Source organism: Hemicordylus capensis, chromosome 1 (genome assembly GCF_027244095.1).
Source record: "Hemicordylus capensis ecotype Gifberg chromosome 1, rHemCap1.1.pri, whole genome shotgun sequence".
In the NCBI taxonomy this organism is placed as follows: Eukaryota; Metazoa; Chordata; class Lepidosauria; order Squamata; family Cordylidae; genus Hemicordylus; species Hemicordylus capensis.
Genome location: NC_069657.1, coordinates 54,026,908 through 54,603,623, shown reverse-complemented (window position 1 = coordinate 54,603,623; position 576,716 = coordinate 54,026,908). Strand labels below are relative to the sequence as shown.

Below are 576,716 nucleotides of genomic sequence, written 5' to 3'. Positions count from 1 at the left end.
AACAGCTTTTCTTGAAAGCCAACCCCCTAACTTTCAACTAGCCCAAGGTGAGGCTGGTGAACAGGGCTGAATCATATCAACAGGTACCTGCCCATGAGGCAATAAAAGCACCATGATTCCAAGGGGCAGTTCACGGTGTCATTGGCAACCTCTTAGGTTCCTATTTTTATCTTCATTATATTGCTTCAAAAGTTTATTTTATGAAGTTCCCAAGCCTGCTATAGTGCCTGTGTTGCTCTCTGTGGATGGTAGCCTTGGCTGATGGACAGGAGTGAAGTACCTGGTTGAGATTGTTCTGGAAGTTCAGGAAGGCTGGGTCACATCCTGCTTGGCGAATGATTTCCAAACTCAAGGACTTTTCTTCATGAATAATTGCCAGGTGGAGAAATCTACAAAAGAAAAATCTGGTGATGAAAACGGTTTTGGGGAAGAAGAAAAAAACCCACTGGAGATCCGCTCCTTTCCCTCACCCCGTAGGCAACGTGGCCTCTGGAGTCAAGGAGGAAGAGTATCATCAGCAGGAGAGATTTCGAAAGCCTGGGGTTTTCAAGGCCGCGTGCAGTTCCCGCCTGGTGTTTTCCACCGAGTTGTTGTGAGATGAATGTTCCTGGCAGGGCGCCAGGGACTTTCCAGAGCGCTTCCCCCTCCGCCCCGCCAGACGCCTTACTCAAGCCCCGCCCAGCCGCAGCAAGAGAACACCCAGTCCCGGCCCCCTCCGAATAGCCGGGGAGTGGTAGAAGAGGGAGGGAAAAACCCATCGAAGCAAAAATCCCCGGGCTTTATGTAACTAGCAGAAAGGTGGCGACTCTGGAAGGTCCCCTCCCGCCCATTGTTGCTCTACACGTAGAGGAGGTCCCGCGCTTGAGACCCTCACACAATTGCAAGACGTTATTAACGCCCTTTGCAGGCGACGTGTGGCCGATCAACGCGTTCGAAAACGCGCAACTGTTTCTTTTTTTATTAAAGCGCTTGACTTGCTCTTGGATCTCGCTGCCCGAGCCCCGGACACAACTCCCACTGCAAGAGGCCACTTTCGGAGGGTCACCCCCCGCATTTCCTTGCAGGGCTCTCGCTGCAATGCATCATTCCTAGGAGATCCCAGTGACATTCACTGGATATATTCCGTTTGCACGTCTTTGCATGCACGCTGCCTTGCAAGTATTCGCTTTAAAAATGTTTAAAACTAAAATGTATTGGTTTTTAAATTTAAAATTTTTTAAAAATGCCTCTTTATAAAAAAAGAATGCAAACAAACCCGTCTTCCTTCCCTCGCTCAACGCCTGAGACACACACACCTGGTTCTCTCCGCCACATTTCTTTTGCAGTAGTTCGAAACTTGGTACTGGCTGGAGAACCTTGGGGGTGAGGATTCCTCTCTCCCACGGGAGAGGAATCCGGGGAAAGGGTTGTGCTCGGCGATCTGGAGAGGCGAACAGCCTCACCAGGCATGCTTGGAAGTAAGTGCCATCGGTTTCAGTTGGATTAACTGCCCTATGAGAATGCTTAAGAGTTGCCGCTTTGCTTGCACTGCACATTGACATCCACCATGGGATTTACTTCCAAGCAAACAAGGCCAACCTGCACAGAGCTAGCAACTTCGGCGAAGGAAAGGAAGACCCCAGTTCCAAAACCCGCACAACCGCTTGCAAACTGTCCCAAGTAGTCCCCGAGACTTACGTGTCTCCGTCTTCGGTCACTTGCTGTTTCCAAGCCTGGCCCGGCTGACTGGGGCCACTTTGCAGCCCAGCCGAGGCTTCTCCGGGCTGGATGCGAATATCTTCCAGTTCCTTGACGAGCAATTCGTAGTCCTCGTCCTTCATGGAATCCAAGCCGCTGTCGTGGCGATCGTCTTGGACTAGGTTGAGCTGTCTGTCCTTCTTCAGCACATCCCGGGGGTGAACGTTGTCCATGCTTATATCCATTGGGAAATCCTGAGTATTGGGGTTAAACATGGCCCTAGTGTTCACGAAGAGTCGAGAAAGCGCCTGGAGCACGAGAGAGCAAGCGAGCGCAGAATCCAGGCGGCCTCTCGGAACGACGAAGTCTTGAGTAAAGCTGGCTGAGTCGGCGGCGGCGCTCGCCTATACAACTTTTTCTAAGGGGATTTCTGCGCGGGGCGGAGCTTGGGCGGCCGGGAATTTCCCAGCCAACTCAAACAGCGAGGGACTGAACTAGTCTGGTCCTGTCTAGAAGCTGCAGCGGGAGCAAAGGCTGAGGAATTCCCTTCTTCAGTCATTCGTTGGAAACTTTTTGCCTTTTCCACAGAAGGGAAAGTACTTTTTGCAGCTCTCTTGAGTGTGACTTAGGCGGCTCCCCCCTGTGCTTCTTTAGGCCCTTCCTTGCTTTTCCTTTGGTGAGAATACTTCACTAGTTACCAAAAGTTCACAGTCCCTCCTCACCCCTTCTTGGGATTTCCCTTCCATTCCTGAACTGGATTTTTTTTTTAACTGAAATGTCCTAGTATTTAGACAAATATTCCAGAGCCTCCTCAAAGGTGGGGAGTGGCAGGACGGAGGATGATTTTCACAGCTGCCCTGCTGGTCTGGTGGTAGCAAGCATGAATTGTCCCCTTGCTAAGCAGGTCTGCCCCGGTTTGAATTTGAATAGGAGGCAACATGTGAACATGGTAAGATGTTGACCTTAGGGGATGGGGGAGGCGCTCTGGGAAGAGCACCTGCGTTCTTACCTGCAGAAGGTTCCAAGTTCCCTCCCTGGCATCTCCAAGATAGGACAAGATTTTTTTTTTTAATAGGACAAGATTTTTTTATTGAACCAACAAACTACCAAAGCAGGGCTGAGAGAGGTTCTTCCCTGCAACCTTGGAGAAGCTGCTGCCAGTCTGTGAAGACAATACTAAGCTAGATAGACCAATGGTCTGACTCAGTATATGGCAACTTCCTATGTTCCTATGTATATTCAACCCAAGAACTTGCTTTGGGGAAGTCTGTAATATTTCTAAGGCCGTCAGTGAAACAGAGTGGGATCCAAAAGAGAGACGCACACCCCAAATATACATTGCAAATGGAGCAGATCATGTTGGAGTACAAACAACTCCCAGTCTGGGTGCAGCAACATTTTTACAATGGATCCTGGTGCAAAGTTAGGTTGCCAACTTTGGGGAATTTTCACAGGAAAATTGCCTCTCAGTTATCAGGCAGCTGTTAGAAATACAAGAATCTTGCACACACAAAAAGTCAACAGTCTGCTGTGTATCTCTTGCATAACACAATGCAACTGCTTCTTCGGTTTGCCTTGTCTTTTGTTTTCTATTCAAATCCAATATTGTAATAACAGCCCACAAACCAAGTTTCAGAAAATTCAAACATGTTTTGTTTATATAGTACCACCAAGGTGCATAGCACCGTGCAGAGTTACAAGAAGACAAGGTCCCTGAGCCCAAGGAGTTTACATTTAGGCATCTCCCCCCTTTTCTGCACTGGAAATCCCATTCCTCAGAATAGCAGGATAGGTCACAACAGTAGTTTTCAAAGTAGGTAGCAGGGAACCTTGAGGGTTCTTGAAAAATTATCAGGCATTCTTTAGTTACAAGATCTGTGATGGTGGATAAGATTTCCTGAAAGGTGGCATGCTTCCCAGTGCCAACCATCCCATGCAATGTGTGGCTGCAAAGAAGCATCTGATGTATTTTATGAACACAGGAGACCATATAAGCCTACAGTCAGACCATTGGTCCATCTAGCCCAGTCTACACTGACTGACAGTGGCTTCTCCAATTAAGAGAGGAGAGCTAGTCTTGTGGTAGCAAGCATGACTTGTCCCCTTACCGCCCTGGTTGCATATGCATGGGAGATTTGGTGTGTGAGCACTGTAAGATATTCCCCTCGGGGGATGGAGCTGCACTCTGGGAAGAGCAGAAGGCTCCAAGTTCCCTCCCTGGCATCTCCAAGATAGGGCTGAGAGAGATTCCTGCCTGCAACTTTGGAGAAGCCATTGCCAGTCTGTGTAGACAGTACTGAGCTAGATGGACCAATGGTCTGATTCAGTATATGGCAGCTTCCTATGTTCCTAAGGTTTCAGGCAGGAGTCTTGAGCAGCCCATGCCAGGGATAGGGTTGTGCATGGAACTGGTTGGTCTGGTTCGGTTCGAGTCCAGACCGTACTGGAACCCAACCGGGCCAGTTCGGTCCGGCACCCCATTGAACCCTCCCCATTCAATTTGGTTTGGGGTTCTCAAACGCATGTTCAGTTTTTAAAAAAACATTTACTCCCCTCTGGGGGAGTTGCTGGAGGCAGTGGGGTGTTTGTGTGTGTCATTGGAGGTTCCCCCTCCTCCCGCTGGCCTTCGATATATCAGGCTCATTGCCCATTTGGGCACTCTTCAGCTAGTTTTCGTCCTTCTCCCAGTGGTGCTGCTGCCATTTTGGAGGCTGCATGCCTGCACACTGCGCCTCCAAAATTGTGGCCGCGCCACTGGGAGAAGGCAAAAAACCGAAGAGCGCCCAAATGGGTGAAGAGCCGGCTGAACTAGCTGGAGGGAGGCATATCGAAGGTCGGTGGGGGAGGAGGAACCTCTGAGGACCTCCAGCAACTCCCTGGAGGGAAGTAAAGGTAATTCCCCCCCGCAAACCCCCCAAAGATTCGGGGGGTGTTCAGTCTGGGGTCGGACTGAACAGGGGATGGTTCGGTTTGACCACGGATGATCAAACTGAACTGGTTCAATGTCAAACTGGCTCGATGTCGAGCCAGTCTGCACATCCCTAGCCAGGGATTGAACCTGGGACTTTCTGCATGCAGTGCGGATGCTCTATCACTGAGCTAGAGCATCAGGCTGTCTTTGATAAGCAAGCGAGCTTAGCAAGTTATGAGTGGCGAGCCTTGTGGAATCTGGAGCTTCATGGTTTTTCAGATCCTCCGAGTACTAAGAGAGCCATCAAGTCAATTATGACTCCTGGTGCCCACAGAGACCTGTTGTTTTCTTTGGTAGAATACAGGAGGGGTTTACCATTGCCTGCTCCCGTGCAGTATGAGATGATGCCTTTTAGCATATCATCATATAGTACCAGCATGGATTCAAACCAGCAACCTTCTGCTTGTTAGTCAACAAGCGCTGCGCCACTTAAGGTGACTCACCAGTAAAATACTGGCTGGTTATTACCTCCAGAGGGGTGGGGGTACCTTTATTGCCTTTCCCAAGGTCATGTCATTCAATTTCAGATCTGCACTCCAGCATCACCCAATCAAGAGAGTGGAAAACTGTCACCTGGACACAGAGGTGCACCTATGTATTTTTGGAGCCTGGACCTAAAGGCCTTTGGAAACCCCGCCCCCCATCCCCTGCAAATTAAGTATCATCGTGCTCCGCCAGGCGACCACATCCCCCAGGACAGACTAAAGAGGGTTTGGGGGCTCCCAGGGCCTATGGAGCCCCTGGAGTTCAGCCCCAAAGTCCAGGGGTAAGAGCGCCTCTGTCTGGACAGGCTCTTGCCACTGAAAGTTGAAGGTTTTATGACCGCTATGCTGAAGTTCTTTAGCTTGTGTTTCCCCCCCTCCTTCTGGCCGCACAACATGTTGCACCAAGACTTTGACAGCATAACCTGCCTGTGAGATGCTCTCGTAAAGGGATAAGTCTGCTGCAGCTCAAAGAAGAGCAGTTATAGTCAAGTGGCTGTAGTGACACCTTGTGGACTTCTTTAGAATATCTATTACTTATTTCAGGAAGAGCTGGAAATGTTATGATCCTTATGGGCCCATTACTGCAGCACCTGCAGGCGAGAGGGGGTACTACCGGCAGACCAAGGGTACAGTATTTCAGTTTCACAAAAAGCTGAAGGGGGGCAGGGGCAACTAACATAGGAACATAGGAAACTGCCATATACTGAGTCAGACCATTGGTCTATCTAGCTCAGTATTGTCTGCACAGACTGGCAGCAGCTTCTCCAAGGTTGCAGGCAGGAATCTCTCTCAGACCTATCTTGGAGAAGCCAGGGAGGGAAATTGAAACTTTCTGTTCTTCCCAGAGCGGCTTCAACCCGAGGGGAATATCTTGCAGTGCTCACACATCAAGTCTCCCATTCAGATGCAACCAGGGCAGACCCTGCTTAGCTATGGGGACAAGTCATGCTTGCTACCACAAGACCTGCTCTCCTCTATAAGGAGGCCAAGTTAACCTCTCCAAAAAACTGCCCCAGTGTAACTCAATGGAGAGGAATGTTTGTGGACTTGGAGGCAGTTAATAGACAACCAGGTGGGCGGAGCGCATGGAACTCAGTAGGGAGGAGGGTTTGAACAAAAACAGCTGGAAATTTCCTCGCTTGAATAATCCCTTAAGACAATCACAATCCCTTCTGCTTTCTGAGGGGGAAAGGTGCCGAAAATGTCCACCATGCTCAGGTACAGGCTCAGGTAACACATACACATCAGAGATACTGCAACATTTTGTTGCAGGTCCATACTTGTACAATAATATAAATTATCTTTTCCTGAAATCAGCCTGGCTGTTATGCGAATATAAAACTTACCTTAGCAAGAATGTTTTTCTGAATTCTCTTCTGCAATCTGTCTGGTGTTAAGAACATTAACACATAGCACAAATACTAGGGATGTGCATGGAACCCATTTGGAGAACCGGCAGTTCTGCTGGTTCGAAGGCGGCAGGGGTGATGCTTTAAGAGCAGGGGAGGGAGCACTTACCCCTCTCGCCGCTCCCCCCGCCGGCGTCCTTTGATAAGAAAGCTGATCGGGGCGGCAGCATACCTCCCTGCAATCCCGTTGCCCCCATTGGCTGTATATGGCCGGAAGTCCCCAACACGCCTGTGTGTGCACGCAGGCGCTTTGGGGACTTCTGGTCATATCTGGCCAACAAGGGCAACGGGGCAGCAGGGAGGTATGTGGCTGCACAGATCAGCTTTCTTAGCAAAGGATGCCGGTGGGGGGGGGAGTGGTGGGAGGGGTAAGTGCTCCCTCCCCTGCTCTTAAAGCGGCACCCCCACTGCCTTCGAACCGCCCTGCCACAGTTCAGTGCACATCCCTAACAAATAGCATGCAGGAGCAGAGGCGTGTCTAGGGGAAATAGCGCCTAGGGCAAGCACTGACACCCATCGTTCAGATAACTTCACCATAATATCAGCTGAAAAATACAAGTCAAGTTCGTTAATCTTTTAATCTTTCAAAAACTATTTAGCAGTGGACGTAGTCATACCAAAAAATGCTGGAAAACGACACATTTCAGGATGCTGGGGCTCAACTAAACAGAAGTGCCTGTCTAATTCTCTACTATGCATTGTAGCATCACTATTCCATAAGTTTTAAAAATCAATGGAGAATTGGACTTTTCCCAGATACTCTGAAAATAATTAAAGGATATGCAGAGTAAACGGTGTCACTGCTTGGAATATATTCTAGTATTTCAGAAAGGCCGTTAAAATGAGAGAAAGAGAGCAAGAAACTCCCAGTGGGGCTTAATACTAAGGATTTCACACTGATTCAAAGACAAACTCACCATTAATAGCCATATTATTAAGACATCACATTTAACTCACGTATCACAAGAAGCAAAGTAAGAGCAAATGAATACAATCCTAGCTCATAAGCTTCAGCTCAGTATTCACAAGCCCTGATTCTCTGTACATAGTGCCAAACTGAATATGTGTACAGTGACTTATATTAAATTTAAAAATTATTATTATTTATCTGTAGACCCTTCGGGAGGATTCCCAAAGGCCGTGGGGGGGTCTGCAAAGGTTCCTCCTCCCCCGCTGGCCTCTAGGGCCTCACAGGGACCATTTGAGCATGTGTGGTGGTAATTTTTTAAAATAACTTTTTAAAAAAAGGCCACTGAAAACAAAATGGCCACCACACATGCTCAAATGGCCTCTGTGAGGCCTGGCATGGCCTAGGGCCTCACAGAGGCCATTTGAACATGCGCAGTGGCCATTTTGTTTTTGGTGGCCATTAAAAAAAATTAATTTAAAAAAAGGGCGACCCCCCTTCCCATGGCACCCCTGCCTGTCCCACCCTAGATACGCCCCTGTGCAGGAAACCCAAAGATCTTAGTATTTATATTTATATGGCACTATTCTCAAGTGCTCAGACACTTTACATATATTTTATCAATATTCTTTCATTCCTGTAGCATAGGTAAGTCCAGCCCATCCATTCATCCATCCATAAATAAATAAATAGTTGATTTTATTGTTTATCGTTTTGTTTATACAAATAAACAATTTTTTGGTGTGCTACCTTGGACATTCCCCCCCCCCCAGGTGACTGAAGTAATATATGAAATGAAATAAATATTTCCCCCCCGGGGGGGGGCAGCTGAGGATTGGAAATTGTGTGTAATGCTTAAAGCCATCTTGTTTACAGCTGCATGATGGTTTGAACCACACACCTGCTGGCTCATAGCCCATGCTCTTAATCACAGCACTATACCAAATACCTGTGTATAAATAATTGCATTTTATAATTACATGCATGCTCTGCAAAGTCAGTTCAGCTGGAGAAGCTGCATAGACTTATTTCAGGATCTTGTGTTTTGATAGGCGTATCATGCCCGGCTTGCTCAATTTATTCAATACAGTGAGTTTGGCAAAAGGTCTAAATGAGACAGGCAATTACCTAAGAGAACGACTATTTCTAAATGATTCCTACTGCTCACTGAGGTCATCTGGGGAGATCTGACTGCAGTTGCCACTGTCTTGTTTGGTTGCAGCTCAGGGCTACGCCTTTTCAATAGCTGCCCTTAAGCTTTGAAATGCACTCCCTGCCAAGATATGAGGGTTTATTAATTATTTGTTTATCATATTTTCATACCACCTGATATGTAAATCTCTAGCGTTGACATCTTTGATGGGCTTTAAGAAGGAAGTACTTTTTCACACAGCATATAATAGTACTTTCCCACACAGCTATAGAATTCTCTACCACAAGATGTGGTGACAGCCAACCATCTGAATGGCTTTAAGAGGGGTTTTGATAAATTCATGGAGGACAGGTCTATCAATGGCTAATAGTCTGGTGGCTATAGGCCACCTCCATCCTCAGAGGCGAGATGCCTCTAAATACCAGTTGCAGGGGAACAGCAGTAGAAGAGAGGGCATGCCCTCTGCTCATGCCTGTGGGCTTCCTAGAGGCATCTGGTGGGCTACTGTGTGAAACAGGATACTGGACTACATGGGCCTGATCCAACAGGGCTTTCCTTATGTTCTTAATGGCCTTGAAAACACATTTTTTCCTGTCAGGCTTTTAGTTGATGTTTAATTGTTTTAATTGCTATTAATTTTGGCCCTGTTGGATGACCTGTATCGTAAACTTGATGTGGGAAGTGCACCTCGCTTGGTTCTTCTTGATCTCTCAGCAGCCTTCAGTACCATTGACCATGCTATCCTTCTGGAGTGCTTAAGTGGGCTGGGCATTGGGGGCACTGTTCTTCAGTGATTCTGATCCTATCTCATTGGGCGATTCCAGTCGGTGTTGATTGGGGGTGAGTATTCTGCAGCCTGGCCCCTTTCCTTGTGGGGTTCCACAGGGCTCAGTCCTTGCTCCCATTCTCTTTAACATCTACATGAAGCCTCTGGGCCTGGTCATCCATTGGATTGGGGTAAGTTTTCATCAATATGGCCCTATCCACCCCCAGCACAGTACCTCCAGTGACTGTTGATGTCTATCTTATGTTTCTTTTTAGATTGTGAGCTCTTTAGGGACAGGGATTCATCTTATTTATTTGTTATTTCTCTGTGTAAACCACCCTGAGCCATTTTTGGAAGGGCGATATAGAAATCAGATAGATAGATAGATAGATATGCTAATGATACTCAGCTTTATATCTCCACCCCTGGCCAAACAGGTGATGCCGTTTGGGCCAGGGCTGACTCAGTGCCTTGAGGCTGGCAGGACCTGGATGGGCCAAAACGAGCTCAGGCTCAATCCCTCCAAGACCAAGTTGCTCTTGTTCAGTTTGCGATCTGGCCAATTGCCATGTGTGTGTTTATCTCTTGACAGGGTGGCACTTCCCTTGAGAGAGACGGTTTGTGATCTGGGGGTCTTTCTGGACTCATGGCTCCTGCTTGAACAGCAGGTGGAGGCCGTGGCCAGGGGTGCCTCTGCCCAGCTTTGGTTGGTTTGCCAGTTATGGCCTTTTCTCGACCGGCAGGCCCTGGCAACAGCAACTTATGCCTTTGTTACCTCTCGTTTGGATTACTGTAATGCGCTCTACCTAGGGTTGCCTTTGAAAAAGATTCAGAAGCTTCAACTAGTCCAGAATGCAGCAGCCTGCCTCCTCATGGGTGGCTGTAGATTTGATAGTGTCACACCTCTTTTATGGTCGTTGTACTGGTTGCCTGTTCGCTTCCAGGTCCAATTCAAAGTGCTGGTTCTCATCTATAAAACCCTTATGGGCTTAGCACCCGTATATCTCCAGTATCGCCTCTCTTGGCCAGTTGTATCCCAACCTGTGAGGTCTTCACAGCTGGCCCTCCTTAGTGTCCCAGGCCCTGGTGCAGTGCATGGTGCCTGGGCCCATAGGAGGGCCTTCACTGTGGCTGCCCTCTTCTTTGGAACACTCTTCTCCCCCAAATTCATTCAGCCCCCTCCGTGACTGACTTTAAGGCCCTTCTTAAGACTTACCTGTTTTGCCAGGCATTTGCTCTTCTTCTTCTTCTTAATTGTTATTGGTATTATTATTGTTTACAAAGTCAGACAAGTGTTATTGACTGGTTTGTTTTATCCAGACATCGAGTCCTTCCCAAGGACCTGGGATGGCTGAATTTTATTATCAGTGTTGTTGCTGTTATTATTATAAATATCGTCGCAGAATATAGGCTGTTCCCCGTAATGTTGCTTTTTGTAATTGGCTGGTGGTGATTTCTGTGGCCCCTATGGTGCTGAGGTGCTCCAAGTTGTTTTGAAATTGCACCTAGGGTGCCAATTACCACTGGGATTATTTTGGTCTTTTTCTGCCACAGCCTTTCAATTTCAATTTGTAGATCTTTGTATTTGGTGATTTTTTCTGTTTCTTTTTCTTCTATTCTGCTATCCCCTGGTATTGCTATGTCGATTATTTTGACTTGTTTTTCTTTCTTCTCGACTACAGTGATATCTGGTGTATTGTGTGGCAGATGTTTGTCTGTTTGTAGTCGGAAGTCCCATAATATTTTTACATCTTCATTTTCTACAACTTTTTCAATTTGATGGTCCCACCAATTTTTGGCTACAGGTAGCTTGTCTTTTTTGCAGATGTTCCATAGTATCATCCCTGCTACCTTGTCATGCCTTTGTTTGTAGTCAGTCTGTGCTATCTTTTTACAACAGCTGATTAGGTGGTCCACTGTTTTGTCTGCTTCTTTACAAAGGTGACACTTGCTGTTTGTTGTCGATTTTTTGACTTTTGCTATTGCATTTGTTCTTAGTGCTTGTTCTTGTGCAGCCAGTATTAAACCCTCTGTTTCTTTCTTCAAGTTGCCATTCTTAAGCCATTGCTAGGTCTTGGTAATGTCTGATTTTCCAGTTATATTGTGCAAATATTGACCATGCAGTGGCTTATTTTTCCATTTTCCTGCTCGGTTCTTGATTTGTTCTTTCTTGTAGGCCTGCTTTGTTTCATAGGTGTTGAATAGTTTCTCGTTATTGACCATTTGAAGTGCATCTTCTTCACTGTCCTTGATATATTCTTCAAGGCCTCTTTTCTCCTCTTCTGCTGTTTGATGGACTTGCAGCATTCCTCTTCCACCTGAGCTGAGAGGGAGGTGTAGCCTATCTACATCACTGTGGGGGTGCAGAGCATGATTGATGGTCATTATTTTCCTGGTCTTACGATCTAGCTGGGTCCAGTCTATTATTCCTGCAGTGTATCTGATAATAGGTATAGCCCAGGTGTTTATGGCTTGTATGGTGTTCCCGCCATTGAGTTTGGACTTGAGGATTTTTCTAACTCTCCTGATGTATTCACTTCCCATTTTTCTTTTAACTTCAGTGTGTGCAATGTTATCAGCCTGGAGAATGCCCAAGTATTTGTAAGGTTCTTTCTCTTCCAGGTTCTTGATCTTGCTTCCATTGGGCAGTTCTATTCCTTCTGTTTTTCTTATTTTCCCTCTGTTCATTATTAATGCAGCACACTTGTCTAGTCCAAACTCCATTGCTATATCGCTACTGAATATACGGACAGTGTTTAGCAGTGATTCGATTTCTGACTAGGACTTTCCATACAACTTCAGATTGTCCATGTAGAGCAGATGGTTGATTTTACTTGATGTTTTAGATGTTTGCTATCCGAAGCCTGTTTTGTTTAGTATTTGTGAAAGTGGAGTGGAGTCATGGCATTATTATGGTAATAATAATAATAATAATAATAATTATTATTATTATTATTATTATTCGATTTCTATACCACCCTTCCAAAAATGGCTCAGGGTAGTTTACACAGAAAAATAACAAACAAATAAGATGGAACCCTGTCCCCAAAGGGCTCACATTCTAAAAAGAAACATAAGATAGACACCAGCAACAGTCACTGGAAGTACTGTGCTGGGGGTGGATAGGGCCACCTGTGCTGGGGGTGGATAGGTATTGTTGTTCACTACCTAGAGTCTTTGGAGGAGGCGGTATATAAGAAAATCTTAATAAATAAATAAATAAATTTTTAAATTGTTTTTAATATTTTAAACTGTATAATTGTTTGTGAGCTGCCCTGAGCTTTTATAATTAGCAGTATATACTAAATCACTAAATCAATCAAGAGACAGAAGAAGTCTCTTGTTGGTGCTTTTTGTCTTTTGAGTCTGAAAGGCATAGGAACATAGGAAGCTAACTCATACCAAGGCAGCATGTCAGATCATTGGTCCAGCTAGCTCATATATAGACTGGCTTTTTAAAACAAAGCTCATATATGAAGGGGATTCACATCACCTACCAGGTGGGAAGGCAAGGTTCCATCTACCTTCCCTACAGATGATGAAACCAATGATGTCTCAGGGTAACCTTGTCCCCAATAAGGAGGTTCATTCCTGGGCAGATGGAGCCCAATAATCAGCCCAAATGAGAGGACTTTAAGATCAAAGGTTTTATTCTGCCTTAAGAACAGAGGTGTTACTTTGGCCATTTGCTCAAAGCAAGACAAAGGAATATTCAAACATCCATACCTTTATACAAGACAAATGCGAAAGTCATCCTCACAGGAAAACAGCATATTGATGCCAAGGTTACTAACCAAGGCCAGAAAACAAACTCTAAACACGTACGCAGGCAGACTGCCAACATCTTCCTAGTCATATCAACCCCTTCTACATATTGGCTTCACTACATTCCATAGCCGCTCGCAGTAACCTATGGGGGATGGAACATTACTAGAGAAACATAGTTGTGACAGTGCTTTGCACTGACAAGCAAAGAAACATCTCTTGCAGAGAACCATGATTTCAAACTAATGCAGGCTGTGCAATTCTGTTATTATTTCATTATACATCACAAATATTGCCCTGGGTGCAGACCATGCTTCCAGATGATCTGCACTGTGCCAAGCAGCATGGAACTCTGGAGGCCAGGATGGCCACTATAGGCCCGTCTCTGCAAGCAGCCTGAGCACGCACACGATCCCAGCAAGTGGGTTAAGGGCGCGCTTGCTCCCTTAACCTCAGCTAAGAGCCAGGCTACAGAGCTGGGTGTGGCGGTGCAGCAGTGCCGGGATCCTGGTGGTTCTCATGGGCCACCCAGTCCAGGCTTGGCTGCTCGTGAGAACAGCATTATTTTCTGGAAGTAATTTAAGATTTTTCTGTTTGTTTCCATTTATTAAATAAGGTGCACACTTCAAAACTGTTACGATGCTGCCAGTGTAGCATGCTCCATGTTGTGTAAGCACTTTTTATTTTTTATTTTCCCTCCACTTGGAGAATGGCCAGTTATCCCCTGTTATGTGGTACGGAAGGACATTTAAACCAACACAGTGCATGAAACAAGAGATCAACACTCATTCTCCACTTTGAGTCACTTTCAGATAACGATACAACACTGAGACCTCCTATGCATTACATTCTTAGCTTAATAGTTAATCTAGTTCTGAATAGCATCCAAGGGTTAGGAAAAGCTAGTGGTTCTGGCTGCAAATCCTGAGAAAGCACATTGAAATACAGCCCAGAGGGAAAATGTCATGCCTGAATATGTCTTGCATGTTTGATCCACTGACTAGAGCCAAGCTGTGCCTATAAACATGTGAAAACTGGGCTGTGACACCCTGAAGAAATCTGCAGGTCAGATGTTCGGTGACTAGATAGCTTGGTTGGCTTTGATCCTGATTAAAGTCAGTGTAATGCCTTTGAAATTAAATTCACTTTATTGGGATTGTCCCTAGTTTACAGCATTGGGGCAAATGGAGAGGGGGAAATCAGACACATTCTAGAGTTATTCTATTTCTCAAAGGAGTAAAATTAGCAATAATGTAAGTGTGTGTAGGTTATAATAGTGCTGGGCACAATCCAGCTAACTTAAGCACCTTCAAATCTGATTGATTCTAATGGCAGAATTAAATACTTGTGTGAATCTCTCTCACTGATGTAACAGTATAGCTTGGGGTGGATAGTGTCCTGTACCAAGTACTATCCAAGCAGCACTGATAATTAAATAAATCATTTAATTATCCTTCTTAAATTTTCTATCCTAGCATTTCTAAATAAATATCTGTGTGATGATACTGTTCTGCTTGACATGACCTGCTGACTTCTGGGTGTTTTTTTTTTAAGGTTTATTTTACATTTGGTGAAACAAAATTCATAAACATTGTTGGGCGCTGCGTAATAAGAACCTGATTACTTGTTGACAGGCTTCACATGTTGCCAGTTATACCACCTGCTGTAACACAGTGACTTTCACTTTGCATTTAAAGCTGTACACACAACACCTCACAGTCAATACATCCTGACAAACATAATGAAAGAATAATGCAAGCATGAATAATGCAAGCATGGACCCATAACAAAATGTTGCAGTATATCCCTTGTGTGCATGTGTTACTGAAGTTGTGGCTGAGCTTAGTGTAAAACCAAAAGTTAACAGCAAAGACAGGAGTGCCCCCTGTAACTAGTTATGTATCCATAAGAATAGTAACATTTGCAAATCTTTCAGAAATAGATATAAGAGATAAGATAAGATAAGATATAAGGGAGCCAGCGTGGTGTAGTGGTTAGAGTGCTGGAATAGGACCAGGGAGACCCGAGTTCAAATCCCCATTCAGCCATGAGACTTGCTGGGTGACTCTGGGCCAGTCACTTCTCTCTCAGCCTAACCTACTTCACAGGGTTGTTGTGACGAGAAACCTAAGTATGTAGTACACCGATCTGGGCTCCTTGGAGGAAGAGCGGGATATAAAATGTAAATAATAATAATAATAATAATAATAATAAATACAATTCAGGGTTAACATGTCCTAAGGACATCTTTTCAGAATGCACAAAATGACCATTTGTGATATGATGAACATCTTGATGATTGTGGGCATGACTAATCAGCAGCTACTTCTGTTTTTTTAAATGCCAATCTTCATTTCATTCGTGTGTATTAATGTGTGAATTCTGCCTATCACCCACAGGGAGAAAGTTTGTGGATTCTGTCTAGTCTGCCTTTCTTCCCTAGGATTCTCAGTTTAAATATTAATAGGCTTTGCTTTCTAGTAGAGGAATGGTTACTTAGCTTTGAAGGTCTTACTTTGTGTGTGTGTGTGTGTGTGTGTGAGAGAGAGAGAGAGAGAGAGAGAGAGAGAGAGAGAGAGATTGGTCAGCCTGGTTGGGCACTCCCTCCCTCATTTTAGGATTTGATCTAATGTCTGCATAAGAGACTTGAGGCTTCATGAGACCTGAAGCTGTTCCAGGTCAGGAGTAGACTTGCAAATCAAGAGACCACAGTGAATTTGGGCATGTTCTTCAGCAGTTATCCCTGCTCTTAACATGTTCCATAGCCATGCTGTTAACACTCTTGCTCTGACTCATGTCTCTTTTACACATGTAGACCATTGTAAACCACCATGAGACTCGGTATATAAATGTGCTAAATAAATAAATGAGCACTAGTTTGGATAAGGGACAGGGACACTAACTCAGTTCTGGAGGAATTGCTATCTGAAACTGTGGGAAGGATTATTTGGATGGTAGGGAGATTCCTTCTCTTTTACAGCCAGCTCTAGCCAGGAAAGCAGGTTGCTATCTGTCTGGTAGAGTGAACCAGATTAAAGGTAGAGTTGTGCCTTCGAGTTGGTGTTGACTCCTAGCGACCACAGAGCCATGTGATTTTCTTTGGTAGAAGAATACAGGAGGGGTTTACAATTAGTTAGTACCAAATCAACAAGTATGCATAACTTCTGAAGGGTGGGTGGGTGGAAACGGGTCTGGGAGTCCAGTGCTTTTCAAAAGAAAGGAATGTGTTAAAAAAGAAGAACACTAAAAGCAGTTATAGAATATTAGCTGCTAGAGAAGGTGCAAAAGTGTAGATCTGAAAGCTGTTTCAGTGAAGGGAAGGGGAATGGGGGATGATCAAAGTCAAGGGGAGCTGGAAAGAGACAGAAGGGAAAGAAAGTTTCTGCCTCTCCTGTTATAATGAGAGATGAAATCTTGAAAGTGAAGGGGTGGATCTTAGGCTGAAGATTACATACTGAAGGTTATATAGGAAGCTGCCTTATATTGAGTCACAATATTGGTCCAGTATTGTCAACTTGGATTGCTAGCAGTTCTCCAGGGCTTCAGGCAGGAGACTTTCTCAGCCCAAAGTGGAGATACCAAGGGAACCTGGACTTCCTGCATGCAAATCTGATGTTCTTCCACTGAGCTATGGTGCTTCCCCATACCAGTTGGTGATGTCCTTACCCGTCACAGTAAGACCACCGTCATAGGGCTGGATGGACTTCCAAGGCTGCTGGACTGATACTTATTCACAGGGCTCTGAAAGCATATGGGTGCTCTCAGCAGGCACCTGGATCAAAACAGGGCTTGTGACACAAACAGAGTGGGCAGCAGGGGGCAAACATTCGGCTTGATAATCCAGAAGAGACTTGGACAGAGTGTCTACTGGCAACCTGATCCTGAAAACACACCGGGCTCTGTGAGTCTGTTATAGAGGTCAGGACAAAAGACAAAGGTAAAGGAGATTCCTGAACAGTTAATTTCCAAGGTCACAAAGGCAGGGAGTATGTATGTTAATTTTTCAGAAAGAGAGTCCTGGGGGCTGAGTGGGCGAGGCAGTAGAGAAGGGTCTGGTAGGGACACAAAGCAGATGGGGCTCTGGGTGTGCCAATGCAGTCAGTGGCAAAGAGTTGTTCTGATTGCATTAGGGTGGACTGAGTCAGTTGGTCTGTTCAGACTCCCCTTTGACCTTGGACCTTTGCTTGCCTGGTCAGCTATTTTTCTTCATTAAAAATCCAAGGGCACAGGCAGTTTTTCACAACCAGCTTTTAGTTCATATCTCCTCTGGAATGGAGGTGTGCGTTCACATACTGGCCAAATTTACCCTGAAGTCCCTGTGAGCTACTAGGAAAGCTCCTGGGGGCAGTTCCTACCCTTCCCAGACTTGCCACTTCGAGGCACAAGCACCTGGGAGTTATTTGCACATGGCTTCATGTTGTGGGGTAAATGTTGAGTGAAGCTACTTCGAATTACACTTGCGGCATTGAGGGAAGCAGACCCTCCCTGCCCCTCCCCTCTGTTCTTGGTTTTTGTTTTTGCAAGTTCACATCGCATTTAGCCAATGTTGGGTGGGGGTTGATTACTAGAGCACTGTATCTGCATTTCTAAAGAGAGTATCCCTCTTATCATGCTAATGATTCTAGTCTGTGCTTTTCCCTATTCAGAAAAAGTCAGAATACACTGAGATAAGCTAGAATTTGCAAGTCTAAGCCTGATTTGTGTATGGAGTGGGTCCAAGGATCTCAAAGGGATTTTCTTTTGGATAAGTTTGGCTGGTGTGTGAATGCACACACTCTTTTCTGAGGGAGATTCGGGGTAGAAGCCCTGTCCGTAAAGCCTCCTGGCTACATTACAATCTTGCTCACCCTAAACGGAGGCTCACATCGAGATGGGGGATGCTTTGGCTATAACATGGGGAGAGAAGAATGGGCGTAGCTGGCGAGCCAACATCACAACATGCCAATACATTCCATGGCAGCGTGTTCAGTGCTACTCTGAAAAGGCAAGCACTGAATGCAGGGAGAGTTGTTCCCCATGTTCTAAAACTCTGGGCAGCCAAGATTCTAGGACGTGGGGCATGCTTAACCAGTGCACTCATGGCCCTCTGGAGGGCAGACCCTCGCCTACATATCTGAGGCCTCATGTTACCGAACCCCACCAACCAAACCTAATAATGCATATCTCCCCCCCCCCCACACACAAAGATGTCTTTCCTCCCTCTCAAATGTGAGGCATTGCTCCTCAAACGTTCCCTCTATCTACACCCCTGCTGGCTTCTATTCCACATGTTCTGATCTGAACACCTGAAGGAATTTTTCACTATGCTTTGAATATTCCCAGGTCCATGGAATCTGGGAACTGTAAACCCTGCTGCTGAATTGCATCTATGCACTACATCAGCCTGAGTAAATTCTTTATTTGCTATGTTTGATATCCCATGTTTTTTGTTGTGTTGTGTTTTTTTTTAAACTTCTTTATAAAGGACAAAAATGGTTTTCTGTAATAAGGGTTTGATTCACTGGTGTGCAGATTGCACTTGTGTTCACACACCCCAGCGCAGGGGAAGACAGAGTTTGCTTACCTCCCCATGATTCAGGATGCTTGTTTCAGGTGTCTCTGGAAGGCACTGATCCTGGCAGCAGCTGTTGAGAGGCTGCTAAGTTCTTTAGGACTGAGTGTTTTACTTCTGTACAAATGTGTCTAGAGTTTAAAGGCAGTACAACAAAGAAAAAAAAATACTTACCACATCTATACATAAAATGACAACATTCTAACAATCCTTTTTGTTGTTGTTTCAGATCTAGTAAACCAGTAATCACTGCTAACAGATGGCAGACGCTGATATACACATCCTTCCTGTCTCAGACCTAATGAAAGTAACGCTTCTTATAGTCAGAGACAAATAGTGTGTGATTCTAAGCACTGCTCTGCTAAACCAGGACAAGTTCATTGGTCATACTGCATTTTTCCTGCAGGCATTTAATTTCAAATCTATGAAGGAGCTTTGCTGATTTCCAGCTCCCTTTTATCCAGAGCTACGCATAGTGACAACAAGGTTTCATCTGACAGCTCTCAACTTTGAGCAGGAAATGGAACTTTTTCCTGAGCTGCTGGCTTCTGTTAAAAACAAAACCTGTAATAAACCCCCAAGTAGCCCGATATCGCAATTTTTTGTACTGCTGATCTACAGGAACCATCTCTCTCTATTGACTCAGACTACCTTATAGCAGCTGAGAGAGAATTTAAAACCAGCCTGGGTCCTGGAGCACTAAAAAGAGGCTGCATGGGAAGATGAAATGTTCTCGTGCCGCTTCTAGGAGCAAAATAATTAGAGGGCGAATTTCTTGATTTTCCACTCTAATAGAAAGAGCTATCTAGTAGTGCTACCGTGGTGATTCTAATGTACCAGAGGGGTCCCCTGGCTGTTACCTCCTGAGACCCACCTAATTATCCCCATGGAGATCTGTCCTTCCAGTTAAACCTCAAGGGCCAAGCAGGTCAACAAACAGAGGAAAAGGAAGAGGCAACTTTAAATGCACCTTTATATGCCCCTGGCATTCTAACGGGTGCAAGGGTGGGTTCCAAATGCACTTCCTTTTCTGCTAAGAGCTGCAATCTGAAATTTCAGCTAGTGGGGAATATTTTTTTAGGACGCACAGACTTTAAATGAAGAGACTTGAAGGAAATCATATGTTACTTTGCAATGCCAAACCTGATGTATCAATCATTTTTGTCATTGTGAAATTAATTGTGTAGGGTTACAGGGCTTGTGAAAACTTGGTGCAGAGGAGTTGCACAAATCTGTAGACCAGAAGCACAGCGAGGTTGATGGCTGTTGGGGGACAGGTTTTCAGGATGGGCCACTGCGGCTTCACAGCCTCCTCCCTCCCTCTCATTGGCTGCCATGTGCGCCCTTTCTCTACTGCCCACTGTGTGGATGCATCCACCCCCTACCCCACTGTTGCTGGCCACACCCCCATGATGACATGATGCAACATGTCAGAAGCACGTTGATGTATCATACGAAGGGTGTGAGCTGGTAATGGGCACAGACTCACACTCTCCCACTGCCTGGGTGCTTTCTTCATCGCCTCCCGGCACCCAATGGCTGACAGATGCCTTACTCATCAGCCACTTAAGTAGTCTCTGCCTGCTGCTGTGTGTGTTTATGCCCACTGGTGCAACGTGTCAATGTGCTTCTGCACCACATCAATGCGTTGCACCTGGGGGACAGGACTAGCAACAGAGCATGGACATGTGGGGTAGGGGGCAGCATATGCGGGGAGACCAATGGGCAATACATCTGTTGGGTGTTGGGTGCCCTGGAGGTGTGCGAGGGGGCCCTTAGAAGGCCCGCAGACACTGGCGATCCGTGGACATTTTTCACCTTCCCCTCATCATTGTCCCAATGCTACTGCTGTAGACTCTAATTAGTTACTTTATATATTCATTCCCTGATGAAGGTTGAAATGTGTCTGGTCAACAACTAACAAATGGCAAATAATTTATGTGCTGCCTTGATTAAGAACCGATTGTTTTGTATATCGGCAAACTCCAGGTCTCCCTTGCATACTGAGTATTGGACACTGTAGGCTACATTTTAAGCAGTGATTTTTAAGGATTCATACCCTCAAGACCAGGACAAAACTATATGCTTTCCATTCAATGGTATTTATTCAAATGATGATTTTAAAATAGTAATGTCGGTGGGGAGCGTCGCTGTTGAAGATGGAGGATGCTTGAAGGGAAAGCGCCTAAGTTCCTGGAAGCATTTATACCTGAATCAAACACCAATCATGGACAATCTATGCTACAAACAGGCAAGTGCTCAAAAGTTAAACCCCCGCAAACCAGGGTGTTCTTAAAAAATTCCTGTTCCCCACAGAGAGGGAGGGAGAAGACAGGCAAAGGGCCACTAAGCAAATGAGGCCAAAAATGGAGGCTACAGCAGGCTGGAAGAAGGACCTGCAGCAACACACAAGAGGCTAGAACTGATTTGCAAAGAAATAAATGACAATCAGAACTTTGTAGTTGATAAGCTTCAAGAGCTCCTGAGACACATAAATAAGCAACTAGATCAAATTACAAATTAACTCATGCGCTGAAACAGCAAGTGAGGTGATGGACCTAGGTCTGTGCAAGATATGCAAATCAAGCTCAAATATAAGGATGACAAACTGAGGAGAAATTCCCTGTACTTCAGACTGGGGTGGAGTTGGCCGAACAGCAGGCTGTGTTTGGCCTGCCTGGCGGCCCCACCAGTGACATCCCATGAGTGTGACATCACATGCACAGGGTCATGACTCAGTCTCCAGAGAGTCCCGAGCAAGCTCTCCCTGGCTCATTTCAGGAAGCATTTGCTGAACTATGGTCATTTCCCCCCAGTGGTTCTACAACCCTGACATCTTGCACCAGGTCCTGGACACCAGTCAGGATTAAGTCCAAGGTCACCTTCTCTCGGGTTGGTTTCGCAACCAACTGTTCTAAGGCACACTAATTTAGCATGTCTAGAAACCTGGCCTCTGTGTCATTACTTGAATGTGAATTTGCCCAGTCTACATGTGTGAGTGATTGAAGTTGCCCACTATTACAGCTCTGTCTTTCAGAGGCGTAACTAGGGAAAACGGCGCCCGGGGCAAGCACTGAAATTGCGCCCCCCGCCACGCCCCCCCCGCTGCCCCCCCCAGCATACATCTGACTGACACACATGTGTTTTTTCCACAACAACAACCCTGTGAAGTTGGCTTGAATCTCAAACAACAGAATTATGATGCAATGATGATACACACTACATTATACTTAGGTTTTTCCTCACAAGCAACAACCCTGTGGAGTTGGCTTGTATCTCAAACAACAGAATTATGATGCAATGATGATACACACCACATTATACTTAGGTTTTTCCTCACAAGCAACAACCCTGTGGAGTTGGCCTGTATCTCAAACAACAGAATTATGATGCAATGATGAAACACACTACATTATACTTAGGATTTTCCTCAGAAGCAAGAGACGATCTCCAAAGGTCCTGGCATATAACCCCCTCCCCCATTTTTCTTGCCAAACTTTGTGTCTTTAGCAGGATACCACAGGCACTTGTTAAAGCTAACACTGCAGGTTTTTCTGAGATGGAGCTGTTATAGGAGCACTTCAGCGTAAACTGAGATCACAAGGCAAGCTTTCACAGTGCAAAAATGAGCATGCCAGCAAGCAGAACTCATGGTAAAACTCTCTTGAAACACCTTGTAACAATGCACAGGCAGCTATGTTACACTGCTTGAGTCAACTCACACTGCTGTACTACCCAGGCTGTGGGAATTGACTCTCAGTTCCATATACATGCATGCATTTAAGATTGAGTGCCAAAGAATCTTTATGATTGTTTTTCTTTCTTTTGGGGCGGAGAGAGGAGCGTATAATGCAAAGATTAACACCTGTTAGGCATCTGAGAACCATAGTTGGGCAGCTAAATAAAAGCCTGATTCTTTAATATGTTTTTTTCTCCACATGTGGCTTCTGTAGTTTTTGCAACTCATTCAATTTCTCACCCTGACGCTTGGTCTGCTGCTTCCACCCGCCCGCCACCGAATCCTTTCTTCCGTGCGGGTGTCCGTGTGTTTCCTCGTCATCCTGCCTGCGCCTGCTGCAGTGCAGCCCCAGCCCCAGCAACCATGCTTTCCTCCGCGACGGCGACCGCGCCACCATGTGCAGGTGAACAGAGGAGGACGGATGCACCGCACGCATGTGCAGCACGACACGGCACGCCAGCCGAGTTGCGCATGCGTGCGTCACTGACTAGAGACCCTCTGGCTGGCAAGCCACTAGAGGGCCTCTTTCTGGCTGTTCCAGACTAAGTGAGCGACGGAGCGAGTGAGCCTCAGCCAAGGGCAGGCGCAGTGAGCAGTATGAAAGGCGCCCGCCGCCAAGCCAGGCCACTGACTGGCCGCAAGCAAAGCAATGGGGGGGGGCACGGGTGGTGTGGAAGGGACCGCTCGTGGGGGAGGGGGCGCCGACGCGCTCCCTTGACTGCTGCAGCGCTGCTGCACTGAGCAGGAGAAATTTGTATTTAAAAAACCATTTAAAAAAAATTTGGTCATGGCGGTGCCCCCCATGTGACCCAAAAAGATGGCGCCCGGGGCATGTGCCCCCCTGCCCCCCCTATAGTTACGCCTCTGCTGTCTTTCTTGGACACCTCTCAGATTTGCTTCTCTAACTCCAGGCCACTCTCAGTGCTTTGATATGGAGGCCAATAGCATGTCCCTAGTAACCCATTTCCATTCAGTCCTTGTATTGTCACCCATGATGATTCTGTGGAGGACTCTGGTCCTCCTAGGTTTCCTAGCTTGTTGGATTCTGTCCTTCCTTTAATATAAAATGCTACTTCTCCCCCAACCCTCCCTTCCCTGTCCTTTCTGTAGAGTTTGTATCCAGGATCAGGAATAACATTGTCCCACCTAATGATAGAGCAGGGAAATGACTTGACTAACAAGCAGGAGGTTACCGGCAGTGGGTCAAATCCCCGCTGGTATGTTTCCCAGACTATGGAAAACACCTATACTGGGCAGCAGCGATATAGAAAGATGCTGAAAGGCATCATCTCGTACTGTGCAGGAGGAGGCAATGGTAAACCCCTCCTGTACAGAGGCGTATCTAGGGAAAATAGCGCCTAGGGCAAGCACTGAAATTGCGCCCCCTGTCCAAACATCTGACACTCATCTTTCAGATAACTTTACCATAACATCAGCTCAAAAATACAAGTCAAGCTCGTTAATATTTTAATATTTCAAAAACTATTTAGCAGTGGATGTAGCCAGACCAAAAAAGACTGGAAAACTACAAATTTCAGTATTCCTGGGCTCATGAAATACCCAAATACTATGTGGAGGTGTGCTTGGAAAACTAAACAGAAGTGCCTGTCTAATTCTCTACTATGCATGGTAGCATCACTATTACATAAGTTTTAAAAATAAATGGAGAATTTGGCTTTTCCCAGATACTCTGAAAATAATTAAAGGATATGCAGAGTAAACTGTGTCACTGCTTGGAATATATTCTAGTCTTTCAGAAAGACAGTTAAAATGAGAGAAAGAGAGCAAGAAACTCCCAGTGGGCCTTAATACTAAGGATTTCACACTGATTCAAAGACAAACTCACCATTAATAGCCATATTATTAAGACATCACATTTAACTCACTTATCACAAGAAGCAAAGTAAGAGCAAATGAATACAATCCTAGTTCGTAAGCTTCAGCTCAGTACTCACAAGCCCTGATTCTCTGTACATAGTGCCAAATTGAATATGTGTACAGTGACTTATAATATTTTAATTTTTTTTTTAAAAAAATTACCTGTAGCCCCTTTGGGGGGCATCCTAAAGGCCATGAGGGGGTCCTCAAAGGTTTTTCCTCCCCCTGCTGGCCTCTAGGGCCTCACAGGGAACATTTGAGCATGTGCAGTGGCCATTTAAAAAAATATATTTTTTAAAATGGCTGCTAAAAACAAAATGGCTACCGCACATGCTAAAATGGCCTCTGCAACGCCTGTCATGGCCTAGGGCCTCACAGAGGCCATTTGAGCATGCATGGTGGCCATTTTGTTTTTGGTGGCAATTTTTTTTAATTTTTAAAAATGGCGCCCCCCCTTCAAGTGGCACACGGGGTACATGCCCTGCCTGTCCCACCCTAGATACGCCCTTGCTCCTGTATTCTACCAAAGACAACCACTGTACTCTGTGGTCACCAGGAGTCAACACTGACTTGACGGCATACTTAACTTTTCTGGTTCTCACCATTCCACCAAGTTTCCATTATGCCCACTATATTTATTTTTTTATTTACTTATCTTATTTTATTTTTAAATTTATATACCGACTTTCATTGAAACAATCCCAAGGTGGTTCACACAAAAATTAAAAACAAGATTATAAAAAATGTCACAGTTAAAATATTAAGCTAAAATATAAAACAAATCTGATCAAAAAGATTTAAAATACAAGTCTAAAAACTGTACAAAATACAAAGAAGCAGCAGTAGAGATGATCATATAAAAGCCTGGGTAAATAGCCAAGATTTAACACACTTTCTAAAAACTGTGATGGAGACCGAGGAGCGAATAGCCACCGGGAGAGCATTCCAAAGTCTGGGAGCAGCAACAGAGAAGGCCCTGTCCCACATGGACAACAACTCAGCCTCCTTCATTGTCAGCTCCCGGAGCAGAGCCCCCTCAGATCACCTCGTCAATCTGATACTAATACAACAATATCTACTACTACTACTGCAAATATTTATATACCGCTCTTCAACAAAATTCTCGAAGCAGTGTGTGTGTGTGTGTGTGTGTGTGTGTGTGTGTGTGTGTATATATATATATATATATATGAATGATGGCTCCCTGTCCCCAAAGGGCACACAATTGAAAAAGAAACATAAGACAGACACTAGCAACAGCCACGGGAGAGATGCTGTGCTGAGGCTGGATAGGACCAGTTGCTCTCCCCCAGCTAAATCTTGGAGAATCACCACTTTAAAAGGCGCCTCTTTGCTCAATTAGCAGGGGTTATCTATGTTTTCATTAGCAAGCAAGCACTCCAGCTCAACCATTTTGGTCCGGAGGCTACTGGCATTGGTATCTAAACACCTATATGCCACGTCTTTTACCTGGCATTGTTGTGCGTGATCTCCTTTTCCAGGCGTGGAGGGAGCCAAGCAGTGGCCAGTGTTCTGCTGCCATGGCGGCATCCCCAGCCCCACCCCCTGCATCCGATGTATGACACAGGGCACATTTAGCCACGCCCCTGTATCATACATCAAACGCCGGGGGTATGGCTTCGCTCCTGATAGGGGCCCTTAAAAAGTCAGGGGGAGTTGCTCCGGCCACGTTGCAAATGCAGCGCTGGCTGATTTTGCTTGCAAACGGGGCTGTGCAGCCCCATTTGGGAGTGAAATCATGCCCCCACATCTGACGTCAGACGTGGGGTGTGTGTCTGGGGCCGCGAGGCATGTTCTTTGAACCCGTTCGCCCAATGGTGGCTCTGCCCCTGTCCCTTTCTGTTATTTGACATTTTTTGTTTATGTCTGCTCTATTCCTGGTTCTACTCTCTCTCCTTCTGGTTTATCCAAATGTTTTCACCCTTGCACCTTAGAGGATTTTGCTTGCCGAACCAGATACCACCCAGTTCCTGCAATCCCCCAGGCATCATTTTAAAAGCCGCTTGTGACCTTTTTGATTTTAAGTGCCAGCAGTGTACAGGCTTAGGTTGCCGCCACCCCCAATCCCAGTGCCTAACAAATCTAAACCCCTCCTCCGGGCACCATTGCCTCATCCACTTATTGAGACCTCTCTGCGCCGCTTGTCTTCTGGCCTTGCGTGTGGAACAGGTAACACATCAGAGAATGCTACCCTGGGGGTCCTAGACTTCGATCTTCTACCTATTGGCCTAAATTTGGCTTCCAGGGCCTCCTGACTGAATTGTTGGTGCCAATGTGCACCATGAGAGCTGACTCCTCCCCAGCACTGCCTAACAGCCTCTTGACATCCGCATGACATCCGCAAGCTTTGCACCAGGCAGGCAAGTCATCATGCAGTCTTCACATGGGTCACAAACCCATCTCTTAATGCCCCTAACAATAGAATCACCCACTACTAGGAGGCCTCTACCCCCTGGAGGAGTATTGCAAGAGGATATGGGTGCATCACCCAAGAAGGGGTCCAGGGGCGTAACGAGGCTGGAGTGGGCCCAGAGAATTTTAAGATGGGCCCCTCACTGATACACACACACTCACTTCACATGTGACTTGCCTCTGGGGGCCCCCTCGAGGCGTGGGGGCCCCCAGGCAGCCGCCTCCCCTTGCCTAATGGTAGTTACGCCCCTGAAGGGGTCACTTCTAAGGAAGCATTCCCCTCTTCTTCAGACTGATGTCCTCCTTCCCCGAGACCTTCATTCTCCATGATAGCAGAGGAGCTGTCAGCTTGGGAGTGAGATGCTTCTGTCATATCCCTGAGGATCTTACCCACACACCTCTTTGCCTCCCTGAGCTTCTCCAGGAGGCATTACACACAGGGCTTCTACCCCAAATCTCCTTCGGGAGAGTGTGTGTGTTCACACACCAGCCAAACCTACCCTGAAGTCCCTTCGAGATCCTTGGACCCACTCCATACACTAATCAGGCTTTGTCTTGTGAATTCTAGCTTATCTTGAGTTATTTCTGGGTCTTTAAAATGCTGGTTTTAAGCTACTTTTCTGAAAACGCTGGAGCAAATAGGGAGAGGCACCGATATAGAATCATTAGCATGATAAGAGGGATACTCTACAAATGCAGATGTAGCTCTTTAGCAATCCCTCTCCCCTACCCTGCCACATTGGCTAGAAGGAAAACACTATGTGAACTTGCATCAAAAGCAAACCCGAGAGCAGAGGGAAGGGGCTGCTTCCCTCAATGCCGTGTGTATAATTCGAAGTGGCTTCGCTCAACATTTACCCCGCAGCATGAAGCCATGTGTGAATAACTCCCAGGTCAGCCACCTTGGCTTCGAGGGAACAGACTCGTTCCCTGAAAGCCAGAGCTCTTTGCACCGAATGCGCACTCACGATTTCTGTCCCTCAGGCAGATAGTCATACATAGCAATAGCAATAGCAATAGCAATAGCAATAGCAATAGCAATAGCAATAGCACTTACATTTATATACCGCTTTATAGCCGGAGTTCTCTAAGCGGTTTACAATGATTTAGCATATTGCCCCCAGCATTCTGGGTACTCATTTTACCAACCTCGGAAGGATGGAAGGCTGAGTCAACCTTGAGCCCCTGGTCAGGATCGAACTTGTAACCTTCTGGTTACAGGGCGGCAGTTTTTTTTACCACTGCGCCACCAGGGGCTCTTACATACAACACTCTTTGCAATACATTGGGAAGCACCCCGTCCCCTGCTGGCATTCTACCTTTGTAACTAGTTGGATTGACTATTTAGAATGTATAGAACTTGTCCTTCAAGAAAATTACAGAAGTGGGATAGTACTCACCTTCTCCTTCTGCTGAGTGTCTCCTTGATGATAAAGGGGGACTGCTTGTGTGCCTCCTTGAGGACTTCTCTGCCAAACTCCTGCAAAACTCCTTCAAAAGCTGTTAGCAAAGCCCTGTTTCCTATTTCACTGGAACAGCTTATAAATGCCTCAGAAATCAAGTTGGCCTAATATTAATAAAATTGGGCAGTGTAAAAGTGGATTGAGTGTATTTGCTGATGATATGACACTGTCGCTCTCAAATCCAAGAGTGGAATTGCCTGTTAATTTGCGTCTATTCCAACAATATCATCTGGTGTCAGGGCTGAAAATCAATTATGACAAATCAGTGGTACGATTTTTCAATTTGAGTTCTGAAAGCAATTTTTTTTTAAGCAATATAGTTTCAAAGTGGGAAATGGGGCTTTTAGGAGTCTAGGAGTCATTATTTCATTGGAAAGAGATTTTCTGTTCACCAACAATTTCACTCCTGCGTTAAACAAAATTAAAAAAGGAATTGTTTTGTTGGAACATGGTGCACATGTCTTGGGTTATGAAAATTATGGCAATATGCATGCATTTAATACCCAGGTTATTGTTTTTATTTCAGTCTATCCCGATTGAAATAACGTACAAAACTTTATCTAAATGGCACAAGATCATAAATAGCTTCATATGGGAAAACAAAAAAACTAGAGGAAGCCACAAAACTTTGCAAGCACCAGGAGAAAAAGGAGGTTTGGGTGACCCAGATGTTAATAGGCTGCACAAGTGAGGCTGGCTATTAAAATGACAGAGATCAAACAAAGTACCTTAAGGTTAGATATTGAAGAAATTTGAAATTTATTTTTGTCCTCCACCTTAGCAATATGGGATAGATGGAGAAACAAACTATTCAGGAAAAAAGATCAAAAATAGCTGCCTTTCTATGGCAAAGAACTTCTACGCTGGGACAAAGTTCCAAAGCTTTTGGGATATGGAGAGTGCACAATATTACTAAAGTAAGCCGAATTACTGCAATTAAAATACTAATGAGATTGTATAAAAAACCAATACAGCTAACACACATGAACTCAGCATATTCATTGACAATATGGACAGTTTTAGTTCGATACAAAATCTCCTTCAAATTAAATTGGTGTTGCACAAGTTATACAAAAATTATTTCTTAGAAAGATGGTTGCCCTATCTGAATCTCCACTGGTATGTTTCCCAGACTATGGGAAACACCCATATATTGCTGCAGCGATATAGGAAGATGCTGAAAGACATTGGACCGGGTCTCACGATCCCTGAGACCCGGTTTTGGGAAGTGAGCGGGAAGAGTGGGGAGGGAGCCCTGGGTGGCCAGCTCCGAGATGGAGCCGGTGGGGGCTGGGGAGCTCGGGGGCCGCACGCCCCCCAGAAGCCCCAATATGCCCTGCGCGAGCGTGCAGGGCATGCTGGAGAGACCCCCGAGCTGGAAGGCTGCTTTTAAGTCTCCCGGCCAGGGGTCTACTCACAAGTAGCCGCGGCACGGAGCCGTGCCGCTGCTACCCACGAGCAGATAGCCCGGGTTTGTGGAGCGCTCGCTCTGCTAACTCGGGCTAAGGGGTGGGCTACAGGATCGGGTTAGCTGCTCCAGAACCACCGGGCTCGCCTGCGAGCCCGGTGGTTCTTACGATCACAAAAATCAGGCTAGGATTTCCTAGCCCAATTTTTGTGATCGTAAGAATAGCCCCATTATCTCATACTGTGCAGGAGGCGGCAATGGTAAACCCTCCTGTATTCTACCAAAGAAAACCAAAGGGCTCTGTGGGCGCCAGTAGTTGAAATTGACTTGTTGGCACACTTTACTTTACCTTTAAAGTGCATATAAATAAATTTGGAAACAGTTGTTTGACAGTTGTTGGGCAGGAGGGAAGGGGGGGTTTGTGGGTTTTATTTTGTAAAATGCTATCAGATATCTTTTATTTATGTAAGAAGTAAGAAAAGATAAATACAAAGTTTACAAAAAATTACTAATGCCGTCTAATAAAATATCCCAAATATATATCTAGGATATTTTATTAGTTGTCATTAGTATTTTAAAACCATCATTTGAATACATACCATTGATTGAATGTAAAGTATATAGTTTTGTCCTGGTCTTGGATGTTGTGGATATTATATTTTTACTCTTTTTACTGTTTCAAGTTCTGTGACTGTGCAAAGCTTAAAGCCAGGACAGCTAATAATTGGATAGAGAGAAGGAGACTTTAAAAAAACAAACAAACAAAAAAAGCCCCACCACGTTTCTAGTTCATACATCCTAAAGTTCTGTTTTTCTCACTGTTACAAAGTTGGAAAGCAGGCACAGCAGCCCTACCAGAAAAAGTTGTTTTGCTTTGCCATTTATTTTTGGCAGTCAAAATGGGATGGACAGGTCAAAGGAAGCACTGTTTCTCTTTCTTGCAGACTCTGTGTTAAATTCATAAATAGAGAAACCCTGAGGACTCAAATTACTTTCTCACTGTTTGTTTTCCTCCCTCTTTCTATAGCTAAAAATATCTGAAGAGAAAACAAAAGAAACGTTTTCTATAAGAACATATCTCACTGTACTACGTTTTGGTGAGCATTTTGATGATCTGTTTCTTCTTTTCTGATCTTGGTTTAATATTTGTATATAATTTTGTTATTTTCTTCCTGCACTAATTTCAATACTTAGACGGCCGACATCCTGACAAAATTTATTATATTGAAATTTAGTAGTCTGTTAGACTACTCCCTTGAGTAGTACTATTGAGACATTTATGCAGGATGTCAGCCATTTTTAATTTTAAAAAATTAATTCCCATAAGCACTACAAACATTTTTAAAAGGCGGTAGTACAAATGTGTGAGCCACCTAATGGTGCAGTGGGGAAATGACTTGACTATCAAGTCAGAGGTTGCTGGTTCTAATCCCTGCTATTATGTTCCCCAGACTATGGGAAACACCAGCAGCGATATTGGAAGATGCTGAAAGGCATCATCTCCTACTGTGCAGGAGATGGCAATGGTAAACCATTTCTGTATTCTACCAAAGACAGCCACAGGGCTCTGTGGTCACCAGGAGTTGACACCGACTCGAGGGCACATTTTACACATGTGTAGGGCAGGGGCGGAGCTATAATTGGGTAGATGGGTTCAAAGAACCGGAGCCGCCCTGCTCCTGGGAGCTGCCTGGCTCTCCCCACCCCCCACCCCAAGGTCCAGCCTGGCCTAATTCCCAGCTGACATCATGGTTGGCTGGGTGTTTTCTTTGCTCTTTCCCTGAGCAAAGAAGAGAACAAAGAAAACACCCAGATGACAATGAAGTCGGCTTGGGAATGAGCTCCAGAGGACCATGTGGGCCCTTCCTGGTGCTGGCTACACCCCCTGCATGGGGCGTCATACACAGGGGGCATGGCTGGTGCTTGCGAGGGGCTGGTGGGAAGAGGGACAAACACAAGTTCATACTCCCCCCGTATCTACACACCTGGTTTAGGGAAAACATTATAAGACATTAAGTATAAAAAGTCCCAAGGGGTTAGGGCTGTAGTTCAGTGGCAAAGCATCTGCTTTGCATCTTTATTTATTATTTTCTTATGTAAACAGCTCTGAAAACTTTTGTTGAAAAGCGGTATATAAGTAGTAGTAGCAGCAGCAGCAGCACTACTAATACTACTATCATGACTACTACTTATATACTGCTTTCTCTATACTGCTATATACTGCTGGAGTAGTAGTAGTAGTAGTAGTAGAAGGTCCCAGTTTCAATTCCTGGCGTCTCCAGGTATGGTTGGGAAAGACTCCTGCCTGCAACCTTGGAGAAGTCCCTACTAACAGTCAGTGTAGGCAATACTGAGCTCGATGGACCAATGCACTGGTTTGCATAAGGCAGCTTCCTATGTTTCTAACATTCACTAAACTTTCATCTTCCTTCCAGAAGTTGTTGTGAGTGGATGTTGGTTGCAGGGAAGATCTGGTATTGTTGTTGCATGAAATGAAGTTCAACCATACCGCAAGTAAAAGCTTCAGAGTCTGTACAGCCTTCTGATGATCTAATTCCCCCTGCTAACTGAGCAAAGAGGCTTTTAAAAGTGGTGATTCTCTTTATTGAGCAGGGGGAGATCAACTGGCCCTATCCAGCCCCAGCACAGAATCCCACCAGTGGCTGTTGCTGGTCTGTGTAACTTACGTTTCTTTTTTAGATTGTGAGCCCTTTTTGGACAGGGAGCCATTTTGTTTGTTTGTTTGTTAGTTATGTAAACCACTTTGGGAACTTCTGTTGAAAAGTGGTATATAAATATTTGTGGTAATCATACTCTAATTTCATGTATCAGTTTTTCTAATAGAGCAATATTCCAAGCTCGCTGATATTATTGTTCCAATGACAACTGATCTGATTTTTCCTGCAGTGCTTAGCTTTCTCATATATAGATCGAAGGGTTATTGCTAGATTCAATGTTTTTTCCTGCTTTGTAATTAAAAAAACCAACAAATTTCCTCGAAGTGATGGTCTTCCCTCCCGCCCCACTTGTGAAGCATTTCTGGACAATGCAGTCTCTGTAATTTTTAAGGGAGGAGACCTGGTCTTGTGGTAACAGGTATGACTTGTCCCCTTAGCTAAGCAGGGTCCGCCCTCGTTGCATATGAATGGGAGACATGAATGGGAGAGTTGATGTGTGAGCAATGTAAGATATTCCCCTTAGGGGATGGAGCTGCTCTGGGAATTGCATCCAGATTCCAAGTTCCCTCTCTGGCATCTCCAAGATAGGGCTGAGAGAGATTCTTGCCTGCAACCTTGGAAAAGCCACTGCCAATCTGTGTAGATAATACTGAGCTAGAAGGACCAATGGTCTGACTCAGTATATGGCAGCTTCCTATGTTTCTATGTATAGGATCATGGCTTACAAGTGTTACCAAAAGATCTACCAGAATTCCTTCAAATGTACTGGGGAACTTTACTGACCACATGTGGGAAGATTCATTCACCAAACATATGCTGAATTGCATAGACATACTGGCTTTGCGATCATGTACTATCAATCAAGTACTCTTTCAGCAGTGCCACCTTGTGGTGTATCAGAGCTAAGGAAGCACCCTTTGTCTTGCATATTCAATGCTCAGAAAGAAGTATGCACATTTTGAGCTAGTTCAGATGAGTGGTGGCTCATGTGAGCAGGACGGGATTGTGCCAAGAGTGGGTCCATCCTGACATCACTGAAGGATGTCCTGATGCGCTGTCAGGTCATCCTTTAATTGTGTTAGAGAGACACAGGCTACCAGGGATTATAGGAGTTGGAGGCCAACATCTGCAGGAGGGCCCTGAATAAGAGCCTCCCCATCTCTGACAGTTTTTTGTTTTAAAAAGACTCTTGAAACACATTTGTTTAAGCCTCTTAACTAGATGTTTGAAGTTGTGGATTTGTTTTAAACTATTTTTATTGCTTTAATTGATATTTTAATAATGTTGTATTTGTTGTATACTGCTCAGAGATTCGTTTGGGGCAGAATACTAAACAAACAGGTTGTTTAATGGTCCCTTTAGCTAGCACCAGCCAGCATCCTAGCTGCTGCATTCTGGATCAGCTGCTTAGGAATGTACTGTAAAAAGCTGCCTTGTACCAAGTCAGACCATTGGTCCATACAGCTCAGTACTATCTACAGTGACCAGCAGCAGGACTCCAAGATTTCAGGCAGGAGTCTTTTCTCAGCCCTTCCTGGAGATGCCAGGGATTAAACCTTCTGCATACAAAGTGGATGCTCTACCACTTGGCTAAGGACCATCCTATTTCTGAGCACTCTTCAAAGGTGGTCTCATGCAGAGTGCATTGCATTAATCCAAGCTTGATGAAAATTTAAGGTAAAGTCCCTAATTATATAAAAAAAAAAGTACAGCCATGGAAGAAATTGCCTGGGGAGATTTTGGAATCTCTGTTCTTGGACTTTTTATTTATTTATTTATTTATTTATTTATTTATTTATTTACACAGACAGACACAGACAGGTGTTATTGACTGGTTTGTTTTATCCAGACACTGAGTCCTTCCAAAGGTCCTGGGATGGCTGAATTTTATGATAAATACTGTTGTTATTATAGATATCGTCGCAGAATATAGGCTGTTCCCTGTAATGTTGCTTTTTGTAATTGGCTGGTGGTGATTTCTGTGGCCCCTATGGTGTTGAGGTGCTCTTCAAGTTGTTTTCGAATTGCAACTAGGGCGCCAATTACTACTGGGATTATTTTGGTCTTCTTCTGCCACAGCCTTTCAATTTCAATTTGTAGATCTTTGTATTTTGTGATTTTTTCTGTTTCTTTTTCTTCTATTCTGCTATCCCCTGGTATTGCTATGTCGATTATTTTGACTTGTTTTTCTTTCTTCTCGACTACAGTGATATCTGGTGTATTGTGTGGCAGATGTTTGTCTGTTTGTAGTCAGAAGTCCCATAATATTTTTTCATTTTCATTTTCTACAACTTTTTCAATTTGATGGTCCCACCAATTTTTGGCTACAGGTAGCTTGTATTTTTTGCAGATGTTCCAGAGTATCATCCCTGCTACCTTGTCATGCCTTTGTTTGTAGTCAGTCTGTACTATCTTTTTACAACAGCTGATTAGGTGGTCCACTGTTTCATCTGCTTCTTTACAAAGGCGGCACTTGCTGTTTGTTGTTGACTTTTCTACTTTGGCTCTTATTGCATTTGTTCTTAGTAACTGTTCTTGTGCAGCCAGTATTAAACTCTCTGTTTCTTTCTTCAAGTTGCCATTCTTAAGCTATTGCCAGGTCTTGGTAATGTCTGATTTTCCACTTATATTGTGCAAATATTGACCACACAGTGGCTTATTTTTTCATTTTTCAGCTTGGTTCTTGTCTTGTTCTTTCTTGTAGGCCTGCTTTGTTTCATTGGTGTTGAATAGCTTCTCGTTCTTGACCATTTGAGGTGCATCTTCTTCACTGTCCCTTATATATTCTTCAAGGCCTTCAATTCTTCAATATCATCATCATCATCATATAACAACAACAACAACAACAACAACAAAGAATATTTATATACAGCTCTTCAACCAAAGTTCCCAAAGTGAAAAATAAACAAGACATAAATAAGATCGTCCTCTGTCCCCAAAGGGCTCACAATCTAAAAAGAAACATAAGGCAGATACCAGCAACAGCCACTGGAAGGATGCTGTGCTGGGGCTGGATAGGACCAATTGCTCTCCCACTGCTAAATATAAGAGAATCACCACTTGAAAAGGTGTGTCTTTGCTCAGTTAGCAAAAACAAATAGTGGAGCGGATAAATGGCAAAAATAATCGGAATTGTGCATTTTAGGCTACAAAGCATGTAATTTGGCAGAAATGTTGTCATATATGTGTGGTTTTAGAAAGTATAGGTGGGCACTCCCAAAATCCAATCTGGTGGCTAAAAATCCCATATCCCATGGCTTAACAATATTACATGTTTGAGCTCACCAGAATAATTTAAATAGTGATGAAGGCCTGAGGCTTGGCAGACATGTCTGATATGTGTGGTTTTAGAAAGTTAAGGTGGGAACTTCAAAAATTCAGTACTGTCCAGGGACATTTTTGTATGGGGCAGTATATAAATGTACTTACTACGTGAGCTACAAAACCCTGTTTAATTGGGGTTTTGCAGTACATGTAGAGGAATGATTCAGACATACACCCTTCACTTGCAATTAAAAGATGTGCTGAGAACATGTCAGGGCACAGCCCCAACTTTTCCATGTGTAGGAGCAAGTGTTCATCTGAACTGGCCCACAGGTAGAGGTATTCAGATGTTTTGCTCCACGCAGCTACAGCAGCACACTTACTATCTGTTCCATGCATCTGAGGGGCCTAAACCCAGGTTCACTTTTGACATGAACAAAAGCCGTTCACACAAAAACATGTGCAAGTGCATCAACATCTGCACACTCGTACAACATAATGTCTGAATAGGGCTCCAGTGTTGGCTGTGGGCCAGTTTAAACTGCCCCAGTCCATGTGAAGAATGTCAGGCTTGGTGCCAGGACCTGGGCAGGCAGTCCTCTCACTGAGGTTGGACCCCTCCCAAGAGCAGAGGTTCAGGACTGGACCAGGACAGCACAGGGCCTGAGGTCTAGGGAAGCTCAGGGAGCAAGGCTGCCTGCTTTCCAGACCGGGAGGCAGAGAGACTTTCAAGGGGCTAGAATCAGCAGTAGTGAGCTGTAGTTCCAGGAAGAGCTACTTGCTTGTGTGAGGTTGGTTAAGGCTTAGAGCCTAGAACTGGTCGCTAGCTCATCAGTGAAATGGCTGGGGCTGGTTGTCCCCTTGCTTCCAAGAAGACCCCTTACTCCCAAAGCGCCCTTTCTGGGAGTAGGCAGGCTGAGCAGCCAGTCGAGTACTTCTGCATTGCTGCAACTCCATTCGCATCCACTGACACCAACGGCAGTGGTGGCTGGTGCAGGCGCCACCGGGGGGCGTGCAGTGGGAGGCATCTTTAAGTGTACGTGAGTAGGTGCTTATCTCCCGTACTGCCACATCTGAAAGCTCTTCTCAGCAGTGGCACACCGCCCAGGACCCACTGTGGTGAAGGATCGGCTCCACCACTTAGCTGGCCTTCGCACATGCGTAGAGGCCATTTGCTGGCCGCGCAAATGGTCTCTTCCAGCTGAGTGGCAGAGGTGATCCTCTGCCGCAGTGGGTACAGGGTGGCGTGCTGCTGCTGAGAAGAGCTTTCAGTTGCAGCGGTACGAGAGGTAAGCACCTACTCATGTACACTCAAAGGTGCCTCCCGCTGCTGCCCCCGGTAGCGCTCGCACCAGTTGCCACTGGTCAACGGGCATGTGGACTGGGCCCCTCTTCTGGGTCAGACTTGAAGGCAAGAGTGGGAGACACTGGCACTCTGGTTAGGCTCCCCTCCCAGCTCGAAGGGAGCTTCAGGGGGTTCTTATTCCTGAGGTTCTGCCTCCATAACCCCTTCAGGCCCTTCAGGGTTCCCTGGGTTGGAATTTTGTTCTCCTGGGAGGTCCTCTGGTGGATTGTCAGGCCCTTCACTGCAAGTGGGGCAGACTTGAGGAGTCCCTTAGCCTCGGACTCATCCCTTGAGCTCTCCTCGGGTTGATCTGGCTGGGTCTATCTATCTATCTATCTATCTATCTATCTATCTATCTATCTATCTATCTATCATATTTCTATACCACCTGATATGTACCTCTCTAGGCAGTGTACACAGTTATTTATATTTATTTGATATTTAAAAGTTAAAAATTAAAATACATAATAAAAACAATAGAATAAAATAAATATTAAAACAAGTTTTAAAATGATGACAATTAATTCTAATTAAAAGCCTGGGGGGAAAGGAGAGTCTTGAGGTTCTTCCTGAAAACAAACAGAGAAGGAGATGCTCTTATTTCCGCAGGGAGCATATTCCAAAGCCCTATCATGACAAAGAAAGAGGGGGCATGCCAAGAGCATGCCCATAGGAATATCCTTCACAGATATCCTGGCGCCCTCCTGGCATGTCCTTTGATCTCATGGGGATGGGGTGGGGGCTATTCATCTGAATGGCCCCGAGACATGCGTTACAAATGCTGGAGCACATGTTTAGGAGCCATTCGGATGAACAGCTCACAATCAAGGGATTCACCGGGAGAGTGTCGGGATTCCATGGAGATTGTCCCAATGGGCGTGCTCTCTGTGTGCCCTCTTTTTCTTCACATGGGCTGGGGCCTGTATCATTTGAATCAGCCCTGTATCAGAGTTATATTGTTGGCAATTGACAGGGAAATGTTCATCTGCTTCCTGCAAATTACTCACTCCAAGAAACAACTGTTAACTAAGGAGTGCCACTAGACAGTAGTTATCTTTTCAAATGTCCATTAGCCATTTTAGCTTGCTAGCTCCTCATAATACGTTGTGTGCAGGCTAATTAAACTATAATAACCTTCCGGTTCGTTAGATTGCATATAAAAGTATCATAATCTCCAGTACGGAAGTAAATCTTCATGCCGTTGTGGTTTCTCAGATAATATAAAATGTAGCACTTGGTGCTGTGTGCAGTCTGTCTTATCTCATACATATACCCTAGACGGTTTCCAGATAACAAAATACCCTAGGTTCTATTTTTAGCGGATGGTATTCAGGCCTCATGGTCTGTGTGTGTGTGTGTGGGGGGGGTAGCTTTGCTGCAGAGGAATGGATTTGCTGCTTTAAAAAAAATCAGGTGTGGTCCTGTGTTAGAGAGATAGAGAGCACAGTCTCCAAAGAAATCTCAGATGCCTTGAATACCAAACAATCAGTTCAGGTAAGCACTAATCCACCTACTTTCCATGCAGCCACCATCTTGAATCAGGGTGCATGACATCATCACAAACCACACAATTCAGGTGTCCCTATGTGGCACAACATCTGTACCAAATCTGGTGCAAATTGGTGCAAGCATTGTGAAATTGTTAGGTGGACACACACACATGGACAACAAGGTGATCTCATAAGGTATCCATGCTGAAAGTAGGCAAAAAATGGAAGATTCCAATCCAACATCTAAAGAAGACTTTAAGGCTACAAAAGTTTATGGTTCACCATTAAAGCTGTTTTTATGGGGCTACACCTGTCAGGTTCCAGAGTTGACTGTCACTTAATTTACCAGCATGTAATTATCTAAAGAACAGCTTGACTAAAGAGTGGTATCATTGTAGTTCCACCATAACACAGCAGGTGTCACTAATACATGCACTCAAACGGAACTACCAATGGCTTTATAGTCTGCAACATAACACTCTTGTTGAAAGAAAGTCTGTTTTTCAGGTCTATCAATGTCACAATTCATTTTCTCTGTGATCAAAATTTTTCTGAAGGGAAAAAAAGTATGCTATTTGCTGCAATCTAATTGTGACCGAGTGGAATTCTCGTATCTAATCAAATGAAACAAAATGTTATTCGCTAGATTGCAATTAGCATTCACCAACAAATTTAATTGTGGAAATTTATCCCCACACATGGTTAATGGGAAAGCATTTAGATAATTACAAGTGTCTAGTGCCTTTCCACTGCTAATTGCTTTTACTGAATGATTGATTTCAAGGGCTGTAAGCAAAACTTTTATTAGGGATGTGATGGAAAGACCAGCTTATGGTGAAAACGTGGAAGATGTGCATTCAGTCCTTGGATGCTCTCAGAATCATCCTGGATGACTTCAGATATCACCAACTCTCTAGTACTCAGATCTCCTTCATAAATGTAGATGTCTATTACTGGGGTCTTTTTAAGACTCTGAGAAGCCCGGGGACAGAATGTCATCATTCGAGGGTCCTCCACCCCGACTTTCTTCTCACCACACCCTGTCCCAATGTAATTTTTTTTCTGAGTTGGAAAAAAAATGCTAGATATGCATGTGAACTTAAAAAACACACACAAACCCATCTATATTCATTCATTCATTCATTCATTTCATTTCATTTATTCGATTTTTATACTGCCCTTCCGAAATGGCTCAGGGCAGTTTACAATTAAAAACAGAAACCATTAAAACCAATAACAATTAAAACAGAAATATAAATATGAACACCAATTTAAAAACCTTAAAAAGCAATTAAACTATCAGAACAATTAAAACCCTGAAAACCAGGTTAGCATTAAAACAATTAAAACTAATTAAAAACCCTGAAAGGCCAGGCCAAACAGATAGGTTTTAAGGGCTCTCTTGAAGGTCAGTAAGGAATTAAGATTGCGAATTTCTGCTGGGAGTGCATTCCAAAGCCCGGGAGCAGCTACAGAGAAGGCCCACCTCTGAGTCGCCACCAGACGAACCAGTGGTAACTGGAGATGGACCTCCTCAGATGACCATAACGTGCAGTGGGGATCATGTAAAAGAAGGCGCTCTCTAAGATATCTCGGACCCAAGCCATTCAGGGCTTTAAAGGTAATAACCAACACTTTGTATTTTGCCCGGAAACATATCGGCAGCCAGTGTAACTGCTTCAAAACAGGCACAATATAGTCTCTCCAGGTTGCCCCAGAGACCAATCTGGCTGTCGCATTCTGAACTGAGTTTCTGGACTACGTACAAAGGCAGCCCCACGTAGAGCGCATTACAATAGTCAAGCCGGGAGGTTACCAGCTGATGCACCACTGTTTTGAGGTCATCCTCTTCAAGGAATGGGCGCAGCTGTCCAATCAGCCAAAGCTGATAGAAAGCACTCCTGGCCATGGCCTCCACCTGAGAAACCAGGGTGAGGCCTGCGTCCAGGAGTACTCCCAAGCTGTGCACCTGCTCCTTCTGGGGGAGTGTAACCTCATCCAGCACAGGAAGATCTAACTCGCCCCTCAGATTCTGAGCCCCCACAATGAGCACCTCCGTCTTGCTTGGATTCAGCTTCAATTTGTTATCCCTCATCCAGCCCATTACTTCCTGTAGGCAGGCATTTAGAGAATGAGTGACATTTCCTGAAGATGAAAAGGAAAAGTAGATTTGGATGTCATCAGCATACTGATAACACCCAGCACCAAACCTCCTGATGACCTCTCCCAGCGGTTTCATGTAGATGTTAAAAAGCATTGGTGACAGAATGGAGCCCTGAGGGACTCCATATAACAGCTCCTGTTTTGAGGAGCAACTGTCACCAAGCTCCACCATCTGGAATCTACCCGAGAGATAGGAACGGAACCATTGCAAAGCAGTGCCCCCTATCCCCAACTCGCCCAGGCGATCCAGAAGGATACCATGGTCGATGGTATTGAACGCCGCCGAGAGATCCAGAAGAACCAGCAGAGTCACACTCCCTCTGTCGATTCCCCGGTAAAGGTCATCCAGCAGGCCAACCAAGGCTGTCTCAACCCCATAGCCAGCTCTAAAGCCAGTTTGAAATGGGTCTAGAGAATCAGTTTCCTCCAAGACTGCCTGGAGCTGGAGCTATATTGACATCAGAATCAACACAACAGATTGTTAAGAATTTATTACTGAAAGACATGGATCTGAATATGTTCAGAATATTGATAGAAAATTTGAAACATCAGCACAAGCCTATCCAAAGTCAATGTGCTAGTTGGTATTCTCTGCATTTGTGTGAATATTAGAAAACTGAGAGACAGATTGTTGTAAGTGGCTGTTAAATTCTCTATCAAGAGGAATTGCTGTGTAGCTGTATGACATTTATGGGACAAAACTCCATTCATCAGCCAAACAACAAGGCAACCGCAGGAGCCCAAGTGGTCCAAAAAAACACTGACTAGAACCAGCATAGATATGGTTTGTTGTTCATGAGAGGGCTGCTCGAACCTTTCCTGTTCTCCTGTTACAACGCAAGCAGAGGCAGTTGCTGGTCAACAAGGTATCAAGCAATAAGGTATCTTCCAGAGGGGTAGCTGCACTGCAGAAAATATTTTTGTGGCATCTTAAGGATTAATAGTTTTACCGTGGCAAAACCATTCATGAACTAGGTAGAGCCCACTTCATTTGGAGGTAGGGACCGAGTATGTCAGAAGTAATTGGAGCCAGAACTGATTGCAGAATTATAGTCTCTCAGATTCCCTAGCCTGACTTATTTACACTTCATAGCAAAAGTGTGTGGCATGGTTGAAGAGCTAGTAGTTATTTTTGTTGCTAAATATTGGAATAGCTGAGTCCTCTTAGTTTGGGGTGGGAAGGGTGGCAGTTATTATTTTTGTTGTTCAGTTGTGGGAATATCTAACTCCACTTTCCAAACATGAAGTCTAATCGGTGAAGCACCTGCCAGCAACAACATTTTGTGTTTCTAAGGCGCATTTAAATTAGTTCATGACATACTGGCATCACTACTTCATAGTGGAGGGTGGTTGTTTTTTTTAAATATGATGTTTAATAGTTTTTTAACATCAAGTTTGTGAGATGTTGAAAGGACTTAAAAAGTTGGCAATATTGCCTATCAAGAACTTTAGCTGAACCAGTAAGTACTGCTTGCTGGTAGAGAATGGGAAGCTGAATCAGTTGCTGCAACCTCCAGCCAGGCTATCATCCAGGGGTGTGGCTAGAATTGAACAAGGTGGGACAAATGTTCCCAGACCTCTGAAGGAGAGGGGGCTCACTGGCTGGGCAAGAGCTCACTCTTCACTCTCCCTCTCCAGCTCCTCCCAGTCACTGGCATATTGTTGGTTCCAGACTGGAGAACATGTTTCAACTTGAAGCAAGACAAGTCCTTCAGGAGGGGAGGAGGGAGGAGTGTCAGGCAGCATCCCTCTCTCATCTTAACTAGCTGGATAGTGCTCAGGTTCAGTCCCCTGCTCCCTCAACCTAATTGACAGGCTCAGTAGTGAGGGAAATGTCACTGAGCATCACCTAGACAGTCACAAGTAATGAGCAAGAGGGATGCTGCCTGATACTCTTCCCCCTACCCTCCTGAAGTTGAGACAGAGCTAAAATGGTCTTCAGTTAAAGGAATCATGCAAGTCTTCAGGACCTTTTCTGCCCCTTTTCTGCCTAGGATTAGGAGAGGGAGGGACAGAGCTACCACTCTTCCCAATACTGACTCCATCTGAATGGGGGAAAGAGAAGCACAAGTTGTGCTCTCACCAAAACCATGCCTGCTGGGGGCTATGGGGGAAATGAGAATAGAGCAGTTAAGGTGCATTCTGAAACTCTGCAGGGCTTTTTTTCTAGCCCTGTGGAGCATGACAGCCAGTGACTGGTCCAAGGTTATTCAGTGAGCTTCATGGCTGAGTAGGGATTTGAATTTGGATCCTCCCCATTCTGAGCTAAACAGTACATCATGCTGGCTATCTCTGAGACCACTTGAAATACCGGGAGCACATCTTAAATGCACATTTTTTGCCATGTATGTTGCTCCCCACCCTGTAACATATTTAATGATAAGGAAACAGTGTATAGAAAACCTTTTCCTCCCACTTCTGTAACTCTAGAAGTTGGGGCTAGTCAATGAAATTGATTGGCAGTAGAATCACAATAGGCAAAAGAAAGTACATGCAATGCATAATCAACAAGGCATTTGCAGCCACAAGATGGCCACTGGCTGAGATGGCTTTTAGAAGCGATTAGACACGTTTGGGAGGCTAGGACTTTCAATGGCTGTTACCTGTAGGTGGAGCCTCCATGTTTAGAGGCAGTGGTTGACATACGGTGCAGCTATACACATAGTGGAATATAACATTTGTGTAGTTGCACAAGAGCACTGTTGCACAAGCACAAAAATGAGCTAATGGAATCAAATATAATGGCTGCACAGTTGTGCAACTCAGTGCCATTTTTGCACTTGCACAACAGTACTCTTGTGCAACTGCACAAATGTTATGTTCCATGGCATGCATAATGTTGCACAGTGTGTCAGCCAGTATGCTTCTGAATAGCAGTTCCTGGGGACCTGAAGTAAGAAGGGCTGGTGCCTGTTGGCTGGCCATTGTTGAATAAATCTGGCTAGCCATTGCTGGAAACATACTAGATGGACGTTTGGTCTGCTCCAGTAGGCTTGTTCTGTTGATGGGAAGAGCCATATCTCAGTGGCAGAACACATGCATACAGAAAGTTCTGGTTTCAATACCTGATCTCTCCAGATAGCAGTTCTGGGAAAGACCTCTAGGTTGCCAGGCAGGTAACCAGAGGTACAGTATCTCTGCATAGAGAGGTTTCACGGATAATAGCTATTACTATACATATTTTCTATTAATTTGTCTAATCTTCATAGAATTCCACCTAGGCAAGTATGGACTCTTGAAGATGTGGTAATAGTCCTTCATAGTCCAGGGCTACTAAGTGGCACCGTGCATGGAGATGAGCTTGGTTTGGAAAGGGAAATTCAATTCTTGAAATTCAATTCAGTTTTAATGTAAACCACCCTGAGCCTTTAAAACAAGTTTTAATAATAAATAATAAAAAAATAAATTCTCTATTGAATTTAATTTTTAATTCATATTGGATGCATTTACAGCCCTCACCTTTTGGAATGGACCAAATATTAGATCTAACTACCTGGTCCTGTTCAGTGCTTCAAGGGGACTGAGAGGGCCTGTCCCTCCCTTACCTTTTGTATGACCCCCTTTGGTGCTATTTTTAGAAGGCTATGCGGGTATGATTTGGTTAAAATGGGGGGGGGGGACCAGGGGGGGCTTATGGGCTTCATTAAAGGTCTCCCTACCTTTCCCACCATATAACTTGAGCACTGATTTAGCAGTAAATTCCCACCTTGCTCCAAATGTGCATAGGCTAGTGTTTAATGAAATAGTTGTGTTGTCCTTAGCTGTGCTGGGTAAATGGTGCTGTCTACAGATTAGAGGGGAGCAAGGTAAGCCCCAGTGCATGCCACGCAAGCGTGTACGCACACACACACACACACACACACACAACAAAGTAAACAAAAAATACACTTCAGAATGCGTAAAATTACCCATACAAGAAATCTGTCTGAAACAGCAAGGTGGAGAAAAGCATAAACAAAAAGAGACATGTAGGCTCACATTCTGACTAGCATATAGCGCTTGTGAAAGTACATTCCACTTATGCAAAGAGGGGAAGGGTGATCTTCTCTGATCCCCCTTCCCTCCGTTGTCCTCCCAGATATGTCTATGAAGGTCCTCTAGCCCTCAAGCCCATGGGGGAGGGCATCAGGGGCAGCAGAGGATTAAGTGAAAATAACCTATTGAGCACACTTACTCAGGAGTACTTCTAACTTACAAAGAGTGGAGACTTAACTAAGTACCAGGATTGCTGTTCTTGTTGTCGAATAGCTGGCTGGTGTATGTTTGGGGAACGTGGTTTTTTGTTTGTTTGTTTCTTTTTTTGTTTTGGGTTAGTTCAGCTTAGCTGGCTCAGTGGCTTATGTTGTAAAAGTGGAGGACACAGCTACTAGTCTTAGTGAATGACAGGTTAATTGGCTTCTTCACCCCATCCCATCTCTTTTCAAAGAAGAATCATGTAAAATATGTTTCTCTTTGAAAAATGCACTTAATTCCTGTCCTTTTGCTTTCACCAAGATTTGTCAGCATAATGCTTGCTCCTTTCCTTTGGTTCTCCTCTACCCACCCACCTTGTTGCACTCAGTGAAGATGATTTCTGAGTAAACATATATGCCACCTTATGATTACTTACATTTGTGTTATAAATTGTCAGCAAATATCTTACAATACATTATACACTAAATAGATCATTACAATTTTTTTTACAGCATAAATTAATTTTAGTATCAACATCTATGTAATTTGTGAGGGGGGGCAAGGAATAATGCTTTAATTGCTTTCAGACAATGGCTGACAAAATTTAATCAAGGAAGTCCCATTGAAATTAGAAGGACAATTTAGGCATGCCTAACTTGTCTTTTTAATTTTGTCAGGATGACAGCCGTTGCCTAGATCAGGCATCTCCAAACTGCGGCCCTCCAGATGTTGCCTAACTACAATTCCCATCACCCCCAGCTACAATGTATTGTGGCTGGGATGATGGGAATTGTAGTTCAGCAACATCTGGAGGGCCACAGTTTGGGGATTCCTGGTCTAGATGTTTCAATGAGTGTTCCATAACTAAATTCGGTAAGTTATTTTTATAATTTTTAATGCGATCATTTACTAATTCTTCGATCTCTTTCTTAAGTGTGAGTGTGCTATGCTCATTTCAACAAACTAAATGAGATAGTTCATACCATTATTTTTTACCCATTTATACTGCAATCCTATGCATGTTTACTCAAAAGTAATCCCCATGGTATCCAGTGGAGCTTGCTTCAAGGTAAAGAAGGCTCAAAGGAGAGTCCTCTCTGTAGTTGCCCCTGAGCTGTGGAAGGCACTTCCTGCTGAGATTAGAGTTGCTCCATCCTTTATGGCTTTTCAAAAACCACTGAAGACACATCTCTTCAGCCAAGCTTTTTAGCTATTTGGTAGTTTTTATGGGTATTTTAATTTGATATTTTTATGTTTTAATTGTTAAAATTTCTTGGTTTGTTTTACTGCAGTAAACCGCCTAGAGAATTCGGTAGTGGGTGGCATACAAATATGTTAAATAAAACAAACAAACAAGTAATTAAATAAAATGCATAGAATTGTAGCCCAAATAAGCATGTGTGAAAAAAAGGCAACATTCATTGCTTTCTGACTGCTTTGAGCTCCCTCAAACGTAAAATCACTTCTTGGGTCTCTAAATGAAAGTTGCTGTCTCAATATTCTATTGGCAATGCATTTCATATATGAAATATTTGTTACTTGAAGCACTTTATTTTACTTGTCCTGAATCGATTGCTAATTAACTTGAGTTTTATTAAAGGGTTTGTGTGTGCATGTGGGGTGTGTGTGTGTGTGGAGAGAGAGAACAATTTATTTGAACAACTTATTTTATTTATTTATTTATTTATTTGATTTATATACTGCCCTTCCAAAAATGGCTCAGGGCAGTTCATATTAAACAGTCTTTCTAAGAAATCCTAACTCTCCCTCTCCCTCTCCCTCATATTTCTGTGCTGCCTGATACAAACATCTCTAGGTGGTGTCCAAATTAAAAAATGCAACACATGCTATAACAGTATAAAGCAGTTAAAATCCACACAACTAATAAAACAAGATCACAGATAAAAACACATTTGATTTTTTAAAATTCAGTCTTTAAAGCTGGAGTTTTTAAAGCTGGAGGAAACGGGTACATCTTGAGGGTCTTCCAAAAAACAAACAGAGAAGGGGATGCTCTTATTTCAACAGAGGCATTTTCCAAAGCCCTGGGGCAGCCACAGAGAAGGCCTGGTCCCGAGTTGCCACCAAACAAGCTGGTGGCAAGTGTAACCAGACCTCTCCAGCTGATCTTCGTATGCAGCAAGGTTCATGACATTTTGTACATAAATAGTAATAAATACATGAATACATGAATGAATGAATAAAACACAAACACACAATCTACTCAAAGTAATCATTTACTGTTATTGGAATGTGACTTTTTTTTTTTTAAAGCATCTTAATTGTAGCTGCTTCTAGGGACTTAATTTGGGAAGACTTGGAGCTGCTTTATACCTGCATGGCAACTGTTTTTGCCATGACTATACTCACGTTTCTTGCCCTGAAGTGTGGAGAGTTAAATGTGCATTCCAAGATAGGAAAAGCACAGATGTGCTGTGGAATCCCAACTGGCCACATTGCCTTGGGCAGGTGTCCTGTGTGTTTAGAGAGATACACATTTCCCTTCATATTTGACAAATTTGCTACAGGAGAAGCCATTGCAACCCCTGCATAAAGTAGTTGCTTTCTTGAAGGAAGCCTAATATGGGTAAGTGGTCTCATGCCTTCATCCTTATGGAAGCTCCTGCTGTGGCAATTGCTTTATCATTAGGCTGGTTTTTTAAAGAATGACAACCTGCACCCCTGCCACCCACAGATTTCATCACATATTTGTGACCCTCTGCTTTTTTTGAAGCTGGTTCCAGGTTTGGGGTGTTGTTAGGTACTTAAAAGGTCCAGGGCCACTGCCCACAGACCCTCCCCCCGCTTTGATAATTAAACTCAATCACAACATCTAAGAATAATAATGTATGTTTTTTTAAAAATTTATTTATTTATTTACTCACATTTATATCCCGCTCTTCCTCTGAGGAGCTGAGAGCAGTGTACATGGTTATTTTTATCCCCACAACAACCTTGTGGGGTAGGTTAGGCTGAGAGAGACATGACTGGCCCAGAGTCACCCAGTGAGTTTCATAGTTGAATGGGGATTCGAACTCCGGTCTTCCCGGTCCTAGTCCAACACTCTAACCACTATGCTATGCTGTGTCTCTAATGTTATAATACAGCATCTACAAAAGTGGAAGCAGCTGAGAGCTTGGTGAGGCTCAGGGTTCTCTCCCCTGCTCTGTGCAGGTGCCTCCACTGATGCATTTCCTTTCTGGAAGAGGAGGGAGGGGGTGGATGAGGTTCAGGGCTCTGAGCTATTCATTGGGGGCCTGTGCTAGCCACCTAATGGAGTAATGGAGGCCCTAGCCACCACCTAATGGTGGCCCATGCCAGCCTTCCAATGATTATCATACTGGGTCTGGATATGTTTTAATTCTATCTATCTATCTATCTATCTATCTATCTATCTATCTATCTATCTATCTATCTATCTATCTATCAAATTTATATACTGCCTGACTCCAAAGGCTCTAGGTTTGCAATTATCTTGAAGAAAATAAATACAACAGTTCTTTTAGAAAGTGTTCTTGCCATTGCAGTATAAACTTTCCTCTTTACTCCAGGGATTTGCATATGGGGCAGTAGATGTTTGTTAAACAAACAAACAAACAAACAAACAAACAAACCAAACACATATACACATACTCTGTAGTGTGACACATTTTCCCTCAGCCCAATTTCAACTGCGCTCCACTCAAGTCTCCAGCTGTCTGCTGACTGGCGCTGGAACCTGGGGCTTGGCAATTTCAAACTGTTCACTGCACAGATTGCTTTCAGATTCTTCTGCGTGGCTTTTGCACAGTGACCACTTTCTTCTCATCTTCTGCGGGCATCTGCTGGAAGCCAGCCTGTTTACTAATCAGCAGCAGAGTCATTGATTGGGCTTCCTGGCACCTCCACTCTAAACACAGAAGGGTGTGATCCCATCCAGAGCACACTTACTTGGAAGTCTGTTTCGGTGAAATCACTAAGACTGGCTTCCAAGCAATGGTTTTTAGTATCTGAGTAGGTGGATGGTGAAATCACATGGTATTTAGGTATGATATCACCAACCCTCCCTTCCCAAGGATGCTACTGCACAGTAGATGACAAAAGCTGCTCAGAATAATTAATCCTTTTACCACTCTTCTGTTCCTGGAAGATCACAGGGCATGAAGGAAGGATGACATGGCACACATATGACCAATGATAGAGTGTGATGGTAACTGTGGTTTTGCAAGCTACTGCTCGACATTTGCTACAGCTATTGTCCCTCCACCCAGGGATTTTAAAAATGCACAACCAGATATAATGTGCAGTTCATAAAAAGTGCTGTTCTAAACAAACTTGTGTGTCATTCAAAACTTCGAGTGGTGCAAAAGTCACATCATGTTAGATGTTGTAAAAAGTGATTGATAACATTGAGAAAAGTGTTATTATTATTATTGTTATTATTGTTTGTTATTATTGTCATTATTGTTATTATTATTTTACATTTATATCCCGCTCTTCCTCCAAGGAGCCCAGAGCGGTGTACTACATACTTGAGTTTCTCTTTCACAACAACCCTGTGAAGTAGGTTAGGCTGAGAGAGAAGTGACTGGCCCAGAGTCACCCAGCTAGTTTTATGGCTGGATGGGGATTTGAACTCTGGTCTCCCCGGTCCTAGTCCAGCACTCTAACCACTGCAGATCTTGATAAAGGGTACCCACTTATCCTTCCCCGGCTAAAGAGGCTTCTTCAAGTCTCCACTGCCACTCTCCATAGAGTCTTCCCCAGTGGGTATAACACCCTTCTGCAATAGTGCTGATGAATTCCTTGTTCTGAGGATTTTCTCCCACTCTGTGTCACTTTCTAGATATCATGGAATGTAACTCTGGGTGATAAAGTATGTGTTCACAGACAAGGAAAATGTATAGGTGTGTGTTGTAGCTACTGATGTTATGCACGTGAATTATACTTGCATACCATTGTGCAGTTCTGAATTCCTATTTGGAGATGCCAGGAAGTGAACCTGGGACCTTCTGCATGCAGATGCTCTTCCACTGAGATATGGTCCCATCCCTATACTTACAGTGTTCACAGGTAGTCTCCCATCCAAATGCAAACCAAGGCAGACCCTGCTTAGCAAAGGGAACATTTGATGCTCACTACCACAAATTCAGCTCTCCTCCCCAGCATACACATTGTGCAGCCAGCCAAGCACCCAAGAGGGATGCAATCTCATTGGTGCATGGGGCTCACCAGCATGTGTATGCTCCTATTGATGGTGGGGGAGGCCCTGTGCTGTGCATCCTAAGTGCTGCATCAGATCAGCTGTGAAAAGGGATGAGATCCCATCATACCAATGAGAGCTAGTCATGGCTGCTCTCACTCAGTACTTAGATTGCACAGAGCCTCCCTGCTGCTGGCAGGAGCGTCCACACACTGGTGAGTCCCATGCAGCCAGCAAGATCTCATCCCTCTTGGGTATGCAGCTGGCTGCGTGGTATGTAAGCCGCTATATGGCTGTGATCTTCATGTCAGTATGGCAGTAGCTAGCTATTTTCTCATTTTTGGTAAGAAGTATTATATACTTCTATGTTTAGTTGTTTATTGAAAATAGATAGATCACTTTTCTACCCCCAAAGGGAACCCAAAGTAGTAAGTAGTAAGGAGGCATCCTTTTGTGTGTGCTGTTTGTGGTGTTAGAGACATGTAAGACTCCAGGTAAATCTTACCTTTTACTGTATTTACCTGAATCCAAGACTAGGTTTCCCCCCAAGTTGTTTGATGTTAGAAATCAGGGGGTCATCTTAAATTCAGAGTCGTCTTTTCAGGAAAATACAGGAATAACCTGTATTTAATCTTGATTTTTCAAGGGGGTTGTCTTAGATTCAAAGTCATCTTCTATTTGGGTAAATACAGGCATCTTCTTTGTGAGTGCCCACTTGCAAGCAAGTCCTTGTCTTTATTCAGCATCCAATAAAAAAGAAATGTTACTCCCAACATATTCCACAAGAACTTTTCTGGTGCATCAATGGCCTGCAGTCAGAAAACAGATCCTTTCTTGCCACTGCACGTTGCTCTTCTTTCTGTATGCATTATGATAAGTACATTACATTAGTGGTTTATCACATGAACTTGTGACAGTGAGGAGCAAATTGTTTTCAGAGTTCTCTGTCAATAGTCTGGCATCCTTCTGGGTGCGATAAAAGTGGCAGTGATAAAAGGAACAGAACATTAATTACAAAGGCATTTAGAGTTGGGGTTTGCAAATAATTAGCTATATTGACAGAAAGGAGGCTTTGCTCCAAGCACAGAACAATCCCTGCTGCAGAGTTCCAGTCTCAGGTGTATGTGTGGGTTGTGTGAGTTGGAGAAAGAAGATGCAAGCACAGCCTCACTTCTAGAGCTGGAGCATCTCTAGCTGACCAGGGAGTCCGAATCTACATGGTACAGAACATGCATGAAACCCTGGAGAAGCACTGCCAATCAGTGTGGACAGTACTGGCCTAGCTGGATCAGTTTGACTCAGTAAAAGCGGGGCTAGCCTTTGTGGTGGTGAACTGGTGGTTGCACCTATGCCAAAGAGTGGTGGCTTGCTTATTTATTGATTGAATGAGTGTTTAGTGTTTAGTATTTAGGCTTGGTGTTTGAGTATGTCTGCAGTGAGCAAGGGGGAAAAAACCCCACCAAAAAACAAAGCAACACAACTGAACACCCCGCTGATCCAATGGTGGGCCATGCATACTGATCCCATCCTTTCCCAAAGCCCACCCATGCTGCTACTGAACATGAAGGGACTCCATGGCACCTAAAAATTGCATCCTCACTGCAGTGACAATGCTTCCATGATTCTCATGTGTGCTATGTAAGCCACCCCAAGGCCCATCCACTCCAGCATCCTGTTTCATACAGTGGCCCACCAGATGCCTCTGAGAAGCCCACAGGCAAGAGGTGAGGTAATGACCTCTCTCTTGCTGTTGCTCCCCTGCAACTGGTATTTAGAGGCACTTAAAAAAAAAAACTTTTATACCGCCCAAAACTTGTGTCTCTGGGCAGTTTACAATTAAAATCATTTAAACATCAATCATTTAAATATTAAAATTATTAACATTAAACTCATTAGCATTAAAATCAGTTAAAACCCATTAAAATATTAAAACTATAAGTCTAATTAAAAGTTTGGGTGAATAAATTTGTCTTCAGTGCCTTTTAAAAAGTTGCCAAAGATGGGGAGGCTCTTATTTCAACAGGGAGCATCTTCCAAAGCCCAGGGGTAGCAATGGAGAAGGCCTGTCCCTGAGTAGCTGTCAGGTGAGCTGGTGGTAACCACAGATGAACCTCTTCTGATTATCTTAATGGACAATGGGGCTCATGGTGAAGAAGATATTCTCTTAGGGCCTAATCTTGTTTCTGAGACTGGCTTATAGCCGCCAGACTAGTAGCCATTGATAGATCTATCCCCATGAAATTGTCTAAACCCCTTTTAAAGCCATTCAAGCTAGTGGCCATCACCACATCCCATGGCAGAAAATTCCATAGATTAATTATGCGCTATGTGAAAAAGTACTTCCTTTTATCAGTCCTAAATTTCTTGGCCTTCAGTTTCATGGGATGACCCTTGGTTCGATTGTTGTGAGAGAGGGAGAAAAATGTCTCTCTGTGCACTCTCTACTCTATGCATAATTTTATACACCTCTTATAATGTCTCCCCGAAGTTGCCTCTTTTTCACACTAAAAAGCCCAAGATGCTGTAGCCTCGTCTCATAAGGAAGGTGCTCCAGGCCCCGATCATCTTGGTTGCCCTCTTCTGCACTTTTCCCAGTTCTACAACATCCTTCTTAAGATACGGTGAATAAAACTGTACACAGTACTCCAAATATGCTTGCACCATAGATTTGTATAAGGACATTCTAATATTTGCAATTTTTATTTTCAGCCCCCTTCCTAATGATCTCTAGTATGGAATTGGCCTTTTCCCATAGCCACTGCACATTGAGTCAATGCTTTAAACGACATTTGCAACATAACCCCAAGATATCTCTCCTGGTCAGTCACTGACAGCTCAGATCCCATCAGCGTATATGTGAAGTTGGGGTTTTTTTTGTCCCAATATGCCTCACTTTACACTTGCTTTCATTGAACCACATTTGCTATTTTGTTGCCCACTCCCTCAGTTTGGAGAGATCCTTTCGGAGCTCCTTACAATCTGTTTTGGATTTCACTACCCTAAATACTTTAGTGTCGTCTTCAAATTTGTCCTTATCCAGGCTACCTGGATCCTATGTTGGCCCTGAGAATAAGGGAGTTTCATAATGTAAAAACGTAGGAAATAATCTATAACCAACTAGCCTGAAAATATGTGGCAAACCAGAGACCCACAAAGACAATTTATTAAATAGTACACATCAAATTGCTTACATATTCCAAAGCAATGGGAAGTTCTTCAAAACATAGATTGTCAAGCATGTTCATAAAAACACAGTTCTTAAAAACTGTCAGACTTAGATCACATATGTACAGGGGCGTAGCAAGGTTGTAGTGGGCCCAGAGACAAGATTTTAAAATGCGCCCCCTCACGGAAGCTCAGCTCATGACATAAAGAAATCTTAAATGAGACTGAATAGCATATATCTATATCTATATCTATATCTATATCTATATCTATATCTATATCTATATCTATATCTATCTATCTCCTATGTGTCAAAACAGAACATCATCCTAAATTCTCTATATATAATTCTCCTGGGTGTGCCTTGGAATGTGCGTCCCAGCGCCCAGCTGATTGGCTGGGCAGCAGACACGCCTGATTGGCTGAGGCGCACCCAGGAGGATTGGTTGCCGCAGCAGCGGCAGACCTGGCTGCAGAGGCCAGAGGCAGCGGTGGGCCCAGCCCAGCCACAGAGGCAAGGCCCAGGGGCGGGGGGGGAAGGGGGGGCAGAAGTGGCAGTGGGGAGGAGAGTCAGCTGGGCCTGGAAGTGGAGACTGGGGCAGAAGGTGGGGGGAAAGAGGTAACTGCCGGCCCCAAAGAGCACACAGATGCTCTGTGCAGGGTCGGCTAGTATTTTTTAAAAGGTTTTGTAAATTGTGGATGATGCAAGTCATTTAATGGTACTAGAGAAAAACATGCTGTTCTGGTAGCTCCAGGTCTTAACACTAACATCAGTTTTGGAGGATGAATACAACTGAAGGAAGCCCGGGCGGGTGCGTGGCTGGGGGAGTTAGTCATGTGACTTGCCCCTGGGTGCCCCCCAAGGCAGTTGGCCCCCAGACAACTGTCTCCCCTTGTCCTATTATAGTTACGCCCCTGCATACGTACATATTACAATGTGAGGTGGAGTTATAATGCAAATGTATTTGTTTCCTTCTGTCAGGCATTGTAATCAAGGCAGCTGAATGCAAAATGGTTTAAAAGGTGTTTTGTTTTGTTTTGTTTTGTTTTGTTAAATTCAGATGCTATAGGTGCTGACACATTTTTATCATTGGTTTTAGAAATTCATAAAAATACCTCTATTGTTATCAGGTATGAATGAACATACAGTGGGCTCCCTTGAAGTTGGGGAAGGTGATAAAAGTACAATGTATTAGGAATACACATCCAAAGTAAGATGTGATTGTCATTAGGAATGGTAGCTGGTTAACCACTATTGATTTGAGACATTTAATTTGATTTGATGGATTTTGCTGTAATTAACACAGGGATTTGTAACAGCATGCCTCTTAACATTATTAACTAGGAAGACAAATTATGAAATTAAATCCTCATTTGACATGTAATTTAAATTTTGTAAATGTTTTCTAGTGTTAACAATTTTTTTTTAATTTCCTCCTTGCTAATGTAACCTGGTTCTCATCTCATTTTGGTCCTGTGCCATTGATCGGGATAAATGTTCTTCTTTCTGCACTCAGTGGCACTGAGATGCAACATATATAACTGAAACAGATGCTGTGGGATTAATTTTCAACAGGTGAATATCCAGTATATTTTGGAAGCATGAAACACCTTTTATTGGCTACATGACACTTTTTAGGTATGCAAAGCTAGCTGAGCAGATAGTTGCAATACTTTGAATTACTGTCAATATCCTCAAAAAATCCTGTGAGGTAAGTTAAGTTGAGCGAGGCCATGGTCATACCATGTGAGGTTCAAATAGGGATTTCGAATCATCGAATCTTAGAGTTGGAGTGGTCTTGTAGGCCATCTGGTCCAACCCCCTGATCAATGCAAGGAAATCCAGAGCTAGAGTACCCACAACAGATGGCAGTTCAGTCTCTGTTAAGACCTCCAGCAAGGGGTAGCCTACCACTCCCTTAGCTAATTGGTTCTATTTCCAAACTGCTCTTACCTCTAAGACATTCCTCCTAATGTTCAACCAAAATCTACCCTCCTGTAACTGAAGCCCATTTGATCTGATTCTGCCCTCTGTGAGGGCGAGTCTTTGACCTTTTCTATGTGACATCTCTTCAGAGATTTGAAGAGTGTCACTATGTCCCCTTCAGTCTTTTCTTCTCCAGGCTGAACATACCTAGTTCCTTCAACTTTCTTCATAGGCTTTATTTTCCAGACCCCAGTGCTTCTTCATTGTCCATTGTCCTCCTTTTAGCACATCCTCTTTGTCTACATCCTTCTTCAGTGCTCCAGATAGTCAAACTAATGAAGAGTTAAAGCAGAACTATTTAAGAGTTAAAGAAGTAAAAGTAGAACTATTACTGCTTGTGACTTGGAAATGGTGGCTCCTCTGCTAATGCAGCCTAAAACCACACTAGCTTTTTTTGAAGGTACTTCACACTACTCCTTCAAATTCAGCTTATGATCAACTGCAGTCCCCAGATCCTTTTCACATGATTACTTCCAAGCTAGGTATCCCCCATCTTATGTCTTTGTGGGTTGTTTTTTTTTTAATTTTTATTTTTTTTGTAATGCAGAGCTTTGCATTTGTCTCTGCTGAATTTAATTTTGTTAGTTTCAGCTCATTTTCATTCTATCATGGTCATTTTGAATGTTATTCCTGTCTTCTGAGGTGTTAGCTAGCCCTCTCTTTTTGTGCAATCTGCAGACCTGCTTATTCCCTTCACCTTTTCATCTAAGGCACTGGTTAAAATACTGAAGAATACCAGGTCCAGATGGGGTCCTGTGACACCCAATCTGAAACTTCAATTTGATGAGAAGCCATTGACATGCACTCTTTGAGTATGTTTTTCCAACCAGTTGTGAATCCACCTTTGAACCTGAAGCTTTCACAGCCCAATTGAAGTCCAAGTGCTCCTCAGTCGCTTTTTTCTATGTCTGAGACAGTTATAACACAGTATTTATCTCTGGGTTGGTCCCAGTGGAGAACAATTGACTCTTGCTCCTTGAAGTTCTACAGTGAGTGCTTTCAGGACTCATGGTGCAAAAATCTGTAGGTAACTTAACAGTGAGCTGTCAGAACTGCATATCTCTGATTCTGTCCTTCTCCATTAGTAGTAGCAATAACTGGATTTATTTTACTGTTCACAGCACATGCACACAGCCAATGAGACGTTTCAGAGCTGTCACAGGCTGACATACTGTGCAACATTATGCACACAGTGAATTATTATGCACACAGTGCAGTTGTGAAAGAGTGCTGTTGTACACGTGAAAACAGGTACATAAAATGTATGCAACTGCATAAACAGAGCTGTGCAATTGAGACAGTGCAGCTATTATATGCCTTGCTAGGCCTCCCACAAAGGGGGTATTGGACCTTTCATCTACCACCTTGAAAACATGTCTGAAAGAGAAACATCACATATCTATATACATAATTCTCTTAAATGTAAAGGTAAAGGTAAAATGTGCCTTCGAGTCGGTGTCGACTCCTGGCATCCACAGAGCCCTGTGATTTTCTTTGGTAGAATACTGGAGGGGTTTACCATTGCCTCCTCCTGCACAGTATGAGATGATGCCTTTCAGCATCTTCCTATATTGCTGCTGCCACTTAAGGAAATGCCACTTAAGGAAATGCTGACAAGCATATCCCCACTGCACCACTTAAGGTGGCTCATTGCTGCCACTCTTGTGTGGCAGCTCTCACGAGAGTTCGCGAGTGAAGGCAGGAGGAAAGGAAAGTAACAATGGGGAATATGAGGCCAATGGCCTGGCAGCCAGGCCTGTGGGTGGGAAGAGAAAGCGGTGGCCAGGCAGCCCAGCGGGTGGGGAGAGAAAGTGGCAGCCAGGCCGGCAGGTGGGGAGAGAAAGTGGCAGCCAAACCAGCCAGCCAGCAGGTGGGTGCGGAGAGAAAGTGGCGGCCCGGCCAGCTGGCCAGCAAGGATAGATAGTGGCAGCCAGGTTGGTCGGGGTGGGGGGAGAGGCAGCCAGGCTGGCTGGTGGGTGGGGGGAGAAAGGGTCAGTCAGGCAGGTGGGAGGGAAAGAGGGAGGGGGGCCAAGAACAAGGGAGAACAAGTGGCACAGATACGCTGCACCCAAGCCAGCTAGTTTTACACTAATTTGATAAACCAACAAGCAAGACTCATTTTGTTTTGTACAACATCTGCCCAAGATGAGCACAACTGGCCATCATTCATTCCCAAATGGGTCTGATTAGGTCTGCTTCATTTCCTCAACCTTCATATGTTGATTCCTACCCACACCACAGCACAGTGACTGAGGGCAGGGAGGGGACAGAGGTGAACTCTGGTGTGTGCAAATATCATGTGCCTTGGCTGGAAAACCAGGAAGTTATAGGTCAGAAAAGTGGAGATATTTCTTCACACTGAAACCACCAACCAGAGAGTGAAAACTGTTTTGGTGATATCACAAGTTCAATTCCCCATGAAGGCCTACAAACACAAATAAGATGATTGCACAGAGAAATGAAAAGAGACAGGAAACAAAATGCTTTTAAGTGCACACCTCTAGTTAATAAATATGTCCCATGATTGTTGGGACTCACTGTTTGTTTGTTTTTTGCTTTGGCCTTGGGCCAGATTGCCCCCTGAAGAGGTGCATGAATTGCTTCATCCTAGTTTCCCTATTAATCAGACCATGCCTGACCTGAAGCTTGGAAATTGCTACCTATCTCATCTGTGAGCCTGAATTCATTTTTCCACTGTGAGTGTAATGCAGGGAATACCTGGGTATGCCCAATTCCCTCAACCCTTTACCAGGGCCGGCTCTGGGGGATCTGGCACCCTGATGCAACATTCTGTTGAGCGCCCCCCCGCCCGCTATAGTAAAAAATGAAAATTCAAAATAAATACAATTAGTGTGTATTCAAAATTTTACTTAATTATGTACATAATATGTATATAATATAATTATCATTATATTACTCCTATACTTAAAGAGCTATTTGGCTACCAATATGCTTCTGGGCAAAATACAAGGTGCTGGTTATAACCTATAAAGCCCTACACAGCTTAAGCCCTGGTTATTTAAGATAATGGAGCAGTCTTGGTGAGAGAGAGAGAGAGAGAGAGAGAGAGAGAGAGAGAGAGAGAGAGAGAGAGAGAGAGAGAATGGAGCAGTCTTGGTGAGAAAAAGAGAGTCTGTTCCCTGTTGTTCCAGAGGTCCCCGTCCTCCTCCTGTCACAGGCAGCCCCCCCCCCAGCACTTTCTCTCCCCACCGGGCTCCCTCCTTCCTGCCATTTTTGCCCGCCCGCCGCAGGGCTCCCTTGTGGGGCCGCCATCCACCTCCTCTGTCATCACTGTGTCTGGTGCCATTTTCTTCTCACTGCCTCCCGCCAATTCAAGCTGCCGCATGGCCGAGGGGATGGCTGTGGGGGTGCGTGTGTGTCCTTCTACACCCCTGCCCCCGGCAGCGGCAGAAGATATCAGAGCAATGCTGTGGCCTGCTGCTTGGCCCGGTGTCGCTTCCTAACTGCGAGATACTTAATAGACTTCACTGCACAGGTGCGCCTTGCAACTGGGAAGCGATGCTGGGCCAAACAGCAGGCCATAGCATTGCTCTTGTTCAGTTGCTCCCACCGCTGGTGGGGAGGTGTAGGCAGTAGGACACACACGCACCCCCACAGCCATCTCCTCAGCCGTGCAGTGGCTGGAATTTAATTTTTTTTAAAGGAGGTATCATCAGCTCAACGCCCTCCTGCGGACTGCGCCCCGATGCAGTGCATCTTCTGCTTACTGGTAAGAGCCGGCCCTGCACTTTACCCTCAAAAACGGGCGGGGAAAGCATGGAAATCTGAGATATCACATGTGAAGATGTAGGTGCAAATACTTGGGGCATACTTTGCACCATTCATGTGGCGGTATCTACATGGCTTCCATGGGTCTGCTGCCCCAATACAGGCACAGAAACTTATCATTTTGTATCTCTACCAAAAAACTCTTCTGAAATAACATGAGGTGCACTGCACCAAGCAATGTATCTCCCAAATGAATGGAGGTTGTGCAGAAGCCAATGCCTCCTGAAGTGGCTGCGAAGCATATGCTTTATAGCATATGCAAAGCACATGCTTTTTTGGATGCCCAAGACTCTGTGCCTGTCCCCTCCCCCTAGATTTGAGACCAATTGCAAATTGAGGTCCACAATAATGGGTTAGAGGGACTCCTTGTGTGACTTTGCACTGGCCTTCTGTTGAGCCTCAAACTTAGTGATATTTACAGATACGGTGCCATTGACTTGGACGCGTTTTGGATCAGGTCAATGAGCCCAGTAACCTGCTCCCGGCTCATCAGCCTCCTGTTCCGCTCTTAATCGGGGTTTGTTGCATCTCTGAGCAATGTTAATTCTGGAGACCTGTCAAAGCCTGACCTTGCTCTCGAGAACCTCTCGTTGGGAAACTAATTAACAGAATAATACAAAAGGCAGGATCCTCTCTTGTTTCTCCCCATCAGGATGTTAAAAAGCGGAGTACTTCTAATTAGCAATAATTAAAATTTAATTAAGAAGCTCTCTACAATCCCCTTTCCCCGCCCTCGCCTGACAGCGTTGGGTTGCGGGAGCTGTTCTCGTCCCTGTGGTGCTGAATCACAGCTTAATCATAAAGCCTTAGATCACAGCTAATCCAGCACGCCAGCCCCGCACACTAATCACCACAGCCCTCCAAGGGAGAAAAGCAGTGCCCCTCCCCCGGACCATTAGGAAGCAGGGCCAATTAGTATGTTTAAAGCACACGATAAAACGTATAGATTGCAATCCCTCCTTCGTTATTGGCTGGTTACAGATGTAATTGCTTTATTGTTTATCCTGGCAATAGCTTCCGTCACTCTGAGGGATAATAGCATTAGGAGGTTTCAAAAATAATATTAATGACTTAAGCCCAAATTTTCAGATTTCAGGTCTTAAAGGTAAACTGTGGGTTTAGGGCGACTTCATATATTACCCTCGTTCCACTCTGAAATCATCTTGTATATGAAAAAGTGTGTACATATTATTGAAATGGTGGCAGTGACGTGTTTTCTATTGTTGTGAGTATTGGATTTCTCCCAAACTATACCTTCATATGACAGATGGACACTCCCATAATACTTTGATTTTTTTTTTTAATGAAGTGGCATTTAGTTTAAACTGAGCCATGAAATGACTGAAAATTAATAATTGTATATGCAGGAAAATCTCTCATTGAAAGGGCACTTTTAAAAAGTGACATGAACAATAAATATTGTGATTTACTAGAACCAAAATGATCCACAAATTAAATACAGATGGAAATGTAACAAGACACAACTAAATTCACAAGATGAACCTCAAAAACTTCTTAGTCAAACAATATTCTTTAAATTTTATTGTAAAGTGTGTTGTTCATAGTTCTGCAGTTGTGAAGCAGATCCTGCAAAATCACTATTCATTTTCATATTAATATTTCAGTTTGGAAACAATACTAGCATTGAGTATGATAATGCCAATGGTAAGAGCATTGTCATTTTTTTCTGAACAAAATAGTAACTATAACATTACTATGAAACTCACTAATAATTAATAATGAAACACTGAGAAAACAGAATCCAGGTTTTGCTTTTTTGAAGAACTAACTGTCCAAGAAATATAAATCTCTCTGAAGCTGGGTAATTGTTAAAGAGAGGTCCCCATTATCTTAATTATGTTTCTGGAGCAAACATTATTCCAGTATGATAAAAGATGACATGACACTAAAGGTAAAGCAAGAGCAGATGTTACATGAGTAACAAGCCAATATGCCCACATTCTGGTAATTTCTCCCCCACTAGACATGTTCTCATTAATCTCTGATTAATAGGATTTGACTATAGTAAATGATGATCATCTATTGTCTGTCTTTGTGCAACACCATGGAGAGAGCAATTTGTCAGCTTGGCTTTTGTGTGACTATTTAATGGAAATGGGGGGGCGGGGAGAAAAGACACTAATCTTCTAATTGGCATCTATAGAGAAAGGTCTTAGAACATTGCCTGCCTGGAAATAGCTTATGTGCAATTCCTATGCCCGTGTGACTGGGACAGAGACAGATGCAGAACTCAATGTATCTTTTTCATAATCACTCTCTCTCTCTCTCTATAAAAAATACAGCATGGAAACTAAAGAGAGCGACAGAACAAAGCACAACTGCATAAGTCTGTTATGTTTTAGCCTTTACATGTCAAAGAAGCACTTATTCACTGGTGTGAATTTCACAAAGGCATCTCTTTTACAGAGAAGAGAAAAGAAAAAGATAAAAAGCCCTACATAGTTCTTTTTTTTAAATTACTGGGCAATGTGAAATATGAAGGGGCACACTAATAAGAGCCACAGATAACACTGTGTAACATCTGCTTTATTTCCTATTTAATTGCAGTATTTGGGCACCAAGGACACAATCCAGCTAAAGTTTAGCCCTTGAGAGCAGGGCATAATTACTTGAAAGCCAGTCGCACTTGTTCAGCAGGGCTTACGTCCAGGAAAGTGTGTCTGTAGGATTGCAGTTTTGATGCCAATGGGTTGGCATCAAATAGGATGACGTTATGGTTAGCTTTTGTCAGATTGTGCCCTAAAGTTCCTAAATGGATCATTATTCCTGGAGGAAAAAATAGTATTCTGTATGTGATAGTAGGGAAATGAATGAATAGTCATGTATTTTATAATCTATGGGTGCTATTTGCCATTACAAGGCCCCAAAAGCCCTTACCACAAAAACATGTGCAGTTCACCTGCAGAGGGTGTTTGAGTCTGGAGATTTACTCCTATTGCAATTAGCAGTGCACATTAATCAAACTTTTTTATTTTGTTTTTTGCACTTGCATGTGCAAAAGACCCATCAAAAAGACTCAATGAAAGAAATGTCTCAAGCTAACATCTCTGATGCTAGATAGTTGTGAGTTGCACTGAGAGGAATTGGGTGAATGCTACAGATTAGATTTGCAATATTGATTTGGGAAAAGCAATACTATGGACAAATAGATTAAAACACTCCATGGAGCCCAGTGTAAAACTAGAAAAAGGAGGAAGGATCGAATACGCAGTAAATCCAAATATGCAGCAAATCAACACCATATGCAACTGCAGTTTGATCCCTCCAATTGATTTACTGTTTCAAAAGTACAAAAACAGGTTAAAAACAAATTTGCTGAAGAAGAGAAAAATAATGGTATGATAGAGGGAAGTGGGAAGGCATGATAGACAGTGGTTGATGTCCTGACTCAGTTACTTGATGGAAGTCCTATTGCAATTTAGTAGTCCTTTAGAGTAACTCCTGAGTAGTAATATTGAGTAATGTAGTCTGGATGTCAGCCATTAAGGCTGTTATCATGGCCATTAACTGGGTAGGGAAAACATCCTACCAGCTTCGGGTGCTGTGCACACTCGTTATTTTTGGTCATGTGTGAACTAAAAGCTAGGCTGGAGATGAGGAAAGTGATTGTGTGGGAGTTGGGCGGGTGCAGGCCCTGACGGCATTTCCTACTACTTTGGTAATACACTGGATAAAAGTGCTGGGTAGGACCCCATTGTTGGAGCCTGCGTCCACCTCCCATGTGATCACTCCCCCCACCTGGCAACCTAGGTTTTAACTCACACATGACTGAAAATTGGGAGAATACACAGCCCCTGAATCTGTTAACAGTCATAAAATGGTCATAAAACAGCCCTCCTGTGTTTTAACAAGCATTGATGTAGGAGCAGCCTAAAACATAAACATCTGTGAGTACCCATCACAGATACATGAACCCACCTGCAGAGCTTTAAGAATCTGATGTTTCAAGCTGTAGTCAGTGATAGGCCTTCTCCAATACTGCTTGCAGTGTAGGATGACATTTTGAGCTGTACCATCTGCCTGTCCGCTGGGTTTTAAAAATATTGTATCATGTTATATTTTTCATATTAGTATTTGCTTTAGGTTGGGAGTTGCAATGGATACCAGCAGTGGTGCTCTTACCTCTGGAATTTGGGGCCAAGGTCCAGGGCCTCCACACCCCCTGGGGCCTCCCAAATCCTCTTTAGTCTGTTCTGGGTGGTGTGCTTGCACCTAGCCTGCACTGCACTGGGCGACCGAGTGTGATTATGACTTGTGCCGGATGCTTTAGAGACAGAGCGGGGAGTGGGGACACACACGTGTGTCACGGTGTATGTGTGTGTGTGTGGGGATGATGCTTAACTTGCAGTGGTGGAGGGGGGGTCTCCAGCAGTCAGGGGGGCCTCCAAAGGCCTTTAGGTCCAGGATCCAAAATTACCTAGGTGCACCTCTGGATACCAGATGGAACACAAATGTATATATAAATAGTACATAAGAGAATGTTATATGTTCCCCTGCTAACTGGGCAAAGGGGCATCTTTTAAAGTGGTGATTCTCTTTATATTTAGCAGAGGGAGAGCAACTAGCCTCATTCAACCCCAGCACAACATCCTTCCAGTGGCTGTTGTTGGTGTCTACCCTCTTTTTACTACTACTACTACTATAAAGAATATTTATATACCGCTCTTCAACAAAATTCTCAAAAGTGCTTTACATAGAAAAATAAATAATACATAAATAAGATGGTCCCCTGTCCCCAAAGGGCTCACAATATTTTTAAAAAAACATAAGGTAGACACCAGCAACAGCCACTGGAGGGATGCTGTGCTGGGATTGGATAGGGCCAGTTGATCTCCCCCTGATAAAAACAAGAGATTCACCACTTTAAAAGGTGTCTCTTTGCTCAGTTAGCAGGGGTTAAGTTTATGAGCCCTTTAGGGCTCTTATTCTTTTTTTTAATGCAAGCTGCTTTGAGAACTTTTCTGTTGAAAAGCATAATAATAATTATAATGGCTAACATGATGTGCAGCCCTTGGTCACCAGAAATAAGGCAGTGAAGGGTTATGGGCATGCAAGAAGCCTTCAGCATCCCTGTACTGAAGGCTTCTTTGTGCAGCAGAGTGGGTGGGGAGGGGGAAGCAAATTTCATGTTTCTCCCCTTCCTCCAAAAGTCCTCTAAACTAGCATTAATATGTTCCTGAGGGCTGAGTGACCCTCAGGAACATATACAAGTGAAAAGGGCTTTTGGGGAAAGAGGAGTGACTGTCATAAACCTGTCAGGTGAATCAAGAGCTATATATCAGCAGACAGAGTGTGCAGCTGGCAAAGGATCAAAAGGGGAATGTCAGAGCCAAACAGGAAGCAATATCCAAACCACAGCCAGTCTGAGTCATTACAATATCCAGTCAGTCAAACCAAGTCCAAGTTGAATTCCACAAACAGAGTCCAAACGGTCTGGAGTCAATGCACAGTCAAGCAAACAGGAACACAGCTGAGTAGCTCACCAAAGCACAACGTTGCTACCAGCAATGCGGCTGAGGCGAAGCCATCTTAAATAGGCTAAAGCCATGTGCTTTCAATCATGGGTCCCTGACTCAGCAGCTCTTCTTGTTAGTTGAGCCGTTCTGTGCATGCGTCTCCTTATCTCCTCCTGTCTCTTCGACTGACACCTCTCCACAGCTGAGATTGGCTGCGCCTCCTCCACAGGAGCTGTCGTACTAAGCTCTGTTTCTTTTTCAACATCCCGTGAGTCCGTCCCACTTGTCTCTGCAACTTCTTGCCTTTGAGGTAGCTGCATTTTTCCTCCACTGTCATACTGCCTGCCTCCTCCTCCTCCTCGGAGTCTGACAGCATGCCCATGACAGCGACACAAAAATCACTTCCCCTCTGCACCTGGCCCTATGTGGAAAAAAGCCTTCAGCGCAGGGATGCTGAAGTCTTCTCATGCAGCCGCAGGAATTCTTTCAGCATTGGAGGGCTGCCAATCATGTTGGTCAACAACAACAACAACAATCATCTTCTGAGAGATACTGTTATTTCTGGGAAGCACTCTCAAATTGTATTTGTGGTATTTTATGAAGTAGAAGTGGCTGAAACCATATTTATGAATATAGGTCTGTGTCTGTGCCTCTGTGTACTGAAACTACTGATGTTCATCATTTGAGCTCTGCTAGAACCATATTCTGAAGAATTAGGACATAATTCTGTCAGTTATACATGTTGTAAGTCCTATTGATTTCCATGGGAGTGTTAGCTGTATGCTGCAATCCCTTCCAAAGGGTCTTCAAGAAGTGCTTGTTTGTGCCCTGAACTGGTGCCACAATGCCAATATAATTGGATTGGTGGGGCACTGGAAACATTATATTACTTGTGCCACTTGCTGTGGTTTGTTTGTTTGTTTGTTTATTGTTAAATTTATATACCGCCTTTCATTAAAAACAATCCCAAGGCAGTTCACTTAAAAAAAACTTTTAAAAGACTATAAAAATCACACAATTTAAATATTAAGCTAAAATATAAAAACAGAGATCTAACTAAAAAGATTTAAAAATATATGTATAAAATAACCATACAAAATACAAAGAAGCAGCAGTGGAGACATAAAAGCCTGGGTAAAAAGCCAAGTTTTCACATGCTTTCTAAAATCCATGATGGAGACCGAGGAGCGAATAGCCACTGGGAGAGCATTCCAGAGTCTGGGGGCAGCAACAGAAAAGGCCCTGTCCCGCGTGCATGACAACCGAGCCTCCTTCATTGTCGACACCCAGAGTAGAGCCCCTTCAGATGACCTTGTCAAGTGGGCAGCAACCCTTGGGAGCAGGCAATCTCTCAGGTATCCAGGTCCCAGACCGTTAAGGGCTTTAAAAGTCAAAACCAGCCCCTTGAATTGGACCTGGAAACAAACAGGCAGCCAGTGCTGCTCTTTCAAGATGGGTGTGATGTGATCCCAGCGGGCAGCTCCAGATAAAATCCTGGATTTAAAATAATAAATTAGTGCAAAATGCCACATTTTGCACTAGCTGCAATTTCTGAATATTCTTCAAGGGCAGCCCCACAAAGAGCGCATTACAGTAATCCAGCCATGACGTGACTAAGGCGTGGGTAACTGTGCCCAGCTCTGCCTTCTTGAGAAAGGGACGCAGCTGGCGCACTAGCTGAAGCCGTGCAAAGGCACCCCTGGCCACCGCCTCCACCTGATCTTCCAAAAGCAGAGCTGGGTCTAGCAATACCCCCAAGCTGTGTACTTGCTCCTTCAAGGGGAGTGCAACCTCATCTAGAACCGGTAGAATCTTCAAATCCCAACTGGCTCTCCTACTGACCAACATTACCTCCGTCTTGTCCGGTTGTAGTTGCTGAAGGACCTTGGAAGACTGGTTTTTTAAATTACTGTTATAAAGGTGCAACTATTAAAGATAGTTTCTTTTTAATATCATATATTTTTAATATCCAGTTATTTATCTGCATGTTTTTATTGTACATTTAAATTAAATATAAACTGCATTATTATAAGTGAATTAGAGCAAAATTCACCAAAGGAATAATTCATGGCATTCCCACAGGTTATAATGAGAGCTGCCAGATGGTGTACATGATGGGAATCTGCCTCCAAAGCTTGCTTTTGTGGTCTGGAATTCACTGAGCAGCTTCCCTTGGCCTCCACACATGAATACACGGCATCTGTCCATCATTGATGTTAAGTTGCCACATATTTTCCAGCTGATTACTTCCCATCTAGTACATTGCTGGTGCTATCTGCTATGTCATGCTCTCATCTTTGTACCTGGATTATTTTGCCTTACAGGAGGAGACATTATTGCTGATCTGTTGGCAATTGTAATGCTAAACTGGACATTACTTATAAGGGCGATTCAAAACCAATGTTTAACTTGTCCTTCTCCCTAAACATTATTTATTTTTAGTAGCCCAAACAGGCTGCATCTAAAATAGTTACCTCCTGTAGCAGGCATTCTGGAGATATTTAAAAAGTCATCAGATGCAAATATATGCAACTATGTTAGCCTCGTTTGGAAAATGAAACTGTGACAATGTAGGGTCAGGAGGAGACTTTAAATCTAATTGAGTGCCTGACTTGCCAAAAAATTGAGATTTATTATCTTGCTTTATATTAATTATTGATGTTATTAGCAAGACTGGATATTACAAAACTCTGATTATGCATCTCTTCCAGTAGAAAATCTGGAATACAAGGAAGAATACATATTGAAATCTGGAACAAAACAAAATTTTGAAAGCTTTCATCTTCTCCCCCTGGAAATTAGAGACTAACATTCTGGTAGTTCTGTCAAAGTCAAACACAAAAGCAATTGTTAAGTGTTGATAAGCAGCAGTTAGGAGGTGTAATCTACTGGGAAGGTTTTTGATCCAAAATGAAACAGCTCTCTACCCCCGCTAGTCAGGCAGAAATCTAATTACTCTCTTCTGATCTACTATGGAGAGTTAAACCAAAGAGATGGAGGTTATGGACAGTTTCATTGATTTTTATGTCAGAAATCAACAAGCACAGACTTTACACATACTTGCTTAACTGGTGTTAGGAATCAAATACTTCAAACTGGCTTTCTCTGCTATCAAGTCAATAAGCATTTTGGGTTGTTTTGTTCAAGCTGTATTGTCAGTATCATCACTGCAGAACCTTTTCCACTTTCAGTTGGGAGGGGGGAAAAAACACCTGGACCCTTATTTGGACATATGATAAACATTTTGGTGGTGGTGTTTTTTTTAAATGCGGTATTGAACATGAAGTGGAATACTAAAGACTAATATGCATAATGAAGAGTGCAATTCTATGCACTCTTACCAGAGATTATGTCCTGTTGAAGATACTGGGACTCTCTTCTGTGTAAATATGCATAGGACACAATTTTGGGTCATTGATATTGAACCAGCAACATACAGGCAGGGCAAATAACTTTGTAAACTGCAGAATTGGCATTAGCACAAGGCATCAAGGTTGCTAAAGTGAAGGCCCAGACACAGTCCTGGCCTCCTGGGAAGGAGAGGGCCCACCCAGCAACTGGTGGCCTCTAGCTGACCACCACAGCTAGTGACCACCAGCTTCCCCTCACCACAGCTTCCCTTCACCACAACAGTGGACAGAGGCTTCTTTTATTCTTGATGGGTTAATAGCAGCAACAACAATAGCACTCTTGCTGGTGGCTGCTGCTGTCTGCTCCCACCCCCACCCCCAGTGTCCAATGTAGCAGCACAGTGCGAAAATTATGGAAGGCAGCAGCAGCTGGCTAGAATGCTGTTGCTGCTGTTGGCCTACTGAGAAACTGGCATCCATGGTTAAGGAAGGGGTCCACCAGACGTTCTGAGGCCTCAAGCCTAGAGCAGACTGCTTGGCTTCAGTGGAACTACTGAGGCACAAGCAGTTGCTCATTATTTCTTCTGGCCAGGTCCTTTTTTAAAGACTCTAAAAGGCCCTGGGGGCTGAATGTTCTTTGAGGGGCCCCCTTCCTTCTTTCTGCAGTATGTGGCAATGCCATGGTGGCCCCTGGCCATGTGTGAGGCCCAGGGCAATGGCCCCCTATAAAAGGGACTGCTTCTGGTCCCCAGTCCTCAGATTCTTACACAGAGAACTGACCACCTGTGGGAGAAAGAAGGGAGGCTGAGGATCAGCTGATTCAGCAGACTGAGGTTCAGCAGGCTCACTCCAGAATGGATGACTGCTTTTACCTTTTTGCACATGGAAGAACTCAAGACAGGATGGTCCAAACACGGAAGGAGACCTTTGTGTGCAGATTGCCTTCATTCGATTGGGGTGTCAGATTGTTGCTGCTTTAAAATAATAACAACAACAATCAGTTTCCTAGTATAATAAAATCCTGCGATTTCCCCTTGTGCATCACATAACTGGCTTCTTATGAATTATGCATTTTCATGCCAATTTTAGCAGTGCTGTATACTGATGGAGTGTCATGATTGTTTGTCTTCATGCACAATGAAGGACCCAGTACCTCCTATCTATAGCTCAGCTGTCAGGCCTGCAGACGCAGACATACAAGCGGGAAGGAGTGCAGCCTTGAGATTATTTTGATAGCTTTTCTTCCTTGTGTCCTGGGAGATAAGGCTGTTTCTCCCACAGCTGCATTTTTCCTGCGTGACTGACAGCCTCTTCAGAGCAGAGCAGCCCCTTTTGGTGCCCTTTCAGTCACTTGGAGGTTATCAACTAAAACTGCACTCAGCATTCAATCACATCTTTCCCCTGTGGCAGTAACTCCTGTTAACACAATTAACCTTCTGATGGGATTGGGAAGATAAAATGAATCGGGGTGGGTGGGGCAGTGGAGGAGAAGAGGAAGAAAGAAGCTGAAATACATTCCCACGTTATGGATTAAAGGCCCACATTTCTGATGGCTGGTGCTTTTTACCCCCTACTGTCAGAAGCTTGTATAAAAGCCATCATTAACGAGAAGCGGGTGACTCACTTTATTTTAAAGATGCCCTAAGCCTTCATTGTCTTTGTTGTTTACTCAGTGACAGTCTTGTACAAAATTTAGGATTTGGCTATAGTTGACTATATAGTGGCTGACAAGATGGGCAACGCAGCCCTGGCATTGCCCATCAGCAGATGCTGCTGTCCACGTTCCCGGCAGATCTAACGGTGTTGCACGTGGGAAGTTGTGCAACACTTGAACCTGCGTGCCTGCCGTTGGAAACACTGGAAGTAGCACTGCGCAAATGTGGAAACACAGTTTTAATTAGTTGCGCAACTGACCACTTGCGCAACACCATTGCAGCTGTCTGCGTGTGTCCAGCAATGAAGTGTGATGGGCATTGCTAATGTCGCAGTGCACATCAGGTCAGCCACTGATCATATCCCAACCACCTTGTATGAGATCCTTTGTGCAGTGAGAGCCTCAATATGTTTAGAAATAAGTCCCATTGAGTTCAATGGGACTAACTTTCAAGGAAGTGTGCGGAGGATTGCAGCCTGCTTCTAGAACTAGCCCTGCCTAAGCCCACTGCTTTCAATGAGCTGAGGCATGTCTAACTTTGCATAGGACTGAGCTCTTAATGTTAAACAATGCAAAAGCTGAAATGAAAGCAAAATTGTTTGAAACAGTTGAAATCATATGAATGGTAGTTAGTGATTGGTGTAGCATGGCATCATCTCTCAAGCTCTTATAAAAAGTTTCAGAGGAAATGCGCAGAGATTTAGGAGCACAAGGTAACATTCTGCGAGTTCCCTAGCTGATGATCTATGATGACTTAGCCTTCAGAAACTTGTCTACACTTTTAAAAAACCCAGTCTCTGGACACCTGTGCTAACATGTTTGGCCTAGATCTTTACAGCCCTGAAACAGAGGTCGAACATGTTTGAGAGGAAGAAGAATGATGAATCATCCAAACCAAATGCATCCTGTTTCCATTTCTCTTTTGAATTTTAACAATTAATGTTATACATTCATGCAGGGGTGGAGCCACCATTGGGCCAATGGGTTCAAAGAATCCGGGCCGCTGATCAATTAGGGGCTGCAAGAGCGGCCCCGACACGCCCCCCACATCTGATGTCAGACGCGGGGGTGGTAGTTTAGCTCCCGAGCGGGGGCCGCGCGGCCCCTTCAGGAGCTAAATTAAGCCAACCAGGAGTGGCTCTTCCCTGCAAAGGCAGGGAAGAGTCGCTCTGGGCTGCACGCTGCGAATGCAGCACCAGCCTAACTAGCTCCTGAAGGGGCCATGCGGCCCCTTCAGGAGCTAAAAGACTGGCGCTGCCTTCGCAACACAGCCCAGGAGCAGCTCTTCCCGAATGGAGCTCAAGGCTCTGTTCGGGAGCCAGACCACGCCCCCCCCGTGTCTGACATCAGATGCAGGGGCATGGCTAGCCCCTGCGTCTGATGTCTGACACAGGGGGCGGGGCTAGTGGGGGCACCTGCCGCGGTTGCACACGGGCCGCCGGCGAGCTGGCTACTCCCCTGCATTAATGCATTATTTGCCCCTACTAACTGAGCAAAGAGGTACCTTTTAAAATGGTGGTTCTCTTCTATTTAGTAGAGATGTGCACGAACCTGTTTGGAGGCCTTTTTCCAGGCCTCTGAACAGGTTTGTGCACATCCCTACTAAATAGAAGAGAACCACCATTTTAAAAGGTGCCTCTTTGCTCAGTTAGTAGGGGTATCATGCATTAATGTATACCATTAATTGTTAAAATTCAGAAGAGAAAAAATGGAAAGAGGATGCCTTTGGTTAGAATACTGCAGGTGTTCGAAAGTGGGGGGGGGTCTCACTTTAAGGGTGGGGGAGGGTACACTTACCCCTCCCCCTGCTTTCCCTCCTCCGGAGCTTGGTGTCAATAAAAGCCTTCGGGTTGGCAGTGTACCTCCCTACTGCACCTTCCTCCTCTTCAGCCAGAAGTGGCCGGAAGTACCAGGCGCACATGTGAATGTTGCAATTGTGCGTGTGTCCGTCTGATGTGCACAAGCGTGTGCACGACTTGTGCATGTGTGCCCGGGACTTCCAGCCACTTCTGGCCGAAGAGAGGGATGGGGTGGCAGGGAGGTACACTGCTGCCCCAAAGGCTTTTACCAACACCGAGCGCCAGCAGGGGGGAAACGGGGGGGGGGGTAAGTGTACCCTCCCCCACCCTTAAAGTGAGACCCCCCACCCCCTCGAGCCACCCCTGCCTGGTTTCATGCACATCCCTAATATTTAGCAGGGAGAGAGTAACTGGCCCTATGTAACCTAAGCACAACGGCAATAACAACAACACAATTTATATTTGTTATCTCTCCAGTGGTTGTTGCTGGTGTCTGCTTTATATTCCTTTTTAGATTGTGAGCCTTTTTGAGACAGGGAGTCATATTTATTTACAGTCATCTCTCGCCAACTGTGAGGGTTTTGTTCCGGCAAAACTCCATGGTTGGCAAATTCACAGTTGGCGAGGCATTAAAGTCTATGGGAAACAGGGGGTTAGGGGAACCGTGTGACTGCAAACGCACTGAAAAATAAAGGAAAAATGTTTTTAAAAAATCAGGGAAAATCACCAAAACCCCCTTAATATAGCCAAGAGTCACCAAGAGGAATGAGCAGATTGACCTCTTGAAATTTTTTGAAACCCCCCCCCCAAACAACAACAACAACAACAAAACCAACCACCACCATCCCCACTCAAATGCACTTTAAATTGGCAAGGGTCACCAAGAGGAATGAGCAGATCAAACCTCCAAAATCACTAACCCCACAACAAACACTAAGATACCTCACTAACCATGGATAGTCGGATCATGGTTGACCAGTCACAACATTTCAGTTGCATATACTTAAAACCGCAGTTGGCGGGGGTTGACTGCATTTATTATTCTTCTGTGTAAGCTGCTTTGAGAATTTTTGTTGAAAACCAGGATAAAGATATTTGTTGTACTAGTTGTTGTTATTGTTGTACACATTTTATTTTACATAATGATTTTGAATCCCTTAATGTTGTTGACTCTTCTGCCATTTTCACATTTCATGTTTCCTCATTTCTTTTGGGCTCAGAGCAGAATGAACTCTAATCAATAGTTTTCTCTTGCATAATTTTTCCTTTGATATTGCCAGTGCAGCAATATCAGTGGTCATATGTTCTGTGATCAGAGGTGGTCCAAGACATTTTTCTGCCTGAAGCAAAATAAAATATAATGTCCTTCCTGTTTGTGGGTTGATGCTGAGCATTCTGAGGCTAAGCTATGAGGCAGTGGCAGCAACACATAAGTACTCTCAGACTATGCTACCATGAGAGGCAATGGTGGTGGTGGGGCAATCCTAGTCGAAGAGGTGCACGAGGAGGGGAAAACGAAGAGCATGCCCAAGAGGGGTGGGAAACAGCAGAAAGGGGCAGCAGTAGTCAATGATTGGGTGGTGGTGCCCATGGTGGTCGGGGCCCGGGTTCTTCTTGCATCCTACATCCCTTCCCACACCCTGCCTCAAAGAAGGGTCATCAGGGCCGGATTAAGCAAGTGCGGGCCCTGTAGCATATGTTATAAAGGGGCCCTAATTTTTTTTAAAAATGCACATAAATATTAAAACGTAAATTATTTACTTGCATAGTAAAGTAATTCAATTTTTTTCATTTGCTATATTTTGGAGTATGGGAGACCAAGCCACAAACTCACACTTACTACAACAACAGTGAACATTTATATACCGTTTTTCAATCAAAATTCTCAAAGTGATTTTCAATCAAAATTCTCTAAGTGAAAAATAAAGAGTGGATAGATGCTTCTCTGTCTCCGAAGGGCTCACACTCTAAAAAGAAAAATGTGGTAGGCACCAGCAACAGCCACTGGACAGATGCTGTGCTGGGCCTTCTCTTAAAAGGCACATTTAGCAGAAAAGGGATATTTGATCTAATATGGACCAAATAAAACAGGTAAAGTTTTAACTTTAATTCCCAGTTGGAAGCCGGGCATGTGGGGCCCTCAAAAACACGGGGCCCATAGCAAATGCTACATTTGCTACTACGTTAATCCGCCTCTGAGGGTCATCCTTGTCTCCAACATTAATTCTGAAGTGAACTGGGAACTCCTAAGAGGTAATCAGGAAACCCTCCAACCCTCCACTTCTTGCTCATGCTAGAGATCATGGTTCAGAACATGTAAAGATGCAGTTTCATTGTTTCAGGCTTCTGGAGTCTCAAAAAAGAACCCATGTGGTCCAGATCTTGCTCCACCTGGTGTCAGCCTATCTATGTTTGTTTCCTTCAGACCTTCTGTCCAAACATCCATCCTTCTAATCTTCTCTACTTTCTGTTTCTGTGTTTGTCCTGCCCTGCCTAATTCTATTGGCCTCTTGGAATTGGTCCCGCTTTGCTGTTGCACTACAGTTATGTCTAGCATTCTTGGTGTGTTGGTGTGGCTTTGCCTGCACTTTATGGATCTGACCCTTGATGCCTTGTTGACACTGATACTTGCCTGCTGTACTAGAAACTTAACCTGCAAAGATTTGGAAGATTGTTAACCTACAGCAAATACTAAGTGTGAAACCTGTAGTGTAAGAATGCCACAGAAATTCTTTCCAAGCATTCCCTCCATGCATAGAAAAAACGTGGAGGGGGAGAGTCCCAGCTGCTCCTGCCCACCACATCACCATGTCTGCTAGCTCTATCCATGATCCTTGAGAAATTAGTCAAAGATTTGGAAAGAGGTACCTACATGAATAGGCCTATATGTAGGCCAGGATTGCACAATTTTGACCCTTCTGCAAATGCTGGCCTACAACTCATCATTCCTGACTATTGGCCATTGTGGCTGGGGATGATGGGAGTTGTAGTCCAAAACCATATAGATCAGTACTGACTATGCTATTTAGCTGTGGGTTCTCAAGGGTTTATTTATTTATTTATTTATTTAATTTATTTATTTGAGATCCTACCAGTTCCTGCTTTGCTATTCTCTAGTTGGAAAGCTCTATTTGATTATTGGGCTGGTGACTTGAACAAAAAGTGGTTTGATGCTCTGAGGCCTTACAGAATACCTGCTGAAACAATTTTCTAGCAATTTTGATCCTTGTTCCATGCTGGGACATAGTGAAATGGAACATAGACCAAATTCAGCTAATTCCACCATTGCACAGAATATTTCAAATCAATGCATTCAAGAATCTGGAACCTCTTTTTTTCTAGAAGGTAACCTGTTTTATTTATTTGGAGGAGTGGAAAGGAATTTCAATAGATGATTTTATTGCAAAAAATGCATTTAAAAATTCTTGCCAGTTATGGATACAAGTGGGTCTTGTCCTCCCCAAAGCCATATACATTAAATTGCACCACAAATCCTAAGAGGACACAATTCTCAGCTCATCCCATTGTTGAAAGATTACCTTCGGAAAGCTGAGGGCATTGGGAGATTATGGATCAGCAGCCAGAAGGGGATGCACCCTGGTGTGATTTATGGTGTTTAAGGTCTTTGTGCCAGATAATAGTACTATTCACACAGCACTTAGTGCTAGTAAGATTTCCCTTACATTGACTTGAACGATCATAGATAATGTACTCTTGAACTCTCTAAGGCTTTATTAACTCTTGAGAGGTAGAAAAAGGTGATTCCGCTCCCCCCCCCTTTAGTTCTATTCTGGAGGTGAGGTACCTGCAATGATGCCATATTTAAGAAAAGAACAGCTAAAGCTAGTAGATTAGGCAAGGACACAAATAGTCTCAGCATTGGTTTGAAACTGTAGAGATCTAGGTTCAATTCTTGTCCACACACAGAGTGACTTTGACCAAGTCACCACCTCTGGTTCAGTTTTAGGTTGAGCTCTTTGGGGACAGGGATCCATCTTATTTATTTATTATTTCTCTATGTAAACTGCTTTGGAAGCTTTTGTTGAAAAGCAGTATATAAATTTTTATTGTTGTTCCTCATTCATAACTTTTGGATAATAATCTATCCCACATGTCTGTTATGAAGATGAACAAGAGAAGAGTTGTAATATGCTTTGCATGCAAGTCAAATAAATGTGGAGCTATGATGAGCTATAACAGGTATCAAGTACTGAGATAGCAATGATGGAATCCTATATGACGCAAATGGTGCTATGAGATCCTATTATGCTGTGTGTCAGTTAAAATCCCACTGGGATAGGTGGCCTACATCTTGTCCCAATCTTCATCCACCATTGCGCTATGTAACACTTGTATGTGATGCCATAAGGCAGAATTACTAATGTCTACTGTAGATCCTGATTTTGTGTTTATTAATTATTTATTTATATATGCCCCCCTTCCAAAAATGGCTCAGGGCAGTTTACATCAAAATAAAAACAATTAAAATCAATTAACAATTAGAATCAAAACTAAATCAACTAAAGAATTAAAATCAATTAAACAATTAAAATCATTTAAACATTAAAATCATTAACATAAAAATCATTTAAAATCAACATTAAAATATTAAAACTATAAGTCTAATTAAAAGCCTGGGTGAATGAATGTGTCTTCAGCGCTTTTTAAAAAGTTACCAGAGATGGGGAAGCTCTTATTTCAACAGGGAGTGCATTCCAAAGTCCAGGGGCAGCAATGGAGAAGGCCGATTACCAAGTTGCTACCAAATGGTTGGCGGCACCGGCAACTGCAGACAAATCTCTCCAGATGATCTTAACAGGCGCTGGAGCTCATAGTGAAGAAGACATTCTCTTAAATACCCAGGGCCTAAGCTGTTTAGAGCTTTATAGGTAATAACCAGCACCTTGTATTTTGCCCGGAAACATATCGGCAGCCAGTGTAGTTCTTTCAAAACAAGAGTAATATGGTCTCTCCTAGATGACCCAGAGACCAACCTGGCTGCCGAGTTTCTGGACTACATACAAAGGCAGCACCACATAGAGCACATTGCAGTAATGCAGCCTAGAGGTTACCAGCATATGTACCACCTTTTTGACGTCATTCATCTCAAGAAATGGACGCAGCTGGAGTATCAACCGAAGCTGATTAAAAACACCTCTGGTCACTGCCTCAACCTGGGACACCAGGGAGAGGTTCGGATCCAGAAGTACCCCAAGACTGCATACCCGTTCCTTCTGGGGGAGCATGACCCCATCCAGATCCGGAAGATCAAAATCGTCTCCCGAGTTCCGACCCTGCACAATAACTACTTCCATCTTATCTGGATTCAGTCTCAGTTATCCCTCCTCCAGCCCATTACTGCCTCCAGGCAGACATTTAAGGAGGTTATGCCTTCTCCTGATGATGTTGACATGGAGAAATAGATTTGGCTGTCATCAGCATATTGATAACACCCTGCACCAAAACTCCTCATGATATCTCCCAGCGGAGCCAATATGGAACCAATCTGACAATAAGTTCAGATTTTGAAAAGCAACAGTCTCCTAGGGACACCATCTGGAATCTGCCCGTGAGGTAGGGGCAGAACCAATGCAAAGCAGAGCCTCCCATCCCCATCCACTCAGACATTCCAGAAGGATACTATGGTCAATAGTATCGAAAGCCGCCGAGAGATCCAAAAGGACCAACAGAGTCACAATCCCTCTGTCAATTCCCAATTGGAGATCATCCATCAGGCCGACCAAGGCAGTCTCCACCCTATAGCCCGCCCAAAAGCCAGTTTGAAATGAGTTGCATGCTATCTTATTAAGTTGTTGGTTTTAATATTGTAGGTAGCCATAAGAACATAGAAAACTGCCTTATACTGAGTCAGACCAGTGGTGTCTAGCTCAGTACTGTCTACACTAGCAGCAGCGATCCAGAATTACAGGCAGCAGTCTCTCCCAGCCTACACAGAGATGCCAGGGAATGAACCTGTGGCCTTCTCCATGCAAAGCAGATGCTCTACCACTGAACTATGACCCCATCTCCTAAGGGGAATAACTTACAGTGCTCACCCACATAGTATCCCATTCAAATGCAAACCAAGGCAGACCCTGCTTAGCAAAGGGGACAAGTCATGCTCAGTACTGGAAGACCAGCTCTCTGCTCTGAAGAGGAGGGGATCATTTCGGTCCACAACCAATACCTTTATTAGGACAAAGTTGTTGTTAGAAACAATCTTTTGATTTCTCCATCAGACTGGATGGTAAAGCAAAAAGCAAGCAGGAGGAGGAGAAGCTAATTGAAAGGAGCTCATTGAAAGTATTGATGTGGTGTGTGGCAGCTGTGAAAAACGGCAAATTCCATGCTTGGGATTATTAGGAAGGGAACTGAAAATACAACTGCTAATATCAGAATGCCCTTATACAAATCTGTGTGGCCACATTTGGAGTACTGTGTATAGTTCTGGTCACCTTATCTCAAAATGGACATTATAGAACTGGAAAAGATGCAGAAGAGGGCAACCCTGATCATCTGATCATGGGCCTAGAGCACCTTCCTTATGAGGCAAGGCTACAACACCTGTACCTGTTTAGTTTTTTAAAAGGGAGCTAAAGGGGAGACATGATATTGGTTTATAAAATTATGCATGGTGTGGAGAGAGTGGAGAGAGAGAGACATTTCTCCCTCTCTTACAACACTAGAGCCAGGAGTCATTCCATGAAACTGATTGCCAGGAAATTTAGGACTGACAAAAGGAAGTTGGTGGTTTTTTTTGGTTTTTTTGCACAGTGCTTAATTAAATGGTGGAATTAAACTGACGAACTCTCTGCCATGGGATGTGGTGATTGCCATCAACTTGGAGGATTTCAAAAGGGGGTTATACAAATTCATGGAGGACAGGTCTATCAGTCTTGATGGCTATAGAGTGCCTTCAAGATCAGAGGTCACACAATGCACAATTAACCTATGGAATTCTCTGCCACAAGTTGTGGTGGCAGCCACCAACCTGGATGGCTTTAAGAAGGGAACAGACAAATTTATGGAGGACAAGTCTATCAATGGCTACTCTCTTAGGCCACCTCCAGCCTAAGAGGCAAAATGCCATTAAATGCCAGTTGCAGGGGAGCAACAGCAGGAGGGAGGGCATGCCTTCATCTCTTGCCTGTGGGCCTCTCAGAGGCATCTGGTGGGCCACTGTGTGAAAAAGGATACTGGACTAGATAGGAACATAGGAAGCTGCCATATACAGAGTCAGACCGGAGTCTATCTAGCTCAGTATTGTCTTCACAGACTGTCAGTGGCTTCTCCAAGGTTGCAGGCAGCAATCTCTCTTGGAGAAGCCAGAGAGGGAACTTGAAACCTTCTGCTCTTCCTAGAGCGGCTCCATCCCCTAAGGGGAATATCTGGCAGTGCTCACACTTCTAGTCTCCCTTTCATATGCAACTAGGACAGACCCTGCTTAGCTAAGGGGACAAGGCATGCTTGCTACCACAAGACCAGCTCTCCTCTCTGACCTTGGCCTGATCCAGCAGGGCTCTTCTTATGTTCTAAGCTGGGCATGATGGCATGAGAAGCCTCAGTAGGTGCTAGAATTTCAAGCTGAACATAATACTACAGGGACAAAGAAAAAGTACTGGCTGTTTCCTTTTTAAAGAAAATAATCAAATCTACGAGCTACTTGGTTTCTACCTGAACAGTAACAGGAGCACAGAGACTCCTTGTAAAGCAAAACAAATTGATGTTGATTTAGTGAGGGGTTGTTAGTTTGTAACTAGTTAGTTGGCTCCAAACCATGGAACAATTTTATCTGATTTCTAGTGGCTTGCCCACAATTCTATCTAGAAGCAAAAGAAGAAGAGAAGATACACAATTCTAACTAGAAGCAGCATGTATCAAGGCAAATATGTACAATTCAGGATTTCCCCCTGCCTTGCAGATGCAACTGAAACTAGGGCTCAAAAGGAAAGGAAAGCTCGCATAGAATCCCAATAAATGGCAATCAACTGATTTTTATAGCTAACATAAATGGACATAATTGCTCTGGAATTGCCACATAAGAAAACATTTAAGGCCTGGGATGGTCTAGCATCCTTGTCTCCTGCCTGGTTCTTTTAAAAACAGCTAATGGCAAAGCACAATGGCCCACACTTTCAAAAGTTCCCTTTTAATTTCATTTCTAATGCCTGCGGTGTTATATATTCCTTCATATTCTGTGAACATAAACTGAATGTGAAACAATATCCAATGAAAACTACAGACTGAAATATGGGGTGTGTTCAGTTAATATTGCACCTGATCAACAGCTTTCTGCTTCAGGTGAATTTTGACATTAATCTTCTGGATTTATACGTTTACAGCTGAATTAGAACACTATAGCACCTGGTGTTGTGTTGTTCAGCTGAAATCATTCATTTCCATTTACTACTGAAGAACACTTTTTTATTCCACTGTAGCAAAAAGCATTAATCCTTCTCCTAGAGACTTCCTTTTAAGTGCTCTGCTATCTTTGGATCACTAATTATAGTTGTTTTTTGACCTTTTCTTTTCCTCTTCTTTTGATAAACCACCTCATCATGTTTCCATCTTCAATCTATCACACTCATTTTAAAATTTTCCATGTTGCAATCCCACCCTGAACTGCTTTGTTATTTTTTCAGTCATTCACCAAACTTTAGTTCTTTTCTCATTTGTAGATCTGGTGACCTTTTTTTTTTTTTTTAAAGAATTTTCTAATTCTTTTTGGTACAATGCACACATTCTACAGCCCACAGGATGATCACCATCCTACATTTATAAAAATAACAAATGATAAGAGCCAACTTTTCATTTTTTTGGCACTTTGCACTGGAGGTGGCCAGAAGAGATTTGGGGTTTGGCATTAATGCAGATTTCCTAAGCACTGCTAAACAAATCCTTTAGGAGCAAAATTATGTCTATAGTAGTTTTTTGGCTTATTTGCTTGGAGCAGTTAATGTTGAAGAGTGGTCTGACTACCGTATGGGCTGCTTTACATGTCGCATAGCAAATTGCAATCACGTTTGCTGTAGCTATAGCAGCATTTCCCACAGTAGTTCCATAGTGTGTGAAGGGCAGATATGTGTTCCTAAACATGCAGGGAAATGCATTGTTGAGCTATAGCCAATCAGGTCTCCGTGGTGGGTGTTCCTGAGTATTTAGGAACATGTGCCTGGATTTCACACTTTATGGACTGAATTTAGAGACAATTCAGAGATCCTTCCTTCCCAAAGAAGCCCTTTGCCCCTGCCTCCCGCCAGGCTGTTTGAGAAGGTCAGGTGGTCCCACCAAAATAGCATGAGATGGGGCATGGCAGCTGCAGCAGATGGGGAAAAATCAGGTGGGACCACCTTGTGTCAGCGACTACTGAAAGGGCCCCTCTGGATCCAAATGTATGTGTTTACTGTGGAGAACTGTAATGGATCACTGATGTAGGAGCAACCATAGGAATGTACTAAGCTATTTTATACTAATAATAGCTCAGTATTGTTGCTTGACTAACAAGCAGAAGGTTGCTGGTTCAAATCCCCACTGGTATGTTTCCCAGACTATGGGAAACACCTATATTGGGCAGCAGCGATATAGGAAGATGATGAAAGGCATCATCTCATACTGCGTGGGAGGTGGCAATGGTAAACCCCTCCTGTATTCTACCAAAGAAAAACCACAGGGCTCTGTGGGCACCAGGAGTCAGGATCCATTTGATGGCGCACTTTACCTTTTACCTATGGTCTCCATTGACTGCAGTAGCTTTCCAAGGTTTGGGGCAGAGTCTCCCAGTGGTTCCTGGAGATTCAGGGCACTGAACTTGGGACCTTTGGCATGCAAAGCATGTGCTTTGTATGTAAGTATGGTCCCACTAAGACCACTGTTTCATGACATGTTAAGTGACTCCAACTTCCATCACTCATTGGCCCTTTGCCCATAGAAACCCAAGATAAAATTCAAAGCCATAGGCCTTAGGAGACTCCTTAGGTACCTTTTCTACTTGTTACTTGTACCTCTACCCGTTCTAATATGACAGCTTGATTAAGATAATGAAATGTTTGCAACAGATTGCTTCACCCAGGGCCGTCCCGTGTGTGTGTGTGTGTGTGTGTGTGTGTGTGGCAGGTGCTGAGGGTGAATCAGCATGTGTGGGGCCTCCTTAACATTTCATATGATTACAGAATCATACTGATTGATGACATACAGTGTGAGTAACTGAGAGAAGTTTTTGGACATGTCCAATCAGCTTGGGCATATAGTGCATTTGTAAGGAAAAAATAAAAATAAAAGCACAACACATGCCCCTTGCTTCACAGGTCTCACTCAGACCTTCTGGACTGCAAACCAACTTGAGCATAGTGCAGTTATAAATATATATATTATATATGGTTCATTTATTTCAGAAAATTTTGTAATTTTCTGCCATGAAACAAGTCACTTACAGGACCTTTTTGGTGTTTTTTGTTTAAATTAAAAAAATTATTAAAAACCAACAATTTGTCCAATCCACTTCAAATTAAATATACACAGCCCTCCCACCCTGCCCTACATCTGTGCTCAATACCGAAGCCTTATACCAAATCATTCCAGGTGATTTAAAGGCTGGGGCAGAAAGGGGGTGCTTTACCCTTTTTTATGAAGGGCAGATTCCTCCATATGGGGGTGGAATGATGGTTGGCAGGGGGCTTGAGTTCCAAACATTTTTTTAATTTTCTGCCATGGAACAAGCCACTTATAGGACTTTTAATTTTTAATTTTTTTTAAAAAAAAAATATTAAAAACCAACAGACTGTCCAATCCATTTCAAATGAAATATCCAGAGCCTTCTCAGTCTGCCCTACTTCTGTGCCTGATATCAAAGCCCTATGGCAAGCCATTCCATAAATATTCAAAGGGAGGGGATAACCACAAAAAGGAAATCTCATTAAACCTCCATTACTAGGTCTGAGGAGTCCCACTGTAGGCAGGCACAGGCTGGGCTGGACAGGGCAGGGCAGGGCAGAGGGTGTGGACAGCACTGTGGTGGGCATGGGCAGCCAGTGCTGGCCGCTCTGCCTCCTTCATTCCTTCCTTGCTGCCTGCAGCAAGCAGCCTGCCAGCTGGCACTGAAGAGCTTCAGGCTTCAGGGAGGCCCAGTGATGAGAGGCCTCTCTGGAAGCTCTGCCCACCCACTGAACAGCTGAGAGGTGGCAGTGGAGAGAGGGAAGGAGCTGCAGCAGCATGTGTGTGCTGTGCAGGGAGCGTTTCGATAGCAGGCAAGTCTGCTGTGGCACACACACACAAAAAGGCCAGCTCTTGACTGGGCTGTGAGGGGTGGGGGTGGGGATAAATCATTGGGACTGGGAGAGGGAGCAGGGCAGGCTGCAGTGTGCCCAGAGTGGAACCTGTGCCAGTGCAGGGCTTGGGGCAATTGCCCCTGTTGGCCCACCCTAAGGACAGCCCTGTTACCTTTGTAGTCTCCCTTGGCATTGTTGACCACTGACCAAGATTGATGAGGATGTATTGAGATCTTTCCCAAGCATCTTTGAAAGCCCTAAAAGGCCATGTTATTTAATCTGCCCTAAGGCACCAGAAGGGGACTAGGGTTTTAGTGCTATTTTTTAAAAGTTGTAGGTATTGGCTCATAGACCGCGCAATGAGTCCTCTATTTAAGTGACAGGCGTGCTTGTAGCATCTGTTTACTTTAAACCTTGCTGACATGGCTTGAGAAGGTGGGGAGGCTCCATGCCTATGGAAGAGAGTGTCCTCGCACTCCTGCTGCTACTTGCATTGTCACTAGGTGACTCTGGGCCAGTCATGTCTCTCTCAGCCTAACCTACCACACAGGGTTGTTGTGAGGAGAAACATAGCCATGTATATCACTCTGGGCTCCTTGGAGGAAGAGTGGGATATACATGTAAAAAAAGAAGTACATTTGCTTTTGGGCAGGTTGAACTTGAGATCTGAATGCTTAATAAACCCTGCACCCTCTGCTCATAGCTAGTCCAGGATCAGGCAAGAAGAAGGCAAAGAACTTACTTTCCAGTAGATCTTTTAATGACGGTTCTCATGCTTTTAGGTGGAATACTTATGACTACAGATCTTTAATCATTTTTTGATTGATTGTATAATTGTATTATTGGGAATTTAAAGATTTCAGCAGCAACCACACAACTTTCATAATGTTTAGTCCCGAGCCCCTGTTTCTCATCTAGTTCATGAGCCATCTGGGGTGGTCAGTACCATCAGGGTGGGAGGTGAATGCTCATTGTGATGTCTGGCAGGGTCTGCACTCCTAGAGATAGAAAAGAGGTGATAGCATTGCAATACTTTCAGCTTTCAGTGTGTTATTGCACTTTTATGGTCCTGACCATCAGGTCTTCAGCAGTTAAATGTACAATGGTGCTTTAAAACTTACTTAAAGTTTTAAAAACACAAAAGCTGCTATAAATGTGTATTGATGTCTGAGGAATGGAAATGAAAATTGGCAGGAATGTCCTCCATGGAGAGGGTACAACAGTTTGTTCATTGTTAACCCTATTGACTCTAACACTTTCCTCTGTGAAAAAATGACTGCAAGTTTTACCCGAATCATTTGAGGGTAGGGATATATAAGGGGTGATAACACAGAGAAAGCTGTAAAAGCAAAAATGTGATCACCTATTTTCCATCTCTAGTGGGGTAAAGTGTGTTGTCGAGTTGGTGTCAACTCCTGGTGACCACAGAGCCCTGTGGTTGTCTTTGGTAGAATACAGGAGGGGTTTACCATTGCCTCCTTCCACACAGTATGGAATGATGCCTTTCAGCATCTTCCTATATCACTGCCGCCTGATAGAGGTGTTTCCCATAGTCTGGGAAACATATCAGTGGGGATTCAAGCTGGCAACGTCTGGCTTGCTAGTCAAGTCATTTCCCCACTGTGCCATTAGGAGGCTGTCGTGGGGTAGTTGCTGCCAAAAATCTCTATGAGCATTTGTTCCCTGAGGTGGTATCGATGGTCAAACTTTGTGGGCGTGGCTTATGGACTAAGATGAAAGAGTAATCATGTTGTCTGGCCCTGCAGTTTTAAAAATGTAAATAGCAATCACAGGGACTCCTAATCTGCATTGGGACTATGATGTGGGAGGAGGGGTTTGTCCTTCTCATGGTCCAGATCCAGATTAGGCCCTCTGTGGCTGCTGCTTGCCCATGAGAGGAGCACCAAAGCTAGATATGAAGCTCAGCTAGAATGGCTGCAGCTAATCAACTGCATTCAAGAATGTCTGGAATTATGAAGCATCTACAAGCTGTAATATATGGCCAAAAAATTCTCCACATCCTCATACTCTAGCAGGGTGGGGATTTTGCAGGGCAGGTTTTTGATAACAGAGTTTTGATAACTGCTCCTTTTAAACAAACAGAGAATTTCCCTTCTTGCAGCGAAGTATTTATAATAGTACCAAAAACAAGGACCACAGAATAAACACGGAGTACATCAATTACCTTGATAAGACGGGCTAGTCATCTATTAGACTAAAAGGACTGCCAAATGCTATTAATATTAAAATGTATTGAGGTGTAACTTTTCCCCTGTGTACAATACCTTGTGTAGTCTGGCCTTGTATATGTACAACATCTTTTCTGTGACTACTTCTGCTACTGTTGTTATTGTTACAATCATCATCATCACCACCACCACCACCAGTACTATAAGCATTAGGATTTCTTTTAAGTAAACGTCTATTTAGAACTTCAGTTGCAGGAATGAACTGCATAATCATGACCTGTGGCAAAGACTAGCAGGGTTGGACAAATGCCAAGATCCATTTAACTGACCGCACTGTTATTCTTCTTACATTGCATGGGGCACTCGGGAAAAGCAGACTCCACAAGTCTTTTAGATTTCTGGCTGTCCATCACAACATGAGAGATCTCACCTCTCCTGCCAGACCTCTGGGAGATGTAGAGGAGAAGGAGGCAGTGGTAGTGGTTTCCTCATTCCATTCAGTACTCATGGGCATTGGCAGGACATTTTCTGAAGACGGGGAAGACTGCAATTCTATACCCACTTACCTGGGAGTAAGCCCCATTGAATTCAGCTGGACTGGCTCAATGTGGGGGGGACCTGCCTCCCCTTGCTCCCCTCTTCCAGCCACCCATGTTATAGGGCTCCTGGGAATTTGGAGGCAAGCATGAAAGAGAGACACACTCAAACTGCTGCTGACCTTCCTAAGTGTTTTTATATGAAATGGGGGACTGTGCTACCCTAGAGGACCATGTGGGGGAAGAACCAGATGAGCGTAATTGTGTGAGGCAGGGAGGAGGTTGGAGGGGAGCACAGTCTGTTCATGTTCCCTGCCTCCATCCCTTCCCAACGTGAAGAGGACTCATCAATGATTCCCCCAAATCCTAGAGCTGACCCTGAAATGAACCCCTGGAAAAGATGGTCTGGGCAAACAATAGTGACTTCAATATAAGAAACAGGGTGTTGGATGAATCTCTTTGGGGAATTAACAGCTAAAATGATTCATCACAATGATTCTGTTTATTTCTAAGACACACATGAAAGGCAGAGATTTCAAAACATTTGTGCTAGGAAAAACATCAATAACAAAGCCTGCTGATTTAATTTTTCAGTACCTCAGGCTTCAAAAGAAGTTGCGAATTGTCTGTGTTTGCTTTGGGTGAAAATGAAAACTGTTATAAATTACAAATTATCAGATGCTTGGCTTGCCTAGTTCTATTTCATTTTTTCAAGCCATTGCCCAACAATTACACACATTTTAGTGTTCAAAAATCTAAGAAATCTAAGAACTTCCTTTCATTCTTATGCCTTGCTGAATATAGCAGTTCATGATGCAATGATTTGAAGGGGAAGTATATTGTACATCTTTCAGAGTAGATGCTCACCTTTTCACATAGAGAAAAACATTCATATTTCCACAAGGTGCTTTTCAGACCAAAGCTTTGACACACAATAAAACATCTACTCCTCATAAAGCTGAGTGTAACAATTCAAAATGCATAACCTCAACAGGGGCTATACTTTAAGACAACAGGGTTTTCATTTCGGTGAAAGATTGCAAAGATTTTTCTTATGCGAGGACTGATTCATTGTATAGGTTCCATCTTTTACTAAATTAAAAGATCATTTATCATAATTGCTCATAGTGCTTTGTCACATTATTACACTTGGTGCATTCTGCACTATTCTTTAATATTTTTTAGAGAGGATTTTGTTGTAGGATTTTTGTATTTTTGTTTTTAATGGAAATAGCATTGAACTCTGCCCAACTGCCCAGGTGACACAATATTTGTACATCAATGGGTACAACAGGGATGCAATAGAGACTATGATGACAAAAGTAAGAAGAGGGAAGAAAACAGAAAAGGTGGGATAAAAATTGAACGAGGGGAAAAATTATACCCAGGAGCCTCGTTGCCAGAGGAAAACAGAGCTTGCAGCAGATTCAGAGACTGAGTCAAAATGTGCTGTGTTAAGGCCAGACCAAGACATTTGGGTTCCTGAGAGGAGAGCAGATCTTGTGGTAGCAAGCCCAACTTGTCCCCTTAGCTAAGCAGGGTCCACCCTGGTTGCATATGAAAGGGAGACTAGAAGCGTAAACACTGTAAGATATTCCCCTTAGGGGATGGAGCTGCACTCGGAAGAACAGAAGGTTTCAAGTTCCCTCCCTGGCTTCGAGAGAGGCTGAGAGAGATTCCTGCCTGCAGCCTCAAGGAAGCTGCTGCCAGTCTGTGAAGACAATACTGAGCTAGATAGACCAGTGGTCTGACTCAGTATATGTCAGCTTCCTATGTCTCTATGAGGTGTAAAATCTACATGGCACCCACTTCCATGAATTAACAGGGGAGGTAATACAGTCATCCTTCACCAACCGTGGATTTCCCAATCATAGTTTTAAGTATCCACAACTGGGAAGATGCTACCGGTCTTGTCAACCATGACTTGAGTATATGCAATTCTCGCAGGATTTCGTTGGTGAGAGGTATGGTTTTCTGAGGGCGAGAGGTGGGAACGAGTGGAGGAGCGTTGTGGAGAGGCATTGGAGTGTTGGAGAGGTATTGGAGAGGCGTTGGAGTGTCAGAGAGATGGACTAGAGAGAGAGAGGAGAAAGGGAGGCAGAAGGACAGAGGAAGGAGAGATTGGGAGAGGCAGAGGTGAGATGTGTGCACAGGGAAACTGTACAATATTAGAGGCTGTAGATGTTGGAGGCTGTACAGTAACAGCTGCTGTGCTTTTTTCCCTGCTGCTGGGGGGAGCCTGCATTTCACTGTTTGCTCTTGGGGGGAGCCCTCTGCATGTGCTGGGGGGCTGTACTGTAATGGCTGCAGTGTCTTTATGGCTGTGTTTGCACTGTTTGCTGCTGGGGGGAACCTGTATGTGTTGTGGGGCTGTAATGGCTGCTGTGTCTTCACTGCTTTTTAGAGAGAGGTAGAGAAGCAGAGGTGTGAGTGAGAGGACCAGTGGTGTGTGTGTGTGTGTGTGTGTGTGTGAGAGAGAGAGAGAGAGAGAGAGAGAGAGAGAGAGCTCAGAAAATGGGTCGGAAGCGTGCAGGCAAGGGAAATGAAGATGCCGCGGCCAAGCAGCCAAGGAATGTCATGTCCCTGGAGGACAAAATCAGAGTCTTGGGCTGCCTGAAGGAGGGCCAAAGCAACAGCAGATTGTTCGGGTAATGAATTGACCATCCGCAGCATCAAGAAGAATGAGGATGCCATCAGAGGCAGTGTTGCCAGTGGGACCCAATCCTCTCTCAAGGTCCCATACATGCCACGAGACCCCAACACTGAGAAGATGGAGAAGGCCCTGAACATCTGGATTGAGGACCAGGCACAGAAAAAGGCCCCTCTCAACACCCGCATGATCTGCATCAAGGCGCGGAAGATCTACAGGCACCTGGAGGAGAGCTCTGGAGAGGGAGAACCTGTGAAGCTTCAAGTGTGAAGCTTGTTAACTCCTGCTAACTGAGCAAAGAGGCATCTTTTTAAAGTGGTGATTCTCTTTATTTAGCAGGGGGAGAGCAACTGGCCCTATCCAACCCCAGCACAGCATCCCTCCAGTGGCTGTTGCTGACATCAGCCTTATGTTTCTTTTTAGATTGTGAGCCCTTTGGTGACAGGGGACCATCTTATTTATGTATTATTTATTTTTCTATGTAAACCACTTTGATAACTTCGGTTGAAGAGCAGTATATAAATATCCTTAGTAGTAGTAGCTTGTTGGGGAGATTGCCACGGAAGACCAGGAGGCTGTAGCTGCTTTTCCTGCCGAGCTGAAGAGGCTGATCAAGGGGAAAGGGCTATGTGCCTGACCAGGTCTTCAATGCGGATGAGACTGGACTCTTTTAGAAGAGGTTGCCTAACCACACCTTCGTTGCCAAGGAGAAGAGAAGGGCTCCAGGATTCAAGGCTGCAAAGGATAGGCTGACCCTTCTGTTCTGAGCCAATGCCTCAGGTGGCCTGATGGTCAAGTTCATTCTGGTCTGCCAGCTGCTGAATCCATGGGCACTGAAGGGGAAGAATATGAGCCACCTCCCTGTGTTCTGGAGAGCAAGCATGAAGGCTTGGGTAACGCACACCATCTTCATGTCCTGATTCAGTGAGTGCTTTGTGCATGAGGTGGAGCATAGCTAAGAGAGAAGAAACTGGCTTTCAAGGGAGAGGAGAGCTGGTCTTGTGGTAGCAAGCATGACTTGTCCCCTTAGCTAACCAGGATCCATCCTGGTTGCATATGAATGGATGTGTGAGCACTGTAAGATATTCCCCTCAAGGGATGGAGCCGCTCTGGGAAGAGCAGAAGGTTCCAAGTTCCCGCCCTGGCTTCTCCAAGATAGGGCTGAGAGAGATTCCTGCCTGCAACCTTGGAGAATCCACTGCCAGTCTGTGTAGACAATCCTGAGCTAGATGGACCAATGGTCTGACTCGGTATATATCAGCTTCCTATGTCCCTATATCCCCAAGGTGCTGCTGCTGTTGGACAATGCCCTAGGGCATCCTCCAGAACTGCTGCTTGCCCACCCCATTGTGGAAGTAGTGTTCATGACTCCAAACACCACATCGCTCATCCAGCCAATGGACCAAGGCATCATCCAGGCTTTCAAGAGCTACTACACCAGGCAGAATTTTGAACACATTGCTTACCTGATGGATGGCAATCCCAACATGACCCTAAAGGAAGCCTGGAAGGGCTACAACATCACCCATGCCCTGACCATTATCAAAGATGGATGAGCTCAGGAGCAGCACCCTGAATACCTGTTGTAGGAAGCTGTGGAAGGAGGCTGTGAGAGACAACACTTCTGTGCCAGCTGCGGAGGAAGAGGTTGGGAGGATAGTGGCTTCTGCCAGGTGACTTGGTGGTGAGGGCTTTGAGGACATCCAACCTGATAAAGTTGCTGAGATCCTGGAGTCACACTTTGAGGAGCTCACCGAGCAAGACCTGGAGGCCCTGATCCAATCCTCCAGTGATCAGGAAGACACTGGTGAAGAAGAGGAAGACTGCAGGACCACAGAAAAGTTGACCCTTGAAAAGATCAACAGGTTCCTCCAACATGCCTCAGAGCTGGCAGATGAGGCAGTGGACATGGACCCCTTTATGCACCACAGCCTGACATTCAGGCAGGGACTGAATGAACCGACTTGGCCCTACACAGAGGTCCAAAAAGACTTCAGGAAGGAGATGGCACAGCCAGCCCCCCTGAGCTTTGACAAGAGAGTGAAGTCTGGCACTTCAGAGCAGCCTGGCACTTTGGGAAGCAGCTGTGAACTGCCTTCAACAGAAGGTGCATTGTCATTGGAGGAGGGTGCTGGTACCCCACTTAAAAATCCCCCCTGAACCACCCTAACCCTCTCAAAGCTCCCTTCCCCCTTATTGCAACCCACCACATCCCTCCTACCCCCCTCCCCCTCCTCAGCATCCTGACCATCTTCATGGCTGTCAGGGAGGAAAAGCTTCTCATTAAGATTTCTTGTGTTCTGCTATTTTCTGGTGATTTTAAAAGTACATTTAAGTGGTTTGGGGGGGTGTTTCAGGGATTTTTAAGGGGCTCAATCTGCTCATTCCTCTTAGTGACTCTTGGTAACTTTTGCTGACTCTGTTGATATTTAGCAAGTTTTCATGATTTTGGGGGGTTTTCTTAGCATTTTCCCCTTGATTTTTAGGTGATTTCATGGTCACGGTTCCCCTAACCCCCTGTTTTCCATTGGTTTCAATGCCTCGCCAACCGCAAATTTGCCAATTGTGGGGTTCTGCGGGAATGTAACCATTGTGGTTGGCAAGGGATGACTGTAATGCAAGTAGGAAGAAATGTGCAAGCTTTATAGATTTTTTTTATTACTTATTACATCCCATCACTCATGTGTTATCATCACAACAACTTGTGAGATAGGTTAGGCTGGGAAATGGTGGCTGGCTCAGCATCATGCATGAGTAGAGTTCTGAATTCAGATATTGTTGGGGTTTTATGATTATTTAACCTTCTCTTTGGGGAAAATGCAAAGTATTCTAGCAGGGTGCTGGGGAAAGCTTCCATTCCAGTTACAGAGTGCGGAGTCTAATTGTTGCAGCTATTTAAGGAATATGCATGGAAATCACTGCAGAATCTAGATTACTTAACTAGTTTATTGGTGAAATGCATTAGGATAGGAAAGACCTCATCCTATCTAATAGCTACATAATGAATAAGTAGGGGAAGAGAAAGATGTATCCATCTTCTCTCTAGGAGGGCAAGGAAGAGGACTGACTCAACTCGGGAAGTACTTGAGGAGTCAAAGCAGGGGGTCATAGAGTAGAGGCAAGCAGGGACAAGTAAGGAGACCCTCACTAACTACTTCTACTCCCAGTGCCCCTAGTGGTCATTGGGATTGTTGGTGCAAAAGTTCGATGTCACTGGAACTCCATATCCAACAGATATGTCCAACACACTACAACACACTGGCTTTCATTGGCTAACTACTGCACCATTACTGTGCTTTTGTACAGCTCCTTTGCATTTCAGTAGGGCTTGCACATGAGAACTTCCGGGTATACTGTACCCTACTGGTCTCACTCTGCCTTCCTTTAATGATACCCCAGATCTGAACCCATGTGGAGGCACTTCAGGCCACCTCTGTATGATGGCTGTGAGAAGCAGTGCTGAGCACATTCCTCAGCAGTATTCAGACAGCAACTGTTACAACTCTATACACGTTTTAGGGAGCAAATCTCACTGACTGCAGTGTGCCTGACGTCTGAAGAAACAGGCACGGATTTTATGCTTTTCACTTCAGAAGGAAAGGGCAGTGACAGAGAAAAATCACATGGTGTAGGAACAAGAATTATGTGTCATTCATTCATCAGCATCCTTGGACCCAACAGTGATGAAAGAGGAGAGTAAATGGGAAAAAAGAACTTTGAAATAAAATGAAACCAAAACATGTACCGCATATGCTCAAGACTCAAACTTCTAACTCAATCAAAGCTAAAATGATCTGATCTAGAGCCATCTGCAGTTCCTCGGTGATAGTTATTTCCAGTCTAGATGACCAATTTACAAAGAAATCCAAAGCAATCAACAGGCATTTTATTAGGAAATGAGTACACAAGAATAGTTCTTGATGGCCCAGTTTTGTAACACCTTTTAAGTGGCAAAACTGATGGGAGGTGTGTGTTGCTCAAGCATTCCAAATAAACTCACCTTCAGATACAAATTCGAGAGGTGAATGTTTTGCAGCAACATGACTGCCTAAAAATAGGCCTTATGTGAAACTGTGTTAAGTTGGAAGCAACTGCCTTTCCCGCTATAGCACTTAAATGCTTGTTCTAAGTATTAGCACAGCTACCTTTTTGTTTCTGGTTGCATTTCCAATGCATTTTGGTTGGTTTGTCATGTTGTAGAACACACTGTGCTTCTGTTTAACTATCTATTTATAGTCATAAGAGGCATAAACATAAAATAAATGCATCGTGATGCATAGCTGTGCAGGAGTACAGATGTTTTATTAATGAAAATGAATCCAGCTTTTTGTAAGTCATGGGCAGTAATATAACATATCATTGTTTAGTTCTGTGCTAGACAGTGCCTGCTGTTTCAACATAGAAATTCCTGTAATACTTAATGGACATCTGGAAGAATTCAGCCAATTAATCGAATTCACGCAGGAGCTAAGCTAATGGCTGTCTGAAAGGCAGTTTACATTAAATCAAACTTGCAATATGAATGAAAGTACTTAATCATACATGCAACATTCATTAGATGCAGCACAGCAAGTGTTTTGATTACTTTAATGAAAGATCAGGTAAAGTGCATCAACTGAACAGATTGAAGAGACAGCCTGCTTACAAATGTTTGATTATGCCGACTATCAACAGAGACAGTGCCAGTAATTCACAGCAAAACATATTTGTTGGTGGAGGATAGGGCCAGTAAAGTTGGTTGCAGTGAGGGAAATCTGGGCCTTGCCTCCAAACACTGTAATACAGAAGCAGGGAAGAAGCAGACTTAGATGCTTGTGTGGGAACTGTAGTAACCTCAGTTATGAAAAAGGAACATAGGAAAATAGGGAGCTGACTTATATTGAGTCAGAATATTGGTCCATCTAGCTCAGTACTGTCTACACTGACTGGTTTCAGGTTTCTGGAAGGAGTCTCTCTCTGTCTCATCCAGTCCTACCTGGAGGTGCAAGGAAGTGAACTTAGGACCTTCTGTATGCAAGCATGCACTTTTTTGGCAAGGGGCCAGGGAACTTTAAGGAAAAGGAGGGCAGGTCCTTCCTGCTCTCTGCCACCCCGTGAAGCTTCCTGCTGGGGCGGTATGCATCCCAGTAACCCCCCGCTTGGTGCCAGCACACACATGGTGTCCATGCATGCATGGGTGCCATTTGCCTGGTCAGCATGGTGTTGCTGACCCCAGCAGGAAGCTGCACAGGGTGGCAGAGAGCAGGTGAGGATCTGCTCTTCTTAAAGTTCCCAGGCCCTTTAAAAACAAAAACAGAACGTGCTCGAACTGCATTTCAAACCATGATTCAGGTACATCCCTACCACTATATAATCTTATAAAAACATGAGAACATAAGAACAAACCTGCTGGATCAGGACCAATGCCTATCTAGTCCAGCATCCTGTCTCACACAGAGACCCACCAGATGCCTCTGGGAAGCCCACAGGCAGGAGCTGAGGGCATGCCTTCTCTCCTGTTGTTGTTCTCCTGCAATTTGTATTCAGAGGCATCTTTCCTCTGAGGCTGGAAGTGGCCTACAGCCACCAGACTAATAGCCATTGATAGTCCTGTCCTCCATGAATTTGTCTAAGCCCCTTTTAAAGCCATCCAAAGCTATAAGATAGCTATATCCTATAAGGGGATGTAGAAAGTTGTGATGGTGCTTTTCAGAATTATGTTTGTGCATAAATTCTTTCTGCCTGTGGCTGAGGTTCCCCATAGCTAGCAGAGAGTTTGCTGCTTTCCTGTTCCATCCTTTCCAAAGCCTGCCTTGAGGGAATGGGAAACTTCCACTCCACCTGGACCTGAAGGCTATAGACTTGAAAATTAATAGACCTGCTCTTTCCTCAAACCCATCAAATCTCCTGCTCCAGATTTGTGGGCTAAGTGCTGCGATAATTAAAGCTAACTGCCCTAATCATGTGTTAAACTCTAGCAACCCATTATCTCAGGAACACCTTTGTATTCTGCCCTTTTCCTTCATAAAACTGTCTACCAGATAAGCAAGTTTCCCTATTAAACTGGGCTTATTTTACTGTGCAAGCAGAGGGGCTAGCCTGGACTGGTCAGGAATTACTTGGCCCTCATTTGGGCATAGCCCAACCGACTCACTATATTTCTTTTCCTCTGAAAAGTAATACCCAGAAATACCTCTTTGGCTTTCCCCACCAGTGGCCATATTTGACCCAGCTTTGTGGAAACCTTCACTGCAGAATGGGTGATATGTATCTCTCTGAAACCAGAACGAGAGAGACGAAGGGTCAGCTTCCCCAAATGGGCTCATAAGTTCCAGTGCAACTAAGAACTGTTTGCCTGCACTTTATTTTGCATTCCCTCTAGCACAGGACTCTTTCAGGCATGCTTGCCAAGAATTAAATATTTCTCAGTAAATAATTGTGTATTAATCCTCTGCCTCTAGAAAGTCAAGGTGTTGGTTCTGCCCTTGAAGCTTGTACAGTTTGGCTGCATAATCACAGGGGCCATGCACACAACCTAGGGGCGGGCGGGTGAGTGGAGGAAAGGCTTTGCAAGCTTTGCCGTCTCCCGCAGACAACCATGCCATGCTTGGTGGGAGAGTGGAGTGCACTCCCAAATGACCAGCACTGCTCTGTGCAGTGCAAAGCAGGGTTGATTGCTCTGAGGTATACGAGTATACTGTATACAAGTTGTGTGAGAATGAGAGGACCAGCCGGCTGATGCTTGGTCCGTGTTCTCAGTGCCCTTCATGTCTGGAGGTGGTTTTATGAATGATCTGCTTTGTGTATGCATATTAGGGGGTAGGGTGGAGCCTTTCTTTAAAACATTTTGTTGTTCCAGCCTCCAGGTATCCCACAGTGCACTGCGTGCCGAGCATTGCCCTGGTGGATTCCCCCAGGGGGTGGGTGCTCTAGGTCCCTGTCTCTGTGTCAGCACAATCCTGGCATCTGGGTTAATGGTGCACTTGTGCTCTTATCCTGGGCTAAGAACCGGGTGTGGATCCTGGCAGTTCTCATGGGCAGCCAAGCCCAGGCTTGATTGCCTAAGCCTAGGTTTGGTTGCTCCTGAGAACAGCCTCATAATGCATAATACATTTATTTTGGCCTGTTGTCCTAGAGGTGGTATGCCCCCTAGAGGAGATGGAGGCAGCATTGCCCTAAGGGTGCCTTGATCCAGAGAGCCTTCCTTTTCCCTTGTTGCCTTTATTCAGCTACAGGTAAATCTGATTCTGAAGCAGGAGAAAAATAAGCACCCTGAGACTACGAGAAGGTACAGGGTTAATTAATTGTTTAATTAATTAAACAAGTCTCCTCAAATTAGGCTCAAGCTCATAACTGCCTCACAGAGAAAGCCAACATGATTCATCCTCAGACTGGGAGGCTTGTTTGGCCATAAATTCACTGGGCAACCTTGTACAAGTACTTTTTCTCAGCCTCCTCCGTTCCTTCTTTGCCAAACTGAAGATATCCATGGTTATCTAGAATGTGGTGGGGGGAAATGGACTTAAAGCACATTACACTAAAAATGGTCACAGAAATAGTAATTATCTTGGGTCTAAAAGTTTAATGAATTTGTGTGACAGTGTTTGGTTTTCCTTTGTTATAGATGCGTGTGTGTGTGTGTGTGTGTGTGTGTGTGTGTGTGTGTGGGCGGGGGGAACTTCACACTGACAGCACTATCCAAATTCTTTGTTCAGTTGTAGCATTGGTTGTGAAGAAACAAGAGCTTTTGCCTGGACTGATTTTTCCATTTATTTATCTTTCAGCCTGTGAGCTTCCCATTGTGTTTACCCATCTTCAGGAATGAAGGTGGATTGGGGGCCTGTAATCATGTGATAATAAGACAGGACTGGTATGACATCTTTTCCACCCTCTCAGGCCTTTCCTTCTGCTGTCACTGCTGCTGTCAGAGTGAACTGCTGTCAGCAGTTGGGATTGTGAAAGACCAGCAGCAGAGTGAGAGGAGGCCCTGCTGCCTTGGGAACAGTAACAACTGTTTTCCTAGGGGTGTTCTTTCGCTAGGCACACTGTGAGCAGTGGTTGATTGTAAAGAGGTTGACCCTTTGGGTCACCTCTTCGGAAAGCAGTAAGCACAATACTTTTTGCTATGTTATTCTCCTCTTCCTAAGCCTCACTGAGATTTGGTTGCTTAAGCACAAGGATATAAAAATGGCTTTCCCCTCTCAACAGTTAGTAGCTTCCGAGTGTGTGCTTGCATGCTTGATACTGATTCTTATTTGGTAGTTTATAAAGATTGTAAGCTACTTAATGGCACAGTGGGGAAGTAACTTGCCTAGGGAGCAAGAGGTTGCCGGTTCGAATCCCCGCTGGTATGTTTCCCAGACCATGGGAAACACCTATATCAGGCAGCAGTGATATAGGAAGATGCTGAAATGCATCATCTCATACTGCGTGGGAGATGGCAATAGCAAACCTCTCCTGTATTCTACCAAAACCCACCACATGGCTCTGTGGTCTTTTTGATTTGTTATGATTTGTAACTTTTTGATTTGTCTCATTGGGGACTTGAAAGTAGGATAAAATTTACTGTAGACAGACAAACAGAGAGAGAGAGAGAGAGAGAGAGAGAGAGAGAGAGGCAGAAATGTACAGGAATTACTTCAATCACAGGTTATCCATCTCCATTCCACCCTGGAAACCTAAGCTTTAGCCATACCTTGAGAATCCATCAACACTTACACATCTGAGCACTGCTTAGAAGACTAATAATAGAGAAACTGAATGTGCAGCTATTTAGCTGAGAGCCCAGGTTTCTAAAAGATATAGGGTGGGCATTGCTCCAACCACCACTGTTCCTTTTGCAACCATCCAGGCTCAATAAACTAGTTGAGCTGGGCTATAAGAGGACATATTTTAGAGATGTATAATAGCCAACATTTTAAAACTCAATAAATAATTCCAGACCTGAATACCCTTCTACATTTTCACTGCATATCATTCATGAGATCCCTCTACCTACAGAATGTCCAGACCATCACTTGAAATACTAGCCTTGTATCAACATGAACTAAAATCCAGACATAGCCTCCATCCACTTAAATTTTACTAAGACTTGTTTTAAATAACTTGGTCACTACAATTCTCTTATTTACTGATACAAATTTCAGAACAAGAGCTCCATCTTACCATGTTATCCTTAGAAACATGAAAAATGCAGTGCTGCTCTCCCTGAGACTGGTGGCTTTCATCAGCAAGATATGTATTAGACATACAGTATATCAGATAGCTGGACTTCTGCACTGTATTTGTGCTTTGGTACTCAGGATGTATTTCATATTCCCATCATCTCTATTTATCACCCAAATCATTTAATTTATTATCCAGTGTACTCCAACCTATATGTGCATATACCTATCACCTTCAGCCCACTCCATGCATCTGGTGAAGTAGCTGGATGCTTTTGTTGGTCTCCAAGTTGCCACAACAGTTTTGTGTTGGGTCCCTTTTATATCTTTATGCCTCCTCATGCTAGGTTTTTCTTTCAGCAGTACACCTTCACAGTCAGTAATTCATTTATGCCCCAGACTTTCTGAAAGCTAAATGTTGTGTTTCCCCCCTACTGCTTCTCTATACGGTTACCAGTCTGCTTGCTGAGGCTTTGTTGTAAAGCTACGCTATACAGTATAGCTCTTTCTGTTTCCTGTTCTGCTTTCCTCTTTGCCTTTTAATTCTTCATTCCCAATATTTTCCTTAGACGTAGATTGCAGGCAGCTGTGTGGATCCATTAGAAAGAAATCCAAACAAACAAACAAACAAACAAACAAACAAACAAACAAACAAACAAACAAACAAACAAACAAAATGCCTTCATTAGGACAAGGGAAAAAAAACCCCAAAACCAAAATAGTGTCCAGCTTTTGAGTTTCTCAGAGCTCTTCTTCAGGCTATATGTTGAACAAAAAAGGGGAAGGAAGAGGGGAAAAAACATGTTGATGGAAAAGGGGCATGTGCAATCCCTGACTGCTATATGGTAGTCTTAAGACTGATCCAGTAGGTTTTTGCATGCTTATTAAGCTAATTTGTGTTTATGTTCATCGCAAAAGATCTTAGGTTCCACTAAAACATACTGCTACAAAGAAGCAATTGCCATTCTCCCTTTGAAAATGTACACAATTTTATTTGGATATGTTTCTAGAGCTAATATCTGAACAAACAGAATCCTTTTAAAGCAGAGAGCATAGGAAACATGGTAGTCTTCAGTTTCCTCTCCCAAACTGGAGATTAATCTGAGATGATGTACTAGGTAAAGAGCTAATAGAAGTCAAATTGGGTGGCAGTACCTGGTGGCTGGAAGGCATGCTGTTTCCCTGTTTGGAGGAAGATTATCTTCTACCATCTAATTTAGTACTTTGTAGGTCAATAGAGACATAGTCACAGGTGAGATGGAAGAGAGGTCATGGAGTACACCATTGTGCTGTGTGCGGTCTCTCCAGATTTAAATAAGTGTTGTGGAGAAAATCAGCACTAACTAGTTTTGATGCTTTTCAAACTACCCCATCCTCAAGAGCTTCCATCCAGTGACAAGAAGAGGAGACAGATGATTGTAGTGCCTGGAAAACAAAGCTGCCGGTATTGAAAAGCATTACAAAAAATCAAAGGGAGACAGCTGGGGCATGTTCCCAAATGCAGAGGACAATGGTTAATGATTCAGTTCAGGATACAAGAGGAAAAAATGCAATAAAAAAGAATAGGGTGAAGTGTATATCAAGGAAGCAAAGTGTGTGTGTGTGCATGTGTGTACGTGTGTGCGATGAAGGTACAATTCAATTGCACTACTGGTTAAGATAAAGTGGGAGAAAATTAACCTGGATCACTCCTTAAACCTTATAGGAAGTGTATTGAATGGACTTTGGCAGTAGTTTTTCCTTCACACTTTAGCAGCAAAACTTGCTAAGATAGAACAGTTTCAGAGTTAAGAGTGTTAACTACTGGACTACTCCCAAGTATTCTCATATTACTGGAAAGCAAAAGATACAATATATCTTAGAAAACCTTTTAGGATACAGGCTTTTTAAGGCAGGTTTATTGGGCAGGTTTACACTATGAACCTACCCAGCATGAACCTATGCATGTTTATGTGGAATTGTGTGTGTGTTCAATAGGACCATCAGTGTCCAATGGGGCCATCTCTCGGGTAAGTGTGCCTATGACTGCATATTACAGTTTGAAAAGAACATGGAGATAATGTAAAAAACCCTGTTCTAGTTGAGCCATTTCTTTTATGAAGACTTCTGAATTACCCTTCCCAAAGATAACATATTCTGGAGTTCATAAAAATACCTTTAAATAATAAATGGTGTGAATTGCAACAGGTGTTAAAAACTTTGAAAGCATCAGAGGTATTTTAAAGAGGAAAATATTGCATACTTCTTGACAGTGTGATTCCAGCCACCAACTCACTCACTATACAGTATCTCCAGTTGATGATTGAGTTGGATCATTGATGAAGGCATTATAGATTTTAGTGGGGGCAGGGGAGGAGCACCAAAAAAGATTTCCAGCAAATGCACTTAGTATATATGCTTGCCAACTTGTGTTAGAACCTTCCTTGCATATTTATGGAGAAGATTCTACTGTTATTTCAATTACAAAATGTTCCTCATTCTTCCTGTTAAACATTCTGGACCCCAGGATATATGCAGAAAATGCTATGCAGCGATTGCCATACACTGATGAAGCAGTGTCTGAAAATTCTCTGTATAGCAAAACACTCTCTCAATTGGATGTGTGGATGCATCATTTTTTCTTGACAGCGTTCTCTTCACTTCTCTCCCTCCAGGCCCAGGTCAGCTGCCCTTCCGGTCTCACAGGCATTGTGAATCAGATCCCAGCGATGACTTTCAAGGAAACCCCTCTCAGACTTTCTCCAGCCTTGTTATAACTCCACTGTATAACTACAGTGCCTGCTTTAAACCACGAGCTCTTTGAGGCCCTCTTCACATGCATACTCAGCAGTGTGAGCACTGATTCAGTGGGGTGCAAGCCTATCACATGGGTCTTTCCTATTTGATTGACCCGCTTCCTCCTAGCAGTGTCTGATTGTATAAGAATCAGGGGCAATGTGACAGAGCTGTATAAAATTATGCATGGTGTGGAGAGAATGGATAGTGAGAATTTTTGCTCCCTTCCGCATAACACTAGAACCATGGGTTCTATGAACCATGAAACTGATTGCAAAGAAATTTAGACCGACAAAAGGAAGTACTTTTTCACACAATGCATAATTAACCTATGGGATTCTCTGCCACAAGTTGTGGTGACAGCACAACTTATTGTGCCTTATTGCTTTAAGAAGGGCTTGGATAAATTAAAGGAGGATAAGTCTATCAATGGCTACTAGTCTGAGGGCTATAGGGCACCTTCAACCTAAGATGCAAGATGCCTCTAAATACCAGTTGCAGGGGAGCAACAGCAGGAGAGAGGGCATTACCTTCCACTATGCCAGTCTGTATATGGTTAGACTCTCTTTCACAATAAAGCACCTCTATCCCCAGATGAGTGTCTCACGGGCTAGACCAAAGTTCCTCTAAAATTCCCCTGAGACTGGCCATGTGGGTTCTTTGCACCTTTATTGGAAAACTTCACTGCCATATCAGTCAATCTAGTGCTCCCATGAACCTCCCGCCTCTGGAATTGATTCATAGCTCAGAATGCTGCTGGTTATTTGTAAGTCTGCCATTAATCTTTCTTTTTTCACATGCAGGTTACTTGCCACTAGCCTGATAAAGAGAAGAGACTTGATTATTGTATGATTCATGAGCTGGGATGAATGCTGCTATTGTTTGTTTGTTTGTTTTAAATATTTATACCCCGCCCCTCCAGTGCACTACTGCTCGGGGCGACTCACAACAATAAGATAGACACAGATACAATAAAAGTAATAAAATTAACTAAATTTTTAAAAGTCAGATTAAAAACCACAATTAGGTTCAAATTAAAACTGAAAATTATAAAAAGCGAAAGAAGCGAAAGAACCTACCAGATATAACAAAATAATAATGGAGCATTAAAAGGCCTCCTTAAAAAGATGTGTTTTAAGATGTTTTTTAAAAACACTGAGGGAGGGAGCATGGCAAAGCTCTTCAGGGAGGGCGTTCCAAAGCCGAGGGGCCACAACCAAAAAGGCCTTGTATCTAATCCCCACCAACCAAATCTCCATTAGTGGCGGGGTCATGAGCAGGGCCTGAGATGATAAGCAGAGAGCCCTGGCAGATCCATATGGGCAAATGCGGTACGACAGGTACCCCGGCTCCAAGCTGTGGAGGGCTTTAAAGGTCAATACCAGCACCTTGAATCTAGCCCGGAAGCGGATTGGTAGCCAATGAAGCTGACGCAGGATGGGTGTAATACTCGTGAAGCAACGTGCACCCACGAGCATCCTTGCAGCAGCATTGTGAACCAGCTGAAACTTCTGAACCATCTTCAAGAGCAGGACCACATAAAGCGCATTGCAGTAGTCTAATCTGGATGTTACCAATGCATGAGTGACTGAGGTCAGGTCCAACTTTTCCAGGTAGGGTTGTGGCTGGCGTACTAGCCGTAGTTGGTAAAAGGTGCTTTGGCACACCATCGCCACCTGCGCCTCCAAGGACAGTGTTGGGTCCAGAAGCACCCACAAGCTGTGGACTTTGTCTTTCAGAGGGAGTGTGACCCCTTCCAAGACCAGATTTACTTCATTACTTGGATTATCAGTTCTACCAACGCAGAGCACTTCCATTTTATCTGGATTGAGTTTCAGCTTGTTTGCCCCCATCCAGTCCAGAACAGCCTCCAAGCCCCAGTTCAGAGCATCCACTGCCTCCCTTGTGTCTACTGACTTGTAAGATAGGTAGAGCTGCAGCCCACACCTATGGATGACCTCTCCCAGGGGCTGCATGTTAATATTAAACAGCATGGGGGACAGAATAGATCCTTGTGGCACCCTCTAGGCCAAACGCCAAGGGGTGGCGCAGGCATCCACCAGTACCATCTCCTGAGTATGACCCCCTAGGTAGGAACAGAGCCACTGTATAATCGTACCCCCAAGTCCCAACCCAGAGAGACATCCCAGAAAGATACCATGGTTGATGGTATCGAAAGCAGCTGAGAGGTCCAGGAGGATCAACAGAGTCACACTCCTTTTGTCTATCTCCTGGCTGAGGTCTTCCACCAGGACGACCAAGGCAGTTTCAGTCCCATATCCATATCAGAAACCATATCAGTCCCATATCAGAAACCAGACTGGAAAGGATCTAAGTAATCAGATTCATCCAGGGCATTTAACAATGCTGTCCAACACCTTGCCCAAGAAGGGGAGGTTGGAAACTGGTCGAAACTTATTTAAGTCATCTGGGTCCAATGAGGGTTTTTTTTAAAGGAGGGGCCTAATGACTGCCTCCTTCAGGCAAGGGGGTGCCACCCCCTGCTCTAGAGGCATTCACCACCCCCGCTACCCACGGACCCAGTCCCTCCCTACAAGCCTTCACCAACCATGAAGGGCAAGAGTCGAGGACACACGTGGTAGGCCTCAACCGTCCAAGCAGCCTGTCCACCTCCTCAGGCAACGCCTGAAAACCATCCAATATAACAAGACCGGATGGTGTATTAGTGACATCCAGTTCTGGTGCTGCAAAAATCTTGGCATCCAAGTCAGAACGGATATGAGCCATTTTATCTGCAAAATGTAAAGCAAATCAGTTACAGTGGACTGCCGAGTGTTCTGTTTGATGGTCTTTGGGGTCCTCACCTAGGAGGCCCCAAATCATTCGGAAAAGCTCTGCTATATGACACTTAGCCGACACGATGGTGGTGGAAATATAGGATCTCTTCGCCACCATAACCACCATAGAGTAGGCCCTAATATAGACTCTAGCCTGTGTTCAGTCACATTCATTCCGAGTTTTCCTCCAACAACGCTCAAGCCATCTACCAGCCTGCTTCATTGTCTGCAACTCACCTGTATACCAGTGAGTTGCTTGGCCTCAGTGGGTCGGGAGAGGGCACCTAGGCATGACCATGTCAATCACCCAACGCATCCCCTCATACCAAAAGGAGACCAGGGTATCAACAGGATCGTACATTCTCTCAGCAGGAAACTCCCCCAGAGCTGTCAGGAATCCATCAGGATCCATAAGCCTCTGCGGGTGGACCATCCTAACTTGTCCCCCTCCCCTGCAGAGTTGTTGTGGGTCCACCCTTAGTTCAATCTTCACCAGATAGTGATTCGTCCATGATAATGGTGTTGAGGCCTCCTGGACTATCCACGGAGCACCACTGTCCACCATTGACCTAAAAACCAAATCAAGCGTATGGCCTGCAACATGTGTGGGACCAGAAATCAATTGAGACAAGCCCATGGTCATCATGGAGGACATGAAGTCCTGAGCTGCACCAGACAAGGTGGCATCAGCATGGATGTTAAAGTTCCCCAAAACTAACAGCCGTGGGGTCCTCAAAACCACATCTGAGACCACCTCAAGCAGGTCAGGCAGGGAGACTGTTAGATAGTGGTGTGGAGGGTATACCAACAGAATCCCAACTTTGTCTCACAATCCAATCACTACATGCAGGCACTCAAACTGATCAGAAAGGTGGACAGTGCATCTGGTGAGGGGGATGGTCTCCCGATGAACCAGGGCAACCCCACTTCCCCACCTCCCCAACATTGGCTGATGCTGCACCTGGAAACCCGGTGGGCACAACTGGGACAGATTTACATCACCCATTAACTCATCCAACCAGGTCTCCATAATGCATGCCAGGTCTGTGTGCTCATCCAGAATAATCTCCTGTATGGCTACGAATTTCCAATTTATGGACCCGGCATTTAGTAGCACCAACTTCAGGCAAGGTGGGCTGCTGGGAGAGTTACTGGGGTCTCCTTGGGTGGGAGAAGGACAGGAGGACATGATGGCTTTGATATAGCCAGTGCAACTTCCCCTTACCTGGCATGTCCTACTCCTACTGCCATATCGCCCTCTGCCAAGGACTACCTCAATCAGAAAGGCCTCCTCCAAAGTAACATGCCCCCCCAAACACATTGTGAAGACCAACACTTTAGTGATAGCAAACTATAAAAACTCCTTCCTATTAAAACAGGGCAATGCTCTACCTAATCTGGTAGGTTCTATGCAGTTGTAAAAAACAAACATCAAATTAATAATAATAATAATAATAATAATAATAATAATAATAATAATAATAATAATACCACACTCCAGGAAGGTATGGGGAGGACTGTTGTCATCAATGGTGCTGCTCAGAAGTCCACCAAACTCGCTGGGACTCTTCAACTCGCAAGCTACTGCAGTCCATTGGCTGTTCTCCACTCGGCTGAGAGCCACAAGGCCGAGAATCTTTGTGCTCTCGCCAAGAGGCTTGCGCGCCTGGCTCAGCTGGATGTTAAATGCCAGAGCCAGTGTGGTGTAGTGGTTAGAGTGCTGGACTAGGATCGGGGAGAACTGAGTTCAAATCCCCATTCAGCCATGAAACTAGCTGGGTGACTCTGGGCCAGTCACTTCTCTCTCAGCCTAACCTACTTCATAGGGTTGTTGTGAAAGAGAAACTCAAGTATGTAGTACACCGCTCTGGGCTCCTTGGAGGAAGAGCAGGATATAAATGTAATAATAATAATAATAATAATAATAATAATAATAATAATAATAAATAAATGGCAGTTTCCTGGAAAGGGTGGAGCAGAGGCAAGCACTCAAGGTCCTACCCAACAGAGCCCTCTTCCCATCTCCCAGATATTGTTGTTGCTGTCATCATCATCATCATCATTGCTTTTGGTGCTTTACAAGCAATATAAGCAAAAAGAGAGGTCTTTGCAGAATTCACAGTGTAAAATTTGAAAGTGAGGGAGACATCTAAGAATGGATAAGGAAGGGAGGAAAGAGAGCTGCAAGGGTAACAGGTAACAAATATTGACAAATATAGTTACATGTCCTTAGACTTTATCTCAGTTGGGCAGTAAGGATGAAGGCATCAAAGCAAAGTTAGTGAAATAGGTGATGAGGTTTGAGGAGGATTTCGAAGGAAGAGAGGGAGCTGGCACTACATAGCTGTTCTAAGAGCCCAGGGCAACAAAGGGGGAAAGGCAGTGCCATGTAAGAAAGCTGAGGCTTTTGGCAGCAAAGGGAGCAAAGTTCACAGGGATATTATGATGAAACAAAGATAGTAATCACTAGCTGTAGAAGAGGGTAGAGAGTGACCCAGTGTAGGGATTTGAGAAGCTATTATACAGTCTGAGCAATGAGAGAGGTGAACGACTTTCACATCAAACATTTTGAAGGAGGTAAAACTGAAGGCCTAACAAATGAAGGCTCAAGAGAAGAAAATCAAAAAAAATTTCAGTAGTGAAAGTGTGAGACAAACAGAGCATGTCCAGCTTTCTAATGGCATGATCTGGGGCTGATTCTTGCCAGGATAGCTGTTCTCAGGTGCTAATCGTCACTTCGGTGAGCACATCTAGAGGCCTCCTTCTTCTGAAAGTGCTTCAGCTTTATTCACATTTTGTCAGGCTGCACCTTGTACTGCCCTTGAAAGCAGATCATGGGACTAAGCCTTTGGAGACAAGGGCAACTTGAGCCAGTGGCTGGAAGCAGTTTATCTCAGTCTTGTCTTCTTCAGCAGCGAGCTTGGCCGCCACAAGCATTATTGCTTCTGGTTCGAGGTTTGGAGAGGAGATACCAGTGAAGGGAGATATGACTCCTGACGTGCCCAGTTGAATCTATCGCTCCAAAGATCAACAAGCGAGTGCTGCTGGACAGCTCCCCGGCTGGATGCTGTGGCAGCCAAGGCCCCTGATCAAGTCGTCCCAGGCTTTTCTGAGCTCCTTTAGAAGCTGCTTTCCAGTAGAATCCTCGCTTCTATTGAGCTGGGAAGAGTTTCGTTTTTGGTGGAAAGAGGGTTAGTGTGAAAGTCAAAGTAACTTCCCCACTGCCTTTTCCTCGGTGAAAGTTACAAGGAAGGGAAGGCGTCAGGAGAATTGGACTCCAGGACTGGGGGTGGGGAACTGGCAAAACATTTTTAGGCCAGTCTCTTGCTTTATATTATGAACTCTCTTATTCATATTTGTATATCTCATTCATGTTATAATTCTCTTGCTTCAGTTTTCCGAGAAAGGAGCCAGAGTCGTCCAACGTGTGTGTGTGTGTGTGTGTGTGAGAGAGAGAGAGAGAGAGAGAGAGAGAGAGAGAGAGAGAACAGTGGTTCTTTGCTTTGAACGGGGTCCCAAATGTCCAGCCCCTTCTCTCGAGGAGGGAGAGGGAAACATAAGGAGTTTCTTTCGCGCTCTGCCATTCCCAGCAAAGGCGCCTGCAGCACCTCACAGGCAGAGCTTGGTGATGCCGGGAATTCCCGGACGTTTGAAGTGCCCGACTTCTGCTAGCGCGAAATCTGTGGGGCAGGTGGCGGTTCGCCAGGGAGGGATGCTTGCTCTGGAACTGCTGCGGGGACGAGACTCTGAGTGACTGGAAGGCTGAGGCGCAACAAGGGGAGTCTGGCGAAGCAGGCTGGAAGGGTCGCTCAGCCAGTGCAGTGAGGAGCAGCAAGCACCTGCGCGGGGTTGTAGACGGGAAACTTGCTTGGTGCTGAGGTAAGCTGGCCTCCCCACCCCCACCCCGGCTCGCCCCTCCTCTCCCTCCTCCAGATTCTCCCGCCTTTTGCAGCCCGCTCTGCCCCCACCACATCCGTCTTCCCAACTCCTCATTGGCGGCCCTGGACCGAGGGAAGGATGACGCGCGGGCTCCCCAGAGGTGCCTGAGGTATAAACGCCCGTCGGGCAGGCGGAGCCGCTGGGGCCAGTTGAGCGCTGCTGTCCCGCGTCCCACGTGTTGCTGTCCCAGGAAGATGCCGCGGGGATTCCTGGTGAAGCGGAGCAGGAGACCGGGGGGTTCCTACCGAGTGCGCCCCCCTGCAGGCGGGCCCCTTGTACCCAGCAGCCTGGGAGAAGAGCCCCGCGTCCCGGCGCAGTTGCCAGAGCCGCAGCACCAGCCGCTGCCTCAGCCAAACTCCCCATTGGCGGCGGTCTGGGGAGCGGACTGCTCCGACGGTGCAGCCCCAGCAACCGGGGAATCCCAGCGCTGCGTTCGCTCTCCTGTCTTGGCAGAGTCCTTCCCACTGGGGCCTACCCTCACGGTGGAGGAGAAGCTGCCGCTGCTCCCTCGCACGCCGCTACCCCTCCCGTTGCCTGTGCCACTCCCGCTGCCAGCCGCGCAGCTCTGTCCCGCAGCGGCGCTCAAGAGGCCGCCCCGTGCCAAAGCGCCGCCGACCAAGAAGCCGAAGGCCGTGCGCAAGCTGAGCTTCAACGACGAGGTGACCAAGTCGCCGGTGCTGGGGCTGCGGATCAAGGCGGCGGCCGAAGCGGGCGCCGAGGGGCCCCGCGGGGCCCGCCCGACGCTGCTGGGCGAGTTCGTCTGCCAGCTGTGCAAGGAGCCCTACGCCGACCCGCTGGCTCTGGCCCAGCACCGCTGCTCGCGCATCGTGCGCGTCGAGTACCGCTGCCCGGAGTGCCACAAGATCTTCAGCTGCCCGGCCAACCTGGCCTCGCACCGCCGCTGGCACAAGCCGCGTCCGCCCGCTTCTGCCGGCCCCGCCCAGGACAAAGAGAACAGCAGCGGGGAGACCGGCCGCGATCAGCACCACAGTACCGCGGACAGCTCCTGTTGCCGAGACCCGCCGCCTTCCCGCTCTGCCCAACTCCGCCCAGCCAGTGAAGTCGCGGCCGCCGCCGACGGCTCCAGCCTGGGGGGCGCCCCGCCAGGCGAGCTCTTCCTCTGCCCATACTGCCACAAGACCTTCCGGCGCCAGGCGTACCTGCGCAAGCACCTGGGCACCCACCAGCCCCCGGGGCCCGCCGCCTACGCCGGCAGCCCCCAACCTCCCCACCCGCCTCAGCAGCAGCAGCAGCAGCAGCAGCAGCAGATCACCTTCCCCTGCCACTTGTGTGGGGCGCACTTCCCCTCGGCGGACATCAGGGACAAGCACCGGCTATGGCACGCTGTGAGGGATGAGCTGCTGTTGCCTCTGGGGCACCCCGAGGTCAGCGTGGCGCAAGGCGAGCAGCAGATCTTCTCGTGCAAGCATTGCCCCTCGACTTTCTTCAGCTCGCCTGGCCTCACCCGGCACATCAACAAGTGCCATCCCTCAGAGAACAGGCAGGTCCTCCTCCTGCAAATGCCCGTCCGGCCAGGCTGCTAGGATCGCCGGCCGATGCTTGACCTGCTTCCCGCCGGACTGAACGATGACAAGCCTAGAGCAGCAATGGGTATTTGCTTGCCAAGTGTCCTCCGGACTGACCCATTCTCCCGTTCCTTGGAACTGATTTATGAGATAGTATTCCTCTAAGCCTTTCTTTCTCCCAGCACCCGCTGGGGGTGACCTGGACGAAACCCTATGCGGACTGTAATTCCTATGGAAAGTCTCAGTGCATGGCCAAACGAAATCATCAGACTTTTTACATACGTCATGCCAAGCGTTTTAACTTCGGAGCACGAATTCTCCTTCCTGCCTTATAAACGGGTTAGAGTGCGCTGTATATTCTGTGAATCCAAACTGTTCCCAAACACTAAAATCTTAACTTTTCAGCAAAGTAAAGGGAAAGCAGACTAACCATATATTTTAGAAAGAGAGCACCTTTTCCTTCTTGACTGAAAAGATGTGGCATTGAGTTGAACAGAAAACAAACTAAACAGTTTCGGTATGCGCAAAATACTATAGTCCGCCCTAATGTGTGCTTTCTGGGGAGAGACGGTGAGCGACTTCTTTCATTCGGATCCTGTCAACAGGATAGAAGTACATTCCGACAGTGTATTTAACGAAGGTTCATTAATTCTCCAAGGGAAGGAGAGCTAATTTTCAATTGCCTACCTAGCCTCTGAAGTTTTAAAGCATTTAATTTGCTGTAAAATGTTATATTGGTTGTAGCTTGTATTAAAACATCGTCGGATATTCGTAGAAAGTCAAGGTCCCGTCCTATATATAATATACATACATAAAATACTTACCAAGTAGTCCTTCCGTCTGCTCTTATCATTACTGGCGATTACATTCTGGATTGGTGATATTTTGTAGTTATCCGTTTGATTTCTGAATATTTTGTTTAACATTTGAAAGTGAATAAAAACGCAAAAGGGTAAGGGGGAGGAGAGAGGGGTAAAAACTGCTTTCCTGTTTTTCAACAAAGTATTCGACTACACTCCACAGAACCATGAAACTAATTCAGTGAATTCGGGGATGGGTAGATTTTTCTTTAAGCCCTCCATACTCTACAGCAAACTAGTTTGACATAGAGGGGAGTTCCTAAATTTGCAAGATAGGATGTGCATCACCTGTTCAAAGGATGCTAGAGCAGCTCTTTGGATCCTAGTCTTCATTTCCAGTGTGTCAATCAGAGTGAGATAGGATCACTTCACTGGAAATGATGGAAGTATTTCCCCTCCCAAGTTCTTTACAGTTGCATTTTCTAGAAATACAGACTTAGCTCTATAATTGGGGTAAGTTTTGCATACCACTCACCGCTTTCTATACTGGGGGTAAACTTTGAAGAATTTATTTTACCGAGGCAACTACTGTATGGTGCTGCTCAACGGAAGATTAGAGATGGCAACAGCCAGCTTCTTTTTCATTCCAGTTTTATTTACTTCCCAAGATAATTTGTAGAAAGTAGGTTAAGGAGCAATTATTATAGATTAAATAAAATTATTTGCAGTGATTTCACAGAACAGAAATACAGATTATACAAAGCAAAATATTGCAGCTCCTCGGTTGCTCAGAATGGGAGGTAGTAGGCTTAACTAACAGTTGTAGAACAGAGGATGGAACCTATAAGTTGTTGCTAGGATATATCAGGTATTCTTCTCCAGGTTTAGGCCATATGGCATTAACGTATCTATTCTATATATCTAGAATTAGGGTGTCTTTTTAAAAAAATCAGGTGGTATATAAGTTTAGAAAAGACATTTCCCCCTAATCTAGTTGACAATGGCTTCCACTGCAAACTATTTTAATATTAGCTATTTCCTCAGTTATTTGAACAGGCTAAGCCAGCAAGCAAACTTATCATACATTTGTACAAGTCTTGTGAGGTGGATTTGACACTGTTGTGGGATATGATGTGACTAGTAATTGCATAAGACAAATATCAGACAAGTCTCTGCAGTTGTGAAAGCAGTTTAAGAACACTTGCCTGCAAAAACCTGACATTACCAATCACACTTTGTACTATAGCTCGACTTGGGAACCCAAAAGGGCTTGAAAGTTGCTAGGCAGAAGTTTCCACATAAGATATTTCATAGGTGTTATTCGGAAAATTCTACATTTTCAATATTAAATGCTTTACTTGTTGCAGCTTTCTCAACCTGCTTAAACAAAATTACTGAGCTAGAAACAAAGGTTTTAGAAAAACCACATCTGGAACAATTAAGTGGGACTAAAAGAAGTCTCTGTAAATCAAACTGTTGTCAGTTAAGGCTCTCACTGTAAAGGCTCAGCAATCCTATATCCAAGTGATCAGCCATTCCATGGCTGCTCTCCACACTCCTCATAAAGCTAGCCAAATTCCTATTGATTTAAGTGAACCTTTCCAGTATTCGAAATGGAATATGGAGTATACAGAAGGTGGTAAGAATAATTTTATTGTATTATTAAATAGCATGTCTTTTTTTCAACCATTACAAATTTGTATATACTACACGGCGAACAAATACATCAATATATATTTCTATAGTTGCCCAGCTGAGGGACAGATATTTACACATGCAGTTAGTACCGGTGCCATGCTACATTTTGTTAGAGCAGAATATGGCAAACGATGCAGCTGTATTTCTTCTTCGGTATGAAAATACCTCTGGGGGAGTAGGAGTGTGGGGTGGAATGTGTTTGCGTATACATCTGCCAATGTAAGGACACAGTTCCTTTGTTTCTCCCCAAGTAATGGTACATAGCTCAGAGCAAATGATTGACATGGCAAAGTGCTTGAAAGTGTGTGTATGTGTATCCTACACAGCTAGATCAAGAAACAGTCTCATTTTTGGAAGAGAAGGGCTGACGGCAGCTGTAACTCCCAACTGAAAAGCAAATACCACCAAGAGAAAGGAGAAAGCTGTTAATACTTCAGCGCCGTTATCTTGCTGTTGTTTCTGTCCAGCAGTGATTAACAGTAACAGAGCTGGTGATGAGCTTCTGCTTACTTGAAGGGTTTATTCGTATCACACTCTGTACATAATTCTGTGTTATTTTAGCATCACTTTGAAGAGGCCTTTATAAATGCATCTTCATTTGAAAAGTAGTACATTCATTTGCAACTGGTACATTATTGAGAGGGCTGCACAATAAATAGAGTGGAACATGCCTGCAGACTCCAGGTCCAGGGATGGTTAGCTATCAACCCCAGAGGTTAAAACAGAGTGGCTATTTAATTGTTGAACGTCTCACAAAGAAAGGTAAAAAGGTGCAGAAAGAAAACTGCACAGACAGACTATAGCAGCAGGAAGTTGGATAAAATATTCTAACAAAAGCTAAAATATTTTCAGTTTGAAATAAAATTCCAATGTGGTTCTCTAAAATAAACATAAGAGTGGAAGGACAAGGGAAAAGAGATTCTCCTTAAGCACAGGGGAGAGGCTGATGTTTTCTGGGGGAAGAGGATGCAGGCTTCACCCCTTCTTAGGTCTTGTTGGCTGAACCAGAGGAACGCCGCAGCTTCATAGACATGCGGCTCTTGCTAGTCCGGGGAGACATGGGAAAGGCTAGATCGGGCCCGTCCATCTGCGCTGCTGCTGGAGCTTCGGACGCTTGAGTCTCTGGGCAGGAGCCTACAGGAAACAAGAAGGAGCCTACATATTAGGGTAATCTGCTACAGCAGAGAATTAGGAAAGTGCAATCCCTAGCATATAACTGCCCCTTCCTTGTTGGGTATAGAAGCAGCAACACTGGCTTAGAGCATTCAACAAACCCATTCTAATCTGTGTAGTCAAGCAAAGCCCGTGTGCATGAGGCTGAGGGGTAGCCTAAGTTCTGAAGGAGCTAGTTTGCCCCTTAACAACAAAACAGGGGAGTCTAGTCTGGGCACTACTAAAAAAGACTTGGTTGGTAACTATTTACAGTTCTACACTCTTAGAACACACATTCCTACATAACTCACAGGGCAGAAGCGTGAACAGATCATGCTAGTTGGATTCACTACATGGTTCATTATCTTTGTAAAAGGAACAAGATGAATTTGAGAGTTGTTATCCCAAAGCAGAGTAATTTCCCATAGAGTCAAAAAGGTGAAGGACAGGAACAGCAGCATAGGAGTTATGTTTGACAGAGTTATTGCAGTGACCAGACTTCTACAAGAAATGTGAAAGAGGTTTTATTAGACCATCTTCCATGGGTCTAAACATGTGCAGCCTTTTGTTTTCAGTTTGTCAGAATGGAAAAGTACCCCCCCACCCACCACCACCATTTGTCTGCTCAAAGAGGCCACAGAAGATATTTTTGTTAAACAAACAAACAAACAAACAAATAAATGTATGTATGTATGTTTTTTAAGTGTACAAACTGACTGTAGCTGGAATTTATAAACAGGTATCAGCTGTCAACAACATATACACTACTAATTCCACCCCTAAATTTCAGAAAGTTACATATTAGGAGCTGGAGACATTTGACTGCTTCCCTACTGCATCTGCAGAAATTTTAGTTCTTCTGCAAGACAGATAGAGTCTTACTGCAGATACTAGTAGTCACTCCTATTATTTGCCAGATCTCTGTTTTTCAACAGTGATGAAACTATGCAACCTAAGGCGATGCTGCAGTTCGGTAAATAATAGGTTCTTATAATGTCGGCTCCTGACCGGCCTCTTTATTTTGACTCTAAGCACACAAATTGTTTTCAGTGGACCTTGCACAGTCATGTGCTTCAGAATCATGGCCAATAGAAGCATACCGGTTCTGTTGAAATCAGTGGGTCTTAAAGGCCCACATAAATATATTATGAGGGAACATTAAACAATGTTCCCTCATAATATATACCAAAATGCATCATTTTGTATATTAAAGCATTATAAATTAAAACAATTTCACCAAAGATATAGCGATCATAAAATTTCTCAGTACATTTTTGCCTCCAAACCGTTTTGCAGGATTTACTCATAGGCTGGGATCCAAAGAACCCCACGAACAAGTAAAAAGCACTGCCACTCACTTACTGAAGTTGTCAGTTTTCCTTTGTGGCTTATTCCCTGCACATTGCACCCAATCCTGCTCCGAAGAGTCTCCCAACCTTCAGGGCAGCTTTTTAGGAGGCATGAGAGGCTGCAATAGGAAAGGGTTGTAAAAGCCTTGGTGTATGTGTACGGCTGTGTGTGGCCCCTTTGGATTTATATGTATAATATAAGCTTATGAGAAAATGTCTCTGAAATGAGTTAAGGCACCACTTTTATTTCTGAACACAAACTTCACTTAAGAATGTCCTGAATAATGAGTATCCCTACCACTTTGTGAAAAAAATTCTTTGATACAGAAAATGGCTTCAAGAAAATGTTTTTACTAATTCCATTGTAAAAAATAGTCTGAGTCCCTGCTGAAGACAGATAAGTCTCAGGACACATTTAGTGCTTTCATTCTGCTAAATTTCCTAACTGCAAGCCATGATGGCTGGGTCAGAAGTCTAACACTGCTTTTAAAAATACACTGCCATAAGCCTGATCTAATAACTCTGATGCTATTGTGTCTGCTTTGGCCAAACACTTTCTGAAACTGGCAAAATCCTTCCCTCTGCTTTCCAGATGGGGATGCTTCTCTTTATGACTCAGGAACTATAACTAAACAATCTAACAAAGGCAAGATAGGAAAAAAAATTATTGTGCTTTCTGAAAAAAACCACAATAATGCACAAAGAGAAAAGGGTTTTTTGGTTTGTTTGTTTTTTTTAAATCTCTTTACTCCAATGTTCAGAAACTCTCTCTTGTTCTAGTTTTACAAGGAATCAAAACATTTCAAATGGAGGGGTAGAGCATAAAAAGTAACCGTTGGTGCTCTGCACAGCATACCATTCACAGCTAGCGTGAAAGACCTTCCGTTTCAAGCCTTTGCCCTTTACCTTGAAGTGGCCAATGCTTTCTAGTGGTGGCTTGGGAAGGAGAAGAAATATCACACCATTTCTTTCTTTGTTGAGAATGAAGAAGTGATGAAGGAGAGGTGGATAGAAGTGAGGAAAAGGGAAGATAAAAAGATAACAGGTGTGAGACGTGAGACACAAACAGCAGAGGTTGGAGGGCATTTACAGATGAGTACAGAAAGGAGAAAGTTAGAATTTATGTTGCTACCGTGCATGCTAAAGTTTAAAGAGGGATGCGTTAGTATGCAAAATGAACCAACAGTTCAATAATCAGGAAGAATACTCACCGACTACAGGTTACAAGAAAAGAAAGAAAAGAAAGAAAAGAAAAGAGCTGTATAAAACAGTTCTCATCCACCAGCCTCAATGCTAAAAATATAATACCTTTACGTTATGTTTTCTGAAATCACACACATTTCTGCCAAAAACTCTCTTAAGAGAAAACATTCACATGAAAACAGCTGCCTTCTGCTAATAAGCTATTTCTCCATTTTATATATGAAGAAATGAAATTGTTTTTTGCATTCTACCTGTGGAGTATTGATCTAAAATATTCCACTGTGGGCACTCAATCTTAACATTCACCAACTTGCAAAAGAAATATAAGCTACATAAACTCTGTATTCTAAGTATTCTGTATGCAGAATCTTTTCTTTAAATTGGTAAATACAGGCAGTTTAAAAAAATATAATGCATTAGCTTGGGTGAAAATAGGAGCCAGCTAAGGCATTTAATATATCTGCAAAGGACAGCTTAGTACAGATGTGCATGAACCGGTTCGGAGGCCTTGTTACGGACCTCCAAATCGGTTCGAAGGACTGGAGGTTCAGCCAGTTCTATGGTGGAGGGCTTACCTTTAAGGAGCAGGGAGGGTGTATTTCTGGTCCGACATGCTCTGGGGCGCAAAGAAGGTACACTGCCGCCCCACGGAACTGTTTTTAAACACAGCACTTGCGGTGGAAACACAGCGTGGGGGGGGGGCTAAGAACACCCTCCCTGCTCCTTAAAGGTAATCCTCCCACTTTCAAACCAGCCGTTGGCGATTCTGTGCACATCCCTACAGCTTAAAAGTATGGGCAGATGATAAAAGGATGGGAAATTTAATACTTTACACAGCACTTACTGAGTTTCTGTCTTTTTCTTCAGGATTTTTTAACAATATGTAATATATTTGTCAGACATTTCCATGTAAAAATATTCACTATGATCCAATTCCAAATACCACCACACACAAATCCCAAATACAAAAACAAAACCCTCAATAAATATGTGGAACTAGCTCTAAAAACCTATACCTATACGGAGTCATTTGAAAGGCCATAAATTCCTCAGTTTTAATGTCAGATGGTTGATAGATTTATAGGTAGTCTTGGCTTTAGATACTTTATAGAAATGGGCATAACAAAACTAATATCTTAGGTGATTACAGTCATGCCTATCTAGCAACATAAGCTAACAGGCAACCCTCCCCCTCCACCTTTTGACATACCTGTATTTTAGAAATATGTCTCACTAATTTCGGTCCAAACACACCATTGTTTCTCTATGTATAGCTCAAGAAAATGACTGTATATATAAATTGCTCATGTATTTTGCTCAGAGTACTATACATAGGGCTTTTGTGCTACCTTTCATCCCAGTGATTCTAGGGCTCTAATCTATCTGATTAAATGACTCCATCCAAGGTAAATTGATAAAAAAAACTTGGTAGAAAACTCCATGCTGAAGCAAAGTTAATATGAATCCTGCAAGAGTGGCCATGCATCACAAACTTAATAAAAAATTTGGTGTTAGATAGTATGTAGACAGGGGTGATCCAGCAGCAAAGTGTACCGGTATTCTCAATTAAAAAAACAAACAAAAACAACCAACAACAAATCTCCTGAATAACAGTTAAGAAAACTTAGAAGTGAGGGGGGCAGAGATAAATTATGCTTGTTAACTGATTAAGGCAGATGATAATAAAAAGTTTAGGACTAGATATTTTCAAAACAAAGGAAGGAGAACAATGAGGTCTTGTTAGACTCTTCACTGGGGCTGCTACCTTATATAATAAATGTTTTGTATAGGGTAAGCAATAGCTATTTGTCCAAGTTTGGAGATAGCACAGGAATATTCAGGGCAGTTAATTCAGAAACAGACTATGCAGAAGGATTTTCCCCAGCTTGATTAATGGGCAAGAAAATGTCATATGGTATTCCACATTTTGAATAGTTTGTATTAGGAAGGTGAAATCTTGGTGGTTATATTCGAAAGCTCTCTCCAAACAGTAATCCAAAGTGCTGCAACACAGCAAAAAGCAGGGTGTTAGGAATTTTCAGGAATAGTGATGGGTAGATTTTCTGCCTGCCTACTGAAAACACTTCAGGGAAAATAATTTCGATTATTCTTGAACAATACTATCTGGACCTTTAATTGGGGATCAGATCAGGCTGCTCCCCTAGCCCTCCCTGATAGGAAGCTTTACCGAGCGGCCCCAGCCTTTTCTCAAACTTAGCTGGATATGAAGGAAATGGCCGGGAAAGCTCAAGGGAAGGCAAGGGGTTGATTAGACCTTAGATGCTCCTGCAAGTATGCTAGATAGGTCCACCAGAAACTATAGGAAATGCACTCCCATGATTCCTTGCACCCTGGATATTCTTGTACCGTGTCTAGAATCTAATGAAGAATCTAATGTACTTTCCCCCTGCCTCCAGAAGCTTTCACTGATGCATCCAGATAAACTTGGGAAAGGAGAGGGGGTGATAATGGCGAGGACCTGACATTTAAAAAATAAATAAATAAAATCTAGTCCACTTTTAACAAAATGACAGACCAAAGTGGCTTACAACAAATCAAACTATAAACAGTAAGACTAGAGGGAGTTCTAAAGCACTGGGGTGGCTACAGAACAGGCCCTGTTCATGCCTCACATGGCACTGACACTCCAAGAAAAATTGCAGAGGTCAAGCAGAATGTGTGTGAGGTGCACATATGGGCAAAAACAGTAGTTAAAGTACCGAGGTTCTGAGATATCTAGGGCTTTAAAAGTAAGAACTATCACACTGAAATGGGCCTGGAAACACATTGGTAACCATGCAGTACACTGTGTTTGGGGAGGAGTGCTGGTCTTGGGGCAGTGAGCATGAATTGTCCCCTCTGCTAAGCAAGGTCTGCCTTGATTTACATTTGGATGGGTGACTACATGTGAGTGCCAATCATGTATTAAGAAAGAAATTTTAACAGAGCAGAAATATATGAGTCTATTTACATTCACATTTAGAGTATTGTGTATCAGTGAATGTTTGAAACTGAGCAAGGACATGCATCTCATATAAACAGATGGCTGATGGAAGATATTGCGATGGCCATTAGCAAACATTACTTTAAAAGTGTCGTATAAATACGCGGAGAATGTCTGCCGGTGAGTTTTAACTATGATAGTCAGAGGCATCAAGTTCTGTACATCTCAGATGCCAGGGACTAGTAGCATCATGCCCTGTTTAGGAAATGTTGAACAATATGGACCATTCATCTGAATGAGCATGACAATGGCTAATTGCTTCTCATTTTGTGACTTTCATGCTTTAATTCAATCATCTAGAGGAAGGAAGAGGTATCCATTTAAAAAAAAAATCAGAAATGTAAATTTAGCATGCAGCCACAAAACCATCAGCTTACATATACCCCTAGCAGGGGGCACCTTTGAACGTGGTGATTCTCTTTATTTAGCAGGGGGAGAGTAACTGGCCCTATCCCTCCCCAGCAAAGTACCTCCAGTGACTGTTGCTGGTGTCTATCTTATGTTTATTTTCAGATTGTGAGCCCTTTGGGGACAGGGATCCATCTTATTTATTTATTATATCTCTGTGTAAACCGCCCTGAGCCATTTTTGGAAGGGCAGTATAGAAATCAAACTATTATTATTATTATTATTTTACACAGTCAGACAGGTGTTATTGACTGGTTTGTTTTATCCAGACATCGAGTCCTTCTCAAGGACCTGGGATGCCAGAATTTTATTGTCAATGTTGTTGCTGTTGTTATATTATTATTTCTTGTTTACACAGTCAGACAGGTGTTATTGACTGGTTTGTTTTATCCAGACATCGAGTCCTTCCCAAGGACCTGGGATGGCTGAATTTTATTGTCAGTTGTTATAGATATTGTCGCAGAATATAGGCTGTTCCCAGTAAAGCTGCTTTTTGTAGTTGGCTGATGGTGATTTCTGTGGCCCCTATGGTGTTGAGGTGCTCTTCAAGGTCTTTTGGAACTGCACCCAGGGCGCCAATTACCACTGGGATTATTTTGGTCTTTTTCTGCCACAGTCTTTCAATTTCAATTTGTAGATCTTTGTATTTGGTGATTTTTTCTATTTCTTTTTCTTCTATTCTGCTATCCCCTGGTATTGCTATGTCGATTATTTTGACTTGTTTTTCTTTCTTCTCCACTACAGTTATATCTGGCGTACTGTGTGGCAGATGTTTGTCTGTTTGTAGTCGGAAGTCCCATAATATTTTTACATCTTCATTTTCTTCAACTTTTTCAATTTGACGGTCCCACCAATTTTTGGCTACAGGTAGCTTGTATTTTTTGCAGATGTTCCAGTGTATCATCGCTGCTACCTTGTCATGCCTTTGTTTGTAGTCAGTCTGTGCGATCTTTTTACAACAGCTGATTAGGTGGTCCACTGTTTCATCTGCTTCTTTACAAAGGTGGCACTTGCTGTTTGTTGTTGACTTTTCTACTTTTGCTCTTATTGCATTTGTTCTTAGTGCCTGTTCTTGCGCAGCCAGTATTAAACCCTCTCTTTCTTTCTTCAAGTTGCCATTCTTAAGCCATTGCCAGGTCTTGGTGATGTCTGATTTTCCACTTATATTGTGCAAATATTGACCATGCAGGGGCTTATTTCTCCATTTTTCTGCTCGGTTCTTGACTTGTTCTTTCTTGTAGGCCTGCTTTCTTTCATTGGTGTTGAATAGTTTCACGTTATTGACCATTTGAAGTGCATCTTCTTCACTGTCCTTGATATATTCTTCAAGGCCTCTTTTCTCCTCCTCTACTGTTTGATGGACTTGCAGCATTCCTCTTCCACCTGAGCTGCGAGGGACGTATAGCCTATCAACATCACTGCGGGGGTGCAGACCATGATTGATGGTCATGATTTTCCTGGTTTTACAATCCAGCGTCTCTAGCTCAGCCTGGGTCCAGTCTATTATTCCTGCAGTGTATCTGATAACAGGTATAGCCCAGGTGTTTATGGCTTGTATGGTGTTCCCACCATTGAGTTTGGATTTGAGGATTTTTCTGACTTTCCTGATGTATTCACTTCCAATTTTTCTTTTAACTTCAGTGTGTGCGATGTTATCAGCCTGGAGAATGCCCAAGTATTTGTAATGTTCTTTCTCTTCCAGGTTCTTGATCTTGCTTCCATTGGGCAGTTCTATTCCTTCTGTTTTTCTTATTTTCCCTCTGTTCATTATTAATGCAGCACACTTGTCTAGTCCAAACTCCATTGCTATATCGCTACTGAATATACGGACAGTGCTTAGCAGTGATTCGATTTCTGACTGGGACTTTCCATACAACTTCAGATCATCCATGTACAGCAGATGGTTGATTTGACTGGATGTTTTAGATGTTTGGTATCCGAGGCCTGTTTTGTTTAGTATTTGTGAAAGTGGGGTCGTGGCGATTACAAACAACAGAGGGGATAGTGAGTCCCCTTGGAAAATGCCTCTTCTAATGCTAACCTGTCCAAGTGTCTCGCCATTGATTGTTAACTGTGTACTCCACAAGCTCATTGCTTTTTAAATAAATATCTGAATAATGCTGTTGTTGTTGTTGTTGTTGTTGTTGTTATTATTATTATTATTATTAATAATATAGGTATAATGATGTGTCTAATAACTAATCTATTTGCCTTACAGCATTTGAGAAAAACCCAGCAGTTTCTATGAAGTTTATGAAAATATCCAGCATGAAGCTGAAATTTTTTTCATATGTGACTGAGGCATTATACAACCACTGAGGGGCAAACAGAGGTTTAGAAACAAAGTTTAACAACAACAACAACTTATATACTGCTTTTCAAAAAAAAAGTTTCCAAAGTGGTTTACATACAGAAATAATAAATAAAAATAAATAAATAAGATGGATCCCTGTCCCCGAAGGGCTCACAATCGAAAAAGAAATATAAGATAGACACCAGCAACAGTCACTGGAGGCACTATGCCGGGGGTGGATAGAGCCAGTTCCAAGGATATGCGAGAGGCCACTTTTTAAGAAAGCCTATCTTATATTGTATATTTCTACTTGAATGTAAAATACTGCAATGCAATGAATAGGGGTGGTAAATACACTACTTTTTGTAAGGCATGAAGTATGCTACAGTGTATGGTGACTGGTTGACATGCCCAACAGTGTTAATGTGAGTGGTTCAGAACCGCCTGCACCACTGCGGGATTCTAACACACATTTTATACACTTTAGCTGACATTGTTTATAAATATTGGAAGTAATGGGTTTACTCTTGTGTAATGCAAATTACATACATTTTGTATTTACACAAATTGCGGTGCTTATGCAAATTGTGCAAATGCAACTTTAGGCAGATGTACTCGTGTGCAGAGTGTCAGCCCATATGTTCATTTCTGGGGTATTCAGTTTTCCTCAAAAAATTCAAGCTTAAAATAGGACCTCATAGATGCCATAATCATTTTTTCAACAGACTTCAGTCCCACGTCCATCTTAACATACAGTGTAGGGACTCCTGGAGGTAGTCCTTACTAACCAAGTTCTCAGAAGTTAAATTGAGGTATTTCAATAGCTAAATCTCTGCTATTCCCCATACTTCAGTACCATATATAATTTACAGAAGGATTTTTCTCAGGAAAATCCTCAGCTGTTAGTAAAATGAGATTTCTTTCTGTCACATATGAACAATTCAATATTGCCTTGGCTGAGTAACAGCTTTCAGCTTTATTGCAACCAGATGGTTCTCCCATGTGCATTTTCCTGAAAAGCAAACCTTCAAACAGTTAATATATTTGACTTATTCTATGTCCTTCAGTGAACCATTTGTGGTTATGGAGTGGAAGTTCCAAAGACTACAATTTTGGTCTTTTTAGAATTTCCTTCTTTGAAAAGTTCCATATTGCTTGAATATTCAAGTTCAGTTGTTTAGTTTGTATGATAGATAACAGAACCACATCATCAATGTACTACCATATTATCAACTGTTCATCCTGACAGTTTCGCTTATAGAACATTATTGAAACAGGGAAATATACTGGCAGCTGGAGTTCAGGAACCAAATTGTTAACATCAAAATTAAACAAATAGGGCACCAGTAAACACTGGTCTCATCCCCAACTAGTAACAGGAACTTATTGGCAACTTGATGTTGTCCAGCAGTTTCTATAACAACTGATGAATCATAAATGTATTAGTATAAAGAATTTTATAGCAAAGAGCAGGTCTTATGCCTTTGTTGCTATTCCACAGTTTATATTTATTTACTAAGTTTGTATACTGCCCACTACCTAAATCTCTAGGCAATTTACAGCACAAAACAAACCAAGAATAAAACAAATCAAGAATTTAACAGTTAAAAAAACCCAGGCTGCTCACCTGTAACTATTGATCTGGTAGAGATCCACCGATAGCCATAAGAATAAGTAATGCGCCTGTGCAGGACTCACTCGGTAACATGCTGCAGCTCATCGAAGTGACGAAGTCCCGCCCACATGCCTTCAGTGTGCTATTTAAAGGTGGGCCTGGAACCTGTTCTTCAGTTCTTGGACGACTGCCGTGGATAACAATAATCTGGAATCAGGTGAGTTTATTACAGAAGAAGAATAGCTTGCACACTCAGTACACACATAGCATAGCACTACTGTAGAGGGGTGGTCTGGGAGGATCTTATGGATATAGACAGATCTCTACCAGATCAATAGTTATAGGTGAGCAACCTGTTTATCTGGACCGAGATCCGTCAAGATCCATAAGAATGGGTGTTTAACTAGCTCTTCACGGAGGAGGGTGCAGAAGTAGCTGTTGTAACACCTGCATCAAAACCTTCTCCTGAAGTTTGCCTCGGCAGCAGAGCGCACATCTATGGCATAATGCTTGACAAAAGGAAACTCAGTGGACCAAGTTGCTGCTTTAAAGGTGTCTGTGAAGGTTACCCATGATAAGTGTGCAGCTGAAGAAGCATAGGCATGGGTAGAGTGGGCCTTGATTGCTTCAGGTGGTTGAACGTTCTGTGTCTTGTATGCTAGTAGGATGAGCTCAACTAGCCATCTGGACATTCTTTGTCTGGAAATACAGGAGCCTCTTGCAGAGCCCTTGAATGCTACAGACAGACACTTGGTGGATATGAAGTCCTTAGTGCAATCCAGGTAAAATAAAAGAGTCCTCTGCACATCCAAAGAGTGCATTACACGTTCTAAAGGGATAGATGGATTCCTGAAGAACGTAGAGAGAACAATGTCCTGGTTGAGATGGAAGTCAGACACCACCTTGGGTAAAATGTCCGGGTCCATACGTATTAGCACTTTATCCGGATAAATTCTGGTGTATGGCGAATCCGCAAAGCTGTCAATTCACTTACATGTTTAGCCATAGTGGTGGCCAGTAAGAATGCCGTTTTCAAAGTCACTAGTATGATGGCGGCAGAACCCAGAGGTTCAAATGGATCCTCTGTCAAAGTTGAAAGGACCAAGGATATGCTCCATGGTTCGATGGGTGTGGAAGTGGAAGAGTGGATACAAATTCACAAGGCCTTTCAGGAAAGCTTTACTAACTGGGTGTGAAAAGAGAGTCTTTCCATCATAGCCTGGATGTTTTGAAGATAGCGCTGCTAGGTGCACCTTCAAAGATATATTTGCCTGTCCTTGTGATTTTAAGTCAGTCAAGTAGAGGAGTACATCCTTGATCGTGACATGGGTAGGGCAAAAGCCATGCATCCTTGCATAGGATTTGAATCAGAGCCATTTGCGTTTATAATTATGCCTGGTGGATTACTTCCTTTGGTTTAGAAGGATCCTATTCAAGAGTTGATTCGCCATGCTGTTAGGTAGAGTGTGAGAACATCTGGGTGTAGTATGCTGCTTTTGTCCTGTGTTAAGATATCTAGCTCTTGTGGTAGTCTCTGGTAGTGGTTCCCTGACAGTTTGAGTACCTGTGGAAACCATGGTTGTCTTGGCCACCATGGAGTCACCAGGATACCTGTTGTTGGGGCAGTTAGAAAGCAGGCAACCACTTGGCTGATCAGTGGTCGCAGAGGAAACATATAAGGGAACTCCTGCTGGCAATTCAGCTGGAAGGCGTCTCCTAGTGACTGTGGGTCATGACCTGCCCTGGAACAGAAACTAGTGCACACTGTGTTCTCTAAAGTGGCAAAGAGATCTATGGTTGGTTGTATCCAACTTGTGAAGAGAGGTGTAATGTACTCTGTCTTGATTTCCCATTTGTGTTGTTATTGCTGTGGGAAAACTCGACTTGTCATCTGCCAGGATGTTGTCTAGGCCCTTTATGTGTATGGCCATTGGATAAACAATGCCATAATTGTAGGCTGAGTGCACAAAGATTTTGATATACTGTCCCTCCCTGATGGTTAATGTAGGCCAGGGTGGTGGTATTGTCTAACTGCACCTGTACAACTTTTTTCTGTAGAAGTGGTAGGAACATAACATAAGAACATAAGAACAGCCCTGCTGGATCAGACACAAGGCCCATCTCGTCCAGCATCCTGTTTCCCACAGTGGCCCACCAGATGCCTCTGGGGAGCCCACAGGCAAGAGGTATGTGGTGGCTTTCATTGCTTTGAAGACAGCTAGAAGCTAAGGAAATTGATAGGCAATTGTGTTTGTTGAAAGGTCCACTTGCCCTGTATCTGATGTGCTCCACAGTGGGCCACCCAGCCTAGCAGAGAGGTGTCTGTTAGCCAGATAGAAGGGGTCCTCATTTGAAAAGGAATCCCTTCCAGCAGATTCTTGCCCATTGACCACCAGGTAAGTGAGCATAGAATTTGATCTGGGATCACCAGATGTAGGTCTTGATGATCCACATTTGGGTGGAAGACCGACAGAAACCAAAGTTGCAACTTGCAAATCTTTAACCAGGCATATCACACCACTGTGCTGCAGGATGCCATAAGACCTAAGATCTTTGAATGAGTTGAGATAGATAGATGGATGCTGCTGGAAATGGAGAACCAGGTCCCTGACGCACTGGAAGCGTTCCCAAGGTAAGTATGCCTTCCTGGTTTCTGTGTCTAAAACAGCCCCAATGTAGTTGATTACACAAACTGGCTCCAGCTTGGATTTTTTCCAATTGACTTGGATCCCCAAGTCTTGGAGGAGAGATAGTACATATTTTGTCTGAGAACGTAACTCTTTTTTTGTCTTTGGAAGTCAGAACCCAGCGATTTAGCCATTTCCCTAACACGACGGTGATACGCTCTCATTTCCTCATTAAGGGAGACGCGAGTGGTTGGAGCCACGTCAACTGGCGGATCGATACCAAAGGGGTCTCTTGACATCAATCTGCAGGTGTCGACGGAGGGGAAGAGTATATTGGAGTAGGAGCTGGAGAAAGAGAGTGGGCTCTCGGTGTCGATAACCTTGGCATTGATGCACATTGCTCATTTTCTTTCAAAGCCGAAGTTCTTGATGTTGAGAGATGTTTGTTGATCCTGACATCAGAGGTCGAGGAGTTCAAGGGCAGGGTCTGAAGACTTGAAGGAGATGGTATTCTTTCATTTGTTAAATCCACTGTTTTGGATTTCTTTGATCTCAGGGAAGAGGACGGGTCCTCCAATTCCGAATGCTTTCGTTTTGACCTTGAACGTTCCAGTGTTGAAGAGGGAGCGGACTTTGAAAATATTTTTGGAATTTGAAATGATGCCAACATTGAGCTCAGTGTCAATGGCTATGGTTTCAAAGAAGGATGCTTAGCTGACATCGTTTTTGAAGTAGACAATGAGGTCCTAGGGCGAGGTTCTCCCGATGTTGAAGGGCTTAGTACATTGTGAATGGCAGCTTGAAGCCACAAGGCCCGTTTTTTTCTCATCTGCTTTGAGAAAGATAGGCATATGTTGCACAAAGAGACATTGTGCTCTTCTCCCAGGCAGATTAAACACAAGTCATGGAGATCTTTTGAGGGAAGCTTGGCATTACAGCCTGTGCAATATTTTTAATCTTACAGATAATCTCAGAAAGAAGAACTTAACCGATGAGGAGTGAGAAGCCTGAGGACTGAACACAACAGTGGTTGGAAAAGAACTGAAGAACAGGCGCCTGGTCAGAGTTTAAATAGCACGCTGAAGGCATGTGGGCGGGGCAGGGTCACCTTGATGAGCTGCGGAATTCTTCTGTGAGGCTCCTGCACAGGCACATTACCCATTCTTATGGATCTCAATTCAGATCATATTAAAAACTGATTTAAAATATCCATGAAAACACCAACTAACTATAATGCTTAGCTGAAGAGATGTAAGTCAACAGAAATGGAGGAGCTCTAATTTCAGCTAGAAGTACATTGCATAGTCCTGGGGCAGCTACAGAGAAGGCATGCCTTTGAGTCACCACTAGATGAGTTTGGTTGCACCCTCAGACGAACGTCCTCTGAAGATCTTAATAAGCAGTGGGGTTCATACCGAAAGTGTTCTCTTAAATACTGTGGGCCCAAGCCATTAAGGGCTTTATAAGTAATAACCAGTACTTTGTATTTTGCCTGGAAACTGAATGTTAGCCAGTGTAAACCTTTTAGAATTGGAGTACTATGGTCTCTATGGGACATCCCGGAGACCAATCTGGCAGCATCATTTCGCATTTATATTGCTTGGACAAGGGCTCCAGGCATGAAGCAGGGTGAAGTGGGCAGCTTCAGGCAGTGGATCTGGTGACATTTGTCATAGCTGCTTACTTACTCACTTCTAAGTCAACCGGCTTATTATCTTAATGTGTACAGAGAGAGAACCAAATGGAAATTCTTGATTGCATATTTAGTTCCTTTACCTGATATAAAGACGGGAGTAGGGAGGAGATGTTTTAATAAAAAGCAAAGGCATCGGGAGGAATTTGAAAGGAAAGAAGGAAGGAAGGAAATGAGATTCGTGATTTAAACAGGAAGAAAGAAAAAGGAGAGGAAATGGAGGGGATGCCATTTAGTGCTCTGCTTGAGGTGCAGAGATATCTTGGGCCAGTACTACTGTAGACCTTGCAACATATTTGCTAATGTAATTTAAGACAAAGCTTTGATCAACTCTGATCTTTTCCCTACTAAAGCCAGCCTGTTTTTCTGCTACAATCTCAGTTGTTATCTGTTACATAACGGTTGTTCTGTTACAATCTCAGTTGCCCAATGCTCCAACCTGTCCAAAGATATTGGTTAACACAATTTAGAAGAAATATATAGGTTTACAGTACAATAATTTCTGGGATCACTTTTGTTCCTCTTAAAAGGGGGAACAAATACATTTATTTATTTATTATTATTTATTTATTCATTCATTTATATACCATCTACTACCAAAGTCTCTAGGTGGTTTACAAAACAAACAAACAAAAATAAAAACCCACCAAAAAATTTAACACGTTAAAACATATATAAAATTAAAAATTAAAACAATCAATAAAATTCAACTAAACACATCAGCTAAAACTTCAGCTAAAAAGCTTGGCTGAAGAGATGTGTCTTCAGTTGTTTCCTAAAAGCCATCAGGGATGGAGCAGCTTTAATCTCAGCAGGAAGTATGCTCCACAGCCTGCAGCGACTACAGAGAAGGCTCGCCTCTGAGCTGCCACCAGCCAAGCCTTTGGCACCCTCAGATGAACCTCCCCTGATGATCTCAACAGGCAGCAGGGTTCATAACGAAGAAGGTGTTCTCTTAAAGACCTTGGGCTCAAGCTGTTAAGGGCTTTATAGGGAATAACCAGCATTTTATATTTGCCCAGAAACCTATTGGCAGCCAGTGTAGATTTTTCAAAACAGGAGTGATATGATTTCTTCTGGACAACCTGGAGGCCAACCTGGCAGCAGCATGTAAGCTATTATCTAGACCAGCAGCCAGCAACCATGTTGATTGAGCAAATGGCTGCTGGGCATGCATGGAGGCCATGTGTGTGCCGGTGTCATGCAGGGTCAGCTGGGAGATGCCCACCAGCGTGCGGGCATAGTGGTGACTGGAGAAGGACCAGGTATGGACCTGCTCTCCTCTGCTTTAAAGGGGCTGTGTAAGCCCTCGTTTTTAAAGGGATGTGCCTGTGATTTGGCCAGTGAATCATGTATCAAACACATCCCAACTGGGCAGATCATTTAAGGAAGCATTGTTTTGTTGGAAAGACCTCTGCTTTAGACCCTGCAAAGCTGCTGACAGACAACAGTGGTCATGATAGCTACAGTCCAATACAATAAAAAAGCAGTCATTCTATGAATACCAATATTTCACAATTGATTGCTTGATCCCAGCTCTTTCTTCCACATAAACACCCCCTTGCTGAATTAAGATTAAAATGTTCTGCTTTAGATTGGAATAGCAATGTTGTTTTAATATACTTCTATAAGTGCAGTTTTTAGCAATGTAAATAGTTATCAATAGGTACCACTATTAAAGATATTTAAACAAATGCACCATCAAGCAGTTTTTAAAAGAATTACTTGTTGAATTTGGAAGGAGAAAAAAAGAAACTTGGCACTTCAAAACTAATTTTATTGAAAAGCAATTTCAATTTCAGGGGGAAAAATGCACTGGGGCAAATAGTGCAATATTCTATTCACAAACAGAAGGCAGTAAAAGCTGATGGAAACATATTGCTACTCCTTGTATGTATAGATGCAGGTATCACAAACTGGCCCAAATCAGTCCGGAGGTATAAATACTATATTTATTTCTAGTTATTAATTCTAGACATTTATATTTGCCTCTCAGTTCTAAGAAGGGCCCCTCTTAATTAGATGATGCACAAATACAGAAAGCCTATATGATTGTTTAAACACAGATGCGATTTTGCACCTTTAAAATCCACAGGTGGAATTTTGGGGTTACTTTGTCTTAAATTTACCTTTGTTCTCAAATGCTGTTATTGTTTTTCACAAGGCGACTCATATTTGATATTTATTTTATTTCTACTTACTGCTCACTTTCAGGTAAAAACAATCAGCACAGGACACAACTTTTTACAGACCTCTCTGGACTGCATGCATTTTCAATTTAAATCATAAGCACAACTCCAACCACAGTTTTATAATTCCTACTGCTTTTGTATCACTGGATTTCTATCTATTGTTTTCAGAAGAAAATAGCTCTGAGATTTTCTCTGTTGCAAGTAGGTGAGTAGTATTAGTGATTGTTTTTTAATTTATTTTGTGTCAAGACACTATAAAAGTTTATCTGCAAAAAAAGTTATTTTTCTCTTCCCTGCTCTCTTATACTGAATTTATACAGTATCTGCTAACATCAAAGAAAAGACAGTACAGGGTACAAAGCACACCACTGCCATCCAGTACTACTTGTTCATGCTGAGAAACAAAAGGTCAAACACAATCAAGTGTTACTAGCTCAACAGATGTCTCTCCCATTAGTTACCTTAATCCCAGAACCACAGTGTTAGTGTTTCATGCAGACCTGGGGTTAGTAAAGACTAAAACTTCCAAGAAATTGTAGTAGTAATTCCTCAATCAGTGCAAATTTGTCTTTTTTCTTTTTAGTATAGATAAAGGGCAATCTGGAAAGTTTGCATATAACATGGTTACAAGCTTAGTGCTCTAGTAATAGATTAATAAGAACAGAGGGGGTTTTTTGGACACTTTGTCTTACCTTCTGATAAACAGAACTGATATTTAATGATCTAAAGAGGGGAAATAAATGAAATAATCATCAGGAGCACAAGAAGTTATTTGTACAGGTAGGCCTTGAGATATTCATATTTTTTAGTGATTATTGTTTTATTAGTAACTGAAAATGCAGTATTTTATATAACAGATTTTGAAAATATAATTTTCATGGGACAAAAATTTCTAACCTATAAATTTGGTAAGAAGAACAAAACTTATGGTTTTCAAACTGAAATGAAAATGAAGCTTTCTTGAAAATAAGGCACATCAACTGTGCTTATCAAAGTATTTTAGATATCTAGGAACGTTCACAAATATAAGAAAACTTTATTATAGCCCATTAGCTGAATTTCTGTATTAGGTAGCTTTGATTTAGTAAACAAAAGATCAAATTATATTGCCTGAAATCCAGTTTTGTCAACATGGAAATCTAATTTTTTAAAAAAGGAATCTGTGCCTAGAATGAATACTTTTGCCTAACTAGAAATACTGCATTTTAAGTTAATTAATTAAACAGAAAGACAATTCTTTATTGTATCCTTACCAGTTTCAGAGGGCAAATGATGATAGGGTGCTGGGCAGAAAACCTGAGCTGCAAAATCCTCAAAAGTTGAAGGATCTAGATGGTGCTGAACAATTGTTTGCAGATATCGAGCTCTTTCTTCATAGCTAATTTTACCCAGAGGTCAAGGAACAATTTACAACTTGGAATAAAGCAAACAACATGATATCCCGATAAATAATGTAGCTGTGTTGGTTCCTTTTAATTAAAAAAAAAAACACACACACACACAGACACCCCTTTATTTTATTATACAACTGTAGGTATTATCCCTCCCTCTCTTGGAGAATAAGAGTAGGCAACAATATAACAAAACTCCAGTACATAATCATCAACATTTTAAAAAACTGTATTCAATGCGTCACCCAAAGCTGATGCATTCTTAATTCAAATGGAGAGGACTATAACCCAGCCTTCCTGTAATGGCTCCTTCCCCCTAGCCCAATCCTCCTGAACTTAAGATATATGTTAAAACTTCTCCTTTGAATCAACATTTTATTAAGACCTGCAAACAGGCAAGAAAATAAAGGGTCCAAAGTTCTCCAGGAGTTCATTCTAAATGATTTATATCTTTATACACCATCCTTCTGAAACTGTCCAAAGGGCAACTAGCTCTTACATAGATTCTGGAAGGCTAAGCCACACCCACTGTCCAACGGAGATCAGTCAAACCAGGATCTAGAAGAGTATCTTCAGGTTTTGCAAGAAATTGTTGATGTCTAGATGGGTTACTGACAGAGCCCCTAGATAAAAGTGCTGGAAGGAAGGGGCTATATATCTAGCCCTAAAGGTGACAATGGTGCTGGTAAGGGGGGAAATTGCCTTTGAGAATATGGGAAAATATGGTTTTAAATTATTCTGTTACTTACAAATATTATGTCATAGAATTTGAGATGGACCAAATCCAAATTTGCTATCTGAGCCTATGAGCACAGGCAACGGTGCAAATCCTGATCTGAATAATGACAAGCGTTCCCATGTTATGTATTTCTACATTATACAACTGTATTCTGCGAAGGTAAAGTATTTAAAATAATCAATTCTGACTATATGTACATATGTATAGACTGCTCAAAATTAAAAACCCATACTGGTTTCACTTAAAAGCACACATTCTCTTTTATGAAGAACAGTTGGTGCCATAATCCTCAAACAAATTCAAGCAGTTCAGATAAACATGTGACTAAATTTGCATACAAGGAAAATAACCAGTCAATTATGCCTTAGAACAAAGTTGGCATATTGGGAGGGGGGGAGGCCAAAGATCTCCAAGAACCAGCTAAGAAAGTAGCTGCAGGACCCCCAACTGCACAAGATTGTACTTCTTCCCCTTTCCCTACATGTTTCTTGCTGCTGATATTATTGATAAGAGACAGGTATCTTGAAGTGTTGTTGCTTTTGAAGAACCCTCACCAGGCCTCTTGTTCCAGCGGCCTGATTGTACAGTTAGCACAGAGAGAGTGAGAAAGAGAGAGAATATTTCTGCTGTTCATGAAAGCAGCTATGGAAATGACTGTCAAAATGTAAAGCAGCAGGCAGCAACATACAATTATCAAGAAAAAATACCATGCTGACTTTGTGTCATAGGCTGATCTAGTGGGTTTAGAAATCAGCTACTCTTCTCATGTAACTTTGAAAGCTGCCCTGTTGTACTCATTGCACTCTCTGTATCTTACATAGTACTAGTAAATCCTTGCAATCAATGTTTATCATCATGGGGTTATCTTTTTAACGAAAGGCGGTATATAAATGCAAAAATAAATAAATAAATAAATAAATAAATAAAATGCCCTTATTTTTGTACACAAATTGTTTTTCAATTTCATCTGCTTAAAAAAAAAGTAGAAAGAATGGCTTAAAAAAATTATTTATTTTTTAGGGGCCCATGAAAGTGTACAGGGAATATTCTCTCTCATGTTACTTTCTTTGGTGAAAAAGCAGCTGGACCTTCCCACTACCGCGAAAATGATTTGTTGCTGAAACTACTGCTGGAGGCTTGGGGTCCAAGAACCTTAGAGGACCATTTCCCCCTTTTCACTGGGATCTTTTTGGTGGAGATGGGGCAGTACATCTTTGTTGTCAAATGGCACAATAGGAATGTGGCAACTGGGCTTCTAAGATGTGTTCCCAGTCCTGGTGATGGCAATAGGGCAGCATCCTTTGGCAGCAGTGGACGGGTAGTTTCCTTTTGCTCGTGTAAAGGTTAAGAAATTGGGTTGCAAAGAACATGCTCATTATCCTGTGAGTACAATTCCACCTCATCTCCAGATTGCTTCATGCATACCCTAGTGGGTGAACTGTTAATTGAAAACTTCTTTTTCACTGTCAGAGTCCATACACAGATGTTGACATTAGATATACAGGTATACTATACAATCCTGTATGGTCAGGGCCGCATGCATTTTATGATTTCTGTTCTCTTGGGTTGTATCACACCACCTCTGTCACTGCAGGGCAGTCATTCTCTATATCTCAAATCCTTTCTAATGCCACTTATGGCTATTCCCTTTTGTAGGTACATTTTCAGTCATATTAATTTCCTAATACATCTCTTACCATTACCCTGTCTTGCATCCCAGATGTACATTTCTACCTATCTCCTTCTCCATAAAATCATCTTTTTTGGCTCATATTCTCTTTTCTCACCCCCAGATCAAAGCCTCCAACTGAATTATTGGAATGGGGGAAGAAATTTATTTGCCAGTTTTCCTTGGGGAATTTTATTGGCCCATCCATCAACAACATGCTGTACACGGGTGCTATAAGGAATACTACAAATGTTTTAGGTACTTACAGAAGTGATAATAATTAGGAGTAACAAAGAGTTTTTCATGATTGCAAAGGAAGAACAGAATAAAGATTAGGCCCTCAGTTTCCCCAACTATATTTTGGTAATTGAGTGAAATGTGCAGCAACAATCATTTTATCATATAGGAAACAAGTGTGCAGAAAAGTGCTTTGAATGAAAATAGGTAGCCAAAATCAAACTACTCCGATTACATATCTTCATCAGATTCATTGCTTATGATACATCTGTCTCCTGAAAACAGGGTTGCAGTCTAAAAATTGCCTCTGAAAACATCATAAATAGCAATATTAGGACAAGGAGGGATAGAAAACCCCTTTGTTGTGAAGGTTCTTAGGTTGTGGGGCATACACAAGATTGAGCCTTAACACAGGAGAGTAATATAGCACAGTTTTTAAGAGGCTGCATATAAGTGGTAGAGGATGAAACTGATGGTTGAAGTCTAAATAATACTACATATCTCACAACTTGTTGAAAAGCACTTTTTTCCATTGGGGGAGATTCACAGCTGCTGAATTTTCTGCAGTTAATAGAGTCCTTTGATTCACAGCAGTGCCCCTTGCACAAAAAATACTGGCCTTTGTGTATTACCAGAAACTAATTTTCTATTTGGCTGAAAAGGGAAAAATTGGGTTATTGCTTCTCCCTCCTACAGAGCTTTTCATTATGCCTGATGCACTCAACTTCTAAGCTCTTCTGAGGAAAAAAAAATAACTGAAGAGGCAAGAGGTAGAAAAATGAGCTTGTTAGCACATTAGAAGTGAAGTATCTTGGTGGGCCCCAGAAATTCCCAGTGGTGTGTTAACTTATCACTCTATGCATGCTGGCACTGATAGTCTCCCAATTGAGCACTCTCTTTTCGCACCAAAGGTGCTGCCAGGAAGCAAAGGCTGAAGGCCCACAGGAGAACCGCCTGCTATCAAAACAAGCTGTTTTTAAAAGTCTGTTTGAATGGGTAAAATGCTTTATGAAAAGCAGGGTGGAGACACCTACCTGCTTTCAAAATGCTCCTGTTTCAGAGGTCTCTAAATGAAACCCTTAAGGTTTATTTTATTATATATAATGCTTATACACAAATAGGACACTAGTGAAGCAAAGTTAATCCTTGTGATGTGAACACCTTTTTAGTTTTGGTAGATAACGTCCAAAGAAAAATATATATACCATCCTAATAGTTGTTGATTTGGAAGGGTAGCACTTGTTTTGCTAATAAAGTAGAATGCGTAGTAAGGCTTATCTGAAACAAGACAAAACCTTACTTTCACACATCCAGTTAAAGTGGGCAAGAAATCTGCAGGTTCTATTTATTTATGTATTGTTAAATTTTTATACTGCCTTTCCACTCATTTTATAAAAAAGTAATTTAATCAAAATAGCTAAAGAGAGCTTAAGAGAGAGATTATGATAGCAAAGGGCAATGCATGCTATCCTTATTTCACACTCGTCTCATGCTACAATCTGAACAAGAAAATGTGAGCAACATTCATTCTATAAACCATTTGTCATGCCGCCTTAAGTTCAGTGCTTGACAACTGACTGCCTTGTGCCCAGCTTGAGATGTCCTCATAGGCTGAAGCTGGTATAAAAGGGGACAGCTCATCTCCTGATGAGGTCAGCAGTTAGAAGCACAGGGCAGGTGCACTAGCATTTGCAATGGCTCTCTTAACCTCTCAGAATTCAGAAAAAGCCTCTTATTTTAGAAAATGGAGGAAGGAACATGGCGATTAGCTGTCCTTGACTTGATTCTAACCAGGAGGGAAAAGCTGGTCGATGAAGCTGAAGTAGTGGGAAACTTCAAAGTGTCTATGCTTCAATTCTTGTGAAAAGCTAAAGATCAGCATACTCAAAACATGCACCTTGGATTGCAGGAAAGCTGATTTGAATAAACTCACAGAAGTGCTAGATAGGATTCTGTGGCTACACTAACAGAAAAAAGTCCAAAATGGATGGGAGTTTTCTGAAGAAAGAGTTGCTAAAGACAAAATCAGATAATTTCAATGACAAAGAAAAATGGGAGACATCTAGAAGAGTCAATGCAATGGCTCAGAATCAGTTGAAGCTGGTGAGGGATGTTTCGAGCAACAAAAGGGCCCTTTAGGGTAAGGAGAAGGAGAAGGAAATGACAGGTCCACTGATGGTGAAATGAGTAAGCAGAACTACTTAACTCCTATTTTGCCTGTTTTCCCCTCATAGGGAACTGCGTGCAACCTCACAAAAGAGCATGAATGATGAAGTGTGAGGATTGCTGTTCAAGTTTGAAAGGAGGCAGTCACCTAACTACTTTAAATGAGTTCAAGTCTTCAGGGCCAAATGAACTACATCCTAGGGATACTAAAAGAACTTGTTGATGTATTCTCAAAACGTCTGTTAGCCTTGAGAAATTCTGAAGAACTGGTGAAGCATAAGACTAAAGACAGGCTAATGTTGTCCCAACCATCAAAAAGGGGGGAAAGGCGGACCTGGGAACCTACAAACTGGTCAGTCTGACTTTGATGCCAAAGGAGATATTAGACCTGAATATAAAGCAGTCAGTGTGTAAAGCATCTTGATAGCACTGAATTAATCAATGCAGTGATTAATAGAAAACAATATGGATTTGTCAAGAATAAATTCTAACATACTCCTTTTTTTGATTAAGTTACTGGCTTTGTAGATTATGGGAATGCTGTGGACATAACTTATCTTGATTTCAGCAAACCATTGACAAAGTTCCCTTTTATATTTTGGTTAGCAAACTGATAAAATGAGGGCTAGGTGATAATGATGGATGCACAACTGGTTGGAAAACCATGCTTAGAAGTTCATCAATGGTTCCTCATTAAACTAGAGAGAGTTTTGAGTGAGATGCTGCAGGGTTCTGTCCTGGATCCAGTACTCTTTTACCATTTTTATCAATGATTTAGATGGAGAGGAATCCACATCAAATTTGCAGTTGACAGAAAACTGGGAGGAACCATAGTTTCCGAGTCATGAGAAGTAACTGATTGATTAAGTGCCATCAAATCGGTGTTGACTCTTAGCGACCACACAGATAGATTCTCTCCAGAATGATCTGTCTTCAACTTGGCCTGTAAGGTGCATTCATTGCTGTTGTGATCGAGTCCATTCACCTTGCTACTGGCAGTCCTTTTCTTCTCTTTCCTTCAACTTTCCCCAGTGTTATGGACCTCTCAAGGGAGCTGGATCTTCACATAATGTGTCCAAAGTATGATAGTTTGAGCCTGGTCATTTGTGCCTTGAGTGAAAATTCTGGATTGATTTGTTCTATGATCTGTTTGTTTGTTTTCCTGTCCATGGTATCCTCAAAAGTATTCTCCAGCACCAAAGTTCAAAACATCAATACTTTTTCTCTCTTGCTTCTTCAAAGTCCAGCTTTCGCATCCACAGAGTGTCAAGGGAAAAACCATTATCCAAATGATTCTAATCTTTGTAGGTATAGACACGTCATGGCATCTAAATATCTTTTCCAAAGCCTTCATTGTAACCCTACCAAGTGCTAGTCTGCAGCATATTTCTTGACTACTGGATCCTTTACTGTTGATGGTTGATCCTAAAAGGCAGAAGCTATCGACCCACTTCAATGTCTTCATTATCAATTCTGAGGTTGGTTGCTGTACCCGTTGTCATTAGTTTAGTCTTCTTTACATTTAAGTTGTAGACTCATTTTTTCACTGTGCTCCTTGACTTTCATTACTAGAGCTTGCAGCTCATCTGCATTCTCACCTATCAGAGTGGTGTCATCAGCGTAGTGCAGGTTATTGATGTTTCTTCCTCCAACTTTAAAACCATGCTCATCTTCTTCCAATTCATCTTCTCTCAGTATATGTTTAGCATTTAAGCTGAATAAATAAGGAGAAAATATTCAGCCTTGTCTTACTCCTTTGCTGGTCTGGAACCAGTCTGTTTTACCATGTTCCATCTGGACTGTTGCTTCCTGTCCTGTGTATGGGTTTCTCATGAGAACAATGAGACGTTCTGGGATGCCCATTTTCCTAAGGATATTCCACAACTTGATATGGTCGACACAACTGAAGGCTTTTCTGTAATCAGTAAAGCACAGATTGACCTTTTTTGGGATTCTTTGGCTTTCTCAATTATCCAGCGTGCATCAGCAATGATGCTCTGGTTCCTTGGCCTTTTCTGAAACCAGCTTGAACATCCGGCATTTCCCTTTCCATGTAGGGCTTTAATCTGTGTTGGATGATCCTGAGCATTATAAATATGGCATGTGAAAGTAAGGATATTGTGCAATGGTTTGTGAAATCTGTTAAGTCTCCCTTCTTTGGTATGGGTATGTAGAATGACCTTTGAAGTTCAGAACTTCAAAGTGGTTCCTGATGTTCTCCTTGAAAATGGTGGGTACATTCTCAAGATCATATCATGGAAACTGGATAGGTTTGTTTTTCTGTTTTAGTTTGACTTGGAACTTGCACATGAGCAGTTCGTGATCTGTTCCACAATTGGCCCCCAGCCACATCTTTGCTGTTATAACTGAGCTCTTCCAGCTCCTTGCACCAATAATGTAATCAATTTGATTTCTGTGTACTCCATCTGGTGATGTCTATGTGCATAGCTGCCACTTTGGTTGTTTGAAAAATGTGTTAGCAATGAAGAGATCATTGGCTTAGCAGAAACTAAGAAGTCACTCTCCTGCTCAGTTTCTGTTTCCTAGACCATACAGACTGTGTTTTCCTCCTTACCATTTCCAACTTTGGCATTCCAGTCTCCAACCACTAGCAGCACATCTTGCTTGCATATTCTGTCAAATTCAGACTAAATGTGAGCATAAAACTCATCAACTTCCTCTTCTTTTGCATCAGTCGTTGGGGCATAGACTTGAAAAACTGTCATGTTAAAGGGTTGTCCACAAAATCCAATTGATATTAGTCGGCCACCGACTGCATTGTACCCAAGTACTGTCATTGCTATATCCTTCCAGACTATGAAAGCAACACTGTTTCTTCTTTGTTTTTTGTGTCCTGAGTAGTAAATGGTATGATTTTTTGACAGAGAGTCTCCTATTCCAGTCCATTTTAATTCACTGATGCCCAAGATGTCAATCTGTGTAGTCCATTCATTTCATCTTTCATGGTGTCAAGCTTACCCATATTCATGCTTCTTATGTTCCACGTTCCCAATGTAATTCTGCCTTTGCAGCATCAGATTTTCTTTTCCCACATGGCAACATCAGCCGCTGGACATCCAAAAGGCTTTAATCTAACCGTGTCATAAACACCATTGGTACTAGTTCTACACTAATTAGACATCATTTGGAGGACTGTGTCTAGTTATGGGTGCCACAATTTAAGAAGGATCAAGATAAACTGGAATGGATTCTGAAAAGCGTAACAAAGATGCTCAGTGGTCTGGAAAACATGCCTTATGAGGAAAGGTAGAAAGAAGTGGATCTGTTCCGCCTGGAGGAGATTGATAGCATTCTTCAAATACATGAAGAACTGTTATGAGGGACCCCTGCTAACTTGGCAAAGAGGCACCTTTTAACATAGTGATTCTTTTTATTTAGCAGGGGGAGAGTAACTGGCCCTATTCACCCCCAGCACAATACCTCCAGTGACTGTTGCTGGTGTCTATCTTGTGTTTCTTTTTAGATTGTGAGCCTTTTGGGGACAGGGATCCATCTGATTTATATATTATTTCTCTGTGTAAACCACCCTGAGCCATTTTTGGAAGGGCGGTATAGAAATTGAATGAATGAATGAATGAATAAATAAATAAATAAATAAATGACTTGTTCTTTGCTGCTCCAGAGGGCAGGATTCGATCTAATAGGTTTAAGTTACAGAAAGGTAGATTTTAGCTGAATTGGGCAGCAGCAATATAGGAAGATGCTGAAAGACAATATCTCATACTGTGCGGCAGGATGCACTCTGGTAAACCCCTCCTGTATTCTACCAAAGAACACCACAGGGCTCTGTGGGCGCCAGGAGTCGAAATTGAATTGATGGCACACTCTACCTTTAGGAGCAGTTTGACACTGGAACAAACTACCTAGGAAGTGGGCAGGCTTTGTTTTGCTGGAGGTAATCAAGTAGCCATCTGCTGAGGATGCTGTTGCTCTGGATTTCCTGCACTCAGCAGAAGGTTGATCCAGATCAGGCCTGCTCAACTTAGGCCCCCCCAGCTGTTTTTGGACTACAACTCCCATAATTCCCAGCCACTGTAGCCAATAGCCAGGGATTATGGGAGTTGTAGGCCAACATCTGCAGGAGGGCCGAAGTTGAGCAGGCCTGATCTAGATGATGAGGCCCCCTCTGATTCTATTATTCATATCAAGGTGTTACATAGAGATGAGAGCTGGTCTTGTGGTAGCAAGCATGACTTGTCCCCTTAGCTAAGCAGGGTTCACCCTGGTTGCATATGAATGGGAGACTTGATGTGTGAGCACCATATTCCCCTTAAGGGATGGAGCCACTCTAGGAAGAGCAGAAGGTTTCAAGTTCCCTCCCTGGCATCTCCAAGATAGGGCTGGAGAGATTCCTGCGTGCAACCTTGGAAAAGCCGCTGCCAGTCTGTGCAGACAATACTGAGCTAGATGGACCTATGTTCTGACTCAGTATATGGCAGCTTCCTTGTTCCTATTAGATAGTGAAAACTTGCATATTTTTGAAGCCACCTCTTTTTCTGTCATCCATTGCAAGCCACATGATTGGCTAAAAACACTCTCCTAACAATGTCATATCATATATCAGATCTTTAGAGCCAGTGTGCTGTAGTGGTTATAGTCCTGGACTAGGACCGGGGAGACCCGAGTTCAAATCCCCATTCAGCCACGATACTAGCTGGGTGACTCTGGGCCAGTCACTTCTCTCTCAGCCTAACCTACTTCACAGGGTTGTTGTGAGGAGAAACCCAAGTACGTAGTACACCGCTCTGGGCTCCTTGGAGGAAGAGCGGGTTATAAAATGTAAAATAATGATGATGATGATAATAATAAAATAAATATTACATATAATTTTTTTCAGGGGAAAAGGGACTGAGGAATTCTCACTTACTCTGTTCAATCGATGGAATCTTTCTCCTCAGAGATTCGTCGATTGTCCAAAGGCTTCCTTAAGATTTTTTGGGTGGACTTGCAATTTGGGGTCAGGAATAACCTTTTATGGATTATAATAGTTTTATCTGTGTGTCCTCCCTCTTCTGACCTGCACATTTTCCATACAAATTATCTCTTTCCAACATAACCATCATCACTACCATTTGTTTATATATAATACAAATTTGAGCAAAACCATGATCAGATGGGTGGCGGAAAAAATAAAACATTTGAGTGCAATTTAATAGATGCCATTTAAACCTTAAAAAAACCAAAACAGCACATTGTATAAGTTTAAACACATACTATTAGCCTGCAAAAATGCCAGATATATTTCTCCTTAGATCATTTTAACTCCCGCTGTCGCCGTAAGAGACAAATCTAGGAACTCAACTTTCATGTATTTTAACACATGAAGTTGTGAGTCAGAACATCAGTCAATTGACTTCAGTATCATTTACATAGATTATTAGTGGCTTTTCATGGTTTCAGATAGGGGTCTTTCCCAGCCCTACCTGGATGTTAATGTGTATTCTTTTATCCTAATATCAAACAGCCACCACCACAAGATAGTGATTTTTGGTTTAGCTTTATCAGGGGATATAATAGTTAAATTCTTCAGTACAGTTTATGTTATCATCTCTGAAGAAAAGGCTCTGATTTGTCAGAACAGACAATGCTGGGCTTTAATTCATCTCTACAACCACACTGCCAACTCTATATTGTTTACACTGAGTCTCAATTAAGAAACAAGCCTGACACCTGGTATGTCTTTATCATACTCCCACGGCTGCCAGATGATTCAAAATCCATAACAGGTGCTATGGCAGTGCAAGTGGAGCCCCATTAATAGAAGCAGGAGTCAGAAAAATATAGACTATATTATAGACTTAGATAGTTAACACACAATTATTGAATAGAAAAAAAAATAAGTGAACATGTTTCAATAATAAACTATAGTTTTTACTACTACAGATTTTAGAACCACAGAACTGACTCTAGGTCTTACACTCATGTCCATGAAACAATTTGGGCTGTATGAAGATGATTCAATAGCAAACATAATTAGGACCACTTCAATACGTAATTTTAGGACTGCATCCTGAAAACATACATTCACACAAACTTTTCACATTAAATAAAAATTAAACATTAAATAAATTACAAAGAGAATGAAATTTATTTAATGTAAATGTAATGTAGTAATGAAAATTTGTAAACAAAACCCCACTGTATCACTTGTAAGAAGTGCACCAAAAATGTGAATTCAGCAATCGTTAAGGTTAGTAGTTTAAAATACATGTTTTAGAAGCAATATGGTGAGTTGCAGACTACCTAGTGCAAAACAGCCAAAGCAATTTAAGGTGTTTAATTCAAAGACCTTTGTTTATTTCAACCCTGGTTTTTGTTTATATTTTTGTAAAAAAAGGCAAAAGTGTATGTGCGTTTTGGGAGCAGAGAAACAGAAAGATGTACAACAATTAGAGAATGGGAAGGAACATTGTGTTGGGCTTCATTAATAGCCTCTACTCAAGGAAAACACAACCCCAGGGCAGCAGGCTGCTGCAGCCACCACTTGTCTGGAACTTGAGTGTCTGGGTGCAGGGGAATATCTAGGGTGGGGCAGGCAGGGCACATGCCCCGGGCGCCACTTGAAGGGGGGCACCATTTTTCAAAAAGCAATTTTTTAAAAAATGGCTGCGGAAAACCAAATGACCACCGCGTATGCTCAAATGGCCTCTGTGAGGATATAGGCCATGACAGGCCTCACAGAGGCCATTTGGACATGCAAGGTGGCCATTTTGTTTTCAGTGGCCATTTTAAAACAAAATTTATTTTTAAAAATGGCCACCACACATGCTCAAATGGTCCCTGCAAGGCCCTAGAGGCCAGCAGGGGGAGGGGAACCTTTGCAGACCCCTCCCACAGCTTTTAGGAAGCCCCCTGAAGGGTCTACAGGTAATTTAAATAATAATAATAATAATACAAGTCACTGTACACATTCAGTTTGGTACTATGTACAGAGAATCAGGGCTTGTGAATACTGAGCTGAAGCTTATGAGCTAGAATTGTATTCATTTGCTCTTACTTTGCTTCTTGTGATACGTGAGTTAAATGTGATGTCTTAATAATATGGCTATTAATGGTGAGTTTGTCTTTGAATCAGTGTGAAATGCTTAGTATTAAGGTCCACTGGGAGTTTCTTGGTCTATTTCTCTCATCTTAACTGTCTTCCTGAAATACTAGAATATATTCCAAGCAGTGACACAGTTTACTCTGCATATCCTTTAATTATTTTCAGAGTATCTGGGAAAAGTCAAATTTTCCATTTATTTTTAAAACTTATGTAATAATGATGCTACAATGCATAGTAGAGAATTAGACAGGCACTTCTGTTTAGTTTCCCAAGTACACCTCCACATAGTATTTGGGTATTTCATGAGCCCCAGCATACTGAAATTTGTAGTTTTCCAGCATTTTTTGGTCTGGCTACGTCTACTGCTAAATAGTTTTTTGAAATATTAAAAGATTAACGAGCTTGACTTGTATTTTTGAGCTGATATTATGGTAAAGTTATCTGAAAGATGCGTGTCAGATGTTTGGACAGGGGGTGCAATTTCAGTGCTTGCCCTAGGCGCTATTTTTCCTAGATACACCTATGTGTGGGTGGCTCCCAGAGAGAAACTTGCTTAGGGATTCAGTACTTGCTTTCTATCTAGGGGGTGGGCACCTGAACTCCTGGCAAACTGGCTGTCAGGATTTCCTGGGAAGGGAAAGAAAGCTATTTTCTCTCCCTCTCCACTGAAGTGAGCCTTCATAAGCCCCATTAAAGCCTATGAAAGCTGAAGCCTGCCCAGTACAGAGGCAATTTGGACAACTTTCCTCTCCCTTTCTCCATGCTCAGTCTGGAGAAGAAGCAGACTGACTTATTTTATTTTTTATTTATTTAAAATATTTCTATACTGCCCCAAACCTGCGTCTCTTGCCACTCATCAGCCATTACAACACGCAAAGCAAGAGATTTAATCAAAAGGGAGAGAAATATGACTGTCAAAAGTTGGTCAGAGTTTCAGATTAAGTTGAAACCATTCACACATTATAGTCAATGCATGTACAATCTGTGTGTACAGTGTACACATGTACAGATTTGTACACATGGATAGTTATTCACACATGATGTGCAACACATGTAAAGTAGTATACTTCTTAACTGTATTTGGGGAGCCTGTACCCAGGTTCCTTTTTTGAGTGAACGCATGTACAGTCATTCACACAAAAACAAATACGTGTGTAGAGACAAATTTATGCATGTACAATGTAGTGTCTGACTATGGCTTGCATTTGGGGGTTAAAAGCTAAAACTTTTAAAAAATGAAGTTTTGATTCAGCTAATCACATTCAAGGAAGCATCCTGTTTTAAATGAACAGGCACACTCACAGAAGGCCTTAGGAAAAGGTGGGGGGTAGAAATCAGAAATTTTACAGTGGACAATTACTTAAGAGCTATCTGTATCTAAATGTGCAATAATCTGATTACATTTCTATTTAATATTGTAATGATCAAGAACACAAAATAGTGATTTTATTACCAGAAAAAGCAGTAACAATGCACAGTAAACCGTCATTTAAGACTGTGTCATAGTATCTATGATAAGCTGCATATTGGTTTAAACTAATGCACTATATGCCTCTAGGGAATGGCAGGTTCAGAGACTGGATTTTAACATCAAAATCTATCCATTAATCTTGACTTAAATATAATCTACCCTGCTGTAAGAGGAAGAATGGGCATTCAATGAATTACCATTATGAAATACTGCATTAATATATTTTCTTGATAATTTAAGCAGAAACTCTACTTTGACTATTGCTTACTCTTTTTCATGCTCTAAATCAAATCTACAAAGGGCTCATTCACCTATGTTAAAACTCATAACTAAAGTACATGTTATACACTTGAACCATAGTACTACACTCATGCAGCTATTTTCACTGAGGAAAACTAAATCTTCCTCTTAACTGTCAGCCCTCCACCCCCACCTTGCCTAGGAAGTTCTCATATGTTCTCATGCTTCACTGCCTTAGTATGAATGGGGGAGGAAACAGGGGCAAGATCCTTTGTTCCAGGGCAACAAAGATTCACTTGCCGGGACAACTTGACTACTGAGCACACTAAGGAAACATTTATAGGTGTCTACATCAGTTCACACAATTATTTACACACACACACACACACACACACACACACACACACACACACACACAATGTCTCAATGGCAGTTAGAATAAAATTATCCTAAAGTATGAGCTCATGTGAGCTACAGTGAAACACAGATCACGACAGTGTTCTGCAAAAGTGTGTACAAGATATTGTCTGAGCTACCCTATTCCATCACAACATTAAAGAGTATAAAGAATAACTGATTCAGTGAATTAGTATAGAAAAGTGAATTAGTATAGAAATATGGAATTTCTTACCATGAATTCCTAGTCTTGCAGACTTCCAGAAGGCATTACGAAACCTTTAGGATGGCTCCTCCCCCTGGAACAGCAGGCAGTGTCCACTTTCAGTTTTGCTCCTCCAGGGGGAGAGGCCATTCTGTCCTTTGAGACTGGACTGGAAGAGCAGTCACACCCCTCAATGCCACACAACTGGTACAAACAAAACTACTTAACACTATTAATGAAAACACAGCTTTATGTTTTTTACATAAGGGATGAAGGAACACTAGGAGAACAGGAAAGAAGGAACCTCCCAGGAGGTCTAAATTATAACCCCCACAGATAGGGCATAGGCAGAAGCCTAAAAAATAAACCACCACCACCACCACGTATGTTGACCAGGAAACAGGGACATGGATGGAATGCCCTATGGGTGTCTACGAGAATAGGGATTTACAGTAAGAAATCTCCTTTTCTCCTAGACTCTCAGAGGGCATTCAAACAACTCCAGGATGTAAAAGAGCAGTACCATCTTAGGGTGGGTATCCACTCAGACCATTTAAGAAGATACTCAGCAAACCTACTAACTAAGGCTGTGTCCATGGATGAAATTGAGTTAATCTAATACAATCCAGAGAAGGTATACCAAAGGTCATGTAGCAGCCTGACAAATAACCTCCAGAGAGAAAACTCCCCAGTAAGGCTTCTGATGTAGCCACCCTGCAAAAAGAAAGAATTCAAGGGGTGGAGTGGGGGGTGAAGCTGCCAGCCTGTTCACAAGCCAGGGCTTGTTTGGTCCCCTCTCACTCAGTCCCACTGAGTCCCCTCCCACTCAGAGAAGCGGAACTGAAAGTGGACCCTGACTGCTGTTCTAAGGGAAGGAACCATCCCAAAGGTTTTGGAATGCTCTCTTGGAACCTTGGTAGTAAAGCATACTAGTACAGTATACAAATACTGTATTGAGAAACCATTTGCTTAAGTACATGCTGCATTTGCTTCTGATGCCTACAAATATTATTTTAATTTGAATGCTAAATTTTTGAAACTTAGCAATCATCAGCAAGTTCAGCAGTGAATTAACTGGATAAGCAAGAATGTCAGTGCTAGCCTCAAGTGTCCAAAAATAGTTATTCCATTTCATAATTAGAAAGCACAATAAGTTTGGTCATTTTATTTGCCCCAGAAGCCGGAAAATAAAGAGATCTATATAAAATGCAGTTTAACAGACCTGCACAACATCTGGCCACACATTTTCATTGCTCTCCAGGTGCTCAACAGCCTCTGCAACTGCAGCCCACCTGCAATTGCAAGCAAGCAAGCAAGAAAAAGAACATGCATAGATTTTCATGCACCTGGAAGACCTGCCCTGCCAAATATTACAGGTAGGATTGTATTAATCCTTCTTTTAAGTTCTGATTGCTAAAGTCGATTGTAAATACAGTTCAATTTAGATTAATCTGTAAGCACGTTCATACGTGGAACTGTTCCCTTCTTAGATCCCATATGCTACATGTCCTTTTATCCCCCCATGCCTATATATGGTGATTACTTTTTTTAAAAAAAAAGCCTTTGTATTCTCAAGTATTTCATTGTTATTATTTGAAGTAATTTTGTTGTTTCAAGTGCTTTTTATTTTGTTCACATATTTCGTTGTTTATTATAAAAAGCTGGCAGTCTTTATGCAAAAATAGTGTAGATGTATCAACACTCAGTTTCTCTCTCTCATCTTTCTTTTGAACAGCAATTAGCAAAGCAACCCCTTTCCACCCTCCTCCCCAAAGCTGTCAAGCTGTTCAGAGCAGTTTGTAACACTACAATAGTACTATTGTGAACAGGGTCTGGGCTTTCTTCCCACAGAGAGTTAAAATGGGCAGTTCCTGTTGCCCATGATTGGTGTCCAGTGAAACAATATGCAGCCAGGTTTTATCAGCTCCAAGCCAAAACGTGAAGCCAGGGAACCCAAGCCTTCATATCATGCTGAACCATATGCCAACCCTGCTGGCCCCAAAGGTTTATCGCTGAGAATCAGGATCCATCATGTCCCCTGTGAAATTTCACCTCACATACCTTCTGTGAAATGCATGGCTTTGCTGAAAACTGAACCTTTTCACAATTGGCAAGAACAGATGGATGGAAATTGTGGTTTGGCAAGAGGGATTAAAATATTTTTCAAGCCCGTACTGGTAGTAAGGAGAAGTGCTCCAAACAAAATGGATACAGTTGTGACCTTTATTCTCCCCTCCCCTTTTTTAACTTAGCAATTCAAATGAAAAGAAGTGTAATTTATTTTAAGAGCCTCAATTCCTATAGTAATATTAAGAGAAAGCCAAACAACTTCTTGTATGTTGATGGAATTTCCATGTGAAAATTAACATTAGACCCAATTTTAGATTAGACTATTAGCATACTACTTAAAACAGTCTGTAGTTAATGTGGTATGTACAGAATACTTAATCACATGTTCTCATTTATTTCACTAAGTAGCACCATGACAAAGCAGACATAACAATTAGTCTTTCCCAAATACTATGCAATTTCCTCAAAATAAAGACTTTAAATTAATCTCACAAAAACTTAAATGTTGCACATTTGTTGTACACATTGCAAATGTGTACTAGTTGAGAAAGGTTCTTGGAAATTGTATGGATTTTTGTATGCAATGTTAAAAAGCAACATTACAAGAACAGGTTTAAACATGTTTTAAAAATAAATCATGATTATTTGTGGGCAAGACTATAGCAATGTGAGCAAGACTATTTCTGAAGTCTGTGAATGGAAAGTTAGGCAAAGTACAACCAATAATTTTTCTTCAACTGTTTTTTTTTAGCTCTTTCATATCCTTCCAATTAGTCTTGCTTTCTCAGACAGTAAAACAATATTTCTGTTTGCACATCGGGGACAACTCTGTGATCACTTTATTTTTATCTACCCAAAAATGTTTCATTCTGAGAAAAAGTCACAGGGGATTGTGGAGTGGAGTGGGAGGAAAGAAAAGGCATAATATATTTACATGGCCGTTACTCAATAGCAAACACACACACACACACACACACACTCAACACAAATCCCTAAATAACTATAATAATGCTTAAGTGAACAATCTATATGGCAAACATTAAGAAAAGAGTTCAGAAACCAATCACAAATGCCTACCCAATCAGTGGTCCCCAGTGGCAAAAATCAAAGGCATTTAAAGTGATGCTCTGGAATTAGTCATTATCCAAAATAAATAAATAAATAAACCCTACAATTTCAACAGGGAATGAAGAACAAACCCACACTACATATAAGGTCCAACTGTTAGGCAGAACACTACCTATCCATGCTCCCCATTGCTGTATTTTACCTCTAATTGCATGATCAAGCCAATAAATTGGTCTCGAGGGACAAAAACGGACTATAAAGTACCTACCATGACAAAACTGGAGGTTGCAGAAAATGCACTTCAGAAACAAGTAAGACAAGACAAGATAAACGAAGGAGAGGTATCAAAGCCTGAAAGACAGTCATCAATACTGACAGATTACTGTAATTCTGGCTGTCAGGACTATCGATTTAGGCAGCATATGCCAATCAATACTCTTGTAATTTACTGAAGAGCATTAGATACATAGTTAGCCAAGATGTGCCCAAGATAAATCCCGGACTACTTTTAATGACCACAAATCATACAATGTATGCTTTGGAATCTTAGGACTGTTCAGTGGGTGCAAAATAGCTGACACAGCTATACAATTATTGCCACAGAATTAATTTAAATCCTTTTAGTATTTTCATTATTCTGAGGCTTACTGTATCACTTATGGTATTTTTTCCCAAATCACTTTTCTTTGCAGATAAATCTTGACTAAAAGGGTTTGAATATCAGTGTTTAAACTATCTATGGTTTTTCTTCCTTTCCCAGGATTTCCAAAACACTTGTATGTCTAAGTAGCGTGTTTTCCCTTTGTTTGGCTGATTTCCCTCCATTGTTTTCAGTTGAGAACCCATCCTTTATGTTCTGGTATTTATTTTTAAAACCATAATCAAGTATAGGCATTTATTTATTTATTTAAAAAGTATAGGCATTGAGAATTTTTAAAATAAAAATAATGGACCAGATCTCTCAATAAGAATTGCTTGTTATAAATCTTCTATTCTCTCATATACGAATACGATGAATATGTATACACCGCTTTTCAACAGAAGTCCCCCAAAGAGGGTTTACATAGATATAAACAATCAAAACAAACAAACAAATAAATAAAATGGCTCCCTGTCTCCAAAGGGATCACAATCTAAAAAAGAAACATAAAATAGACACCAGCAACTTCCACGGGAAGAATGCTGTGATGGGAATGGATTGGGCCAGTTGCTCTTCCCCTGCTCAATAAAGAGAATCACCACTGTGAAAAGGTGCTCTTTTGCTCAGTTAGCAGGGCGGTAATTTCTATGCAAAGTACTACACTAAGTTTAGTACACTGAAATGAAGTTAATAATGAACAGACCATTTCAAAAGAATACTTTGAGTTGATATTACATGAATATCTAGGCATCAGTATAAATATTGGACAGGCATTCTTTACTGACCTCTATAGTTCCAAACCTCATGCTGAGGATACTGATGCTATTCTCACAGCAGGAACAGAGTGTGGAGTGGATAGACAGATGGGAAATAATATGGGGGAGCAAATGGATAAAAGGTTCACCTTCCCCCCAAATTAGCTTGCAATGTGCTCCAGATCACACGTAATGGAGATCTACTGTAACTCTTCATGCTAGAAAATCCCATTTGTGCACTCTTGTGCACTGAAAGCTGCTTTCGAGCATGGAATCAAGTTCTTGTGGACCTCTCCATTCTAGCTGAACTAGAATTGCTATCCATCAGAAAAGTGGACAAAAAGGAACATTGGTTACTTACCGTGAAGGCTTTTTCTTGCTTCTAGATTTGAGGATGTTTCATGTGGGCTATCCTTCTCATGTGCTCTAGAGGCAGGATTATGTAAATTAGCTAGAAGCTTTTAAGAGTCTTGGAAAGATAGCCCAACCCAGTTTCAAATATCCAAGTCCAGTGACGAACCGAGAAGTCTGAATAGAGCCAATCCCTTGAGACATCAAGGACAGCTTATGAGGGGCATGGCACAGCATAGAAGACCTAAGTGGGGGCACCCCAGTCTACTGAGGAGGAAGGACCTGTTGCAACACTCTTCTGCCAAAGGATGCAAGAGCGGAATGGTCAGAATCCAGCTTGTAATGCTTTGTAAAAGTTGATGGTGAAGACCATGTTGCTGCCTTACAGGTTTCAGCTACAGGTGTGGAATTTTGTGGAATTTTGTGGAAAATGCTGCTGAATCTGCCACTGCTTTGGTTGAATGGGCAGTAATGTTGGATGGTGGCCAAATACGCTTTGTCTAATATGCTAAGGAAATACAAGCTTTGATCCACCTGGCAATGGTGGGAGTGGACACCTTTTGGCCCATGGACAGTAGCAAGTAGGAAACAAACAGCGCATCAGTGGAACAGAATAGGTCAGTGCGTTTTAGGTAGGTCTTCAAGCACCTACATATATCCAGCTTGTGACAAGCTTGTTCTGAGGGGTGAATTGGTTTAGGGCAAAAAGAGGGCAATATAATGTCCTGTAACGGGTAGAATTTGCAAGGCACCTTGGAATGAAAGACAGATCCAGAATGAAGCGAACTGAGTCAGGAGAGAAAATACACAGGTATTTGCTGACAGAAACTGCCTGTAATTCGGACACTATTCTGCCAGAAGTGATGGCTATCAAGAATGCTAACTAGGACAACAACAGCCAGAAAGAGAATAGGCTTGAAGGGAGATGACTTGAAGGGCTCTTAGAACTGTATGAAGATTCCAGGTTGGGAATTGATGTACTGTCAGAGGAGATGTGAGAATAGACCCTCTAAGGAACCTTTTGAGGTGAAGATAAACTTTGCCTGCTGTGTATTGATAAAACGTTTGTCAGGGAGGCTGCTTGTCTCCTTAGTGTATTGGCTTTTAATCCCTTATCCAAACGCTCCTGAAGGAAAGCAAGAAGTTCCCTGACCCCACATTTCTCCTTTTGTAATTGATGCCTAGAGTACCATCTTTGGTGCTCTAAAGCCCTCCATGTGTATTGGTACATGCGATTAGTAAACTGCTTTCTTGATGCTAGGATGTCAAGTACCTTAGAGGAGTAACCATGCTGGCTCAGGAGGTTCCGATCAGTCTCCGTGCTGGAATTGATTGATTGATTGTTAAATTTATATACTGCCTTTCATTCAAACAATCCCAAGGCGGCTTATGGCAAAATTTAAAAACAAGATTGTAAAAAACATACAATTAAAATATTAAGCTAAAAATATAAAACAAATCTGATTAAAAATTTAAAACAAAAGCATAAAAGCAATACAGAGTACAGAGAACAGCAGCAGAGACAATCAAATAAAAGCCTGGGCAAAAAGCCAAGATTTTACACTCGTTCTGAAAGCTGTGATGGAGACCAAGGAGTGAATAGCCACCGAGAGAGCATTCCAGAGTCTGGGGGCAGCAACAGAGAAGGCCCTGTCCTGCGTGCATGACAACCGAGCCTCCCTCATTGTCGGCACCCAGAGCAGAGCCCCCTCAGATGACCTCGTCAAGAGGGGAGCAACCCTTGGGAGCAGGTGGTCCCTCAGGTATCCAGGGCCCAAACCGTTAAGGGCTTTAAAGTTCAAAATCAGCACCTTGAATTGGACCCGGAAACAAACTGGTAGCCAGTGCAGCTCTTTCAAAATGGGTGTGATGTGTTCCCACCATGCAGCTCCAGATAAAACCCTAGCTGCCGCATTTTATACTAGCTGCAGTTTCCAGATATTCTTTAAGGACAATCCCATGTAGAGCACGTTACAGTAATCTAGCCATGACGTGACTAAGGCATGGGTAACTGTGGCCAAATCTGCCTTCTCAAGAAAGGGATGCAGCTGGCGCACTAGCCGAAGCCATGCAAAGGCATCCCTGGCCACCGCCTCCACCTGAGCCTCCAAAAGCAGAGCCGGGTCCAGTAATACCCCCAAGCTGCATACTTGCTCTTTCAAGGGGAGTGCAACCCCATCCAGAACCAGTAAAATCTCCTCATCCCGATCGGCTCTCCTACTGACCAACATTACCTCCGTCTTGTTGGGATTCAATTTAAGTTTATTAGCCCACATCCAACCCATCACGGCCTCCAGCCCCCGATTCAGGACATCCTCCTCCTCCCTAGGATCAGGTGACAAGGAGAGATAGAGCTGAGTGTCATCCGCATATTGCTGAACAACTCTGTCCAAGTCCCAGGATGACCTCTCCCAGCGGTTTCATGTAGATGTTAAACAGCATGGGGGACAAGACCTAACCTTGCGGAACCACAAAGGCCAATGGCCACGGAGCTGAGCATTAGTCCCCAAGCACCACCTTCTGGACCCTTCCCCCAAGAAAGGACCAGAACCACTGCAACACAGTACCTCCGATTCCCATACTCAAGAGGCGGCCCAGAAGGATACCATGGTCCATAGTATTAAACGCCTCCGAGAGGTCTAGCAGAACCAACAGGGACGCACTCCCCCTGTCTAGTTCCCAGCATAGGTCATCCACTAGAGCGACCAAGGCAGTCTCAGTCCCATATCTGGGGCGGAAGCCAGATTGAAAAGGGTCCAGATAATCTGTATCATCCAAGATGCTCTCCAGCTGGGATGCCACCACACGCTCTATCACCTTGCCCAGAAAGGGCAAGTTAGTTTTCCGGGTTGGAGGAATCAAGGGAGGGCTTTTTAAATTGATGGTCTTACCATTGCTTCCTTGAGGCACGATGGCATCCTGCCCTCCCTTAACGAGGCATTACTTATCACCTCCAACCATCTACCTGTACCCTCCCTGGCAGCTTTTATTAGCCATGAAGGGCAAGGGTCAAGAGCACACGATCAAGAGCACACAATGTCGCCCGCACACTGCCCAGGTTCTTGTCCACATCCTCAGGCTGCACCAACTGAAAAAAATCCAATACAATAGGACCAGATGGTACCAGAGGCACGTCTTCCAGAACTGCCAAAACTCTGGAGTCCAAATCAGCATGGATGCGAGCGACTTTATCCGCAAAGTAACACGCAAACTGATCACAGCCGGCTGTGGATAGTTCCTCCCCCATTAGCTGGGGGCGATGTGTGCAATAATGTCTTAGCTACACGAAACAGCTCCGCTGGTCTGCACTGAGTAGATGCAATGGAGGTGGAGAAAAAGCATTTCTTCGCTGCCCCCACCGCCACGGAGTAGTTCCTAAAATTGGCTCTAGCCCATGTTCGGTCGGATTAATCACAACTCTTCCTCCAGCGTCGTTCCAGCCGTTGCCCGAGTTGTTTCATCTCCCTAAGCTCCGAGGAAAACCAAGGAGCCAAAAGGGCTCCACCAAGCCAGAGAGGGCATTTAGAAGCAACTGTGTCAACAGCCCGGGCCGTCTCTTCATTCCAGAGATCAATCAATTGTGATGTAGAATGGGGCCTTGATGGAGAAGGTCAGGAATGATCGATAGAAACCATGGTTCTGATATTGCCAGGTGTAGAATCTCTGGAAAACACACCCTTCTTGGCCAATACGGTGCTATGAGGATTATCTCCACCTTGACAAGTCGTAATTTGTGCAGGAGATAGCCGATTACAAGAAATGGAAGCAGTGCGTATAGCAGAACTGATGGCAATGGTGCTGACAGGGTGTTAACTGCTTCTGCCCACAGAGATGCCAGATTCATTTCTGCCCGCTGAAGGAGTAGCCTCTTGGTGTAAGGAGCATGATCTCCTTAAGGAGATCTCCGTAAGGAGCATGATTAAGGATCTCTACGAGGAGCATGATTACACACTGCCTCTTGTTGTAAGGAACATGATCTGGTTCCTTTATCTGTTCATGTGCGACTTCGCCGTAACATTGTTGGTTTGGATAAGGACATTACTATGTCTCACTATCAGCTGGAAAGCCAACAGGATCATGCGTAAAGCCCTCAACTCTAGCCAGTTGATGCTGTGCTGGTGTTCCTATTCTGAAGATTTCCCGTGCTGAATGGTGCAGGCAGTGTGCTCCCCACTTGAGGTGGCTCGCATCCATGGTTACAATTATTCTGGGTGGGTCTAGACATTGTTTCTCCAGGGAAAGCCATCCCGGTGACATCCACCAAGTGAGAGAGCAGCAAACCTGATGAGGAATCTGCACTCTCAACTGGTTCTGTTGTATGCCACCATCAGACTCAGGAGACGAGCTAAGGTTAAAACAAATATTTTGTTGTTCTGGGAAATGGCTTGTATGATGTTGACAATTTCTGAATTTGCTCTTGAGGGAGAATGAGCCTAAGACCATATCAATTATAACTCCCATGTTATCCTTTGCTTGGGAATGAGATGGCTTTTGGCCTTGTTCACAAGAAAGTCATGGTCTGCTATGCTAGCGTTTGGATTGCCATGTCTACAGTATGTCCCTGTAGGCTGATGGCAGATTTGGGGATCTGATTAAAAGATCGTCTAATTAATCAAAGATCCTAACCCCCTGTAACCTGAGATATGCCATGTAGGGATGTGCATGAAGTGTGATTTGACATGTGATTCGAAACACATCCCCGACACCTTTAAAATGGAGGAGAGCAGGTGCATACCTGCTCGTTCACCACTCACCACCACTTCCTGAATCAGCAGCATTCTTCCCAGCTATCTTCGTGCTTTGGTGGTGCTCTCCCACAGCTGCCCTTGTGTGGCACCAGCACGCACATGGTCATCATGCATGCCATGTCTGAAGGGGGCAGAAATCAGCCCTAGGCTCAGACTGCTGGGCCCTGAATCCACAAAGTGGGATGCCCAAGGATCCCTCTTCAGGATCAGAGAGTCTGGGGGTGCGTGGCGTCGGCGAGCACCTCATGGTGCTCGGCATGCTGGAGGGTCTTTTGGGCAGGAAAGTAGTAGGATTCTTGCCCTAAGGAAAAAGAATGTTCCTGATTTTTGGCCCCAGGTGCTGCATCTTCTTGATGTAGCCGTTGAATGAAGGGAAGAAATAATAGAGAGTAATGAGGAAGAACAACTAAGGATCTCTCTCTCTAATTGAGAGACTAATAGGGAAGTACTAAAGACAAAGTTAAAATCAATGCTGTAAATAAGAAAGATACAGGCCTTAGGATAGGAAAGAGAGAAGGCTCTCTGAAGCTGGATCACAGGACTAAAGAAAGTGGGTTGGGCTATCCTTCCCAGGCTCTTAAAAGCTTCTAGCTATGTTACATAGTCCTGCTTATGGAGCATGTGGGAAGGATAACCCTCACAGGTGTCCTCATCCAGCAGCAGAGAATTAGCTTTTAATACCATCAGAGAATTAGCTTTTACCACAGCATTTTACTTTTAAAGAGATAAACACCGTTGAGTAAGACAGAGTAGATTTGCTGAACTGCCTTGTGATGTATCCTTAAAGTCTAGAAGAGTGTCCCTAAAAAGGTAAACAGGTAACAGCTGTAATATGCATCTCTCACACTCCTCTCCACACATTTTGTAGCATAAGTGGGTTATAGCAAAACAAATTCCTCTTGAGTTTCCACCCAACAAGAGAAGGTATCATGGCTTTACCTCCTTTTATCCATCTAATTCATCAGGTATGACAAAGGGCCACACTCCCAATGAGATGCAAAGAATTTACATGTTTTCTTTACGTAAGTAACCAAATATGTGCCATTAGTTTTAAATGAAATAACTTATCTTGCATTTTAATTTCCGTATGTGTTGGTTTACTAGCCTTTATATTTCCTAAACTTTGCTTTTCTCCACAGTGCAGATGTGTCAGTATTATAACAGTTTAGCATCTCAAATGTGTCACACAAGCATACAATCTACCCGATAAACAAATTTATATTAAAACTCTCTTGGATAAAAACAAACTGCAATTCCTCTTGTAACTGGAAAATGAAATGACACAATTTTAATCACTGGCAAAAGTTATATTTAATAAAGAAGTAAGCAGTTATTGTGAAACTTTTATACTACTACATTTCTACTAAATTACACTCATTTAAATCCTGCAAATAATAAGTTAGTCTCATTGGGTTTTGCATGTTATTTATAGTGGGGGAAAATATATTATTTTTTAAAAATATAAATATATTAAGATTTTCTCCATTTTTTTAACAGAAATTTTCAGTTTCAAGCAAGAGGTGCACTAAATGTGTTTACTCTCACTGTGCTCAGTGGGGCTTACTCCAAGTTAGCATGCCTAGGACTGCAGCCTTATTGAACCAAAAAGAAAAGAAAAGTTTTTAGGTTAAAAGGATACAAGTTTTGGTATAATGGAATGAGTGACTTCAATGCTCTGCTTGCATTTATAGCTGTTGCACGAACCATAATAGGAAGAATTTTTCCATTCACAATAGCACCATCAAACAATGGACCAAAGAATGGGACCTGGATTAGAAAATTGAGAAATTCAGCCATTAAATCTGTCTATTCTATAACAATTAGCAATCAACATTAACAAAGAACTTCTCAAACAAATCATTCTTCTCACCTCTGGTTAATCAATCATAGCAGTTATTCAAAAATTTCAAGAGGCAGTGTACCTTATGAAAATATGCGGAGCACTTGATATTTTCAAAGATAATTCTCCTTATTTTGCTTTAAGAACTATTTGAATAATTTACCTCACTGAGACTTAGTTTAAGACTAAAACCTAATAATGGACATTTATATTCCTGAAGATCAGAGTCTTAGTGAGACTAGAGAAGGGGATTTTGTTGAAGGTAAAAGATTTATTTTAAAGAAAAGAGTTAACAATTTAAATTGAGCTATTTTGTAAGGGCGGTCGAGAAACTGAATAAATAATAATAATAATAACACTACTACTACTACTAATAATAATAATAATAAAATAAATTCACATATTTGGTACAGCACTCCTAAAATGCAGAAAATGTGTAAGTAGCCAGCGTGGTGTAGTGGTTAGAGTGCTGGACTAGGACCAGACAGACCCAAGTTCAATTCCCCATTCAGCTATGATACTAGCTGGGTGACTCTGGGCCAGTCACTTCTCTCTCAGTCTAACCTACTTCACAGAGTTGTTGTGAGGAGAAACTTAAGTATGTAGTACACCACTCTGGGCTCCTTGGAGGAAGAGCAGGATATAAAATGTAAATAATAATAATAATGGTTGGTGCTACTATTTGACAACCCAAACAATTTGATGAATATTATGCTCAGGGTGCATGATCCCAATACCATAGTTGATGGATGCCTATCCATACCATCATTTTTATTCAGCAAGGGATTGATAAATGCAGCACCCTGTGGTTCTGATTTAGCAAGGAGATCTGTGTGAGGAAGGAAGCTTGTCCTCTTCATATGGATCTCCTTTGCAAGCCTGTGGGCATATATGGTTTTGGAATCCTTCTTTACTGGGTTAATGTGCTGGTTCTGAAAGTGTGAAAATGCTCTCATTTCTTATTCACTTTGCTCTCCAGACATGAGCACTTGTGAACATTTGGTACACAGACTGAGCATGTGAACAAAATAAATTGAAGGAGGAGTCAAATAGTAAACTTGAGATACTACACAATATGATTTACTACAACTACTATTTATATGTTTTAAGTGAGATTTGTTGCAAACAAGAATAAAAAGTTTCCTTTGATTTTATGAGAATTTTTATTTTTCCTTATCCAAATATGTGCTTAGCCTCCTAATGGAGCAGCAGGAAAAAGACTTGACTAGCAAGCCAGAGGTTGCCGGTTAGAATCCCCGCTGGTATGCTTCCCAGACTATGGTAAACACTTATATCAGGCAGCAGCGATATAGGGAGATGCTGAAAGACATCATCTCCTACAATTGCCATTGAGATGGCAATGGTAAATCCCTCCTGTATTCTACCAAAGACAACCACAGGGCTCTGTGGTCACCAGGAGTTGACACCAAATCAATGGCACACTTTACCTTTAATATGTGCTTATCAGCTAGGAAATGGTTCATGCAGGCGTGGGCGGGGAGTGGTTCCCTTAAGAAGCAGGTAAGCAGCTCTGTTGCCGCCCTGCTTCTTTTCCAGGCATGGCACTCGCTCTAGCAAAGGCTGCAGCACTGTTCCCTGCAACCTGGAGAAAAACAAATATAATGCCCTACCTCAGGCTTTTTCATAATCTGGATACTGAACATGTAGTTCTTCATTGGATATATAACAATGAGCACATCTCCAAATTCTGTAGGAATTATTCCTCTTCTGTAGTCTCGAGTATGCTCTGACCAGACAATATGAACTCCATCATTTCCTAAGTGTCTTAGCTGAAAGAAGAGAAGCAAAACCTTCATAAATACACACTACGCTGGAGCTGTAGAATACGCTATATCCAACTTTTGTGCTACAAATAATAGCTGTAGAAAGGAACAATAAAATGCTGAACTTACAGAACTTACAGTACATTTAGATTCAAATCACTCTCTTTTTAAGATTGTTAGTATCATAAAGGATTAGCAGAAACTTTTAAGAATAACATTTGTGCCAATATATTATCATTCTGAAGTCACAACTGCCCCTGTGAAGAGTCCTATTAATTTAGCATTGGTCCTTTAGTTTAATTTGCTAGCTTTCAATGTTTATGTAACATGAACTAATGGAGAACAAGCTTCTGAAAGACAGACCCTATTTGAATACAGTACTGGAGAATATCACTGTTCAATTTACTAGATATATAAAAACAATTATATGACCACACATTTTTACAGGATCACCTACAACTGATTTCCCACATTCTCCAGGCAACTGAAACAACACACACTGGCTGACATGTTCCTCATGGCAATGCTGTTGCATAAGAGGGCTGTTCCAGTATCCTTGTGCAATTGCAGGTCATGCACTAGTTGCATTATTTCCAATGCAAGTAGTGTGTGACCTGCAGTCACACAAGGATGAGCTTTACCAGAACAGCGCTCTTGTGCAGCAGCGTCACTGTGCCTGTTAGAGCCCTGCAGCTGAGAGGGTGGGTCTGCACTGCCTGTGTTTTGTGGTTAAACATGTCAGCACTTCTCCCACTTGACAACTACGTAGGTTTGTGATGAACATCCTAATTCAAAATGTAATTCAGAATTGTTTCATTATTCTACAGTTGAGTGGAAACTGATTTCTAACACAACATTCCAGAACTCAGAAGGTTTGTTTTTCATGCAGTATCTCTAGAGTCACTAAAATGTATGCAAGCTTTAAACTATAGCCTAAGTCTAGTTCACATATAGCTTTTAAAAAATTATTATTATTCTTTCTATCATACTGATGTCCAAGGTATCTTACATAAAACTTAAAACAAATTTTAAAAACCCAAACCAAAAAACAAAAACAAAACAAAGATGAATGCAATTCAGAAAGCATGAGCCTTTAAGACAGATTTTAAAAACCTCTAAGAGCCTGTTCCTGTTTTTGCTTCATATTCCAGCTCTCTGTTTCTGCCAACCTGCCGTTTGCTTGCACCTATCACTTTGTCTCTTTGCTACTGCATCCCATCTATCTTTCACTTCAACCTCCAACATGACCTACTTTGCCTCCTCAGGGCTGTAGGCCCAGCTAAAGAGAGCAGCTAAGAATCTGGTGATTGAGTAGTGAATCAGTTGCAATTTCTGAATGTTTTTCATAGGCAGCCTGATGTACAATACATTGAAGAACTTTAACCTGGGCATCACCAAGGCACAGATAACTAAGGAAGGATCATGCTTTTCTATTCAAGACAGGAGTTGACATATCAACTGAAACGAAAAGTGCTTTGAGCTACAGCCAACCACTTAGGTGTCCATGGGCAAGACTGGATCTAAAAGCACCTCTAAACTGTGAACAGTTTTCTTAAGAGAGTGCTGCAACTGCATCCAGAAAAGTTAATACTTTCTCCAGTGGTCACTCAGCATCTCAGTGATGTATATTAGCCCTCATCCAGCCCATTCCTGATTCTAGATAACTGTTTGGGTATTGACTGCCACAACTAAACTGTATTAAAGGAGAAATAGAGCTGGATGTCAACAGTGGTAACTCAAAATCCCTAGATGATCGTACCCGCATGTCATTGCTAAACAGCATGGAACAGTCTTGAATCCTAGAGCACCATAGCACAAATGCTACAGGGCAGAGCAAAAATACTCAGTACTGTCTTCTGGAATTGTCCTGACAGGTAGATGTGAAACTTCCAGAGCATGGTGCCCCAATTCCCATCCCATAGAGTCCCATAGATTCAAGAAGGATTCCATTGTTGATACTCTCAAAGCTACTGAGAGATTCAGGGGAATTAACAGTTACTCCCCATCTTCCTTGATCCTAGTGGAGGTCATCCACCAATACTTGTCTAATGAATAGTTCTAGCTAATCGGTGTAACCTAAGAATACTTTGAGTTGTGCCACTGCCATCAGCTCAAGTACGTTGCACCAAAAGAGATTTGCAACAGGCTGAAAGCTGGAAAAATAATCTGGGTTTAAAGAAAGCTTAATCAAATGTTATTATATCACAGCTGCCTCTTTCAAGGGTTTGCTTGGTGCATCACCTGTGCCCTCTTCTTGATGACTGTGACTTTGCCTCATAATCCATTGTACATAAGGCTTCTCTTGAACATAGTTTAAAAACTACAACTAACCCAGATTACAGCAACCACAGGAATCAAGTAACAATGGTCCTAGAAGATTCTCACTGGTTACCTGGGTGGTTTTTCAGGTCCAGTGCAACTGACTGCTCATTATTTTTAGTGATGCTATTTTAAGATTACTACATTTTTAATGCATATTGAGATTTTATAGATTCTGTACTACAAACCACTGTGGAGTGCATTGCTGTATAGAGCATAGCCACCACCGCAACCAAAAAGAAAAGAAAAAATGAACTATTTATAAGATTTTCAGCTGCTGAGATACTCTGTGTAGAGAGAAAGATTAGGCAACTGGATCATTCCTAAATGCTGTCAATTTTCATCTCTGAGTGTAGGCAGTGACTCCTTATCCATAGAACTTGGTCTCAAAGCTTTCCAGTAGAAAATATGACAACTACTACTACTTTTCTGCTATAACCTCCCCTTTCACGATTCCTGCTTTCCCTGCAGGGAATAGTAGCTAATGTAATAACTGTTCAGTCTTGGTGAGTATTGGTAGGCAGAATGGTCATAAACAAACATGAAGATTAGTTAAACTATTTCTAGAGTTATAGTATAAGATTAGAAAATCTTCTACTCTACTGAACAAAACAACAACCTGAAAAAGCAGATATCTGAAATTTCATTTTAAAAAATCGAAATACTTTAAAACATTCTTACTTTATAGCCATCACCATGTGTCAGCTTTCCTAATAAGTTTATGTTAACTGAATACAAAAGAAATGTGAAATAAATATAACCAGAAGGGAAGATCAAATCTAATTTTGATACATTAATGTCATATGCTGTACATGTTACAATACCAGCCAGAGTTAATACTAAGCTGCAGGCTACACTGAGATTTCCAAATGGCAGATTGTTCTAAGTGATACCAAGTATAATTGAAGTAATAAACGATAGTAAAAGCAAAGCGCACTGGCAGGAAGAATTCAAGTATTTACTTTAAAAAATTAAGTAAGTTAGTTTTGGAAAGGCAAGACAACTGAAATAATGCAGGGCTCAATTTACAGAAAGTTCTTTTTATTTATCTATTGCATTAACCCTTGAACTCTTGCCAGAATTATCAGTAATGTGTAGAATCTACTGATCTGAAGAACGGATGAGAAAAGACATCAATGCTTCCTGAAGGTCATGATCTAGCTGAGGGTTTTGGTTTTGTCATCCAGTTTTTACTTCAACCCCCCCCTCCCCTGCTAAATTGCTAAACTGTTTTTTAAACCAGGGGTAGGTGTAAAAAGTGCTCTGGTGATTTAACAGTAGGGAAGAGAGAGAAGCTGTCTGCTGAAATGGGAAGTATGAAAACATAGGTGGTTGCATATATGTGGCTGTAGACTGGGATTCTTATGTTTGTTACAAGCAGGCGCGTAACAATGATAGGGCAAGGGGAGACAGTTGTCTGGGGGCCCCACTGCCTGGAGGGGCACCCCAGGGGTACCTCATGTGACTCCCCATTGCCCCCTGCCCAGCCCCATAGCCTCTCAGCCACTTGCCCTCTTCGCCGCCTCTCCTGCTTGTTCTGCTGGCCGCAATCGAAGCAGCAGGCAAGCTGCAAAGAGCTCCTTTTCTCCCGCCTCTCAGCTGATCGGCGGGTGGGCGGGGCTTCCACGGAGGCCTCTGTGTAGGCCGCAGTGAAGCCTGAACTCGAGTAGGGCCCAAGCAAGCCAGGAAGGAGGAGGCAGCCAGAGTGTTCTCTGCAGCAGAAGACCCCTTGCTGCCCTGCTTAACCTAGACCAGCATTTGCCAGGTAGAGTGTGAACTCCTTTTTGTGGTTACCTTTCCCGCCCCGCCCCCCCATATATAGGGATCTGCTTGCCATAGGGCTTGGATACAGGGGGCGGGGGAGGGACCAAGAAGTCTCTGAATATTTATTTTGAAACAGCTTGGAAAATTTGCTGACTTAAAAAAAACTATCTAAAAAGTCCTATAAGTGGCTTGTTTCATGGCAGAAAATTGCAAAAACTTTTGGAACAGTATTTTATTAATTTTATTTATTCATTCATTCATTTATAAATGCACTTATGTTCAAGTTGTTTTGCAACCCAGAAGGTCTGAGTGAGAACTGTGAAGCATGTGTGGTGCTTTTATTTTATTTTTCTTGTGTGTGAACTGCTCCCCAATAACTTGCAGGGACTTCAGGGTAAATCTGGCCAACATGTGAATGCAGCACCTCCATTCCAGAGGAGATGTGTCTTAAAGGGCTTTAAAAGCCTCCTGTGAAAAACCTCCTGCAATCAAACTTGACTGAATTTGTTCAGAATTCTGGGAAAACAAACATAGGTTCACCCTGCATGATTGAAAGTCTCCTTTGCTAATCTGCAGCGAGGGGCCCATTTTAATAATTCATCTTTCTAGTGTGTTCTAGGCATTAAAAGTAATACAAATGTATAGTACTCAATGTATATCACTATATATTGTGATGTGTGTGTGTGTATTCAGTGAAATGTATTTGCAGGCAGCATACTTATTTTGGAATATCAGACTTAAATCCTTGGGGGCCTGGGGTGTGCGGAGGCCCTGGACTTTGGGGGGGGGGGCATTTTAAAATCTTGTCTCTGGGCCCACTCCAACCTTGCTATGCCCCTGGTTACAAGTTCTCAAAAGTAGAGAAGATACAAGATTAAGAGCAGACAATATACATGGCCAGGATCCAGAACCAAGTCATGCATGCATAAGGGATTTCATGCTTGTGTTTCTCACAGGAACTGCCCATGTCTCATTGCAAATCATTTTTGAAATTGAGGGTGACTCCCAGTGTTCTCTCTAATTTTTTTCATCTGTGTGCAGAATGAGTTTTGTTCTGGGAGGCAGTATCAAGGCAGTGTGTGTGCACACATGCATTCAGAGTGGGGCCTTTCTGATTCAACCTCTGCGGGATCTAAAATTAACTGAGCGGACATAAAAAAACTTGAGAGCGCGTGCACGTGCGCACACCTTAGAGGGAACACAGTTTGTGTGTTCCCCAAACAGTTTGTGATGCTATTCAAAGGCATTAACAACAACAGAAATGGCATGCCCAAGCCTGTTTGCATGCCTAAAGCTGTGCTTGGAATCCTTCATATTTGCCAGGTAGGTTCAGTGGTTGTCCAGTTACACAAAAAACCATGTATGATTTGCACATTTTATTTATTTATCAATCATTTTAGAGTGCACAGTAAGCTTATCATTCATTTTAAAGATCTGACACAGTTAAAATTATGAATTTCACAAAACACAGAATAAGAACTAAAAATATTTAAATACACTATTTTGTGAATAACACATTATGTTAATTTGACAAGACACTTTCCCTTTTTTCTTGTTCTCTAGGGTGGAAAGAGTTTTGTTCTGGGAGGTAGTATCAAGGCAGTGTGCGTACATAACTACACTACACTACACTACACTACACTACAGTCTCTCCCTCTCTCTCTCTCTCTCTCTCTCACACACACACACACACACACACACACACACACACACACACACTTAATGCACATTTTTTATCTCTCCCCAACCCCAGGCCCCCATTACCATTAAAGCCAATGCATTAGTCAAATGTGCATATCACAGCTAACATATTTCCACGAATTCTGTGAACTTTTCTGATACAATGCACTACACAACTAGAAATTCTTGAGTTGAAAGGCTGAAGAGGTTCTCTCACAAGGCAGAAATAAACTGCTAAATTAGCATGACATCTGAAACACTGAGTGACTGGGCCCCAGCAACAGTGCTCGCTGTAACAGGGATTCCCAGATGTTATTGACTACAACTCCCTAGGGATGTGCACGAACCGGTCCGGAGACCATGTTGGAGGCCTCCGAACCGGTTCGGAGCCGGACCGGCCCGGCGGCCCGGCACCGAGGGGGGGGTCTACCTTTAAGAGCGGGGCGGGGTAGAACTTACACCTCCCTCCGCTCTTCCCCCTCCAGCGCTGTAGTTTAAAGAGAAGTTTTTGGGGCGGCAGCGTTCCTCGCTGCCACCCCTGTCCCCGTCGTCGCCTGGAAGTCTCTGTAATAGCAGCACGCATGCATGCGTGGCGGCGCGCGCGTGCGTGGTGGCGCGTGCGTGCCTGTCGCCGCCGTGCGCACGTGCGCCGCCTACGTCACACGTACGCTGTGTGTGACATAGGCGGCGCACGCACGCATGGTGGCGACAGGTGCGCGTGCGCCGCCACACACACATGCGTGCTGCTATTACAGAGACTTCCAGGCGACAATGGGGGCAGGGGCGGCAGCGAGGAATGCTCCCGCCCCAAAAACTTCGCTTTAAACTACAGCGCTGGAGGGGGAAGAGCGGCAGGAGGGGTAAGTTCTACCCCCCCCCGCCCTTAAAGGTAGACCCCCCCTCGGTGCCGGTCCGGACCATGCACATCCCTATAACTCCCCAGCCAATGGCCACTGTAGCTGAGGATGTGGGAATTGTAGTCAACAACATCTGGGAATCCCTGTCACAGGGAACACTGCTCAGCAAGAAGAAAATGTTATTTTATTTCCATTTCTAAGATCACGATCATTCATCATTGGGCACGACGACATTAAGACACTATCCTTCAACTAGCCAATATTCTCCATTGTTTTGAATGCTTTTCTTTTAAAAGCATATGTTCTAAACTCTTCCAGCATCCTTGGAGAATGTTTTTAAGGATTGGTCTGGGACTTCAAAGAATGTTACACACGCACAAACACACGCGCACATTCATTCTTTAAAGTTGCTATTCATTTGTATAAGAGTGTTACCTAGAGGGTGCCTTCCCTCTCACTGGATTGAAAAAACTAGGTAGGCAGCATCTGAGATTGCAGGTGAAGGGACTCTGGTTTCTAGGAATATCTGTGTTTGTGTGAGGGAGGGAAGGATTAGAGATGGAGTGAGCTCAGTTTCTTTCTCAGAAGAAGCTGGTAGGGGAGTCCAATGCTGTTCTCATTAGCTTTTGAAGAAAAAGAGTTGGAGAGCATGTGCCTATATCTTGCTCAATTTCGCTGTCTGGGTTTTCAGGAGGAAATGTGATCTAGACCAGTGGGCTCTTTTTTGTTTGTTTAACCTAGATGGAGCCATGAAGCGACAAACTCAATCGAAAGGCTTTAGTGGCAAAGCTGTAACCCAATTGTGGGGTGTAGTTACTTTCTAAAGAGTGCCAACACACTCAAAAGAACATAACAGCCCTGCTGCATCAGACCCAAAGCCCATCCAGTCCAGCACCCTGTTTCAGACAGTGGCCCACCAGATGCCTCTGAGAGCCTACAGGCAAGAGGTGAGGGCATGTCCTGAATCCTGCTGTTGCTCCCCTGCAATTGGTATTTAGTGGCATCTTGCCTCTGAGGCTGCAGTGGCCTATAGCCATCGGACTAGTAGCCATTGATAGACCTGTCCTCCAAGTTAGTGGCCATCACCACATCCCGTTGCAGAACATTCCATAGATTAATTATGCACTGTGTGAAAAAGTACTTCCTTTTGTTGGTCCTAAATTTCCCACCCTTCAGTTTCATAGGATGACCCCTGGTTCTAGAGTTGTGAGAGAGGGCGAAAAATTTCTCTCTGTCCACTCTCTCTACTTCATGCATAATTTTATCACCTCGATCATTTCCTCCCGTAGTCGCCTCTTTTCCAAACTAAAAAGCCCCAGATACTGGAGCCTTGCCTCATAAGGAAGGTGCTCCAGGACCTTGATCATCTTCGTTTATTTTATCTATTTAGTACATTTATATACTTCCCCATACAAAAAAGGTCCCTGGGTGGCTCACAATATAAAATCAATTAAAACGTTAACATAGGGATATGATATATAATGAGTTAAAGAAAATATTTAAAAATGACATTTCCTAAGAAGCCAGAATCCTTCCTGCTGGGAATAACACAAGGTGTAATCTCTACAACTAATTTAACATTTTTTATGTATGCTTCTACGGCGGCCAGAATTATATATGCACAGAAATGGAAGAGTAATGAACTGCCTTCAAAAGAAGACTGGCTGATAAAAATTTTGGAATATGCGGAGATGGCAAAACTTACAACACTAATAAGAGACCAAAACTTGGAATGTTTTAAAGAAGATTGGAAACCATTCTTGTTGTATCTAAAGAATTACTTTCCTACTATGGACTTTACAGCAGGGTTTGAAATTTAGCAAAAAAAACTGCAGGTTGGGTAGATTAGCTATGTTTGTAAGGGTTTAAATTTATGCTTTGAATTATTATAATAGCAAGGGTAAACTTTATAGCTGATGAATCACGAAGAGATGTGTGCGGGAAGTCCACCTTTTTGTGTGTATTTGTAATGAATGACAATATTACTATTGTTAAAATTAATAAAAACTGAATTTGGAAAAAAAATTTAAAACGTTAACATAATTTAAACAATTTAAAATACAATAAAAACTCTAAAACCGAAGCTTTAAAACTATAAACTAAAGGCCTGACTAATTGGAGATCATCCAACAGGCTGACCAAGGCTGTCTCAACCCCATATCCTGCCCTAAAGCCAGTTTGAAATGGGTCTAGATAATCTGCTTCCTCCAAGACCACCCTCTTGATCATCTTGCCCAACGATGAGAGGTTGGAGACAGGCATATAATTGTCCAATTCTGAGGGATCCAATGCAGGCTTCTTCAAGAGTGGTCTAATAATTGCCTCCTTGACAAAAGGAGGCATCCTGCCCTCCCTCAGAGAAGCACACATGATCTTAACAAGGCCCTCTCCAATAACCTCACTACTAGATCATATAAACCATGTTGGGCAAGGGTTGAGAGAACAGGTAGTAAAGTGCAGTGTCCCAAGTATCTTGTCCACATCCTCAGGAGTCACAAATTGAAATTGATCAAATTTAGCCACACAAGAGGAGATGCTGGACACCTCCACAATACACTCTCTGCAGTAACTGTAGAGTTTAGTTCAGTTCAAATACGAGAGATTTTATCTGTAAAAAACTCATTAAAAATGTCACAATGGGTAACTGGTGGATCCAAATACTAATTCGGGGGAGGAGGGGCATGTACTAGCTCCCTCACAACCCTAGACAACACCACTGGACATGAGCTTGCAGAAGCAATGCAGGCAGAAAAGAACTGTTTCTTTGCTGCACACATTGCCAGAGCATAGATCTTCAAATGTGCTCTGTGTTATAATCTGTTGGATTCGAGCTCAGTCTTTCTCCACTTGCACTCGAGCCATCTACCTTGCCACTTCAGGCCCCGTAGCTCTTCTGTATACCAAGGGGCTAATTTAGAAGTGAGTTGGAGAGGGCGCTTAGAAGCAATCAATGTCTATTGCCCTAGTGAGTTCATTATGCCAAGTCTGAACCAAGGCATCAACAGGATCGCTGGCAGAACCAACCTTAAAATCTTCCAAGGCTTCTTGGAATCTTATATTTATTTATTTGTTATTTCTCTATGTAAACCACTTTTGAAACGTTTGTTGAAAAGCAGTATAAAAATATTTGTTGTTGTTGTTATGGGATCCAATAGCCTTTTTGGGTGGCCCATCCTAATAGATACTTCACCACTGAGGAGAAAGGTGGCGGCTGTGAGTCCAACTTTAACGAGATGGTGGTCCACCATGACAATGGGGAAATCACAGGAGTCCCCACCCACAAACACCTTCCTGATCAGAGAAAAAAACCAAATAGAGAGTGTGATAATACATACCAGGTTAGCTCCATCATCCACGATCAAATCATGGATGATTTCTGTTTTATTCTGAACTGACCTGGCATTACAGAGAAGCAAGGTGAGGTTCTGTGGGAGTTTGGCACAGCTCCCCAAGGTCAAAGAGCTGGCAGGGAAGCTGGAAGGGGTAACAGCTATTAACCTCCAGGTTCACCAAAACACATATCTACACAAAGTCTAGCAAACGATCAGAGAAGTTATTAAAGCTGCAGCATAACTTGCCTCAGCCCACTGTCTCACCCTCAAAGCCTGCCCACAAAGGCCGGTGCCTCGGTTGCCCTCATCTGCACCTTATCCAGTTCTACAATGTCCTTCTTAAGATATGGTGATCAGAACAGCATGCAGTACTCCAAATGTGGCCACACCATAGATTTGTATAAGGGCATTATAATATTAGCAGTTTTATTTTCAATCCCCCTCCTAATGATTCCTAGCATGGAATTTTTCACAGATGCCATCACTGAGTCAACACTTTTAACAAGCTGTCCACCATGACCCCAAGATCTTTCTCCTGGTCAGTCATTGACACCTCAGACCCCATCAGTGTATATGTAAATTGAGTTTTTAATTGGATCCAATATGCATCACTTTACACTTGCTTACACTGAACCATATTTGCCATTTTGTTGCTCATTCACCCAGTTTGGAGAGATCCTTTTGGAGCTCCTACAGTCTGCTTTGTATTTCACTACCCTAAACAACATCATTTGATCTGGATGCATATGGGTTGCATGTGGATATTCAGTAGGTTCTGCACATGCTCATGAGCAATTTCTTGTATTATTGCTTCATTTGCTCCACAGCAGTTCCCTGCTTTTCAAAATGGATTCCAGGACAAAATCCTGGCTCACATTAATCCCTGAATATGGAGCTGCTTTGAATTCCTTTGGCTAACCCCAAAGGAGCTTTATTACTCTTTCACCTTCCTAGCCCCCTAGCAGTTTGTATCCCACCATAACTGAGAAAGGAATCTCAGTAACGTAGTTTGGAGAGTACAACCTCACAAACTTCTTGTTTTCTTCTTGTCTTTAATTGTGTGAGCAAGGAACAAGGCAGTGGCTTCAATTTTAGAAATGAAGTCTGTTTTGGTAGCCCTGACCTCTGTATATGGGATATAGAGTGAAAGTGGCAGGATATGGAAAAGAAGTCACTGACATGACTAGATTACAAACAAAACAAACACATATTCTTCTGGCTTCTCCCAGGATCACTCCCAGAGTCATATATTAACTTACTGATGAATGTGTAGACTATTTTCACCAAATTATACTGGCATGGTATTGCCAGTATACTATAGTTAATATGAGGATGAGTTGTTTGAACATTCTACCATTATAAGCTCTGAATACTTCATTGGCCATAAAATCAGTACTGGCTGTCAAATCTACCTGGCTGCATGCAGACATCAATTAGGTGACAAGGTCTGAGAACAAACTACCATTTGCACAAATCTCAGCACGCCACTTTTGGACACAATCGTAAACTTTGGCTTGCAGGAGACTAGAAGCTTCTAATCTTCAGGAGGGGGAAGAAGTGAAGGATAGGAGAAGGGGGTTGCAGTGGCTCATTCTTGTAATAGCAAACCGTGCTTTGTTAAATCTGATTGCAAGCAACCATTGGGTGTTGAACACTTTGAGCAAGAAGAATGAAGGGAATGGAAGATGAAAAGACAATCTACAGCCTTACTCAAAACTGCAAGTCCTTAAGTTCCTATTGTTATTTTAAACAGAAACTGGATTCCAAGCCTCGATGGCCAGGATGTATCTGGAAGCCACAAATGACACTAAATTTATGCTCTTGTTAAAAATGTGTAGGACTGATTTTAGGTGGTAGAAAACCAACAAGATTCATCCAGTGAGGCACTAAAATCAATGCTCTACTGAAATCAATTGAACTTAATGCCTTAACACCCTGTGCTAACATTGTATTTATTTCAATGAGATATAAGCACACCTACCCTGTTAATTGTACTACTTTTTTCAATTCAGGCTTGCCAACTAATGTGTAAGAGGAAGACAGTGAACATTTTTGTTTCCTTTTAAAAACAAACCTCAGTCCTGTGGTACATATGAACTCAACTCAGGAAATTACAATTCTTTAACCAAGTAGAGTCAGACGGTTTCTTCATGATTTGATATCCTGGCTTGTTCTAACTCTTATTTGTTAAGCTGTAGTGCAGAACTGTGGTTTGTGTATAATGCAGAATTTGTGTGAGTTTGTGCGTAATGCAGAACTGTGGTTTGTTCTTAAAGTGAAAGTTTTCACTCTTCTCCTCTTGTATGAGAGAAAGAAGAATGTACAAGCCCGTGGGTTCCTTAGGCTCTCACATATAGTACTAAACCATAGTTTAGTGTTACATCTGAAGTGGGTTAGCTGTAATATGTACAAAAGAGCCTACACAAAAGTCCATCACATGGGCAAAAAGACAGACCAAATCCAGAACTCTGGTACCATTTATGCTAGCTTACACATAAGGTGCTCACACACAAAGCAACCACTTGTGGAACAGAATGCACACAACCTTGCGCTGCATCCTTAGTCTTTTGATCACAACCACTGCCTATATTTTATGAAATAATGCCTAGGTTTGAGAGTCATCTTGAAACAGTTAAAAAGACTTAGCAATTTTATAGAAGTTTTCGTCAAGATGCCAACAGGAAATTTTGGAGCACAAAGTCTGTAAAATAATGACATAGAGACTCATCTACAGGTTGAACATAGAACAAAGTCATCAATAATTGAAGCTTGCCAGAGGCATAGCTATTTCTCTGTACTAACTGTCGGCGATCTAATTCAATTACAAGTATTAAACTCCATGCTGAGGTCAACCGGCCTCACTTCCTCCAATATTACACTTCAACCAGCGCTCATTAATGTGTCTGTTGAATGGATTAGCACATCTGAAGACATATGTACAGAATAGAAGGGGGACATTTTAATGATAGCCAATTGTTCATTCATAATAGGGCAAATGTCCCAGCCTCAACTTATTATCACTAATGTGGAATTTATTAAATTTTAAAAAGAAAAAGAAAAAACCAGCAGTGCAAGCAGTTTATTCTTAAGGTGGTTATCAAAAAACAAACAAACCCCAAAACCCCTAGTACCCACATCACATATGATAGCTGGATTATATGTAATTGTTAAATACAAAGGTATTTTAAATGTTTCATGTTACATTTTAGGCATGACTTAAGTGTGAAGATTATCCCTCTGTTTACTCTTCGGAAAGTCAGTCTGCAATAAATGACAGTTTCCCAGATTTATGAGATCTTGGAAGTGAACAGGGGCAATTTGGAAACAGCACTATGATGCATTTGGATGTCTGGAGCTGCACATGTTACACTGATTGGCTCATTGTGTATCTACTTGATTGAGGCCCATCTATGGCAGAGATCAGGGATTGCAATTATTCTGCAAGAATAAGAAATTCAGAGTAAGTGCATGTCATATGCTTGGGTCAATTAAGAACTTGTTCTTTGTATGTTTGTTCTTTGTAAAGCATGACACTGCTACAGATTGGTTTAGTGAGGTTCTTGGACGGGCCCTGGAGAGAAGATGGTTGAACTTGTCTCTCTGTAAGAGCCTTTCTGATAGTAAAAAGGTCAGAAAAAATATATTCTTACACCCCTCTCTTCCTTGCTAAAAATTGAGGGGCAGGGTTTACACTGCTGAGTGCAAAGTTCTAGGTGTGAGGATGTATATTAATTAGAAATTCATGTGTAGAGAGAGGGATGCATTTGTGTGTGTGTGTATATGCATATATTCATGGGACAGAGCGAAAGTGACCGGATAGTCAAGCAGATCTATTCAGTGTAATCACAAAATGTAGTACAAGGCCCTCTCATATATTTATTATGAACAAGAGGTTTGACAAAATTAAAACCTTTGTAACAGAACTTCTTTCTCATAGCTACAATGAGAAACAGTGAGTTGAGGCAGTGGCCAGAGGTGCCTTCTATCAGCTTTGGCTGATACAACAGCTGCATCTATTTCTTGAGATAAACGACCTCATATGCACTCTATGTAGGGTTGCCTTTGTATGTAGACTGGGAACTGCAGCTGGTATACAATGTGGCAGCCAAGTTGGTCTCTGGGTCATCTCAGAAAGATCATATTACTCCTATACTAAAATAACTACCCTGGCTGCCAATGGGTTTCCGGGCAAAATACAGGGTGGTGGTTATATCCTATAAATCCCTAAACAGCTTAGGCCCTGGATATTTAATGTCTTCTTCACCATGAGCCCCTTCGCCTATTGAGATCATCTGGAGAGGTTCGTCTGTAGTTGCCACTGGCTCATCTGGTGGCCACACAGGGACGGGCCTTCTTTGTTGCTGCCCCGAGGCTCTAGAATATGTTCCCTGCTGAAATAAGAGCCTCTCCACTTCTGACAACTTTAAAAAGTACCTAAAGACTTATTTCTTCACCCAAGCTTTTTCATTTGACTGTGTTTTAAGGTTTTTATTTCCTATGATTTAACTTGTTCTATGTTGTTGTGAACTACCCAGAGACAAAAGTTTGGAGCGGTATACAAATTTGATAGATAGAGAGATAGATAAGAAGCTTCCTTTTAGTCAGACTACCATACTTCCTTCTCTTATTTAGAAGCACCAAGTTTTCATCATGCTCAATATGATGAAAGCTTCTCTCTCAGGCAGAGAATTATGTTGATGGCATAATCAGCCTGAAATGTTAACCCTTAAAGGAATTCATAGCAAAGTAGTAGTAATTATTTTATCTTTACTCCCTGGATTTTTTAACTACCTAAAAGACAAGGTTATTTCAAAGTACCTACCTTTTTTGTTAAAGAGTCATCTGAATCAGAAGGCATTCTGGTTGATACATGAAACATTACTTCCACAGTAGAGGTAGCAAAATATGGAGTAGTCAATCCAGTGCTTTTGTTTTTTTGCAGCCCTCCCATGAAACCACAATGGTTTGTGAGATTCACCTAAGACATAGAAGTCAATGTTAAAATAAAAAGTAGTGTCTGTGTTGAGAAAAAACCATTAGGTTATAGCAAAACCACAAAAAGTACTCAAGTGCTGTTAACACTTTGCTGAGGTAAAGTACTGAAGAATCCTAATTAATATAACTAACCAGAAAGCTAAATAACGTTATATAGCATGGGAGCATCACATAATACTTGCCACCAGGGGAGGATTAACGCATAGGCAAGATTGTCCTGTGCCTACAGTGGCAAATTATGAGTGGTGGCAAATTGGGGGGGGGGGGTCAGGGGCAAGTTAGATCTTTTTTACAGACTTTTTTCAATCAGCGCTGTGCGGCAGGGATAGTAGTGGAGAAAGCGGGTGGCTGGTGGGGTGCAGGCACTCGTCGAGGTGAAATGAAGTGGAGGGGAGGGGGATGTGGCAGCAAGAGTGTGTGCAGAGGCCTGAAATGGCCTGACCTGTCATTTGGGCGGCAGGCGGGCTCAGGGAAGGAGCTCTTACCGCTGAATCCACCTCAGTTTCCCCTCACCTCTGCGAGTGACCACACCCTGCCGGCCATTCCCTGTCTCCGCTACCATCCCCACCGCATAGTGGCAGTTGAAAAAGGTTTTTTTAAAAAAGATTTAACTTGCCCCTGACCCCCCACAAGCTTGGGCAGCAAATCTCTTTTGCCTACTGGTGGCAATTAATCCGCCCTTGCCTGTCACTTCATTTTAAATAGAAGACAGAGCCTGGAGGAGTGAGATTCTAAGTGAAAAAAGTTGTAGCATAGAAATAACAGCTGTTTGTAAGCACTCTGTTGTAATTATTTGTATGATCCAATAATGTTTTAAATGTGAATTATTCCAATATTTATTATTTAAACTATTAGAAGATACATAAAGAAAACGGGGCTTATTGCAAACGCTTATTATGACAAATGATAGGACGACAGGCTGATAGGTTAACTTCTCCCATTTGACCAGAAGGCAAGACCAAAGATGACAGTTGGTGGGATCAGCCACTGTGCATAACAGGCCATGCTGAGAATTCATACCAACTGAAAAACAAGCTCTGTTCTTTTAACAGGTTAACAGAAGAGATATAGTAAAGCAAAATCCTTGGTATATGAGATTGGCCACATGTAGTTATTCAAGAACTCGACAGGTAAATGTCTTTACTCTGACTAGTACACCATTATTTGCAGATCTGCCATATGGCCGACTCTTGTAAAGAGTGCATATTAGTGCTGCTTGGGAAAAGAACATTGGACTTTGAACACTGAACATTGTCACAATCACTTCTTTCTTTACAGGGAAAAAGAGAGGAACCATTAGACAGGTTGTACCTCCCACTTGCTCCATAAATAGGGCCAGTATCTCATAGGAGATACTGGGAAACCCACTTTTGGACTAATGTAGCTGAAATAGAACACAGGTCTTCAAAACAATCCAACAATTAACTTCTATGAAAAAGAGACCTTTAAAGGACCCTATAAGGCAACAGAGAAAAAGGAGAAAATAGAGGAGTAGAAACCCCCAGATTCACTTATTTTTCCAACAGACCACTTCCTAAAGTCCACAGTGGTAAGAAGGGGGGAAAAACAAACCAGTAAGTGAGCAGAATACCCTCCATCCACTGTAGAGAAAGATCTAGCAAACCCAACATTATTTCCAACTACAGTGGAGGATGGCATCCTTGAATGGGTTGACTAACAGAAGTAACCAACCAAGGGTTGGAGTGGGGAGATAACAGACTAATGCTTCCACCATTTGTTGAAGCACTTGCCTCCCAAAAGTGGCTTCAGTGGAGGTGAAAGTGTCCAAGCTATAGTGGCAGATGAAAGGTGATATGGATGACCAGGTCACCACCCTACAAATATTGGACAAGAGAGCATTAATGCTGAATGCATTAATTAATTACTGCTAAGAGCATTAATGTTCAAGTTGTAGCGCTACGGGTGGAATGCACAGTAATACTTCTAGGAACTTTGAGTGCCAGCAATACAAACACCAAGAAAATGCAGGCTATAATCCACCTAGAGAGTTGCCTTTGTTATATTTCTCTGTACTGTTGCTGAATAAAGATATAAACATAAAATCAGACAAGTGAAAACTCTTGATATGCTGAGATGCACAGTGAGGATCCTCTGGTCATCCAGAGTGTGTCATCCTTTCCCAACCCCCACTTATGTCCAGGATTATGGCAGAACAACAGGAGGATCAGCTCTTGGGAATGATGGAAGACAGTGTTGACCCTGAGTAAAAAGAGGATAAGTTCTAACCACTGCTCTGTCAGAAAGAGATATGCACAATTTCTTATGGAATAATAAGACCCCCAACTCTACTATGGGTTGATCACAAGAACAGAATCTACCAGGAAAGGCTTTTCAATGAGTCACTCCTAAGGGGTTTAAAAGATGATTTTATTAAAACTGCAAGATCTTGTATGGCTGAGCTCCTGTATGGCTGCATACTGTAGGATGGCCACTATGAAAGCCACTTCAGATAAGGATGTGAAGACAAGGAGATCCTGGAATCCATTTTGAAAACCAGAAGTGCTGCTGCTTGGTGCTTTAGCATGCTGGATTGCAAACCTTGTTCTAGTCCAGGGCCACACAACTTCGGCCTTTCTGAAGATGCTGGACTACAATCGGGACACTATCTTGGATTTCAACAGCAGCAGGATCCACTGAAGTGGCTACTAACTTGACGAAGAGGCACCTTTTTAACATGGTGATTCTCTTTATTTAGCAGGGGGAGAGTAACTGGCCCTATCTACCCCCAGCACAACACCTTCAGTGACTGTTGCTGGTGTCTATCCTATGTTTCTTTTTAGATTGTGAGCCCTTTGGGGACAGGGATCCATCTTATTTATTTATTATTTCTCTGTGTAAACTGCTTTGGAAACTTTTGTTGAAAAGCGGTATATAAATATTTGTTGTTGTTGAGAATATTGCCTGACCCATGAAACACAGTCCAAATTGTAAATAATCAACTGAAGAGTTGATTATCAACATCCTTCTGACCCTGCAGCAGAAAATCTGAATGAATTTAAGAGGCTATTTCAACAGGGTTAAATGCAATCCCTGTGTGCTCAGATGTGCCACAAGTGCCATCAACTTAATAAACATCTTGGATGCAGAACAGAGTCCAAAAGGGAGACCTTTGCACTGGTAAAATTTAGGGAATGCTGAATGGTTGGCATGTGGAGATATGCCTCTGTCCAATCTATACATCATCTAGAAAAACCCTTTGCTAGAGACTATTCACAATGGTTCCATTTGCATCTTGTATCTTTTGAAGAAGATATTCAGACACTTCAAATCCAGAATAATTTTCCACTCTGTTTTTCTTTGGTATTATAATGCAAATGGAGTAAGCTCTCCACATCACTCGTACCAGGGGACTGGCTCTATAGCTTGAACTATAATGCATTTTATAAGATGATGTACTGCCTGGGTCATCATCAGATGTTTATCCTGGTTTTTTGATGTTGGAGAAATCATGAAGTGATCATCAGGGAGTTTTACTAGATCTAGAGTGTACCCTTCTCGCATGGTCCGGATAATTGACTGATTTGTGGAGGACTTTGCCCAAGTCTGGGCAAAGCCTTCTTCCCACCTGACAATCTCAGTAGTCACTGCTGCCCACTGTTGGCCCTCTGGACCCCAGCATTGGTGGGAAGCTGAAGGGCAGACTGGGTATAAGTGGCCTGGTGTCCAAGCCTGTTCCAGAAGGGACCAGGATTACAGGAGTCGAATTTAAGGAGGACTTAAATTGAATAATTGCTGGGCTTAGAATGAATGAATAAATCTCCCCCTCCACCTATCTCAAAGAGCATATGGTCTATGAAGAGCGTGGAAGCTATGTTGACTCTGAACTTATTGCTCATGTTTCAGTTCTTCAACCATAAACTTCTCATTACCACATCTTATATCATAACCCTAGCTGAGACTGGCAGCAAGCTGAATCTGGCACCAGCTATGAAAGATTGCATCTCTGTGAGCTTATCAACGTCTTGTCAAGCTTCATATTTTCTGGGGGTGCTATTTTAAGCAGGTCTTTTGCGCAGATAATAGAGACAGATGGAAACAGTCTTACCAGCCAGGTAGATTTCAGTTTGCTCCCTGCCCCATGGCTCTTAGAGGAGCAGCCCTGCCAGGTTGGTAGAGTTTTGCCCTCTTGGATCAAGATACTTTGTGGTATATGTTCGTGTGTGCTTTGCAGTGATCCTGAATTGACTTCAAAGAAGCTCTTTCAGAAAAAGAACTGGCAATAAGTCCGCTAAGTCTTCCCCACTGAGCTCCATTGCTGCCTCTGACGTGCAGCTGAATGATTGCCCACCCAAGTCCAACTCCCTTTTCACCTTGACTGATTAATTCAGGGGGGAAAGGAAGAACACACCAAAAAATTCAGTCCTGTGAGGAAAACATATGACTGGAACTAGGAATAACTACCTTCTACAGGATACTGGATAGTTTTTGAATTTGCATGGCCTGTTTTTTGGATCAAGTAAGAAGTACTACTTGTACAAGGATACCGTTTCTCCACTGTAGGAGAATAATTGCTTTGGTATGCTTTGGTTTAGTTTCAATGCTATTAGTTTGCCTTCAATACAAAGGTAAGGATTACACTGAGTTTTTCTCCAGCTCAGATTTTAATCTAAGCCAGAGAAAAACTTCTCCCCTTCGTCCCCTCAATCCATGGAGCTGCTGTGGTAGTGTTCTGGGTGCCAAGGCCCCCCGGAAATGCTGTTTTCCAGGATCCTGGAATACTACCATATTAGTGTTCTAGGTATCAGGGGTAGGAAAAGTGGAAGAGAAAGAAGAGGGGGAAGACAGCCTCCAGCACTCCACAAGGGCCTATGAAGGAGGAGGAGGGCAGGAGGATAAAAAGAACTCCCTCCAACAGAAGCAGACTTTGCACTGCAACAGTCACAACTTAAGGGGACTTGTAGGCTCATGGGGGAAGGGGACCAGCAACTGCAAGTGAATTTTGAACTCTCAGGGAAAGAATATGTTGCACTCTACATGGGTGTGTGTGTGTGTGTGTAATTGCTGGTCCTAATCTGTTTGGAACTGAGAACTATAACTTAGAACAGCCCCAAAACAAGGATTGGACCCCACTAGTTAATAATTCATAACAATCTGATATCCATTGCCTCAATCTCACTCATTGTTATTTTGGCTCCTGGACTGCAATACTATAGTGGGTCATTATTTGCCTTAAACTGGACCCTATCCAAAACCTAGCTAAGATTCTTTCAGCTTGGTAACCTCAGGCAACAAATCTTCAGTGTCTTTGATGATGGCAAGAAAAGAGCCCTGTATTGAATATTTGGTTCACATTGGTGAGCTGCAGAAAATTCAAGCTCAATGGTTGGAATGCAATATTCAGATACAGTTCCATGGAAGCCACCAAGGCCATGTCTCCCTCAGTCTGTGAACTGGTTTCTGTGTGGATATCAGAGTTTCTGAGAGGAAAGGTCTTGAGAGTTTTCTTGAAGTCCAAAGATCAAATGCTAGTCTGTACATTGTGAAATGAAGGCATTGGATGTGCTTTCTGTATGTAAAGCTGGTTTGATAGCCTGAATCCCTAAGAGATGGCAGTCACTTCCAGCACTCAGACTTGGATCTGTGAATGACCATGGTTAACAGAACAGGTATTCTGATAGCAGCTCTCACCTGAATCTTGGAAACACTTGTCTGTCTGGCTATTCCTCTACTGGATCTTTAGTGTTACCTCAGAATGTTGCTGCACACTACTGTTTTCCAGGTTCCCCAGAGCAAATGTCAGGATCACAGCTGGAAGACAGTAGTATTTTCTTCTTTCCCTAACTAGGGATTAGGTGAGAAAGAGAAGCTGCAGGATTTGTCCAGCCACATGGAGCAGTTCTTCCCATATAGTCATATGATTTTTGGTCCTAGCTTCTGAACAAGTGGGGCCTGAAACTGAACAGAGACTGTCCTCCCACCACAGCACAAGATCTGACACACAGATAGCACAGACAGGTTAACTTGAAATTACAGCATATTTATCAGAGAGTGTAAAAATGATTGTGAAACAAACTCCCACACCATCCCTGATTGAAGTCTCCTCCTGCCATCCAAACAGAATCAGGATCTTTAACAGAGAAGTGATCCAGGAATACAAACTATTCCAGAGAAGAGTAATGTATTCCTCTTTTTTACTTTGCTGGTGGGGTGGAGGAAGCCGACTTCATTCAGGCAGGTAACTAGAACCCCTGGAATCCAAGGCAGAGAAAAATTTGAAAAGATCTAGCCTACAGGACACGAGGTTTCCCTTGCATCAAGTTCTGGTATGAATTCTTCAATAATTGCTATTATTGGGAATATATAGTGAACTCAAATTCATAAATAAGTACAATCTAAAAAGATACCTCCCAACCAAGGCCTGCTACAAAATCCTCATAGGCTTGGCTTCCTCCAGTATTAGTAAGGATGGAGTGTTTATCCTCTTGTCCCTCAGCAACATAAAATACTGCAATTTTGTGCGTCTCTCGGCTGTAAGACACAGGACGGCAATTACATAAGAACGTACTCTGAAGTCACTAAAGAATGAGATATACAAATAGAAAAGGGGCTATAGCTTTGAAAAAAGTCATGCAAATACATTTCAAAAGGTCTCCCTTTTCTAGTGTTTTTACACATTCACTTCCTTGTCCCCATCTCCCTGGGTTTTTTTTTTTTTTTCTGAAAGTACACTTAAAATGATTGCTTTCCATAACTGCCTATCCATTTAATCTGTCAAAAAGTTGACTAACAGTATTTATTTTTTGCCCACTAGAAGTTTTTAATTTAAAAAACCCATTTGTGAATATCATCAATATTTCCACTAACAAAAGTATAAGAAAACATGCTGAGAGAGGCAACTCTTATTTCTAAATTTTACTCATATATGACTTTAGTTGACAGATATGAATGCACAGACTTCAATAACAATTCCACAAAGGAAAAAAAGGCCATCTCTCCTTGATAACTATTTATTGAATGACTGCATGTAACATTCTCAAATGCTACTTGCACATCCATTGGTAAATTGTTTAACAAAAGCAGGCTCTTAACCTATAATGAAACATGCTCCACCTTGATCTGAAAAACCTCTTCTGTGGAAAGCATCTTTTAGCTGATTTTTCAGTCTTGTGGGAAGTCCCTCCCCCTCTTGGAAAATCTCAACCACAGTGATCATTATTCCTTTAAAAACACAAATGGCTTAAACATTTACAGGTGGCTCTCGTTATTCACAGGGGTTCTGTTCTGGCCTACAACTGCAGATAATGAAACCAATAGGAATTGGGGGGTTAGGTTCCGGAGCCCAGGAAAATGACCGGAAAATGACCAAAAAGACAGGGTAAAAGCAGAAATAAGAATGGAGCATAGCACTGTACCCTGGCCACCTCAGCTATCCCACTCTCCAGCTCCTCCAGCAATGTGTAATCATGACGGTTTCTCCTCCCACCGTTGAAGTCCAGCACTTAGCAGCACAAGCCCCTTGGCCTTATTGGTTGATGGGTTGGCCAAAGAGGCAGGACAAAATTAAATTAAATTCAAGTACACATACACAGAAGAGTGTGTGAGAATCAGAGAGTGAGAGGAGAATCAATTTTCAATGTGCAATTAAAATCAATTTTTAATTTAAATTGAATTTTCCATTGTAATTTACATTAAATACAGTACCATAATGATCAAAACTAATTTTTTATTTGTAATTTTAATTAAAAATAAATTTTAATCAAAATTAAAATTAAATTTATGAGTGATAATTAGCATCTTATGAGGGCAGCACAATGTTGCAAGAGGCTCCAGAAAATGGCTCCAAGAAGCTCCACAGGAAAGGCTAAAAAAAGCTTCCAAAAGGTTCCACAGAAATGGCTACAAAAAGTCACCCAAAGCTCAAGAGCAATGGCTCCTGAAGGCTCCCTAAGGATACCAAATGCTACCCCAAATGGCTTTTGGAAGCATAAAAAGTTCTAAACATGCAGACCAAATCATTCCACTCTCCTCCTCCAAACTCCTCTCACAACCAATGAGCACAGCCATGTAAGGGCAGAACTGCACTGCCGAAAACCAGATATGCGAAGCTGCGTACCACAGATAACGAGGTCAAGTATATGAGCCCAACCACAGATATACGAAACCACAAGTGCTAAAACTGTGGATAATGAGGGCCACCTGTACTTTGATATACAGCTGATAAATTAATTACAATTAATTATTTTTACAGCCTTATAGCTTAGACAACCAATAAACTTGAATAAAAATTAGCTAGAGCAACAGGCATTTGCACCGTCAGACCTAAAGACAATTACTTAGGGGTAAATTCCATCAATTTCAGCAGAAAGTAGCAGAATTTGCACCTTGATCATGAACACCTTTGCTTGAAAGACATGTGGTCAAGAATAAATTATTAGATACAAATGCATTTTCAAAAATAAAACATCCATTTAAAGGATTGCTTATAACAGATAACTTGCCATTGTCTTGAGTCCAAATTTCTAAGTTCTCGAAGTAGCTTTTCATTTTTTTTCAGGAGATGAAAGCTTCGCCTAAATAAGGAAATTTAACAAATGTTTTCATCACCTGTGCAATGACAGATATAGGACAGCACAACAACACATTTTCAGTTCCATTCATACAATCTCCTATGGTTTTCTTGCCTTTTGTAATACCGTTTTTATATCAAAGATGAATAGATCTTTTTAAAATAATATATACATATAGTTTTTTTAATCCCAGGTGGTCTTCTGCATCCTTGTTAGTGCCTTGAACATAATCCTCACTTCATTCCACTTCCTCCCATTTAAACTGGTGGGCTGAACAGGACTCCCTTTGGAGCACATAAAACTAGCTCTTTAGTAGGCCAGGCAACAACTGCTTAGTAATAAAAAGGTACTTCCATGCTAGCCAAAAGAGCAAATGCAAAAAAGAAAAAAAAATGAACTGCTGGCTGCAAGATAACAAAACAAAGCCTAGGAGTTACCCCAGATTAGTTATAGAATTTTAAAAGTTTAATTGTGTTACTAACGAAAGAGCTGTCTTCCACTTATTATTTATACTTCTGTCACTGCTCATAAAACAGGTTAGGGAGGACTTCTAAGAACAGCACCTATTCAGGAGAATAGGCTGCTTTGACAATAATAAAATTCCAGTAAAAAGAGACCACTTCTTACAAAAACTGAAACTATATTTCTATATATACAGGTGAAACTCGGAAAATTAGAATATCATGCAAAAGTCCATTAATTTCAGTAATGCAAATTAAAAGGTGAAACTGATATATGAGACAGACGCATTACATGCAAAGCGAGATAAGTCAAGCCATAATTTGTTATAATTGTGATGATCATGGCGTACAGCTCGTGAAAACCCCAAATCCACAATCTCTGAAAATTAGAATATTACATGGAACCAAGAAGAAAAGGATTGAAGAAAAGAACAATATCGGACCTCTGAAAAGTATACAGTGTACTGTGCTTGATTGGCCAGCAAACTCGCCTGACCTGACCCCATAGAGAATTTATGGGGCATTGCCAAGAGAGGATGAGAGACATGAGACCAAACAATGCAGAAGAGCTGAAGGCCGCTAATGAAGCATCCTGGTCTTCCATAATACCTCATCAGTGCCACAGGCTGATAGCATCCATGCCACGCCGCATTGAGGCAGTAATTGCTGCAAAAGGGGCCCAAACCAAGTACTGAATACATATGCATGCTTATACTTTTCAGAGGTCCGATATTGTTCTATTCGTCAATCCTTATCTTCTTGGTTCCATGTAATATTCTAATTTTCTGAGATTGTGGATTTGGGGTTTTCATGAGCTGTACGCCATGATCATCACAATTATAACAAATTAAGGCTTGACTTATCTCACTTTGCATGTAATGCGTCTGTCTCATATATCAGTTTCACCTTTTAATTTGCATTACTGAAATTAATGGACTTTTGCACGATATTCTAATTTTCCGAGTTTCACCTGTAAATACCCAATGCATTTTAGGAATAGAGATCTCTGGGCATTTTTATACTGATGTTTCCTCGAGAAAAGATGTTGATGAGAGACTGGTTAATTAAGTCGGTTTTCAGGTTGCTTATTCAAGGTAATACACTCCTCATGTATTCATGGTAATACTCAGCAAACAGTCTGCTTTCACTGTTCCAAGGGTGCTTATGCACATCAGAAAAGAGCATCCATAAGAAACAAACAGTTAAAGCTGTTGGTATTTCAGGATAGGGGTCAGCTAGGGAAATCCTCCATACAGGTGTTCATGCTAAGAATTTAGAGGAAACAAACACCCTTTCTATCGAAACCCTAGCCAGGATCTGACAAGGGGATCAGAAAAGACAAAATGCTCACTATTAGGGTGGATTAAAGTGTCAGAAAAGCCATCTCTCACTTTTTGTGGCATGTACACCACAATTAAAAAAATTCTGCTAGAAACTGATCAAAAGGTCTAATCTAATTTAGTGTTATATCTGAGAATTTAATAATGTTAATAGGTGTTAAATTACAATACATTGAGAAGAAGATATTATGGAGAGATGTGTGGCTGCAGCCAAAACCAGCAGCCTCACATCTCCCCCTTGTCTCTCTCTGAATTAAGTCTCATAAGACAAAACATGTTGACATTATGGGGACAGAGAGGATGAAGAGATTGAGGGCTTCTGTTTTTGGTGGCAGCCATGCAAATGCTTTAACATCTAGTTCCATCCTGAATAATAAAGGCTCCATCCTGAATGATAAAAACAGTAGCTTGCAATTAATAGGAAAGTAATGTTTATCTGTTTACCTTTTATCCCAAGAATTCATTCCCAGAATACTTAGAAGTAATCTACAATAGTAAAATGCCGAATAGGGCTTTTGTGGGGTTGGCTCATCCTGTTCCATAGCTTTCATATTTAAGTCACTGAAGTGCTTTTCAACAAACTCTTTTTCTTCCGTATGTTGTTTAAGAATTGCATTGATTACATCGTTCTCCTGCTTTTCTGAGACACAGATAGGCTGAGGAGCAGGAACGTTGAGTGATACACCTGTCCTTTGTAAGCACTCAGGACTAGTGATGCCTATATACTGCAAGAGCTCATCAAGGGCATCTTCTTCATCCCTAATTGTATCCCATGTTGGCACAGTCTCTCTACATCTCCTTTTTACCTGAAGTACAATTCCATCCTTTACACATATGTCCTCTACATATGCAGTTGATTCTGAGGCATCTTGTGGTTTCTCTTGATGGGGTAATGAGAGGACAAAAGAAGTTGGCTCAGATAAGCCACAGAGAGGTGGAGGCCCGTACAAAATGGCAGAATCCCATGAATATTTGCCAGATAGATCACGCACTATAATTCTAACATTTGAATTAGCTGATGCGAGTCCAGCAGACAGCCCTCCTCCAGGCATGTTTTCTTCTGCTCGGATTTGTATACATGAAACTAAAGTTGTATTGTTTAACACAAAGAACTGGAGGTTGGGGTTCTCAAAAAGCTCAGGAGAAAGCTCAGGACTCTCGCTGTATGGATTGTCATTGTTTTCACATACTTGACTTGTTAGCATAGCAGGTCCCCCACTCATTGGATAATGGCCTAAATGGTTTACCAGGTGAGTTATCACAGTACGAGCTGCCACAGAGATCAATCCTTGTTGCATATGAGATTTAACTGTAAAACAAAGGACAGTAGCTAAGGTTATACATATAAACAATACAAACATGCCACAACAACACACAGAAGAAAACATCCAAATCTAAGGAATTCTGATGAGAGATGGTATGACTTGCGTAAAACCATAGTACACCTAGGAATAATAGTGAAAGAGATTGCTTTTCCTAGAGATTATACACATTTTCAAAAAGAACAAGAGCAAAGGAGTTAAACACAATTTAAATAGAAAAAAGTGTCTTCAAATTCTAGACCTGCTGTACCAAACAAATGAGTAGGAGAAGCAGTGGTGGATTGAGACCTCTCTGCACCTGAGGCAGGGTGCCAAATGCTGCCCTGCTTTTGTACACCATCCTCCCCTTCTCCCACCCTTTAAACAGTAGGAGGGGAGGAGGGCAGCTTGCCACCTCATTGGCAAGCCAATAACCTGTTGCCTAAAGCAACCACCTCGCCTCACGGAAGGGCCACCCCGGAGAATAAGACATTCAAATCAAAGAGCCACATATCACAAAACAGGTGTGATACTAATGTTGCAACTATATTTTAACAGCACAGAAGGCAGATTTACCAACACAATATTCAGTTCCAGGATGGAGTATCAGGATGGCTAACAGGTAAAGTCAAGGAAGCCATAAAAGGGAAGAAGACTTCCTTCTGAAATTGGAAGGCCTGTCCAAATGAAGAGAACAGAAAGGAACACAAACTCTGGCAAAAGAAATGCAAGGCAACAATAAAGGAGGCGAAAAGAGAGTTTGAGGAACATTTAGCTAAAAGCATCAAGGAGATTAACAAAAAATTCTTTAAATACACCAGATGCAGGAAACCTGCCAGGGAGGTGGTTGGACTATTAGACAATGAGGGAGTGAAAGGGATTATTAAGGAGGATATGGAGATTGCAGAGAAGCTAAATGAGTTCTTTGCCTCCGTCTTCACAGCAGAGGATAGTGAGCATATATCTGATCTTGAACCAGGCCTTCTGGGAATAGAGGCTAAAGAACTGAGTCAGATAGAAGTGACAAGAGATGATGTTCTAAACTGTCTGGAAAAAATGAAAACAAGCAAATCGCCAGGGCCAGACGGCATTCACCCAAGAGTCCTCAAAGAACTCAAATGTGAAATTGCTGACCTCCTTGCTAAAATATATAGCTTATACCTGCAATCAGGTTCTGTACCAGAGGACTGGAAAGTAGCAAATGTAACACCGATTTTCAAGAAGGGATCCAGGAAATCACAGGCTGGTTAGCTTAACATCCATTCTAGGCAAATGGATGGAAAGCATCCTCAAGGATAACATTGTAGAGCACATAGAAGAACAGGCCCTGCTGGGAGAGAACCAGCATGGCTTCTGAAAATGTAAATCTTGCCTTACAAACCTTTTGGAGTTCTTTGAGAGTGTCAACAAGTGTGTGGATAAAGGTGATCCAGTTGACATAGTATACCTGGACTCCCAAAAAGCTTTTGACAAAGTTCCTCATCAAAGACTCTTGAAAAAAACTGTCATGGGATAAGGGGACAAGTACATGTGTGGATTGCTAACTGGTTGAAGGACAGGAAACAGAGGGTAGGTATAAATCAGGCCTGTACAACATATGGCCCATGGGCTACATGTGGCCCACGAGGCCTTTTTTCTTGGCCCATGGGGCCATTTCCCCTTCCTCCCCCTGCTGCGAACCTCCATGGTTTTTTTAAAAATTATTCCAATTCCAGCTGCCACGCGGCCAAGGAGATGGCTGCGGGGGTGCATGTGTGTCCTTCTACCCCCTAACCCCACCCTGGTGGCGGTGGCAGATATCAGAGACACGCTGGGACCTGCTGTTTGGCCCGGCATCTCTTCCTAACTGTGAGGCGCGCCTCACAGTTAAGAGAGTAGTTAAGGCCAGTAGTCCTTTTACCCCCCCCCCCCCAGGCAGCAGTTATCAGAGTGACGCTGGGACCTGCTGTTTGGCCCAATGTCTCTTTTCAACTGTTAGGTGCGCCTGCACAGTTAAGAGACTTAACTGTGCAGGCACACCTCGCAGTTGGGAAGACACACCGAGCCAAACAGCAGATCCCAGTGTCGCTATGACATCTGCTGCCGGTGTGGGTGGGGGGTAGGGGGTAGAAGAACACACCCACAGCCATCTCCTTGGCCACAAGGCAGCTGGAATTGAAATAATAATTTAAAAAAACACAAGACCCATGGAGGTTCGCAGCAAGGAAAGGCAAGCAGCGTAAGGTACAGCGCGGTGGGGTGGCTCTTTCCAGTTTCTTTTTAAACCTTCTCTCTCTCTCTCAAGCCAAGCCTGCCCCATTTTGGCAGAGGTGGAAAGGAAGAACAATGCATTTTATTGTTATGTATTTTGTACACATTGTATTGTATTTATTTTATTAGAGAAACTGATGGCTTAATTCTTGGTGGGGGCATTAAGAAGGTTGGGTTGTATGGAGGCCTAGACTGAAATAAAGGTAAAGTGTGCCGTCGAGTTGTTGTAGACTCCTGACAACCACAGAGCCCTGTGATTCTCTTTGGTACAATACAAATTTAATTCTAAATTTAGGCGTCCATTTACTCTTGCCTGCCTAAACACCCTTCCGACGGCTGTTAGGGATGGTAGATATAAAGGGATTCCGTTTAATTTAAGGATTTGCCCCTGTGGAATGGGTGCCGTAGAAACTACCCCTCATGTTATTTTATATTGTAAATTTTATAGCGATGCTAGTTCAAAACTAATTTCTCCTCTTTTGGGGAAGTTTCCAGGTCACTCTAATGAATTTTATTTAGAGTTTTTGTTATCTACCTTTTGTAAAGAGATCACTTTCAATGTGGCTAGGTTTTGCTACATTGTTTGTATTATACACTCTAGTTTTACGTAATTTTTTTTTGTACTGTCTGATCTACGATCGTAATAAGGTTTATCTATCTATTTTGTATTAGAATTTTAAATTCAATTTACTTTATTTTAATTTAAATTAATCTTGGCCTTCCAGAGCTTCAAAAGTTAAATTTTGATTAAATTCATTTTAATTAATTTCACTTTAATTTGATATTATTATTATTATTACTACATTTTTATACTGCACAACACGTACGTCTCTGGGCGGTTTACAACAGAATTAATTGATTGATATTAAGTGTTATTTTAATAATCAGCACCCTAAAGATTGACCTTGGCCCTCATGAGCCATGTCAGAGTCAGTTTTGGCCCACCAGGTCGTTTGAGTTGTGCACGCCTGGTATAAATGGAGAGTTTTCAAAATGGAAGTAAGAAGTGGGTTTCCCCAGGGATCTGTACTAGGACCGGTGCTTTTTAATTTATTCATAAATGATCTAGAAGCAGGTGTAAGCAGCGAGGTGGCCAAATTTGCAAATGATACCAAACTCTTTTGGGTAGTGAAATCCACAGCGGATTGTAAGGAGCTCCAAAAGGATCTCTCCAGACTGGGGGAGTGGGCGACAAAATGGCAAATGTGCTTCAATGTTGGCAAGTGTAAAGTGATGCACACTGGGATGAAAAAACCCAACTTCAAGTATATGTTGATGGGATCTGAGCTGTCAGTGACTGACCAGGAGAGGGATCTTGGGGTCGTGGTGGACAGCTCGTTGAAAGTGTCGACTCCATGTGTGGCAGCTGTGAAAGAGGCCAATTCCATGCTAGAGATCATTAGGGAGGGGACTGAAAATAAAACTGCTCATATTATAATGCCCTTATACAAAACTATGGTGCGGCCACACCTTGAGTACTGTGTACAATTCTGGTCACCACGTCTAAAAAAGGACATTGTAGAACTGGAAAAGGTGCAGAAGGGGGCAACCAAGATGATTGGGGCCTAGAGCACCTTTCTTATGAGGCAAGGCTACAACACCTGGGGCTATTTAGTTTAGAAAAAAAGATGACTGCAGGGAGACGTGGTAGAGGTCTATAAATTCATGCATGGTGTGGAGAAAGCGGATAGAGAGAAATACTTCTCCCTCTCACAACATTAGAACCAGGGGTCATCTCATGAAATTGATTGCCAGAAAATTTAGGGCCAGCAAATGGAGCTACTTTTTCACACAACGCATAATCAACTTGTGGAATTCTCTGCCACAAGATGTGGTGAAAGCCAACAACCTGGAAGGCTTTAAGAGAGGTTTGGATAATTCCATGGAGGAGAGGTCTATCAACGGCTACTTGTCTGAGGGCTATAGGCCACCTCCAGCCTCAAAGGCAGGATGCCTCTGAATACCAGTTGCAGGGGAATAACAGCAGGAGAGAGGGCATGCCCTCAACTCCTGCCTGTAGGCTTCCAGAGGCATCTGGTGGGCCACTGTGTGAACCAGGATGCTGGATGAGATGGGCCTTGGGCCTGATCCAGCAGGGCTGTTCTTAGGTTCTTAGATGCACGGGTGGCATCTAGATCTTTAGAGCACTGGTGTGTCAGTGGAGAGCTAAACAGAAGGAGATCCGTTACTCATGCAGGGGATCCTCCTGTGAATGAAGAAGCTTCTGCCAACAGCACATTGCTATATTGAAGATGTGGATGCCATCCCATTACTATTTGACATATTTCATAAGCAATACTAAAGTGTCATGCCACATTAATTGTATATGTTACTGTATATCTCCAGAGTTTAGCCAAGAGTGCTTGAACTAAAATACTGGTTTAGGATAAAAATTCAGTAAAGTGCACAAAGTGTGTTTGAGTTATTTTCAAGTAAAACTTTGAACCTGAATATAATGCAAATTCAAAGCTTTATTTGAAAATAATTTTTATTAAAATAGCTGAAAATATTTTAAGACATGACAACTCAACAAAACACATCTACCTTACATTGTTTAAATTTTAAGGGGGAGAAAGGAGGTGCTGCAAATGGTTTACATACTAATGTCCAAAGCTGTGCATTTCACTGAAATCTCTCTCTCTCTCTCTCTCACACACACACGCACAAATCTCCTAGGGATAGCCTCCTGAATAAATCAGTTACAACTCAAATTTTAAATTAGGTTTTTGAAACAATGCATGTTTAGAAATGATTTTTTCTCAGTAGAAAAATGCAATGGCAGAAATTTTTCCACCCAAATCACCACACTAATGGAATATCTCTAGGTTTCTTAAGTGTCTATTAAGTTTATGTAAAGCCTATTATTATTAATTATTATTGATGATGTTGATTTGCTGGAGAGTGTTAACCATACATTACCTGTTAAAATCAATGACCCTTGCCCTGATCAGTAGCACACAGTGTGATCCTGAGGAGGGAGCAGAAATCAGGCTAGAAGAATCAACCCTGGACCCAGTCCTGAGCCCTGCCACCGGGTTGGAACCTGAGCCCACCAGCCAGGAGACCCTGGAGCCAGAAAGCTCAGAACCAGCACTCACTGATCTTCAGCCTGAGCCCACCAATGAACCAGCCTCTTCCTAGCTAAGGGCCTCATGTGCTCCCAAGCCTGCACACCAGTGACAGCAACAGGACGGAAGGGATTTGATCAAGTAGAGGGGGAGTACTAGATTCCAGGTGAAAGGATTGCCCCTTTAAATCTCTCTGCTCTCCACGCATGGATGTAGAGCCTAGGAGTGGCCATCTGAGCTTGGAGGCATTTAAGACCTCATTCTTGTCAAAGCAAGATGCTTACTTGGAGCTCTCCAGGTTTCTGCAACCCTGATTGCCTTGTGAATTGTTGAATGTGGAATAGGACACACTGGCCCACTGTATCACTGCACTACTGAACATGCTCCACAGATAGTGTTTAAAATGTATTCCAAAGCTGAATTTCCACCCAAGGTGCAATCCTTGTAGAACTCAGAGAAGGAATTATGGCTGAATATTCTTAAACCCTACAGGTTTTTGGTTTGAGATAAATGGTTCTGTGTAAGTGTATCTCATGACTACAGTCATCACTGTTGCCATTATGTCAGAAGTGTGACTTTTCTCTATCATCAAAGTCAGACATAGCTGAAATGATGTGGCACTTATCACTGGCCATGTAAATCAAGTGCTTTGCGGGGGGTGTGTGTGTGCGCGCGCACCACTAACCATGTGAACACTGTATGGTTGCTGAGAATGAACCAGTGCCTGTGACAATCAACCACAAAAATTATAGTCCAAAATTCCCCTGGATGATGAAAGGGCATGCCATTATACTATTTATCTATTTTGACTGAGCACTGATCTCAGCCAAGGGCGAGGGAATACTTGTGGTAGTCCCTGGAGGATCTCTGTTCTTCAAATGGGTTATAATAACCAGGAGATAACTCAGAGACAGCGCACACTATTTGGAACTGAATTTCAAGCATAGTGACATAACTATTCTTGAGATTCTATGCCTAACAATGGCACTGAGACACAGATCAAGAGCAGCTCAGACATCATCTTCTCCTTCCCTCCCTCTCTCTCACACACTATCATTCATTCAATTTGTAAACCACATTTTATAAGACATCCCAAGGTGGTTTACAAATGTTAAAATACAGTGAAACTCCATAAGTCATATTTAAAACCTTAAAATCAATTAAACAATAAAAACCATAAAAACAACAACAACAACAACCCCCCACCACGGGAAATACAAATAGAAGTAAAAAAGCTGAGAGACCCAGCAGCCCCTAAGGGGTAAAAACCTGAACAAATAAAAATATCTTTGTTTTTTAAAAGCAGCCAAAGATGTCAAAGAGCGGACATTCACTGGGAGAGCATTCCAGGGCCTGGGGGCAACAACAGAGAAGGCCCTGTCCCATGTGCATGAAATTTAGCCTCTCACAACATCACCACACTGAGCAAAGGCCTCTCTGACAATCTTGTTGGGTGGGCAGAAAGCTTTGGGAGCAGGCGGTTCTTCAGGTACCCTGGACACAAACGGCTAAGGGCCTTAAAGAAAAATAACCAACACCTTGAATCTGATCTGGAAACAAATTGGCAGCCAGTGAAGCTCTTTCAAAAAAGGTGTAATATGCTCTGAGCAAGCAGTTCCAGCGAGAACCCTGGCAGCTGCATTCTGTACGAACTGAAGTTTCCGAATATTCTTCAAGGGCAGACCCACTAATAGCATGTTGCAGTAATCCAGCCTCAACGTGACTAAGGCATAACTGTGGCCAGATTTGCCTTCTTGAGAAAGGGCCACAGCTGGCACACTAGCTGAAGCTCTGCAAAGGCACCCCTGGCCAGGGCAGTTCAGAACTGCTTACACAACTACAAACATCTAACAAACCCACAACGTTATGCATTGGGGCTCTTCCGCTACTACTTACCCTTGCGCAATTGCACATTGTGATGCTACTTGCATTCTTCACAAAGTAAGTAGCACTGTGATCGCACAAGGCTAAGTAGTAGCAGAAGAGCCTTATTTTGCAACACCATGGGTACAGCAGTGTAGACAGTCATGATCAGCGTTCATAAAGTTGTGCCACATGCAAGTCACGGTAAATTCATAAAAGACATTTACAGCATACTACCAGAAATACAAATCATACCAATTATTATGAAAAAAGAAACCCGGGGGGGGGGGGGGGAGAGGGGGAGAAAAGAAGGCAAAAATAGCACAATCTTATTCTTGATCAACAGAAGTCCCACATTATTTAACAAAAGCCTGATAAAACTACTTAGCAAAAAAGAAAAAAAATATTTAGCCCAAACTGCCAAACTTATGTGTTCGAATGAAAATATTATGCTTGGATCTACAGGAGGCAGGCAATATTAGAATGACAGCCAGATCTGCACTGCATACAGCATTGTTACCTTTCACATAATGAAAAGCTAGCAAGGACCCTGAAGCAGATGTGCACAAGCCCTCCTGTTAAAGAAAGTTTGTGTTTGCCTGAAGTGGAGGACTTCCATAGTCTGTACTGATGGGGAAATGAAGTTGGTGCCCAAGGTAAACAATTCAAATGATGCCTGTCCCCAGTAATTTTAAAAGTATATTTGTCAATTAAGTAACTGCAGGATGGCTCTGAGAACCAGTTGCAGGGGAGTAATGGCAGGAGAGAGGGCACGTCCTCAACTCCTGCCTGTGGCTTCCAGCAGCATCTGGTGGGCCACTGTGAGAAACAGGATGCTGGACTAGATGGGCCTTGGGCCTGATCCAGCAGGGCTGTTCTTATGTTCACTGACAATTTGCTGCCTTTTAATGGCAGGTGAAATCTGCTGCCTGAATCAGTACCTGCCTCAAGGAGGGATCAGTTGTATTGCTGCTGATCCCTCTTTCCCACCAATATTAACTTGGAGAGCTTCATGTGGCACCACGTAATTATTAAATATTCCTGAGTCATGGAGTACTCAGCTGGTAGAAGCAATACTAGCTTCAATTATTCATTTTGTACATCTGCTAAAGTCCTTTCCCTTATTTGTCACCACGCCCAGATTCCAGTTTTGCTAATAATATATAAATAAAATAAAAAGATTAAAAACCCCATAAGGTAGCTGGTCTTTACAGTATCAAAAACTCCATAGCACCTGCATTACAAATGCATAGGCATACTTATTTTAAAACACTTTGCCTATGATGAGAAAAAAAAACAGGCTGGAAGAAACCAGACAGACACAGGGAGATGAAGTGATATAATAAAAAGGGAAAGAAGTTGTTCTAGTAAGAACTAATCTGCCTACTTTCCTTTCACTATCCCTACAACTGAACTAAATTTGGTTCAAATTGTTCAGGTGGTCCACAGATTACACCTGTTGTGCATCAAATGTTCATGTGCCCACCATCTTGGATTGGGGTGGATGACATCATCACAAACTATGCCACTGAGGTGCCCCTGTGTGTCACTCACTACAACTGTACCTAATTTGGTTCAAATTGGTTAGACAGTCCACAAGTTAGCCCACTTGTGCCTCAAACGTTTATGCATCCACCATCTTGGATTGGGGTAGATGACATCATCACAAACTATGCCATTGAGGCATCCCTATGTGTCCCTACAGATGTAGCAAATTTGGTTCATATTGGTCCAGGCATTGCCTGGGGACATGGTCACATGGAATGCTGGGTGATCTCATAAGCCTACTGGAAAATAGGCTTAAAAAAGAAATACCTCCTCTCTTTGATTTCCCAACTTAGGTACCTATAATTTACGTCAATGTATTGGAAATGCTTAGACGTTCCTACATCTCCATAGACAAAAAAGTAATATTTTGCAGAGTGCTAAGATTTCATCTTTCTTTGATGAAGGATTTTTCATAAGTCTTGGGAAACAAAGTAGAGTTACCTTAACTGAGAGTCTTTAGATAGTGTCCATCTAATGGATGCTAGGGCTGCTGAACTGGGGTGTGTGGGGGAGGGAGGTTCATGGGTCTAGCCATTCTGGTCATGGCTCCAAGGGTCAACTAAGAGGTTTCTGAGACTCACTTATTTTGGTTGCCAAGTAAAAACAGGTTGCTTACCTGTAACAGGTGATCTGGTAGTGATCCGTTGAGTCCATAAGTGAATGGGTTCTGCGCCTGCGCAGGCACCTCTCGGGCCGACTAGGTAGCTCCTCGCGACGCCCAACCGCCTTTCTGCACGTGCTCCTGCATTCCATCTATATAGTGCGGTTGGGCGTCTTCCGTTAGTTTTCTGTGCAGACCGCCTTGTATGCGCAATCTGCCAATTGATGAATCTACTTCTGCAGTGGGGATGGCTTCTGGGCGGGTCTTATGGACTCAACGGATCACTACCAGATCACCTGTTACAGGTAAGCAACCTGTTTATCTGGATCGTGATCCGTTGAGCCCATAAGTGAATGGGTGATTAGTTAGCTGACCCTCCGTGGTGGTGGGTGCAGAAGAATGCCCTCTAAGGCAACACCCTTTTTAACACACTTCGCCCATATTCCGCCTGTCGCGCCATGCGCAGGTCCACTGCATAATGTTTTATAAACGGCTGTTGCGATGACCATGTTGCAGCAATACAGATGTCATCCATCTTAATCCCTGACAGATGAGCTGCCGAGGTTGAGTAGGCTCTAGTAGAATGAGCCCTTATAGTTTTTGGCGGCGTTACATTCTGCAGTCTATAAGCCAACAAGATTAGCTCCACTAGCCAATGGGCAATACGTTGCCGAGACACCGGCCTCCCCTTGTTCCTGCCTTTATAGGCCACAAACAGTTTATTTGACTTTCTGTGCTCCTTAGTCCCCTTCAAATAATATAGCAGTGTACGACGCACGTCCAGAGCATGCAGTGCCTTCTCCAAAGGAGACTGAGGATCTTTAAAAAAGGTTGGCAAGACTATTTCTTGATTCAGATGGAACCCTGTTATCACCTTTGGACGAAAGTTAGGGTCCAGCCTCATCACCACCTTATGTGGGTAGAATTGTGTGTAAGGTTTGTCCGCCCTTAGCGCTGACAATTCCCCCACTCTTTTCGCTGTAGTTATTGCGATCAAAAATGCAGTTTTTAGCGTTAATAACCGCAAACTAGCCTCATGTAATGGTTCAAAGGGTTTCTCCGTTAATGCAGAAAGCACCAAAGACAGACTCCATTGCTCCAAAGGTCTCTTAAGTGGAGGATAGAGATTATTCAGCCCTTTCATGAACCTTTTACACTCGGGGTGAGTAAATACTGTCTTTCCATCCCACCCCGGAAGTCTCGAGGATAGAGCAGCCAGATGCAGTTTCAATGATACATTTGCTAGGCCCTTCACTTTCAGGCTAGTTAAATAAAGCAGCACCTGGCGCACAGACGCCGTCCGTGCTTTGAATCCACTTGCCTTAGCATATGCTTTAAATCGTTTCCACTTACAGAAGTAGCTACGCCTAGTAGACCTGCGTCTGCTATTTAACAGAATTTTGTTTAAAAGTTTATTCTCCACACTGTTAGTTTTAGGGTCTCTATCTCTGGGTGCAGTACCCTGCCCCCTGCCATCTGCAGGAGATCTGACATTGGTGGTAGACGGTAATGCTGCCCTCTGCACAGGCGAAGCAGCAGGGCAAACCACGGCTGACGTGGCCACCACGGGGCCACCAGTATGCAGTCTGCCTTGTCCCTTAGGATCTGTGCCAACACCCGATTTAGGAGAGGCAACGGCGGGAACAGGTAAAGGAGCCCTTTGCTCCACTCGTACTGAAATGCATCTCCCAGAGACCCCACACCTATTCCCGCACGAGAACAGTATCTCTTGCACTTTTTGTTCCCCTCCGTGGCAAATACATCCACCGCAGGGGTGCCCCAACGATCGAAAATCTGTCTGATACAATCTCCCTTGACCTCCCACTCGTGTCTCTGGTTGTTCAGAGTGCTCCGACTGAGAGCATCCGCCAGGTGGTTGTCCACCCCTCTGATGTGAATCGCCACTGGATATATGGCATGGGCGATGCACCAGTCCCACAACTTCATCGACAAGGTGCAGAGTCTTGGAGAAACTGTCCCTCCCTGTCTGTTTAGATAAGCTATAGCTGTAGTATTGTCCATCTGGATCTGTACCACAGATCCCCTTAGTTGTGGTTCGAAAGCTCTTAACGCCAAAAATGCAGCCATTAGCTCCAGATAATTGATATGGTATTCTGCCTGATGAGGTGTCCATTGACCCTGAATGCAATCTCGGGCGCAATGCGCACCCCACCCTTGTAGGGATGCGTCCGTTGTGATCCACACTTTCGGAAGCAGAGGTCTGAACGGTACTCCTTGTAAGAGATTTACTCCCTTCATCCACCACTGCAAGGAAGCCTGTACACCCCTGGGAAGGTGCAACAGCATGTTCTGGCTGTCCACATTGAGACGGAAGTGGTTCAAGAACCACCGTTGAAGGGGTCTCATCCGTAGTCTCGTGTAACGAACCGTTGTGTTGCACGAAGCCATCATGCCTAAAAGCCTCTGGATCACCCTTGCTCTCTGGTCCGGTTGGTTGTGGAATCGAGTTGCCAACGCGATGATCTGAATGCATCTCTCCATCGGCAAGAATGCCCTTCGTTGCTCTAAATCGAGGATGGCACCTATGAAACTGAGTTTCTTTCTTGGGGTCAAGTTGGACTTTTTCCAGTTCACATTTACCCCCAATTCCTGGAGAAGATGTAGCATCGTTTGAATTTGAGTCTCCAACAGTTTTCTGTCCTTGCTCACCAGGAGCCAGTCGTCCAAATACGGGTAGACCACTAGGCCCTGAGTGCGAAGGAATGCAACTATCACTGCCACCACCTTGGTAAAGACTCTTGGAGCTGTTGATAGTCCGAAAGGGAGGACAGTATATTGGTAAATCGTAGTCCCCACCGTAAAGCGTAGATACTTTCGGTGATTTTCCTGGATGCCCACATGGAAGTAAGCGTCTTTCAGGTCTAACGTTGCCGCCCACTCTTCCTGCTCCAGAAAGGGTAGAATCTCCTGCAACGTCGTCATTCTGAACTTCCGGGCCCAGACAAAATCGTTGAGGTCTCTCAAATCCATGATTGCCCGTATCCCCCCATCCCGCTTGGGTATCTGAAAATAGCGGGAGTAGAATCCGGACAACCTCTTCGCCCACTGCACTGTCACAATTGCCCTTTTTTCCAATAACACCTTTATCTCTTCTTCCAACACTGGTGTTGATCTCGTGAAACGGAGCCCTGAGAACGGGGGTAGAGCTGTGAACTCTATTGCATAACCCGTCTCCACAATCCTCAGAACCCACTGATCTGATGTTATGTTGTGCCATGCCATAGCATGGCTTGCCAGTCTGATGTCTGAGCTGACAACTACAGGGCCGATGGTAGTGGTCCTGGCAATTGTGTCTAAGTGTAGTGGGCTGACATTGCAATCAAAACGACTGCTTTGCAGCCTCCTTGTTGTTATGACGATTATTTTGGCTTTTGTTTCTATTGCTGCCGTTGTTGTTGTTGTTCCGGAAGCCTCTAGATCTCTGGTAGGGCTTGTTCTGTCTCCTGAAGCCTCCCCTATCTGGGTAACGATATGGCCTTTGTCTATTGGGATTGTATGCTCTGGAGCCAGTTGTTGAAGTGGATACCATGAAAGTTTTTGCTGTAAATTTAGATTTTTTTAGTGTTTCCATGGTAGCGTCTGTACTCTCATGGAAAAGACCCTTTCCATCAAAAGCCAGATTCTCAACCCTGTCTTTCATGTCTGGCTGGAGAGATGTTGCCCGTAGCCAGGCATAGCGACGCATGGTGACTGCTGTCACCATGGCTCTGGATTCAGTTTCAGCTAAGTGTTTGAAAGTACTAAGCTGCTGTTTTGTTACTGCGGTCGTCCTTTCGTATACCTCATGGAGTCTAGTTTGCAGCTCCTCCGCGGACATGGAGGTCGAATCATGGAGTAAATTGTCCCATAGGAGGTGAGTGTACCTCGCCATACACGCTGCGTAATTTGCAATTCTGATAGCTAGACTTGAAGTAGCATACAGCCTGCGGCCTAACACATCAATTTTCCTGCCCTCTTTATCCCCAGGAGTCGTGTGTCGACGGCCGCCCTTGGATGAAGATGCACAATCCACCACAATGGAGTTAGGATCCGGGTGTTCCAGCAGGTAAGTGTCCTCTCCATCACATATCCGATACAAATTTTCAATGCGCTTCGAAGTTGGATTCACTGAATGCACTGTCTCCCACGCTGATTTTGCTGCCTTTGATATAGTCGGTATCATAGGTAAAGATACTGGATGCGAAGCCTTTGACTGGAAAATCATGTTGTAAACAGGGTCGGTAGACTCAGTATCTGGCAGCTGCAGATTTAACCCCAAAGCCTCTGCCATCTCTCTAATCATTACATGGTACGCTTTGAGTTCTTCAGTTGGGGATTTCGAAAGGCGAGGTGGCACTTCAGGTGGAAGCTCTGTCTGTCCACTGCCTCGATCAGAATCCGTATCCTCAGTACCATAGTCCTGATGCACTGACCCAGGAGAAGATTCTCTGGACGATGGGCTCTGTGGTGGCGGAGTGCTCTTTCTCTTCCGCTTCCCACTTGGTTTCTCCCTGTGGGCAGTGGCTGCAGGTGGATGACTCTCTACCCGAGGTTGTGGGTCGGGTTGTTGTGCCTTCCACCTTAAATATTCCGCGTAATCATGCGGGAGTGTGTGTCTGAACCCACACGTATGCGAGGGTTGAGTTGTTGGATGGCGTATGCTGTCATCCAAATACCCAGGCAACGGTGGTACCACAGCCAAGGGTGACTGGATCAAAGGTTCTGCTGCCACTCTTGGGGAAAGCGATGGAGTCCTTGGATGGGGGAGCGCCGGCTCCAACTCCACTTCCTCTTCCCCTTCCTCCTCCTCCTCATCCAACCCTGCACTCACAAACCCTTGGAATGTGGATTCTGCAGGGGTGTTTGGATCCGATGCCATCAGGCTCCTGAGTGCCGAAGTCGCACTTCTATCAGAGCGGTGGCTTCCCTGGTTCCGTGGAGTCGAGGGAGACTGTTGAGGAGTGTGTGCAGGGGAGAGGGAGACGCGGTGTACAGTCTCTCTCGGCACCGAAGAGTCACGGTTGCTCTTCGCCTTCGATGTCGATGTCGAGCTCGATGTCGAAATGACCCCGGTGTGCTCACTCCTCGATGTCGAGGGCTTCGGCGCCGAGGGTGATGGTACCGATGATTTGTCTTTTCGTTCCTTTCTCGATGTCGAGGTCGACGTCGAGGCTCTCGGTGTCGAGACCGGGCTTGAAGTTCGATGCTCTGTATTCCACTCGCCCTCCGATCCCTGCACCGAGGAAGGTGATGGGGTTTTCAGCCTACGTCCAGTCTTCTCACCTTCATGCCCGACGCTTTCCTCTCGTCGATGCCTTTTTTCCTTCCGCTTGTGCTCCTTCGAGGAGACTTCCAAAGGTCTCTTGAAAGCTTTATCAGACACGGTTTTAGACTGTACTGCGACAGCTCCGTGACTCCCCGCACCCGATACCGCAGCCGATGTCGATGCCATAGTCGATGTCGACGGATCCACAGGGCGCGGGGTCGGCGGGCGGAGTGCGTCTTCATAAAGCGCGGCTCTAAGGCGCAACGCCCGATTTGTTCTCGTTTGTTTCGAGAATGCACAGCAAATTTTACAAGCTGCCGTGTTGTGCTCCTCACCGAGACACAACAAGCAGGCATCATGATGGTCGGTGGATGGCAACTTTGCCCGACACCTCCCACAACGCTTAAACGTTGTTTTATTCTCCATTTTTCGTAAGCAGTTCGTCTGTAAGCAATCCGAACTGTAGTTCGTCAACACCGTCCGTGAAGCAATTTGCAAAATTCAACAACAATCCAAGTAAAGCCAAAGAATCAGTCCGATCTGTCGTCTAAATTAGTCCGTTAAACAAGTTTCCAATTCCGTTTAGCAGTCCAGGTAAAGCCAGATAAATCAGTCCAATCTGTCTTCTAACTTAGTCCGACAAGCCAAATATCCAATTCCGTTTATCCTGTCCAATATTCAAAACCAATTTTCAAGCCGTATAAGTAAAGTTTGTTATTTCTGTCTACCGAGAAGCCCACACGAGGTCTGAACGCTGTGGCGGTCAAACAGAAACTAACGGAAGACGCCCAACCGCACTATATAGATGGAATGCAGGAGCACGTGCAGAAAGGCGGTTGGGCGTCGCGAGGAGCTACCTAGTCGGCCCGAGAGGTGCCTGCGCAGGCGCAGAACCCATTCACTTATGGGCTCAACGGATCACGATCCAGATTAACAATAATACTTCTCAGTGTGGGTCCAATGAAATGGCCAGACAATCACACCAAGAAGCTGATAAAAAGGGGGAAGTGAGAGCATGCAGACGGGAGTGGAGAGTGGGAGAGGCAAAGAACCAGGGCTCTACTGTGGACTTCCTAGTGCCTAGGGCTGGGCTTAGTTTTAACCCCCACCCTTAATCCCTCTGTGCAATACCAACAGTTGTAGTGAAATAGTGTTGTAGTGTAGTGGGGAAATGTTTAATACTGTTCTCTCACTTGTAGTGCAACAAGTACTAACCCAGCACTATAATCCATGGAACACTTTTTTCTATTACATTGTCTCATCTAACCTGTTTAGGATTTACAAGAGTTTTCACTGAAAATAATCTTAAAGGGTAAAAATCATGTTACTTTAACTTATCCAAGGCAACAAGGATTAGATCAGAGTTATCCTGGAAAGTGCCTTCTTCTGCATGATCCCGATCACATGTTAAGGTCATCTGAGGAAGTCTGTCTCCAGCTACCACCAGCATGTCTGGTGGCAACTAAGAGGTGGGCCTTCTCTGTAGCTGCTCCTGGTCTGTGGAATACACTCCTGGCAGAAATCCATAGTCTGAGTTCATTGTTGCCCTTCAGGAGAGCCCTTAAGACCCTCTGTTTGGCCTGGCCTTCCGGGATTTTTAAACTCTTTTTAAACTGTAAAGGTTTGGCCTAGATTTAAATGTTTTAATAATGGTTTTATGTTTTTATAGTTTTTGATTTTAACAGTTAATTGATTTTAGTTTTATTTTAATGTAAACCACCCTGAGCCAATTTTGGAAGGGTGGTATAGAAATCAATCAATCAAATAAATAAAACATAACAAATGGCTTCTATAGGTTTTAGCAAAAAAACCCCATGACAGTCAGTTCTGTGAGGAAATGCACAAATGAAGGATAGCAATGCTAGGGTTTTGTGCAACAGACATCATTTAAAAGGCGGGGGTGGGGGGACCTTATTCAAGGTTGTCTTTTCAGATTAAACAAATCACACAGCATTTGCTGCAAACCCATAATTACACATTATTATAGCATACAAAAGCAGCACGGCACAAAACGCTGCTGCAATTCTCTACACTTGCAATGGAACATGTAGGGGAAGTTAATTTTGGCAAATACTTTAAATATTAGCTTTGCATAATATGTATAGGTGAAACTGTAATTAGGGCAGAATGAATCCTTTGATGCTTCTTTCATTCTGACCCTGTAGATGATTACTCTTTGCTAATAAGACCACAGCCATTTGACAAAAAGCCAACTACAGTACCTTGCTTCGTTCTCCAGTAAATTTAATAATTACCGCTCCTCCTGCCAATAGTTCTCAAATCAGATTTGTTCAATCCAATACTGAGCTTATTAGAGGACAGCTCTGTGTTCAGAATTCTTTGGCCAAAAAAGTACTTGAAGATGATGAAGCATGCCTTAGACAAGGGCACAATGATTAGCCATTTTCTCCACATAAAAAAACCAGCACGGAGTCACTAAAGACCACAAAATCACCTGCTGTTAGCACACAGCTGCTACAAAAAGGTTCTGCATTTATCTAGTCCTTAATACCTTTAAGGAAACCTAAAGGGAACAGCTTAATATAGCAGGAGAATGACACTACACAGAATATTTGGTATCAGTATTAAAGACCATCTTTCCCAAATTTTCTTCTAGTAGAGCAAGCTGATGTTTGCTAAAAGAGAAATGCAGTTTTAAACTTTGAGCAACCTTTATTTCACAGTATTTATTTTCAAAGGAAAAATATTCCCAACATGGACATCTCTTTGGAAAACAATGTCTTATAAGGTTGAAATAAATATTTTTGTGTGAAATAAGTATGAAAGCAAATTGTGATAATGGTGATGGTGGGGGGGAGAGCTGTAAATACTTAAATCTTAAAAAAACAACACCTTTATCTGAATAAATAATTCAGTTATTCTTTATCTGGTTACTTGGATAATCAAATGATTTCTCTTCAGAATTGATAAGGTGAGATAATTTAGCTAAAAACAAAAATTGTACATCATGTTGTTTACTGATTCACAGAAGGATCCATATTACATTGATTTTTATATTGCTGAGGATGTACATATTTTAGTAAACTGAAATGTAATTGCTCAAAATCACACTGATTTATTCCACATTGATCAGCACTATCTATAGTTTATCATGGCATTAAGTATAATTTAAAATTCACACTTTAGACACAAACTTTGGTATTGGAAGACTTAAGACACATTGCTTAGATTAAAAAGCACCTCATCAAAGCAAACTGACCTTCTGTGACTGGCTGGAGTTTTGAAGATCGTTCTGAATCAGGTGAATGTAATGGCTCTGGCTCCTTCAAACTTTCCAAATGCATAAAAGGATCATAATCTGAAGATGTCAAATCAGATAGGCTCACAGGAAAATATTTTGTGTTGCTAAAGCACTGAGATCCATAGACACATCCATGAAGAACCTAAGAATATAAATGATGTTGAATAAAACCTATGTACCCACTTACTAAAGTGTGTAAAGTAAAGTGTAAAGTAAAATGAAGGCAGAGCCATGTACAAAAGCATACATGAACTTTGGAAGTTCTCAACTGTAACTTTTCAATATGCATCCACATAACAAAAAGGAAAATGGTAAACAGTATTGTCACCAAATGGGTAGAAATTATGTGACATGGCACCCAACCCCAGGTTGCAGGGCACCTATATTCAAAGTATATGCTATAGTTCAGCAGTCAATTAAGTCAGTTTCAGCACAGCAGTGATTTGTAGTAAACTAGCAAGGTAGAAAAATACAAAAATTTGTTTATATCTACTTGTATAATAAAACATATTTCACCCCATAGATCACGGGCAGGGGGCAGAGAGAAATATGGATTGACATCCAGAGCAGTCTACAGGGTGAGCTCCTGACATGGGCATCCATGTAGCGCTAGCCCCTGCGCAGCTCCACGCTCTCCCCAAAGTGCACATAGTCTTGTGAAAATACTTTGGGGGGCTTGGCCACGCTCCAGGACTGCTCTGGTAGAGTGGAAACATGTTGCTTGACCGGCAACAATGTGTCTCCATGCCAATAAAGCAGTGAAAAACTTTTGTGCTCTTGCACAACCACCTGCACTTTGAGTGTGGAGGCTAGCACTGAGGCTGATGTTAGGAGCATCCACAGCAGACTGATCTGGATGTTGGTCACCAATGTATCTGTAACGGTTTGGTTTGCACTCTCTCTATGCTTTGGAGCTAATTAATCTAAATTAGTTTTAAAGAAAATTAGATTCAAGTAACTTCACTAGGGAAGCTCTTCAGAAGCCACTGTCCTAAAGCAGGGTTGCACAGCTTCAGTCCTCTAGCTGTTTTTTGATTACAGCTTCCATCATCCCCAGCCACAGTGGCCAATAGTCAGGGATTATGGGAGCTGTAGTCCAACATCCGCAGGAGAGCTGAAATTGTGCAGCCCTGTTCTAAACAGTTATCTCACTGAAGACATCTAGGCTATGGCCAGTTCCAGCCACAAATTTTCACCCATTTGGAAAAACCCTAACCGGCTCCTAATTTTGTTTGTTAAGGGAAATTCCAGACAGCTTGAAGTCTCATGTTTCTAGACATCAACAAGTAGGATTTTCCTCCCACCACCCTACTTAGTTCCCTCACTCTCTAAATAAAGCTTAATATTTTTGCTGCTATTTAACCAGGAGGCTTAGAGAGGGGCTCCCAGCAAATGATCCTGTAAACATTTAACCTGCTCAGATTATTATGATACTGCTCATGTTCATGTTAGGTGTTTTTCCTTTGGCAGCAGCCCACCATATCTCAAGATGCAAAATGATGGATTTTCCTTTTTCTACAGCAGGGCTGCATATCTTTGGTCCTCCAGCTGTTGTTGAATTACAATTTCCATCATCCCCAGTCACAGTGGCTAATAGTCAGGGATGATGGGTGTTGTGGTTCCAACATCTGCAGGACAGGCAAAGTTGTGCAGCCCTGCCCTACAGGCAGTCACCTAATCCAAAGATGTCAAACAACACAGTGTGTAACCAGGGCTTTGATTTGCAGCCAATTTTGTATTTTAGAGTTGTTGAATACTTCTAGAGTGACTGCAAAGTATAGGAAAATTGTATATAGCACAAGTACAGTTCACTCATCATAAAATATAAAGTAAAATAATTTAGGAAAACAATTGACAAAATCATAGCTTTAAAAATAAATTCTACTGTGGAAAATGTCTGTATTTATTTTTCTTCTATTGAAGGAGTTGATTCTTTTGTTCTCTACAAGAACACCATCTCATCTTTTAAGAACTCTCATTATATAAACACAGGAGGAAAGAAATATGTAAAAAGCAATTACCTTATATATACAGTTAAGAACAGATTTTTCAGCTTTATCATTTTCAGATCCTGCAGTGCGAACAGGTTGCAACAGTGTCTTTAAAGGTAAGGCCGTTATCCAATCCAAGAGACACAGAAGAAGAGAAACTACCAGCTATAATAAAAGTATTTTAAATTTCAGGTAATTATAAAGAACAGACTGCTTTATTTATTCCCCTTACTTAATTTAGTCTCAGAGGTAATCAGTCTAATCATCAATATCTCTACATTATTGTTTATGTTAAGTCCTGTAGTTTTGGTAGTAGAAATATAGACACCAAATATCCCGTATACTTGAGTCCAGTGGAAATTAAGTAGAATGAAATATCAACATGATGAACTCTGAAAAAAATTGCCCCCAGAGCAAAAAATAGTACAGTCATTAAGGGTCACTTCATAATTTACATTTGCTGCATGTGTAAACATTGAAATAGTTATATACTAGCTGGCCCTAGAGCAGAGCATCTGTGCCTCTAGTTCTCCCTTGTTGTCGGCCCCCCTCTCTCGTTCTCGGCCCCTTGCTCTCAGCTCTCCCCTCTCCAATGTTTTTTCTCTCTGGCCGCCCACTTGGCCACCCACCACTTTCTCCCCCCCCCCGAACTGCTGCCTCTTTCTCACCCCCGCACAGGGGTAGAATGAAGCCTCTCTGTGCTTGCCATTTTGCTGGCAGGCGGCCCAAGAAAAGGAGGTTGCTCTCCACAGCCTGCTTGGGCGTTTTCAACATTCGGCCCCAGTGCGGGCCATTCTTACATTTGGTTGGCAGGCATGCCAGAAAAGGAGGCTGCGCTGCCTTCTCTGCTGCCTGCTCGGCTGTTCACCTGGGTAGCAGTTTCTCCCCGCCCCCGCCCGTCCCTGCCGCTATCCAGCAGCTGCTCACGAACTCTCACAAGAGCTGTCACGCATGGGATTAGCAACAAGTATGTCTAAGAGAATTATAGATAGAAGATGTACAGTTATATCTGGCAGCCTACATGTGTTATGCACTCAAATGGGAAACATCTCATGTCTGGAGTGGCTTCACAAATCACTATTGTGGGTGAAGATACCACACGCTTTCATGAATTAGTCAAAATTATCAGAAGTAAGTACAGTCCTTGCACTGGAAAAAACTTTGAGCCAGGTCTCACGATCAGTGAGACCCGGTTTGAGCAGCTAAGCAGGGAGAGTGGGCTAAGCCCGCTCTCCCTGCAGATGATCAGGGCGGGAGCCCTGGGTGGCTGGATTGGCTGCCCCCATGATTGCCGGCTCTGTGATGGAGCTGGCGGGGGCTGGGGAGTCCGGGGGCCGCATGGGAGGAGTCCGTGAGTGCGCAGGGCATACTGGGGAGACCCCTGGAGCTGGCTTTTTGCCTCCGTTCCGGGGGGCTACTTGTGAGTAGCCGTGCTGCGGCTACTCACAATCTGGAAGCCTGGGTTAGCAGAGCGCTCACTCTGCTAAACCTGGTTTAGGGGAGGGCTACAAAAGCAGGTGACCCGCTTTGACTCAACCAGGCTCAGCTGCGAGCCCGGTGATTCTGACGATCAGTGGAAAGCGGGCTAAGCACCCTTAGCCTGCTTTCCACTGATCGTCAGAATAGCTCTTGTGTGTTTTCTCCTTAAAAATAATAATTGCATTTTTAATATTAAGCATCATTCGCTGTCTGCTGTAGGGAGGATGTTATGAAGGTCAACCTATCACTACCAGATCATCTAATACAGGTGAGCAACCCGTTTATCTGGATTGTGATATGTTGCAATTCATAAGCCTGGGTGTTTAGTGAGCTTTCCCAAGCAGAGGGATCAGGCAGTTACTGTAGGACAACATTCACCTATGCAGCAGAGCAAAGATCAACAGCATAATGTTTCAAAAACACTGTTGTTCAGATGACCAAGTAATGCTTTGCAAATGTCCTCCATCTGTATGCCCAATAAATAAGCTGCAGAAGTGGCATGTGCTCTAGCTGAACAGGTTTGTATAGTTCTAGGAGGTTCCACCTTCTGTACCTTATATGCCAATGAGATCAACTCTATCAGCCAGCGAGATAAACACTGTTGCAAGGTAGATTGGCCTTTAAGCTCTGCTTTTATCGGCTACAAAGAGCAGCTTGCACTTATGAAGATGTTTCATTCTTTCTAAATAAAACAGGAGTGACCTTCATATATCCAGAGCATGTAGTGATCGTTCAAGAGGTTTAATCGGGTTTCTAAGGAAAGCTTGCAGAACAATGTCCTGATTCAGGTGAAAATCTGAAATGATTTTTGGATGGAATGAAGGGTACAATCTCATTAGAACCTTGTCAGGAAAAAATCTAGTATAAGTTTTGTCCATTCTCAATGCAGTTAATTCACTAACCCCTTTTGTAGTGGTTACGGCCACAAGAAAGACTGTCTTTAAAGTTACTAGTTTCAAAGAGGCAGTTGCCATAGGTTCAAATGGCTTCTCAGAGTTGATAACATTAAAGATAAACTCCACTGCTCCATGGGTTGCCCGACAAGAGGATAAAGATTATTCACTGCCTGAGAAACCTCTTGCAGTCAGGATGGGATAAAGCAGTTCCACCATCCCAGCCAGAGTGAGTATGTATGTATGTATGTATGTATGTATTTGATTTATATACTACCCTTCCAAAGATTGCTCAGGGCGGTTTACATTAAAATAAAAATCAAACAAAATCAATTAACAATTAAAATAAAAAACCAGTTAAAAGCAAATTAAAATTACAATTAAAACTAGGTATTAAAACGAAATATTATTAAAAGTCAGGCTAAAAAGATGGGTCTTTATGGCTCTCCTAAAGGCCTCCAACGAAGACAATCCTCTTATATCCATGGGAAGTGCATTCCATAACCTGGGGGCGACAACAGAGAGGGGTCTATCCCAGGTTGTCACCAGATGAACCGGTAGTACTTGAAGATGGAGTCCTCCTGATGATCTCAATGAGCAGTGGGGATCAGTTAGGTGTTCCCTCAGGTAACCAGGGCCTAAGCTATTCAGGGCTTTAAAGGTAATAACCAGCACTTTGTACTTTGCCCGGAAAATCGGCAGCCAGTGCAACTGTTTGTGAACAGGCATAATGTGGTCTCTTCGGGATACCCCAGAGACCAATCTGGCTGCCGCATTTTGAACTAACTGAAGAGGGGGTAGATGAGTAGAAGAAGAACTCTTTGGTACATCCGTTGGGTGCTTACGTCCATGTCTATTGAGGCCTCACCTGATGTCGGGGGTTTAGGCTGTGCAGCCACTACAGTCCCTGACATCGGCCTCAATGACGAGGATGAGGCTTGAGGCTTGGATGTTGGTGGTTGAAGTGCTTGTCCATACGACGATGCCCGAAGGCACAGAGCTCTATTCTTCAAAGTTTGGCGAGAGAATGAAGTGCAGATTTTACATGTTGAGATATTATGCTTCTTGTCCAAACATAAAAGGCAACTGTTGTGGCAGTCAGTTGACTGTAACCTGCCGCCACAATCAACACATTTCTTTAAAGTTTTCTTAGCATCCATTTGGATAGCCACAAAGAAGATAACAGGCGACATCTAACACAAAAAAGTTACTTTAAAGCAGTCCAGAGTCACAAAGCCAGAAATTCACAGTCCAATCTCTTTACTCACAGAACCTAACTGGAAAACTGAGGAGCAAAAACTGAACAAGGTTAATGTTAAGGCAGCTGGAAAGGAAGAGAGGGAATGGCGCCCAAACTGTCAAAATAAACAGCTGCACTGAGTGTGAGAGGCGGAGCATGGCCACGAGGAGCTCATAGAATCTACCCTTGAGGTCCTGCGCAGGTGCAGAACCCAGGGTTATGAATAGCAATCAGTCATGATCCAGATCAGTTCTACTCTTGCCACCGCCTGCCACCAGCCCTGCTCTTGCCACTGCCTGCCCTGCTTGCCAGTTGGCTCACACACCAGTAAGAAGCAGAATTGTTTCTTAAAGAGGCCATTCTGCTTCTTATCAGCAGGTGAGCCAGCTGGTGAGCGAAACTAGTGGTGGTGGCAAGAGCAGCGTCCTCAAGAGCATGTGGGCAGCAGAGCAAGGAAGTGACAGGAGGAGCATCAGTGGCAAAGAGCCGCTGTGGAGGGCATTTCTGTGGGATTTTGCTACAAAAATAGAGTATGAGTCATTTCTGCGATGGGGGAAAAATTGACAAGGGGCCAACGTCCATTTATTGAACACCTTGTTACGCCACTGTGGCACCATCTATTTTTAAAAGCAAGGATAATTTCGCTAAGTCCTCCATGCTTCAATCTACTACCTGCTTAGGTTGTTGGCAACTATCAATGCCTACCAGTCTGGTGGCTACAGTCCACTTCCAACCTCAGAGGCAAGATGCTTCTGAATACCAGTTGAAGGGGAGCAACAGCTAGGGAGAGAGCATGTCCTCGCCTCTTGCCTGTGGTCTTCTCAGGGGCATCTGGTGGGCTACTGTGTGAAACAGGATGCTGGATTGGATGGGCCTTGGGCCTAATCCAGAAGGGCATTTGGTTACATGTTCCTCTGAACTTATGGTAAGTGCTGTTATTTCAGCAGACAACAACTCTGAGCAGCACAATTAATAAGTTCATACTTCAGAGACCAGCACAGAAATCAATTCAGAGATAGCAGAAAGAAATCATATACTGTTAACAATAATATTTATAAATCTATTTGAACAAATTATCCACATTTATTAATAACGCCCCGCGCAACACATACATATATAAACACTGTACCTTAATTCCTTCAGAAAGTTGTTGCTAGCAAGTGTGAAAGCAAATCCGTTCCAAAGGAGGAGTTTAATAAAGGTTTTTATTGCACAAGATGGATAATGAAGCAGTTCCTAATCTTTGTAGTTTCAGACCTCAGTCCTAAAGGCCTGAAACAACAACCATGTCTCCTACAGCAATCCTCAAGAGCTAAAAAATAATTCAACTCATTCCCCATCCAACAAAGGGACACACACACTTGCAGAAGCATGTTAATATTTTACTGTTGAAGCATTACTTGCTTCCCACATCCACATGCCAAGAGCTCTGTGTAACAGCGCACACAATATGCTCAGAGGAACATTACCAAATTCTCCTTAAACACTGCTGTAACACAAATCTCCAGCTTTTGCTATTGCCACCAGCCTACGCAGGTAGTGGATTGGAGCATGGCGGATATAGCCAAATTGTGTTTCCATGGTTATGATTTTGTAGGCTAGTACAATATCTCATACTGGACATCAGAGCTCATGCCCTCATGGTGTGAACATCATGGGCCATCGAATTTCCTCATTTTTTGGTGCTCAGTTGGAGCTGCCACACCCACAATATTACCAAAGGTTTTTTTCTTTAATTGAATATAGTCATGTGAAATGGAACTGTTTGTACAGTACTGTTGGGCAGTATCACAAGCCACTGAAACTGTTTGGCAGTATCAAAAGCCACTGCTGGCTGATGACAGGAAATAAGCAAGGCAGCAGCTTCTAACATGTATAGGCTATTTAGGGAATACAGGTTGGGAAAAGGTACTTTGAATTGACTGAAATGCTATAGAGACCAAAGAAAGATGCTGAAGGACCAAAGAAATGTGCTGTGAGTCTGCAATGGCCTTTCAAGAATTGGTGGTTCTAGGGGTTTCGTAAGACTGGGTTTTAAAAAAAATTTTAAATTGAAAAATGTATTTACTTCTGTAAATTATGTATTTTGTAAATACAAAGAATCCCCTGAACATGTTGGTGGTCCTATTGATAGATTTATTACAAACTGTAGTATTATTAGAAAATAATGAACAAATAAAATTAATTAGAAAATGGCAAAGGAATTTAAAAGGAACTACATATTTACAAGCAATACTGTAAATACAGGACTTGTAACAACAATATGTAAGAAAATCATACTTGTAGAGGGTTAAGCCAGGGAAACATATCTTGGATTAGAGATAATAGAGTTCTTATATATAAAACCACTAGCCTTTCACTAGCTGTGTGAAAGGAACACTTTATGCATACACAGAAGGACCCTAGGAACATATTTTCAGGAGGCACAGGCGGCTGCAGAGAGAAGGGAGGACAGTAAAAATCACTCCTGCTATGCCCAGAGATATGTACAGTAGTGTCAAAATCTCTTTTTGGTGTATCAAACGTTTCCCTGGAGAGGAGAGGATTGCAATGCAAAATATCTATCATTTACCAGAGAGAACCCCCTTTTGGGATAGCTCAGCTCATGAGTGCAAAGTCCAATGGAAGACCAAAGTTTGGCGAGCCTAAGGTCCACCCCAATAGACTGGCCTTGTCTTGAGAGTACTAGCCCCCTGGCGGCAAGCCACCACAGAGGCAGAAATGTGGTTTGGACTCCATGGACTGCTTTGCCGGGGTGAGCTATTGCCAGAGCACCATTTTTAAAACTCGTTTTAAAATCGTTTTTAACAGTTTTAACATTGTGTTAAATTGTAAATTATTTTAATGTTTTAATTTGTACTGTTTTTATTGTAAACCACACAGAGACATAGATTTTGAGTGGCAGGGCTGTCTCGAGGGGGGGTGCGGGGCTGGGGGCAAATCAGCATGTGCAGGGCCCCCTTAACATTTCAAATAAATAAATAATATACATTTTATGTAATAATACACATTTAATTTAACATTACATAATAATATTGTGCATAATAATATACACATTTGCATCCCAAACTTGAATTCCAAAATTCAAGTTGGAAAGCACAATACCATCATCCATCCAAATTATTCACAGAATGCCCAATGCTCCTCCATTTCAAAGGAATAAAATAATCAAGTTAAACATTATCACACACATACACATACCCCATGACACATGCAGTATTTTTAACACGTGGGTTCTTGAGGGCACAAACAAAAACTGAACTCACAAGAATGTAATAGTATAAAACAAGTATATTTATGCAAATATGCATTAGCAGAAACATTTCAACGCACAACATAACATATTTTCACCCCACATATTTTTTTACCCACGCCCCCTTCTGTCTCTAAAGGATCCAATATTTGAGAAACTTAATTTGCAAGAATGTAAAGATGTAAAAAACAACAACAAAGCAATGGTGGCAGGGAGAGATTGGGATTTCTGTTGCTTTTTAATGCAACCTGGGGGCTGGGTGTGAAAGAGGAACCACCATTCAGAAAAGAAGTTGGAGCTGCTTTTCTTTTCTCTCGCAGTGTTGCAATAAATGAGACTGAACAAAAAAAAGAGATTACAGTCATGCCTTGCAAAACCCATGGTTTTACCAACCGTGGTTTTGAGTATATGTGAATAGAAAATTGTGACAGGTCTTGCCAAGTATGTGCAGTTGGCGAGGGAAACTATTCTGTTACATAGGAACATAGGAAGCTGCCATATACAGAGTCAGACCATTGGTCTATCTAGCTCAGTATGGTCTACACAGACTGGCAGCGGCTTCTCCATGGTTGCAGGCAGGAACCTCTCTCAGCCTACCTTGGAGATGCCAGGGAAGGAACTTGAAACCTTCTGCCCTTTCCAGAGCGGCTCCATGACCTGAGTGGAATATCTGGCAGTGCTCACACTTCAAGTCTCCCAAATGCAACCAGGGCAGACCCTGCTTAGCTAAGGGGACAAGTCATGCTTGCTACCACAAGACCAGCTCTACTCTCCTCATTCATTCATTCGATTTCTATGAGGGAGGGCAAAGGATCCTGGGGTCTGGCCAACTGTGATCAAGAATTTATTTATTTTATTTTATAAGCGGGGCTCTTATGAGGGCAGCGGTGCAACTGTTGTCAGATGAAAGGCTTGCATGGCATTTAATAGGATTTAAATGCCCCTTCCCTGTAGTAAGCATTACAGTGCTTACTGGGATGTGGCATCGTCGGACTACCCTTCCATGAGTATGTGGAAGCATTCCCCGCATTCAAATCTTACCAGACACTATGTTCCACTTTGAAATAAATTCAGCTTGAGATTTTTGATAAGCTGTTAAAATTAACTATCAGTAAAAATCTCCATATAATCTGAAGTCAATCTTGTTTTGAAGGGATAGTATGGCATTTTCAATGTCTAGCACAGATTAATCTGGTAGGAGCATGTACATTTAATACTGTACTGCCTAATGAAGTTTAGAGGTATTGTTTATTGCTTCCACGAAATGGTTGTTGTAAAGTATTTAGAATAATAACATTTAAATAAAGAATGTTAAAACAGGAGTTTAAAATGTATTATTCATACACAACAGAAACATAAAACCATGTGCTTTCATTATAACAATACCAAACTCCACTGACCCATCATAACTATAAGTATAAGTAAGTGTTTTGTTACCCTCTTATCCTGTTCATAAGAAGAAGCTTCTGTAGTGGGCAAGAGATGAGTGATGGTTGCAATCAGGATCTGTGAATAAATATTTTCTTTAAAACTGCTACAACGTTTGTATTAAAAAAGCTTTAATCATTTGACAGGCATATTATGAAATAACTTTCAGGGTTTTGTTTTTTTTAAAATAATTTTTAATTAATACATTGAGTCATCAAGTTGAACTATATTTGCACATTATTAACTGGAAGCTATGTTCTGATAGGTGTCCTTACACTGACGAGGCAGAGAAAATGGCTATAGCAAGGGAAATGATGGCCTTCAATGAATACAATTAGTTGTTTTAGTCCACCCTTTGCAGGTAAAGGCAACCATTGTTCGCTCAGATAAAGTATCAATTTCCTTCCTCATTAATGCGCTAACCACTTCAGAATCAAGCATTTTACCCTAGCAATAGCTTGAAAATATCAAACTCTTTGTATATTAGGCTACAATTCTGAAGTTATTTCTGAGTCTGAGTAACGCCAGAATTGCAGTCTTTAAATAATTGTTTATATTAATACTGATATCAGTTCAGGATCATACTCATTCAAAAGTCAGTTCTCTTTATTTTAGCATAAAACGTATTTCAAAGTAATTGCTTCAGATGTGTGCCTTGTCTTATTTCAGTTGATTCCACCGCTTGCAGTACTCCATTAAAATATATTGATATATTATAATATATTAATACTGATATCAGTTCAGGATCATACTCATTCAAAAGTCAGTTCTCTTTATTTTAGCATAAAAAGTATTTCAAAGTAATCGCTTCAGATGTGTGCCTTGTCTTATTTCAGTTGTTTCCACCGCTTGCAGTACTCCATTAAAATATATTCACGTTGTGCTATGATGTGTATGTGTTTCCACCAACAAGAGACTATTTCATTTTTGTTTTGAAGGTTTTTCATATTTTGCTATGGCACCTAAATCATACTTAAGAAAATTCCCTTTGCAGACTGCATGCACAAGACCTACAAATATATTTACAGCTTTACTAGCAAAGAGGTAATTCGGATGAAGCACAAAGACAGCTGCAACATTACAGCATTAAAACTGGTAGCATTTAATTGGTAGCAGTGCAGTACAGACTTTTAGTGCATTGAATAAGACCAATTATAGGTGCCTTAAAGAAGTGTGTAAGAGAAAGCACATGTGTTCTCCCAAAGAATGTGGATGAGGGTGATCAATAGCTCTCTTTCTTGAGATATCTTTTTCAAAGATGCAATATTTAGATGATTTGAAATTGGTAGTGGAAAATGCTTTTTTATACAGCAGCAGCAAAACTTGCTATAGCAAGGAACTGGAAGAACAAAAAAACCTCTTTCTATTAGAACTTGGTTAGAAAAAAAATAGGAGATCTTATAGTGCAATACAAATTTGCAGAATGCATTGAAATAACCTTAAATCTGAGTCATATTGAAACTTCTAGTAACGTGGTTACCATTTTATCAACAAAAACAGGATTAACTATAAGAGAACCGAAAGAATGCAGGTTATTTATATTTTTTAATACAGTTTAAAATCTGGTTTTGTCGATGGATCAAATAGGTTCTTGATCTAATCGGATAAAGAAAAATTAGATAAAGTTGTGTATATACGTTGTCTGAAATTATCATTGTTTTTGTAGCATGTGTAAATTTGATCATTTGTGGACTTATTTATGATAGGGTTTTTTGGTGTTATTGTATATCTGTTTCTGAAAAATAAATGATTAAAAAAAGATGCAGGACAAGGTGTTTGTAAGCCACTGCCACTTTCTTCTGCTACTTAGGGCATGTTTGCATGGGCTTTCCAACCTCCGCAGCCACATGCCCAGTAGGGATTCACTGTGTATGCAATCTAAGGGCAGAATTACACATTATGTCTAGTTATGTGACTTGCTGGGCAGGGTGTGTGTGTTTTTCTTTAGACAACACAGCTGCAGAGGATGAAATCGGAAGCGAGAGCTAGAGCAGGGAAAACTTTTCCCCTCATGCAGCTTTTCTGTTAGAAGTCACCTCTCCAGCTGCGTTTACTCCCGCTAGGGAAAGATACAGTATCCATACCTTTTCCTCAGCCGGGGTAAGTAAGCTTTAGGAGGCAGCTTTAGGAAAGATGACAATTTTCATGGCTACAAAGATCCTCCTTCCCGGTGCTGATAACAATATTTCGGAAAGAAATAATCTACCCCCCAAACATCATCCCACCCCACGCTGTCCCCTTTTCTTCCAACCCCCTGATCCCTAAATACCTCATCCCAGTCCCCTTTAAAAGTCCCACTTAGCAAATGGGCTAGCAGTAGCTAGGGGGAGAGGGGAAAAACTCTCTCTTCCTCCCCTCTCTGGTGTCTAATTTTTCTAAGGGGTACCACAACAGGCAGTGGTGCTTTGAAAAACTGCACTTCCCAACAGCCATCAGGGCTTTGTGTTCTGCTGCACTGCCACACAAAGTACAAGGCATTAGAGGAGAGAAAGGAAAGAACCTCTCCCCTCTTCTCACAACTGCCAATGTGGTGCTGCTACTGAACTTCTAAGGGGGATGGGTAGGTAAGCAGATTAACAGAGTAATTCTTCTCTGGATCAGATTTTAACCAGAGTCAGAGAAGAATTTAGGGGCTCCTATAGCTTGCTTCTTCCTTAAGCTGAGCATTATGAACTTCCAAAGCTCAAATCTAGGTCGGAGCCTTTCAAGTTTCATCAGCATCTCTAACATTTACCATCCCCTGCATAACAAGTATGTGTATTAGACTTAAACAATTCCAAGAAAAGCATACCCGACACATAAATCATGAATTTCGGTATTACAGCTCAAAGATCTGCAAGACACGCTCTTTTAACTTGCTAATTCGAAAATCCTTTGCTTTAGATTTCTAAAGATCATATATATAAAAACAAAGTTCAAACATATTTTCATATTTTCACTTACTTGGATAATTTTTAACGGTGAATCTGGTTGGTACATTTGTAATCTATGTACATAATGAATCAGCATATTCAGCATGTTGCAAGCAACATGTGCAACTGTTTTATTTGGAAACTAGAAACACACAGAAAAAGAACATTAAAAGTTATGTTGATTTCCATATTATGACAATATGTGTCAGACTACCAGCTAAATCAGTACTGCATGTTCAGGGAACAATTAGAAACTCAAGACAGAAAAGCAAAGATAAATACTTTAAATTTCAAATCCATTACTTCATTTCAGTATAGGTTCTAAACACAGACATATCCAAACATGTAGAGGCAACTATTATGGGTTGCAAGCAAATAGGAAACAGCCTGAGATTCATGCTGTCAGATCGTATCCGAAAACAAACATATTTATTTGAAGCTACCAAACTGCATTCAAACTACTATCAGTGAGGACAGCTGCAGAAACACATGCTTTGCATTCAGAAGTTCCTAGGTTCAATCCCTGGTATCTCCAGGTAGACCTGGGAAAGACCCCCATCTGAAATCCTGGAGAGCTGCTGCCAGTCAGTGTAGACAGGACTAAGCTAGATGGACCAATGGTATGACTCAGTATACGGCAGCTTCCTATGTTAAAAAATAGCATTTCCGGAACAGCACAGGTCCCTGGGCTAGATGCAAACCACTGACATATGGAATCAGAACCTAACTTGAGCAAGGAGAATAAAATTTGTGCAAAGGATCTTCCTTACTCCTTTTCTTCCTCACAGTTGCTCACTGTGCCTTCAAAAAGCCTCTCCTCAAGGTTGGGAGACACCCCAGGAAGGAGATGGGATGTGGCACGGGGGCCTGCAGTGTAAGGGGGCAATTCCTATAAATTTGGTGGGTGCTTTTTAGGGAGTTCAGAGGGCTGCTGTGGGGAGAAAGGAGCAAGAAGAAAGATTTGCTTGAGATGCATTTTACTTGTTTAAGTTAAGATAGAACCCCCTAAAATTAGCTTAAAATGTTTGAATGGTAAATATTGAAGACAAAACATTATAAAACAAATGAGAACAGTAGAACTAGTTGTCATCATTGCTCTTCCCCCTACCCCATCAAACAGGCAATATAGCAGAAAATACAACAGCTCCTGGGGCTGGTTCACACTATATTTTCCTGTGTATATGTAGCACACCTTTGTCCAGTTTCTGCACTCACTGGAATAGCTGCCAGTCATTCCCAGGATGGAACATTTAATGTAATAGTTTTGTGCTTGGAGTGGTCAACAAAACATAAATTAGTCTTAGTTTTTTCATGGTTTTGTTGAACCCTGACTTTTTAAAAAGTGTATACAAAAACTGCATTTTAAACATTTGATTTAGAATGTAGCAGTAGTAGCTGGTGGTTAAATAGTGTAGAAATTTTGCTGCAACAAATATGCAAGTTCTAATACTTTTTTTTTTTTGCCAGCTGCAAGAGCATATCTGTCAATGTGTGCCTAAGACTGAGGCATTTGTCTTCACTACAAAGCCTCTTACGACCTGCCAAAGAATTATAAAGAAGCAATAAAGCAGACAGAATACAGCAGGCAGAATACACTGTCTAACAAGTGCTTGGGTAGTTTCCAACATATTACAATGAATGTCAAAGAAACATTCAAACAGCATAATTACAGGAACCAAAATCAAATGCAGATACTGGAGGTCCTTCAGAAACTGGATCTACAAGACAACAGACAGTATACAACACAAACAACAGGTGAAGAAGTTGGAGAAATGCACCCGACAATGCCTTATTGTCAAGCTTATGAGTAGATACCAAAAATACAGACTTTACAGGCAGCATTATGTACCCAGATTACCAACAATTATATGCCAGCAATTTGAGGCAGGAGGAGGTTTTATTCCTTGACTAGAATTATAGAAAAAAATCCCTATTCAGACAAAATAAGGGGCAGATTTGAGAGATTTAAGAGAGCCAGTGTGGTGCAGTGGTTAGAGTGCTGGACTAGGACCAGGGAGACCCAAGTTCAAATCCCCATTCAGCCATGATACTAGCTGGGTGACTCTGGGCCAGTCACTTCTCTCTCAGCCCAACCTACCTCACAGTGTTGTTGTGAGGAGAAACTCAAGTATGTAGTACACCGCTCTGGGCTCCTTGGAGGAAGAGCGGGATATAAATGTAAAAATGAAAATAATAATAATAATAATAATAATTATTTCAAGAAATATCTAACAAAGAAGATAAGAGAAAGCCCAGAAATAATTAAGACAGCAAAAAGTAGCACACTTTTAGCAATTCATACTGGTTCCCCCTCACATTTAATATTTTGAATTACACAACCAATAGCAATCATCTTCAGAAGACTGTTCCAGTCAAAGCATTTGCCACCAAGGAAAGCAAGGTATGTGTACTGGTAGAAATGAACTCAATATTTTTCTTAACACAGAAGTCAGTTTGCAAGCAGCATCTGTGATTATTCTACAGCTGTAGCAATAATGAATGCTTTGCAGGTAGCTCTCAAGTATACCCCCCAGTACTGAGGGATAATGGCTAATTTAAATGCTGAAGGTGTGAAAACCTATCTGCTAGAGGCAACTGCAGCAACTGGACTTGCATTCAAGTTATGCATGCTTAGTTCATTGCAATTCTGATGTCAAGTTAAACTGACTGAGGAGTTTTCTTCAGGGGTGGAATATGTTTTGACAAACTTATTTTTTCTACTATTCTCTATGACTGAATAGGAAAAACCTGCCTTGACCCCTCTAATATCCTCCTTGTCCTCACAGTCCTGGTGAATTTGCTAGCAGTATGTAGGCTGATATTAACATTGTTTGAAGGGTATGTATGCAATGTGTTGATTTTTGCTCCTGCATCTGAGCACCTCCATATTTTCCCCAAACCTGTTAGTTCAGTAGCAAGAAGTTTTAAGAACTCACTTTCTTGATTATCTTGATTCTCAGTTTTAATACTTTTTGTCAACTGTGTCTTAAAAGAAGTCTGAGGGCCAAATGCTATGCTCTGTTCTATTATAAGGTTTTCTTTTATGAGACTGCAATTCGGACTCCAGGTTGGTTCACTGAAGTCAATCCATGTATGTCTTCCAATCTAAACTTTCAACAGTGGCTCAGCTTCACCCGTTGCTTTAAAAAATGGTTTGAGCAATAGAGTTTTTCTGTAGCATGGACAAGATTTTGTAGTCATTTCAAACCCAAGCTATTTTGGAGCGACACATAACATAGCCTCTAACTGCAGGGGTTGAGAAGAGTGATTAGGATCTTTGTGCTGGGGCTTTCAATACAGTTGAGAGACAAAAATTGTGACTTCACACTGTCTAGAGGAAATAAACAGTGGCTATCCTTTGACAGAGCAGCTTGGCTGGAGTTCAGAAAGTGTTGCTGTATCTATGTTATAAGCCCGCAATTTGCTTTTGTCAGCTACCCTTCCAGTTCAATAGTGTGCGTACAGTACTTGTCAATAAGATTGACAAGGAACATAGTATCTGCTATCTATACTCATTCATGTCTCTCCACGAGAAAAATAGGCTGCTCTAAGAGTCTTTGAATAATGTGTGCTCTAGCTTTCAAGTGAGAGCCCCAAGATCTGTTTCTTCTGGACACAAAACTGTATTTGTGAACTTTGAATCTCAGTTAAAAAGAAAATGAGGAAAAAGAACTTACTCCAATTATCTTTCCCCAAACTGAAGTACTGAAAAGAAGATTGGCATATTAAGTGCCATAATTTATATACTAAACATTCAGATATGGTTTAATTTAAACCATGAAATTAAATTAAATTAAATTAAACCTCAGGCAGTAACGCGCTGGATAATAAACTGAAGCTGAATCCAAGCAAGATGGAGGTGCTCACTGTCCAGGGTCATAATCTACAAGATGGGATAGAACTTCCTGTTCTGGATGAAGTTACACTCCCCCAGAAAGAACAGGTCCATAGCTTGGGAGTGCTCTTGGACCAGGGTCTCACCCTGGTGCCTCAGGCTGAGGCTGTGGCCTGGAGCACTTTTTACCAGCTGCAATTGATTCAATGTTGCCTGTTTCTTGAGGAAAGTGATCTGAAAAAACAGGATGCTTATCTGTAACTGATGATCTGGTAGTGATCTGTTGGCATCCATAAAAATGGGTTCTGCACTTCCACAGGAACTTCTCGGGTGGAATGCTATAGCTCCTTGTGGCACTCACATTCTGCTTCACGTGTTTGCCACGGCCGTTATTTTGAGGCGGCCGGGGCGCCATTTTCTTCTGTTCCTGGATGACCACCAGAGCAGAAGATCATGCACAGTTGGCATTGGTAAGTAGAGTTCTCCTTTGAAAAATGTTAATTAGGAATACCATACAACTATTGCAGTGAGTAGGATTGGGAGGGACTTATGGATGTCAGTGGATCACTACCAGATGACCTGGTAAGCAACCTGTTTATCTGGATCATGATATGTTGCCATCCATAAAAATGGGTATTTAGGAACATAGGAAGCTGCCATATACCAAGTCAGACCATTGGTCTATCTAGCTCAGTATTGTCTTCACAGACTGGCAGCAACTTCTCCAAGGTTGTAGGCAGGAATCTCTCTCCATCCCCTAAGATCTTACAGTGCTCACACATCAAATCTCCCATTCATATGCAACCAGGTGGACCCTGCTTAGCTAAGGGGACAAGTCATGCTTGCTACCACAAGACCAGCTCTCCTGGGTAGACAAGGAGGTCTGCCTATATTTAGGTAGCTCACTTAGGGGGAGAGTGCAGTAGTTATTGTAACACCCTTTTCAGTACACTTCACTCAAAATTCACTTCTGCTGCAGAGTGTTTAATAAAAGGAAACTCCGTTGGCCAGGTTGCAGCTTCGCAGATGTCCTTGAAAGTTATACCAGATAAGTGTGCAGTAGAGGCAGCATAAGCATGTGTAGTGTGTGCCTAGATTGATTTAGGTGGCTCTACTTTCTGCAGTTTATATGCCACTAAAATCAGTTCCACAAGCCAATGTGAAATGAGTTGTCTAGAAACACAATGTCCCTTTCATTATCCCTTGAAGGAAACAAGTGTTTGGTGAGTTGGAAAGATTTCATGCAATATAGGTAATATAACAGGAACCTGTGCACATCAAGCAAGTGCACTGGCTTCTCTAGAGGACTCACAGGATCTCTGAAAAAAGTTGGCAGCACAATAACTCGGTTTAGGTGAAAATCAGAAATTATTTTTTGTAAGATTGTTTAGTCCATGCACATCAGCATCTTATCAGGGTAGAAACTTGTAAATGGTGTGTCTATACGCAAGGACATTAGCTCATTTACCCCTGTGGGCAGTGGTAATGGTGATAAGGAATGCAGTTTTTAATGTTATAAACGTTATTGAGGCTGAAGCCAATGGCTCAAAAGGGTCCATAGTCAGTGCCGAAAGCACCAAGGATATGCTCCATTGGGCTATTGGTTGCCTAATGGGTGAATATAAATTTGTTAGTCCTTTTAGAAAACCTCTGCAATCAGGATGTGTAGAAACAGACTTCCCATCCCAGCTGGTATGCGTAGCAGAAATAGCAGCCAAATGAACTTTGAAGGACACATTAGCCAAACCAGCTGTCTTTAAATATAAGAGTTTCCCTGATAGAGGCCTGCATAGGTTTGAATCCTTCCAATTTCACGTAGGTGGTGAACTTTTTATGTACTTCAGCCTTGCGGAAGGTTTACGCTGGTTCAATAAGATCTTATCTACTAATCTATTCACCATGCAGTTAGTCTTAGCGTTCTTACATCTGGATGTAATACCTGGTTGTTGTCTCATAACAGGAGATCTGGATGTTGAGGCAATCTCTAGTACTTGTGTTGAGATAGTCTGAGTACCAACTGAAACCAGGACTGGTAGGGCCACCAAGGTGTTATCAGGATGCACAACACATGGCTGGTAAGTCATCTGACTACAACTTGACCTATTAGAGGTTGAGGAGGGAACATGTACAGGAGGTTCAAAGTCCAGTCCATCTGGAATGCATCTCCTAAGCACCTTGGCTTGTGTCTTGCTCTAGAGCAGAATTTCATGCTTTTGGTATTCTGTAAGGTATAAAAAAGGTCCATTGTAAGATGGCCCCATGCACTGAGACCCAGATCTATTTCTCCATACTAACTTCATCAGGAAATCGCATGACTCCCCTAAGTGCCTGCCTGGAGGTGATACTGGGCTGGATGAGAGATAACAAGCTGAAGCTGAATCTTAACAAGATGGAGGTACTGTCTGTAGGGGGATGGGATCTGAGAGATGGTTTAGATCTGCCTGTTTGGGTTGGGGTTACACGCCCCCTAAAAGATCAGGTTTGTAATCTGGGAGTGCTCCTGGATCCCATACTCTCCCTGGTTTCTCAGGTTGAGGCCGTGGCCAGGAGCGCTTTTTATCAGCTTTGGCTGATACGCCAGATACGTCCATTTTTTGAGACAAATGACCTTAAAACAGTGGTACATCTGTTGGTAACCTCTAGACTTGACTACTGTAATGCACTCTACATGGGGCTGCCTTTGTATGTAGTCCGGAAACTACAATTGGTACAGAATGCGGCAGCCAGATTGGTCTCTGGGTTTACCTGAAGGGGCCATATAACACAAATTCTAAAAGAACTGCACTGGCTGCCTATATGTTTCTGAACAAAATACGAAGTGCTGGTTATTACCTATAAGGCCCTCAACGGCTTAGGTCCAGGGTACTTAAGAGAGCGCCTTCTCTGTTGTGAACCCTGTCACCTATTAAGAGCATCTGGAGAGATCTGGTGATGGTTGCCACCAACAGCCTTCTCTGTGGCTGCCCCAGGGCTTTGGAACATGCTACCTGCTGAAATAAGAGCATCTTCTTCTCTGTTTGCTTTTAGACGGACCCTGAAGAAGTACCTGTTTTCCCAGGCTTTTAACTGAAAATTTAATTTTTAATTTTAATGTGTTTTTAATCTACTGTGATTTTTATCTGTTTTTATGAATTTTAAATGTTTTTATATTATGTTTTAATTTGTACATCACCTAGAGATTTCTATACTAGGCAGTATAGAAATGCAATCAATCAATCAATATAGGAGTCAGATATTTCGAGTGGATCTCCCACTTGTGCTGCTGTTGATGTAGGAATGAGAGGCTCAGGTTGTCCACTAGTATGTTGTCTGTATCTTTTATATGGATCGATATTGGGGGAATCTGGTTTTGAATGCACCAGTCCTCAAATTGTAAACTCAGGATGCAAAGTGATCTGGATACTGTTCCTCCCTGCCTGTTGATATATGTGATGGCAGTTGTGTTGTCCAGTTGTAGCTGGTCTACCTGACCCTTCACTAGATGTAGGAAAGCCTTCATCCTCAAACACAGCCAGGAAATCAAAATAAATGATGTGTAGTAGTTTCTGTTGCAACCACATCCCTTGTACTTGGTGACCTTTGCAGTGAGCTCCCCAGCTGAACAGGTAGGGGGGCTGTGGTAACCCAGACTGATGGTGTCAGGGTTTTGAAAGCTACTCCTTAGAGATTGTTTGGTTTTGTCCATCAGTTTATAGATTGTAGCACCGGAACAGGGATTGAAAGACATGGGTGTCGGCTGTCTACACTGGGGTAGAAGACAGAGAGAAACCATAATTGTAATTCCCTCTTCTTCAAACGTGCATATAGTACCGTTGTGCTGCAGGAGGCCATTAGCCCCAGAAAGCATTGAACCAGATGTGCCTGCTGGACTGGATGAATGAATAATTCATGGGCCAGTTCCCTGATGGAATGGAACAAATCTATTAGCAAGTATGCCCTTTTTGTATCGGTATTCAACACTGCATTGATGTAATTTATTGTCTTTACTGGCTCTAGATGAGACTTCTTCCAATTTACTCAGTGTCCAGTGGGGGTTACTGGCTCCGACGTTCCCTCAGCAGCCGAGGCGGGGGATGGCCCGGAGGTGGCCAATGGCCAAGTGGAGCAGCCCAGTGAGCGGCCAGCCGAGTGGCTGCAGCTTCACAGAGCCTGGAGAGAGCAGCCGAGGTAGCAGGTGGTAAGCAAGGTGCCTCTGGTTGACTTAAGCAAGGCACCACACAGGGAAGGGCGGGAGCATGTGAAGGAGGAGGGAACGGGAGACATGGGCACAGCTGAGGGGGATAAGGGCGAGAGCAGCCTGATATGGCAGGGCGGGGTCCCAATTACAGGGGGCAGGAGATGCATTAGCTGCCAGGAGGAATTTAAGGTGGGCTCAGCCAGTGATGAGGGGCAAGTGATGGAGGCTTCCGGAGAGAGACTGCCACAGTGACTCTGAGGAGGTGAGGAGGAGGAAGAGGATTCTAGTGAGCTAAAATCTCCTCACCTTGAAAACTCTGAGGCCCTGCCCGAGGGATATGAGAAGGAGAGCTAGGGAGGAGCAATGGCCCTAGAGAGATCAGCATCGTGACACTTGGATCCCCCGGTCTCAAAGAACATTCAACACATAAGACATCTGCAAATGTAACTTGTCTGCATTTCTTGAAACCAGGAGCCAATTGTCCAGGAACGGAAAGACTGCAATACCTCTGGTTATTAGATGAGTTACTATCACTGCCATGCATTCTGTGAAAACCTTTGGTGCTGCTGATAGTCTGAATAGTAATGCTCTGTACTGTTATACTGAAGCATCCATGGTAAATCTCAGGCACTTCCTGTGGTCTTCTCTGATGCCTATGTGAAAATACACATCCTTTATATCCAATGTTGCAAGTCATCATTCTTGGAATAATAGTGGAATTGTCTAGCAACATTATTATTTGGAACTTTTCCACACAAATTTGTTCAACTGACATAAGTCCATGATGGGATGAATTCCATCTCCTCTCTTGGGGATCAGAAAATAACGGGAATAGAACCCGTCCTGTCATCTTGTCCACCATACAGGGGCAACGCCCCCCCCCTCCAATAAGTCCTTTACCGCTTCTAGCAAGGATGGTATGGCATGTGTGTACCTGACACCTTTGAGAACTGGCATGGTCTTGAAATCTATCACATGCCCAACAGAAATAACCTTGAGGACCCAAAGGTCTAATGTTATGTGGTGCTATGCAGGGGCATGGCCAGTTTGATGGAGTAGGCAATTGGTGATGGTATTTGAAGAGTCATTGAGGTGGTATTGACATCAGAATGTTGAAGAAACGGTGGACTTGCACAAACTTCAATGATGCTGTTTAGGGGCCTCAGATTGTTAACTACGTGGTCCTGGTTGGTTTTGTTCCTGTTAGTGTAGGCACACTTGTTGAATGGCTGATATGCTTTCTTATAGTCTCTGTGATCCTGTTTGTAGGAGGATCATGGCTTGGAGAAGGTCGTGATGAGTATGATGATGTTGATGGTGCTGTAAATGACTTAGCAGTGAATTTTTTTCAGCTTCTCCAGGTTGGGCCTGTTTCTTTGCTGAAAAGGCCCTTGCCACGAAAAGGTAAGCCCTCTATCTTATCCTTCATGTCAGTTTGCAATGAGGCAGAATGGAGCCAGGCATGTCTTCTAACAGATATTGCGGTAGTCATTGATCTGGACTCTGTTTCTGCCAGATGCTTGGCAGTACTTAACTGTTGCCTAGTTAACAGAGCAGTCCTCACCATGGTCTCAGCGAACCATTTCTTAAAGTCCTCTGGGGACAACTTTTCAAAATCCCATCGTAGATTTCCCCATAGTGAATGGTTATATTTAGCCATGCAAGCAGAGTAGTTGACAACCTTGACAAAAAGGCACACTGTGGAATATACTTCCCATCCTATAACATCTAATTTTCTGTCCTCTTTTTTGCCTGACTTTGAAGATGTGGTGCAGTCTATAACCACTGAATTCAGGACAGGGTGTTTCAACGGGTAAGTATTGTCCTCTTCCTGTACCCAATAAAGGGCTCCCAGACCCTTTGATGTTGGTGTGGATATGTGTATGACTTCCCATGTGGATTGTGCTGCACAGGAGATAACTAGCCGTATTGGTAGCGCTACTGGATGAACAGACTGAAACTTTGTTATAAAATTATAAACTGGGTCACCAGTAACTGACTGTGTTTTAAGGCCAAGGTCTCATGCTTCAGCCATTTCCTTGACTTGCAAGTAATAGGCTTTCAACTTCTCAGTTGTGGAAATATGAGTTAATGGAGGAACATCTGGAGAAGGGTCGTTGACATTTTCTGTGCTCTCGGAGTCAGATTCAAAATCAGAAGGGCCACAATGTTCATCAGAAGAAGATGGAGTAGGTGAAGGAGCATCATGAACCTCAGTCCCAAGATTCTGATTTATGGATTTCAGTTGTGGGAACTGAAGTCTGAGTAGTGGTGGATACCTAAATGGGTTTTAGAACTGGCTTGTCTGGTATTTGGGGTGCTGCTCCAGGAGGTATAGAGGTCTGAGTTGCTGACTGACTGCAGTGGATGGCAACACCTTTACCAGAATAATAGGCATGTCGCCTGCTGCCAAAGTCTTAATCGGTATTGACTGTGTCAAAGTTGATGCGAGCAAAATGTAGACTGTGTTTGTGATGACCTTGATTGTTGAGCTTTGCATACTTTATAATCTTGGTAGTCATAGGGCAACCCAGGAGAAGTCACACCCATGCCACTTGTGCTGGAAGCCGTGAAACTCACTGGGTGATTCTGGGCCAGCCATGTATCTCTCAGCCTAACCTACCTCACAGGTTGTTGAGGATAAACATAACCATGTACACTGCTCTGAGCTCCTCTGAGGAAGAGCAGAATATAAATGAAATAAATGAAATAAATAAATAAAATGTAGTAGGTGCATGGGCACAGTGTGTGAACCCGCATGAGCACCAATGAGATGTAGTAGCCAGATGCAAAGCCTTTAGAGCATAGCATGTTTGTGGATGAAAAAACTTTGTGCAGTTGTAGTGATGATTGGTGGTGAAGACACAGGCATCCTTGGAGATGCAGTTTGAATTATCTGTACATCTGGCTCTTCATTAGGTTCTTCCATGTTTTGCGGCAAAACCCCCCCCCAACCCTTGAAGGTATTAGTAGATGATGTGCTGTTATTAGAATCCAGAATGGACAGTAGCGTTTGAGCTGTAGATGGGTCTAGGCCAGTATCCAAGTTCTCGATGTTGTCTTTGACACTGAAAGTGGGTGGCAGCGATGGTTCTCGGTGTCGAGGAGTCACTTGTATTGATGTTGTGAGAACCGGAGTGCTCAGTCTTGAAGTTGATCTAGTAAGTGTCAGTAGTGCTAGGATTGAATCAGAATCAAAGCAGGCAAAATTCTTATGTGTTGGTGAGTTGTTGTGCAAAGGGTCGATGGTTCCAGGGTCGATGTTCTTGGCAACGAAGGCTTTGATGTCAACCGCTTCGATGCCAAGTGCTGTTCTATAGGTGGCCTGTCCTGCCATGTCTTTGAGGTTGTGGTCAAAGTCAAGGGCTTGACATGCACTGTTTTATAAGGTAAACTCTGTAGCCCCGATGGTGAAGGAGTCTTCGATGCCAAGTCTCGGCTCTTATGTTTTTTCAGTGCTGGCACTGAGGAATCGTCATCCAAGGTATGGCACTTGTGTTTTGACTTCAGATGTTGAGATGGAGAGCTTTTGGTGGTTGTGGAGGTTTAAAGAGTGGAGCTGAGGAGGCCAAATCGGTGGACATCGAAGGTTTGGACTGCTTTTCCCCCTGCAGTCCTTGGCATCGTAATGGACACAGACTTCGACATCAAAGTTGAAGAGGTATCTGGCCTTAGTGTCACAGGACTCAGGACGCAGTCTGAGGGCCCTTTTTTCCCCTTGTCTGAAGAACAACATACAGATTTTACTAGCTGAAGTAAGGATAATTTGCCCAGACAAATCAAGCAGGAGTCATGGCGATCTTGGGATGGCAATAATGCTCTGCACTCTGAACACCTTTTAAAAGTTTTATTTTCATTTTTACAGTTCATTTTGAGAAAGAATGGCCATAAAAAACAGTCTTAGTCAGTCTGATAAAATGATATGCCTTATAATTTATGTTACAGGAGAAACTCTAGCCAAGAATCAATCAGAATGAGAAGCTATAGCAACAAGGTTTTATCACTACGGCAGTTGGAAAGGAACTGAAGAAAATGGTGTCCCGGTCACCTTTACAAAACAGCCACACCGAGTGCATGAAGGGGAACGTGTGTGCCATGAGGAGTTATAAGATTCCACCCGCAAGGTTCCTGTGCAGGTGCAAAACTCATTTTTATGGATGATAACGTATCATGAGCCAGATACAGTGGTACACCAGCTGGTAATCTCCAGGTTGGAGTACTGCAATGCATACTATGTAGGGCTGCCTTTGTACATAGTTCAGAAACTTCAATTAGTTCAAAATGTGGCAGCAAGATTGGTCTCTGGGGTATCCCAGAGAGACCACATTATGCTTGTTCTTAAACTGTTGCATTAGCTGCTGAAATGTTTCTGGACAAAGTACAAAGTGATGGTTATTACCTTTAAAGCCTGAACCGCTTAGGTCTGGGACTCTGGGTTACCTGGGAGAGCGCCTTTCTCTACAAGATCCCCCCCACTGCTCACTGAGATCCTCAGAAGAGATCACCGGTTCTTCTGGTGGCAACCTGGGATAGGGCCTTCTCGGTTGTCACCCCTAGGTTGTGGAACATGCTCCCCGTGGATATAAGAGGATTGTCTTCCTTGTAGGCCCTTCAGGAGAGCCTTAAAGACCCATCTTTTTAGCCTGGCTTTTAATGATATTTAGTTTTAATTGTAATTTTAATCTGCTTTTAATTGGTTTCTGATTTTAATTGTTTTGTACTTTTTTATTTTAGTGATTCCCACTGAGGGAAGAGTGGTATATAACTAGAATATGAATGAACGAATGAATGAATAAATAAATAATAAATAAATAAATAAACAAAATATTAGTTCATGACAATTATTAAAAGAAAAAAATGTAGCAACTCAAAAATTTGGATAACAAGACTAAAAAGGGGCACAATTGGAAGTCCCTCCCCTTTTTTCTTAAAGAAGATGACTTAAAAATAATTGGAATTGTTTTTGTTAAATATAACAATTTGGAGTTGGAAACTCCCCAGAACTACTTTTTTACTTAATGCACTTAAGCAATTCAAATGAGACTTATAGAGTAGTCCTATGCATGTTTATTTCATTCATTCATTCAATTTCTATACCACCCTTCCAAAAATGGCTCAGAGCAGTTTACACAGAGAAACAACAAACAAATAAGATGGACCCCTGTCCCCAAAGGGCTCACAATCTAAAAAGAAACAAAAGATAGACAATCCAGCAACAGTCACTGGAGGTACCTTGCTGGGGGTGGATAGGGCCAGTTACTCTCCCCCTGCTAAATAAAGATAATCACCACGTTAAAAGGTGCCTCTTTGCCAAGTTAGCAGGGGCTAACTTGAAACTAAGTCACAATTCAATAGGCCTTACTTCTAAGTAAACATGCATATTATTGCAACTTTGGTAGCTATGGATGGAATCCAGTCTATATCCAAGTAAGTCCCAGCAGTTATCAGATTTCCCCATAGGAAAATGCATACAGTCCAATAGCAGCTGAATTCAAAGAAACATTTCTACTAAAACTTTTTACAGAAGTACATTTGCATTAGCGCATTAGCAGCCTACTAAACCATATTAATTAGCTTACTTCACCACTTTAGTTGCTGCTTAAATTCACCCAATTTCCTAATTACTGACAAAGGATTAATTTATAGCTCAGTTTTAAATTCAGACTGCTCAAAATATTTGCGTTTCCTGTGAACTTTTATTCTACTTGTGGGATGGGGTAGCAGTCCAGAACCAGTTCCCTTTCTCTCCGACCAGAAAGAATGGCAGACTTCACAGAAAAAAGTTGGCTCTGGCTGGACAACGCAACACAATGCACAATCCCTTCCTCCTAGTAACTCGTGGGCTGGCTGGCTATACAAAACACAACTGAACAAGTAAGAATTTCACCCAGTCAGCAGAATCAGACTTCCTGTACACAAGGCAAATTCTACTGCCCCCCAAAAACAGATGGAAAATGCTGAGTTTTAGACTGAATAAGCCTTTTTTGTTTTTAGATTGATCCCCCTAAGAAGACTGCCTTAAAAGGGAGAAAATATATATAAATATAAAAGTCCATATGCTGGTCTTGGACCGTAATAAAGATGATTGATTGGTAAAAAAACCCCTCCAAACTCAGCAAGCTCCCTGGTACCAGATTCACCTTCCACTTTGAAAATACAGGTCGCCATAAACATCAGTACTAAAGTTCTCTCCAAGTACTGTTTAATCATGCATGGTCAGAGACCACCAGTTCCTACAGTCCAGAATACTTGATGGCCACAGCTTGACTACAGAGGATGTTAGGGCTAAGCCTTGAATTCAGATCCTCTTGAAAAACAAATACATGCACAGTACATACACAATAAATTAGGATCTGAGGAACTGCAGGCTTGTGGAGGCATTGCTGGCTCTTCCTTACATGAATGTGCAAATAATGTCAAATTCCATCCACTATTAGTAACTATGGGAAAGTGTCCTAATAAGGTTTAAGGATTCCCCTTTTAGCATCCATCCCAATGGCTTGAACCAGACAAGGTACCTTGGGACAATGGTATGGGCTCTGATCTTGCCCATGTACCAAAATACATTGAAAAAATGTTCAGAATAGTTGCAGCCGACAACCTCTTCTTTCCGAAGCCAAATTAGGGTAACCCTGCAGGCTGGAGAAGCAGTGAAGACGGCCTTAGTAACTTCTGCTGTGAAGTTACTACAACTACCTCACTACAACTACCACTATACCTATAAGTAGCATTGAATGGGGAAGAAAATGAGAACACCCCCAGTAAATATAATCGAGAGTGAAAAATGCTACTTTTAAAAATTCATTGACGAGGCAGGACATAGTTTAGATTCAAGAATCATTGCTTTTGTAAATTTAACAAGTAGGACATTAAAGCATATTGATAGAGTTTTGCATTTGTTAAGAAGCAATTTCTTTTTAATAAAAATAATTCTTTCTATTTTGGTTTTTAAGCCTGCACTAAAAATATTGCAGAGATATGGCCACTGAAACTGGCTGTTAAAATACCTCTCCAAATATCATCAAAAAGTAACAAGCAAAGTTCCAACACAAGTCAAGGCTGGGATCCAAGGAGCACCACACATGGGCAGAAAGCACTGCCACATGGGAAAGGAAGGCCACAGATGCCTCCCTGGTTGCAACCCCCTACAACATCGCATTAGGGATGTGCACGGAACTGGTTCGGAGACCCTTTATGGGCCTCCAAACCGGTTCGGTGGGTGGTTCCATTGATTCGAAGGCGGGAGTGTGTGCCACTTTAAGTGCAGGGGAGGGTGAGCTTACCCCTCCCGCCGCTCTTCCCCTGCCGGCACTCCTTTTTCAGTAAGTCCATGGGGCGGCAGCGTACCTCCCTGCCACCCCGTTTGCCGGATATACTTGGAAGCATCAGGTGCGCCTGCGCGAGGGTGTGTGCGTTGCTCATGGGCACACACAGGCATGCGGTAGGCGCAATGTGTGTGTCCCCACACTGGTGCGCCTGATACTTCCGGGTATATCCAGTAGGTGGGGCGGCAGGGAAGTATGCTGCCGCCCCATAGACTGACTGAAAAAGGAGCGCCAGTGGGGGAAGAGTGGCGGGAGGGGTGAGCTTATCTTCCTCTGCACTTAAAATGGCACCCCTCGCCTTTGAGCCTCCCCCGCCCGGTTCCATGCACATCCCTACATTGCATACCATACTGAAGATTCTCCTGACCTTCAGGAGTAGCTATTCAGGGTGGGGGTGGGAGGGGCTTCAGTAAGAGAACGGGGTCAGAAAAGTCCCAGTGCACATCTGGAGCATCACATATGGTTCTTTGGGTCCCAATCCTGGAGATTACATGCTTACTTTTAATGAGGCACAGATCACATTCAAGGCTTCCTTTATTTGAGGATGATGGGATTCGTGCACCAGTTCTTCACAGATCCATATGCCAAGGCTACAAAGAGCAACACATCTGCAAAAAAAAAAAAAAAAGTTGGGTAGCATTTTAGAGATTGACTTGAGCCTGACTATAATTGAAAATGTCAAGGACAGGGGTATCTTTCCCATTAGGCAAGGAAAGAAAACAGCCTCAAGTGGTGAGTCTACCAAGGGATAGAGAGTGCAGGCATCCTGCCTGGCCAACTGTTGCAGGCATCACTCACTTTCTTGCCAACACCACTCCAGCCTCACTTTTACTGCCACTCCTGGTGTCTGCTGTCCTGGCCTGCCCCCTCCTCTTCCTTGGTGCTCTCTGCCAGGTCAGAAGCTAGTGCTGATGCTGCCGCTCTTCTCCGTCACCTTCCAGGCTTGCATTGGCCCTGTTTCTTTCTGTCACGTACTTCCCCCAGCACCAAGAGCAGACAAGCTTAGTGTTAAAAGAGAGGGAATGGTGACAGTGAGATCCTGGCACCAGCAAAAGTGGAGGCAGCCCACACTGCTATAGCGTAAGTGGTGCATCCTGGTCCCAGCAGAATGGCAGAGTGTGTGCTGCTTGTTCCTTGTTTAATCAGGCAGGCAAAGAACAAAACAGCACAAGGACAAAGGACGTGCTAGGACTGGCACATGCTGTTCCTTGCTATAGCAGAGTGAGCTGCCTCCCACCTGGCCCCTGGGTCTTGCTGCCACCGCACCCTCCCTTTTAGCACCAAGCTTGTCTGCTCTTGGAACTGGAGAAAGCATGTGACAATGAGATACAGGGGTTGGCATACACCCAGAAGATGAGAAGGAAGAGTGGTGAAGCCCATGCTGGTCTGAACTGGAGAATGGGGCTGCATCAGTGCTGGGCTTGATCAGAAGGCAGGGCTGGTGAGGTGGCTGTGGTGTGACTTGAACGGTAAAAAGAAATGAAAGGGCCTCTGGTCAAAGATGTAGAAAATTCACAGTACATTGAGTTTGCTTATGTGGGCTTAGAAAAGTAATATCTTACTGCCGAAATTAAGAGCGTTTCCATTTTATTTTTCCATAGAAGAATGGTGTGTGCTACTACCTTTTAATGTTTTGCTACATTAAATATTCTCTACTCTTATATGGAGTGTTTTTAAAATTTGGTCTTGGTACAAGAATTTTAATTCTAAATTTCAACATTTATTAAAGTGATTAACTGAATAAATAAATTAAGCAATTTGCCTGGTGCATTACAATGATTCGTGGTTAGCTATACCTTGCAGGTCCAGATGGCTCCTCTCTTGCAGAATTCAATATTGTTTTGATGATCAGTTCCTGAAAAAAAGAATTTCCAAGATCACTCACCTAAACTTGTCTTCATTTAACTGATGGTTTCATCATATTATCTAGACCCATTTCAAAGTGGCTTTCAGGCAGGCTATGGGGTGGAGACTGCCTTGGTCAGCCTGATGGGTAATCTCCAATTAGGAATTGAAAGAGGAAGTGTGACTCTGTTGATCCTTTTGAATCTCTTGGCGGCTTTCAATTCTATCGACCATAATACTCTTCTGGAGCATTTGTGGGGTTGGGCTAGGAGGCACTGCTTTGAAGTGGCTCTGTTCCTACCTCTTGGGCAGATTCCAGATGGTTTCCCTTGGAGACTGTTGTTCTTCCAGATCTGAACTTTTATATCTCTAATGCTTTTAACATCGATATGAAACCTCTGGGAGGGATCATCGGGGGATTTGGTGAAGGGTGTTATCAGGATGCTGATGACACCCAAATCTATTTCTCCATATCAGCTTCAACTGATATGCCAAGCTGCATCCGTTGCTTGAGAAAAACGACCTCAGAACAGTGGTACATATTCTGGTAACCCCCAGACTTAACTACTGCAATGTGCTCTATGTGGGGTTGCCTTTGTACGTAGCTTGGAAATTGCTGTTGGTAAAGAATATGGCAACCAGGTTGGTCTCTAGATAATCTCAGAGATATTACTCCCATACTAAAAGAGCTACACTGGCTGCCAAAAGTTTCTGGGCAAAATACAAGGTGCTTGTTATAACGTATAAAGCCCTAAACAGCTTAGGCCACCTTCTTCGTCATGAGCCCCACTGTCCATTGAGATCATCTGGAGAGGTTTGTCTACAGTTGCCACCAGCTCATCTGGTGGCTATGCTGGGATGGGCGTCCTCTGTTGCTTCCGAGACTCTGGAATACGTTCCCTGCTGAAAAAGCTAATGACCATCACCACATTGTGTGGCAGATAATTCCATAGATTAATTATGCGCTGTATGAAAAAGTATTGGGTTTTGTTTATATTTTCAGGATTCAGAGTTCCTCCCTCAAGAATGTTATCCTTAGGGAACAAAGAATTCCCAGCTGTTTTAGACCAAACCTCATATTATTTCAAGCATGTCATTGGCCCTTATATGCGTAATGCAGAGAAGACAATCTATATAATTAATTCTATTCTATCTATTCTATTCTCGGTATATTAATAATTACTTAGCCGGACAGATGCATGGTGGACCGGAAGTGGAGAAAAATAAAGGTGGCGGTGAGGAGAGGCAGGCGGGCAAAGCCCCGCCGACTGGGAGGAGGCGGCAGAGGGTGAAGCCCCTGCACATTGGGTGAGCACAATGACCGGAGGCAGGGGAAAAGCGAATGGGCAAGAGAAAGAGGCGCTGGGGGAAAGCACTGAGGGAAAGTGCTGAGAAGACGCTGGAGGAGGTGTTGGCAGGCCGGCTGGAGGCAGGGGAAAAGTGAGGGTGAGATAAAGAGGCCCCAGGAAAAAGCGTCAAGGAGAGGCTGGAGGAGGTTCTGGAAGGCCAGCGAGGAGAGAAAGCAGTGACGGGGGAGAGAAAGCGGTGGTCAGGCCAAGAATGGGGGGAAGACCAAACTAGAGGTGCAGATGGGGATGGGAAAGAACTCCTGTGGCGGGGGAGAACGAAATGGGGCTGAAGTGGGGGAAGGGTCAGGAGAGCGAGCGAGGGAGTTGTGGCGGGGAGCGAGCGAGCGAGGGAGTTGTGGCGGGGAGCGAGCGAGCGAGGGAGTTGTGGCGGGGAGCGAGCGAGCGAGGGAGTTGTGGCGGGGAGCGAGCGAGCGAGGGAGTTGTGGCGGGGAGCGAGCGAGCGAGCGAGGGAGTTGTGGCGGGGAGCGAGCGAGCGAGCGAGGGAGTTGTGGCGGGGAGCGAGCGAGCGAGCGAGGGAGTTGTGGCGGGGAGCGAGCGAGTTGTGGCGGGGAGCGAGCGAGTTGTGGCGGGGAGCGAGGGAGTTGTGGCGGGGAGCGAGGGAGTTGTGGCGGGGAGCGAGCGAGCGAGGGAGTTGTGGCGGGGAGTGAGCGACAAACTAGCGGCACAGATACTATGCGCCGGGTCTGCTAGTATGTAAGAATACTTTAAAATTGACAAAGTTTAAAATGGAAGTACGGAAAACTAATCCGAGTAACTGTACTATTTATTTATTTAGTATGTTTGTGCAATGGCCCAAATCATGCCTCTGGGAGTAAACATACATAAAACATAAACATTAGGGTTGTGCACGAACTGAGATTCGCGCACTGGTTCTGCACTGCAGGAAGGGTAGTGGCGAGCAGGATCTTTAAGTAAGAGGAGAGCAGGTCCTTACCTGCTCTCCGCCGCTGCATGCAGCTTCCTCCTCTGGCAGGGCTCATCACAAGTACCCATGCGCAGCACTGTCATGCACATGGTGTCCATACATGTGCGGGTGTCATTTGCGTGATCAGCATGGTGTTGCTGACCACGCAAATGGCGCCCACACATGTGTGGATGCCATGTGCATGTGGTGCTGCATGCAGGTACCTGGGACAAGCATTGCCACAGCAGAAAGCAGCATACGGCGGTGGTGAACAGGTTGGCTCTCTCTAGAGATCCTGCTCACCACTCCTCTCTTCTTATTTAGAGGTCCTGCTTGCCACTCCCCCCGTGGGGGACTGAACTTAGGAGCTTCAACAAGGGGAATGAATAAATGTAATATGCTGCTTTTCAAAACCTACCTTAATATCCGTAAATTGAGACACTATAATGTCAGGAGTGTTTGGATGTAGAGCTGGTAGTTCACAATATAGATTGGGAAAGCAAACCAGAGAGCCTAGGAGAACTTGTGCTTCTACTCTTGGTGCCTGGGTAAAGATATGAAGAGACTGAAGTGAAGGTAAGAGTAAAGATATGAACATATCTAACACATATACAAGCACAGCCCATTTAGTCTTTATCTCAAACGAAATTTCATCCTCTAATGAAATAAATGTATGACTGCCTTTTAAAAATGCATTTGTCCCTTGTCAACCTCATCTCCTTTTGTTTGACACTTAATATCCTTGCCTTTTCATTTCCCAGCTCTGTTGAAATTGAAATTTCTATCTTCTTCAGTGAGGAACCTACCTTGTTTGTTTGTATTGCTCTGTATAGCTTAATTTACCACTGAGGCAGCTAAATTAATAATATAAAATCTATAAAAAATTAGAACTGAAGATCTATGTGCCAATGAGCTAATCAGAATGTAAGCAGCTTGCATATATAACATATAGAGAGTTATAAATAATATATTTTGTATTTATTTTGCACACAGTGCTAATTTACAGTGGTCCCTCTACTTACGAAATTAATCCGTTCCGAATGCACATTTGTAAGTCAAAAAATTCGTAAGTCGAAAAGCGGTTTCCCATAGGAATGCATTGGGAACGGATTAATGCGTTCCGGAGCCTAGAAAAAGACCCAGACCCCCAGTAAGGCTTGCAAACTGCACAGGAACATTTCTTTTCAAGAATAAACAGGCAGTAAACAGGCAGGCAAGTCAAGGAAACCGCATGTAAAATTCGTAAGTCGAGGAAACCCCATCTAAAAATTTGTAAGTCGAGGAAACCCCATCTAAAAATTTGTAAGTAGAAAAAACCACATCTAAAACCGGATCTAAAACTGCCGTTTGTAACTCGAAAAATACTTATGTCAAGTAGTTTGTAAGTCGAGGGACCACTGTATTTACATATAACACACCCCCTACTACGAGGAATTGTAACTAGTAAATCTTGTACAAGGAATCCTTTTAACATATTTCAAAGCTAGATACAGTCACAAATCTCTCTATCTCTCTCATTAATTCTCCAAGCCTTGGATGCGTGGCAACCAGAGTGGCAGCACCGATCGCGAGAGTTCCTGAGGGAGCTGCCGCTGTCATCGGAGAGAAATAATGGTGTTCTGTTCCAGGTGTTCCAGGCCACAGGTGTTCTGTGGCCTGGCCCGGCCAGGGTGAGGAGAGGAGGAGGTGGCGGTGGGGGGTCCTGGCCCGGCCGCCAGGAGGAGATGGGACAGCCTGGCCCTGGCCTGCCTACCCCTGGGGTGAGGACGAGGCGGCAGTGGCGGGCCCTGGTCCGGCCACTGGTTGGCTGGAAGGCCAGCCTGGCCTGGCCACTGGGAGGAGGCAGTGGCGGGACAGCCTGGCTGCTGGGGTGAGGAGGAGGTGGTGGCGGACCCTGGCCTGGCCACTGGGAGAAGGAGGCGGGAGGTAGAGGAAGCGGACCGGCCAGCCGGCCCACAAGAAACTGTGTGTGTGTGGGGGGGGGGCGAGAAGCGGGGGGGGGGGGATGGTCGGTCGTCTGTCTGACAAGCCAGAAAGCCAGGCATGCCGGTGTGGGGCGGGGGGCACCAGCTGGGCCAAACTAGAAGCGCAGATGATCTGTGCCTTGGCCCACTAATTGCATATAAATCGACAGCAACATGTAAAATAAATGATCACTTACATTGAGAAAAGATGATGCTGCCACTCGACCAGCTGCTATAATAAAGTCCATGATCAGCATGGTAGCACCAGGCAAACCAAGTGAAAAAAACTGAGGAGAACAGTGCTTGATAATTGTATTGACAATATCCTTGAGAAAAAGAAACATATCACTATTTTTAGACAGGTTGCTTATAATTCTATAACATTCTGCTAAAGAAAAGGCAGATCGAAGTGATAACATACATAGTTTGGAAGTCTGCTTTGAGAGTGTTGAGATCAGTGTGTAAAACCGAAGCTAGATCACAAACAGTTGTTTAATTTATTTATTTTTTAACTGAATGGAATAGAATCAAAATTTGAAAGTTTCTGCTGAACTCAAACAGAAACAGAATACTTAAAAAAAATTTCTCATAATTAGTTTCAGAATCAGGGCTTTACAAAAACAAAATAAACCCTACTCCTTGATGTATTGGTACACTCACTGGCCAATATGCAAACAAACTAGGGCTGTGCAGAATGTTCCGAGCTTGGAATGTTCCAATGCGAAATGGGCCATTTCAAGTGTTCCGAGCTTGAAACAGAACACCCTTCAAATGAAGGGCTTGCTTCGAGCTCACAATGGAACAACCCCATCCTGAGTCAAAATGTTCTGAGCATTCTGAGTGCCATTTTGGTGGGCTGTTTTCCCCTTGCGTCCTGTTTTTGGCACTGGCTTCCAATTGGCTTGTGATCTCCTTGCTTCTTCGTTGGCTTGCTATCATACAAATAACAAGCCAACCAAGAAGCAAGGAGACTGCAAGCCAATTGGAAGCCAGTGCCAAAAACAGGAAGAAAGTGAAAAACAGACCACCAAAATGGTGCTCAGAGGACTCATAACATTTCAAGCCCATTCAGTCAAAACAACCGGGCGAACCAGTTGTTCCAACAGAGCATTCTGGGGATTTGCATTCTGAGCTTGGAACAGAAGTCAAATCCCATTCCGCGCATACCCCTAAAACTAACTCTTCACTAATGTGCTATGGTTTTTTTGTTGTGAGGGGCAATTTTCTGAGATCTCCCCCTCTTTTTGCAGCTGCCTGTGCCTTCTGAAACTATGTACCTGAGGGTGAGGGGGCATTCAAGAGATAGTTTCAGGAGGCACAGGTGAAGGGAAGATCACAAAAAAAGCGAAGGGAAGATCACAAAAAAATCACCCCTTTCCTACTACATGTCTCTGGAAGGTTAGTCTGGATGTGGGCAACCAGCCCTAACCAAAATGAATCATGAGCACCAAGTCAATATTCTACCAGGATTTTAATATTTTGGGTCTGTCTGTATTCTGTCCTTTTCAGGGCTGGGAAGCAGCAGACAGGTAAGCAGGATGTTAGCTGCTTTACAGTTATAATCCCCTGCTTCAGCTGTGAAGGCATATTTAATTTAATTTAAAATAAAATAAAAATAAAATAAAAATTCACCCTGCCTTTTAACCATACAGTGCCTCTCCTTCAAGTTTTGATGTGCTAAACTGCAGAAACATTTGTTTTATAATCTCTAAACAAGGAGTCAAATATGCATGGTTCTTTATTAAAAAGTCAACATTTCTGTAAAGATTGTGACTGCAGGGTCCCAAGCAATGCAGAATGCAGCAGCCTCCCAGCATCTAAGGTCTTAGCTGCATAAAACCAAGAGACTAGAAAGGGGGAATCTTGCAGCAAGTTGTGTGAGTGAGAAAAAAGAGATACATTTTTTTAAAAAAAAATATTAAACATTATAAATTTCCCAATCAAACTACATCTTTCAGGACTAAGTAGAAATCAAAAGAAAGATTTTCCCAGTGTCTCAGCTACTAAGTTTATTTCCATCTTGTAGATTTTTCTGGTTAGAATGTTTAATGATTTATTAACAATGGCAGGAAACTCTATAACAATATATTAATCGCCATATCACATATGCAAACAAAACATCATAAAGTGATTCAAAAATTTTCCACAAGAATAAGGAAGGCAGGCTGATGTTCTAGCCTTCTAGTTACTGAACTGGAACTTAACACTTAAGCCACGGCTTGGCATCAAGTCAGGAAGCGTAATGGTTTGATTCCTTAGTCAAAATAAAATATTTTGAAAAATACTTAGGGGAAAGTTGCTTGCCTCTAAATAAATATTTAATAAAAAATGTATTTTGAAGATGTAATATATACTGATGCTGCACTAGTGCAAGTATCTCCTTCCCCACTGGCCGGCCCGGCAGCGGGCACTTTCCCTAGCCAGCTGGCCTGGCGGTGGCCACCATTTTCTCTCCCCGTACCCGTGGCTATCTGGCAGCTGCTTGCAAACTCTCTCAAGAACTGCCACGCATGGGATTAGCCACGGGTATGTCTTAGAGAAATAAAATATATAGAAAATAGATGTTTTGTAATTTGTACCATTTTGTAAACGGGTATTTGAAGTTTATCTTTGTGTGCTTAACAAATGCATATGCACAAAGAAACTTTAAATACTTAAAAATCCTCCAGTTTGGCATTAGAATGTGTCTTTATTGCAATCACTGGTGGAAACAGGGGTGGAGCCACCATTGTGTAAATGAGTTCAAAGAACCCGGGCCGCCAATGAAAAGGGCCGCCAAAGCCTGGGGGTGTGTGGTTCGAGCTCCGGAAGAGCCCCGAGCGAGCTCTCCCCTGTCTTTATTTCGCTTTCTCTTCCTCCAGCGAGGGAGAGAAAGGGAAATACATGCTATCAGGCAGCAAATGCTGCCTGAAATGAGAGGGGAAGAGCTTGCTCAGGGCTCTCCAGAGCCAGGGCGTGGGGAGTTTGCTCGGGGCTCTCTAGAGCCCTGGTGTGGGCAAGTTGAGTTCGCTCGGGGCTCTTCTGGAGCCTAAGCCACGCCCCCATGAGTGTGATGTCACACACATGGGACATCGCTGGGGGGGGGGGCGCCAGGTGGGGCTGCACCCAGACCACCATTTGGCTGACTCCGTTGTTTGGCTGGTTGAGACATGACTTTTTTGGCTGATTGAGACACTGTCAGGAAATATAGAGACTTGATCCCAAAAGTCTAAATGCCTTCAGTAAGAAGATCAAAACAAAAACAAAACAATTCACATCATTTAAACATTAAAACCATTATTTATATTTATTTTTATGCTTATATCCTGCACTTCCTCCAACAATCTCAGAGCGGTGTACATGGTTATTTTCATTAAAATCATTTAAAACCAACATTAAAAATTTAAAACCATAAATTTAACTAAAAGCCTGGGTGAGTACTTGTGTCTTCAGCACCTTTTTAAAAGTTAGCAGTGATGGGGAGGCTCTTATTTCAACAGGGAGTGCATTCCAAAGTAAAGGGGAAGCAATGGAGAAGGCTCGTTCCCAAGGAGCCGCCAAACAAATTGGCGGCAACCGCAGACAAACCTCTCCAGATGATCTTGACAGGCGGTGGGGCTCAAGGTGAAGAAGACGTTCTCTTACATACCCAGGGCCTAAGCTGTTTAGGGCTTTATAGGTGATAGCCAGCACTTTGTATTTTGCATGGAAACGTATCGGCAGCCAGTGTAGTTCTTTCAACACAGGAGTAATACGGTCTCTCTTAGATGACCCAGAGACCAACCTGGCTGCCGCATTCTGGACCAACTGTAGTTTCTGGACTATGTACAAAGGCAGCCCCAAATAGAGAGCACTGCAGTAATGCAGCCTAGAGATCACCAGCATATGTACCACTGTTTTGAGGTCATTCATCTCAAGAAACGGACGTAGCTGGTGTATCAGCCGAAGCTGATAAAAAGCACCTCTGGCCACCGCCTCAACTTGAGACACCAGGGAGAGGTTCGGATCCAGAAGCACCCCCAGACCTGTTCCTTCCAGGAACCATGACACCATCCAGAACCGGCAGATCAAAATTATATCCCTAGTTCTGACCCCACACAATAAGTACCTCCATCTTATCTGGATTCGGCCTCAGTTTTTTAATCTCTCATCCAGCCCATTACTGCCTTCAGGCAGGCATTTAGGGAGGTTATGCCTTCTCTCAATGATGCTAACATGGAGAAACAGATTTGGGAATCATCAGCATATTGATAACAACCTGCACCAAATCTCCTGATGATCTCTCCCAGTGGTTTCATGTAGATGTTAAACAACATCGGAGATAATATGGAGCCCTGTGGGACACCATAGGGAAGTTCAGATTTGGAAGAATAACAGTCTCCAAGGGACACCATCTGGAATCTGCCCGTGAGATAGGAGTGGAACCACTGCAAAGCAATGCCTCCCACCTCCAATCCCCTCAGACGTTCCAGAAGGATACTATGGTCAATAGTATCGAAAGCAGCCAAGAGATCCAAAAGGACCAACAGAGTCACATTCCCTCTGTCAATTCCCAATTGGAGATCATCCATCAGGTCAACCAAGGCAGTCTCCACCCCAAAGCCTGTCTGAAAGCCAGTTTGAAAAGGGTCTAAATAATCAAGTTTCCTCCAAGATCGCCTAGAGCTGGGAGGCCACCACCTTCTCAATCACCCTGTCCAGCCATGGAAGGTTGGAGACAGGCCTGTAGTTCATTAACTACAGGCAGGATGCAAGACAGGCTTCTTCAGAAGTGGTCTGATTGCCTCCTTAAGATAAGGAGGCATCCTGCCCTCCCTGGCCCCAGTCCTGCACACATCCCATAGATGTTACCTAGAGACAGCAGGCTGCAGTCTCACTGGGTAAGCAGTCTCACAGGATTACACAAGGACACAACATAATGATGCACAAAGAAAGGACATCTGTTCTAAAATAGTTCTTACATTAGTGGAAGCTGTTGACAATGCACTGCACAACAGGTAGCATAACTGAAGTTGTGCAATTTCATGCAGCTTTGCAAACCTTAGTTTAACACTAGTCTGGATGTCAGCCACTGTGACAAAAGATGTCAACTAAAGTGCAGAATATTTTGTAAACAAATCTAAACTTGTACATAAAGAAACATAAATTTAACTTTCTTCCCCTGAAAATCCTTAGAAAAATCCAAGTTGCATTCTGCTGTGGTAGTTCTTGTCTAATTACCACTTAGGTTCTCTCACTCTCATATTGATAATAGGACTCTAGGGTGATCATTTAAATTCTGGTTCTGTATTGATTATGGTTATCTACATGCTTTCTGTTTGCTTAATCTATCAGTGCAGGATAACCTCTTTATTCGTGAAATGGCTATTTATGGTTCCATGTAACTGCAGGGTGTCTCACTGACACCTGTTTTCAGTATTCACAGATATGAAGGACTTAAAACCCATACATCCACGGTTGCTAGAGGGCCGGAAGTAACCATGGAGGTCACTTCCGCCCACCATTTTGGAATTCCTTTCCTTGAAAAAACAGACTTTCCCCCGCAGTATTGCATGATTTTGGAGGACATTTTGGTGCGTTCCTGGGTCCATGGGGGGATTCCTGGCCACATTCAGACCCCGCAGAGCACGCCACAGTAAGCTTTTTTGAGTTACTTTGACATTTTGGGGACATTTTTTCTTGTTTTCCCTCCACTTCAGAACCTAACCCCCCTTTCCCAACAGCAACAATGACTTGTTACTTGTGGTTCCATTACCAGCGGCAGTAGGAATGGAACCCCTGTGAGTAACTAGGTTCTTCTGTACATACTTTCAAGATAACTTTCCAAGATAATCAAAGCAACTTTTCGCTGTGCTTGGGTCTTTAAATAGCCACATCTCTTTAGTCTTAGATTTGATGTCATATTGGAACCAATCTAGTAAATCCTAAATACTCTTGATATCTTCACCTGGTAATATAGAAAGTAATTGTAATGGCCAACATCCACACTAATGAAGTGCTGCTGCAGTCTCTGTGCATGCTTTGGGGAGGGGCAATTTTTGTCCAGAAAATATGATGTGTGATTGCCCCCCAAGAGTCACATAATCCTTAGGGACATTTGTTCAGAAGTCACCATCAGCTGCAGAAGGAAGAAAGATAGACAAAAATTGTCCTACCTGCAAGTGCACATGCAGCATTAGCTGCACCAGCACTTTATTTGCCTGGATGTCAGCCAATGCCTTTAACCAGACTTCAGGTTTTCCTAAACTTTATAATCTAAAAGAAACCCCCACAGTAATGTTTTGCATTCATTCCTTGGTTCATTGCAATCTAAAGGAAACCAACCCCCCACTAACTGACCAAAGATACACCTTTTAAGGCAGTGATTCTCTTATATTTAGCTGGGGGAGAGCAACCGGCCCTATCCAACCTTTGAGGCCCTTGCCCGGCCGGGGAGACCGGCCACGGCATGGAGGCGAGCGACAGCGGTGGGAGGGGGAATGGTGGTGGGGGCCCGGAGCTCACAACTGCACTAGCACCCATTATATGGAAGGCAGAGGCAGCGGCACCAGAACAATCGCGGGCGGCATTTCCTTACCATAAAGAAATACTATGAGGGCGGAGGGAGGGAAACAAAAAACAAACAAACAAACAAAAAACAAATAAAGAATATTAATTAAACAAAAAATAGCCTCATAAGTATGTAGGAACGCAATAAGGGAGAGGGAAGAGCAACAACAAAAACGGGGCTACAAGAAAAGGAACAAAAAAAGGGAAAAGGGAGAGGGGAGAGAGACGAAAAAAAAGGAAAAAATTAGAAAAGGGTGGAGGAAAACAAAGACAGAGAGAAAGAGAGAGACAGAGAGAGAGAAAAAGAAAGACCAAAAAAACCCCCAAAACCACAGAACACAGAATGAAAAGAAAAAGAGACAGGGACACACACACACACACACACACACACACACAGAGGTCAAAAGATATGAAGAACACTTTAAGGGGGGGGGAGCTAGTGCCCGTTATTATAACGGGCTTAAAAATACTAGTTACCTATAAAGCCCTTAATGGCTTGGGTCCAGGCTATTTGAGAAAGCACCTCATTTGTCATTGTTACGATCTTCTGTAGAGGTCCGGTTACGGTTGCCACTGGCTTGTTCGGTGGCGACCCAGGACCAGGCTTTCTCTGTGGCTGCCCCAGGGCTTTGGAATAGAGAGAGAGTGAGCCAGCGTGGTGTAGTGGTTAGAGTGCTGGACTAGGACCGGGGAGACCCAAGTTCAAATCCCCATTCAGCCATGAAACTAGCTGGGTGACTCTGAGCCAGTCACTTCTCTCAGCCTAACCTACTTCACAGGGTTGTTGTGAAAGAGAAACTCAAGTATGTAGTATACCGCTCTGGGCTCCTTGGAGGAAGAACGGGATAGGAATGTAATAATAATAATAATAATAATAATAATAATAATAATAATAATAATAATAATAATATTCCTGCTGAAATAAGAGCATCTCCTTCTTTGTTTGTTTTCAGGAAGAACCATTTCTCTCAGGCTTTTAATTAAAATTAATTTTAATAATTTAAAAAACTTTTTAAAAATAATTTTATTCTATTATTTTATTGTCATGTATTTTAATTTGTGACTTTTAAATACTTAAAATTTTGTACACTGCCTAGAAATATACATATCAGGCAGTATAAAATTATGATTGATGAATGAATGAATAAATAAATAAAATAGCTAGCAATCCATTTAAAGCCCCACATATTCAATAGAGGATCTTTAGGAGTTGCACCAAGATGCAAGGCCACTGATCTTTGGTGATTCACTGTATAGCCTGAGAAACTCCCAAATTTAGAAATCAAAGCAATCAGTGGGGGGAGTATGTCATGGGTTTAGACAAGAAAATCAGGGCATTGTCTGCATATAAAGCAAGCTTAAACTCCTCTCCACCCACCCAAATGCTAGAGATTGTTTGGTTCTGCCTAACAACAATAGCTAAGAGTTCAAGAGATAAATGGAAAAGTAATGAGGAGAGGGGCATCCCTGCCTAGTTCCTCTAGCTAGATTAAAACTAGAAGATAAGATACTATTAAGTGATACTCTAGCCTGGGGTGATTTGCAGGGAATATTAATCCAATTAATAAATATCTCAAGAAAGTAAAATTGCTGAAGGCAATATTTGAGAAAATCAGTTTTCGTGCGAAGAAGGCTTCCTAGTTCCTTCTTCGCGCGTGCGCAGAAGGCTCCCTGCACTTCGCACTCGGCAAGGCAGGGAGCGGGCGGGCGGACGGACGTCTCGCTGCCGCCCGCCTGAGCGCGGTTTCTCCTCCGGTCCGGGCGAGATTTAAGTGGGCTTCAGCGGCAGGAGGGGGCTTCGAGGGGGCGGTAGGGAAGCACCCTGCCGCCCCCCCGATTTTTAAAATGAGGAGGAGCAGAGCCATAATTAGTAATAGAAGCGGGCGGCGAGGGATCCTGCCGCCCGGATTTCTTGCAATATTTACGGCGCCAAAGCAGCAAAGGGCGGGAGGGGTAAGTAAAGCCCCCCTCGCCCTTAATGGAACCCCCCACCCTAACCCTCCTGAACCAAAACCACCCCTTCTCCAGACCGGTTCGGAGGCCAGTAGAATCGATCCGTGCACACCCCTAACTACAGTTGAAACAGGACTCCTTGCAGTAGATTCTCTGCACGAGTCCACCAACTCAATGACCGGAGGATTTGCTGCGGAATAACCAACCGTTTCTGGGTGCTGTCTACATTCAGACGGAAGGTGGATATGATCCATAACTGCAATTTTCTCATTTTCAGGCGCATATGTCGAACCATCATCTTGCAGGAGGTCATAAGGCCCAGGAGGCATTGAAACTGTCTTGCCCACTGTGCCAGACTGGGCTGGAACTGATTTACAAGATCTGCTATGGCCTTGAAACATTCTTGGGGTAGGTAGGCTCTTCCCATCTGGGTAGCCAGAACAGCCCTATGTAGGAGATCGATGTCACAGGCTTTAGATGAGATTTCTTCCAGTTGACCTCTATCCCAAGGTCCTGGAGAAGATGCAATAAGTACTGTATCAGAGAAAGTAACCCTTCTCTGTCTTTTGACACCAGGAGCCAGTCTAGGTATAGGTAAACTGCCAGCCCCTTGGTCCATGCACTTTGTGAAAATATGAGGGCCAGTGCAGAGGCCAAATGGCAGCACTTGATATTGGCAAATTGAGGTCCCCAACATAAATCTTAGATACTTTTGATACAAGGGCCTGGTCCCTATGTGAAAATAAGCATCCTTCAGGTCTAACTTTGCAAGTCACCACTCCTGATGCAGAAGTGGCAGGATGTCTTGCACTGTCGTCACCCGATACTTCTACACATGGAACGAACCTGTTCAGATTATCAGGTCCATTATTGGCCAAATTCCACCATCCCATTTGGGGATCTGAAAGTAGCAGGAGTAGAACCTTTCCCACCTCTGTGCCTGTTGCACCAGAACAATCAGGTTTTTTTGCTCAGCAGCTCCTGTACCTTCTTTTGTAGGGCAAGAGTCGCTTTCATAAAACGTAGACCTCTGAAAGTTGGTCATGCCTTGAACTCAATAGCACAGCCTGAAGAGACAATCTTTAACACCCATCTGTCTAGTGTTATGTGGTGCCATGCTTGGGCATGGCTAGCCAATCTAATGTTGTGGTTGGCTGAAGGTGTTGTTTCACCTGATAGATGTTGAAGGCAGTCATATTCAGCACTACGGTGTTGGGGAAGGCTGATGTTAGCTATGCATCCATTGTCGGCAAAAGGGAAGTGATTGTACCATGTCAGGATCCAACGTGTTCATTTCTTCAACACCAGGAGAGTCCTTGTCTTCAATCTTGAAAGTAACCAGCACTCGGCATCGAGGCGTTACAGTATCCATTAAAACTGGTGGGTTCAATGTCAAGGTCAACTGTCTTGCCTTCGGTGTCGATCTGGACTTCAACGGCATTACTGCTGAGGACAAAGAAACCGCTCTCAATATCGGTGCCAACTTAAACACCGAGGGAGATAGAGGCTTCAGCGTTGATCTCGATGCAGCAGACAGAGCTTGTGTCAATGTCGATGCTGCTACCACAAGTTACTTTGATGTCGATGCGTGGACATGGACGGCACTTGTCGATGTCAAAGATGGATCTTTCGACATCAACGCCGGTACCAAAGCTATTTGCTTCGGTGCTGATTGTCTCGATGTCGATGCGGTCAGAGTCGATGGTCTTAATATCAACACAAACAACTTCTTGTGACAAAGTCACAGAGTTGCTTTCGATGCTGATGATTTCTTTTTCTTCTTGGTGTGCTCTGATGCATCCGCCATTTTGTCTCCATGCAATTGGTGCCCTTGAGACTTAAATGTTGGCATTGAGGGTTAAGATTGGGTCGAAATTTCAGCCCTCGAGCCATCCTTATTAGAAGACAGATAAGTTCCCTCTTTAGACAGACCAGGGGAACTTAACACATTGTCGTAAAGTACAACCCTCAAACGAAGCTCCTGGTTGTGTTGCGTTTCCTTTGAAAAGGACTGGCAAACCTTACATGCGGAGGTGTTGTGGGCTTCCCCCAGACACAGCAAACGTAAGTCATGGCCGTCTTGTGAGGGTAACTTTGCTTTATATTTAGAGCAGCCTTTAAAAGTCTTTTTATCTGTTTTCTTTTCTAAACGTTTAGGGTCATCCATTGCCATTCTGTTTTCAAAACCAAAACTATCAGTCCAGTCTTTCAATTCAAATAGTCCATAACACAAAATACGTAGTCTAAAACAGTTCAAAGTTCAAAATAGTTGATAAAACAAAAATATTTTTTTGGTAGAACTCACTAAGATCAAGGAACCAAAAAGAGGAGCCGCAGTGTCTGATCACTATGGTAGTTGCAAAGGAACTGAAGTGCTGGTGCTTCCTCCTGCCTTAAATAGCCACCTGGTCATGTGTGGTGGGGCGCAAGCACCAAGAGCTGTGGTACTCCACACCAACAGGCTTCACCACAGGCACAGAATCCATTCTAATGGATTCAACGGATCACACACCAGATCAACAGGAGTTATTGGAATACAGGTTAGCACAGAATTTAGCAAACTGAGCATTAGTAATCACAAAGTCCTAATCTGTGACTAATCAGAGTCCAAATTTGCCCTAATCATCTTTAATACAGGAGATGATCTTTTTATTATGGGCCACTTATAATTTTGTAGGACTACATCAGCTAATGTTCTGCAGCTAAGATATTTGCCCTAAAAATTGAAAATAATCAACTGGCTCTTTCTCCAGATTCCCAAAACACTTAGAGGGCATAAGTTAACAAGAAGTCAGATTGCTGTGCATGTAAACCTTTAACATCATTGGTTGCAGAGGAGGGGAAATGGAGATGAACCAAATTCAGACATATATTTTCTCCTGAGGTTTTCTTCCAAATCAAATAGTACTTTATTGTGCAGATGTGCACAAAGTGTTTTGTTAACCTTGGGTGTGTGTTTGTCGAAGAATGGGCACTTTAAAAAGAGGAAGGCAGGTCTTACGTGCCCCTCCATGGCCCCTCCGCTGCCCCAGCGTGGTACTGTCGGGATTAAATGCTGTGCACGTGGCTGAAGGACTCCTCCCAGCAGTACGCAGGCGGCGTCAGCATGGAAATAGCATCTGAGCACATGTGGACGCCATCCTGAGTTGTCAGCAGCTTGAGTGGTCACTCAGGCAGTCCCAGTTCAGTCATAGAACATTGGATAGACTGCCTCACTTTGGAGGAACTGAATCTGAAATCACTGCAGTCAAAACATCATTAAAGTCCCATACAAATATTAGGTTTGAGGCAGCATCAATTAATTTATGAGTATGAAGATAGTTGAAAAACATTTTTTTTTTGGTTTGGCGCATAAAAATGTTCGATAGCTTAAAGATGTCCATTCAACCAATATAGTATATAAAAGTATATAAAATCTACTCTCATCTGGAACAGTTTCAGCAATCTGGAATTGTAGATATTTATGTAGGAGTATGGCCACACTTTGGGCTTTAAGAGATTCACCTGCCAAAAATGCTTGCCCCACCCAGGCTTTTTTAAAACTGAAGTGATCAGAGGATTTAATGTGAGTTACTTGAAGAATTGCAATGTATACTTTTTCTCCCTTCAAAAAACTGAGAACTTGCTTTCTTTTGGGGGGAGTGGATAGACCTTTAAAGTTCCAAATTTAAGGCAGACATCTTAGCTGTAGAACATTAGTTTTTGTAGTCCCACAAAATACCAATACTGTATATAAAGATTAATCATACTCCCATTGGACTGAGCACCCTGACCAAGACAGGATGCTCAAAGAGTAATGTCTCCCTCAGCAGGACACAATGAGTCTTTAATAGGCTTGTGCCCGAAACGTTTCGGAGGCCATTGTAAAGGCCTCCGAAACGTTTCGGGTGTAGGGGCTGTTTCGGTGTTTCGGTACCGGCGGGGGTAGAGCTTTAAGGGCGGGGGAGAGTGTACTCACCCCCCCGCCGCGTTTCCCCCGCTGGCGCTCTCCAAATTTAAAGCTCCTCGGGGCGGCAGCGTTCCTCCCTGCCGCCCCGTTCCCCCCGTCGGCCGGAAGTTGCGAGCGCGCGTGTGCCCGTTGTGCGTGCCCACCGTGTGCGCGCGCACACGACGGGCACACGCGCGCTCGCAACTTCCGGCCACTTCCGGCCAATGGGGGGAACGGGGCGGCAGGGAGGAACGCTGCTGCCCCGAGGGGCTTTAAATTTGGAGAGCACCGGTGGGGGAAACGCGGCGGGGGGGGGGTGAGTACATTCTCCCCCGCACTTAAACCTCTATCCCCGCCGTGCCGAAGATCTTCTGTGCACATCCCTAGTCTTTAACATTTGTTTCCCGTTAGACATATGTAGAGCATGGGCAAAAAATCAATAACTTTTTATTAAAAATAGAATAAAAAACATAGAAACCACCCTCCCCTCCCCAATCCATAAAGGAGCAAAGTGCTCAAGAATTGTGAGCTCTCAATTTAATTTACCAGGAGGACCAGGTATGAGAACTCTGCCAGACTGCATCACTCCCAAAGCACCTCCCAGATCAATATCAAGTTTGCAACAAAAGGCAAAAAGATCCAAAAAAGACAAAATGCAAATGTGGAGTCCAATTTCTCATAAAAACAGGTTGCTCACCTGGAACTGATGATCAGGAAGAGATCCATTGACATCCATAAGTATGGACTCTGCGCCTGTGCAGGGACCACGCGGTAGTCATGCCGCAGCTTGTTGAGGCGTCTAAGCCCCGCCCTCATGCCTACAGCGTGCTATTTAAAGGTGGGCTGGATGCCATGTTCCTCAGTTCTTGGACAACCGCTGTGGAGGACGACCATCTAGGTATGAAGATGAGTTCATCAATGTTGACGAAACAGGCAATGGGCTGCACACAAGTACACACATAGTGGAGCACTACTGCAGAGGGGTGGTTCAGGAGGGTCTTATGGATGTTGACGGATCTCTTAAAGATAATTAGTTACAGGTAAGCAACCTGTTTATCTGGATTGAGATCCGTCAAGATCCATAAGTATGGGTGTTTAGCAAGCTCCCAATGGAGGAGGGTGCAGTAGTGATTATTGTAACACCCTTTTTAGAACACTTCTCCTGAAGTTAGCCTCAGCAGCAGCATCTATGGCATAGTGCTTTATAAAGGGTAACTCTGTAGACCATGTAACTGCTTTGCAGATGTCCCAAAAGGATACCCCTGAGAGGTGTGCAGCCGAAGAAGTGTATGCCCGAGCGGAATGGGCCTTGATAGCTTCTTGGGGAGTCTTGCCTTGCAACTTGTAGGTGAGAAAGATGAGCCTGACCAACCAGTTGGACAATCCTTATCTTGAAATATAGGAACCCTTGGCTGCGCCTTTGTAGGCTATGAAAAGGTAGTTAGAAGACCTGAAGTCTTTAGTTCACACTAGATAGAACAAGAGAGCCCTGCACACATCCAGAGAGCACATGGAGCATTCAAGAGTTTTTGTGGGGTCTCTGAAGAATGTTGGCAGACAATGTCCTGATTCAGATGGAAGTTAGAGACTACCTTTGGCAAAAAGTTGTAATTCAGGCGCATCAAGACCTTATCCGGATAGAATCTCATATAGGAGAATCTACCCTCAGAGCTGTAAGTTCACTTACATGTCTTGCCGTTGTAATGGTGACCAAAAAGGCTGCCTTCAGGGAGACAAGTTTTATGGTTGCTGTAGCCATAGGCTCAAACGGAGCTTGAGTCAGTGATGAGGAGATGCTCCAGGATTCTCCAAGGAGATGCTCCAGCGTTCCACCGGGGCTCAAGTAGGTGGGTAGACATTTGAGAGTCCTTTCAGGAAAGCCTTACTTTCTGGATGTGAGAATAGAGTTTTGCCATCACATCCCGGGTGTTTTGACGAGAGGGCACTAAGTGAACTTTCAAAGATACGTTGGCCAAACCCTGAGTTTTCAGAGTGGCTAGGTAGAGGAGTACATCCCGGACAGATGCCCGTCTTTGCAGGAAGCCACGGGACCTAGCATAGGTAGGTACTCAGGATACTTCTGAGTACCAGTTGCAGGGGAGTGACAGCAGGAGAGAGGGCATGCCCTCAACTCCTGCTTGTGGCTTCCGGCGGCATCTAGTGGGCCACGGTGCGAAACAGGATGCTGGACAAGATGGGTCTTGGGCCTGATCCAGCAGGGCTGTTCTTATGTTCTTATAGGCTTTGAATCTCAGCCACTTCCCCAAATAGTTAGGCTTGGAGGAGGCTTTTCTCTGGTTTAGCAGAATGTGATTCAGAACCCTATTTGCCAAGCGGTCAGACGGAGAGTTGGGACTTCCGGGTGGAGGACATGTCCGTCATCTTGGGACAGGAGGTCCAGCACTCGAGGGAGATGATGATAACAATTTTCCGACAGTCTGAGAAACTGTGGAAACCAAGGTTGCTTTGGCAACCACGGTGTCACGAGGATGCAAGATGTTGGTGTGGCTAGGAGGCGAGCTACCACTTGGCTGATTACTGGTTTAGGAGGAAACATGTAGGGTGTTTCCTGAGACCAGTCCAGCTGGGAAGCATCTCCTAGCAATTATTGGTCATGTCCAGCCCTTGAGCAGAAGCAGGTGCACTTCATGTTTGAGGAGGTCGTGAACAGGTCTATGGATGGATGCATCCAGCGATCAAAGAGGGGAGCTATGTACTCCGTCTTGAGCTTCCATTCATGTTGACAGTCCTGTAGAACACTCGACTGAGGTCATCTGCTAGGACATTCTCCAGGCCCTTGATGTGGATGGCTACTGGAGAGACATGATGCCGGATATACCAGTGCCATAGCTGAACATTTAGGGCACACAAGGTGTGAGATAGAGTCCCACCCTGGCAGTTGATGTAGGCTTGGGCTGTTGTGTTGTCCAGTTGTATCTGGACAACCTTGTCCTGTATCAGAGGTAAGAAGGCCTGTAGTGCCTGAAAAACAGCCAGAAATTCCAGGAAGTTGATATGCAACTGGGCCTGGTGCAGGGACCATTTCCATTGAATCTGGTGGTCCTTGCAATGGGTGCCCCACCCCAGTAGGGACACATCCATTCTTAGCCAAATTGCTGGAGATTGTATCTGGAACAGGATTCCATCCAGGAGATTCCTGCGGTCTGACCACCATGATAGTGATCATAGAACTTGAGGTGGCAGTACTAGACATTTCCGTTGGCTGTCTGTGTTGGGATGGAAAACCGACAGAAACCATAGTTGCAGTTTTCACATTTTCAAACGTGCATAATGTATCACTGCAATGCAGGAAGCCATAAGACCTAGCAGGCGTTGTATTGATTGGGCTGATTGTAGAGGATGTTGTTGGAAGAGTTGTACCAGATCTCGGATGCAGTTGTATCTTTCTTCCAGTAATGCTCTTTGGGTAGTTGAGTCCAACACTGTCCCTATATAGGTGGTGATGTGCACCAGTTCCAGATGGGACTTCACAGTGTAAGTAGAGGTCGAAGCTGGAGAAGTGAAAGTCTTAGCTGTGAATTTGGAGTTTTTGAGCTGTTTCATAGTGGCATCTGTAGATTCACTGAAAAGACTGGTGCCATCAAAAGCCAGACCCTCGATCTTCTCTTTCATGTCTGTCTGGAGATTAGTAGATCTCAGCCAGGCATGCCTGCGCAAGGTCACAGCAGCAGTCAGAGAGCGGGATTCGGACTTTGCGAGGTGCTTTGCAATGCTTAACTGCTGCCTCATCAGGTCAGCAGACTTTTCAAGAGTTTTTTGGAACCTTCTCTTAAAGTCCTCAGGGGATAAGCTATCCAGGTCACCCTGCAGAGATTTCCAGAGGCCATGATTGTACTTGGCCATACAGGCTGAATAATTTGCCACTTTAATTGATAAGCACGAAGTGGAGTAAATTTTTCTCCCCAACAAGTCCAACTTTCTCCCTTCTTTTTCAGATAGAGCTGTGTGGCATCTCCCCGATTTGGAGGAAGCAGCGCAATCGACCACAAGAGAATTAGTTGCTGGATGTTTCAATAGGTAAGTATTATCCTTTTCTTGGATACGGTATAAGCTCTCCAGTCTCTTAGAAGTGGGAGTGGATGTGTGGAGTACTTTCCAGGCACACTTTGCTGCCCTGGTTATTACTAGTAGCACAGGCAAGGCCACGGGTTGGGTAGACTGTGCCTTGACCATAAAGTTGTATACCGGGTCGTCTATAGTGGGCAACTCTGACTTCAGGTCCAAACCTAGCGCCTCTGCTATGGCACGTGCATTCTTGTGATAGGCTTTCATCTCTTCCTTTGGAGAAACTTAAGTAGGTGGGGGCATGTCAGTGGGGGGATCCACTAAGCTATCCACATCATCCTGGTCTGATTCAAAATCGGAGGAACCGTAGTGCTCAGAAGTAGATCCAGTTGGGGAAGAAGGGACACATGTTTGTGTCTCAAAGGTGGTGTGCCATGAAGGAGACAGAGCTCCTGCCTGGGTGCCTATGGAGAGCAAAAAAAGTGGTGTAGTTTGAGTAATTTGATGCACTGTAAGCAGAAGGTGGGTTTGTGAGGCCTTGGAAGCAGAGGAAGCCTGATTTCCGGTGGTTGTTTGAGCCAAGGTAGACACTGACAGAGAGGATGCAATCGGGGTATAAGGTCTCCAGGGTCTCGTTGGCTCATAGTTATACGGTGCACCCGGGGAGCAGGTGCCCATAACAGCCACAGACGTGTTGGTGGTCGAGGAGGGCGCATGTGTGAAGCCATAGGTGTGCCAAGTCATAGGGTTACGCAAGTGTTCAACAGACAGGGCAGACATTAGAGGAGGTGGTGGAGTGGAGGTGGTTTGGACTTCAGCATCCATGGGAAGGCAACCTGGAAGGTTGAAGTGGACGGAGTACTCAAGGAAGAGTCCAGTATGGAGAGTAGAGTGTGTGCCGTGGATGGGTCGAGGGCAACATTAATATTCACATCCACCTCGTCGTCATCGATGTTGAAAGTCGGTAATGGCGGTTGGCATAGAGGGGAAACTTGCGTTGACATCAAAATTACAGGAGTATGTAGAGTAGACATCAGAGGGATAGTCTGTTGGACCACTGGTGTCAATGGGGCAGACTAAGAGACCGGTGTCGGTGCTGGAGATAAAGAATATGCCCTCGCTATCGAGTTTGTCGGTGTCGGACAGATGGTGCATAGCTGTTGGACTGCTGTTGACGCCAAAGGAGCGACATCGAGAGAGGGTTTCGACGTCAAAGACGCAGCTGGTGTCGATGAACCACATATGATCTCAGAACATGACGGAGTACGTTCACAATATCAGATCGATAGTCTTCTGCCTTTTTTGCTGAGGCATCGAGGAAATCTCAGTAATATGGCGTTTTGCTGATTTCGAGGTTCCCAGTGTCGAGGCGGCTTTTCAGGAATGATACCTGCCAATTGTCAACGTCGAAGGCTTGGCCATCTTCTATGTCGAGGGATAAGATCTTGATGTTGAGGTCGACATCGTAGGCTTATGTAGGGTCGAGGTGGGAGTTTTCAACTTGTGATGAGTCGACGTCGATGCAGGTGTCAAAGATTATTTCAACAATTTCGGCCGATGTAGAGTCGACATCGTTGCTGGTGCCGAGGCTGACTTCGGCAGCGTTTTCGATATCAAAGCAGGCGGGCGTGGCTCGCCAGGTGTCAAAGGGCTCAAGACTTCATCGTAAATAGCAGCACGAAGATGAAGTGCCCTATTCTTTTGAGTCTGTTTGGAGAACGACAAACAAATTTTACAGGACACATAGTGCTCCTCACCCAAGCAGATAAGGCATAAATTGTGGAGGTCCTTGGAGGAGAGTTTGGCTTTACTGCCCTCACACCTCTTAAAGGACTTTTTCTCCTCAGCCATTGTGCGACGCGAAGAAGGGTGGTCAGGTCCATTCCGAGGTCAAGAGCCAGTCATTGTTCATCAGCCAAGCCAAATCAAAAACAGTCCAAGTGCATACACTAAATATCCGTCTTTAAAGAAAAGAAAAGAAAGAAATCCGATGAACTCACTGAGGAACCTATCCGACGATAGGAGCAGCAGATCGAAGTCCAAATGCAACGGCAGTTGGAAAATAACTGAGGAACATGGCATCCAACCTGCCTTTAATTAGCATGCTGTAGATGTGGGGGCAGGGCTTAGACGCCTTGACAAGCTGCAGCATGGCTACTGTGTGGTCCCTACGCAGGCACAGAGCCCATACTTATGGATCTTGACTGATCTCGATCCAGATCTTATTTAACAGACAGGCAACTGAAACCTCATCCTTGCAAACAAAAAAGGCCAACATGCAACAACGGAACTGTCAGCTGCACCTTCATCAAAAAACCAAAGAGCTGCTGTGCACTCCACAGTAGGAAAAATTCTCACAGCAAGCTAAAAACTTTATTAAAATAGCAAACAAGCCTATTAGAAGATTATTCTCTGTAGTCTAGAGTCAAGTGATGCATTTTAAAACCAAATTTGTATCTTCAAAAAATTTAATGGTTTCACCAAGCACACACAAAAGAAATGGCAGAAAATTTGAAAAAGGAAGCAAGGCTTTTATTCTTCACCATTTTCCTGGCCAATTTTTTTGCACCCATCAATGATCTTATTGGTGAAGTCCTGAAACAATTTTATTGGGGTATAATCAGCACCCCATGTCAAATCCCACAATTCCTTAGCCCTACACAATAGATCTTCCTGAACAGGGTAGCGATGGAGCTTAAAAATGATTGCTCTAGGAGGATGACCAGGTGCAGGAGTTGGGCCTATTGCTTTATGGATATATGTTTAATTTGAAAGTCACAGTCCTCTGGCAAATACGGGGCTTTAATGAATAGGGTTTAAAAAATAATAATAATTAAAAACAGAATTAAAACAGATCACACCCTTCCATTCGTTCTGGAATTCCAATTAATCATAAGTTACACCTAGGATTCCTACTTTAAAGATCAATGAGTTTATCATGCAACCTGGACAGTTCTAGCTTCATTGCACAAAGATTTGTTTGATGCTCTTTCGTTAGATCTTCCACATCACTGATGCAATTTTCAGCAGTTTCAAGCCTCTCATGTACTCCCATCCTCACTCATTACCTCAATGTCTTGGAGGATGGCTTTTTGACCATCTTTAAGATCAGACAAGAGGGCAATAATAGTCTGAGGGCCCTATGAATCTGTAGTCAAAGGAGTGGCTGCCATTGTAATTTGATCTGCAGCCCTCAAGGTACTTCCCGTACATTGGCCTTTTTCTTTTTTCTCTAATTTAGAGGATGTCAGTTTTGCATAACAATCAGGCACATTGTGAATTAACTTGCAAATGTGGTGAAAAATGGTCTCCTTGCTGTAACAGGACTGAGATAATTGAGGGGGGGGGGGCACTCCAGGACAAGATACTAGACAGAAGCTGCCTTTTGTCCCAGAGATTCCACTGGAAGTCTCCCTAGCTCTTTCTAGGGGTGGAGATAAGCTCTGCAGTTGTACCAGACTCTGAAAGTCCAGTGTAACTATGGGGACAATCCTTGCCTCCCTCTTAGGTTCCAGACTTGGAGCTAGGGAGAGAAGCTGGAGATTTTGAACCTGTTCCTGACCTTGAACTGTGTCTTTGCACAAGCATCCGCCAATTTTTGTTTTAATTACCAAGCCAGCCCAAAATTGTGGAATCCTGTTTAGAAGTATTCCCTTGTAGAGATATGGCCACATTCTTTAAAAATATTTCATTCATGAAACTTGTTCAAAAATAGTAGGATCTAAGATGGGATTTTTGGGATTCATGTTTATGGAATAACCTTTAAGTAAATTGTACACTGTAAAACAATATTTTCATATGTGTACATGATGAAAATATATCCAGAATATATACCATGGATGCAAAATGTTTAGTCAGAAATGCCTCCAATGTAGAACTAGGATTAGAACACAAGAGATGTAAAAATAGTCAAAAGCAGTAATAAATAAATAATAATAATAACAATATAAAAACTAAGCGGGTAGGGATGTGCAAGTTGACTTGAGGACAAGCCAAACCTGCTGATCTTTTTTTTTTAAGGCGGACTTACCGCTATTGCAGGGCTTTGGGGGGTACTGCTGCAGCCATGGGGAGGGGATGGTGGTCTGCTGATGTTCCCTCTTCCCCCACCAGTCATGACCCGGCCATGGAGTTGGCCAGTGTGCATACACTGCAGCCTCCAAAAGAGAGGCCAAAACCCACCCCAATAGGACCAAAAATTACCAGGGGGAGGGGGAACATCAGGAGACTCCCCCCTCCATGGCTGCACCCCACAAAGGTAGTAAGTCCATTTTTTTGGTCACACACACACACACACACACACACACACACACACACACACACACACACTCCCCCCCCACCCAGTTCCCCCTGCAAGCTGGGCCTGAACCAGTTTGGACTAGAGTCGGACCGGGCCTGGCTTTAGCGTACACAGAACTGGACCAGACCCGATTCAGTTCCATTCCAGTTCCACTTGAACCGAACTCGGTTTTCCGGTTTTGTGCATACCACTATAAGAGGATCATTCTAAAGCATAAAAATAAGCTTGTGCTACAAAAATGTATTAGTCTTTAAGGTGCCATTAGACTCTTTGTTGTTTTTGCTGCTACAGACTAACACAGCTACTGCTCCAGAACTTCTAAAATATAATCTCTAACCCTCTAAGTAAAAAGAAGATGAAATTTGAACAGGATTACTGGAACTAATGTCTCATTATTTGCCAATGAACCTTAGATTTCTGGGAAGGAATCTTATTCAGCAGTATGACAGGTTCTTGGCAATTATGCTAAAAAGTCATTGCCTTACCAGAACTGTTATAAATGGGCAATTAGATTGTTTTTCGAGGAGTAGAAACTACATATGAGGCAAAACGTTATACACCAATACTCTGAATCAAACTGCATTAGACTGCCTACAATGCTTCCATAACAATTATAACAAAGACCCTGAGCCAGTTCTCACAAACAACTGAATAAGGTGGTAAGCCAATGTCTGGACTGTACCACTTTAAACTTCAGACTCGCATCACACATTGAACAAACGACAACCCTCTAAACAACAAAAATGTTATCCTCACAGAAAAAGAGATGTTAAGAAGAAGTGCTCTAGATTAACTTTATCACTAACATCTAATCTTCGTTATGCAGCAATTTTAATTTTAATATGGATGATATAAGCCCTATCTGATGTATATATGTAAATTATGCCATTTTATTTTCATGTTTTTCTAAAGGGTTTTGATATGGCCAGCTAACTAATCAATAAACTTATTCATTCATTCATTCATTCTAACAGGTCTAGTCAGCACTGCATGAGAACTGACTACAAATCCTAGAACATTTCCTAGAATCTTCAACACATAGAAGTTTCTAAAATCCACATGGAAAGTGTTCTCTGAAAGTAGAAAGAAACTGCCAGCCTAAACCAATATATCCAAATTATGTCAGGTTTAGTTTAACTTCTCCCAAATAAGATAATTTAGCATACCTTTTAAGATATTCAAATAACTTTCTGCATATAATGTTCTTTCCTTCTTGATATCTAAAAATGAGCTTTACAATGTTTTAGCTGGAATACTTGGAGAAAGCAGGGAAAATGCCTCACCTGATCAACATGAAGTAGTCCACAGTGCATTATATTGTAGAAATGAGTTAAGAAATCCCTGTTTGGAGAAACATCTTGTCTTCGCTTCATTGTATTACAGATGAGCTTATAAGCATGTAATTTGCCCTGTTTGTATTTATCACTCAACATGGTTGCCTAATATTAAAGGAGGAAACCAGAAATGAATATTAGCATTGTTGTGCAATATCACAGTCTTAATTTGTTTCTTACAGAATGATTTACTATATTTACCTTGAAAAGCCATGGAGTCAGAATTCTCAGTGGAGGAATTAAAACTGGCGGAGGAGGTGATGTCATGTTATCCGTTGAAATGCCAAGATTATCTCTAATCTGGAATTATTTAGAAACATGTATGAGGAGATATCTACTGTTTCAATTCAACCTCAAAACTGCAGTCTTTTCAAGCAGAATTAATGAGAAGATTTAATTCATCAAATACCTTAGCAAGATTCTGCCATAGTTCACAAAGGTAATCAAAAACTTGGGCGTGTATTTCAGGGTCCATAATGGAATTGACATCTCCTAAAATCCCTAGCATTCGTCTCCACATTACAGTAGCTACATCTGCATGCCATCCTGTGAGAGTTCCTCCTGCCATCACACTACAACATTCAGATGGAAAATCACTAGTTTCTGTAACATGAGGGGAGAAAGCAAAATCAGGCCTACAGTTTTTCAGAAACAAAAGTTTATTTTAAAAATAAAAGTGATATATATGCTAAAAATTAATTTCTAGAAATAACTTCTTATATTACATTTGCAAAATGTTGAACCAACAGACTACGATTCATATGGGCAAAATGCCACAGGGCAGCACTCCATGCAGATAACACATCTGCGCATCCCTGTGTCCTATGTAACGGCTTACATGTGGTGCTAGGTCTGAGCATGGGCTCAACAGCACGCTATATATAAAGGGTTCACAGTTAGTGGATGGGAGTTTTTCTTATGGTAAGTTCCCATTCTTTGAAGGGTATGGTTTTTCCCTGTGGAAAGCTCGTCATCCTGGACTGGGCTAAAATGTTGGCTCCAATAGATGTAACAACTTCCCAGGCTTCCCAAACCAGCCTGTCTCATGAACTAGAATAGCAGGATCTCTCATAAGGTCTGCCGGGTTCCTAGTTCATTTTCCTCCCTTTTTATTTATTTATTTATCATATTTGTTTTCTACCTGATATGTACATCTCTAGGCAGTATACAAAATTTAAAATATTTACAAATCAACACAGATTAAAATGCACTAGACACAATAAAAATAGCGTACAACAGTTATTAAAACAAACTATTAAAAATATTTGCCATTACTGGGAATTCACAAAGGTTCTCCTCTCAAACATATACACACATTCCTCTCCACTAGACACAGAAGTTCAATACAGATCTCCCTACACCCCACTTCTGGGAGTGGGAGGCTTGAATCAATCGCTGCTCCTGGCAAGTGGGTCATCAATGAATTGAGAGTCACAAAAGCCGCTCATGAAACAGGGCTGATCCAGGGAAGCTGGGGAGCCCCTCCTCCTGGTGGAGTCAGAACTTGGATCTTAACATCAGTCCAAGGGGAGAAGCTTCACAAAGGAGTGAGGCTGCCCTCTAGATCCCAAAGGGAAACTTCTGAATTAGCCCTTAACGTGCACCATCTTACAAGACATTGGATGAATTCCTTTTGGCATATAATTATCAAATATGGTTTCATGTTTTTATTTTGGGCAAAACAGCCTAAGCCCATACTATATAGGAAAGGCTAATGGACTAGTGTTAAGGACAGTCAGATTTTAAAAATGATTCATAACCATAAAAATGGTTATGCCATCCACAAATCTGACCTATTGTAGCGAGAAAGATAAAGAGACTGCACTTGTCATATATATTAATTGAGGGAGATGAGGCAAACTCAAATTTATTGGCTATTATAAACAAACATAGTAAGATATATGAAACTCAGGTACAGGGTTATATTATTTCTTACGATTACATCCTACCCTTCTTCCAAGGAGCTCAAGTTGGCATACAATATGCTTTATGTCTTACTTTTTTCAGTACAACTGCCTGATCTGTGCATAAGCAGCAGAGATACTTGTTCTTTTATTCAACATCATCCTACAAACACACCCTCATCCCAACATGGAAATTAGCCACTGTATAGAGAAAAAGTAGAATGTCAAGTGGCATAAATATTTATTTTAAACTGAACTGTATATATGTTTTAAAGGTTTGTTTTTAAATTGTTGGTTGTTTTATTTGATTGTGAACTGCCTTGAGACCTTTGTTATAGGTGTTATAAACATATTAAATTCATAAAGATGCATCTGGGTTATGAAGGCAATTTGTGCTTTCCTAACAAGACATTCCATCTGGTCAGAAGGATGAGGACTTTATGAACCAGATAGAAAAAATAACAGTGATGACAGAAAAATAATAGAAAATATTTTAATTAAGGAAGAGTTTCTGGTAGCAGGAAACAACTGTAGTCCTGCTACCTGTGCCACATCACAATTTGCAACAAGGTAGCAACAGCAGCACCTAACCCCAGAAGATGCATTGCTGGGACTCCTGCTTTACCTTGCCCCTCATAGAGCTTATTGGCGTCATAAGGGCACTTCTACTATGATATCAAAATGCCTGCATCCAGCATCTTATGAGGCCTTGGAGTCTACCAGTGTTGCAAAGTAGGTCATAGCCTTAGGCAACAGTGAGATAGTTGTCTGCTTATGTACAAAGTGTTAACAGATGAACCAGAAAGTTGTTAAGCTTATAGCTGTGGCAATCTCCATGACTTTTGCAAGTTGAAAACTTCCTTTGAGATTACGGGCATCGACATGGATAAGATTAATTACTTTGCTCATGCGAGGGGACACTCTTGCACATTTGAAGAAAGCAATCAAAAATAATGTATTGGGCTCGCCTTGATTTTGCACAAGTGATTTTCACACAGATTTGAGAACTGTAACTGCAAACTGCATCAACCAGGCACATCCCCCCGCCCCAAAGCAAGCCTTTTTAGCCTTAAGCCATACATGTTGCACAAGATTTTGAGAATACTTTTTAAAAAACAAAACTTTTTAAAGCTGCCACTGAGTGGCGACGGAGCAGGACGGGAACTCTGAAAGGAATGGTATGGTGACTGCACCTCTCTGGGGCAGGGGCCAGGGCTGGCGAGTGGCAACAGGCGGGCTGGGCTGCTGCCAAAAGGAAAGCCTGGAGCACTCACCGGGCACCGTGGCTGCCACTGACTTCAGGAGGAGGGTGGAAGGGAGGGAGCATGCACAGAAGCCTGAAATTGACCCGTCTGCCTCAATTTGAGGAAGGTAGGGCAGAGGGAGGAAGTCTTTCACCCGCCCCCTTCTTTCACCCCACCTCCTGAAGTAAATGGCGGCCACGGCGCCCGGTGAGTGCTCCAGGCTTTCCTTTTAGCAGCAGCCCAGTACGCATGTCACCATTCACCAGTGTGCACCGCCCACACCCCAGCCAGCCCTGCCCCCTCCCCCAGAGAGGTGCAGCCACCACACCATTCCTTTCATAGTTCACATCCTGCTCTGCCGCCACTTGGTGGTGGCTCTAAACGTGTGGTGTTCTTTTAAAAAATAATAATAAAAGGTAAAAAAGCAGGATAAATTGCATCCCAAATAGGACACACACTTTCCCTCGAAAATGCGGGACATCCTGCATAATGCGGGGCTGTTGGCATCCCTATTCTACGCTAAGAACTGACAGAGCATGACAGAAGTTGAAAAATGTATAATCATGGCCAGCATGTTTATAGAAATACTACGGGTCTAGTCACACATGTGGTAACTTGAGTAAAATTTAATGTACAGTTGCACAATGAGATTATACTCATTCATGGACCCATGCCTGGCTTATCCACTTTTATCATAATGGCAAAAGAGTGAGTGCACAGAGAGCATTAAATCATGGCTTGAACTGGGCCTAGGTCAACAAGCCCAAGAAAGCCACAGTCTCACAAACTCTCCCTTCCTCTCTTCTAAGTGAGAGAAGAGTAAAGGCTTTTGTTTTCACTTTAAGAACTGCAGTTTCGTATTAGGTACAAATGCTGGGCCTTTTTCTTTTTTCTTTTAACTAGAGTTTAAAACCAACTCTACCAAAGTGGATACCAAAATACAGTTTGATCATACTTTGATAGCCTTGCTTGTTCTAACTCTAATTATTTTAACAAACTGCAGTTCCCAAGCCTGCACCTAACACAGAATTGAGGTTTGTTCTTAAAAGGAAAGCAGAAACTTTCATTCTCTCTTTCAAGAGAAGGAGGGGAGGGCATGAGCCCTAGGTCATTCACATAGTGCTAACTCACAGTTTAGTGTTATTAATTATTTATTTATTCGATTTTTATACCGCCCTTCCAAAATGGCTCAGTGTTACATCAGAAATGGGTCATACAGTCCTACATCAGTATACTTAATATATGCAATCTTTACCCACTGATTTTAAGGGCAAGGACTGTACATTTCTGGATGCATGCATATATGCACTCTCTCTATATCACATGAAACACATGGTGGTCAGGTTGGGGCTGGCAGGCTAGGCACAGTGTGTGATCCTGCTCCCTGTACTGTGCCAGATTTCTGGTATGGGCCTTGTGCCAGTTTCAATATTTCTTTTGTTCAATCATACTTGTGCTTGAAAAGAGATACTTTTCTAAAGCATGATCTTCACTATTTTTCAAGCAGGGGCCATTTGGGCAAAACACTTTCAGTACAAGAACCATTCCCACAGTGCTGACCTCAGTGAGTGCTGTGCTTTCCCAGCATAGCAGCTGTGTACAGTCTGTTGAGAAATGTAGTCGCTTCCAATGCCTTCCCCACAGAGCTTTATGGGGAAAGCACAGGGAAGGACTACACTTCACAGTGCTTTATGGGCACTATCCAAGATGGCACCAGGGCTTGAGAAGGCTTTGTTTCCTTTGAAGGAACCCCACCAGCGCCAGGGCAAGTGTAGCATGGCAGGTATGGTCACCTCTAGATGGTGCCAGGGGAGCTGTGAGGAATGTTTGGCTCTGGCTGAAGCTTGGCACAGGCCTAATACACAATTAGTCAAGAAGCTGTACTCAGGGCCAATGCAAGAAGCCCTTTCTTGCAGAAACCACCACAGCTCTAAGCAGCAACAGCTCATCCTAATGAGGCACAGCTGCTTCTGGTTCCCAGCAGCTCCAGTTGTGTCTCTCCCATCCCGCCCCGTAGTTAATGAGGCCTGCATTGCTTGCAAGCTGGTCACTTGTCAGGTAGAGTTGTGCAGGCTGGTCAATTATTAACCAGCCCACACAGCTCTACCTGATGAATGGCAAGTCTGCTTGAAGTGAGGCTACCATTAGCACCTGGAACCTAGGAACATGGGAAGCTGCCATATACTGAGTCACCCCATAGGTCCATCTAGCTCAGTATTATCTACACAGACTGGCAGCGGCTTCTCCAAGGTTGCAGGCAGGAGTCTCTCTCAGCCCTATCCTGGAGATGCCAGGGAGGGAACTTGGAACCTTCTGCTCTTCCCAGAGCAGCTCCATTCCAAGGGGAATATCTTATAGTGCTCAGACTTCTAGTCTCCCATTCATATGCAAGCAGGGCAGACCCTGCTTAGCTAAGGGGACAAGTCATGCTTGCTACCACAATACCAGCTCTCCCCTCTCTCCCTGGGTGGGGCTGGAGAGAGAGGTGCCACTGGAGCTGCTGGGGAGTGGCAGTTGTGCCCTGTTTGGAACTCCTCTAGCTTATTAGGATGAGCCACTGCTGGCTCTAAGGCAATTTAAAAGCATTGGTAATACCACACAACTTTAAGAAGCGGCATGCAGAATGCAAGAGAATCCTCTCTGAAACTATCAAATACTGAGAATAATTAGCTGAATAATGAGCTTTGCATAGAAAACAAAAGTAAAGATAATTTTAAGTTTGTTGTCTAAGATATTGCCTAGGTCATCCGGTGTCTGTAAAACAGAGTGGTGAAGCTTCTCATCCAGCTGCAGATCTCTCTGTTCATTGTGATCTGCACTCAGAGTGGCAGGTGATGGAGTCTGGGACCGTGATCCGACAGCAGATTGGATTGGTGAAACACTTTCAGAACCTGCAAATGACACTTTAACTGTCAGAATAAAACATTTTGTTTACTCAATCTTCATTCTGATTAGCAAGTAGTATTAATGTGAATGCTGAGTGCCCAGTAAAAGGAAAATAATTGTTAAAATACCTTAAGACGGGACAGGGGCGTAGCAAGGTTGGAATGGGCCCAGAGACAAGATTTAAAAATGGGCCCCCTCTCACTAAAGCTCAGCTCATGAAGTAAAGAAATCTTAAGTGAGGCTGAATAGTGGTAACAAAAAGCATAGTAATATATATACACCTATGTGTCACAGAACATCATCCTAAATTATTTTTTTAAAGGTTTTGTAAATTGTGGACAATGCAAGTCATTTCATGGTATTAGAGAAAGTCATGCTGTTCTGGTAGCTCCAGGTCTTAACACTCACATCAGTTTCGGTGGATGAATACAACTGAAGGAAGCCCGGGCAGGTGCGTGGCTGGGGGAGTCAGTCATGTGACTTGCCTCGGGGGGGGGGGAGCAACAGGCAGTGGGACCCCAGACAACTGTCTCCCCTTGCCCTATCATAGTTACGCCCCTGAGACGGGATTCTGTACACTGATCTAGAAAAGCTTAAGCTGCTGGTATTGAGAAATGCATAACTTTATTTATTTATTTATTTTAAATGCATATATTTAAAAAAGCAATTCTTTAGGAAATTACTTCCAAAGGTGTTTTTAGCATGTGTGTTCTTAGCCATTCATGTCAACTGTAATAACAATAATCTCTATTCATTTCAAAGTCCAAATTTAAAACAGCATCACCAATCCCTCATCAAATGCTTTTAAGGAACTGTAGCAGACATGGGATAAGTGACAGATCTTCTTACAGATTGGTAACTGGTAAAATACAAGCAAGATAAAGGGAGGAATATATTGATAGTTTTCACAGTAGAAGCAAGCAAGAAGTCTTGAGACTTCTAGAGCTATAAATGATGTGGAGAATGGGTAGCGAGTAGAGAGTAGTCTCAAATACTAGAACTCAGAGTCATCTAATTAAGTAGGACACAAAAAAGGAAGCAATTTGTCACATCATTCATGCGTTCAGATGTCATGTGGAACCACAGTTAAACCTTGGTTTCAAGCCTCGCAAGGGCATGTTCCATGCTACTTGTGCACAAGCAGGAAGACTCTGCTTCCAATCGTGGCTAAAAACAGACCAAGATTAGCTAGTTAAAATACCATTAACTCAGGGGTTTCATGAGTTATGTGTACCCCTTCTGTCACAAACCTTCAGCTCTGGTAGCTTGTGTGTGTATATACGAACACATGTGCATGCATGCGTGCGTGTGCACGCACACTTAAGTATTACAGTTACTCCAGTCAGTGGCTTACATCCAGACTAAGTTACTCATGGGTAAAGGTAAAGGTAAAGTATGCCGTCAAGTCGATTTCGACTCCTGGTGCCCACAGAGCCCTGTGGTTTTCTTTGGTAGAATACAGGAGGGGGTTACCAGTGCCTCCTCCCGTGCAGTATGAGATGATGCCTTTCAGCATCTTCCTATATTGCTGCTGCCCAATATAGTAGCAGCAGGGATTTGAACATGGCAACCTTCTGCTTGTTAATCAAGCATTTCCCCGCTGTGCCACTTAAGGTGGCTACGCCCACTGAAATTAATATGACAGGTAAACTATGTTACTTTTCTACAGCCTGTTGGCCCATGGGAGCGGTATGCCATGTCAGCCAATCAGAGGAGAGAAGGAGGATCCTCACCCTCCTTTCTCCCCTTCTATAGAGGACACATTGCTGAGGATGCATTAGTTTCAAGTCGGCAATCCTCAGATGGCGTGTGGGGGGAATTGTGCAATTGCTGTGTGGGGAAACAGAAGGGTTCTGAGTACCCCCTGAGAACCTTTCAAGTACCCCTTAGGGTACTAATACCTGCTGCTGGGAACCCCAGTCATAACTGATCTTGGTTTGGTTAGGGGAATCTAAAATGTTGCTTGATGGTTTGATCTGGAGAGGCTGCTGAACCAAAAAAAGAGCTAGCATTTATGTAGGCAGACCATGCACAGGCTTCTGGGTTAATATTTGTACTGTTTTAATTGTTTAATACATATGTCTAACAATACTACTAGTCTGGTGGCTGTGGGCCATCTCCAGCCTCAGAGGCACGATGCCTCTGAATACCAGTTGCAGGGGAGCAACAGCAGGAGAGAGGACATGCACATACCTCTTGCCTGTGGGCTCCCCAGAGGCATCTGGTAGGGGTGTGCATGGAACCATCTGGCCCGGTTCAGTTCGAGGCCGGAGTGGCCTCGAATGGAACCGGGCCAGTTCGGTCCGGCCCCCCATCGAACCCCCACCCCGGTCCGATCCCGGACCGGTCTTTTGTTTTTTTAAAAAATTAAATTATATTTTAATTACCTTTAGCCCCTTTGGGGGGCTTGCTGAAGCTGTGGGGGGGGGGATCCGCGTGGGTTCCCTCTCCCCCGGCTGGCCTTCTTCATCACCGCTGCGGCCTGCAGCGGCTGGGTAAAAACTGAACATTTTTGGCCCTTTCGGCCTCCATACGAGCCTGGCTGTGGCCTCGCAGAGGGCATTGGCGCATGCGCAGTGGCCGCCAAAATGGTGGCTGCGCACTCGTACGGAAGCCCCAAAGGGCCGAAAATGTTCAGTTTTACCCAGCTGCGGCAGTGATAAAGAAGGCCGGCGGGGGGAAAGGGAGCCTGAGCGGAACACCCCGTCCCCCGTGGCTTCAGCAAGCCCCCCGAAGGGACTAAAGGTAATTAAAATGTAATTTAATGTAAAACAAAAACCAAAAAATTTGTGGACCGGCCGGACCAGACCCGGTGGTTCGGTTCTGGTCTGATGGAACGGGGGCGGGGGGTGGGTCGGTTCGACCCCGAACCCCCAGACTGGAACGCCGGACCAGTCTGCACATCCCTAGCATCTGGTTGGCCTCTGTGTGGAACAGGATGCTGGACTAGATGGGTCTTGTGCCTGATTCAGCACGGCTGTTCTTATGTTTTGAACCACCTTGGGATTATTTTTAATAAAAGGTGGTATATAAATCTAACAATAAAATAAAATAAAAATTCTGGGTCGCAACCAATAACTTGACTCTCTTTATATGTGAAAGACCCATTTTCCCAAAAAGTATTCCAGACCGCAATTCTGGATTTAACAAAAATTCAGTGGCAAAATAATCCTCATAAATGCCTTTCTTCAGTTTTATAGACATGATAGACTACACATTTATCAGCTCAATTTTGTGGAAACAGTTTACCATACCTGTGTGTGAAAACAAAATCTAACATTGTTGAGAAATTACCACAAAGCTGTGCTAACCAATATCTAGATATATAAAGTCTACACAGAGACTCCACCCTTTTGCTTAGCAGCACTGAGAGCAAAGATTGGCAGAAATATCTACAGTGAGTTTCTTTGTACTGCTCAACCTTACCAGTAATAGTTGCTGCTTCAGCAGACATAGGTTGTTGATTGAGACTGCTGGTCTCAGAATCAATGTGCAGTGTAGTTAGACTAGCGACTTCCTGTTCTTCAGCACTTTGCTGAGGTGCTGAACCTGCATCTGATTCTGTAGAAGCTGCTGTGCCACCTTCAGGGCCAAAACTGAAATCTAAAGCCAAAGGGAGAGGGGGGAGATAAGAAAAGGTTAAATGGTCTCTGCCTCATATCCACATTAAACACATAGCCCTTATTAATTTCAAGAACTTAGGAAGAACATATTTGCTACCCTTTCATTTGCATTTCATTTAAAGAAAGTGGACTACAACATCCTGTGCAGATTCTTGCAAATCAAACACTGCCATCCAGTGATAGGCAGAGAATAGAACAAGGTGGCAGAAATGGCTGCATAAGTAGTCTGGAGTGAAAGCTCCCCCTTCACAGAAAGTCCTTCCTGATCTATTTTTGTAGCAGGTGAAGATGCAGAAATTGATTAGAGCAGAAATATATTTCATGCCTAAAGCAAGGCTAAACCTAGGTTTTTGTCTTGCTTTGGTAGGAGAAAAATGCCCCTCACATTGTCTCGTGCGTCTCATCTCTAAAAAAGAATAACTATCACTACCAACACAGACTGAGACTTTTTATAGCCCTTTGCCTATCTATCTTAATTTTCTAAATTACATTTAGAAATTTTAGATAGATGTTGTACATCTCAAAAATAATGCAGGGTGCACATCTGTGCAGAGAGAGTAAAGGAAATTGGAAGCTGCACTTAGTAGATTTCCTTCTGTTTAAATATGGAGCGCGGGGTCTGCTTGCCATGCTGACCACACAAATGGTGCCCGTGCATGTGCATATGCCATGTATGTGCCAGCACAGCACGCGGGTACTTGGGACAAGTGGTGTCGCAGCAGGAAGCTGCATGTTGCGGTGGCAAGCAGGTAAGGACGTGCTCTCCTCTTATTTAAAGATCCCACTTGCCACTCCCCTCCCCGCGGCACTGAACCAGTTCGAGTCTTGTCCAAATGGATTCAGTACCAAACCAGTGCATGAACCTCATGCCAAACCAGTGCACATCCCTAATTTACTGGAAGATCTCTAGATTTATTTATTGTATTCCATTTAGCTAACATATTTTTATATTGCCCAAAACTTCCGTCTCTGGGCGGTTTACAACAAGATTAAAAATTAAAACATTAATTAAAAACAAACACAAAAAATTTAAAAGTAAGAAATTTAAAACACAATTTAAAATTTTAAAACAATCTGAGTTAAAAACCTGGGTGAACAGATGTGTCTTTAAAGACTTTTTAAAAGTTGTCAGAGATGGGGGAGGCTCTTATTTCACTAGGGAGCGCATTCCAAAGCCTTGGGGCAGCAACAGAAAAGGCCTGTCCCTGAGTAGCCACCAGACAAATGCAGACGGACCTCGCCTGATGATCTCAATGGGCGGTGGGGTTCATAACGAAGAAGACGTTCTCTTAAATACCCAACTCCCAAGCTGTTTAGGGCTTTATAGGTTATAACCAACACCTTGTATTTTGCCCAGAAACATATCGGCAGCCAGTGTAACTCCTTCAATACGGGAGTAATATGGTCTTTCCTAGATGACCCAGAGACCAGCCTGGCTGCCGCATTCTGGACCAACTGTAGTTTCCGGACTATGTACAAGGGCAGCCCCAAATAGAGCACATTGCAGTAATCCAGTCTGGAGGTTACCAGCAGATGTACCACTGTTTTGAAGTTGTCTCTCTCAAGAAACAGACGCAGTACCCACTCTCCCTGATCCATAACTGCTGACTCAGGAAACCTACTAAGTATTCGAGGAACTCTGTAAAGAGAGTTTGTCCTCCATCCAGGATAGAATAAGGTGGTCTATTCTTTTAGACTGTTGTATCTGGTGCCACTGTAGCAACTGATGGAGGGTTTTATTTGTCAGTTTGGATTCACACATGTCCGAAACAGATCCTGACTGAAGATAGAATAGAAGATAGATAGATGTTTCTCTGCCATTGAAAGGAGAACCTCACTCCCAAAGTATCTTAATTTGCAGAGACTGTCTAAGGGAGAGCTGACATTGTAGTGGAAGAAGGTACCAGATAGGGCTGGACTGAAGCCTTACCCAAGGAATCAACTTGGTGTACTCTATTATTGCCCTCTATAGCTATGCCAGGCATAATCAGGTTCACCAACTAGCATGCCAAGAGCTCTTGTTTTGTAGTTATGAGCTTGCCTTCCTGACTGGGATAGGAAGATCTTTTCTGCAACTCTTTCAGAGTATTTTGAGATGTGGGATCTGCTGTACTAGATGCAAGGAGCTCTGATGGACAATGAATATGTGATGCTGTGGGCAGGACACCATAAGGTACATCCCTGACATCTCTGATGGGGACCTGATAAGCAGGTTGTTTACCTGGGGATCAATATGTACCCCTTGAGTATACTATAAGATTCTGTATATGCTATAATATACTTAATGTTTTTCCTCTCCTTCATCCTCTACATTTGTGTCTCCCTTCCTTTTCCCATTTAACTAAGGGAAAAACTCTGTGAATTGCTATTACTTTTCTGGGTCTGTGGCTGAATGGGTAGCAGCCTAGGCAATCTGCATTTGGAGGAAGGGAAAAAAAACCAAGAGGTCCCCCCTCCTCCCTTATGTGTTGGCTAAGGGGAAGATATGTTGAAGACTTTGCTGTTCCCTTTCCTGGACCTAGGACCAAACAAGTGTGGGGAAGCCATCTTGGCAAGTGACACTGGAGGCCAGCTGGCAACAATAATGCCGTCCCTATGATCCTTCCCCACAACACTGGGGCTTGGAATGTCAGGAGCGCTACCACTTTTGTTTGACAAAAGAGCAGTAGGGGTGGTGGAGAGAAAAAAAGTCCAGACCTGAGGCTCGGGCAGGGGAGGAGAAATGACACAAGACCGGGCCAATGACTGCAGTAAATAGACTGTCAAATTCCTTGCTGCTTGTCTTTTGATGAGTAACTAAAACATGGCACAGTAAGAAAGCTTTTGACCTGATCTAATTTTATTAACTGCTACTGTACACATGTTGTTTTTTTAATATATTGTTTGGTATTTTAAAATTCATTGGCCAACATGATGCATTGTTCTAATGTCTCCATTAGAATTTTTGGCGCTTCTGCTGCAGATCTGGAATCCGTGGCGTGGCTGTAGAGAGCTAGTGCTAGTGCTAGCAGCATCACTGTATTTATTCCCATGGTTGCAAATGGGGACAACTGTGGTAATGCTGGTAGCACTACGCTGGTTTTCTACAGAGGCACCACTGCTTCCAAGGTCTGCAGCAGCATTGTAACAAGTTCGAACGGAGACATTAGAACTGTGCATCATGTCAGCTGTTGCTTTTACATTTTTCTGTTGTAAGGTGCTATGAGGATCTGCAATGGAAAGGCTGGATATAAATTATTTAATTAATAAATAAAGCAAGCAATCAAGAAAAAATGTGTGTTCATCTGCTACTGACAAAAAAGGCTGGTTGCGCTCCCAAGTCAAAGCTTCAGAGCTACAAACACTCCCTGCTGTTTGTCAGAGGACAGAATCAAAAACTGGGAGAGGTCCATCCTGCTGGAACAGCAAGTTTGCTGGCCTGGCTTTTTGACCAAAGTGATACATTTTTGCTGTCTTCTCCTAAGAGCCAAATGAAAAGATGGCACACCTTCAGAAATCCAGCAAGTCCTAAGCATGCACAAATACTGAATTTGTAAGCTCTTCAACCGGGGGGGGGGGTGTTGTTCAACATTTCTCCTATCACCACAATCAGGGAACACACACACACACACACACACACACACACACACACACACACACACACACACTCTTCTTTTTACCACCACTCTTTTCTCCTTCTTGTCCAGAGAAGTTCATATCTCAAACTGTCCCACTAAAAAAACCAACATCCAATTTTCTATCACATTGTCCCCTTATTAGAAAGTAGATTTAAAGGGACCTTTGGGACCCTGGACTCTACATATAGGATATGATTCCTTCCTGTAACATATTGCCTGACCACCTGCTGGGAGATGAAATGGCAGTACCAACTACCGAGTGAGAATGCTGAACAAGCAGACTTCTGAAACTAAAGTCAGTTTGAAGCTGTTATGACAATAGTCTATCTGAAGAAACCTAACCCTACAACCAAAGAAAGAAATGTGGGTCAAAGGAACATTCGGGCCATAGCTTATCTCAAGCAGCTGAATACTTTGGAGCTGGGGACAGACAGGGTACACCAGGGATACAAAATTCAAAGAAACATGGTGGCCAGATTTTAGCTCAATGCATCTCCAGGGGCTGCACCTGCCTCATGCCTTCTGTCTTCCTCCTTCACCCTCTCACTTCCTCTCTTCCTCCCTCTGTCTTCTTTACACACCAGAATATGCTCAGGGGAAGACTGATTAAAATAATAATAATTCTGTGCTGCCAAGCTCACCCTCCTCACTGCCTGAAGCCTGCCTCAGCCAGCCCTAGCGAAGAGCCCTAAGCAAGCCTCTGCTTCTCCTTCTTAGCAGCAGTGACCGAGGCCCTGGACTGCCACCACCTTCCAATGGTAGGAAGGAGAAGTGAGGCAAGGGAAGGAGGTAATGAGTATTCATTCATTCATTCATTCATTCATTCATTCAAACGGTTATATACCACCTAAAATGCAAGTCCCTGGGCAGTTCACAATAAAACAATAAAAACAGAGAGTAGGGGTGTGCATGGACCATGGTTCGAAGTCCGGTCCAAATTCACCCTGTGGTCAGCAATACCATGCTGACCATGCAAGTGGCCTCTGCACATGTGGGGAAACCAGGTGTGATATAGCCACACTGCCAAATTCGGACCACAGTCTGTGCACACCCCTAGTAAAAAGTGTCATGGCAGGGGTTAGGAGTGCCGTCACCGTGGAAAGGAGAAGTGAGGCAGCGGCGGGCAGTGAAACACAGTGATAGCAGCCTGTCAGGGGCTGGACTGCCAAGCTCTGGGAGTCGCATACAGCCTGCAGGCCAGTAGTTTTGACAGCCCTGGGGTACATTATTCAATGCAAGGCATAGGCAGACCCTGCTTTAAAGCATTATTTTCTAATCTTATTTACAAAACAGATACTAGTAGTACATAAATAGTGTGTGTTCTCTAAAGTACAAAGCGTTTAGAAAAGCATCTTAAAACAGGATACTGGACTAGACAGGCCTTTGGCCTGATCCAACAGGACTGTTCTTAGATGTCAAATTCATATTTGAGAGCCAGCATGGTATAGTGCAGGGTTTCTCAAACTTGGGTGCTCAGATGTTTTTGGACTTCAACTCCAATAATTCCCAGCCCCAGTGGCCTTTGGTTGGGGATTATGGGAGTTGAAGTCCAAAAACATCTGAGCACCCAAGTTTGAGAAACCCTGGTATAGTGGTTAGAGTGCTGGACTAGGACCGGGGAGACCCGAGTTCAAATCCCCATTCAGCCCATGAAACTAGCTAGGTGACTCTGGGCCAGTCACTTCTCTCTCAGCCTAACCTATTTATTTATTTATTTATTTATTCATTCGATTTCTATACTGCCCTTCCAAAAATGGCTCAGGGCCGTTTACACGGAGAAATAACAAACAAATAAGATGGAACCCTGTCCCTGAAGGGCTCACAATCTAAAAAGAAACATAAAATAGACACCAGCAACAGTCACTGGAGGTACTGTGCTGGGGGTGGATAGGGCCAGTTACTCTCCCCCTGCTAAATAAAGAGAATCACCACGGTAAAAGGTGCCTCTTTGCCAAGTTAGCAGGGGTTACTTCACAGGGTTGTTGTGAAAGAGAAACTTAAGTATGTAGTACACCGCTCTGGGCTCCTTGGAGGAAGAACAGGATATAAATGTAATTATTATTAATAATAATAATATTTGTAGCCACTGCACACATCTCCCAAAGAAATCTCAGTTCCTGATGTTATGTGCCAATCCAATGGGGCATGAGCAAAAGACATTCCTTGTGACTTTCACTACAGATTACTTCTTTAAACAATTTACTAATGGCAGTCATTCACATTACATTTTTTTCAGTGAAATTTACTGTATAAAGTGGTTTATTTAAAAACAAAACAAAATACGAGCCCGTGTAATAGATATTATGACTCTAAAGAGAGCAAAGTGAGTGAGGGAATACTTGCTTTCAAATTTGTGGCCATCATACTGGAATGCACTGAAGGAGTCAGAATGGCTGTCAGAACTGACAAGGTCACTGCTGCCTGCACTGGCAGGAGACGTCCACTCAGAAGGCACACCCGGATCATCCACAGGGCGCATTTGATTCTGCTTGTTCAGTATGTCAGGAAGGTCTTTTGGAACTTCTAAACTTCCTGGACTGCTCCCTCTTCTTGTCACATTCTAGTTGAAGATGTTTACAGTCAGAAAAGTCTTTAACATTTATATTTATTTATATTTCAGAGACATGGCCCACAGGCAATAGAACAAAAGGATCTAACAATTGCCAATGTTAAGTCAAATTCTGTTTTAAAACAAATACTGAATTTCTTTCAAACAGCTTTTTCTTTGTAATTCATGAACTGTAATAGCAAATGCAACCATTTCATTTGAAGTTATTTCCTATACTGAAATATCCTTTAACAACAATTCCTTAGCCCAACCATTTAATAAAAGAACCTATAACCATTCATATTACAACTAATTTTTAAGAAGTTGCTTTGGCCATTCTGAATTAGAAGCCACCAAGAGCATGTTATTTATTTTTTTATTACATTTCTACACTGCCCCATCCAAAGGCTCTGGGAAGTGCACAGCAAGTAAAAAACAAAAACAAACACCATTTTAAAACACACTGCTTAAAACAATATTAAAACAACTTTAACACAATTCAGAGCTGTTAAAAATGCTTAAGAACAATTTAAAAACCTTGGAAGACCAGGCCAAACATGTAAGTCTTTAGGGCTCTCTTGAAGGCCAACAATGAGCCCAAATTACGGATATCTGCTGAGAGTGCATTATACAGGCCAGTAGCAGTTACAGAGAAGGCTTGGTTCAGAGTCGCCACCAGACGTGCCCTTGGTAACTGGAGATGGACCCCTCTGGATGACTTCAATGTGCGATGGAGATCATACAGAAGAAGGCGCTCTCTAAGGTAACTCGGACCTAAGCCATTCAGGGCTTTAAATGGTGATAACCAGTACTTTGTATTTTGCCCGGAAACGTATTGGCAGCCAGTACAACTATTTGAGAATAAGGCATAATATGGTCTCCCCGGATTACCCCCGAGATCAGTCTGGCTGATGCATTTTGAACGAACTGAAATTTCTGAACTACATACAAAGGCAGCCCCACATAGGGTGCACTGCAATAGCTTAGGTTACCAGCTGATGCACGACTATTTTGAGATCGTTTTCTTCAAGGAATGGACGCAGCTGTCGAATCAGCCGAAGCTAATGGAAAGTGCTCCTGGACATAGCCTCCACCAGGGATACCAGGGTGAGACCTGGATCCAAAAGCACTCCAAAGCTGTGTACCTGTTCCTTCTGGGGGAGTGTAACCCCATTCAGCACAGGAAGATCTAACTCATCCCTGAAATTCCGATCTCCCACAATGAGCACCTCTGTCTTGCTTGGATTCAGTTTCAATTTGTTGACCTTCATCCAGCCCATTACTGCCCATAGGCAGTGAATGCCATTCTGTGGTGGTGGTGGTGGTGGAGAAGAGTAGTCGTATACCAGGGGGCCACTTTTAAAGAAGGTTGGAAGGGATGCTAAGGACCCAGAATGTTGGGGGCAATATGCTAAATCATTGTAAACCGCTTAGAGAGCTCCGGCTATAGAGTGGTATATAAATGTATGTGCTATTGCTATTGCTATTGCTATACTGTCCTGGAGAGTTTCCTAATCCAGGTTCCCACCAGGGCACTGACAGAATCACTGGCAGCACCAACACTGAAACCTTCCAAGGCTTTTTGGAATCCTACTGGATCCAGCAGCCTTCTTGGGTTTCCAAATGAGATGCAAAAGTTGCTCTCATCAGAAAAGGGGACTTTGGACCACTGAGCAACAGACCAGTTCTTTTTTTCTTGAGCCCAGGTAAGACGCTTCTGACGTTGTTTGTTGTTCAGGAGCGGCTTGACAAGAGGAATACGACATTTGAAGCCCATGTCCAGGATCCGTCTGTGTGTGGTGGCTCTTGATGCACTAACTCCAGCCTCAGTCCACTCCTTGTGAAAGTCCCCAACACTTTTGAATGGCCTTTTCCTGACAGTCCTCTCAAGGCTGCGGTCATCCCTGCTGCTTGTGCACTTTTTTCTGCCACACTTTTCCCTTCCACATAACTTTCTATTAATGTGCTTTGATACAGCACTTTGGGAACATCCAACTTCTTTTGCAATTACCTTTTGAGGCTTTCCCTCCTTATGGAGGGTGTCAATGATGGTTTTCTGCACAACTGTCAAGTCAGCAGTCTTTCCCATGATTGGGATTCCTAATGAACCAGACTGAGAGACCATTTAAAGGCTCAGGAACCCTTTGCAGGTGTTATGGATTGATTAGCTGATTGGAGTGGGACACCTGGAGCCTAGACTGTTGAACCTTTTCACAATATTCTAATTTTCTGGGATTGTGGATTTGGGGTTTTCATGAGCTGTACGCCATGATCATCACAATTATAACAAATTAAGGCTTGACTTATCTCGCTTTGCATGTAATGCGTCTGTCTCATATATCAGTTTCACCTTTTAATTTGCATTACTGAAATTAATGGACTTTTGCACGATATTCTAATTTTCCGAGTTTCACCTGTAGGTCTGAATTCTGGGATCGAAAGTTGTAACAAGTTCTCCCATCTTCTATCTTGCCTCAGTACCTTTGATAATGTGGGCAGGTGAAACAGCACCACAAAATTTGTTTTGAATATGCAATGGTAATCCTGTAACTCAATTAACATTAGTATTTTATATATGATATTTTATGATAAAACAAAACATAAAAGCTTACCAAAGCACTACCGCTGCGCAGTCTTTCAGCTATAAACTCATCCATTAGGTCAGGAATATTTGTATTACTACTGCCATTATCATTACCAAGAGGGTTCTGCTTTTGGCTGATATCGTCTCTATTGGCTGAAAGCAAATGAATGACTGAATATAGCAAAGAATACTTTCAACACAAAGTACTAAATAAACTAGGCAACAGAAAAATTACTTGCTAAACATGCAGTTAAATAAGTTCTTTTAAAAAGGATTTAGTTTTAGGAATTAGTAAATCTACCTCTTTCCCTGCAATCCGCCCTATCCCACCAATCACCACTGAGCAAATGTTAGTCAATTTCCAGTGTGACCTTGAAAAGAGCAAGAAAGCTTACAGATAAGCACTACTTAAAGCTGTTAATGCTTGCTTTAAGCATTCATTCTTCATTCTTCTATATCACCAAACATAGTACTCCCCACTTAATTTCACCAGTGTGTGCTAATGAGGTAGATAGTACCAATGATTTGTATGCTTCAATGCAGTACTGTATACACAGAGTACACCTAAATAAAATGGAATGCAATGAACAAATGAAATGGTACAAAAATGAATAAAAACTTTTTAAAATGGTCAATGCTTCATTATCAATATTATACAGAATTACACTGTTTTAAATCATACTGTGAATTCTGTTATATTTTAGTATTTTAACACTGAAGGTTTCAATTTTTTTTAGTTCATATTTGTCCATAACAAAGAATTGTCCTCTCAAGAGACTGCAAAGCAACCATGTTGTTAATTTGGGTGCGACAAAATCTTGAAAAGATCAAGGCATTAAATCAAAATTTTGTGATCCAAATACTCCTAGAATCCAGACTGCACATTTTCTATAAGAAACCAATAAAGAGAATATTGCAATAAATAAATCCAAAATAATCTATAGTACTACAGCCCAGTCTGTTGTGATATGCTTATGCATACAAAGACTGCCCTCAGATGGCATTAACATCTCAATGCAGGATGCATTACAGAACATTCTGTTAATCATGCTTGCAAACAATGGGGGGGGGAGCAAAAAAACCTACCTCACTGCTGAAAGTTAATTTAGTTTTCTTTAAGGTTACTTAATATGTGAAGTATGTGATATAAGGTGGTGATATAAGAGTGACAGTCAGTCTTGCCCATTTTGATTAGCACATAGAGGCCTCACAGAGCTCAAGGAGAACTATCATGGTACCTTTATGCACTTCCATGATCCCAGGAAAACAAAAGCAGTGATAGATGTTGCTAGGAAAACAGTGCATCCATTCCAATGAATGCACACAGAAAGCAATACAGCATGTTCTGAAATAGCTCAAACAAAAATGGATAAATCCACAGTGGATTGTTATGATAAAGTATTCCAAACGTGAAAATTTGACATCTGCTTCAATTTTCAATTGAGGAGGAGGAAGAAAACCAATTGAACCTACAATTGGTTCAACTGTAATCACCAATAACTCTAAAGATAAACTAGATATATCACAAAGACCTTTCCTACTGAAAAGCATATGTAGGCCAATTATATACAAAAGATTGGATTTCAAGGCTTGCCAGGAAAGGTATGGTACAGACAGAATCCCTCCATTTATCGTCACTTCCTCTTCCCTATCTTAAGTGTTCAGCAGCAAAGTGGTTCAGCAAACGTTTTTTTAAAAGGATAATAATTAGTAATTCAAAGTTTATAAATGTAACTTATGCTTGGGGGAAATTCAGCTGGCCATATGCGCATGCAAAACCAAACAGGAAAAGCACTGATCATCCCAAAGCCTTTTGATTGCTTTATAAGAGCTTGCTTCAGGTGCATTAAGCCAAACTGGTGCTGCCTTTCTCCTTTTGTGCTCTGCACACTGTTAGTGCTCACCTGCAGCTTTCTTTCCAAAATAGCCCATTACATGACTGCACAGATCCCTCAGTGGAGCCTCTGCTGGCACTCTGCTCTGCCTCTGTGGGGAAACATTTGCCTTCGGCTTCGAAAGAGCATGTACAACAGATTTATAAACACCACCCAGGGAGCCCTGCTGTTGTCCCGACTCCTGACTCGATGGCTTAGGTGGGCTACGATTAGACATTTGATTTACTCCAATACTTTCCTTCTGCAACGTGAGTGCTGGAATTTCTGCTGATTCTTTAATCTGTTTAATATTAGCAGATGTACTGACTGCATCTAGAGGCCTATATATTCCGGGTTTGACCAGCATAGCCACAGTGGATGAGCTGGTGCTTGTGTTGCTGCTGCTACTGCTTCCGCTACTGAAACCACTGAGTTTACGAAGTCTTGCTTTCCATGGGGCCTCTTTGTTTTCTAGAGGATTGTAAAACTGAACTGATTCAGTAGATGGCCTAAAGGTAACATGGACACTGTTTCGTTTTTTAGCTGCTATTTTCATTATTTTAGCCTTATGGGTTACGGTTTCAGATATGCTTCTCTTAGTTGGTGACACTTTGCTCATGCCTGTAATGTGAAGCATTTCAGGGTTAACTAAGGTTTTAGGTGGCATTTTCTTTGCATGCATAACACTTGTGTTGGTTATTTTTTCGTTGAAAAGGGCACTTCTTTGCCTTTCAGCTAACATTGTTTCCATAGATACATCTACATCAGTGGCAATTTGTCTGTACAAGTATCTCTTTCTTTCCTTGTCACTAGGACTACTCGACCCATGATCAGGCAGGTTTTGGCTGTGTTTATCGATATTTAACTGTTTAGCTTTATCAGCTTGGCTTCTTGTAGAATTGTCTATTTGTGTAGGTGCAATATTACTTATAAAGCCACTTTGGTTTTGCTCCAACTGCAGCTTTGCATTATCGGCACTTTCTGTAACAGTGGTACTATTTGCACATATAACAGTCTGGTCTGTATACTCTACTTCATCCAATGGCAATTTATTACTCCTACTTATTCCCGTATCAACTTCATGAGGAGAAGGCTCATGTTTATCTATCTCAATGCTACAGCAAAGTTCTTCTTTTTCTTTAAGATATTCTCTCAGAGAGGAAAGAAGATCATCTTCACCTTCAAGGTCAACATACTGATTTTGTTCAAAGGCTGTATCTGCAAGTTCTACTGGCCCTATCAAATGACAGAGATGGTCATAAATACTATCCCCAACTTCCAGAGAGGACTCTCTGCTATTTGTATCAGTAACATGACTTTCAGTGGATCTACATATTGAAGAGGCCTCAGTGGAACTCTGTAAGCTTGGAGCATGATGGGATGAACCGTCAATGACAGGAACTGCACCTTTGACTCGTTCAACTGAGAATGGTTCCAGGATATCAGATGTGCTGCTGCTCCGTGGTAGTGGCTGCTCCTCATTCAGTGCATCAAAAACTTCACTGGGAGTTTCTTCACTCTGAGAAAAATGTCTGACACGAGATGGACGTGGGAGGATTTGAGCATCATCCATGTCTGTAGAAAAAGTATGTGCTTAGTATACATTTTATCTATGTATTAGATTTCACTGCTCAATGTAACAATGTTTTAAAAGAAGTCCAAATCACTTCTTCAAGTACAATGCAATATTCTCTACAAAAACTAAAATGTTATTAAAAACACACACGTACACACGCAAGCACACGCGCGCACACAATCTAGTACAGAACGAGATATAAATGAGTTAGACCATCAGAACAGAGTCTTAAAATGTTAACATGCATGGAAAAAGACAGCAAGATCATGGGAGATTTGGAAATGTTAAAGCTAGGGCTGTGCCAATAAGTTATTAAATACTAGTTTAATTCACACTTCCTAATACTGCTATTTTGGAAAATACACAACTCAAGAGTGGGCTCCAAACATTTATAGTGACAATTAAGTTGACTCACTTCACAGAAGTAGCTATGTTACCAATTATTATTCAGAAGACACTCTTACACACAAACCTACGTGAGTAGATTTTTTTTTTAAAAAGGAATATTAAGATAAAGGACTGGGTTGTTACCTCTGAATGCCTCTCCACTGTTACTCCAGATGCCAATCCATTGTAGTGTGCTCCCCAAGTTTTTAGAGGCTAGGCAAGGAATCTACACACATATACCCCTTTCAGCCTCCAACTGAGATCTTCCAAAGCAATTAGCATTATAAAAAGCAGGAAGTCAGGTTGCTTACCTGTAACTTTGGTTCTTCTAGTGATCATCTGTAGTTTCATACCTATGAACACCATCCGGCTTCAGGCCACACAGACTTTGTGAAAGATACCAAAGACACCAAAACAGCCTACAACATCATCCATTTACCAAGTAGGACCTGCAGGTCTTCTACGCTAAGAGGTTGAGCAAGAGTGTACTCTAGAACTAGACATGGACTGAGTTTGGGGTCGATGGCAGGATCTAGAAGGCAAACAAGAGTTCTAGTGCCTGGAGCTGGAACATCAAGAGCAATAACGCAATACTTGCTATTGAGGGATTGGAGATCTTGACCTAGAGTAGCTTGTGTAGTGCTCATCCCATTCATATTCCACATAGATCACTGGTCTCTAGTGCCAATGGCACCAGTCAGAGTTTTTGTAATAATAATCTGTAGCTAGAAACTCATATTGTTTGGCTATATATCAATTGGCTCAATCCCTGGTGGACTCCACATAGGGAGAGCGCTGGCACAATGCTGAGATCTTGAGCTCCACAGAGGCCTGGAAGACTAAGAGATGTCTTGACTGGAGATCTATGGTATTGTATGTACAGCAATGGTGGTTTGAATCCATGGGACATAAATAGGAACCTCCAGTTCTCTTTTAGTGTTGTGAGTGGCAGTTGATAAACAGACTGGGTCTAGAGGCTAGATAATTAGCTTAGATGACTCCAAGACACCTGAAAGCCCTGTTCGGTGAATGGACGATGTTGCAGGCTTCTTCAGTTTCTTTGGTATCTTTAGAAAAGTCTGTCCACTCAGAAGCAACACCTTGGATTTCTTAGGCTGAGGTTCTGACACCAGTGAGTACCACTGGTGTGAACCACAGAGACCACGAAGAAGAACTTCATTTCTTATAAGAACCAAAAGAGAGATTACAGTGTGCCAGAGGAAGTCTAACACATATTGAACCTGCTGCTTTTACTTATTACTGAACATACTATTTAACTTTTTTTAAATGACCCAAATCAAACTTGATCCTAACAGAACATCTACTGTTCCTCTAGGGTGGGGAGGACTAGCACCTGGAGCAAGAGGAGAAAAAACACTTGCAGATAAGAACCCAATTTCCCTTTCTTGCTGTTCTAGATGCCAGCCCTAATCAGTATGCTCTCTGGGTGAAATAGGGGGATAAGGAATAGCCATGCTCAAATTCACAAATGTGAGGTCTGTGCAGGCACAGAACCCATTTCCTTATGATTACAACGGATCACGATCCAGATCTATGGTTGATGATGATTTCCATTGATAATGAGGCCTCAACATGTGTTCATAGAAGTATTTCTACAGCGGTTTAAATCTCCAAGATGCAAGTATTAATCAATTTTTAAGTGGAGGCAGCTGATGCTCTGATTCACCCTTTAATCACTCATACTGGTGTCTAAACTACTATAAATCGAGATTTTTGTTCACTTCCATTATTCTAGCCTGCATCTAGGCACAAGAACATTTTATTACTGTGGAATACACAAAGTATAGTCTGGATGAGAAGAGTCACAACCCTCATATTTTTTTAAATGCAATCAAGCACATGACCTTTAGACAGAGGAAATAGGAAGGGATGGACTGTAAAGTCCCTTAAGTGGGACTCTGGATTAGAATTTTAACCACAGGTTAAATAATCTGCCCAGCACTAATAGCAAAATGAGCATATTTGCACTCAAGAACTTGCGTTACACAGTTGGATTGATTTGTTCTTAGTGGAACAGTGGACAATTTGGCCCTAGCCAATGTGAAAGCTTGAGAGTGTTGGGCTTAAGTCTCATCTAGCTCAAGAATATTTCAACACATGCTTAACTTTGGTGCTGACAACATTATTTTATGGGGGATGCAACAAGCAATGAAGTAGACCCAGATGATCTACTGTTTTCAGTTAGTGAATTGTTTCTACAATGCTACCAAGGCGGAAACAACTCTAGCTTCTCATAGGCTCTCCCATACTGTAGTCATGCAAGTCAACACTAACAGGTTACGTTTTTACGGCCAGGACATTAAAATAGATGTGGTGCCATTTCAACAATAAGGAAGGAAGACTATACTTTAACACAAGGTGTCCAAAAAAACCTGTCAAGATCAAAATTATGGCCAATATTGACACTGACAGTTGCTCAATAATTTCGATTTCAGGACAATCAGTGATTGGTTTTGGTGGAAGAAAAACCTTTGTAGCATGCAGAAATCTACAACACTGATAGAAATCTGGTAGTTATGAAATCAATTTTGAAAGAAATATTGTAACGTTACAGGCACATACTTCTGCCTCTGATATCAAGATAAATGAGAGAAAGGAATCATGGTACCTATACTCTGATACTATGGAGTATTCATGCTCACAGTGGTGATGGTACAGAGCTAAGTTCAAATAATGAGACTGAGTATCCAAACCCCTGTGCAGTGTTATATTGCAGGCTATGACAATAACAACACTGTGGCACAAAAGATGAGAGTGGCACGAAATCTGAATGTGTCAATTCTTTTAACTTTTCCCAGATTATGCATCCTCCAGTAAGCTGCTTCTGTCATCCTTTCAGGTAAATATAGAGTCCTCCATGACATAAACTCATCCTTTTCTTTGCTTTCCAGGAATTGGTCAGAATAGAGGAGGAGAGACAGAAGTATTTCCTCATCGACAGCTGTGAAGGAACTGAAGGGAGATGCTCCAACTGCTCTTCCTTAGTCATCATGTCCAGCATGTAGGATGACATTAAAGCATCTTAGGAAGCTATGGAAGTGTCTGGCATGGGCACATTCCTAATAGTGTGAATGCACAGAGGACCATGACAAGATCACTCATTTTCTTCAATCCTTTACATTTGGAGGGCATCACCATCTTTATATAGCTACTTCACCTGAATGTACACTATAGGCAGAGCTCTAGATTTGACACATTCCACACTTCTGGGAGTCCACCCTTCTGGGAGATCCTCATCTCTTCCCAGAAGTAGCTACTTGATTGAGTCTGAGGGAGATTCTAACCATACAGAAGTAGGCGGCTTCCCTAGTTCCCAAGACACATCAGGTGCTTACTTCCTGATCCGTGGGCTAATAAGAAACCTGGCTTTGAGTCCTTTCAGCTAAATAGGCAAATGGATATATATTACATTGGGTTTTTTTCCTGCCTGGTTTCACTCTTTTTGCATTGGTTTGATATGCCATTTTGCTACTTTTAGTAATTTTGTTTTGTTTGACTCTGACTGTACTGTTTTTATGTTAGCCACTTTGAGCACCTCTTCAGAGGAGAAAAGAGGGTTACAAAACTTTAAAATAAATGACTTAAAATTACAGAAAGATTTGCTGTTGTGTTATCAGAGCAGCCTACAGGAAGACTGATCTACTTGTGATGGTGCTCCCTTACCGAGTTAATTCTGTTTGTGAATACAGAAAAATCTACCTACTAAGGAAGATAGCACCCCATGGTTGAGTAGCATCTGAAACAGCAGGGAGAAAGAAGTGAGGGGAAAATCTGTACTGTTAGAACATGGTTCAGGCATAGAGCACAAGTAAGCATTATCAATTTTTAAAAATCTTATATTCTGTACCAAAAACAGCTTAATATTAAATCCATAGGTTTGTATCTTAAGAAGTATGCATGCAATAGCACTCACACAACCTTCCTTGCACCCCCCTTGAATCACCTCAAAAGGTTGCTCCAGGAGATCAGGAACCCCTGAGAATGGAATGATTTGTTGTGTAGAGGGCTTACGTGCACGCATGCATGGGAATCCCTGGAAACTGTGCAGAGGTATTTCACATGAGCAAGAACTTGCTTGTGGAAGGTCTTGCACTGTTTCCAGGAAATCCTCCCTCCCACTGCAGCCCCCTGTGCCATATCCCACACTATTCCCAAGGGTTCTCTGACTCTGCCAAGAGTGGTATTTTAGAGGGCTCAGAGAGTTGTCTGAGGGAGAGGGGCTGGGAACACTCTGCATGAGAATCATTGCATTTATGCTACTTAGGATATGTGTGATGATTTTTAAAAATCATTTTTTTAATATAGTGCATTTTATAAGAGCTAATTATACTGGAAAAAAGAAAAGTATAGTTCTACAAGTCCACCTCTGCACAAAAAGAAAAACATTTTTATGATCACATAGATTTTATTTTCTTCTTAGAGACCACATAATAATGCTCTACAGTCAAACCTTGCTACTCATGGGGGTTCCGTTCCTCGCCTACTACCTTGAGTAATGAAACCGCAAGTAACGAGGCATTATGCCTATGGGAAAAGAGGGATTAGGTTCCAGAATGGACCCCAAAACTGGAAAAACCATGAAAAGACAGCACCCCCCAAAAAAATTGAAACTGTTACTGCACTCTCATGTGCTCAGGAATGCCCCCCACATCCACAAAATGCCCCTGAAATGCCTAAAAACCCACAAAAAATCATGGGGAAAGTGTGGTCTTTTTAAAAAAAGAAATGAACCACAATGACTCCTCCTGACAAAATGGCAGCCAGAAGTGAGCTCCGCAGTCACTTCCAGCCCTCTACGCGGGTTTTAACTCTTTTGTATCTGTGGATAATGAAACCAGGTGTCAATTAGACACCCATGAATACACAAAGCTATGGACACAGAATCCGTAAGTAATGAGATTTGCCTGTATTAAAAGTATCATCTCTAATCACTCAGTACTAGTTATAAAACAATTTACCTTGTCTGAATACTTCTCTAAAAAGCAGCAGCATTTTAACTTTGAAATACCTTTTTCTAAAGTTGTTATTTTTAATCACTTTATTACTTCTCCTCCCCCCCCCACCTTAGAGGCCTAAAGCAGCTCTAACTTAATACATCTTATTTGGAAAACACTTGCCATCATTAATTAGGTTAAATCTACAATAGTAACTAATTTACATCAACCATAGCTTCAAGATAGTTAAGCTGAGTAAACAATTTTGAAATAAAGTGAGATTTCAGATGTGGTGTGTTCACATAACAGATCAGCTTAAAAATTAGTACAAAATGGCCAAGATGAATAGTCTTGGGAATGTCTTTTACTCCCCGACGTATTAGGAAAATAGTAAAAAGTGCCTGAGGAACTTAGAAAAATATGGTTCAAATCAGTAATGGAAATGTCACAATTATTGAGCGATTTTCAAAATGCTTGGGTCGGTAATTTAGACTTTAAAACATCCTAAAAGTCTGAAATGTGTTCTTTTTTTCTAGCTGTGTGTGGAAAAATATCATTAGTAAGTTTATTTGTTATTACTGTTAATTGTAGAACTCCATTTTAAAACAGTCTGTTCTCAGAAGTGAAATGAGGTAATATTGGTTCTGTCCCCAGCAAAGATATGAGCATATCAAAATATGGCCCACTAGGCCCCTATTTCTCCCTTGGTGCACACTGGGTTATTAAACGGGAATGGGTAGCCTAGCCTGTGCGTGCCAGTGATATCCCTATCCAGCCCTTTCTCATGTCTGGGTGCAAGTTACTTGACCTCCAGCTCAAGCAACTAGCTGAGAGGGAGAGCTAAGGTGATTCAAGAGTTTTATAGAAGTCTCCTTTCCCCAGTAACAGAATATCACTTTGAGGACTGATCCCTATCAGCCTTATGCTGATTCCTCCACATGCAGGTGGATCATGTCTTTGGTGTTTTTATTTTTGATATTTTACTAATTAAAGTTATTTGATAAAAGCTTTAAATAAGGTAAAAGTTACTTTGAAAATTCTGATTCAAAGGGATGGCAGCTTGCTAGATTCTTATCACCACAGAATCTGAATCCTGAAGGAATGTGCCTGTGAAGTGTTTTCAAAGTTTTGTTTAAAGGTAGCAAAGCAGACTAAGTAAGCATGAAGTCATTTGAATGATCACAGTTTAGATTAACTGCATGAACCACTCCTGCAAAACTATCTGCATAATTAAAAAAATATGGTTGCATTTACTTCAGTGTAAAATCCCTCACTATCGACAAAGAAAATAAAGGCTATGTTATAGAAAATAAATACTATGCAAAAGAAATGTGCTAACATTTCCTAACATTCTAGTCTCTTTGGGCCACAATATATCACAAAAGTGCAAATAAAGGGCAGAGTGGGGGAAGAATGAAAAGTGCAAATGGCGGGGCGGAGGGGAGTCCAAAGAATTTGATGCATAGTTAGAATGTTCTAACTTTTCTTTGGGAGAAGTCAGTTCTTTCAAAAAGAGATCAGAGCTGTCTTCCACAACATTTCAATTGGCAATATGGCTCTACAGAAGTATTTAATTAATTAATTAATTAATTAACATTTATATCCCACTCTTTCTCCAAGGAGCCCAGAGCATACTACATACTTAAGTTTCTCCTCACAACAACCCTATGAAGTAGGGTTGAAGTGACTGGCCCAGAGTCACCCTGCTAGTATCACTCTGACCACTACACCACACTGGTCACAGGCCAGGTCACAGGATTGCAACTTTTCAAAGAGCATTCTCCAGAAGGACACAGCTATGCAGTCCAGACGTTTGGGAAATATAGTTAAGAATGAACACCAGAACGATAAACATCAAGTTAGCCTGAAATTATTGTTCTTGGTTCTTATTAGTCCTCAAGGTATTAGTAGCCCAAACAGATATCAAAATAAGGTAGTAATAGCTCAGGCAGAGGTAGGCCAACATTATCACCATTTTGGCAATCAATTAGTAGAATTTTCCTGTCATTAAAATGGCTTCACTCCTGGAACAGAGACAGAACCCCCAGTTACTGTTCCCTGCCTGCCACCCACTTACCATTACCAATGATAAGAACAGTTATTGGTGCATAACAACCATTTTTCAGTTGCAGAACTAGACTGTGAGCATGACAGATTGCTGCCAGAGGAAAACAAGACTGCATTGAGTGATGTAAAACTGCATGCAAACTCCTGTGAAGCAGATCTTTGCGGTTTTTGGATAGCCCTGTGTACAGAGTAGCGCAAGCATAGCCTTCTCACATTCCCTTGGATTAGGGAGGAGGAGATTGTAGAAATAAATCTCTCTTTTCCTTCTATAATACATTTGGTAAGGTTACTTCCTCATCATTTACAAAGTTGGTTGTCAACTGTTCTGGGGTTATATAGTTTAAATTAATGGAAACTTGTTTGAGTTTATTTAATTATCATAATCCAGTGGGTGTGAGCATAGCTGGTTATACTTAATGCCCTGGTAACACATAGACAATTTAATGTGATCTGAGTGGAAACTGCTATCATATTAATATGAGCAGCAATCTGCGGGTTTCCTATAAAATGCAGTTTGAAGGTGTCCATCCAGTAAATGAATATCTAAAATGTTAACACTAGTGCTGGAAATTCAAAATAAGCAGAAACTCTCACAAGAAATGATGGAGGACTGGGTTCATGAGCAACCTCAGAATGTGAGCAGATGACATACAATTAAAGACACATTCAAAGACAAAAGAAACTCTTGGTAGATAATTATTAGGGATGTGCAACTTGATTTGCACAGAATTGGGGACAATTCACTAATTTGACCACAAATCAAATTGTCCCTAAAGTGGCAGGGCTGATCTGAGGTAAAATTGAATCAGCCCCAATTCACTGTGAATAGATTTGCATGATTCGTGTTACAGGTGCCATTTTGACTCCATGTTTTTCCTCTTGCTGATTGGTTTTCTGGCACTGGCTTCCAATTGGCTTGAGATCTCCTTGCTTCTTGGTTGGCTTGTCGACATTCAAATCAAGTGCTGGCATGGGAAACTGCCCCCATTGGCTGGCGGGGGGGGGAATAAAAAAGGATTTTTCAAAATGTATTTAAGGGACTGCTTGGAGGCTGAGAGAACCATTGCTTTTGTGCCTCGGGAGAGAAGGATCAGAGAGACTGCAGTAGCACTGAGAGCATAGTGGTGATGTTATGCACCTGCCTACCTGCCCCCCAGTGAGTGGAGAGAGAGCGCCAACCTGCTAGGCTTATCTGTCTCTATTTTTCCGTTAAATTTGCAGTGCCAACCATTTTATTGTTTTTCTACCTTTAAAAAAAATTGTACCAGCAGCACCACTGGTTGCTACTTACAATTTTACTTTATTTGAATGTATTATTCTTGCTTATAGCTAGTGGCTTTAATAACTGGAGTGCTATGCTGTTTTTTTGTGGTCCCCACCACCCCCACATACTTATTGCTTTTGGATTTGCACCTCTACAAGCTTATTTTTGTTTTGATTAGGTGGGTGGGTGGATGCCTGACTGGTACCCAGCTCCCCTCCCCCAGTTGTAGAATCCTGGTGTCTGCTTGCCCCAAGAGTGCCTCCAAGCAGACTCTAGCCAAAGAATCCAACTCCTGGGAGACTCTAGCCAAACACCACTGGAAACGTCAGGACAGAAGGGGTGGGGTAGAGAGGCCACAGTAATCCCCTGTCCTCCTTTGCCTTCCCTTCCCTTAGACTTGCGCCATTGTAGCAAAGTCCGGTCCAAAAACAGCTCCCCCAAATAAAACTTTTTAAAAATTTTTTGGGGGGGATTTAGTTTTTCTAGCTTCTTCGTGTGCACCACAGTGCTAGATATAGCGCCTGTGTGGCACACAGAGCATAGACAGACCACCCCCAATCCCACAACCCCTTAAAGGCACTACTTCTCCCCCACCCCCAGAGGCAAAGCTTATACTTTTTAAAAAACCCAATATGTCCAGGATGCTGTGAGGCAGAGCCAGGAGCAGATTGCCAGGAAGAGTGGGGGATGCTGCTGCTGGATGTTGTGGGCAATGGTGAAAGGGGCCTACTCCCCAAGTTGTCCCCACTGCTGTGGTGCCGCACAGGCTCACCTATCCGGAGGAGCCTAGTCCCACAGTGCAGCCGCCTGTGGCAGCTGAAGAAGAAGAGGGCCTCCCCTGTCAGGAAAACAGCTCTTCTTTCTATGGCGGGGAGGAACTGTCGTCAGCTGCTAGCCTATCCAGATCGCTTCCACCATCTTCCCCAGTCCCTCCTGGCAGTGCAGCCTCCCTGTATAAGACTGAGGAGAAGCAAGCAGAAGGCATTCCGGTTGTTCCAGGGAATAGTGGTGGTGGCCCCCAGAACGAACCAGCAGCCCCACTACTACCACCACCAAAACAGTCAGAGACTACGAGCATCATGGTGGGACCACTTTACACTCAACCTTAGTGACCCACACCATGCTGTCTGCATCCACTGCATGATACAGGTCAGCATGAGTACGGACCCAAACCATTTGAGGACTGCAATGCTACAGCACCTGTGACTCCCTACTCCTGCTGGCAGCAGAGGCGTAACTATAGGGGGGGCAGGGGGGGCACGTGCCCCGGGCGCCATCTTTTCTGGTCACGTGGGGGGCGCCGCCATGACCAATTTTTTAAAAAAAAATTTAAATTTTTTTGTTAATACAAATGTTTCCTGCTCAGTGCAGCAGCACTGCAGCAGTCAAGGGAGCGTGTTGGTGCCCCCTTCCCCACGAGCGGTCCCTTCCGCGCTGCCTGCGCCCCCCCCCATTGCTTTGCTGGCGCCTGGCGGCCAGTCAGTGGCCTGGCTTGGCGGCGGCGGGCGCTTGTGAGGAAAAACCTAAGTATAATGTAGTATGTTGGAAGCGGCGGCGGGGGGGCGCCATTTCAGTGTTTGCCCCGGGCGCCGTTTTCCCTAGTTACGCCTCTGGCTGGCAGATATAGGCCTGGTGGGTCCTTGGATAGTGGCAAGGCACCTGCTCCTGCTCCCAAGCAGAGGAAGCTGCCTGCGCAGTGGGTGCAGTCAGTGGGCAAGCAGTCTGGACATCCAGAGCCTCATCTCATCTCCCAGGTCATTGGGGAGATGATCACTTTGGACAACCAGCCATTCCAGGTGGTGGAGAACACCAGCTTCTGCTGGCTGCTGCTACTACTTGCCCAAAACACCTTCTCACATATTACCTTTAGCAAGTGGGTGGTGCTCTCCCTGTACCAGGCATTCAGCAAGACTGTGTAGGGGCTTCTGCACACAGCAACACCTAACACCAGTGTGCACTTCACTGAAGATCTGTGGAACAGTCCCAGTGGGAGGCATGCTGCTTGCTTGTCCCTCATGGTGCTCCGGTAGAGGAAGGAAAGCGAGGGGACATTTGCTTATGGTGGCGTGGCCAACTACTCCCATGCAGCGAAGCACAGGGTGGGCAGTGATATATGCGACAAAGGTGCTGAGAGGGAGCACCTCATGGAGGCACCCAAGCAGGGTCAGTTTGTGTCCATCCATTTTGCGGCGCACACTCTGAACCTGGCTGTGTGGGATGCACTTGGTCCTATGGCTGCAGACAGGCGATATAGCCCCGCTGCAGGTGCTAGATGTCAACCTGCTGCCATCACGGCTGCTCTTGTGGAAAAGTGCCACAAGATAGCAGCTTACTTCCACTGCAACAAAAAGGGTAGGCATATGCTCAGGGAGTGGCAGCTTGGGCTGGGCCTACATGAACTCTCAATCCCTCAGGATGTTCCGACCCAGTAGAACTCCACCTCTCTCTTGTTCTCTTGCCTGTGGGAGCGAGAGCAAGAGTTGGGCATCCACGGCCTGGCAAGGAAGTGTAGCTTGGAAATATGTGACCTATCCATGAGGACTGGGTGCTCATTTCCAAGCTTGTCTTGGCACTCAAGCCTCAAACAGCTTGTGTGTTGAGGCAACAACACTGAGACAAGCTTTGCTGGCTATAGCTTGCCAGTTCAACAAATTGATTCATTTTTTGTGCTTCAGTCTGAGGTCAAATTGAATAGCAAAAAATGATTTGTGCACGTCTCTAATAATTAAATGCAGACTAGTAATGTCCAGCCTACAATTTATAAAAACCATGCCAGTTCTAGAGCCAGCACTAAATAGAGCATTCTAATCTCCTAATTTTGGCAAAGTAGCAGGTTAACAGAGAAGGAAACCTGATCTTAAAATACGGCTTTACTTACCCCCCACTTCAATTGTAGTCAAACAAATCACATCTCTTGTCAAACAAATCACATCTATGTAAATTATCTTGCACATGGCTTTGATCCAAAGAATCATGGCACAAGGGGATGGTACTTCTGTGTGAATGTGTGTGTACATACTCATTCCTCTGCCACAGGATATGAAGATGGCCACAAGCAGGGTTTAGACAGCCTTAAGCAGGGTTTAGACAAATTCATGGAAGATAAGTCTATCAATGGCTTCTAGTCCTGATGGCCATAGGTTACCTTCATGTTCAGAGGCAGGATGCCTCCAAATACCAGTTGAAGGGGAGCAATGGCAGGAGATGGGGCATGCTGTGTGGCTTCCCAGAGCATTGGTGGCACACTGTGAGAGTGCTCGACTAGACAGGATTAACAAGTAGAAGGCTGCAGGTTCAAATCCCCGCTGGTACAGCAGCGATACAGGAAGATGCTGAAAGGCATCAGCTCATATTGTGTGCAAAGACATAATGATAAACCCTCCTGTATTCTACCAAAGAAAACCACAGGCCTCTGTGGGTGCCAGGAGTCGAAACTGACTTGACGGCACACTTTACCTTTACCAACATACTGATTATATGTGAGGTACTAAGGCTTTGCACACCATTTCATTTCCACATCTTATAATGCTAAAGTTTGCCTTTCAGTATCTAAATAATATGCCGCAATAATAAATACTTAAGACAAAGTAAATTATTTGGTCTTAAACTAATGCTTCAAATTGAAGAGAACTAATCACACTAAAAAGAGCTATTCTGATAACTGGATAGAGACGATAGCTGTACTGATCAGTTTTTCAAAGGAAAATGATTTTCCAAGTAATGAACAAGAAGATAATCTTGTCATAGCCAACTGAACAGTATTCTGACACAAAACAGAGATGACTCTCTTTGCAATCACAACTCTTGGAAGCCTGCAAAAAGAGTCTGTTTGATGAGGTGCGCTGATCTTAAAATGTGAGTTGATAGTAAAGAACGTTACATATGACAATGAAATATGGTTAGTTTCACAAGCATCCACACCCAATAGAAGAACATGACTGTAATAATTTAGTACAAAATGGTATATTTAGGGCAAGTTAACTAAGTTTAGAAGCAATTATGTATTACACAACATCAATGAAGATGCCTCTTGGAGGACCCCGAAGGAATCAACATAGCCTTTCTTAAGTGTAAAACAACATTCCAAGTAGGGATGTGCACGGAATCGGTTCAGAGGCCCTTTATGGGCCTCCGAACTGGTCCTAAAGACCAGCGGTTTGATCGGTTCAAAGGTGAGGGCGGATCTCTTTAAGGGGGGGGGAGTGTGTTCTTTCCCCTCCCACCGCATTTCCCCCACTGGTTCTGCCTTTTAAAATGGTCCGGGGGAGGGGGGGGCAGCATACCTCCTTGCTGCCCCAGTGCCTCCACGGACTGGTAGTTGCTGCTGCGTCGTGACACGCACACATGCAGTGGCAGCTTCGGGTCACTTCCAGTCTAAGGAGGCACCGGAGCAGCAAGGAGGTATGCTGCCACCCTGCCAGACAGTTTTAAAAGGCAGTGCTGACAGGGGAAATGCAGTGGGAGGGATAAGAGTATCCTCCCATGTCCTTAAAGAGATCCCCACCACCACCTTCGAACCGGCAAAAGTAATATTTTTTTTCTACACTCAGTTGAGCATATGGAATATTTCTATGATGGTAACACAGCAGAACAGAGCGCGCACATGCACACACTCGCAGCCAGATTCAAGTTGTACAAGTATTGTGGAAATGCTAGTTTTAAAAAGTAAATGAATTCATAACAACTGGACATGGTGTCTTCAGTTGCCAGTGATTCTTACTGTTGGAAAGAAAGCAGACAAAATGTGTGTGAGCTTTGGATATACATCGGATGGAAGACTCAAGTTTAAGTTTCTTTTTCATTATATCCAATTCAATATTTAGCACATCTGATCTACAGATGTTTGGGTGTCCAAAGCTCAAAGTGTTTGTTGTCAAGCCTTTCTCAATCAGGAGACTAATGTTTCATCTAAAGAGCTTAGACCCTTGATTAAAGTGTCCATATGCTACTGCTATATTGCAGCTGTATGTACTAGGTGGATTGCCCAGAACTAAGCTGATTTAGTTGTGAAGATATTTCTTTAGCTAGGATAGTATTTTACTTTACAGCATTTCTCAATGCTTCTGAAGGGGATTGCAAGAGTAATGCCAATTAATCTTACAATTCCATTCAAATTCCTGGTGTATTACAGATACTTTCTATTAACAAGTCTTTAAAAGATTGGAATTACCAAACACTACCAAATCCTAGTGTACAATGCATAAAGTAGTGCATTTGAATTGCAAATGAAAAAAATAATAAATATAAAACTTTGGAATTTAAAGGCACAAAAGATTAAAAAAATTCAGCTGCTTCAAAAGAAAACCTACCATAGTTGATCAGTACTGTATTGCTTTTTCCTATCCAGCATGGGAATTCAGGTTAAAATAAAATGTTACACAAGGTAACATTGGAGGCTTCAAAGATTTATTATTCAAGAGATGGTAACAGATTTCACTAACAGAAAAGCAGTTATCTGGCGAGGTCGGGAAGATCTGCTCTCTTTTAAGAGCCAGGCATATAAAACAAAAATTCACTTTCATTATTGTGGGGTTATTTACATTAGCAGTTACAAGACTTCCTTTTAGATATTATTTTGTATTTTATGACTGTGTGGCATTTAAGGTGATCTTCTCTTTTAGCAAATATTTATGACAGGTTTCCCAAAAACACTGATTGTAGTAAGCAATCAAAAGAAAAAGGCTGTAATGTCAGTAAATTCTAAAAAAATAACTAAAACAACAATGATGTGAACAGTAAAGTATGTGGAAAATATCTTCAACAACTCTAGGTTGAAGACTGTTATGGTAACAAAGCTTTTCTTTTTCCTTCTCCTGTTCTGCCAGCCTGGAGAACCTCTGCTTCAAAAACACTTCCCAGATATTTGAGTCAAATCAACTCTCTCTCTCTTTTTAATTCAGCTGTAAAAAGCAGAAAGTTACATTATTTTCATATTAATTGGCACAGCAATAGCTTCTCACATTTCCAAAATAAGCTGTAAATATAGCAAATCACATAACGCAAGATGTTCATTCTTAATCTCTTCCCATTTCCTCTCCACCCCTAAATATTTTACTTTGGAAAATGTAGTGATTATGCAGATTTTTGAAAGCAGAAGGATTAAAAAAGTGAAAAGGGGGTGCAGAAATTAGCAGAGGTGGCACTACCTGAAAGCTCATCAGAAAGGGGAGTGAGAACAATATCAGGCAAGAAGGGTTTGGAAGTATGGATCAGAACAGGAGCACTTTTAGCACTGCGTATATAGGCCGATGGCAGAGCACATTCACCAATGGATCGGCTTCTCATGGCTTTAAAAAAGGAAAAGAAAGAAGTGGGGAAGGAAAAAAAGAAGAGTGACTATAATGAAAGGCTTGTGTCACAGAAAAAGCAGCAACAGAGAAAACAAAGATAAAAAGGAAGAAAATTAATTAAAACATTTCAGCACGGCAGATATTGGCAGAGCTGTAAGGAAAAAATAATCAGTGGGCACATAAAACATTTTGAGTTTCAAACTTTTAATGCAAGACAGCAATAAAGCTTATAGTGTTCACAATTACAGTTATCTTGTATTCAATTAAACAAAACCAAAAGGCATTGTTTTTCATTGCATCAAGGGTTGAAAAAAGTCAGCAAGGTCAAAAGCCACAGCAGGAACACTCAGTATATATGCAGTACTACTATGATAAAACACATATCTTGTATCTTATCTAATCTAACCCTTATCCAAGTTAATTTTTTTTAAAGTAAGTGTCTTTTAGAGGAGAAAGTCTTAAGAGTTACAAGATACAAGGAGCAAGTATTAACCATGAAAAATAATTGGATTTATTTCTGTTCACAGAAGCTCAAGAGCTTAAAGGCAGGTTCAAACACACAAGCACATTTCTTTATGGATGCGTTCCAAATGTTCCTAGGGACACATCTGCATAGAGAATGTATTGTGTGAACTGGGCCATTCACAGATACAGCTGCAGGCTACTGATGGCAATTTTGCAATAAAAGCAGCACCTCCTTCAGCCTTCATGGTCATGGGAATCACTTTCAGCACCTGTAACTGGCTCTGTGGTCAAGCTGGGTTATACTGTACATCCTCCCTACCTTGAATGGCTGAACCAGTCCTAAGAGAAAACATGATAACCTGAAATGTTCTGTTCCAATGATTTCCTTTCAGCATTCTTTTAAGTAGTTTCAAGAATTTGGTCTCAGAATCAAAACATTAAATAATTCAAATTTAAAAATGAAAACACTTGCTAACTAAAATAAAAAAGATTATTTTAGATCGTACAAGTTTGGGGAAGCATAACATTTAACCAAAGATAAAGTACTGCAACTATTCAGGAGAGCAAAATGGGGCATCTAAATTGAAACATTACAGAATGAAGCAGAAAATCAAACACAGGTATGCTCCTGAACATGAGATGAAAATCTGAGCTGACTTTCTGCATAGCATATTCAGTACAGCATGGTTTACCTGTATGTAAATTACTGTTTTAGTATTTCCCCCTAAATTTCTACACAAGGTCTTAGTAGTTTAAAATATTAAAAGACTATATACTGTACTATATACTACTGCTCATAATTATGTCACCACCTAATAATTGGAAATTAGACTGCGTTATTAACAGCAGCCTTTAAAGTCTATTAACACATCCAACCTCCCCACTTCCTAATAACTTTTTGACTTCTTCACTGCTCATTCTATTTGAATCTGAATGAAAAAATCCTTGCTTAATATAGCAACATGGGTAAACGTTATATAACAAACTGAATGAATGTTAACAAGCTGATATTTGACCAATTGTATACAGTAGTTGGGTTCTGTGTAAATTAGAAACTTGTACACCAGCCATATGATCAGAAATCAGTTCAAAGGGTTACTTAAGCATTTTAGGAAGCAATTGTATTGGCCATGGATACACCATCAACTCCCTACTTTAAAACATGTGAAACATGGACATGTGAAATATGATGCTGGAAAGGCTTCTTAACATATGCTGCCAAGTGTTTAAGAATATATGTCTGGCCTTCACAACTGGTGTCTTTTTTGTAAAGAACACATAATACAAACTTTGATTCCGAAGTATATTAAATTAGGAAGATATGTTACCAATAAATAAATGGGGTACACTTATCTTAATCTTCCAGATCTGACTTTGGCAGGCTGGTGACTCTTAATTCATTACAGATATAAAATACTTTTTGAGTATTTTAGTGCTTAAGAAAAGAAAAAGTGACTTGTCAAGATGATGGATTAGCATCCCAAACATGCCTTGCATGAGCAGAAAGGGACTTTCACTTGTGCAAGATGCCCCCACCCCGCCTAGATTTCTGCTGATCCCCGCTTTCTGCAGTAGCCCTTGCACCCCAGCCTACCCTGCTCAGGATGGTTCCCTAACCCTCAAGAGTAGATTTCCAGAGGAAGAAAGAGGCAGGAAAGCTCGACTGCGTGAGCAGAGTTCTACTTGCACAACTTTGCATACAAGCTATTGTACTCTATCAGGCAATAAACTCTCATACCATCTAGAGTATGGATTTTTACTCCTATTTCTGATCTGCAGAGATGAAGTGACTGTTATAAACAATTCAACTAACCAGACAATTATTGCTAAATTGGTACCTCTGAAATAGCAAGGACATTTTTAAAAGCAAATGTGCGCTGAGCAAATAACACATGAGACAAGTGACTTAGGGCCAGACCAGATATGACAAAAAATGTTTGCTGTCATGTGCCTGCCTAAATAAAGCAGCAGGTAATTCTAACGTTAAAAGGCACACACGGTTGAGGGGAGTTTGATCCTTCCCACTTCTTGGCAATCTTTTGCATGGAAACAGGGGATGGAGCCTCAAGAAAGTGGTAGAGCACCTGCTTTGCATGCAGAAGGTCTCAGATTCAATCTCTGGCATCTCTACATAGGGCTGGCAAGGACTCTTGCTTGAAACCCTGGAGATGCTGCTAAGAGAAGGTAGTGTAGACTATACTGTACTAGATGAACCAATTGTCCAACTTGGTATAAGGCAGCTTCCTATGAAACAGAGCCCAATCTCTATTTAACATGAATTCTTCCTTCTCCTGGAACTTCTTCAAAGCTATCTAAATAAAAGCTTGATATCTGCTTCCAGAATTCACATACTGGAACAAGGGATCTCTTACTCAGCCACAATTTAAACACTTTGAGAATCTGTATTGATAAAGTGGTAGATAAATTTCCTAATTAAAAAAATAACCTGATAAGCATTCCCTAATGCTGAGATGAGAAAGTTCTATCCACAACTGTACTTTGCAATCGTAATAGCTAGCACTTTTGTTTCAGTTATGTGATAATCAGACTTGCTCTCAAGTGCTGCCTTGAAATAAGCTGTGCTGGAGTAATATGGGCCTTAAAAGCCACTTAACTCAAGGTTAACTAACAAGGGAAATGAATGTGAGTATATAAGATCAATGTTTTTAAAAGATGTATTTCTGTACCCTTCTGAATAATAAAAATGTTGCTCTCCTAGGTAATCGAAGATTTAAAAGGAAAATGAACTGCATATATAATTTTGTAACAATATAAAGGGTAATCTTGCAGAAAATCATTTTGATTAGGTACTACAATCCACAGAGAAATCTCTCACATATGCATTTCTCCTCTGAAGAAAAAGAATGAAATTAACAGTCTATGCTTCTGATAAGGTGAATATTTTAAGATTTTTTTTCCTAAAATGCCTGAAAATATGTTCAGATTTTTCCTCTAATAGAACTTTTAAAAGGAATTAACATGTAATGACAAATCTCTAGAACTAGAATATTCTAAATCACTTTTTAACTATTTTTGAAATGAACCAAGTATCAATACCTCATAAACATATAAAGGTTCAAACACTTGTTTTTGCCAAAACTAGGGAAATTGGCTAGTAAAGATTTTTCAACCCATGTGCATACAAAAATCACAAGGTAATTAAAACACACACACACAAGGTCAGACTAATTACATAAGCTGCATGCCACAGAAAATGAGAAATGTAATTCTGAGTCTTACACACATAGACTTAGTGTGCAACTCATGAACAGGCATGATATGGTATTCACTGAGATTCCACAAATTTAATGACAAGTGAAGATATTTTTTCTAACCTAAAATGGTCGACTTGTGCTTTTGAATTTCTACATTCAGTCCCAGCCAGACAGAATATAAACTGATGGCTGTGAACCACCTTGGTCACTTGTATTCACAGAGCTGGTTTAGAAATTTTTTTAAAAGGAACTTTTCATACAATTAATCAAACACCAGTTTGACAGGAATTGAAGATCCCTGCCATGTGCATACTCCCACGGAACATGAAATGTGAACCCAGGCTTTTTTGGCAATCTCCACTTGCATGCCAACCCAACATGAGCCAAGATCCATAATTTGGGATCTGAAGCCAGCTTGTTGATCTCAGCTTCATTTAGAGTTGGTTTGTTGCCAAGCAGAGATTGCTGAAAAAGCTTGGGTTCACAATACATGCTCCACAGAGGAGTGTGTGTGGCAGTAAAGGTGACATTATCTGTCAAGGTGACATTAATCATGCGAAGAGCCCCTGCGGATGGAATCTATGGGGTTCAGCACATGCATCTAGGCTTTTCTAACTCCCACCCTCATTGTAGTCCCCTGTATTTTCTGAAAAGCAAATTCTGAAGATCTAGAAAAACAAACTGCTGAAAGAGGGCTTATAGCCAAAAGTGAACATATCAGCAAGCCTCCAGTCCCTCAAAGTGTCAATGTAAGTGCATCAGGAAAAGCTGCATATTAAAATTAAAAAAAATTAAAGTTTTAATTTGTAGATGATTTTTAAATTGTTAAATTGTTTTAAGTTTTTGTATATATTTTACTGTTTTATGCTATTGTTAACCACCCAGAGACGAAAGTTTGGGGCGGTGTACAAATTTGATTAATAATAAAAAAATAAATTTAAAAAATATGCATTGCTTTGCAATTATCTTGAAGCTTTGCAAGTGCTAGTATCCCTTTAAGGGTAGAAAAAAATTAAAACACTCCATGCACATAGCCTAAACCACAGGGCTCTTTGGATCTCTCTCTCCCCCACCCCCTCACACACGCATACACACATGCACACTCACTATGAAATGTATTGACCAATCCCATTTTGTACCAAAATTTGCATCTGCTAGAACCAGTACAGAATATAGAAAAACACCACCCTAATACTGTTGTAACACTATATTTAAGGCTCTCTTTGACATCATGATCCTACATTTTCAACTGATATCACAAGCAAACAATGCTATTATGTATTCTGAACAGGAAGACAAAACAATGCCTGCAGAGACTGTCAAGAAAATGACCTTTTCCTTCCTATTATCCGATTATGATCAGAGAAGGAAATGAAACCAAAATTAACAATTGCAAGTAACGTAGCATGGCTCTAGTTAGCACAATATATTTAGTTTGGGGCAGAACAAGTTACTCTGAAACCAGGCCTTCCCCAGTAATCAAAGGCAGTCAGGTTACAAACTGAGTAGTATATGACTTGTGGCATCATAAATGACTAACTTTAAGTTCTGAAAGCTGTCTATTCCAACTAACAACACACATATATATATAATGCTTCAACAGCTTTCACTTATGCTTAACAGAACTTCTAGATAAGGAACATTAATAGGTTCTAGAAAACTACCAGAATTTTTTTTTAAAGTAATAAGTAGTATTTTATGGACTATAAGACTCACTTTTTCCCTCAAAATATATCCGCCAAAATTCAGGTGCGTCTTATACGTTTTAACAGTTTATATGTTTTAACTCTGAAAAACTGGATTAAAATTAAGGTATGTCTTATAGTCCGTAGCATCTTATAGTCCGTAAAATACGGTAATCCTAACATAAGCAGTACTTATAAACGATGAGATATTCAACAGAAATTTGAAACACTTTTTTTTAAAAGCGGAAGTGTGAAGTATATGTAAAACCTATTCTACAGATGCATAATTTAAAGTATGAATTTGTTGGGAACTTCTGTTAGGACAGAAGATCGGACTTGAAGAATTTCAAACAAAGGTTTTTAATCTGTGTGCCATTAAACACCGAGGAAAGGAGAGAACTACTTGTTCATAGGGCTTGTTGTAGGTGTGAATGAACACTGATGGACCAGAGCAGGTGACATAACACACTTAAAGATTCCTATAAAAAGGAGAGCCAGGTTTGTGCCTTGATTTGCGCAACATGCCAACTCAGACTGTAACACAGATTCATTTCACCTACCTAGAGTGACTTAGCAGGAGTCCAGTCTAACAATTTCTGGCAGTCTGTTACATATATTTTAATACTGAGTGTAATGAAACAGCAGGCTTAAAGATAATTTTTGCCGATCCCTGTCCATTCCTCTTCAATGCTGCTATGGCACTGTGCTCTAGTTCTGCTTCTCTACCAGACACTTGTGGGTAGAAGAGGGAGAGGGAAGCTGCATGTGCACTGCTTTACATTTCCACCCTTGCTAGAAAAGTACTAATAGCCCTTTTAGACTAGAAAAGATTGACACACAGCACACACATAGCCCTAGTTCTCTAGTAAACACAGTTCAGTTTCTATGCATGGTTCTCCAAAGGAAAAACATGCCTTATATGAGACAGGTCAGTTGGCCACCCAAGTGCTCACCTGGGGAAAGCACAGGTGAACAAGCAAAGGCCAAAATAAGTGTCGCCTTACTTATCCAAAGTAAATCAAGTTAGCTTATTAAATTAAGTCTGCATATAAGCTTCATAAGGATAAATATCAGTGATTTTAATTGAAATTAGCTTTCAAATGGAACTATAAATTATTTGTAACCCAAACAGCATTCCTATCCAATATATCAATGCTTTGCAAGCGTGCATTTTATAAACAATACAGAGCCTAACAGGAAGGTAACAACTTAGTCCAAAGCAAAAGATACACTAAGTATCTTTTGAAGGCAATGAAAAAGGTATCCGTTCCAAATCCAAAGGACTCCTTCCATTTCTGGAACAACTATATGCTCCTGACAAATTCCACTCTTATTCTGGTGTTATACCAATGGGTAACAAGAGCTCTGTAAGATAAGATTATGAGTAATAAACATAGCCATCAAATCCCCTGAAACTCTGGATCTGAACTGCTTGCCATGTGTCACAAATGCTATACCTAAAAACAGGTTGCTCACCTGTAATTGATTATCTAGTAGTGATCCATGACGTCCATTAGTAATGGGTTAGTTCCACCTGCGCAGAACTCCCTCAGTGTGGAGTACCACAGCTCCTCTTGGTGCTTCTGCCCCGCCCCACACGACTGATACTTAAGGTGGGAGGAACGTCACTCCCTCAGTTCCTGGACAACTGCCAGTGCACACAACCATCCTTGCAGTTTCATAGGTGAATTCATTATATTAGACTTGAACTACTGCAGTGGAGAGATCCAGGTGGGTCAAACTGATGTCAATGGATCACTACCAGATCATCAGTTACAGGTGAGCAACCTGTTCATCTGGATCATGATCTGTTGAACTCCATCAGTAATGGGTGTTTAGTGAGCTTTGTAGGAGGAGGGAGCAGTAGTTATTGCAACACCCTTTTAGGACCTCTCTCCCAAGCTTTGCCTCTGCTGCAGATCAAAAGTCTATAGCATAATGTTTTATGAGGGGGATTTTCAAAGAGCAGGTTAATGCTTTACAGATATCTAAGTGGGCTGCTGAGGTTGTATAGGCCCTGGTAGAATACACTCTTATGGATCTTAGGGGCTCTGTTTTCAGAAGCTTGTAGGTTAGCAGAATGAGCTCGACCAGCCAATGGGATAAACACTGTCTAGATATGCAGTTTGAGTACCAGTAGAAAATAAGAATGCCTTGGCCACCACGGTGTCACCAGAATGCAAGAAACTCAATGAAGTAGTAGCTTCACCATCACTTGGCTTATGAGAGGCAATGGAGAGTACATGTAGAATACATCCTTGGTCCAGTCCAACTGGAAAGCATCTCCTAGTGACTGCGGATCGTATCCCGCTCCGGAGCAGAAGCTGCTGCACTTAGTGTTCTGTAAGGTTGCTAACACATTTATTTGCGGCCAGCTCCAGGCTCTGAATATTGGTTGCAGATATCTATCTCCCACTCGTGTCTTTCAAATCACTTCTATGCCCAGCTCTTAGAGAAGTTGCAACAGATACAATATTTGAGAAAGTAACTCTTTGTCCCTGGACACTAGAAGCCAGTCATCGAGGTACAGGAAGATAGTCAATCCTCTGGTCCTTAGGTGAGCCACTACAACCAACATACACTTTGTAAAGATGTGTGGCGCTGTGCTTATGCCAAAGGAAAGTACCTTGTACTTAAAAATGGAGTTGCCTACTGTGAACACACCTGGCCTGGTTTGGTTAGAATTCGCAACGGACCCAGACAGGGCCAGTTTGGTTTTGCCCCTGTTTGAACACCCCACCTGTTTGGTTCGGGGTGTGTGTGTGTGTGTGTGATCAAACATTAAAAAATTTTTTTTAAACTTACCCCATCTAGGGGGCTTGGCCCGGCCACGCAGGGTCCCACTGCACAGGCGTGGCAGACTCCAAAATGGCCACCACTCTGGAGAATAGGTAATTTTTATAAACAGGAAGGCTGGCGGGAGGAGCGGGATCCTCTGTGGACCACCCCCCCAGAGGAAGCAAGTGTGTGTGTGTGTGTGTGTGTGTGTGTGTGTGTGTGTGTGTGTGTACATATGTGTGTATCTATCTATCTATCTATCTATCTATCTATCTATCTATCTATCTATCTATATAAAAATAAATAAATTAGGCTCGAGGATGTGGGGGGTTGCGGTCCAGGGTTGGTTTGGCTCAACCCCAAACCGGCAAACCGAACTGGTTCAATACTGAACCGATTCGGATTCAAAGCTGTTTGCACACCCCTAGCTGGCGCGAGCTACAAAGATTCTGTTATTTAGACTCTGCTTGCTTGGTGCGTTGGCCCCGATTGCCCTTGCCTTTGTACTGATACAGGTGCTTTTGGTAGGGTTGATAGGGCTTTCCTATAGTTTCTTCTTTCCTGTTGCCTGTAACCTGTTTTTGGTCTATAACAGGCCCGTTCAACTTAGGCCCCACAGCTGTTTTTGGACTACAACTCCCATAATCCCCAGCCACAATGGCCAATAGTCACAGATTATGCGAGTTGTAGGCCAACATCTGCAGGAAGACTGAAGTTGAGTAGGCCTGGTCTAGAGTACGATTTATATTTTGAAGTGTAGGATGTTTTAGCCATAAATTTTGACTTTTTAAGCTTTTCCATGGTGAAATCAGACTGTTCACTGAACAGGCCTTTTCCATCAAAAGGAAGACCTTCTATCTTGTCTTTCATGTCATTTTGCAATGAGGCTGACCTGAGCTAGGCATGGCACCTTAAAGCAACTGATGCAGTCATGGCTCTGGATTCAGATTCTGTGAGATATTTTGCTGGACTCAGCTGTTGTCGAGTTAGTGCTGACGATTTTGCCATAACCTGCTTGAAGTGTGTTTTTAGCTCTTTCGGGGAGAGAGAATCTAATTCTTGTTTTACTGTTTCCCAGAGGGAGTGATTATACTTCACCATGAAGATGGAGAAATTGGTGATTTTAAATGATAAACATGCCATTGAATATATTTTTCTACCCACAACATCTAATTTCCTCGCCTCTCTATTTGCAAGGGTCATATGATGGGGGCCAGACTTTGAAGAAGTAGCACAGTCAGTTACTAATGAATTGGGCACAGGGTGTTTGTGCAGGTATGTATTTTTGTTCTCTTCAACTTTTTTTGTTCTCTTGAACCCTCCAGTCTTTTAGATGACGGTGTAGGAGTATGGGCAACTTCCCAAGCACTTTATGCTGCCCTTGAGATCACTGGGAGGACTGGAAGGGCCACTGGTTGTGCTGAAAGGGATTTGGCCATAAAATTATAGACCGGATCATCGATAGTCACAGTCTGTGTCTTTAAATCTAGGCCCAGGGCCTTTGCCATTTCCTTGACTTGAACACAATAAGCCTTCATTTCCTCTGTAGGTGAGACATGAGAAGGCACTGCAACATCCAGAGAAGGGTCAGAAAGAACATCTACCGTGTAAGGGTCAGATTCAAAGTCCAAGGAGCCATGATGACTGTCAGGCTGAGAGAACACAGGTGACTGAGGAATTGGCGATACAGATGGCACTGGGTCATATGTTGGAGGTGGCACAGTCTGTGTTTCAGTGGACTTTTGTTTTGCTTTTTTCTGATTTTGCGTTGTAGCTGAAACCTTTTCAGGTTGTCCTGGAAAGGAGGGAAATGTCTGAGTGGACCCTGCAGAGATTGAAGTCTTTTCCCCTTGAAAGATAGCTATTGCGTCTCCTGTTGCCAAGGTGCATATCAACATACCCTGGGTAAGGGCAGTTGTCAAAGGATTTTGTCTGCGAAACCCTTTAGACCTCCATGACCTGTCTTCTTGGTAATCATATACCAGGCCAGGTGAATAGAGTCCCAAGTTCTTAGAAGAAGCAGTTTGAGGTGGTGGCCGATGTTGGAAACTGCAGGCATGTCAACTTGTAGTTGTAGCCAAATGGGGCGCCATCGGTGCATAGCAGACTGGTGGTATAGTTAGAGCAGCCAGAGGCGCTATCTGGGGCGTAGCCATTAAGGGATCTTGAGGGACCTCTGCAAGTGTTTGGAACCCTCTGAATGTCACAGTAGATGGCATACTGTTATTGGAATCCAGTATTGGCAGGAAAGTCTGAGCCATCGAGAGCCTGTATCCTCCAGAGCCTTCTCTCCATCGTCGTCTTCGATTTTGAAGGAGACAGGATCTTGACACCTTGGAGTAACACGCCTCAATTCTGTCAGTAACGGGGTGTTGAGAATGGATACTGGAAGATGATGATGTGTCGACGGAGAAGCTATGGGCGCTGGTGATGGTGATATCGATGTTGATTTTGGTATCGGCTTCGGTGACTAATTAGCCCTCGATACCAACAGTGTTGGCCTCAGCGTCGACAAAGGTTGTTCCACTAGTTGCTTCGAAGTCAAAGACTGTTGGGTTGCACTTCATGTCAGCTGCTGGGTAGCACTTGATGTTGAGGGGTGTTTCAGCATTGACAGCGGCTCTGGTGCTGATGGGCGGTCTGTTGAAGTGTTTTTTTGTGTCCTAGGCCAGGAACCCTCTAATACGCTCAATGTCAAACGATTCAATACTGAGGAAATAAAGGCACCCTGAAAGCTAGTTGGAGATGGTGCGGGGGAGTAACAGCAGGAGAGAGGGCATGCCCTCAACTCCTGCCTGTGGCTTCCAGCAGTATCTGGTGGGCCATTGTGCAAAACAGAATGCTGGACTAGATGGGCCTTGGGCCTGATCCAGCAGGCCTGTTCTTATGTTCTTATGGTGTGGTCTCTGAGATTGAGGTCTTTCTCTTCTTTTTGGGTGGCTCAGATGCTGCTTCTACGAAATGCTTATTTCTTCAGCCTCTTAGGAGGCTTTGGTGATTTAAAAGCTGTAGCATTTAAGAAACTTCAGACTGAATTGTATTTTGCTCTGATTTCAGAAGCAGTAGGCTCTAGCCTACAGTGAGACCATTAAGTCTTGTAGAAATGACAAGTCTAATGCATATACAAAATAAATAATTGTAAAGTGGTATTAGCATTTAGACTGCATTTGTGCAGTCCTTGGGCGAGATGCTGGTTCCGAAGGGCCTGCCCCCTCAAACGTTGAAGGATTCAAAGGGCTCAATACATCTGAAGAACAGCCCTTAGTCTGAGCTCCCTGTTGTGTCTAGTCTGCTTCAAGAACAAAATGCAGACCTTACAAGTCGTGGTGTTATGCCCTTCTCCTAGGCATAGGAGACCGAGATCGTGCCCATCTTGTGACAGAAGCTTAGCTCTACACTTAGAACAATGTTTAGAAGTCCCCCCCGCTCAATCCTTTTCCCTTTAACTATCCATAATTGAAAAGAGTTGATGGTCCAAAGTTCACTAGCCAAAAATTCAATCCTTTCCCTCCACTCCCGAACTCACACACTGAGAGGAACCAAGACGAAGAGCCACAGCAACTGAGTAACCGATCGCTACAGCGGTCAAAAAGGAACTGAGGGAGTGGCATTCCTTCCACCTTAAATATTAGCCATGTGGTCACGTAGGGTGGGGCAGACGCGCTGTGGTACTCCACGCTGAGGGAGTTCCACTCAGGCGCAGAACCCATTACTAATGGAGCTCAACGGATCACAATCCAGATCATTACCTTCCCTGTCTCATCGCAATCCCTAAAATTAACCAAGGCAATTCTCCTCTCCTTATCAAATTCAAACGGGGCACACAGGTGCTCTTAGTGGTTGCTCTACCACTATGGAAATTAAAAGATTAAACATCAGATTTTTAAAATATGGACTGATAATCAGTGGCTGGTTTTAACCAAACAATGAAGTAGTAAATTTAGTAGTTACTTAACTTTACTATATTTTTATTTCTGCAGTGAAGTGTTGTGATGGACTCTTAGCCTTCAGGGTAAAACAAAGTACAGAAATAAATAAAATTACTTACAATCAGAAAAATGACTGATATTGATGGAAACCTTGCTATAGCACAAACTTCCAACAGCCCAATCCCGTGACTTCCCTTTAGCTGCTAAAGCAGCAATTGTTCCCTTAAAAAGGCAAAGCCAGATAATTCTAGTTTCTATCAGAGGACGTTGCACCACAAGCTCTTGCTACTAGAAAAGACCAACAGAGTTTGGCCAGTTTTCATTACAATGCCATGCTACAGACAAGGCCAAGAACCTGTTCACAGGAGTGTACCAGATACCCTTATATAATTCCACATCAGAAATAGGGGAAGCCACACATGTAGTAGCAGCTGTGGATGTTGTGCCTACATTGAGGCTATGGATGGATCACAGTGATCTGAATGATGCCTGCATAAGGGTACCAGTTGTACCCTTATGCAGTTGGTACCCTAAAGACAAATCCTTACGCTGTGCCTAAATAAGTGCCTCACAAGTAAGTTCATGGTGGCCATGTTAACTGTAAAAATTAATTTGTACCTAATCAACAAAAATAAATTATTTCATCACCTAATGTACTATATAAGATTGCCATGTGCACATGTATACATTAGTAGCTATAGTACATAGAAAACTTATGTAGAAAGTCCTCTGTGCCCAGACAGAAATGGACTATTTTTTCTTCTTCTATTTTTGTGGAACGCCTATGTTCTCCAGTACATACCAACTGTTTTCTGTCGTACTATGCTCCTGGCCTTTTCTGTTCCTGGAGATCCAGTAGTAGTTGCACTACGCTGCCTCATTGGGGCCTGTCCAGGTTGATCACGACTCCAGCCTCTTGAAAATGACTTATCAACAGAGGCCTTTTGAAACTCATGTCCAACACCTGTAGAGGATATAACCCAACACACAATTATGACCAGCATGGATGATAATACACATTTTCCACCCAATTTAAACTAATGATGTTACTCAGTGCCACAACATATTACTTCAAAAATACTACTCGGATAAGAATTGCATTTGTGGTCCTGATTCATGCACCTATATTTAGAGAACAATAAAATCAAGATCTGTCACTGTTAAAAAAAATAATCTATTCTATCATTCTGGTAATGTATAAGCAATGATACATACATACCAATTTAAAACTGATTACTAAATCTACATTCCAGATTCTCTTATGCCAACTGGTTAATAAATATTATGTTTTCCCCTTCTGTTACAATCTACCACCACCTTACTACAGTTAAAAAACTAAAAGGAGTTTATGATCATGTGATCCCAGAGCATGGTCTGAGGGCAAATGATACAGTCTTGTTGAAGCCAATGACTGGATAACTCGTGTATTGAAGCCATGATTGGATAACCCATGTATGACATTTTGAGTTCCATGATGGAAGAGAGGCAGCATATAAATTTAATAAGTGGTGTCTATAAAGCCTTCTATAGCCCAAAGAGCCATGACTGAATTTTCTGATTTAACAATTTTTTTTGTTTTTATTTCTGTTAACATCATAACTACTAATCGTTTACCTAAAGGCATATTTGCCCCACCCAAGTTATGTTCCATTTTGAGATTTCATATCCTTTTCTCTTGGAGCATCCAGCTATTGGTCTTTGCAGGAATTCTGTCTGTACTTTCAAAGATCAGACAAGTTACTTGTAAGCAAGCCTACCATGTACAACAGCAGCTTAGGGTGATTACTCCTGAGTAGATTAACTGGTGTGCGTTGTGGGCAGAGAAACGGGTTCTGGCCTACAAGCTGACAGATCCCTTTCCTCCATCAGGTGTATGCCTGATACTGCCTAAGAAGGGCTCCATTATTAAATGGCAAGCTAGAGACCTCCCTATCCACAGATCTGCTTGTGAGTATATAAACCTGCTGCCTCACAGAGCAAGAAACAAATACAATGTCCCCCAAAGTATCTGTTGAGTCCTTGTGCACTATAGATGATGAATGGTTTATCCAGACTTTTGCAAAAGTACTGCAAAACTAGCTGTCAAATATGAATTATTATTATTTATTTAACGTGTTTTTATACCACCCCCAAAACTTATGTCTCTGGGCGGTTTACAACATATAAACTTAGTTATTTTAGACATAAAATATTGTTGAAGTACATTCAGTATATCTTCTACACTGATTTTAAAGAAAATACAATAGCTTGTGGTGTTCCTGCTCATCTAATTCATATCACTGATTTTTAATCTAGTTGGATTGTTTGCTGCATCCTATGTGCCTTACCTCTGCCTTTATACTTCTTTTGCTTCTGCTCACTTAATTTATCCAGTGGCAAGTCACCAAGATCCAAGCTGTACAAGTTTCTAGCTAATACTTTAGTTAAAGTTTCCATAGTCATTGACCATTCTGTGGCCAGCTCTTCCCAATAAGTCAATGAGGACAATACTGACAACAGATCATCCCAAAGTTCTCGAGAGATATACACATTTAGATTTGCTTTGATCCAAGCGACTATGAGAGTCTAAGAACAAACACACAAGAAGTGAAGAGAGAGAGAGATTTAACATGTGACAATGGAACAAGAGTATACAACTCAACTCATTCTTGGGACCAATTTTATATTTTTATGAATTCAGGAAGGCTGCATTGCTGAATTAACTATGGAAAACAATTTTTGCTACATTGTATCAGAGTTTTCTTTTCTCTGTTGCTGTCTATTCTTTTCTTCCTGAGTCCCGTAGCACATCCTGTCTTTTTTTCTGTATTGCTACAGATCTCTTTGAACCCCATCTCTATTAACCCTTCAATCTTTTAACTCCATAGCACTCTCTTTTCTTTCTACCTCTCACCATATATGTTCCCTTCCCTCTTGACAGCATCATCTGTCAGCTAACCCTCTCACTCTTTCCCTATGCACAGATCTCTCTAGAGTCCCATTTCTCAACTGCCCCCTTTTATCTCTGCAACCCATCTTACCCCACTTTTTCTGTCTCCCCACCCCACAGATCTCTCTGCTACATACACTTTCCCAGCCACGTCCCTCCTCCATCTCAGTCCCTGCTTTTCTCCTTCATTCTCTATTTAATGCTGTATTTCTGCCCACCCACTCCACCATGTCTCTATCTCTCCTTGTGGAGTTCAGTGACAACAGCACACTCTGTTTTCATTCTCCCCAAAATATACCCCAGTGAAGGAGACTCAGGGCCAAATTACGTTAGTTAAATGTATTGGTGGTCACTGCATGGTTTACTTGGTTTTTTTGCAAGGGGGGAAGAGGATAATGATGAACAGCGATTCAGCCCTTTCTAATAAAGGCACCGTTGGAAGCTTTCCTCTATGTAACAGCACTGGGGGCGGGCAGGGTGAAGAGGGGGAAAAGGCCATTGCACAAGGGTAAAGAGTTAATGCCGCCACCCCTTGCATGCTGCACTTTTTATCCTGAAAACCCTCCATGGTTGTTATTTAAGTTTTTAACACACATACACACACACACACACACACACAAATTACACATTGTTTAATGTAATGTGTTTGGCACCCAGACACAAGTGAACTGTGTAGCACGGCTGGATGGCAATGTGGCACAAACTCTACCGCATGCCTGTCTTTAGAGAGAGGAGTAGCAACACTGACATGCGACAAAGGCATTTTCCCACACCCACTCCCACTTTTGATGGGCTTGGTTTGGCTTACATGTTTCCACAAAGCTGTGCAAAAGAAAATGCAAACAATGTATGGCTATTATGTACATTTACTATGCTATTCTTCCATGCAACTAGGACTGAACAAGCAGCACAGTGAATTCAGACAACATTCAAATCTGGTGTTGAATGGAAGCCATCTCAGCTCAGCTGAGCCTAACCTGATCCATACTTAAAAGTCTTATCACATTAATATCTATGAATTTGCCTGGAAAAGAGGTCCAGAAAGTCTTCCTGCTAAAGTTGAATTCTTTCTTCCTTGATACTGCAGAAAAATCTGAGATGGTATTTTCAATACAGATTCTGTGACCCTGAGCAGCACAAGCAGCATCTGTTCCCTGAAAAGCAATGTTAAATCATATCACCTTATTCTTGGTATAAATATTGAGACTCAAAATATATTTTTCGTAAACAGCTTTTGCACACCCTATAATTATTCTTTAGTGGCAAAAATGTGGGCTTTTAGGACAGCCATTTCAAGAAGTATTTCTTACTGTTCGTTGCTAGCTTCCGTCAGGGTTTATTTTCAAACAGAACCAATGTAACAAAAGGTGAGAAGTAGTCTGAAGACTATTCCAGCCCCCACCCTCACTGGTGAAACCCAAAGGACAGACCAGTCACATATCACTTCCTACCCAGAAAGGCTGTTAACAGATGAGAACACTCTGGCAAAGGGCAAGCAAAAAAATATGAGCACATTTTTGAAATGGCCCCCAATCTTTTGAAGCTTACTTTTAGGTTATATATTATATACAGGTGACCCTCATTACCTGCACTTTTGCATATCTGAAACTGGGTTTTAGAAACCCAATTTCATTATCTGTGCGTAGAAAAATGGGCAAAATTCGCCAATGCGTGGTTTTGAGTGGCTGGAAATGACCAGAAATAACTTCTGATGTCATTTCCAGCTGCCATTGTCCAGCAGAGAGCAATTTTGTGGCTCTTAAAAAAATGGGTGGGGGGGATATGCAACCGTCTTCAGGGTTCAGGGGAACATTGCTGGAGACTTGGAGAATAAGATAGTGTTTTTCTCTTCCCTTATTTCTGCCCCCCTTTGCCTTTTGGGCCCCTTTTTTTTTTTTTGTTAGGAAACTAACCCAATTCCCAGTGACTCAATTTTTCGTTATTCACTGAATCCATATTTGTGCCTAGAGACAAGAACAGAACCCTCACAATTAATGAGGACCACCTGTACTCTTTACTCTGCTACGATATAGCAGAGGAAATTCTTCATTTCTCACAAATAGTTTGAATGAGAGATAAGTGATTTTGTTCAGGCCCTACAGTGAGCTTCCGGGGTGAAGCAGAGATAACTCCTATTCATCACTCTACTTCACTGGAGGTAGGGTGGGATGCAAATATAGCACACTATTACAACAGAAAACACTTTACCAAGTCTTCTTGTCCATTGTTACTTGCACTACCATGTAACGGTAGATGTTAAGAATGCGTTTACACATATCTGTATGTTCATCCAATAAAGTTTTAATCTCATTTGCTGGCTCAAGAAGAAATATATTTGAGGAATTTGTTATAAAAACCTGTGATTAAAAACAAACACACACACAATTAGCCTGAGGCAAAACTCTGTCACTTTCATTAAGTCACATTACTACTGCAGGATTATCATATTTTACCATATGTGTTGATTCAAGTCTAGTCGGGCATACTTCAATGAACACCCCACAAAGAAGTATAAATTACAGAATTCTTCAAAATTGTAGACAACATATTTTACATTCAAATGTTTCCCTGCAAAATACTCAAAGCTCTTTACATATATTCTATAAAGAGATACCTTATTTCAATGTTAACATTTAAAATGTCCTTGATTATCTAAGTTGGGGAAAAACCTAGGGGAAGAACATTCAGCTCTGCATTCATAGAGACTTCATAAGGATGCAGAAGTTAGAAAAACAGGTTAATTACCTATAATCAGTGATATTTCTGGTGATCCGTGTTCACTCACAAAATGGGTTCTGTGCCTGCACAGTAACCCCTGTGGAAGAATTCCAAAGCTCCATCAGGCGCTTTTCAGCTCTGCTGAATTGTGTGCTTGGTGCAACCATTATTTTAGGTGGGAGAGCACCTTCTCCTCAGTTCCTGATCGGCCACTGTGATGAACGAAAAATGTTGATGGACCAAGTCAGGTAAATCATTATTATTGTGGAAGTATCCTAGCAGCTGGGAAGGCCAGGGGGGTGTTGTGAGTGAACATGGATCACCAGAAAGATCACCTGTTAGAGGTTAGCAACCTGTTTATCTTTGAGGTGACCCATGTTCCCTTGAATGGTGGTGGGTGCTAGGATATGGTTACAGCACCTTTTACAGAACCGCTTGACCAAAGTTGGCCTCTGCCACTGAGTGGATGTCCACAGCATAAAGCTTCATGAGGGGAAGATCTGGGGACCATGTAGCTGCTTTGCAAATATTGGTCATTATTATGCCTGACATGTGGGCTGCTGACATGGCCATAGCTCTAGTAGAATATGTCTTGATTCTAGAAGAAAGCTTGACATCTTGCTTGTTGTAATGTATGAAGATTAGTTCCATCAGCCAGTGTGATAGGTTGTCCCTTTCCTCCTCCCTTTATAGGAGAGGAACAGATTATTGGACTACCTGGATGATTTTGTGTCCATATAATAAAGAAGGGATCTTCTAACATCCAAGGAATTCATGGATTTTTCGAGAGGAGAAGGATTCATGAAGAAGGAGGGTAAGGAGGAGGATAATGTCCTGGTTTAGACAGAATTCAGAGACTATTTTTGGTCTGAAAGATGCACATGTCCTTAGAAAAACCTTGTCTGGGTAGAGTTTAGTGTAAGGGGAGTCAGCTCTAAAAGTTAATTCGCTGACTCTCCTTGCCAATGTAATGGCCACCAAGAACTCAGTCTTTAAAAGAAAAAAAACTTGGGAGAGGCGGCGGCTAGTGGTTTGAATGGAGTCTCCGTGATGTGGACAGGACTAAGGAAAGACTCCATGGTTCAACTGGTTTTCTTACTGGTGGAAACAGATTATTGATCCCCTTATGGAATCTTTTTGAGTCAGGGTAGGAGAATACAGTACGTCTATCCCACCCATAATGTCTTATAGAGAGCTGCCATATAGACCTTGATGGAAGAATTGGAGAGCCCTAAATTCTTTAGACCCATTAAGTATAACAAGATTTGGTGTATGGAAGCATTATAAGGATCAAAGCCTTTGGAAGTAGCACAGTGCATGAACCGCTTACTTTTGCATTTATTAGTTCCAGCTAGTTGACTTTTCCTTTCATTTAGGATGTTTTCTAACAGTTGAACCTCCAGGCAGTCAGGTTCAGCACCTGCAGGTTGTGATGGAAAATGTGGCCTGATCCCTGTGACAGGAGATTTTGACAGTGTGGAAGATGAAGGTGGTGAGCTTGTGACAGACACAGCAGGATTGGAAATCACGGCTGTCTGGGCCACCATGATATGAGTAGAATGCACTGCAGCCCTTCCTGTAAGATTTTGCTCTTGATTTTGGAGAGAAAAGGGAGGAAACCGGTAGCAAAGGTGTTTCTTCCATGGCATCTGGAAGGCATCTCCCACTGAGGCATCTCCCTATGCCCGCCCTGGAGCAGCAGAGTTTGCACTTTCTATTGTCTTGTGCAGCAAACAGGTCTATTTGCAGGGTTCCCCATTTTAAAAAGATGTTCTGGAGAATCCCCCGATTTATCTCCCACTCATGTTGTTGGGAGAAATTCAAATCTATGCTCAGGGCGTCCACCAAGGTGTTGTTGATGTCTCTGATGTGTAGGGGAATTGGGTACATTCAATAGCGATGGTCCACTCCCACAACTGCAGTGCTAGATTGCTGAGAGACCGAGAGACTGTTCCCCCCTGTGTGACTGAGGTGCGCAATCGCTGTGGTGTAGTCCAGCAGAATCTACACTACTCTATTCTTTACCAAAAGGTAGAATGGATTTCAGGGCATGTAGTACCACTAGCAATTCCAAAAAGTTTATAAGTAGGGATTGTTGCTGCAGTGTCCATTTGCCCTGGACATGAAATCCCACACAGTGGGCTCCCTATGCTTTTAGGGAGCCATTAGTTGTCAAGGTCAATGAAGTGGTAGGCAGATCAAAAGGGCATACCCAGAGATAGAAAGTCTATTCTGGCCCACCACTGCAGGTACTGTATCACAGGTGGTAGAATAGTCAGCCACATGTTCTGATTGTCTAAATTCATCTGGATATTGAAAGCAACCAGCTCTGGAATTGAAGCATCATTGCGTGGGTGATGGTGGATGTGCGTGCAAGAGGCCATCAAACCCAACGGTCTTTGCATGGTGCTTGCTCTGTGTTTCAGGAGGAGTGTGGAGTTGTATGATCAACTACCTCTGCTTTTCTGGGAGATATGCTCTCTTTGTCTCAGAGTCCAAAACTGCTCCTATGAACTGAATTAGCCTTTGTGGTTCTAGGGTTGATTTCCCCCCCCAGTTCACTTTGATTCCTAGTTTTACTAGGAGGTCTAGGATGTACTGAATATGAGAGACCAGGGAGTCTTTACATTCGTGTGTCACTAACCAGTCATATAGGTTAGAGATGTACACGAACCAAGGTTTGTGCCCCAGTTCAAGTCCAAACCAGTTTGGGTTGCCACCAAACTGGTTCAATGGTTCAAGTGCAGTGTGGGGGGAGTGGCGAGTAGGACCTTTAAGAGCGAGTACAGAAGGTCCTTACCTGCTCACCTGCTACTCCATGCAGCTTCCTACTGCAGAGGCCATGTGCGTGCCCCCGCTACATACAAGTTGTTGGGAAGAGCACCACAGCATCATGAAACTGCATAGAGAGACAGGCAAGCAGGTAAGAACCTGCTGTACTCACTTTTAAAGGTCTTGTTCGCTTCCCCATCCCCCGGCACAGCACTCAAACCACAGAATCGATTTGGCGGCAACCCGAACCGGTTCGACCTTAAACTGGGGCATGAACCCCTGTTCGTGCATATCTCTAGTCCAGGTAAGGAAATACTGGAATGCCCTGTACCCCAAGGTGTTCTGCTATTGTGCTTACACACTTTGTAAAGGCACAGCATTCTGTTGAAAATCCAAATGGTAGTACTGGAAAACTCTTGAACCCAGAGTGAATCTCAGATATTTTCTGTGTCTCTGCTTTATTCCTACATGGTAGGTGTCCTTTAGGTCTAGCATCACAAACCATTTTTCCTTTGCTAGTAGGAGAAGGATGCCTTGTAAGGATACCATCCTGAATTTCTTCAGTTTCACTTATTTCCCATTCGGGAATCTGGAAATATCTCGAGAAGAAAGCCTTCTCCTGGTCCTTCAGAGGAACTGGTTCTATCGCCCCCTTTTCCAGTTAAGAATGAACCTCCTCTTCTAAGGTAGGATTTGAGTGGGTGTATTTCATCCCTAAAAAACAGGTAGGTAGGTAAATTCTAAGGCATTGTCTATTATAATGCTCAACACCCAGACATCAGATGTTATGAGATGCCAAGTGTGGGGAAAGCGTGCGAGTTGGGTGGGAGATGAGGGGAGTGTACTTGAGATATTTCCCCGAGTTAAAGCGTCAGAGTCTGCTTTGATTGATCTTGTGATTTTGCCCTTTGTTGCTGTCTTTATGTTTGGTTGCATAATTTTTTCAAGTTGTATCTGGGGGGAAAATTTTTTTTTTAAATTCTCTGCTGTCAGTTTGTACTGGTATCTTTTTCTACCATAGATTGTGTACCTTTGTGAGTAGGATTGTTGCTGAGGGTTGAAAGTGGAAGTTCTTGCCATGTAGCATGGTTTTTTCCATCTTTTCCATGATCTCATTGATTAGTGTGCTGAAGAGATCTCCTCCCTCAAATGGTTGATTTGCTATTTTGTTCTTCATATCAGGTTGAAGGATGTTGGCCTAAGCCAAGCATGTCTCCTAAGAGATACAGCACCTCCAATGGTATGAGATTCTGTCTCTGTCAGGTGTTTTGTTGTACTTAGGTGTTGCCTGGTGATGTCCACAGATTTGCTCAGGGCTGTTTTAAGTTTCCCCAAAAACTCCTCTGGCACATCTTTCAGTCTTATTTCAGATGGTAGTGGTACTTAGCCTTACAGGCCATGTAGTTGGCTATTTTCATGACTAAGCACAAAGTGGAATAAAACCTACATTCCATGCCATCTAACTTCCTCCCTTCCTTATCCAATCCACTGGGGCTGAGATGCATCTTTCCCGACTTGCTGCTAACAGCACAATCAACCACCAGTAAATTTTATTATTTATTTATTAGTAACATTTGATATACCACCCACTCCAAAGACTCTGGGCAGTGTACAAAAACATGCAAAACAAGACAGCATTAAAATTACACTCTAAATAAAACTAAAGTAACTAACAAAAAAAGAAAAAAGGGGGGGAAGCAAATAGGTAAACTACAGGGTAAAACCCTGGGTAAATTCAGCAGAGGATGCTTAAAGAGAAAGAGACATGACTCTTCTTGAATTCTATATAGGCTCTTTAGCCTTTTTTATATAGAGGCAGAGGCTGGTGGTGCATCCCAAAATGTTTTTGCTGAGTTAGCTAAGACTGGCAGCATAGGCAGGGATGCCGGTTGCTATGAAGAAGAACTTGCTCTGAAGTCATACACAAGATCTTTGACCTTTTGCGTTGGCACTTTCAATTCTAAACCTAATGCTTTAGCCATGTCTACCACTTGAATCTTGTATGATTTGGTTTCCTCTCTAGGTGAATTGGAGGGTGGGTTTGCAACAGTTTCATCTGGGGAAGGGTCTGAAGGGTTCTCCGTTTGGATTGAATCTCTCTCAGAAGAAGAGGTAGAATCATATTCACCATCAGAGCACCATTTGTGTTTTTTAGGTGACTTCTCCAGTGCTGGAGTGTGGTGGATGATCTCCAAATTAGGTGCAGTGAGCTGAGGTCGTTTGTTTCTCTCTTAAAGAGAGATGCCTTCCTCTACTGGAGTCAGACTCATCAACATGGATGGAGTGAGCTGGAGATACGTCTGCAGAAAAGTCAAACCTGATGAGCAACACATGGATGACTCTGGTCTTTGCGGGTGTTTCCTGTGTTCAACAGATAAAGGTTATTAATACCCTTAAGAAAATTCTTAGAATCCAGGTGGAGGAAGACTGAGCGATCATCCCACCATGGGGATGATTGCTAGGTGTACTATCAAAGAGATATTGGAAAGTTCCTCTCTAAGGGAAGTGAAGTAAAGAAGGATCTGGCAGATGGAGGCCAAGGGATCAAAGCCACGTGTTGAGGCATGGGAAGTGAAGCATCTCCACTTACACATGTAATATTTCCTGGTGGATGTCTTCATCTCATTGAGGAGGATGCAGTCTAGTAGTTCAGCCTCCATGCCGTCAGGTTGAGGGTTCCCAAGACGTGGTGAAAAACCATGTCTGGATTCCCGGGATAACAGATCCTTTTTCAACAGTAGGTGGTGATGTTTACCCTTGGACAGACACGAAAAGGGTCAGAAACCAGGGTTGCCTCAGCCACGAAGGGGACATAAGAATGCATCGAGTTCCCTCTTGAAGGATTCCATGGAGAACCTTAGAGAGAAGAGGGAACAGAGGAAATAGGTAGAAGGCCTTAAGGGCTAGAAATATGAGTATAACAATCACTCTTGTCAACAGATGCTGGCTTTTTGAAGGTTGAGTCATCATAGTATTTAGAGGCGCTCGACATAAAAGTGATTGATGATGATATTCCCAACGTCAACAGTCGAGGGTTGATCAGAGCCAGTGTCAATGACATCGACGGACTTGGCCTGGGCATCAGAGGTTGGAGCAGTCTTGTAAAGAGTGGCTCTGAGTCAAGTTCTCTAAACTTTCTTGACTGCTGAATGAAAGGCAGATTTTACAAGCATTCACATTGTGATTATCTCCCAAACATATTAGGCAATCATCATGCCTGTCAGAGGACGGTAAAGTACCTCTGCAGGTCTTACTGTGCTTGAAAGTTTTCTGAATGTCCATGAGGAAAAGAGTAGTTAGGGCCGAACAGAGTCAAAACCAGAAAAATCACTGAGTTGTTAAGTTCAAGGGAGATCCGAAATGGGTGGTTATGGAACGGGCCGAAGTCAAAAGAATGAAAAAGCACGAACTGACCAGATTAGAGGGTGATCCGTAGAGAATTAGTTTAGAGAACAGTCCGAGTCAAGCTGAAATAGCGAACACCACAATTCTTTCCACAAGAAAAGGCAAGGGGAATAGAAGCAAGAACCTTCATGTTGCGGCTAGCATGGCAGATGAGAAGGAAGGCTCTGTCCTGCCTACTTTAACCAATGTTGTCCGCGCGCCTCAGAATGCTGGAGGGCACCTATAGGAGCGATGGATTCCTCCACAGAGCTACTGCACAGGCACAGAAGACCAGTTGTGAGAGAACATGCATCACCTCAGAGATCAATACGGATACTACCTTTGAGAATGGATACACCCTCCCCTGCAGCCTTCTTCTCCCTTTGATTCATCCCTCCCCACGTACCTGCAGTACTGCTTGTACTCCAGCTCGTATACCTTGCTCTATGGCATCCAAGTCAGATATTTTATGAGGAGCCTCCTGATAGCAGCCATTTCTTGTCCAACTTGAATTTCGAACAGGACCAGAATTTCCCACAGTTTCCTAAAACATTCCAGAGGAATTATTTCCTTCAAAATTTCCATAAATATTGTTTAGGTTTTTCATGGTTCCCTAACTGATGTGAAATGTACAAGTAATTTCTGCATGCATAGTTCCCCCTCAAGTCATGGCTATGCAAAGTCCTTCAAACAAAAGTAAAATTCCAATGATCAATTTTTTTAAAAAGCAAGCAAAGGAGTTTGATTAAATCTTCTCTTCTTCTGCTGCCCAACATGTGAATGGTGGAATTTCAGCTTCTTTTTAAAAAAAGAATAAAGTCTCCCCGTTCCAGATACACACTGCTTCACATGCTTTCTAATGGATTAGAACCAAAAATGGAAAATCTTATTGCAAATTCCTGCTTTATAAAACATGACATACTTCACCTCTTAGGAAAAGTGTTCTTTTAGCTGAAGCTAATTGACTCATATAAACATTTAATGGAAGTGTGGACTAGTGCCTATGTAGATAACCTACAGATCAGGGAAGAACTGCCTGAAAACACTGCTGAGGCTACTGCACCTCTTGGATAGCAAACCATTATTCCTATGGCAAGCGTTTCTGTGAAGTTTGATACACTAATCTTATCCATTTCCTGAGTGATCTCAAGTATTTCACAACATTTTTTTGCCCAAAGATAACTGTTTGAATAATGCAAAGAACCTCTTCCACTCTCATGAACAATCATGTCTATACAGAGCCACAAAGCACCACCCCATTTAATCTGTGTCACTTTTTCCTATTAATGAACTTGGGTAAGACAAAAAGGACTGAAGAATCAGCTTCTGGTATCTATGAAACTATTAAGATTATGCATGAATAAAAAGTCTGGCCTAAGGATCCCTGCCAGTATGAGAAGTGTACAGACAGGAGTTAAAGTATCTGTGCAATTCCTTACCCTTTAGTATTCACCCACTACCGAAACAAACAATCCAAACACAGATAATTAGCACTTGCTCACATTTACCCATAGTTACCCACACTTCTTCCTTCATCCTCCTCTACCCCAGACTAAATTTAGATTTTAAACTCAGTGCTAGAACATGTCTTACATGATTCTGTAAAGCACCATATAAACTGGTGGTGCAATAAGAATACCATTATTTATTTAGTAACTTATACTCTGTCCTTCAACACTACATGCTCCCAGGATAGTTCATCAAGTTTAAACATAATATAAACAATAAGAACAGCATAAAAACAAAATGCAGCAGAGGAGAACAGCAGATAAACAATGCTTTAAAGGCCTAGACTTAGAGGTCTTAACTTGCATGACATCACAACAGGTCCGATGTCATCTGGTGTGAGCATAAAAGGGGCACCAGAGTAAAAAAAAAACACCCCAAAACCCTTTTTCCACTTGCCACCCACTTCACCTCAAATGGCAGGGGCACCAGGAGTACAACCTCCAACAATGAATGTCATATCTAAGCAGATCAATATAGGGGGAGACTGAAAAGTATCCAGGTCCTAAGCAATGCAGGGCTTTAAAGGTAAGCACTAGCACTTTGAATTTTAATTAGACTAATTATAAACTCAGAGACTTCTCTTGGTTGAATTGATGGCTGGAGCACTAATGGCACACATGCAAATGATGATATCATCAAGCTTATAAAGAACTGATAGGGAACCATCAATGGACCAAGAAAAGCTGCTCCACTCAGGAAAGAAAGAATTTACATGTGGACGGGGTGTATATGTTTCCTTTATTTGTTTATTTATTTATTGTTAAATTTATATACCACCTTTTATTAAAACAATCCCAAGGCAGTTTACAGCAAAATTTTAAAAACAAGATTGTAAAAAAGACACAATTAAAGTATTAAGCTAAAAATATAAAACAAATCTGATTAACAATTTAAGAGACAGCATAAAAACAGTACAAAATACAAAGAGCAACAGCAGAGACAATCATATAAGAGCCTGGGTAAAAAGCCAGGATTTAACATGCTTTCTAAAAGTTATGGAGACCAAGGAGCGAACAGCCACCAGGAGAGCATTCCAGAGTTTGGGGGCAGCATGTCCCAGAGAAGACCATGTCCCACGTGCATGACAACCGAGCCTCCCTCATTGTTGGCACCTGGAGCAGAACCCCCTCAGATGACCTTGTCAAGCGGGAAGCAACCCGTGGGAGAGGGTGGTCCCTCAGATATCCAGGGCCCAAACCGTTAAGGGCTTTAAAGGTCAAAACCAGCACCTTGAATTGGAATCGGAAACAAACTGGTAGCCAGTGCAACTCTTTCAAAATGGGTGTGATGTGTTCCCACCGTGCAGCTCCAGATAAAACCCTAGCTGCCGCATTTTGCACTAGCTGCAGTTTCAAGATATTCTTTAAGGGTAACCCCACGTAGAGCATGTTACAGTAATCCAGCCATGATGTGACTAAGACATGGGTAACTGTGGCCAAATCTGCCTTGTCAAGAAAGGGACTCAGCTGGCGCACTAGCCGAAGCCGTGCAAAGGCACCCCAGGCCACCGCCTCCACCTGAGCTTCCAAAAGCAGAGCTGGGTCCTGTAATACCCCCACGCTGCGTACTTGCTCTTTAAGGGGAGTGCAACCCCCATCTAGAACCAGTAAAATCTCCTCATCCCGATTGGCTCTCCTACTGACCAACATTACCTCCGTCTTGTTGGGATTCAATTTAAGTTTATTAGCCCACATCCAACGCATCACGGCCTCCAGCCCCCAATTCAGGACATCCTCCTCCTCCCTAGGATCAGGTGACAAGAAGAGATAGAGCTGAGTGTCATCTGCATATTGCTGACAACTCAATCTAAGTCCTGTGTTACAGTTGGAAGGCTACTCTGGGAAGAGCAGACACAGCTGAGAAGGTGAGCAAGCCTTTCTAAACATCTAGCCTTTCCCCCTTCAAACAAACTAACAGGAAGAGGGGAGTTTTGCAGGGGCTGTTTCTCTTTAAGGGGTAGGTCATAGTGTGTGTGTGTGTGTGTGTGTGTGTGTGTGTGTGTTACTTGTTAGGGTTAAGATATCACACGGCTAGGAGTTCTTAGGGTTACCTAACTCCAGTGTTTACTTAGTGGCTGCCTGGATGGGGTGCAGTCAGCTAGGGCTGGGAGAGGCCCCACATTCCTTTCCTTTGACTCCCATCCTGTGTGACAGATGGAAGGCTACTCTACATAAGAGGTGAAGGCCCGAGAACACAGCGAACAGGGATAGCAAACAGGACATAGGAATTTTGCAGGAGTTTAGCGGGAAGCGTGCAGGGGAGCCTGGAACAAGCCACCGCGATCACAAGGATCACAAGGATCCTGGTGGAGAAGAGAACGTAAGTACATATCCCTCCCTCGTTTCCCTCATATTCTTGGGAAAGGCTGTTTGGACAGTTAAATAGTTGACCATTACAGCTGAGACCTATCCTAATAAACTATCTAATAAATGGACAATAAGCTCCCTAAACACTGTAAACAGCCAACAAAAACAGTATGAAGATAGAAGGTCAGCAGGGGAAGCAGCACTTCCCAGTGTATTGCACAGAATGCCACATGTATGACTATTTGCCCCATCGGCAGAAGTCATGGGTGTGTGCTCGGTGCAAGGAGCTCGTGGCTCTCAGGGAACAAATCCGTTCCCTTGAGACCAAGGTGGTGGATCTGGAGAAGCTCAAAGAGACAGAGAGGCATGTGGACGAGACCTTCAGGGATGTGATAGAGACATCCCACACCAGGGCTGGTAGCTCCTCTGCTGTCAGGGAGAATGAAGGTCTTGGGCAAGGAGGACATCGGTCTGAGGAAGAGGGAAATGATCCTTGAGAAGGGACCCCTTCCGTGGATGATGAGCCCATATCCTCTTGCACAGGGGATACTCCTCTGGGGGGTGGGGGCCTCCTTGTAGTTGGTGATTCAATCATTAGAGGCATAGAAAGATGAGTTTGTGACCCGCGTGTTGACCGCATGGTGACTTGCCTGCCTCATGCAAAGGTTGCGGACATTACGCAGCGTCTAGACAGGCTCCTAGGCAGTGCTGGGGAGGAGACAGCTGTCGTGGCGCATGTCGGCACCAACGATGTGGGGAAATGCAGTTGGGAGGTCCTGGAAGCCAAATTTAGGCTGATAGGTAGCATTTTGAAGTCCAGGACCCCCAAGGGAGCATTCTCAGAAATGCTACCTGTTCCACGCACAAGTACAGTGAGACAGGCAGAGCTGAGGGGTTTCAATGCGTGGATGAGACGTTGGTGCCGGGAGGAGGGGTTTAGATTTGTTAGGCACTGGGACACATTTTGGGGCAAGCAAGGCCTGTACAAAAGGGATGGGCTGCACTTGAACCAAGATGGAACCAGACTGCTGGCGCTTAAAATCAAAAAGGTTGCAGAACAGCTTTTAAAATGACACCTGGGGAACAGACGATGGGAGCTGGGCAGTATCCCGTTCAGCAAAAGCCATCCTTTAAAGTGTGAGGCTGCAAAGAATTCAGATAAACGAGAAGGGGACAGAACAGAACCGCATAAAGAGCAGATGGGAGCCTGTGCCAGCAGGTCAAAGAGTCAAAAGAATAGCATACATCAGGGGAGAGATTCAGCATATAGGTGCTTATATGCCAGTGCCAGAAGCCTCCGAGCCAAGATGGGTGAGCTGGAGTGCTTGGTTGCTAATGCAGAAATAGATATAGTGGGCATAACAGAAACATGGTGGAACAGTGAGAACCAGTGGGACACTGTTATCCCTGGTTATAAACTCTATAGAAAGGACAGGGAGGGGCACCTTGGAGGAGGGGTAGCACTGTATGTTAAAAGAAGGGATAGAATCTAACAAGCTAGAAAACCTAGGTGGACTGGAGTCCTCCACAGAAACCCTGTGGGTGACAATACAAGGCTGGAAAGGGAACATGCTACTGGGGACGTGCTATTGCCCTCCGGATCATAATGTCGACAGTGACTGGGAGTTGCAGGAGGAAATCAGGAAGGCGTCAAGGAGAGGCAGGGCTGTAATTATGGGTGATTTCAATTACCCACACATAGACTGGGTAAATTCACATTCAAGTCAGGACAAAGAGGTCAAATTTCTAGATACGCTAAATGACTGTGCCCTAGAACAGTTGGTCATGGAACCGACCAGAGAGAAGGCGACCCTGGATCTAATTCTGAGTGACACCCAGGACCTGGTGCATGATGTCAGTGTCATCGACCCTTTAGGGAACAGTGACCACAGTGCCATCAAATTCAGCATACATGTGGGGAGAGAATCACCAAGGACGTCTAACACAGACATTTTGAATTTCAGAAGAGGAAACTTCTCCAAAATGAGGAGTATGGTGAAAAGAAAGCTGAGGGAGGAAATCAGGAGAGTCACTTCTCTCCAGAGTGCATGGAGTTTACTCAAAACCACAATAGTAGATAGAAGCCCAGTTAGATTGTATACCCAAAAGGAAGAAAGGTACCACTAAGTCCAGGAGGATGCCAGCATGGCTAACGGGTACCGTCAAGGAAGCCATAAAAGGGAAGAAGACTTCCTTCCAAAATTGGAAGGCCTGTCCAAACGAAGAGAACAGAAAGGAACACAAACTCTGGCAAAAGAAATGCAAGGTGACAATAAGGGAGGCAAAAAGAGAGTTTGAGGAACATTTAGCCAAAGGTATCAAGGGGAATAACAAAAACTTCTTTAAGTACATCAGAAGCAGGAAACCTGCCAGGGAGGCAGTTGTACCATTAGACAATGAGGGAGTGAAAGGGATTATTAAGGAGGATATGAAGGTTGCAGAGAAGCTGAATGAGTTCTTTGCATCTGTCTTCACGGCAGAGGATACTGAGCATATACCTGTTCCTGAACCAGGCTTTTTAGGGATGGAGGCTAGAGAGCTGAGTCAGATAGAAGTGACAAGGGATGATGTTCTAAACTGTCTGGAAAAACTGAAAGCTAACAAATCACCAGGGCCGGATGGCATCCATCCAAGAGTCCTCAAAGAACTCAAATGTGAAATTGCCGACCTCCTTGCTAAAATATTTAACTTATCCCTGAAATCGAGCTCTGTACCAGAGGACTGGAGAGTAGCAAATGTAACACCGATTTTCAAAAAGGGATCCAGGGGCGATCTGGGAAATTACAGGCCGGTTAGCCTAACGTCCATTCCAGGCAAATTGATGGAAAGCATCCTCAAGGATAAAATTGTAAAGCACCTAGAAGAACAGGCCCTGCTGGGAGTGAGCCAGCATGGCTTCCACAAAGGTAAATCTTGCCTCACCAACGTTTTGGACTTCTTTGAGAGTGTCAACGAGTGTGTGGATCAAGGGGATCCAGTTGACATACTCTACCTGGACTTTCAAAAAGCTTTTGACAAAGTTCCTCATCAAAGACTCCTGAGGAAACTTGGCAGTCATGGGATAAGGGGACAAGTACATGTGTGGATTGCTAACCGGTTGAAAGATAGGAAACAGAGGGTAGGTATAAATGGAGAGTTTTCACAATGGAGGAAAGTAAGAAGTGGAGTCCCCCAGGGATCTGTACTGGGACCAGTGCTTTTTAATTTATTCATAAATGATCTAGAAGCAGGGGTAAGCAGCGATGTGGCCAGATTTGCAGATGATACCAAACTCTTCTGGATAGTGAAATCCAAAACGGATTGTGAGCGGCCCCAAAAGGATCTCTCCAAACTGGGGGAGTGGGAGACAAAATGGCAAATGCAATGTTGGTAAGTGTAAAGTGATGCATTTTGGGATGAAAAACCCCAACTTCAAGTATATGCTGATGGGATCCGAGATGTTGGTGACGGACCAGGAGAGGAATCTTGGGGTCGTGGTGGACAGCTCGTTGAAAGTGTCGACTCAATGTGCGGCAGATGTTAAAAAGGCCAATTCCATGCTAGGGATCATTAGGAAGGGGATTGAAAATAAAACGGCTAACATAATGCCCTTATCCAAAATATGGTGCGACCACACTTGGAGTACTGCATACAATTCTGGTCACCACATCTTAAAAAGGACATTGTTGAACTGGAGAAGGTACAGAAGAGGGCAACCAAGATGATCAGGGGCCTAGAGCACCTTTCTTATGAGGCAAGACTACAACACCTGGGGCTTTTTAGTTTAGAAAAAAGACGACTGTGGGGAGACATGATAGAGGTCTATAAAATAATGCATACAGGTGAAACTCGGAAAATTAGAATATCGTGCAAAAGTCCATTAATTTCAGTAATGCAAATTAAAAGGTGAAACTGATATATGAGACAGACGCATTACATGCAAAGCGAGATAAGTCAAGCCTTAATTTGTTATAATTGTGATGATCATGGCGTACAACCCCAAATCCACAATCCCAGAAAATTAGAATATTACATGGAACCAAGAAGACAAGGATTGTAGAATAGAACAATATCGGACCTCTGAAAAGTATAAGCATGCATATGTATTCAGTACTTGGTTTGGGCCCCTTTTGTAGCAATTACTGCCTCAATGCGGCGTGGCATGGATGCTATCAGCCTGTGGCACTGATGAGGTGTTATGGAAGACCAGGATGCTTCATTAGCAGCCTTCAGCTCTTCTGCATTGTTTGGTCTCATGTCTCTCATCCTTCTCTTGGCAATGCCACATAGATTCTCTATCGGGTCAGGTCAGGCGAGTTTGCTGGCCAATCAAGCACAGTACACTGTATACTTTTCAGAGGTCCGATATTGTTCTATTCTACAATCCTTGTCTTCTTGGTTCCATGTAATATTCTAATTTTCTGGGATTGTGGATTTGGGGTTTTCATGAGCTGTACGCCATGATCATCACAATTATAACAAATTAAGCCTTGACTTATCTCACTTTGCATGTAATGCGTCTGTCTCATATATCAGTTTCACCTTTTAATTTGCATTACTGAAATTAATGGACTTTTGCACGATATTCTAATTTTCCAAGTTTCACCTGTAGTGTGGAGAAAGTGGAGAGAGAGAAATTCTTTTCCCTCTCACACAACACTAGAACCAGGGGTCACTCAATGAAATTGATTGCCAGGAGGTCTAGGACCAACAAACGGAAGTACTTTTTCACAGAACGCGTGATCCACTTGTGGAACTCTCTGCCACAGGACGTAGTGACAGCCAACAACCTGGATGGCTTTAAGAGGGGTTTGGATGACTTCATGGAGGAGAGGTCTATCAATGGCTACTAGTCGGAGGGCTGTGGGCCACCTCCAGCCTCAAAGGCAGAATGCCTCTGAGTACCAGTTGCAGGGGAGTAATGGCAGGAGAGACGGCACGCCCTCAACTCCTGTCTGTGGCTTCCAGCGGCATCTGGTGGGCCACTGTGGGAAACAGGATGCTGGACTAGATGGGCCTTGGGCCTGATCCAGCAGGGCTGTTCTTATGTTCTTATGTAAGTCCCCAAATGACCTCTCCCAGGGGTTTCATGTAGATGTCAAACAGCGTGAGCGACAAGACCAAACCCTGTGGGACCACAAAGGCCAATGGCCACAGAGCTGAGCATTAGTCCCCAAGCACCACCATCTGGACCCTTCCCCCCCACAAGAAAAGACCAGAATCATTGCAACGCAGTACCTCCGATTTCCATACTCGAGATGTGGCCCAGAAGGATACCATGGTCGATGGTATCAAACGCCACCAAGTGGTCCAGCAGAACCAACAGGGATGCACTCCCCCTGTCTAATTCCCGGCATAGGTCATCCACTAGAGTGACCAAGGCAGTCTCAGTCCCATAGATTGAAAAGGGTCCAGATAATCCATATCATCCAAGACCCTCTGCAGCTGGGACACCACCACACGCTCTATCACCTTGGCCAAAAAGGGCAGGTTAGAGACTGGTCTACAGTTGTCTGGGTTGGAGGGATCAAAGGAGGGCTTTTTAAATAACGGTCTTACCATCACCTCCTTGAGGCACGATGGCATCCTGCCCTCCCTTAATGAGGCATTAATTATCACCTCCAACCATCTACCTTTACCCTCCCTGGCAGCTTTTATTAGCCATGAAGGGCAAGGGTCAAGAGAACACAATGTCGCCCGCACACTGCCCAGGATCTTGTCCACATCTTCAGGGTGCACCAACTGAAAAGAATCCAACACAACAGGACCAGATGGTACCAAAGGCACATCTGCCGGAACTGCCAAAACTCTGGAGTCCAAATCAGCATGGATGCTACCGACTTTATCTGCAAAGTGACAGGCAAACTGATCACAGCAGGCTGTAGATGATTCCTCCCCCATTACCTGGGGGGATTTGTGCAGCAATGTCTCAGCTACACGAAACAGCTCTGCTGGTCTGCACTGAGCAGATGCAATAGAGGCAGAGAACAAGCATTTCTTCGCTGCCCCCACCGCCACGGAATAGTCTCTAAAATGGGCTCTAGCCCATGTTTGGTCGGATTAATCATGACTCTTCCTCCAGCGTCGTTCCAGCTGTGGCCTGAATTGTTTCATCACCCTAAACTCAGAGGAAAACCAAGGAGCTGAACAGGCTCCACCAAGCCAGAGAGGGCATTTAGGAGCAACCGTGTCAACAGCCCGAGCTGTCTCTCCATTCCAGAGATCAACCAGGGCCTCGAAAGGGTCACCAGCTCTGGACACTGGGAACTCCCTGAGGGCCGTATGGAATCCAAGCAGATCCATAAGCCTCTGGGGGCAGACCATTCTAATTGGTCCACCACCCCTGCAGAGGGCACATAGAACAGTCAAGCTTACTTCTCCAAACACTATTTAGGGCTTCCACCAATCTCTTTTATTTTGTTTTATTCCACTCCTCCAAGGATGTCAAGCTCCTATTTATATCACACACACACACACACACACTTACTTTTTTCTTCCAAGGTTATACTTTACATCCTGCTTATTTATTATGACAGGTGGACCTTCTATGTCATGTTATATTTTCATGTGTTGATCTGTATGTAGACAGCATACAGACAAAAATTCCTGTGAATGCCTTGCTGTTTTGATCAGCATTTCCCAGCTTCCACAACAGAGCTTTAATCTCTGAACCTCAAGCTTCTGACCCAACAATATAAGGTGGCCTTCCTAACCCTCTTAGGTCCAGGTAAATCTTTCTGAGTGTACAGTTGCTGCAATTCTTACTGTTGCTGTCACATGAAACTTCCTTATACTAAACTAGTCCATCCAGCTCAGCACTGTCTTCACTGACTGGTAGTGGCTCTACAGTGTTTCAGAAAGGCTCTCAGCCATACCTGGAGATGCCAGGCATTGAGACCAGGATCTTCTTCATGCAAAACATATACTCTGTCACTGAGCTATGTCCCCTCCGCTGCTATTGCAGACTTCAGCTGATACAGGTTTTAGGGGAAAGTCACCTCTATCTCTGCCCACTGGGCAAAAGAGGAAGGAGGGGCAGAGCTCCACAAGCCTTCTTTAGTGGTAGTCTTCTACTGTAGTGACTGAAGTGGGAGACCTGGAAAATGTACAATATTTTTTTTAACTGATCAGATCTTCAGGAGAGCTTGGGGGCAGGGGCAACATAATCAATGCTCTGTGGTGGTGGGAAGTACGCACTGCCTCAGCTCTTCTAGCCTCTCTTCCAGTCTTCTAATGGACCACCTTACTAAAGTGACTGGGGGGAATTATCCTGGCCAGCTAAGGTAAACTAAAATGGGAACAACTCTAATCAGCTTGAGAACAAAGTGCTTGAAAACCTTGGAGTCAAGAGATTTTGGAGGTATGTTTTCCAGGTGGTGAAGAATGTCCTAGAGACACCATAAGGGTAAACTAGACTTCAGTACATAGAAACAGTCAGTATGATTTCCAGGAGGAAGATGGTAGAGGTACTCTTAACTCCACATCAACATTAAAAGTAGCATCTAAGTAGGAAACCATAACCAAGATGTATTCACATGCTTGACAGGATATCCTTCAATGTAACCCAGTATAAGTAGACAAATCAAATTACACAAGTTTCAAACTTGCATCTTTGCATTCCTTAATTAACTTTTCCAACATCTACATTAAAATTGTCTAGAGCCATTTGACTTGGGAGGTATAATTTTTTTAAAAATATATAAAAGAAACTGCTGCTATATGGAGATTAAAAAAAATACACTTCCTACTTTGAAAAATAAAGAAAAGGTTAATTCTAATGTGTTTACCTCTTCTCTTTCTTTTCCCTTCTCTAATGAATTCTGTTCTGCAATATTTTCATCACAGTCCATGTTTGAAGATGACACAACTTCTTCTGGATCTTTCATAAATAAGGGCTTCTCCTCTTGTTGGATCCATTCCTGGTATACTTTGACCACTTTCCTCATGGCTGCTGCTTCACAAATCGGAAGTAAAAATGCCTGGCAAAACAAAAAACCAAACAACCCCCCAAAAACACAACTCATGTTTAAAAGGGAACAAGTGCTTTCTATTACAGTTGTAGGTTCATGCATTCCATCTCAAAGGATGAATTTAAACCCTACCCAACAAGAAATCTACAGAGCAATGAAACCATTTCAGACAAATTAATCCTGGGAGCTTAACTGTAAATTAAAAAGACTAAACTGAAGATTTTTGACATGTTTACATAAACTTGTACCAACCCATTTGTAAATACTAGTGTGCGATACATGAAATCCAAGTTACATGACAAGCAAATGTATGTTTTAAATCTGTTAATTGGAGGAAGCATTTTCTTAAAAGTCATAAGTAGGTTTCTAGATATCTACCTACCTGTGGTGGGTAAATACTGATTCCAGATGAGCAAAGAAATTAAATTCATGCAAATAGCAGCAAGCTGTAAGGCAGGCATTTGCTGGTGTCTAAAAAATGGCAAAGGGTTGCCTTGTGTTTGCAAGCACGGGCAATTGTGATTTTTCTTTAACCTCCCGCCACCCCCATGTATGATCTGGCAAAAGGCACATGTTTTTCTTTCTAGATCTCTTATATCAAGAACAAAAGAGGCAGGCTAAATACCAAAATGTACTGCTTTCTAAACGCAAGACCCAACATTAACAGATGCATAAGCATACAAACCTTCAGTGCAGCGGTGTGCCATCACTGGAAACTCCTACTTGCAGAGCTTCCAATGAGGGTGTACTATTGTGCCAGAGGTTTCGATGCCACCTCTAGTGTGCGTGCCGCCGCTGCCCCCCCCCCCCGCCCACATATTTCTTTCCCAGAAGAATGAAGTGTTATGTATATTAAATAGTTGGGTGTACTTATATAAATACCATCTTATTCAAGCATTTCCCCGCTATGCTGCTTAGCAAACAGGTTGCTAGTTTGAATCCCTACTGGTACTATATCAGGCAGCAGTGCTAGAGGAAGATGCGGAAAGGCATCATCTCATACTGCGCAGGAGGCGGCAATGGTAAACCCCTCCTGTATTCTACCAAAGAAAATCACAGGGTTCTGTGAGTACCAGGAGTCAAAATCAACTTGATGGCACACTTTACCTTTCTTATATAAAACCATAGAGATACATATCTATTCCACACACCGGTCCAATGAGAAAGAGAGTTTAATGTTACAGAGATTAGATTCTGAAAGCACACATAAACTGAACTGCCGCAGCTCTAGAGCACAGCCTGTTTCCCATCTTCCACTGAACACATGGGGCAGAGCCAGCAGGTACAGCTCCTTTCACCCTTCATGTTGATTGAATGCATAGATGGAATGTGAGGTGGGTTTATGTCTAGGCATCTAATGTGCAGCTTTTTGTATGCTAAAATTAGTACAATAGTTTTGATGCCTTCATTTTTCTCTTAAAATGTAAACAAAAGGGTAGCACATGCCATTACATTGCCATGCCTTAAAACAGGTCTTGACAGATTTTCTTTGTATCTAGGAGCCAATCCACATATTTGGGAGCCAACAAAAGGATACTTAACAAAATTACTGGACTTAGGTACAGATATCATTGAGGGGGAGAGTAAATGGGCTTTTCTTTATCCCTTTTACAAGTAACATACTTCGAACAGAAACAGGGCTGCTTGGGACAAATAAAGATTTTATTAAGCAACACTGCCTCTGAATATCCTAATCAACAAAAAAAATGTAGCATGTTAGGATATAGATTATTGAAAGCTTCAATTTGGCATAAGTGGTAACTCTAAGTAAGAGTAAAAGGAAATGAAATTACATTCATAAACACTATGCTTAGCATGAAGCAATTTTTCAGAAAATGCTTAACACGTTCACCCAAAGAAAAATATTTTTCAGAAACAATAGGATTTATTCACCTGACGAAAGATTTCTGTAAGGAAGTTAACGTTACTCCTCTTAGAAGAAAAAACTTTGCGGACTATTTCAATATCTGTGAGATGTTCTTCATCAATACTGCAAAGACTGGAGGAACTAGGTTCTCTCTCGGTTAATGTGCTTGTGTTAGAATGTGATTGTTCTGGCTCTGCATTTCTATCAGGTCTATCCGCATTGTCATTTTTGCCATCTTCTTTAGAAGCCAGGCTAGCAGCTGCTCTCTGGAACCAGAAATAAAAGCGGTGGGGGGGAGAAATGAGACCGCCTGAACTTCCAGGTTGGCTTTTCCTGAGACAATGCAAACAAAATACTACAGTGAGTTGGTGAGATATAGTGTCACAGCTAGACTATGAGCTGAAAAGTCCCCCACTCCTGAAGTACAGAAGCTTAGGGCCAAAATACATGTTACAATAAATGCACAGTTCAGCTCTATTTTTTGTTATTGTTACTAAATAGCAGGTGCCAGAGGCTAGAAAGGATCAGACAATGCGGGGAATGGGCATTTAACCATGCAGTGCAATTCTGATGAAAATTGCACCCTCGAAACTTCTATCAGTCCTGGAAGGATGTTGTCAGAGCACCTACCCACCCTTTAATGCAGTGATTCTCAAACTTGGGTCCTCAGGTGTTATTGAACTTCAACTCCCATAATCCCCAACCAAAGGCCACTGAGGCTGGGGATTATGGGAGTTGAAGTCCAATAACACCTGAGGACCCAAGTTTGAGAATCCCTGCTTTAATGCCTCCTCCTAACCTGTGATGAAGACCTTACTGCAGTGGGAAAGCCTGGATATCCTTGTCTGAAATCCATCCCTTTCTTCAGTTCAACCTCAGAAAGCTAGAATTATAAATTCATTATTCACCCCTCTGTTCTTGCTGTCTTTTAACTTCCATTTTTCCTGTAAGCAGCTTGACATCATCCCCTTCTACTCCTGAAAACGGTCTTCAATCTCACTAGTACAACCAATACTAGATACCCCAGTTACTGTGTTTTATTTTAATAAAATTTCTTGCTTTGAGAAATCCTTGCCTTCTGTTTACCCTCGGGATGCCCTAGGGTCATGCTTAACTCTCCAGACCTGATCCATAGTTATTCACGGTTACTAGTCTGGAGGGCCCAGTTAACTTGGGCCCACTCTACTGGATGGACAGTTGCCTGCTTCCCCACCTGGTCAGTTTGCTTCAGTACAGAAAGGGTTCCTCTAGTTCTCAAGTAATTTCCCCAACTTCAAAGTATGAGTTTTCTGAAATTGAGTTGGATTTAGGCAATGGACACACAACTCAGATTCTGAGTAAGCATGGTAACAAGGGAAGCCTTTTTTGGCACAAACTGAAGCTTCCCTGTAGGTCTAATAGTTGCTTCAGGATTGCAATTTTCATCAGAATTGCGATACAAGAGGAAAGGGTAAAATATAAACGCCCCACATGTCGTTCCCTCAATATCTCCAATATGAGGATAACACCACCAATCTACCTTACACAGTTGATTAAAAGATTGATAGAGTGTAAGTGAAATACTTCAAACAACTAAATGCTAAAATTATCACTTAAAGCAGTGTTCTGTGTTTCAAACAAAGCAAAGCTGGATGGGTGTTCCTGACAAGTGAGACCCTTCCATTTGCTGATGGATGGAGACACTCATCATGGCAAGTGAATCTGTGGGCCTCTGAGACCAGAAGACTGATAGGATACCAAATTGACTTTGCTGAGACTTGGGTCTGGTGGTGTAATGGACTTTGCTGAGTCTTGGGTTCAAAGCTCTGCTCAATCACAAAGCTCACAGGGTGATTTTAGACCAGGCACTAACTCTCAATCTAGGCAGATCCACCGGATTCTTGTAAGGAGAAAAGGAAAGGAAGCCATGTACATCACCTAAAGCTCCTGAAAGGCAGGGTAATATTGAAATAAGTAAGTAGCAACATCTGTGTCTTCCCTACTCTTCCCCATCTTTTATCACCTCCTTGGGTCTACCTGAATATTCTTTGGCACGATTTCACCCTCCATTCCAGGAATCTGAGGTCCCGTATGAGGTTTTGGCTCAAGCCAGAAAGACACCAACCATCGGATGACAATAACGCGAGCCTTAATGAAAGGTTCCTTTGTGCAATATATCGCTTCATTGGTTTCAGCATCTTTCTTTATCATTACATAATGTGGCTTTGGTCTCATTTGTGGTATCTCTGTAGGGGGAAAGGGGGGAAAATCTAAGCAATAAAAGGATAAGAAATATCAGTTAAAGCCCAAGCACAATTTCGACTGCTGGGTACTTGAAATTCCTAATGCTATATAACCCTCATTTTTAATTGGCTTCAAAAAGGGGCAGGGGCACAATAATAATAAAATTACATTATCTCACTAAGTACACCAAGGGCCACTATTTGTTTTCAATCATTTACTATTAAAAAACTTGTTTACAGGTCTACTTTAAATGTACAGGATAATAAAATGCAAGCAAGTGAAGCCTACTCTAAATTGCACTCCTGTCAAAGCCTTTTTATTAAATAAGTTAAGTACCACACAGCTAGATATGCATGACACCTGACACTAAAATGAAATATCTTTTGGAAATAAACACATCCACAATAACCACCAGCAACAATACAGAGATAATTTGGAGTTGCCTCAAAGGCTTTTACCAGGTAGGCACAACATATAAGAGGAGATGAGCCGATTATTTTTCCTGTCATGCATTCATTTCAAAATGTAAAGTACAGTGATAAACATTTCACAGAAAGGCACATATTTTACTAGTGTTGCTTTAAGGCTGACTCCACCACTGGGGAGAGGTGGTTTTTTGTTGTTGTTTTTTAAAGATTCTGGGGAATGTGTAGTACAGCCAACTAAACTGAAATCAACAGGACTTACTTCCAAGCTCAGGATGTAAGACTGAAGCCTTAAGTTTACTCATGATTAAACTCAATTATTACGATAGAATATGAAGGATTAAGATTGTGGCTGGTAATGATTCACTTGCTACAAGGAAGCCACAAAGATTACTGGCTAAAAGAAACCAGCAAGAATTGTAAAATTCCAGTACATCTATAGTCTCTAGTCAGCCTGCTGTGGTCACAGCTTTTTCTTTGAATTCTTTCACTTAGTGCCCTTTTACTAAGAAAGCAGCTATGGACAGTGGGGCAGGAAGCTATAGGAGGAAGACAACAGTGGGAAAGCCCCATTGTGTGAGTAGAGCTCTGCTCCTGCATTTTTTTAATCAACTGTCAATTACAATGAAATTCATTTTTTAAACAAGTTGAAATATAGGTTGCTATACAACTTCAGGCTTTTCAATTTGAATTTTATTAAGAATGGAGATAGAAATAAGCTGTTGAAAGTTCAAGTAAAGAGCTTTGTCAGTTACTTGTATGTCTTTTGCCTCTATTTTACTCAGCATAATGCAATGCAATAGATGTTTCTAGCTAAGATTTGGTTTGAGGACTATGTAAGCAAGCATACACAGCAGGAGTAGAGAGAAAGAGAGTGCTTCTATCCACTAAAAAGACTTAAGGGTCCTTTTAAACCCAGCTATTGCAACTGGGAGACTGGAGGGTCATGGCTGAACAAGTCAGATGATAATATCTCCCTACCTCTAGGTTCAGCCAAACAGATGCTCTCATTAGTGGGGAGATGTCACTACCATTCAAACAGGAATCTTAAGTTTCTAGTAAATTACAATATTTGCCCCAGAAACTACAACATATCCTTCCCTATTATGCTTATATCAAACAGGTAAAGCAAGCTGCCACAAAACCTTCCACATGCAGAGAGGAAAAACAATGATTTTATTTAATTTTTTGTTTACAGAGGCTGTAGGCATCTGCACTCAAGCATAACAGTACCTTCCACAATTTTAAAAATACTATTTCCTACTTCAAAGCTAAACCTACTTCCTTCCATAACATAGAGACAGGAATAGGGGTGCAGATGGTTAGGCCTAATGGAACACTGTTCATCACAATGGGTAAAGACCTACCATATAAAAACAATCAAGCGAGCTAAGTAATATATCTCTGTCCCATACAATACATTAAACTGATGAATACTTCCGAGATGCATTGAAATAATCCTTACCAAGTACAGGGTTATACAAGCTGCTCTCCTTGCACATGTTTGGAAAAATATAAGGCAAGTAATATTTCTTAAAATGTGAAAATAAGAATGAAAATCCCTTTTCTTGGTTTTCTTTGTTCTTCCATTCCAAACTTTTGACCTACAATATGAATTTTGGATTATTACATTTTTGGGGGGCAGATACAGTAGAGCAATATATTCCAAATGTACCAAACATATCAGGTGTTTCAAATACCATTTATAACCTTATTTTCATGCATTTACACTTTTGCCATCTGTTTCACTCTGCATTTAACATGTTTCTATTTGAAATGGAATAGAAACAGAAAAGTAATTACATTTCTGTCAAATATCTGGATCCTTAGATATACAAGATATAGTGTATGTCTCTTGGCATTAAAGGCCAGAGATATACTCTGGTTGACATCCAGACTAACATTGTGTGCACCAAGTATATTTCACACACAGTGGGGAGGGACAATTTTCACCAATCCCTGTCTTCCCTCTGCAATCTCTATGCTCCCCAAAATAAGTCCCTAAGGGTTATGGGACTCTCAGGGAACTATTTTTGACAGGCACTTTGACAAAAATCATCTGTCCACACAAAATGTTCGTCTGGATGTCAGCCACTGTATCTTTATGTCAAAAGATCCAGATTCTTACATGTAAGATAGAACACAGATTCATATTCTGCTGCCATCCTGGAACAAAAGAGAGGAAAAGAAAAACAGGTTGCTTACCTGTAACTTACGATCTGGAGAAGATCCGTTGTCAGTTATGAGAAATGGGTTACTGTGCCTGTGCAGGGACCTTCCAGATGAATTAATTCAATCTCTCTGGCGCCCCTCCCTACCATGCACATGCTCAGTGTTCTCCTTTACTCGGCAGTCGGGCATCATTTTGATTCAGAGCACCTGATTTTCAGACGATCCTTGATGTGTCTAATCAACTGTCCATACAAGTCATCTGCCAGTCTTACAATGCTGCGGCGGGGAGATATGGGTGGGTCTCATGACTGACAATGGAACACCACCATTTTTACAGGTAACATACATAATATACATACGTTGTTACATAAGTTACAGGTAAGCAACAGGTAAGTACTTTATCTGGAAGTGATCTGTTGTCATCATGAGAAATGGGTGACTAACCAGCTTCTCTCCCCCACCCATAGCGGAGGGTGCAGCCGTTCCACTCACTACTCTACAACTCTCTTGAGTACTTCCTCTTCCAAGTTTGACTTCAGCAGCCATATGTAGCTCTATGGCATAATGCTTTATGAAAGGCATATATGCAGTCCAAGTGGCAACTGCACACAAATCCTTAAAAAAAAAAAAGTCCAGATAAGTGAGCAGCAGAAGTAGCGTATGCTCCTGTGGAGTGTGCTTTCAACACCTTTGGAGGTTGCCAGTTCTGCAACTTGTAAGTTAAGAAAATCAGTTAAACCAATCAATAAGAGAGCCTCTGTTTCAACACCGGCATGCCCTTGTTCTTGTCTTTAAATAATACAAAGAGCAGCTTTGTACGCTAAAAGTCTTTTGTCCTTTTCAGGTAACGGAGAAGGCAGAGCCTGCCATCCAATGGATGTAAAGCCCGTTACAGATGTGTCTCAGGTTCTTGAAAAAAGTGACGGAAATACTATATTTTGATTCAAGTGGGATTCTGTTACTTTAGGTAAGAAAGATGGATCAGTACACATAACCACCTTGTTGGGGAAGAATTGAGTATATGCTGCATCTGCTCTTAAAGCGGCCATTTCACTAACCCGACAGGCGGTATTTATGGAAATGAGAAAGGCAGTCTTTAGAGTCAAATAACGCAGGCTCGCCTAATGAAGCGGCTCAAAAGGAGGTTCCATTAGAGAAGCCAGCACTAGAGATAGACTCCACTACTCAGCTGGGTAGCGTATAAAGGATATAGGTTATTGATGCCACACAAACGTTTTGCATCAAGGATGACAGAAGTAGGTCCTGCCTTGCCAGGCTCCATGCTTAGCTGAAATAGCAGCAAGGTGCACTCATAAGGATACATTCGCCATACCTGATTCTTTCAGACTGGTAAGGTACAGGACCTGATCCATTTATTAGTGTAACTTTTCTGTGTAGAAGGCCTAGGACAGTTTAGCAGGATTTTCTTTAACAGCCAACCTTCAACGCTGTCAGCCACAGTGTCCGCAGAGCCAGATGCACTATTCAACCTCCATCTTGTTAGCAAATCTGAGTTGAGGAGTAGATGGCAATGATTGTTCCCCGTCAGTCTGAGTAGCGACGCAAACCACGGTTGGCATGGCCACCATGGAGTCACTAAAATAGCTTTTGCACTGTCTTGTATCACCTTGCCTACAACTCTGTTGACCAGGGGCAGTGAAGGAAGCATATATAGTAGACCCTTGTTCCAGTTGTACTGAAAAGTATCCCCCAGAGTCACTCACTTAATGGCTGCTCTGGAACAGATTCGCAGAAATTTCCTGTTCTCTTCTGTTGCAAACATATCCACCTGGTGAATACCCCCACGTGGCAGTCAGATGGTCCAGGCACTCTTGCTTGAGCTCCCATTCACGATTCTATTGATTCTTGATTGTCCTGCTTAAGTCATCCACTGAGACATACTCCACATCCTTAATGTGGTTGGCAACCAGGAACACATTTAGGGTAAGTCACCAGTTCCAAAGTTGTGTGCTTAATGCACATAGAGACCTCGAAAATATGCTTCCCTGATGACATAGCCAATCGCCATAGTAGTGTCCATTTGAAGTTGTACTGTAGGGTCTCTTATTGGGGGGCAAAAGACTTTAGAGCCAGAAACGCTGCCATCAGCTCTAAGAAGTTGATATGCATCTTGCACTCTTGTGCCATCCACAAGCCCTGAGTTTGATGACTCCCACAATGTGCCCCCACCCCATCAAGGAGGCATCTGTTGTCACCCACCTTGTGGGAGTCAGAGATTCAGAAGATATGCTTTCAAGTAGATTCTGCCACACTTTCCACCATTACAAAGACTTCAGTACAGGCAGAGGAATTTACAGCAGCATCTGCTGACTGTTGACATTTGGGCAGAATGACCGCAGAAACCAAAGCTGTAGTTACCACATATGTAGGCAAGTATGGAGGACAGTCGCTTTGCAAGAGACCATGAGGCCGAGCAGCCTCTGAACCTCATCAGCCCGCTGTAGCAGTTGGTTTTTTAACATCTTGACCAGAGAACGAATGTGAAAATATCGGTCCTCTGGTAGGTATCTTGCTTCGACAGTGTGTCCAACACTGCTCCAATGTAGTCCATCGATCTTGTTGGTTGCAGTTTCGACTTGGACCAATTGACCTGGACTCCCAAGTCCTCCAAAAGTCGCAAGACATCCTGGATCTGGGACTCCAATTCTGACTTGTCTTGGTGCACCAGGAGCCAGTCGTAGAGGAATGGGAACATGACAATACTTTGCATGCGTAGTGAAGCTACAATTGCCGCCATACATTTGGTAAACACCTTCGGTGTTGTAGACAAACCGAAGGGCAAGACCCTGTACTGGAATACTGAGCTTCCTATGGTGAACCGCAAGTACATCCAGTGGATGCATTGAATCCCAACATGAAAATATGCATCTTTGAGATCTAATGTAGTATGCCACTCCTCTTTGATGAGGAGTGGAAGAATTCTTTGCAGCGTTGTCATACATTTATTGAGGCCTTGGAGATCCATAAACTCCTGGATCCCACCATCCCGCATCGGGATGAGGAAATAACACAAGTAGAATCCCTTCAGCTGGTCCATCCACTGCACTGGCACTATTGCTCCCTTCTCCAACAAAGTTTGCATTTCTTCCTGCAAGGCGGGAGTTGGGGAAATGATCTTCATACCCTCGAAATTTGGCAAAGTTTTGAACTCGATTACGTAACCCATGTTGATAATTCTTAAGATCCACTGGTCTGATGTTATCTGGTGCCACGTCAAAGCATAACTGGCTAGTCTGATGACACAGGGCAGCAAAGGAGGTGGTATTACAGGCATGCCACTGATAGCCAGTACTTTGATGTTCAAAACTCCGGCAAGCAATGATGGTATGTGTGGTGGACGATCTTAGGAATCAAAGGGATTGCTCGGAGGCATCTTTTCCAGCACAGGGTCCTTGATTTTTGTTCTTCTATCCAAAGCCCTTTTTGTGGTATGGCTGTCTTTACAGTCTTAAAACCGGAAGCCAGAACATTGTCAATTGAAGCTCCAGTAGCAGGAAGTGCCTTGAGTAGTTGCAGCAGTAGACGAAAAGCTCTTTGTTGTAAACTTTGACTTCTTTAAAGTCTCCATCGTAGAGTCTGTTGTCTCACTAAAGAGAACTTTGCTGTTGAACAGCAAATTTTCAATGCAATTTCATGTCATTATGCAAGGTCAAAGAACATAACCAGGAATGATTCCTGTGAGAGACTGCAGTGGTCATTGCCCTAGATTCAGTTTCCGCCAAGAATTTAAACATACTTAGCTGCTGTCTAGTAAGTTCAGCTAATTTGTTAAGTATCTCCTCATATATTTAGACATAAAGTCCTCTGGTTTCAGCGAGGAGAGCTCCTTCTGTAACGAGTCCCACAGGCAATAATTGTAACAGGCCATACAGGCTGCACAATTCTCAAAGCGAATAGACAGACTCGCAGTTGAGTAAATGTGGCATCCAAAAATGTTCAGCTTTCTACCTTCTTTATCGGAAGGGGTCGAATGACGGTGGCCCGATTTAGGTGAGGCTGCACAGGCTATTACTAACGGGTTTGGAATAGGATGCTTTAAAATGTAAGCATTTTCTTTCTCTTGGATGTGGTACAAACTCTCTAGATGCTTGGAAGTTGGGGTAGAAGTTTGAAAGACTTCCCACTCTGTCTTAGCCGATTTAGTGATAACTAGTAACATAGGCAAGGCGACAGGTTGTGTCGATTATACTGTGGCCATCATCTTGTAAACAGGGTCCTCAAGGTCTGGAGTAGGATGTTTTCGCTCTAGACCTAGGAACTCAGCCATTTGCTGTATCATCTTAGTGTACTATTTCAATTTCTCATTGGGTGAGGTGGAAGGTTTCACTGGTACGTCCGAAGGTGGATCTGACAGATGCTCCAGAATTCCCCTTACACCATCAGTGTCCGGCTCTGACAAATCAGAGGAATCCGAAGAGTCGTCAGACCATATAGGAACCACCACTGGAACTGATACCGGGCGTGCAGGTGGAGGCGGATGAGCACAATCTCCAGCAGGTGGCAGTGTTATTGGATGCTGAGGTAAGGATGGTGCCACAGGTGTGACAGGCACATCAACTGAAAGGGGTGTCGTCTGAACCTCCTGGCTCAGCCCCATGGTTGCCACAGGCATAGAATGAGGTAGTGGAGGGGCAGCAGGCTGAGGAGGCAGCACATGTTGCTATACAGAGACAGGTTGTTGAGCAACATGGCCTTGTAGCATACACACTACGCCCTCCATAACTGAAATTCTGCAAAGTCTAGTAGTCTCGAAGGAGACATTGTGTGTCTAAAACTACACATCTGTAGAGGGACCCTTTGTGGCACTAAAGGTTGCAAAGCAACAAACGTAGAAGACAGCCTCCACAGAACCGCATTGGTGCTAGGCGGCAAAGTGGCTGTCGTTGTAGGAGGTCATATGGATTGGAAAGTGGAGACCCCTGTTCTGGTCATAGAACCTGCAAAAGGTGACATGGATGGAGTTTTAGGAATTGAGTCTCTATCCACATCAACGTCCAAGCCACCACACAGAACCCCCTGAAACGTGGAGCCATAGGAAGTGCTGGTGGCAGAGTCCAACTTACTCATTAGTGACTTCGCAGTGCTCTCATCTAAGAAGATATCATCAGTATTGTCAAACAACATCAGAGAAGATCTCACCAGTTCGCAATGGAGATAATGTAAGAGGCTTGTAGGAATTGGCACCATTGCCAATGGTCAACTCAGAGCATTCTGTTGAGTCAATCCATGTTTGACATGGGCCACTGATACCAACATGCTCGGTATCAGTTCGTGTCGATGTCGACGGACACATTAGAGGGCCAGTGGAGAATAGAGGTCTTAGATGTCGAAGGGTTCGTTAACGAAGAATCCATCGATGACAACGAATCTTGACATTGAATCGACGTAGGCGAGGGAGTTCTCGATCTTGATGGATGTGGAATCTTCAATTTATGTTTCTTTGGAGGTGAAAAGTCTGTGTTGGAAGAGACTCGATGCTGTTTATGTGTCTTATGTCTGGCACTGGAGCTTCTCAGCTTTTTGAAGATGATCTCTTCCTGGTCACTCACCATGGTTTTAGACTGTGCACACACAGACCCTGACTCCACTGTCGAAATCGCTGATGTCAACTTCAGCACAAAATGCATAGATGTCAATGTCGACTCCGGTGTCAGTGGAAGCAGTACTTTGCCATACAAAGCCACTCTGAGGCGCAAAAATCAATTTTTCAAAGTTTGTTTTGAAAACGATTTACAAATCCTACAAGCGGCAGGGACATGCTGTTCACCCAACCACAACAGGCACAGGTAATGTTCATCAATAGAAGGCAATTTCACTCTACACTGAGAGCAATGTTTGAAATTAGTCTTTTTTCTCTCCGCTCCCTCCATTCTAACAGCAAAGCCTTAGAATTCCAAACAAGAAGGTCTGATATCCAGAAACCAAAGAATAGTAAACTCACAGTCCGTAGGTAAAAAACTCAGTCAAATCTGATTGAATAAAGATTTCTCTTCTAATCACCGAGGAGCAACAACCCAAAGGTCTCGAAACATTAGTGGTCGAAAAGAAACTGAATCAAAATGGCACATGACTAGTGAGTAAAGGAAGGCACTGAGCATGTGCGTGCCAGAGAGGAGGTAATTAATTCATTCAGAAAGTCCCTGTGCAGGTGCAGTAACCCATTTCTCATAATACCAATGGATTATTTCCATATCCATGGAAAAGACAAACAAAAGGGAAGGCACTTTCTCAGCTGTGCTATCAGAAATGTAAACTGACATGAGAACCTTACAGTCAGATACCGGAAAGATAAGAATGAAGGCAGGGGGAGAGCAGGGCAGTGAAGCTAGTTCCATACTGGGAATTCTGGACCATCCTTGAAGGAGAGACAGTTAATTATCAAATGCTTGAATCTAGGGGCTACTCTATACTTATATTTAGCCCATAACAGATACTTTTAGAAAGTATGATCCAATCTGAAAACTACCTATGACATGATGCAATATACACAAACAGCTGTTTCTTACTTATAGCAAAAATATCAGACAGGCAAACAGATAATTTTCTAGACAAGCCATGAAGTCTAAACCTGGCAAATCTATAGTTCATCTATGGATGGCAAATGTATGTCTCCCACTCCCAGTAGTTTTGCAACGTTACCATATTTTTTACCAAAGAGCAAACAGAGGGAGTCATATTCTTTAAGAGCCTGAATCTGGGCAAACATCTGGGATTACCAAAGACTGGGAAAATCTATATCTATCTCAAAATTAAGAAACCTGTCTCAGATTTTCTTTCATTTATACTGGGAGAAAGAGATACAGATAAAATAAACTGCAAAAATATTTTTGATTTTGCAAAGATTTAGATACTTCCTGCTGGAAAATGCTAATATTTTCAGAGATGTATCTATCATGTAGTATAAATATATGATAAATTTAAAAAATCAATAAATGCTTTTAAATCTTTCTCTGAGGAAGCAAGATAACCAATTCTTAAGAAGAGTTCCTAATTTAGTACAAGATTTTCTATGTAATTTTTCTGATTGTGGTATATATATAACATATCTACTAAAGAGAAAGCAAAATAATAGCTCCACCAATTTGGTGCAGCTAGATTGTTAAGAATGACTTTTAGCCCTATGACATTTTTGGATAACAGAAAGAAATGTTTTACGCGAGAGGAAATCACAGTCAGTAACAGCAAGATGACATTTTAGAAGATCAGTTATCCAAAAAATAAATAAATTATCAAATACAACATACCTGAATTACTATGTATTTCAAAAGTGCTTCTAAAAAATAGCTTGTTAAATCATCCTGTCCTTTATCTCCTGATTGTGGAGGGACAAGTGGAGTAATTTCTTCTACAGTCACTTGGGCTGTTCAATTAAAGAAACAATCAGGTTGTGAAGTTTGGGATGTCTCATAATTCTTTTAAATAAAGATGAAATATGCAGATAAAATATATGCATATAAAATAGGAACATTATTATTATTGTTCTTATTTTGCATGCATAACAAAGCTGTATTTTACTTAAAGAGCGAAAAACATTAAAAGTAACATCACTTCCAACTAAAAAAAGCAATAGAATGTTACATTGTGCTCAACTATGTACCAGTCTGAAGGTAAAAAAATCATAATACTTAACATCTGTATAGTGATTTTGGGGTGTACAAAGAGCTTTGGAGGTATTATCTAGATGCAATCCTTGCAACAACAAGAAGATAAGATAAATATTGCTATCCCCATATTGTAGCTAGGGAGCAAAGGCTCCATGGGAGTGGCTTGCCTAAGGGGACTTAGTGAGTAGAGAGCACTAAGGTAAGAGAACTGGTCTTGGGGCAGCAAACATGAATTGTCCTCTTTGCTAAGCAGCATCCACCCTGGTTTACATTTGAATGGAAGACTACATGTGAGCACTAAGATATTCCCCTGGGGGGGTGGGGCTGGTCTGGGAAGAGCATCTGTATGCAGAATGATACAAGTTCTCTCCCTGGCATCTCCAGATAGGGCTGAGTAAGACTCCTGCCTACAACCATGGAGCAGCCACTGCCAGTCTGTGTAGACAATACAGAGCTATATGGAACAACGGTCTGACCTTGTATATGGCAGCTTCCTGTTTTCCATGGCAGAGGTGAATGAGGTACATAAGAGGTTGCCTTATACTGAGTCAGACTGTTGGTCCATCTAGCTCAGTATTGTCTACATTGATGGGCCGCAGCTCTCCCAGCCCTACCTGGATATGCCAGGGACTGAACCTGGGACCTGCATGAAAAGCAGATGCTCTACCACTGAGCTACAGTCCCATCTCCCTAAGTCCTAATTTGCAACTTGTATCTTAGCCACTATACCACACCAATTCTAATATTAAAATATCCATTAACTTTAAAACATTAAAAACATTCAGGGGATAATCTAATCACTCACAAGCACAAACATGGAGATCACCATAGAATCCAGTGACTGCATGGATTGCAATATGACAGTCATTATGTTGAAGTGTGTATGTTTCCTGCAATAATCCAGCCCTCCCACTGTTCCTGAAGGTTCTAATTCTCACACTACTTTCGCTACAGGAACAAGTAACTTGAGACCCTAGGATGCTGAGGAGGAAAGAGAGGGTTGGATCGTCACAGGAAACATGTACTCTGGATCTCTCCTTCTACATAATGGTTGGCACACTACACTCTGTGGTCACCAAAGGGGGTGAATGGGGAAGAAGGCTATGGGCCCTATAGCAACCCTTTTCATGGGTGCAGCTCCTATGAAAGACTGGATTGTGCCCCTAGTCATTAACCTCAACCCTAAACTCATTCACTTGAAAATTGAATCCACTGATTTCAACAGAATTTACTATGGAACAAGTGTCCTCCACACAGCTGTCTTGCTACAAAGAACAAACTTTAGACTTGCTCAGCAAGCAGGACTTTTTTTCTCGGACCACCCTAACCCCATGGCACACACAGCCAGCTTTTGTAAATCCTCTGGATTTTAATAAGGGCTTTTCAGGTGCCACACAGAGACGGCTCTTTAAGAAACAAGGATTCAGTGAGTACACAGAGTACACACTAAGTACACAGAGATAGCAGTGCAGTTTTCTGGATTATACCATTAATCTATCACTGGCAGATTCTTTACTTTTAACAGGAAAATGAGAAACCTGTTTGAATATCTGCCACATGGAACACAGTACATCTATTAATATTATTTAGAATATTCACATACCATTTTCAATAAGATTCACATCCTATCCAGGGAGACACTGACTTGTATTAAGTAATACTTGGCAGCTCATTAAAACATTTGTGGTTTTATTGCTCTATGCCACCATTAGTGTATTTGGGCCAAAGTAGGTAAAGAAGTTGGTAAATTGGGGAAATTTAGTGCCACAACTGAAAGGGTCTGGGTGTTTGTAGATACCCACTGAACTTCTGTTGGTGGAAGTACCCAGAGTAGGAACTCTGGGTACTGTTCACGGGAATGTACAAGGGAGCATATATGGGAGCAGATGGTCTTTAAGATACTCAAATCTCAATCAGTTTAGGGTACTGAAGGTCATAGAAATACATTTCAATGTTTCATGTCACCAGTACCACACAATAGTACTTCAACAAACAAAAATCCATGCCAACTCTATTAAACCCAATTATTAAATTATTTACCAAACCTTTTAATCTACTTCATACATGTTCAAGTGAGCCATAACTACAATCTTAATGCTACTGCTTCTTGCATTTAACTTTAGATTTTAAATCAGACTATACAGTATATTCTAGAATAGCTTGCCAGTACTATCTCTGTATTAATCTTGTCCAAGGATTCCCATACAGCTTTCATAGCAAGAACAGCAAAGGAGGATTTGACCCAATTTGGGGATAAAAAACACATTGTCAAATTACTCAGTCCCTCATACTAACATCTACAAATGGTCTCCATATTTGATGATACACACCACTCCCCATAACACTGAGACTGCAATGACCTTGACTGCTCTCATTTTCCCAGGACATTTTAAATGTGGCCTGAAATTTGTGAACCTTAGGTCCTGCTCTCATTTACTTTGTTTTCCCTTTAACCTACCATCTTTCAAATGCAATCAGATACTTGGTACAAAGGGGCAGCGGAAAAAGGAAGCGAAGTTGTCAAATGTGACAAGAGTCTGGCTACTCTGTGTTTCATCTCCACTATGAAAATAGAACCCAGCATATACTTCTTGTCTTCTCAGCACATGCTCTACATTCTGCAATAAAGGCTCATAGAACGATGTTAATCTCACTGGAAGAGCCAAAAAGGCAGAACTATCCTCAAATCAGCTCACACAATCCAGACCACAATATGAACTAAGAGCTGTAGAAGCCAAACAAAAACTAACCATGGGCACTTTTAATCTTTCAGAAACTCTTATTGATAGACTAAAAGGAAAGTGCACCATACTACTTTCACTTTTTTCTAGGCAAGATGTAGGGAGTTTTTGCTATACTTATAGAGTGGATAGGTTGTTTTCTCACAAACTAATATAATTCAGAAAAGGGAAGGATGGATCATTAATGTGTGACTGGGAAGGATGCCCTTGTTCAAGTAAGGTGTAGAAACCTTTGTTTTATCATGGTTTCTTAGCAAACTACAAATCAACTTTTGTTTGGGGGTAGGAAAGTGAGGCTGTGCACTGTTTCCTGATGCTTGTTCTTTCATTATTTTAAACTTATTATTCTACTCTGCTTTGTGAAGTTTTAATTTTTAATATAAAAAGTGGGTAACTGTTTTATAAATACGTACATTAGTCAAAATCTATCAAGAGATATCCCCACCCTTACGCCACGATTATCAAAAACTTATTAGCTGACAACTTAATACAACAGGAAAGCTGTACTTAAAAAGAAAGGCATGCACAAGGACTTGTTTCCACATGTCCCGTTAAAGTGAAAAAGCTTTATGAACGACAGTTCTTTGTTCCTGTACATTAGAGATGTTCTGGTTCACTGGTTAGAAACTCAAATAATTTAGACATGTTTCTTTCAACTGAACCCTAGATAATAATTCTCTCTAACAGCAAAGTCAGTGGTCTCATGCTGTACTGTTTGGTAGCAAAACCAGAGACAATCAAAAACAAAAGGGAAATTTCTGCATACCCAGAGAAACACCAAGGTATACAGAGCTATATTTCTTTTTTTTAATGACCCCCCTATAAATCACAAGGGGGCAAATTTCCCTCCATAAGGGTTGAAGAGGACTCTATGTGTACTACCCTCATGTTGTGATGAAACCCTGGCAGCATGAGGGTAGAATGCAGGCACAAGCTACATGTCTGCTCCGTGACCATTTCTATTCACTCTGCTCAGGGCTTGGCTGAAATTCAGGTGGCAAACAGGCAAGTCAGTGCACCCTTATAATGAAGAAAGGGGTTGCCTGCCTTAGCAGGGTCTGTAGGGAGAAAGGCTGGACCTTCTCCCTGCCCCTGGTCACTTTCTTCCTTTCCTTCCCAAATGCACTGCCACTCATCATACTGGATATGAAAAGAAGCTTCCACCCTCAGTGATCCTTGCCACTGCAATGGCTCAGGTTGAGAAAACAGAAATGGTCCTGAAGCTACCACTGGTGGGGGCAAACGAGGCAGCCTGAGGCACTCCATTTGTACCTTCCCTTATCCACAGGCTATGGGTAACATCTGAGATAAAATGCTGTAGTGTATCACAGGACCCACTTGTTTGACAATACAGTCAATTGCTGAACTACACTGTATGCATAGGATTTTTACATACTTACTTTCTTGAACATTTAGCATAGGGTTTATGAGATTATCTAGCGTTCGAGGCCCATGTTCAGACTGTGGTGGTGGAAATCCAGGAATTAAACAAGAAAACATACACAGCTGTTCTTTACTACAATTATTTTGAAGTGCTTGCAACCACAAAAGGAAGAGACGTACACCTTCACGACGAATCTTCAAAAGAATGAGGTGATTAAGTTAATTTCATTTTTTATTTGCAGGTATACTATTTCACCAGCTATAAGCCCAGTTCTAAAACCATTCTTAGATGAATCTCAAATGATTTGAGACATTTTGAATAAGCTTTCTAATGACTGGACTCAATATTACATGCTGCCCACCTTCCCTTCCCTGAAAAAATAATAAATGCCTGAAGTTATTAACATACCTTTAAAGAATTCCCTGTGTGAAGTAATTTCTTTAAAATCAAGCCTAGAAAAGAAATTCATATCAGTATTTGTAACTTTATAGTTAATTCAAGGTGTGAGAGGTCTCGGTCAGACTTGATAAAGTCTTCTTAACAAGTCCTTGGCAATCTCAGATTATTCTTGGTGAGCTTGATATCCTCTGGCAACAGACTCTATGCCAGAAGTGAGAAAAGCTCACCTTCTTGATTGATATAATCAGATTAGACCTATACATATCATACACTGCATAAGCAGTAGCTATTTTGCCAAACATTAAATATTCAATGGAAAAAGATACAGCAGCATTAGATGGATTGTGTGGGAGCCAGAACTATGTAGAAATATCCCTCATTTTTTATTACAATGAAAATTTAATTATAGTTAAGCTAAAACTCTATCCATGAATGTTCCATAAATAATTAGTTCATTCAATTTTGTAACACAGTAAGCGTACAGACATTTAACCTAACTAATGCATGCAGCATATGTTTATTTATTTATTGTTGCATTTATATACCGCCTTTCGTTAAAAGACAACCCCAAGGTGGTTTACAAAAATTAAAACATACAATAAAAAGACAATAAAAATATTAAGCTAAAAAATATAAAAACAAACCAAAACAAACCATGTTAACAGGGTTACATACCAACATATGTATGTGTTAGTTTAAAAAGCATCCACACATATGTACTTCTACTATCTTCATCTAATGAGAGAGTCTAACTGAGTTATACATTATAAACTAGGGATAGCCAAATAGCGTATTCTCTTGGCAGTGGTCGAGGGTCCTTAAGTATATTTTACCACACAAAATGGATCTGCCTCCTGGAGTGTTCATATTCCACCTAGCAATTCCAATACAGCTATGGAGCACAAGCACTCTGGCAAAATCAGGGTATTGGATGCAAATCAAAAGAGATGCAACATTAAAGTGTGGGAAATTCCTATTTTGGAAAATATACAATCCTGTCTTTCTCTTACAACTGAAACCATGATAAAACTTTTTACCATCCCCTAATTAAAAAATAGTTGGACTGATTACTTGGAGCCTAGGTTCACCCCAGGGACTATCAAATGGCAATCCCTCTTTTAATTCATAGTGTCTGAAGTTCCCCATAACAAGACAGAAAATTAGAAACAATAGTTCCTACTACTTCATAAAGCAGCTTCCCAGGTTAGGAGTAAAAATCCTGAAATACAAAAATATTAAAAATATACTAATTCTATTACCAATACATACCAATACTGTGAAATTGCCATCTTTGATGAATTCTTTCCGGAAGAAGTTGTAAAATTTTCTACAAAAGCAGAAAACAAATACACAGTGAAATTATCGGGCGTCAAAATGGCTCTCTCGGGTACCAGTTAATCAAAGGAATAAACTTATGTAACCCCTGCTAACTTGGCAAACAGGCACCTTTTAACGTGGTGATTCTCTTTATTTAGCAGGGGAAGAGTAACTGGCCCTATCCACCCCCAGTACCTCCAGTGACTGTTACTGGTGTCTATCTTATGTTTCTTTTAGATTGTGAGCCCTTTGGGGATAGGGATCCATCTTGTTTATTTGTTATTTCTCTGTGTAAACCGCCCTGAGCCATTTTTGGAAGGGCGGTATAAAAATCAAATAAATCATCATCATCGTCTATTGAACAAGAAGGATTAGCAAAAAGTAATATGAGATCATAACACAATTTATTTATTTAAATTTATTTATAAACACTGTTTAAATCTATAAATAATTTATATGTCATTTTATTTAATGTTCATGTCCTGCCTTATCTCTAAAATAGCTCAAGGCAATGATTGTTTTAATTAAATGGTCTCCATTCATATTCCTACAAGTTTACTAGTCACTTATCATTGGGATGAAATCTTCCAAAGTCTACAATTGCTTACAAATGTAAACAAATACTAGGGAAATATTTCACAGAATGAGGTAAAAAATATGCCTTTTGAAACAACAAGGAAGTCTTGTAAACAAACATGTTAATGTAATTCCCTACCCACTAGGGGTGTGCAATTCGACTCATGAGCGAATCGATTTGCGGCAAATTGGGGACAATCCACAGATTTTACCACAAATTGAATTGCCTCTTAAATGAGGGGCTGATTTGAGGTCAAATGGAATCAGCCTCGATTAATCGTGAATCAAATCATGCTGCGGGTGCCATTTTGTCTCTGTGGCTTTCAATTGCTGATTTTGGCTCTGGCTTCCGACTGGCCTGAGATCTCCTTGCTTTAATTTTTCTAGATTCTCTGTGTGTACCACAATGCTATAGATGGCGCTGTGTGCATCATACAGAGCAAAAATAGATGACCCTTGGGCCCAAACACCCCACAGTTAGTGGACAAGCGGTCTTGTCACCCAGAGCCTCATCTCATCATCCAGGCCATTGGGAAGATGATCATTTAGGACAACCAGATATTCCAGGTGGTGGAAAACGAGAGCTTCTGCTGGCTGCTCCAACTGCTTGCCCCTCACTACAACATCCCCTCACTTGCCACCTTTAGCAAGCGGGTGGTGCCATCCCTTTACCACATATGCAGGGAAGCAGTGTCAGGGCTGCTGCACACAGCAGTGCCTGACACCAACATACACTTCACTGTGGATCTGTGGAACAGTCCTAGTAGAAGGCATGCTATTTTCCTGTCCCTCATGACACACTGGTGGGGGCAGGAGAGCGAGGGGACATCTGCTAGTGGTGGTGTGGCCAGCCCCCTCCATGCAGCGAAGCACAGGTGGGATGTGCTGCATGTGGAGGTGCTGGACACTGACCACACCACAGGTAAGCTGTTGACGGCCATGAATAGCCAGATGGGGGAATTTCTGTTTGGGTAGCCAAACCTTCGCTGAGGGTTTGTGGTCATCGACAAGCCTTTTTCACAGCTGATGCACATGGAGTCGACACTTTCAATGAGCTGTCCACCATGACCCCAAGATCCCTCTCCTGGTCAGTCACCAACAGCGCAGATCCCATCAGCGTATACTTGAAGTTGGGGTTCTTCATCCCAATGTGCATCACATTACACTTGCCAACACTGAAGCGCATTTGCCACTCACCCAGTTTGGAGAGATCCTTTCGGAGCACCTCACAATCTGTTGAGGATTTCACTACCCTAAATAGTTTAGTGTCATCTGCAAATTTGGACACTTCGCTGGTCACCCCAACTTCTAGATAGTTTATGAACAAGTTAACGAGCACTGGTCCCAGTAACGATCCCTGGGGGACCCCACTTCCTACCTACATCCATTGTGAAAACTGTCCATTTATTCTTACTCTCTGTTTCCTGTCCTTGAACCAGTTATCAATCCACACATGAACATGTCCACTTATGACTGCTAAGTTTGCTCAAGAGCTTTTGGTGGGGAACTTTATCAAGAGCTTTTTGGAAGTCCAAGTATACTATGTCAACCGGATCATCTTTATCCACATGCCAGTTGATACTCTCAAAGAACTCCAAAAGGTTATTGAGGCAAGACTTTGCCTTGCAGAAGCCATGCTGGTTCTCTTTCAACAAGGCCTGTTCTTCTGTATGTGTAACAATTTTGTCCTTAAGTATGCTTTCTATCAATTTACCCAGGACCGAATTTAAACTGACCGGCCTGTAATTTCCTGGATCCCCACTGGATCCCTTCCTGAAAATTGGAGTCACATTGGCTAATTTCCAGTCGTCTGGTACAAAGCCTGATTGTAGGGACAAGTTATATATTGTTGCTATGAGATCGGCAATTTCACATTTGAGTTCCTTCAGAACTCTTGGGTGGATGCCATCTGGCCCTGGCGATCTGTTAATTTTTAGCTTTTCAAGACAGTTTAGAACTTCTTCCCTTGTCACCTCAAATTCACCTAGTTCTCAGCTGTTAAACCTGAAAAACTCAGTTCTGGAGAGGGTATATGGTCAGTATCCTCCACTGTGAAGACAGATGCAAAGAACTCATTCAGCTTCTCTGCAATTTCCTTATCCTCCTTAATAATCCCTTTCACACCATCATCTAAGGGTCCAACTGCCTCCCTGGCAGGTTTTCTACTTCTGATATATTAAAATAATTTTTGTTATTCCCTTTGACACTTCTAGCTATATGCTCCTCACACTCTCCTTGCATCCCTTATTGTATCCTTGCATTTCTTTTGCCAGAGTTTATGTTCCTTCCTGTTCTTTTCATTTGTGCAGGACTTCCATTTTCTGAAGGAAGTCTTCTTCTCTTTTATAGCTTCCCTGACTCTACTTGTTAGCCACACTGGCATCCTCCTGGACTTCGTGCTACCTTTTCTCCTTCTTGGTATACATTCCAACTGTGCTTCTAGTACTGTGGTTTTAAATAAGTTCCATGCTTTCTGGAGTGATTTGACCCTCCTGACTTTCCTTTTCAACTTCCTTCTTACCAGTCCCCTCATTTTTGAGAAGTTTCCTCTTCTGAAGTCCAACGTATCTGTTTTGGACTTCCTTGACAATTCTCCACTCATATATATGCTGAACTGGATCACACTATGGTCACTGCTACCCAATGGTTCTGCAACTCTGACATTATGCGATTATGGGTCAGTGATTCTTTTCTGGCCGTCTTTGGAATATGTGGCAAAATATGTTGTCCTATACTGGGAGGGACTGTGCGTGCCTCTGTTCTGCAGTGTTTTTCAAGGCAGGGTTGCAAAATGTGTGTAGTGCACTCTGTTTCACCTATAGAAAACAGTGGGTAACTCAAGTCATCGCATTGTTCCCCATAGATAGGTCATAGGAACATAGGAGGCTGCCATATACTGAGTCAGACCATTGGTGTATCTAGCTCAGTATTGTCTACACAGACTGGCAGCAGCTTCTCCAAGCTTGCAGGCAGGAATCTTTCTCAGCCCTATCTTGGAGAAGCCAGGGAGGGAACTTGGAACCTAGATGCTCTTCTCAGAGCAGCTCCATCCCCTGAGGGGAATATCTTACAGAGCTCACACATCAATGCCCATTCATGTGCAGCCAGAGTGAACCCTACTTAGCTAAGGGGACAAGTCATGCTTGCTACCACAAGACCAGCTCTCCTCTCCGGTCCTCCTCTGGTCCTAGGGACAAGTGGGTTTGGTGCTACAGCGTGACGGGTGCTTCCTACCACCCATCAACAAAAGAAATGGACAAGTGGGCAATTTATAAATCTAACCCCCCCCCCAATAGGATTCTATGTGTTTTGGGGAGGTGGTTTGTTTTTTTAAAAAAATCACCCACTTACCCATATCTTTCATGGGTTAGGTGATATGTAGCACTAATCATGCCCTACCACCCAACCCAGTTTAGTATCCCTAGGACCTACCCATGGTGAACAATGGGGCAATTCAAGTTCTCCATTGTTTCCTATGGACAGACTGTGATTACTTATTTATTTATGGATTTCAGATTCAATTTGTTGAACAGACTGGCAACAGCCGGCCAGCTTGATGAATTGATTCAATCTTTTGCGATTTGATGTCAAATTGAATAGCAAAAAATGATTTGTGCATACCTCTACTGCTCACTAAGATATGATTGATATGCAACAGAATACTCCAGTTTATCCTGGACCTGGAGATAATTTAATTTAATTTAAATTATTATTAAAAAATTTATACCCCCCTTCCAAAAGGCTCAGGGCGGTTCGCACCTGATTCTATTATTCACTCAATATTCTTTAGCAGAATTATAAGAGTTATACGTTTTAGAATTATAAGTTATAGAACTTATAGAATTGGCAAAGATGCCAATTAAAATGTTTACCTGAAGTTTATACAAAAAATGCTTTATTTATTTAGTGCATTTATATACCACCCTATACAAGAAATTCCTGGGCGGTAACACTGCACCTATGCAGATCGAGCTGCAAGCACTGGAAGAAATTTAGAACATGTTTTTCAATGGTTTATCCTTGTCATTAGGAATTAAAAAGTTAGACCCCAATCATTACCACAATGCAGAGAAACGTATTACTAAAGCCCAGTAGGTTTTTTTATTTTGCCCACCACCACCTCTCTAGCAGCCTGTCCTTCATTCTGCATGGCAGATGACCTCAAATTTGGAGGGAATTTGACAAATATTAGTTTAAAATGTGATGTCCAAATGTGATGTGACCAAAATAATAATATAAAACTATTCTTTATCACCACGTACAATGTGCTAAGAATGCAGAATCATTAGATAGTAACCCTTAATTCTGAGAAACTAGACATTTCTCACAAGTTTATGCAATAAGAATGTGCACAGAGTGATCAGAATAAAATATTTTTACTAAATACGTGAATCAGTAATTGTATATTACAGGACTCTTACCTCAAAAATAAAAAGTATAGCATCTAGTTCTTCCCTCTGAGACTTATGACCTAAATTGAAAAAAATGATATTTTTCAGCAACTAGTGATTAGACGGTAAAACATGTAGTATGCATGCAAAGTAACTGTACTCTCTCTGTGTGTGTGTGTGTGTGTGTGTGTGTGTGTGTGTGTGTGTGTATAGTATGTATGTATACATATACATATTTTCCCTATGTTCCAAAATATTATCGTGTACTCTTGAATGATGCATCTGTGATCTGCAGCTTCTTTTTGTAAAGAACTTTCTACTTTATTTGAGCATGTCAGTTTGAGACAGCACGAAGACTGATTATGAGAATATGTTCACCACTAACCCCGATTCACCCTCCTTAACTGTTGTTGACTTTTTGCAACACCAATCTGGGTGGCCTGGCAATCCTCCTCGAGACTATTCACTATGAAAAAATTCACACTGTGACTATAAAAACGTCAATCTGGTTGTGGGGTGGGTGGCAGGGAGCGAGGAGAATATTTGCAATTTAGTCCTGGCATAGTCACTGAAATACAAATGACAAAAAACAGCCTCACATGAAATTAACGTGCAGTGATTTATATTTCATGTTGGCATTCACAACACTTGAGAAGAATTCAAAAAAAGATGCTGAAAGTCTGTAGGTAGACAAGAGCTGCTGATAAAGAAATACTCAGAAATCCCTAGTGGGAGAGATCTTTACATTTAAGGTAGCAGAATCAAAACCAGTGGGACTAAATCACAGCTACAGATAAAAGCAAGATCACTGAAAAACAACCAGAGATATAGGGTGGAAATTTTTTTTAAAAAATTCCCCACACTTAATTTTTTTATGGAAAATTTTCCATTTCTAAAATTTCTACTTGGCAAATTTCTGAGATATGAGAATATGGTGGAGGTGTTTTTTGTTTACTGTATAAACAGGTCAAATAACGTGCCAAATCAGATCACAATCTATTTAGGACATCAGGAACACTTTTGTTTGTTTGTTTGTTTGTTTTTGGAGAAAAACATTGGTCTCACTGTGAAGGGTTCTTTTTCATAGGTGGACGGAGGTCATCAGCTCAGTATGGGTTATCAGCTTCTACTTGTTCCTCAGACAGGATTGAGTTGAATTTTTTAGGCAGGCTAGTTTCTGGTAGTTAGGCACCAGAATCCACAGTTCTGGGAATGCTGTGCAGTGAGAACAAGTGGAAAAGGACAACACTGAAAGCATATTAACAGAAAATTTGACAGAAAATATTAACAAAGTAGGAAAAGTCAGTAAGTACTCTGTACCCTGGAAGTTAAACCCTCCACCCTAAATTGGCAGCCCAGAATAAAGAGAAGAGCATCCATGAGAGGGCCTGATGACCTCTGTCCACCTATGAAAAAATTTTTTCACGGTAAGACCAGTGTTCCTTTTTCCGTGGTGGACAGAGCTCATCAGTTCAGTATGGGACTTGCCCCAGTTAGCAGGGATCAGGGAGAGAAGCAGATGATTCATACTAACTGTTGAAGGACTGTACGTCTGAGGGCTGCTTGAGTAGCATGGAAGGAGGAAATCCTGTAATGTTTCATGAAAGGAGTGGTGGAAACCCAGGTGGATGCCTTGCAGATTTCTGTGAGCAGGGCATTGGCCAAGAAAGCAGCAGAGGTGGAAGCACTACAAGTGGAATGGGAAGTGATGTCCTTGGGAATAGGAAGCTGAAGAGACTCATAAGCTAAAGAAATTGCTGCCTGAATCCAATGTAAGGGTTACTTTAGACACCCTGAAGCCCAGCAAGGCCAGAAGAAAGGATATGAACAGGGAATCTGACTGGTGAAACAGTTTTGTACACTTCACATATATCCGGAATGCTATGCGTACATGTAGGAATGTCACAGTTTCTCCTTCGGGTGTGAGGGAGATGGACAGAAGAAAGAGAGAACCACATCTTGTGACCTATTATTATTATCTCTTGTTTACACAGTCAGACAGGTGTTATTGACTGGTTTGTTTTATCCAGACATCGAGTCCTTCCCAAGGACCTGGGATGGCTGAATTTTATTGTCAATGTTGTTGCTGTTGTTATAGATATCGTCGCAGAATATAGGCTGTTCCCAGTAAAGCAGCTTTTTGTAATTGGCTGATGGTGATTTCTGTGGCCCCTATGGTGTTGAGGTGCTCTTCAAGGTCTTTTGGGACTGCACCCAGGGCGCCAATTACCACTGGGATTATTTTGTTCTTCTTCTGCCACAGCCTTTCCATTTCAATTTGTAGATCTTTGTATTTGGTGATTTTTTCTGTTTCTTTTTCTTCTATTCTGATATCCCCTGGTATTGCTATGTCGATTATTTTGACTTGTTTTTCTTTCTTCTCGACAACAGTTATATCTGGTGTATTGTGTGGCAGATGTTTGTCTGTTTGTAGTCGGAAGTCCCATAATATTTTTACATCTTCATTTTCTTCAACTTTTTCAATTTGACGGTCCCACCAATTTTTGGCTACAGGTAGCTTGTATTTTTTGCAGATGTTCCAGTGTATCATCCCTGCTACCTTGTCATGCCTTTGTTTGTAGTCAGTCTGTGCGATCTTTTTACAACAGCTGATTAGGTGGTCCACTGTTTCATCTGCTTCTTTACAAAGGCGGCACTTGCTGTTTATTGTGGATTTTTCTACTTTAGCTCTTATTGCATTTGTTCTTAGTGCCTGTTCTTGTGCAGCCAGTATTAAACCCTCTGTTTCTTTCTTCAAGTTGCCATTCTTAAGCCATTGCCAGGTCTTGGTGATGTCTGATTTTCCACTTATATTGTGCAAACATGGACCATGCAGGGGCTTATTTTTCCATGTTTCTGCTCGGTTCTTGACTTGTTCTTTCTTGTAGGCCTGCTTTGTTTCATTGGTGTTGAACAGTTTCACGTTATTGACCATTTGAAGTGCATCTTCTTCACTGTCCTTGATATATTTTTCAAGGCCTCTTTTCTCCTCCTCTATTGTTTGATGGACTTGCAGCATTCCTCTTCCGCCTGAGCTGCGAGGGAGGTATAGCCTATCAACATCACTGCGTGGGTGCAGAGCATGATTGATGGTCATTATTTTCCTGGTCTTACACAGAGAAATAATAAATAAAATGGATCCCTGTCCCCAAAGGTCTCACAATCTAAAAAGAAACATCAGATAGACCCCAGCAACAGTAACTGGAGATACTGTGCTGGGGGTGGATAGGGCCAGTTACTCTTCTCCTGCTAAATAAAGAGAATCACCACATTAAAAGGTGCCTCTTTGCCAAGTTAGCAGGAGTTGAAAGGAGGAGTTGACTATGAAAGGAGGAGTTGACTTTATGTTAAAGCTGGATCCTACCTTCATGCCTAATCATGCCATGATGGAAGTGCACAATTCTTTTTTGACTGAGAGGGCCCCTAATTCTGAAACTCTTTGTGCTGAGGTGACTGCAACCAGGAACAGCACTTTGAAAGATAGAATGTTTTAGAGGAACAGACTTAAGAGGTTTAAATGGAGCGTTGGTCAAAGCATTGAGGATATTAAGGCCTCAAGACAGAAAATGATGGATAGGAGGAGGGGTAAGATTGGAAGCCCCCAAGGAACCTTCGTATGTGTAAATGAAGGGCTGCCAAGCCGAGGGAGGCCAGTTCTAAGACAGAGGGTAAAGCTGAAGTTTGAAGTTTCAATGTACTGGGACAAAGCTTCAGATCTAGGCCAGATTGTAAAAATGCCAAAACTTCTGGTACTCCTGCAGACAATGGAGAGAACTGTTTCCGACGTGCCCAGCTAGAGAAGGCTGTCCATGTAGATTGATAGATCCTGATGGTGTGCTATCTTTGCAATGCTAGAATGCTATCCTGGACAGCCAAATCATATCCCACCTGAGCTAGGGCCCAGCGGTCAACGGCACACACACAGTTGGAGCACATAGTTAGGTCCAGATAGAGAGGAGAACCTTGTGATAGAAGATCATGGCAGTGAGAAAGGGGTCATGAAGGCCAGACAGATAATGCCATCCAGGCCTCTGAAGCCAGTGAAGGGCAATGAGAATAAGGTCTGCCGTCTCTAGGAGAACCTTCTGAAGTACCCTCCAAATGATGGCTAGTGGAGGGTATGCGTCCATGAGTCCAGGCGGCCACGGGGCCATGAGGGTGTCCATGTCCTTGGCATGCAAACAGTGGAACCTGGTGAAGAACCTTTGGAGCTGGCGATTCCATGGTGTTGCAAAGAGATCTATTTTGGGCACACCAAGTACCTCTGTCACCTGGAGAAAGACATCTGGGTGAATGGACCAATCTGCTGGATTGATAGTCTGGGGACTGAGCCAATCTGCTTGAAGATTGGCTTTACCACTTAAGAATTCTGCCATGAGGGACTGAATGTGGTGTTCTGCACATATGAAGAGTCAGTTTGATTCTGTCATGAGGGACTTAGACTTCGTACCACCTTGATTGTCTACATACGATTTGGACGTGATGCTGTCCATCCAGATCAGGACATGACGGTCATGGATGAGTGGGAGATAGTGTCTGAGCGCAAGTTTAACCTCAGTTCTAGCCAACTGATGTGTGGCATAGTTCGCTGGAGTTCCAAGTGCCTTGAGCATACTGAGCTTGGCAATGAGCTCCCCAGATGGAGAGACCTGCATTTGTGGTGATGATAATCCTTTCGGGAGCAGTCAGAGGATCATTGACCCCAGGACCTGAGCAAGGAGCATAAGGTCTACAGATGTTTGATGGAGGAGGGGAGAGAATAGAAGTTGGTTCTTCTCCCTGTGTTTGAGAGGTAGGGACACTATCCTGGACTGTTTCAAACAAGGCCCTCAGCTGTTGAAGTGACTGGGAGGACAAAACATGACTCTTCTGAAGGTTGAGGGCAAACCCGTGGTCCTGGAGTACCTGGACAGTCTGGTGCACATCCCTGCATGCTTGTGACAGTGACTCAATAAGGATATCTTCCAGATATAGGTGGACGTGAATGCTTTGGAGGCATATGTGCACAATGAGCGCTACCATGAGCTTCGTATAGACCCGTGGAACTGATGAAAGGATGAATGGCATTGCTCTGTATTCCAAGTGTAGATTGTTGTAGGCAAACTGGAGGAATTTGTGTTATTGTTCATGAATCAGGATGTGAAGATAGGGTTGGATGCAAGGAATTCCTAGGCCCGACTGCCTCTATGATGGACTTGAGGAACTCCATGTGGAAGGCCTTCTTCTTTATGAATCGTTTGAGGCATTCAAGATCAAGCATCGCTCTCCAGGAACTGTCCGGCATGGGGACCAAAAATAATATGGAACAGACACTTTGACATAACTCAGTTGATGGTACTGGCCCTATTGCCTTGATCTGTATCAGATGAAGAATAGCTTGATTCATAGACGTTTCATCAGGTCCTTGGATTAAGGGGTGGAAGCGAAATGGTCAGGGGGCATAGAGTCGAACTCCAGAGCATAGCCAATTACCATAGTGCCCAACACTCAGTGGTCAGAAGTAGTGGCACACCTGCCATCATTGTTTGTGTTTCTGATGAGTGAGAGCAGCAAGGTATTTCTGGTGCTGCTGTGGCCTGGAGATTCCCGTGTAGCTACTGGGGGCGTGAGCCAGTCTTGCAGGTAGCTGGATGGTGGTCTCTGAAAAAGAGACCTTCAGATCTGGGAAAATATTAGTAGATCTGAACGGTCTGCAAGAGTTCCTGCACCCAAAGGGCACAGTCTTCTTTTTGTCCCTTGTTTCTATCAGGACTGGTTCCAGGGATTCCCCAAAAACCGTTGACCCTCTGAAAAGAGTAGCAGCTAGATTTAGCTTAGACTTGGAATCAACATTCCAATGCTTCAACCAGAGACATCTGCATACAACCACTCCAGAAACCATGGCCCTAGACACGTGTTCTATGTATTCTAAGCTAGAATTGGCCATGAGCTGCTTGCCTTTGCCAATTTGTTGATGCTCTGGCGTGATTTCATGTTTTACGGAGGCAGGTACATAGCAAGCTGCCAGCGGCCTAGGGAGAAAGTTCCAGGTGGGGGGGGGAGTGCACCCAACCACCCAAGCCACACACCCTCCATCTGCGAGGGCCCCCCTTGATGTTGGGCAGATTTACTCACCCTGCCACTGCCCTCCACACCAGCTGCTGCCCTGCCACTCATACTGCCCATAATCTTCACCATCGGGGGGAGCAAGCCACCCCGCTGTGGTGGCGGCAGGCAGACGGGCTTCTCCCCCCACACTCCCAGCTGGCGCGTAGCTTCTCTCAGGCTTGCATTCCTGCATACTCCAAGTATGGGTAGCTTCACATGTCATGAAACCGCCCCCTGCGACCACAGGGGGTGGCCTGCTCCTGATGGTGAAGATTATGGGTAGGATGAGCAATGGGGCTGCAGCGGGACAGCAGAAGGCACTGGCGGGGCCCCTTGTGGGCCCTCTAACCAGTCCAGGCCCATGGGCAGTCGTACCCCCTTTTCCAATGGATGCTATGCCTATGTCCGGAGGTATGCCGGAACATTGGAAGCTGCTATATACTGAGTCAGACCATTGATCCACCTAGCTCAGTATTGTCTACACAGACTGGCAGCAGCTTTTTCAAGGCTGAAGGCAGCCATCTCTCTCAGCCCTATTTTGGAGATCCCAGGGAAGGAACTTAGAACCTTTTGCATGCAGGTGCTTTTCCCAGAGCAGCTCAATTCCCTAAAGGAATATCTTACAGTGCTCACACATGTAGTCTCCCATTCATATGCAACCAGGATTGACCCTGCTTAGCAAAAGGGACAAGTCATCCTTGCTACCACTAGACCAGCTCTTTCGCCCACAAGATAGACACGTGAGTGAAAATGGAGTTGGTTGCTGCTACCTTAATAACTGTCACTGAAGCTTCGTGTGGCTTCCAAAATAGGGAATCACACTTATCCTATAGGGTTTTGAGTTATTAATCACCCTCCTTATTCATCAGTGCCCCTGAGATCAGCTGGACCATGGAGTCCATAACATCCTGAGGAAGTGTGTTTCTCTTTTTTGGGAATGATGTAGCCAGCCTGACAGAGACTGGAGAATTCCATTCAGCTAACAAAGTGTTTCTGAATAGTGTTGAGAAGGGCATGGTGGCTGCGGGGGACGTTACAGATGGAATAACGTTCTGGTCTAATCTCTGCTTAGTGTCAGGAGGAGAATAATCATTAATGGCTCTTTTAGCCTTGACCAAAAGGGTTTCAAGATCAGTGGTAGAGAACAGGACCAGAACTTAAGATTCTTGTGTCACCTAGCTAATACTGAAAACAAGCCCGCCTAAAAGGTTTAACTCAGTCCTGTCAGAGGAGCAAGTAGAGGATGATAACCCGTACTGAGCAAATAACCTCCATCCACCATGGGCAAAAAAATAATGTAAGACTTATTTTTTGGTCTTGCCTTCCAGGGTTTTAAAATTATTTCTAAATTGTTTTAACCAGCATATAATGTTTATAGTTTTTATTGTCTGCTGGTTTTGATTATTGTTGGGAAGTGCCCAGAGCTGACAGATGGAGTGATAAGAGAAATAACACAAGCAAACAAATAAATAACTTTTATGCAAATGAGGGGGCAGTTTGCATCAGAAATTTTTCCAGACTACCCACATCTCTGAGAACTAGAAAGTCATTCTAAAAAGAAGGGGAAATGCAAGAAGTAAAACTGTAAATCAAAGGAATATATTTAATTTTTACATCTTACCTTTCTGTTTGAGACCTATTTCAATAGTCACAAAATTTTCAAAGAACACATAATATATATGTGAAAAATGTAGGTCAAAAAATTGCTTAAGATCTATAGACTCTGCATTCTCTGCAAAATAAAATGGAAGATATGAAAATTACTACAGAACACAAAAATGCAATTTAACATTTCAGGTAACCATTTCTATTAGCATGAAGGGGGCTCTTAAATTAAATTAATACTCTATCAATTCTACCTAGTATGATTTCTACTTTGTATATTAAGTCTTATTTATACTACATTGGGTAAATAAATAAGGGTATAATCTATATTTAACTTCTATTTTGAAGGGGCTCAGCCTAAATTCAGAGTCACCTTGTATTTGGGTAAATATGGTAATGTTTAATCCTCTCAGACCCCCCACCACCCTCATTAACAGGAACAATTTAAAGCACCACCAACAGCAATCTGCATCAAAGCTATAGGTGTGGGATAGAAAGGTTTCCATTTCTAAAAATTCATTGGCCAGCTTCCTGACTAGCATTGTGCATGTGTAGCAAGCTGCAGACTACCACTGTGATGATGCTTGAGCAGGGGAAGGGGCAATTTTAGCTGATCTCTTATTCCCTCTCAATCCCACTGTGCATCACCAAAATACATTCTTGAGTACTGCATGACCCTCAGGGACATATGATAGTGATGCAATGGGGCTCAGGGGAAATGTGAACTTGGGGAAAACAATTGCCCCTTCCCTGCTCAAGCATCAGCACAACAGTGTCTAGAATTTTCATTGCTCATGCAAACCTCCAAAGGGAGGATGTCTTTTACCAGGAAGTATTCATGAATGCATGCATGCACATGCACGCACACACCCCTCTACCTCATTTTGGCTCAGCTTGATTTTTAATGTAATATAACCATTTTTAAAGAAATTAAGTTTTCTGGTCTGCTTTTGTACATTTCTTAAAAACACCTATTTGTATTCATCCTAACATACATATGTAGATTAATTTAAACTACATTTGAAATGAATGCAATATAAGACAAGTAAGACTAAATATCCTATATGCATTTCTTCACAAGAACATAGACACCTGTAATAACCATCAACCCTTTTTCAATCAGCCATGCTCACATGAACTATACTCAGTTTAGGAATGGTCACAATGTCAATGCGTCTTATAAAAATGAAATGCAGGAAAACACATTTAGGCCACAAATCAATTGCAAGAGGCTGAAATTACATGAGACCAGATGTTGGGGGTGGACATTTTTACTTGGAAAGTTTTCCAAAATAGCAAAAAGAAAAATCCATAAAGGTGTCACATACTTTATTTTTCCCATGGAGAATTTTCCATTTCTAAAAGTTATTTGCTGACATCCAAACTAGTACTGTGCATGTATAGCGATGTGAGTTCCAGACTATCACTGTGCTGTCACATGAGCAGGGGAATTGATGACTTATGCTGATTTCCCTTCCCTCTAAAGATCACTGTGCATCACCAAAATACATCCCAGGAGGTCACATGACCCTTGGATATATAGTTTGCTGGTGCACGGTGGTTTTCAGAGGGAAGGAGAGATCAGCAGAATTTGCCCCTTCCCCTGCTCAAGCGACAGCACAGGAGTAGTCTGGAACTCAACTGCTGAACGCATGCAATACTTGGATGTGAGTCATTGTTTCATGAAATTCATACTGAACAATAAATTGATGTAAATGTAATATTAAGCAAGTTTGGCAATTTCAAAGTTGTGACTAATGTCTTTCAGGAAGTGTGTGACAGATTACATATATGTTTTATTGAATTATTGAATATTCAAATAGAAATAATGTCCATATAAAGATTTGAATAGATTTCAGTACAACATTTAAACCACACGTTTCCCGCAAAATATTTCCCAGTTCAGAAAATTCCTGAAAACCCACATCTCTGCATGAGATAGTAAAAGACCTATTTGGTTAAATCCAGAGTCTTGAATGAGCAGGAGGATCTAATTTTTTAAGGGGGCATGGTTAAGCCCCCTCCACCAAGGTTTATCTCAATATAAGTCTGCCCTTCCAAGTGATTGTCTCTTCAGCCCATCTCAAATATCACAAGTGAGGAGAGGCTATGGGGCAGTAAACGGCAGGCGTGGAAATGGCTTAACTCACCATATCCATGTGCCATTACTCTAGAAATGAACCACCCCCATTAAATAACTGGGCAGATCTGTATTTTTAAAAAGAGGTCTTCTACCATTATATATAGGCCATGATTCAAACTAACAAAATAGGTTTATCACGATGAACTCCCATGGCATTTAGAGTCTAAGCTACTGAACAAACTGAGAGGGGGTGGGGCACCAAGAAAAACAAAACTTGGGCATTGCAGAGCCTGTGGAGAATCATAAATATTTAGAGACGGAAGAGATCTCAAGTTGTATCTTGGCACTAAGGAAGCACATGCACTAGAGGTTATTATGCTCAATGCAGCAGCAAAACATGTGACAAGATGACTGTAATAAACAGATGTAAACAGGGACACTGGTCACTTTCCCCTCCCAAAGTAACATTGGCCCTGGAACATTAATGACTTAAAAAACAACACACAATATCCAATATGTAAATTATGAATAAGCTTCCCTTATTCCAGCTGCTTTTCTGGATACTGGAATGGCTGAATTTGCAAATATTCAGAACAAGAACAATGAAGATATGCCATTTTCTTATTTTCCTTCATAAAGGAAAATTATCTTATTTTCCTTCATATCCTTTCATGCTTCATAAAAGTTAGACAAAATTGAAAGCAATGATGTATTTATTCTTGTACCATCCTTGATCAGTAATAATAAATGCAAAAATATCTTAGTTTTAAGGATAAGTAATATACAACAGATTTCCAGATTAAGGTATTACAAATGTGGGTAATATCGCAATTCTATTAGTACAACTGATTTTCCTCAAAATATTTAGTATTATAGTGGCAAAAACTTTGATGAACTAGAACCCACATTATCAGCTGCACCAATTTATTAGTCAACTGATAGATAAAGTATATACAATGGTCCCAGATGCAAGAAGAACAGTCCTGGGCACAAACCTAGGCAAAGCTGAAACATACATAGGGAAGTACAGTGAACATTCACAACAGCAAAACTAGGAAGTTGATCGTGTTTAACATCTATAGTGGGAGAAAAAAACCCAATTCCTACAAAGCCCTAAAGCAGGCCTGCTCAACTTAGGCCCCCCAGCTGTTTTTGGACTACAATTCCCACAATCCCCAGCCACAGTGGCCAATAGCCAGGGATTATGGGAGTTGTAGGCCAACATCTGCAGGAGGGCCTAAGTTGAGCAGCCCTGCAAAAGAATAGGATCAAACTTGTTGGTTCTGGTTTAGAGTGTTCATGCTGAAATCTCCTCTGATCTCAATGACTGCCCACCCAAACTGTCAAGCACTCCCACCTGTCTTGCCTTACAGCAGGATAGAGGATGAGTGGGGGGAGGAGGAGGGCAAGAGGAGCCACATCTCATCCCTGTTAGCAAGGATGTTAACAACAGGGTTAATAAAACAAAGAAGAAATTTCTAGAGACTGTGACTTGGCAACTCTGGGTATGGTCTGCCATTAATGGCAAATTCCCTCCCAGGGCAAAGAACACCTTCAGGGGAAGAATTTTTGTTGTGATAATGGCACGAGATGAAGCAGCTATCTTTTCCTCCCTACATGCCATTGTCCTAATCACCCCATGGCTATTTTTAAAAGGGAAAGCACACACAGAGCAAAAAACCAGGTTGCTCACCTGTAACTGATGATCTGGTAGAGATCCGTTGATATCCATTAGAATGGGTTCTGCGCCTGCGCGGAAGCCTCTCGGTGTCGAGTTTATACAGCTCCTTTCAGGCGCCTGCACCCCCGCCCCACGTGGCTATTTAAGGCGGGAGGAAGCGCAGGCCGCTCAGTTCCTTGGAGACCGCCGAGGCAGTCGTAGATATGGCCAGTAGTACTTTATAGACCTAATGGTGCACTGCAGAGGGGAGGCTCGGGAGGGTCTAATGGATATCAACGGATCTCTACCAGATCATCAGTTACAGGTGAGCAACCTGTTTATCTGGTATGGGATCCGTTGATATGCATTAGAATGGGTGTCCAGTTAGCTCCGGAAGGAGGAGGGAGCAGTGCCTATTGCAACACCCTTTTAAGAACGCCTCTCCCAAAGTTCGCCTCCGCAGCAGACCATAGGTCGATAGCGTCGTGCTTTACAAAAAGCTCCTCAGAGGACCAAGTAGCAGCCTTGCAGATCTCTGGAAAGGATACCCCAGACAGAAAAGCTGCAGAAGTGCCATACGCTTTAGTGGAATGTGCCTTGATAGTCTTTGGTGCTGGTACTCCCTGGATTGAGTAGGTAAGGCGAATAGCTTCCACCAGCCAATGTGATAAACGTTGTCTAGGCAGAGCTCAGCCCTTAGAAGATCCTTTGTACGATATCAGTAACTTTTTGGACTTCCGGAACGGTTTTGTTCTTGAGAGATAATAGAGAAGTGCTCTGCGGACGTCTAAAGAGTGGAGAGCCTTTTCCAAGGGAGTGGACGGAGCACTAAAAAAGGTGGGTAGGACTATGTCTTGATTGACATGGAAGTGTGAAACCACCTTGGGTGTGAACCTGATGTCCAGACACAGGAGAACTTTATCTGGATAAAACCGGGTGTAAGGTATGTCCATACGGAGAGCCGTCCGCTCACTCACCCTGCGGGCAGTGGTGATAGCCACCAAAAAGGCTGTTTTTAAGGAGACATGGCGAAGAGTTGTTGTACTCATGGGTTCGAATGGTGGCTCTGTTAGCGCAGAGAGGACCAGAGAGATACTCCAAGGTTCAATTGGTTTGCGTATAGGAGGACAGAGATTCATGAGCCCTCTCAGGATACTGTTACAGGCCGGATGAGAAAACAGAGTCTTACCATCCCACCCCGGGTGTCTAGACGTAAGGGCAGCTAGATGTACTCGTATAGACACATTAGAAAGGCCCGACGCCTTAAGATCCGTTAGATAAAGCAGGACCTCCCGTATGGTAGCACGTTTGGGACGGAACCCATGCGTATCTGCATAGGATGTAAACCTCTTCCACTTGCTAGCATAGTTGTGCCTAGTGGACGGTTTACGTTCGTTCAGCAGGATTTTCTTTAGCAGTCGATCCGCCAAGCTGTCAGCTGTAGTGTGAGAACTTCCGGGTGTAACACTCGACTGCCTTCTTGAATTAGCAGGTCCGGGCGGTTCGGAAGCCTCTGGTAAGTGTGTGAGGTCAGTTTGAGTAAATGTGGAAACCACGGCTGGCATGGCCACCACGGGGCAATCAAGATGCATCTTGCTGGAGTGTGCAGGAGACGAGCTACTACTCTGCTCATGAGCGGCAAGGGAGGGAACATATAAGAGTGTTGAAGTGACCAGTCTATTTGGAACGCATCCCCCACAGAATGTGGATCGTGTCCCGCTCTGGAGCAGAACCATCTGCACTTTGCATTCTGTGATGTGGTGAACAGGTCTATTTCCGGATGACCCCAAAGGTCAAAGATCCGTTGAAGGTAATGGTCGTTCAGTTCCCACTCGTGATGGTCCCTGGAGGATGAGCGGCTGAGGCCATCCACCAACACAATGTCTGATCCCATTATGTGTATTGCTACAGGAGTTATGCTGTTCTTGATGCACCAGTGCCAAATCTGAATGCTGAGTGCACAGAGCAACCTGGAGACCGTTCCCCCCGTCTGTTGAGGTAGGCTATGGCAGTGGTGTTGTCCAACTGAAACTGGAACACCCTTCCGCGTAGCATGGGAAGGAAGACTTTCATGGCCTGAAAAACTGCCAACAGCTCCAGGAAGTTTATGTGTAGCAGACTTTGGTTGTGGGTCCAAAGGCCCTGAGTCATGGCGGCATTGCAGTGTCCACCCCAACCCCGAAGAGAGGCATACGGCGTGACCCATACCGACGGAAGTTCGGCCTGGAACGGGACTCCCCTGAGCAGATTGGAGTGTTGTGTCCACCAGGAAAGAGACCGCAGAATTGGAAGAGGAACTGTCAGAAACTTTTTGGGGTTGTCCCTGAGTAGATTGAAGGAGGACAAGAACCATAATTGCAGTTTCCTCATTTTCAGGTGCGTACAGTGCACGGTTGTCTGGCAAGAAGCCATCAGACCCAATAGACGTTGGCCATGCTATGCTGTCTGTGACGGCGTAGTTTGAAACGCTTGAACTAGCGAAGCTATGGTCTGAAAGCTGTCCTCTGGTAAGAACGCCCTCCCCAGTGTAGCATCGAGTTGAGCTCCAATATACAATATGGTCGTAACTGGCATCAGATTAGACTTCTTCCAGTTTACTTGTATGCCTAAGTCCTGGAGAAGTTGCAACATGTACTCTATCTGCGAAAGTAACTCTTCTTTGTTTGTTGAGGACAGAAGCCAGTCGTCCAGATACAGATACAGCTTCAGATCTCTTGTCCTCAGGTGGGCGACTACCACTGCCATGCACTTAGTAAAGACACAGGGAGCCGTGCACAGGCCGAATGGAAGCACCTGATACTGGTATAACGAGGTTCCCACCATGAAGCGCAGATACTTTTGGAAGGAGGACCGGTTTCCTATGTGAAAATAGGCATCCTTTAAGTCTAACGTCACAAGCCACCTTTCTTGATGGATAAGAGGTAGGATGTCCTGTAACGTTGTCATTCGATACCTTTTCACACAGATGAACTTGTTTAGATGTCTCAAGTCCATGATAGGTCAAATCCCGCCATCCTTCTTCGGAATCTGAAAATAACGGGAGTAAAATCCCTCCCGTCGGTTTGCCCATCGCACTGGTACTATCGCTTTTTTGAGCAGGAGTTCCCAAACTTCTTGAAGAAGGGCCGGTGTTGCTTTCGTGAAGCGCATGCCCCTGAACTTTGGTCGGGTCTTGAACTCTATCGCGTAACCTGATTGAACAATCTTTAAAACCCACTGATCTGATGTTATGTTGTGCCATGCGTCCACATGACTTGCCAACCTGATGGTGTTGGTGGCTAGTGGGTCCGGTGGCATGATGTCGTAGACCAGGCTCAAATTCTCCCTGATGTTCTGGGAGTAGAAGTAATGGGAAGTACCATGTGAGAGCGATGGGCTGCTCTGCACTTCAAAGATGCTGTTTATTCCCGTCAGCCTGTTTGTTACGCTGGCCTGAGGAAAATTTTCCCTTCTATTGGTTCACCCGTTTAGTGAACGGGTGGTAGGATTTACGGAAGTCCCTCTGGTCTTGCTGTCTGTACGTAGACCGGGGCCGGTAAGAGGTACGCTGTCTGTTTGCATAGGATGTAGCAGGTGAGGCCGCTGAAGTGACTGTCTTAGCGGTAAACTTAGGTTTTTTCATCTTCTCCACGGTGGCATCAGTTTCTTCTGAGAATAGACCTTTCCCATCAAATGGCAGACCTTCTATTTTATCTTTCATGTCTTGTTGTAGGGGGGCTGATCTTAGCCAGGCATGATGACGTAGGGTGATCGCCGTCATGACGGAGCGGGATTCAGACTCCGCTAAGTGCTTTGCAGTGCTCAACTGCTGACAGGTAAGGTCACCCGCCTGTTGCAAAGTCTTTCGGAATAGAAGTCTCATATCTTCTAGAGATAACGTATCCAGGACTTTCTCCAGTTCCTCCCAAATGCAATAACTATACTTTGCCATACAAGCCGAGTAGTTAGCAACCTTTACTGATAAACAGGAAGTAGAATATAATTTCCTTCCAATAACATCCAGCTTTCTGCCTTCTTTGTCCGCAGGAGTCGTATGACGTCGTCCAGACTTGGAGGAAGTAGCACAATCGATAACTAAAGAGTTTGGGACAGGGTGCTTAAACAGGTAAGTATTATCTTGTTCCTGAACCCGATATAGACCTTCAAATCTTTTTGAAGTCGGTGTAGAAGTATGGGGGACTTGCCAAGCGCACTGAACAGCATTGGAAATGATGGGTAACAAAGGAAGCGCTACAGGCAGTGTTGATTGTGACCTTTGCATAAAGTTATAGACTGGATCATCTATAGTCTTAAGTTGCGAAGTAAGATCCAGACCCAACGCACTGGCCATGCGTTTAACATGGGAATGATATGCTTTTAATTCCTCTGTTGGCGACACATGGGAAGGTGTTGCCACATCTGGAGACGGGTCCAATTCTATAGTTTCTGTGTCTGATTCGAAATCAGACGATCCATGATGACTTTCCTCCGAATCCGGGTCCGAAGTAGAATGGTGCGATGGAAGCTTGGGAGACATCTCCCTCAGGTGAATAGGTGACAGCAAAGGGTCAGTTTGTGCACTGGCGTTAATGTAGTGTCTTGAGACTGTTTGCACAGAAGTGCACTGAGTTCTCGTCTGGGTGCTCACATTAGTAAAGAGCCTTTCATGAGGAGGTGGAGCAGTCTCTGTAAGAAGGCAGGAGTCTGTATCGAGGCTAATCCGTTGCGCCAAGCACGGTTCTCCTGAAAGTCATATCCTGCACCAGGGGAAGTGGGCACTGGTAAAGCAGTCTCCACGGAAGGTGACACTTGGTGGCTGAAACCGCAAGTGTGCCAAGGTGTCGGAGTTGCGAGTTGCACAGCAGTGAGTATTCGCGGGTCAGAGGTGGAAGCATCCTCTTCAGAATGCGGAAAACCTCGGAAAGTGGATGGTGTATTGTTAGAGGAGTCCAGCATTTTCAGCAGAGGATCTAGCTGTGATGCATCGTCCTCCGCATCAGCTCCCTCCATAGAGAAAGTCATAGGTGCCCGGAATTGCAGGGTCACAGCCGTGACGTTTGCTGGTGTATTTAGTGTAGACATCTGGTCGTCATTTCTCGAGGTTGATGGCGAGCGGATCGGAGTAGGTGCCGGCACTAGATCCCTAGTGGTCGATATTGAAAATGTTGCTGGTAGCACCGTCGATGTCAAGGTTGGCTCATTCAGTGGTTCGCCCAGAGTGTCTGTCGATATCGATGCTGAGGTGGCTTGTCTCGATGTCGAGGCACCTTGTACCGCATGAGTTTCTACAGACTCTGTCAGTATCAAGATTGTTGATATCAAGGCTGTCGAAGTAGAGTGGGACGTAGGTCTCGGTGTCGACAAAGTTCTAGTTGGAGCTCCTGATGTCGAAGGAGCTGTCGACTCTGACTGAGTCTGAGGCCGTGTCTTTTTGGCGAGAACACCTGCGGCAGCCATTTTCTCTCCCGGCCTCTTCGAGGACTTAGGGGACTTCACGGAGGGCTTCGAAGTTTTAGACTGGGGCGGACCCAGGTCCTTCGAGCTATGCGACTGAGGAGATTTTGAGGAAGGCGCTGCCAAAACATCATCATATAAAGCTGCCCGTAACCGGAGCTCGCGATTCCTCCTGGTCTGCTTCGAAAAGAATTGACAGATCTTACAAGTAGAAGTTTTATGGGCTTCCCCTAGGCACAGTAAACACAAGTTATGACGATCTTGTGAGGGCAGTTTAGCTTTTCACTCAGTGCAATGTTTAAAGTTCCGTTTTCCCGCAGGGGCATCCATGTTACTCACTATCCGAGGTCAGCAGCCAGAGAAACAGTCCGATCTTTCACCAAGCCAGAGGGGATTAGAGAAGCCAAACACAGTTGCAGTCCGGGTCAAAACGATATAATTCAAGTAAGCCGCAAGAGTAGTCAAAACAGTCTGAGTCAAATATCCAGTGAATCCAAAAATGAAAGTAGCCAAGGAAAGAAGCGCGAAGGAGCCGCAGAAACCAAGTGATTTCCACGGCGGTCGCAAAGGAACTAAGTGGCCTGCGCTTCCTCCTGCCTTAAATAGCCACGTGGTCACGTGGGGTGGGGGCGCAGGAGCCTGAAAGGAGCTGTTGTATAAACTCGACACCGAGAGGCTTCGGCGCAGGCGCAGAACCCATTCTAATGCATATCAACGGATCCCGTACCAGATCTATACATTTAACATGGCATGTAGTTTGATTCTGAGTAGGATTTGTTTTTAAAATAAATGTCTTTATTTTATCACACTTGGTTCTAACAGCATTAATCTACTGTAATCAGTTTTGAGGCCAATGCCTTAATTATTCTTGCTGCCTAGGGTAGCAATTTCTAAACACTAGTAAATTCCAGTCAACACTAAGGGGTTAGAAAAATAGCTTAGCCTCTACCAGACTCTTCTTGTTTCCAATGCTTTCTTCTGTTGTACCTTAATTACCTATTCCTGGAATTGATATGTTTGGAAACCAGTGCACTGCATCAAAGAATGCAGTGTATTACAAATACAACTTGACACACTTCCTTAGTAAGCAATGTGCTTATACTGATTCTTGGACAATTCCAGTGGTTATCTAGGGCAACACATTTCAATTACTGCTATCAATAATCAAATAAGGTTGGTGCATGCAGAACTACTGAACAAACAAAAATGCTTTTTTATCTTCATCAGTCCAGCAAATCTGTTATTTCTGATTATAAAAGATCTGAACCTCTTCCTGCAAAAGGAAAAAAAAAATCCTGAAAATGTGATTGCCGCATAAGTTCAAATGACACAAAGACTGCAAGGTCAATTCTTAAAATTAAGATACACAGGGTTTACAGTACAATCACCCTATCCAACTTTGACCATCTCACACAACTACGCTTGCTTTCCCCACCCCCTCCTGGAGCTTAGATAGTGTCTGTATTGTTAGTCTGAGACACTATGCTACTTAAAATTCACCACTTTTAAATATGCAAGTTAAAATGTGTGAAAGTTTATTAAACAGTTCCGGTTAAGAGAGGACAACAGGAACGGATCTAAAGCAATATAAACAATAAAAAAAGGAAGGGCCCAGTCTTCAAAGCTGGACAGCTATTGCATTAGGGAGCTATTAACAAGCAGCAAGCTGTACTTGGCAAGAGTTTTGTTTATGCTAACATTCAGGAGGCATATGAAGATATTAATAACTGTTTCTGAAAACTTGTATTGTTGCCAAACACTTAGTGACAGGCAAACATCAAAATTAAATTCCAATATAACCTCTAGGTCTATTAGGCCATAAGGAATTTATTCTGTGTGTGATGAAAGCCATTGTCCCAAATACTGAATACCGCAATAAGGAAACTGAACACTTTTCTGTGAGCATACATATTTGTATGCTTTTGTTTGAGCATATGTTTGTTGAAACATATTTTTCTAAACATTTTTCCCTCCACAGTATGCATACAGCCCATATGTGTATATTTTCCCTCTATTACAGTGCTTACAATGAGAATTTGGATTTTCTAGATTTTCATTCGACTAAAATATGTAATATCAAAAAGCTGATACAGTTCTTCAGACTAGTCTCCCTCCCACTATTAGCACAATTTTTAAAAGGGAATAGTTGGCAGTTAACTCTTAATTTAAGATAACAGCAAAAGTATTGTCACTGAAAAAAAAACATTAATCTATGTGGTACTTCTCAGAACAGCAGCAAAAGAGAGTTCCCCAAACCACATCAGTTTGAATAATCGTGGGCAACTTGGTACAGCAGTGCTGCTTTAACCTGTGTGTGTAGGTAGGTAGAATTATTACACTCAGGGGCGTAACTACCATAAGGCAAGGGGAGGCGGCTGCCTGGGGGCCCCCACGCCTCGAGGGGCCCCCCAGAGGCAAGTCACATGACTATATATTGTGAAGTGTGTGTGTGTGTGTGTGTGTCAGTGAGGGGCCCATTTTAAAATTTTGTCTCTGGGCCCACTCAAGCCTTGTTACGCCCCTGACTACACTTTTCACATCTTGGCAAATCCAAAGTATTCCTCACTGATGCTAAAAACCTAATTAGAGCATATAATGAGAAATTGTATTTGTTTTTATAGTGCCAATTATGTACATAGTAATTTACTGAGTAAAAACAGAAGGTTGAGGATTTTTTACAATCTGCAATCCAAAATCTTACATAGTGGAGGCAATTTGGAAAGAGGAACATGGAGGGGGAAAAGGAAAAACAAGGTGTTCACTTCCATTTATTAAACAGAGAAGTGGGCAATGTGATGGCACCTACTATAGTGGCTTGGGCAGTGTGTCCTAACTAGCAGGATGTTCCCAAGTGTATGCGATTTCAATGCTCAATTGATCACCATAGTTAAGATTCAAGTATATTAAACTTAGAGCAAGCAATGAACAAACCAGCTGAACTGCCTGAAAGCATACTGAGGTGCCAAAGTTCATTACTATACAAAAGCCAACATCTAATGTTTTTTAAATCCTGCAGGTTCATTCTTAAATACATTGGTGCACGTGGTCAGGAAAGCAATGTCACTCAATTGCAGCAAAGGCTAGTTTATTGCACCACACAATTTGTGAAACAAATTCAATTTGTTCCAAATCTTATGTCTGAAAGGCAGTTTCCATTTGCACCAAGTTATCAGTCACACCATACAAAGTCACCTTGTGTTCACTTATTTCTCTTATATCAACAGCTATGAAACTGTCCAGAGAACAGAGCTGTGCCCAGACTTATCTTGTAGGAAGTGGAACAGCAGAAAGAAACACTGGTAGACTTACCATGAATTGTTCTTTTTCGAGGTATGGGGAGGGCATCCTAACTTGATGGGTTGTCAGCTTCTCATGCTTCCAAGACAGGGTCAATTGGATTTCAGATCTGTATATACTATGCTGCGCCAGCCACACCCAACCCAGTTCCGGGACTGCGAGCAAAAAACCTGTAGCCCCACACTGGAGAAAAAACTCTGGCTTTCAACCACCAGAGAAACAGAAACAGAAGAAAAGTCAACCAGAGAAAATCCAGAGACCTCCAAAGGAAGAGAAAGAACAGGGATAGCACAATCTTGAACCCTGGGAGCAGCCCCGCCATCCAAGAAATATCATTCCTTTCCCAGCATCCATGGGAGGGCTGGATGCCTTCCCCATGCCTCGAAAAAGAACAATTCACGGTAAGTCTACCAATGTTTCTTTTTCCGAGATAGGAGAGCATCCTAACTTGATGGGATGTACCCAAGCTGAATGAAATCAAGGGCGGGGAGCGGATGCCTAGACCACCCGCTGCAGAATTGTCCTTCCAACTGCTGCCTGCGGATCATAGAAGGAAGAAATCTTATAGTGTCTCACAAAAAGAGAAATAGAACTCCATGTGGCCACTTTACAAATCTCCTCCAGGGGAGCTCTTGCTGAGAAAGCTGCCGATGCAGCCACACTTCTCGTCGAATGCACCGTGATACCTCTGGGGACAGGTAGGTTCAATGTCTCATAAGCCAAGGCTATAGAAGCCCTAAGCCACCAGGCCAAAAACAATTTAGAAGCTTTGGTCCCAAGGGAGCCTGCTTGAAAAGAAACAAAGGAAGAGTCCGTTTTCCTAAAAGACTGAGTTCAGCGGGTATAATTTCTTAAAACCCTTCACACATCCAGCTTATGCCACACACGTTCCTTAGGATGCGTGGGCTTGGAACAGAACGAAGGTAACACCACTTCCTGACTTCTGTGGAAAATAGAATTGACCTTCGGCAAGAAGGTAGGATCCAACTTTATAACAACTGACTCTTTTTCGAAAAATACACAACTCATCTCTCACTGAGAAGGCAGCCCACTCTGAGACTCTCCTAGAAGAGGTTATCGCCACTAAGAATAAAACCTTGATCGAAAAATACCCCAAAGAAATAGAACTGAGAGGTTCAAATGGAGCCTTGGTCAAGGTATTTAAAGCCTTATTTAAATCCCAAGTGGGAAACCTGTGGATAGGGGGAAGAAGCCAAATTACTTACTCCTTTCAAAAACTGACTAATATGGGGATGCAAAGATGAAGAAACAGAATCCCTGAGGTCCAAAACAGACGATAGAGCAGAAACCTGCTGCCTTAAGGTGTTCTGACAAAGATCCCTCTCTAAACCAGACTGCAGAAACCACAAAACTTCTAACACTCCAGCAGAAGCCGGAAGGACATTGTGCTTTGCTGTCCAAGAACAGAAGGCAGGCCAGGTAAGTTGATATATGCAAGAGGTGAACACCCTGTTGGACGCCAGAATGGTATCTTGAACCCGAGAGGAATACTCTTTATCAACTAAGAGCTTGCGCTCAACCTCCAGGCATGAAGTCTCAGCCAGCCGAGATCTGGGTACAGAAGGGAAAGCAGGTCTTTTCTGAGGGGAAGTAGCCACAGAGGTTGAACCAACATGGACACCAGCTCTGAGAACCAAGTTCTGTGTGGCCAATATGGAACAATGACTATGACCTCTGCCCTTTCTGCTACAATCTTCTGCAGACCTAGACCTAGTATTGGCATCGGAGGAAAGGTGTACAGCAACCCTGGAGGCCAGGGAGACACTAGATCATTCATCTCTTCTGCCTGTCTGCAGTGATGCCTGGCAAAGAACCTCAGGAGTTTGGTATTGTGCATGGTTGCAAAAAGATCCAGTTGAGGAGGACCGTACCTGTGTACCATCTGATCGAACACCACCGGCAGCAGTGACCACTCTGCCGGGACTATCCACTGGTGACTTAGCCAGACTGCCTGGAGATTATCCTCCCTGCTCAGGTGTTCAGCTGCTATGGACTTCAGGTTCGGCTTTGCCCAGGCCAGAAAGCGATCCGCCTCCTGCAAAAGCTCTCACGACCTCATGCCGCCTTGATGGTGTACATGGGCCTTGGCCATCCTATTGTCCGTTCTGACCAAGACATGACGGTTCTGAAATAGCCCCTGGAACTGTAACAGAGCCATGTGATGGCCTTCAATTCTAGCCAATTGCTGATGATATTATTGTATCATCTTGCTGAGAAAGCTCCAGGGGAGCTTTCTCAGCAAGAGCTCCCCTGGAGGAGATTAACATTTTATATCCTGCTCTTCCTCCAAGGAGCCCAGAGCAGTGTACTACATACTTAAGTTTCTCCTCACAGCAACCCTGTGAAGTAGGTTAGGCTGAAAGAGAAGTGACTGGCCCAGAGTCACCCAGCTAGTATCATGGCTGAATGGGGATCTGAACTCAGGTCTCCCCGATCCTAGTCCAGCACTCTAACCACTACACCACGCTGGCTCTCGAACTAGAGATATTGAACTGGAGATCATCTTCCAGCCATATTCCTTGAGCATGGTGATCGAGACAGTGTGCCCCCCAACCAGAAAGGCTCGCATCTGTTGTAACCACAACCTTTAGTGGAGTATCAAGAGGACTACCCCTCTCCAGTGCCGGAGAAAGCCACCATCGAAAGGATTCCCTGACCTTGGACAGAAGAGTAACCTTCAAATGCTGCTTTTCCATGATTGCTAATTGATAAGGAAGAAGAAACCATTGGAGAGGTGTTGAATGCCATCTGGCCCAGGGAGTACAGTCCAGGCAGGCAATCAAGTGTCCCAAAATTTGAGCTAGGGACATGAGGTCCCCTTTCTTCTTCGGCATCCAATAAGCGATAGTCTCTCTGAGCTTGTTCCAACGCTCTATTGGTAGAGATACTAATGCCAACTCCATATTGAAAGGCACTCCCAGATGTAGCAGAATGTGAGACTGCTGAAGATGACTCTTCAAACGGTAGATAATGAAACTGTGTTCCTCCAGAATGTGGACCGTGTAGGTGACATTGCTGATTGCTTGATGGTAGGACACTGATCTGATCAACACATTGTCCAAATATAGATAGGCCTGAATTCCCAGGCATGTGCGATGACAGCTACCGTCAATTTTGTAAATACTCGGGGCACCAATGACAGGATGAAAGGCAATGCTCTGTATTGGAACTGCTGTTGATTGTAAGCAAACCTCAGGAAACGACGATACCTCGAGTGAATTGGGACATGCAGATAAGCCTCTGACAAGTCTATAGATGAAAGCCAATTCCCCGGGTGGACCGATCTCTTGAGGGACATTAACGACTCCATCCTGAAGGTCCACTTCCTCACAAAGCAGTTTAGACGTTTCAGGTTGAGAATCGCACGCCAGGTGTCATACTTCTTTGGAACCCAGAAGAGCAAAGAGAACACGCCTTACCATGATTCTGTTGTAGGAACTGGCTCTATGGCCCAAATCTGTACCAGACAAAGAATAACCTGCTCCATCAGAAGCCTTTTGGATAGGCTTGAGCCCGAAACATTTCGGCGGCCATTGAAAAGGCCGCCGAAACGTTTCGGGTGGTGGGGGCGATTCGGCGTTTCGGCGCCGGCGGGGGTAGGGCTTTAAGGGCGGGGGAGAGTGTACTCACCCCCCCCGCCGCATTTCCCCCGCCGGCGCTCTCGGAATTAGAAGCCCCTCGGGACGGCAGCGTTCCTCCCTGCCGTCCTGTTGCCCCCGTCGGCCGGAAGTGGCCGGAAGTCCCGTTCGCGCGTGCGGCCGTCGTGCGCGCGCGCGGCCGTACGCGCGCGCGCATGACGGGCGCACGCGCAAACGGGACTTCCGGCCACTTCCGGCCGACGGGGGCAACGGGACGGCAGGGAGGAACGCTGCCGTCCCGAGGGGCTTCTAATTCCGAGAGCGCCGGCGGGGGAAATGCGGCGGGGGGGGGGTGAGTACACTCTCCCCCGCCCTTAAAGCCCTACCCCCGCCGTGCCGAACAACCTTTTGTGCACATCCCTACTTTTGGAATGCTATCTGGAGACAGGAATTATGAAAAGAAAATTGTGGGGAACAGATATGAAATCTATTGAATAACCCTAGGTAACCGTACGAATAACCCACTGATGGGTGGTGATCAGCACCCAGGTCCTGGCAAAGTCCAGGAGATGGCCCCCAACCGGGACAGAATCATTGCTTACGATTCCTGGAATCTGCGCTGTTGGCGAAGGAGCTCAATCAATTCTTATTCTGTCCCCTGTTCCTGCTGGACCAGGATGGTTTCCAGGACACTCTGAATGCCAAGCCTCAGTAGTCTTTGTCTCTTGTCAGTAGTGCCCCTGAAGCCAGCATAACCTGCACAGGGTGAATTCCTGTAGGGACGAAAGGAACTCTGAAATGAGGAATTAAACCCCCTACGAGCTTCCCCTCGCCCCATAGGCATGGCCCTTTTTATTTTATTTTTTGGTCACGGGTTTCAACTAAAACCGGATCTAAAGACTCTCCGAATGACTTCCCTCCTAAAAGGGGAGTAGCAGCCAAGGCAACTTTGACTTCATGTCTATTTTCCAGTGTCTCAGCCACAAGCCTCTCCTGACCGCCACCACTGCTGCCATGGCACGGGATGCATGTTGCAGACAATCAAGGCTCGAGTCAGCCATAAGAGCAGACACCCTGGCCAATTTATAAAGACATTGCCAAAGTTCAATATTTTCTGGAGGCACCAATCTTATCAGTTCTTTCGCCCAAAGAATAGATGCCCTAGCAAAGATTGAATTGGTAGTCACTGCTCTAATGACAGTGGCCGACGCCTCGTGACCCTTTCATAGAAGATGATCCGCCTTCTTCTCCTCAGGTAACTTTAAAAAAGGAACATTGGCCCTACCGTGAAGGGTTCTTTTTCCAGGTGGTAGGAGATCCTCAGGAAGGGGTTACAAACTGCACATGCCGGAGACAGAACTGGACCATGTGACTTCTTTGTAGGCGTCGCTAGCTCCCCAGTTCCAGGGCTGTTGAGCGAGGAGCGTCTGAGTAGGTGGAGAGAGCTGCAAATCTATGGTCTGAAGATTAGTCCATAACAGACAGAAACAACTACAGTGAGGGAAATAAGTATTTGATCCCCTGCTGATTTTGTCCGTTTGCCCTCTGACACAGAAATGACCAGGCTATAATTGGAATGGTAGGTTTATTGTAGCTGTGAGAGACAGAACAACAACAAACAAACCCTCAAAAGCCCAGTGCCCAAAAGTCAGCGATGGATTTGCATTGTAGTGAGGGAAATAAGTATTCGATCCCCTATCAACCAGCAAGATTTCAGGCTCCCAGGTGTCTTTTCACTATATGCAGGTAACGAGCTGAGATGAGGAACACCCTCTGTAAGGGAGTGCTCCTAATCCCAGCTTGTTACAGTACCTGTATACAAGACACCTGTCCATAGAAGCAAGCAATCACTCAGCTTCCAAACTCACCACCATGCCCAAGACCAAAGAGCTGTCGAAGAATGTCAGGGACAAGGTTGTAGACCTGCACAAGGCTGGACTGGGCTACAAGACTATCGCCAAGCAGCTTGGTGAGAAGGTGACTACAGTTGGCACGATAACTCGCAAATGGAAGAAACACAAAATAACTGTCAATCTCCCTCGGTCTGGGGCTCCATGCAAGATCTCACCTCGTGGAGTTGCAATGATCATGAGAACGGTGACAAAGCAGCCCAGAACTACATGGGGGGAACTTGTCAATGATCTCAGGTCAGCTGGAACCATAGTCACCAAGAAAACAATTGGTAACACACTACGCCGTGAAGGACTGAAATCTTGCAGTGCCCGCAAGGTCCCCCTGCTCAAGGCAGCACATGTACAGGCCCGTCTGCAGTTTGCCAATGCACATCTGAATGATCCAGAGGAGAACTGGGCAAAAGTGTTGTGGTCAGATGAGACCAAAATCAAGCTCTTTGGCATCAACTCAACTCGCCGTGTGTGGAGGAGGAGGAATGCTGCCTATGAGCCCAAGAACACCATCCCCACCGTCAAACATGGAGGTGGACACATTATGCTTTGGGGGTGTTTTTCTGCTAAGGGGACAGGACACCTTCACCGCATCGAAGGGACGATGGACGGGACCATGTACCGTCAGATCTTGGGTGAGCACCTCCTTCCCTCAGCCAGGGCATTGAGAATGGGTCGTGGGTGGGTATTCCAGCATGACAATGACCCAAAACACACAGCCAAGGCAACAAAGGAGTGGCTCAAGAAGAAGCACATGAAGGTCTTGGAGTGGCCCAGCCAGTCTCCAGACCTTAATCCCATAGAAAATCTGTGGTGGGAGCTGAAGGTTCGGGTTGCCAAGCATTAGCCTCGAAACCTTTCTGACTTGGAAAGGATCTGCAAAGAGGAGTGGGACAACATCCCTCCTGGGTTGTGTGCAAACCTGGTGGCCAACTACAAGAAACGTCTGACCTCTGTGATTGCAAACAAGGGTTTTGCCACCAAATACTAAGACATCTTTTGTGAAGGGATCGAATACTTATTTCCCTCACTACAATGCAAATCCATTGCTGACTTTTGGGCACTGGGCTTTTGAGGGTTTGTTTGTTGTTATTCTGTCTCTCACAGCTACAATAAACCTACCATTCCAATTATAGCCTGGTCATTTCTGTGTCAGAGGGCAAACGGACAAAATCAGCAGGGGATCAAATACTTATTTCCCTCACTGTATAACAAAGATAACATTATAGAAAAAACAGAAGGAAAGAACAGTAACTAACCTCTGTAACCCTGAGAGCCGACTCTTATAGCTTGTTGGCAACTGCCCACCCCCGACAATCTTGAACCGATCTGAAGAAAGCATCCGGGTGGGGCTGAGGATCTCCTACCACCTGGAAAAAGAACCCTTCACGGTAAGGCCAATGTTCCTTTTTCCAGTGGTAGGAGATCCTCAGGAAGGGACGTGCCCAAGCGAGAGACACCAGTCCCTGGGTAGGGTAGGATGCCATTACAGTACTTGTTGCAGGACAGTGCACCCAAAGGCTGCCTGTTGTTCAGCAAAACCCGAGATCTTGTAATGCTTGATAAAGGGAATCACAGATGACCAGGTTGCAGTCCTGCATATCTCAGCTAGCGGAATATGTGCTGAAAAAGCTGCGGACGTAGCAGTGCTCCTGGTTGAGTGTGCCATGATACCCCCTGGCGGAGGCAGGTTGAGCGCTGAGTAGGCTAGTAGTATACACGATCTGATCCAGCCCGCCAAGGTGGCCTTAGAAACATTGTTCCCCAGTGTCGCCTTATGAAAGGAGACAAACAGAGCATCAGACTTGTGAATATCCTTAGTTCTGCGAAGATACGTGCATAGTGCCCTCCGCACATCCAATTTATGCCATAACTTTTCCCTTGTATGAACCGGAGAGGGGCAAAAGGAAGGTAACACGATCACTTGCGACCTGTGGAAGAGTGAGTTGACCTTTGGTAAAAAGGTGGGGTCGAGGCGGAGAATAACAGCATCCATCTGGAAAGTACAAAATTCCTTCTTAGCTGATAGAGCACTGAGTTCGGACACTCGCCGCGCGGATGTGACCACCACCAAAAACAGAACCTTGAACGACAAGATCTTCAATGGAATAGTAGATATAGGTTTGAAAGGATCCTTGGATAGGGCGTTGAGCACCTTATTAAGGTTCCAAGACGGAAAACATTTGACAGGAGGTGGAGCCAGGTTCGCAGCTCCATGGAGGAATCTAGAAATATGTGGGTGAATGCTAAGTTGGTTGGCAGCGGATAGGTCCAGAACCGATGCTAGGGCCAATACCTGTCTGTGGAGTCTTGCGGGTCAGAGATGCAGCTCTAGACCAGACTGGAGAAAAGCCAACACCTGTGGTACCCCTGTTGATAGGGGATCTATCCCAGATTTTCTGGCCCAACTGCGGAAGGCGGCCCACGTAGCCTGATATATTCGATAAGTAGACTCTCATCTAGAAGCAAGGATAGTTTGCTGTACTGACGTGGGATAACCCTGTACTGCTAATTTCTTGCATTCAACCTCCAGGCGGCAACTTGTAGCCACTGTGGGTCTGGATAGAGGAGTGGCCCTTGACGTAACAGGTCCCGTCGTGCTGGGAGGATCCAAGGGTCCTTGCTTGCTAATTCTACGAGAGTAGAGAACCATGGCCTGCGGGGCCAGTGGGGAGAGATGATGATGATCTCCGCCCGTTCCTGTACGGCTTTCCTGATGACCTTCATAATGATTGGTATTGGAGGGAAGGCGTAGAGGAGCTCTTTCGGCCAAGGCGAGTGTAGCACGTCCGTTGCCTCTGCCAACGGAGAGTGGTATCTGGCAAAGAAGCGAGGGAGCTAGTGGTTCCGCTCTGATGCGAATAGATCCACCTGGGGGGAACCCATGTGTTGGGCTATCTGGGAAAATATGCCCGGGTGTAGGGACCATTCCCCTGGGTCGATGGAAGTCCTGCTCAACCAATCCGCAACGTCGTTGTCTTCCCCTTTGAGGTGCTCTGCGGCAATGGAGTGCAGACTTGTTTCCGCCCAATCGAAGAGTAGATCGGATTCTCTCATAAGCATCGTGGATGTGGTTCCCCCTTGTTTGTTGATGTGTGCCTTCACTGAAATGTTGTCCGTCCGAATAAAAACGTGTTGTTGACTGACCAGGTTCTGAAACTTGAGAAGTGCCAGTCTGACAGCTCTGAGCTCTAGCCAATTGATTGAGCACCTTGACTCTTCCTTTGACCAAACCCCTTGAGCGAGTTGACTCCTGCAGTGGGCCCCCCATCCCAACAGACTGGCATCCGTCATCACCACGACTCGATTGGGTTCCTCTAACAGGTGTCCCTGTAGGAGTGCTGGGGACATCCACCATAGTAAAGACTCTCGGACCCTCTGAGGAATGTGAATGGGGATCTTGGAGCTTGCCATGATCTTGTCTTGCCATGGTAGGAGGAGCCACTGTAATGGGCGAGAGTGCCACCTGGCCCACGGGGTGCAAGGCAGGGCAGCTATCATTGAGCCTAACACCTGCGATATGTGCATTAAGTCCTCTGAGGTCTTGGACAGTAGTGGTCGTATCTGTTGCGTGATCTTTTCTCTGCGCTCCCGTGGGAGACGGACTATCCCCCGCGCTGTGTCGAAGTGTGCTCCTAGGTGGACTAACCGTTGAGAAGGTTCTAAGTGGCTCTTTGAACGGTTGACCACAAACCCATGGTCTTCTAGGGTCACTAGTGTGGTGAGCACGTCTTTGATGGCCTGTTCCTTCGATCGGCCTCTTACGAGAAGATCATCGAGGTACAGGTGAATTTGCGCCCCCTGTAGGCGAAGATGAGAAATGAGCGCTATCATCACTTTGGTGAAGACTCTTGGGGCGGATGAGAGCCCAAAGGGGAGTGCGCAATATTGAAAGTGACTTCTGTTGTATGAGAATCTGAGATACTTGCGGGATTCTTCCCTGATGGGGATGTGCAAGTAGGCCTCTGATAGGTCTATTGAGGCTAAGAAGTCCCCTGGTTGAACGGTTTCTTTTATGGTGTGCAAGGACTCCATCCTGAATTTTCTTTTTTGTACGAAGCAATTGAACGCTTTCAGGTCGAGGACATCCCACCACGAGCCATCTTTCTTCGGAACGAGGAACAGGATTAAGTAGGTACCTTGAAAAAGCTGGGAAGAAGGAACCTGTTCTATTGCCCTCATCTGGAGTAAATGATGAACTGCCTGAAACATCCTGAGATGTTTTTCCGGATTGGAAGACTTTGGGGTAGGGATGAATCGATGATGGGGAAGCGTGGAGAGTTCGATTTTGTAGCCTCTGGTAACTAAGTCCAATACCCATGTGTCCAATGTCGTGGACATCCAAGTGGTACAAAACTCTGCCAGCCTTCCGCCTACTGGAGTGGCGTCATTGTCTCTTTTGATTGTAGAATGAGGTAACGGGCTTGTTGGAGAATCCTCTGTTGTTGCCCCTGAAGCGCTGTTGCCATTGAGTTCTGTTTGCACCGCAATAGGGGAAACGTGAATCTCTTGATGAGAAACTTTGGTTAAACGACGATGGGTAATGTTGTGGGAATGCTTGTCTAAAGGGACGAAAAGGGCGTGAGGAACCACGAAAGGAACCCCGGGATGCCCTGCGGAAGGAAGGCATCACCTTTCTCGTCCCAGGTTCCCGTCAGTATTGGTTCTAGCGCTGGGCCAAAGAGATCCTCCCCCTTGAAAGGTGCAGACATTAATGCCAGTTTTGACTTATAGTCTACGTTCCATGATTTTAGCCAGAGTGACCTTCGAATCGCCATTCCCACCCCCAAGGCCCTAGATGAGAATTGTATATTATCTAAGCTAGAATCGGCCATTAGGGCCGCTGCCTTGGCAATCTTATTAATACCCTGACGAAGTTTGGGTAGGTCTGTTGGGACCATCTTGACCAGTTCCTTAGCCCAAAGCAGCGAAGCCCTGGCAAAGATGGAATTGTTAGTAGATGCCTTAATGGAGGAGGCTGCAGAGTCATGTAGCTTTCTTAGCAGAGCCTCACAACGGCGATCCTCCTGCGATTTGAGCTGCTCGTGTCCCTCAGCATGCACCACGGCCCCGGAGACCAGCTGGGCCACCGGTGGATCCACCCTAGGAGTGGCAAGAATTTTGCTAACTTTCTCTGGAAGCACATAATGCCTCTTAGGGATGTTCCCTATTGGCTTAGAAGCGGTTGGCCACTGCCACTCAGCGCACATCACTTTCTGAAATAACGGTGGAAAGGGAACTATAGGATTGACAGGCTCGGAGGCGGGAAATACCTGCTGGTCAAGACCTGATATGGTACCTTCCTGTTCTGGTGGGGAAATGTCATTAATAGTGCGCTTGGCCTTGGAAAGTAGAATATCAAAGTTTGTAGGAGAGAAAAGAGTGGCAGAGTTAGGGATAGGAGGCGCTGCCTCTTCATCTGACAGTTCCCCATCCTCTTTTTCCGAATCAGAGTGGTCTAGGGGGTCCCTATGGGGTGAATGTGGGGCTCTTCCCTCTGGAGATGAAGGCCTGTCAGGCCTTAATGGAGGTGGGGGGGGAATTGGAGAAAGGGAGGGAAATGGGGTGGGTTGACGTGGGGCCTGAGGAATAGGCTGTCGCGGATGATTGTGTCTCTGCCCCTCATCAGAAGATGATGAAGAGGAGCGAGAACGTCTGCGCTTAGAGGAGCGCTTATGGTAAAAAAAACTCTGGGCATAAACAATCCCCTCTCTGATATGGGAATGGCCCTACGCCTTGGACTTGAATCCAGGGAGGATGACGATAACCTGTCCGAACCCCGCCTATTAGCCCTCCGTTTTTGGGTTGGACCCCTTTCTGGTAATGGATTTGGGGCTTCTTGCAGAGAAACAGGGCCTTTGTCTATTATTGACTGAGATTGCAGCGTTTCTACTGAACGTGGCCCTATAGGGGGCAGTGCGATTGCAGAAGGCTGCAAAGCATAGGGTTCAGTTGCAATTTCCCATCTAAAAAACTCCCTCAGCCACTGTGTTGCTCTGGGGGGAAACGGATCTTTACTTACTGCAGGAGACACTGGGTCCGGAAAACCTGCAGGGTCCACTGGTAAAGGCGGGGAGGGGGACTTTGCCGGTTCTGCAAGTGAGTTCACCGTGATTATTGGGTCAGACGCCGGTAGATTGCCCACCGGGCACCGGCCACCCTTTTCTGTCTGAGAGTGCTTCAAGTGAGCTTCTTTGTGCTTAGCTCCATTGCCAGGCGCCTTTGATTTCGAGCGGCGGCAGACCGCCTGAATCAGTAAGCACTTGCTCAGGCGCTTGTGACCCTCCGTTCTGACTAGAGATTCCTTGCGTTTTTTCTTCCTTTTGCTTCCCTGCTCCCCAATATGCTTCGACTTCTTAAGGGCTTTCAGAGTTAACTGCCCTGAAGTCGAAGGCTCCATTGCCTGCGCCACCGGTGCGGCGATCGGTAAAGGCAAGCACAGCGGGGCCGCCTCACTGTTAACTGCCGCTGCGGAGTTACTTCCCCGCGCGTTGTCCAGGTCCTGCGGCAACTGGGAAGCCTCCGACATGGAGCCCTGTAAGAGCTCTGCGGCATGTGAAGTGTCCATTGGACTCCGAAAAAGTGGCGAAAATAAACAAAAAAGCTAAAACCTTTAGAGAAAAGCCAATGGATCCAAATTGAAAATTAAGAGAGGCAATTTGCAAACAGTTTTAATATAGCCGAATAGAGCACGGGCTCTCCTCCCGCCCTTGCACAAAACTAAGAAGTGGGAGGGAGGTGAAAGGGAAATGGAAAGGATAAATGAGCAAAAGACAGACCAGAATCCTGTAAAAAGCTGGAGCTCTCTCTCCTAAGGTCTAGTCCCGAGCGAGACAGAACTGGAACTGGGGAGCTAGCGACGCCTACAAAGAAGTCACATGGTCCAGTTCTGTCTCAGGCATGCGCAGTTCGTAACCCCTTCCTGAGAATCTCCTACCACTGGAAAAACTCATCACCTTCCTTATTCAGCTACGCACACGCACACCTTATTCAGCTACGCACTCTCATCTACAATGAGAGTAGCTAACAAAGACATAATGTCAGGTGACAGAGCATATAATTTCTTAGGAAACGTCAAAACAGGTTTAGTGGTAACAAGCACTCCCCATTATGCTAACATTACATCCTTGAAGAAAGTGGGAAAAAGAACTGTGGCTGTTGAAGCCGAGGTAGAGGGAAAAAACCTCTTGATCTAAACCTGAAGTGTAAGGAACCCCAGATTCTGGGGACACATCCTTAATAGCTTTTGTAATTTTAAATATTGTAAATTGTCGATTTAGGGCAGCTTTTAAAGCTTTAAAGTTTTAATTGATTTTAATGTTTTACTTATTTGTATTGTTTTATTATTGTGAACCGCCCTGAGACTTTGGTTTGGAGCGATATAAATCTTTTCACTTTGGCAAAAAAACCCGTCAAACTCTGACAATGAAAACAAACGAGAAGAGCTGGGCTTCTCTTGAGGAGGGTTCTGTTCATCAGACAATTCCCCTTCTTCCTTTTCTGACTCAGAGGACTCTGTGTCAGAAGAAACAGCAGCAGTGATGAGGTGGAGGCAGAGCAGTAACAACAGAAGAGGCTGCTGCTGGCAGAGGAGCCACTAGGGGGCGTTTAGGTGCCCTAATGCCCTCATCCAACAGTGGCACTCTTTTTCTTTTATGGAGCCTCCTTTTGGAGGAGAGAGAAAACTGAAACTGCTTACTCTGCGGAATAGCCCTTCTAAGGCCTTGAATCGGGGGAAGAAGAAAAGGAAGGGCACCTAGGGCGCTTAGCCAGGGCTTCAGATGCCACTCCCCCCACCGCAAGGCAGACCCCTCACACCCAGGGGGTGGGGGAGCGATGGCAGCTACCTACCCTGAAGAACCCAACTGTTCCAACAAAGGAGACACCAGGGACAAACATTGTTTTTTAACAAAGTCCTCCAACCACTGCAACTCACCGGCTGACAAAGCCTCATTGTTAGGGCCGGTAATAGTCTCAGGCGTTTCTGAGCGCACCCCCTGTAGGAGTGCAGGAGCAGCGAGCGGCAAGGCCGAAGGCAAAGCCTTAGAAACAGGCATGGGCTGAGGAGAGACCATAATGGCTGCCATGGTTTTGGCAGGAATCTCAGAGACTGTCGTTGGTGATAGCCACGCCTGTACTGCCTGTAGCTGAAGCCTCTCACAAAGCAGAGCTCCGCCGGAGGCCAGCTTGCATTCCTTTTTCTTTTAGGCCATGTCTGGGCCCTTTAAGTTTTTTGTCTTCTTTGCCGTGTTTCGGGGCAGAACGAGCCCTAGGCACGGAGCCATCTCAGAGCTTTTAGCAATCGTTCCCTCAGAAAGCCCAGCAGTGCACACGGCAACAGTCCCAAATACCGCATAGGCGGGTGCCAACATAGCCTCTGAGAGGGGGCCCTCCGAAAGGGCGCCCTTCAGCATGTCACCGCAATGTGACAGTGCCATGAGTGAAACAAGTGCGGAGACACAAACCAAAAAGGTAGAGGATAACAAAGGAAAAAACAAGCCTAAGGCAGCTAGAAGAGACTGGGCAGCTTGTGGATTGTCTTGAAGCGAGACAGGACCGGAACTGGGTTGGGTGTGGCTGGCGCAGCATAGTATATACAGATCTGACATCTAATTGGCCCTGTCTTGAAGCATGAGAAGACTGACAACCCATCAAGTTAGGATGCCCTCCCCATTTCTCGGAAAAACACATTTACTGCTCTCATTTCTAACAGTGTTTTCACACTTCTATTGGAAGAGTCCTAAAGGTACGAAAACAGAGAAGACTTCTATTTGCTATTGGACATGGACCATCCAGCAGATTGGACCAATTTGCTTTTAAGTGCTGGCTTGCAGAATCTGTTGGGAAGAGAACACTTATGACAGCTACAAACGGTCTGTCTGTATAATGATGTGCAGGAGATCTGAAAAGAGATTAGGAAAATACTTTTTCAGAGACTGTGTTGGTGTGACTGGCATCACTACCCTGGAGTATATGGCAATGTGCCTATTATTATGCTCCTGGAGAAATAGCTTCAAAATTTGATATAAAGGAAGATTAACACTTAATCCAGAATGAGGTGTGCCTGAGCTCCAGGCATAAATAACATCAACTAGCAGCCCCCATCTCTTTCAATATGTTAAATATCTACCAGAACCAAAATGTTAAACATGGGACCTTAGAAACATATTTTAAAATTCGGGAAGAACTCTCCTGACTTAGTCACATGCTTTCACTAAAATGTGTATTTGGCTAGGTGTCTGCTGTGGTGGTGGTGGTGGTGGGGAGTCAGTCTGTATGATACCTAGTTATGGTGCAAGCCAATGTGTGGGAGTTGCTGAGATTAGCACATGTACAAGTCATTTATTTAAAAACAAAAACACAGGAGTAGGTGAGAGATCACACCTCCACGACAACAAAATTGTGCCTCCAAAAAGGGAGAACACACAATGTTTGCTACTTCAGTCTAATAATTCAGGGCAACAATTGGCCACCTGCCTCAAGAGAAGCTGGAACTACTCCCAGGTGAGGCCCCTGTGTGGCAAACTGCTGCTGCAGCAAAAGTCAAATGCAAAGCTTCCACAGCATTGCTACCATAGCACTGTGCTGTGTTTATTTTTTATTTTAAAAATCTAGATTTCCAATTTCAAAAGCTAGGAATGCAGAGTATTTCTGAAATCAACAATTAAAATCAGAATTTGAGGTGGTTAACAGATGCTACATATCTATCTATCTATCATTCTCTAAGGCATACCCATGGCTAATCCTGTGCTGGCAGCTCTCACAAGAGTTCATGAGCAGATTCTCTAAGGCAAACTCATGGCTAATCCCATTTGTGATGTGCATGGACCAGTCCGGAGGCTATTCTACAGGCCTCCGGACCGGTCCGAACATGGGGCGGTTCATGGTTCAATGCCGCGGGAGGGTGTTCCTTTAAGGGCGGGGGGAGGGTGTACTTACCCCACCCACCGCTTTCCCCCCACCAGCACGCAGTTTTCTGCAAGCATTTAGGGCAGCAGGATACCTCCCTGCCACCCCTTCCGCCTCCTGGCAGCAAAAGGCTTCAGAAAGCCTTTTGCGCATGCGCACATCATGCATGCGTCATGTCTCTGCAACATGTGCGCACGCCACATCTTAGCGTCACGCACGCACGTCGCGGAGACATGACGCACATGCAAAACGCTTCCTGAAGCCTTTTGCTGCCGAGAGGAGGAAGGGGCAGCAGGGAGGTATCCTGCCGCCCCAAATGCTTGCAAAAAACTGCATACCGGCAGGGGGAAAGCAGTGGGGGGGTAAGTGAAGGAACCCCCACCCCAGTGCCGGACCGCAGCTCCGCGGTTCCGTGCACTTCCTTAAATCCCATGCTGGCAGCTTTCACAAGAGTTTGTGAGCAGAAGCACTGTGGTGACTCGGCAGTAGAGATTCCATATGCAGATAGGGAGGAAGCTTGTGAGAGCAGAAGCACAATGGTGATTGGGCAGTGGGGATTCCATATGCAGATAGGGAGGAGCCTGTGATGGTTAAGGTCAGTTGGAATGCAACTATTACTGGTCAGAAGATGTTTTTGATTATAGAGGATATATAGATAGATAGATAGATAGATAGATAGATAGATAGATAGATAGATAATGGGCAGGGGTCTGCAAAGAGAGGGGTCGTGAGGGAGGAAAGAGCCCCTTCAGGAGAAGGAGGCTGCCGTTGTGTGAATTAGATGAGGAAACAAGATGAACAAGATCTGTTAACTCAGGGAGGGACGGAGAGAGAGAGAAAAATAAAAAGAAAGGAAGAAAGACAGAAGGAAAGAGCAAGTTGAGGAGAGAGAAAGAAAAGGAGGGAAAGAGAGAAAGAAGGAAGGGCGAGGGATGGGCCCCGAGCCTGACAGCAGCCTGAGGGGACCGAGCGGCCATGACGGTGCATATTGGCAGTCAGGAATGGCCCAGTCAACCACTGTTGCTGTTTGTGGCTACCGAGGCCATTAGCAGGAAGCAGGCAGGCATGGGACTGTCAGTGGCCTGAGGGGAATGAGTGGCCATGGCAGCAGCGGCAGTGAGCAAGGGCCCGGTCAACTGCTGCTGCTGTTCCTGTGGGGAGGAGCAGGGGTGGGGCTTGGGTGAGGGTGGGTAGGTCTATGGGGATAGGGGACTGCAGCCTGGCCAACAGGTGCTAGCAACGCTGCAGCCACGACCAAGAAAGGTGAGGGTGATGGAGTAAAGAGATGGAGGAGTGACCAAGAAGGGTGAGGGGGATGGAAGGAGCCAGATGGAGGAGGTGGCACATGAGTGCAGCTCAGGTGAGGGTGAAGAGATCTCTGAGGTGAGGGGGGCTGTGGCAGGGGGGTGAGGGGAGCAATAAAGTACTAGCACGCAGATGCTCTGTGTGGGTTCCGCTAGTATAATATAAACTGCAAAGCAGTAAAGTCAGTATCATTCTTTGCAATGCAAAAATGACAAACAATATCCAGACTGACTGTTTTTACAGATTCATTAAATCCATTGCTATTGAAGAGTCTAAAAGTAACCCTCTTATAACTTTAATTCTGCAAAGGAAGATAATGTGCATTTAAGATCAACAGTCCAAACAGGGTTACTACCACAAATATTTATATACCACTTTTCAACAAGAGTCTCAAAGCAATCTACATAGAAAAATAAATATACAAAGATGGTGCCCTGTCCCCAAAGGACACATACTTTAAAAAGAAACTTAAGGTAGACACACAAGCAACAACCTTCTGCTGATGCTGTTTTGGGGTTAAGTAGGGACAGCTGCTCTTCTCAACTAAACATAACAAATATTTATATACTGCTTTCAACAAAAGTTTCTAAAATAGTTTAAACAGAGAAATAATAAATAAATCAATAAGATTGATAAGAGAAGCACCACTTTAAAAAGATTTTCTCTTTGCTCGGTCTGACATCTAAAACAACTACAGAAATGGATTTATAAAAATAAAAACAAGAGGCATCTTTTTTCCAAAACAGATTTTTTAAAGCTGTGCTTCTCAGATGAAGAATATTTTGAGAACTCATCAAATTATGTTTGTGGTACATCATTCAACACAAAAAACCTGAGTGTTCCCAACTGAATGCAAAAACTACCTCCATTGAGGCAGGCTGATAAGATGTCAAGTGGTCTCAACTTTCAGAGGTGTGTGTGGCTGTAGGTGATGGAAAACAGAATATATTGATATGATCCAGTAGAATGGTTCTTATAATTGGAAAGCTGCATCTTCAGCATTTGATTTGTAATAGAAATTTCACATGTACAAAGCATCCCTTGACACTTTAAAGGCATACTTTATAGACCTAGTCGATTCGCTAAGAGCACATAATTCTCTATCAGGCGTGTAAATGATATAACATAAGAATGAACCCAGCAATCAATGTATTTACTAGAAACATCTTTACAAACACTTTCCAGTTTTGTAACTTCTGATTTATCTGATCCCTCACATAAAATGAAACATTATTATTGTTATGGGAAGAGAGCAGTGGCTCTTCCACAATAAAGGAATTCTTTCCTTCCCCAGATGTACTAAGCAGCCTGAGCCTCAGCTGTGTTTCTAATGCCTCTTCTCAGACTAACTGAAAATGAGACTTTAGAACACGCTTTACTTATCTTGATTTTTAATGGACATTTTATTGCATGCTTTTTGACATCACAATCCACTTTGAGGATTAGGACAGGGTAGGCTAAGAGTTCAAATAAATGAATAAAATTATTCATTTGTATATGATTCTACACATCCATATCAAAACAAACTATGTATACAGCGCAACACCCCCAGGAAGCAAACTTTTTTTGAATCTAGATCACAGCTTGTCACTCCCATCCCCAACTGTGCAACTTCTTGTACTTTGTAAGATTTCTTACTTTAAAAACACTTGCTAAGTTGTATTCAAGGCTACTCTAATGATGTCTCACTGAACAGAGGTCACTACTGTATACAGCATTATGGAATGTGGTAACAATTAATAATCAGCTTATTTACAAAAGCTAAAGATCAAGAGTTTACCTAAAAAACAATCTTGTATCAATCAATCAATCATTTTATTTACGGCCGTAAGCCAAACAAAATTAAAACTTTAGACTGTTACCATAGATAAATATACAGCACAAAATAACTAAAAGATACACAATCAGCAGATTCATTGATTGATTGATTGCAATCTTGTAAACAACTTGTTGATGTTTCCCCTGCTAAGTGAGCAAAGAGGCACCTTTTATAAGTGATAATTCTCTTTATTTAGCAGGGGAGAATAATTAGCCCTATCCATCCCCAGCAGAGCATCCCTCCAGTGGCTGTTGCTGGTGTCTATCTTATGTTTCTTTTTAAGACTGTGAGCCCTTTAGGGACAGGGAGTCATTTTGTTTGTTTGGTAAACCGCTTTTGGAACTTATGTTGAAAAATGGCATATAAATATTTGTCATATTCATATTCGTTTATGCAGAATGTGAGAAATGTAACAATTACTGGATAGAGAACATATGTTTGTTCTCTAAACTATTCTTTCTAATCGATATCCTTACTGAATATACTGAATTTTGTATTGTATCTTGCACTCATCACAAACCTCTACTAACAGAGCAAAGAGGCATCTTTCACAGTGGAGATTCTCTTTATATTAAGCAGGGGGGCGGCAACTACCCCATTCAACCCCAGCACAGTATCTCTCCAGTGGTTAATGCTAGTGAATCGCTTGCATTTCTTTTTACAAACCCTTTGGGGTTCATCTTTTTGCAACAACCCTTTGGGGACAGGGAACTATCTTCTCTTTCTGTGTTAAACCACTTTGAGAACTTTTGCATTGAAAAACAGCACATAAAATTAGTAGTAGTAGCAGCAGCAGCTGTCATAAAAGTACTGTTAGAGAAGCTGGAATAAGCAAAAACAATAGATTTAACACCATAGGAAAATGTGGGGAAATGCTCTTCAATTAAGAACGAGCAAATTACTAGGGCTGTGCAAAGATTCATCTGCACATCACCCATGGCCCCAGGGAGGAGGAGGAAGCAGGTCCCAGAGCTTACTGTGTATATTGGAGCAGTTCTGTATGCAGCACCAGGGAGAGGCATTAAAGGGATTAGGATTGCAAGGAAGCATCAGTGACATCTTGGAAGGCGTGCAGCAAAGCATGCAGAGTGTGCTGGGAATTGTAGTTCTTCCCAGTGCTTTCACCATAGATCTCTATGAGAAAAGCACAGGGAAAGACTATATTTCCTAGCACTTGTTGTGCCCCTTTCCAAGGCATCACTGGGGCTTCCCAAGGCTCTGATTCTCTTTAATAGACTACCCTAGTGCTGTGCAGAGGACCGCCCCACATGGAGGTAAGCACTGGGAGCTACTGCCTTCCTGCAGGAACAGGGGCAAATGTGCAGGTGATTCCTTTTTGATGTTCAAAGTTGCATATTTGCACAACCCTAGTAATTACCTAAGCCGGGGGGTGGGGGGGCAGTTGGTTATAATAGTATCTGTCTTTTGGCTTGTACAATCAAAACATGCAAGCTTTATGATGCAATCTAAGAACAGTTCAGGTCAGACAGAGGTTTTTACTTTTTTGTTTTACTGCATCCAGCTTCAACTGATGCAAAAAGCCATTAAACTACCACTGACTTCAGTGATGCAGGCTCACCCTATTCACCAAGGACAAGGCATGAAGCAATTATTTTACCAAATTTAGAAAGGCCTAATCTTTAATGTGACTATATAAGCAAGATGAACTGTGACAATCGTCCCAAGATTATGCAGGACCTGCTTTTAAGAAGTTTTTCAAGAACATGTCTCTGTTGGAGATGCTTTAGGTGCAGGATCCCCTGCTTCAGGGCAGAAGCCTGGGCTCACATTATCTCTTCAAATGGGTTTATCAGAAAAGTTTGCATTGGAAATATTTCAGGAAACTTTTGTGATGCTCTAAATTGACTGGGACAGGATTTGCATTTACTTATGTTTAGTTAATAGAACTAAAAATAAATGCACCTATGTGCTGTATTATTTGAACTAAATAACTTATTTTAAAAGTGAAATAAAGTGCACTTGATGTGGTCTAAATATGATATTGAAATGAATTTAAAGTTTCACTTGGAAATTATTATTACTAGAATACTTGTAAATATTTTAAGACATGACAACTCAGTAGCTTACCCTTCCTTAAACGATTTAAAATGCTAAGGAAGAATGAAAGACCCTGAAAAAACTTATACTAATTTTAGCACACCTAAAGATTTATTATATACACAGGGATAAAGGAAAGGTTGTACTATTGAGTCAGTGTTGACTCCTGGTGACCACAGAGCTATGTGGTTTTCTTGGTAGAATACAGGAGTGGTTTACCATTGCCTTCTCCCAAGCAGTATGAGATGCCACCTCTCAGCACCTTCCTATATCACTGCTGCCTGATATAGCCGTTTCCTATATTCTAGGAAACACACCAGTGGGGATTTGAACCAACAGCCTCCTGCTCTTTAGGCAGGTTGCTTCCCCACTGAGCCATTAAGTGGTTTTTCCTTGGGATAGTCATCTGAAAAAAGTTAGTTACTACTTAGGGTAGTTTCACTGGTATTTATCCTACTAAATAATGAAAGAATGCATTTTTACAAATGGAATTTTTTCTATGAAAAAAATATAGCAATGGAAAAAATGCTGTGTAGCATGTTCCACCCCACAACACTGCCCTGTAGTTCCCAACCTAAAGTTCTATGACTCTGAGACATACAGTGTTTACTTTAACAAGTGTACACCAGCCAAAAGATAGCAGCGTGGACACCAAGAAAAAGAACCATTCAACCCAAATGAATCTCAGCTAAAGGGCCCATCAGCAGCTCAGCTTCCTGCAATTTTCTGTCCTCTTGGTTGAGAGTTTGACTGCAGAAGCAAGAATGCAGGAAGTTTCCATAGGACATATTCTTCCCCAAAACACACTTCATCTTAGCACAGGAAGCCGAACTAGAGGTACAATCTGTGCCCCTCCCTGTTAGCTGTGGCAACTTTCAGGGAGCAGGCACTTCCTGAAGACCCCCCTGGACGATGGCTATTGGAGGACATGAAGCACTACACCAGATCCTCAAAGTGAGGGCCCTTGAACATGCACACTAAACACACAGACGCAGAACAGAGTCACCTCCCCGATCATGCCCATGAAATCTTGGTCTAGTTTACCCAAGAGTAAACAAACCCTTCAGCATTATCACAGTGCAGTGAAGTACAAGCAGGAAGTTTAGTCTTGACACACTAATGCGGGAGGCGTGTGTGGAAAAGCAAAACAAACACTGGAGGATTTCAGAGCTTTCCATACAACCCCCGCCTGTCATTCCCAGTGCCATCAGTGTCGGGTTGCTATGCCAACAAAGAGTTGGGATGGAGCTTCTCTCACTCCCCTCCTATTTCCTCATATCCGGACAAAAACCCAGTCGCTTCCCGCACCTCCCCACACCCTGGACGCCTCCCCCGCGCCCAGCCCCAGCGTTCATCAGAAGGGACGGAGAGAACTTGGAGAAAACCTCAATGCAGTACACTTGCGCCGGGCCCTCCTTGCTGAGGCAGCAGCTGGGTCCAGAGAAAGCAGCAGGGAAACAGCAAGCTCGAGCGCGGCCTCCCAGCCGCCCTCCCCTCCCTTTTCTCCCCCCAGGGCCTCGGGCCGCCGCCTTCTCCTTCTCACCGATAACGACGCGCAGGTGCTTGAGGCGGGTGAGCGGGTCCTTGCGAGTGTCCAGCACCTTCAGCGTGGACTTCCGCACATCGCCGTGCGGCTTCTTGGAGAACATCCCGCCTGCGGGGCCCCCCTGGGGCTGGTTCCTCCTGCTGCCGCTGCAACCGCCGCCGGGACCCCCTCCGAGAGCACAGGAGGAGGAGGAGGCGCCGCTGCGGCCTCTCGATCCACGCCCCCACCTAAGACTCCCTACATCGCCAGGGGCGCCACCTCGAAGCTCCGGTGCGACCGGCGCACTCTTAAGCTCCCCGGCGTGCGGGGTAGGGAGGCAGGGCTGGCTTTGGGCTTCTTGCCCCTCACCCGCAACACCTCCTCGCTCCGCCCCTTTCCTGCGCTCTCCGCTCTCGTCTCACCGCTTCACGACAGCCGTCAGGTGCGACTCCCCTCGTTCCCATGGCAACCGCCCTCGCTCTGACGTCATAGCCAAAGGACTAAAGAGAGGGCGGCTGTTCAGGGGCGCGTGAGCGCGTCATGGAATGCGTTTGTAGAGCCTTGGCGAGGTTTGGCTGGCTGCTTTGGGAAAGAGAAGTCTTCCGTGCCCTTCGCTATCGTTGTTGGGCTGGGCGCTATCTCTGAATGGCCGAAGAAAGCTAAGCGACAAGGAGTAGCTTTCTCTCACACCCGAATAATCCCCTTTCCTTTCGGATTTTCATTTCAGCCCGGGTCTGTAGCTCAGATATTAATCAAACAAGTGAAGGAGCCAATTCTGCAACACGACTTGAGAACTTTGCATACTGCCTTAAAAGTGCAGCCTCTGGCAAAAGTATAGGGAGGAAATTAATAATTGGTAATTACCACTCCTAGAGGTCAGTCCCTACGAGGTGAATAAAACTTATTCTTCAGCTATATGTGTGTATTTATTATATTTGTACACCACCCCAAATTTTCTTCTCTGAGCGGTTTACATCAACATAAAACAAATTAAAACAAGAATTAAAACCTTAAAAAGCAATTTAAAATCACAAGTCTAGTTAAAAGCTTGGGTGAATGAATGTGTCCTTTAGAAATTGTCAGAGATGGAGAGGCTCTTATTTCAGTAGGGAGCACATTCCAGAGTCCTGGAGCAGCAACAGATAAGCTGGTAGAAACTGCAGACAAAACTTTGCTGATGATCTTAATTAGGTGATAGGACTCATAGTGACAACATTCTTGTAAATTTCTTACCCTGGGCCTAAGCTGTTTGGGGCATTATAAATTATAACCAGCACTTTGTATTTTGCCCGGAAACTTATTGGTAGCCAGTGTAGTTCTTTTAATATGGAAGTAATATATTATTTTGAGATAACCCAGAGACCAACCTGGCTGCCGCATTCTATACCAACTTCAGTTTCAGTTTACAAAGGCAGCCCCACACAAAGTGCATTGCATTAGTCAAGTCTGGAGGTTACTAACATATCTACCACTCTTCTGAGATAGTTTATCTCAAGAAATGGACACAGCTGGAATATCGGCCAAAGCTGATAGAAAGCACCTCTGGACACCGTCTCAGCCTGACACACCAGGGAGAGGTTTGGATCCCAGACTACATACCTGTTCCTTCTGGGGGCTCCAACTTTTTTAAATCTGTATATTAATCCCCTTGTTATTTATGTAAATAATCCAAATCATCATCCAACTAACTTAGCAGATAGAGATGTGTCAGTATTTATATGCAGATGATGTTGCTCTTCTTTCTCAAACACCCCTTGGATTCAGACACACTTTAAATGCCCTTCTTATTGCAAGGATCATGACTTAGAAATAAACTAGCTCGGCCTGGCACAGAGCATCTGCGCCTCTAGTTTTTCTCTCCCCGCCCTTGCCTGCCTGCTGCCGGTGCTTTTTTTCCTGACCAGCCAGCCACCTGTCCTCCCTCTGGCTGCCTCAGCCCGTCACCTCCTCCCAGATGCTGGCCGGCCTGGCACCTCCCGCTGGCGGCCACCTCTTCTCACTGGCCAGCCAGCCACTTGCTCCTGGCAGGTTGCCGGCCACTGTTTTCTTCCCCATGGCTATCCGAGCAGCTGCTCGAGAACTCATGTGAGAGCTGCCACACATGGGATTGCCCACCGGTACGTCTTAGAGAAATAAATATATAGACTATGACAAGACCAAGGTACTAGTGTTCTCCAAAAAGGAACAAAGTAATAAATTGGAAGATAAATAATCACAAAATTGAACAAATTATAAGCTTTAAATATCTAGGCATAGTTTTTGAAGCATCAGGCAGCAGAAATGCTCATCTAAGTAATGTGCTGCTAAACGCTCAGAGATCTACAAGGCCTGTTTTTTATTTCTTTTGTTCCAGAGGTGCCCAATTTATACTTGCTGCAATTAAACTATTTTTAGCTAAATCTTCCATGCTATTACTCTATGGAACTCAGATTGGAATGCCAAATATATATATATTCTTAAATTAGAAGCCCTCCAGTCAAAATTTTTAAGGAGTATCTTTCAGGCACCACGGTGCATGCCCAATGCAGCACTTCATCTGGAGACAGGGATTTCCAAAACTGAGACATGGCAATGGCTAAGTATCTGATTTATGATTAAAACTGAATTTTCATCCTTTGTGTCTGGTGGCACTGGTACTCACAGATGGTTTTCAATCTTATTGGAAACAAGCTGTGGAGAAGAACTTGTACCCTGGGCTATCCCCACGTTATTTGAAATCTATGACGTTTTCAAAAGCCAAGTTGGTAGTTAAGCAACATCTATTAGAATTGGAGAAGCAGATAGAACTTAGAGGCGTTATTTTGGGAAACCAAGGCGTCAATAATAAACCAGCTAGATATCTTGGTAAATTAACTATTCTCAAGTATCGCAAAGCTCTAACACTAGCTTGTCTCAATGTGCTTCAAATGACAGTCCTAGAAGGGAAGTACAATAAAAGACCTTATGCTGAGAGACTTTGCTCTAGTAACAGTACACGTACTGCTATATTGTAATTTTTATAGGGACATTTGAGATTATTATTTGTTACTCCTCATAAAATAATTTCTGGGGCATTCAGATAATTTTTATCTTAATTTGCTTTATGTGATACATCTGATGAAATTTCTTTAAATGTTGACAAGTTTTGCTCTATAGCTAGGAAAGTTCACAGGAAGATGGTAGCTTCATTAGTTTAATGTACAGTTTGAGTGGTGGTATTATTAAACACTTAATCGAGTTATGGATTTAAAGTTATTTTTCCCTTTGTTTTTCATTATTGGGATTTTGTATAATTTTGTTTCATTTTTTATTTTCTGATCAACCATTGAAATAAATGATTCATTTGTTCCTTCTGAGGAAGTGTGACCCATCCAGAACCGGCAGATCAAAATTGTCTCCCAAATTCCAACCCCACGCAATGCGTACCTCCATCTTTTTAAAATTCAGTCTCAGTTTGTTATCCCTCATCCAGCCCACCACCACCTCCACGCAGGCATTTAGGGAAGTTATACTTCTCCTGAAGATGTTGACATGGAGAAATAGATTTGGGTGTCATTAGCATAAGCTCCTGATGATCCCTCCCAGCGGTTTCATGTAGATGTTAGAGAGCATTGGATACAGTATGGAACCCTGGGAGACGCCATATAAAAGTTCATGTTTTGAAGAACAATGGTCTCCAAGAGACACCATCTGGAATCTGCCCAAGAGGTAGGAGCGGAACTTCTGCAAAGCAGTGCCTCCTACTCCCAAAACTCTCAGATGGTCCAGAAAGATACTATGGATGATAACATCAAAAGCTACCAGGAGATCCAAAAGGACCAAGAGAGTCATACTCCCTCTGTCAATTCCTAATTGGTGATCAGGCCGACCAAGGCAGTCTCCACCCCAAAGCCCACCTGAAAACCAGTTTGAAATAGGTCTAGATAATTTCTTCCAAGACTACCTGGAGCTGGGAGGCCACCACCCTCTCAATTACCTTGCCCAACCATTGACGGTTGGAGACAGGCCCATGGTTGCTTAACTCAGAAGGATCCAATGCAGGTCTCTTCAGAAGAGATCTAATGATTGCCTCCTTAAGACAGGAAGGCATCCTGCCCTCCTTCAGAGAAGCATTTCATCATTATAAGCCCTGAACATTGTATTGCTTATAAAATCAAAACCATTTGTTCAATCTGCCTGGCGATCAGCACACATTCACTAGGTGACAAAAGTGCCTTTTGTATATCTTTCTGGGACCAAATCAATGGTAACTTCAGAACTGATCCTCAAGTTGCATTTTAAGAGTCAGAAAAATTCATCTTAGTGCTAACAGAATCTGTGCAGTACCAAATTTGAGGTTACAATGCCCATAGCGCTGCCAACAATAAACATGGCAGCTGACACTGCTCTGCCCCTACAGCTGCACCAATCCTGCTCCTTAGGCCCAATGGCCACACAATACCCTCAGGGCCACACCACTGCACTCCAGAGCTGGCTCAGTGTAGCTGGGCCTCCTTCTCCCGCCACTCTGCTCCTCCAGCTGCCCTCCTACTAGCATTCAGATTGCACCCATGCTAGGGGTGTGCATGGAACTGGCTGACCCAGTTTGGTTCGAGTCGAGACCGGACTCGAACCTGACTGGGCCAGTTCGGTCCGGCACCCCTTTGAACCCCCCACCAGTCCGGTTCAGTCTGGAGGGGGGGTGTTTGAGATTTTTTTTAAAAAAATTAAAATAAATTTTATTACCTTCTGCTCCTTGGGGGGGCTTCCTATAGACCCTTGAAGGTGTGGGTCCATGAACATCCCCTTGCCCCCCACCGGCCTCCAAAATCACCGCTGTGGCCTGCCCCATTGTTATTTTTTGGCCTGTTCGGGCCTCCATAAATCAGCACGGTGGCCATTTTGGAAACTGCTGCACATGTATGGCCTCTGTGAGGCCTGGCATGGCCCAGGGCCTCACAGAGACCATTTACATATGCGCAGTGGCCATTTCTTTTTTAAAAAATGGCCACTGAAAACAAAATGGGCACCACACATGCGCAAATGGTCTCTGCGAGGCCCTGGGCCATGCCAGGCCTTGCAGATGCCATTTACACATGCGTGGCGGCCTCCAAAATGGCTGCCACCCCGATTTATGGAGGCCCGAACCGGCCAAAAGATAACAATGTGGCAGGTCGTGGCAGTGATTTTAGAGGCCGGCGGGGGCAGGGGAATGTCCGCGGACACACACACCCCTCTGCCCATAGGAAGCCCCCCGAAGGGGCAGAAGGTAATAAAATTTATTTTAATTTTTTTTTTTTAAAAATGTGAATCAGCCGGGGTGGGGAGTTCAGTGCCTGTCGGAATGGAACCGGAGGGGGGGGGGTGTCAGTTCAACTCCCAACCCACAAACTGAACCCAAAAAAACCCCAAACCCTGGACCGGTTTTGCACATCCCTAACCCATGCATGTGTGGACATTGTTCAGCTTTCCCGCTGGCTGCTGCCCTCTGCTGCCGTTCTGCCCACCATCCTCACTGGCCGCTCCAATCTGGCGCACCCTTCCCCCCCACCTGGCAAGCCAGTGTTCCCTGCTGGCTACCCCAGCTTCTGAGCCCTGGGGGCAGGGCAGCCAGCAGGGGATGTCGGCTTGCCAGGACCTGGGATAAGGTGTGCGCCGGAATGGGTGAGGGGTGTGTGTGTGTGTGTGAGTGTGTGTGTGTGTGTGTGTGTGTGTGTGTGTGTGTGAGAGAGAGAGAGAGAGAGAGAGAGAGAGAGAGAGGCTGAGGTGTCTGTGTGAATAGCTGCAGTTACATATTTTTAAGTTACATATTTTTGCAAGGAGGTCGGCAGTTTCACATTTGAGTTCTTTAAGGACTCTTGGATGGATGCCATCTGGCCCTGTCAATTTGCTAGTTTTTAATTTTTTCAGATGGTTTAGAACATCATCTCTTGTCACCTCTATCTGACTCAGTTATTTAGCCTCTGTCCTGGAAAAACTCGCTTCAAGCACAGGTACACGCTCAGTATCCTCTGTTGTGAAGACAGATGCAAATAACTCATTTAGCTTTTATGCGATCTCCATATCTTTCTCAATAATCCCTTTCACTCCATCATCTAATGGTCTAACCACCTCCCTGGCAGGTTTCCTGCTTTTGGTGTTTTAAAAGAAGTTGGCTAAATATTCTTCAAGCTCTCTTTTCACCTCTCTTATTGTCACCTAGCATTTCTTTTGCCAGAGTTAGTGTTCCTTTCTGTTCTCTTCATTTGGGCAGGTCATCCAATTTCTGAAGGAAATCTTCTTCCCCTGTATAGCTTTCTTGACATTACTTGTTAGCCATGCTTGCATCGTCCTGGACACCCTTCCTCCATTTTGGTATACATTCTAACTGGGCTTTTATTATTGTGGTTTTAAACAAAATCTATGCATTCCGGAGCAAAGTGACTCTCCTGATTTTTCCTTTCAGTTTTCTTTTCACCAAACCCTTCATTATAGAGAAATTTGCTCTTCTGAAATTCAAAATGTCTGTGTTAGACTTCTTTGGTGATTCTCTCCTTGCATATATGCTGAATTTGATCACACTATGGTCACTGTTCCCTAAGGGCCACTCAGGATTAAGTCCAAGAAAAGAAAGGATGTGAATATTAAAAAATAATTCCATTAGAAGTAGTCTACTTCTTGTGTTTGTCTGGGACATACATAAAAAAAAGAATAAGTCCAACTTTATCTCCTTTGGCATGAATATTAAATACTTTTTTCCATAAAGAAGAATATACTAAAAAAATGATCAATAGAAAGAGTTGGCATATAATTTACAAAGTCTAATGATCAGAAACACAAAAATGAAATCTATTCAGATTCTTTCCTCAGAATGGATGAGTGAACCCTTGTGGTTTCAGTATCTGCAGAGAAGTAGCATAGTACAGAAGGAAATACAAAATTTGTCACATTTATATACTGTTCTATATACAATCTCAGGGCAGTTTACATTTTAAGCAAACAACAAGTAAAACCTAAAAATCATATAAAAGAGATTAAAATTACCATAAATAAAATGTTAAAACTTTAAAACACCATAAACTAAAAGCCTGATAAAACAGGTGTGTTTTCAAAAGTTGTTTAAGAACCACCAGAGATGGGGAGATTCTGATGTCATTTGAAAGTGTGCTCCAGAGCCCCAGGGCAACCCTAGAGAAGGCCCGGTTGTGGGTTGCCACCAAGGAAGCCGGTGGCAACTGCAACTGGATCTCCCCTGATGATCTTTATAGGTGGCGGGGTTAATGAAGACAAAGGCACTCTCTTAAATAGCCTGGGCCCAAGCTGTTCAGGGCTTTATATCAGGGCTGGTTTCTAATAACTAGCACTTAGTATTTTGCCCCAAAATGAATTGATATGGCCCACTCCTCTTGGAAACTCTGGAGTACATGTCTGTCATAGTTCTCTAATCCTCCCTTTTGCAAACCCAGGCATGCGGCATCTTATTAACACCTTTCCCCCCTGCTTCCTGGAAGCCTAGGCAGCTGACAGCTCATTCCTTTGGGACCCCAGGTGTCCGAATCCCTGACTGACACTCTCTCCTCTTCCCAAGGATTCAGGTGCCCAGGTCTGTGACAAGGAACACATTCCTTCCTATGGAAAATATGGATCTCTGAAAACTGGCACCTCCCCTCTTTTGAGGAACCCAGGAGTACAAGTGTCTCATTGCCACTCCACTCCTGGGAACACAGGCATGCTTGACTGACACACCACTTCCTCCTCTCAGGAACTCAGGTGTCTGGCTCTCTTGCTGACAACCCCTCATCTTCCTGATGGCCCTGGCACCCAGGTCCCTGAGGCCTGACACGGACCTCCCCTCTTGGGAACTTGTGAGTCCAAGTTCCTTATTAACAGACCCCACTCCAGTGTCCCCTCTAACAGTGACACCCAGGGGTGTAACGATAGGGGGGCAGGCAGGGCACGTGCCCTGGGCGCCACGCCAGCGGGCCACGTGGGGGGGGCACCAAAAAGTGGCTTCCCCCGCCCCCTGGATCGCCTGCCGAGTGTGGCGGCGGGCGTGCAGCAGCGATTTGGCAGCAGGCGGCGGCGGCGGCTCGCCCGCCGAGTGCGGCGGTGGCTGGCGGCTGGCAGCGAGCTGTAGCGTGGCCCGAGCAGCGGCGGCGGATCGCCCGCTGAGGAGTGCAGGCAGAGCGACGCTGAGCCTGCCTAAGCGACACCAGGCCAGAAGGCAGGCTCGGCGTCGCTCTGCCTGCACTCCTCGGCGGGCGATCCGCCGCCGCTCGGGCCGCGCTACAGCTCGCCGCCAGCCGCCACCCACCGCCGCACTCGGCGGGCGACCCACCGCTGCCGCCCGCCACCGCCAAATCGCCACCGCACACCCGCCGCACTCGGCGGGCGACCCGCCACCGCCAAATCGCCGCCACCGCTGGCGATCTGCTGCCTGGGGGGCGCCGCCGTGCCCTCACAGGTATGGGGGGGCCAGGGGGGGCCATTTCAGGGCCAGAGCTTGCCCTGGGCACCGTTTCCCCCCAATACGCCACTCGGGACACCCCGATGTTTTTGAATACAACTCCCAGAATTCCCAGCTGCAGTGGTTTTTGCTTGGGGATTATGGGAGTTAAATGGATGCAGAACCTGAACAGAACAATGGGAGTACCAATGGAAAGTGAACATCAAATTTACAGTGAACAGCACATTAAAATGTATTTTCGTTGGTATATCACTCCAACAATGATTGCAAAATGGACAGTAAGTATCCCGGAACTTGCTGGAAATGTATGAACTAGCCAGGAACCTTTTATCATATGTGGTGGATATGCAGCAAAGCTCAGAAATTTTGGAAGACAATCCACCATAGGATGCAACAAATTATAAACATAGACTTTTGCTTTGTACCATATATTTTTATGTTAAATATCACCAAGCCTTATATACCTGTGGAATACACGGAGCTGTCTTTATATATGATAACTGCTGCTAGGATCCTTTATGCTTCTTACTGGGAAACACATTTAGTCCTGACGTTAGAGGAATGGCAACTTAAACTCTGGGAATATGCATCAGTTGCAAGAATTACCTCATACATAAATAATAAGCCAGCAGATAAATTTGAACTTACTTGGGAACCTTTTATACGATATAATTTGCTACATGTATTTGATACCTCATCCAAGATTTGTATTTTCTCTGCAGATAAACTCGTGAGTGAAATGTTTTAAATTTAAGTATTGATTAACTTTGATCCTTAATTTTCTTAGACATTTATGACTGGAGGTCAACAGACTAAATTGAAATGTGAGTAGATAGAATAGAGTGTTGATATGATAGAGAGTTGAAATCCAGGTTGATGTATATGACATATGTGAGATGTTATTTGCTGCATTTGTGTAATTTTCTTTTTATATTTTTCTTTTCTGTAATTTTCTTTTCTGTTATAAATAAAAAATAAAATATGGAGTGGGGGGGGAATGACTTAAGTCCAAGGTCACCTTCTCTCTGGTTGGTTCCATGACCAACTGTTCTAGGGCACAGTCATTCAGCGTGTCTAGAAATTGCCCTATTTGTCATTACCTGAATATGAATTTACCCAGTCTATGTGTGGGTAATTGGTCAGTTATTATTACAGCTCTGTCTCTCTCTGACGCCTCCCTGATTTCCTTCTGCAACTCCCATTCACTGTCAGCATTTTGATCAGGAGGGTGATCGCATGTCCCTAGTAGCACTTTTCCTTTCAGACCTCGTATTGTCATCCACAGTGTTTCTGTGGAGAGCTCAGCAGGTTTTCTAGCTTGTTAGATTCTATCCCTAATTTAACATACAGTGCTACTCCACCCAGAGGTGCACTTAGGTAATTTTGGAGCCTGTACCTAAAGGCCCCCTCCCCACTACAAGTTAAACATCATACCCCTACACACACTGTGACACATGCAGTATTTTTAACACATGGGTTCTTGAAGGCACAAAAAGCAACTGAACTCACAAGAATGAAAGAATATAAAACAGGAATCTTTATGCAAATATGCTGTAGCTGAAAATTGTCAACACACAACTTAACATATTCCTATCCCATATATTTCTTTCTCCACTCCCTCCTCTGTCTCTAAAGTCCTTCTTGGTTGCTGCCCCGAGATTGTGGAATGTGCTTCCTGCTGAGATACAATCCTCCCCATCTCTGGCAATTTTCAAAAAACACCTGAAAACCCATCTCTTCACCCAAGCTTACTCAGCATCCTAAATTTTGGGTTTTTAAAAAATTTGGTTTATTTTGAAATCTAAAACCTGATTTGGGGTTTTTAAAATTACTGTAATGGTTTAATTGTTGTTTTAAAATGTTTGTAAATTGTTAGTTATTATATTGTTTTTAATTTGTTTTAGCTTTTTACTGTTTTAGTGGTTTGTTTTAACTGTAAACCGCCCTGAACCATTTTGGAAGGGCGGTATATAAATCAAATCAAATCAAAATAATAAATAAATAATAAAAACAAGTCATAATCACACTCAGCCGCCTGGCGCAGTGCAGACCAGCACTGACCACACCACCACCCAGGACAGACTAAGGAGGATTTTGGGGCCCCCAGGGTGTGTGGAGGCCCTGGACTTTGGTCCCGAAGTCTAGGGGTAAGAACACCACTGATTCCACCCCCAATTCACCCCTACCTGTCCTTTCTAGAGAGTTTATATCTAGGAATTACAGTGTTCCACCGGTTCTCATTGTTCTGCCATGTTTCCATTATGCCCACTATACCTGTTTTCATTTAGCAACCAAGCACTCCAGCTCACCTATCTTGGCTCGGAGGCTTCTGGAATTGGCATATAAGCACCCATACGCTGAACCTCTTATCTGGTATGTGCTATCTATCTTTCTTATGGCCATTTGATCTCTTTGACCAGCTGCTAGCACATTCTTCTGTTTGCTCTTTACCTGGTTCTACTCTGTCCCCTTCTGGTTTATTTTATTATTTACACCCTTGCACCTTAAAGGATGGCATTTGCTGAACCATACTGCCCAGTTCCTGTAAGCTATCCCCCAGGCATCATTTTAAAAGCTGCTCTGTGACTCTTTTTAATTTTAAGCGCTAGTAGTCTTATTCCATCTTGGTTCAAGTGGAGCCTGTCCCTTTTGTAGATGCTCGTCTTGTCTCAAAATGTATCCCATTGCCTAACAAATCTAACCCCCTCCTCCTGGCACCCCGGTCTCATTCACATATTGAGATCCCTTCTCTCCGCCTGTCTTGCATATGAAACAGGTAGTTTTTATGAGGATGCTACTTTGGTGGTCTCTGGTGCACAGAAAGCTTATTTATGTATTTTAAACATGTAATCACTTCTTGCACTTGTAGTGGCTGACAAACAATCTAAAAAAATCAAAAATGAATAGGAAATAACATCATCTGCCTCCGGTTCTGCATGTAGGAGTGACTTTTTCACGAATGTGTCAGTGGATGGCAGCACATGAAGCCACAACAGGGAAGTCTGAAGAGTCATAAAGCTCTGCTTAAAGAGAATAGTTTCAAATGACAATTGTGGAATAAAGCTGCAGAACAGCAATTAACAACTTTTTTTATTTTTCAGTATCATGCGTGATTGACAGACTACAGTCAATAACTCTTCTTATTATACTGTAGAGCCCTTTAGAGCATTCAAAGTGCTTCACATACATTCTCTTGTTCTTTTTATATATATTCAGTACTCCAGTCATCAGGGTGTGTTCTGTTACCCTAAGCTTTTATCTTGTTTTATCCTCCGTGATATTTCAGCTCCTAGAAAAACAAATATTACAATAAATCAGTCTCTAAGGTATAACACTTTTTGAGGTTACAGATTAACAAATAATCAAATCTAGATTAAGGGATATCAGTGGAGCACACCTTCCCTTTTTTACCTATGATTTCCCATTTGGACCCATTCTTGCCAGTCCTACTCATCTTCGCTGTCCATTATTCCCTATGCCCAGTTATTTTCTGAGCTCCTGTGCTATCTACCACTAAGCTTGCTCTTCCCACTGTATTCTGTTATTTTGCAGATCTCTAAAAACACATACATACAGAATTGTGCTGCAAGGCCACACAAGTAAGAGACATAGCCAACCAAAATGCTGTACAAACAGCTTCTGGTTTTATAACATAGATAAAGACTTCCCAACCTGGGATCCCCTGATATTGTTGGACTACAAATCCCATCATCCACTGCCTTTGGTCAGTGTGGCTGGGGATGATGTGGGTTGAGGTCCAACACCAATATCTGAGGATCAATGGTTTGGAATCCTCTCCATAGATCAATGGTTATCAACTTCTGAGATGAGTGTCTAGACGTGAAAACCATTTTGTCTGCCCTTGCTAACAATCCTGGCTTAATTTTGGAAAGGGAAAGAATGTGAACTGCTCCTTTCTGTCCCAATTAATACAATTCAGGGAACAAGTTATCTTTTTCATTTAGTCTTCCGAAAATCCACAAAGGTTAATTGCAGTTGTTAAAAATCTGTTTGCCCTCAAAGGATTGTACAACAATGAGCTCAATACAAACCATGTCTTTTTTGGTTTTGTACTGGGAGAGGTGGTTAAGGCATATGTTGTTTTCTTGGTTACAATTTTGTGACAGGTTTTCTGAGCTTTCCCACTCCATAGTGGTGAAGTGTCCCCACAAAAAGACAGTGCACAATAGTGAAATGTACTCTTGTACCACAGTGTTTTATTTTTGTGAACTGTGTTCACTGTTATCAGTTTTCTGCAACAATTTTTTCCTCTATTTCTGCTTAAACTCCTTCCAGCACCATTTTAAAATATTAGTGTCATCAAAACTTGTCTTTTGTAGTTGTAGTTTTGAGTAAGGTAAAGTTGTGCTGTCAAGTTGGTGTCAACCCCTGGCAAGCACAGAGCCATGTGGTTATCTTTGGTTTACCATTGCCATCTCCCATGCAGTATGAGATGAAGCCTTTCAGCATCTTCCTATATCGCTGCTGCCCGATAAAGATGTTTCCCATAGATCAGTGTGGCCTACGGGAATATCATGGAAAACATAACAGCAGGGATTCGAACCAGCGGGGAAGTAACCTAGGCAAGTTACTTCCCCGCTGCACCATTAGGTGGCTACTTATATGCAAATATGGGGACCGATATCTATATGCTATCTGTATTTACCCATATTTACCCGAATACAAGACAACTCTCAATTTAGAATGAGCCGCTTAAAAAAGAGAAGTTAAATAGAGGTTATACTTTTATTTACCCCAAAGGAAGAGGATTCTGAATTTAAGATGATCCCGATTTCTAACATCAAAGAACTTGGAAAAAGCCTAGTCTTTGATTCAGGTAAATACAGTAGTACGGTTGTGGGGGATTCTGTGCTGTATATTTTATCAATGAGCTATAGTCCTAACCCATCCACATGGAGAAAGTTCTCCTTCTGATAATGTGGGACTCAAAAACAGAGTCACCCAATGAAGCTGATTGACAGTGATTAACGTACAAACAAAAGAAAGTTGTTTGCAGACAGAATACACAATTAACATGAATTTGCTGCCAGAAGATGTGATTAGGGAAACTAACTTAGATGGCTTTGAAAAAATATTAGACACATTCATGGAAAATATGTCTACCAAAGGCTATTAGCCAGGATAGTTAAATGGAACCTCCAGGTTCAGAGGCAGGCTACCTCTGAATACCAACTTCTGGAACGGGGCAAAAAAGGGGGAGGGCTCCATGACCTATTTTCTAGGTTTCTCCAGAAGCATGTGGCTGACCGGAAGATTCTTTGTTTTGATCCAGCAGGGCTCCGCTTAAATGTTAAAACCTGTAGTTCATTTTTCTGTTCTTGGGTAGTTACTTTAGTTTTTGTTTTGTTTTTTTAAAAATAATTTTTAATTATTAATGTAATGTAATTTTTAATGTTGCCTGGCCCTGTTTGCATGTTGTTGTGCACCGCCCGGAGTCTTCGGAGTGGGCGGTATTTTAAATGTCTCTAATACATTTTTTAAAAACACACAAAAAACATTATTTGTTATTTGTAGCTAATCTCGGGACCTGAGATTTCATTCCCGATTGTATTATTAGCCTTTGATGGCTGGGGGAGGGGAAGTTCAGTTATCGTTTAAGAGCCGGTGTAACATCCCACCCCCACTCCTTAACACTGGCAGCCTTTGCTTTCCCGACCCCTCCCAGCTTTCCTCTCTAACTCAGGTCTGTGCAGCCCCTTCCTGAAAAACTACACATTCCGAAATGCTCCGCGCCAAGGAAAGCTCTCCACCATGCAGAGTTCTCACCCATTAGACGAGGCCTCCACCAATGAGCGGCGGAGAGGAGAGTTAGGTTGTGCAGGGCTAAGGAGGATGGCGGGTTTCGTTGAGGCGGAGCCTTAACACGTCGGGAGGGCTGGACAGGCTTGGCTGCTGCCCTGGTCCTTAGCTAGCGGGTGTCGCCGGCGTCTGCGAGGAGCGGCCACCATGCCGGTCCATTCCCGGGAGAAGAAAGAGAACAACCACGATGAGATGGAGGTGGACTACGGGGAGAACGAGGGCAGCAGCTCCGAGGAAGAGGAGTCCGAGAGCACCTCCGTGTCCGAGGAAGGGGACAGCTCAGGTGAGGCGCGGAAGGGGGCTCTCTCCTGGACACGCTGTTGCAGAGCGGGCGCTGCCTCGCCTGGGTTGAGTCTCTGCGCTGGGTGGGCAGAAGGAGCGAGCCAACGCAGTCCTGCCAGTCCGGTGCCGCCCTTTATGCAAGCCATCCGCCCCTTTCCCAGCGTTTCCTCCCGCCCCTCATCCTGGGGTAGGGTGGCCAAAAGAAACGAGCCGCCGGGAGAGCGTTCCTCGCCCAATCCATCCTAGAAGATGGCCATGGACTAGGCTGCTGGAGAAGCGCCGCCTCCTGCGCGCGGTTCCCCTCCCACCTCTGGCTGCCCATGGAGTCCGGGTCCCCGCCTCCTAGCTTGCTGCCTTGCTTTGCTTTCAGGGTGCAAAAATCTTCTTCCCTTGTCGGCTCTGGAGCAACATCGAGCCGCTTCTTGGTCTCGGCCACGGAGACAGAATCTTGTCTCGTTAGAAGCTGCCTCTCCCGGTCACGGTCGACGCTTGCCCTAATATCTCTAGGTGTGCATGCCTAGTCGCTTAATGCGAGTTAGTTACCTCGTAACCTCACAAGTCAAAGAGAGGATGGATTTCTTCCCATCCTTTCAGAGCTGTCTTGTGGGGAAGCCGATCTGGAAGATCTGCATACCTCTGGCTCTATAAAACCTACATGAAAATACAATGTTGTGTGGACCTATTTTATTAGTAACCGCACACATTTTAGAGTGGAGAATCTTTTTCCATATGTTCCTTTCCCATAAGTCCTAAGGTAGACTTCTAATGGGTCACCTGTAGCAAGTAGTGGTGGCTGGTGAAGTTTGAAATTGGTGGGACCAATTTGGGTTTTTTTTTGGTCATGCCATTACATGCTTTTTGTTGCAGGGTGGGGGGAACACATCTCTGGATAACCGCTGTACACCAATGACAAATCCTTAAGGATTCAAAGAGTTGTAGTATAGCATCTGCATGAACTTAGTAAGTAGCCAACTGATATCACTTAACTCTACAGCTCTAACTAGACTGCTTTCCAGTACTTCTGTCATGGTTCATGAAATTGTATCTATGAAATACTTTTAACCCTCAAATGTAATATAAATACTATTATTCATCATATTGAACATCAGTTCCCATATTTCTCAAAGATAAAGTCTCGCCTATCTTGAATAATTCACCCACTGGGCTTAGTGTTACAGGAGCCAGGTAGGCTCTTCCCCCTGGATTAATATTGTGTATGTGTATGTGTTGGGTGGGGTGGGGTGGGGTGGGGTGGGGTGGGGTGAGGGGCTCCTGCAGGAATAGCTTCAGTAAGAGTTGCCAACCCTAACTGGAACACAGATTAGAAAATAAAGGCCCTTTATCCTAGGCCTACTTACCTTGAAATCCATCCACTGGAGCGAGGCCCTTCTCTTGTGTCTAGAAACAGCAAAACAAATGTGGAGGGGAATAATGTGCTCTTTAGAACTGTTCTTTTAGAACCTTTATTCCCAACATGCCCACTTGTCTCTTTTTGAGGCCCCAGCCCTCACAGTGGAAAGGGGTATCTGCCCTGCCCAAGATTACTTTATGCCATTGTGCTTTGTGATTGGCTGAAAATTCCTGTTTGTGGAATGTAAGGACAGCCCTGCTGGATCAGGCCCAAGGCCCATCTAGTCCAGCATCCTGTTTCGCACAGTGGCCCACCAGATGCCGCTGGAAGCCACAGGCAGGAGTTGAGGGCATGCCCTCTCTCCTGCTGTTACTCCCCTGCAACTGGTACTCAGAGGCATCCTGCCTTTGCGACTGGAGGTGGCCAACAGCTCTCCAGCTAGTAGCTGTTGATAGAGCTCTCCTCCATGAAGTTATCCAAACCCTTCTTAAAGCCATCCAAGTTGTTGGCTGTCACCACATCTTGTAGCAGCGAATTCCACAAGTGGATTATTCATTGTGTGAAAAAGTACTTCCATTGGTTGTTGGTCCCAGATTTTCCGGCAATCAGTTTCATGGGATGACCCCTGGTTCTAGTGTTATGTGAGAGGGAGAAGAATTTCTCTCTGTCCACTTTCTCCACACTATGCATGATTTTATAGACTTCTATCATGTCTCCCCGCAGTTGTCTTTTTTCTAAACGAAAAAGCCCAGGTGTTGTAGTCTTGCCCAGGCCCCTGATCATCTTGGTTGCCCTCTTCTGCACCTTTTCCAGTTCTACAATGTCCTTTTTGAGATGTGGTGATCAGAATTGTACACAGTACTCCAAGTGTGGTCGCACCATAGTTTTGTATAAGGGCATTAGAATATTAGCCATTTTATTTTCAATCCTCTTCCTAATGATCCCTAGCATGGAATTGGCCTTTTTCACAGCTGACACACATTAGTCAACACTTTCAACGAGCTGTCCACCACGACTCCAAGATCCCCCTCCTGGTCAGTCACCGACAGCTCAGATCCCATCAGCGTATACTTGAAGTTGGGGTTTTTCGTCCCAATGTGCATCACCTTACACTTGCCAACATTGAACTGCATTTGCCACTTTGTCGCCCACTCCTCCAGTTTGGAGAGATCCTTTTGGCGCTCCTCACAATCTGTTTTGGATTTCACAACCCAAAAGAGTTTGGTATCATCTGCAAATTTGGCCATCTCGCTGCTTACCCCTGCTTCTAGATCATTTATGAATAAATTAAAAAGCACCAGTCCCAGTACAGATCCCTGGGGGACCCCACTTCTTACTTCCCTCCACTGTGAAAACTCTCCATTTATACCTACCCTCTGTTTCCTGTCTTTCAACCAGTTAGCAATCCACACAGAAAATAGAACATTTCTATTGGCTGATCATTTGCCAACGCAGCAGTTTCCATGGGACCTTTTCTGCCAAGAAACCAGTTTGGCCCTTCCTGTATTGAGAAGACTGGAACAAGGAAACCTTATGTGATATGTAATCTGCAGGTCTCTAGAGTCATTATTCAGACCTGAGAGAAGCAATGGAAAAACCAAAATAAAACCAGGATTAAATAGTTAGCAGTGATTGAGGTCCCACAGAAGTCTTTGTTTAATTTATTTAATGCAATTAAATATTTAATTTAATTTAATTTTTTCTTGGGAGGGCCTGGTCCCATTTGGCCCTAAAGAGGAGCCTCCACTGGTAGTAAGTTAGTATTCTTTGCAAGCAACCAGGTGAAGAGGCTTTAAAAAAAAATACACACTGAAAAATAGTGCTCTCTTTCAGGCTGTGGTTCACTACCAATGATTGGAATGTGGGCTAATTGTTTTGTGGACTGGTTTGGAAAATTGTTCTAACATAGAGGACAGACTTCACCTCCTCTCAAATCTGCCTGATTTGCCTTTTTATGTAATAGATGTCTATTGTTTTCCCCATGTGTATTCTAGCTTTCCCTTTCCCCTTTTTAGTAGAAGGGAATGTGAGCAATATCCCATACCTGCTTGACAATGGCTTATATCTTGTTCTTTCTTTCTCTCCTTCAGCTCCAAATGGAGGACAGCTCTATAAATGGCTATTTGTCTTGATAACTATAGGCTGCCTTCAGACTTGGAGGCAGAATGCCTTTGAATACTAGTTGCAGGGAAGAACAGCAGGAGAGGGACATGCTTTCATCTCTTGTAGGGGTGTGCAATTCGGATTTTCTGTGTTTTGATTTGTAACCGAATCGAAACAGCCCTGATTCGATTTGGATCCGAATCTGACCATCCGAATCACCCCAAATTCGATTCGGATCCGAATCGTGGCTGATCCGAATCGAATCGATTCGGGTTTTGGATCTGTCCTATTAATTTCCCCAGATTCCCAGCATTCCTTTAAAAAAAACACTAAGCTCTAGCCCTTATAGAAGTGGAGTTATGGAGCAAAATGTGTGGTCACTATTTTTTAAGTGTTCAGATTCTTTGGTTATGATAACTTTCACTCAATGAATCCTTATGAGGATTCATTACACACCTTCATTTCTTCTATTCATTTTGACTGTCTTTTAGACAGTGCCAATTGTCAGCTGCCATGTGCCAACTACACCCCACTCCCACCTGCAAGGCAATGAGGTACTACTCAGTTTAAGTTAAGTGCCTAATGGGTGGAGAATACCACCCAAATTGCAGAGGAATTGGACAAAGGGCTGATTTTTGGTGAATTGTTGAAGGTTTAGTGTCTTTGAGGCAGATTTGGTGCATAAAGTGGGATCTGGGGTGGAAGAGTGTGGTGAGGTGGTAGTGCCTAATGGGTGGAGGCTACCACCCAAATTATTATTATTATTATTACATTTATATCCCGCTCTTCCTCCAAGGAGCCTAGAGCAGTGTACTATATACTTGAGTTTCTCTTTCACAACAACCCTGTGAAGTAGGTTAGGCTGAGAGAGAAGTGACTGGCCCAGAGTCACCCAACTAGTTTCATGGCTGAATGAGGATTTGAACTCGGGTCTCCCGAGTCCTAGTCCAGCACTCTAACCACTACACCACGCTGGCTCTCTAATTGCAGAGGGATTGGGCAAAGTGCTAGTTTTTGGTGAATAGTTGAAGGTTTAGTGTCTTTGAGGAAGATTTGGGGCATAAAGTGGGATCTGGGGTGGAAGAGTGTGGTGAGGTGGTAGTGCCTAATGGGTGGAGGCTACCACCCAAATTGCAGAGGGATTGGGCAAAGGGCTGGTTTTTGGTGAATAGTTGAAGTTTACTCATCTTTAAGGTTTTTCCCTATAAGGTATAATGGAGGTTTCAGCAGCCCCATAGGGCTGCGCCCTCCATAGCACTTGGAGGGTGCCTCCATAGCACTTGGAGGGCGCCTCCATAGCACTTGGAGGGCGCTGGGGTGGCCCAGAGTGAGTGGTGGTGTAGTGCACATAGGGTGCCAGCCACTCCCATGGGGTTGCTAACCCATGGGGTACAGGGTTCTGTTGTTTCTGAGGTGGTCTGAGTGTAGATTCTATGGTAGCAAATGAGAGTGGATTCATGGTTTGTATTGAAAATCTCATTTGATACCAGAGAATCTACACTCAGAACACCTCAGAAACAACAGAACTCTGAACCCCATAGGCTAGAAACCCATGGGGGTGGCTGGCACCCTCTGTTCACTACACCACCACTCACTCTGGGCCACCCCAGCACCCCCCAGCGCAGTTATGGGGCTGCTGAAACCTACATGATTTCCTATGGAAAACTTCAACAATTCACCAAAAACCAGCCCTTTGCCCAATCCCTCTGCAATTTGGGTGGTAGCCTCTACCCATTAGGCACTTAACTTAAACTGAGTAGTACCTCACTGCCTTGCAGGTGGGAGTGGGGTGTAGCTGGCACATGGCAGTTGACAATTGGCACTGTCTAAAAGACAGTCAAAATGAATAGAAGAAATGAAGGTGTGTAATGAATCCTCATAAGGATTCATTGAGTGAAAGTTCTTATACACCAAAGAATCCGAACACTTGAAGAATAGTGACCACACATTTTGCTCCATAACTCCACTTCTATAAAGGCAAGAGCTTAGCTTTTTTAAAAAAATGAAAGCTGGGAATCTGGGGAAATTAATAGGACAGATCCGAAACCCGAATCGATTTGAATCGAATCAGCCGCGATTCGATTTGTACCCAAATCTAGCCAATGGACCACAGGGGTGATTCGTTTTGTCTCCGAATCACCCGAATCAGCTAGATTCGGGTACAAATCGATTTGTATCCCGAATCGATTCGCACATCCCGAATCGATTCGCACATTTGCCTGTGGGTTTCCCAGAGTCATCTGGTGAGCCACTGTAGAAAATAGGGTGCTGGACTAGATAGCCCTTGGGTCTGTCTTTCTATTCAGATGGCATACACGTTAAGTGTTCTATGTTGGGCATTGGCTTTAACTGTCTTTTACATTGGAGCTATGTACATTATAAAATATGCAGTGTAATGCTCTGATTGCCTCTCATCTGCATTAGAGATGCCCTAAGAACATTGAAGTTGGCATGTTGGGTCAGACCCATGGTCTGACTAAATATATCAGTCTTTAGAGAGCTGATCTTGTGGTAGCAAGCACGACTTGTCCCCTTAGCTAAGCAGGGTAGGCCCTGGTTGCATTTGAGTGGGAGACCACATATGAGTACTGTAAGATATTCCCCTCAGGGGGTGGAGACACTCTGGGAAGAGCAGAAGGTTCCAAGTTCCCTCCCTGGCTTCTCCAAGATAAGGCTGAGAGAGATTCCTGCCTGCAACCTTAGAGAAGCCACTACCTGTCTGTGAGGACAATACTGAGCTAGATAGCCCAATGGTCTGACTTGGTATATGGCAGCTTCCTATGTTCCTAATACGGGCCAACCTGGTGTTTCTGGGGAAGCTCAAAATTGGAGCATGATGGCAATCTGCTGTCCTCTTCCCCAGTATCTGATAACTGTTTTTGAACACAGTAGGGATGTGCACGGGGGCCGGTTCGAAGGTGGGGTGGGGATAACTTTTAAGGGCAGGGGAGGGTGCATTCCCCCCGCCATGTTTTCCCTGCCCCGTATCCCCCACCGGCGCTCACTTAAAAACTGCTCTGGCGGGGCAGCAGCATACCTCCCTGCTGCCCTATCCGCTCCTCGGCCTGGAAGTGACCAGAAGTAGCACACGCATGTGCACATGTGCCCGATGTGCGCATGCACTACTTCCGGTCGCCAGTGGAAAAGAGCTGCCGGGGTGGTGGTAAGTGCACTCTCCCCGCTCTTAAAGTTATCCCCCACCCCTGCCTTTGAACTGCCCGTAAAAGGGCCTCCTAACATGTTCAAGCACATCCCTAGAACACAGAGGTTCCATTTTTAGCTATCCTGGTTAGTGGCCTATCTTTCATCAACTTGACTAACGCTTTGTAAAAGTCCTCTAAGCTACTGGACATCACCATATGGTGTGGGTATGAATTCCATATATATGTGTTGCATGAAGAAATACCATTTGGTATCCCAATTCTACTGCCAGTAGTTCTCAAAGAGTTGAAAATGAGTTGTTCCTTTCACCTAGTGCACACTTCTGCTTCATTTTCTGTAAAACATTCAGGAAAATTAAAAAGATAAAAGTGTGCCCTCAAGTCGGTGTCCACTCCTGGCGACCACAGAGCCCTGTGGTTTTTCTTTGATAGAATACAGGAGGGGTTTTCCATTGCCATCACCTGCGCAGTATGAGATGATTCCTTTCAGCATTTTCCTATATCACTGCTGCTTGATATAGGTGCTTTCCATAGTCTGGGAAACATACCAGCAGGGATTCAAACCGGCAGCCTCATGTTTGCTAGGCAAGTCATTTCCCGAAGGCATTTTTCTCATTTGTATGAAAGTTGCATATATATTTTCCTTGGAAAACTATTATGCAAATTTCCCCAATGCACTAAATAGATTGTGATCTGATTTGGCATATTTGATCTTCCTATTTACAGATCAATAAAACATATATGTACTCCCTCACACACTTCCTTGGGATAATTACTTGAAAAACACTAATTACTACTTGGAAATTGCCAAGCTTGCCTAATACTGCATTGGTATCAATTCATTTTTACAAATGAATTTTATAAAACAATAATTTTGTTTAGAAATAGAAACTTCTTCTCAGAAAAATAAAGTGCATCTCTAAACCTAACCAGTGGAAGTTCCAAGAGAGTTAACAGCTGGAGAACTGTCTGGCAGAAACTATTTTAATAGTGTAGGGGTCATTTGCACTTTTTGATAACCTATAGGTGCCTCTTCATAAAGAAGCCACAGGGCCTCATGACATGAAGCCTCTGGAATGTCTTATGTAAGTAGTGCTATAGCAAGTGCTGTCTAAAGATAATGTGCAGTCTAGGGGGAAAGAACTAGCTCCAAAAGGCTGGCTGCCAATAGTTAAGTTCTTGTAAGCTTTTAATTAGAATTTTAATAATTTTAATTTGTTTTATACTATTTTTATTGTGTCTCGTGTATTTTAATCTGTGCTGACTTTTAAATATTTTAAATTTCTTACACCGCCTAGAGATGTACATATCAGGCGGTATAACAACATGATAGATAAATAAGTGTGTTGCGAGTCAAGTGCAAAGTATGTCTTGCCGTTCTAATGTGCAGCACTAACTATATACAGCTTTCCACTTCCTTTAGTGTAATTTTGCCTGTAGTCCACTGAACCAGGGAGCAGGCAGCAGTACACTGTGGAAGGTGCAGATGGAAGTGCAGGCCTGATAATGCCAAGCATGCTCAACTTTGGCCCCTCAGCTGTTTTGGCCCCTCAACTACAACTCCCATAATCCCCAGCTACAGTGGCCAATAGCCAGGGATTATGAAAGCTGTAGGCCAACATCTGTAGGAGGGCCAAAGTTGAGCCGCCCTGCCATAAACAGACCCTGCTTCTCTATCCAGAAGTACCAGAAATCCTTTTTACTTGTATCACATGTCTTCTCATGGATTTAGGCTTTAAAATTCAAAGTATTGATGCCTAGAAATATTACCCTTACTTAGATGAATGAGTTCCAACCTGAATTTCTGAAATCCAGCCATCTTGTCTTTTGTTGCTTTGGGACAACAGTAGTAGTATTTCTATCTCAGGGAGTTGAAAATTGGGCATCATTGACACTGTTCAAAACAATTCTTTTTAGGCTTGTTCAGTACTTCAGAGGGTTCTTCTATTACAGGTGAAACTCGAAAAATTAGAATATCATGCAAAAGTTCATTAATTTCAGTAATGCAAATTAAAAGGTGAAACTGATATATGAGATAGACGCATTACATGCAAAGCAAGATAAGTCAAGCCTTAATTTGTTATAATTGTGATGATCATGGCGTACAGCTCATGAGAACCTCAAATCCACAATCCCAGAAAATTAGAATATTACATGAAACCAATAAAACAAGGATTGTAAATAGAACAATATCGGACCTCTGAAAAGTATAAGCATGCATATGTATTCAGTACTTGGTTTGGGCCCCTTTTGCAGCAATTACTGCCTCAATGCGGCGTGGCATGGATGCTATCAGCCTGTGGCACTGCTGAGGTGTTATGGAAGACCAGGATGCTTCATTAGCGGCCTTCAGCTCTTCTGCATTGTTTGGTCTCATGTCTCTCATCCTTCTCTTGGCAATGCCCCATAGATTCTCTATGGGGTTCAGGTCAGGTGAGTTTGCTGGCCAATCGAGCACAGTAATCCCATGGTCCAGTTGAACCAGGTTTTGGTACTTTTGGCAGTGTGGGCAGGTGCCAAGTCCTGCTGGAAAATGAAGTCAGCATCCCCATACAGCTCGTCTGCGGAAGGAAGCATGAAGTGCTCCAAAATCTCCTGAAAGACAGCTGTGTTGACCCTGGACTTAATGAAGCACAGTGGACCAACACCAGCAGATGACATGGCTCCCCAAATCAACACAGACTGTGGAAACTTCACACTGGACTTCAAGCATCTTGCATTGTGTGCCTCTCCATTCTTCCTCCAGACTCTGGGTCCTTGGTTTCCAAATGAGATGCAAAAGTTGCTCTCATCAGAAAAGGGGACTTTGGACCACTGAGCAACAGACCAGTTCTTTTTTTCTTGAGCCCAGGTAAGACGCTTCTGACGTTGTTTGTTGTTCAGGAGCGGCTTGACAAGAGGAATACGACATTTGAAGCCTATGTCCAGGATCCATCTGTGTGTGGTGGCTCTTGATGCACTAACTCCAGCCTCAGTCCACTCCTTGTGAAAGTCCCAACACTTTTGAATGGCCTTTTCCTGACAATCCTCTCTAGGCTGCGGTCATCCCTGCTGCTTGTGCACCTTTTTCTGCCACACTTTTCCCTTCCACATAACTTTCTATTAATGTGCTTTGATACAGCACTTTGGGAACATCCAACTTCTTTTGCAATTACCTTTTGAGGCTTTCCCTCCTTATGGAGGGTGTCAATGATGGTTTTCTGCACAACTGTCAAGTCAGCAGTCTTTCCCATGATTGTGATTCCTAATGAACCAGACTGAGAGACCATTTAAAGGCTCAGGAACCCTTTGCAGATGTTATGGATTGATTAGCTGATTGGAGTGGGACACCTGGAGTCTAGACTGTTGAACCTTTTCACAATATTCTAATTTTCTGGGATTGTGGATTTGGGGTTCTCATGAACTGTACGCCATGATCATCACAATTATAACAAATTAAGGCTTGACTTATCTCGCTTTGCATGTAATGCGTCTATCTCATATATCAGTTTCACCTTTTAATTTGCATTACTGAAATTAATGAACTTTTGCACGATATTCTAATTTTTCAAGTTTCACCTGTACATGTACTCTTTCAGTTGAGTTTGAAAAACAAACTCAAAACTGGAGAGTGCCATCTTCTTTTTTTAACCTGTTCTGATGGGATTTTGGAATCATGAAACTTGTCAGCTGTTTAAATAACAAGACAGGTGGCATGGGATGATGGTGGGGGGAAGGCTTCGTTTCAGAAACTGAGAGCAGATTCCTGGCATTGTAAAATTTTGATTCATTTCTAGTCCATAGTTGGCTTTTTTGGTTTCTGAATTGGGCAATCAGTTGAGCTTTTGTTCATCCCTCTGCTCCATAAGAGTGTCAACTGATAATGCATGACTGTCAACAGTTATCTCCAGGGAATACATCTGTGCCAGTAAGTGCTTAAGTGGATTTTAGTGTCATGAGTTCTACTGTCATGTGCCAGTGTTTGTACTGTGGCTAATTCACTAATTCTGGATGATTGACCTTGTGGAAAAATATGAACATATCAATTTGCTTTATACTGCATTAGTGTGTTTGTCTATCTTGTAGCAGTTCTCCAGGGTCTCAGGTGAGGTTCTTTCCTATTCTTACCTGGAAATGCCAGGGATTGAACCTGGGACCTTCTGCCTACATAGCATAAGCTCTACCCAGTGGTGAGGATTTTCTGAAAAACTTTCCAGAACACTCTGCAACGCTTCCCAGTTCATTAAGTAGATAGGAACATAGGTAGCTGCCATATACTGAGTCAGACCATTGGTCCATCTAGCCCAATATTGTCTGCAAAGACTGGCAGTGGCTTCTCCAAGGCTGCAGGCAGGAATCTCTCTCAGCCCTATCTTGGAGGTGCCAGGGAGGGAACTTGAAACCTAGATGCTCTTCCCAGAGCGGCTCCATCTCTTGAGGGGAATATCTTGCAGTGCTCACATATCTAGTCTCCCATTCATATTGAACCAGAGCAGACCCTGCTTAGCTAGGGGACAAGTCATGCTTGCTACCACAAGACTAATGGATGATTAGTCTTGCATATTTAGTCAACCAGACTAAAATGTACCCCATATTTTATGGGCTGCTTAAATATCACAAGGGGTTTCCTAATATTTACAAGTATTTGAAATGAAATGCTTGATTTGGGGAAAAATTAAGTTTAGTTTCTGTTCAAAGAAATTCAGAACTTTATGTGAAAATTATCTGTATTGGAATACTTCTAAAAGTATATGTGTGTAAACTTATAACACAACACATTCTCTTTCAGGCTTCCTAGAGATAATCCCCTAGAAAAGTTAATTACAACTTTAAAACTGTTCTATTTGCCTGCTTTTGTACTGCTATCCATTCACATTGTTTCATAAAGTTAATTTTATTTATTTATTTATCATATTTCTATACTGCCTGATAAGTACATCTCTAGGAGGTGTACAAAATTTAAAATATGTAAAAGTTACAAATTAAAATACATAAAAAGACAATAGAATAAAATAGATATTAAAACAAGTTTTAAAACTATTAAAATTAATTCAATTAAAAGCCTGCAAAAACAAGAGAGCCTCGCGGTTCTTCCTGAAAACAAACAGCATATTCCAAAGCCCTGGGGCAGCCATAGAGAAAGCCCGGTCATAGGTCGTCACCAAAAGTATCTTGTATCTTGAAGAATGAAAAAAATAAGGTAGGGGGAAATTTCCCACCCTAGATCACTGGGCTCTGCGAGAGAGCTACAGCCCTCCCCCAGTATTCCAAGAGAGTTGTGTTATGTTGATTATTGCTGGCCTAAAGAGCCAGCGTGGTGTAGTGGTTAGAGTGCTGGACTAGGACCGGGGAGACCCAAGTTCCAATCCCCATTCAGCCATTAAAACTAGCTGGGTGACTCTGGGCCAGTCACTTCTCTCTCAGCCTAACCTACTTCACAGGGCTGTTGTGAAAGAGAAACTCAAGTATGTAGTACACTGCTCTGGGCTCCTTGGAGGCTGTTCCATCTGCACCAGCTGAAGCATATGAATGCTCTTAATTCCATGTGAAGCATGGGATAGTAGTCTAGTCCTGAGGTGACCAAAGCATGCGTTGCCATGGCTAGATCTGTCTCTTCAAGGAACAAGCACAGCTGTTGTACCAACTGGAGCTGGGCAAAGGTTCCCCTTACAGCTGCTTTCTGGGCCTCTGGGGACAGACTCTGGTCAAGGAGCACCCCCAGACTGTGAATTGAGCTTTCAGAGCGGGTGCTATGCCATCCAACATCAGCTGAAATCCTGATTAGTATCTCTCCTGACCAAGAGAACCTATTGTTTTGTCAAGATTACATTTCAGTTTATTGGCCCACAACCAGACCTTTTCCTCCTGGCGTGTTTAGAGTTCTTGGGAACTGGTAGAAAGGAGAAATAAAGCTGAGTGTCTCATTGTACTCTTGTCTTGTGGCCTCCAGCTACGTGAGTTTCTCCGTGTGTTCAGTTCTATAAATTTTGCTGTGCCAACCAAATCGCATGGGCACTTGCTTTCCATCTTATGGAGAAGTACACATTGTGAAGTAACCACTAGCCCTTGCTTCTGAGAAGACCTGGACACTTAACCTTTATGAAAGTGATCTTGACTGGTATCCTTGCATGTGTACAGAGTGAAACAACTCCTTGATTCTAAGCAGAGTCCATGTGGTTTGTATGACCAAAGGTTTTATAGTATGCATCTAGGTTGCATAAAGGCTCTGATTAGTTGCAAACAAATATGTGTCCATTGTTATAGCATCCAATTAGAATGCATGCTTGTTAAGGAAACACATGAATATCAAAAGAGGTACTTGATTTCATTCTGTGAAATTAATCCACCCTTAGTAAAATTTTATTATTAAATTTATTATTAAATTTTAATAATTTTAAAATCTTGTTTAAATATCTGTTTTATTCTATTGTTTTTATTGTCATGTATTTGAATTGGTAACTTCTAAATATTTTAAATTTTGTACATTGCCTAGAGATGTACATTTCAGGTGGTATAGAAATTTGATAAGTAAGTGCCATATCTCTTGGTGATGCTGGCAAGGGTAATTGCCACATAGTCATCATAACCCAACTGGAAAGTGCATTCAGACATTCTTACAGATATGTGAAGTCCACCATCTGGAGGCAAGTTTTCAACTTCAGTGACAGTACTGTGGAAACATAAGAACAGACTCTTATGTAGATCAGTAAAAACCTATCCACAGTTCAGCTATAGCTCTAGTACAGGAAATGGGAGTCTGTGTTACCAACTTAACATTCTTATTGATGTTATGGTTCCTGGTTCGACAATACTTTATATTAACATAGTTTGCTTAAGCTTGCACTTCAGGTTACAACAATCTGGTCATAAAACAGAGCTATCGATAGCAGAGAAGGAAAGGTTTGGTTTGGGTTTTGAAAATTACACAAGTTTTCCAGCAAAGTCAAAGATTAATTCCTCTTGAAACTTGAAGATTGATTAAAAGTGAGCATTCACCTAATGTTCTGAACAATTGGGTTAAGTCAAGTTTAAGTTCTTTTTTTTAAAAAAAAAGCTTGTCAGAAAGGAAAGAACTGTTCTAATGTATTCTTAAAGTGGCTAATTCTGTTCTCAGAAATGGATGATGAAGACTGTGAAAGAAGAAGAATGGAATGTTTAGACGAAATGTCCAATCTTGAAAAACAGTTTACAGACCTCAAAGATCAGTAAGTAACCAAACTACTTGGAGAACTTCATTTGGGTTCCAGTCCTCTAGCAATCTTACTGGCTGATGTTATGTGTAACATAATGTCCACACAGTTGCGCAAGAATGTTGTGCTAATCACAGGAATTGCACAAACATGGTTGCACAGTTGACCAACAATTTCACAGCCATGCCGTACAATTCTTGTAATTAGCACAACGGTGCTCTTAAGCAACAGCATGAACTTTACATTGCAAGGTGTACATGACATTGTGCAGTATTCCAGTCAGTGTGATTTGTGATCTCTAAAGATCCCTGAAAACATTAGAATTAACAGAGAAAGATGTATATGCTATAGGGATCATGTAAAGCTAAATTCTAGAAATGTCTTTGGAGATATCTTACCTTCTCCAACATAAGTTTGCATACAACTTTATGTAAACTGTTTGAAATTTAAGAATTCATCCCAATTCCCCTAAACTTTACATGGAAAGCAGGCCTTGCCTCTGAATATGCAGCCCCTTGGACATGGAGTGGGAGATAAAGTTTTCCCTCTTGGACATGGTGTGAATTTCTGAATTGCATGCCAGGACATATGCCTTTCCCTTTTATTGGCAAGTCTGAGGTTCTTAGTCTTGCTGGGATAGAAATATTTGGCAAGACAGTAGCAATGACTGTTAATGGTTCAGCTGGAAGACTTTTTTAAAATTGTTAAGTTCTTGTGGTCGAAAGGATCAGACCCTTGTATTCACCATAAGTCCATGTCTTTCATGTGACTCCCTGCCTTTGCTGTTCACTAGAGTGTTGTGCATTTCTTTCCACCATTGTCCTTGTTCTGCCAAAAATTGCACGTTCTCAGGTATCAACTTGGAATAAATAATATACACATATTGTTACTATGAAGATGAAGAATATTTATATACTGTTCTTCTACCAAAGTTCTCAAAGCGGTTTATGTAGAAAAATAAATACATAGATAAGTTGGTCCCCTGTCCCCAAAGGGCCCACAGAAACAAAGTAGGCAATAGCAACTGCCACTGGAAGGATGCTGTGCTGTAGGGATGTGCACAAAACCGGTTTGCCCGGTTCGGTTCAAATTCGAACCAGGTTAGAACCAGGAGGGGGTGGTTCGGTTTTGGTTTTGCTCGAACCTCCCCCTGGTTCGGTTCGAATTCAAACCGGTTTGGAAATCCAAAAATTGGTAGAATGGTAGCTGGCACCCAGGGGTACCTGCCACCCAAACCCCAAAGCAATCGGACACTCGTATGATTTTTTAATGAATTTTTGAAAATTATTTTTATTTTTTTCTCATAGGGTATAATGGGGCTCGAACCAGCCCATTATCCCCTATTGTGGAGCACCCATGGGTGCCAACAACCATGCAAACCCCGAAGCAATTGGACACCCCTATGATTTTTTATGAATATTTGAAATATTTTTAATTATTTTCTCATAGGGTATAATGGGACCCAAACCAGCCCATATCCCCTATTGTGGAGCACCTAGGGGCACAAAAGTAGGATGGGTGGAAGACAACCAGGGGTGCCTACTATCCACAAAGTTCCAAGGCAATCAGACACTCCTCTGATTATTGGTGAATTTTAAAATTATTTTGGAATTCCTCATAGAGAATAATGAGGATTGCAGCAAATGTATAGCTTCACATTGGGGAGAAAGGGGTGTCCTAGAGTGGAGTGCGGTGGGTGGTAGTTCCCAAGGTGGGCAAGGAAGCTATCAGAATTATTTGAAAGGAATTGGGCATAGGGCTGGTTTTTAAGTGATTTTTGAAGTTTACGCGTCTTTAAGATTTTTCTCCATAAAGAAGCATGGAGATGTCAGCAAATGTATAGCTTCACGTCGGGGGCAAAGGGGTGGCCTAGAGCAGAGTGTGGTGGGTGGTAGTGCCCAAGGGGGCCCAGGAAGCTATCAGAATTATTTGAAAGGAATTGGGCAAAGGGCTGATTTTTAAGTGATTTTTGAAGTTTGTGTCTTTAAGGTTAGCAGATGAGAGTGGATTCATGGTTTGTCATTGAAAATCTTATATGCTACCAAAGAATCTACACTCAGAACACTTCAGAAACAACAAAACCCAGTACCCCATCCAACCTATGGGGGTGGTTAGCACCCTCTGTTCACTACACCACCACTCACTCTGGGCCACCCCAGCACCCCACAAGTGGCTTTAAGGTTTTTCTCCATAGGGAAGAATGCAGTAGGGGTGTGCAATTCGGATTTTCGGTGTTTCGATTCGGATCCAAATCAAAACACCTCCGATTCGTTCTGTATCCGAATCTGGCCCTTCCAAATCACCCCCGATTCGATTCGGATCTGAATTAATCCGAATCCTTTAATTCGGATCCGAATTAATCCAAATTCTTTTGTCACTGGCTGAATGGAATGGAAAAAACTAGGGAGGTTATGTTGTTCAGTGCACATCCCTCGCTTTTCACAGGGGCTTTGTTAGCCTAACTTTGAGTAATGTAGACAGTCTTAGATGAATCCCCAGTCCTTAGCTGTAAAAGCTAAAAATGGAAAGCATGAAGTAAAGACAAATAATATATAATTCAGGGCTGTACAACTTTGGCCCTCAGCTATTGCTGGGCTACAACTCCCATCACCCCCAAGTATTGGTCATTGTGGCAGGGGATTATGCGAGTTTTAGTCCAGCAACATCCGGAGAGCCAAAGTTGTGCACTGCTGGTGTAAATGAAGAGTTGCCCAAAATTTAGTTTACAATCTGGTGTGTTCAGTCCCATTGATTTTGGTGGCATCAACAGTCTTAATGCTTTTCTGGGTGGGGTCACTGTTGATTGGGTAAAGGGATTCTTGGAAATGTAATATATGCTATTCTCTGCATGTCTTTAATATAATGCACTCCACTTTCATTATTTTAAGACTTTACAAAGAGAGATTAAGCCAAGTGGATGCAAAACTACAGGAGGTCATAGCGGGGAAAGCACCAGAGTACTTAGAACCACTAGCAGCTCTGCAAGAAAACATGCAAATCCGAACAAAAGTGGCAGGTAAGAGTGCAAAGTGGTTGTTGTTGACTCAATTAGGTACATCCTGCAGGGCCTGGATAGAAGATAAAAAAATTAAGAAAAACATTTACATTTGTAGGTTTTTAACTCTCAGGTGCTTGCTTTTGTAATTCCCACTAAGACTTTTGGCTTTGCTTTTTGAGGGGAAGTATTTGGAGGCGTCCACTAGGAAGAGCCTTGTTTATGTGCTCCTTAACTGGTGTGAGCTTGTTTTTTTTCAGCTTGTGCATCGAATGTTAGTGTTTTCTAGAGTCAGATTTTAAAAAGCAGTTCTGGTGCCCAGGGGGAGTGAATTTGAAAAGGAAACTTTTCTGAAAACTTTGGTGAATGCATGCTTCTAGCCACAACCCAGAGTTGCCCCTTCAGGTGCTTCCAGTGGAGCTCCATGCACGATAAGACTCATTTGTCACTGAAATAAGTCATTCTCGTTCTGCATAGCTTTTTCTTGCCCTGTGTTGAAGGCTGCTCTTGAAGAATGGGGGTGAGGACTGAATTATTGGGCAACTCAAGGATCTTCTTTTGAAAGTGTGGGTTTGAGGATGTGCTGTATGTTTGGAGCATGCTGCTACAGCTCCCTGAAGCTTATATTCTTGAATGGGTAGCTTTTTTGAGTGAGTTTGCTACTGGCTAGAACAGAAATATAAAGCAGCATTCCTCAAAAATAAACCTGGCTGGGGGAAAGACATTTTTTGCTAAAGGTGAACCAGATCTGCATACTTCTAGCTCATGGTATGCTGAAATGTAACTTGCTGTGACCATATGTCCAATTCTAGGTTTGTATGATGATTTGACTTTAGCACATGATAGCAAACCACTCTTTACAGGTAACATTGATAGGATTTGTAGATTTAAAAGCACTGTTTGAGTATGATGCATAGCCCTCCAAAACCAACGGAGTTATTTTCAGTGGACTTTGGGTTAAAACTTGTTTAGGCATTGTGTAATAAAGAGACTTTTCTAAAACAAATCATTGATTGCCTTTTTGGGCCACCTCAGAATTTGATATTTTCTGTCTTGAGAAGCTGAAATGGATGGGGTAGAGAATAGGTTGATGGGTTGAATAATGTCTGCGGGCCATAAGTTACCTGTCCCAAACAAAAGTTTAAACAAATGTATTTTTTCAAAGGTATCTACAGAGAGCTCTGTTTAGAGTCTGTGAAAAACAAATACGAATGTGAAATTCAAGCATCCCGCCAACACTGTGAGGTACTGTTTCATATGGAGTGAGTTTTCATTTATCTATAACTAATAGGACTTCCTTCTAAGGAAACATGCATAGGATCAAGCTGCACAACTAAATATTTTTGAACTTAGAATATCTTACATTGGTATCCTCCAAAATGAATGAACAATGATCTAATTATTGGCCTCTCTTTTATTTTTAAAGGTTTAAATTCTTAATAGTAAATTTAAGTAGCCTTGTGGACATGACATTGGATCGCAAAGTGTGAAGGTGTTGGCTGCTCCTGGAAGGGCTGCTTTAGTCCTCCATTAAAATGTTACATAAGAAAAGGGAAACTAAATCCAAAGATGCTCTTACACTTGCACAAGCAGAATTGAGTAGAACTCGCCTACTATAGTACTACACAAACTCTCTTGTGCAAACTCTTGCGCAAGCATTTCTTGAACTGTACTAGTAGCTGTTCCACTTGCAACTCTTTAGATCCAGTGTTCTTGATTTAAAATGGGGATCAATGTTCTGTGTTTTTTCATGGAGTGTCATTCTGGAATCGCACACTGAATCAAATGTCTCTAGCTGTACAGAGTTAAGTCTTCATAGAACTTGCACAAGTGGTGGTAGGCCAGCTTACTGCAGTGTGATATGTTTAACATCTGTGTCTGTGATACTACCTGACATTTCCAACTGCATCCTTTGTGTGGCTTTCTAATTTGGAGCAGCACATCTGAGAAATAGAGCAAATGAGATGTAGAAACTCAGGCATTTTTAGTTCAAAGGGTTCATGCTGCACCTGATAATCATTCAGTGAACTTGGGGTGGATTGATTAAAAACTTGTAATATTGTCTAAAAATATATATTTACTATAATGATTAAAACTAAATTATATATAGTACAAAAAATAATAATTCATGATTTTTGTTGAGGAACTCCTGTGACTTTTGCTCCATAGAACAACCTATGCATGGAGCCACAGAGTGCAATAGCAAAATTAATGGATCTCTGTTGGTCTCTCTCTGTACAAATTTGGTGTGGTGCTGGGTGTCCTCACCAGAAGATCAAAGTCATTCACCCTGGTGAGCTGGCAAGTGGACTTGTGGATGCCTGCCTGTGGTGGTGGGGGGAAGTGGGGCTTCTGAGAAACAAATGTTGAAAGACAAAAGCCTCTCTAGGTGCCCAGGACTAGTTGCATGGTCTTTGTTCCAGCCATATTGTTTGTCTTTATTTGCCTCACCCTGAGGGTTTGAAAATTTTGTATATTATAGGCCTATTGCTTGTCCTCTGTCTTTGAGGTGAGGGTGACTACAAATAAAAAAAAACATTTTTTAAAGGGAGACTGAAAGTCTTTGGCTTTCTTCTGTGTCTGTGAGACATCTTTTGTTGTATATGTATACCTTTTGACCTAAAACTTCTAGTATTACTAAAAATCTTCTCTTTGTCTATCAAACTAGACTTTGAGCTTTGCAGTGTCAAAACCTTACTTGGAGGAGGAGAACCACTTTTAACCATATCTTTTCTTATGTCATGCGCCTGCTTGAATTCTCTGCAAAACGATAACCCCTCTATTTGTGTTGTGTTTTCAAGTAACTGCATCCTTGACCTTTTTCAGTATTAGATACCAGCTTTTTCAAGTTGCCTCTGGCATTCTGAATGTGGGGAGGAAATGCAGCTTATACATCAGGTCTCAGTGTAGGAAACTATTGTTGCCTTGCGTTGCTCTTGAGTACCCAATCCAGCAGATGATGTGCTGGGTGCTTTCAGTTGACTAATGGTTGACTACATGGTGAACTTCTCCTTTCAGAGTGAAAAGCTCTTGTTGTATGACACTGTTCAGAGTGAACTAGAAGAGAAAATCAGACGGCTTGAAGAAGACAGACATAGCATTGACATTACCTCAGGTAACTAAGAGCTGTTGATGTTGAACAGTCAACTACATAATAAATTATGTTGCTAGTTCATTTGTAGAAAGTTATAATGAAAGACATACTCTTGACCTTCTGTTTAAAAAAACAAAAATGGCCAATAATTATAATAATAATAATTAATAAGCCAGTTTAAAAATACTTGCTCACCATTGTCCCCTCATTTGCCATCTGGCTCCTGTCTCTTGATGAAGAAGACTTGGTGTGCTACTGGTAGATCTTCGGTAACTTCTGTTGATGCAAGCAATAACTTTAACCCATTATGGCTCAGGAACTGTGGCATTGGACCAGTTGTTCTCTGGCAAAAACATCTGGGAGAAACATCTTGTATGTTTGTAAGCTGTTAACTTTCCCATTACAATTTGGAACACAGCTGTGCTGTGGTAATATATCTAACCATAACCAGAAGGTTGAAGTGGGCAGCATTGACTGGGAGTTGAAAACATATACTTAAAAAAAAACAATCTTGCGTCTCTGGGTGTCTACAATAAAAATATTTTTAAACATCAAATCACTTAACAATTAAAATCATTTAAAACATTAAAAATGTAAAATATTTAAAACCTAGTATTAATTTTTTTTAAAGAACCATAAATCTAATTAGAAGCCAGGGTGAATAAATGTGTCTTCAGTGCCTTTTTAAAAGTACTTGTGATCCAAACACTATAGAGGAAAATTTCTATTATTTATGGCTAGAATACTGACTTTCAAGATGACAGGACTATATAGGAGGCTGCCTTATGCCAAGTTGGACAATTGATCCATCTAGCTTCGGAATGTCTACCTTGGGTAGCAGTGGCTGTTCAAGGTTTGACATCTGTTTCACATCTGGTGATGCCAGGGATAGAGTCTTTGGTCTTTGAGCCATATGCTCTACCAGCTATGGTCCTTTCCATCCTGCCCCTTCCTTAAAAGTACTGATTTGTGCTCTCTCGACCTACTTCTTTCTCTCCTCCTAGTCCATCATCCAAGTTGCTGCCACTGGGCAAGGGTGGAGCAAGGCCAAACAGATGAATCACCTTCCCTTTGCTTGTCTTGTGGAAGTCTGTCCAATGTCTCTAAGTGCTTCAGTGCTAACTAGCCCTTTGACGCATCAGTGATTCAGCATGGATGCCTACCATGCAAAGAAAGAGGAGTACCACAATCTCCCATTGTTTGCCATGCTGGCTCTACAGGTTGCATACATCCTCATTCTCTAAATGAGGGGAATCAAGTCCCTGTCTCTTGAATCCCTGAAGTGCAGCATGGCCTAACAATGGAATCCATATACTAGCTTTATAGATAATATGCCATTTGTATTCTGATACTGGAGGTAAGTGACCCCTTGGGGAACAATTGGATGACTACATGAAAAATTATGCATGTCGGTAACATTTTGCCAGTATTGTATTTGCTAGGGAGACTTGCCTCCATAGGTATAGGAATAGCAATAGCACTTACATTTATATACCGCTCTATAGCCGGAGCTCTCTAAGCGGTTTACAATGATTTTTAGCATATTGCCCCCAACATTCTGGGTACTCATTTTACCGACCTCGGAAGGATGGAAGGCTGAGTCAACCTTGAGCCCCTGGTCAGGATCGAACTTGTAACCTTCTGGTTACAGGGCGGCAGTTTTACCACTGCGCCACCAGGGGCGCAGAAAGTAAGAGCAGTATAGAAAGTAAGAGCGCACATTAAGCATTTTAGTGTGTGTGTGTCAAACTAAAGTTATTGTCAGAATTGCTGTTTTTAACCACGTGCAAGAGTGCATTTTTTAAAAGTGCATTTTTTAAAAGTGCCATAAACAAAAGTGAACATTCTAGAAGTTAATATCAGCTGGTCAGAATAGTGCAGTATTCCTAAAATAGCACAGTTTATAAATATTCTGTGTAAAACATATAATCTGTTATTTCTGGATGATGATACATTTGCAAACTAGCATTTTATTAAAAATCATTTAACTACAACATTCTTATGTTTCCTCAGAATTATGGAATGATGAACTTCAGTCTAGAAAAAAAAGGAAGGATCCATTTAGTCCAGATAAGAAGAAACCTGTTGTTGTTTCAGATATCCTTTTTTGGTTTTTAATTGATTGCCAGTAATCATTGATCTACATAATCTAGTGACATCTTAAAGATCACTAGATACAATATGCCAAAAGGGCTTTATGGACTAGAGTCCATTTAATTAGATGTGTGAATTGTTACTCTTTTTGGCAGATGTGTGTTTCTATAAAGAGTGGGTCAGAGGGGGAAAGAAAATCATGCAGACGATCACACAGATATAGAGGAAAAGATAAACATTGAAACCAAATGGCCATGAAATGTGTAGTCTGTAACAGGTATGTAAAACTTGTATACATTTTAAGCAAAGGGACTATTCACAGCAACAGCAATTGTTAATATAACACCATCATCTTAAGCTTTTGCTGTGTTAAAGCCTGTTGCTGCTTATGATTAGTATCCAGAACTTGAGCAAAAACAGAGTACAAATGGCCCTCTTTATTCATACGGGTTCTGACCTTGCCTATTTCTGTGGATAACGAAGCCGCAAATAAAGAGTCCTTTTAACCCTATGGGGAATCGGAGGTGAGTTAAAAATCAAAAGAAAAATAGGGGGGAAACAGAAATAACAAGCACAGTACTCAGCTCTCGAGAAATGCCCTCAACAAATGACCTCCCTATGACGCAACAGTAGTTACACAAAATGCAGGTGACAGGATAGTACAGGATAGCCACCTGTACTCCTTAGCATTGTATGATTCATTTGGCTGTTCAGTGACGGGTTTTCTCTTGCTGAACTTGTGTGATTGCTCATGAGAACTCAGCTTGGTGCTGCTAGTTGAGTATTGTCTGACAGGTTCTACTGTGCTCTGGCACGAAACATGAAACATTCCTAAGCAGAATTAAGATTTCTCCAAAATGTTCATAGCAGTGCATGCCCTTCAAAACAGAAAGCCTTGCACAACAGCAGGAGAGAGGGCATGCCACCACCTCTCGACTGTGGGCTTCCCAGAGGCACCTGGTGGGCCACTCTGTGAGACAGGATGCTGGACTAGATAGGCCTTGGTCCTGATATGGCAGGGCTCTGGAGAGTGAACCAAATTAGTGTTCTCTGGCTACTAGATTGCCTTTCCTCCCGAGAGAGAAGGGTTGCCTTGTATGTTTTATATCTGCACTGCTCATCAAAATGTACAAACAATAGATCTGAAGAGTAGTAGTTTTCTGGATTCAGTTCAGAGAGTGAGCTTTTACTTTATCCCCCTTCAAGCCTTGAGCAATCTGGCACCATGATACTTCAGGGAACACCTCTTCCTTGCCATGCTAACTGAGCAAAGAGGAACCTTTCAAAGTGATGATTCTCTTACTGAGCAGAGGGGGAGCAACTGGCCCTATTCATCCCGAGCACAGCATCCCTCCAGTGGCTGTTGCTGGTGTCTGTCTTATGTTTCTTTTTTAGATTGTGAGCCCTTTGGGGACAGGAAACCATCTCTATCTATCTATCCCGCTTTGGAAAGGTTGAAAAGTGGCATAAATAGTAGTACTAGTTCCTTTTCCACCCTTGTCTTCTAATGAGGTCTTGCCCCAGATACCCCAGCCACCCAAGGATACGTTGCTATCTACTAGGATCAGGGTTTATATATTGTGGAATGGCCTCCCTTCTCCCTTTCCCCTCCCAGCCATCTCCCCAACCCCACATGATGTTCATTTGGCTAAACCTTCACCTACCTTGAACATCTTTACATAGGAAGCTGCTTTCTACCAAGTCAGACCATAGGTCCATCTAGCTCAGTATTGTCCACAGACTGGCAGCGGCTTCTTCAAGGTTGCAGGCAGGAGTCTCTCTCAGCCCTGTCTTTCATGCTGCTTTCACTTTTCTGATAATTTTGTTCTTTTTAGTATACTTCAAGGATGTTTCCCGCGCACAGCCTAACCTAGACCAGTGTTTCTCAACTGCGGACCGGTCCATGAGGCATCACTAATAAAACCCACTCCCCGCAAAAATAATTTCTTGCCTGTGGGGGCTGCTGGCGGGAGCTCTCCGAAGCTCACTTCTAGGAAGCCCTTGCTGCTGGATAACGTTCATTTCGAGGAAGCAAAATGGACGTTATCCAGCAGTGAGGGCTGCCTGCCTAAAAATGAACTCTGGAGAGCTCACTTGGGCTCCATGGACCCTGGGCCCCGCCCCTTTGTGCATGACATCACTGGGGGTGGGGGTGAGGAGGGCGACTTCTTTACTAACTGCTGGTCTGGGAAACTGCACGCAAAGAGTGTACTGGTCCGTGACTCCAAAATCATTGAGAAACACTGACCTAGACTAGATCCCAGCCTGGGTTATGCTGCGTGTATGAGGCGCCAGGAACGAGGTCATTCCCAGCACTGCACCTGTGCCGAGCCCCACTTTGAAACCCGGCCATTTCAAAGTGGGTTAAACGATTGCCACTGGGTTAAGCGGCTTCCCCCGGCCCGCCGCCATTTCCAGCAGTGGGGCAGGGGCGGGGAGTGGCTGTGCCGAGGAGTCGGCTGCTCCAACAACAACAACAGCTGCCGCGCTCGTGCCCTGGCACACCCTGGGATGCAAGAGGGGGAGAAGACCTCCCGCTCCCAGCATTTCCCTTTGCCCTGCTGCCGCTTGTGTGAGCACGCAGCATGGCGGAGGGGAAGACAGCAGCCACTTGTCTGCCACTGAAGACAGGCTAGCTCCTGCCTTCACCCTGCCTGTCAAGGTCATGTGCATGACCTCTTTGTGTTTCATGCATGTTGGGGATTTTTTTGGCTCAGCTATTTTGGGAGTTCTGTATTCCAAGAAAGTGCTCTAAAAAGGGGGGTGGGGGATGTGCTACCGTATTATTGTGTAGCATAGCTGCACAACATGAGACCTTTGGGCATGTTACAGCATCTTCCCTGACTATTTACAGCCACCAAAGGAATTCCAAATATTCATTGCTTGCAGCCCGTACTCGTATTTTATTGTGAGAATATTTTAAGATGCATCCAAAGCTCATCAAAAGTTGGGGTGGGGGTGGGAAAATGACTGCATTACTACCAGGGCATAGTTTCTCTCTTTTAGGTGCTCATGGTGGACTGACTTTCAGCTTCTCTTGCCTCTTGAAGCCCCTGAGCTACTCTATAGGGCTTGCCTGTGTCTGAGGCTCCCTTGGCATGCGAATAGCTGAGGCAAGGAATGCCTTTGCACTGTAAGGAGTAAAGTAGGGGACAGGAACAGAGCAAAAAAGAGAAGGGGCAAAGCTGGGTGGTCTAGGAAGAAGAGGGAGGATAACAGATTGGGATGCTGGGAGACCTGTGGAGGTACAGAAAGAAGGGAGAGGGAGAAAAAGAGGAAGAGTTCATAAAGACCTGTGGTAGAAAAAGAGGCAAGAGCATACTGTGGAAAGGAAAATGGGAATTTCTCCGCCTGGTAGTGACTTGGACGCAAGTCATCTATGTAATTGCCCTGGGGCTGTGGAATGCACTCCCTGTTGAGATTAGAGCTGCTCCATCCCTGATGACTTTTAGGGAACAACCTCTTCAGCAGAGGTTTTAGTTGAGTTCTTATTGACTTGTTTTAAATTGAATTTTGTATATGTTTTAATGTTGGGGTTAAAAAATTTTTTTTGCTTTCTTTATTTGTGAACTACCTTGAGACTTTTGTAATAGGTTGTATATAAATTATTAAATAACAAAGAATAGATAGATAGATAGATTTAATTGGGAAGGAAAATGTTTTTCCATGGCTAATATAGCAGTATAGCCACCTGATGGCTCCGCGGGGAAGTAACTTGCCTAGGGAGCAAGAGGTTGCCAGTTTGAATCTCTGCTGGTATGTTTCCCAGACTATGAGAAACATCTATATTGGGCAGCAGCGATATAGAGAGATGCTGAAAGGCATCATCTCCTACTGCACAGGAGATGGTAATGGTAAACCCCTCCTGTATTCTACCAAAGACAACCACAGGGCTCTGTGGTCTCCAGGAGTCGACACCAACTCGACGGCACAACTTTTACTTAATATAGCAGTATGGCCCTCTTGAGTTAGCATACTGTATTATTATGCTGTAATAATAGTATACTGTATGGATACACAACTTGAATCACTCTGAGGACCATCTTTATACACACACACACACACACACACATATCCTACAACTGGTGCTCTGGAGTAAGCAAAAATCTTTAAGCTCTGTTTCAGTCTCTACTCCTGCTTCCTGTGTCTGCTTGAGTTCTAATATTTGGAAAATACCCCCTCCCCCCCGCCGCCCCATTGACTCTGCTAAGAGTGTATAACCCTCTTAAACCTTTAACAGATATGGTTGTGATAAAAGCTACATTCAAGAAATATTCATAGGGTTCATTAAGTATTCTCACATTAATAAATGCCCAAGCTCTAATATCCAAATATGCATATGTTCTTTGGGGGCCTGTTTTAGTACTGCTTTCATATAATACTGAGAATGCTTCAAAGTCTGATAAAGCTTCTGTTTGATCAAGTTTTGAAATGTGCAAGTTCCTTAACTTAGTTAACGGCCATATATAGTATATATGCTACAAGATCTTGATATACTTGAAGACTGGACAACAATAAGAAAGGTATCCTTGAGCCTTTTGAATATTCTCATGTGTGGAAATCACATCACATATCACTGATTCTAGTTTTTCTGTGCATAGATGTGGCTTAGTTTAAGGAAGGGATGTGTCTGAACCGCGGTTCAAGCACTCCTAGGGAAATGAGGAAGTGAGTGCTTATCTTTTCTCCGCTGCCCCTTCCAGCTTCCTGCTGGGGTGGCACACGTTCCAAAAAGCCCCACGCTCTGTCAGCATGAACATGGCGTTCGGACATGCACAGGGCTGTTTGGACCACATGCTGCCCCTGCAGGAAGCTGAAAGGGGTGGTGGAGAGCACATAAGTAAGCACTTGCTCTCTTTTTTCTTAAAGTTCCCTTCCTCACTTCCCTGGGATCCTTAGTTTAAGGTGTTTATGCCTGGGCAGAAGAGAGAATTGGCCATGTGGTGGTGGAGTGTGTTTCTGGACTGTGCGGGAAATGAGGCAGGAGGCCAGGTGACTTTATTTTGTGGAGATGTGCAAGCTGACTGTGGAGGCAGTGTAACTCGTGTTGGTTGTAAGTAAGTGGAGCAACTAAAAACCATAGTGAGTAGAGATGTGTGGCTCCAGAATGCACACATAAGAATATTTGTCGTAAAGTTCAGAGTTTAGTTTGACAACCCCAGCTGTATTATAAGAAAAATAATGGAACTGTATGGAAGCTGCAGTTTGACAGTCATGTAATATGAAAGTGCAAACAGCATGAAACACAACTGCAGAATCGCTTTGTTGCCCAGTTCCTTGTCTTTATACTCTGATCATTCAGGAGCTGTGGTTTCCATGTTTTCTGACTGTAGCTATTGCCAATTCCTGACTGAAGATGCTTACATATGCCTTGGCTGTCTTTTTTATATGGAATTATTTGCCTAGTAATTGACTCCTGGGCAGTGTTCCCTCTAAGGCGTGCGTGTGTGTGTGCGCTCATATGTGTTTTGATGTCCGCTCAGTTAATTTTAGCTTCCGCTCAGGTTGAATCAGGAAGGCTCCACTCTGAATGCACGTGCTCACACACTGTCTTGATGCTGCTGCCCAGAACAAAACTCCTTCCACACACAGATGAAAAAAATTAGAGAGAACAATGCTCTTGGGTATTGGAAGATGAAACAATATGCCAGGAAGATGGACTGCTGATTGTTTGAAGGTATATATAGGTGCTTATAACAAAGGGATGCTCATCCTGAAGTTAAGCAGCACTAAAAGGGCACTTTCTTGCTCAGCCCATACATACTGTGGGGCAAGCATGCCCAGGCCTTGCAGGAAGGATAACACTGGCAATGATTAATAGGTATCTGAGATGTGTGAGGGACAGGGCATCTAGGCCAGAAAGCAGCTACATGCTACCAGGCCCAATAATAATGAAGACAATTGGATAGAAGTGATTGTGAATATAATAGAGGAGTTGTTTTTACCTTGGATAAACTAACACAGGTGCTATTAACTGTACAATACAGTACTGTATTCTGTCTCGGAGTGAGCATCTTTAAAGTAAAAACAACAACAACCCACTTCTTGGTGGTTGCTTATAGGCTGAACTAGGCCAGTTATTTAATTTTGGTTTCTTTCGAAAACTTGCCGATACAAAACCAATTGCAACATTTTCTGATCAGAATTCTTCGTTTATTCAAAATCAAAGCTTATTGTGAGTGATGGCTATTTTTTTTTTGGTTCAGTTACTTGTCATTGGTTTGGAGTCCAGTAAGAAACGCCACCAGCGCGTTCTCTCATCCCCCACCCCCATCTGTGTGTGGATTATGTTTTCTTATGGGCAGCAGTATCAAGGCAGTGTGTGTACCCATGCATTTACCTGTAGAATGGGACTATCCAGATTCAACCTGAGTAGGATCTTTAACTGAGTGGACATCAAAAAACGTGTGAGCACACGCCTTAGGGGGAACACTGAATGCCACTTGCATTTGTTTTCTCACAGAAGCTGTCATGAAATTGCTCTCAAACAAAGCTGCTTCAGAAGTTGACTTGCTTTTACCTTTTTGTATTCCAGGCAATGGCGACACTGGGACCTCACAGAGTGAAAGCAGAACGTAAGGGCAACCAACATGTAACGCTTGATTTATCCCCACCTATTGCCTGTAATGGGCCAGATTTTCTTAACCATGTATGCTAATAGTTGAATTGGATTACAAGGAATGACAAATAAATGTATCCCGCAGCAGGTTCTTGAACGATAGTTTTTCAAGCAATAAGAACAGCCCTGCTGGATCAGGCCCAAGGCCCATCTAGTCCAGCAGCCTGTTTTGCACAGTGGCCCACCAGATGCCGCTGGAAGCCACAGACAGGAGTTGAGGGCATGCCCTCCCTCCTGCTGTTACTCCCCTGCAACTGGTACTCAGAGGCATCCTGCCTGTGAGGCTGGAGGTGGCCTATGGCCCTCCGACTAGTAGCCGTTGATAGACCTCTCCTCCATGAAGTTATCCAAACCCTTCTTAAAGCCATCCAGGTTGTTGGCTGTCACCACATCTTGTGGCAGAGAATTCCACAAATTCATTATGCATTGTATGAAAAAATATTTCCGTTTGCTGGTCCTAAATTTCCCAGCAATCAATTTTAGATGTGGTGACCAGAATTGTACGCACTACTCCAGGTGTGGCCGCACCATAGTTTTGTATAAGGGCTAGCAGTCCCCCGGCAGGCAATTCTTAAACATGCAATTCCCAAAGCTGGGCGGGTAATGAGGCACTGATTTGTGCCCTGGGAGGCTTGGGAAGAATTTCTGCCATCTTGGAGAGCCTCTGGAGTAATCTTGTATAATTATGTAGATACTCCTGACAATGTAAATAAACTGTATAAGGAAACCAATAAAGGTTTGGAATTGGCAATGGAGGCTATTGAGACCACAGCCTGACTACTGCATAGCTTTTATGAGATGCGTTATTATTGTATTGCAGGCCTTGACACATTTTCTTTGGATTTAGGAGCCAGCCCCAGAATTTAGGGCCTGAACAATGTACCCTTAACAAAATTACTGGACTTAGTGACAGCTATTGTGGAGCGGGAGGGTAAATGGGGTTTTCTTTTCAAGTAACCTAGATCAGAAACAGGGTTGCCTGGGACAAATTAAGATTTTATTCAATAACCCTGCCTCTGAATATCCTAGTCTATGTGCCCTGGCGCCTGGGATTTATTAGGACCCTGTTTTATGGGTATATTTCCAATAAGAATAGATACTCAATTCTGGACAGAGAGCTACTAATACTTTTTTTAGGGGATGTGTGTGTGTAAATAAATATAAACAAGCAAAGTAAAAAATAGAAATGGAATGCCCTCTCCTGATAGGCTGACTGCCTGATGCCTTTCCGGCACCAGGCAAAGACCTTTTTATTTAACCAGGCCCTCCAGGATGTCATCTACCTGGTCTTAATCAACTGGCTTTTATAGGCTGCTGCTGGTTTTATTGTGGTGGTATAACTTGATTTAACATTGTCTCTAAAATTGCTGAGAGCTGCTATAGGGGCAGGGTATATGTGTGTCTTTAACTTAAAGGGAGCATTAAAAGGTGTTAATCTAGTGTTCTCTCTTGTCAGCATTGTTTGTTTGCATGGATTCTTTCAGCCCCTGTCAAGCTGGAAAAACATCCACACAGTGCTAGATCTGAAGAAGGAAGGCTCTATTATAATGGGGAGTGGTATGGACGTGGACAAACAATATGTATTGATAGAAAAGATGAATGCCCTACAAGGTAAAGTTAGCATGTGTGACTCTCCACTGATCGTTCTACCTATCCATCTCTGCCGTATAGTTAAAACAGAGTTCTGCCTTAACACCAAACTTGAATGTGAAGGCTCTTGGTGGAAATGAATGCAGAGAGGGAAGGAAGGAACATTCCTTTTGTTCTGGCATATTGCTTTCCCTCCTGGTGGCTGGCATTAAGTAGTCTCTCTCAGATGTTTAGAACTGGGCAGGGGTTGGGGGGCTCTTACATTTATTTGACCTTCTGGACTCCACCAGAACCAACCATCTGTGTTGTAGATGGGCACACTGTGATCTTGCATGCAGTTGCATGAGTGCAGCCTGCTGCTGCGTGAGGGGTTTGGTCCATTGGGTCATTTAGCTGACATTGAATAGAGCAGAACAACAGGACATCTTGGTCTCCTCCTAAAACCATTCTTTAAAACAAAGCAACAGCCCTTTGTAAGTGCCTCACCTCTAGATGATGCAGCAGGTACAGACACATGCATGTGCTGTACAAATGCAGTGTGGATCAGTGAGGATTCATTGGGGGCATTTAGAAGAGAGTTGAGTGGATCTCCAGACAGTCATGCTTATCTCTGCATCTTATACGTCCTTTTCTTCCTGCCTCCTCCATACTATGTGTTTTTCTCTCCTCTTGGAAACTTGCTGGAGGGATAAGATTTCACAAAGCTCTTCTGACTGTGCTAAGACTCTCTTCTGCCCTGCAACTTCATTTCCAGGTGTCCTGCCCCTTCCTTGATGATCTAGATAATGGAGGAAAATAAAATGCCAGCTAATCTGTTCCAATTCAGTCACCAAATCCTATGTAGGCAAAACTTGTCTCAAGTACTGCACTGTTATCTAGTGCATAGGATGGTTGCTAGTCAGACTGTTTCTGTGATATTCGTTGGTGGGGGTGCTAGTATAACTGCTATCATCTCTCAAGTTATGTAGCAAGGCTCTTCACAGTAAGCCATTCCATAGCTGAAAAAGGCAGAATCCTGAAATCAAAGTGTCTGTTGTATTATGTATTGGTTATATAGCAGTGAACTTGCTAGTTTTAAGAAAGTTAGTAATAACAAGAATAATCAAACCAGTTGATAGAGGTTTTGCACTATCTGCAGAAACTCAACAGGAATTGCTCAGCTTGCTTTAGGGAAGGCTTTCTGTAGCCTAGGGGCAATAGCTATGGAGGCTCTGCTGCTAACTGCGACCATCCTGACCTGATGCAGTGATGGAATAGCAACCGGTGCTGACTGACCTGACTGTAATAGGCACTCAAGCAGATGTAGAGGAAGGAAGCAGGCCTTTAGGTATGTGGATTCCAGGCTGTGTATGGCTTCCATGAAAAATGGACTCCAGTTCCCAAATATATCAGCATGATGGACTTAGGATAATAGTATTCATTTTGTATTTAATGCAAATGAATGAAATTACTATTACTACTAGTAGTAATGGTACTAGTACTACTACTTCACTACTGCCACTAGTACTAATACTAGTAGTACTAGTACTTTGCTGCTACTTACTATACTAGTAGTAATGTGAATGAAATGATAGTGATATAATTCAGTAGAGGCTAGATGTTATGTATTGAACTCTGTTTGTGTATGAAGATGAGAATGTGCAAAATTTGTTATGAAGTCTGAATAAGTGAGAACATTTTAAAGTTGACAACTATGTGTGCTGCACTGTGATAAGTTTAGTTGGCATGGAGTCAGCTATGCTACACATGACTGATAGTTGGACTCTGTTGCAGCATAGTTTGCCTATGAACAACAAATGGACTAAACTTGCCTACAAGGACATTGCTGTAGCTCTATCATTACCAGCCACTCGCTCTGCTATTGAACCTGTGCATGTGCCCACCTTTTTCTCTCTTCACAAAAGGATGCTATTAAAAATGTGAATGCTTTGTAAACAAATGCAGTAATGTTTAGTATACTTACCATATCAGTGTTCCAGTATTTTATTAATTATCCTTAATTTAATGAGGCACTTGTTATAATGCTTGCATGTTCTATTACCAATAATTACTGTACTGTTTTTATAAATGGCAGTGCAGTTTAGGGTGATCCCGTAGCTTTATATGGACACTAATGTGCTCCTGATTCTCCTCCCCGCTTTCTTTTCAGTGCCATAATTACAACAATTAACCATGATGAAGTGTGGTTTAAGAAGCCTGATGGAAACAAATCCAAACTGTACATTTCTCAGCTACAGAAAGGAAAATATTCAATCAAACATAATCACAACTGACCATTAAACCAACCAGACAGTGTTATCCTGCTTGATGTGCCATGAGATGAAAGATGTATTTACTGTGTGTTCATCTATTTTTGTGGCAGTATCTGTATTTGTAGTAGTGTAAGTAATCTTCATACAGATGTCTTAGAATAAGTGACACATAATCATATTGACCATGATGTCTTGTCTCTAATTTGGGTCCAGTGCCTAAGATAGAAAGCATTAACCATTGGAGAGTCTGAGAAAAGATTACAGTCCTAAAAAGCTATGTGCATGAAATGGGGAGAACGGTACATGGAACTGGGGGTATATCTTAAAAACTTTCCCCTGCTTGTTTGGCTAAAAGAGAAATCCAATTTAAAATCTGCATGTTGCCTCAGAGGCCTGCAGTAGGTAAACATCCCCCTGGATCTGTATTTAGTTCTTTCTTGCACAAGCACATAAGCAGCCAGGATTCACACCTACACTGCTCTTTTATACAGTAGAAACAAAGTGGTATTTATCATTTTTAAATGGATCATGTGCAAATTGTGAAGTTTCACAACATATTGTATAACTACTCATCTTGCATTTTATGTCATACTTGTCTTGTGAATGTGTGTTAGCTTGCTCAAATGTTTCTTTGATACGGTCGAATGGCAAAAATACTCTTAAATGGAATCCCTAAATAGTTGTTCTAGTTATGTTGCTTGAGGTAAACTGTTACAAATTCCCATCAGTAATAAAATGAGGCCATTAACTTGTTTGGGCAGCACTTTCCTAGTGTAGTAGCTGATGTGCTGACTTCCTTCTCATTCAGCAAAGAGTCTGTGAGGGAGAAAAAAAACGGGTGCAAAGAAAATATTGCTGGTTTTTTGTGGGTTTTTTTAAATGCAAAAAAAAAAAAAGTCGGAGTACCTGTTCTGTAAATGATAAAACAATAACCAAAAGTGTTACTGTGTACTCTTCTTGTCTGTTAGTCAAATGAAAAGAAATCTCTGGAATTGTACGTTGAGGAGAAAACTGGTGCTCACAAAGCACTACTGCTTCAAAACCTCTCATGTTCACTTCTGCAACACTAGTGCAATTTAGAAAGCTGCATTCATAAGCTTAGTGTGAGGTGTAGGATCTTTAGTTTTACCATATGTGAGTGAGGCTGGTAGAAAGGATTGCCAGGGAATGTGGGGGGTGGGGGGTAGGGGCAACATGACTTGGTGGTTTATGTGCACTTTAAGATCCATTTTGATGAGTCTATGAAGAAAGCCTGCATCTGATGGAGCAAACTGCCAAAAGAGAGTGTTATGTTTTAGACTGGATTGGTGCTGAATCTGGAATCTTACTTGCAACTTTGCATTATTTGACATCCTGAGTTAGCATCCCAATAGGCAAAAATTGCTGTGTTTTGTAGGACTGACACTGATCATCCCAACTCATGTAGCTACCAAACAAACGTCATGGTGAATGAGAATAGGCCTCTTAGTAAAGGAGGGAAAGCTATAGCCCTTTTTAGAGCAGAGACTGTTCTACTTAAAAATGGCAGCCCAGAGAGATCTCCCAGATATAGTAGAAGTGTGCCTGCATATCCGACTGCAGCAAGCTATTCCTGGATCATCTTTTTGAGGTTAAAATAGTGTTAAAGTGAGGTTTGATGGTCTTGATTCTGGCATGTCACTGCCCTGAATGCTGTTTCTGCCTTCAAACTCTCTCCATTTAGGTCGGGATCGCATCTGTTGGGTACTGTCCACATGTGCATAGGCACACCCCTTGCATTGCAACCCAAGGCTGGGCACAAGTGCAGGGTTTCACAGAGTCATGGAATGCTGGCCTATATTAATCATGTTATCTCACTTCTGTGTGGCTGGGACTATCTGTGGGTCAAGGAAGTGTGGTGTCCCCCTTGCATTAGTTCTTATTACTGGGGCTCAGAATAAAATCTCTCCCATTTAATGTACTAATTTTCTGTTTATGCAAAAATATATTTGCTGGAATGGGAAGACACTTTTACCGTTGCCAAAAGTCAAAAATACTAGGCGGCTGAAACTGACCAGAGCACTACTCTTGTTACTCTGCATGCCACTCGTATTAGCCAAATGTATATAAAGTAATAACAGGTTGGCACTTGACAAAACCTACTGTATGTACACAGTTTGATAAAGCTTTTTTGTAATGAAAGATTTGTATTTTTTAACTTAGTGTATAAATAAATGACCTGTCATGAAGAATCCAAATGATTGTGCATGGCGTGTGAGATTTGTAAAATTAACATTTCAAAAATAGAACTGTTTTTAAGGGCTCCATAAAAGAAAGCATTCAGAATGTTATTGTTCAATAGAATGGCCCTAATAGGTCTTCTACACAACTAACTGGAGAAGTTGTCATTATCCTCCCCCCCTCCCCCCCTGTAACATGTTGGAAATGGATCATGCAAGAACCATTTAGAACTATAAACCAGTCCTAAGTGCAGAAAAGCTGACTTTAGCAGCCAGGAGTGGCCAATGACAGGCAGCGCCGGGGGTGTGTGGAGAGGCACCTCTGAGGAAGTAATAAGCAGGTGCTTACCATCGTGTAAGCAGCACATGCAAGCTGTGGTGCTCTGCCTACAATCCTGCACAGGCGGCATCCGGCGTCGCCTTGGTCTTTGTGCTTGTGCGGAGGCTCCACGCAGTGGCTAGGGCTACACTGCAGCTCCTGGATGCCGGGCGGAGTGCCACCGCCCCGCACAAGATTGTGGGCGAAGCACTGCAGCTTGTAAGTGCTACTTACGTGATGGTAAGGACCTGCTTATTATCTCCCTAAAGGTGCCTCTCGCCACTGCCCTCACTAGCTGGTAAAACTGGTAGCAGCTAAGAGATTTAATGGTTGCTACAGACACTTTCAGTGTCTCCTCTTGCCTGCCCACTACCTTGGGCAGTATCTGGCTAACTTCTGGCAGCAAAGTTGACAAAGGTGACAGTGCTGAGTAGCAAAGTGAACAAGTGAGTGGTGACAGTGCCGCTGCGATGACTGAAACATGACTTGCCATCTGGCTGTAGTTGATAGTTGCTACAGGCGACCAGAGGCTTCTGTACACATGGGGGCAGGTTGCTAAAAGTAGTTATACCGCTTTCCAACAAAAGTTCTTCTTAAGGTGGTTTACATGGCAAAAGATATGAGAAAATGGATGCCTGTCCCAAAAGGGCTCACAATCCCGCATTCCAAACTGGGAATGGGGGATTGTCTGCAATGTGGCCCCCAGTGTAGTATGTTAACTGCTGCAAACTGCAGTTCTAAGCCAGTCCCTGCTATGTCTGAATGCAACCTCAGACATCTCAGGAACTGTCTTAAAACTGGTTTGCAGCAGTCAATGTTCTAAACTGGGGGTTGCATCGCAGACAATCCTCCTTTCCCAGTTTGGGAAACTCCAGAGGCAGTTTAGAGCTTCCCCTCCCTCTTTCTCGTCCTCTGAGCTTGGTTCCGCCCACTTGTACAGCCATGCCAGTGCCAGGCTGTGGGCATAGCTTCACAGCTCCAGGAAATCACTCACAGGGGTCTACAGGTCTATCTCATCCAGCACAGATCTACTACAGCCACTGCTGCAAGAATCACAGACAAAGCAGTGCTCCCTGGTAGTGCTGCTGGTCCTTTAATTATAAGAACAGCAGGGCCCGATGTGCCTGTTGTCAGGCAGAGGAAGTAGGAAGTGTGCAAGGAGGGGTGTGGCATTCAGTCAGGGAACACACTATGGAGTGCTGGGTAAGCCCTAGAGTGTAACCGCTGTAGGTGCTGCTCCGAGCTGGCCTCTTACTGGTTGCATAACCTTGTAACCACAGTTATAGCAGCAGAAGCATGCAGACAACACGACTGCCCAGTCTAACAGAGGTTTAGAGTGGTGAAACTTGAGGAGTAATCCCAGCTCTAAATTCCAGTTTGGTAAGTAAACAACCCTGTGGTTTGGTTGCGAGGCTATGGCTGCATGCAATCAGACATCGCACAAAACTGGAGTTTCAGGTTTGCTGGTAACCTGTAACTCTGGTTTTGTGTGATGTCTGAATGCAGCCCTAGGAAAGTTCAAGGAATTAAATATATGTAATAGAATTTTATTTAATGTGTTTGCAAATGGGAAGTAAAAACAGTTTGCAGTTTGTAGGATTTCAACTTTAAATATTCATTTTATTGTATAATCATATATGGCAAATGTGAATCATAGTAAATTTGAATCTGAGAAAGATCTGCATTTCTTGGGCATCACATTGTTTTGCAATTATTGAGCTGATTATTGAGTGTTAAAAACCTGTTGAGAACAATAACAGTTAAAACAGTGATTCTCAAACTTGGGTCCTCAGGTGTTATTGGACTTCAACTCCCATAATCCCCAACCAAAGGCCACTGAGGCTGGGGATTATGGGAGTTGAAGTCCAATAACACCTGAGGACCCAAGTTTGAGAATCCCTGAGTTAAAATATGATGATTGATTCAGAATTTCTGCTAAAAATATTTTATAAAATATTTAAATGTGCCCCCAAGCATATTCCAGCGTAAAAGGTAGTGCATTCAGCTACTTTAAGTGGCAGAATTGGTCATGTAATACTTAGTATATGTAGCTATAACAAATGACTATTTCACATGTGTGCGCTCTCTCTCTCTCTCTGTCCCCCCCCCAAAAAAAAATCTGTAATAGATGCTATTAGCAACTTAGATCCACTGAGGATTGCTGCTGGTAGCTGAAATCAGAACTGCTTGGTGAATCAGTCTCATGGAAACTGAATTTGCTTGTGCATACATTCTCTTTCTCCATACAAGATGGAAATCAAGGGTTATGACTGTGCTATTCTTTCTTTTTATCAAAGTGAAGTATTTTTCAAATATTTGAAAAATTAAGAAAAACTAAACTTGCTCGTCGACCTCAAGTAACATGATGAGGAAAATCAGGTTAAGATTAGATGTTGCTGAAAGCCTGAAGATGGCAGCAGATTCCTGCCAGAGTAACTGCGGAGAAAATTTGGATAGCTCACCAGTCATCACCCCCACCCTGCATTTGGGTGCAGTATTTAGTTACTCAGTTTCTTGTACTTCCAATAGACTTATAACTGGATTTAATTCTATGGCATAATAATTAATAGCGATTCAGAGTGGAAAAAGCCCAGGGTTGTAAAAGGATTATTTTTACTACGCTTTGCTGAAAGAAAATCGCTATTCTGAAGACTTAAGAATTGAAAATGATTGTTTATAGTTGCCATAGTAACAAGCATGTAATTAAAAAGAGACATACTGCAACTAGAATGGTTACATTGGTCAACTAAGAAAACAGTACAATGAGTTTATTCTTGATTGGATAAATATCTTCAAAATCCCTGTAAAACGTCTTGAGATTCAGGTGTCTTGTATGACTGACTGAATTTAAAACATTCTCTCAATGACTGCGAAGGAATGAGGCCTAAATCTCCTCTTCTTGTGCTACACAGATTTCTGTATTGAATATGTATTTGCTTACTCCCTATGCTCTGTGTTTTAAAAAAATGCTGTGCAGGGGTAAAACTTTCACAACTCCTGTTCTATAGTTTGGTTTGGGAGGGAGAAGAAAATTTTGGAGGCAAGAGAAGGCTTGATTTGATTAGATCCATTTCAAAATAATAGAGGAAACTTGAGTTGTTTTGATTGATTTGTTTAGAAAAATTAGGAGGTGGGGGATAGACAATAAAAGGAGGCTTGCCTTCAGCAGAATTCAAGTGAAGGATTCAAAGAGTGCAAGTTCCAGTTGAAATTGATGTTAGTGCAAATTCGAGTTGAAGTTGAAGCTGGAGTCTTCGAGAGCCAGGAGAGAAAAGCTGAGAATAGCTGCTGAAATTAGAGCTGAGAAATCTCTGGAAGAGTTGAGCTGAAACTCTCTGAAGAACTAAATCACTCTCAAAGCAGCTGAAAGAACAGCCTGGAAATGAACCACCAGTACTGGATAGAAAGAGCATGACCTGAGGTTGAGTAAACCACGCTCATTGCAGAAGGTGATTGGAGAGTATTATAAGATGACCAGGGGCGTAGCAAGGTTGGAGTGGGCCCAGGGACAAAAAGTGAAGATCCCTTGTTCTCTGTCTTCTTTATTCCCCCCCCCCCCCCATATATATATTTTGCAGCAAAACTGCAAGGACATGATGAAAACACACATATTGTGCACACATATTCCCCTAGCTCAGAAACATTTTTAACATATGCCTACTACTGTGACCTGATATATGCAAGCATACAACCCCTAGCAATGTTCCTTCCCTATTTGCCCATTTGTGCTCCCCTCCTTCACTCCCTCTCACACACCAAGGCTACAAGCAGTCTTTAAGACCAACAACCAGCACTTAATAAACCAAAAGGCAGGGGGAAACAGAAAATGATCTATGTTAGAGCATTTTTCTTCCCTTTTGTTATTTTTAAAGCTTTTAATACTTTTTGTAGTGACTAATTTCCTCACAAGAAGGTGTTCTGTTGGGCTAGTGAGGGGTTATTACAAGTTTGTATTTGAATAGTTTTGGCTTACATTTGGCACCTTTTTGTGCTGCTTTGATTTTTTTTTTTTTAAAGTTTAAAAACCTCTCTCTCTGCTATGTATACCATTTTGAGAATTTATTTGGTTGAAAAACAATTGAATATATATTTAACAACCACCACTACAGACCAGCCAATAAACTCCCCCCCTCCCCGTTCTCTCTCTTACTTTCTGCTTTCCTTTCCACACAGAGGAAAACAACTCATTACAAGTTCTGAGGGGAGGATCACATGGGTCAGGACTTATTGGAAAGAACCCAAACATTTTAAATCATTTTTAAAAGTTAAAAATCTCTCACATAAGCACAAACAAGGGCTTGGGGATAGGGAAGAGACACACCAAGGGAGGCTTTCAGTTGGTGATGGGATCTCTCTCTCTTGATCTCTCACTCCATGAATGTGGGAAGGAGAAAAACACACATTGGCTTCCGAGGGAAGAAATCACATTCACAGAAAAAAAACAGATAAGGTTTGTTGGTTTGACTTGCCTTTTCAGCTCTCCTTGTGGCCATCATGCTTCCTTCCTGTTCCCTTGCCAACTCTGCATTGAAATGCCGAGCAGGGGAGGAGCACAACTCAAGGAAGGAGGACCAACCCCTGGGTTGTTTTAACCCTTTCCTTTCTCAGCAGCCATCATCTTCCTGCCTGAAAAAAGAGAAACAGGTCATTGGCCATTACTGGGGGTCACTCAGCTGGAGGAGGGGAAAAGAAATGTTAGGGGGGCAATGTCACACCCTGCCCATGGCTCTGTAGAGCCTTGTGGGGTCCCTTGATCCTCTGGGCCTTGGTGCAGTTGTACCCCCTTGTGCAATGGACCCTATGCCCCTGAAGAAGACTCCTGGTAAGGGCACTGAGCCAGGGCACAGTGTTAGGTGCAGGTTAAATTGGATGTGTTTTTCTCCTATTCCATCTGTTCCTTATGTACATATGGTTGCTGTTTCTTTGTACTAAATTTTCCAAAAGAACTACTGTTTAGAACAGAACTGTTTTAAAGTAAAGATTTCTTGTTTTGAATTTAAAGATTTGTATCTTCATTCTGGTTTTCCTCTCCTCACACTTGGAAGCCTTTCCACCATACCTAACTTTGAGAGAGAGAGAGAGAGAGAGAGAGAGAGAGAGAGAGAGAGAGAGAGAGAGAGAGAGAGAGAGAGATTAGGGATCAAATCTGAAGATGCACAATGACCCTGTAACATAATAATGTTGCAAGCGAGATGAAAACATGTCCTCTCTGCTGCTTTTCTCCCCTGCAACTGGTATTCAGAGGCATCCTGACTCTGAACCTGGAGGTAGTCTATAACCATCAAGACTATTATTATCATCTCTTGTTTACACAGTCAGACAGGTGTTATTGGCTGGTTTGTTTTATCCAGACATCGAGTCCTTCCCAAGGACCTGCGATGGATGAATTTTATTGTCAATGTTGTTGCGGTTATGATAGATATCGTCGCAGAATATAGGCTGTTCCCAGTAAAGCTGCTTTTTGTAATTGGCTGATGGTGATTTCTGTGGCCCCTGTGGTGTTGAGCTGCTCTTCAAGGTGTTTTGGAACTGCACCTAGGGCGCCAATTACCACTGGGATTATTTTGGTCTTTTTCTGCCACAGTCTTTCAATTTCAATTTGTAGATCTTTGTATTTGGTGATTTTAAAAATTTCTTTTTCTTCTATTCTGCTATCCCCTGGTAATGCTATGTCGATTATTTTAACTTGTATTTCTTTCTTCTCGACTACAGTTATATCTGGTGTATTGTGTGGCAGATGTTTGTCTGTTTGTAGTCGGAAGTCCCATAATATTTTTACATCTTCATTTTCTTCAACTTTTTCAATTTTATGGTCCCACCAATTTTTGGCTACAGGTAGCTTGTATTTTTTGCAGATGTTCCAGTGTATCATCACTGCTACCTTGTCATGCCTTTGTTTGTAGTCAGTCTGTGCGATCTTTTTACAACAGCTGATTAGGTGGTCCACTGTTTCATCTGCTTCTTTACAAAGGTGGCACTTGCTGTTTGTTGTGGATTATTCGACTTTAGCTCTTATTGCATTTGTTCTTAGTGCCTGTTCTTGTGCAGCCAGTTTTAAACTCTCTGTTTCTTTCTTCAAGTTGCCATTCTTAAGCCATTACCAGGTCTTGGTGATGTCTGATTTTCCACTTATATTGGGCAAATATTGACCGTGCAGGGGCTTATTTTTCTGCTTGGTTCTTGACTTGTTCTTTCTTGTAGGCCTGCTTTCTTTCATTGGTGTTGAATAGTTTCTCGTTATTGACCATTTGAAGTGCATCTTCTTCACTGTCCTTTATATATTCTTTAAGGCCTCTTTTCTCCTCCTCTGCTGTTTGATGGACTTGCAGCATTCCTCTTCCACCTGTGCTGCAAGGGAGGTATAGCCTATCTACATCACTGCGGGGGTGCAGAGCATGATTGATGGTCATGATTTTCCTGGTCTTACGATCTAGCGTCTCTAGCTCTGCCTGGGTCCAGTCTATTATTCCTGCAGTGTATCTGATAACAGGTATAGCCCAGATGTTTATGGCTTGTATGGTGTTCCCGCCATTGAGTTTTGACTTGAGGATTTTTCTAACTCTCCTGATATATTCACTTCCAATTTTTCTTTTAACTTCAGCGTGTGCGATGTTATCAGCCTGGAGAATGCCCAAGTATTTGTAATGTTCTTTCTCTTCCAGGTTCTTGATCTTGCTTCCATTGGGCAGTTCTATTTCTTCTGTTTTTCTTTTTTTCCCTCTGTTTATTATTAATGCAGCACACTTGTCTAGTCCAAACTCCATTGCTATATCGCTATTGAATATATGGACAGTGTTTAGCAGTGATTCAATTTCTGACAAGGGACTTTCCATACAACTTCAGATCGTCCATGGACAGCAGATGGTTGATTTTACTTGATGTTTTAGATGTTTGGTATCCGAGGCCTGTTTTCTTTAGTTTTGTGAAAGTGGGGTCATGGTGATTACAAACAACAGAGGGGATAGTGAGTCCCCTTGGAAAATGCGTCTTCTAATGCTAACCTGTCCAAGTGTCTCGTCATTGATTGTTAACTGTGTACTCCCCATGCTCATTGCTTTTTAAAAATAAATATCTCAATGTTTTTGCTGACACCAGTTGTTTCTAAACATTTTAGTATCCATGTGTGAGGCAATGAATTGAAGGCTTTCTTGTAGTCAAGCCATACAACACTTAAATTTGTTTTTCTTCTCTTGCAATTTTCTAAAATCATTTTGTCAATCAGCAGCTGGTCTTTTGTGCCTCTGGTGTTCGGGCAATTTCTTTTCTGTTCAACTGGAAGTTGTTTGTTAGTTAATAAGTGTTGCATCACTTCATCTGCTATTATTCCAGTTAATAATTTCAACATGGTTGGCAGGCAGGTTATCGGTCTATAATTACTTGGAACTGCACCTTTTGCTGGGTCTTTCATGATGAGATGAGTTTTCCCAGTTGTTAGCCATTGTTCAATATCACTGCCTTGCAAAATGTGATTGTACTGTTTTGATAGTTGTTTATGAAGGCTTGTTAGGTGTTTAAGCCAAAAGCCATTCAGTTCATCGTCGCCTGGCGCAGTCCAATTTTTAATTTTCTTTGCTCTTTCACTTATTAATTCTGGTGTTATTATTAGGTCTTGCATTTGTTGGTTACATTTTTTGACCTCTTTCACCCAGCCTGCTTTTTTATTATAATCTATTGGATTGTCCCATAATTTCCCTCAGAATTGCACTGTTTCTTCTTTATTTGGTGTTTCTACGTTTCTTGCAGTTTCTCCTTCAATGCTTTGGTAGAAACGTCTCTGATTCGACTGGAATTGGAGATTCTGCCTGTGTTGTGTAATTCTGGCTTCATATCTGCTAATCTTCTTTGACACTGCTGTTATTTGCTGCTTTATTATTTCCAGGACTTCTCTAATTCTCCTTGAATCTAGGTGGTATTTTTGGATCAGATACTGTTTGGTGTTTTAATTTTTCAGCTTCTTGTCTTTCATATCTTTCAATTTACTAGCATCTGATCTAAGCCTGGAGATTTTATTTTCTAATCTAATCTTCTACTTAGGTGATGTACTGCTTTCTTTTTTTACAGGTCCACTGGTCTTATATCCGAGCTCTTGTGTTGTTATTGTTGCTGTACTGTACATTAGTTGGTTTGTTTCTTGCAAATTATTGGTTGTTATTTCTGCAAGTGCAGCATTGACATCTTTTAATGCCTGAGCAAGTTGTTTTTTTGGCAACTGTTTTTAGAGCTGGAAGTCGAACCCTGGTGATTGTTTGGTTCATGTGCTCAGTTATTTTTTTGCTTTAATTCTTGTTGCTTTTCTGTTAAACAGCATTCGGGTTTTTGATGTGAAGGCAAATGGGAGGTTGCCTGGTTTTGATTTTGAAATAGTTCAGCAACATTGGCATCCTCTATTTCCAACACCTCCTCCACCTGCGCCTGAGCAACTTCTTCAATTGGTGGTAATTCTTCTTCCATATCTTGAGCCTGTGTTGCTCTTTGCAGTTCTTCCAGCTCAACTCCTGTGAATACTTTATTTCTTGTTATAAATCTTCTCTGGTCTGCTACCCTTTGTTCTGTTATTTCTGTGTCTGGATGCTTCTCTTTCCAAATTTGGTACATTCTTTTTAAATAACCGCTTCTAGTTGGACTAGACTTGTATTATTATTATTATTATTATTATTATTATTATTATTATTATATTTATATCCCGCACTTCCTCCAAGGAGCCCAGAGCGGTGTACTACATACTTAAATTTCTCTTTCACAACAGCCCTGTGAAGTAGGCTAGGCTGAGAGAGAAGTGACTGGCCCAGAGTCAGTCACTTCTAGTATCACCAGCTAGTATCATGGCTGAATGGGGATTTGAGCTCGGGTCTCTCCGGTCCTAGTCCAGCACTCTAACCACTACACCACATCTAAGTCCCTTTTGAAGCCATGCAAATTGGTGGCCCTCACAACATCCTGTGGCAGAGAATTCTATCTATTATAATAATTTTCCTGGGTGTGCCTTGGAATGTGCATCCCAGCGCTCAGCTGATTGGCTGGGTGGCGGACCCGGCAGTGGAGGAAAGCGGCCGCGTCAGCGGGCCCATCCACAGAAGAGGCTCTCGGCCTGGTGGCGGGCCCAGCCACGGAGGCGGCACTTGGCCCGCCAGCGGAGGCAAGCGGTGGTGGCAGTGGGCCCATCCGCAGAGGTGGCACTCGGCCCTTCAGCCTGGGCCCAGCCACGGAGATGGCCAGAGCCTGGGGAGGAGAGGTAACTGCCAGCCCTGAAGAGTGCACAGATCCTCTGTGCGGGGTCGGCTAGTAGATTAATTAAGTGCTGTGTGAAGAAGTACTTCCTCTTGTCAGTTCTAAACTTCCTGGCAATCAGTTTCATGGGATGACCTTTAGCTCTAGGTTGTGAGAGAGGGAGAGAAATTTCTCTCTCTCTCCCTACTCTGCTTGCAATTTCCCTAGTCCCTCTACATGTGTGCACAAGTAGGTGAAACATCCCTGCTCCACCCATGCTTTGGAAGAGAAGAAACACATCAGCCACTGTTTCTTTTCTTCCAGTGCACAGGCAGAACAGGAATGTTTCACCCACTTGTGCAACAGTGCTGGCGTGAAGGGATTGTGGGAGTTGTATGCGGACCCCTGGTGTGTCCTTGCAAGTACTCATTACTGTTTGTGCTCCTTTAGGATGTAAGCCACTAACTCCAAAATAATTTACACTAAGTTAATTGCCTTGATATTTCTGATTCTTCTGATGTAGAATATTCTCTTCTGATTTGAACCTTTGCTGCAGATTTTGTAATTGACAGTTTAGTTTTGAATAGTGCTCATAGAGAAATGTTTTGATATCCCCTCCTCTCACACAGTGTGGCCCTCAGGAATGTGTTCCTGCAGAAGATGCTCCTGTTCAGTGTCCATCTCCCAACCGCACCACAGGCTGCTGAATCCCCATCAGCCTTCTGAACTTGTTATTCAGCTGAGCATCAGCCAGATAACCAAACTGCTTTCAATCCAGCATCTATTTTAGAGCTGCTAGAATGCAACTTGACTGTCTGTTTGGAAAGCCAGTGTGGTGTAGTGGTTTGAATGTTGGGCGAGGGCTGGGGAGATGTGGGTCCAAATCTCCATTTGGCTCTGAAGCCCAGTGGGTGACCTTGGGCCAGTCACTCTGTCTTCACCAAATCTATCTCCCAGTGTTGTTATGAGGATAAAATGGAACTGGGGACCATGTATATAGCCCTGAGGTCCTTGGAGGAAGGGTGGGATAGATATGTAAGTAACTAACCCAGGGGTTCTCAAAGTTGGGTCCCCAGATGTTGTTGAACTACCATGCCCATCACCCCAGCCACAGTGGCCAAGGGCTAAGCAACCTAATTATGCTTTGTGAGATTCTTCTTTGACTGTTGCATAATGCTTGCTCTTACTACTGCAGTATCTAGTACAGTAGTACTAAAGGTAGTGTGCCATCGAGTCAGTGTCGACTCCTGGCAACCACAGAGCCCTGTGGTTGTCTTCGGTAGAATACAGGAGGGGTTTACCATTGCCATCTCCTGTGCAGTATGAGATGATGCCTGTATTGCTGCTGCCAGATATAGGTGTTTCCCATAGTCTGGGAAACATACCAGTGGGGATTAGAACTGGCAACCTCTGGCTTGTTAATCAAGTCATTTCTCTGCTGCGCCATTTGATTGATTGATTGATTGATTTCTATACCGCCCTTCCAGAAATGGCTCAGGGCAGTTTACACAGAGGAATAATAAATAAATAAGTAAGATTAGGTGGCTGCTACAGTAGTAGTACTACCACAACAAATATTTATACAATGAATACGATGAATATTTAATTAATGAATATTGTTTTACTGGTTTTAATGCTGTTTAAAAAAATTCCTTAAAATTTTTTAAATTGTTGTAATGTTTACACTTTTGGTTTTTGTTTTAACTAATGTTTTACTTTATGTTTTTGTTTTGTTGTAAACCGCCCAGAGATGTAAGTTTTGGGCGTTATAAAAATATGTTAATAAAAAATAATACAAAAAATATTTATATACCACTTTTCAACAGAAGTTCCCAAAGCAGTTTACAGATAGATAGATAGATAGATTTGCTCTCCCCCTGCTAAGTAAAGAGAATCACTACTTTAAAAAGGTGCCTCTTTGCTTACTTAGCAGGGAATATGCTGTATCACTTTTCAACAAAGTTTCCAAAGCAGTGTCCAAAAGGATCTAAAAAGAAACTAAGATAGACAGTAGACACCAGCAACCACCACTGGAGAGTCTATGTGCTGGGGCTGAAAAAGGACAGTTGCTCTCCCCCTGCAGAGAACCATCACATTAAAAGGTGCCACACCATATATATTGCATTATAAGAGACTGAATCAAATTCAATTTTTTCCAATGTCACTATATTCAAGGGGGGAGGGAATGGAGGGGGGGGCACTCATTTTTAGCACAGCAGTTCTGTCCATCCAAGAGATCCAACTTTGGATGCTTTCTGCTTTTTTGGTCTCATTTCATTTACTGGCTTGATATTGTCCGTAAAAGAATTTCAACGTTCTTTGGAAAATTGATCCCTCTATATGTACTGTCTTTATCCTTCTGTTTTGCTTTACATACTCATTGTATTTCTTCTTCCCTGTCACCAGTTTTAGTAATCCCAACAGCTCCAATTCAGTTTGCTTGGTTCATATCCTGTCACCCTTCTGTCTCCTGGTATTTGTATTAATCTTTTCAAAGTTGATGTTGGAATTTACAGAAAAATGTCACTTTGTGTATAACATGACCTCATGTTCAATCTCTATCTACTTTAACTTTCATGGCTATTCAGATCATACCTTATTACATTTATATGAGAACAGACTTTTTGTATAAGGAATTCTAAGTTAATGGCATGGTTCAGAATATTCAGAATATCTGCTTTTGAAAAAGTGATTCACCCAGCTGAAAAGCTTGAATGTTCAGTGTGCATCTCTCCCAAGCATCTGGAATGAATGTATAAGAAGAATGGATTCTATTGAAGCCTCACTTGTTCTTGTTTGCCAGGATAGGTGTGTGAATACACGCAATAAATCTATTTGCACGAATAGGGAAGGGTTTTTTTCCCTTCCTGCCCCAATGAATATATTTGTGCTCTTTCATCATGTTTTTAAACCAATGTACTGTACAGCAAAGGTTTGAAAACAAATTTATTTACAGTACTTGAAACGTGTTTATGCCACTTTTCCAAAGCTCAAAGCAGGATACAAGATAAACGACTCCTACTACAAATATTTATATACCGCTTTTCAATACCTACGAAGACAACCATTAAGCTCTCATCTATATCTTGAAAGGCAGCAAGTTTTTGAACACCAGTACGGAACTTGCATGGAACTGGAAGAAGTTGCCACAATTGCTACCATTGCCTCCACTGTCTCCATGGCTGGGAATGATATCTAGAAACATAGGAAGCTGCCTTGTAATGAGTCAGACCATAGGTCCATCCATCTCAGTATTGTCCACACTGCCTGGCTGTGGCTCTCCATGGTTTCACACATGAGTTTCTCCCAGCCCTACCTAGCAGGCACAGGTTTCTCCCAGCCCTAACTGGAGATGCCAGGGAGTGAACCTGGGACCTTCTGAAGGCAAGCATGCAGACATTCTTCCACTGAGCATGGCCCCATCCCCTAAAGGGAATATGTAGTCACTCATCCAAATGCAAACCATGGCAGGCCATGCTTAGCAAAGGGGGCAATCAATACTCACTACCACAAGACCAGCTCTCTTCCCTGTCTCATGATAATGTACAGGTTTATGTAAGAAACATCACAATGTGATGTAGTGGTGCATGATGGAGTTATGTCACTGACTTATGGTTGATAAACATGCATCACTGCAGGGAAGCAAGGCAAATCACACAGGGCCAGCATAAGTTTACCATAAGTCAGTGACACAACTCCAACATGCACCACTACATCACATCATGGTGTTTCCCACATGCAACCTGTATAACGTCATGAGATAAGGATGTGCACAGAACCACAGCGGGGAGGCTCAAAGGTGGCAGGGGTGCCGCTTTAAGAGCGGGGAAGGGTGCACTTACCCTTCCCGCTGCTTTCCCCCCACTGGCATCCTTTTTTTGGAAAGCTAATCGGGGCAGCAGAGTACCTCCCTGCCGCCCTGTTGACCCATTGGCCAGATATGTCTGGAGGTCCCTGCGGCATGCGTGCACCTGTGCCGGCACGTGCAGTCGTGCTGGGGACTTCTGGCTAATATCTGGCCAACAGGGTGGCAGGGAGGTATGCTGCTGCCCCGATTAGCTTTCCAAAAAAGGATGCTGGCGGGGAGAAAGAGGCAGGAGGGGTAAGCGGCACCCACATTGCCATCAAACCAGCAGAACCGCCGGTTCTTCAAACCCGTTCCGTGCACATCCCTATAATGAGACGGATGTCATTCCCAATCATGGAGGAAGCGGAGGCAATAGTCACAACTGTGGTAACTTGGTAACTTATTCCTGAGCAGTACTATGCAAGTTGACAGCATGCATTCAGTGGCATTAAAGGGAAAACAAAAATCCATTCAGGAGAAAACTTCTTATGTAGGAGAAATGAATTGACAGTTTCTTCCACTGAAGAGTTACACTATACTCCAAATCTGCAGTGTCGTTAGTGGCTGGCCCGTGGGATGAGCCCTCAATGAATGGTTCAGAGCCCCTAATCTCATCAGCCAACTCCTCCTCAACTGGGGGTGGGATTTTTAATTTTGGATTGTGGATTAAAAAAAATCTTTTAAAAAATAAAAATGGCCGCTGCAGCGGCTGACAAAATGGCCACCATGGGCCAAAAAAAGTGTCCAAACGGGCCGTGGCGGTGATGACCGAGGCCGGTGGGAGGAGGGGGAACCTTCACAGACCTCCCCACAGCCTAGAGGAAGCCCCCTGGGGGGGGGGCTAAAGGTAAAAAAAAAATTAAAAATTGTGAACCCCAAACAGTCGGAGGGGTCAGCTTAAGGCCAGATTAAACGGGGTGGTTCTGTCTGATCTCAAGCCTTTGAACTGAACCGACTCGACGTTGAACCTTCGAACATTAAGCCGGTTCTGCACATCCCTAGTGGGTGACAATACAAAGTCTGAAAAGAAATGTGCTGCTGGGGATGTGCTATCACCCTCCGGATCAAAACACTGACAGTGACAGGGAGTTGCAGAAGGAAATCAGAGGCATCAAGGAGAGGCAGGGAAGTAATAATGGGTGATTTCAATTACCCACACATAGACTGTGTAAATTCACAGTCAGGTAATGATAAAGAGGTCAGATTTCAAGATACGCTGAATGACTGTGCCCTAGAACAGTTTGTCTTGGAACCAACCAGAGAGAAGGTGGCCTTGGACTTAATCCTGAGTGGCACCCAGGACCTGGTGCGTGATGTCAGTGTCATCGACCCTTTAGGGAACAGTGACCATAGTGCGATCAAATTCTGTATACATGTAGGGAGAGAATCACCAAGGAAGTCTAACACAGTCACTTTGAATTTCAGAAGAGGAAACTTCTCCAAAATGAGGAGTATAGTGAAAAGAAAACTGAAAGGGAAATCAGGAGAGTCACTTTGCTCCATAATGCATGGAGTTTACTCAAAACACAATATTAGAAGCCCAGTTAGAATGTATAATAAAAAGGAGGAAAGGTATCACTAAGTCCAGGAGGATGCCAGCATGGCTAAAAGGTAAAGTCAAGGAAGCCATAAAAGGGTAGAAGACTTCTTTCCGAAATTGGAAGGCCTGCCCAAATGAGGAGAACAGAAAGGAACATAAACTAGCAAAAGAAATGCAAGGTGACAATAAGGGAAGTGAAAAGAGAGTTTGAGGAACATTTAGCTAAAATCATCAAGGGGAATAACAAAAACTTCTTTAAATATATCAGCAGCAGGAAACATGCAAGGGAGGCAGTTGGACTGTTAGTCAATGGGGGAGTGAAAGGGATTATTAAGGAGGACATGGAGGTTGTAGAGAAGCTAAAAGAGTTCTTTGCATCTGTCTTCATGGAAGAGGATACTGAGCATATACTTGTTCTTGTACCAGGCTTTTCGGGGATGGAGGCTAAAGAAACGGGTCAGATAGAAGTGACAAGGGTTGATGTTCTTAACTGTCTGGAAAAACTGAAGATTTTTTGCCAGGGCCAGAAGGCATCACCAGGGCCAGACGGCATCTATCCAAGAGTCCTTAAAGAACTCAAATGTGAAACTGCCGACCTCCTTGCAAAAATATATAACTTATCTCTACAATCAGGCTCTGTACCAGAAGACTGGAAAATAGCAAATGTAACACCGATTTTCAAAAAGGGATCCAGGGGCAATCTGGGAAATTACAGGCTGGTTATCTTAACATCTGTTCCAGGTAAACTGATGGAAAGCATTCTTAAGGATAAAATTGTAAAGCACATAGAAGAACAGGCCCTGCTGGTGGAGAACCAGCATTGTTTCTGCAAAGGTAAAACTTTCCTCACAAACCGTTTGGAGTTCTTTGAGAATGTCAACAAGTGTGTGGATCAAGGTAATCCAGTTGACACAGTATAACTGGACTTCCAAAAAGCTTTCGACAAGGTTCCTCATCAAAGACTCCTGAGGGAACTTAGCGGTCATGGGAAAAGGGCACAAGTACATGTATGGATTGCTAACTGGTTGAAAGACAGGAAACAGAGGGTAGGTATAAATGGAGAATTTTCACAATGGAGGGAAGTAAGAAGTGGGGTCCCCCAGGGATCTGTACTGGAACCGGTGCTTTTTAATTTATTCATAAATGATCTAGAAGTAGGGGTAAGCAGTGAGGTGGCCAAATTTGCAGATGATACCAGATTCTTTTGGGTAGTAAAATCTAAAATGGATTGTGAGGAGCTCCAAAAGGATCTCTCAAAACTGGGTGAGTGGGCGACAAAGTGACAAATGCGGTTCAGTGTTGGCAAGTGTAAAGTGATGCACACTGAGATGAAAAACCCCAGCCTTAAGTATACGCTGATGGGATCTGAGCTGTCAGAGATTGACAAGGAGAGGGATCTTGGGGTCATGGTCGACAGCTCGTTGAAAATGTTGCAATGTGCGGCACCTAAGCAAAAGGCCAATTCCATGCTAGGAATAATTAGGAAGGGGGTAATTAGGAAGGGGCATGCCGTCAACTCCTGCCTGTGGCTTCCAGGGGCATCTGGTGGGCCACTGTGTGAAACAGGATGCTAGACTAGATGGGCCTTGGGCCTGATCTAGTTCTTATAACGATCTTTCTGGAGTGCTTTCGTATATAGTTGCTTTAGCCCCCTTTTAGTTTGACTTTACTTTGTTTGCCAGTTTTGGAAACTGGTGCTGCTCCTCTCCTAGGAAGATAGGAACATAGGAAGCTGCCATATATTGTGTCAGACCATTGGTCTATCTAGCTCATTATTTTCTACACAGATTGGCAGCAGCTTCTCCAAGGTTGCAGGCAGGAGTCTTTCTCAGCCCTATCTTGGAGATGCCAGGGAGGGAAGCTGGAACCTAGATGCTCTTCCCAGAGCAGCTCCACCCCCTGAGGGGAATATCTTACTGTGCTCACATATCAAGTCCCCCGTTCGAATGCAAGCAGTGTGGACCCTGCTTAGCTAAGGGAACAAGTCATGCTTGCTACCACAAGACCAGCTCTCCTTTCTTTTCTGCCATACTCAAACGACACCAGTTGCTCTGCCTGCATCACACTTACACTGCTGCCGTCTTTAAAGAGATGAGCCTTTTGTGTATTAAATGTAAAGAGACAAGTCCTTCCAGCTCCTGAATCTTTAAAGTGTCTACAGACATTGCTCTCAATAACTACTATTTACTCATCCAAGAAAATCTATTCCAGCTCTTTTAAACTTGGATTGCAATCTAGTTAAAACTAAGTATCCCTTTTAGAAACAGAATATTAAAAAGATTTTTTTAAGGCTGAGATAAAAAGAACCATCCAAGACTGAATTGTTTGTCTATCATAGGATGTATTCATTATTTATTTATTTATTTATTTACAGAGTCAGACAGGTGTTATTGACTGGTTTGTTTTATCCAGACATCGAGTCCTTCCCAAGGACCTGGGTTGGCTGAATTTTATTATCAATGTTGCTGCTGTTATTATAGATATCGTCGCAGAATATATGTTGTTCCCAGTAAAGTTGCTTTTTGTAATTGGCTGATGGTGATTTCTGTGGCCCCTATGGTGCTGAGGTGCTCTTCAAGTTGTTTTGGAATTGCACCTATGGCTCCAATTACCACTGGGATTATTTTGGTCTTCTTCTGCCACAGCCTTTCAATTTCAATTTGTAGATCTTTGTATTTTGTGATTTTTTCTATTTCTTTTTCTTAGGAACATAGGAAACTGCCATATACTGAGTCAGACCATTGGTCTATCTAGCTCTGTATTGTCTTCACAGACTGGCAGCGGCTTCTCCAAGGTTGCAGGCAGGAATCTCTCTCAGCCCTATCTTGGAGAAGCCAGGGAGGGAACTTGAAACCTTCTGTGCTTCCTAGAGCGGCTTCATCCCCTGAGGGGAATATCTTGCAGTGCTCACACATCAAATCTCCCATTCAGATGCAACCAGGGCAGACCCTGCTTAGCTAAGGGGACAAGTCATGCTTGCTACCACAAGACCAGCTCTCCTCTTCTTATATTCTGCTATCCCCTGGTATTGCTATGTCAATTATTTTAACTTGTTTTTTCTTCTTCTCGACTACAGTTATATCAGTTGTATTGTGTGGCAGATGTTTGTCTGTTTGTAGTCAGAAGTCCCATAATATTTTTGCATCTTTATTTTCTACAAAATGGACTTGCAAGAGGGGTAGGTGGAAACAGCATGGTGGCAGATGCAAAAAACAAAAGCAAATACTAAAGCATGATACCATGTTTGAGGGGGGTTCTTATAGACAAAAGCATCCCCTGAGGCTAGGTGGAAACCAGCAGATGGTCTCCTTTAGGAGTTTCCTGATGACTTCAGGAGTTACTGCTCCTGATAAGGTGTAAATATTAGTTATTGATTAGGTTATGTCTTCCTGTATGCCCCTTGGCAAAGGCAGATGGCTGAAACAATCACCTGGACAAAGAGCGGGGAGGAGGGAGCATCACACCCTCTGGCATAGTTCTCTTGCTCAGTTCTCTGGATGGGGAGTTCAGCTTAGCTCTGAAGAATCTTCTCAAACTCAAAGGAAGAAAGCTTGCATTCCTTTCTCTTTTGTTCCTTTTTGCAACTCTCAGGCTGGACTGTTCTGCATTTTTCCTGCTTGTGCCATAATGCAATCAGCAAAGGGGCATTTCCTTTGGCTTGCTACAGGTCTTTTGCAAATGAACCTGAGTATTGCCTTTTAGGAAACCACTTTGCCAGAACGACTTTTTGTATGGAGTGCAGCCAACATTTTTTTAATAACGGCTTCCCTTGTTAATACGAAGAAATATGCTGGTTTAACTAAGGCTTTATTCAGAAGCAACTCCATTCTCTTCCCCTTTCCCCTTTCCATCCTTTTTCTTTCTGACTCCACCCTCCATACCCTCTACAGCAGGAGTGGGGAACCTTAGTCCTCCAGCTGTTTTTGAACTACAACTCCCACCATCCCCAGCCTTTCTACAGACAGCCCCAACCAGGAATTCTGGTTGCAAGCCGCAGGGATGGGTACCTTGGTAACACCTTCCCTGTCTTGGCAACTGCCACAAAGAAGCTGTCAAAGTGTGTCTTCTGCCAGCAAGTCCTCCCACTTGAACATATCATCTTTGTTTTTGTCCGGAATGGCAACGCCACTCTCCTGTGGTCACTGGCAATCGGGGCTCCCCTCTCCCATGATCCCCAGCATTGGCAGAGCTGCATAGCTGCATATGGCACAATGCTGGTCCAAAAGAGAGTAAAGATCTGTCCTGGGACTCCCCTGCCCTGAAAACGGAGGCTGCTGGCCCGCAGTTGGACAAATGTCTGCAATGCGATTCATGGTTTGAAAAATTAAACACAGGTCTGGCTAACCTCCAGTTTCACATTACATGTGAATGTGGCCACTGTGTATACGAGGTATTCTGCATTCTTTCTTGAGACAGGCTGTCTACCTGGAATTAAACAAATAAAACTCGTCTTTTTTGCAATTTTTTTTATTTTGGTAAAAACGTTACTTCTTTTTTCAAAGTTTATATCTAAATGTGATTTACATTAATTGTCTGGTGAACAAAATGTAAGTCAGTGCGAGGAGGATCAAGTGGCATTGCCAATTATAAATCATGTAAGAAATTTAAATCACAAATGTAGGATTTCTACTAAGCAGATTATGCTAAGCATTGCAATGTGAATGAGTTAATGGTAAAAAGGCTGTGAACCACAGCATGATGTTTTCACTGTCAGTTGTGAAATGAAGAGGTTTAAGATATCCTTAACAATGAAAATCCAAATGTAAGTCTGTTGCTTTGTATTTGTGCTTTGAATGGTAGATAATGCCAAGGTTAAATACATATGTTCTAGAAATAGCCTGGTTCTTTTGGCAGTTATGTTGTATTGCTACTACATAATGTACATCAGTAGAGTAATGCAGCAGATAAACTCTCATTTCACTTGGTTTTATTTATTTATTTTATACTTTATTTTTATGCTACACCTTTCTCTAATACAGCTTCAAGGTGGTTTACAATATACTAAAACAATATGCTGCTGATTTTCCTCATTCCTCAGAAGCACACCTATTTTCAGTTGCCTGCTGAAGGTCAGGAAGGAGGTGAGGGAATGGATCTCCCCAGGGAGGGAATTCCATAGCCTGGGGCAACCACTGAGAAGGTCCTGTCCTGCGTACACAACAATTGGTGTTCCTAAGGTGTTGGCATGTAAAGCAGAGCCTCTTTGACAGATCTTAAGATCATTCACACAATTGCAGGGACTAGGGTTGGGGAAAGCAGGATCCCACCTACCTCCTCCCACATGACCTTCGTTACTGCCAGGCACCCTCGATCACATGCCCATATGATTGGTGTTGCAGTGAGTGGTGCGTCAATCTGGAGGTGAGGAAAGGACATCCAGCCTCCAGGAATTCCACAATGCACCACACAAGCAGTGCGGCACATTGGGGACCTGCCTGCTGCTAGGATTCTTTTTCCCCTGGACTCTATGGTAAATGTGACTGCTGGCAGCCCCAAAGTTCATTTCAGGAACCTATTTTCCTTTTGTGTGCTTTGCAAATCCTTACAACTGTTCTATTGTGTTTTATCTGTAACATAACAAGCTAAGAAATGCTGAGTCTGTACCTAACTATCCATCCAGGGCGCTGCAAAAGTCTCTGTAATGTTTAAAGCTGCTTTTAAAGGTTCCGCTATCCCTGTTCCTTGCAAGTGGGGTGCTTTTTGAAGCATTCTTGTAACTACTGAGTGTTTATTTTACCTGTAGCTAAAAGCTGAGAGCCTCAGACTGAAGCAGAATGTAGTATTTTGAATAAAGTTTATTTTTCTTCTTTTTCTTGCAATTTTGATAAGTCTCTGAGCGGATTTTTAACTCACGGAAGGAGGGCTAAAAATGGGTTTACTCTGGTCAACACCCATCTCAATTTTGTTTGCTCAGCAACTCCAAAATTACCAAAATTTTCTCACCACGTATAAGCTACATGTGGAGAGTTTTTGTACTTTTCCACTAGTAAAGAGAAAGAGAGCCACCCTGGACATTCACCCAAATTCAGGTGGAGTTAAGCTCTGTAATTAGGATGTGGTGGCAACAATTACACTACTGAAGAAACAGTTTAAGTTTAAAGGAACAGCCTTTGCGGGTGAAAGCAAGAAAAAGAATGATTCAGCATTTTTCTTCCTCCCACTTGGGCTTGCTTTGAGACAAAGGCTGGGTTAAATATCACACACACACACACACACACACACACACACACACATTTCATGCTACAGAGTTTCCCATTTAATGCTAGTTTTTGTATGTGGTGCACTTATATAATACACCTGCCTAAAACAGAATCATGGAATATACCTGCCTATGTCACCCAACCTATATCACCCAGTTTCTGGCTGACTGCCATTTCCCAAACACATATACATATAAAATAGCAGAGCATTTCAGATTCCGCAAAAAGTTTCACAAACCAAACTAAGCAACTGGGTAAATTGAGCAAGTTGTACAATGAATCTGAACACAGTTGGTGGCTTATGCAAATAATTTTAATATTTTTATTATTTATCTGCTGTTTTAAAAAAGGACAATTACAAAAAATGTAATTGTTCCATGTGGCAGAATTAAGATAGCTAGTCAAGTTTGCATCAGCTCCTGTATTCAATCCAAAGTGCTTTTTAAACCCTTTCAAGTCCTAGATGGCTTAGGATCTGAATATCTAAAGGACTGCTATGTGAATATGCTCAAATGTCAAGACCATGTTCTGAAGTCCCCCTTGTGCATGTGTCCCTGCCTTCAGAGGCCAGATGGCAACCTGGGAAAAGGTTTCTCAGTGCTCTCTATCTTTGGAATTTTCTCACCAGAGTGATTCTCCTGTCACCAAATCTTATGGCTTTTTGGTGCCAGACCTTTTTATTTGCCCAGGCTAAGTCAAGTCTGTTTTTACATCTCTTTAACACTGCTGATCTTTTTAGGTTTTCCTACTATTGTAATCGTTACCATTTTGTAATTGTTGTATTTTTATTGTTTTGATTGAAATGTTTTTATAATATGTGTACACTTCAATAATTTCCTGCAGGTTCCTGGGTTTTTTGTTTGTTTTTTGCTTAGTAGGTGTTATCCTTTAAATGAGGATGACACATTAGTAAGAGGCTTGTTACTCAGTTCTACAGAGAATTATTTAAACAATTTTGCCCGAGAAGGAAACTGATCTGAGTGGGAATGGAACTAAGTTTGAAAGTGTCACTGAAGAAGACCCAGTATTGAAATACATCTGAGATATGCTGAAAATGAGAAAGGTATCTGCAGTATAACATGAGGATATGGAGATTTTGTTGGAAGCTAAGTAGGTCTAAGCCTGTTCAATGCTTGGAGAGAAGACCTCCCAGTGTGCACGGCAAAGAAAAATAGGATATAAATGAAAGAAATACAATTATACTGTACCTGATATGGGTTTCACATTTTATTTGGTTTTAAAATGTCTGAGCCAAATTATAGCCAGGCATTAAGAACATATTCACATTCTTATTAAACAATACCTTGCTTTGATATACTTTTTCTAGTTGCCCACCCAGGTATACAAACTTCATAACTGATAGACTAATTCAAATAATTGGATTTAGTTTGCACATTCTGGAGACCTCTGAATTTCATTCAAGTTTCATTTAAGGGAGGCCCACTTCAAATAGGTTCTCCCCATTGGGTGGATAATCTGCAAGTGGCACCTTATTGGCTGAGAGGTCGCAAGTCAAAACTCATTCTCGAGCTGATACTGTTATAAAATGTCATCTTCTATTGAGGGAGGAAGGTCAGCCGCATATAACAAAACCAGGGAGTTTTCACATTGTTATTCAACATTTAGGTGTTAAGGGGGGAAACCTTGATTAAAAAACAAAACAAAACATGATCTCCTACTCAGATTTAACCTAGTTTCTCTCATCACATTAAGTATTTTATCATAAAGGATAAGAATTGTACCTAAGACACCACAGTCTAGAAAGAGCACACACAGAATATATAGAGTGTCCTTGAACTCTTAGGGCTGCTTCACACATTACATTTTTCCTAGCTTCCTGACCTGTGTACTTATGGGGAAATAAGTACCTGCACAACATTTCACTTAATAGCACATATGCATTTCCCCCTCTTTATTAGGCGTGAGTATTACAGTGACCCTTTTATATAAGACTTATCTGTTTGGCCTGGCCTTCCAGGATTTTTAAATTGTTGTAAGGTTTTTTTGGGGTTTTTTAAAAATGTACTGGTTTTTTTTTTAGGGTTTTAAAATTGTTTTTTAACTGATTGTTTTATGGTATTTTAGGATTTTTGTTTTTGTTGTTGACTGATTTTGACTGTTTTTGTTTTGTTTGTAAACCGCCCTGGGCCAAATTGGTAGGGGCGGTATAAAAATGCAATAAATAAATATAATAAATAATAAATAATATACCCAGCATGTGCTTGCAGTTGGGGTGTCTTGGTGGAAGAACATTAATAGTAAGATTAATGTAAGGTATATTTTACAAATATTTTTCACCCTTACTGAAGTTCCCTCTGTGCAGCAAGTCTAGATGGCGATTTTACCACAACTTTACTTTGGGAGGTGGTGTGGGTGTTCACATATCTGTGCAGCAAGTCTAGATGGCGATTTTACCACAACTTTACTTTGGGAGGTGGTGTGGGTGTTCACATATCAGGCAGATTTACCCTGAAGTCCATGCGTTATTTCAGAGAGCACTTCACACATGATTCGGGTTTCCTCCTCCATATTGGAACCTAGTCCGAGGTTTTTTAAAAACGCCTCTTTTTGCATCTGAGTTAGTATCCATTATGCCCCGTTTACAGCAATAAAGCCTTGCAGTAAACCCATGGTAAAGCCTGCTGTCTGAAAAGCCTCCCACTGGAACATCAAGAAAACTGTGAGATCTGTTGGCAACACAGACTCTGTTCTGCCATTTCTAGCTGCCCTGGTCTGTGGCCTCTCCCCTCTCCCGGCTGATTGCAGAAACCTTCTCAGCTGTGTCTGTTGGTTCGAGGGGAAGGACTACTGCAGCCATTATTGCTTTAAAAGCAGAGGCTGTACCATAGGTGTCAGCGGCGTAGCAAGGTTGGAGTGGGCCCAGAGACAAGATTTTAAAATGGGCCCCCCTGCCACTGAAGCTCAGCTCATGAAGTAAGGAAATCTTAAATGAGGCTGAATAGTGGTAACAAAAAGCATAGTAAAATATATATTCAGTGAATATATATATATATATATATTCACTATTCAGCCTCAACACCTATGTGCCACAATAGAACATAGAACATCAGATTTTGGAAATTGTGGACGATGCAAGTCATTTAATGGTACTAGAGAAAGACATGCTGTTCTGGTAGTTCCAGGTCTTAACACTCACATCAATTTCAGAGGATAGATATAACTGAAGGAAGCTTGGGCATGTGCATGGCTGGGGGAGTCAGTCATGTGACTTGCCTCTGGGGGACCCCCCCAGGCAGTGGGCCCCCAGACAACTGTCTCCCCTTGCCCTATTATAGTTACGCCCCTGATAGGCGTAGCCAATGACGGGCTGCCTGTAGGCAGCTAGCTACCAAAGGGAGCTGCCTTTTGGTGGTGGCCTTCAGGTGAGGGACTGAGGGCTGGGGTAGGATGTGCTGCCACCAGTTATATTTCCTGTGTTGCATGTAGTTTGGGCCTGATACATGAAATGTGTTTTGGCTTATCTGGAGATGGGGAGATGGAAGTAGTGTTCGGTGCCCCTGGGGTGGCTATTCTGGTGGTGGGGAACAGAAGGAGTTGTGGCGTTGGCAGAGCAACTGGCCATTACAGGGAAAGGGAGATCAAAAACTTAATAGCTGTTACCCCTTCAAGCGCTCCTGCCAGCTCCTTGGGGAGCAGTACCAATCACCCACAGAACATCATTTTGCTTCTTTGTAATGCCAGGTCAGTTCAAAATAAAATAGAAACAATCCACAACTTGATAGTGGATGATGGAGCTAACGTGGTGTGTATCACAAAGACCTGGTCAGGGGAGGCTAGTGGGCCAGTCTGGTCCCAGCTTCTCCTGCCAGGGTACTCTGTTGTGGAGCAAATGAGAGGACGTGGTCAGGGAGGTGGAGTGGCTGTGGTCCATAAGAATAATATGTACTTTACCAGGATCCCTGTCAGGGAATTAGCCTATATTGAATGTGTATTTCTATGTCTGGGAGTCAGGGACAGTACCAATCCCTGGCTAGGTGGCCAGATTTGGCTTTTTAAAAGTCAAATTCTGGCTTACAGCCCATTTGACCCACGGGTATACCCCTTAGGTTCTGGCCACCCTGAATTCCCTGGGATTGGGACTTCTGTTGCTGTACCATTCACGCTGCTACCCAATGGAATTCCTTACTGAGCTGATGACTTGGTTGCAGAGTTGGCATTGGAGTCACCCAGGTAGATGGTAGTTGGGGACTTCATTGTTCACTTTGGGACCATTTTGTCAGGAGCAGCTCAGGAGTTTGTAGCAGCAATGACAACTATGGGCCTGTCCTAAGTGGTCTCAGGACTGGTGCACATTGCTGGCCACGCACTTGATTTAGTCTTCTGCTCTGGTCAGGGTGGTGTTCTGTGGGTGGGGATGCCTGAGATTGCCCCATTGTCATGGATATACCACCACCTGGTTAAGGCTGGACTGACAACCACAACCCACCTCTGCAGGGGTGAAGGATCTATTAGGATGGTCCATCTGAGAAGGTTATTGGATCCAATTGGATTCCAAGAAGCCTTGGAGAGTTTTAAGGTTGGTTCCTCCAGTGATCCTGTTGATGCCTTGGTTCAGACTGGAAATAATGAACTTACTAGGGTGGTAGACATGATTGCTCCTAGGTGCCCCTCCCAATCCACTTCTAAATTAGCCCTCTGGTATACTGAAGAACTATGGGGGCTGAAGCAGCAAGACAGGCAGTTAGAGCGCAGGTGGAGAAAGACTTGATTTGGATCCAACAGACTACAGCACAGAGCGCATATGAAGATCTATGCTCAGTCAATATGTGCAGCAAAGAAGCATTTCTTTTCTGTGTGCATTGCATCTGCAAGCTCACACTCAGCAGAGTTGTCTAGGGTTGTGAGGGAACTAGTATGTGCCCCTCCTCCCTTGAATAAGAATTTAGAGCCATGGGTGACCCACTGTGACACCTTTATTGAGTTTTTTGCTGATAAAATCTCTTGGATACGAGCCAAACTGGATTCCATGGATATTGCAGAGGCCATTATGGAGGTGTCTGGCAACTCCTCTTGTATGGTTAGGTTGGATCAGTTTCAATTTGTGACTCCCGAGGATGTGGAAAAGCTTCTTGGAGAAGTTTGCCTTACCACCTGTTCTCTTGACCCTTGCCCTAGATGGCTCACACAGCCTAGCAGGGAAATTATTGGAGAGGCTCTTGTTAGTATCATCAATGCCTCTCTGAGGGAGGGCAGGATAGGGATGTGTATGAATTGAGATTTGAGCCCTGATTTGAAGTTGTATCAATTTGTGGGGCTGCCGAACACAGTGGAGTGTGGCGCAAGGGATGGCGGCAAGCAGCAACGTTAAAAGTGAGGAAAGCAGGTCCACTGTGGCTCCATGCAACCTCCTGGAGCCTGCACATGCCAATGGTGTTCCGCCATCAGCCCTCGCATGATGACGGCTTGGCTGTGGCATGCACCTGGCCTTTAAGCATGTGGCTATTTGCTGCAGCAGGAAGCGGCATGGAGCTGTGGACGAACAGGTAAGAATCTGCTTTCCTCACTTTTAAAGGTGCCATCCCCAGCGGCACACTCCATCAGTCAAATCTGGGTGGTGGCCTCCCAGCTCCAGGCAGTCTGGGAGGAAACTGATTATCTACATCCATTTCAAACTGGTTTTCAGGTAGGCTATTGGGTGGAGGCTGCCTTGGTCGGCCTGATGGATGATCTTCAATTGGGAATTGACAGGGGGAGTGTGACCCTGTTGGTCCTCTTGGATCTCTCAGTGGCTTTTGATAGCATCGACCATGGTATTCTTCTGAGGTGGGAGGCACTGACCTATAGTGATTCCACTCCTACCTCTTGGGTAGATTCCAGATGCTGTTGCTAGGAAATTGTTGCTCTTCAAAGCAAGAGCTATTATATGGAGTCCCACAGGGCTCCATTCTAACTCCAATGCTTTTTAACATCTACATGAAGCTGCTGGGAGAGATCATCAGGAGGCTTTACACACAGGACTTCTACCCCAAATCTCCTTCAGAACAAAGTGTGTGCATTCACACACCAGCCAAACTTACCCCGAAGTCCCTTCAAGATTCTTGGGGCCACTCCACACACAAATCAGGCTTTGTGATGCGAATTCTAGCTTATCTCGATGTATTTCCAGATTTTAAAAATGCTGGTTTTAAGCTACTTTTTCTGAAAACTCCAGAACAAATAGGGAGAGGCACTGACATAGAATCATTAGCAAGATAAGAGGGATGCTTTCTTTAGAAATGCAGATTTTGCTCTTTAGGAAGCTCTTCCCCCCAATTGGCTAGAAGGAAAACATGGACGCATGCTAGGGGTGTGCACGGAACCAACTGGCCCAGTTTGGTTCGAGGCTGAAGTGGCCTCGAAACAAACTGGGCCAGTTTGATCCGGCCCCCATTGAACCCCCCCCCCCGGTCTGTTCCGGTCCGATCCTGGACCGGTCCGTGATTTTTTTTTAAACATTAAATAAAACAATAGGTACCTTTAGCCCCTTCGGAGGGGGGGCTTGCTGAGGCCATGGGTGTGTGTGTCCGTGTGGGTTTCCTCTTCCCCCGCTGGCCATCCTGATCACCGCCGCGGCCTGCTGCAGCCGGGTAAATAACCATTTCCGGCCCTTTAGGGCCTCTGTATGAGCGTGGCGGCCATCATTTTGGCGGCCGCCACACATACACCAATGCCCTCTACGAGGATGGCCTCGCAGAGGGCATTGGCACATGTGCAGCAGCCGCCAAAATGGCAGCTGCCACGGCGGTGATCAGGACGGCTGGCGGGGGGAGAGGGAACCTGCGTGGACCACCCCCCGTGGCCTCAGCAAGCCCCCCGAAGTGGCTAAAGGTACCTATTTTATTTAATGTAAAAAAAAATTCGTGGACTGGCCGGACCAGACCTGGCGGTCCGGTTCTGGTCCAAAGGAACTGGGTGTGTGTGTGTTTCGGTTCAACCCCCAACCCCCAGACCGGACCGCTGGAACAGTTCGCACATCCCTAACGTATGCCATGTGAACTTGTTTCAAAACAAAACCCGAGAGCAGAGGGGAGGGGCTGCTTTCCTCAATGCTACGAGTGTAGTTTGAAGTGACTTTGAAGTGGCCATAACTTAGGAAGTGGTTTAGATTTGCCTGTTCTGGGGTGGGGTTGCACTCACCCAGAAAGATCAGATATGTAGCTTTGGAGTACTTCTGGTTCCAAATCTCTGCCTGATAGCTGTGGTTGAGGCAATGGTCAGGAGTACTTTATACTGGCTTTGGCTGATATGCCAGCTACATCCATTTTTTTTTTTTTTACACAAATGACCTTAAAACAGTGGTGCACATGCTGGTAACATAACAGGCTTGACTACTGCAATGGGCTCTACATTGGGCTGATTTTGTACATAGTTCAGAAACTGCACCTGATATGGCAGCCTGGTTGATCTCTGGGGCCACTCATAGCAACCACATCACCCCTATTTTAACAATTTAACAATTAGTTTTCAGGCAAAATACAATGTGCTTGTCATTACCTATAAAGCCATGAATGGCTTGGACCCAGGGTATTTAAGAAAGTGCCTTCTTCTTCATGAACCCCAGCACTTTTTAAGATAATCGGGCGAGGTTGGGTTGTGGTTGCCACCAGCTCACTTGGAGGTTTTTCACACGTGGCTTTATGTCTCTGGGTATCTGAAGAACGGATCTACTTTGCAGCAGATTCGCAAGATGTTTACTTTGGGGATTAAATGAGACAGCCAACATGGGGCTGGCTCCTCTCCGCAATTGCTGCAATCTTTTTAGTATGTGAGTTCCTACAGTTGGCTTTGGAGTTTTTTTCTCCAGCCAATCACAGGCGAGATACCTTTTTGTTGTTAGTTTGACAGAGGGAGCAAGAGGGAGAGTGTGCAGAGGAAATTGAGGATTAAGAAACAGTTATCCCAGGTGGCTTGTCATGGAGAGAAGGGGCTGCTGAAATTCACTGAAGCTTTTGTGCAGCTTTCTCTCTTTCTGCCTCTCTCTACCTGTGCTATTGCAAGGGGAACAGAATGAGGCTGGGGAGAGGAGGAGGAGGAGGAGGAGGAGGAAGCTTCATGAAGGAACTTTTTGCTTGTGAGTTGAAAAGCCGGCATAGGCATGCGTCCCGGCTGGACAAAGATCTATTATTAAGAGCTCAGAGACTTTAGTGGGAAGAAGCAGTTGCTCCCCCACTGAATTTTTTGCAGAAAACTTGCATGTCTCCAATTCAACCCACCTTCCCCCCCCCCCAGTGATGCACACTGCCTAGTGATGCAGAACCAACATCTTGCATGCTCTTCCACTCTAAGGAAGGAGGGGGGCTGTTCCCCCCCCCCTTTATGCAGAACCAGCATCTTGCATGCTCCTCCCCTCTTCCTCTTGTTCCATAGTGGCAGCAGCGGATCCTCTGAGGAGGGAGGGGGGCCGTTTCCCCCCTTCCCAGTCCCCTTGCTTGGCTTTCAGTTAGATTCATATGGTGTTTTGCTCAGTGCTTGGGAGATGGGAAGTAATGATACCTGGCACCCGAACTGAACTCTGTGTCCCCCACCCCCAGCGTCCCCCTGCCAGAAGTGCTTGCAATTGCAAATCACTCAGAGCAGACAACACAGCTGTCAAACTCCCCTTCATTGTGTTTTGAAAAAAGTCACATTACTGCCAATGGCCACTCCACACAAGCAGCAGGGAATACCAGAAAGCTCAGCTTTTCAAGAAAAAGCTGCTGCAAACAGAGGATTTTTTACCATGGACATAATTCGGGCCAAGCAAGAATGCGCAGTAATTCTTAACAGTAATTTGGGGAAAAGCAGAATCGGGTGTGTACTTGTCCCTGATAGCCTGCAGGGACCTCAAGGTAAACAAAACTAATATGTGAACTGGCACACTCTAATCCAGAGTGGATTTGAATTAAAAGCATGTCTGAAAGCCTCTTGGTAATGACCCCAAACCAGGTCTTTTCTAGAGCTGCCCTGAGGCTCAGGTACACACTTCCAAATGAAACCAGCAGGGGCAAATTAACCATTTTGCCGCCCATAGGCAAAAGGGCTTTTGTCGGCCTTTTACCTTTTTTTTTTTTTTAAGCAGGAAGGAGGGACGGGGGGAAGCTTTCCCCCTTTGCCCTGTAAAGACCGCCGCTGCCGGCAGTGGGATGGGGCGTGGCTGCAGCGAGGGTGCAGGGCAGGGAGAAAGCCCCCCCCCATTTATGTTTTTTTAAAAGCCGCTGCTGTGGGAGGGCGGCAATACTTGTGGGGAGGATGGGGGAGCGAGGAGGGGAGAGTTCCCCTTTACTTTGACCCAGGGAGGGGGGAGGGGGCATGGCGGTGTGGCAGCTGCAGGGAGGGTGGGGAGCGAGGAAGTAAGAGTTCTCTCTTTTACTGGGATGGGTGGTGGCGAGCTCCTTCCAGCTCCCCTCCCTCCTTCCCAGTGACTCCACGGGCCTCTCTGCTGTTCAGCCCATTTCCAGACTACCTCTGTGTGGAGGAAGCAGAGAGGTGAGAGTCCTGTGCAGTCACTTGGAAGGAGGGAGGGGAGCTGGAAGGAGTTTGCCACCCCCCCCCCCGGTAAAAGGGGGACCTCGTTGCCCCCCACCCTCCCTGTATCCACTACCACAGGACTCCTTCCCATGCTTCCTGAGTCAAGGAAAACATTTACATAAAGGAGAACTCTCCCCTCCTCATCCCTCCCCGCAGCTACTGCTGCCGCTGCACAGCGGCATTCTTTTTAACATAAAAGGGGGGACTTTCTCCCGCCCTCACATTTGCAGCAGCCACTGCTGCCCCTCTAATTTGAGGAGCAGCAAATTGTCGCTCCTCAAATTCTGCCGCTGTAGGCAAATGCCTACCCCGTCTCTCCGGTAATCTGCCAGTGGAAAACAGGATTTCCCCATCTCTGGTTGATTTTTGCACAAGTGCAGAGGCCCGAACCAGGTTGCAGTTGGCCCAAACTGTCATTTGGGAGGCTGGCAGGGTGTTTGGAGGTGGCCTCCACCCCCCCACCGCTGCCACCTCCAATGTCTCAGCTGCCAAAGCAGCCACTGTAGCAGCCACCTTCACCACCCCCGAGGCTTCATTTGAAGGTTTTAGAAAGCCTTTTGTCACTCATTCTTCTTAGAATAAGGAATCCCCTGTTCTTGTAATGGGCAATCTTAGCTGGATTCCCCTTTACAAATAAACCCCCAGGCCAGCCCGTGAGCCTGCTTGGCTCAATCAAGCCGGAGCCCGAGCCACCCAGGGATAACTGGTTCCATGCACACACCTTGTATGAGACTTCATGTCCAGTCTGAGATATTGTTTCAACCACCATCATATTCCGACTTCAAATTGTTCTTCCTTCAGTCTTCTTACATGCAATTTTGTTCACATTACCTCAGAATACTCTCACACCATTTAATGTCAATTCTTTATTCAAAAGGGCTGTAAATATATCATTGTTTGTATATACAGGGTATTTTAAAATTGCATTATACAGTTATTGTGCTGGGTGACCTCGGCCACACTTTATTTGTTGGATGCCACCTTTTCATTTGTATTGTAGCCGTGCTTTAGAGTAGTTTCATTTTTCTATGAAGGGCAATGAATGCACAAAACCTTCAAACATGGAGCAGTAATTAGTCTAGGAAAGATCAAAGTGTGTTCTTCTAAATCCAGCCAATTTGCTGTGGTTGTGCAAAACCAATAGTCTTTCTTTTGCCTTGGTCTCTTATTAATTTTCACTCTCATTTGTGGCAGTGCAGCTGCTTTCCTGTCAATCCACTGTACTACTTTTTAAAAAATCCATTTTGAAGCCGCAAATGCAATCTCAATTAGCCTTAGGAATAATAACTAGCTTTCTAAAGACCCAGTCGTTTTGAAATGGAAACTCAATGAAGAAATTCCTTGCAATATATGTTACTTTTGGCATGGACACATTTTTATACCACCTGATGAAGGAAAGACAATATGCAGATTTTAAATCTATCAGCTCCTGCTCTTCCTCTGTCATCTTCCTAACTAAGCAACACTAACTAAACTGCCTTGATCCACATTAACTCTAGTAAACTCCCTCTCTGTTATGGTGTCTCATGGTCTTTTTAAAATTTCTTTGCTATTCTCCTCCTACATATTGTCCCTGGAAGACCTCATCAAATCCCATGGCTTTCAATGCCACATATATGCCGATGACATCCAGCCTTTCTTCTACCCCAGACCCTTTCCACTCCATCCTTCCAACCTCACTTGTCCTGGCTGACATTTCTGCTTGGATGTTTCATCACTGTCTCAAGCTCAGTATGTCCAACGTTGATCTTCCCACTTTCTCTCCTCTTCTTCTAGTATACATACCCACCACCACTTATCCCTTTCTACATGGCAGCCACATTCTCTTCCCTTCTGGGCTTTGATTCTCCAGTGGCTGCCATTCTCTGAATTAGGGAATAAGCCTGAAATATAGATCATGAAATAATCCTTAGTGTGGAATTCCTATAAACACATGGTAGGTAGCAGGGTGTAGCTAGGGGAGAGGGGGTCCGTGTTCACCCCTCTCCCCTCTGGCCCCTTGGAGTGAGGGAGATGATGAAAATAGGAAGGGGTGGAGCTGCCCCCCCCCCCGGTTCTTTGAACCCATTCGCTCAATTACAGCTACACCCCTGCATGGTAGCAGTGTCATCAGAAATTAGTTTCCTGAAAGTAGTTCCTTGCTCTTTCACTGTAGAAAAAGACACCCACATTTCTTAGGTCCATGGCAAGACACCATTTTCTTTCAGTTATAGACTTATGGGAATATGAGTTTCAGAATTAGAGAACAAGCAGCAAGCTTCCCTTCAGGTGACAGCTGAAATTGCTAATGGAGAGAAATTCCCAGTTCCTCAATGAGGAATGAAAATCTCTCTCTCTCTCTCCCTCTCTCTCTCTCTCTCTCAGCTTCTAAAGAAAGTAACAAATTTCACAGTAGGATTAGAAAATTTAAAGCTGCAACCAAGTTTTCTCAAATATAGTAAGCGTTCAAGGAGGCAAACAAGTTGCAAATTGGATGTAGCCAGCAGGGGACACCCTTGGGACAATGTGACATTACTGAGAAAAATGATCTGCTTCTCCTAGTTGTGTTTGGTATGAGGGCATGGGAAGGTTGTTATTATAAGCACTGAAAAACATGTAGGCAACTTGTAAATGTTAAAGGAAGAATTTGGCCTGAGCACACATGAAAATGTACTATGAAATTTTGACTCCACAGATCAAAAGGCCCAGTAATCTTCTGAGAGCAGAGCAATGGATTCTAGGACCACTTTCTGCATCATGTCATGCTTGGAGCTTATTTAGGGGTTAATTGTTGATCAGAAGGGAATTGGAGTTTGCAACCGTTTCCCCCAAGGCTGCAACTGTGGCTCTGCAATAGGTGCTACCTAATGGCGCAGTGGGGAAGTAACCTGCCTAGAGAACAGGAGGCTGTTGGTTCTAATCCCTGCTGGTGTGTTTCCCAGAATGTGTGAAACTCCTATATCGGGCAGCAGGGATATAGGAAGGTGCTGAAAGGCATAATCTCATACTGCATGGGAGATGGCAATCATAAACTCCTCCTGTATTCTACCAATGAAAACCACATGGCTCTGTGCTCGCCAGGAGTCGACACCAACTCGACGGCACAACTTTACTTTAATAGGTGGTAGGTAAGGGTTTGAACTTAGGAAGCCCCCCCCCCATGAGTAATTGGAAAAGTTCTTATGGAGGTTTTTAATGGGAAAGTAAGGAGGTTTATCCTCCATATTAGTCACTGAACCTTTCTATTATGTGATCTTCTTCTGTAATGATGACGGTTCATAGGAAAATGTTAAAAATCAAAACTATTAAATATAGAGAACATGGCCACATTGCTTCTGTTAGAGAATATTTCTGTCTAGATAATATCAGCCAACCTTCAGGGGTTTTCACAATAGTTGTTGGGAAACATCCAGATCAAGTTAGTCACAATTAAGTCCCACTGACATTAATAGGAGTCATGGGTCATGTCTAACTTGTCTCAGCTGTTTCAATAACTAACTAGTCAATGCTGTCCCCCACCCCCAAGTTTTCTTATTATCAAACTATTCCTCATTAAAATGGTGCATATGTGTGGATAGATGGAGATATGTATATTTCTCAATCTATCCATGCACACTCAGCCACTGAAATAAATGAGATAATTTAGACATGACACATGGCTAACTTAAGTCCCATTAATGTCAGTTGGACCTAATCATGACTCACTTAGCCTGGATGTTGCCCATTTAATATTGGTAGATAGGTAGATAGGTAGATATATATAGAAGCATAACTCCCCCACCCCCCGCACCCCAGGAACAGCCAGTGTGGCACAATGTTTGTAGTGCTATGTTTAGATTACGGATGGTCAGCCTTGGTTTGTCTTAAAAACAATTCTAGTTAATAAAATAAAATAAAATCTAGAAAATGTTTTTCAAGGTTTTCTGGGAAACCCTGGGGTGGGGAAAATCTCAAATGGGTAAAGAGTGCTTCCTCTCCCAGTCCCCCCCCCACTTAAAAATCTTATTTTTGAGGAGCAGTGGGAAGGGCTCCCTAAAGATCAATGAGAGGTCTTCCCAGCTTCCCCTTAAACAGAAATAATTCAGTTTGTGAGACATACGCAATTACAACTCCCCTGGTCTCCAGTAGCAAATGATGTCCTAATTTCTATTTAAGGAGAAGCCTTTCTGTTTCTAAGCCACCTAATGGCGCAGTGGGGAAGCTGCCCACCTAGAGGGCAGGAGGCTGTTGGTTCAAATCCCTGCTGGTGTGTTTTCCAGAATTATGGGAAACTCCTTTATTTGGCAGCAGCAATATAGGAAGGTGCTGGAAGGCATCATCTCATACTGCACCAGAGGAGGTAATGGTAAATCACTCCTGTATTATACCAAGAAAACCATATGGCTCTGTGGTCGCCAGGAGTCGACACTGACTCTACAGCACAACCTTTCCTTTCTGTTTCTAGTGAGCCCTGATTACCCCCACCCCGCTTGTCTCACACACACACACACACACACACACACTGGCTACATGGTATGATTTGGGACAAGCTCCATTTTCAAGCCCCGGATTCAGATATGAAGCAATCTGGGCATAGTTCAAAATTAAGTGAACAATTATAAATTCTCCCACAACAGTAGTTTAAAAAAGGAAAATCCAGGTTCTAATACATTTGGCTGATATCCAGACTAAGCTACTCAATAGTATTGCTCTGGAGTTACTCTAAAGGATTACTTAGACTACTTAATTTCCATTGAGGAGTTTCGTTAGGATGTCAGTAGTTCTTAATTTTATTTTATTCAATTTCTAGTCCATTTCCTGGCACTGGTCTCAAAATAGCATTGAGAAAAAGTTTGCTACAATACCACCTCCCTCCACCCTGTTCTCTCTCTATCACAATTGCTTTTCTGGAAGAAAAATAAACACTGCAGTTCTCAAGTGAGGTGAAAGGTCACACAATCTGTTCAGCTTCCGAAAGTTAATCTGAAACGCCCCCCCCCCCCAATCAAGAGAATGCATTCAGTATACTAAAATATCATAGCATCTCTTATTTTGAGTAACTGCTTCTTCTTTCCTACCAAAACACCATGCACAGCTGCCTTGAACAGACAGGGAAGAGAGAGGGGGAAAAGAATATTTATCTGTACTTTTAAACATGCACAATTTTCTTGATAATACTCGATGAGAGTTTCCCTACCATCTGTGTGAATAGCAAGAGAAACAAAAAGTCTTTAGAGACTCCGTTCAAGGAGGTCTGACACAGAGAGAGTGAGGAGGGAGGGAGGGAGGGAGAGATGACCTCTGTACATTTATCTGCACACTGGAGCTGGAAAGAGGCTAGAATTACCAGTAAATGTTGCCCTGCGGTTTCTGCACTGAAGTGACTGCATCTGGGCCACCTGTTGATGGCATGATTGGAGCATTAGTTCTTGTTCTGCCTTCGCACTATTGATAACTCTGCTTAACATCACCACAGGGGAGGCTTTGTTGAAAACTGCAGTCACTTTGCCTGAGCAATGGTGTACATTGGCTCCTCCATTCAAACCTCTCTGCCACCCCCCCTGACATTAGCACATTTGAATGGGCCACCAGTGAAACCATTCAGCGAGAACATGCACTAGGGCTTCTGGGTGGCCCAAGCCTGAGCTGAAAACTCTTGTTAATGGACTGCGACTTGAGGCTCAGCCTATTGATGTACATGAACTCGGTGACCAAAGAAAAGTGAGACAAAGATGTCCCTCCCAGGAACATGTAGGTCACAATGGGACAAAGGCAGACATTGACCAGTCAGAGCTATGGGATTACTGAATGAAAAGCAGAATACCTATAAACATGGGAGAGCTGCTAACGAATTGTTTTGCAGTGGAAGCTGAACACATCATGTGGCAGTATTTACCTGGATGTTCATAAATGCATGTGCTAGAAGACATTCCTTTAGTAGATTTTTTGAAAAAGTCCAGACAAGGTTGTTTATTAATAATAATAATAATAATAATAATAATAATAATAAGAAGTATTATTATTAATTATCATCACCACCATAATCAATGACAACAACTTTATTTGTTGACCATTCACATTGTTTTCATAGCATTGTTTAATAACATTGTTTTCTAGTGGGCTCACAAAGCAAAACAATCCAACATAATTGAATACAACATACCATTATCAAATTTTTAATCACCAGTAGCTAGATATTCTTTATACCAAGCTATCAGTGGAAAAGATGTGTATTTTTATTACATAATCTTTGTATGTTTGCCCTGACATGATTTTATGAAACAGTTATTAAATTAAATGAATGAATGAATGTATGGCTAATATTAATAAAGAAGGGTTATATTAAGTGCTGTTTTCAATTTTTCTCTGGGTTTTGTGTATTTGGCCACATAATAGATTGTAAAATAGGAAAATAGGATTGTAAAATAGAAAATACACAGAGAGTTACTGGATCAGACCACAAATCTGTCTAGTCCAGCTTCCTGTTTCTAGCTCCAGCCAGATGCCCCAGAAAGCTGAAAAACAGAACAGGAATGCAATAGTCCTCCTGTGTTGTTTGTCCCCAGCATTTGGTATTCTGAACTATATTGCTTCGGCACATGGAAGCGCTATCTGGCTGTCAAGGCTATATAGCCAAAAATAAGGTCCTTGAATTGCCCCAGTGGGAGAAAACCTGTGGCTAGATGTCTGACCAGGAAGAAATGTACCCAAACAGAATGAGCACACAAACAGAAGGAACACAGATAGCTCTACAGACCTGGATTTGCATAATCCTTTGTAAAAACCCATCAAGCTTCTATCAATTCTAAGCAGAAAGAATTGATTGATTGATTGATTAAGTGTCATCAAGTCGGTGTTGACTCTTAGCAACCATCTACATAGATTCTTTCCAGGATGATCTGTCTTCAACTTGGCCTTTTAGGTCTCTCAGTGGTCCATCCAGCTTGCTGCTGGTCGTCCTCTTCTTCTCTTTTCTTCAACTTTTCCCAGCATTGAGGACTTTTCAAGGGAACTGGGTTTTTGCATAATGTGTCCGAAGTATGATAGTTTGAGCCTGGTCATTTGTGCCTCGAGTGAAAATTCTGGATTGACTTGTTCTATGATCCATTTGTTTGTTTTCCTGGCTGTCCATGGTATCCTCAAAAGTCTTCTCCAGCACCAAAGTTCAGAAGTGTCAATGCTCTTTCTATCTTGCTTCTTCAAAGTCCAGCTTTTGAATCCATAGAGTGTCACAGAAAGAATAACAGGGGCATTTTCAGACAGCAGGCTTTACCCCGGGTTTACTGAAAAGCTTTGCTGCAATTTCAATTTCCCCCCAAAATCTGATAGAAAAAGTGAATTTTTTTACTTTGGACATAAATTGGGCTAAGTTCCAATGCCTAATTTGAGAAAACCCCAAATCGTGTGTGGAGTCCTCCCCAATAGCTCACAGGGACTTTGTAGTAAATTTAGCCAATATGTGAACACACACACCCTCCATTCAGGAGAAGTGAATGAAAAGCCCCATCTGGAAATGCTCTTGAAGTTTTTCACACATGGCTTTTAGTTTGCATCTCCTCTGGAATTGAGGCGTGCGTCCATGTATTGGCCAAATTTACCTCGAAGTCCCTGCAAGCTATGAGCACTTCACACACTATTCGGTTTTTCATCACTTGTTAGAATGCAGCCCAATTTACATCCAGGGTAAAAAAAAAATCCACTTTTTGCATCAGTTTAAAATGACAACTTCCAACTCGCAGTAAAACGTCTCAGGGCCGGACTGGGGCACTGAGAGGGCGGTGGAATGTATGTGGGGAGGGCGCTGAGTTTTGAGCAGAGTAGGTAATTAAGGGTGGGAGTTGGGGCACAAGGGCACCATGTGGGTAGGGCGCACCGGGAATATGCCCTGTTGCCCTGTGGGCCAGTCCAAGCCTGAAGCCTCTCAGTAAATTCGTGGGAAAACCTGCTGTCTGGGAAAGCTCCTGGTGTTACTGAAGACTGAAAACCATACAAACCTAGTCGTAGGTAGTTTTGCAGCCCAGCACAGGATTGGGCATTAAGCACCATCTCACCCCTTTGTACTGGTGCTGGGAACTGCTCTTGTCTGGAGACATCAGAATCGGTGTTGCTGCATCATTTCTCTAAGAAAGCCTCTATGTGGTGCAGCTGCATTATGCAAAAGGCTTTGGGCAAGTGAGCAGAGGCGTATCTAGGGAAAATAGTGCTGAAATTGTGCCCCCTGTCCAAATATCTGACATCCATCTTTCAGATAACTTTACTATAATATCAGCTGAAAAATATAAGTCAAGCTCATTAATCTTTTAAAATTTCAAAAACTATTTAGCAGTGGACGTACCCAGACCAAAAAATGCTGGAAAACAACAAATTTCAGTATGCTGGGGCTCATGAAATACTCAAATACTATGTGGAGGTGTGCTTGGAAAACTAAACAGAAGTGCCTGTCTAATTCTCTACTGTGCATTGTAGCATCACTATTACATAAGTTTTAAAAATAAATGGAGAATTTGGCTTTTCCAAGATACTCTGAAAATAATTAAAGGATATGCAGAGTGAACTGTGTCACTGCTTGGAATATATTCTAGTCTTTCAGAAAGACAGTTAAAATGAGAGAAAGAGAGCAAGAAACTCCCAGTGGGCCTTAATACTAAGGATTTCACACTGATTCAAAAACAAACTCACCATTAATAGCCATATTATTAAGACACTACATTTAACTCACTTATAAGAAGCAAAGTAAGAGCAAATGAATACAATCCTAGCTCATAAGCTTCAGCTCAGTATTCACAAGCCCTGATTCTCTGTACATAGTGCCAAACTGAATATGTGTACAGTGACTTATATTATATTAAATTAATTTTTTTAACCTGTAGCCCCTTCGGGGGACTTCCTATAGGCCGTGGGAGGGGGAGCATCTGCAAAGGTTACCCATCCCACCGCTGGCCTCTAGGACCTCGCAGGGACCATTTGAGCATGTGCTGTGGCCATTTTAAAAAATAATTGGGTTTTTTTAATGGCTGGTGAAAACAAAATGGCCACCGTTCATGCTCAAATGGGCTCTGCAAGGCCTGGCATGGCCTAAGGCCTCACAGAGGTCATTTGAGCATGTGCAGTGGCCATTTTGTTTTTTGTGGCCTTTTTTTTTTTAAAAAAATTAATTTTAAGAATTTGCGCCCCCCTTCAAGTGGCGCCCAGGGCACGTGCCCTGCCTGCCCTACCCTAGTTACGCCCCTGCAAGTGAGGAGGTTGTGAAGAAAGTGGGCAGAGATGCCAAGAATGGCTTGTCCCATATCTTGTTGCTCTTGACATTTATTGTGGAAGAAAAATGGGCAATAAGTAAGTAAGTAACCCCTGCTAATTGAGCCAAGGGGCATTTTTTAAAATTAGTAATTTTTTAATGTTTAGCAGATATAGAGCAACTATCCTTATCCAACCCCATCATAGCATTTCTACAGCGGCTGTTGCTAGTGTCTACCTTGTATTTCTTTTTAGGTTGTGAACCCTTTTAGGACAGGGATTTATTATTTATTTTTCTATGTAAACAGCATTGAGAACTTTGATTTGTTTACTTACTTACTTAACTTATTTATTTATTACATTTATAAACCACCTAACATATAAATCTCAGACTCAAAGTGGTGTTCAACTGTTTAAAATACAGCAAAAATAAAACACAATACAAGCAATTAAAAGAGTATAAGAGTTTTAAATTCATTTTAACAAAAGTGGTATATAAATATTCATAATACTATAGTAGCAAATAAATACATAAATATTTATATGGTCAACCTCTTTGCTGCGGAACATTATTGATGCTGCTGCCATGGCTAAGAGCACTCAGAAAGCCCTGTCCAGTTTAATAAATTTCAAATTCTGGCTGCAAAAGATGTGTCTTTTGCATCCAGATGTGGCCACCTTTGGCAACATTTGAACAGACACATCCCTTAAAAGGTTGCCACAGGCCTTCTTCCTTTTGGTATTCTTCCTAAGCCTCTTTGCTCAGTCGATGAGACTTTTCTCTGTTGTTATTGAACCAAATAAAGGCAAGGGAAGGGAGAACAGTTCTGCGTACTGATGGAGCATGAAAGCTGCTAGTGTCACCTTGGATATAACTACTGTGAGAGAATTGCAGGGTTATGATGCTCAAGGGCTTATCATTAGCCTTCTAACCATGTTCTTAGAAAGTGTTTTACACAGATGGTTGTTGCCAGAAGCAGGAAATCCTGAATAATCCTTGTCCTATGTGCGATCAATCAGAATTGTGAAGCTTAAAAGCAAATTGTGTGTGCAATTTTTTTTTATATGTACTTGTACCTGGAGCTTTGGAAATCAGTCCCCCGCCCCAATAATACATTTTGGTTCCTGAACAATGAGGCAGCAGCCACAGCTTTACACAGCCTTGACTGATGCTCCAGTTGTGACCCTTCCTGGAAAAGCAGATTTGACTACTATCATACATGCTTTGGTCACATCCAGGCTTAACTGCTGCAATACACTATACTCAGCTGCATTTGAAGAGTGTTTGGGAAACTGGAACATAGGAAGATGCCTCATATTGAGTCAGACCATTGGTCCATCTAGCTCAGTACTGTCTACACCAGGCTTCCCCAAACTGCGGCCCTCCAGATGTTGCTGAACTACAACTCCCAGCATCCCTAGACACAGTTTTATGTGGCTGGGTATGCTGGGAGTTGTAGTTCAGCAACATCTGGAGGGCCGCAGTTTGAGGCAGCCTGGTCTACACTCACTATCCCCTCTGTTGTTTGTAATCGCCATGACCCCACTTTCACAAATACTAAACAAAACAGGACTCGGATACCAAACTTCTAAAACATCAAGTTAAATCAACCATCTGCTGTACATGGACGATCTGAAGTTGTATGGAGTTGTATTGTGTGGCAGATGTTTGTCTGTTTGTAGTCGGAAGTCCCATAATATTTTTACATCTTCATTTTCTTCAACTTTTTCAATTTGATGGTCCCACCAATGTTTGGCTACAGGTAGTTTGTATTTTTTGCAGATGTTCCAGTGTATCATCCCTGCTACCTTGTCATGCCTTTGTTTGTAGTCAGTCTGTGCGATCTTCTTACAAAAACTGATCAGGTGGTCCACTGTTTCATCTGCTTCTTTACAAAGGCGGCACTTACTGTGTGTTGTGGATTTTTTTGACTTTTGCTCTTATTGCATTTGTTCTTAGTGCCTGTTCTTGTGCAGCCAGTATTAAACCCTCAGTTTCTTTCTTCAAGTTGCCATTCTTAAGCCATTGCCAGGTCTTGGTGATGTCTGATTTTCCACTTATATTGTGCAAATATTGACCATGCAGTGGCTTATTTCTCCATTTTTCTGCTTGGTTTCTGACTTGTTCTTTCTTGTAGGCCTGCTTTGTTTCATTGGTGTTGAATAGTTTCTCGTTCTTGACCATTTTAAGTGCATCTTCTTCACTAGGGATGTGCATTTCGTTTCGGGCACAGATCGTTCTGTGCCCAAAACAACGAATTTCGGGTGATTCGGAGCCGATCCGAATCACCCCTGCGGACCTCCGAAAATTTCTGTGCCTGATCCGAATCACCCCGATTTCGTGAAAAAAAATTCGGGTGACTCGGACCTCCGTGGGCATGTCTGCAGCCTCCATTTTGTGGCTGCAGAATTGCCTTCTTCTTCCCCCTCCATTTTAATTCTGACAGCTCTTTGAATTTCCCGCCTTTTTTCTCCATTGACTTCAATGCAGAAAAATTTTCCCATTCACCTCCATTGAAAATAAAAGTTCCTACCTGCAGAGGAAAATGACCAAATAAGGTTTGGATAGTAAATCACACCCTCCCATTGGCCAGGTACAGGTGGAGGTAGGGTCAAGGGTGGGGGTGATTTTTGGAGGGCTTTGCAGGAGGGTATTTAAGGGGCCACCAGTAGCCATTTTCTTCCTTTCTGCTGCCTTGCGTGGGAGAAGAGACACAAGAGAGAGATCTGCTGCCTTGCTTAGTAAGTCTTGCCTCCATTTTGATTTTGGATTTTTGTGGGTGCTGTTTTTCTGCATTTACGCCAGTGCTCTGCCTTGTTGGTTGGTTTTCTGCTTTATTTAAGCAATTTTTAAAATAAAGAGAGAAGAGGGTGGAAATTTTTTTTAAAGAAACCTCTGCCTTGCAGAGGTTTTCCACTGCTCATTTTTAAATCCTTGTTGGGGCTAGAAGAGGGGGAGAATTTTTTTTTTCTAAGGAAACCTCTTCCTTTCAGGGGCAAACCACTTTTCAATTTTTAATCCATTTTTGGATTAAAAGAGGGTGAGATTTTTTTTTTAAAAGAAACCTCTGCCTTGCAGAGGCAAACCCTCTGCTCATTTTTTAATCCTTGTTGGGGCTAGAAGAGGGGGAGATTATTTTTAAGGAAAGGATTGGAAGGAAACCTCTTCCTTGCAGAGCAAACCTCCTCTTCCCATTTTTTTTAAAATCCTTTTTTGTGAAGAGAAGAGGAATAGATTTTAGATTTTTTTTTTTTAAACATCTGACTGCCTGCAAGCATTGCCAGCCTGCAGCCCTTGGTGGGAAAGGAGGGTTTTTTCTCTCCTTTTGAATCCCCCCACCCTATTTTTTGCCAAACCACTTTTTTGGGCAATTTTTTTCTGCGGAGAGTCACTGCTGCCTGTGCCTGCCTGCCTGCCTGCCTGCCTGCACTCCAGGCCCGCCTGTGTGACCAGCCACCAGACCAGACCCTCAGAGGTGGACGCCAGAGACCCGGCGTTGGAGAAGCCTACACCTGAGTGAGATTGGCCCAGCCATTTTATATTTTACACACGCACACAACACACAGACACACGCACGTCACACACGGCGTTCTAATCTGTAGTGTTCCATTCTTTAACTGTGCGTTTGGGGTTTATTAATTTTTCCCTGTTTTTAGGTTTTTGGGGTTTTCACTTTTCTCTATAAGTGTTGTGTGATAGTTGTTGTAAGATTGGGTTTTAAATAAATAGTGTTTTAAATAAATAGGGTTTTAAAGTGTTGTGATAGTTGTAAGATTGGGTTTTAAATAGTGTTTTAAATAAATAGGGTTCTAAATAACTAGGGTTTGTGTGTAACCTTCCCCGGTAGCTAGCTATTAGGAGGAGGTTCAACTGTAGAGTAGCAGTAGACTGTAAGAGTGGCCTGGCCTAGTAGTGCTGCAACTTTATATTTCTGTTGCTGCTTTTGTGTATTTTGCAGAAATATTTTTTAAGGGCCTAGTCTGCCCACAGTTACTTTTCCATCTTGTTTGCCTGTGTAATTGACACAGAGATAATTTTTTGAAACATTTTTGTAACTGTGTGCTACTTTCAGACCACAGAGAGAGTAACTTTCCCCTGTGGTGGAGTGCGTTCGATACATTAGTAACAACAACACAAGTTACTTGCAACAAATAAATTCTCCAGTCTATTCCATTCAAAGTGACCAGCAGTCAGAGAAAGATAATATAACTAAACTTACTTTCACTTCTACTGACTAAGTGCACTGCACACTGTGTGCGCAAGGCTCCAGCCTTAAATAACTCCTCCTGCACCTGTGCACAGCACAGCAGCTGAGCTAGTATCTTAATTTTTAATTTTTACATTTTTTTGTTGCACAGCCTGCTTCTGTTGTATCGCGCATCAAGTAACTCCCACTGTCTCCCAGTCCCTCTGTGGCTGACTGACTGTGTCGTGTGATACACATTCATTGCACGGCGTAAGCAACTTCTGACTGGGATCTTGCAGCAGCAGCATTTGTGCCAACAACAACAAGCCCTAAGCAAGGAGGCAGTCACTGGCACCGCAGCACATCCACTGTTTTTCTGGCCCTCTAGTACCTGCTGCCCCCTGAGACAACTACCCCTTCTTCACATTTTGAAATTTTTAAAAAAGTTTTAAAAAGCAATGGTTGGGAGGACAGCAGGAAAAGGGAGGGCACAAGTAAGTGGGAGGCTTGTCTTCCCTACAGCTGGTCGTGGCAGGGGGCGGCAAGAGGGGCCTACTCCCCAAGTCACCCCCGGCCCTGCTTCGGCGCGCAGGCTTGACTTCTTCTTGGGTCAGCCTGGCCCTATGCCAGGGCCTGCGTCCAGGCAGGATTTAGGGGGGGGGGGCTCCCAGATTGCCAGGGAAGAAGATCTTCCTGTGGCAGCTGAGGAGGTGGTGCTGGTGGAGGAGGTTGGCAGTCCAGCCAGATCCACCTTGCGGACCCCCCAAACGGTCACTATGGGGGTTGGTGGGGGGCTCAGTCTGGCATCTGAGGGGGCTCAGGAGGAGGGAAGATCTTCTCCTGCCCCTGGGCCTTCCCATGCCAGCACTGAGGGCATTGGTGGTGGTATGCCCGAGAAGGAACCAGCAAAAGTTCCACCAACAAAGCGACCTCGTGTCGCTGGGGAGTCTGGCAGTGTGGTCTGGGATCACTTTGAGCTTAGCCCTGGTGATCCCACCCATGCTGTGTGCACCCACTGCAAGGCACTGGTCAGCAGAGGCAAGGACCCTATGCACTTCACAACCTCGGGGCTGTGGTCGCACATGCGTCGGCGGCACCCAGGTGTGGAGACCTCTGCTGGCACTGGCAGTAGGCCCGGTGCCTCACCTGGTAGCAGAAGCAGTAGTAGTGGCAGCAATAGCAAGCGGCCAGCGGCTCCTGCCCACAGGCAGGAAAAGCTGACCGATCATCAGTGGGTGCAATCTCTTGGGAAGCGGTCTGATCGTCCAAAGCCTCATCTCGTGACTCGGGCCATTGGTGAGATGATCGCTCTTGATGACCAGCCGTTCTCCATTGTCGACAATGTCGGCTTCCGGCGTCTGCTCCAGCTGCTTTCTCTGGAGTACAAGATCCCCTCAAGGACCACTTTCAGCAGGAGGGTGGTCCCCTCCCTGTACCGTGCGTGCAGGGGGGCCGTGTTGGCCAAGCTGCGTGCAGCTGGGCCAAACACCAGTGTGCATTTCACTGCGGATATCTGGACTAGCCGCAGTGGGCTGCACACTGCCTTCATGTCCCTGACAGCCCATTGGTGGGGGCATGGGGGTGAGGGGACATCTGGCGCTGCTGGTGCTGTATCCAGCTCCTCCCATGCATGCACGCCTTCTTGGGCAGTGTTGCATGTGGAGGCGATGGACACAGACCACACTTCAGATGAGTTGGCTGCCGTCATGGAGCGGCAGGTGGGGGCATGGCTGGCCGGGGAGCCAACCCTCCGCCGGGGCTTCATGGTGACGGACAACGCAGCCAACATCACCAAGGCTGCTAGGCGGGTTTACGGTGTGAACATCGCTTGCACTGCGCACACCTTGAACCTCGTAGTGAAGGGTGCGCTTGGCCTCAAGGAGGCGCCGAAGAAGGCCAAGGAGCACCAGCGTGTTCGGGGCTCTTCCAGTAGTTTAGGTCAGGATCCTGCTGCTCCCGTGGCCGCCCTGGTGGAGCGTTGCCGCCAGGTAGCGGGCCACTTCCACCGGAGTGAAAAGGCAAGGCGCCAGCTCAAGGCCAGACAGATCGAGCTGGGCCTGCCCGAACACCAAATCCCCCAGGATGTTCCTACCCGGTGGAACTCCACCTTTCTCTTGCTCCGGCGCATGCATGAGCAAGAGGGAGCACTCAACAGCCTGGGGACGCGTGGTTGCTTGGATCTGTGCAAGTCTTTCTATGATGACTGGCCGGTGATCCGCGAGCTGGTCTTAGTACTAGAGCCGTTCTATTCTGCAACGAACGACTTGTGTACTCAGACCGCCACGCTGAGCCTGGCTTTGCCCACTGCTATTCTCCTGGAGAAGGCAATGAGCGATCTCCAGACCACTCTGACCACTGGGGTTGCGATTGCCCTGGCAGGTCGGTTGAGGACTGGGGTAGTTGAGCGGCTCAAGACACCATGGGCCGCATCTGCATGGCATGTCCTGGCATGCATTTGTGACCCAAGGATGAAGGGCAGCGCTGTGCCTCCTGGCGAGCTGCCCAGGTGGAGGGGCCTCCTGGTCGAACACGTGAAGCGTGAAGAGGAAAGGAGGCTAGGGATAGGTGCAGCAGACGACCAGGAGGAGGGGTCTTGGTCGCAGGCTGGCACTGCGCATCCCACCCCCAGCAGCAGCAGCAGCAGCAGCAGCAGCACTGCCACCACCCCCACTTCTTCCCAGTCCAGAGGCGTGGTTTCTCCGGCAGTGGGACCAGCAGAGCAGCCAGTGCGACCTCGAACCACCACCCGGTGGCTCAGGGGCTATGCTAGTCTCATGCCGGGGAGACGGGAGGAGCCTGTCCCTCGCCCCAGCCGTGCTGAGCAGACTGTTCTGCAGTACCTGGAGGAGGCGACGGAAGACGAGGAGAGTGAGCCGTTCCCCTTTTGGGCAACGCGTCGCAAAGTCTGGCCGGACTTGGCGTCCGTTGCTGTCCGGTTTCTCTCTTGCCCGCCAACCAGCGTCTCGAGCGAGAGGTTGTTCTCCATGGCCGGGGACGTGGTGACTCCTCTGCGCTCACGCCTGGATGCTGATTTGGTCGAGCAGCTCGTCTTCTTGAAGGCCAACCTCCCCCTGCTGGGCTACCCCGAACTGGCTGTGGAGGGCGAGTGACTCGCGTCACCCCCCCTATGCAGGGCCTCCCACGCCACGGCAGTTCATCCCGGCCAGAAGATGTGTCACAGTCCATCCCTCTAAGCCCACCCTGCCACTAAAACATGCCCCTTAGTGCTGCTGGCACATCCAGACACGCATGCATACACAGGCACCGCTGCACTGTCAGCCTGGGATGGTGGACTGCCAGGTGAGTGCTCCCAGCATGAGGGAGGGGTTACCACAGATGTGGCAGAGAGAGACTACAACTCCCATTTCCCACTGTCCCGATGGCTGGCCACCATCAAGACTAGGGACAATGGGAGCTGTAGTCGCTGTCTCTGCAGAAGAAATCTGTGGTGGCCCCCCCCCGATGCTGGGAGCACCCACTTGCCCAGTGCTGAAGGCTGGGCCGTAGGGCAGCGCACCATCCATCCACAACCTCAGAGACAGGCTGCTGCGTGTGCGTGTGTGGGGGGCACAGTCAGGATTGGAAGGGACATCCCTGGGGGAGAGTAGTGGCTCTGTGCAATGGGCCTGTGCCTCCTGGCGAGGGGGGCACACACACTGTCACTGAGTGGGCTTGCCGCTAATTGCTAGCCTGCTTGCCTGCTAAAACTGTCATCATTGCTTCCTCCCATGAACAATTGCATCGAAGCTGAAATCTAAAAAAGGTCTGTCTGCTGCGTTTCTCAATGTGATGTAATTATTTCTGATTTCGGCTTGCTTGTCAGGTGATGTCTAGTTTACTTCTTTCTTAATCTTCATGCTCTCCTCTGTTCAAATCCAAATATGTGGTTTGCCTTGGTCTACTGAGCTATTAGGTTGTCGCCGCCGCCGCCGCTGAGTGAGATGGTCTGCTCTGCTGCTGCCTGCTTTTTCTGGCCACAATGGGAGTAGTACTACTGCTGTGCCTGAAGTGGCACACACACACACATGCACCCACCCTCCCCTCCCCTCCCCCCAAAAAGCTGTGTTGCCAATGATGAGCTTGATGCTGGTGCAGCCCTCACACAAATGTCTGTCTCACGCAGACAGAGAGAGCACACATTGCAACCTGAGGCGACACAGCCCTTTTCAGCCCTAACCCTCTTGCAGAGTGAGTGACTTGAGCAGCAAACCCTCACAGTGCACACACACAGGGGAATAAAGGCATCTTCTAGACTCCGAACTAGTTGTAATGTCGTATCATGTGATTGCACAGTCTTTCTGCCCAGTATCTGCGGCATGCATTGGGATGCAATCCGAAAAAGCCTGCAAAAATTCTAGCTTGCTTTGTTGCAGAGACCTCTTCGTGGTGTGTGGTGTTGTGTGATGTGGTGTGTCCGTGTGGGGCCCGGTAAAGGACAGGACAGGTGCAATTCACTGTGCCTGTGCATGTGTGTGGGGAGATGCATCATTGCATTATGTTTCCAAATGAAGATCGGGTCATGTTTGCGAGTTGATTGACAGCATTTTATTTGAAGATTGTGCTTGCCCATACATAGATGCGGCGATCTCATGCCACAGAGTCAGACAGGAAAAGAAATGTCCAGAGACACGTGCGTGCTGCCATTCTCTTCTTATCTGCCATCATCATCCGTTACTCTTCAAAGCTGTGTGGGCGAGGAGGGGGCAACAACAACATGCAAAGCCTTGCTGCTCCACTTGCGGAGTGTTGTTGTCTTGCGTGTGTCCTCCACATGCTATGCGTGTTCCCTCCTGGCTGTGCCTGTCTGTTTACTGTAGTGGGCGAAAAAAGTTTGGATGAGGTGAGGTTCAGGGCAGGGCACTGTTGCTGGACTTGGAGTGGGATATGGGGCAGCAGAGTGGGGTGGGGTGGGGTGGGGTGGTAGTGCCTAATGGGTGTAGGCTGCCACCCCAATTTCAGGGGGGTGGGAGGGACAGAGGGCTGATTTTTTGTGAATTTCTGAAGTTTTTTGTGTCTTTGGGGCAGATGGGGGGGGGACAGAAAGTGTATCTGCCCCAAAAGAGTGGGGTGGGGTGGTAGTGCCTAATGGGTGTAGGCTACCACCCAAATTTCAGGGGGATGGGGCAAAGGGCTGATTTTTTGTGATTTTTTGAAGTTTTTGTGTCTTTGGGGCAGATGGGGGGGCAGAAAGTGTATCTGCCCCAAAAGAGTGGGGTGGGGTGGTAGTGCCTAATGGGTGTAGGCTGCCACCCCAATTTCAGGGGGGTGGGACAGAGGGCTGATTTTTTGTGAATTTCTGAGGGTTTTCTTGGGTGCAGCAGAGCAGAGTGCTAGATTGATTCATTCCCATACTCGTCATAGTAATTAAGGAGAGAGTGAGAGAAAAGTGAGAGTGTTAGGGTCATCTAGAGTTGAGAGTACTATATGTTGCATGAATGAATGAATCAATCACTCTGCTGCACCCAAGAAAATCCTCAGAAATTCACAAAAAATCAGCCCTCTGTCCCACCCCCCTGAAATTGGGGTGGCAGCCTACACCCATTAGGCACTACCACCCCACCCCACTCTTTTGGGGCAGATACACTTTCTGCCCCCCCATCTGCCCCAAAGACACAAAAACTTCAGAAATTCACAAAAAATCAGCCCTCTGTCCCACCCCCCTGAAATTGGGGTGGCAGCCTACACCCATCAGGCACTACCACCCACCCCACTCTTTTGGGGCAAATACACTTTCTGCCCCGAATCTGCCCCAAAGACACAAAAACTTCAAAAAAATCACAAAAAATCAGCCCTTTGTCCCATCCCCCTGAAATTTGGGTGGTAGCCTACACCCATTAGGCACTACCACCCCACCCCACTCTTTTGGCTCCAGGGTCCTTTTTGCTGATCCGAATCGATTCGGATTCGGATTCGGATTAAATCCGAATCCGAAACGAATCGGGGGTGATTCGGGTCAGCAAAATTCGGACACAGAACAGAACAAAGGTGATTCGGCTCGGGTCCCGAGCCGAATCACCGAAAACCCAAAAGGCACACCCCTATTCTTCACTGTCCTTGATATATTCTTCAAGGCCTCTTTTCTCCTCCTCTACTGTTTGATGGACTTGCAGCATTCCTCTTCCACCTGAGCTGCGAGGGAGGTAGAGCCTATCTACATCACTGCGGGGGTGCAGAGCATGATTGATGGTCATGATTTTCCTGGTCTTACGATCTAGCGTCTCTAGCTCTGCATGGGTCCAGTCTATTATTCCTGCAGTGTATCTGATCACAGGTATAGCCCAGGTGTTTATGGCTTGTATGGTGTTCCCGCCATTGAGTTTGGACTTGAGGATTTTTCTAACTCTCCTGATGTATTCACTTCCCATTTTTCTTTTAACTTCAGTGTGTGCAATGTTATCAGCCTGGAGAATGCCCAAGTATTTGTAACGTTCTTTCTCTTCCAGGTTCTTGATCTTGCTTCCATTGGGCAGTTCTATTCCTTCTCTTTTTGTTATTTTTCCTCTTTTCATTATTAATGCAGCACACTTGTCTAGTCCAAACTCCATTGCTATATCGCTACTGAATATACGGACAGTGTTTAGCAGTGATTCAATTTCTGACAAGGGACTTTCCATACAACTTCAGATCGTCCATGTACAGCAGATGGTTGATTTAACTTGATGTTTTAGAAGTTTGGTATCCGAGGCCTGTTTTGTTTAGTATTTGTGAAAGTTGGGTCATGGCGATTACAAACAATAGAGAGGACAGTGGAAAATGCCTCTTCTAATGCTAACCTGTCCAAGTGTCTCACCATTGATTGTTAACTGTGTACTCCACATGCTCATTGTTTTTTTAATAAATATCTGAAAGTTTTTGCTGACACCAGTTGTTTCTAAACATTTTAGTATCCATGTGTGAGGCAATGAATCAAAGATTTTTTGTAGTCAATCCATGCAACACTTAGATTTGTTTTTCTTCTCTTGCAGTTTTCTAAAATCATTTTGTCAATCACAGCTGGTCTTTTGTGCCTCTGGTTCGGGCAATTTCCTGTCTGTTCAACTGGAAGTTGTTTGTTAGTTAATCAGTATTGCATCACTTCATCTGCTATTATTCCAGTTAATAATTTGAACATAGTTGGCAGGCAGGTTATGGGTCTATAATTACTTGGAACTGCACCTTTTGCTGGGTCTTTCATGATGAGATGAGTTTTCCCAGTTGTTAGCCATTGTTCAATATCACCTCCTTGCAAAATGTGATTGAACTGTTTTGATAGTTGTTTATGAAGGCTTGTTAGGTATTTAAGCCAAAAGCCATGCAGTTCATCGTCGCCTGGCACAGTCCAATTTTTAATTTTCTTTGCTCTTTCACTTATTAATTCTGGTGTTATTATTAGATCTTGCATTTGTTGGTTACATTTTTTGACCTCTTTCATCCAGCCTGCTTTTTAATTATAATCTATTGGATTGTCCCATAATTTCCCCCAGAATTGCACTGTTTCTTCTTTATTTGGTGTTTCTACGTTTCTTGCAGTTTCTCCTTCTATGATTTGGTAGAAACATCTCTGATTTGACTGGAATTGAAGATTCTGCCTGTGTTGTGTAATTCTGGCTTCATATCTGCTAATCTTCTTTGACACTGCTGTTATTTGCTGCTTTATTATTTCCAGGACTTTTCTAATTTTCCTTGAATCTAGGTGGTATTTTTGGATCGGATACTGTCTGGTGTTTTCATTCTTCAGCTTCTTGTCTTTCATATCTTTCAATTTACTAGCATCTGATCTAAGCCTGGAGATTTTATTTTCTAATCTAATCTTCCATTTAGGTGATGTACTGCTTTCTTTTTTTACAGGTCCACTGGTCTTATATCCGAGCTCTTGTGTTGTTATTGTTGCTGCACTGTACATTAGTTGGTTTGTTTCTTGCAAATTCTTGGTTGTTATTTCTGCAAGTGCAGCATTGACATCTTTTAATGCCCAAGCAAGTTGTTTTTTGGCAACTGTTTTTAGAGCTGGAAGTCGAACTCTGGTGGTTGTTTGGTTCATGTGCTCAGTTATTTTTTGCTTTAGTTCTTGTTGCTTTTCTGTTAAACGGCAATCGGTTTTTTGAGGTGAAGGCAAAGGGGAGGTTGCCTGGTTTTGATTTTGAAACAGTTCAGCAACAGTGGCATCCTCGATTTCCAACACCTCCTCCACCTGCGCCTGAGCAACTTCTTCAATTGGTGATAATTCTTCTTCCATATCTTGAGCCTGTGTTGCTCTTTGCAGTTCTTCCAGCTCAACTCCTGTGAATACTTTATTTCTTATTATGAATCTTCTCTGGTCTGCTAGCCTTTGTTCTGTTATTTCTGTATCTGGATGCTTCTCTTTCCAAATTTGGTACATTCTTTTTAAATAACCTCTTCTAGTGGGACTAGACTTGTAATAGCAGATCATTATTTCCTTGTTGGCATTTTTCGTATATTTTTTTCGGTTAAGTGATGTTTCTTCCAGTAACTTTGCTGTCTCCAGCCCTGGTTGCTCAACTGAAGATCCTGAGTCCTGTTGCCCACTTGCCACCAGATGTCCAGGGACTATAGCATCTGGTGCGGTCCTTGTTGACCCAGGCGACGACCGATCTGGTATAGATTTATTAAAGTTACGTCTCACCATATTGTTGATGGGAGAGGCACTCTTTGTCTGGCTCCTCTGGTGAGACCTGTCCAGTATGGTTGGACCTCTGGCATAGCTCTCACCTTCATCAGAGCACACAAGCCCCACAACCACGCCAAGGTAGTGCCTCGCTGGGGGATTATTATTATTATTCCATTTCTATACCGCCCTTCCAAAAATGGCTCAGGGTGGTTTATATAGAGATATTATAAATAAATAAGATGGATCCCTGTCCCCAAAGGGCTCACAATCTAAAAAGAAACATAAGATGGACACTAGCAACAGTCACTGGAGGTACTGTGCTGGGGTGGGATAGGGCCAGTTACTCTCCCCCTGCTAAATAAAGAGAATCACCATGTTCAAAGGTGCCTCTTTGCCAAGTTAGCAGGGGTAATTATTGTAACAATTACAATTTTAATTATTGTAATTGTTTAATTGTTGTTTTAAAATGTTTTTAAATTGTTAATTGTTATATTTTGTTTTAATTTGTTTTAGCTCTTTACTGTTTTAGTGGTGTGTTTTAATTGTAAACCGCCCTGAGCCATTTTGGAAGGGCCGGGCGGTATACAAATCAAATCAAATCAATCAATCAATAATAATAAATAAACTCTGACATCTTGCACCAGGTCCTGGGCACCACTCAGGATTAAATCCAAAGTCTCCATCTCTCTGGTTGGTTTTGCAGCTAACTGTTCTAAGGCACAGTCATTTAGCACACCTAGAAATTTGGACTCTCTATTGGACCTGAATGTGAATTTACCCAGTCTATGTGTGGGTAGTTGAAGTCACCCATTATTACTGCCCTGCCTCTGTTTGATGCCTCTCTTATTTGTTTCTCCACCTCCAGATCACTCTCAGCGCTTTGATTCGTAGGGCAATAGCACATCCCTAGTAACACATTTCCTTTCAGTTCTCGTAATGTTACCCATAATGATTCTGTGGAGGACTCTGGTCCACCTAGGTTTTCTAGCTTATTGGAATGTATACCTTCTTTGGTATATAGGGCCACTCCTCCCCCAACCCTCCCCTCCCTGGCTCTTCTATAGAGTTTATATCCAGGAATAACCGCGTCCCACTGGTTCTCACCATTCCACCAGGTTTCTGTTTCTCACTATTCCACAAGGTTTCTGGAAGGCAAGAAGGAGTTCATGCTTATTTGACCTGGTCTGTGGTAATCCACCTGTTCCTAAGTGCAGATGAACCAACCCGGGTGAAATTTACTAAACCCCAGAATATGAGCTCCCCAGCCTGCTAGGCCTCGGGGCTGGCTCCAAATTATAAATTTCAGGTTAACATAATTCAAAAACTTAACTTCAGCTATCAAGTGAACCAGGTTTTCTTTCACCCAGACCTCCATAACTCGTTTAATGTGGTGTGTGGCAGTTCCCCTTACCTCTGTGACTCATATGCTGCTAAGGATATATAGGCCTTAGAGGGGCAGGACAGGGGTTGTTAGCTACCCTGCTCCTCCCCAGGAGCCTCTAGGGCCTGCCAGCTCCCGTCTTCACTGAGCAACTTATCCCTGGCCAAACACGCTTTAAATAATGCCCTGCATTTAAATAATGCTCTGCTAAATGAGCATAGAGACACAGTTTCAGTAGTGATTCTCTTTATTGAGCAAGGGAAGAGCAACTGGCCCTATCTAGCTAGGGATGTGCGAACTGGCTCGAAGTTGAGCTGGTTAGGCATTGAACCAGACTGGCTCAAGTGCTAGCCCTCAAGCCGGATTAGGCCGGTTTGGCTTGACCTCGAGCCAAACACCCCAAGAAGGCTTAGAGCTGGTTTGGGGGTTCAATGTTAAAAAATGTTTTTTAAGGCTTACCCTGCCTCCAGAATATGCTGCTGCAGTTGTGAGGGATCTCAGAAGGTTCCCCTCCCCCCGGGGGCCTCCCCGATGTTCGGGTCATTAAGGCCCATTTTCGGACCTTTTTGGCCCTCTCCTGGCTTGTGATGGCCATTTTGAAGGCTGCAGTGAGCCAGAAGAGGGCTGAAAAGGCCTGAAGAAGACCAGGGGGAGGCTGGGGGGGGGAGGGAGAAGCTTCTGAGGCCACCCCGGAGGCTGGGCAGACCTTTAAAAAATATTTATTTCTTTATTTTTACTTAGAGCTCCCGAAGCAGCTCAAACTCAAGCTGAGCTCAGTTTCTAGTTCGGGATGCCAAAATTGAACATTCCCTATCGAGTCTGGGACTCGAACCAAACTGGACAAACCAGTTTGTGCACACCCCTATATCCAGCCCCAGCACAGCATCCCTCCAGTGGCTGTTGCTGGTGTCTATCTTATGTTTCTCCTTTCGATTCTGAGCCCTTGGGGGACAAGGAGCCATTTTAGCCATTTCATTTATTTATTTACTTTAGAACAAGAACAAGAAGAAATAAGTATTTATATTTACATAGAAATAAATAAATTTATTTATTTCTGTGTAAACCATTTTGGAAAACTTGTGTTGAAAAGTGGTATATAAATATTTGTTGTATCCTATTTGTTGTATTCAGGGCAATCATGGCCCTTTCCCCTGCTGGCCATGCTGCCTCTCGATTAGCCCTCTAGGCAGCCTCTAGGGCAGCTGTCTTCCAGCGCCATCACACAGCACCATAGCAAAATGAAGCAGCCCTCCTCCTGTCGCAGCCAAAAGATGGCTTGTCAGGCCATGGCGGCCCAGTCCTGAGTGCCCTCCCCCCCGTCTCCTCACCTTCCCTGTGTTCAGGGGAGCTGCCAACTTCCTTTGGGACCGGACACATTGCGGCCTCCCCTCCTGCCACTGTGCGGCCCGGTAAGTTTTTTGCCAGAATGCTGATTGTATTGTGACTTCAGTTGACACACTTGTGCAAAAACATTCACCTAGTATAGCTAGCTTTATCACAAAAACACCTGTGAACAGAAATGCCACGGGCATAGGGAGTTACTCCAGCAAGACATCTGATACTAGAATTCTTCAGACTAAACAGGTTGCACTTGGGATAATTATTAATAAATACAATGTGGCAAGGTACTGGTCCACTTGGAAGGCTATTACATTCTCTTTAGGTCAATTACTTCATTGTCATCCTCAGAGGGTTGATATCTTAGCTATTGAATGGTTGCCCTCTTACCCAAAGTGCAAAAAAATTCTGTTAACTTTTAGTCAATTTACTGTTCCTCTGATTCTTTTCAAAGTGAGAGCTTTTCTGGCTAGCTATCACATCTTCCCTGCCCGTATATTTCAAAACACTTCCATCTACCAATTACTACCCACAAAGGTTAATGCTGCAAGATCTCCACCAACCAGACTGAATCTGCATAACATTGATAAGCCTACTGTGGAAAATGTATTCCCACAGCCAGTTGCTGAGATAGTTTCACATAAACAAGGCATTTCAGTTGAAACTCTGGACAGTCTTCGGGCGGATAGCCTAACCTTCTCTTCAAATGATTTGGCAAAGGAGATGCAGCAGGGAATAAATGAAATCAGTAAAAAATTGCTTACTCTCTAACAGGCTTTTCCTCAGTTCAAACAATTGTGAGTCATCTTGCAAAAGTTGGTCAACACCAAGCTGAATGTAAGTTATTTGATAACTCTGGAATTTCAACTCCTGGCAAAATGGAGGTTGCAGGGAGACATGATCAATTTGATTTAACCAATGTCTCCCTAGACAAGGACTTAATAGGGCTTTTGAACTCTGACTGTATACAGATGGACCCCCCTTACTGAATGTTCTGTTATCATAGAGGATGTGTCTGCTAACAAACAGTTAAATGTGGGGGAGGATTTTCTGAAACCTACTGAGGTTGTGGAGAGGAGCTCTATGCATGAACCAGAGTTCCTGATAGAGTTACAAATGGTGCCTGTGAGACAAATGAGCCAGGAGACAAAAGATGTGAATGGGCTTGATGAAGATGTTCAAAGTCTTACAGCATGGCAATTGGAGCATCCTGAGACCCAGGATGGGAAGCCCATAGTAAGACTCTTGGCTTCTGACTCAACAGATATTCCTAAGATATTCCTTGCAAATCAAAACCATCAGATAGGAATAGTTCTGGAGGGCACTCAGAGGCCCTCCAATGCAGATTCTATGGAACCAGAGGAAAATCAGCAATTCCCCTCTGAGCCTATTTCATCATTGAAAAAGCTGGTGGACCTTCTGGGGCCCCTTCCATCTCTGCCTGAACTTATAGAATCTTTGAAGAAGGATCAATCCAGTCCCAAGACGTCTCTCTCATCGGGGCCCCAAATAACATAGCAATTTCCCCTGGATGTCTGCCCAGGGGAGTCTGATAAGGCCCCAAGCTCTACTAATCTGCTTCAGCAATTAAATCTGCCTGAAGAGCAGGCTTCTGGCCCAGCCACTGCTGAATTACCTAAGTGACAATCATCAGATCAGTAGCCAGTTGGGCATGTAAACCTAGATATATCTCTTTTTTAGAATACCTGTCTAAATTAGATATTCTTTTCCTGCAGGAGGAATAAGATTGAAGTGGATGGTTTTTATGTACAACATGTCAATGCTCTGCCCAGCAAAAAGGGGGATAGACCCAAAGGAGGATTGGCCCTATTAATTACAACAGGACTTCATGTGAAGATTACCCCTATGCCCTTTTATGCCCAGTGGGTAACAATAGTTTTAACAGCAGTAACAGCAGTTTTACTGCAATTTAATCATGTTCAATTGGTTCTGATTAATATATACTTAACCCCTCTTCATAAGCATTCCCTAGTAGAGTAGCGATAGCAAAGCCTAGGTAAATATCTAGAGGAACACATTGAGGCCAGCCTCCTAGCTTATATTCTATGGGAGGTGATTTCAATGCAAGGATGGGGCAGGATGACATAGCTTTATATACCTATTACCATTCTGTCCCACAGGAAGATATGGGAGACTCCCTTCTTCCCCCACGGCTGGCCAAGGATGGGAAATACAATTTTGCAGGCCTGTGTTTGGCTCAGTTCGCCAATCAGTTTGATTTGTGTATTCTAAATGGAGCAGTGAGTGGAGATCACCCAAGAGAATTTACCTACTGTTCTGGGAACAGGATGTCATCCGTGGATTACTGGTTTACATCCCATAACCTGGTCAGTTGTGTTGTTGAAATGGAGGTTGACTCTCGCCCTGATAGTGACCATCTCCCTTTGATTCTAACGACTAATCTGCCAGTTGGGACATCTCATTCTAAGGATAAATTCAGTTTTGCTTTGGAAGTGGTGGCTGGGGAAGTACGAATTCAGTGGGATGAGAGATGGGCTCAAGTTATGGACATTTTGTTAAACTCAGATGATATGATGGGACTTCGTGATGAGTTAATAAGGAGAGAGATTGGGCCTCTATACGATCATTATGGGACATTCATATGATACAAGATCATCTTGTGTGGGAAAGAACTAATTATAACTTCCGGCTAACGGGTAGAGGTTGGTACAACCAAGAGTGTGTAGCTGCCAAGAAGGAGCTAGTGGCAAACTATAAATTGTACGGACAAGACCTTCAGTGTGCAACTCCTTCAACACTACTAGTGCTGAAAAAACAATATAAATCCTTGATCAACATTGAGAGGCTCATCGGTTGTTGTGGTAGTGGCTGATTGCTTCAGTTAGAGATGGGAATTCCCCTCTCCTCTGGTGTATTACAGCTGGCTGCTTGGACTATTATACTTACCATTTGACTAGTCAGGTCTCTATGGAGACATGGGAATTACACTTTAGAGCTCTCTATGTAGTTTAGGAGGAGGAACTAGTCCCAGTAGATTTTTAAAAATGACCCACTTTCTGAAAGGCCACCTGTTTCAGTTGCTGAAGTTAAGAAGCTTATTGATTCTTTAAAAGTTGGCAAGGCCTTGGGCTGTGATTGCATCTTCTCTGAAATGATTAAGTTTAACGGAAATTAGTGGGCCCCTGTCTTGGCAGCCCTATTTACATGCATAGGTCAAACTGGGCTCATACCTGAAGACAGGGGAATAACCATAATAGTGCCCATATTTTTAAAAGAGGATAGATGCAATTCTGCTGAGAGTTGTGAGTAAAAAAGAGGGGAGGGGGAAATCCCACCGTGACTACAAAAAACAAATGTGCAAGTAATATGAAACGGCCAAACACTGAAAATATATATATAAACACTGGAAATATATATTCACAAACAATAAGCCAGTAATTAAATAATCAATAACACTAATGAGCAGAAATCATGAATCTAAGCTAAATAATTCAACAAGCATAATGATGTATACAGTGATACTCAAGACATCTCATAACACATAATACACAAAATGCCATCTCATGATACAGAATGCATGGATTTTAGCATGTGCAATAACAATCAGAAATATCGAAAGGAGGTGTAACTGAGCCAGGCAAAAATAGGGCTGCTAGATGAAATGGGTGAAGTTAAGTGTCGTGATAGAAGTACCAAATAACAAAAACGCTGCATCATATGTGGTCTCAATGAAGTGTGGATGTCCTCAGTCAATGAGTATACCCCCTTATGCCCTTTAGGAGAATGCAAACTAAACATATACAAATGTAGTTGAAAAGGGCAAAAGAAAGGGGGGTGCTGGCTTGTAGGCGAGACAGCTCAATACCATCCACACGGGAGTGAAGGTTTCAAATTACAAACATGCTGATTGAAGAGAACCCGTCGAGCATGGCTGCCATAAATTAGATGTCATGGATCAAAGATAAAGCCCACCGCATGCCCTTATGGAGAAAAACAAACTTCATGAATCAAAGTCGTTCATGAATCAAAGTCGAACGGCTCTTCCGGATATCCGCCGTTTCGCCAACAAAGCTTCATCAGCCTGTTCAATGTAAACATAAATACAGTCAGCCAGGAGTGGATCCCTACAGTGAATATATTGTGAAGGAAATGCCCTGGTACAAGATTACATACAAACCTCCTTAACATCATTAATACCAGTACCCCATTCCTCAAGCTTAACACAGTCTTGCAGTCTTTTCCGGCATTAGTATCTGCAAAAATCTCTCTAATTTATACCTGTCTAGAATAGATTTCCCACAGCTGGATATGGCGTCATAAACATCACCTTCAAGCATGCACTCATGCAGATGGATGACTCAGCAATAAAACAATTAGCATAGATTACCAAGCTGTAAAAAACCTCAGGCAATTAAAGGCACAGAGTCCGCAATACTGAACTCTAGAGAGCTGAAGGCATCCTGCATGAGTGTGACAAAACTCTCAAGCCAGCCTGACAAAGTCTGGTATAAACCTCAATGAAAAGGTACTCATCCAGATTCTCCATCTGAGTTTTCCTTTGGCCCTTGTGCAGGAGACCTGTGTAGCTGTATGCCTTTTCTCTTCTCCATTTTTAGTTATGTTATTCGAGTGCCCTTTTCCTTCTCATATTACTTGCACATTTGTTTTTTGTAGTCACAGTGGGATTTATCCCTCCCCTCTTTTTTGTTTGTTTCATTCCATGATTGCCCCTGTTCTCATTTTGAGAGTTGTGAGTAAGCTTTACTCGAGGCATTTAGATTGGAAGTTGCAAAATTGGATGGAGAATGGAGGTATTTTGGGTGATGAACAATCTGGTTTTAGAACAGGGCATTCAACCATGTAACCTACCCTGGTATCACACCATTTGATTGAGAAATATAGCAACAAACCTAAGTCCTTCTTGTATGTGGCCTTTGTAGATTTTAAAGCAGCCTTTGATTCAGCCTTGAGGAAAAGCCTCTGGGGAAAACTCAGAGACACTAATATTGATAGGTGTTACTTTTTCTCATACAGAAGCTCTACAAGAACACCAGTGTAAGAGTGAGATGTAACCCTCACAGCTCACTTTCACATTTAATAACTACTAGTAAAGGAGTTAAACAAGGGTGCATTTGGGCACCCTCCCTATTCAATCTTTACATAAATACCTTAGCTAATAATCTTTCCGATCCAGCGCTACATCCCCCAACTATTGAGGGTGCAGCTACTCCAATCCTGCTGTATTCAGATGACGCTGCTATCATCTCACGTACTCCAGTGGGCCTTAGGAGAGTGCTTAGGTTCCTGGCTACTAACTGCAAGGACAATCACTTGGTAATTAATTTCCAGAAATCCAAAGTGATGGTCTTTGCCAAGAGACCTAAGAGATTTAACCGGCATACAGAAGGTCAACATAAAGAGCAGGCCAATAGCTTTAAATATCTGGGTGTGGTTTTTCATGCCAGTGGGTCATGGAAGGCCCACGTGGACTATGTTGCCCAACAGCACAAAGGAGTGCTTCGGCAACATTAAGATTCTTTCTCTCCAAATGTGGAGAGGTTATCCCTGCAGTGTTAAAGCTATTTGCTGCTGAATCATTGGTCCAACTTCTATACGGTGCACAATTGGTCCCCTACCCTAATTATAGGCCATTGGAGATAATCCAATCTAAGTTTATTAGAGCAGTATTCTCGATGTATCTCCTTGATGTATCCCCTCGATGTATCTCCAATGCAGCACTGAGGTTGGAAATGGGCCTCCAGAGGGTAGAAACAAAAGCATGGATTTTAATCAGTTATTGGCTTAGGATCCATTTCTCCCCTCTGGGATTGATCCCTCTTTTGTTGGCTGATAGGTTCCAGTCCACCTGGACACAAGCACTGATGGGTAAACTGTCATCACTTGGCCTTTCTGCTGAACATTTGTCATTACTAGATTACAGTCAAGCCAAGGAGATCCTCAAACAGAGGGTCTTGGGCATTGAACATCAGAATGATTTAAGCTCCATCTTGGTGACCATAAGAGGGCGCCTTGGTGATTTTAACCGGGAACATGCTAGCTAGCTATCGTCCGTTTCTTTACCAAACCATCACAGGGTGTTCCTCAGAGCAAGATCTGATACCTTACCATCAGCAGTTTTTTCTGTAAGGTTTTTGAAAACTCCTCTGGCCAGTCAGTTTTGCTCAGGTGTGGTCGAATCTGTCCACCATGTGCTGCTGTTTTGTCTTTTTTATAATGATAGCTAGTGCGGTCTTTTTTTCTCCCCTGCTATCACAGTTTCCTGGCCATACTGCTGAATTTTACACCACACTCCTTGCAGATAAGCAACCTTCTATCACCTACAACGTTGCCAAATTTTGTGCAGCTGCTGTTAAGATCCACCAACAGCTAATTTCCTGCCCTTCTTTTTAGATGCTGCTATAAGAGGCTTCTATGTTGGTGTATTCTGTATGACTTAGCTCTTATATAAATGCAGTATCATCTGTCTGTATGTATAACTGATCAATGATTGTAATAAAGCTATTCATTCATTCACTCTCAAGTCATTCCTGAGATTCTCCACCTGAGATTCTCCTTAATGCCTGTAACCAAAATCTGGCCAGATGGAGAAAGTCAGGCAAAGAGTGCAGGAACTGGACTTGGGTGGGTTTACAAGTCACACCCACCAGCATGTTTTTCACACGGGGCTTTTAGCTCGCTTCTCCTTTGGAATGGAGGGTGTGCATTCACATATCGGCCAGATGTACCCCCAAGTCCTGTGAGCTATCGGGGAGCACTTCACACATGATTCAGGTTTTTCATTGTGCGTTAGAGTGGAGCCCAATTTATATCCAGGGTAAAAAAAATCCACTTTTGGCATCGTTTTTGGGGGGCAGCTTCAAACTCACAATAAAGCCTTGCAATAAATTCTGCTGTGTGAAAAACTCCCAGGAGTGTGCTCTCTCATTTCCCAACATATCCCCAGGATTGTCCTCATTTACAGACTTGCTGGAAGTTGTAAAATGCTGCCCTTAGAGTCATTTCCCCCTGGACTGTTTTATTTCTATTGCTGACTTCTGTAAAATTTTTTTTTTTTTGGGGGGGGGGTTAATGTTGTGTGGTATTTCTTGCAGAGAAATTACTTGTCCTCTATAAGTAATTGAACAGGAAGCAACTTTAACTGAGAAACAAAATTTTGATATTTATTGCTAAATAAAACAGGCTAAGAAAACAAAACAATAAACTGAATAACTATCTCTTATGCAGAGAGAGGGCGAACCTCTCCGTATGAATTCAAGGCAGCAAGTGAAGAGCAGACAAACATTATGACTCCATTCACAAGCCAGTACATAGATTATTTAAATAGAGAGGTATGCTCTGTACAAATAACTGAGGCAAAGTGTATGGAAAAATCCCAGTAATATGACCTTTTTAATGCTCTAAGATGCAATTCGGGCTGTTTAGGGGTGGGGGGAAGGCCTCCCCTCCCCACCTTTACTTCTTTTCTTTGCTCTCCTTTCCTAAAGGAGAGGAGAATGTGCCTAAACATAATTTGGCCCTCATGCAATGGGCCAGCAGACTACATTTTTAAAAAGGAAAGAAAGAAAAAGTTTATACCCTTTGATCCTTTGCATTCAAAGCATAACCTATATATAGTGTATGATTCTATGCGTATAAATAAAATACTATTGCTTTAGGAATGTGTAAAAGAGAGATTAGGGTTGGCCTCAGACCTTTTTGCATTGTACAGATAAAGACAAGCGAAACCTCCTTGCTCCAGACTGGAGCCTACTTTAAAAAAAATGATACACAGAGATGGAAATTAGAGTCAGTCAGAAAAATGTTGCCCTCTAGACTTTGCCACTTGAAGTGAACTCCTTCATGTTGCTATGTGATAAGACCAGCAATAGGTGAAATAGCAAGTTGGCCAATATGCCGTGAGCAGAACTACAGGCATTCCTCTCATATAAAAAAAGACCTTCTTGGGGCCCAAATTATGAACTTCAGATACACTTTATTCTACCAGCAATGGAAATTATATATATAAACACACAGTAAACTGACTGCATTTCAGGTACAGCCATCAAAACAAATATATATTTTGACAATCTTGAAAACTGTGGGAAAGCAGGTGGTCCACAATTTTACTTCTGCTGTTAAACATGAGGACTTGGATCTCTTAGGCCATCAGCATATAACCTATGGCGAGGCGTATATTGTCCCCTGCTGCCTCTAATTATGATAGTTACTTTGAACCTTCAGAAAAGCAGTTGACTTCACTGCTAATTTTAGGGATATAGTGGATTTTGAAACACATTATATGCATTCATTTCTGAACTGCACTGCTCTGCCGTCTTCTCCATTTGCATTATGAACATAAACCTTTTCAAAGCTCACCACTTTGCACTGTTTAATGCATCCAAGGTCAGTCTGATCAGGTATTTTGAATACTGGGATATCAAAAAAATACTTTTGGGTCCTGTTGGAGCAGTGAGCCAACTAAGGCTGCATCCTAAGCACCTTTACTTGGGAATGAAATATAATACATGGCAGTGCTGGCTCCAGGATATGGGTGATCCATGGGCAAGATGCCTTAAACATCTTGGTTAGTTAACGATTGATTGATTGATTGATTTGATTTGATTTGATTTGTATACCAGCCTTCCAAAATGGTTCATGTGAATTCTTCGGACTTGAGTCCTATTCTTGATCATTATGTTCAACGTACAACAAACATACACAGGTACATATCTGTACACAGGTACAGTTATTTACACATTGTGTTGAACACAGGGACAGCTATCTGTCCTATCTGTATCAAGCATCTGAGGATCCTGTACCCAGATTCACTTTTAAAATGACTGTACACAGGTATAGTCATTCACCCAAAAACATACACGAGTGTACAGACATTTGTACACTTGTACGACATAATATCTGAATAGGACTGATTATGCAGTTATCTGTTTTTCCTTTGAAATGAACCCTATTCATACACGTCTAACACTCATGAAATCTGTATATGGTGTACACAGGTACAGACCTGTACACAGGTACAATTATTCAGAAGTTATGTTGAAAACTAGTATAAGTCTCCTTCAAGTGTTATAAAACATTGAGATGTTATAAAATGGCCCCACTGTAGCTGCGTACAGCAGGGTAGAGGGGAGGAAGTCCTGCCTTTGCCGTGTCAATCAGCAGCATGTCTATTCTCATTCTTACAGCGGGGCTTGTCCGAAGAGGGGAAAGTCCAAAGTGTGATGGAAGGCACTTCTGTGATTACAAGACTCAATCGATCCAGTCTTGGAATCATGGAAGCACCTGTCAATCATGTTTATGGCTCTTCCCTCTTCAGACAAGCCCCACTGTAAGCATGAACAGTGGGGCATGCTGCTGATTGACATAGCAGGGGCAGGACTTCTTCTCCCTTTACCCACTGTACATGGCTACAGTGGTGCAATTTTATAATGTCTGAATGAGGCTATACTGTACTTCCAAACTATACCATGCATTCGAGGAATTTCAATCCAGGTTTACTTGTAAAATGAATGCAGGTACAGTCATTCACACAAATATTCAGGAGCAAATGAATGCAGGTGCAGACATTCACACAAACATTCTGGGGACTAATATTACTTTCACATATTCCCATAACTGGGGTCAGGGGGAAGTCCTATCAGTGTCTGAATGTGCAATTGCTTGTGCATAATGCTTAGGTCAAAGGAAAAAAAATATCTTCAGTGGGATGGGCAGTGCACAACCCCCTGCTAGCTGGTCAAAAGGTAACGGAGCTCTTATTTTAGCAGGGACAGAACAACATCTGTGCATATCGAACACCAATGCAACATCTAGGCAGTGGCTGTTGCTGTGTCTATCTTGAGGTTTATTTTTAAGCTTGTGAGTCCTTTTGGGACAGGAAACTATTTTATTCTATTTTCTACGTAAACCACTTTGAGAGTTTTATTTAAATAAAAGCCACATATAAATTTCTCTGCAATCACTAGTGGAACTACACTGTCAACCCATTTTTTTAAATAGAAGAAGTGTTAGACAAACACTGCAAAGAGGTGTGTGAGTGCACATGTGTGTGTGTAACTAACATGACTTTTCCATGTTTCCATGAGTTCCATGTTTCTTCATTGATAAGGTGTTATCAATTTCACTTCTCCAGTGAAAAGGATTCAACAGTGCAAGAGGGGTGAAAGGGAGATTGGACACCTGATGGTGGCTATTATTTCTAAAGAAAAAACAGGCATGGGAGAAATAACTAAATATTTAATAGATGTTTGACCTTGAAGGTACAGAAATGGGTGGAACAGAAAAAAAGAGGCAAAAGTTACCTCCGCAAACATTTGGATGCTGGATTTTCACTGTTCAACGTAGCTCTTTCTAAAATGTTCCTAATCTTCTAGCCCAATTCTATGCATGTTGCCTCAGTACTAAATCCTGGCTGGTTTGATATGGCTTACTCACAAATAAGCATGACAAGAGTTGTAACTCTAGAAAACTGTAGGTGGGGAAAGGCCACACTCCACAAAAAGCAAGATATGCACATCACCACAAATTTCCTCTCAGAAGTGCAAAACAAGCTTCATACAGCTGAACTCGAGATAAACAATGGCAATTCAATGACAGCAGGGGTCATCAGTGATACACTCTATATACATTGACAACTCTTTAGCCTCAAGGACTATAATAACATCTGGGCAACTGATCTCACAAGTAGGCCAGGGCAATGGATGCATGTGGATGAGATGCAACCTACTAAAAATCCTGTCACATAGAGAGTACCCTAGGGCAACAGGCAACAAATTCATGGTTAATTCAGCCACAGTAACAGATCGCAGATGGGAAAGTCTTTACATAAATAACATTACCACAGGAAAATGAACAGACCCACTTGATAACTTGTAACATTTAAAGTTAAATATTCAGCAGGACTTCTAAATTTTAAAACAGAATTTGTCTACCCTGAACGCCATTAGGACTGAAACTTTTTTTGGAGGGAAGATTTACTAATTTAGCATGGTTCCAGGCTTTGCAATTTGAAAATGAATGGCAGCTGATTGAATCAGAGCACCAAATGTTTGTAGATGTCACTTTATGATGGGGAAGGGGAGGATCACTGTGGCTGCTTCTCATTCCCATGGACCAGCTGTCATGCCCTGCTTGTGGGATCCTTGAGGGTAACTGTTTGGTCATTGTGGGACACAGGATGCTAAACTAACTCTTTGTGGGAAGCAGATGCTGGCCTAGATGGCTTTTTATTCTGATGCACTTGGCTTTTGCTGCTAGATTATCAACCTACATTGTTGTTACACATACACCATGGTAAATTGCCATTGGTAATCTAAATTCACCCTTAAGTGCATGAGCTCAAAATAAACAGAAGAAATAAATACATAAGAAAAAGGAAGCTCAGTGTAAAAATTGAGGCACTGGGCCAGCTTGGAAGGTTTGTTAATTGGCCCATCTTAATCATGTGATGGAGGAAAGTGGGCACACGTCTCTTCTTCCTCATCAGGAGCACCGTCCTGTCACCATCTAATTGTGTGGGGGCTATTAATCGGAACCACCCTCAATATGTAGATTAAATATATATTAAATACATATTCATGTTGAAGGTGCAATTAAGCAATATGTGAGGAAGGCAGAGAAATGTATGGCCATGTTCCTCCACATGACTGACAGGGTCAGTTGGAATATTGTCTAAACTGGCCCATTGATCATCAAATCACGATGCTGTTTTTGGAAGTGCAGTATATAAATCAAATAATAAATAAAATAAATAAAAAGTCTGAATGAAGTGATGGAGAGCTTTAATGAAACATTATGAAATACTGAACATTTGTTATGCCAGGCGCATGTACCATATTGTACTTTCTTGTATTGTGATGGGTGGTTGACCATGCATTTTGTAGTTATATTGCTGGTTAATAGTCCAGGAAAGTTGGTTGATGTTTCATCAGTGGGAGCTAATGATTAGGTCAGAGGTAGTCTCCTGACAGTTGGGAATCTCTTCATGTTCTTGAATGAAATACCAGTCAGAGACTGGAAACATGGCATTCTTTCATTGAGGGGAAAGGTGAGAGACAGAGAGGGAGGGAGCAGAAAAAGCAATTGGGAAGTTTGAAGTCTATCAATGGCTACTAGTCTAGTGGCTATGGGCCACCTCCAGCCTCAGAGGCATGATGCCTCTCAATACCAGCCTCAGAGGCATGATGCCTCTCAATACCAGGGAGCAACAGCAGGAGAGAAGGCATGCACCTACCTCTTGCCTGTGGGCTCCCCAGAGGCACCTGGTGGGCCACTGTGTGAAACAGGATGCTGGACTAGATAGACCTTGGACCTGATCCAACAGGGCTGTTCTTATGTTCTTATGAATTTGGAGACAGAAAGAGCAAGAAATTGCTGTGAGTGGGCTGAAGCGGAAGCACCTTGGCTACAGAGTCTTTCTTTCTGGAAATGTTATCAAGGGTGCCATTCTGCTGCCTTGCAAAAGCACCTTCACTTATGCTCTGATTTTTTTTTTTTTTTATGAAAAGCAAGTAATCCCGACATAGTAGCCCTGTTTAGACATTGAGGCGATTCTCACAACCCACAGAAATTCCTCAAAACCCAAAACAGAGGAACAAGGTTCCTCAAAACAGGGCAACCCAAGTTCTGTACCCTGCTCTTTACCCAGATAGGAGGGAAAGAGAGCTCTCCTACCTTCTTGTTTTGATCTTGTGGGTATATTTACCTTTCCAAGCAGTTCCCAGGACCAGAGGTCTTGTAAATAATAGAGATCTGTGGCTACAGGGACTGCCATCTATGAATGTGCTGCTATGCAAAGCACACTCTGATCCTGTTGCTTCTTCAGTAGGGCTGGGCCTGCCTCCTGCACCTTTGCAGCCTATTAGAGGAAAGCTGATGATGCAATTAGGGATGTAAGCTACTGGCTGGCAGCACAATACATCCTGGGATGGCTCATTCCTTCCTTGAAAGGCCTTCTATTCTTCCAGGTCTTGATTTTAACAGTGGAATTCACGACTGCTTTGATTGTCTGTGTGCTGGGTTTGGTGACCTAAACAGAGGTTCTACTCACCTGTGGCTACTAGGGTAGGAGCTCTTTACCACTCCAAACCATTGCCATATGGTTGTGTGAAAACTCATTATGCTGTACATGCATACACTGTACACAGTGTACATGCATACACTGTATATCTGTGTGAATGACTGTAGTGTTGGGAATTCTCTCTGGTAAGAGATACCCTTCTATTACAGCAGAGTGCACAGAGGCAAAACACAGCGGAGTCTGCCCAGGCATGCATGCGCGTTTGCTGAGAGCAAAAGAAACTTGGAGCCAGTTCATAGTTTCAAATCAATATGAGGAGTCTTTATTGGAGAACTCCATTCTAGATAGGAAAGTGGAGAGATAGGATCTCTAATCTAGCTAGCTGGCTGGATGCAGAGGGATGGTTTCTGCATCTCTGCACACATGGTGCAGGGAGAGAGAAGCGTGTGTGTTGCGGGGAGAAGAAAGGGAAGGAGGAAGTGGCAAGGCAGGCAGGCAGGTAGGAAGTCCCTAAGAGTAGCAATCTACATATCAAAGGGATAGTGTCAGAGCAGTAGAGAAGGGATGACCAATGTCTTGACCCCTCTAGCCCTTTGACTCACTAATCTGTCCCCCTCTGTCATTGAGGCACGAGGCAGCGCAGAGTCCTTCACTTCCAACATGTATGTGTGTTTATTTTGAAAGTGAAGGTGGGTTCATGCCTCCTCAAATGCAGGGCACAGATAGGAAGTGTACTGCTCTCCACATGCATGTAACATAATGTGTGAATAACTGTACATGTGTACAGCTGAAGGGTCAAAGTTGTGCAGCCCTGTTTAGATCCTCTTTCCTCCCTTCCCTGGTGGGTGGAGGGGAGTGATGGAACTGCCCATAGAAAAAATGAAGAAATCTAAGATTTTTACAAAGCTGTGACTGAGCAGCAGCAATGTGTCCCTCTCTCGCAACAAAAAGTAGCAGCAAAGATAGAAATCTCCCCCCTCTACAGAAAGTTTGTGAGTATTTTCTTATCTTTATGTCCTCAACATTCCATAAGGTCTTGAAAGCTTATACACATCCTGAAAGACCACTGGGCCTTTTTGGCATTAAAAAAATTGGTTTTTAAATTTATAAACACCGAGTGCCCAGGGAGTCCTCTAGGTATGTAGTGAGCACTGCCTACTTTTTGAGTGGTGCCGTTTTGCTTCTTAGCTGATAGACACTTAGTTACTTGAGATCATCACTATTATGTATGATGCCCTGCAGATCTTGCCTCCACAGGAACTAGATACATCTCTGGCTCCTGCCCAGGCTGGCTGGAGCCCTCCACAAGAACACTCCTTTTATGGGGCTGGGTGAAGGAGGAAAATGTCCTCCCTTCTCAAGTTCCCAATGTGTGCATTCGCTTTTTGGTTGGCAGTAGGGTTGCCCGCTCTCCAAGTCCTGTAGTCTCCAGGAATCAGCATCTAAGTAACTGGGGGAGGGGGAATATTGGAGGAAAACAACTTCAGTCATAGTTGGCAACATTATTTTTAACAGGAAAAAAAGCACTCAGGAGAGACTTTGATCACTGCATCTATTCTATATTTGTCTATGGTCTGCTAAATCCTTACTTGGGCTCCACACAGAAGTTGATAACTTAATGGAATTATTGACAAGCAGGCTCCCAACACAGGTCAGCACAGAATTTCTGCTGGTCTAATGATGAGAGGGAGCAGGAGGATGGAGGATAGGCTATGATTAAGGCGATAGTGCACTGTTAATTCATGATGCCTGAGTACTGTACAACACAATTTGTGCTACCAGCTGGGCATTTCTGATATGCAAACACAAAGATTTGGGATGCCCCCCCACCCACCCACACTTTGCTTCTATAATAATTAATATGTGTGCCAGACCTTACCTGATATCATTCATGAGATTGTTAGTTCCAGGAATATTTTGATGCCAGCTTTCTAAATACATAGGAAGAGGAATACATTAGAATGTCAAAAATGTTTCAGAGCCCCTATAAGACACTCTTCAGATGTGCTTAATATTACTTCTGGATGGAAAGAGAGATTCCTTCAGGGCCTTGCTCCCAGACCTTTGTGTGTTTCTCATTAGATCATACTTTGATTCTGAAATAACATTTTATTATGTGGAAGGCTGAACAGATGTGAGGTTAGTTTAGCACAGCTCCTTTTTAAAATGTTTCAGCATTTCAAGAGACTGAATGTACCTCGGTAAAATAGTAAAAAAACAACAACCCAAGGTTGCATTTCATTCTGAATAATGTAGTGAAACCAATCTTTTCATCATTCTTCCCAAAGAGGTCATACCCTTACCTGTTTCTTTGAATTTGGAGGATGCATACACAGTGCAACTCTATAAAAGAGAAATATTTCCATTTTAGCATTCAACTTCTGTAACCTTTGGCAACATGTGTTATCAATGGCTCTTTGTTGTTTTTTAAAAAAGTGAAACTGTAAGCTATTCACAAGGATATGCAGGGCATTGCTATAGCAACACAATCTGCCTTCCAGCACCAAGAGAGAGTCTATGAATAAAAGATGGGGGTCTGAAGACAGCCAAATAGAAAAGGGTGTTTCAGCCCTTCTAATACCTGACATTTGCAGTTATTTTGTTAAATGCAAAAACACACAATCTTGGGACAAGACATAGCATGATTAGAAGTGACACACTGAAAATGTCACAGGTGAATCCACAGCTTGTGCAGTTAGCATACTAAAGAAAGGAAAATAAATACATAAATAACTGGAACAATCATGATGTGGTTATGACTGAGAAGTGCACATAATTTGTTTAGATCACATCTGAAAAAGCTTGTTGTTTTACTAGTTAAGCACACATTGTTACTGTAGATATGAACATCACTTTCCAATTATATGACTTGTATTTACTCATTTATGTAGGAAGTTTCCTATGAAAAGGGAGGTCACCCTCTTAACAATTTACAGTGCTATCTGAAACACGTTTACTCAAAAGTAAGTGTTGAGTTGAATGACATGTACTCCCTAGGGGTTCCCAATTTTGGACTACAGATCCCATCATCTCATTGGCCCATCTCATGGCTGGGGATGGTGGAGTTGTAGCCCAGCAACTTCTAGGTGCCTACAGTGGCCTGTTCCAATGAGCTTGAGGGGTGACCAGTGAGCTGCAGTTGCTTGAGTACTGGCAGCCCTCTTTTTCACTATCTTCTGGCCTCTCCCCAGCTGCAATTGAGCTGTGCAGGCTGCTCATTTGCTCAGTTGGGTTGGGAAATCCACAGTGGGGTGAATGAGCAGGGTTGGGTATTTCCCTTCTCCACCTGGTGAATGAGCAGCATGTACAACCCAATTACATCTGGGGAGGAGCCAGGAGACAGACACAGAGAGAGAGTGTGAGCTGCTGGCACTGAAGCAGCCGCGGGTCATTCTCTGCCTCTCCAGCTCGTTACTGCTGGGTGTCCAAAGTTGTAGTCTAATAAGTGTGTGTAGTCTGCAAGCTTAGGCAAATTTTAGGTTCACATACAATGATCACTTGGTTTATTTCATCAACTGGGCTCTACGGTTTTCAATAGGACTGTTTTAATTGACTGGCAATTGCCTCCAAGGTCTACCACCAAAATGTACTCCTGGAATGTCAAATACTAGTAAAGCATAATGCTATTTCAGTAAGAGTGCATCTTAACATGGACTCTGCTGGGGTTCCATTTAATAAAGACAATGACAAGACTATTACAAGCGTTTACTATATCCTATTGCTTCCTCAAAAAAAAAAAAGGCTGTTCTCACAATCAAAACTCCTGGTGACAAGCGTGGGCAGCGAGGAAGGCAGGGCTGGACCTACCTTCTCGCAGACGATGGTCACTGTTTTCTTCAGCACCCCGCCGTGCGCCCACACGATCCATGCTGTTCCCGGCAGCGTAGATCATGGAGGCCAGGAAAATAAGTCTTGACCTCCAGGAATCCCATAATGCACCATGTGACAAGTGTGGGGCATTGGGGGATTCCCCCATGTTTCGGGTGCCCTAGGCAGCTGAAGCACGCGCACAATCCCAGCTCTGCGGTGGAGGATGCCCTCGTGTCCTCTAATCCCAGTAAAAGGCCAGGCTCCAAACTGGGGCTTGCAGCCAAGGCAGCCCCAGGATGGAGCTTGATCCTGGCGCTGCACATGAGTATCCCAACCCAGGCTGGGCTGCACTAGTCTGGGTTGGGCTGCTTGTAAGAATAGCCTTATTGTGTTTTTCATTGCTAATGATAAGCTAGGATTGAGTAATTAGAGCAAGCATCAGTCCAGATAACAGACAGCTATTGTGGTCACTCCCTTCCCTTGGAATAGTCCATTGGATGACTTTGGGGGGAGGTGTCTGTGCCTTATCACCTCAACTGTATTATTGCTTAAGCCATTAAAGAGCTGTCATTTCCCCCTCCACAATAGCACAGAAATAAATTAAAGCCATGCAGTGGCATTTTGACAATCAGTTCATAAACCTGGTTCTTTCTGGCTCAGAGAGTGACTGCTGCATACTTGGTTATAGCAAACCTTCTTCTTATTCTATGGTACAGAAGTAGGAAAGCATCAAACAAAGCTCACAGAATATCTGAAGAAGCACAGTATATAAATACACTGTGAAATAAAAAGGGGAATGTGACCTTTCCCCATTTTAAAAGGAAAAACATGTCATGGTAGAGACACAATGGTTGCCAAGCCTGTTGCAGCTTGAGTTGCCACTGAAATGTCTGCTACCACAAAATGTGTAGTGCATTTTGGGCATTCCTGTCAGCTAAAGCTCAATATGTTTTGACAATACTAGCAAAAATGTGTTGAGTGTTCCACCCATGCCCAGGTTTTCACTAGACTTTTGCTAAAGAAAACTTTTAAGCAAACATGGACATTCTTCCTCAGGAAAAAAACATGTGAGGAATTTTGAGTAACAGACATCTCTGGAGGATTATGCAGATCCCCAGTTAGGACTCCACTGTTCAGGCACACAGTCATATGGGTTTGTTTTGTTTTTTGATCAGTGAGACATTGTGCTGATTCAGACATTATGCTATACGAGCATGCAGATGTCTGTACACCTGTTTGTGTGAATGACTGTACCTGTGTGACTGCACTAACCTGGATACAGGCCCTTCAAATGCATGGTCCAGATAGGAAATGTACTTCTATACCTGTGTTCAGCATAACATGTAAATGACTGTATCTGTGTATAGATCTGTACCTGTGCACACTGTACACTTGTATGAGTCTTGAACATAGCATATGAAAGGGCCTAAGGTGCAATTCAAATACTAATAGCCTATCAAAGATAATTACTTCTGAATTATCCCTAGCACAGAATTTGTTCAGGATTCTCCAAAGAAAATGGGAGGTCATTACATTCTTTCTTGCCTTTGATATAACCACACATCCAGTGAATATTTGGGTTAACTGTATCAAAAAATAAGCACTTCCTTGATTGTTAGGACAGTAAACAATTGTTCAAATCTAGGTTTAATATGAGCTACCAACATTAGCATGATTGTGTGAATCCATGCTAAGGTGGCTTATGGCCTGAGATGGATCTGAGATTCCCACATTGGGAGTCCATGTTCACACATTCACATGAATGTTGATAACCAACATTAAACCATTATTTGAACTATTGTGTGAACCAGGCCATTAACTTCTATTTCTAGGCTCAACATCTAAACTAAGGGAGATTTGTTCTGGCTGGTCAAGAACCCAAATGGCTTCTAAATCCATCTGTTCACCCAGGTTTTTTATTAAGGCTTTTAATTAAATACCATTTTAATAGTTTTAGCATTGTTTTATAATATTGTTTTAGGGTTTTAAATTGTTGTAATGTTTTAACTTTTTGCTGTTATTTATTTTAACCAATGTTTTAATTTCTCTGTTGTCATTTGTTTTGATTAATGTTTTAACTTTTCTGTTATTTTTGTTGTAAATTGCCCAGAGACATAAGTTTTGGGCAGTATAAAAATATGTTAAATAATAAATAATTAAATAATAAATGGATGAAGCTGGATAAAACTGGCTGATATCCCACACAGAACAATGTGGGCGATTCTCAGCTGTCTGCACTGCTGTGGGCATCTAAAGCAACACCTGTGGTGTTGCACAAGAGCACTCTTGCACTAATACCTAAAGTTGCACAAATACAATCACGCAATACTACATTAACTGGAAATAATGGGCATAGTGTTGTGCAACTAGCTTCCTGGTCACCCTCATTCTCACCCCACCCCACCCCGCCAAAAAATAAAGCCCTCAGGAGCACTTAAGGATCCTAACCAAAAATACACACACTTGAATTTTTGAGGCAGTGTTCAGGGGCACCCTTTTGGCTGTTTCTTACCAAGCTGGCACTATTTCCCCCTAACCAAGAATGGAGACTTGGTTTCCCTGCATGCTGCTTCTCCTTGCGTGGTGGGAACGCCCTAGAATACAATCACATCTCTGTCTTATTGGGAAGTAGTCACAGCAGGCCCTGCTGGTGGATTCCGACAAGAACATTCCAAATTCTTCCTTGTGCCTGAAATCCTTGCATATTTCCCAAATGTCTGCGTCGCGAGCAGGCTCAGGTGGCTTCAGTTCAGATGGAAAGGCGGCCTCTTCTGTACCTGGCGTCTTTCTGGCAAAACTATGTGCACGGGTCTGGTTTTGACTCCTGTGCAGCCCCTCTGCCTGCAGGATGAGTTGGGGGAAAGGGGAAACAGCACCTTCGAGACACCCACACCCCTCTGCTCTCTCCCTGTGCGGTTGTAGCAGATGCACTCTGGTGGTGCACGAAGCACCCCACCCACATGCAGCTCTTTCCCCTCTGCTCCCAAGAGTGACTTTTCTCTTCTCAAGGGCAGAGTTTCCTTCTCTGCTCTCTTTCCCTGCCCACCTTAAGAAGGATCTTCGTTGTGCCTCACAGCAGGGTACAACCTGGTGTGATGAGTGAGGGTCTCCCCCCCACCCCACTTTGGAACACACACACGCACCCCTGTGACTCAGGATGGACCACACACACACAGAGGCAAACACACCTCTAATCATTTTAGGTTCATCCAAGTGTAGGAATGGAAAGTGAATGTCCTTGATATTTAAAATGGAAACATGAGAATTCTGTGTGAATTTCGTTTTTCTTTCTTTTGTTAAATGTTTTCCCCCACGCCCTGATGGATTTTTTTTTAAGCTTCCTGGTCAGCTACTCACCTTCCTGCCTACTTGGTTAGCTTGTGTTGAACTCTTGATACTTCCCCATTCACTTCAATCTTAATCCTGTTGCTTCTGTTAGGAAGCCAAAAACTGTCATTTGAACAGATAAATATGACTAGAGCTGTTTACTCAATACTAGTACATATATGATATATTGCTTTCCAGCTCTTTGAAGAAACCTTCTTGCTTTTGCGAGGATGCTTTTAAAGTAAGAGAGCCAGCGTGGTGTAGTGGTTAGAGTGCTGGACTAGGACCAGAGAGACCTGAGTTCAGATCCCCTTTCAGCCATGAAACTAGCTGGGTGACTCAGGGCCAGTCACTTCTCTCTCAGCCTAACCTACTGCACAGGGTTGCTGTGAGGAAAAACTCAAGTATGTAGTACACCGCTCTGGGCTCCTTGGAGGAAGAGCGGGATATAAATGTAATAATAATAATAATAATAATAATAATAATAATAAGAAGAAGAAGTAATGATCACAGCTATCACCTGGTTTATTCCATTTCATTGATGTAAACTGCTTTGAGCACTTTGTTGCAAAGCAGTATATTAATATTCATAGCAGCAGCAGCGGTTTAGAATTCTCTCCATCGCCCCACTGATCTTTCATGATCATGGGCAAGCAGCAGCTTTCATTGGGCCAGGTTACATGATTAAAAGGATCTCCAGGGAATTGTACACACAACAGGTTTTACCGCGAGTTTATGAGGAGGCTTTACTGCGAATTTGAAGTTGCCCCCCAAACCCGCCGCAAATGGTGGATTTTTTTACTCTGGATATAAATCGGGCTACACTCTAATACACAGTGAAAACCCCAAAATGTGTGTGAACTGCTCCTCAATAACTCACAGGGACTTTGGGGTAAATCTAGCTGATATGTGAACGCACCTCCTCCATTCAGGAGGAGATGTGAATTAAAGGGCTTCAAAAGCCCCGTGTGAAAAGCTTCCAGTAAGGGTTAAATCCTAGATTCTTGCAGCAGTCATGTTCCCAATTTTAGGGATGTGCATGAACTGTTCGTGCACTCCCTTGCAAGGTGGGGAGGAGTGCCTTAAAATAAGGGCACTCTTTACCTGATCGCCCCCTCCCCGTCGCTTTCTCCCTGCCGGCGCTCATTTAAGAAACAGCTGTGTGGCACTGCAGTGTTCCTCCCTGCTGCCCTGATCAGCTTCGGCATGCACATGGCCCATGGGCATGTGCGCTGGCCATTTGTGTGGGTCAGCATCACAATGCTGACCACGCAAATAACCGGCATGTGTGTGCCCCAGCCATGTGCATGCTGTCACTGATCGGGGCTTCAGGAAGGAATGCTGAAGCCCCACGTGTCTGTTTCTTAAATGAACGCCAGCAGTGGGAAGGAGCAGGTAAGGAGCACTTTGTCTGTTATAACACTGGTTTTCGAACAGGTTCGGTGCTCCAGAAAGGGTGCACATCCCTATCTGATTTCCAGTTGTGTGACTGTGATCCTCGGAAAAATCAGCAATGTTGGGTTAACATTGCACCAACCTGACATCTACCTGGTATCGACAGCCAGAATTCAGATCTAAGATTCACCGTTCACAATCCCAGGTAAATGTTGGGTTGACATAGACCCAGCACGGCTGATTTTTCTTTGGTTCACACAACCAGAGATTTGGAGTGCACACACTGTGGGGATCTAGGATTTACCATTTACCAGAGATCCTTTTATGGTGTGAACCAACTCATTGTAATGCAATGTCTGAGCCTTCAGGATAATGCAAAGTGACAAATATATATAAACATACCAGCAAAGAAAATGTGTATAATCTAAAGCTTATATGATAAGCTTATAATGTGATAATAATCCAGTGAACTGGTTATATTAAAACACCCTTGAATGTTCCATATGGTATGGCAGCTTCGTTGTAAATCAGGCTTGTCAAACAGTGGCCCTCAAGATGTTGCTGGCCTACAACTCCCAAAATCCCCAATCACATTGGCCGGCAGCCAGAGATGATGGGAGTTGTAGTCCAACAACAGCTGGAGGGCTGCAGTCACCCCTATAGATGAATGATTTCAGAGGGGCAGGAATTGGTCTCTTCCCATCTCCCTTTCTCTTAAGTTTCCTCCGCAGCAGTTGTCTTCCCAAAAGATTTTTCATGTACTTTATGGACTGAGATGCTGAAGTTTCATTCATTCATTCATTCATTCATTCAATATCCCGCTCTTCCTCCAAGGAGCCCAGAGTACTACATACTTGTTTCTCCTCACAACAACCCTGTGAAGTAGGTTAGGCTGAGAGAGATGTGACTGGCCCAGAGTCACCCAGCAAGTATCGTGGCTGAATGGGGATTTGAACTCAGGTCTTCCCGGTCATTGTCCAGCACTCTAACCACTACACAGCCTGCACATTCTCTAGTGCTAATTGGAACACCTCGACAATTCTCTGTAAGGCAGAAATTAAGGAAATACTGGCAGTCCTTTCACCAGCAAATAATTAGGGTTATCATCCAATTTAAAAAAATTAATTGTATAATAATATAGGCCATCATGATTCACAGCCTTCTGGTGATGGGGCTGTGGATCAGCAAGCAGCCTTCAGCATTCATGTGCTGGAGGCTGCTTTCCATAGTGGAGTGGGCATGGAGGAGGTGGTGGGAGGGAGTGATGTTCGCATCTCTCTCCTCCCTCCAAATAGAACATCCAAGTTTTTGTACTTGTTTAAATTGAAATTGAAATTGATTGCCATGAAACTGATTGCCAGGAAATCTAGGACCAACAAATGGAGGTACTTTTTCACACAAGGCATAATCCACTTGTGGAATTCTCTGCCACAAGATGTGGTGACAGCCAACAACCTGGATGGCTTTAAGAGGGGTTTGGATAACTTCATAGGGGAGAGCTCTATCATCAGTTACTAGTTGGAGGGCTAAAGGCCACCTTCAGCCTCAAAGGCAGGATGCCTCTGAGTACCAGTTGCAGGGGAGTAACAGCAGGAGAGAGGGCATGTCCTCAACTCCTGCCTGTGGCTTCCAGCAGCATCTGGTGGGCCACCGTGCAAAACAGGATGCTGGACTAGATGGGTCTTGGGCCTGATCCAGCACGGCTTTTCTTATGTTCCTATGTTTTTATGGTTCCTGAGGGCAGCCCTCAGGAATAGATTGATAACAGTGGAAAGGGCTTTTGGAAGAAGGAGAGAGACATGAACATTGCTCCTCCTGCGATAGCCTCTGCACCTGGTCCGCTGCACAAAGTAGCCTTTGGTGCACCAACGTGAAAGGCTGCTTGTGGATCCGCAGCCCTCTTTCTGTCACCAGAGGACCACGCATCATGTTGGCCACTGGCTTTAGTTAATTAACTAATCCATTAAATGTGGTTCATTTCTGCTGTTTCAGTTTATACCTTTTAGCTTGTTTGGTCTGAGAATGTGAACAAAATATGTGGAAGGACGATGGCACTTGAGCCTACCAATCACAGAAGTGGCCACCATCATGTATGTTTACAGTATTTGCTTCTTCAGTCAAACACGGTAACCGTGAGCAGCCCTGGAGATGGGTGTGTGTGTGAGAGTAATGAGCCAGTGGTGGGACTTCTGGTGCTCTTGGAGAGACTTGTATGTGTGTACGAAGGTTGCCAACTATCCCAAATTAAGAGGGATGTCTCTCATTTCAGGGAGAAAGTGTTCGCATTTCTCCAGCATTTTGGTGGCTGTGGGTGGGCAGAGGCAGGCTGAGCAACATAGAACTCTTTCCTTGCTGGTTTTCAGCCTGCAGGCTCCTGCGGCCACCATAACTTGAGCTAAGCTGCTCCTGGGGCTCACCTGCCAATCAGCTGTGAGGCAGGTGGGTGGGGCTTACACAGGAGCCTGCCGGGAAGGCGTAGCCATTCAGTCCTCTCCAAAACTGCTGCAGCAGCAGCTAGAAGCTTCTCGCTCTACCCTTCCCCAGTTGTGCACACATAGCAGCACTAATCTAAGTTAAGGTACAGAGATTGTCTGGGCTGGCTGGAGTGATGGTGAGGGGAGGAATTGGAAGGGGAGGCATGTGTGGAACAGTAAAAGGCAAGCAGGGGAGGAAGGAGGAAAGGCAGCAGGCATGTGTTCTCCATGTGGATTTTTTCTCCTCCCCCCCCCACCGCCTTCTATCTTTTCCGTAGCGGAGCAAGCTAAAACTGCTTTGCTACTCTTGTTGTAGTGCCTTAGAAGAATTAGAAATGAGCATATTTATTATGTGCAGCTTCTTTTGAATGGCTGAACTCTCTCTCTGGCATTGAGTTTATTTGGCCAGAGTTGTTGTTCTTGCTGCAACAACCTAAATGAGGAATGGAGGTGTGCAGAGCGGGGGGGGGGGGAGACTTTTAAAGTTATTTCTTTCCCCCAGTTCTTTTGTGCCCCAAAGGAGATGCTGCTGGCAAGGTGGGAAGGTGTTGTTGCTTTGTCTCCAGAGTCCAGCCAGAGCATGGAGACTGAGAGTTCCTCTGCTGCTAACTCACCTGGACTTTCTGTGGGTGTAATTACTGCTGGAGGCAAAAAGAGCTCCTGCAAGTCATTGACTGTGGTGTGGCCAACTTAGGGCTCTTTTGCCAATGCTGGTGGACTGTTGCTCCAATCATTCCCAGCTGTTGTGGCTCAGGATGATGGGAATGAAACTCCCAGGTTGGCTATCCTTGATCTGGGAAATAGTTGGGGTGAGCAAAAGGTAGATACAGTAGGGAGTGATTTGCTTGTAGGCTTCTGGGTGATACTTGGTTTTGACTTTCACCATTCTTCTTAACATTATTTATTTTATCTTAAAAACTTGATGACCCTCCCCTCCACTCCCCCACCATGTGCTTCTGCAACAGTAACCAGAACAGCTTACAAATAAACATCCACAATAAAGTGTAAACTATATGTCGGGGGGGGGGGGCATTTTATTCATTTTGCTATGTAAACTATTTTGAGAACTTTTTGGTTGAAAGAACATATAATTATGTTCTAAATAATAACAATGCTGGCATTATTCAGTATTTTTACATTTATATTCTGCTCTTCCTCCAAGGAGCCAATAGCGCTCTCTCTCTTTCTCGTTTTATATAGATAGATAGATAGAGAGAGAGGCTCCTTGAAAAAAATAATAATAATTATATATATATATATATATATATATATATATATATATATATATATATATATATATATATTCAATAACATATACATCACTCAGGCTCTTGATGACCATTGCATAACCTCCTGGCCCCACCCCCTCCCCTGAGCCCTAGCCCCACCCCCGGCCCCAAACTTGTGTCCCTCATTCTGACAATGAAATGTTGGCAACTCTAGGCCATGTACAATCTCTTTAGAAGTAATGTCTGAATCTAAGAATCAGTGTCAGAGTACATTGCTAGCAGTGCTTTCTGGGTGATGAGGTGCACTGGTACTGAGCATCAGCACCTACTGGGGCCTTGTCCCACCTAGGATTACAGTGGCAGGAGGGTTTTGCCTTCATTCCCTGCAGGGAGTGAAGGCAAAGCCCTCCCTGCTACTGCAGTCCCAAGAGGGGAGTGAGTTTTCAAGCGCCGCACTGGGTGCTTTTGTAGCTTTGCCATGCGCTCTGTGCATCATACAAAGGGGGTGTGGCCAAACTCCGAAAGTATCTGATGCCACACTCTGAAGCACAGCAGGGAGGGCTGTGTTCACGATGCACAGGGGGCATGGCCAGGTTCCAAAAACACCATGGCACTGAGGTAAGAGTACCGGCACTTCCACCCTCCCCCTAAAGCACGGCTTGCTAGGTACTTAAAGATCTGGGGCCTGGGCCCATAGCCCAACTTTTGATAATTAAACTTAATCATACCCCATAAGAATAATTACATTTTTAAAAGTCTCTAATATTTTAAAAATGTCTCTAATAACAAGACTAAAGGAGAGCTGGTCTTGTGGAAGCAAACATGACTTGTCCCCTTAGCTAAGCAGGGTACACCCTGGTTGCATATGAATGGGAAACTAGAAGTGTGAGCACTGTGAGATATTCCCCTCAGGGGATGGAGTCGCTCTGGGAAGAGCAGAAGGTTCCAAGTTTCCTCCCTGGCATCTCCAAGTTAGGGATGAGAGAGACTTCTGCCTGCAGCCTTGGAGAAGCCACTGCAGGGGCATAACAATAATAGGGCAAGGAGAGACAGTTGTCTGGGCCCCACTGCCTTGGGGGCCCCCCAGAGGCAAGTCACATGACTGACTCCCCCAGCTGCGCACCCGCCCGGGCTTCCTTCAGTTGTATTCATCCTCCAAAATTGATGTGAATGTTAAGACCTGGAGCTACCAGAACAGCATGTCTTTCTCTAGTACCATTAAATGACTTGCATTATCCACAATTTACAAAACCTTTAAAAAAATAATTTAGGATGATGTTCTATTGTGGCACATAGGAGATATAAATATAAATATAAATATAAATATTTTACTATGCTTTTTGTTACCACTATTCAGCCTCATTTAAGATTTCTTTACTTCATGAGCTGAGCTTCAGTGGTGGGGGGCATTTTAAAATCTTGTCTCTGGGCCCACTCCAACCTTGCTACACCCCTGAGCCACTGTAAGTTTGTGTAGACAATGCTGAGCTAGATGGACCAATGATCTGACTTGGTAGAAGGCAGCTTCTTATGTTCCTATGGGCTTCCTTTCTGGAAGCGGTCGTGGAAGAGGGAGGTGGCTGATGAGAGAGAGGGATCTGAGCAATTCACGGAGAGCCCGTGCTTCATGGGCCAACATCTAATGACATCCCTGGCTTTAATAGGGCTATAATGTCTGAATAGGGCTTATATAGACCTTTGATCTGATTCTAGGCAGTTCTTACCTTCTTATCAACTTGAGTCTCCCATCCCATCTCACTTCCTATAGCTGATGGCTTCTGTCTCCGCTGAACTGCCTCTTCCATCAAGAACTCCCTTCCCTCTTCCCCTTTTACCACTGCTATATTTAAATATGACCTTAAATCATTCCTTTTTCTTTTAGCCTGTGACTGACACTCACTCTGAAGTGTTTTGGGAAGCTCTATAAAGAATGCTACTTCAGAAATTAAATGAGATGTGTAACGCAAGAGGAGCACTAATGGTGTGTCTGAGGAGTGAATTCAATTGGGGGCTAGAAGAGATGGGGTAGGAATTAAAAAAACAACAAATGTATATTTATATCCCCAAAGTCATTTAATAGTCCTAAGACATGATCCAAAGTCAAGTGATTAATTTTGTTCCTGCAGAGCCGAGGACTTTCCTTATAAATTGCTCTGCTGACCTTGATCATTGTCACCACAACCTTCACTAATTTAGGATGAGATATAAAATGTTATTCAATATGCACATAAAATTGAAGTTTATTAAACTTTTGACCTTCTTACATCATTTAATGAAATAGCAGGGGCTATGGATTGAAACATATGCTGCCAAAATGCAGCGTTTTGAATTATGTTACATCTGTAGGTCTTTGTGCTCCTGCAAATCCATCTAAATTGACTTTTGTCATGCTCATGCATGGCTCAGTGTTTTCAAATGACTTGCAATCAGCCACAGTTGTTGGCTGAAACCAGCCGAAGGAGATTGATATTGTGCTGCAGTTTGTATATATAAGAAATTCCTATGATCAACAGAGAAAAGACTGTCATTCAGTTTAATTGTGGCCAGTACAATGTGACAATTACTGGAATGCACAGGGGGATAAATTAGTATAGTAATTTCTTTTAGATTATTTTGTCTCCCAAGAAGCTTTAGAAAGGAGAATGCAAAGATGTTATTTCTGACAAAAATGCACCAGATTTTCCACAGAATACACAATGCACACACAAAAATTGCTGATAGATTGAAATAATTCTCACGGGGTCACTAGTATCAGTAGTATCTTTCCAAATTGCTGTGTCTGGAACTAGAATGTCCCCCCACCCCATGAAGACATTTCTGCATATATGAATACCAAGGTTGCCTCCCTCCCTTCCCACCCAATCACATCTCTCTTTCAGAAATGATTTAGATAATAGCTCCTGTTGCTCACTAGCTTATTTTTCTTACAGTTAGACAACTTTTCAAGATCAAAAATGGCTGAACATCTATTTATCTCCATTATACTAAAGCTCTTTATTATTTTGCATATTGGTAGCAAGGAAGGAATGTATATCAAGACAGTAATTTCCACATTTTACTTCAATCTGAATGTTGTACCAGTTATGACCATTTTATGCTTCCATAAAACAGACAGATTATGTGGCCATTTATATGGAACAAAAACACAGTATGCATAATATGTAATATTACATATTAGTATATTAATCATATAATTATATCATATATCATATAATAATATTGAGTGGCGGGGGGGAGAGGAATTTTCAGCCAGTCCTTGTTCTGTATAATTCAATGCCCTCATGCAATTTCCCCACTCAATCAATCAATTTTGAGACATCAAAAACCCAATGGCAAAGTAGGTAAGGTAAAGGTAAAGTGTGCCGTTGAATTGAACTCCTAGCAGCCACAGAGCCCTGTGGTTTTTCTTTGGTAGAATACAGGAGGGGTTTACTATTGCCTCCTCCCACTCAGTATGAGATTATGCCTTTCAGCATCTTCCTATATTGCTGCTGCCTGATATAGATGTTTCCCATAGTCTGGGAAACATACCAGCGGGGATTTGAACCGGCAACCTCATGCTTGCTAGGCAAGTCATTTCCTGCTGTGCCATTACAGTAGGTGGCTTAGCAACAACAACAAATATTTACATACCGCTTTTCAACAAATGTTTCCAAAGCGGTTTACATAGATAAACAATAAGTAAGTAAGATGGCTCCCTGTCCCCAAAGGGCTCACAATCTTAAAAACAACAACACAAGATAGACACCAGCAACAGTCACTGGAGGTACTGTGCTAGGGGTGGATAGGGCCATTTCCTGCTGCGCCATTAGGTGGCTTAGCAAATGCTATTGTCAAAATTATTCTTTCCATTTCAGTGGATCACAGGAATGCTGCTTATGTGGCAGAACCAGACATTTTGTTCTGACCACATCTAACGTTCTTCATTGCTATAGATGAGGCCTACTCCATGATAGCTTGCAAGGACTTCGGGGTAAATCTGCCCTATATGTGAACTCATACACTCCATTCTGGAGATGTAAGTTAAAAAGCCCTGCTAGATCCTACTAGAGAAATACAAAAAAGAACTGGGGGGGGGGGGGGGAGAAGAGGTGCTGCTACAGTAATTGGCTGTAAGAAGAGGTGTGCGGTCTGGATTAAGTCCCTCTCATTCACCAAACAGTTGATTGGTGGGATGTTCACTTTTAAAAAAGAATTCTTCACACACTGTGGTGTATTGGACTGTCTAACTAGAGAAACAGAACATAAGTCCAGCCAGCTTTCTTACGATTGCCTAGCTAGAACAACTACTATGAATATTTTTTGTAAAACCACTACTCAACAAAAGTTCCCAAAGTGGTTTAGAAAGAAAGGGGGGGGGGGAGAGAAAGAAAGAAAGACACCAGCAACAGCCACTGGAGGGATGCTATGCTGGGGTTGGATAGGGCCAGTTGCTCTCCCCCTGCTCAAAAAAAGAAAATCACCACTTTGGAAAGGTGTCTCTGCTTAGAAGAGTGTTTGTTATGCTATGTTACACTTTGGTGAAAATAGCAGAATCTGTAGAGATTGACTTCGAAAAGAAAAAGCTAGAATCCTTGTAAGAAATCATTAGCACTTCCCAATATCTTTGATGTACTCTAAAGCAGTATCTGCAGAACAGAAATGCTGGTAAAAGTAATCCTTTTATTCCATGTGAAAGTGGAATTTTCCATTTATTTCAAGGGCAGACCCCAACTAGATGTATGCTTTCTGGGGGAACAGAAAGCAAGGTGATCACATATGGACAATTTTTTTGACAGACCTGCAATGAAATGATATCATTTTATTGGCAATGCTTGACCTAAATAACAACAAAAATCCTGTTAATCTGAAAGCTCGGTCAAAGCCCAAATGTATCCAAAGTAGATAAACTAATCAGGTGTGGAAAATTCAGAAAGCATGAGAGCACAAGAGGAAAAGGGTTGACTTTGGATCATTTACTCCAAGTAACTGAGTTTAAAGAGTGGATGTAGCAGAAAAGGCAGAAAAGGATGTAGCTGATCGAATTCCCTAATTTTATCAATTTGCACAATGAAAACAATGTTGTAAAGCATCAGTTTTTAATTTTTTCAGATTCAAAGCCATCTTTCAAAGTGCTGATTTTCTTAATATTAAGAAGGGGAAGGTCAACTGTCCATATTCAACCCTAGCACAGAATCCCTCCAGCGGCTGTTGCTGGTGCCTACTTTGTGTTCCTTTTGGAATGTGAGCTCTTTTGTGGGGCAGAGAACCACCATCACGACCACCACCACCACCACTATCCTCCTCCACCTCCTTTATAAACCTCTTTGAGAACCCTTTTGCTGAAAAGCAGTTTATAATACTGCTTATACAATAGTGTAATTTTCAGGGGTATACAATAGTAATGGTAATATTTCCACCTCCATGTGAAGCTGCTTCATACCGAGTCAGACCATTGGTACAGCTAGCCCAGTATTGTCTATTTTGACTACGAGGAGCTTTCAAGAATCTCAGGCAGGGTGCTTCCCCAGCACCTAATTATTTGAGCTGAAGAGGCCAGGAATTCAATCCAGAACCTTCTACATGCAAAACATGAACTTTGTCTGCCTCATGATGGTCATGATCATGGCCATGATGGCCTCCCATGATGCATGGCCATGATGGCCCAATGGCCATCTAACATGGCCATTGTAGCTGGAAATTATGAGGGCTGTAGTCCAACAACATCTGGGGATCCAAGGTTGGGAAACTGCTCTCACATACGGGACTAACTTTGAATCTTAAAAAAAAAAAAAGGTCCATCTTTCTCTTCCTTTCTCCATCATTGTTTTTCTCCTTCTCTCAATTAATCCTTTATTCTTATGACCATTGGTCATCATAATGTTTTTTTAAAAACCAAAACATACAGACAAGTTATAAATCATCTTGCATAAAATATGTATAGAATATTTTATTTTATGTGCATATAAATGAAAATAAAGGTCTCACCAGTCAAACAAATATATATCATCCACATTCTTAAATTAATTGATTGCCATTACTGCTTATAGTTATCGTCTGAAAATATTCACTACAAATATTTCTGACTCCTATAGTGATTAATGCTGTTCTGTAAGCGATAAACATCTATGCCGGACAGCAAAACACAGATTATTGCATAATTATGCCATCCCCTGTAAAGGGACAACAGTGCAAATAAAAATATCTCTCTGGGGCCATTATAAAGGAGATAATAGAAATACGGTGCTCAAAACACACACTGCATTGATGTTCTAATGGGACATTTAGATATCTGCCATAAAAATCAGTTTAAAACCTGAGGCTTTCCATGGGAGGGGAAGATTAGAGTATAAAATTAGTCCTGTCAAAGATGGTCATTTCCCCACCTATTGTAAACAAGATGTGTGTGAGAGGGAATGTTTGTTGTGCTTCCTATATGGAGTGTAGGCCATGCTATGTGTGGTGGCCACTAGGGGTTAGAGAAACATTTGCTTCGAGAGAGCTGGCATGGTGTAGTAGTTTGAGTGCTGGACTATTACTACTACTATTTATATGCCGCTTTAAACAAAATTTTCACAAAGCGATCTACATAGAAGTTTATGGTCAAAATTCCTCGTTCAGAACCCTGCTAAGTCATGAATTTCACTGGGTGACTTTGGGCCAGCCACTCTTTCTCAGCTTAACCTACTTCACAGGGTTGTCAGGATGATAAAATGGGGAGAGACCTTGTATGTTGCTCTGAGTTCCCTGGAAGAAGGGCAGGAATAAAAATGTAATCGATAAATAAATAATCGATAGAGCCAGCGTGGTGTAGTGGTTAGAGTGCTGGACTAGAACCGGGGAGAGCTGAGTTCAGAACCCCATTCAGCCATGATACTTGCTGGGTGACTCTGGGCCAATCACTTCTCTCTCAGCCTAACCTACTTCACAGGGTTGTTGTGAGGAGCACACCGCTCTGGGCTCCTTGGAGGAAAAGCGGGATATAAAATGTAAAATAATAATAATTCTCCTATTTTTGCTATCTGCCTAGGATTGCAAAATGTGGTAATAATATACCGAAGCTGAGATTATATGCAATGCATTATTTTACTGGGTGGAACTCCCATAAAGTTTAGGAAAGAACATTTGAAGAGGACCAGCAGAATTATGAAGCTGGGAGAAATGCAAGAGGCATTGCCCACCTTTATACAGTCAATTGAAATATTGTGCAAGAGTGTTTCACTGGGTCTTGTGCAGGGCACATTTCTACTGGATGATGCCTAGGGTGTCATTTAGTCTGGCAGAGGCTTGACAGAAGGAACTGGGGGCCATACTGGGGGCTTCTTCTCTTCCTCACCTTGAGTGTTGCCTTGCTTGTTTATAGATTCATACATGAATAGAGAGAACTATAAGCAAGAACATTATCAGTGCAGGTAGGTGTGTGTGTGTGTATTTGCAATCAATACTGGCAGGGATGACAGTGATACATAAGAGACCCTTCAAGTGCTTGGGCTTCTTACATAGTTCCATTATCTGCGTACAAGTACAGCCCAACCCTTTGCACCAGTGAAGGGATTATCTCTTACGAAACTAGTGTAAATAATCAATACTACAGAATGCAATATGAAAATGGTAGGTGTGAGCAAGATATAGTTAAATAGTGACTGGCTCCACTTCCTCAAGCTGCTGTTTTGTAATGGTAGTTCCCAAGGTGCTGGCAAAAAAAAAAAAAGTATTTCCCAGCAACCTTAAGTCTGCCCACCTCTGGAATAGATAAAACTGGGCTAGATAGACCAGTGATCAGACTCATTACAAAGCAATTCTATATGGTATAGCACCTGCTTTGTATGAAGAAGGTCCCAGGTTCAATCCCTAGTGAGAGGTTTTGGGTAGCAGCAGGGGAAAGACCCCTGCCCAAGATCCTGTAGACCTGTTGGCAGAGGACACAATACTGCACTAGATGGTCCAACTGTCTATGTTCAGAGCACACCAGAGAGCCAAATGTGCAAAGAATAAAATACTAATTCTGTACCCATCTGCTTCATTGGCTCACATCATGGTGGTGGTGGGGGGAATCATCATACAAATCTCCCTGTGGCTTACTTCACCCTTTGTAAAAGGAGTATAAATTGTTTGCCTCTTTTATGGGGGTCTTGAGAGAGAATTAATTAATGTTTTTAAATGCCTAAAGATCCTCTGATGAAAGGTGTTGTGTAATTACAATTTGCTGACATAAGTAGTTAGATATATTTCTTAGATTTCCCACTTGGAAATGGAAAACAATGTGCCTATAGATTTTTGTTACTTGAAAATGACCTCTAACAAAACAGAGGTTGTTGCATTTTAACTTTCCCTGTGTGTGTGTGTGTGTGTGTGTGTATATATATATATATATATATATATATATATATATATATATATATACAGACACCTCTCTCTCTCTCTCTCTCTGTATAATTCTCTAAGGCATACCCAAGATGTTCTTGATTGTAGAGGAGAGGAGATATATATACAGTGGTCCCTCGACCTACGAACTACTCGACATCCGATGTTTTCGAGTTACGAGCGACAAAAAAGACCGGAAGTAGTTGCCGGTTTAGATTCAGCTTACTCGACCTATGAATTTTTAGATGCGGTTTCCTCGACTTACGAATGTTTCCAGACTTCCGTGGTGCGCTCTTCGACTTACGAAAATTTCGACCTCCGAACGTGCGTTCGGAACGGATTAATTACATAAGTCGAGGGACCACTGTGTGTGTGTGTATATATATATATATATATATATATATAGAGAGAGAGAGAGAGAGAGAGAGAGAGAGAGAGAGAGAGAGAGAGAGAGAGAGAGAGAGAGAGAGAGATAGATGGTGGGCAGGGATCTGTGAAGAGAGGGGTCGTGAGGGAGGGAGGAGAGAGAAGCTCCTTCAGGAGAAGGAGGCTGCCACTGTGTGAATTAGATGAGGAAACAAGATGAACAAGATCTGTTAACTCAGGAAGGGAGAGAGAAAGAGAGAGCAAGTGAGAGAGAGAGAAGGGAGGGGAAGAAAGACAGAGAGGAAGAGCGAGTGTAGGAGAGAGAGTGAGAAAAAGAAGGGGGGGGGAGAGAGAGAGAGAGAGAAAGAAGGAAGAGCGAGGGATGGGCCTGAGCCTGTCAGTGGCCTGAAGGGAATGAGTGGCCATGGCGGCAAGGAAGGGTCCAGTCAGCCACTGCTGCTGTTTGGGGCTATCAAGGCAATTGATGGAGGGAGGCAGGGAGTCAAGGGATGGGCCTGGGCCTGTTATTGGCCCAAGGGAAATGAGCAGCCATGGCGGTGAGGAAGGGCCCGGTCAACCCCCGCTGCTGCTGCTCTTGTTGGGAGGAGCAGGAGCGGGGCTCGGGTGAGGGTGGGGAGGTCTCTGGGGATAGGGAGCTGCAGCTTGGCCAATAGGCATCAGCAACGCTGCAGTCGTGACCTGCAGGGGTGAGGGAGATGGAGTAAAGAGATGGAGGAGTGACCAAGAAGCATGAGGCGGATGGAAGCAACTGGATGGAGGAGGAGGAGGAGGAGTGCAGTTCAGGTTAGGGTGGAGAGATCTCTGAGGTAAGGGGATTGTGGCAGGGGGTGAGGAGAGAAATCAAGTACTAGCATGTAGATGCTCTGCATGGGTTAAGCTAGTATGTATGTATGTATGTATGTATGTATATATACTGTTACTCAGAGGCATCCTGCCCACCGACTAGTAGCTAATGATAGACCTCTCCTCCATGAAGTTATCCAAACCCCTCTTAAAGCCATCCAGGTTGTTGGATGTCACCACATCTTGAGGCAGAGAATTCCACCAGTTGATGATGCGTTGTGTGAAAAAATACCTCTGTTTGCTGGTCCTAAATTTCCCAGCAATCAATTTCATGGGATGACCCCTGGTTCTAGTATTATGTGAGAGGGAGAAGAATTTTTCTCTATCCACTTTCTCCACTCCATGTTTATAGACCTCTATCATGTCTCCCCGCAGTCGTCTTTTTTCTAAACTACATAGCCCCAGGTGTTGTAGCCTTGCCTCATAAGAAAGGTGCTCTAGGCCTCTGATCATCTCGGTTATCCTCTTTTGCACCTTTTCCAGTTTTACAATATCCTTCTTTAGATGTGGTGACCAGAACTGTATGCAGTACTCCAGGTGTGGCTGCACCATAGTTCTGTATAAGGGCATTATAATATTAGCAGCTTTATTTTCAATCCTCTTCCTAATGATCCCTAGGATGGAATTGGCATTTTTCACAGCTGACACACATTGAGCTGACACTTTCAACGAGTTGTCCACCACAACCCCAAGATCCCTCTCCTTGTCAGTCACCGACAGCTCAGATCCCATCTACTTGAAGTTGGGGTTTTTCATCCCAATGTGCATCACTTTTCACTTGCCAACATTGAAGCACATTTGCCACTTTGTTGCCCACGACCCTAGTTTGGAGAGATCCTTTTGGAGCTCCTCACAATTAGTATTGGATTTCACTACCCAAAAGAGTTTGGTATCATCTGCAATCATCTGCTACTTACTACTTCTAGATCATTTATGAATAAATTAAAAAACACCTGTCCCAGTACAGATCCCTGGGGGACCCCTCTTCTTACTTCCCTCCATTGTGAAAACTCTCCATTTATCCCTACCCTCTGTTTCCTGTCCTTCAACCAGTTAGCAATCCACATATGTACTTGCCTACTTATCCAATAACTGCTAAGTTTTCTCAGGAGTCTTTGATGAGGAACTTTGTCGAAAGCTTTTTGGAAGTCCAGGTATACTATGTCAACTGGATCACCTATCCACACATTTGTTGAAACTCTCAAAGAACTACAGAAGGTTCGTGAGGCAAAATTTCCCTTTGCAGAAGCCATGCTGGTTCTCCACCAGCAGGGCCTGTTCTATGTGATTTACAATTTTATCTTTGAGGATGCTTTCCATCAATTTGCCTGGAATGGACATTAAGCTAACCAGCCTGTAATTTCCTGGATCCCTTCTTGAAAATTGATGTTACATTTGCTACTTTCCAGTCCTCCAGTATGGAGCCTGATTGCAGGGATATATTTTAGCAAGGAGGTCGGCAATTTCACATTTGAGTTCTTTGAGGACTCTTGGATGGATGCTGTCTGGCCCTGGTGATTTGCTAGTTTTCAGTTTTTCCAGACAGTTTAGAACATCATCTCTTGTCACTGCTATCTGACTCAGTTCTTTAGTCTCCATCCCTGAAAAGTCTGGTTCAGGAACAGGTATATGCTCAGTATCCTCTGCCATGGAGGCTTCTTCTTGTCATGACCTGACTGTGAATTTACCCAGTCTATGTGTGGGTAATTGAAGTCACTCATTATTGCTGCCCTGCCTCTCCTTGAAGCCTCCCTGATTTCCTCCTGCAACTCCCAGTCACTGTCAGCGTTTTGATCTGGAGGGCGCTAACATGCCCCCAGTAGCATATTTCCTTTCAGGCCTTGTATTGTCACCCACAGGGTTACCGTGGAGGACTCCGGTCCACCTAGGTTTTCTACTTTGTTAGATTCTATCCCTTCTTTAACATACAATGCTACTCCACCTCCAAAGTGCCCCTCCCTGTCCTTTCAATAGAGTTTATATCCAGGGATAACAGTGTCCCACTGGTTCTCACTGTTCCACCATGTTTCTGTTATGCCCACTATATCTATTTCTGTGTTAGCCACCAAGCACTCCGGCTCACCCATTTTGGCTCGGAGGCTTCTTGCATTGGCATATAAGCACCTATACACGGAATCTCTTCCATGGTGTCTGTTATCTTTCTTTTGACTATTTGACCAGCTGGCACAGCCTTCTGTTTGCACTTTATGTGGTTCTGCTCTGTCCCCTTCTGTTTTATCTGAATCCTCTGCATCCTCGCACTTTAAAAGAAGGCATTTGCCGAACCAGATACGGTCCAGCTCCTGTCAGCTATTCCCCAGGCAACATTTTAAAAGCTGTTCTGCAACCTTCTTGATTTTAAGCGCCAGCAGTCTGGTTCCATCTTGGTTCAATTTCATCCTATCCCTTTTGTACAGGCCTTGCTTTCCCCAAAATGTGTCTCAGTGCCTATCAAACCTAAATCCCTTCTCCCGGCACCAACGTCTCATCCACACATTGAAACCCCTCAGCTCCGCCTGTCTCACTAAACCTGCATGTGGAACAAGTAGCATTTCTGAGACTGCTCCCTTGGGGGTCCTGGACTTAAAAATGCTACCTATCTGCCTAAATTTGGCTTCCAGGACCTCCCTACTACATTTCCCCACATCGTTGGTGTCGACATTCACCACAACATCTGTCTCCTCCCTGGCACTGCCTAACAGCCTATCTAGACACTGTGTGGTGTCCGCAACCTTCGCACCAGGCAGGCAAGTCACCGTGTGGTCAACACGCGGGTCACAATCCCATCTCTCTATACCTCTAATGATCAAATCACCCACTACGAGGCCTCCACCCCCCGGAGGGGTATCCCCTGTGTGAGAGGATACGGGCTCATCATCCATGGAAGGGGTCCCTTATAAAGGAGCACTTCGCTTTTCACCAGACCGATGTCCTCCTTCCCCGAGACCTTCATTCTCCCTGAGGGCAGTGGAGCTATCAGCTCTGGAGTGGGATACCTCTACCACATCCTTGAAGGTCCAGTCTGCATTTTTCTCTGTCTCTCTGAGCTTCTCCAGATCCGCCACCTTGGTCTCGAGGGAACGAACTTGTACCCTGAGAGCCATGAGCTCCTTGCACCGAGCAGACACCCATGACTTCTGCCCATGGAGCAAATAGTCATACATGCGACTTTCTGGCTTCATACTGGTTTTGTTGGCTGTTTACAGTATTTAGAGATAGTTTATTAGAAGGATAGGTCTCAGCTGTAATGAATGAAAGGCTGCTGCAATCCAGAGATATTTTACCTCCATCCAATATGATATTGGAATATGCTAAGAATATGATTTTTCTTAGGTGTTCAGATCTTTTTATCCAACACTCCAAAAACAAAAAATGGGGTGGGGGGAGGGGAAGAAAAAAGAAAGAGCCCTATAAATATTATATTATAATGTACTTTCAAGGTTAAATGTACCACATAACTACCATATAAGTTGGAGAACTTATATGGTACTTTATGTTATGTGACATGTGTAAATAGATAATTTGAATGAACAAACTGAACGTCACTGCAACAGGGCCGCCCTGCCTGTTAAGTAGTATCGTTCTGTTCTAGAATAGGAATTTGTAAGTGCTGGATCACTTGGTTTGAAATGTTGTGCAAAGTTCTGGTCCCAGAAAAATGAACTGACAGAGAGGTTGAGGTTCAAAAACAAAGAAAGGTTTTATTTGGGGTTCAGGGATACAAAGGAATAAGAGAGTTGACTAAAGCAACATTACTACTGAAAATACGTTACAAAAGTTAACCAGATACTGACAAGGTGGTAATTTCGCTTGGTGTTCGAATTAAATGACTTCCAGGATGGCTAGAGAAAAGAGGCTGTAGAGAAACGGGTTTCTGGATTTAAGAAAAAGCAAGGATAAGGAGAGCCCGGAAGGGTGCAGTGATTAGCATACAATTTCGTCCTTCCATTTAGTGGCAAGTGGACCCTCATGGCTCAGGCACAACCAAAGGACCTCTTTCCTCAGGGATAGAACCAGGCAGTAGGAACATAGGAAACATAGGAAATTGCCATATACTGAGTCAGACCATTGGTCTATCTAGCTCAGTATTGTCTTCACAGACTGGCAGCTGCTTCTCCAAGGTTGCAGGCAGGAATCTCTCTCAGCCCTATCTTGGAGAAGCCAGGGAGGGAACTTGGAACTTTCTGCTCTTCCCAGAGCAGCTTCATCCCCTGAGGGGAATATCTTACAGTGCTGCTCACACTTCTAGTTTCCCATTCATATGCAACCAGGGTAGACCCTGCTTAGCTATGGGGACAAGTCATGCTTGCTACCACAAGACCAGCTAGCAGAGGACCAAAAGCAGCTCGGGGGTTAGGCAGCAAGGGGGAATCCAAAAGATGTCTGTTTTCATGCAGCTGGCTTCTTGTAGCAGCGAGGCAAGCTGGGTAGATCGGGCCAGCAAGGAAGGCTGATCTGGAGTCTGAGAACATGAATGGTGTGAAGAGCAAGACACAGCCTGGTGTTATGGCTGATATCCAGTCTATTGCCCATACAGTGGGTGACTCCATGGTATAGAGACCAAATGAAGCACAGTGGTTCAAGAAACCAGGGCAGTTATAGCCCAGAAATGGGCCCTGAGGCAAAATACCGGCCGCTGCTTCTTCCTGAGAAGAGAAATTCTGGTGGATCGCAAAAAGATCCATTGTCTTTGTTTGCTGTGCTTGAGTAAAACACAATGGCATGAATAGTCAAGAACAACCTGTATGTAAGTAGACTAAATGGACGTTCAAAGACAGCATCTATCAGGTTGGAAGGATCCAGTAAACCAATCAGTAATTTAATGAGCGCACCTCCTGCGTTCCTATTGTCCACTTAGTTCTTTTGTAATGGGGAAGGGTTGCGTTCACAGTGCCTTATCTGGTTTCCTGTTGAGGTGACTAGCTTTTGCTTGTTAGAGGCAACCGCAGAGGAGGGAGAGTAAAGGGTCAATCTTTGGACTGAAAGGCCTTGAAAATGAAGTTAACTCACAAGTTAACTCAAGTCTGCTTAGACATTCCCTAATATAGGAAAAGGCACCATGGGCGTAACAGGGTTAGAGTGGGCCTGGAGACGAGATTTTTAAATGGGCCCCTTGCTGCCTTCCTCTCCTTCTCCTGGCCCTATGTCTCTGCTGCAGGATAACATTTGGACGCTGGTAATATAGTGTAGCAGATTAACAGAGGACAGGAGACTACAGCTACAAGGTGTAAACAACAGTAGAACCAAATAATACAATAGTAACAGCTTTGTGAAATACAAGGGGGGAATTCATGCTTGCTACCACAAGATCAGCTCTCCTCCCGTTCTGGGGGTTCCAAAGGGAGCTTCTGTTCCAAGCTTAACAATTTTTATCAGGGCTGTAGCATGGCGGGATTTTTAAAATAACAACAATATTTTTCATTTGGAAAAGGCAGGTGAAGGGATATCCAGGCAAACCACAGTTTGAAATTAGCAAACAATCCAGGATGTTAGGCTAGCTCCACTCTTGCCCTGCCCTCAAGTATTGTGAGCCATTCTGGGAACAAGGAACATTTTAATAAGAACTTGTTTGGTTGAAAAACAATTGACTATATTTTCAACCACCACCACAAACCAACTAATAACCCCCCTGCTACCACCCCCTCTTTCCTTTCTACAGAGAGGAAAACAACTCATTGCAAGTTCCAAGGGGAAGATCACATGGGTGAGGACTTAGAGGGAAGAACCCAATCATTTTAAATCATTTTTAAAAAAAAGCTCAGGTACAAACAAAATCTCTCTCCTCCCCCCCCCACCAAAATTAAATATCTTTATTTCGGTCAGTGACCCACATCTCTCTCTCTCTCTCTCTCTCTCTCTCTCTCTCTCTCTCTCTCTCTCTCTCTCTCTCTCTCTCTCTCTCTCTCACACACACACACACACACACACACACACACCATAAATGTGGGAAGCAGAAGAAAAAAACAACAAATCAGACACAAAACACACACAGATAAAGAGTTGTTTGACTTTCCTCTGGAGGACAGGGCTGCTGCTTTAAGCCTTAGAAACTGGGAGTCACAGAGAACCTGCTTGTGGGGACTGCAGCTCACACTCCTGGCTAAGGGACTGGAGAGAGGGCAAGGACTGGTCTTGGGGGCCACCCCTTGGCGGCCGCTCAAAGGCTGTGGGCCAGGAGACATTCGTCTCCCTTTGTCTCATTAACGGTACACCCCTGAAAGGCGTGACGCTAATCCCCTTTCAATTCAATTGGCAGCTGTTAAATCTGGGGGCAACCAATCACCCCAGTGCCTGCTAAGTGACCTGTCCCCAATATACCCACAAATGGGGAGCTCACAATCCTGTGAGGCTCCTGAGCATGTTAAGAGTGGGAGCTACAAGCCTGTAGTCACAGAAATAAGCAGAGAGACTTCTGGAAGCCCTCAGAATGGCAGTGCTGGCAACAACTGGCCTTTTCAAATCAATCACAGAAGACATCTCTCATGATTAAACATTGATCTGACCAATTTCACTACTGTTTTGCTAACTGAAAAGTAACCTTCTCATTTACAAGGAACTGCAATCTATCTGTTCTCACAAGGAAAAAAGCGATAGTTCTCAAAGGTAAGTAAAAAGTAGGCCTTTGTCTTGTTTGGGAACAGACTTGTGTAGAGAACTGGATATGGGGCAATCTTTATTTGCAGGAAATGGTTTGGGTTGAGAAGCATGAAGCAATTCAAAGTTTCCTACAAGGTTAAGAAAGCTACAAACGCATAACAAAAGGTCTGGTGTGAGGTAAGGAACATCAGAATTGTTGCATTGCTTCAGAGCATGTGAAACACAACATGACAATAGACACTTAAGATGCAAGTGATCTATTGCTAATGGAAGTGGCTGCTTCTAGCCTACTGGCTTTTTCAGACCAATCACTGAAGACTAAGTGTGCAGACTTTCAAGGATATTGGTTGGTTTTTAATGATTTTTTTAAAAAAAAGTTTCTAAAACTGTTTAAAAGTGTCACAACTCCTTTGTTTCATGGCAGAAAGTTACAAAAAATTATGAAATTGAATCCCCCCCTCTGTCTATCATTCAAATCTCTTTTGCAGAAAACTGCTCCTGGCCTTCATATAAAAGGAATAGTACCCCCATATTTTAACTATCATACTTTGGACACATTATGCAAAGATCCAGCTCCCTTGAGAAGTCCATAATGCTGGGAAAGGTGGAGGAAAGAGAAGAAGAGGATGACCAGCAGCAAAGTGGATGGATGCTATTATGACAGCAATGAATGCACACTGAGAGATCTTAAAGGCCAAGTTGAAGACAGATAGTCCTGGAGAGAATCTATCTATGTAGTCGCTAAAGAGTCAACACTGCTGTCAATACATTTAATCAATCAATCATCAGTTACCCCCATTTTTGTACCCTAAATTATAAATCCATAATGGCTGAGCAGAACATTCTCAAAATTCATATGGGAGTAGTACATGATGGTAGCATTAATTGTATTGATGCTCAAGGAGATCAGGCCACCTTGATTTTTAATGGGTTTTTTGAAATGTTTCTTTAAAAACCAAACAAAAAACAATTGGAAATCAACAGGCAGACTGATCTCAAATGTCCACACATTTAATCTTATAACAATGTAGGAAATTTCAGGACTTTCTTTCTAGCTATTTGGGAGTTACTAATATTTTTTTTAGTTTCCCATTGATTCCTATGGAGAAATTATGATTTAAGCCAGAAAGCTGGATGCAGCTCCCCTAGTGGCAGCCCGTCTTCATTGCACATGTTTGCTCAATTGTAGATCCACCCCTTGCTACTGTAGATGAAGATGTAGTGATTTTCTGAAATTTCACTTTCTGTCATCTCAGGGTAAACGATTGCTCTCTATACATTTTCTATTTCTGCAAAATGGGGAAATTCTTAGCCTTCAGGATTAATATAAGTGTGACCTAGGAATTAAACATAAGAAACTTTTTTCAAACCAAGAATCATTTTTCTACAATTTTTAAAAACATACTTTGCTTCAATAAAACTCCAAAACAGTTACTTGTGCGTATTTTGTATTAGGATTTCTTTCTGCCTGCAATGCAGAAATATCATCATAGGATCAACTAATATTTCCATGGTAGACTTCAGCTTTTAAGTAATACTCTGGGTTATTAATTGCCACTCTGCAGAGTAATTTTGGAATCCAACAGTCAAACAGCAAGTATCCACCCCCCCACACCACTTTTCAATTATACTTAGTCTGTTTCCATAAACCTTGACCCTATACAGGTATAGTCTAGAGGTGAAGGAATGGCAGAACTGAAGCACGTGCTTCCAAGGCCAACTGAAAATTATTTACAGTTCTACTAACAATGTGCAGGCTTCAAGCAGAGAATCTTTTGCCTTTATTTTATTTATTGCCTACTTAGATACATCTGATCTGTTGTCCTGAAAATATTTTAAAATTAGTGAAAAACAGTAAAAAGTTGTTTGGCAATAAAATTGCCAGATGTATTGTGGGAGATATATATATATATATATATATATATATATATATATATATATATATATATAAACAACACACACAGAGATACACACACACACACACACGGATGTGAACAAAACTGAAAATCCCGGTTCAATTTAAAAATGAATTCAAACAGAACCAGGAATCTCGGGCTTGATCGCCGTGGTCTGGTCCAACCATCGAGCCACTCAAGCCTGCTCATGAACTGGCTCAAGGTCCATATTTGTAAAGGGGAATCCAGACAAGGATTCCCCTTTAAAAGTAGGGATTTGTCAACAGTAATTCTGGTGGGGTGGGGGATGAAAAATGCTTTTATTCTCCACAAAGGGACTGTAAGTCGATGGCGGCAGGTCAGGCCCAGACCTCACTGTAATGGCTGCCATGCCTGCGCAGAGGCCCAAAACCAGCTGCAGGCATGACTGGCCCTACATTTGGGAGGCTGGCAGTGGGATTGGAGGAGCTCCCCGTTGCTGCTCTTGCCACGGCCACCATCTCCCCATAGCAATGGGCAGAGTGATCGGTGGTGGATCTGGTGCCATCCTGGCTGCTGCCCCCATTCCACCATCATTCCTTGGGCAGTGTGATCAGCCACCGCCATCAACTTACAGTCCCTTTGTGGAAAATAAAAGCATTTTTCAATCCATGCCCCTCCAGAATTACTGTTACCAAATCCCTACTTTTAAAGGGGAATCCTTGCCAGGTTCCCTTTTACAAGTATGCCCCTTGAGCCAGCTCACTAGTTGGGGTTGTGAACTGGGGGTGGCCCCATTTTTCAGGGGGCTGGTTCTGATCATGGGCAACCCTTCAAATTTACCCAGTTTGACCTCGAGTCTAGATGACTACCAGCTGCTGCCAGTAACTTGGAGGGCCAGGTTGTTGGGGCATGTCAGCCTGCCCCCCGGAGCTCCCATAATGCACCAGATGAGTGCATGGTGCATTATGGGGTACCCCCCTCCCCTCCCTAAAGCTGTCCGGGATCCCTGCAGTCTGCCAGCCATGGCTGCAAGCAGACGGTCACAGAAATGGGGTTAGGGGAGCACTCTAACCTTGCTTTAGAGCAGCAGTGCATAACTCAAATGCCCCGGTGGGCCAGAACCAACCATGACTTGATGTGAGTAGGGACTGAAGTCAATTTTCAGAATATTAATGAAAGCAAGGAGGTGAAAGGCTGGAGTCGGGGAAAGGTGAGGGAAAAGAGGGAAGGTGTCAGTGGGCTCCAGCCCAAGGATGAGGGACGTCTGGTCTCAAGCAGCCAACTGCATTGAGTTGCAACTGCTCATCAGCAGACAGGCCAAGAGCTCTTTATGGCTCCTGCTGCAGGATATTCCTACCTGGGAGCCAGCAAAAAGGTCCTGTGGGCCAGATCTGACCTCTGGGCCTTATGCTGTGCAGGCCTATTTTAGAGGGTGACTGCAGAGGTGGGTTTGCTGCCAAGGCACCGCCAGGACCAGGCTGATCCCAGCAGTACGCCCGGAACCTATATTCCCATAGGAAACAATGTTATAAATGGGATTTTTATTATTATTTATTATTTATTTATGTATTACACTTCCATACCTCTCTATCCAAAGGCTCTGGGGAGTGCACAATAAGTAAAATACAACAATGAACACCATTTAAAAGCAAACAATTTAAAACAACATAAAAACAAGTCTAAAACAGTTGAGAGCCATTTCAAACCAATTAAAATACTTGAAAACAAATTTAAAGATCTTGGAAGGCCAGGCCAAACAAGTGAGTCTTTAGGGCTCACTTGAAGGTTTGGCTCCTGAACCAAGGCCGGGCCTGGATCCACTGGTTCCCCCCCCCAGCTGCTGTCAAAGCTGGTGATGTGTCAATCACAGACGTGCAGCTATATAGCACAGATGTTGATGGTGGAGAATCAGAACCTAACCCTTGCCACCCACTCTCTTCTGAGCCCCTTTCTGGCTTTTTTCATTTTTCTATGGAAGAAAGGGAGGCAACAGGGTTCATCTCCATCTCCTCTTCCTGGGCAACAATTAGGAAGTAAATGAAGATTGGCAGGAAGTGGTGTGTGGGCTAGGAATGGATCATAATGTCTTTCTCTCACCCCACAGCACATCAGCTAATTCTGGAGGAGGAGGAGCAGAAGCAGCAGTGGTGATGGTGGTTGGAGGAGCATCCTGATGGGTGAGTCAGGGACTACCAATCTTAATGACAATGTAAACCTGAGCTTCCATGATCACCTCCTCCTTCTCTAGCCTATGCACCAGTAGCTGCACAGTGGAGCCTTTCATCACACAGTGAACATTGTAAAGCTGAAACAAAGTGCAATTTACAAACATCCTAAGTTTTGTGCTTAACTCCAAGCATCTTAGACGAACATCTTAATCAAGGACTGCTTGTAATGAATACATTTAACAAGGATTTCAAAAACACAGGACAGAGATTTGGAAAGAAACAAGAAATAATAGCAAACTGTCAAGCTACAAACCTTTCCATGAGGGTGCAGTAATCTCAAAATTAAAGTTGTTGAAAGGATCCATGACTGATCAGATGAATGAGTGTATTAGATTGCAGTGTGGAGGGAGGTTAGTCAGGTCTGCGACCTAGCATCCATGGACTGGTTTGTACTTTGAGGAATAGTACTGTATATATTATACTGTGGTTGACTCTACAGGGAATATATAGAACGCTCTATGTGGGACTGCTCTTGAAGATGGTTCAGAAGCTTCAGCTGGTCCAGAATGCTGCTGCTAGGATGCTGGTAGGTACAAGTCATTTCATGACACCCATCCTGTGGCAGCTCCACTGGTTACCACTCCACTTCTGGGCTAGATTCAAGATGTTGGTCTTAAGCTTTAACAGCCCTACAGAGCTCGGTACTTCTCGAACCACATTCACCCATATGAACCTGCTAGGGCCCTCTGCTCAGCATCTTGGGCCTGTTCATAGCCCTGCTGCTAATGGAAATCTGGCAGGCAGGGACTCTCTAGTCCCTGCCTTTCCAGTTGTGGCTCCTTGACTTTGGAAAGCGCTCCAGGAGAAACTTTTACCATGCTCCCTCCCATAGTGGTTATTAAGAAACAACTGAAGACACATATTTTTAGAGGGGTTTTTAAATATCTTATTCTCTGATTTTATCTGGTAGGTTTCTTAGTGTTTTGCTTTTTACTGATAATTGTTAATTTCAATTTTAAAATTTGTTATTTTAATTGTGGTTTTAGCCTGGTCTTTTAACATTTTAAATTTATTCATTTTTTATTCTATATTGTATATATTTTATTAATGTTGTAAGCTCTCCCGAGCAGTAATGCCCTAAAGGGTTGAGGTATAAACATTAACAACAACAAACAAACAATAACAATAACAAATAACTACAAACAGACAAACATCTGCCACACAATACACCAGATATAACTGTAGTCGAGAAGAAAGAAAAACAAGTGAAAATAATCGACATAGCAATACCAGGGGATAGCAGAACAGAAGAAAAAGAAATAGAAAAAATCACAAAATACAAAGATCTACAAATTGAAATTGAAAGGCTGTGGCAGAAAAAGACCAAAATAATCCCAGTGGTAATTGGCGCCCTGGGTGCAGTTCCAAAAGGCCTTGAAGAGCACCTCAACACCATAGGAGCCACAGAAATCACCACCAGCCAATTACAAAAAGCAACTTTACTGGGAACAGCTTATATTCTGCAACTATATCTGTTGGCCACTACATACATATGTTAAAAACCACTGGGGACAAGTTGAAATCCTGCACTACTCCTCAGCTCAGTTCCTGTAGGGTTTAGCTGTAGAAACTCCTCCTCCTCCTCCTCCTCCTCCTCCTCCTACTACTACTATTACTGCCACTGCTTATATACTACTCTTCAACCAAAGTTCTCAAAGCAGTTTACATCGAAAATTAACACATGAATAAGATGGTTGCCTATCCCCTGAAAGGGCTCACATTCTAAAAAGAAACGTAAGATAGACACCAGCAACAGCTGGGGTTGGATAGAGTCAGTTGCTCTCCCCCTGCTAAATATAAGAAAATTACAACTTTAAAAAACTTTCTCTTTGCTCACTTAGCAGGGTTTTATACTCAGTACTACTGACTGGAGATGCCTGCAATATAAGAGCTGAACCAATGCAAAGCCGTGCCCCCTACTCCCCCCTCCCTTTGCAGAGTTCTAGCACGACTCACTTATTTTTCAGACTGAAGTTCTGGCCTGGATGTGTGGTACTCATAGTTGCACAAGATGCTAAATATAAAAATAGGATATGGAAGCGATTTCAGTATTCATGAACTCCAGTCCTGACCTTTTTTTACAATTACCACACAGAATGATTTAATTTGCTCTAATTATGCCAAATTATACGACACGTGGAGTAAGTTTTCATTAGTGTCTGTCACACGGGAACCTGTTTCCTATTCTCCCTTCTCATCTAGCAGTAAACAGTCATTTTATCATGATAATAATGTCTTCCCTGTGACTGTTAAATAGTTCTGTATGTAATTTTATATTAAGTTTATGATGTATAATTGACTAGATTTTTTTAAAAAAGAACAAGATATATTTATCAAGAGAAAATAGATTATCTTGTTAAATATAGCTTTTTTTTTTTTTTTTTAAACCCCACTACATTACATGTCATAAATGTGGCAAGTCATTTTTCTTCATTTGGTGGCCACAGACTGGTGGCCATTGTTTTTTCTTCCCTGACATAAGTGTTCTGAGGCATTGTGGAGGGGTGGGGGAATGATAGGCATAAGCAAAATGGCACCAGGCCCAATCCTCCCTAAAGATTTATTTATTTGAAATATTTGCACCCTGCCCTTTTGAACTTGCTTAAGGAAACTAACAATAATAAAAAACATAAACACATCATAAAATAAACATCAAACCTCATATTTATTAACAGATAATGTGGTTAATAATAACTATCTTCTGTCATTAATAAATATGTAGTTTGTTTTATGGTGTGTTTTATGGTTTTGATTATTGTTAGCTACAGGCCTTTCTCCAACCTTCTGTGGCTGAGCAAGGTAATTGAGAGGATGATGGCTTCCTAGCTCCAGAGAGTCTTGGAGGAAACTGATTATCTTGACCCATTTCAGACTGGCTTTCAGGTGGGCTATGGGGTGGAGACTGCCTTGGTTGGCCTGATGGTTGATCTCCAATTGGGAATTAACAGAGGAAGTGTGACTGTTGGTCCCTTTGGATCTCTTGGCGGCTTTCGATACTATTGACCATAGTATCCTTCTGGAGTGTCTGAGGGGGTTGGGAGCGGGAGGCACTGCTTTGCGGTGGTTCCGTTCCTAGCTCTTGGGCAGGTTTCAGATTGTGTCCCTCGGAGACTGTTGTTCTTCAAAATCTGAACTTTTTTATGATGTCTCTCTGGGCTCCGTATTGTCTCTTATGTTGTTTAACATCTACATAAGACCGCTGGGAGAGATTATCAGGAGATTTGGTGTAGGGTGCTATCAATATGCTCATGACACCCAAATCTATTTCTCCATGTCAGCATCATCAGGAGAGGGCATAGCCTCTCTAAATGCCTGCCTGGAGGTGGTGATGGGCTGCCTGTTTTGGATGGTGACACACTTCCCTGGAAGGAACAGTCTAGGGGTGCTTCTGGATCCAAGACTCTCCCTGGTGTCCCAGGTTGAGGCAGTGGCCAGAAGTGCCTTTTATCAGCTTTGGCTGATATGCTAGCTGCGTCTGTTTCTTGAGATAATGACCTCAAAACAGTAGTACATCTGCTGGTAACCTCCAGACTGGATCACTGTAATGTGCTCTATGTGGGGCTGCCCTTGTATGTTGTCCAGAAACTACAGTTGGTCCAGAATGCGGCAGCCAAGTTGGTCTCTGGGTCATGTGAGCCAGCGTGGTGTAGTGGCTAGAGTGCTGGGCTAGGACCGGGGAGACCCGAGTTCAAATCCCCATTCAGCCATAAAACTAGCTGGGTGACTCTGGGCCAGTCACGTCTCTCTCAGCCTAACCTACTTCACAGGGTTGTTGTGAGGAGAAACCTAAGTATGTAGTACACTGCTCTGGGCTCCTTGGAGGAAGAGCGGGATATAAAATGTAAAATAATAATGAAATAAAAATAATAATAATCTCAGAGAGACCATATTACTTCCGTATTGAAGGAGCTACACTGGCTGCCAATATGTTTCCGGGCAAAATACAAGGTGTTAGTTATAATCTATAAAGCCCCAAATGTCTTGGGCCCTGGGTTTTTAAGAGAACGTCTTTTTCGTCATGAACCCCGCCGCGCATTGAGATCACCAGGAGAGGTCTGTCTATAGTTGCCACCAGCTCGTCTGGTGGCTACTCAGGGATGGGCCTTCTCCGATGCTGCCCCGAGGCTTTGGAATGCACTCCTTACTGAAATACAAGCCTCCCCATCTCTGACAGCTTTTGAAAAGTCTTGAAAGACGCATCTGTTCACTCAGGCTTTTAATTAAATATTGTTTTAATAGTTTTAATACTATTTTAAAATATTATTTAAAAAATTTTAAATTGTTGTAACATTTCAACTTTTTGTTTTAACTAATGTTTTACTTTTTCTGTCTTTACTTTGATGTAAACTGCCCAGAGACATAAGTTTTGGGCGGTATAAAAATATGTTAAAACATAAAACAAAACAAAGTTAAGAAAATAAATCTTAACTTTTAAAGATTATGCCTGGTTCCATTTTGCTGATGGCCACCATTTTCCATCCTCAGAAAAGCCCTTATGTCAGAGGCACTGTGGGGGGAAAAGGTGACTGCCAGTCTGTGACCACCAAAAGGAGAGAAATGACCTGTTGTTGCTGCCCATGTAAGCCCTCCCATGGAAATTAGAGGTCTCACCTATTGAGGAGGGGGCCCACCAGATGGCACCATGTTGAGAGCTTCCCCAGATCAGGATCTGCCCCTGTTTCTTTGCTTTCTTTGACTTCAGACTACCAGCAGACAAGGAAACAATAAGAGGTTGCTTGCTAGGTTGATCCACAGATCCTGCATTGTGCCTAGAATCTGATTTCAAATTCCTTTGCCTGGCCTTAGTTTTTGAGAATCTTCCCTGGGCCTTTTGCCTTGAGCTTTCTCTCTGAACTAGCTACACTATTCATGTTGTGGCTTGCTCCCAACAATTGCTAACCCAGTGGGCTAAAAAAACTGGCCAGCTCTTTTTCCTCTATCATGAAGCCTGTCCACTCTTGCTAAGGAGCAAAGGCCCTCTCTGAATGTGAGCTGTGCCATGCCCACAAAGATATCTGGCTTTCTGCGGTCTTTTTCAGTTTTTTTGACTCAGAAATCCCAACGAAGAGTTGAGAACCTTTTGTTGTTGTTTGTTGTTGAAACACAGTGAGCGGGTTCTCATGACCAGCCTAACCCTGCCTGGGGCAGCCCAGGCAGGGTTAGGCTGATTGTGAGAAGTGGCAGGATCCTCGCGGATCCCTCCATTCCCTGCCTGCCTAACCCTCTTAATGAATCCAGCTTTTAGCCAAGGTTAACGGTTCTCTTTTATTCACATATGTATGTATGTATTAGAAATATTTCTATACCACCCAAAACTTGCATCTCTGGATGGTTTACAAATAAAATTATTTAAAACATCATATCAATTAACAATTAAAATCATTTAAAACATTTAAAACATTTTAAACCCAGTATTAAAAATTTTTAAACGATAAATCTGATTAAAAGTCTGGGTGGATAAATGTGTCTTCAATGCCTTTTTAAAAGTAGCCAGAGATGGGGAGGCTCTTATTTCAACAAGGAGTGCATTCCAAAGTTCAGAGGCTGCAACGGAGAAGGCCCGTTCCTGAGTAGCCGTCAAATGAATTGGTTCAGATCCAGAAGCACTCCCAGACTACGTACCTGTCCCTTCCAGGGGAGCGTGACCCCATCCAGAACTGGCAGATCAAAGTTGTCTCCCGAGCTCCAACCCCTTTTGCAAATAATCAACCCAGCTACCAGGTATCATGCATCTCCTCAGGTTGAATTCAGCCTGAGGAGATCCCAAGATGGAGCATGGTGTGCCCATCTGATGGGGGAATCCCCAATGCAACCTGCATGCTGCGTGTTGCATTGTAGGATTCCTGGAGGCTGGAACAACAGGTTTTGGGCCCAGATCCCTCTGCCCTGCTCTGTGCAGCTTCGAGCAGTGCTATCTATGTGGGTGCACAGGAGGTGCGCCAAAGATGACCTGCTTGGTCATCGGGGGTGGGGAGGGGAAGGTAGTTGGAAAGCAGCCTTCCCCCTGTGCCCTTGCCACCTGCCCAAGGTGATCATGAGATTTGCCCCAGTTTCTTCTTCTTCTTCTTCTTTTATTATTTCTCTGTGTAAACCGCCCTGAGCCATTTTTGGAAGGGCGGTATAGAAATCAAATTATTATTATTTATTTACACAGTCAGACAGGTGTTATTGACTGGTTTGTTTTATCCAGACATCGAGTCCTTCCCAAGGACATGGGATGGCTGAATTTTATTATCAATGTTGTTGCTGTTATTATATCTATTGTTGCAGAATATAGGCTGTTCCCAGTAAAGTTGCTTTTTGTAATTGGCCGATGATTTCTGTGGCCCCTATGGTGTTGAGGTGCTCTTCAAGTTGTTTTGGAATTGCACCTAGGGTGCCAATTACCACTGGGATTATTTTGGTCTTCTTCTGCCACAGCCTTTCAATTTCAAATTGTAGATCTTTGTATTTGGTGATTTTTTTCTATTTCTTTTTCTTCTATTCTGCTATCCCCTGGTATTGCTATGTTGATTATTTTCACTTGTTTTTCTTTCTTCTCGACTACAGTTATATCTGGTGTATTGTGTGGCAGATGTTTGTCTGTTTGTAGTCGGAAGTCCCATAATATTTTTACATCTTCATTTTCTACAACTTTTTCAATTTTATGGTCCAACCAATTTTTGGCTACAGGTAGCTTGTATTTTTTGCAGATGTTCCAGTGTCTCATCCCTGCTACTTTGTCATGCCTTTGTTTGTAGTCAGTCTGTGTGATCTTTTTACAACAGCTGATTAGGTGGTTCACTGTTTCATCTGCTTCTTTACAAAGACGGCACTTGCTGTTTGTGGTTCATTTTTCAACTTTTGCTCTTATTGCATTTGTTCTTAGTGCCTGTTCTTGTGCTTCAGATCGTCAATGTACAGCAGATGGTTTATTTTACTTGATGTTTTAGATGTTTGGTATCCGAGGCCTGTTTTGTTTAGTATTTGTGAATGTAGAGTCATGGTGATTACAAACAACAGAGGGGATAGTTAATAATAATAATAATATTAACCCAGTGAGGCACTACCTTGGCGTGGTTGTGGATCTGAAGTTGTATGGAAAGTCCCAGTCAACGATCTGAAGTTGTATGGAAAGTCCCAGTCAGAAATCGAATCACTGCTAAGCACTGTCCGTATATTCAGTAGCGATATAGCAATGGAGTTTGGACTAGACAAGTGTGCTGCATTAATAATGAACAGAGGGAAAATAAGAAAAACAGAAGGAATAGAACTGCCCAATGGAAGCAAGATCAAGAACCTGGAAGAGAAAGAACATTACAAATACTTGGGCATTCTCCAGGCTGATAACATTGCACACACTGAAGTTAAAAGAAAAATTGGAAGTGAATACATCAGGAGAGTTAGAAAAATCCTCAAGTCCAAACTCAATGGTGGGAACACCATACAAGCTATAAACACCTGGGCTATACCTGTGATCAGATACACTGCAGGAATAATAGACTGGACCCAGGCAGAGCTAGAGACGCTAGATCGTAAGACCAGGAAAATCATGACCATCAATCATGCTCTGCACCCCCACAGTGATGTCGATAGGCTATACCTCCCTCATAGCTCAGGTGGAAGAGGAATGCTGCAAGTCCTCAAACAGTAGAGGAGGAGAAAAGAGGCCTTGAAGAAAATATCAAGGACAGTGAAGAAGATGCACTTCAGATGGTCAATAACGAGAAACTATTCAACACCAATGAAAGAAAGCAGGCCTACAAGAAAGAACAAGTCAAGAACTGAGCAGAAAAATGGAAAAATAAGCCCCTGCATGGTCAATATTTGCACAATATAAGTGGAAAATCAGACATCACCAAGACCTGGCAATGGCTTAAGAATGGCAACTTGAAGAAAGAAACAGAGGGTTTAATACTCGCTGCACAAGAACAGGCACTAAGAACAAATGCAAGAAGAGCAAAAGTAGAAAAGTCAACAACAAACAGCAAGTGCCGCCTTTGTAAAGAAGCAGATGAAACCGTGGACCACCTAATCAGCTGTTGTAAAAAGATCGCACAGACTGACTACAAACAAAGACATGACAAAGTAGCAGGGATGATATACTGGAACATCTGCAAAAAATACAAGCTACCTGTAGCCAAACATTGGTGGGACCATAAAACTGAAAAAGTGGTAGAAAATGAAGATGTAAAAATGTTATGGGACTTCCGACTACAAACAGACAAACATCTGCCACACAATACACCAGATATAACTGTAGTCAAGAAGAAAGAAAAACAAGTGAAAATAATCAACATAGCAATACCAGGGGATAGCAGAATAGAAGAAAAAGAAATAGAAAAAACCACCAAATACAAAGATCTACAAATTGAAATGGAAAGGCTGTGGCAGAAGAAGACCAAAATAATCCCAGTGGTAATTGGCGCCCTGGGTGCAGTTCCAAAAGACCTTGAAGAGCACCTCAACACCATAGGGACCACAGAAATCGCCATCAGCCAATTACAAAAAGCAGCTTTACTTGGAACAGCTTATATTCTGCGACGATATCTATAACAATTGACAATAAAATTCTGGCATCTCAGGTCCTTGGGAAGGACTCAATGTCTGGATAAAACAAACCAGTCAATAACACCTGTCTGACTGTGTAAACAAGAGATAATAATAATAATAATTATTATTATTAATACTATATTGCAGCTCCTTCACATGTAACATAAAACTAACTTTGATCCAATTTGTAATTTGACCATAACTCATGCCCTGAAACCCCCAGCTTGGTTGCATGTATAAGACCTCCCAGCAAACACTAGAATTCCAGTGATCCCATTTTTGCCATGTTCGTTGTGGCTCTGGAATTTCACTGCCACAATAATGCAAAGGATGGAGTTACTACAGTGTTCATGCTGTAGTAACTGTAGTAACTGCTCTTATGGAAGACCCTTTTGGAAGGGCGGTATAAAAGTTTTAATAATAAATAAATATTAAATAAATGATCTCAGATTCAGGATACTGCAACAGCAGAAAGCCTTTCAAATGACAGAAAAGTGCTTCTCCCTAGGGATGTGTACGAACCGCGGAGGTGTGGTCCGACGCCAGGGGTGGTGGCTCTTTAAGGGGGGGGTTGTACTTACCCCTCCCACCGCTTTCCCCACTCTGGCATTCCATTTTTTAGTGCAAATTCCAGGGCGGTAGCATTCCTCCCTGCCGCCCCTGCCCCCTTGTTGACTGGTAAAAGCAGAATTAACTTTCGCGCATGTGCCTGCCACTGACGCGTGCGCACCGCACACGTGCCGCACACATCACATGTGTGCACATGCTGCACAGCGTGCTCACGCGTCAGCAGCGGGCGCATGCATGGAAGTTACTTCCGCTTTTACCAGTCAACAAGGGGGCAGGGGCGGCAGGGAGGAACTCTGCCGCCTCAAAATTTGCGCTAAAAAATGGAACACCAGAGGAGGAAAAGTGGCGGGAGGGGTAAATACAACCCCCCCGCCCATAAAGAGCCACCCCCAACGTCGGACCACCGGACCGGGCCACTTGCGAACCAGTTCGCAGGCCTCTAACATGGCCTGTGGACCGGTTCGTGTACATCCCTACTTCTCCCTTCTTGGCTGCACCATGGTTATACAGTAAGATTATTGCATCAGCAAAACAAGATTTTTTTTCAGTTGAATGCTGTATTTTGTATCCACAGTGGCTTTTCTGTTTAATGGAGCAACTGCATAAAGACAAAAATCCAGAACTGCTAATATATTACTCCTCCTTTGGTATCTTAAAAAGCATTTACATTTAACTACATTTCCCTTTTTTCCTGTAGATTATCAGCTCATGAGTAATCTTAGCACAATGTTTCCAATTTTGTTTGTTTGTTTGTAGAATATTTCTTAAGGGAAAAGATTTATGTTTTAACCTTTTAAAGGACTATTACTGAAATTGAGAAAGATGGATAGATACCTGAGCAATTTATCCTTAACAATTTTTTTTAAGTCTGTGAGATGTTTAGAGGCACTGCCTCTAGAGTGCCTGATAATATATCCCTGAGACTAGTTTAAATCATTCGACTTTCTATAGATAGCTTTTAATCAGCAGAAATATTGAAGGTGCTGCTACTCTATCTGGCTCAGATGAGAATGGGAACATATTTCCTTTTCTCTGTAGATACATAATAGGGCATATAAATGAGCTTTGAATACCTGCAAGGTTGACTTTTCTTGAATGTAAGAAGAAATTTAAGGTGCCAGTTGAAATTGTGAATTCCTGCCAAGTATGAAGCAGTTAGAAGCCACCTAATGGCGCAGCAGGGAAGTAACTTGCCTAGGGAGCAGGGGGTTGCTGGTTTGAATCCCTGCTGGTATGTTTTCCGGACTATGGGAAACACCTATACACCTCCCCATTGCTGACAGCTTTTAAGAGAACTATTAAGCCACCTAATGGCACAGCAGGGAAATGACTTGCCTAGCAAGCATGGGGTTGCTGGTTCGAAACCCCACTGGTATGTTTCCCAGACTATGGGAAACACCTATATTGGGCAACAGTGATATAGGAAGATGTTGAAAAGCATCATATCATACTGTGCTGGAGATGGCAATGGTAACCCCCTCTGTATTCTACCAAAGAAAACCACATGGCTCTGTGGTCTCCAGGAGTTGACACCGACTCGACGGCACGGCACAACTTTATCAACTGTGGTGGCACCCTGGGGAAGCAGCTTGCCTAGAGTACAAGAGGCTGTTATTTCAAATCCTCGCTGTTGTGCTTCCCAGACTGTGCCTAGTAAATACATTTGTAGTCACCTATATTGGGCAGCTGCGATATAGGGAGGTGCTGAAAGGTATCATCTCATACTGTGCGGGAGGATGCACTGCACTCTGGTAAACCACTCTTGTATTTTACAAAGAAAATAACATGGAATGTGATCGCTAGGAGTCAGACACCGACTCGACAGCAAATCTTTCCTTTCTTTTTATGAAGCAGTTGGGTCAGATCTGTCACTTCTAATTTCTGACCAGGACTAGCCCAAGGGGTTTTGGTGCCTTAGCTGAAGTATGACTTTGCCCCCTACCCATAGTCAGTTTAGGGACGTGCCGTGCTGCTGTGGCTGAGTGACAGCTCACTCTTCCCTTTCCTTCTCCCCATTCTTTGACTCTTTAGCATGCTGCTCCCTCCCTCCTTGAAACTCCAGGCAAAAGGAATAGAAACAGCACACTGCTTGCTTCTCTTCTTGATTCCATCCTTGTCTCCGCCATGAGTGTGGGGAAACAATAGCAGCAGGTGGGCCAGTTCAGTGGGGATGCCCCCAAAGCCCAGCTGGTGGGAACCCACATCCTTTGGCAAGCCCATATCCGCTCGAGCTGCTGCACCTGCTTTTGCATGATGCCTTGGTCTGAATCGCTGAGATGGTGAACTGAGGAAGGAAGGCGGGATAGACGGGCAGGAAGAAGCTGCTGGCCTGTGGCATCATGCCCCCTTACAGTGCAGCTCAGCCTGACAGGCAGAGAAGCCAGCTTCTGTCTTGGATGGCACGCAATGCAGAACAAGGTGCCTCCACCTGCTGAAGGGAGGGGCAGTGCTGAGGAGACTGGTTTGGAAAGGGCAAGGAATGTTCACTTCAGCTGGTATGGTGCTCCTTAAAGCTTGGAACTCTAGGCGATTGCCTAGTTTGCCTATATAGATGGGTTGACTTTGTTTATGACTCACTGGGGAAGAGAGTAAGTGCAAAGGGTTGTATGTTCAGGAATGTGGAGAAACTGTTTGTAAAAGAACCCCACTGGAGGTTTGGGCAGTTTTACTCAGTTACCCCTGTTCCAGTGCAGTGTCCAGTCGTCACTGTCACTGCTCTCTGCTTCCAGAGAGAACTCAAGGTCATAGTCTTTTTCTTTATCTTACTGGAGGTCCACAAGCATGTCAAGAAGCCCCCCACTCACACGGGCATGCATATATGACAGCCATATATCTCTGGTCACTTGCTGGTCTCGGTAAGTATGTTGAATGTTTTCAAAGAAGTTCGGAATGTTTTCACCTTCATGACAAGACGGGAACAGTTTGGTGTCTATTGAAGTTTTCATGGGGAAGGAGGGGGTGGTGTGGTTCTGGCCTGCTCTCCCCCACTTCATCTGCTCTCTTTCTCTCTGCAGAGCAACTCTTTAGGCACTTTTGGCTTCTGCCTTCTGTCTCCAAAATTCTGCAGCTCGTATTGGCCCTGAGCTTGTGGTGGCCTCATTCCCCCCAACTGACTCCATGGGATCCAGCGGGGGACTGGGAAATTAAAGGCCGGTCAGCTTAACTTCAGTGCCAGGTCAATTGATGGAAAGCATACTTTAAAAAAAAATTGTTAAGCATATAGAAGAACAGGCCTTGTTGAAGGAGAACCAGCATGGCTTCTGTGAGGGAAAGTTTTGCCTCACTAACATTTTGGAGTTCAATGAGAGTGTCAACAGGCATGTGGATAAAGGTGATCCAGTTGATGTAGTATACTTGGACTTCCAAAAAGATTTTGATAAAGTTCCCCACCAAAGGCTCTTGAGTAAACTTAGCAGTCATGGACTAAGGAGACAAGTTCATGTGTGGATCGGTAACTGGCTGAAGGACAGGAAACAGAGAGTAGGAATAAATGGACAGTTTCCACAATGGAGGTAGGTAGGAAGTGGGGTCCCCCAGGGATCGGTACTGGGACCAGTGCTCTTTAACATGTTCATAAACAACTTAGAAGTTGGGGTGACCAGCGAAGTGCCCAAATTTGCATATGACACTAAACTATTTCAGGTAGTAAAATCCACAATGGATTGTGAGGAGCTCCAAAAAAACAAAAATATTGTTGGGGCAAAAACCACCTACTTCATATATACACTGATGGAATCTCATCTGTTGGTGACTGACCAGGAGAGAGATCTTGGGGTCGTGGTGGACAGCTCATTGAAATTGTTGAATCAGTGTGTGGCAGCTGTGAAAAAGGCTAATTCCATGCTAGGAATCATTAGGAGGGGGATTAAAAATAAAAATGATAATGTTATAATGCCCTTATGCAAATCTTTAGTGCTGCCACATCTGGAATACTGCATACAGCTTTGGTCACTGTATCTTAAGAAGGATATTGTAGAACCGGAAAAGGTGCAGAAGAGGGCAACCAAAATGATCAAGGGCCTGGAGCACTTTCCTTATGAGGCTAGGCTACAGCATTTGGGGCTCTTTACCTTTGAAAAGAGGTGACTAAAGGAGACATGATTGAGGCGTAAAAAATTATGCATGGAGTGGAGAGGGTGGACAGAGAGAAATTTTTATCCCTCTCTCACAACACTATCTCACAACAACCAGGGGTCACTCCATGAAACTGACGGTCGGAAAATTTAGGACTGACAAGAGGAAGTACTTTTTCACACAGTGCATAATTAATCTATGGAATTTTTTGCCATGGGACGTGGTGATGGCCACCAGCTTGGATGGCTTTAAAAGTGGCTTAGACAGATTCATGGTGGACAGGTCTATCAGTGGCTACTAATCTGGTGTCTGTGGGCCATCTCCAGCCTCAGAGGCACGATGCCTCTCAATACCAGTTGCAGCGGAGCAACAGCAGGAGAGAGGGCATGCACATACCGCTTGCCTGTGGGCTCCCCAGAGGCATCTGGTGGGCCACTGTGTGAAACAGGATGCTGAACTTGATGGGCCTTGTGCCTCATCCAGCAGGGCAGTTCTTATGTTACCTCATTCTTCACACACCTGGTTGATCCTAATAATTTGCTACAGTACCTCCCAAAAGTTGTCCACTTGTCAGAATAAAAGCTCATCCACCTTCCCCCTTGGTTCCAAATTGTAGGTCTGTGTGTGCTTTTAGAGTACTCAGTTCAGAATCCCACAGCACTGCCAACCCTGTAAAGCAGTGATTTTCAAACTTGGGTCCTCAGGTGTTATTGGACTTCAACTCCCATAATCCCCAACCAAAGGCCACTGAGGCTGGAGATTATGGGAGTTGAAGTCCAATAACACCCGAGGACCCAAGTTTGAGAATTACTGCTGTAAAGGAACCCCACTGGAGTTTGGGCAGTTTTACTCACTCACCCCTGCTCCAGTGTGGTGACCGGTAGTTGCTGCCACCACTCTCCTTCCAGGCAGAACTCAAGTCTGAGTCTGAATCAACCTTTGGAGGATCCCCTCTGTCTCCACAGAGCGGGAGCCAGGCTTAATTCACCTCTTCAGGTAAGTTTCCCTTTAAGAAGCTCAACCAAGCTCCCCTGATGGTCATGGGGAGATGCAACTCCGGAGTCTCTGAGCAATGCACACAAGAGGCAAGATTGTTCTCTAGACCCATAGCCACAGGGTGGCATGAACCGTAATTGACCCTACAAAAAAATTCTTCTTGCCACCCCAAAACCTCAAGCCCTGGCCGATCTGTTAAAAGATGACTTCATTAATCTACAGGAAGCAAGGTGGGGAAGGGGAGCAAGTAGGCATTAGCACTTACATATCTTGATGAAGGATGGTCCAGCAAGTAGATGGAAAAAAGCTGACATTTAACAAAGGCAACACACAACTTTTAAAGAGTTTCTTAGGCAAAGAACCTGGAAAGGTGGTGAGCCCCTTCCACCAATCAGAGGTAGGCCATGATGGCTCTGGTTGACAGCTTCTTAGCCCATGAGGAGATGAGATGCCCCACTTTGTAGAAGTGACTGTGGGGCTGACCCCATCCATAGTTCAAAGACACAGTTACCATCCTCACAAAGGAGGTGGGGTGCAAAGTGTCAATTTCTCCTGTGTTAGACAGGATTAGGGGATTGGGGAACGGCAGGACCGGTAGATGCTGGGGATGTGATGCTCTTGCTTCAAGATGATGGAGGCTAACTCCCATCATGCACGTGGTTCCTTGACACTGTGGAAGTTTGGAGTGTTGGAAGTGAAGGACTCTGCGCTGCCTCATGCCTCAGTAACAGAGGGGGACAGATTAGTGAGTCAGAGGGCTAGAGGGGTCAAGACATTGGTCATCCCTTCTCTACTGCTCTGACACTATCCCTTTGATATGTAGATTGCTACCCTTAGGGACTTCCTTCCTGCCGGCCTTGCCACTTCCTCCTTCCCTTTCTTCTCCCTTGCAACACACACACTTCTCTCTCCCTGCACCATGTGTGCAGAGATACAGAAAGCATCCCTCTGCATCCAGCTAGCTAGCTAGATTAGAGATCCTATCTCTCCACTTTCCTATCTAGAATGGAGTTCACCAATAAAGACTCCTTATATTGATTTGAAACTATGAACTGGCTCCAAGTTTATTTTACTCTCAGCATACACGCATGCCTAGGCAGACTCCGCTGTGTTTTGCCTTTGTGCACTCTGCTGTAATAGAAGGGTATCCCTTACCAGAGGTAATTCCCAACATGGAGTCCCCCCAAGTGCACCCACTTCATTAGCTTAATACTGAGTATTAAAAGGTACACTTTCCCACTATTCCACATGCTAATAATCATCTGCCTTATCAGCACCCACACAACTGGTCCAGTTAGAAGTCTGGAGGGTTTAATTTTACTTTGGATTTGAAACTTCATGCCCTAATCAAATCAACTGTATGCATATCCACATTTGCTGCTCCTACTTCAGTCCAGTTGTAAAGATCACAATTTATGCCCTGGGCAGTAATGTGGAAGTAATGGAATTGAGCTACAAAGCCTGAGAATAATGTCAATGTGTTTAATGTTGACGCAAATGGAATAAGAGGAGAAGCAATCTGCTGGGCATTGCATATTTTGAGAAGTGAAGATTTTGTGTGAAACACAAAAATGTTTAGGGATTGGAGGATTTATTGAAGTGCTATGCCTGACAACTAGGGTCAAAGCTTGAATTGGTTTAATTGGTTTAATGGTAGATTAATCAACGGAAGCTCTAGTTAGGGCTTAATTTTAATTAATGAAAGGAAATTTTAGTTGGTGATGGTGTGAGTTAAGCACACAGTGGATTGGATCACACCTAATAGTTCTGTGGAAGAACATCTGTTTGCACAAGGATAGAGGGTGGTTTTTGTCTCTGTAGCCTCTTGGCTCTCCACCCCCAACAAATGTCCTTAAGATTGTTGGTGGAGTGCAGTGCAGAGAAGAGAGAATAAGTGATTATTTCCCCCTTGTAAGAACTGGATTTTCTCTATTTGTGGAAGTACTAGTTTGGATCCTGGAATCAATCCAACACTGTTGGTTTATTTTATGAGACTGTTTTGGTTCTGGGTGTTGTAATAGTGAATGAAGAAGAAAATGTCAAGGATGGCCACTCTTAGCCATGAGTGGTAGCTTTTGTTTACCTTTATTTCATTACTAAGTTCTTATTTTATACTTATCATGGATATAACCACCCTTTCTTTCCTAACCAACCTTGATTTTATTCAGCTTTTGCCTAGAAAATAAAGTCACTCACACAATCTTTTTGCACCAGACAAGGAGGGCTGGTGGGGGGGGGGGGAGAGGAGGCAGAAGTACTTCTACCTTCCCCCCAGATTATCTTTGTTTCTTTGTGGGCCATGCAGCTCACACACCCACACAATCCACACTGATCTCAGCAGTGTGGCATTCTGGAGGCCAGGAGAATGCAGCCCAGCCTCTGGCTTGGCCACAATCATTGGTCCAAGCCTGGGGAGCGCTGCTCATGTGAATAGCCTCATTGATTACCTTCTTACCTGTAATCTTTTCACCTGGAACCCAATGCTTTTTAAAGATGTTTTTGTGAACCAGATATTATTTATTAATTTAAAAAATATTAATTTAAATTTTCTTATATACCTCCTCCTCCAAAGAATCTAGGCAGTGGACAACAACAATACCAAAAACAATTAAAAAGAATTAAAGGGCAAATGTCTGGAGAAACAGGTAGGTCTTAAGGATGGCCTTAAAAGCAGCTAGGGAGAGAGCTGAATGAATCGGGGCGGGGGGGGGAGAGTGTTGCAAAGAAGAGAGGCGGCCACAGAGAAGGCCCTCCTATGGGCCCAGGCACTATGCATTACACCAGGGCCCAGGACACTTAAGGAGGGCCAGCTGCTATATATTATAGCAATCTAGTTGTTCTCTGAGCCTCAAATATAAGGATTAATGAAGGGATTTATATCTATTTGTAAGGGGTTAATTTTATATCTGTTGTAATAACAATACACCAAAGGAACAAACAAACAAGGTTATGTGTGCCAGCTTGTTTTTTCTTAGGGCAGACAGGAAGGTGACGTATTTCTGTAAGTTCTGATTTTCTGTATAGTCATGAAAAAAGTCAGAATAAAAAAGATGTAAATTCAAATGGATGTCAGGAAGTCTTAGTTGCTTCAATTTGGCTGTGGGGCAGTTTGTAATTATAGCTGTAGTGTTACTGAACTGAGAATAAGCTAATGTCAAGTGGTGGATAGCTTCTGCCTTTTAGGATCGACTGTCAACAGTAAAGGATCCAGCAGTCAAGAAATATGACACTAGCACTTGGTAGGGTTGCAATGAAGGCCTTGAAAAGGATATTTAGATGCCATGATATGTCTAAACCTACGAAGATTAGACTTGTTCGGACAATGGTTTTCCCCATGACACTCTATGGATACGAAAGCTGGACTTTGAAGAAGCAAGATAGAAAAAGCATTGATGCTTTTGAACTTTGGTGCTGGAGAAGACTTTTGAGGATACCATGGACAGCCAGGAAACAAACAAATGGATCATAGAACAAATCAATCCAGAATTTTCACTTGAGGCACAAATGACCAAGCTCAAACTATCATACTTTGGACACATTATGCGAAGATCCAACTACCTTGAGAAATCCATAATGCTGGGGAAAGTTGAAGGAAAGAGACGAAGAGGGCAGCCAGCAGCAAGGTGGATGGACTCGATTACGGCAGCAATGAATGCAACACTGAGAGACTTTAAAGACCAAGTTGAAGGCAGATCATCCTGGAGAGAATCTATCTATGTGGTCACTAAGAGTTGACACTGACTTGACAGCACTCAATCAATCAGTCAAGGGCTGCTTGCACAAGCACTCATTTGGAGCAATGCTGGGGCTGCATAGGAGTCCGCAGCAGTCCTGGTACAGAGATAAAACACTGTACATCATATGAGCCACTAGCTCTAACAATGTGCTTAAGATAATGTCTAATTTATTTATTCCTGGGGTAATATATGTGAAGTAATTTGAATACTCAGAATGATATAAAATTGATAGGTGGTATTATTTTATTTTAAAAGATGAACGAGGTTTCAAAAAAACCATGTCTCCCCCTCCTTCCCATCCTGTACAAAGCAAAGTTACCTCCATCTATTACATCTAGCTGTGATACTGTATTTACCCAAATCCAAGATGAAATTTCCCCCCAGTTCTTTCCTGTTAAATATGGGGCGGGGGCAGTCTTCTTGAATTCAGAGTTCCTTTAATTTTGGGTAAATACAGGTATAATATTATAACATAAGAACAGCCCTGCTGGATCAGGCATGAGGCCCATCTAGTCCAGCATCCTGCTTCACACAGTGGCCCACTAAATGCCTCTGGGAAGCCCACAGGCAAGAGGTGAGGGCATGCCCTCGCTCATGCTGTTGCTCCCCTGCAATTGGTATTGAGAAGCATCATGCTTCTGAGGCTGGAGATGGCCCACAACCACCAGACTAGTAGCCATTGATAGAACTGTCCACCGTGAATCTGTCAAAGCCCCTTTTAAAGCCTTCCAAGCTGGTGACCATCACCACATACTTTGGCAAGGAATTCCATAGATTAATTATGTGCTGTGTGAAAAAGTACTTCCTCTTGTTGGTCCTAAATTTCCCAACCTTCAGTTTCATGGGGCGACCCCTTGTTCTAGTGTTGTGAGAGAGGGATAAAAATCTATCTCTGTCAACTGTCTCCACTCCATGCATAATTTTATACACCTCGATCATGTCTTCCTTAGTCGCCTCTTTTCCAAGGTAAAGAGCCCCAGATGCTGTAGCCTAGCCTCATAAGGAAGGTGCTCCAGGCCCCTGATCATTTTGGTTGCCCTCTTCTGCACCTTTTCCAGATCTACAATAATCTTTTAAGGCATTGTCTTAAATTTAGAGATGCCTTCTATTCAGGTAAATACAGTGTTTCATTACTCTCACTGGATCAGGGCTATCATGACAATAAAATTTGGAGTGTGTTTGTATGTGTGTGTGTTTGTGTGTCTGTGTGTGTCTGTAGGGGGGGTTCTTTATAATTGTCTGGAAAGCCCCTTGGTAGCTTCGTATTGTGAATGTTTTAGGTCTAGAAACCGGCAATTGGTTTAACAAGTGTTTTGGGGTTGAATGCATATGCAAAGAATCTCAAGCATGCCATGTCTACACATATAATTGCTTTACAAATTATATTAATTTTCCTTTATTTAGCTAGAAAGTGCAGGGAGTTCAGTGCAGTTCAAGGAAAGCACTGGGTAAACAGCCAGCTTAAATGCAAGTCGTGTAAAGAGCAGCAGCTTGCAGAATATAGTGGCAGATCCAGAGCCCATATCCTGCCTTGATGTGGCTCCCACATAATTGAATCATGTTCAATAGAAGGCCATTACAAAACGGAGATGATTTGCAATGCTAATGTGGTGAAGACAGCTGTCACTGGGAATTAAATCTGTTTATTGAAAGCCTGAATAAATGAGGTATCTATTATCTTCTGGCTCTGCTGCTGCCCGCTTAAGATCACAAATACATGTTACTGTCTCAATAACCAGCTCCGTTTTGCCTTTTAGTCATAGAAATATGAAGAAGATTGAGAGGAGAGGGAGGGCATAGGATAATGACAGCAGCAGAATGTTTAGTGGCTGGATAAAAGCAAGCAAACTCGTGCTGTGGAAATCCATTTTCAGGGAAACTGTATTAATCAGTATCCCCCACCCCCACCCCCTTATCTTTTTGTCTAAACAATGACAGCTTATTCTGTATACTAGAAGAACGCCCATAACAGTCCACAGGCAGGATAGGTGGGGTGTTTTTTGGGCAGAGGGACTCCAGTCCTTCCACACAGAGTATTCTTCTCTTGTATCTCCTCCCTTGTTTTAGACCTCCTGCCACAGTCAGCCTTATCCCATCCCAGCTGGTCGCCTCCCCCACTCACCTCTTCCTCCATTTATAACCTCCCCCCAAAAAAAACCCACCATTCACTGTAAAAGAAGAATCCAGCAAGGATTGGATTAGACCCAAGGTCCATCTGGCTCAGCATCTTGCTTCTCACAATGGCCAACCAGATCCTTCTAGGTCAGGGGTTCCCAACCTTGGTTCCCTAGGTTTTGTTGGACTACCAGTCCCATCATCCTTTGGTTGTTGTGGCTGGAGATGATGGGAGTTGTAGTCTAATAAAATCTGGGAACCCTTGCTCTAGGAAGCCTAGAAATGGGGCAAATAGTCTTCTTTCACAGTTGCTTTCCAGCAATTGGTATTTGGAGACATTTTTTGCCCAGAGGTAATGTATAGCCAGCATGATAAGCAGTCTTTTCTAGAAATTTCTTCCATGAATATGTTTGTTCCCCTGTTAAAGCCCTCAAGGTAGCTATCATCATACCACCATAGCCTCTGGCAGAATTCCAGAAATTAATTATGTGTGTTGGGACAAAGCACTTCCCTTAAGAACATAAGAACAGCCCTGCTGGATCAGGCCCAAGGCCCATCTAGTCCAGCATCCTGTTTTGCACGGTGGTCCACTAGATGCTGCAGGAAGCCACAGGCAGGAGTTGAGGTTATGCCCTCTCTCCTGCTGTTACTCCCCCGCAACTGGTACTCAGAGACACCCCGCTCCCGAGGCTGGAGGTGGCCTATAGCCCTCCGCATAGTAGCCATCAATAGACCTCTCCTCCATGAAGTTATCCAAACCCCTCTTAAAGCCATTCAGGTTGTTGGCTGACACCACATCTCGTGGCACAGAATTCCACAAGCTGATTATGCGTTGTGTGAAAAAGTACTTTTGTTTGCTGGTCCTAGATTTCCTGGCAATCAATTTCATGGGATGACCCCTGGTTTTAGTTTTATGGGAGAGGGAGAAGAATTTCTCTCTATCCACTTTCTCCACACCATGCATGATTTTATAGACCTCTATCATGTCTCCCCGTGGCCGTCTTTTTTCTAAACTAAATAGCCCCAGGTGGTGTAGCCTAGCCTCATAAGAAAGGTGCTCTAGGCCCTTGATCATCTTGGTTGCCCTCTTCTGCACCTTTTCCAGTTCAACAATGTCTTTTTTTAGATGTGGTGACCAGAATTGTACGCAGTACTCCAGTTGTGGCCGCACCATAGTTTTGTATAAGGGCATTATAATATTAGCAGTTTTATTTTCAATCCCCTTCCTAATGATCCCTAGCATGGAATTGGCCTTTTTTACACTTGCCGCACATTGAGTTGACACTTTCAATGAGCTGTCCACCACGACCCCAAGATCCCCCTCCAGCTCAGATCCCATCAGCATATACTTGAAGTTGGGGTTCCTCGTCCCAATGTGCATCACTTTACACTTGCCAACACTGACCCGCTTTTGCCACTTTGTCGCCCACTCCCCCAGTTTGGAGAGATCCTTTTGGAGCTCTTCACAATCAGTTATGGATTTCACTATCCAAAAGCGTTTGGTATCATCTGCAAATTTGGCCACCTCGCTGCTTACCCCTGCTTCTAGATCATTTATGAATAAATTAAAAAGCACTGGTCCCAGTACAGATCCCTGGGGGACCCCACTTCTTACTTCCCTCCATTGTGAAAACTCTCCATTTATACCTACCCTCTGTTTCCTGTCTTTCAACCACTTAGCAATCCACACATGTACTTGTCCCCTTATCCCATGACCGCCAAGTTTCCTCAGGAGTCGTTGATGAGGAACTTTGTCGAAAGCTTTTTGGAAGTCCAGGTATACTATGTCAACTGCATCACCTTGATCCACACACTTGTTGACACTCTCAAAGAAGTCCAAAAGGTTGGTCAGGCAAGATTTACCTTTGCGGAACCCATGCTGGTTCACTCCTGCAGGGCCTGTTCTTCTATGTGCTTTACAATTTATCCTTGAGGATGCTTTCCATCAATTTGCCTCGAACGGATGTTAAGCTAACAGGCTTGTCATTTCCCGGATCACTCCCTGGATCCCTTCTTGAAAATTGGTGTTATATTTGCTACTCTCCAGTCCTCTGGTACAGAACCTGATTGCAGGGATAAGTTATATATTTTAGCAAGGGGGTCAGCAATTTCACATTTGAGTTCTTTGAGGACTCTTGGATGGATGCCATCCGGCCCTGGTGATTTGTTAGTTTTCAGTTTTTCCAGACAGTTTAGAACATCATCTCTCGTAACTTCTATCTGGCTCAGTTCTTTACTCGCCATCCCAGAAAAGCCTGGTTCAGGAACAGGTATATGCTCTGTGTCCTTTGTGTTGAAGATGGACGCAAAGAACTCATTTAGCTTCTCTGCAACCTCCATATCCTCCTTAATAATCCCTTTCACTCCCTCATTGTCTAATGGTCCAACTGCCTTCTAGGCAGGTTTCCTACTTCTGATGTACTTAATGAAGTTTTTGTTATTCCCCTTGATGCTTTTCGCTAAATGTTCCTCAAACTCTTTTTTCGCCTCCCATCGCCTTGCATTTCTTTTGCCAGAGTTTGTGTTCCTTTCTGTTCTCTTCATTTGTACAGGCCTTCCAATTTTGGAAGGAAGTCTTCTTCCCTTTTATGGCTTCCTTGACAGTACCCATTAGCCATGCAGGCATCTTCCTGGACTTAGTGATATCTTTCCTCTTTTTGGGTATACAATCTAACTGGGCTTCTAGTATTGTGGTTTTGTGTAAACTCCATGCACTCTGGAGCGAAGTGACTCTCCTGATTTTCCCTTTCAGCTTCCTTTTTACCATACTCCTCATTTTAGAGAAGTTTCCTCTTCTAAAATTCAAAATGTCTGTGTGAATCACTTCCTTGGTAATTCTCTCCCCACATGTTTGCTGAATTTGATGGCACTATGGTCACTGTTCCCTGAAGGGTCGATGACACTGACATCCCGCACCAGATCCTGGGTGCCACTCAGAATTAAGTCCAAGGTTGCCTTCTCTCTGGTCAGTTCCAAGACCAACTGTTCTAGGGCACAGTCATTTAGCGTATCTAGAAATTTGACCTCTTTGTCAAGACCTGACTGTGAATTTACTCAGTCTATGTGTGGGTAATTGAAGTCACCCATGATTACAGCCCTGCCTCTCCTTCACGCCTCCCTGATTTCCTGCTGCAACTTCCAGTCACTGTCAGCATTTTGATCAGGAGGGCAATAGCACGTCCCCAGTAGCACGTTCCCTTTCCAGCCTTATATTGTCACCCACAGGGTTTCCTTGGAGGACTCCAGTCCACACAGGTTTTCTAGCTTGTTAGATTCTATCCCTTCTTTAACATACAGTGCTACTCCACCTCCAATGCGCCCCTCCCTGTCCTTTCTATAGAGTTTATATCCAGGGATAACAGTGTCCCACTGGTTCTCACTGTTCCACCATGTTTCTGTTATGCCCACTATATCTATTTCTGTGTTAGCCACCAAGCACTCCGGCTCACCCATTTTGGCTCGGAGGCTTCTGGCATTGGCATATAAGCACCTATAGCTGACTCTCTCACCTGATGTACGCTATCTTTCTTTTGACTCTTTGACCAGCTGGCACAGTCTCCCGTCTGCTCTTTATATAGTTCTGCTCTGTCCCCTTCTGTTTTACCTGAATCCTTTGCACCCTCACACTTTAAAGGATGGCTTTTGCCGAACAGGATACTGCCCAGCTCCCATCGGCTGTTCCCCAGGCACCATTTTAAAAGCTGCACTGCAACCTTTTTGATTTTAAGCGCCAGCAGTCTGGTTCCATCTTGGTTCAAGTGCAGCCTGTCCCTTTTGTACAGGCCTTGCTTTCCTCAAAATGTATCCCAGTGCCTAACAAATCTAAACCCCTCTTCCTGGCACCAACGTCACATTCACACATTGAAACCCCTCAGCTCTGCCTGTCTCACTGTACCTGCGCGTGGAACAGGTAGCATTTCTGAGAATGCTACCTTGTGGGTCCTGGACTTCAAAATGCTACCTATCAGCCTAAATTTGGCTTCCAGGACCTCCAGACTACATTTCCCCACATCGTTGGTGCCAACATGCACCATGACAGCTGTCTCCTCCCCAGCACTGCCTAAGAGCCTATCAAGATGCTGCGTGATGTCCGCAACCTTCGCACCAGGCAGGCAAGTCACCATGTGGTCAACACGCGGGTCACAAACCCATCTCTCTATACCTCTAATGATCAAATCACCCACTACAAGGAGGCCCCCACCCCCCAGAGTAATATCCTCTGTGCGAGAGGATATGGGCTCATCATCCATGGAAGGGGTCCCTTCTAAAGGAGCATTTCCCTCTTCCTCAGACCAATGTCCTCCTTGCCCGAGACCCTTATTCTCCCTGACAGCAGAGGAGCTATCAGCCTTGGAGTGGGATGTCTCTATCACATCCCTGAAGGTCTCGTCCACATGCCTCTCTGTCTCTCTGAGCTGATCCAGATCTGCCAACTTGGTCTCAAGGGAATGAACTTGCTCCCTGGGAGCCAGGAGCTCCTTGCACCAAGCACACAACCATGGCTTCTGCCCATGGGGCAAATAGTCATACATGTGGCACTTTGTGCAATACACTGAGAAGTGCCCCCTCCCCTGCTGACCTTCTGTCTTCATACTGTTTTTGTTGGCTGTTTACAGTACTTAGAGATACTAAATTGTTCTGAATCACCTGCAAATCACATTTTTGGGATGACCCATAAATGCAATGACCCATAAATTATAGGAAGAGAGCTGGTCTTGTGGTAGCAAGTATGAATTGTCCCCTTTACTAAGCAGCATCCACCTTGGTTTTCATTTAAATGGGAGTCATGTGTGAGCACTGTAAGATATTACCTTCAGGGGACAGGCCACTCTGGGAAGAGCATCTGCATGCTTGCATGCAGAAGGTTCTCTGGCATCTCCAAGATAGGGCTAAGAGAGACTCCTGCCTGCAACCTCGGAGAAGCCACTGCCAGTCTGTATAGACCAGGCCTGCTCAGCTTTGACCCCACCACGCAGTTTTTGGAGTAGAACTCCCATAATTCCCAGCTACAGTGACCAATAGTCAGGGATTATGGGAGTCGTAGGCCAACATCTGTAGGAGGGCTGAAGATGAGCAGGCCAGGTGTAGAAAATATGGAGCTAGATGGACCAATGGTCTGACTTGGTAGAAGGCAGCTTCCTATGTTCCTATGAACCCAGGTTTTGGTGTTATGGAAAAGGGAGAAAAACATCTCTCTAATCCACTTTCTCTACACTATGCATAGTTGTATAATTTTCAATAATGTCCGCTCTTCAGTTATATTTTTTCCTGAATGGAAAGCCCCCAGATGTATTAGCCTTCCTTTGTCAGGAAAAGGTCCCTGATCATTTTGAATGCCCTCTTCTGCACCAAGAGGTGGGCTGTTTTTGGAGAAGAGGACTCTGCGTTGCTTCACCTGTGGCAACAACTTTCATGATGGATTGGGAAGGTGGATGTGCTCATTAATTATTCAGGAGGGGGCAGTGACAGCTCAAGACGTCAGTACACTGGAGGCAGGCCATCAAATGCTACCCTCTCTTGTGTGCACCCTCCTCCCCCCTTTTCTTTTTTTAAAAAGAGAACAGGAGGACATCTTGCTGTCTTGCTGGTGCCCCAATAATCTGCTGCTTGAGGTGACTGCCTCACCTTGCCTCATCGAAGGGCTGCCCCTTGAAGGGGGGGAAAGGGTTGAATTTTAAAATATAATAGATATACGTAAAACCAACTTTGAAGAAGCAAGGTAGAAAAAGCATTGATGCTTTTGAACTTTGGTGCTGGAGAAGACTTTTGAGGATACCATGGAAAACCAGGAAAACAAACCAATGGATCATAGAACAAATCAATCCAGAATTTTCACTTGAGGCACAAATGACCAAGCTCAAACTATCATACTTTGGACACATTATGCGAAGACCCAGCTCCCTTGAGAAGTCTATAATGCTGGAGAAAGTTGAAGGAAAGAGAAGAAGAGGATGACCAGCAGCAAGGTGGATGGACTTGATTACGACAGCAATGAATGCACCACTGAGAGACCTTAAAGACCAGGTTGAAGACAGATCATCCTGGAGAGAATCTATCTATGTGGTTGCTAAGAGTCGACACTGACTTGACGGCACTTAATCAATCAATCAAAACCAACTGGGGAGTGTGAGTCTTCTTTAGGTCAGAAAACCGGTGAACAAAGAATTGCTAAATTATATTTATAAAACTGAAATACAACTATCTAACTAACATTAACTACTATCACTACTACTACTATTTATATACCAGTTTTCAACAAATGTTTCCAAAGCAATTTACATGGAAAAATAAATACTAAATAAATAAGATGGTTCCCTGTCTCACAAGGGCTCACAATCTAAAAAGAAACATAAAGCAAACACTAGCAACAGCAACTGGAAGGATGCTGTGCTGGGGTTGATGCCTGACCATTAACCTGCAGAGGGGAGGAGAGCTGATCTTGTGGTAGCAAGCATGGATTGTCCCCTTTGCTAAGCAGTGTCCATTCATGTTTGAATGGATGGAGACTATATATGAACACTGTAAGATATTCCTCTTCGACAATGGGGCCACTCTTGGAAGAATACCTGCATGCTTACATGCAGAAGGTTCCAAGTTCCTTCTTTGGCATCTCCAAGTTAGGGCTGAGAAAGACTCCTGCCTGCAAAATGCCACTGCCAGTCTGTGTAGACAATACTGAAGCTAGATGGACCAATGTTCTGACTCAGTATAAGGCAGCTTCCTATGTTCCAGGCCTCAACAAGTCTCAACTGAATTCCCTTGCAACCTATGACTTAAGTCCCTTTTTTGCTAGTGGTCCTCTGGGAACTGGCTTTAAGTCAACAGTAATACAGTATATAGCACAGGCAAAACAAAAGATTGGAGCTATTCACACGATTTTAGAAAACTGGGCTAGCCTCCGCTAGGCCGATTTTCTACAATCGTGAGAACTACCGGGCTTGGCTGCGAGCCTGGTGGTTCTTGAACGGGTAACTCGCTCAAGTAGCGCACCCCAAAAACTGGGTTTGCGGAGCGAGCACTCCACAAACCCGGTTTTTTTATCATGAGTAGCTGTGGTGTGGTTCCGCACTGCAGTTACTCATGAGTAAACCCCTGGCGGGAGGCTGAAAAGCAGCCTCCCGGCTCGTGGGTCTCCCCAGTATGCCCTGTGTGCTTGTGCAGGGCATACAGGAGCTTCCGGGGGCCACTCAGTTCCCGAACTCCCCAGCCCCCACTGGTTCCTCCACGGAGCCAGCAATCGTGTGGGCAGCCGATCCAGCCGCCCATGGCTCCCGCCCTGATTGTCTGCGGGGAGAGCGGGCTTAGCTCGCTCTCCCCGCTCAGCTTCCCGAACCGGGTCTCAATGAGACCCGGCTCCTTGTCTGATTTTGGAGTGAATCTGAAATGTTTGCCTACCAAGCTGTCTAGCTATGGAATCTTTGCTTTCATGTTTGCCATTTATAACCTGCTGGTTTGTATCCCACTCTTATTTGCAAAAACCTTATTTAGCATGAGTGATTATGTGCTTAGAATCTTGCTCATCTTGTCTGTTAACATCTAAAGCTTTGAATAGCTTGGGTTACCTAAGAGAGCACCTTCTTCTGCACAATCTTTACTGCTCATTAAGATAATCAGGAAATGTCCATCTCCAGTTGCTGCTGGTTCATTTGCCTGTGACTCAGGATTGGGCCTACTCAGCAGACACTCCTGAGTCGTGGACTGTACTCCCTGTGGAAATACAAGGCCTTACATCCGTAAAAGCTTTTAAGAGAGCCATAAATACACACTTTTAAAGCCAGACTTTTGGAGGTTTTATATGGTTTTTAATTGTTTAATTTTTTTTTAAGCTTAATGGTTTTATTTTATTTTTCTTTGTCATAAACCACCTTGAGCCATCAGGAGTGGGTGGTATATAAATGTAATAAATAATAAAATAAACATAATTAAACATGTTCTTTCCCTGAGATGTCTGTTTTAGTTTCATAGTGAAATATCAGTTCCTAATTCTTGACTTTGTGTGCTACCTGGTAGATAACACATACCTTTTCCTGCATTGTATCCTGCCCCAGACTCAATTTATTTTAGGCCCTTTAATGACATTTAACCACCAGTACTTGAAACCTATGTAGCAACATTATACTGACTCAGATAATTGATCCATTTAGTTCAGTATTGTCCACAGGGACTGGCAGCAGCTCCTTGGGGTTCAGATGAGGGTTTTCCCAGCCCTGTGTCAAGGATTGAGCCTTGGACCTTCTGCCTCAGAGCGATCATGCAAAACAGGTACTCTACTGCTAAGCTATGGTGCCATGAATGTGACCGACTGGGCAGGCAAGTGGTGTGTAGGGGGCGAGGCTTTCCAAGCTCTGCCTTTCCTCCAGACGATCATTGTTGTCCCATACACTCCCACGCGATCAGGACATCCACGCTCCCACACGCCCAGCCTTGCTCTGTGCAGCATGGAGCAGGGCTGATCGCTCTGAGGCTGGGATTCATTGTCTCAGCCCCCAGGAATCCCACAATGCACTATTTATTATTTATTATTAAAACTTTTATACCGCCCTTCCAAAAGGCTCAGGGCGGTTTACGTTAAAACACCATTAAAATCAGTTAATAATTAAAACAAAAATTATAAAGCATAAAACAATGATTAACCATTAAAAGCACCATAAAACAAAAACTAAATAATCAGAACAATTTAAAAACAAGTTTTAAAAAGCTGAGAAAGCCTGGTTGAAGAGATGTGTTTTCAGGTGTTTTCTGAAAATTGCCAGAGATGGGGAGGATCGTATCTCAGCAGGGAGCGCATTCCACAATCTCGGGGCAGCAGCTGAGAAGGCCCGTCTCTGTGTGACCACCAAACGAGTTGGTGGCAACTGGAGACGGACCTCCTCAAGTGACCTCAATGGCTGGTGGGGCTCATAGCGAAGTAGA

At 43.3% G+C, this 576,716-nt stretch overlaps 4 protein-coding genes and 3 long non-coding RNA genes across 19 annotated transcripts in view; 3 read left to right on the top strand and 4 right to left on the bottom strand.

Annotated features, from left to right (window-relative positions):
- NFKBIA (NFKB inhibitor alpha) overlaps positions 1–2,106 on the bottom strand; it is a 7,207-nt gene extending 5,101 nt beyond the window's left edge. Inside the window, exons 1-2 of the mRNA XM_053286958.1 lie at positions 1,678–2,106; positions 281–389 (exon numbers count right to left, since the gene is read on the bottom strand). Of these exons, the coding sequence (XP_053142933.1) occupies positions 281–389; positions 1,678–1,952 (384 nt within the window). The 5' untranslated portion in view covers positions 1,953–2,106. The remainder of the gene's footprint in view (positions 1–280; positions 390–1,677) is intronic.
- A 104,391-nt stretch (positions 2,107–106,497) lies between these two features.
- On the top strand, positions 106,498–108,835 carry INSM2 (INSM transcriptional repressor 2). Its single transcript, XM_053284251.1, has one exon. The coding sequence runs from the start codon at positions 106,610–106,612 to the stop codon at positions 107,957–107,959; it is 1,350 nt and encodes a 449-aa protein (XP_053140226.1). The 5' UTR covers positions 106,498–106,609; the 3' UTR covers positions 107,960–108,835.
- Positions 108,836–110,373: 1,538 nt separating this feature from the next.
- On the bottom strand, positions 110,374–398,247 carry RALGAPA1 (Ral GTPase activating protein catalytic subunit alpha 1). 13 transcript variants are annotated; one of them, XM_053285328.1, is made up of 42 exons: positions 397,812–398,247; positions 363,218–363,328; positions 355,540–355,589; positions 350,495–350,552; positions 349,235–349,278; positions 348,843–349,020; positions 344,342–344,457; positions 336,370–336,508; positions 334,273–334,481; positions 332,283–332,522; positions 330,207–330,398; positions 319,032–319,169; positions 311,960–312,108; positions 310,776–310,905; positions 309,150–309,387; positions 307,625–307,786; positions 294,607–294,747; positions 278,242–279,786; positions 276,366–276,490; positions 273,549–273,765; positions 267,392–267,568; positions 263,818–263,970; positions 258,341–258,534; positions 258,133–258,231; positions 257,881–258,036; positions 236,060–236,188; positions 234,317–234,442; positions 231,576–231,634; positions 230,279–230,387; positions 214,474–214,584; positions 211,540–211,608; positions 203,268–203,402; positions 201,205–201,388; positions 182,532–183,396; positions 180,218–180,289; positions 178,124–178,247; positions 171,586–171,741; positions 156,659–156,817; positions 154,827–154,954; positions 129,229–129,353; positions 113,797–113,911; positions 110,374–111,573 (listed from the first exon to the last, which is right to left on the bottom strand). In XM_053285328.1, exons 1-42 carry the CDS (start codon positions 397,915–397,917, stop codon positions 111,483–111,485), a joined length of 7,824 nt encoding a protein of 2,607 aa, XP_053141303.1. In that variant the 5' UTR covers positions 397,918–398,247; the 3' UTR covers positions 110,374–111,482. The 13 variants fall into 13 exon arrangements, with proteins under 13 accessions (XP_053141303.1, XP_053141317.1, XP_053141351.1 ...); XM_053285342.1 differs by having other exon boundaries at positions 113,847–113,911; XM_053285376.1 differs by having other exon boundaries at positions 279,619–279,786.
- LOC128340387 (uncharacterized) lies at positions 244,676–258,393 on the top strand. Its single transcript, XR_008313673.1, has 3 exons — positions 244,676–244,751; positions 252,228–252,309; positions 258,114–258,393. It is a non-coding gene; the product is annotated as an uncharacterized LOC128340387 (long non-coding RNA).
- An 11,022-nt stretch (positions 398,248–409,269) lies between the features above and the next one.
- On the bottom strand, positions 409,270–412,122 carry LOC128340597 (uncharacterized). The gene is made up of 2 exons (XR_008313822.1): positions 411,985–412,122; positions 409,270–409,486 (listed from the first exon to the last, which is right to left on the bottom strand). It is a non-coding gene; the product is annotated as an uncharacterized LOC128340597 (long non-coding RNA).
- A 42-nt stretch (positions 412,123–412,164) lies between these two features.
- On the top strand, positions 412,165–446,943 carry BRMS1L (BRMS1 like transcriptional repressor). Its single transcript, XM_053285877.1, has 10 exons — positions 412,165–412,300; positions 426,008–426,098; positions 428,972–429,099; positions 430,244–430,323; positions 432,097–432,193; positions 434,186–434,269; positions 438,725–438,789; positions 440,802–440,841; positions 442,370–442,496; positions 444,625–446,943. Exons 1-10 carry the CDS (start codon positions 412,165–412,167, stop codon positions 444,746–444,748), a joined length of 972 nt encoding a protein of 323 aa, XP_053141852.1. The 3' UTR covers positions 444,749–446,943.
- LOC128340598 (uncharacterized) lies at positions 425,346–443,341 on the bottom strand. The gene is made up of 3 exons (XR_008313823.1): positions 442,962–443,341; positions 432,368–432,448; positions 425,346–425,563 (listed from the first exon to the last, which is right to left on the bottom strand). It is a non-coding gene; the product is annotated as an uncharacterized LOC128340598 (long non-coding RNA).
- Positions 446,944–576,716: the final 129,773 nt, after the last annotated feature.

What these genes read in the sequence shown, in the direction of transcription:
- INSM2 (XM_053284251.1), top strand. Translation starts at nt 106,610, where the DNA reads ATGCCGCGGGGATTCCTGGTGAAGCGGAGCAGGAGACCGGGGGGTTCC.
- RALGAPA1 (XM_053285328.1), bottom strand. Translation starts at nt 397,917, where the DNA reads ATGTTCTCCAAGAAGCCGCACGGCGATGTGCGGAAGTCCACGCTGAAG. An exon ending in ATGGCAATTTCACAGTATTG is followed by an intron (nt 349,279 to 350,494) that starts GTATGTATTGGT and finishes TTTCTTTTCTAG; the next exon opens with GCTTGATTTTAAAGAAATTA. An exon ending in AATTTGGACTCAAGACAATG is followed by an intron (nt 178,248 to 180,217) that starts GCAAGTTATCTG and finishes TGTGTCTTACAG; the next exon opens with CCGAGAGACGCACAAAATTG.
- BRMS1L (XM_053285877.1), top strand. Translation starts at nt 412,165, where the DNA reads ATGCCGGTCCATTCCCGGGAGAAGAAAGAGAACAACCACGATGAGATG. An exon ending in TTTACAGACCTCAAAGATCA is followed by an intron (nt 426,099 to 428,971) that starts GTAAGTAACCAA and finishes CATTATTTTAAG; the next exon opens with ACTTTACAAAGAGAGATTAA. An exon ending in GAAACCTGTTGTTGTTTCAG is followed by an intron (nt 434,270 to 438,724) that starts ATATCCTTTTTT and finishes AACTTAGTTAAC; the next exon opens with GGCCATATATAGTATATATG.